At 41.1% G+C, this 523,837-nt stretch overlaps 4 protein-coding genes, 2 long non-coding RNA genes, 2 other non-coding genes and 3 pseudogenes across 10 annotated transcripts; 7 read left to right on the top strand and 4 right to left on the bottom strand.

Moving 5' to 3' along the window:
• The first annotated feature begins 48,932 nt into the window (after positions 1 to 48,932).
• Positions 48,933 to 295,806, top strand: FARSB (phenylalanyl-tRNA synthetase subunit beta). 3 transcript variants are annotated; one of them, XM_055290774.2, is made up of 18 exons: positions 48,933 to 49,083; positions 211,365 to 211,629; positions 218,816 to 218,871; positions 224,599 to 224,753; positions 226,675 to 226,744; positions 227,781 to 227,896; positions 232,540 to 232,690; positions 233,766 to 233,874; positions 235,364 to 235,434; positions 236,859 to 236,920; positions 238,140 to 238,191; positions 242,573 to 242,634; positions 242,867 to 243,074; positions 243,617 to 243,697; positions 247,662 to 247,754; positions 253,023 to 253,140; positions 266,345 to 266,500; positions 295,469 to 295,806. In XM_055290774.2, the coding sequence occupies exons 2-18, from the start codon at positions 211,572 to 211,574 to the stop codon at positions 295,618 to 295,620; spliced, it is 1,770 nt and encodes a 589-aa protein (XP_055146749.1). In that variant the 5' UTR covers positions 48,933 to 49,083; positions 211,365 to 211,571; the 3' UTR covers positions 295,621 to 295,806. The 3 variants fall into 3 exon arrangements, with proteins under 3 accessions (XP_055146749.1, XP_063501801.1, XP_063501802.1); XM_063645731.1 differs by lacking the exon at positions 48,933 to 49,083 and adding an exon at positions 209,258 to 209,468; XM_063645732.1 differs by lacking the exons at positions 48,933 to 49,083; positions 211,365 to 211,629 and adding an exon at positions 211,278 to 211,332.
• On the bottom strand, positions 138,732 to 139,380 carry LOC129488499 (large ribosomal subunit protein eL31-like). Its single transcript, XM_055290779.2, has one exon. It carries the CDS (start codon positions 139,107 to 139,109, stop codon positions 138,732 to 138,734), a length of 378 nt encoding a protein of 125 aa, XP_055146754.1. The 5' UTR covers positions 139,110 to 139,380.
• On the bottom strand, positions 156,318 to 195,903 carry MOGAT1 (monoacylglycerol O-acyltransferase 1). Its single transcript, XM_055290778.1, is given in 7 exon segments — positions 156,318 to 156,357; positions 156,359 to 156,470; positions 172,566 to 172,765; positions 173,295 to 173,490; positions 178,354 to 178,558; positions 179,299 to 179,479; positions 195,812 to 195,903. Coding segments are annotated over 7 exon segments (1,026 nt in total).
• On the top strand, positions 169,822 to 169,926 carry LOC129489075 (small nucleolar RNA U13). Its single transcript, XR_008659889.1, has one exon. It is a non-coding gene; the product is annotated as a small nucleolar RNA U13 (small nucleolar RNA).
• LOC129487328 (ras-related protein R-Ras2-like) lies at positions 187,812 to 190,194 on the top strand (annotated as a pseudogene).
• On the top strand, positions 220,251 to 224,592 carry LOC129487327 (tripartite motif-containing protein 60-like; annotated as a pseudogene).
• Positions 295,807 to 309,323: 13,517 nt separating the features above from the next.
• Positions 309,324 to 450,327, bottom strand: SGPP2 (sphingosine-1-phosphate phosphatase 2). Its single transcript, XM_055290777.2, has 5 exons — positions 449,801 to 450,327; positions 398,225 to 398,383; positions 350,106 to 350,285; positions 346,715 to 346,804; positions 309,324 to 313,554 (listed from the first exon to the last, which is right to left on the bottom strand). Exons 1-5 carry the CDS (start codon positions 450,017 to 450,019, stop codon positions 313,003 to 313,005), a joined length of 1,200 nt encoding a protein of 399 aa, XP_055146752.1. The 5' UTR covers positions 450,020 to 450,327; the 3' UTR covers positions 309,324 to 313,002.
• On the bottom strand, positions 375,139 to 375,246 carry LOC129488924 (U6 spliceosomal RNA). The gene has a single exon (XR_008659768.1). It is a non-coding gene; the product is annotated as a U6 spliceosomal RNA (small nuclear RNA).
• Positions 401,646 to 414,411, top strand: LOC129488500 (uncharacterized). The gene is made up of 2 exons (XR_008659672.2): positions 401,646 to 401,782; positions 413,895 to 414,411. It is a non-coding gene; the product is annotated as an uncharacterized lncRNA (long non-coding RNA).
• LOC129488498 (homeobox protein NANOG-like) lies at positions 421,061 to 422,000 on the top strand (annotated as a pseudogene).
• Positions 450,328 to 488,289: 37,962 nt separating the features above from the next.
• Positions 488,290 to 491,196, top strand: LOC129487265 (uncharacterized). The gene is made up of 5 exons (XR_008659275.2): positions 488,290 to 488,548; positions 488,788 to 488,887; positions 489,635 to 489,751; positions 490,148 to 490,253; positions 490,512 to 491,196. It is a non-coding gene; the product is annotated as an uncharacterized lncRNA (long non-coding RNA).
• The last annotated feature ends 32,641 nt before the right edge of the window (positions 491,197 to 523,837 follow it).

Genomic DNA, 523,837 nt, shown 5'->3' with positions numbered 1-523,837 from the left:
GTTTGTCTACCTTGAAAATCCATTGTTCAGCGTAGCCACCTTCATCAACAATCCTAGCCAGATCTTCCAGATAACTTGCTGCAGCTTCTGCATCAGCACTTGCTGCTTCATCTTGCACTTCTTTTATGTTATAGAGATGGCTTCTTTTCTTAAACCTCATGAACCAAACTCTGCTAGCATCAAACTTTTCTTCTGCAGCTTCTTCATCTCTCTCAGCCTTCACAGAATCCAAGAGAGCTACGTCTTGCTCTGGAATAAACTTCGCTTTAAGAGAATGTTACGGCTGGTTTGATCTTATATCCAGACCACTAAAAGTGTCTCCATATCATCATTAAGGCTAACTAGCTTTCTTATGCATTCACTAGAGTAGCACTTTTAATGTTCCTCAAGAACTTTTCCTTTGCGTTCACACCTTGGCTAATGGCTTGGCACACGAAGCCTAGCTTTCAGGCTGTCTGGGCTTTTGAACATGCTTTCCTCACTAGGCATAATCATTTCTATCTTTTGATTTAAAGTGAGAGACGTGTGACTCTTCCTTTCACTTGAACACCTAGAGGCCATTGTAGGGTTATTAACTGGCCTAATTTCAATATCCCTGTGTCTCAGGGGATAGGGAGGCTCAAGAAGAGGGAGAGGCTGGGGACTGGGATTGGGGCGTGATCCCGGCTCATTGCAATCTCTGCCTCCTGGGTTCAAGCGATTTTCCTGCCTCAGCCTCTGAGTAGCTGAGATTACAGGCACATGCCACCACACCCAGCTAATTTTTGCATTTTTAGTAGAGACAGGGTTTCATCATGTTGGTCAGGCTGGTCTCAAACTCCTGATCTCGTGATCCACCTGCCTCAGTCTCCTAAAGTGCTGGGATTACAGGTGTGAGCCACTGTGCCCGGCCACCTCTTTTTCTTCATAAATTACCCAGTCTTAGGTATATCTTTATTAGCAGTGTGAGAACAGACTAATACACCTCCAATTTGTAAAAAACATAATAATAAAGCAAAGCGCAGTAAAACCAGGTATGCCTGTAGTATTTCTACTTTCTACATTTTTTTATTTTTTAATTAAAAAAATCATGTGTACAATTGATTTTCTCTTGAAAAGTTTTCAATATATTTTTATTGAAAGCTTTTGAGAATTATAGAATTTGGCTATATTTTCCTTCTTTTTATAAAAATTAAATTCAGAAACTATTATGTCCAAATGAATGAAAACATCTATAGGAGTACAGCAGTTCCTTTTATAGTTTTGTTATTTGTCCAAATAACAGGGACATTGAGAAGAGATGTCTTCGTAATTCTCATGAATACCTAATGATCTGTTTCATGTGAAGGGTGGCAGAAATAGTCTGTGACTATATAATAAAATACTGTGAGCACTTTCCATAATCATTATAGTACAATACCAAGACCAGCTGATGTTTAAAATTTTAACAGAAATCTTTTAGTTCCTTCACTTCTGGTGAATTTTGGGGGCAGAAGGCAGGAGTTAAGGTGGCATATGATACTGTATGAGTTCAGATGACTCTGGCTTCGAGAAGCAGAACATTCAACAAAAAGCAGTTTTTAAAATGACATTTATTGTCTGGGTGCAGTGGTTCATGCTTGTAATCCCAACACTCTGGGAAGCTGAGGTGGGAGGTTTGCTTGAGGCCAGGAGTTTAAGACCAGCCTGGGCAATGCAGAGCCGCCCCATCTTTAAAAAAATAGGCCAGGCACAGTGGCTCACACCTGTAATCCCAGCACTTTGGGAGGCCGAGGCAGGCAGATCACAAGGTCAAGAGATCGAGACCATCCTGGCCAACATGGTGAAACCCCGTCTCTACTAAAAATACAAAAATTAGCTGGGCGTGGTGGTGCAAGCCTATAGTCCCAGTTACTTGGGAGGCTGAGGCAGGAGAATTGCTTGAACCTGGGAGGCAGAGGTTGCAGTGAGCCGAGATCGCGCCATTGCACTCCAGCCTGGTGACAGAGAGAGACTCCATCTCAAAATAAATAAGTAAATAAATATTTAAAAATACAAAAATTAGTCAGGCACAGTGGCTCATGCCTGTAGTACCAATCACTTAGGAGGCTGAGGCAGGAGGGTTGCTTGAGCCCAGGAGTTTGATGCTGCAGTGAGCTATGATCGTGCCAGTGCACTCCAGCCTGGGCGATAGAGCAAGACCCTGTCTCAAAAAAAAAAAAAAAAAAAAGACATTTATTATGTCACATTAAAAGAACTAAAGAGACAGGGCAAATCCAAGGTGAGTTCAGGACTCTGCATGTCATTGAGGACCTGAGTTTTCCCTATCATTCGCTGTGTCATTCTCAGCATATTGGTTTCATCCTTAGATTGTCCACTCATAGTCACAGATGGCAGCCACAGTTTCAAGTATCACATGAACACACAACAGCATCTGGCCAAAGAATAGGGGCATGTTCCCTAAATGCCACTTTTTATTAAGAAGGACATCCTTTCTCAGAAGGCTCACAACAGACCCCTCCACAAATCTCACTGACGGGAACTGAGTCACACATCCATATCTTATCTGTAAAGGAGGCTGGGAAAGTGTTAGAGAGGCATTTTGGGCTTCTGGAATGGAAAGGAGTCACTATCAGCACAAAGGAAAGCATGGGAAGGGATAAATGTGGGAAAGCCTAACTAGCAACATCTGCCATGAGTATCACCTGAAATTACCCATTTTGGACTAAAGTGGCTTAAATGATAAAACCATCTGTTATTTCACTTAACAAAATGTCCAGAGGAAACAGTTCCATGGCTGCTTTTTGTTTTTTTGTTTTTTTTTTTTTTTGGGGGGGGGGTTGTTTGTTCATTTGCTTATTTGTTTTGAGAAAGGGTTTATTCCCATCTCCCAGGCTGGAATGCTGGAATGCTGGAATGCAGTGGCACGGTCTCGGCTCAATGCAACCTTCGCCTCCCGGGCTCAAGCAATTTTCCTGCCTCAGCCTCCCAAGTAGCTGGGACTGCAGGTGTGCACCACCATGCCCAGCTGATTTTTGTATTTTTTGTAGAGATGAGGTTTTGCCATGGTGGCCAGGCTGGTCTTGAGCTCCTGACCTCAGGTGATCAGCTCACTTCAGCCTCCCAAAGTGCTGCAATTACAGGTGTGAGCCACCGTGCCCAGCCCCAGGGCTGCTTTAAAGGCTCAATGGTGTCATCAAAGACCCAGCTCCTCCTGTCTCTTTGCTCACTCTACCATTCTCAGTCTCTATGTTGTCCCTCTCTTCATTGTGATAAGATGGCTGCCACTGCTCCAAATGTTATCTTACACAACACGTCTAAAGCCAGAAGAGAAAAGCAGTTTCTCCCGCATCAGTATGGGTTTATTGAACAGCTACATCTTTCCAAGATGCACTCAACTCATTTCCCCTAAACCCATCACTGGCAAATGAAATTACCCTGATAAATCTATCTCAATCATAGATCATCTACTAGGGTTTGGGGAGGGTATTCTAGCTACTGGGGACACAGTAACATTTGACCTTTGGTTCAAAGTACTATATATGCCACATTTTGAAGGACAAGGCCCCACTCCAATAGAATATCATCCTCAAGCTGGCTCCTTTACTGGGTTTTTAACGAGACTCTAAGTGTTCCATCGGGTGGCACTTCTCAGACATGAGGCACTTGGTAGGACCCGTAGGTCCACTGTCACATGCTCATTGCTGCTCCTCTGCCATAAAGTGGGCCCTCACTCCCAGAACGATGCTGTGCAGGATTCTGTGATGGCAAATCAGACATTTTGTGAGCCCTCGGATTGTGGTACTGGCAAGGGTCAGTGGGCAGGAAAAGCAAACTCACACCGAGGTTACAAATCTATCCCAGAAAGGACAAATCACTGGCTTAGGCACTGGTAGAGGCACTGAGGTGTCACAGGTGTCATCAGCACATCCTAGACATGGGAATGCTAAGGGGATGTGTGCAGGGCACCCAAAACCTCTGCTACAAGTGGACAATCAACAGTGGCTGCTAGGCTGGGTGTGGTGGCTCATGCCTGTAATGCCAGCACTTTGGGAGACCGAGGCAGGTATAACATTTGAGATCAAGAGTTCGAGACCAGCCTGGCCAACATGGTGAAACCCTGTCTCTACTAAAAATACAAAAATTAGCCGGGCGTGGTAGTGCATGCCTGTAATCCCAGCTACTTGGGAGGCTGAGGCAGGAGAATTGCTTGAACCTAGGAGGCGGAGGTTGCGGTGAGCCAAGATCAAGCCATTGCACTCCAGCCTGCCCAACAGAGCAAGACTCTGTCTCAAAAATAATAAAAAATAAAAATGAAAAACAGTGGCTGCCGTTTCTCCTTATGTTAAAAAACTGGAATATATGTATATTATATATATATACACACACATGTTGTGTATATAGATATATTTTTTTGAGATGGAATTTTGCTCTTGTTGCCCAGGCTGGAGGGCAATGGCACGATCTTGGCTCACCGCAACCTCCGCCTCCTGGGTTCAAGCAATTCTCCTGCCTCAGCCTCCCGAGTAGCTGGAATTACAGGCATGTGCCACAAGGCCCGGCTAATTTTGTATTTTTAGTAGAGACAGGGTTTCACCATGTTGGTCAGGCTGGTCTCGAACTCCAGACCTCAGGTGATCTGCCTGCCTCGGCCTCCCAAAGTGCTGGGATTAGAGGCGTGAGCCACCGCGCCCAGCCAGGAATATATTTCAAGGAATTTTCCAGTGACTGAATTTCAAAGAAAGAATCAGGAGAAGAATTCTAAGAGTTTCTGTGGCCAAACATCACTCCGTCTTTCTAGGAAGTCCTTCTTTTCAACACAGGCTCTCAGCTTCAGGAGAGAGGCTCATGGTTGATCATGGGGAGAAACATCACAATGGGATGTCTCCTACATCCCCTCCAAGATTTCTAAAGATCTCTAGGAACTGAGATTCTTCTGCCGCCTTCAATGACACCAGATTTTGTCAACACTATCAATAAGCAATTTCTTCAACCTAAGGTCATTTGATTCTGTTCTACTTTAATGATTAAAAACTGACTAGCCTTCTTTAATAACACTTCACATGCATGAAATACTTTGTCTTCTTTTTATTTCCAAGGTAGACAAAACTTTTTTTTCTAACTTTTATTTTAGATTCACGTTCAGGTTTGTTACAAGGGTATATTGTGTAATGCTGAGGTTTGGGGTATAATTGCACCTGTCACCCAGGTAATGAGCACAGTATCCAACAGGTAGTTTTTCAACCCTTGTCCTCTCCCTCACACCTCCTATAATCCTCGGTGTCTGTTGTTCTCTTCTTTATGTCCATTTTTAGTTCTTTGAGAAATCTCCAAACTGCTTTCCACAGTGGCTGAACTAATTTACATTCCCACCAACAGCATGAAAGCTTTCCCTTTTCTCTGCAGCCCTGCCAGCATCTGTTATTTTTTGACTTTTTAATAGTCATTCTGACTGATATGAGATGGTATTTCATTGTGGTTTTGATTTGCATTTCTCTAATGATTGGTGATGATGAACATTTTTTCATACGCTTTTTGGCCGCTTGTGTGCCTTTTCTTCAGAAGTGTCTGTTCACAGACTTTGCCCACTTTCTAATGGGATTGTCTTTTGCTTGTAATATTTTTTAAGTTCTTTACAGACTCGGAATATTAGACCTTTTTGGATGTATGGTTTGCAAGTACTCCCATTCTGTAGGTTGTCTGTTTACTCTGTTGATAGTTTCTTTTACTGTGCAGATGCTTTTTTGTTTAATTAGATCCCACTTGTTAATTTTTGTTTTTGTTGCAATTGATTAGAGGACTTAGCCATAAATCATTTGTCAAGACTGATGTCCAAAATGGTATTTCGTAGATTTTCTTCTAGGATTTTTATAGCTTGAGGTCTTACATTTAAGTTGTTAATTTATCTTGATTAATTTTTGCCTATGGTGATAAGTAGGGGTCCAGTTTCATTTTTCTGCATATAGATGGCCAGTTATCCCAGCACCATTTAGTGACTAGGGAGTCCTTTCCCCATTGCCTATTTTTGCCAACTTTGTCAAAGATCAGATGATTATAGATGTGTGGCTTTATGTTTGGGTTCTCTATTCTGTTCCATTGGTCTATGTGTCTTTTTTTTGTACCAGTATCATGATGGTTTCATTACTGTAGCCTTGTAGTGTAGTTTGAAGTTGGATAAAGTGATGCTTTCAGCCTTGTTGGTTTTGTTTAGGATTCTTTTAATTATTTGGGCTCTTTTTTGGTTCCACGTGAATTTTAGACTAGTTTTTTATAGTTCTGTGAAAAATGACATTGGTAGTTTGATAGTAATAGCACTGAATCTGTAGATTGCTTTGGGCAGTACGGCCATTTTAACAATATTGATTCTTCCAACCCATGAGCACAGAATGTTTTTCCATTTGTTTGTAGACAAATCTTTTTTTTAAAAAAAAAGTCTTTGCCAAATGACCTATTTTCTATCCCTTTGATTATTTTTAGTGCACTTTTCCCCTTTTCATCATTTGGAGAATAAAATAGAATACCCAGATTTTAACCAAGGACCTGACAATTGTAAAATATATTAAAAGGGTCTATTCCCAGCCCTTATACATCAGAATTTCATTAAAATATCCTAAAAATGCATTCTTTTTAAAGTAACAATGCATACTTTCTTATTCCTGTTTCATTTTGATTGATAATAATTCCCAGTTAAGGAAGTGGACATTTATGAGCAACACACTCTTATGTGTGTAGAAGTCTCTTTGAATCTATTGTTGGACTTGTTTGTTTGCCATTCTATGTATGAGACTCTGCATATAAAATCTTTTATGTTATACTTACTAAAGCTTCCCTGCAATTTATCCATTTATTTGGGCCTTTCCATTTTATAAGTATATGTGTAAAGAACACTGAATTCAGGCAGTTTCTGAAATAATATTTTCTCTCCAAAATAGCTGTTTCTCTATTATTTCTTAAGATCTTTTATAATATAGACTTTATATATTTGATTAAAAAGAGAAAACCAAGATCATTAGAATTAAGTTTGGTTGTATGTAACTAAGAATGCAAAATAATAGTAGCTAAAATACATAAGGATTTTTATTTTACATAAAAGGAATCTGGAACTTGGTAATCTAAGGCCAGTATGGAAACTCCATGAAATCATCAGGCACCCAACCCAAGATGCTTCTCTCTTTTTGTTCTTCCAGTCTCCGTGTGTGACTTACTAGCATCTGATGTCTATATCCAAAGTCATAAAATGGCTGCTGGAGCTTTAGCCATCACACCTGTGTTCCAGGCATCAGAAAGAAAGAAGAGGACAATGCAAAAGGGATGCAATTACTAGTAATTCCTTTAAAGAGTTTTTTTTTTTTTTCAACACAACACCTCATCTTACATCACATTGATTAGAATATCACCACATACTAAGGAAGCCGGAACATGCAATCTCTTAGAAGCACACAATGGCATCTGAAATAAAATCAGGGTTCTGTTACTAACAATGAAGGGGAGAAGAGTTACTGGGTAAGCAACCAACAGTCTCTGCCCTCTTGATCAAGGTAGGGTAGCTGAAGAAAGGCACAATATGTTGGGTGCTGAAAATACTACTTCCTGGAACCTGCAGATAGTTCAAGTTCTTCTTTAGGGCCAGTGAAAGTCTTCTTCTTTGTTTCTCCCTTTGATTTAGAAGTTTGTGACAATACAGAGCAGTTGTTTTTTTTTTTTTTACATTTTTCTAATAAAGAGCCTTTACATAATTGTGAAATACATAAATAGTTCCTAAGTGTTCTCCAAAAGCATTCATATTAATTTCTTTTGAAGTTCCTTACTGAACTTACTTCTCTTTTCTCTAGAATTGCTGTGGCTTCTCTATATCAATGAAAATATTTGGAAGTCAAGCCTGGATTTAATGCTCTAATTAATCAATTCAACAAAATGTAAGTGCCACCAGACAACAAGAATGCTAGACACTGCAGATATAGCACTTAGGGAAACTGAAGAGGTCCTGACCCTTAAAGATTTTGTATTCTAAGATAAAACCATTATGATAGATAAATAAAAATAGTAAACATTATTATTATTATTATTATTATTGTTTTTTGAGATGGAGTCTCGCACTGTCGCGGAGGCTGGAGTGCAGTGGCCCGATCTCGGCTCACTGTAAGCTCTGCCTCCCGGGTTCATGCCATTCTCCTGCCTCAGCCTCCCGAGTAGCTGGGACTGCAAACACCCGCCACCATGCCCAGCTAATTTTTGTATTTTTAGTAAAGATGGGGTTTCACTGTGTTAGCCAGGATGGTCTCGATCTCCCGACCTCATGATCCACCCACCTCGGCCTCCCAAAGTGCTGGGATTGCAGGCATGAGCCACCACGCCCGGCAAACAATATTATTTTAAAAGACAAATACTGAATCAAAGTGCTCTTCAGACATTTAAACAGGATGACTCAGGAAAAAGGAATAGAGACAATTTTGGGTAGGGAGGTCAGTGAAGATAAATCGGAGAGGTGACATTTAAGCTCCAATGAGGAAGTGGCTGATATTTACAGTGCGAACAAGATTCCTCCACCTTTCGAGAGCCTCTCCCAGAGATTAGGAACATATTCTTGTATCCTGTGGACTGGGCCTGACATTTTTAGGAATCCTGCCCTATTTGCAGAATCCATAAATGTAACAAGGAATACAGTCTCATCATCTACAGGTCTATTAGGCACTGAACTCAAATATCAAGTGGTCTGTGAGGCTCCCATGCAAAATTACGTGTCCCATTCTCTCTGTTTTGTTTATGCTATTGGTTAGGTATCATGTTCTCAGTTATTAGCTATGTTATCAGTTATCTATTGTTTAGGTAACATGTTATCTAGGTCTCCTTAGGTTACAAGGAACAGAAAATGTAAATTAGACTTGCTTAAGCCAATGGAATTTATTGGCTTACAAAATTAAACAGCTCTGGAGTATATCTGCCTTCAGGGAAAACTTGAGACCAGGCTCAAAAATATCAGAAAGAGAGAACAGGCACAGTGGCTCAGGCCTGTAATCCCAGCACTTTGGGAGGCCAAGGTGGACTGATCACTTGAGGTCAGGAGTTCGAGACCAGCCATAGCTAACATGGTGAAACCCTGTTTCTAATAAGAATATAAAAAATTAGCCAGGCGTGGTGGCGCATGCCTGTAATCCCAGCTACTCGGGAGGCTGAGGCAGGAGAATCACTTGAACCCAGGAGGCAGAGGTTGCAGTGAGCCAAGATCCTGCCATTGTACTACAGCTTGTGCAACAAGAGCAAAACTCTGTCTCAAAAAAAAAATCAGAAAGAACAGTTTTGTCTGTCTGTTCCATAGGTCAGTCTCCTTGGTGTTGGTGTTGGTGTTTGCTCCAGCCTGAGGTCCCCATGGCAGCAAGATGGATAGAAGTCCCTTCAGACTCCTATCGCACTGGAAATTCAGAGTCCCTTCCCAAAAATCTTACTTCTCTTGAGAGATTATGTGTCCCTCCTCACTCAATCTTTTTTTTCTCTCTCTCTTTGAGGTGGAGTCTCACTTTCTCACCAGGCTGGAGTGCAGTGGCACAATCTCAGCTCGCTGCAACCTCCCCTTCCCAGGTTCAAGCGATTCCCTTGCCTCAGTCTCCCAAGTAGCTGGGACTACAGGCACACACCACCATGCCCAGCTAGTTTTTTTTATTTTAGTAGAGACGGGGTTTCACCATGTTGGCCAAGATGGTCTCGATCTCCTGACCTCGTGATCCACCTGCCTTGGCCTCCCAAAGTGCTGGGATTAGAGGCATAAGCCACCACGCCCGGCCCTCACTCAATCTTTCTGTCTGTCCCAGCCTAATTCACTTGCTCCACCACGGGATTCTAGGGAGGGTGGAGTTCAGCCATCCACACCCCAAAACAGAGAGGGAATGTGGCTGGGGAGACAGGTGTGAATTCGCCACAGGAAAAATACAGTTATCGGTAGAAAGGTGAAGTGGAACAAAATAGCAGATGGCACCACCCTGAGCTTAGTACTTCTTGTGCTGTATTACTATCAGTTGTATTTATTTCCTTCTGTAACACAGTGATAAGCTGTTTGAGAACAAGGAGCACATCACTTTCATTTCTTTATCCCTAAGATCCATCCAATGTGGTGATTGGTGCAATGTCTCCCTCAATACACAGTTGTTGAATTCAACTATGAAAACCGTGCATACATGCACACTTTCAGAGGGGTACAAACACCAATGTTGGCTAAACATTTAAATATCTCACAAGACATCAAACTGTTTCTTAAAAGTTTAACTGAAAAACTATCCTCATGCTACATATACTTCAGTGATTTCTTCTGTGTTGTTTTCAGTTTGTTATTCTTTTTACAACGAGATTATTCCTATGTGTTTTTTCTTATTAATATTTCAGAGGGATAGTTTTTTGTTTGTTTGTTTGTTTGTTTTGATACAGGATCTCACTCTGTCACCCAAGCTAGAGTACAGTGGCACCATCTCGGCTCACTGCAACCTCTGCCTCCCGGGTTCAAGCAATTCTCCTTGTGCCTCATCCTCCCAAGTAGCTGGGATTACAGGCATGTACCACCATGGGCAGCTAATTTTTGCATTTTTAGTAGAGATGGGGTTTTGCCATGTTGGCCAGGCTGGTCTCAAACTCCTGGCCTCAAGTGATCCGCCTGCCTCAACCTCCCAAAGTGGTGGGATTACAGGTGTGAGCCACCATGCCTAGCCCTTAATCACATATTTCATTCCACATTTAATCTTCATAAATCTTCTAGCTCCTTGGTAGTCAAAGTGTGCTGCATGGAACAGCAGCATTAGCATCATCTAGAAGCATATTAAAACTGCAGAATCTCAGGCCCCGCCCAGGCCTATGTAACCCAGATCTGCATTTTCACAAGATTTTCAGGTTGATTTATAGACACAAGAAAGTTTGAGACTCACTAGCCAACTGCTGTAGACCTGCACCATTCATTGGAGATGGAATAGGAGATAAGTATGTAATTTAAAATGTTCTGATAGCACATTAAAAAGTAAAAAGGGTCGGGCGTGATGCTGTAATCTGAGCACTTTGGGAGGCTAAAGTGGGTGGATTGCTTGAGCCCAGGAGTTCAAGACCAGCCTGGGCAACATAGAGAGACTCCCGCCTCTAAAAAAAAAAACAAAGAAAGAAAAGAAAACAACTGACATTAATTTTAGTAATATATTTTGTGTAACTCAAGATGTCCAAAATATTATCATTTCAACTTGTAATCAATATAAAACTTATTAGTGAGGTTTTTGGGGGTAGTCCTTTAAATCTCATGTTTATTTTATATTTACAACACATCTCAATTTGGACTAGCCACCTTTCAAGTGCTCAATCACCACATATGGCTAGGGGCTACTGTATTGATCAGCTCAGTTCTGGACTATAAGATGCATGAAAAAAGAAAGTATGTGTGTTTCACTCACCACTGTATCCCAGCACCTAGCACCGTGCCTGATGTGTAACGGGCACTCAATGTGTGTTTGTTGAATTAGTACATTTGAGGGGAAGGATGTTTAAAATATTTGTCAGCAAAGGTGCTGACAAAACAGATAAGTCATTTTCATTTTTCTCTTTTGCTTTTTCAGATCTTGCCTATCGAAAAGCTTTATTAGCCAGGTGCGGTGGCTCACACCTGTAATCCTAGCACTTTGGGAGGCCGAGGCAGGCAGATTACTTGAGGTCAGGAGTTGGAGACCAGCCTGGCCAACATGGTGAAACCCTGTCTCTACTAAAAATATGAAAATTACCTGGGTTTGGTGGTGTGTGCCTGTAATCCCAGCTACATGGGAGGCTGAGGCAGGAGAATCACTTGAACCTGGGAGGCGGAGGTTGCAATGGGCTGAGATGGCGCCACTGCACTCCAGCCTGGGTGACAGAGCAAGACACCATCTCAAAAGAAAAGAAAAGCTTTTTATTATTTATATTTTTCTTACCATTATAAGGACTGTTTCCAGACTAGAAATTTTTAATGAAGCAAGACCATGCCATCACAACCAATGTTTTAAAAATAAACTCCTTGTAAAGGTTATTAGTATGCATCTTGCTAGTAATTTATTCTTGTTTTTATTGAATCTCTAATGATCTTGGGGAACATTTCTAGAACCCATGCACAAATATGAAAACATTTTATATGTTGTATATTTTATCTGTTTTATATATTTTCTATGTAATCTTTAAACCACAACAATCTTGTATTCATTATGTCATCATACTTTGCTTAAGAGCATATTTCCCAAACTTGCATAAATTGTGGAATTATCAAAGGATTAACTAAAAGTCTAACGAAAGTACCTATTTACCTCACCTAGGTACAAAACAGCTTTAACTTAAAATTTGGGAAACCCTGTGACTTTACTGCTTTGTTAACTTAAAATGTGTTTCATGGACCAGGAGCAGTAGCAGCCATGCTTAGGAGTTGCTAGAAAGGCAGAGTCTCAAGCCCAGATCTGCGGAGCTATGCCCAGATCTACTGAATCAGAATCTGCATTTTCACAAGAGTTTAGCTAAATGACTCATGCGCACATTAAGGTTTGAGAAGCACTGACTCAACGTTATCGTCAGTTCCTTTTACCACCAAATGTGGATATATTTGCCACTTACTTTAGAGCCAGGCACAGAGAGAAGAAAACGACAGGCCCGGAGAACAGATACAGGAGCTCTGATTTCTAGTGCCTTGGCATGCTGAACAGGGACCTCATGGAGCTTTCTGCACGTAGATGGAGGAAAGGCTGGGGGAAGAGCAGTGGGAAGACAGACCTGATGTTTATACCGGTTGTTTGCTACTCATCCAAAAAGCAGGAGCTCCTGCCAGCCCCTGAGCATCTGGGCTAAGAAGAAAAAAAAAAAAAAAAAAAAAAAATATATATATATATATAGCTGTTTTGCTGTTTTAAAGAACCAAGTTTAGAGGCCACGGCAGGTAGATCACTTGAGGTAAGGAGTTCGAGACCAGCCTGGCCAACATGGTGAAACCCCATCTCTATTAAAAATACAAAAATTAGCCGGGCATGGTGGTGCATGCCTGTAATACCAGCTACTAGGGAGGCTGAGGCAGGAGAATGGCTTGAGCCCGGAAGGCAGAGGTTACACTGAGCCGAGATCACACCACTGCACTCCAGCCTGGGCGACAGAGTGAGACTCCGTCTAAAAATAAAATAAAATAAAGAACCAGGTTTATTCCAAAGTGTCACCTAACCTTAAAGACAATGTTCCCTACTCCCACCCTCTCATGGAACTAAACTGAGTGATGACAATGAGTATGCAACAAAGTCACATGCTTCCCAGCCTCATTTTATATGAGTGGGATTAATACAAGAAAATCAAAGTAATTCATCACACATTCATTTTAACTACAAAATCGCAAATTCTCATCTATCCACTTCTGAATCAGCTACTTTTAGCAAGTACAAAAAGAAAACCACCAAATTAACAATTAGTGAGAATTTTTTGGTTTTGGTGAGATACCTCATCGTAGTCCTCCCTATTACCACTATTAAGGCAACTCTAAAAATTAACAATTTCCGTCAGGCCGGGCGCGGTGGCTCACGCTTGTAATCCCAGCACTTTGGGAGGCCGAGGCGGGCGGATCACGAGGTCAGGAGATTGAGACCACGGTGAAACCCCGTCTCTACTAAAAATACAAAAAAATTAGCCGGGCGTGGTGGCGGGCGCCTGTAGTCCCAGCTACTCGGAGAGGCTGAGCCAGGAGAATGGCATGAACCCGGGAGGCGGAGCTTGCAGTGAGCCCGAGATTGCGCCACTGCACTCCAGCCTGGGCGACAGAGAGAGACTCCGTCTCAAAAACAAAAAAATAATAATTTCCGTCAATACGTTAGGACACATTTATCAGGAGTAGTGATGTGACAAACACACTCTCCTAGGGAATACATAAAATTTCAAAACTCTAATCTATGTAATCACAACAAAATTCTAGCTATTCAATCATTTATAAAAGATTATCTCCAGCATGGACCTCTGGTTGTATTGTCTGCCCAGCAACCCCCTCCTACTTTTTATATTAAAAGCTATCTCTTACCTTTGGAAAATAGCCCAATTCTGTGTGTTTCTGGTGGAACTGCAGGACATCAAACCTCATCCACATTAGCCACAGAAGTGGGTACAGAAACCAACCCACCAATCAAAACGTCCCCTCTCCCTTTACCGTAGGTATTGGTTCAAAGGGTGGTCAGATGGTCTAGGGAAGACCAATTAGAGTTCATCTCTGGCATTTTACATCTGTATCCTGAAAGACTGATTTGGAATATCCAAGCTTCAAGTTTACTGAATTCATATCTACTCTCTCTCAGAAGCCATCTGGCCAATAAGCAGAGAGTGGAGCCCAGCAAAGAGATGGGTATTTGGATCCCCGAATCTAGTAGTTCTTGAGGTCAACACCTACTCGTATTCTTTCCCGTAACATGATTCAGTGTACTCTGTGGAAAGGTATGTGTGTGCTCGCATTTACTTAAGCTAGTTTGAGGTCATTCATAACTCAAATTTCCTGATATACACAAACAGGAAAATGAAAGAATGTTAAAAGGAAATTCATTGACACTTAGAAAGGTAGCTTGTTATTATTGTGAAATTGGGGTTAATGTCTTTACTGAACAAACATTTAGCAAGACATTATGCTAGTTCCTGTATGTGTTTTGCAGATATTCTATCATCCTGTCTGTGTGAAGCAGGAATCATATTTCTAGAGCTTCCTTTTCTTCCTGCACTAGGTCATGCAAGCTCAGGTTTCTGAGTGAATACAGCGAAAGAGAAACATAAAGCAGTGTTTTCTTTCAGACAGATCATCTGACTGAATTTCTCTCTCCTTTTCTGCCTTGGCTGACTTGGTGGGTAGTATAAAATTGCCATAGACTATTCTCAAAATCAAAATGCTAAGATGGGAAAATAGTACTCATTTATTGTCTTTTTGCTTTATCTCCTGGAATTAGTAGAAGTACTCATTTATTGAATCAGCGTTATATATATAATTTTTTTTTAATCTGACAACTACCCCAGCAGGCATTTCCCTGTTTTACAGAAGAAAACATTGAGACCTGTGAGGTACCTTCTTGAGATCTTGAAATTAGTGAGTGGTATAACCTGGATATACACCCAGGCCTGTCTAACTTTCTATAGTCCATCATTTTCTCCCTGGCACTACATTACTTTCCAGAAAAAAGGTCAGTATGGTCAGTCATCCTGGTGAGATATATATATATATATATATATATATTTTTTTTTTTTTCCTAAGGCAAAGTCTTGCACCCAGCCATCCAGTGGTATATTTTATATCACACCAAAGCCCATATACTCCAGTCTCTTGGAAGTGTATTCAACATTCTGTGAACCTCGGCGTAAAACAGTTGGCATGTTAGATAAGTAATCATGAGATTGAGCCTAAATTAGGGCCAGGCACGGTGGCTTCTTCCTGTAATTCCAGCACTTTGGGAGGCCAAGGCAGGTGGATCACTTGAGGTCAGGAGCTCAAGACGAGCCTGGCCAACATGGTGAAACCTTGTCTCTACAAAAATACAAAAATTAGCCAGGCATGGTGGCGCACCTGTAATCCCAGCTACTCGGAAGGCTGAGGCAGGAGGATTGCTTGAACCTGGGAGGTGGAGGTTGTGGTGAGCCGAGATGGTGCCATTGCACTCCAGCCTGGGTGACAGAGTGAAATTCCATCTCAAAAAAAAAAAAAAAAAAAAAAAAAGAGGAGGAAGAGGAAGTTAAAAAGGAAGTGGAGCACAAGGAAGAGGAAATTTCTGCCAGATTAAAAAAAAGAGAACTCAAGAACAATTCTTCAAAGATTCAGTTTATGAAATTACCACATAGGAAGGAAAAACGTATTTACCTTGATTTATCTGAAAAAAAGGAACAATAAGCATTGTGGTAAAAAAAAGGAGGAAAGAAAGAAAAAAAAACCCTGAATTTTAATAGCAAGTAAGAATACAAACAATTAGAGCTCCATTACTGCCACTAACACAGCCATCCTCCCAGGCTCAAGATTTGACAAACAGGTCTGGAAAAATTGGAAAGTCAGTGAGCTTTGCTTTTGACACGGCCCCGCTGAGTGCCTCCACCCATCCACCCATAGGAATGTTCAACACACCACCTGGCCCAGCCCAGCCTTCCCTATTTAGGCTTGGGTACAACCATTCCTAAACCCTTCCCGCCCTTCAAAACTTGCCCATCCTGTACGTCACTACCAAATGGCATATTCTCTGTTTTTCACAGCTTAATCTTTTAATCTTATGACACGGACTTGAAAAAGTTTCTAAAATATATTGCTGCATTACATATATAAAATAAAAGTCCATATTAGGTTGGTGCAAACTGCAATTACTTTTGCACCAACATAACAGAAAAAGGACTAGAAAAGTATGCCATATAACAAATACCTAATGCATGCGAGGCTTAAAACCTACTTGAGGAGTTGATAGGTGCAACAAACCACCGTGGCACATGTATACCTATGTAACAAACCTGCACATTCTGCGCATGTATCCCAGAACTTAAAGTAAAATATAAAAGAGAGAGAGAGAGAGAGAAAGAAAGAGAGAAAGAGAGAAAGAGAGGAAGAGAGAAAGGGAGGAAGGGAGGAAGGAAAGAAGGAAAGAAAGGAAAGAAAGGAAGAAAGAAAAGAAAGAAAAAGAAAGAAAGATTACTTTTTGTTCCATGTATTTCTGTCTTTTTTAATCTTTTAAATTAAGCACATGTTCATATATTACCTATATAATTATTTTGAATGAGTGAAAGAAAATATGAGAAAAATTATATTTAGCTTATCCTCCCCTTCCCAAGAAAGTTTTAAATAGCAGCCTTTTAGAGAGGATTTCTGAATACATAGAAGGGATTTAAAAGAGAGTTCGGTTTCCCGTATCTCTGGGGTTGTATGATGGAGTAAGACAGGAAGTGATTTTTGTGGCTGGGACATTTTAATTCAACTTTACTCTTGCTGTATATGTGGGCAGAACATACATAATCACAGTCACTGTCACCTGCACAGCCACCATGCGACATAAACCTCGACATTCCTATATGCTCCTACAATGAGTTACAAGGTTTTAAAGGATACTAGCTGGATGCAGAGTGACCTCTGGAAGGGAATGGTCAAGTAAAAGTCAGGGGACTTTCTCCTTTATCTATAATGTTTCAAACAAGAATGTATTCATGTTTTGCTTAGTAATTAAAAATGTAAAACAAAATAAATGTGGAAAACGCTTTTTTTTTTTTTTTGACTATGTGAATGGAATGGGGGAGTAGGTATGCTCCATGTAAGTGGGCCACAGTTAAAGTAGTTTGAGACTACCACTCCCTTCCTGTACTACATGCCCAGAGAGTCACTGGGTGAGATGATTTGGATGGAAGGAAGCACATCCGTGTCACATAATCACAGAACATCTGTATTCACATTTGTTCTATAGATGTGTTGGCTATTCTGATTTCTATATTAATAAACACTCTTTAGGTTGCAAGCAGCAGAGATCCAAATTGAATTTCCTTATTCAAAAAGGGGAATTTGTCCGCGAGCAGTGGCTCATCCCTGTAATCCCAACACTTTAGGAGGCCAAGGTGGGTGGATCGCCTGAGGTCAGGAGTTCGAGACCAGCCTGACCATCATGGCAAAACCCTGTCTCTACTAAAAATACAAAACATTAGCTAAGCATGATGGTGGGCACCTGTAATCCCAGATACTTGGGAGGCTGAGCGAGGAGAATTGCTTGAACCTGGGAGGCAGAGGTTGCAGTGAGCTGAGAGCACACCATTGCACTCCAGCCTGGGTGACAGAGCAAGACTCTGCTTCAAAAAAAAAAAGTTTAAAAAAAAGGTGGGGAGGGATTTATTTTATCACATAACTAGAAAATCAAAACAAACAGGCTTGGTGCCATGCAAAGTTGGATTAGATACTCAAAACGTTACCAGCAGCAATGTGTTTTCCTGCCTGTCAAGACCTCTTTCTTTTACATAGACCTCATTCTCAAGTCTTCTTCCAGATGTAGGCAAAAATGGCAACTAGTCACCGCAGGCTTATAATTCTACCTTATATTTCCACCAAAAACCCCACTGGAAAAAGAAACCCTCTTTCTAGATAGCTCCAGAGAATGTCCTGGTGTTTAGTATCGTTGGTCTGGCTCGTGTTATGTGCCTATCACTGAACCAACTGCTGAGGCAAAGGGAATGGAATGTTATGATTAGACAGACCTAGGACCTGTACTTATCAATGGAGTGAAAGCCTGGAATCAGCCCCACCTGAACCACAGGGATTGGGTTGGTATCTCTAAGGCATACTAAGGTACCACTACTAAAAGAAAGGCGAAGTATCACTGGGAGGCAAAAGCAAGAGATGTCCACTAGCTTCCGGGATGAGTGGTCGCACTGAGTAATCCAGGCTCATTGTCATTACTGCCCTTTTGATGTCTCTAGTGTCTGTCTAACAAGCTCTGACTTTCAGGTCTCAATCTATTCGTCTTTTCTCTTCAACCCTGGCATCTTAAGGAGCCCTTAGGACATTACTATTGTTGCTGGGAGGGGTTGTCTATCAACTCCTTGTGATTTGGACTGAGATGGAATTATTTTATTTTATTTTGTTTTGTTTTATTTTGAGATGGAGTTTCGCTCTTGTTGCCCAGGTTGGAGTGCAATGGTGCGATCTTGGCTCACCACAACCTCCACTTCCTGGGTTCAAGCAATTCTCCTGCTTCAGCCTCTCAAGTAGCTGGGATTACAGGCATGCGCCACCAAGCCCGGCTAATTTTTTGTATTTTTAGTAGAGAGGGGGTTTCTCCATGTTGGCCAGGCTGGTCTCGAACTCCCGACCTCAGGTGATCTGCCTGCCTTGGCCTCCCAAAGTGCTGGGATTACAGGTATGAGCCACCGCACCTGGCCAAGATGGAATAATTTTCTAAGCAGGAAGCATTGATTCAACATGTCTTTCATTCCCTCCTGTGTATCAGACATGTGCTTAATGCAGTTCTCATCTTTAATAATTAGCCTAGTGAAGGCACCATACAAGAAAATCTATGTGATAAGGAGTAAGTAGAGTTCTGCACAGGCTAATAATTGGGAGGGTTACAGAGAACAAGCTTCCAGATCAGCTCAGTTGTCAGAACATACCTCTAAGAAATGATGTTTGAGCTAAGTCCCTGAGGATGCATAAAAGTTGGGCAGAGAGGTAGAGGACAAGGGAGTGGGTGAACATTCCAAGTAGAGAGAACAATTTGTGTAGAAGCACATAAGCAAGATGGGCAATGGCATATTTTTAGAATTACAGGTCGGCCAGGATGACTACAGCTCAAGTTGTGTGTGGGAAAGTGGCCTGAGAACATGTGATGAAGAACATGAATAAACTTGTCAGCCATGTCAAGCCTGGATGTTTGAAATTTATCTTGTGAAATTTACCTTGAGCATTAGTCACTTTTAGGTAGAAGAAAAGTATGACCAAATGTAATCTTGTTTGTTTGTTTAAGCATTCCTTAGAGAAAAAGAATTGCAGAAGACTAAGACTGGAGACAGGGAGAAAAACACAGTCTCCTGTAGTGGTCTGGGTAAGTTTTGATAAGGAGGAATTAACCAAAGCACAATGAGGATGGAGAAGAGGGACTGAATTAGCAACGTACAGGAGATACTATTGACAGGACAGGAAAAGGAAGTAGGGTACAGGAAAAGAAAAGAGAAGAGGGAAGGGGGGATTCTAGGAGGGGTTCCCAGGTTTCTGGCTTGGGTGACTGGTTGGTTGGTGTTTTTATTTAAACAGAAACTCAGGTTTCAGAAAAAGATGATGACTATGGTTGGGTGCATCCAGTTGGAAATTTGTGATGGATAGATGAATCTAAATTCAGTGGAGCCGCCAGGCTAGAGATGTAGATGTCCTCAAGCCAATGTAGCTGAAGCCATGTTTGCAGATGGGATCAGTCAAAGGAGAACGTACAATATGAAGAGAAGTTGGAAGGACAGAACCCTGGGCATCACCAACATTTAAAAATCCAGTGAATAAAGGGAAGTCAGAAAGGAGACAAAAATGAAGGAACCGGACATGGAAGAGTGCAAAGAGGATGTCCACCTCATCAGGCAGGACAGATTCTCTTCTTCTTTATTCATTTTATTTTATATTTATTTGTTTATTTATTTGGAGACGGAATCTCACTCTGTTGCCCAGGCTGGAGTGTAATGGTGCATTCTCGGCTCACTGCAGCCTCCATCTCCTGGGTTCAAGCGATTCTCCTGCCTCAGCCTCCCGAGTATCAGGGATTACAGGTGCATGCCACCACGCCGAGCTAATTTTTGTATTTTTAGTAGAGACAGTTTCACAGTGTTGGCCAGGCTGGTCTCGAACTCCTGACCTCAAATGATCCACCCACCTAGGCCCCACAAAGTGCTGGGATTACAGGCATGAGCCATTGCACTCAGCCTTCTTGAAAAAAAAAAGTGTAATTATTATTTTTCTAGAAGAGAGTCTTACTCTGTTGCCCAGGCTAAGTACAAAGGCACAATTATAGCTTACTGCAGCCTCAATCTCCAGGGCTCAAGCAATCCTCCTGACTCAGCCTCATGAGCCACTGTGCCTGGTTAATTTTTTTTTTAAAACAGTGTCTTGCTCTGTTGCCCAAGCTGGAGTGCAATGGCGCTATCATGGCTCACTGAAGCCCCAACCTCTTGGGCTCGTGATCCTCCTATCTTAGACTTAGTAGCTGGGACCACAGGCCTGTGCCACCATGCCCAGGTTTTTTTGTTTTTTTTTTTATTTTTTTTTGTGTTACATTGCCCACCTGGTCTTGAACCACTGAGCTCAAGCAGTCCTCCCACCTTGACCTCCCAAAGTGCTAGGATTACAGGCCTGAGCCACTGTACCTGGCTAATTTTTTATGTTTTATTTTTTTGTAGAGGAAGGGTCTCACTATGTTTCCCAGGCCGGTCTTGAACTCCTGAGCTCAAGCGATTCTGCTGCCTTGGCCTTCCAAAATGCAGGGATTATAGACGTGAGCTACTGTGCCTGGCCAGATTCACTTCTTTACAGTCACTTGCAATTCTCTTGAAAAACTGCCTCCAGCCAGGCATGGTAACTCACACCTGTAACTCCAGCACTTTGGGAGGCCGTGGTGGGCAGATCGCTTGAGCCCAGTTCAGGACCATCCTGGCCAACATGGTGAATTGCCAGCTCTACTAAAAATACAAAAATTAACTGGGTGTGGTGACGTGTGTCTGTATTCCAAGCTACTTGGTAGGCTGAGGCAGGAGAATCACTTGAACCTGGGAGGCAGAAGTTGCAGTGAGGCAAGATCGTGCCACTGCACTCCCAGCCTGGGCAACAAAGTGAGACTCTTTTTTTTTTCTGTCTCGAAAAAAAAAAAAGAAAAGAAAAGAAAAGCTACCTCCTTTGCCTGCTCCAGCTTCTCTCTACTAAAGCTACAGACAGGGAATGGCAATGAGAAAAGGCGTTGTAAAAGTATGCAGAGACTGCAGGCCCCAACAGAATAGCTAACCTTGATACCTTTGCATAACTTTACTTTTTTCAGCTCTCCTATGTTGTTAGCAGGTGATTTTTGCTCGTGCCGGATCCTTGGCTGTCTTTCAGATAACGGAGGTCATAAAATACATGAGGCATTACAGTGGCACTTTCGAGGCAAACCTTATATTTATAAAGAATCACCTGGACTCCTTGAGAAAACTCTGTTTGATTTCCCCTCAGAATCAGGAAATTCTCCTTACGGAGCCCAGAGTATTCTTCCTCCTCACTAACCTGAATCTGCTGCTGTAAAGAAGGAATGGATACACACATACATGTTTGGGCTATCTTGGAAGATCATAGACAGAGAAATCCATGTACTGACCACTTAGTGGTAGGGAAAGGTAGATTCAAGCACAGTCCCGGCTCAGTGAGCAGCTATTTGGCCATGAGCCCTTCACTGAATCTTAGTTTTCTTAGTTGTCATGTGGAGACAATAATCCTTTCCTCGTGACACGTGTGAAGATGAAATGAGATAATCACTGTGGGCAGTTTGGAGAGCCTCTGGTTTCACGTGAAAAGAACAAAATGATTATGTAATCAGTCTTTTGTGTATTTTATTGTGGTGAAATGTATATTTGTCATTTTTTTAAAGTATACAATCATTGGTGTTAATTACATGCAATGTTGTACAACTATTAATATTACAACTATCTGTTTTCAAAACTTTTCCATCACCACAAAAGAAACTCTTTACCCATTAAACAATTAACCCCCATTTACTTCTAACCCCAGCCCCTGGTAACTTCTAATATGCTTTCGGTCTCTTATTAATTTGCCTATTCTATATATTTTATATAAGTGAAAGCTTGCATATCTGTTTATTTGTATCTGGTTTATTTCATTTAGCATAATGCTTTCAAGGTTTATCCATGTTGTAGTGTGTATCAAAACGTCATTCCTTTTCCTGTGGCTGAATAATATGCCTTTGCATGCATATACCACATTTTGGTTACCCATTGATTTGTTGATGGGCACTTGGATTATTTCCATCTTTTGGCTGTTGTGAATGATGCTGCAATGAACATTGGCACACGAGTATCTGCATTAGTCTCTGGTTTCATTTCATTTCTTTCTTTTTGGGACAAGGTCTCACTCTGTCACCGAGGCTGGAGTGCCATGGTGTGATCACAGCTGACTGATCTCACTGTAGTCCCAACCCCCCAGGCTCAAGCGATCCTCCCACCTCATCCTTCTGAGTAGCTGGGACTACAGGCATGCACCGCTACACCCGGCTAATTTTTGTATTTTTGTAAGAAACAGGGTTTGTCATTTTGCCCAGGCTGGTCTTGAACTTCTGAGCTCAAGCGATCCTCCTGCCTCAGCCTCCCAAAGTGCTGGGATTACAGGTGTGAGCCACTGCACCCTACCTGGTTTCATTTCTTTGGGGCATATACATAGGAGTAGAAATGCTAGGTAGGTCATATGGTAATTCTATGTTAAACATTTTGAGGAACACCAACCTGTGTTCCACTGCACTGTACCACTTACCTTTCCACCCGCAATGTATGAGGGTTCCAATTTCTCCACATTCTCACCAATGCTTGCTATTTTTCAATGTTTTTATTATAGACATCCTAGTGAAGTGATATTTCATGGTTTAATCAGCTTCTAGTTATCACTGACAAAGCAAGAAAAACGTTCGGATACTCAAATCCAATCAACAGTCCGAAGACCATCTGTATTTAGTTTTGTAATGTTTAGGTATGATTTTAAAGTGCCTGCACCACATAAACCGAGCATGATTATCTGGTTTAAAAAATACATTTAAAATAATAAAGCCCTGTGTGCCTATCTGGTTCAAAAGGGGCTGGAAGCTGGTCTCTGGCTGGGTGATTCGTTAAGTCGGACCAATGCTGCTAATTAATATACAATGTCCCCAGATTGATCCACAATGACTTGTCAAGAAAGGCTGAGTGCTGGCTCTAAGGTTGTCATCTTTCTGGTTTATTTCTTCCTCAATACATAAAGATAATTGATTGTTTTGCTTCAGGGGACTTAGCAGCCTTGGTCATTGGGAGTTGATAAGAGAAAATGACAGCAATATTTATAATAGACACTAGTGGACAGAAGATGTGGTCCTGAGCTTGAATCTCTTAAGAACTATACAAATTTCAAGGATCAGACTACCCACCATTAGACCATGAGCATTTGCTGGCAAAGAGCCAATGGGTCTTATGTGACACTCTTGAATTTCTAGGCACCTAGAAAGGATCTTATCTATATTAGCACAGTGAATACTTAAAAGGTCTCCATAGTAGGTATTATTCATGTTCTTATTTCAGGCTTGAAGAAACAAAGTAACTTAACCAAGCGATCAAACCAGGATTGAGTCTTGTTCATCAACTCCTGAGCTACCTTCGTGGAAGATGACAGTGCGGATATGAAATGGAAGGTTGAACAGGGAAGGTGCTGTCAGAGTAGACTTATGTGTTTCCTGGGACTGCTGTAGTCAAGTATCACCAGCTGGGTGGCTTAAACAGTAGAAATGTATTGTCTCAGTTCTGGAGGCTACAAGTTTGAAATCAAAGTGACTGCAGGGTTAGTTCCTTTTGAGGAATATAAGGGAGAATCTGTTTCACATCCTCTCTCCCAGCTTCTAGTACCCTTAGGGGTTTCTTGGCTTGTAGATGGTGACTCTGTGTCCAAATTCCTCTATTTTATAAGGACACCAGTGATACTGGATTAGGTTTCATACTAGTGACTTCATTTTAACCTGATTACCTCTGTAAAAACCGTATCTCCCAATAAGGTCACATCTACCTCTGTAAAAACCGTATCTCCCAATAAGGTCACATCCTGAAGTATAAGGGATTATGACTCCAACATATCTTTTGTGGAGGGGAGGCAGAACACAGCCCACCCCTAACAGTGACTTTTTATTTTCTTTTTTGAGACAGAGTCTTGCTCTGTTGCCCAGGCAGGAGTGCAGTTGTGTGATCTTGGCTCACTGCGACCTCCGCCTCCTGAGTTCAAGCAATTCTCTTGCCTCAGCCTCCCGAGTACCTGAGACTACAGGTAAGCACCACCATGCCTAATTTTTTGTATTTTTTTAGTAGAGATGGGGTTTCACCATGTTGGCCAGGGTGGTCTCGAACTCCTGACCTCAGGTGATGCGCCTGCCTCGGCCTTCCAAAGTGCTGGGATTACAAGTGTGAGCCACCACGCCCGGCCCCAAACTCTGACTTAACATTGAGTTGTTCATACCCTCAGGTGGGCTTGCATGCCTGACTTCACATCAATTTATCGTCTGAACGGTCCTAGAATGTACTCTAAATTCAGGGGAAAAAAGAATGTATAAGCTTTTAGCTGGAAACCTGCTGGGTATGCCCTAAGCTACTTTAAAATTCTGCCACACACTCTAGGATATCTGTTATTACAATCTTTTCGAATTCTGAAGAACTCTGAAGTTTTGTTCACAGTGCCTGTGGGCCTGCTTAACTCTTAGCATTGGTTCAAAAGGAATGTCCTCTTTATTTTCAAGTTGCTTCAAGGTTTATTTTTGAAATCAAGTTTCCATTTCCTACAGAATTCACAAAGTTTGGTGCATCTGGAAAAGAATCCTTAGGGCATCGGAAATGTGTTTTGGAACATAGACGTTAATTTACAAATAAAAGGGTTGATGTCTGAACATCAGACATCATTTTAAAAAAGGGTTTTTCTTAAGAAAATAGGACTATCGGCCAGGCCGGTGGCTCATGCCTGTAATCCCATCACTTTGGGAGGCCAAAGCGGGTGGATCACCTGAGGTCAGGAGTTTGAGATCAGCCTGGCCAACATGGAGAAACCCCATCTCTACTAAAAATACAAAATTAGCCGGGAGTGGTGGCACGTGCCTGTAATCCCAGCTACTTGGGAGGCTGAGGCAGCCTCCCAATAGCTTGAACCTGGGAGGTGAAGGTTGCAGTGAGCCGAGATCATACCATTGCACTCCAGCCTGGGCAACAAGAGCAAAACTCTGTCTCAAAAAAAAAAAAAAAAAAAAAAAAAGAGAAAAAAGGAAAACAAGACTATCTGGTACCAGAATTTTAACAGGTTTTTCTGTTTGTTTTTTGAGATGATACTAGATCTCTGATTTTTAACCTGAAGATCTCTAGGCAGAGATTAGGTGAGGATTTTGAGTGATTGGTAGAGACTTAGGAGTGGAAGAGCGTAGACTTTCGGGTGCCACGCTTCCCAGATTTCCACTCTCTCTTTCGGGGATGAAGAATTTATTTCCTCAGCTGCTGGGAATGTTGGAAGCCAACAGCTCTCAGCTGTCAGCCCTCTTTAGGAATTGCCTAGACTGAGTCAACCCGCTACACCCAAGGTCACATCTCTTTCCAGAGCAGCCTGCATCCAATGACTGGTCTGTCAGGAGCTCATCAAGGCCGAGCATTGGGACAACTCTGAAGAGCCATCCAGCTTCAGGGCTCTCTGTGAAATGGGGCCTTTTGCACCTGTGTGACAGCCCATCTGATATGGTTTGGATCTGTGTTTTTAACAGGCTATACAGGGTTGTAGCCTAGCAGCAGTAGGTTACACCATATATCCTGTGCACAGGTGCACAGTAGGCTTAACACTAAGGTCTGTGTAAGTACATGCTATGATGTTTGTACAACTATAAAATCACCTAATGATGCCTTTCTCAGAGCTTATCCCTATCATTAAATGATGCATGATTCTGTCTCTCTCTCTCTCTCTCTCTGTGTGTGTGTGTGTGTGTGTGTGTGTATCTCCAAAAACCCTAAAAGGTACCCAATGGCAATAACCCAAACTAAAGAATGAAGAGGAAGAGTGGTCTAGGGAAAACTTAAGGGTTAGGATCTAAAAGAAAAAGCCATGTCCGGACGTGGTGGCTCACGCCTATAATCCCAGCACTTTGGGAGATTGAGGCAGGCAGATCAGCTGAGGTCAGGAGTTCGAGACCAGCTTGGCCAGCATGGCGAAACCTTGTCTCTACTGAAAATACAAAAATTAGTTGAACGTGGTGGCGAGTGCCTATAATCCCAGCTACTCAGGAGGCTGAGGTAGGAGGATCACTTGAATCTGCGAGGTGGAGGTTGCAGTGAGCAGAGATCTCCAGCCTCGGTGACGGGACGAGACTCTATCTCAAAAAAAATAGAAAAAGAAAAAGTCTATTGTTTAAAATGGGGAAAGGATAGCAATAAGTGCCAGAAAATACTGTTTAACAGTTTAAAGTCAGGATAAGCCAACAGAGGAACTTGAGATCTTGATGTTTGCTCACAGTTATGAGACTGTTTTAAACTTGAACTAGTTGCTTGATTCTAGTGAACAGGGCAAATTAAGAATGAAGCTGGATAATAAGCCCAGGCTGTGAGAAAAGGCGAGGATTCACAGGCATGGTTTTGAGGAAGAAGGGGTTTTATTTTTACCCTAGGTGATGACAGCTAGACCTAAACCAGGGCAATGACAAGGAGGAAGACTGCTGTGTGTGCTGAGACAGGCTGGGATGGGAGCGTCTATCTCAAGGGAGCAGTCTGGGATCGATTCTTTATTTCTTTTCTTTTTTATTAATTTCCAAATAGGTGCATATCCCATCTTCTTTTGTCATTGACTTAGTTTGGGTCTCTGCAAAAGCAGAGCCAGGATTTGAGTGCAGATAGTTTATGTATTTATTTATTTTTTAAGACAGGGTCTCATTCTGTTGCCCAGGCTACAGTGCAGAGGTGCAATCTTGGCTCACTGCAGCTTCGACCTCCCCAGGGTCAGATGATCCTCCCACCTCAGCCTCCCGAGCAGCTGGGACTACAGGCGCATGCACCATGCCCAGCTAATGTTTGTACTTTTTTGTAGAGATGGGTTTTTGCCATGTTGCAAAAGACCAGTTCAAGACTGGTCTTAAACTCCTGGGGTCAAGCCATCCAGCGGCCTCGGCCTCTCAATTGCAGGTATAGTTTAATTGGTGGTGATCCCTGGTAGCAGGAGTGAGAGAGAAGTCGGGAGATAAGAAAGGAGGAAGTCCAGCTCAGTGGCTCCCACCTGTAATCCCAGCACTTTGGGAGGCCGAGGTGGGTGGATCACCTGAGGTCAGAAGGAGTTCGAGACCAGCCTGGCCAACATGGTGAAACCCATCTCTACTAAAAATACAAAATTGGCTGGGCATGGTGGCACACACCTATAGTCCCAGCTACTCGGGAGGCTGAGAAAGGAGAATCACTTGAACCCGGGAGGGGGAGACTAAAGTGAGCCGAGATCACGCAACTGCACTCCATCCTGGGCAAGACAGAGCAAGATTCCATCTCAAAAAACAAAAAACCAAAAACAAACAAACAAACAAAACACTTCCTTTTTCCTCTGTGGACTTCTGAAGCAACAGAGACAGAAGACATAGGGAGTTGACAGATGGAGGGAAAGTGGCAGTTGATGGGAGTTGATGGGAGAACATGAATTTACACCTGTGGATAAAGGGCAGGGCCGGCTAACATTCCAGCCCACCTCACGCAGTGTGAACTGTGAGACAGAGCACCTTGGCAGATGCACCTATCTGGAATCACTGCCTTGCACTGGTCCGGCAGAGAGGAAAGAGAATGAATCTCTGATGGATGCAGCCTTGCAGCTTTTAAGTAAATTAATTTTACACAATCAAGGAACATGCACCACTAGGTGTGGAATCCTTACTATCACCAATTAAATAACTCACTTCTAAGATAAATGCATTATTTTAATGGAAGTTCACCCACGTGGAACAATGGGAAAAGGCAAAAGAAGCTTTCCCCAAAATTGTGAAAACAAAATGAAACCACAGAAGGAATGCACACTCAAGTTCCTCTGGCAGTTTTTACTGTTGTTAATATTCCATTCGACATTCAACTACATTTGTACAGTTTGCTTTGACAATTAAGAGCAGTGTTGTTTCTGTAAGACCTGTAACCCAACTAGACTCTAAGTTCAGGAAGGGTCTGTGTCTTATTTTCTTTTTAGGGATTCAGAAAAGAACAAGTTGGGAGTTAGAAATACTAAATTCGGATGGGTGCGGTCACTCACCCCTGTAATCCCCGCACTTCGGGAGGCCAAGGTGGGTGAATCACTCAAGCCCAGAGATTTAAGACTAGCCTGGGCAACATGGTAAAACCCCGTCTCTACGAAAAATACAAAAAAATTAGCCAGGCGTGGTGGTGCGTGCCTGTGGTTCCTGCTACTTGGGAGGCTGAGGTGGGAGCTTGAGCTTGAGCCTGCGAGGTAGAAGTTGTAGTGAGCTGAGATTGTGTCCCTGCACTTCAGCCTTGGTGACAGAGTGAGACCCTGTCTCAAAAAAAAGAAAACCTAAATTCTACTACTAGTTCCCAGTAAAAATGTAGTTCTATTAGCATAGTCTTCTAGATCCATTCAATTTTTTTGTTTTGTTTTGTTTTTTGAGATGTAGTCTCGCTCTGTCACCCAGGCTGGAGTGCAGTGGCACAATCTCAGCTCACTGCAAACTCTGCCTTCCAGGTTCAAGAGATTCTCCTGTCTCAGCCTCTCAAGTAGTCCTACAGGGACACGCCACCATGCCCGGCTAATTTTTTTGTATTTTTAGTACAGATGGGGTTTCACTATATTGGTCAGGCTGGTCTTAAACTTCTGCCTCAGCCTCCCAAAGTGCTGGGATTACAGGCATGAGCCACCGTGCCCAGCCCCATTCCAAACCTAAGTCTTAGTTTCAGAATTACTTACTAAACTGAATTTAATAGACACTGATAGGATAGTTGGGTTTCATTATGACCTAATAATGAAAATAGGGTTTGATATTTAGTAATGCTACAGTGTACCATGGGAGAGAGAGGTCCATTGGAATAAGCACTGGCTTTGGCATTGGACAGACCTAGGTTTACACCCTAGTTCTGTTGCTTTCCACCTTGAGAAATTCACTTGGCCTTTCTATGCCTTCATTTTATAATGGTAAAATCATAATTCTTACCTTAGTGGTTTGTGTAAAGAACTAATAACCTAATGTAAGTAAAATGAATAACTTAGTGCCTAGTAGGCATTCAATAAATGGCAGTGATTACATTTGTTATCTAAGGAGATAATTTAAAAGTGTCATTAAAAGATACTACGTTTGAAAATTGGAGCTTCCCAAGGACTATCTTTGAATAGCTAATTAACTACCTGGAAAACTCCCAGGCATTTCTAGGTGAGAGTGGGTGGAGTTAGTCATATGCCTATAAAGAAAAGCTCTTGGCAGGCCTGTGTATCAGCATGGAAAATTACTCAAACATCGTCCCCTCTACTCCCGTTCCCTCTGAGCACACTGGCTCTGCCTGGGTTCAGCTCCACCAGGCCCAGCATCTTCACTCAGTCTTTATTTTTTTTGATAAGGAGTCTCACTCTGTCACCCAGGCTAGAGTGCAGTGGCACAATCCTGGCTCACTGCAACCTCCGCCTTTTGGGTTCAAGTGATCCTCCCACCTCAGCCTCCTAAGTAGCTGGGACTACAGGTGTGCACCACCACGCCTGGCTAGGTTTTGTATTTTTAGTAGAGATGAGATTTCACCATATTGGCCAGGCTGGTCTCTAACTCCTGGCCTCAAGTGATCCGACTGCCTTGGCCTCCCAAAGTGCTGGGATTATAGGCATGAGCCACTGCGCCCAGCCCATAACTCAGTCTTAAGAGAAGAGATAGGAAAAAAAAGCACAGAACTGGGTACATAAATATATATTAAATGAACAAATGAATGAACAAAATAGTGAAATGATGGCTGAATGAATTACATCAACAAATGTGTAGAAACATATGTTTTGCCCTGCAGAAATGGCCAGAGACAACAGGCTACTCTGGAGGACATAAATCTAAAAGCAGTCAAGTAGGTTGTCAACATCTGGAAACCTATTTTCTATATCCCAGTATCTTCCACTAAAATTCAATGGGAAAGAAAAGAGTATGGAGAGGAAGGGTGTCATGCCGCATCACCATCCATCCATCTATGACCCCATCTCCTGCCATTAGGGTACAGCAAGCACTCCACCTCTGCCTAAGCAATCAACCTCACTTCTGGGAAGGGGTTTGGGGTGCTTGATCTAAGATTATCAACATGTTCTATCCCCTTGGCCACAGAGATTGGCTCAAGGATAGACAGGTGTGATATTCTGATTATATATATATAGGTTGGTTTTCGTCCATGGTTCCTGGCTCATAACTCTTATAGCCCTTGCTGCAGTCTTTTGTTACAATGTCGGGGCACTTTAAGCCTCAGAAGCAGGTCTTAAGAAATAGAATCTCTCTCTCTAACCCTCTCCTATTCTCTTTTCACCTGCCCGAGGCAAAACTCTAAACTCATTGTGGGTAAAAAGCCCCTCCTTGAATGGCATGAACCTGGGAGGCGGAGGTTGCAGTGAGGTGAGATCGTGCCATTGCACTCCAGCCTGGGCGACAGAGCAAGACTCCGTCTCAAAAAAAAAAAAAAAAAAAAAAGAATAGAATAAAATAAAATACATTAAAAAAATAAAAAATAAAAATAAAGCCCCTCCTTCCAGAGAGGGTCCTGCCCCACATCCTAGAGGAAGGGACGCTACACAGAGAGGCCAAGAAAAGTCTGAACAGACAGACCCTGCTGGGTTTAGATTGTATGTTTTTTGTCCAGTTGTCCAGTCACATTTCTACATGGTCGTCAATCATGCCTACGTAATGAAGCCTCCATTCAAAAAAAAAAAAAAAAAGACAGGTTCAGAGAGCTTCCAGATAGCTGAACACATGGAGGTTCCTGGAGGGTGGAAGGCACAGGGAGGGCATGGAATGGAAGCTCCACACCGTTTGCCCCACACTTTGCCCTACACATCCCTTCATCTGTATCTTTTGTAATGTCCTTCATAATAAACCAGTAAATGCAGGTGTTTCCCTGAGTTCCACGAGCTGCTGTCCAGAAAATTAATTGAACCCAAAGAGGGGTCTTAGGAACCCCAACTGGAAGCCAGTCAGCCTGAAGTTCTGGATGCCCAGACTTGCAACTGGTGGCTGATGAGGGGGGCAGTCTTAGGGACTGAGCCCACAGCCTCTGGGATCTGACACTATCTCCTGGTAGATAGTGTCAGAATGGAATTGGAGGACACCCAGCTGGTGCCTGCTGCTTGGTATGTAGGCATTAAAACACTGTTTGAGGAGAATTTTCCCGAAACAACAAGTTACACGATTTTGGTCAAAGAGATGGTGATACCCAAGGCCCCCGAAGGAGCTGGTTATCCTAGAAGGTATGATGTGAAGATGAGAGGTCTTTGAATGCTGCTGCCATTTTGCCCTCTAGAGCTTCTGGGGAGGGATGGAGAGAGGTGAGATACCTTGAAGAACGAGAAGATGATATCCTTCTTGATGAGGGACCATTTGAACTGTGAGCTCAAATCTTGTCTGAAGGCTGTATATCTTGGAGCTTTTTATTATGTGAGCCAATAAATCCCCTTCATGGTCTAAATCAGCTAGAGGTGTTCTTCTGTCACTTGCAAAAAGTACTAATTAACACATGGGATCCTTTTTGCTCTGTGCCATGTGGAGTGTTGCTGATGTGCTGACTTGGAAATAAAATCCAACTGAAGTAAATGTCTGAGAATATTTATGATCTTGTAAATGAACTCCTCAAATGTTTTGAAAGATCTTGTTCAGAATAGATTCAGTTGCCAGCCACTGAGTTTCTACCCTGAGGGGTTTTCTGTAAAACCCTACAGAAATTTTGAAGTTTGAGTGGTTCATTACTTAACAACTGCTTAACAAATCACTGGAGACTATATATATTCAGAACTACTCATGGTATTTCACAATCTTTTATACTACAACAAAATCTAGAGACATCTGAATTTGACTAAGAAATAAAAAACATACATTTAGAGTAATGTTTAATTCTTGAAATTCAAAGCAGGCTCCATAAGTGACTAGAAACAGAAAGTCTTTGTTCTCATAAATAAGATTTTTTATCTATTTATTTATTTTTTTGAGACGGAGTCTCGCTCTGTCACCCAGGCTGGAGCGCAGTGGTGCCATCTCCGCTCATTGTAAACTCCACCTCCCGGGTTCATGCCATTCTCCTGCCTCAGCCTCCCGAGTAGCTGGGACTACAGGCGCCCGCCACCACGCCCAGCTAATTTTTTTGTATTTTTAGTAGAGACGGGGTTTCACTGTGTTAGTCAGGATGGTCTCGATCTCCTGACCTCGTGATCCGCCCACCTCGGCCTCCCAAAGTGCTGGGATTACAGGCGTGAGCCACCGCGCCCGGCCTATAAGATTTTAAATTAAAAGCGTAGAAGAGAATAATTCTCAGCTCTGAAGATTAAAGAGTACAAGCATGAGTATTAAGACAAAAGTTAAAACCTGTCTTTTTTTTTTTAAAGAAAATATATCTAAGAATTCCTACCATGAAGACACAGAAGCTAAAAACATGGCATTTAAAAATTGGTAGAAAGATACTAGAGAGGTTTCTGGATTTGTTTAATATTACTTGATGCAGGTATTAAGTCTATATTTGATCACAAACTACCAAGGTTTGCTAAAGATGAGGAACATAATCAAATTGTAACCCATCTGCAACAAATTTATATTATTTCTTACTGTATTTTAGTCAGATAACATAGGTTGGATTCATAATTCTCTTCCAAGAAGAGAGCCTTTGAAGTTAAATAAAGATTTCAAAAATATACAGAAAGTTGAATTAGGAGAAATATGATATTAAGAACTATTTCTTGGTTGTGTGTACCATGAAACACGTTTATCAAAGCAGTAGGGGTAACTCTATTCTTTGTCAATGTGTTGTTCAGTGGTCTTACGGTTTCCTCATCCAGAAGTAAAGACACTTTCCCCACAAGATTGGAAGGAAGTAAAGTTAACGCAAGAAGAGATTGAGAAATAAACTTATTTTCAAATCTATTGTACTTCAAATATTGTTTTACTGCTTAGTGCTGAATTTAAATTTACCTAGAGAGATTGTCATTTAAATAATGTTGAACACATCTCAGCCTAGATGGCAGCAGCAAATAAATGTTGTCTTGGTTTAGGAAAGCATTACTTCTTTTTAATTTTTATTTTGAAGTTGTCTTAGTTTGTTGTAGTTGTTTTGTTTTTTGGCCTATCAAAGTATGCACCATCAATACTCCATGGTATGCAGGAGTGGTATGTTTTGGGGAGAATGTGGCCAAATTTGCATGGGGAACTAGAAGCTTTGGGGAAAATGTAGAGATTTATAATTCCTACCCTCTTGGGGTTCAGATTCTGTATATGGGACTGAGATGGTCTGCAAGGAGAATCTGGCCAAGAAGAAAAGGGCAAACTGGCCTAGACTCCTAGGCTCAGTATCAAGGTCTAGATTATTGAGAGCTGGTTCCAGCAGAGCGCATGGCTTACTCTGACAAGGAAGCTGTGCTTTTGAGAACTGTGGCCAAACAGAGTGGAAACCTGGGCCCATGCACAAAAGCCACAGCCTCAGAAAATGCGAAATCTACCAGTGAACTAGTCAGCTTTCCCAGGTTCCCTTGGCAAGATATTTGGAAGCAGGACTGGCCTGGCTGGACTCTGTAACCTCTTAGTGTTCTTAGGAGAAGCCCTCAAGAGAGAAAGCAGAATTCTGCACATCCGGGCAAGTAGGGCTCCAGTGATTAACTTGATTATTAAAGGAAGATGTGACCTTATTTGAACTTTGAACATGATCAAGCACATCATGCTAATTAAAATAATATCATGCTATGATCTAAGCAGGTGCTGGATATTCTTTTTTTTTTTTTTTTTTTTTAAGACGGAGTCTTGCTCTGTTGCCCAGGCTGGAGTGCAGTGGCGTGATCTTGGCTCGCTGCAAGCTCTGCCTCCCGGGTTCCCGCCATTCTCCTGCCTCAGCCTCCCGAGTAGCTGGGACTACAGGCGCCCACCACCATGCCCGGCTAATATTTTGTATTTTTAGTAGAGACGGGGTTTCGCTGTGTTAGCCAGGATGGTCTCAATCTCCTGACCTCATGATCCGCCCGCCTCGGCCTCCCAAAGTGCTGGGATTACAGGCGTGAGCCACCACGCCTGGCCTAACATTTTAATATTTTAACTAGGTTAGAAGTTGAAAGTTCTTGATCAGGTAAAACAAACTTTAAAAATAAAACTAGTTCACATTCTACTTCTTTAAGTTGGCTTATTTAACCACTCTTAACTACTTATTTAAGAACTCTCCTTCCTGGGTAAAATCTTTCAGAAATTTCTCCCTGCAATATAAAAACAATGAATTGGAAAAATAAGTAGTATTAATGTATTTTTAATCACACTGAGTTAAAAATATGATGAAAGGATAAATTAAACTTCATTAATGTGATATACTGATGGAAAAATCCGTATAGCCAATTTATATAGCAACATATTGTCATCTCTTGGTATCCACAAGGAATTGTTTCCAGGAATTGAATTCAACCCTGTGGATATCAAAATCCATGAATGCTCAAGTCGCTTATTTAAAATGGTATAGTATTTCCTTATAATCTATGTACATCCTCCTGTATACTTTAAGTCATCTCTAGATTACTTATAACACCTAATGCAATGTAAATGCTATGTAAGTAATTGTTATACTGTATTGTTTTTTAATTTGTATTATTCTTTGTTGTATCTTTTCTATGGTTTGTTTTTAAATATATATATATATATATATACATAAATTTTTTTTTTTTTTTTTTTTTTGAGATAGAGTCTCCCTCTGTCACCCAGGCTGGAGTGCAGCGGTGCGATCTTGGTTCACTGCAACCTCTGCCTCCCAGGTTCAGTTGATTCTCCTGCCTCAGCCTCCCAAGTAGATGGGATTACAGGCACACACCAACATGCCCAGCTAAATTTTTTTGTATTTTTAGTAGAGACGGGGTTTCGCCATGTTGGCCAGGTTGGTCTCAAACTCCTGACCTCATGATCTGCCCGCCTTGGCCTCCGAAAGTGCTGGGATTACAGGCATGAGACACTGCACTCAGCCATTTAAAAAAATATTTTCAGTGCACTTTTGGTTGAATTAGTGGATGTAGACCTGCAGATAAAGAAGATCAACCGTAATTATTAACCTAAAAATTATTTTAATAGTTTTAATCAATTTTCTCACTATTCTACATCTGTTATTCTGAAAGTTGTTACATTGCTAATATTTCCAGAGCAAATTTTTAAAAATTTTAGGTTGGGTGTGGTGGCTCACGCCTGTAATCCTAGCACTTTGGGAGGCCAAGGCAGGAGGATCACTTGAGCTCAGGAGTTCAAGACCAGCCTGAACAACATAGCGAGACCTCATTTCTATTTCTTTTTTTTTTCTTTTCTTGAGTCAGAGTTTCACTGTCGTTGCCCAGGCTGGAGTGCAATGGCACAATCTCAGCTCACTGCAACCTCCACCTCCCAGGTTCAAGTGATTCTCCTGCCTCAGCCTCCCGAGTAGTTGGGACTACAGGCATGCGCCATCATGCCCAGCTAATTTTGTATTTTTAGTAGAGACAGGGTTTCTCCATGTTGGTCAGGCTGGTCTCAAACTCCGGACCTCAGGTGATCCGCCCACCTCAGCCTCCCAAATTGCTGAGATTACAGGCGTCAGCCACCATGCCCAGCTCTATTTCTATATTAAAATGGATATTAAAAAATTTTTAAACATTCTTAACTTATTAAATGATTGCATTTAATTAATACTTCAGGTAAAATGCTTCACACAATTTTTATCTCCCCCCCTCAATTTTAAACATTTTGTGAAAATAATGCTGTACTTGATACCATTAGATGATCTGGGTGACAAATCAATTTTGAATGTTAATTGGGCTTTTCTGTTATAATTTAAGACTTTTTCTTTGTCTGATTACCAGCCATAGTGAAAATATTACTTTTCTTGAAAGGATTCAGTTACAAATTTGATTTCAGAAATGATGACTCCCTGCAATTATAGCAATAATTGAACTCACTCAATGTCAATATTTTATTTTCAGTTTATAAAAATCATAATCAACTTATTCAAAGGGCTTTAAAACTGAATTCTTATCTCTTTTTCACAGAGAATATGACAGGGTTAGGAAGATATTTAGCCAGATAATGAAAAGATACCATTTCATCAGCAAAGTATTGAAGCCATACTTAGCACTTTTTGAGCCAAGCTTGAAATGGGAATGAGCGAGTAAGAAGGACAGTGGAAGGAGAGGCAAGATGAAAAAGGAAGATACTCTGCTAAGTGCTGGGGAAATTTCACTTTCCCCAACAACTCAGACTCACGCCTCACAAACCCAATCAGAACTTCAGATTCGATGCCGGGGAAAAGAGATGTAATCCACACATTCACTACATGTTTACAGTACCCGCTATGCACCAGGCACTATGTGATATCTTGGCAGTGCCGCTTGTGGGCAAAACAAAGACACAGTTTTCATGACCTTAAGGTCCAGGGAGTGATATAATCACATGCCTAGATGAAGAAGAATAAGGACAGAGGGTCTGGAGAGTCAGGGAAGCCTGCCTGGAGGAGGTGACTTTTAAGCTGAGATAGAATGAAGACAACATTCCAAGAAAAGGAAGACTGAGTTCTGGAAAACAAAGCAGGCGGAAGCCTGTGTTCCTTTGCCAGCCTTAGTATCTTCCAGTCCATTCCTCAGGCTTCTTGTTGAGGATCTGCCTCCCACCCATAATCCCGATGCCTTAGCTCCACTGAAAAATGAAAGGGTGAGGCAATTGCAGATATAAATGAGTCATAACTTTTAGCTAGAAGAAAATGAGGTTAAGAACCACTGTGAACTCCATTCAACCTGAAAAAGTAAGACTGTTATATAAGGCTGCAGAAAAAAAACAGGACCCAATTTATCTACCAGGCCAGAATAAGTGAAGGCAAATGTCCCCAAATCCTGCCTGTAATGACTCCCGTATTGTCATTGCAGTGATTTCTTAGTTTCCTTGGTCTCTTTGTTTTCTCCTGTTTCTTGAAATTAGCCTAAAAAATGAGTAAAAACTCATTTTTTACTGGCTTTGCTGTTGAGGGAGTTCTGTGTTGAGTTGTGGGACGTGCTTAATTACTGGTTGATCTCATTGATCCATTAATGAGAAAGGTTTCCTAGTAATATACAGTTTTTGTCTGGTTCTAAGTCAGTATTTATTTTTGTCAGAGACTCAGTCTTTTCTCAATAATCACCCTAGAAGGCGTTTTCACCCTTGTACTTGAATGATAAATAGATTGTAATTTGTACAACTAACCTAAGAAGCAAAGAGACTTTGCAGAAATACAAAGATTAAGGCAATAAGCCCCATTCCACAGAAACTGAAGCTTCAGATGACAGGCTTTTTTGACTTTCAACATTTTTTTCAATAGCCTTTTACAATTTCTACCTACTGGGGACAGAAGGTAAGTCTGGTAAAGACATTATTTAAGTGCCTGCCCTGCTATTCCTGTGGGAAGTGAAATGACACTGATCATGAAAACCAATTGTATAGATAAAGCCAATGTATTGGATTTGAAACATATATATATATAAATGTTTTTTTTAGATGGAGTCTCACTCTGTCACCCAGGCTGGAGTGCAATGGCATGGTCTTGGCTCACTGCAACCTCCGCCTCCTGGGTTCAAGCGATTCTCCCACCTTAGCCTCCTAAATAGCTGGGATTACAGGTGCATACCACCACACCCAGCTAATTTTTCTATTTTTAGTAGAGACGGGGTTTCACTATGTTGGCCAGGCTGGTCTCAAACTCCTGACCTCGTGATCTGCCTGCTTTGGCCTCCGAAAGTGCTGGGATTACAGGTATCAGCCACCGTGCCCAGCCAATCCAGCCTATATTAATAATACAAGTAATTTGACATGAGAAGGATAATTCTATACACTTGAGATCTTTCCTTCTTACTTTTTCAGAGGAAATTGCTTTGCTAAAAAGAGAGGATAGATAGTGAAAATACTATTTACCCATTTTAGGGAAGGTACTGATTTAAGATATGAAAGATGGGCTGGGCGCAGTGGCTCACGCCTGTAATCCCAGCACTTTGGGAGGCCGAGACGGGTGGATCACGAGGTCAGGAGATCGAGACCATCCTGGCTAACATGGTGAAACCCTGTCTCTACTAAAAATACAAAAAATTAGCCGGGCATGGTGGCAGGTGCCTGTAGTCCCAGCTACTCGGGAGGCTGAGGCAGGAGAATGGAGTGAATCCAGGAGGCGGAGCTTGCAGTGAGCCGTGATCGCACCACTGTACTCCAACCTGGGAGACAGCAAGACTCTATCTCAAAAAAAAAAATATGAAAGATGAATATTAAACATCAAAGATACAGTTAAAATGTTATATCAGGAGATATATACTTGATGTCATAATTTGTGGTTTTGGAGCTGGAACAAACATTAAGCCTGAATAAATTTCATATTAGACTTGGAAAATAAAAGTGTTTTCAATGGACCAAAAAAGTTAAAGCATTACTAATAGAGATCCCTAAGGGCTAGCACTATGGATTAATAACCGGAAGAAAACAAGGTTTAATGTTGAGAGCAGTCCTAGGAGCACATCCAACTGAGAAGCAATGGTTGAGGAGCAGAATACACAAGGAAAGATGTATGAGAAATTTGGAAAGCTCAGGGATTTGCTACAGTCAAGGTCTTGGTTGTGGTCACTGGTGCTATAGAGACAAGATGTGGAAAATTACACATCCCTATGGGCACTGGTAGCTTCCACACTTAGAGGAGAAGCTAAAGGTAGCCTCCTCCTGTCAACACGGTTCTCCTGTCCACCCCACCTGCTCCGAGAACACTAGGTATAACTGGCAGGTGGCCAGAAACTTTCAGTACAGAGATCAAGAGGAAAACAAGTATCACTAAATATTTAGGAAGAAACACTATCATAAAATGGCACCAAATTCAATAAACAGAAGAATAAATGCCTGAGAGAATATAGCTAATTAGACAGGCAAAAGATGTTATGACAAAAATTAATGTCCTCAGAAAATTTGAGAGGATATCATAGACATGAAATAACGAATATCTTGGAAGTTTTAAATGTAATAGACAAATGTCAGTAGAAGGATTGAATAGCCGAATGGACAAAACTAAAAAGCAAGTTTACCTATGAGGAAATGAGAATCCAATATTGCAAAAGACTTTAAATGCTATTGAGTCTTTGCATTCAAGGATCTGGTACATTGTCTCTCTTTATTTACATATTTTCTTTTTTCTTTCTTTTTTTTTGGAGACAGAGTTTCACTCTGTTGCCCAGGTTGGAGTGCAATGGCACGACCTAAGCTCACTGCAACCTCTGCATCTCAAGTTCAAGCAATTCTTGTGCCTTGCACTCCGGAGTAGCTGGGATTACAGGCATGTGCTACTACACCCAGATAATTTTTGTAGTTTTAGTAGGGACGGGGTTTCACCATGTTGGCCAGGCTGGTCTTGAACTCCTGACCTCAGGTGATCTGCCCTCCTTGGCCTCCCAAAGTGCTGGGGTTACAGGCATGAGCCGCCATGCCCAACCTTTTGTATTTTCTTTAGTTAAATTTTATAGATTTCTTTTAACAATGAGCTTTCTAAGGTCATCATTGTATCACAGAAGAAGACTTAAGTCCGTTAACCTACTATTGAACATCATCAAACTATATTTGTTAGAACTGGAAAAGATTTTAAAAGAAGAAGAAGAGAAATGGCCACAGCAGTGAAATGGTGCCCATGTTCATTTTTGGAAGAGAATAATTATATAATAGAACCTTTTTTAAATTCTGGGTTATTATTGAAGACATTGGCAGTGAATTTCAAACATTTTGACCATAACCCACACAAAAAAGATGTGTGCAACCCAGTGCACACATACACAAATATATGTATAAGCAAAGGTTTCATAGAACAACGCTTACTTTACCATAGATTCTGGTGCATATATTGTTTAATTGTTTTAATTGTGGAGGAAAGGCTTCTCCTACTCCCAGATGGATATGGCCCCCAGTTTGAAAAGTGTGGTACTGAGAAATCTTATTAGAAAGGCACTTGCCCATGCCCTCCAAAATACTCATTTCCTCATACATGCATTGAGTTCTCATTCCCTGGTTTCTCTCAGTTCGTCCCTAGGTACCTGGAACCCATATTCAGACACCTCTGGTGCATTCTACTATGATCTCCCCATCCCCCTTTCCTCTTGGTGAATAGATACTCTGATTTCAATTTTTATTCCTATAGACTTTAGCTATAATTGGTGGCCGGGTATGGTGGCTCATGCCTGTAATCCCAGCACTTTGGGAGGCTGAGGTCGGTGGATCACTTGAGGTCAGGAGTTGGAGACCAGCCTGGCCAACATGGTGAAACCCCATCTCTACTAAAAATACAAAAAAATTAGCTGGGCATGGTGGCACTCACCTGTAATCCCAGCTATTTGAGAGGCTGAAGCACAAGAATCACTTGAACCTGGGAGGTGGAGGTTGCAGTGAGCCGAGATCTCACCACTGCACTCCAGCCTGGGCAACACAGCGAGACTTAGTTTCAAAAAAATACTTTAGTTATAATTGGTCTTTTATAAATTGTGTGGACTGATTATTTATGTCCCCTCAATATTCATATGTGGAAGCCCTAACCCCTAATATGATGGTATTTGAAAGTGGAGCCTTTGGGAGATGATTCGGTTTAGATAAGGTCATGAGAGTGGGACCCCTCTGATGGGATTAGCGCCTATATAAGAAGTGGAAGAGATGGGGACTTGTTCTGTCACTACCATGTGAAGACATTGACAAGGCAGCCATCTACAAGCCAAGGAGAGCTGTCACCAGAACCCAACCATGCTGGCACCCTGATCTCAGACTTCCAGCCTCAGAACTGTGAGAAATAGATTTCTGTTCTTTAAGCCACTCAGTCTACGGTATTTTGTTCCGGCAGCCCCAGCTGACCAATACATAAATTTGCAAAGATCATATACTGTAACAATGCTCATTTATGATACGAGGGAGCTGATCTCTGGCTCCCTCTCCCCACGTCAAGTCAGTGAGCTGGCCTAAGCATTATTAAGCCTGTTGCTTAACATAGGAACAATTTTCCTCTCCCACTCTATAAGCAACTCTCTGCAATGCTGTATGTATGTGCTTCTAGGAAGAGGGGGCAAATGAAATGCCACACCCTGCCCACAAGCAATCTGCTACTTTGGCACCTAGGTTTGGGAGGCTGAACAGAATCATTTGTTTGTCTCAACAACTGCATACATTGGTCATACCCAGAACAGATCATGCAGAAAAGGTCAACGTGGGTATGTTGTCTAATTCTCCAATATAGGGCAGAAGAAATACTCAGATCTGGAGCTGCCTGCCACTGTCAATTTGCATTAAGGGCTGGAGAACTTCATGGCGAAAAACCTCCTCTCAAGGGAGAGAGAGCAATAGGCTTGACCCATGACAAAAGTCTTAGGCCCTGGAGAGGGGGAGAGGAGTGTTCCCTAGAATAGCGCCGCGTCTTTCATTCTCATCTATATCTGGCACCATCTCAATGGAGACTGTCACTCTTAAAGGGATGGGGAAGAAAGACTGGGGCAAAGAGGGCCTCTAAGTGGAAACCAAAACAAGTATTTCACTAAAACCTTTGTGAGACATGGGGAAAACACAGAGCTAGGCAATTCTGACTTTAAGCCTCCACATCTCAGCTCAAACATTTACTGGCCCTGTAACTTGGGCAAGTTGCTTTAAACTTCCTATGCCTCAGTTTCCACATCTGCCAAAAAGAGCTAATGATTATACCTACTACCTACCCCATTGGGTTGGATTAAAGGAGATAATACAAAACAAGGCATTTAGTGTAGTGCCCGGCAAAGAAAACCCAAAAACATAGTTGGTATCTGTCATGATTAAGCACAGTGCATACTGTCACAGATACAAAGCCAGTGCGACAGAGAGGGACAGGCACCTTCTCCACTTTCCAAATGAATACCGATTTGGGGAGCTTTGTCACCTCAAAGGTCCCTGGCTGCAACAGGAAACAAGCAAAGAGAATTCAGAGAAGGAGAAGACGGAAGAAGCAGTTTAGATGTCATTAGAATGCAAAGTCCCCGAGGGATTTTGTCTAGTTCAAAATTGGTTCTTGGCATTCAGCGCTATACAAAGTGCATCAGAGGGACACAGATAAATAAGTGATAAATAAATGAGTGCTCGGGTGAATGAATTAATGGATGAATGAATTAATGGATGAATGAATGGTCAGAACCAGAATTAGCTATAAGCACATGCGAAAGCCATTCTGCATAGTTTGGGGGGACACTTTTCAGGCTCTTTGCAGCCCACAATGATTTGAATTAATAAGCAATTCAAACTTTTCTTAAAAAAAAATTGTCTTTAGCTTTAGCATTTACTGGGTGGGAGGCACTCTGCTAGGAGCACTGTGAGTGTTTGGTGGATGTTGTACAGGTGCCAGAGCAAGTGAAGTCGACGCTAGGTAGGTCCTTCCAGAGCCTGGTAAAATCTGACATTGGTTGACCATTTCCTCTGTGCCAGGTATTATCTAAGCCTTTCATGTAATCCTCCCAATGATGCTCTGAAGGGTCACTGAGCTCTGAGCTCCATTTGCAGGTAAGGAAGTCTGACTACAAGTAATATAAAGTAGCAGAACCAAAATTACAGCACAGCTGTATTAAAACATCACTGTACTGCTCAGTTTTAAAACTAACCTTCCCCAACTTTTCTTTTCCTTCCTTTCTCTCTCTCTTTCTCTTTCTTTCTTTCTTTCTTTCTTTCTTTCTTTCTTTCTTTCTTTCTTTCTCTCTCTCTCTTTCTTTCTTTCTTTCTTTCTTTCTTCTTTCCTTCTCTCTCTCTTTCTCTCTTTTCTGTCCTTTTTTTTGAGACAAGCTCTCACTCTGTCACCCAGGCTGGAGTGCAGTGGCACTATCATGGCTCACTGTAGCCTCAACTTCTTGGGCTCAAGCAATCCTCCACCTCAGCCTCCCAAGGAGCTGGGACCACAGGCGCATGCCACCATGCCCAGCTAACTTTTATATTTTTTGTAGAGATGGGGTTTCGCCATGATACCCAGGCTGGTCTCAAACTCCTGAGCTCAAGCAATCTGCCCACTTTGGCCTCCCAAAGTGCTGGGATTACAGGCATGAGCCACTGTACTCAGCCTAGGGCTTCTATTTTTCGTCAGCTGCAGGATTGGCCCTCAGGGTTGCTGGAGTGATAGAGAATTGTAAACTCTCAGTGCTAATAGAAAAGTCAGAGATCACCTAATCCTACAACTGGATTTTACTGACTTGGAAACTGAGATCCAAGAGGCACTATGAAGGTCCCAGTGCTGGCTACTGGAATATTCCACATATGCCACATCTCCTACCAGGAAGTCAGGTTCTGAAATCATTTTGTTATAACAATAACTCAAGTTAAGGTGTATATCTAACTAAAATAATGCTGAAAAAATAATAGTGCAAATGAAATCCCAATTCATAAAGGTACTCATTCTTTTTCTTGGGTGGCCTAATCTTTAGCTGTGACTAACATGTGCACCTATATTTGCTTGTGTATGAACAATAATAGGAATTATAACAACAATGGTATTACATTTTTATACACAGCCTTTCATCTCAGGTGTGTAAGCCAAGTTAGCATCATCAATTCATTAATCGTAAGAACACTTCTTTGAGGTTCCCTCAGTGGGTAATTTTATTACCCTTTTTTATGGGTTGAGAAGCTATAACTAAAGTACAGTGATGTTCCCAAAGTTATTCGAGAAATTGACAGAAAATCCAAAACTAAATCTTTCTTTCATGCTTGCAGGCATCTATCCTCCTACTAACTAATATTTGGGATATTGAGGTCACAGAGCATTGTTTATTAAATTAGTACTTATATATTCTCATAAACTTTTTTAGTAAGACAATAAGTTTATTAAGATTAGTATTTTAAAAGCCAATTAACTCTTTCTAATATGCATATATAAGGTGCATTTCTAACATTTCGTTGCATTCTATCCTCAAATTCACTTCATTTTTTAAAATCTTGATTTTTTTCATAGTCTTATTCTTTCTTTAAGACTTTTTTTAAGAGCAGTTTTAGGTTCTCAACAAAGTTAAGAGAAAGGACAGAGACTTTCCATATGCCCCCTTCACCCACACATGCACGGCCTTCCCATTATCCATGTCCCCACTAGAGTGGAACGATTAGTAGACTTGCTGAACCTACGTTGACACATCATTATCACCAAAGTCCACAGTGTACACTAGGGTTCACTCTTGGTGTTGTATAGTCTGTGAGTTTGGATAAGTGTATAATTACATGTATCCATTATTAGAGTATCATGCAAAGGATTTTCAATGTCCTAAAAAGGCTCTGTGCTCGGCTATTCATCTCTGCCTTCCCCAACACCTGGAAACCATGGATACTTTTAATTGTCCTCATAGTTTTGGCTTTTCCAGAATGTCAGTACGTAGCCTTTCCTGGTTGTCTTCTTTCACTTAATAATATCCATTGAAGTTTTCTCCATGTCTTTTCATGGCTTGATAGCTCACTTCTTTTTAGTGCTAAATAATAAGCCATTGTCTAGATGTACCACATTTTATCCATTCAAGTCCATCTCATTTTTAACTGGGCACAGAACCTTGGTTACTAATGATAAATAATTGGGAGTAACTGATGAGATGAACAGACATGTCTGCCTGAAGTTTAAGAACATTTTATTAAAGGGACTTTGGGCTGAGCCACTGGAAGAGTAACTTCCTCCTTGACAAGGATCTCCTTTTCCTCTTTCCCTTCCGTTTTTCCCTCTAGTCATGGAGGAGTTTCTAGGAATTGCTGGCTCTTTCGGTGTGTTTTATTTCAAGAGAAGTGTGGCACGGAAGAAAGAGCCTCAGCTGGGCTGGTCACTTGGGTTCTCTAGGCTTCGGTGTCTCTAACTGTAAGATGACAAGGCTGGAGAGATGATTTCAGGCGTCCCTCAGAGCTCAGCTAACCCAAGATTCTACCTTCTTTGATTTCATTTTTGACATCTGCTTCTATCTAATGGCTTAAAAGGAAGGTTTACTTTATACATGTCAGCAAAAATAGTTTGCCTGCATATTTATTTGAATGTCCCACAAAACCAAATCCTTGTTTCATGGTCCAGAGTTTACATCATTTTATTTTCACTTATTTTTCCTTCTTGCTCATGAAATTCCAACAGCCTGAGAATCTGGCAGTCTTCAAGACTCTTCTCAAATGCTTAAAATGTACTTGAGTGTACTATTTTCCAAAGCCTATGAATTGACAGAGAAGTCAAAATAGACTGGTTTCCACCAGGGTTACTGTCATCAATTTTGCCATGTTCCACACTCAGTTTACTTCTAAGGATATTCTTAAAAATGCCACTACCGAATTTCCATCTTTAGAATCAGGATTAACTGCCTTACTCATATAAGAACTTTTTAGTGATTCTCTCATAGCAGTACAATAGCAGATCTTTTTTCCCCACAAAAGAATATATAAAGCATTATCCTCATAATTAATCTGTGATAAAAATTATGAAGGTCCAACCAAAATCTCATGCATTTGGATAGTTTTAGGAGCAGATCTTGTCTAGATTGTTCTAAATAATTAATCTGGGTTACAAAAATATTCCATCCACACTGTCAGTTACCCCCAGATCTGCTTATCACCCCCTTTTTAAAGTAGACTTTATTTTTTTTCCAGCCTTGGCATCTTTCTCGCATAAATAAACTTTATTTTTTAGCACAGGTTCAGTTTCACAGGAATTTCAAGTGGAAATTTCAGAAAGTTGCCACATCGCCTGCCCTTTTTTAGTGGCTTAAGCTGGTTTGATTGAATTTCTTTCACTTCCAAGCAAAAAAATTCTAATAATACAGAAATTTAAATGACTTGATGATATATATTATTGGATCTTGGATCTTTGAGTATATTTATCAAGATGATAATACATATTTCATATGTTCATAAGCACTTCCAGTTGGCAAAGTTGTTTAAAATTAAATTTTCAAGGCTGGGCATGGTGGCTCATGCCTGTAATTCCAGCATTTTAGGAGGCTGAGGCAGGTGGATCACCTGAGGTCAGGAGTTCGAGACCAGCCTGACCAACATGGTGAAACCCCATCTCTACTAAAAATACAGAAACTGGCCTGGTGTGGTGACACATGCCTGTGGTCCCAGATACACGGGAGGCTGAGGCAGGAGAATCGCTTGAGCCCAGGAGGTGGAGGTTGCAGTGAGCTGAGATCGTGCCACTGCACTCCAGCCTGGGCGACAGAGTAAGACTCTGTCTCAAAAAAATAAATAAACTAATTAGTTAAATTAAATTTTTACCCACACCATTTGTGTTAGCTATTAGTTAAGCATGATTCTCTTCAGCTTGCCATCTGCCAACCTCTTTCCTTGGGATCTCTGTTGTTTTTTGTTTGTTTGTCTGTTTGTTTGAGACAGAGTCTCGCTCTGTCGCCCAGGCTGGGGTGCAGTGGCACCATCTCAGCTCACTGCAACTTCTGCCTCCTGGGTTGACGCAATTCTCCCACCTCAGCCTCCTGAGTAGCTGGGATTACAGGCATGCGTCACGAAGCCCGGCTAATTTTTTGTATTTTAGTAGAGACGAGGTTACACTGTGTTGCCCAGGCTAATCTTGAACTCCTGAGCTCAAGTGATGTACCTGCCTCAGCCTCCCAGTGTTGGGATTACAGGTGTGAGCCACCACACGGGCCAAAGATCTCTGTTTTAATGAGCTTTCAGACACCAGACTCTCTGCCTCCCCTAACTTCAAACTGTATCCCTGGCCATTCTCAACCCCTGCTGGTTTCTGCTCCCTCCGGAAGTGGGCTAGCATTTCTGGGTTCCTTTGAAGCAATGTTTTGAAGGATTATTGTGAAACGACAGACTTTTCTATGAAAATCTATGTGGGACACAGTTAATGTTTTAAGTCAAGCTTACACAGCTTGTTGTTTGTGTAAACAGAATTGTTACAACAATGCTTCAGAAAGCATTAATTACTTTATATTTCTTCTTATTAAAAAAATCATGGCTGGATGCGGTGGCTCATGTCTGTAATTTCAACACTTTGGGAGGCTGAGACAGAAGGATCACTTGAGGCCAGGAGTTTGAGATCAGCCTGGGCAGCATGGTGAGAACCCCATCTCTACAAAAAATAAAACATTTTAGCTGGGCATGGTGGCAGCACCTGTAGTCCCAGCTATTCAGGAGGCTGAGGTTGGAGGATCACTTGAGCCCAAGGTCAAGGCTGCAGTGAGCCATGATCATGCCACTGCACTTCCACCTGGGTGACAGAGCAAGGCCCTGCTTGAAAAAAAAAAGAAAAAAGTCAAAAACAGACAAAAGTCACAACCATGTTGACCATTCCTTATTAATTCTTCAAGGTGGTTCTTTCTTCTGGCATATCTGAAAGTGGTTTTAAATATTTACACAGTGATCCTTTTGCTGACTTTTGCAAGGGGCCTAATTGTCTAGGAATTGATAAGATATATTAACCAGGTTTGTGTTTTATGTGTAAGCCAGAGAGGAGAGCTGAAGGAGGCTTCACTCTTTAATCTATTTTAGGATCACATTACCTAGCATGGCATACCAACTATCTCTATCATAAAACATCCCAGCTGTTGAATTGCCTTCAGCCGCACCATAGGACTGTTTAGATTAGAAAATGAAAAAGAATTGCGTGTCCAGTTGAAGTGACAGGGAACAATTTGATGGCAAGTAAATGCCTGTTTATGGAAGGCAGTGCGCTTTCCAATCAGACAAACCTCCTCTGTCCAAAAGTGCTGAGACAAATGTGTGCTTCTAAACAGTGGGTCGATTTTGTTCCTGGAACCAGCCATACAAATGTTACATTTTAAAAACTGCATTACTGGATCTAGGGGAAACTTAGTGCAGGCTTCTCCTTTTAGGAGAGCTGGGCCATACGCTGTCCTAGATTCCCACCCCTTGCCCCTTTATGTTCTACTACGTGTTGAGGGAAAATAACTTCTCCCTCCTTCCCTTTGTTTTTCTTTCAGAGCAAATGAAGTCAAGGGCAGTTCTGGGGGGCTGGGTGGAGACAGGCGGAGTCTGTGCAGTGCAGGAGACTTTCTTTAGTGTTACAAAAGTAGCCCTGAGCTAAATGGTTCTGACAACAAAATTAACTATCCAAACCAGGTGAGACTTATTTTTCCATTCATGACAGAGCAGGTTGGAATTCATTTCAGTTTACTAACCCTCTGTTTATAGTGATTTATTTCAGGGAAATAAAATAATCTTTAACATTTTGACTTTTCCAAGCAGTTTCATAGAAATTTAGGTTATTCTCACGAGTGCTTTTGACTTTTAAAGATTTTTTTCTGTGTATAAACATAATTCGTATTAGAGATCATTGGGAAAAAATTTAGAGAGAATCAAAGAAAATAAAAATTACCTTTACTACTATTCCCATACAGAAATACCTTCCCTCGATCCTTAGATTTACATATTTATCTATTTTGCAATTCATTATCTAATTTATTTAGTTCCTCAGAGTTCCTACATTTTAGCTTCAAAACATCCCTTTGAAGAACGTAGGTCAAGAAGTGTTATATCAATATTGCTGACGAGGAAGCTGATGAAACGTTGTGACATGTCCAGATGTGTCCGGAATTGGTGGGTTCTTGGTCTCACTGACTTCAAGAATGAAGCCATGGACCTTCGCGGTGAGTGTTACAGCTCTTAAGGTGGCACGTCTGGAGTTTGTTCCTTCTGATGTTCGGATGTGTTTGGAGTTTCTTCCTTCTGGTGGGCTCGTGGTCTCGCTGGCTCAGGAGTGAAGCTGCAGACCTTCGCGGTGAGTGTTACAGCTCTTAAGGCGGCGCGTCTGGAGTTCGTTCCTCCCGGTGCGCTCATGGTCTCGCTGGCGTCAGGAGTAAAGCTGCAGACCTTCACGGTGGTGTTAACAGCTCATAAAAGCAGCGTGGACCCAAAAAGTTAGCAGTAGCAAGATTTATTGCAAAGAGCGAGAGAACAAAGCTTCCGCAGTGTGGAACAGAACCCCGGGCGGGTTGCCGCTGCTGTCTCGGGCAGCCTGCTTTTATTCTCTTATCTGGCCCCACCAACTTCCTGCTGATTGTTAGAGCCGAGCGGTCTGTTCTGACAGGGCGCTGATTGGTGCGTTTACCGTCCCTGAGCTAGACATAAAAGTTCTGCATGTCCCAGTCAGATCAGTTCGATACAGAGTATCGACACAAAGGTTCTCCAAGGCCCCACCAGAGCAACTATACACAGAGTGTCGATTGGTGCATTCACAGACCCTGAGCTAGACACAGGGTGCTGATTGGTGTGTCTGCAAACCTTGAGCTAGATACAGAGTGCCGACTGGTGTATTTACAATCCTTGAGCTAGACATAAAGGTTCTCCAAGGCCCCACCAGAGCAGCTAGATACAGAGTGTGGATTGGTGCATTCACAGACCCTGAGCTAGACACAGGGTGCTGATTGGTGTATTTACAATCCCTGAGCTAGACATAAAGGTTCTCCACATCTCCACCAGACTCAAGAGCCCAGCTGGCTTCACCCAGTGGATCCTGCACCGGGGCTGCAGGTGGAGCTGCCTGCCAGTCCCGCCCCGTGCGCTCGCACTCCTCAGCCGTTGCGTGGTCGATGGGACTGGGCGCTGTGGAGCAAGGGGTGGCGCTCGTTGGGGAGGCTCGGGCCGCACAGGAGCCCATGGAGGGGGTGGGAGGCTCAGGCATGGCGGGCTGCAGGTCCCCAGCCCTGCCCCGCGGGAAGGCAGCTAAGGCCCGGTGAGAAATCGAGCGCAGTGCCGGTGGGTCGGCACTGCCGGGGACCCAGTACACCCTCCGCAGCCGCTGGCCCGGGTGCTAAGTGACTCATTGCCCGGGGCCGGCAGGGCCCACCGGCTGCTCCAAGTGCGGGGCCCGCCAAGCCCACGCCCACCCGGAACTACAGTTTGCCGGCAAGCACCGCATGCAGCCCAGGTTCCCGCTCGCGCCTCTCCCTCCACACCTCCCTGCAAGCTGAGGGAGCCGGCTCCCGTCTTGGCTAGCCCAGAAAGGGACTCCTACAGTGCACCGGTGGGCTGAAGGGCTCCCCAAGTGCCGCCAAAGTGGGAGCCCAGGCAGAGGAGGTGCCGAGAGCAAGCGAGGGCTGTGAGGACTGCCAGCATGCTGTCGCCTCTCACAGAGGTCAACAGAAAATCAGCATCGGACCTCAAGCTGGCCCCACTGTGGCCGCCCTGGAACACTGGGAGATGCTCTTCTTTGTAATCAGTTTCCTTGCTCTGTGGCTTCTGCAACCAGTGCTATGTTCCTCAAAGGTGAGGGGGAATTTTCTTTTTTTCTCAATGGTGACAGTATCCGTTACTCCTTGTTAGTCCCAGGTACTATCCTTGCAACTTTACCTACTGGCTAAAATTTCGCGTTGTCCCCAGACCAATCTTCTCTGTGGTCTCTCAGTCATTTGTGGACATGCACAGAGCAGGGAAATATGTGAGCCCACCCCCACCCCTCCCAGCTGAGGTCAAACACGTGTTGGCACTCTATATTAGTACTGTTGTTGCTGTGGTTGCCATTGTCTAATAATAAATGGCACGGCCTCTCAGAGGATACAGCTTATGCAACAGATTGTGAGTTACAGGAATAAGAACTGCTGCTGCAGATGCTAGGAAGCCGTCTCAGAGTTTTCGATGGCCAACACCTTGGCACCCTCCAGAGCGCCTCTGTCCCCCTCTGATTGCAATTACTCACCTGTTCCAAACTCTGACACCTGTTACCGGAGGCTCTCTGTCTCATGCCTGGTTCTCTTGGAAGCATCAGGACAGTCCATGTACAAGTTAGGGCAGGCTTGTTTATGGTTTTACTTTGGGAATGTTTATGTCAGAGTCCTAAGGGCCTGGCCATCAGCCCTGCTTTCATCCATGGTTCCTTTCAGGAGATGTAGGGTAACCCACGCAAGCATGTCTCCTGTCCTGCTTTGACACCCAGGAGTTTCTTAGGTGTGTGTGCAGATTAGACCTCAATGCCTAATAGTATTCTTTGGGAGAAAAATGTTTACCTCTCACGACTTGCTGCTAAGAAAAAATGCAAATAATTTGTGAAGTCCCAGAATTTCAGTACAATAAGCTTAAAGGAATCCAAACATGGATAGATTTGCTTAGTCCTTAAAAAAAACTTAGTTTCAAAGGAACAAACTCACTTGATAAAATATCTAATGAAGGAGGGAGAATATTTAGAGGAAGAGTATTTTTTCTTCAGGAAATACTAAAGCTTATTTTTTTCTGAGAAATTCCAAATGGGACTGGTGACAGGCATCTAACATATAATAAAGTAGTTCAGTTGGTTATAACTGAAAGTTTTTATTTAATGTGGATTGCAGTTTCATAATAAGGACAGTTATGTTGCCAACCAAAATAACCGTAACTAGTAAAAGATAATTAATTTCTTATTAAATTATTCTAGGAAAATAAGAGCAAAATAACTTAGGAATAAACAAATTATATTCATTTTGATACTTCTGTTATGAAAATAATTATTTGTGCTTAAAATATATGTCTTTATTATAACTCTCAGTTCAAAAATACAATATGTAAAAGATGTTAAAAATCAAACACTGTGGAAAACCAAATTATCATAGCTGACAGACTGTAACCACCACTCTGATGAAGCCAAAAAAATGTAGTTCAAACAAGGAACGCATAAGAATTGTCAATAACTATCTATATCAATCTCAACCATAATAAGAAATATGCAAATGAAAACCACATGGAGATGCTCTATTTTTTCCACCCATAGATTAGCAAAAACCTAGGAGTTTGACAACATGCAATGCTGGCAAGGCTGGAGGAAACAGGCTTCTCATACGTGGCTGGTGAAAGTGTAATACAGTGATTTGGCACTATCAAACATAATTACAGTTGTAGCTACTATCTACTCCAAAAATCTCAGTTCTGGGTATGTGTTATGCGTATGTACCAGCACACATAGGAAAACACATATGTTCAAGGTTATTCACTGCACTGTTGCTTGAAAGAGCAATGACTGGGAACAATCCATGTGTCTAATAAGGGAATAGTTGGTCAAACAAACTATAGTACTTCTGTATAATAAAATACTATGCATCTATCAAAAAGAACAAGGGGATAACATGAATGAACTTGGAAAGCATTATGTCGCCTGAAAGAAGCCAGTTACAAAGGAGCACATATTGTGTGATTCCAGTTGCATAAAATGTCCAGAACGGGCAATCTATGGAGTTAGAAGTAGATTGTTGGTTGCCTTGGGCAAACGAATGGGAGTCGGATGGGGAGGCTGGGGAAAGTGATGGTTAAAAGGTACAGGGCTTCTTTTGGAGGCAATAAAAATGCAATAAAATTGATGGTGGTGATGGATGCACAACTCTGTCGATATAGAAAAAGCCACTGAATTGTATACTTCAAATGGTGATGGTGTGGTATATGAATTATATCTCAGTAAAGTTGTTTAAACTAATAAGGGCCAGGTGCGGTGGGTCACGCCTGTAATCCCAAAACTTCGGGAGGCCAAAGTGGGCCAAAATGAATATAATTCGTTTATTCCCACCTGAGGTCAGGAGTTCGAGACAAGCCTGGCCAACATGTTGAATCCCCATCTCTACTAAAAATACAAAAATTAGCCAGGTGTGGTGGTGCATGCCTGTAGTCCCAGCTATTCGAGAGGCTGAGGCAGGAGAATCACTTGAACCCGGGAGGCAGAGGTTGCAGTGAGCCGAGATCACGCCATTGCACTCCAGCCTGGGCAACAGAGCAAGACTCTGTCTCAAAAATAAATAAATAAATAAATAAATAAATAAATAAATAAATAAATAAATAGAATTTTAAAATAAGGATGCTCACTTCATGCTGATATAGAAATGTCTGTAAGATATATTAAATAAAAGAACAAAATGCAGACTAGTCAGGTTATTGTACAATCTTTTGAGTAGAAAAATTGGAAAATAAAAATGTATCATTTTTTCATATACATAAAGAAACATGGGGATGAGGTTATACATGAAACAAATTAAAGTGCTCACTTTGGTGAAGAAGAGTGTAGACAGCCAAAGCATCCATGTATTTGTTATTGTACTTCTTGGCTATCCGTATTAATTTGACATGATTGGCTTAGTCAATGTACATACTGTAGCACTATGTTTCAAACATGGGACAACATTTTAAGTTATCCAGACACATAATGCATCATTTTTCCCAGCCAGATAGCATTATTAAAGTGCCCAGAGAGTTCCTATTTGATCTAATAGAAGTCCTATTTGCACTTGGACTTATCAAAATGGTGGTAAAAGTCACTGTCAGAAATATGAAAAGATACATGCTGGATGAATGATGAACTGGCTTCATTGAGCAGGTGTCCCTGCACTCTAAAGAGTGTCACTCAGCTTCTGTTCTGATTCCTCAGCTTGTGTGCAAGGAACCATCACACTGCGGCAGGGATCCCCGACATCCACAGATTGTCACTCACTTGCCGGCTGATGTGACCAGGAAGGGAAATGATGGCAAATGACCTGTGGACAGATTCACCTTCAGACAGTGCTTTGAAGATGAAGCAGCAGCTGTCAAGTTCTGCTTCATGCCACACTTATGAAAGAAAATTATAATTCACAGATTTCAAAATATTAATACAATCTCAGCTCTTTCAATGGATTCTAATCCATCTCCGCCGTGGAGACAGATCAAAACCTGGCACAGCATACCGTTATGTTGTCTAACAGCTGGTGGGAGGCAGGGAGTTTCCTCAGATTCACCAGCTAGGGAGAGCAATTCCACAGTTAACAGCACAGTTGGTCTGTAACCATGTCCGGGGGTTTCATTTTTTCAGTGTGTTTCTCTAGGGGTTCTGTTGGGTTGTCTGTCTTCAAAAATACTAACTTCAGATGTCAAAGCATGTCATTCCTCTTAGGCCACAAGGCAGTAAATTGTCCAGTTACTCCATTATATTAGGGTTAGAAAAAAACAATTCAAGAGAAACTATGATTAATAAAAATGAGGGAAAATCCTGTTAAATTAGTGGTGAAGAACTCACAGGAAGTGCATCCTTTCGTAAGACAGATTGTTAACAGTAATAACATCCTTTATAAAAAATACATCGTAAGTGCAAGAAAACTAAATATGCTGTATATAAAATCAGCCTTCATATAAAAGTCAGTTGTACCCTGCTTAGCTCCACAAGAGGTGGGGAAGTAGATAGGGGAGATGAAGCCACCTGTAAAATGAAGTCACTGTTGTCATTTTTAATTTATTCATTCTATTTAATCCAAACTGCAGTATACCACAGGGCCTTAAAAAAAAAAAAAACAATTCTTAGATTAAGGAAAATCAGCATTAATTTCTGCACTTATATCATTTATGTTACTTTGTCCAAAACATCTTTCTGCCTATGTTTGCTCCAAATGCCCTTCATCTGAGTTTTGCAAAATAAGTTATGGTGAGATATTTATTCCAGACAAGGTTGACATGGAAATATATTAAATGAAAAAAGAACATTGCAAAAAATCAGTATTCTAATATATATATTACTTTTAAAAGTATGATTTTTATTATGCTTAGAAGAAAACTAGAAGAAAAATATATACCAAACTCTTTTTTGTTTGTTTGTTTGTTTTGTTTTTTGTTTTTGAGACAGAGTCTTGCCCTGTCACCCAGGCTGGAGTGCAGAGGCACGACCTTGGCTCACTGCAACCTCTGCCTCCTGGGTTCAAGTAATTCTCCTGCCTCAGTCGCTCGAGTAGCTGGGACTACAGGCACACACCACCACACCTGGCTAATTTTTGTATTTTTAGTAGAGACAGGGTTTCACCATGTTGGCTAGGCTGGTCTTGAACTCCTGACCTCAAGTGATCCACCCACTTTGGTTCCCAAAGTGCTGGGATTGCAGGCATGAGCCACTGTGCCTGGCCTATATCAAACTCTTAACAGTGATTGGGGAGTAAGAATATTTTAACTTTTTAATTTCACTTATCTGCAATTTTTTATAGTTAGAATAATATTTTTCTGTAGTCTTAAGAAATGATAAAGTCCTTTTATTTTAGAAAACAGATCTAAAAATGGGAGTAAGCGAACTGATAGATACAGACATCCAATAAGTCAGAAGACAGCTGGACTGAATCTTAGGTGTTTCCTCTGCTGTGGGCCATGCTGTGTCCCCTGAAAAATTCATATGCCAAGCTACCTCAGAAGGTGACTATATTTAGGCTGGGCGCAGTAGGTCACGCCTGTAATCTCAGCTACTCGGGAGGCTGAGGCAGGAGAATCGCTTGAACCCAGGAGGCGGATGTTGCAGTGAGCCGAGATTGCGCCACTACACTCCAGCCTGGGCGACAGAGTGAGACTCCTTCTTAAAAAAAAAAAAAAAAGATAATTGATACTTGGTCAATTCTTAAAATAAAAACAAACAAAAAAATTTGAGTGCTTTACTTAGTACTTTGTATTTCAAACAATCAACATTCCATTGGAAATAATTGTTTGACTAGGTAAAATAAAATAGGTTTTATGCAAAGATAATTTTTAAATACCAGTGACCCCAATTTTGTCATCTCAATTAATGTGTTTATTCTATATTAACCATCTAGGGTTCTAGAAAAAATAGATTTTTAAAAAGAAATAACTTTTTATGGCTTAAGTGAAAAATGCTTAAAATTAATTTCGGAGTGGCTGTGATTTTTTAAAATGCAGCAAGAGTGTATGTCTAATTATGTATGTTTGATTCAACCTACAATAATGCCATGTTTTCCTTGACATAGAGTAAGAATTTGCTTGTATTTTATGCATCTAATGGAATCCACTCTGAATTCCTTCTTTCAGGAATCCACTCCTTTAGGTGCATAAAATATAAACAGAAACTGTTACTCTATGTCATGCTCCATTCAGTCATTCTTTCAGGATTCCACGCCATTAGGTGCATAAAATATAAACAGAAACTCTTACTCTATGTCATGCTCCATTCAGTCTTTCATTCAGTCAGCCTCTGTTGAGTTTCTACTCAACACTTGGCCCTGAGGACGTAGTAGTGAGCAAAATTCTTCCAGTGTTCTCTGCCCTCTGAACTGTAGATTCTTTGTTCCGACTCCTTGTTCTGAAACTGGTAGAGACAAGGACCTGGAATCTCCTTCCTCCATATGCCCAGCCACCCAATGGGGGATAGGAAGGCCAGTGAGGGAATCCCTGCTTGGGCTTCCAGGGGCCAAGTGCTGCTTGTGGAAGAAGCTCTGCATTGGGGAGAGGGGGGTCCTCAGTACTTTGGAACTGACTAGCCACTTAATTCCCATTCACTTGAGTGCATGTAGGAAGCCCAAGGAGCAGTTTTGAAGGGTACAGGTACCAAAACCCTACACTGACATCCACACGACCATCTTCTCTCTTTCTCTCTCTCTCTCTGAGATAGAGTCTTGCTCTGTTGCTCAGGCTGGAGTGCAGTGGCATGATCACAACTCACTGCAGCCTCAATCTCCTGGGCTCCAGAGATCCCACCTCAGCCTCCCAAGTAGCTGGGACTACAGGTGCACACCATCACGACTGACTGATTTTTGTATTTTTTGTAGAGATGGGGTTGTGCCATGTTGCCCAGGCTGCACTAATAACTTTAATGGTGTTTACCATCACTCCTGCTAAATCGATGGCTTTAAGACTGTTTCTTATAGTCCCTTGTCTTCCCCTGAAGAGTTTATGTAGCACACATCTTCCACAGAGCAAGGATACAATGAATGTTTGTCTGTATGTCTTGCCTTCTTTCAGGAAGAGAACAGTCACGCATCATGATCAGCTGAGTATGTGAGTTAAGCAGCAGAATCATGAAGATATTCCAGTCCTACTGGAGTTGACTGCCTGTGTGTAGAGTTGCACTTTACCCCTCCACTCCTTTTCCATCACCTCCCCTTCCTATCCACAGCTCTCATCATGAAAACAGTGCAGAGGTGAATTTCCAGATTGGACGCTTCCAAGCCAGCTTACCTGTACCCTTACAGATGTGCCAGTTAGGAAACTGTTTCGTGTTTCTCCTTAAACAAACTCCTTAATCCTTCCTTGAGCAATGAAAACAACTGATTTCTCTTAGTCAGCACAATAAAAACCTTCAGAAAGTAATTACAAAATTGCGTGTAGGTAACAACCTATAAGAAATGTCCTCTTTGTGTTAAGAATGCAATCTCTTTGGTATAGTGATATGATCTCCAAAATTACATTTGCAACATCAAGCAATGAAACAAAGGAGCATCTTAATAAATTAATCCTAAAATAACTTCGTTATAGCAGAATGTTATCTGAATTTGGAAATGGGAAATCTTGAAATATATGGCAGAAAAGAATTTGTCTATGAACAGCAATTTGCCAGCAATGTCAGGAGGGAACTAAACTCAAAGACATGTTGTCAATGTGCACAGTGTCCATGTCTAGAACTTGGTAAAATGACTCCCTTTAAGGTACTGGCTACAACTGAATGTGAACCTAGAATGAATGCCAGTAGGTTTCATTAGGTCATGGGGCCCATCCTGCCTGACATCCAAATCTCACCTCACACTGAGGTTCCTGGGATTGGGATTGAGGCCAGAAACAATTGTGCATCTCTAAGAGATTCCCACTGTACAACCAAGTGGCTTCCTGCCGAAGTATTCTCCAATCCAGTGGTGGGTCAGTTCTGAAAGGAGCTGACTTGTCATGTTAAGGGGAATGCTGGTTCAAAGAGCTACACCTGGGCTGCACCCCCACCTTCAGAGCTGCAGACACCTGGGCCACACCTACACCTTTACAGCTGCATACTTATCTCAAAGCTCCCCATAACCCAGGAAAAGAAAGCAGAGGTAGCTAAAAGACTGGATCACCTGTCAACACAGTTGGGTCATCTCTCAGTGCATCAACTAAAGGGTATTCTCTGGGCAGTGTATAAGCTTGGATTTTAGAATACCAATCCACTGCATTCTTTAAATATTGTCTAGAAAATTGGAAAAATGAGACTGGGTGCGGTGGCTCATGCTTATAATCCCAGCACTTTGGGAGGCCGAGGAGGGTGGATCACTTAAGATCAGGAGTTTCAGATTAGCTTGGCTAATATGGTGAAACCTTGTCTCTACCAAAAATACAAAAATTAGCCGGGTGTGGTGGCACATGCCTGTTGTCCCAGCTACTTGGGAGGATGAGGCAGAAGAATCCCTTGAACCTGGAAGACAGAGGTTACAGTGAGCTAAGATTACGCCACTGCACTCCAGCCTGGGTGACAGAGCGAGACTCTGTCTCAAAAAAAGAAAAAGAAAAAGAAAATTAGAATAATAAAAAAGAAAAGGAGGAATTATTTTTCTGAGTGCCACTCAGAAATAGGAAGTTGATTGTGTTTTGTCACTGGAGTTAAAATAAGTCATTAATCATCCTCTTCCCCTGTCTTTTAAGAATCATCATTACGGTCATGTGTCACTTAATGAGGATACATTCTGAGAAATGTGTCATTAGGCAATTTCGTTGTTATTTGAATGTCATAGATGTACTCATACAAACCTAGATAGTATAGCCTACTACACACTTAGGCTGTATAGTACAGCCTGTTACTCCTAGGCTATAAATCCTATATATAACATGTGACTGTACTGAATACCATGGGCAATTAAAACACAATGGTAAGCACTTGTGTATCTAAACTGAAAATGTACAGTAAAAATACAATATAAAATTTTTTTAAATGGCACATCTATTTAGGGCGGCTCCATTATAATCTTACGGGACCACATTGTATATATATGAGGTTCATCTTTGAGCAAAACATCATGATTTGACACATGATTTACTTTAAAGCAAATAAATGACTGATATAGTAATAGGCAGAAAGTTGGTCATTGAATGGCTAGAGCTTTTTCTAAAAAAAAAAAAAAAAAAAATACAAGGCCAAGAACTGGCTTTTGAATTTTTCAAATACTTTCTTTCAAAAACAATAATAGGGCAATTCTTTGCCAAAGGCAGACGGCATCAAGTTCAAAAGGAATAAAGACTTAATGGCTATGCCCCCTAGAGTCAAAGAAGATAAGCTGCAGGAAAGATTATTTTGGGGGAGGAGGAAGTTTGGGGGAAAGATAGTGACCCTTTTACATTTATTATGGTAGCATTATCTTGAGCAAATAAATGTCATCTGCATTTATTTGCTGAGGGTTCAGAGACCCTGGCAGCAGTCACAGAAATCCGTCCTAACAAGATTAAACATTCTTAAAAATAATTTCTCAAGTGTGGACCCTAGGCGGTCTTCCCCTTAACATTAGGTATATGTTCTGCTTGTCGGGCTCCTGTTTTTCATTTTTACTGTAGGAAAAAAATTCTAAAATTTCTTTGACACATGAAGAGCAGGTTTGAAAAGCTGCGGTTCATCTGAAGTGTTTCAGGTGCAGCAGGGGAGGCACCCTGGGGCCTGATGATTGGGTATTGTGGGGGCAGCTCATCCTGTCTCTGGCTCAGCAGACTCACACCACTGCTCGTCAGTGCCCAGGATGACAACTCACTGCAAAGAGCCAAGGGCCCCCTCCTGGGAACAGTCAGCTTCCAGAGGCTTGGGTCTGTTTTTTCTGCAGCTGGACATTCACATCCAGTACAGTGTTTACAACAGAGATAGCGCTCAATAAATATTTGCTGAGTGATGAACAAGTGTATGCATGTCAGCTCTGGGGCAGCAGCCTGGAATCACTTCTGAGGTTTTTGGTTCAGGATCTATACTGACTTTTCCAGGATATCCTTTGATCGCTGCGTGTTGACTTCTGCAGTGCAAATGTGGTAAATGAGTCCTTCCTCAGAGCAATTCTCAGGCATGAGGATGTACAGCAGGCCCCTATGAGGAAGTTTTGGCTGTGAACATCATGCCTTTCTGTTCCTGGGACTGGCCACAGTTCCAAGAAACATCTTAGGCAGTTTTCCAACATGGTGAGGTTGATGTCTTCACTGTCATTTCATTTATGGTGCAAAAGAAAAGTAGCCAGGACATTACCCTGAGACTGAGACCTTTGGAGCCACAGAGGGATATTTTCTGGAGACAGGAAGGCTTTCTAGAGTCATTGTCAAAAGGTGGTTTGTTATTATAAGTTCTTGTCAAAGATTGCCTAGAATTTGTACATTATACATAACCCAGAAAAGAAAACACAACATCCAGTTTGTATCAAACAAAGGGCAGCTAAAAACTGGCTTTTCATTTGTCAGAGTGCTAAGTATCCTGTGGATTTATCCTCAGAACAAAGTTCTGCTTATACTGCAAATATTTATTCTAGTAACAATGAGTACAGCAGGATATAGGGCCGTAGAATAGTTTGCACAGTGGAACTTTATCTGAAGAAGTGGGGCATGTCCAGGTAAAGTTTTCATATGATAGCAGATTTTCCAATCACGTATTTCCCTTTCCCTCTGGACAAGGTGACATTTGGGGGGAAGTGTGGTAAAATTTGGGACAGGCAAAGTTGCCTTTTAATCTTTAATGAAGGTGCCTTGAAAATGGCCTAATTCTGGTTGCTTGTAGGTATCACTGACTGATAGGTTTATAGAATGTCCCACAGATATACTCTGCCCCTGACAGCCCAGGAGACAGGGATGTTCCTAAGCCCAAAATACCAAGAGTGAAGGCTGCTCTTTGGATATGTGCTAACGCAATCCTAAAACAGAGGGAAAAGAAAAAGGAAAAGAAGAAAAGGGGGAACGTGGAAGCAAGAAAAAACAAAATTAGCTGGGCGTGGTGGCGTGTGCCTGTAATCCCAGCTACTTGGGAGACTGAGGCAGGAGAATCGTTTGAACCTGGGAGGCAGAGGTTGCAGTTAGGTGACATTGCGCCACTGCACTCCAGCCTGGGCGACAAAGTGAGACTCTGTCTCAAAAAACAAAAACAGACAACAAGAGAAACATAAGAAAGAGAGAGAAAGAATGAGGAGCACTTAGGAAGAGGAGTTCATTGGGGAGGAGAATAAAGGCCTATGGAGGAAAGTGTCAGCAGCTGAGGTCGAAGTAGCACAAAAAAAGAATTTGGCAGGGAAAGGGGGCACTCAGACAGCATTGTGTTTGGTGTTTGGGTACTTTGTAATGGAAAAGCAGGCTGTAGCCTGAGGCCCAATATCCGGTCAGGCTAGGGAACAAAGGCAGCATGTAATGGGTATGGTGAGTCAGCACGAACCCAAATCTAGATTGACAGTAGAGGTCAAATTCATGGAAGAAGGCAAATGACCCCAAAGACCCAGATATGTCTTCTGGAAAAAGACAGCTTGGTCCAACGCAAAGACCCACATGCAGAAACACTGCAATAGTGTCAAACGTGAGCCAGCATGGACAGCAAAGACGATCCCCTGCTACCAAGGTCTGAGTCTATTCAGAGAGGAGACAGTGGCCAAACTGACTTGATCCCAAACCAGCCTCTGCCATGGCAGGCACAGTCATTGAGTTGTGAACATGATGGAAAACACTCAAAGACTCACCAAAGTAGAGAAATACGGGGATCTCCAGCAGATAGCTCCTGGCAAGGTAGCAGAGAGGCAAAATAATGTTGAGTAAGACAGACGTGTCCCTGCTCCACCATATGCCAGCTGTGTGGGCTTGTCCAGTTCCCTTCTCCTCTCCAATACTCTCTTTCCTTACCTGAAAAACGTGATTATTTGGGGGCTCATCTTTGGCCAGCGTGCACTGGAACAACAGCCACCGTTTTTGTTTATAGTTGGTGTTCATTCTGACTAGTCAGTGCTCAAACGTACCACTTGTTAAATGTTTCTAGTTTCAATCACTCTGGTGATAATAATGTCCACTTCATGGAGTTCTTTTCAGGACTCTAAGTAATATGCATAAAGTATGCTGCACATTGCCTGACACTTAAATAGTAGCCGTTATTATTTTTATTAAATAGTTTATTAAATAGTTATCAATGTTGCTAACTGTTGTGAACTATATTGTGTCTTTCCCCCACCCCCTGTCAAATTCATATGTTGAAGCCCTAATCCCTGATTTGACTATGCAGGTGCTCCTAATTTTTAGATGTGGTTATGCTCTGATAAAACCATTGTAAGTTGAAAATGTTGTAAGTCAAAAGTGCATTTAATACACCTAATCTACTGCACGTCATAGCTTAGCCTAACCAATTTTAAACCTGCTGAGGATACTTTCATTATCCTACTGTTGGGTGAATCATCTAACAAAAAGCCTATTTTATAATAGTGTTGAATATCTCATGCAATGTATTAAATACCGTCCTGAAGGTGAAAAACAGAATGGGTGTATGGGCACTTGAAGTATGGTCGCTATTGAATTTGGATCTTTCCCACTTTCATGCGCGTCTATGTGAAGAGACCACCAAACAGGCTTTGTGTGAGCAACATGGCTGTTTATTTCACCTGGGTGCAGGTGGGCTGAGTCTGAAAAGAGAGTCAGCAAAGGGTGGTGGATTATCATTAGTTCTTATAGGTTTTGGGATAGGCCGTGAAGTTAAGAGCAATGTTTTGCGGGCGGGGTGGATCTCACAAAGTACATTCTCAAGGGTGGGGAGAATTACAAAGAACCTTCTTAAGGGTGGGGGAGATTACAAAGTACATTGATCAGTTAGGGTGGGGCAGAAACAAATCACAATGGTGGAATGTCATCAGTTAAGGCTATTTTTACTTCTTTCGTGGATCTTCAGTTGCTTCAGGCCATCTGGATGTATACGTGCACGTCACAGGGGATGCGATGGCTTGGCTTGGGCTCAGGGGCCTGACACCCACCACATGAGGTCAAAAAATCATGTCAAACCATTGTGAGTTGGAGACCTTCTGTTTCTGGAGATAGCGTCTTAAGGAGGTAATTAAGGTTAAATGAGGTCACAAGAATCAGGCTCTGATCTGATAGAATTAGTGCCCTTATAAGAAGAGACCCCCGCCAGGCATGGTGGCTCATGCCTGTAATCCCAGCACTTTGGGAGGCCAAGGCCAGTGGATCACGAGGTCAGGAGATCAAGACCATCCTGACTAACATGGTGAAACCCTGTCTGTAATAAAAATACAAAAAATTAGCCAGGCATGGTGGCGGGCACCTGTAGTCCCAGCTACTCGGGAGGCTGAGGCAGGAAAATGGCGTGAACCTGGGAGGCGGAGCTTGCAGTGAGCCAAGATCATGCCACTGCACTCCAGCCTGGGCAACAGAGTGAGACTCTGCCTCAAAAAAAAAAAAAAAGAGAGACCCCAGAGAGCTCTATCTCTATCCTCTCATGCACACAGGAAATGCCAGGTCCATGTGAGGACAGGATGAGAAGGTGGTGGTCTGCAAGCCAGAAGGATAGGCCTCACCAGAAACCGGCCCTGCTGGCACCTTGATCTCGAACTTCTGGCCTCCAGACCTGTGAGAAAATAAATCTGTTGTTTACGACATCCAGTCTATGGTATTTTCTCATAGCAGCCGGAGCTGACTAAAACACTGATTGATTTATATTTGTAAACAAAAGACCTTGTAGGTGCTGCTGGCAAAATAATAGACTCGTTTGTGCCCCACAATTTAGACTTGGAAATACTCTGAATAAGATTTTATTGTATTCCGCCTCACTTAAGCAGAGATGGAGTGTGTCTTCTGACCTATGGATAAAAGGCAGGACAATCACATAAAGAATGCTGCAGGGATCAGAATGTCTAGGAGGGAGCCTCGTGACCTTACATAATCCACATCATGACCTCACCTTTCTCCTTGGGAACAACAGGATGATCTGTCACCAGGTGGCAAATCTTGTTTTGTTTCTCTGGAGCTCAAAATAACATGTCAGAATATACTTATGTACATTAGGTTGGTGCAAAAGTAATTGCGGTTTTTGCAAATGGCAAAAACCGCAATTACTTTTGCACAACCCAATAACATATCTCTGGAAGTAGACACAAGAAACTGGTAATAAACTGTCTTCAGAGGGAGAATTGAGGATAAACATGGCTTTTTTTAATAATGTTTCTGTACTTTATGCTTTAAGGGAAGTATTTCTTCATTTTAAAAAAATTCTGGTTTACAGTATTTCTTTTTATACCTCTTGAATTTTGACTGTGCTTAGACATAACATTTTACCGACGAAGGAGGAGGAGGAGGGTAGAGCATCTTTATTTTGGAAATAAAGAGAAAAGGATGGCTTCCAGAAAGTGACATAGCAATTTTTATCACGGGTTTGCGTTTTGGGATTCTTAACCACTAACAGGGAATCTTGTTTTTGGAAGAGCAGTAGATTTAAAAAGAAGAGAATAACAGCTACTTCTCTGTACCATGGATGACCTGCTGTCCTGCCCAGACCCCACAAAGCTCCACTGTCCTCCTAATCCTTCAGACATCCTCACGCCATCTTCATTGACTTGACGTGTTCTGTCGAAATACTCATTTCTTTTTTGCATTTGCATGTCTCTGGGGAGACTTGTGCTGAATCCACACATTCTCTGCTCTAAGACAGACAGATCTGGACTGGAAAGGCGAGGAGAGGCTGTGACTAGCCGGAAGAATCTTCTGGTCAAAGCCAAGGTCCGGCTTTCCAGCTATTGATTAGTGTGCTGTGAGAGGCCAGTGGGTTAGTCTGCGGGGAAGGAGCAAGAGCTTAGAAACTCCTCTTTTCAGACTAACTTAGGATAGTGTTTGGCCTCGATCCTAATACTTGTCAGACAGGGCCTGTGATGAATTAAATGAATGCCCAAGGAAGCCGTGAACATTAGGAAATTGTGTTTAATCCGCTGCAACTGTGAAAGACTTGGCAAACGTTTCCACGGACGCACAGTTGGGAGCACACAGTGTCCAGGCTCCGTGTCCCTGTCAGTGGCAGTGGTTTTGTTCTGTACACTTCAGCTTGAATGAGGCAACCGGCTAAGGCACCGAGTGTCCTACTTACAATGAGGAAGGAAGGGCTTGGGCCTGAACAAAGGCGGAGGACGGCCCCCACCAAGGGCTGGCTGTGTTTGTCTCATTTCCCTTCAAATCCTCTCCCTGAGTAGAAATATTCATGAGGAAATTCCTCATCTCTGTTTTTATATTTAACAAAATAGAAGTATGGACGACGAACAAAAAAGCAACATACTTTCAAATACCACTTGTAAGGAAATACTTCTGAAGTTAATTTCAGGGGCATTTTTTTAGTAGGAAAATATGACCTTTCAATTTTACGAAATGGAAGGTAGGATGAAACTAGAATTCTCTAAGACTGACTTTGAAATTAAAATATGGTGAACTTCATTAGTTTGGAATAAATTGTGCTAATTTAACTTCTTTTAAAAAACATCAGATTAGAAATGTTAAAGAAATACAGTTTGGGGTTTTTTTGCTTTTGAATATATCCAGGGTTAGTAAGTAAACATTTTCTTTCTTCTTCTTCACATGAGTAGATAAATGAGAGTAGATTATTTGTAAGTAAAGTTGTTCTTTTAAAGTTCTAAAATATTTGTTTTCCAAATGATTTGAGCAAGGTCAAAAAATATACCTTCCTTATATTCCTATTAAATGGTTTGATTTTCCTCAAGACCCCACTCTACTGGGGACACTTAGGTGGGAGAGGCTGGAGGTGGGGATGGAGTGTATTTATTCACTGGGGCTGCCACAGCGAAGTACCACACACTGGGAGTCTTAAACAACAGATTTTTATTTTCTCACAGTTCTGGATGCTAGAAGTCCAAGGTCAATGTATCAACAGGTCTGGTTTCTTTTTTTTTTTTTTTTTTTTTTATTATACTTTAGGGTTTTAGGGTACATGTGCACAATGTGCAGGTTTGTTACAAATGTATCCATGTGCCATGTTGATTTCCTGCACCCATTAACTCGTCATTTAGCATTAGGTGTATCTCCTAATGCTGTCCCTCCCCCCTCCCCCCACCCCACAACAGTCCCCGGAGCGTGATGTTCCCCTTCCTGTGTCCATGAGTTCTCATTGTTCAATTCCCACCTATGAGTGAGAACATGCGGTGTTTGGTTTTTTGTCCTTGCGATAGTTTACTGAGAATGATGTTTTCCAGTTTCATCCATGTCCCTACAAAGGACACGAACTCATCATTTTTTATGGCTGCATAGTATTCCATGGTGTATATGTGCCACATTTTCTTAATCCAGTCTATCGTTGTTGGACATTTGGGTTGGTTCCAAGTCTTTGCTATTGTGAATAGTGCCGCAATAAACATACGTGTGCATGTGTCTTTATAGCAGCATGATTTATAGTCCTTTGGGTATATACCCAGTAATGGGATGGCTGGGTCAAATGGTATTTCTAGTTCGAGATCCCTGAGGAATTGCCACACTGACTTCCACAATGGTTGAACTAGTTTACAGTCCCACCAACAGTGTAAAAGTGTTCCTATTTCTCCACATCCTCTCCAGCACCTGTTGTTTCCTGATTTTTTAATGATGGCCATTCTAACGTGTGAGATGGTATCTCACTGTGGTTTTGATTTGCATTTCTCTGATGGCCAGTGATGAGGAGCATTTCTTCATATGTTTTTTGGCTGCATAAATGTCTTCTTTTGAGAAGTGTCTGTTCATGTCCTCTGCCCACTTTTTGATGGGGTTGTTTGTTTTTTTCTTGTAAATTTGTTTGAGTTCATTGTAGATTCTGGATATTAGCCCTTTGTCAGATGAGTAGGTTGCAAAAATTTTCTCCCATTGTGTCGGTTGCCTGTTCACTCTGATGATAGTTTCTTTTGCTGTGCAGAAGCTCTTTAGTTTAATGAGATCCCATTTGTCGATTTTGGCTTTTGTTGCCATTGCTTTTGGTGTTTTAGACATGAAGTCCTTGCCCACGCCTATGTCCTGAATGGTATTGCCTAGGTTTTCTTGTAGGATTTTAATGGTTTTAGGTCTAACATATAAGTCTTTAATCCATCTTGAATTAATTTTTGTATAAGGTGTAAGGAAGGGATCCAGTTGCAGCTTTCTACATATGGCTAGCCAGTTTTCCCAGCACCATTGATTAAATAGGGAATCCTTTCCCCATTTCTTGTTTTTGTCAGGTTTGTCAAAGATCAGATAGTTGTAGCTATGCGGCATCATTTCTGAGGGCTCTGTTCTGTTCCATTGATCTATGTCTCTGTTGTGGTACCAGTACCATGCTGTTTTGGTTACTGTAGCCTTGTAGTATAGTTTAAAGTCAGGTAGTGTGATGCCTCCAGCTTTGTTCTTTTGGCTTAGGATTGACTTGGCGATGCGGGCTCTTTTTTGGTTCCATATGAACTTTAAAGTAGTTTTTTCCAATTCTGTGAAGAAAGTCATTGGTAGCTTGATGGGGATGGCATTGAATCTATAAATTACCTTGGGCAGTATGGCCATTTTCACGATATTGATTCTTCCAACCCATGAGCATGGAATGTTCTTCCATTTGTTTGTATCCTCTTTTATTTCATTGAGCATTGGTTTGTAGTTCTCCTTGAAGAGGTCCTTCACATCCCTTGTAAGTTGGATTCCTAGGTATTTTATTCTCTTTGAAGCAATTGTGAATGGGAGTTCACTCATGATTTGGCTCTCTGTTTGTCTGTTATTGGTGTACAAGAATGCTTGTGATTTTTGTACATTAATTTTGTATCCTGAGACTTTGCTGAAGTTGCTAATCAGCTTAAGGAGATTTTGGGCTGAGACAATGGGGTTTTCTAGATATACAATCATGTCATCTGCAAACAGGGACAATTTGACTTCCTCTTTTCCTAATTGAATACCCTTTATTTCCTTCTCCTGCCTGATTGCTCTGGCCAGAACTTCCAGCACTATGTTGAATAGGAGCGGTGAGAGAGGGCATCCCTGTCTTGTGCCAGTTTTCAGAGGGAATGCTTCCAGTTTTTGCCCATTCAGTATGATATTGGCTGTGGGTTTGTTGTAGATAGCTCTTATTATTTTGAGATACGTCCCATCAATACCTAATTTATTGAGAGTTTTTAGCATGAAGGTTGTTGAATTTTGTCAAAGGCCTTTTCTGCATCTATTGAGATAATCATGTGGTTTTTGTCTTTGGTTCTGTTTATATGCTGGATTACATTTATTGATTTGCATATGTTGAACCAGCCTTGCATCCCAGGGATGAAGCCCACTTGATCATGTTGGATAAGCTTTTTGATGTGCTGCTGGATTCGGTTTGCCAGTATTTTATTGAGGATTTTTGCATCAATGTTCATCAAGGATATTGGTCTGAAATTCTCTTTTTTGGTTATGTCTCTGCCAGGTTTTGGTATCAGGACGATGCTGGCTTCGTAAAATGTGTTAGGGAGGATTCCCTCTTTTTCTATCGATTGGAATAGTTTCAGAAGGAATGGTACCAGTTCCTCCTTGTACCTCTGGTAGAATTCAGCTGTGAATCCATCAGGTCCTGGACTCTTTTTGGTTGGTAAGCTATTGATTATTGCCACAATTTCAGAACCTGTTATTGGTCTATTCAGAGATTCAACTTCTTCCTGGTTTAGTCTTGGGAGGGTGTATTTGTCGAGGAATTTATCCATTTCTTCTAGATTTTCTAGTTTATTTGCATAGAGGTGTTTGTAGTATTCTCTGATGGTAAATTGTATTTCTGTGGGATCGGTGGTGATATCCCCTTTTTCGCTTTTTATTGCATCTATTTGATTCTTCTCTCTTTTCTTCTTTATTAGTCTTGCTAGCGGTCCATCAATTTTGTTGATCTTTTCAAAAAACCAGCTCCTGGATTCATTAATTTTTTGAAGGGTTTTTTGTGTCTCTATTTCCTTCAATTCTGCTCTGATTTTAGTTATTTCTAGCCTTCTGCTAGCTTTTGAATGTGTTTGCTCTTGCTTTTCTAGTTCTTTTAATTGTGATGTTAGGGTGTCAATTTTGGATCTTTCCTGCTTTCTCTTGTGGGCATTTAGTGCTATAAATTTCCCTCTACACACTGCTTTGAACGTGTCCCAGAGATTCTGGTATGTTGTGTCTTTGTTCTCGTTGGTTTCAAAGAACATCTTTATTTCTGCCTTCATTTCATTATGTACCCAATAGTCATTCAGGAGCAGGTTGTTCAGTTTCCATGTAGTTGAGCGGTTTTGACTGAGTTTCTTAATCCTGAGTTCTAGTTTGATTGCACTGTGGTCTGAGAGACAGTTTGTTATAATCTCTGTTCTTTTACATTTGCTGAGAAGAGCTTTACTTCCAACTATGTGGTCAATTTTGGAATAGGTGTGGTGTGGTGCTGAAAAAAATGTATATTCTGTTGATTTGGGGTGGAGAGTTCTGTAGATGTCTATTAGGTCCACTTTATGTAGAGCTGAGTTCAATTCCTGGATATCCTTGTTAACTTTCTGTCTCGTTGATCTGTCTAATGCTGACAGTGGGGTGTTAAAATCTCCCATTATTATTGTGTGGGAGTTTAAGTCCCTTTGTAGGTCACTGAGGACTTGCTTTATGAATCTGGGTGCTCCTGTGTTGGGTGCATATATATTTAGGATAGTTAGCTCTTCTTGTTGAATTGATCCCTTTACCATTATGTAATGGCCTTCTTTGTCTCTTTTGATCTTTGTTGGTTTAAAGTCTATTTTATCAGAGACTAGGATTGCAACCCCTGCCTTTTTTTGTTTTCCAGTTGCTTGATAGATCTTCCTCCATCCCTTTATTTTGAGTCTATGTGTGTCTCTGCACGTGAGATGGGTTTCCTGAATACAGCACACTGATGGGTCCTGACTCCTTATCCAGTTTGCCAGTCTGTGTCTTTTGATTGGAGCATTTAGCCCATTTACATTTAACGTGAATATTGTTATGTGTGAATCTGATCCTGTCATTATGATGTTAGTTGGTTATTTTGCTCGTTAGTTGCTATAGTTTCTTCCTAGCCTCGATGGTCTTTACAATTTGGCATGTTTTTGCAGTGGCTGGTACCGGTTGTTCCTTTCCATGTTTAGTGCTTCCTTCAGGAGCTCTTTTAGGGCAGGCCTGGTGGTGACAAAATCACTCAGCGTTTGCTTGTCTGTAAAGTATTTTATTTCTCCTTCACTTATGAAGCTTAGTTTGGCGGGATAGGAAATTCTGGGTTGAAAATTCTTTTCTTTAAGAATGTTGAATATCGGCCCCCACTCTCTTCTGGCTTGTAGAGTTTCTGCTGAGAGATCAGCTGTTAGTCTGATGGGCTTCCCTTTGTGGGTAACCCGACCTTTCTCTCTGGCTGCCCTTAACATTTTTTCCTTCATTTCAACTTTGGTGAATCTGACAATTATGTGTCTTGGAGTTGCCCTTCTCGAGGAGTATCTTTGTGGCGTTCTCTGTATTTCCTGAATCTGAATGCTGGCCTGCCTTGCTAGATTGGGGAAGTTCTCCTGGATAATATCTTGCAGAGTGTTTTCCAACTTGGTTCCATTCCCCCCATCATTTTCAGGTACACCAATCAGACGTAGGTTTGGTCTTTTCACATAGTCCCAAATTTCTTGGAGGCTTTGTTCATTTCTTTTTATTCTTTTTTCTCTAAACATCCCTTCTCTCTTCATTTCATTCATTTCATCTTCTATCAGCGATACCCTTTCTTCCAGTTGATCGCATCTGCTACTGAGGCTTCTGCATTCTTCGCGTAGTTCTCGAAACTTGGCTTTCAGCTCCATCATCTCCTTTAAGCCTTTCTCTCCATTGGTTATTCTAGTTATCCATTCTTCTAATTTTTTTTCAAAGTTTTTAACTTCTTTGCTATTGTTTTGAATTTCCTCTCGTAGCTCAGAGTAGTTTGATCGTCTGAAGCCTTCTTCTCTCAACTCATCAAAGTCATCCTCCATCCAGCTTTGTTCCGTTGCTGGTGAGGAACTGCGTTCCTTTGGAGGAGGAGAGGTGCTGTGTTTTTTAGAGTTTCCAGTTTTTTTGGTCTGTTTTTTCCCCATCTCTGTGGTTTTGTCTACTTTTTGTCTTCGATGATGGTGATGTACAGATGGGTTTTTGGTGTGGATGTCCTTTCTGTTTGTTAATTTTCCTTCTACCAGACAAGACCCTCAGCTGCAGGTCTGTTGGAGTTTACTAGAGGTCCACTCCAGACCCTGTTTGGCTGGGTGTCAGCACCGGTGGCTGCAGAACAGCGGATTTTCGTGAGACCACAAATTCAGCTGTCTGATAGTTCCTCTGATAGTTTTGTCTCAGAGGAGTACCCGGTTGAATGAGGTGTCAGTCTGTCCCTACTGGGGGGGTGCCTCCCAGTTAGGCTGCTCAGGGGTGAGGGACCCACTTTAGGAGGCAGTCTGTCCGTTCTCAGATCTCCAGCTGTGTGCTGGGAGAACCACTACTCTCTTCAAAGCTGTCAGTCAGACAGGGACATTTAAGGCTGTGGAGGTTCTCGCTGAGTTTTTGGTTGTCTGTGCCCTGCCCCCAGAGGTGGAGCCTACAGAGGCAGGCAGGCCTCCTTGAGCTGTGGTGGGCTCCACCCAGTTCGAGCTTCCTGGCTGCTTTGTTTACCTAAGCAAGCCTGGGCAATGGCGGGCGCCCCTCCCCCAGCCTCGTTGCCGCCTTGCAGCGTGATCTCAGACTGCTGTGCTAGCAATCAGCAAGACTCTGTGGGCATAGGACCCTCCGAGCCAGGTGCGGGACACAATCTCCTAGTGTGCCGTTTTCCAGGCCCGTTGGAAAAGCGCAGTATTAGGACGGGACTGACCCGATATTCCAGGTGCCGTCTGTTTCCCCTTTCTTTGACTAGGAAAGGGAACTCCCTGACCCCTTGCGCTTCCCGTGTGAGGCAATGCCTCGCCCTGCTTCGGCTCGCGCACAGTGCCCTTCACCGACTGTCCTGCACCCACTGTTAGGCACTCCCTAGTGAGATGAAACCGGTACCTCAAGCAGAAATGCAGAAATCACCCGTCTTCTATGTCACTGGGGCTGGGAGCTGGAGACCGGAGCTGTTCCTATTCGGCCATCTTGGCCCCACCCTCAACAGGTCTGGTTTCTCCTGAGGCCTCTCACCTTGACTTGCACGTGACTGCCTTCTCGCTATGTCCCCACCCGATCTCTCCTCTGCATCCACACGTCCCTGCTATTTCTTTGTGTGGCTGAATTTCCTCTTCTCATAAGGACACCAGTCAGATTGGATAACAGCCCACCCTAAAGATCTCGTTTTCACTTAATCACATCTTTAAAGGCCCTATCTCTAAATATAGTCACATTCTTTTTTTTTTTTTTTTTTTGAGATGAAGCCTTGCTCTGTCTCCCAGGCTGGAGTGCAATGGCACGATCTCGGCTCACTGCAGCCGCCGCCTCCTGAGTTCAAGTGATTCTCCTACCTCAGCCTCCCGAGTAGTTGAGATTACAGGCATGCACCATCACACCCGGCTAATTTCTGTATTTTTAGTAGAAATGGGGCTTCACCATGTCGACCAGGCTAGTCTCAAACTCTTGACCTCAGGTGATCCTTCCACCTCAGCCTCCCAAAGTGCTGGGATTACAGGCATGAGCCACCACGCCTGGCCTAAATATAGTCACCTTCTGAGGTAGATTGGCATATGAATTTTTCAGGGGACACAGCTTGGGCCACAGCAGGGGAAACACCTAAGATTCAGACCAGTTTATTCCAATTCCATTATTTAAACAGTTCCTTTAGACAAATGCTGGGTCCCTTGAGGTCTTTTCCTCTTCTCCTTCTGCCTGCTCCTCTCCAACATGGCCTCTGGAGTTACTGGGGTGTATGTGGTTTACACCAGGGGTCCCCAACCCCTGGGCCTTGGACAAGACTGGTCCACGGCCTGTTAGGAAACTGGGCTGCACAGCAGAAGGCGAGCGATGGGCAAGTGAGCATTACCTTCTGAGCTCTGCGTCTGTCAGATCGGTGCCGGCACTAGATTCTCATAGGAGGCCAACACTGTTGTGAACTGTGCATGTGAGGGATCTAGGTTGCGCGCTCCTTACGAGAGTCTAATGCCTGATGAACTGAGGTGGAGCAAGTTTCATTCTGAAGCCATTCCCCTGCCACTGTCTGTGGAAAAATTGTTTTCCACGAAACCAGTCCTTGTTGCCTAAAAGCTGGGGGACTGCTGGTTTACTGGACCGTGGGGTGAATGATGGCCCATGCTTGTCTGCTGGATCCACGCTGATCTCCACAGAGGGACTGGTCTCCTTCCTGGTCTGCTTGAGAGCTGAGATGTTCCTGATCCCATGGCTTTGAGGAAGATCTGCTGGTTCCTCTAGCTGGCACCTGTGGTGCTGGTATCCCTGGTTTTGGGATCCCCATCTGCTGACCCAGGCCCCTGCTGGTCCACTGCACACTCAGAACGGCCACGCCCTCCCTTCCAGTTATACCAGGAGGTCTCATTCGTGTGTGTGCCAGGTTTTGGGGAAGAGGACCACTGCTTCAGGCTTACCTAGTCCCCGGCTTCTCACGGCACCTGCCCACCATCATCTCATGCCGAGTTACACGGTCCCAACTTACAAACCTGCAGCTTCAGTTCTCCTGGTGGCCTGAGATGCTCCGGCTACCCCAGGTCTAGCTGAGTCCTTCTCTCTCTCTTTCTCCTGTCACTCAGCACACACATACACACACACACACACATGCACACACACACACGCACGCACACACAGTGGCCCTCAGGCAGAAGCAGGTAGAAATCCTTGTTTGAACTTCTCTGCTTTCCCTTTTGCTCTCTTCTTCTACTTGCCAGATGTGGGTTTCACTTTCCCTTCATCATATCCTCCTAGCCATGAAAAGTGAAAAACAATGACATATTGGTTTTTAAAGTTTTAAAAGTGAATGGACTTCTTTTTTATTTTTAAGAAAGAAACTCCATTGTCCAGGCTTAGTTCTTGATACGTAACTTTAGTAACTAAGTTAGTAATCCTTGCTCTCACTCCTACACCCTCTCTCGAGTCTGACGGTCAAGTCGATGGTGTTGTTGCATTTGATGCAGTTTTTTTAATTTGAGTCAAATCTGAGAAGTAACTGAGTTGCTCTACTGAATATTTGCCTTTTACCTAAAGTCCTGAAATGTCCTGTTTCAGTGGGTGAGAAGCCCACGGGAAATAAAGTTTCTAGGAGATGAATTCATACTTCACAAGAGTATCTTCCTTACATTCATTTGTGAAGTCCATGTATATATCCCAATTGGAACAGGATTCTGAGCTCTGACTGGTGCCTTTACAATTGCATCCCTGCTTTAATATGCTCCAGTGATGCGACCTTTGACAGGTTAAACTTTCAAAGCCTAATCTTCATCTGTAACATAAGGAAAATAATACCATACCAATAAAATTATTGTGAAGATTACATAAAATAATGCTTGTAAGTCCCAGATACCTTGTCAGCCTTCTATAAATATGAATAATTATTATGGAAAATAGCTACTCCGCTGAACATGGTGGCTCACGCCTGTAATCCCAACCCTTTGGGAGGCCGAGGCCAGAGGATCACTTGAGCCCATTGAGCCTAGGGGTTTGAGATCTCACTATGTTGCCTGGGAAACATAATGAGATCCTGTCTGTACACATTTTGTTTTTTTACGAATTAGCCAGGCATGTGCTTCTTGCCCATGGTCCCAGCTACTTGGGAGGCTGAGGGTGATATGGGAGGATCTCTTGAGCCTGGGAGATCAAAGCTGCAGTGAGCTGTGATTATGCCATTGCACTCCAGCCTGGGTGATAGAGTGAGACCCTGTCTCAAAAAACAAAACAAAACAAAACAAAACAACAAAGGAAAAGGAAAGAAAGAAAAAATCCCAGCTACTCAAGGCTCTTGCTTCCTAGGAGAGTTTAGAAGATGCAGCCATGATTGGTAGCACCTTGAAACAACTGTTCTGGCTCTGTTCCAGCAGCTTCCTAGAGGCTCAGGAATTGGAATTCTTGGTCACCCAAGCAGAGTGCGCCTCTGTTTACTGAGGTCCCCATGTGAATAAATGGAAGAAAGTAATCTAGTCAAGGAACATGAGGGAGTGCCACACTATGAAGCCTGAGGCTAAATAACTGGGATGTGATCCTGTGGGGAAAGAACGTGACGCTGGATGGTGGGAAGTCAGGGGGGTGTCACGTCAGACATCAGGCACCTGACCGAGGCCAAAGGTTAGTGACAGCGTGGGTTAGAATCTCCTGCCCACAGCCGGGCGCAGTGGCTCACGCCTGTAATCCCAGCACTTTGGGAGGCCGAGGCGGTCGGATCGTGAGGTCAGGAGGTTGAGACCATCCTGACTAACAGAGTGAAATCCCGTCTCTACTAAAAATACAAAAAATTAGCCGGGCATGGTGGTGGGTGCCTGTTGTCCCAGCTACTTGGGAGGCTGAGGCAGGAGAATGGCGTGAACCCGGGAGGCGGAGCTTGCATTGAGCCGAGATCATGCCACTGCACTCCAACCTGGGCCACAGAGTGAGACTCTGTCTCAAAAAAAAGAATCAGAGAATCTCCTGCCCACTTCTGAGTCCTCTCACCTGAGCCTTGCTGCCAAGCGAGCATTAGGATGTCATACACATCACACACAGGGTCAGTGTCCTTCCTTATGAAAAGCTAAAGGGGCTCCTGCCAGCTTCATAGCAGGTTTTCAGCCCCAGCCGGGCCTACTTGTCTGTATTCTGGACATTCTGGATTCATTTCAGAGAACGAGAGAAAGACTCAGCTAAATTTAGAGAATCCCGGGAGCAACAGGGCTAGTGACCCACGTCCATGAATATGATATGAGGAGCATCTTGAACCCCTAGGAGAATTGAAGCTGCAGGTTTGTAAGTTGGGGCAAACACAGCCCCAGCATTAACTTTATTGAGGATTAATTTATAGACATTGCAGTGGGGCTTGACAAATTGATACATCTCTTAATCACCACCACAATCAAGATAGAGAAACTTCCTATCATCCCGAAAAGTCCTGACTCTTGTTTGAGAGCCCATCTGTCTACCTGTGCTTCTTCAAAACCGTAGCTTTATTGAGATATAATTGCCATACTATATAACTCATCCATTTAAAGTGTGTAATTCTGTAGTTTTTAGTATGTTCACAGAGCTGTGCAACCATCATCACAATCAACTTTAGAACATCTTAATCATCCCCCAAAGAAACCCATTACCAGTCATTCTCCACTTCCAGACAACTCCCTTCTCCCTCTCTCCTCCCCAGCCCCTGGTAACCACTAACCTACTGTTTATCTCTAAAGATTTTGCCTGTTCTGGGCAGCTCATAAAAATGGAATCTTACAGTCTGTGACATTTTGTGTCTGGCTTATTTCACTTAGCATTATGTTTTAGAAGTTTGTTCACGTTGTAGTATATATCAGAACTTCATTCCATTTTATGGCTGAATAAGATTCCATGGCATGGATATGTCACAGTTGTCTATCCATTAATCAGTTGATAAATATCTGAATTGCTTCCATCCTTGAGCTATTATGAATAATGCTGCTGTGAACATTTGTGTACAAGTTTCGTGTAGACATATGTGTTCATTTCTCTTGGGTATATACCTAGGAACGGAATTGCTGGGTCATATGGTAACTTCATGTTCAACATTTTGAGGACCTACTAGATTATTTTCCATAATGACTGCACCATTTTTGTTTTCCCAACAGCAGTGTATGAGGTTTCCAATTTCCCCACATTCTGGCTAACACGTCTTTATGATCATAGCCATCCTAGTGAATGTGAAGTGGTATTATATGGAAAGGAAGAATGTTGGAACCAATGACCAAAATTATGAAAATTGAGATAAACGATGTCCCGGGACATTATTTCACTAACATAATGTCACTAATAATGAGAAAGAAGGAACTAAGAGCAGCAAAAGAGCAAACAATCCTCTCCCTGAATAAAGGAGAAATATTGGAATGTGCCAAATGAGCTACAGAAAACCAGAACATGTCATCCTCCTGAAACTAGGAGACATTTGCTTAATTAATGTCAGTCAATGCCCTGGATCACTTTGCTTCCTGTTAGTTTAGTCATAAAATGAAACAGGGTACAAAATGTCCTGAAGACTGTGTTATACAAACTAAGTGCGTATCTAAGCAGTGAGAATCCGTGGCTTTCAAACATTTTTTACCCTTACTCACAGTAAGAAATATATTTTACATCAAAATCTGGAACAGGCCTGGTGTGGTGGCTCACACCTGTAATCCCAGCACTTTGGGAGGCTGAGGCTGGCAGATCACTGGAGATCAGGAGTTTGAGATCAGCCTGGCCAACACAGTGAAACCCTGTCTCTACTAAAAATACAAAAATTAGCCGACATGGTGGTGCACACCTGTAATCCCAGCTACTTGGGAGGCTGAGGCATGAGAATCGCTTCAACCCAGGAGGTGGATGTTGCAGTAAGCTGAGATCACACCACTGCACTCCAGTCTGGGCAATGGAGTGAAACTCCATTAAAAAGAAAAAATCTGGAAAATACACACACACACACACACACATACACGCACACACACGTACACACATACATACACACAGTAATAGAAGTTTCACATTAATTACCTCTACTACAGGGAATGCACTCTGATTTTTTCTTTCTAACCTATTTTATTTTACTATCTTTCTCATTTTTAAAAAATGCTGTTGCAGACCCACTATGTTGATTTCATGACTCATTAATGGGTTGCAGTTCACCGTTTGAAAAATATTTATTAAATGGCCTGATGTGCAATGTCTTAATTTTTGAGGCCACACCTGCCTCTGCTGTTGCTGAGAAATCTCGGACCTTGGTTCAATGGAAGCTTTATCCAGCTCAAGCCTACAATAAAAGTTTCTGGAATGTGAACTGGACTTCCCAGCTATGGTTTCAGAGGTTTTCTCCCATCTCCTAGGGGGATGTGGTTTCTAGCCCTCCTCTAAATTGCCCGGGAAACCATGGCTCTTGGCAAATCAGGATGGCGTCCTCAGGATAACTGATCCCTCCACTCACCCATCTTCTGTTGGTGTTGTTGCCTTTGGACACTACCAAGGCACCAGGATGGGGTCCACCTCCACTTGTGGTCAGAGTTGGCTTCAGCTCTGTCTCCACTCTACTAGACTGGGCTCCCTTCTGGTTCTACAGCTGACCCTGGCATCCCTGCTTGAATACCTTACCATCTTGCAGAGGTGCTGCAGCAAACCATTGCTCCTAGGCCACTGTCCACCTTGTCTCTGAGGTTATATTGGTGTGCAGGAGACCGACCCTCAATCTGAGGGCTCCAGACCTTCAGCCAACCAGGATTGCGCTAGGATAACTGCACAGAAAGGAGATGCCAGTGTCAGAGGAAGCTATTCAGTGGAGGCCTCCATCCAAAGTGCTGGGGTTGAGACTTCTCCTGACACTCTTCTCCATGTTCAAAAGCAGGGCAATGACCACAGGTTTTCCCCTGGCTTGGAGACACACTCTGCTTCCCCAGGAGACTCTCCCGAGTAGTTTCAGAGTATCATTATCTCTCTTACACTGTGTATGTGCTAGAGGGAAGGGGAGATGTTGACCTAAATGTTGACCTAGATGTTGACCTATCGGAAATCCCCAGAATCCTCTTCACAGGCCCTGGGCTAAAGGACACAAGCTCTTTGAGCAAATGGATCTAGGTCTGAAACAATGGTCATCAACTACAAAATTGTATTAGAATTGCTATGCAAAACTCATTCCAAAGTAAAATCATCTTTCCTTACAATGACATCAGTGTGGGATTGATTCCAGTATACTGTTGACTCTCAATGAAAAGTAAGAGGCTTTGATACTATACACATATAAGGGAGTGTTCGGTACTCTTAGTATAGTACCATCTATACAGTAAGTATTAGAAGGATACTTATGGGTTAAATGTAGAAAAGTTTAAGGACATTAACTTAGATTGTGGACTAAAAGAATCTCAACGTTGGAAGGACTCTGGAGTGAATCTAATCTGCTGCCATTGCTCTTTGTATTCCACTTTTCCTGGATACGTTAGGAATGCGTTTAGCTGCAAATAACAGAATATCTTTTTTTTTTTTTTTTTTTTTGAGACAGGGTCTTGTTCTATTGCCCAGGCTGGAGTGTAGTAGTACAATCTTAGCTCACTGCAACCTCTGCCTCCCAGGTTCAAGTGATTCTCGTGCCTCAGCCACCCGTGTAGTTGGGATTACAGGCATGCACCACCACACCTGGCTGATTTTTGTATTTTTAGTAGAGACAGATTTTCACCATGTTGTCCAGGCTGGTCTTGAACTCTTGGCCTCAAGTGATCTGTCCACCTCGGCCTCCCAAAGTGCAGGGATTACAGGTGTGAACCACCATGCCTGGGCCAAATAACAGAATATCTGACTGCAGTAGCTTAAACAAACAAAAATGTATTTTTCTAACACAGCAAGATGTCTGTAGGTAAGCACTTGCTGGCTTTGGTTAAGCAGCTCAGTGATATCAGAGCTATTTCTCCTTGATTTTCTTGGTTTTTACTTGTGGTTTTAAGATGGCTTCTGTAACTCTTAGCATACCATCTGCATTCCAGGCAGAATAAGGGAGAGGGTGGCCACCAGCTATATCTGTCCCTTCTTATCAGGAAATCAAAAGCTTATCCAAATGCCCCAGCAGGGAATTTCTCTAAGATCTAAGATCTAAGATCAAAGGTTAGAACTGGGTCGTCTGTTCACTCTCAAGTAAAATTAGATATAGTTGGAAAGAAGGAAAGTAGAGGATGGATATTGAGTAGGCACTGTGAGTGATGGCTAGATTTCCTCAATCAGGGGCCTTTCATACTTGCTTGAAAATCGTCAGGGAAAGGAGACAGACTATCCCATTTTCGGCAGGTCCAGAAAGATGTTTTTATTTTGAATCCAAATCAGCCTTCTTCTAACTCACCCCTGTGGTTGCTGGTTCTGCCCTGTGGGAGCTACACCAATGGATTTGAATACTTCTTCCTAATGACAGTCATACAAATATTTGAAGACAGCTGTCATATCTCCTCTAGCTCTTTTCTCATCCACATGAAGCATCTCCACTTGAGTCCTCCTGGGACAGAACTTTAAGAGTTCTCATGTTTTAGATGCTCTCCTTTGAGTATGCTCCAGTTTATCAATGTTTCTACTAGACTTCATTGCCCCCGATGACACCACTGGTCAAGGGGTAGCTTGTGAAAAGCCAGAGATGTCAGATTATTATTTCCATTGTCTGGGTTATCTCTAAGGTAGTTCAAGTTTGCATTACCTTCTATGTTCTTCCTGCTTGGGATGGAGCCAACTAAAGAACATGAATCTTTTCCACCCTTTCGTCTTCCTTTACTTATGTAATTGGACTAAAGACCTTAGAACAAAATTTATATTCACCATTAGTATATTTTATGGTGTTAGATTTGACTTATATTTCTAATTTATTGAGTTATTTTCAGATTTCAATTCTATTATCCAGGACATGCTATTCCTCCCAGATGGACATTATCTGCAAATGTGACAAACTTATACTCATCATAATTCTAAGGAGATCAGGATAGAGTCTTTCAACCTGTCCCCAGTGTCCACTTTAGTTAGGGGGCTTCAACATATAATGGATTCACATTGTGATTATTCAGCTCACACTTCAACTTTTGTCTTAAGAATGTTGTGAGATCCTCTTTCAACTGCTTTGCAAAAATTCGATCAAAAGAAGCCGTCTCCTAATCAAACTAGTAAAGTTTATGTAGAGGACGTTTTTCCCCAGTGAGTCCACACTAGCTTCTAAGAGCACCAGTTCCCCTTCTGAGTTCTTCAAAATTAGCCTTTACATAAGCTAGTCCAGAACTTTTTATGATTGTGTTGTTCTTCTAATACTGGATACTGAAAATCCAGAGCAAAATTCGGAGCTGAATCACAGCAACTGTTATGAAATTGCACATTAAACCAGGGGTACGCACAAAGGCAAAAATTATGTGTAATTAAAATAATTTTTGAAAATCCCTTAAATGACTCACAAAGTATAGTATGCATGGTACACCATGTACAATCTTGTACAGTAAGTCAGATCTTGAGAAACACTGAGTTCTCAAGATACTAAAGTATAAAAAGAAGTCCATCACAGAACATTTTAAACATTTTATCAAATCCATCTCTAGGAGTACATGAGGGAGGGTGGAGAACTCCAAGGTATCCCTGCTTGTCAGTAAGTTACATTTGTGTTGTTTTAATATGAATACTTTATTATTTATTTATTTATTTTGAGATAGAGTCTCGCTCCGCCACCCAGGCTTGAGTGCAGTGGCACAATGTTGGCTCACTGCAGCCTCTACCTCCTGGGTTCAAGCAGTTCTCCTGCCTCAGCCTCCCGAGTAGCTGGGATTACAAGCGCGCACTGCCAGCTAATTTTTGTACTTTTAGTAGAGAGGGCGGTTTCACCACATTGTCCAGGCTGGTCTCAAACTCCTGACCTCAAGTGATCCGCCTGCCTAGGCCTCCCAAAGTGCTGGGATTACAGGCATGAGCCATGGCACCCAGCATAATATGAATACTTTATAATCGTAATACATATTAATAGATTTTTTTGCTGGTATGAGTACTGAACAGTTATTATCTATGAAAGTGCCTACTATAAGATCTGACATGTAGGAGGTCTCACTAGATTTGAACCTAAATCTTTCTTGATTAAATATTTATACATCCTATTCTTTGAAAAGTTAAAGAAAAGGTTTTGGACATTACCATCTTATTTTTTCAAAGCAGCCTGTTCTCTTTCTCACCTTGGGCACTGATCGATCTTGTGATGGTTTCTTAGTGTAAGTTAATGCTTATAATTAGTGCCTTTAATAATGAAATTGCAGATTTGAAAGACGGACTTTATTTTAAGAGGACTGTTAGTTCACATAACTAACTTCATTATTTATGAGTCCTATGATCTTGGGCAAGTTAACATTTTAGAAATTATTTCCCCATCTTCAGATAAGGTTATTGATAACTAACTACTTCAACAATTTAAGTCATCTATGTGAAGCACCCAGTCCAGAGTAGATCCGGGTCCCAAAGTCATATTTCAGGAAAAGATAACTTATTTCAAAACGAGTTATAAAGAAAAATAAAGAGTTATAAAGAGTTATAATGGGTATCCAGTAATAATATCACTGGTATGGTTTGGTTCTGTGTCCCCACCCAAATCTCATCTTGAATTGTAACTCTCATGTGTCAAGTGGGGGATCTGGTGGTGATTGGATCATGGTGGCGGTTTCCCCCATGTTGTTTTCATGATAATGAGGGAGTTCTCACGAGATCTGATGGTTTTATAGTGTTTGGCAGTGCCTCTGTTGCTCTCTCTCTTCTCTTTCCTGCCATCTTGTGAAGAGGTGCCTGCTTCTCCTTTGGCTTTCACTGTGATTGTTAGTTTTCTGAGGCTCCCCCAGCCATAAGGAACTGTGAGTCAATCAAACTCCTTTTGTTCATGAATTACCCAGTCTCAGGAAGTATCTTTATAGCAGTGTAAGAATGGACTGATACAATTGCCTTGAACCACGTTAAGTAGCAATTTAAGATGAATTACATATAAGATAAAACATAATGAAATGTTTTATGTAATCACTCTTTCCTTTAAAATGTTGACTATGGATATATTTGTTTTTTGGGGCTACCATAACAAAGTAACAAAAACAGAATGGCTTAAAAAAAGGAAATTTGTTGTCTCGCATTTCTGGAGGCTAGAAGTCTGAAAGAGCTAGAAGCCATGCTCTTTCTGATGGCTCTAGGGGAGAATCCTTCCTTGCCTCTTTTAGCTCCTGGTGTTTGCCCGTAACCCTTGACATTGCTAGGCTCATAGAGGCATTACTCTAGTCCCATGGTTGTCTTCTTCCTGTGAGTCTTCACATCATCTTCCCTTTTGTGTATCTGTCTCCGGATCCAAATTTCCCCTCTTTAAAAGGATACCAGTCATATTGGATTAGGACCCAACTCTGACGACTTCATTTTAAGTTGACTTGACCCTACTTCCAAATAAGGTCACATTCTGAAGTAGTGGGGGTTAGGACTTTAATATGTCTTTTGGGGGGGATATAATTCAACTCATAATACCAGGGTTGTGCAATGTTTCAGCATAGTTAATGGCCGTAGAAGCTAACCTCAGGGCGGTAGGAGTTGGGCAGAAGGGGAAGGTGGAAAGGAAGGATTTTCCACACCCACTTCTGTTAACACTACATTTGTAGAGGCCAGATTCACATGAAGGATGAAAAGTGGAAGCTTCTTTAAGGCCTTAAAATTTCACCATTTTTAACTAAGAGTAAAGAAAGCTTCAAATGTCTACTGCTTTTCACTATGAATCTTAGAGTTCAGAATAACAAGATAAAGACTTTACTTCCTCCTAGCCAAAGTCATAGCGTAACTTAACACGAACTTATAGCAAATATATTTAATGTGTTCAATACAAATTAGCAATAGAATTGGATAATAAAATATAACAGTTTGACATATAATGAGAAGCTACACCTATAGTCAATAAATATTAGTTAGTTCCTCCCTTCTGTTGACTGTCAACTCCCCCAAAGCTAATTTTGTTAGATTGACTGTAGCGAAGGAAAACACACCTTGACAGATAGTGTCTCAGAAGGAGGATTTCAAGAAAAGCTATTTGTAGAACTTGGGGTCAGGCTCAAGTGGCATTAGGCTGATTTTTCACTACAGGGAACTGATTGATGCCAGGCATAGTTGATGACATAATAGTGTAGTATTGATGGACCCAGTGTGGGAAGGCTTTTGATGTGATACACAAGCTTTTTTCTCAGGTGAGCAATCCGTTTCTGATAGGAGGGTTGGTTTCCCACATGAGCAAACTGTTTTCCTGGATAAATAAGTTTGCAGGAATCTCCTGAAGCAAATTATTAAGAGTTAAATTATTTATTGGTTTACATATATCTTCCTGAGCAATAATTTCCAGAACATATCAACATAGGTGTCATCAGTTCTTACCTTTTTCATATTTTGCCATTGAAAGTATGGCGAAAACCGCAACTACTTTTGCACCAACCTAGTACAACTTGAAATGTTTCTAATTGAGGAATTCACGTTCAGTTATCTTTAATGAGTGAAATAATTCATATACTTTAGAGCACTATTTTCAGTAGATGAAAGGATCTGTCCCTTGCTGCAACAGAAAGACCACATTCATATCAATAGTCCTTTTATAAGAGGTATCCCCAAACCTGTGGTCAACACATGGGGCTAATCACATGACTATCATAGGTTTGGTTTCTGGGCAGGCCAGAGAACCTTTTGCTGTTTTATAACCCTGATTATAGCTATAACTTCACATTTTCCATTATGTATGCCATTAATCATAAGAGAGAATAAGTTGAGAGACTTTGAATGAATGATAATTGAATGAGGAAACTCTATCTCCATAACCATAAACAGAACTCAAAGCACATAACCCTCAAAGAAGCATTTCTCACAAAGCTCAGCATTTTGGCCAGAAAGCCAACATATTCCTCACCTGCTGTCAAGGTTTATTGTCGACATGTAAGTTAACTGAGTTGGGAAATATTAATATGATAACATTGAAAGAAATCTGCATTATCAGTACTAGACATCAAAATGGAAGCATGCGGGAAGCAGGGTTAATAGACAGGTGTGAAGCTGCCAACCTATGAGATTTTTCTCTAAATAAATAAACTATGCTGAAATAGCACCCTTCCCCTTAATAGCAGATCAGCATTTCTTCAAATCAGACTGTCATATTTTCTGCAAGAGCAATCACTGATTTGATGACATAAGCATCATTTCTGGTTCTCATTTTGAGACAAGTTATATTCCACTGGAAATGTTCAAGCATGGGAATGTATTTTGGTACAACATTTTGTTGCCTTTGACACCAAGAATGAAGCCCAGAAAAAAACAGTCTCTCTTGAGAGACTCTAAACAACATGGCTCACAGCTTTTTTTTTTTTTTTTTTTGAGACAAGTTCACTGTCGCACAGGCTACAGTGCAGTGGCATGATCACACTCACTGCAGCCTCAACCTCAAGGGCTCAAGCAATGTTCTTGTCTCACCCTCTCGAGTAGCTAGGGCTACAGGAGTGCACCACCACGCCTGGCTATTTTTGTTTTTTTATAGAGACAGGGTCTTACCATGTTGTCCAGTCTAGTCTTGAACTTCTGGGCTCAAGCAGTCCTCCCACCTCGACCACCCAAAGTGCTGGGATTACAGACGTAAGCCACTGTGCCCAACCTTATGGCTCACAGCTTTAAGACAAATCTCTCTTTTTTTTTTTTTTTTTTGAGATGGAGTCTCACGCTGTTGCCCAGGCTGGAGTGAAGTGGTATGATCTTGGGACACTGCAACCTCCACCTCTCAGGTTCAAGTGATTCTCCTGCCTCAGCCTCCTGAGTAGTGGTAATTACAGGCCCACACCACCACGCCTGGCTAATTTTTATATTTTTAGTAGAGACGAGGTTTCACCATGTTGTCCAGGCTGGTCTCGAACACCTGACCTCAAATGATCCGCCCACCTCTGCCTCCCAAAGTGCTGGAATTACAGGTGTGAACCACTGCGCCCACCCGGAAAAATCTCTGATAGAGCAGCCTGAGAAGGTGAATATTCGTGACTGTAACTTTTTTTATTATCATTATTATTTTTTTTTGAGACGGAGTCTTGCTCTGTCGCCCAGGCTGGAGTGCAGTGGCTCAATCTCGGCTCACTGCAAGCTCCGCCTCCCGGGTTCACGCCATTCTTCTGCCTCAGCCTCTCCGAGTAGCTGGGACTACGGGTGCCCGCCACCACGCCTGGCTAATTTTTTGTATTTTTTAGTAGAGAAGGGGTTTCACTGTGGTCTTGATCTCCTGACCTCGTGATCCCCCCGCCTCGGCCTCCCAAAGTGCTGGGATTAGAAGCGTGAGCCACCGCGCCCGGCTCGTGACTGTAACTTTGATAATTATTAGCCAGGGAAGGATAAAGAAGCATATTTGCAACTGCACATGAGATATATCTTCTTACAGAAGACTTAAACAGGTCTTTTGAAAGCTGGTGAGAGACAAGGAAAAAGCAACTGCCCCAACAATAAACATACGCACATCCTCAAGGTCACAAGCCACATGTCTACTTTGAGACAGGTTCCTGACTTGCCAGCGGCTTGCTTTCTCCTTGATGACCTCAATAGAGCCAGGACTTGCATTTCTCAGGTCACTTGGCTGATTGTGCACACCTTTGGCACAAGTGTATTATACTTCTTGCTGATAGAATTTTGTTCTCCTTCTAGAATGTTCTCCTTCTGAACATTAGGATGCCAGAAGAGGTCGATGGAGGTGGTGGGAAATGGGTTGAGTTCCCCCGACTCTACCCTTCTAGGCTGGTTTTAAATTCTGGTCCTCTTCCAAAGTCCATGCTTTTTCTAGTGCTAATTTATTCATTCACTCAATAACATTTCAGAACCTCCTATATACCTTTATCAGCCAGAAACCCTAGAGAAAACAAAGGAAGCAGTTAAGAGCTTGAGGAGAGTTTAATAAACAGAGTGTTTAAAAGGTTCAGGAAACATATAGGGAAACCACAAGGAATAATGTAGTGGGCTCTATTGCCATCCCTAAGCCTCGACGGACAAGAGGATAAAGCAGTTACTAGGACTTGGGCATAGCAGCCTCTCTGTGAAGAGGGCCACCTCACAGGAGCTGTGACCTTGGTTGCAGGACTAGCCAGCTTGCAGCAACCCTATAGGGAGGAAGCCGGGGAAATAAATATCCTACCTTTATCCTCCTCCCTCTCTCTGACCTGCTGTTAACGTTTCCCACTGGTAGAACCAGAGGTGGATTTGCCATGAAGCTAATGACTGTTAACCAGCAGCAACTTTCATGTACACTGGTCCCTTCTAAGACTCTGGGTGGGCCCTAGCAATGTTCTCATGGTCATGGGGTTTTTGTAAAATGTCCAAATGTAACACACCTTTTTTCTTTTCTTTTTTTTTTTTTTTTTTGAAGACAGGGTTTCACTCCCATCACCCAGACTGGAGTGCAATGGCGTGATCTCGGCTCACTGCAACCTCCACCTCTCAGGCTCAAGGAATTCACCTGCCTCAGTCTCCCCAGTAGCAGGGAGCACAGGTGCACGCCATCGTAGCCAGCCATTTTTTTTTCTTTTTTTTGAATTTTTTGTAGAGATGGGGTTCACCATGTTGCCCTGGCTGGTCTCAAACTCCTGACTTCAAGTGATCTCCTCACCTTGGCCTCCCAAAGTTCTGGGATTACAGGTGTGAGCCACCATGCCCAGCCTCCAAATGTAACACACCTGCAGCTAGTTAAGTCTGCTGTCTCTTCACACTCTTCACCAGACTTCTCCTGTATCATGTGGTACTGAAAATGATCATGGGTATTTGAAGGGTCCCGCTGAGGGGAAGTTGAGTTGGATATATGCTTACTTTGCATTTGGGGGGAAATGCATGTGGCTCACAGTCCTGTGTCTTTTCCTTTCCAGTGGAGGATTTTTCAGGAATACTCCTACCATGCTCTGCACAGGATCAGAGTCACACTGTGATGTCACTGTGTCCTGTGGAGTGTGTGTGCGTGTGTGTGTGTGTATAGGGAAGGGGCTAAGGGATCAAGTTGAAAAGATCCAGAAGCCAGTCAGGACATTTCTTCAACCCTTACAGCTCATTTAGGGGAAAAACAAAACAAAACAAAACACATTGCCAATGTATTTCCCGAACTTGACAAAAATACTAGAAATTTAAATGATGTCACCAGTAATAGGCTATGAGGTAAAAGAACTTTTAAAAAATAGTACACTGTGCCAGAAGAAAAATTGAATTATCTAGTCTCTTCATTGTACATAATATTACAAAATTATTGTCACATGAAGAGGCACTCAAGAGAATTCAGACCAAAAATGTAGGGGAAAAATTATTACAGAGGCATATCAGGAAGTTCATTGACAAAAAATATGAAGCTATTTTTCCGGATATATATTTTTTTATTGCAAATATTTACTTTTGTACCTTATTTTATATTCATAATTTTATGATCTTTTTATTTAAAAAATACGTTTTATAATAGAGATGGGGTCTCACTATATTGGCCAGGCTGGTCTTGAAACCCTGGCCTCAAGCAATCCTCTCACCTTGGCTCCCCAAATGCTGAGATTACAGGCATGAACTACCGTGCCAGGCCTATAATCTTATTTTCTTAAAGAAAACACCGAAGATGCTGTGAGCTTTAAGCCCCAACAAAACCTGCTCCACCCCTGGGCCAAACCCACCTGAAAGCCAGAGGGAAAAGGAGTCGGTTGGTGTCACTGTGGGCCAACTTCCCAGGGCACAGAGCAGAGCAGAGGAGGGGGAGAGTGGGTCTGGGATGCAAACAATAGATCCCAGGACTATACCAGATACTGCCTCAGGTGTTGGATTTATCATGAGAAATAACTGTAGACATGGTCTCTGCCCTTGAGCAGTTTATTGTTTAGTGAGAGAAAGAAGCTGGCAAACAGGCATTACAATGCAATCTGCTGAGTGCTGTGCTATGGGAGCACTGGGTGACACAAGAGGTGACTTCAAGGGCTGCCTAGCAGAACATGCATTTCTGCATGACAGGAATTAAATGAATGAGTCATTGAAACATGCCCTGAGGTCCCAAGTGGAAGGGGAGAGAGAGGCAAATGGAGTACAGTGAAATTTTCAAAAGAGTTGGGAATAAAAGACATTAACAAGTGTATCGTAAAGTTGTGCTATCGCAATGGTCAACTTATGTTAGAATGCAGACCTGGGCTACTTAGTTTTTTTTGTTGTTGTTGAGACAGAGTCTCGCCCTGTCTCCCAGGCTGGAGTGCAGTGGTGTGATCTCGGTTCACTGCAACCTCCGCCTCCCAGGTTCAAGCAATTCTCCTGTGTCAGCCTCCCGAGTAGCTGGGATTAGAGGCACTTGCCACCAAACCCAGCTAATTTTTGTATTTTTAATAGAGATGGGGTTTCGCCACGTTGGCCAGGCTGGTCTTGAATTCTTGACCTCAAGTGATCTGCCTGCCTTGGCCTCCCAAAGTGCTGGGATTACAGGTGTGAGCCACCGTGCCTGGCCTACTTACTATTGTTTTCTATCAGTTATCAGATCGAAACGTGTCTGGTAATTTCTGTGATTCCTTTTATCCTTTAATATTAAAAAAATTATAACATTTAAATAATTTTTTCCTTTTTATAAAAGTAATATATGTGGGAAATATAGACTATCTAGAAAATACAGATGAAAATTGAAAAAGGAAACAGTCTCAACACTATTAACAGCCACTGTTAATATTTGGGGGTATATTCTTCTGATGTTTTCTCTAGGCATATGAATCCTTGTGAAAGTTACACTATACGTAAGAATTTAGGCCTGGCGCAGTGGCCCGTGTCTGTAATCTCAGCACTTTGGGAGGCCAAGGCAGGCAGATCACCTGATGTCAGGAGTTCAAGACTAGCCTTGCTGACATGGTGAAACCCATCTCTGCTAAAAATACAAAAAATTAGCCAGGCGTGGTGGCAGGTACCTGAAGTCCCAGTTACTTAGGGGGCTGAGGCAGGAGAATCGCTTGAACCTGGAAGGCGAAGGTTGCAGTGAGCCGAGATTGCGCCAACGCACTCCAGCCTGGGTGACAAAGCATAACTCCATCTCAAAAAAAAAGAGTTTATAACTCTTATGAGTTATAAGACCATGAACCATGTGCCAGGGAGTTGGATTAATGTGGGGTTGCAATTGTGGATTTATAGATGATGGTGCCAAGCAAGCTGGAGTCTGCTACGCTGTGATGGCATGGATATAAATGGAAAGAAGGTTTAACATGTGAGAAGCTGAAGGGGGATTGTCTCAAACCCTGTAACCAAAAGTCTCTTGGTCTAATCAGTCCAAAGGGAATCATCACGCCTAGAATGCAAATGTAACCCAGTTGAATCCCTGATCCAAGTGATCCATCTCAGGACAGTGTTCCCTTCAAAGGAGCACATTCCAGCAATCAAAGTAATTTCAAAAAATCTCAAGCTCTTGGTCTTTTTGAATATCACAAAGGGATATGTACCCATAGAAGTGCTTCTTAAAAATGTTCTCTCCTTTCCCAACAACCTCATTTAAAGATGACAGGGACTTCTGTGCCATTCACCAACCCTCCCTGGGAAAAATACACTTCCCTCAGCTCTAGCCTTTGCGCTTCCTCACTTCTTTTTCCTTCTCCGGTTTTTCCAAGTCTGTGCCAGAAAAAGCCAAAAGGAGTCAATCCTTCAAGGAAAGACCCGGTTGGAGGACTAGGGGAGAAAGGAACTGAGTAAGTGAAGCTAAATTCCTTTTTGGGAAGAGGAGAGAGGGAACCTGGGTTCACTCACATATGATTCATTTTCATCCATCTAATCATATAGAGAAAACCATGATCTAGTCTGATGGGGAAAGGTATTTTGTGGAGTCTGAAAAGGCAGTGTCAGACAGCAGCACTCCATCAGTGTCTGGTCGCATCCTTGAAAGCAGTGGGTTCAGCCCCAGCTCGATCAAATCTGAACCTTGTTGTGAGTCCCTCACATCACTGCCCCCCATATTCAATCGGTCACTAAGTCCTGTTCCTTCTGTTCCTGATCAGTTGGGTAACAGGGCTCCGAGCATTTATTGGTACAAGGCTGCTTTATTCAGATGCAAAGACTGAGTTAGAGGCTGTATTAGTTTGTTCTGGCTGCCATAACAAAATATCACAGATTGAGTGGCTTAAACAACAGAAATTTACCTTCTCACAGTTCCGGAGGTTAGAAGTCCAAGATCAAGATTTTGGCAGTGTTGGTTTCTCCCGAGACCTCTCTCCTTGGCTTGCAGCCAGCCGCCTTCTCCCTGTGTCCCCACATGGCCTTTTGTGTGTGTGATGCATGCATGCATCCCGGGTGGTTCTTCTTTTGTAAGGACACCAGTCATATTGGATTAGGTCCCCACCCTAAAGGCCTCATTTTGACTTAATCACCTCGTTAAAGATCTTATCTCCTAATGTGGTTACATTCAGAGGTACTCATGATTGGTTGTGGGGGACGTGGTTCAGCCCCTAATAGAGCCCAAGACAAGATGCTGCAACGGAGTAGACCACTTCATACCTGCAGAGAGAGGAAAAGCCCGAAGTACAGACTGGGAGGTGAGCTTGGGAGAATCAGGAGATCCCCAGGCAGGGTCTCAGGACATAAGAGATTGAAGAATTCTTGGCTCTGCTTGTGGGGAGAAAGGGCTGGGATATGACTTGAATATTAGATATCAAAGGTATGCAGAAGGTGCACTCAGCTGCCTGGAGGAACCTCTTGCAATTATTTGCACGTCTGTATCTCTTGCTAGACTGTGAGGCTCTCCGGGCCAAGGAAAGTAATTCATCCATCCTGGCATTGCCAGCATCTAGGAACCTGGAACAGTGAAGGAACACAGCAAAGTTTGCTAAAGAAATTAATGAGGCTCCTAATGAGACTAGGAATGAATTAATGCCTCATTTTCAAACCATCTGTGAGCTGGGTCACTGTGAAGGTGGATGATCCCATCAGTTCTACGTTTATGTTTATCTTGTTCTCAAACTCAGGTTCCTGTTCCCCACCCCTCACTGCATGCTCTCTCTCTCTCTCACACACACGCACGCACACACACTCACACACTCACACAGACCCACTTTCACTCACACTTGCACACACACACACACGCTCTCACACATACAATCTCACACTCACACACACATGCCCCCTCACACACATACTCTCATACACACACACAGACCCACTTTCACTCACACTCACACACACTGTCATACACACACATGCTCTCACACACACCCACTCACACACATACACACACACATGCTCTCACACACACTCACATACACACACACTCTCACACTCATACTCACACATACACGCTATAGTCCTCTGGCTATGGCAAGAAAGTGTGGCAGAATCTTCCCAAAGAAAGTACACACCTTGGCCAGGCATGGTGGCTCACACCTGTAATCCCAGCACTCTGGGAGACAGAGGTGGGCTGGATCACTTGAGGTCAAGAGTTTGAGACCAGCCAGGCCAACACGGTGAAACCCTGTCTCTACTAAAAATACAAAAATAAGCCAGGTGTGGTGGCATGCACCTATAGTCCCAGCTACTTGGGAGGCTAAGGCAGGAGAATTGCTTGAACCTACGAGGCAGAGGTTGCAGTGAGCCGAGATTGTGCCACTGCACTCCAGCCTGGGTGACAGAGCAAGGCTCCATTTAAAAAAAAAGAAAGAAAAAAAAGTACACACCTGTTTGTCTAAAGATAATTTAAATACAAATTTCATTGTCCCCTGAGCCTTTACTTGTAAGAAATGACAATAACAATAGGTTAGCAAGGTGAGGGGATCGCTTGAGCCCAGGAGTTCAAGACCAGCCTGGGCAACATAGTGAGAACATACAAACAAAAAACAATGGATAGATTTTTGCCTAAAAAACAAAGTGCTTATTCTGCTCTTTCCTCTGATGTTCCTTAACTCTGTTTTGCCTCAACGATTTTTGAAGAATGACAACAAATCAGCAAGAAAAAAGCAAATAATCCCATCAAAAAGTGGGCAGAGGACATACATAGACAATTCACAAGAGAAAATATACAAATGGCCAACAAGCAAATGAAAAAATGCTCAACATCGCTAATTATCAGAGAAATGCAAATTAAAACCACAATGAGATACCACCTTACTCCTGCAAAAATGTCCATAACGTAAAAATGAAAAAATAGTAGATGTTGACGTGGATGTGGTGAAAAGAGAATACTTTTACACTGCTGATGGGAATGTAAACTGGTACAACCACTAGGGAAAACAGTATGGAGATTCCTTAAAGAACTAAAAGTAGAACTACCATTTGATCCAGCAATCCCACTACTGGGTATCTACCCAGAGGAAAAGAAGTCATTATATGAAAAATACACTTGCCCATGCATGTCTATAGCAGCAAAACTCATAATTGAAAAAATATGGGACCAGCCTAAATGCTTGATATGGTTTGCCTGTGTCTTCACCCAACTCTCACCTTTAATTGTAATAATCCCCACATGTCAAGGGCAGGGCATGGAGATAATTGAATCGTGGAGATAGTTTCCCCCATACTGTTCTCATGGTAGTGAGCAAGTCTCATGAGATCTGATGGCTTTACAAACGGGAGTTACCCTGCACAAGCTCTCTTACCTGTTGCCATGTAAGACGTGACTTTGCTCTTCATGAGTGTGAGGCCTCCCCAGCCATATGGAACTGTGAGTCAATTAAACTTCTTTCCTTTATAAATTACCCAGTCTCGGGTATGTCTTTATTAGTAGTGTGAGAACAGACTAATACAATGCCCATCAATCAACAAGTGGATAAAGAAAATGTGGCATATATATATACATATATGAGTATATATATATATATGAGTATATATACTACTCAGCCATAAAAAGGAATGAAATAATGGCATTTGCAGCAACCTGGATGGAGTTGGAGACCATTATTCTAAGTACAATAACTCAGGAATGGAAAATAAAATATTGTATGCTATCGTATAAGCTTAACATCCACTTATAAGTGGGAGATAAGCTATGAGGACGCAAAGGCATGAGTGAGATAATGGACTTTAGGGATTCAGGGAGAAGGGCTGGAGGAGGGTGAGGAATAAAAGACTACACATTGGGTACAGTGTACACTGCTTAGGTGATGGGTGCACCAAAATCTCAGAAGTCACCACTAAAAAACTTATCCATGTAGCCAAAAACCACCCATTCCCCCAAAACTATTGAAAAAGAATTTTTTTTAAAAAAGCAATTTTTGAAGAGTAAAATGGTTACCTGCCGGTGGTGGAAGTGACAGTCTCAGGTCCTCTCAGGATCTGACCGGCTGCTGTGATACCTCAGTTCTTGTCTTCCTAGTTTAAAAGATTTTAAACAGGAGACACACAGCAAAGGAGATACAGCATAGAACAATTTATCATAAAGGAGAAAGAATATTTTGAAAGCACAGAATAGACAGTACACCCTAAGAGGGAGAGGATTCAGGGCGGGCTGCTCATAAGGATGAGACAGCAGAGGCTGGCACGAGGGAGACTCCCTTACACGATCATTCATAAGGAGGTGGGAAGAGGTGTTGCTAGTAAACATGTTCTGGTTGGTTCTCTGGGTGCACATGTGCAGTAGCTGTACATGCTTGTTCATACCTCGAATGTCTCATTAGCTTCTTATATCTCCATCCAGGGTTTTTTTTTTTTTTTTTTTCACTATTGTAATGAGCAAAGGGTCACTGTCTTTGAGAACAGTGAGTGGGTGATCTAAGCCTCCCCAGCCATGTGGAACTGTGAGTCAATTAAACCTCTTTCCTTTATAAATTATCCAGTCTCGGGTATATCTTTATAGCAGCGTGAAAACAAACTAATACGTAACCCAAAGAAAGTTAAACACCATTTTTTATTTGACAATGTTTCGCATATGATTTTAACATACCAAATAAGCCTAATATGGATCTCTTAGACTTCTACAGGTCCTAATATTCAAAAAATTATTTGAGGTTAAAAAGACTGAATTTAGAATTTGAAATTTGATTTTGGAAAGTTTGTCAATATTAAAGATTTAAAACACTTGATCGAAATAGACTCACAGGTCACTGTAAAATAATAGTCATTCATGTAGCCAAATTGATATTCAAAGATTTTAAATTCAAAGATTTTAAAAAAAGCAGAAACCTTTACTCTTTGATAGAGAAAAGATTTATTTTTTCAAACAATCAGAAACCTAATAAAAACAGCATGAAACAAATGGAATCTGTCTTTTTATTTTTTTATTTTTTCAGTTGGCTTAAAAGGTAAACAAAAATATTTACTATCTTTCATTAATGCTACACAAAAATCTTGCTCAAAAGAGAAAACCAAATTTTACCTTTGCCTCAGTATATTTTTAATGCTAAAGATAATTTTAACAAAAGCTTATAAACAAATCCATCCAATCTCAATTCAGTTTAGAACACAAAATGTAGGATTTTTATAAACTTTTTATAACCTCTTACAATTTTTCCCATTATTTATCTTTTTAACTTTCTATATCCATTTAGGTTTTTTTGTTTTCTTTTTTTTGAAACAGAGTCTTGTTCTGTTGCCCAGGCTAGAGTACCATGGCACAATCTCAGCTCATCGTAACTTTTGCCACTCAAATTCTCTGCCTCAGCCTCCCGAGAAGGTGGTATTACAGGCACGCATCACCACACCTGGCTAATGTTTGTATTTTTAGTAGAGACAGAGTTTTATCATGTTGGCCAGCCTGGTCTGGAACTCCTGACCTCAAGTGATCCGCAATGCCTCGGCCTCCCAAAGTGCTGGGATTACAGACATGAGCCACTGCGCCCAGCCTCCAGTTAGTTTTATCTATCTTTTCCTTCCATTTAGAGCAACTTTTAAAAACCTCTAAACTAGACAAAATTACTTTGCCTTTAACAAAAACCACATTTTCATGTGGTTAAGAAGTAATCACCTTTTTTTTTTTTTTAACCAAAAACACATCCTATTGTCCTTATACACACTCTTTTTTTTTTTTTTTTGAGACAGAGTCTTGCTCTGTCCCCCAGCCTGGAGTGCAGTAGCGCCATCTCAGCTCACTGCAACCTCTGCAGTTCAAGTGATCCTGAGTTCAAGTGATTCTCCTGCCTCAGCCTCTCGAGTAGCTGGGATCGCAGGCACGCACCACCACACCTGGCTAATTTTTTGTATTTTTAGTAGAGAGGGGGTTTCACCATGTTGGCCAGGCTGGTCTGGAACTCCTGACCTCAGGTGATCCACCTGCCTCGGCCTCCCAAAGTGCTGGGATTACAAGCGTGAGCCACTGGGCCCAGCCTATACACACTTTTTACATAGAATTGTTTGTCTTATATATAGCAGTTTTTAATATATATACTTATTACAGTGTTAACTCTTAGCACTTAATTTTCAGTGAACACCTAGGAAATAAATAATTTTTTTTTTTCAGAGACAGAGTCTCACTGTGTTGCCCAGGCTGGTCTCAAACTCCCGGGCTCAAGCTATACTCCCACCTCTGCCTCCCACAGTGCTGGGATTATAGGTGTGAGCCACTGTGCTTGGCTAAAATAAGCAACTTACTTTCAATCACGTACCAACAATCCGTGACTACACATTTTACAAATCCAGAGACATACGCTTTTCAACAGAACAAATCTTTAATATGGAACAGGAACATTTTTACTAACAGATCCTCATAACTTTTGTTCTTCTGAAATAAGAAGCCAAAAGTATATGAGTCTAAACTCTTATTCAGCAACTGATTAGTCTCAGCATTACATCTTATCTGGAAAGGATCTAGCCAGTCAATGAACTTCTGTCATTTAATTTAGCTTAGCAAACCCCTAAGGGTATAGCTACTAAAAAGATTTGAGAAATATTTCTAGGTAAACATATTACAAAATATAACCATTATCAGAAGTTCACTTACAAACTTTTATCCCCTTTATATTCATTTACTCTTAGCAATCGTATTTGGAAAACTTTATGAAACTCTAGACTAATCTAGCTACCATTCCAAGCTAAATGTTCTATCAACCATTTTTTTTTTTTTTTTTGAGAGAGTCTTGCTCTGTTGCCAGGCTGGAGTGCAGTGGCGTGATCTTGGCTCACTGTAACCTCCACCTCCCTGGTTCAAGCGATTCTCCTGCCTCAGCCTCCTGAGTAGCTGGGACTACAGGTGCACGCCACCACACCCAGCTAATTTTTGTATTTTTAGTAGAGACAGGGTTTTACCATGTTGGTCAGAATGGTCTCAATCTCTTGACCTCATGATCTGCCCACCTTGGCCTCTCAAGAGTGCTGGGCTTACAGGCATGAGCCACCATGCCTGGCCTATCAACCAATTTTACATTACTGTACGCCAGGCAAGTATCAGAACTTTAAACTTAATGCATGCACATTTTACTGATAATTGAGAAGAAACAGTCATTCCCATCAAACCAATAATATTAGACTTGTCCCATCCAACAAAAGATTACTAAGTCAGGTGAACTTGAAAAGCATCTGGCTTATTTAATTAATTTATGAATGCTCCTTTATTTATAAGCCAAATTTGTGCTATAGACAATACACAAACAGACGTGTATACACCTGTATACACAAAAATATAGACAGACACAAGGATTTTATAGCTTTAGTTTTAAAACTTTAGCCATGAATCAGGTAAAACTCACTAGTTTAAAGTGTTAGTTGGATTCAAACTGTATCTCTACAAATGGAACAGGCTGAAACTTATCTGCTCCACATGGCTGAAACCCTTACGAATTTTAGAGAAAACGAGGTAGCATATTTACACTCTAGCACACTCGGAGAACTCAAGCCTCTCCAAGAAGCCTGGGCATTTTAAAGGAGGATTGAAATGAATGCCAAGGTAACATAAATCATAGGAATAAATTAAAACAAGTGGGACTGGTTCCTTGAACAGGAATCAAACTTAGCTTGCAATGCTGAAGGACTAAATCCTAGACAATAGACTAGAGTGGAGAGCCTTTCTTTTTTCTTTTTTCTTTTTTTTTTTTTTTTTTTTTTGAGACAGTGTCTTGCCCTGTCACCCAGGATGGAGTGCAGTGGCACAATCACAGCTCACTGCAGCATTTACCTCCTGGATTCAGGTGATCCTCCCACCTCAGCCTCCCAAGTGGCTGGGACTACAGGTGTGCACCACCATGCCTAGCTAATTTTTTGTATTTTTGGTAGAAATGGGGTTTCGCCATGTTGCCCAGGCTGGTCTTGAGCTCCTGGGCTCAATCAATTCTCCCACCTTGGCCTCCCAAAATTCTGGGATTACAGACGTAAGCCACTGTGCCCATTCCTTTTTTTTTTTTTCCCCAATCCTACAGGGAATCCAAAGCAGGTAGTTTGAGCATTTAAAGAGTTTTATTTCAGATCTGATTTCAGCTGGATTGCTGCTTACCTAATTCATTGGATGTTAGCATTTCAGACAAGATTTATATTTCCAAGGGACTTCAGGACATTTAAAGAGTATTTTCTGATATTGGGTCAATAAGTCATTAGTGCCATTCATTAGTCTTGGTTTACAAAAAACTTGTTCAATCTGTATTTTTATAACCTCAGTAATTTTATTCTCATTCTGTAGTTGTTTTATTTGTTTCTTCTGTTCTAAATCTTAATACATTTCTTCCTTTTTGACCATCAGTTTTCCAATTAACTGTTTTGTTGCCCTAAACAATTGTCAGCTAAGCAACCCTAAATCTGCACCCTCACATGGATGGCTTCTAGGTGAAACAAGGCAGAAAAAATGTATTCATACATCTCATCTCAAAAGCAGAAAGTGTGGCCAGGTGCAGTGGCTCACGCCTGTAATCCTAGCACTTTGGGAGGCCGAGGTGGGGGGTTCAACTGAGGTCAGAAGTTCAAGACCAGCCTGGCCAATATGGCGAAACCCTGTCTCTACTAAAATACAAAAATTAGCTGGGAGTGATGGTCGGTGCCTGTAATCCCAGCTACTTGGGAGGCTGAGACGTGAGACGGGAGAATCGCTTGAACCGGAGGGACGGTGGTTGCAGTGAGCTGATATTGCACTCCTGCACTCCAGCCTGGGCAGCTGAGTGAGACTCTGTCTCAAAAAAACAAACAAACAACAACAACTACAAAAAGCAGAAAGCCAGACTTCAGGCCTAAATATTGTACCATAATTTGCCCAAACCTAGAGAGTATAGCTGAAAGCTCAATTTCAAGACACGTTGGCCAGGAAAAGCACCTAAACGAAGGTAAGACTTGTCTCAGCCCTCTCCTTTTTCCAGGTGCACAGAGGCAGACATCCTCACAGAAGGAGATTTCCTTTATGGATATAAATCTTTTTAACAAAAGTCTTTAAAAATAGCCAGTTAAATGCCAGAAAGGTATATTTTGGACACCCATCTGGTTCAAGGGTGTTTGTTTATTTTTTAAAAATTTAGCTTCTGGCCAGACGGGGTGTCACACCTGTAATCCCAGCACTTTGGGAGGTCGAGGCAGGCAGATCACAAGGTCAAGAGATTGAGACCATCCTGGCTAACATGGTGAAACTCCATCTCTACTAAAAATACAAAAATTAGCTGGGCATGGTGGTGTGTGCCTATAGTCCCAGCTACTCAGGAGGCTGAGGCAGGGGAATCGCTTGAACCTGGGTGGTAGAGGTTGCAGTGAGCCGAGATCGCGTCACTGCACTCCAGACTTGCGACAGAATGAGTCTCCGTCTAAAAAAAAAAGAAAAAAAGAAAAAAAGATTAGCTTCTGGCCAGGCACAGTGGCTCATGCCTGTAATCCCAGCACTCTGAGAGGCCAAGGCGGATGGATCACCTGAGGTCAGGAGTTCAAGACCAGCCTGGCCAACATGGTGAAACCCTTTCTCTACTAAACAAAAAAAAATTTAACTCTGTGTGGCGGCGCATGCCTGTGATCCCAGCTACTTGGGAGGCTGAGGCAGGAGAATCACTTGAACCTGAGAGGTGGAGGTTGCCATGAGCCGAGATCACACCACTGCACTCCAGCCCCAGGAGACAGAGAGAAAGACTCAGTCTCAAAAAAAAAAAAAAAAAAAAAAAAAAAAAAAAAAAAAAAAAAAAAGAATGAAAAATATAGCTTCTATTTCTTAGTTAAAATTACTGAGTTTAGCAGAGGACCCGTCAAGGAAGATGGTGAAAAGGCATTCTGTATGTATGGACTCAGCATGGGCAGCTCTGAAAAAGAAACAAACCTACTTAACCTGAGGACTTACCTTTTATAGACACTTTTTATGTACAAATACCCAAGACAGCTTTCTTTAACCTTTAGAACAGGACAGTAACTAAGCCAAAAGATTAGCAGATTCAATTTTCCTTATCACTTAAGCTTTTCATGTACCTTTTATAAAGAGTCTTTTAAAAGAGGCAATTTGCCGGCACAGTGGCCTTAACACCTATAATCCCAGCACTTTGGGAGGCCCAGGCAGGAGAATTGCTTCAGACCAGGAGTTCAAGACCCTGTCTCTAATGTAATAAATACAACAATTAAATAAAAGAGGCAACACAATATGAAAATATGTTCAGAAGCTTTCACACATCAGTAGGCATCCTTCAGTGAGACAAATTTGGGAGCCTTATTTAAAAATGCACTTCGTCTTTTTTATTTATTTTATTTTTTTCTGAGACAGTCTCACTCTGTCACCCAGGCTGGAGTGCGGTGGTACGATCTCAGCTCCCTGCAACCTCCGCCTCCCAGGTTCAAGCAATTCTCCTGCCTCAGCCTCCTGAGTAGCTAGGATTACAGGTGTGCGTCACCACGCCTGGCTAATTTTTGTATTTTTAGTAGAGATGGGGCTTCACCATGTTGGCCAGGCTGGTCTGGAACTCCTGACCTCCTGATCCACCCGCCTCGAGCTCCCAAAGTGCTAGGATTACAGGCGTGATCCTCCGCGCCCAGCCGCAGATAACTTTAAAATTAGGAACTGTTCTTTATCTTGTTACGATGATGGTCTCAAGATTGTACACCATTACCCAAAGTCATCAAACTTTTCACTTAAAATTGGCGAGTTTTATCGTATGTAAATGATACCTTACAAAACAGGAAAAACGATGCTATAGAATACCTGATGGCCAGAAATTTCAGTGTTTTGGGAGGCCAAGGAGAGAGGATCGCTTGAGCCCAGAAGTCGAAATCTGTAGTGAGCTATAATTGTGCCTCTGTACTCTAGCCTAGGCAACAGAGCAAGACCCTAACTCTGTCTCTTAAAAAAAAATAAAAAAGAAAGAAAGAATAGCTGATGGAACGAAAACATGTAATTGACATATAAAGCAACTGAGGAAATTTTAAAATAGCTCATATGGTATAATTCCATATATAACATATGTATAAAGAGAAATAATATAAAATCACATGAAAAGTATACACCAAAATGCTAACAGTTTTCAGTTTTACCTCTGGATGGATGAGACTGTAGAGAAGCTATCTTTTTATATTAAGTTTTTTCGGCCGGGCGCGGTGGCTCACGCTTGTAATCCCAGCACTTTGGGAGGCCGCGGAGGGTGGATCACGAGGTCAGGAGATCGAGACCACGGTGAAACCCCGTCTCTACTAAAAAATACAAAAAATTAGCCGGGCGCGGTGGCGGGCGCCTGTAGTCCCAGCTACTCGGAGGCTGAGGCAGGAGAATGGCGTGAACCCGGGAGGCGGAGCTTGCAGTGAGCCGAGATTGCGCCACTGCACTCCAGCCGGGGCGACAGAGCGAGACTCTGTCTCAAAAAAAAAAAAAGTTTTTTCTATATTTTACTTTCACAACCTTTTTTTAAGATTTTTTTTCTTTTGATTAAAATAAAAAGGTCTCACTGTTGCCCAGGCTGGTCTCAAACTCCTGGGCTCAAGTGATCCTCCAGCCTCAGCCTCGCAAAGTGCTGGAATTCAGGCATGAGCCACTGCACCCAGCCTTAAAAAGATTTTAATGTAGGAAAATTTATTCAATCACACATGTGGTAGTCAATGACTGGGATGGCCGCTGATTTTCAGCCAGAAGAGTTTTGTGAATGTAGGAAATACAATCAGGAAAAAGTCACTGAAAGTGTGTGAGCTAGTGAAGCTTTTGTCATGAGAGACAATCCCCATTCATCTCTGACAGCAGTGGGCTTGCATGCATGGTGAATGTTGACAAAGATTGTTGTCTTTTTCCTTCTATCTTTCCCTTCTCTCACATACTAACAGAATCTCCAGTTTTTAGCTGGGCACATGCCCATCCCAAATCATTGTCACATTTCTCAGTATTCTTTGCAGGCAGATGTGGGTGTGTGATTAAGTTCAGGCAATGGAATGAAAATAAGTGTTGGGTGGAACTTTCAAGTTTTGCCCTAAAAGGAAAGGGTTATAGCCTCACTCTGCATTTCCCTCCCCTCCTCATTCCCGTTGCTTGGGATTGTGGGAGCTGGAGCAGCCATCTTGGATCAAGAGATGAAAGTCACACGTTACAGACAGAAAAGCAGTAAGATCGGAGGAGCCTAGGGCTCCTGATGATTGTGGAGTCACCATGCCAGCTCTGGACACTTATGTGACTATTATATCAGAGTGAGATGAAATTTCATCTTGTCTTAGTCACTACTATTTTTTTAATTTTAGTATTTTTCTTTTCTTTTTATTTGTTTATTTATTTATCTTTTGGAGACAGGGTCTTACTCTGTTGCCAAGGCTGGAGGGCAGTGGTGCAATCACGGCTCACTGCAGCCTCGACCTCCCAGGTTCAACTGATCTTTCTGCTTCAGCCTCATGAGTAGCTGGGACTACAGGTGTGCACCACCACGCCTGGCTACTTTTTAAAATTTTTTATAGGGACAAGGTATCCCGTGGTTTTTTTTTTTTAATATAAAAGGTACATATCTCTTTTTTATAGAGACCTGTATCCCTATGTTGCCCAGGCTGGTCTCCAATTCCTGGGCTCAAGATCCTCCCACCCTGGCCTTCCAAAATGCTGGGATTACAGATGTGAGCTGCCACACTCTGAGTCACTACTGTTTTGAGTATCTCTGGTGTAGCATTAGGAATAATATTCCCCATCTTCAGTCAATCAGGCTCAATAGAAAACATAGTAAAGTCTTTATTTGGGGTCTTTAAAGTTAAAGATTTAGGAGAATTCATTCTAAGTAATCCCAGAATAACACCTAGATTATTAAAGAAGGCTACTGTCTCTGGAGAGTAAAATCCCAAGACTTAGCTCTGGAGAACCAATGAAAAGATTTCTTTAATCTTTTGTTTTCTATCTATTTCTGAGTTTCTTTGGAACTCTAAGTCCAGACCTGAAAAAGGAGTCAACCAGGTCTACCTGTGGGCAAGCTCTTAGCTCCTCCAGGGGTTCATGAACTCTGAAAAGATTCAGACCTGACTCAGGACACCCAGGACATTCATAAATGTATTATGATGGATATAATGTGGACCTATCATAATTGCCACCATTTACTGAGACCACACTGTGCAGACATTGTGCTAAGTGCTTTTATGTCAGATCTCATTTAATCCCAAGATACCCTTGGCATGAGCTTGTATCATTATGCCTTATTTTAACAAAAAATCTGAGGCTCAGAAAGATGAAATAATTTACCCAAGATCATACTGAAGAGGTCTGTCTGACTCTAAAGCTAGTTTCCTCAAAAGTTCTAGAAACGAACCTGGTCTGGAAGCACCCTTCTTCTAGCATAGACGCCAATGGCCGGGCCTAGCAGAACAAACAAGTCAGCATCAGCCTGTGTTCAAATATCAACCTCATTTTGTCCCTTGAAGTTTAGCTTGGAGGAAGCTGCAAACAGTAGTGTCCCATTTTTTGTTGAAATGCAATTGAAACGGCTCATTGTTTTTTTTTAATCCCAGTCCCCCGTGAGCCAACAAATTGTCAGGACACAATTGCAAGCAGTTCTAACACAATGACTGTGGAGAGTTTTTGTGATAATAAAATGTAATGGAAGCTGGCAGGGAGGATTTAGGGGGCAGTCTTGCTATCTTAATTGTCAATAACGATAATTAGTTTACATAAGGACATTGCCTTGCTTAGAATTTAGCATTTTTTTCTTTTCTGAAGCTCTGAATTACCTATTTTACTTCCCTGGCATAGTAACATTTGCCTTTTATTTATTTAACTTATTTTTTTAAAGACAGAGTCGTGGCCAGGCTCAGTGGCTCATGCCTGTAATCCCATCATTTTGGGAAGCCAAGGTGGGCAGACTGCTTGAGCTCAGGAGCTTAATACCAGCCTGGGCAATATGGTGAATCCCCATCTCTATAAAAAATACCAAAAATTAGCTGAGCATGGTGACACATGCTTGTAGTCCTGGCTAGTTGGGAGGCTGAGCTGGGAGAATCGCGTGAGCCGAGGAGGTCAAGGCTGCTGTAAGCCTAGATTGTGCCACTGCACTCCAGCCTGGGCCACAGAGCAACAACCTGTCTCAAAAAAAAAAAAAAAAAAAAAAGAGTCTCGCTGGTCTCACTGTGTCAGCCAGCAAGACTCTTTTTGTAGAGATAGTGAGACCCTATCTTTAAGATTAGCCAATGTTGGCTAATTTTATTTTTATTTATTTATTTTTTTGAGATAGAGTCTGGCTCTGTTGCCCAGGCTGGAATGCAATGGCGCCATCTCCACTCACTGCAAGCTCTGCCTCCCGGGTTTGTGCCATTCCCCTGCCTCAGCCTCCCGAGTAGCTGGGACCACAGGCGCCTGCCACCATACCCGGCTAATTTTTTGTATTTTTAGTAGAGACGGGATTTCACCCTGTTAGCCAGGATGGTCTCAATCTCCTGACCTCATGATCCACCCGCCTCGGCCTCCCAAAATGCTGGGATTACAGGCGTGAGCCACCACGCCCAGCCAATTTTGGCTAATTTTTATTTGTAGAGATAGAGTCTCACTATGTTGCCCAGGCTTGTTTGGACTTCTTGGCCTCAAGCTATCCTCCTGCGTCAGCCTTCCAAAGCGCTGGGATTACAGTTACGAGCCACTATACCTGGCCAGCCTTTTAAGAATGTAAGAATATTAACAATTTAGGTCGATTAAATATTTTATTTCAAATAATAGATATTTTTCATGTAGAATCTTCTGGTTTTCACTATTGCTATTCAGGATCTTTATGCCCCAGATAATAAATGGGAAAATGCATATAACTGTGGTAGTTGTGAACAAAGTAGCTGATATGATTTGGCTGTGTCCCTACCCAAATCTCATCTTGAATTGTAGTTCCCATAATCCCCATGTGTCATGGGAGGGACCCGGTGGGAAGTAATTGAATGGTAGGGGCGATTACCCCCATGCTCCTGTTCTTGTAATTGTGAGTGAGTTCTCACGAGATCTGATGGTTTTATAAGGGGCTTTTCCCCCTTTGCTCAGCACTTCCTCCTGCCATCATGTGAAGAAGGATGTGTTTGCTTCCCCTTCCACCATGATTGCAAGTTTCCTGAGGTCTCCCCAGCCACGAGGAACTGTGAGTCGATTAAACCTCTTTCCTTTATAAATTACCCAGTCTCAGGCAGTTCTTTATAGCAGCCTGAGAACGGACTAATGCAGTTACTGTTAATGCGAGAGTTCGTATTTCCTCCTCTTGTTCCTCTGTGGTGTTTCTGCTCTGAATGTTGGAGCCCCTTTAAGACAGAAGCATACTCTGAGTAAAGCATAATTCCCAGGTAAAGCCAAGTCTATTCAGCACAAAGAGCTCAAAGGTCCCCTCTGGGGCTTGGGAGGGCCCTAGTTGTATGTTCTTGGGGTTTTGGGGAGGTGTTTGTTTGTTTCTTGAGACAGAGTCTTGCTCTGTCACCCAGGCTAGAGTGCAATGGTGCGATCTCAGCTCACTGCAACCTCTGCCTCCCAGGTTCAAGCAATTCTCATGCCTCAGCCTCCTAAGTAGCTGGGATTATAGGCACCTGCCACTACACCCAGCTAATTTTTGTATTTTTAGTAGAGACAGGGTTTCACCGTGTTACCCAGGCTGATCTTGAACTCCTGGCCTCAAGCGATCTGCCTGCCAAAATGCTGGGATTACAGGCATGAGCCACTGTGCCTGGCCCTTGTTCTTGTTGTTAAAGGGCAAAGCTGCTGCTCTCATGCCCCCTTAACTCCATCCATCCATCTCTTATGTAGCCTAATTCTAAAACACATGAATAAAAGAGAAAACTCACTATGCCTGTTTGCTATCGTTTTGATTTCAACCAAAATAGAATTGTTTAGTCACGCAAAAGCAAAGAACAGTGAAATTTTTTTTGTGGCGGGGAGACAGGGTCTCGCTCTGTCACCCAGGCTGGAATGCAATGGTGCAGTCATAGCCCACTGCAGCCTCGACCACTTGGGGTCAAGCGACCCTCCCACTTCAGCCTCCCAAGTAGCTGGGACTACAGGCATGTGTCACCATGCCTGGCTAATTAAAAAAAAAAAATTTTAGACATAGGATCTCACTATGTTGGCCAGTCTCAAACTCCTAGGCTCAAGCAATCCTCCCACCTCAGCTCCCAAAGTGCTAAAGATCACAGGCATGAGCCACTGTGCCTGGTAAATAATGTTAAGCATAAAAAGGAAGAAAGCCAAATTAAAATATATATATAGGCCGGCCGGGCATGGTGGCTCACGCCTGTAATCCCAGTACTTTGGGAGGCCGAGATGGATGGATCACGAGGTCAGGAGATCGAGACCATCCTGGCTAACACGGTGAAACCCCGTCTCTACTAAAAATACAAAAAAAATTAGCTGGGTATGGTGGTAGGCGCTTGTGGTCCCAGCTACTCGGGAGGCTGAGGCAAGAGAATGGCGTGAACCCAGGAGGCGGAGCTTGTAGTGAGCCGAGATGGCGCCGCTGCACTCCAGCCTGGGCGACAGAGTGAGACTCTGCCTCAAAAACAAACAAAAAAATACATACATATATATATGGGATTAAAATATATATATGTATTTATATATACGTATATATGTATTTATATATGTATATATGTATTTATGTATATATATGTATTTATATATATGTGTGTATGTGTATATATATATATATATATATATATATATGCGCCACAGCAATTCCTGAACTGCCACCGTCTAGAATGGCTTCACCAAGGGGCATATCTTATTCTCTAATTCAATTGCGGAAGCAAATTCAACATTCAATAAACATTGACTACATCTGTCTTCCAGCCAGGCCCTGTGCTATGCATCAGGGATTAAAATGCAAACCAAAAAGCATGCATGAGAAAAATTCATGAATCCCTACACTCATAGATCTCACAGTCCTGCAGGAGACTTTCAGCTTGTAATCAGCACCAAAATCGAGGTGGATGTATAGTCCCATAGAAACGAAGATATGAGAGAAGACATTCCATCTACCTGAGATGAGTCAGGAAAATATGTTGAAAAAGACGCTTAGAGTGAAGGCATGGAGGACTTTCTAGTAGCTTGCTAAGGGATGGACGTGGGGGCAGGCATTCCAAGGAGGAGTAGTCATATGAAGAGAGGCACATCTGCAGGACAGGGTGTGACTTTGTGGATGACTATGCCCCAGGACAGTACTGATAGGAAATACTGAAATATGCCAGTGGTTACCCCTTGGCTCTGGGATTAGTGGTGAATCAGTTTCAGCTTCATCATTCCCTGTCTTTTCCAAAATTTAAACAAATAGACTTCAGTTATTTAATGAGGAAAATTATCGCAGTTGTTCTTTTGGTTTTGTGCGTGAATGGAGCATTTGGGAATATGGCTAGGAAGTAAAGAGGTCAAGATGCCGAGGGTGACAAATGATTCTGAAATAGAGACTCTGGTTAGGGCAGCCTCAGAGTTCCCTGAGTTGAGGAGATTGGCCTCTGTCTGAGAACAATGGTTCTTAACGCTGGCTTAGGTGCTTGAAACTACAAATGCCCAGACCTCACCCAGACCAATGAACAGAGACTCTGGAGTGGGATTCAGCCCTAGTAATTCCCCCAGGGTAGGCTCTTAAGCAAAGGGCAGGTACGGACAGACATGGACACCCAGGAATGTGTGTGCAATAGTGAGAGATGCTGGAGGCTGAAAGGGGAGGAATGAGGCCAGGAGGGAGAGGGGTAGTGCTCAGAAGGGCAGCAGCCAATGACATTTTGGGGTTATAAGAGGTAGAAATATGCCAGATGAAGGAGAGGGGAAGGGACATTCCAGGCAGAGAAAACACTGCACAAAGGCATGGAGGTTTACAGGAAGCAGGAAGCAATGTTGTGACCGGAGCAAGGTGCAGAGAGGACAGGAGGAGATGAGTAGGGTGAGGTTGATGACAGTGGGTTTAGTTTATTTTTTTAAAAATCTTTGCAGCTGGGTGTGATGGCGCATGCCTTTAGTCCCAGCTACTCAGGAGGCTAAGGCAGAAGAATTTCACTTGAGCCCAGGAGTTCAAGTCTGCAGTGAGCTATGATCACACCACTGCACTCCAGCCTGGGAGACAGAGTGAGACCTCATCTCAAAAAAAAAAAAATCTTTGCTATTAAACCCTCAGCTTCTCAAGATAGATTTTCTTTTTTGCCACTAATCAGTTATGTGTATGGCTATTGAGTTATTACTAATTTTCAAATTATTTCATCTTTCAAGTTTCGGTTTTATGGATACTGCAGTTAGTTCTCATTGGCCAATGCTTATGGTCTATAATTTGCTTAATAGAGACAGGCTGTCACTCTGTTGCCCAGGCTGGAGTGCAATGGAACGATCTTGGCTCACTGCAGCCTGGAACTACTGGGCTCAAGTCATCCTCCCACGTCAGCCTCTCAAGTAGTCAGGACTACAGGTGTGTGCCACCACACCTAGCTGATTTTTAATTTTTTTGTAGAGACAGGGTCTTGCTATGTTGCCCCAGGCTGGTCTCAAATTCTTGGCCTCAAGTAATCCTCCCACTTTGGCCTCCCAAAGTGCTGGGATTATCGACTTGAGCCACTGGGCTTTGCCCATAATGTTAGTATTCAAAACAACAGAGTCTATTGGTCTAGAGCAGGGGTTTTCAGCCTCAGTATGACCGGCTTTTTATGCTGCGTAATACTTTTATGGTGGGGGACTGTCTTGTGTATTGCAGGATATCGAGCAGCATCACTGGTCTCTACCTACTAGATGCCAGTAACATCCACCATCCACCCTCTTTCATGCCCATTCCCAGTTGTGATGATCAAAGGTCTCCAGTCATCACCAAGTGTCACTTGGGGACAAAATCGTGCCCCATCTTCAACTGAGAACTACTTGTCCGGAGATCTGGAGTCTAAATCTAGACCGATTCTTCTCAAATGTTCATGCATACGAATTCCCTGGGGATCTTGTTAAAGTGCATGTTCTGGCTCAGTAGGCCGGGAGCGTGGTCCCGGAAATTTTGTCTGTGTAAAAGGCTTCAAGGTGATGCCGATGCTGCTGCTCTAGGAAGAACACTTTTGAGTAACCAGGCTCTAAACCCCACATATATTCACCCCATTGAATGGGATGGGGGTCATGTTTATTGTAGCTTTCCATTAATATATTTGAGAATTCGCTGTGGCCTCTGAGTATTCCTAGGATCCCTTTATGCCATTTTATAGAATTCATGAATATGAGGGCCCACAAATACACTGAAGGCCATCATTGTGTAGCCTGCAGCTCTGGTTAATTTATGTATGTAATATTATTCACCTGGAAAGCTTTCTTTAATTGCCATATTGTTAATTCATCCAACTGCAAGAAGAGCAATTATAATTTGATTTTCACTGGCAGCAAATGTTTCCATTTAGTCACGTGACACTTTCTTATTCCAATCACACTCCATTGTCTAATCAAAGTCCATTTTTGGATCATGATAAAATGTCGTCCCTTTAAATAGCCTAGGAGTTTTTCAGCTGATGTAAATTCAAATTGTCCACCCAGATGAGCCTCACATGATGGAACAGATGTGATTTGGAAGAGTTGAGCTGGAAAATATGTTTCCCAAAATTAAATAATATTTTCTCCAACTTACATAATAGGAAGTATACTTCCCTTGAAATTATACCCTTAGAAGACAACCATCTAGGAGAATGTCACTATTAAAAATCCATTCAACATTCTTTTATTTCACAAATATTTACTGACCACTACAACAGGCCAGGGACAATTGCAGGAGCTGACAAGAGAACTATGACCCTGGACGACAGGATGTGGTCTAATGGGGAAAGCAGACAACATATGGGATGATGTTGGACAGCGATAAGGGCCCAAAAGAAAAACAGTGATGCTCTGATATGGGAGGTGGTACGGGTGGTCAAGGCACCCTCTCTCAAGAAATCTTGCATGGAAACCGAGATGCTAATGAGAAGAAGATGGCTCTGCAAAGATCTGAAATAAGGACATATCTGAGGAAGGCAAAGTGATGTCATGTAAGAATAGTGAACTGAGGCTGGCCGCAGTGGCTCACGCCTGTAATCCCAGTGCTTTGGGAGGCCAAGGCAGGTGGGTCTCCTGAGGTCAGGAGTTCGAGACCAGCCTGGCCAACATGGTGAAACCCCGTATCTACCCAAAATACAAAAATTAGCTGTGCATGGTGGCAGGTGCTTGTAATCTCAGCTACATGGGAGACTGAGGCAGGAGAATCGTTTGAACCTGGGAGGTGGAGGGTGCAGTGAGCCGAGACTACGCCATTGCACTCCAGCCTGGGTGACAAAAGCTAAACTCTGTCCCAAAAAAAAAAACAGTGAACTGAGAAAGCAGAAAAAGGAAAGGACAAAATTGAGAGTCAGAAAAGAAAAGGTTTGTCCCTGCTCAGACACTTGCTAGCTCTAGGAACTTGAGCAAAATTCTCTCATCTTCGCTAGGTCCCAGTATCTGCAGAAACAAGGAGAGTGACCTACATCAGTGGTTCTCAAACTTGGCTGCAATTTGGAATCACCTGGGAAACTTTCCAACCACTGATGACTTCATTGGTCTGGAGGACGGTTTTGGGCATGGGGATTTTAACAGTCTCCAGGTGATTCTAATATACACAGCAGTTTGAGAGCCCTGAACTGATGATCTGTGAAGCTGTGTCCCAACCCTACCACTTACAGATGTCGGCTACTCCTGTAGTGGATGGAGTTCAGTGACCTCAACTGGCCCAGCCTCCCTGGGCGTCTGTATCTTCAGCTGCTGAATGTGGGGAGTTGACCTGGATTTGTCTATCCACTTTCATTTTATTATTATCCTATGGCATGATTAGATTGTTTGCTTATTTAACAACAGGGCTGAAATCCCATCTTGGGCCAGCTGTCTTTTTCCCAGCTGGAAGAGGTAATGTGATATTCCCTGCCGGGCTTCTTTCTGTCTCTTAGCCTCTCCACAAAGCAAATGTACTTTTCCATTTCTTTGAACTGTAGTATAAAAAGAGAGGACTATGGTCACACAGTCATAGGCATTTCCTTTATAAATGAAGGCAAGCAATGAAATAGCTCTTGGCCTGCCACCCAGGTAAACTCAAGACAAATTTAGAAACATCGAACTTGCACCATCCTTTGACAAAACAGAGTGAGAATATGTTTTGTTTTGTTCTTTGACTATTGCGCACCCACTCCTTCCTTACATTCCTTAAGATATAATCCAAAAAGACAGGTAGTGTTTTCAAAGGCCAAAGCTCACGAAAGAGCTTAACTCTATTAACGACAGAGACCACTAAATTCCAGCTGAAGCAGATTAGCCTAGTTAAGTCCTTGGTGTTAGGGTCTTGTCTAACACCAGGCCTGCTGAGAAGCTGTCAGCCCTCCTTCTCGCAAATCCTCCCTAAACTCCCAATAATAGCAACTTAATCTATGAAGAAAGCAACAAAGGAGAAGCTCTAAGTACAGCCTGTGCCTTAGAGAAGAGCTATCCTTTGGAATAGAATGTGAGCAGCATGGATTATTTTAAACTTTCTAGTCATTCTATCAAACAAGTAAAAAGAAACAGATGAAATGAATTTGAATTCTTGTTTTATTTTGCCTCATAGAACCATAGTATTATCATTTCAACACATAATCAATATACAAACTTTATGAATGAGATATTTTACATTCTCTTTTTCTTAGCAAGTTTTTGAAATCCTGTGAGCATTTTACAGCATATCTCAATTCAAGCTAGATACATTTCCAGGGCTCAATAGACCACATGTTGCTTGTGGCTACTGTCTCGACAGCAGAACCTCAGAGGATCCTGTTTACTTTTGCAGTACTGGCAGCAGGGGGAGAAACAGGGTCGGCTGCAGGGTAGGGAGATGGAGCCCACTAAACATTTCTTTAAACAAATATAAAACATATTATTCCATGTAGGAAAACATGTTAACAGATTTATTTCTTTGTTAAAGAGATCTCGTAGTGAGCTGAAATGAGAAAAGCCTGCCTTTGTCCATCTGGCCTGCTGTCATAAAATACCATAAACCGGGTACCTTTTAAATAACAGAAATTTATTTCTCATGGTTCTGGAAGTTGAGAAGTCCAAGACCAAAGTGGGGCAGATTCAGTGTCTGGTGAGGGCCTACTTTCAGGCTCGGGGTGGCACCTTCTAGCTGTGTCCTCACATGGTGAAACGTTAAGGGCGCTCACTGAGGCCTCTTTTATAAGGACCCTCATCTCATTAATGAGGACTCTGCCTTCATGCCCTAATCACTTCCCAAAGGCCCCACAACCTAATACTGTCACCCTGGGGATTAGGTTTCAATGTAGGAATTTTGGGGGGACCACAAATGCTTGGACCCAGACCATGGCAAAGGCTTTGGAGCCAAATAGATCTGGGTTTAAATTCTGCCTAAGTCAAAGTCATACCATTTTTAGGCAAGCCTAAAAAAGTAAAAACCTTTCTCAGTTTCTGAGCCTCACTTTCCTCAACTGTTAAATGGGTAAAATTCCTCCTCATCAGACTCAAGATGACCAGCCACCTTGGCCATACAATCAACCCAAATTAATAACCCACAGCACAAGGCATGTATAAGAGAATAGACTGTTAAACTAAATATGACCTGAGAAGGACTCTGTACTTCTATATTTAAGTCCTTGTAGATGAACTGCAACCTAATGTAGTAAGTAGGCAAGACTGAAAATCTAACTTAGGAGTATTTGCCTGTAACAATCATTGAGTCTTGACCAATCACAGCAGCCATGCTCCAACCACTCACACACTGCCTAGTGTTCAAACTATATTCAAATAAGGCAAACATCTTATTTGAGCTGTACCCAATCCTGTTGTTTCTGAACCTCACTTCCAATTTTGGTATGTCGCTTCCCTTTTTTTGTCTATAAATCTTCTTCCACCACGTGGCTGTGCTGGAGCCTACCTGAATCTGCTGTGATTCTGGGGGCTGCCTGCTTCGTGAGGTCATTGCTCAGTTAAACTCCTTTAAATTTAATTCTGCTGAAGTTTTTCTTTTAACAAGACAAAGCTAAACCTTAACTGGGCCATAAATTGCTAAGTTTAGGTGCTGTGTCAGTATTGGGGGCTTATTAAAATTAACTTAGTATTTGGCTGGGCACAGTGGCTCACACCTGTAATCCCAGCACTTTGGGAGGCCGAGGCGGGCAGATCACCTGAGGTCAGGAGGTCGAGACCAGCCTGGCCAACATGGTGAAACCCTGTCTCTACTAAAAATACAAAAATTAGCAGGGCATGGTGGCACATGCCTGTAATCCCAGCTACTTGGGAGGCTGAGGCAGGAGAATTGCTTGAACCCAGGAGGTGGAGGTTGCAGTGAGCCAAGATCGTGCCACTGCACTCCAGCCTGGGCAACAGGAGTGAAAGTCTGTCCCAAAAAAAAGAAAAAAAATAAAGAAGAAAACATCCAGCACAGTGCTGATCACAGTGGCTGGTTGCTGAAGAAATGTGGGCACGCTCTTTGACATGTGCATCCCACAGTGCCTTGCATACAGCGGGGAACCAGTAAATTATGACTTCACTACAAAATTATGGCATTAACAAAAGCAGCGGCTGTGGACCTGATTCTTATTAAAGGAAAGCTCAAGAGCCTTAAGCCATACATATTGAAAGAAACCCAAATGCTATTATGTTATCTGTATTTTCCTCTAACTTCTCTGGCTTTTACAAAGGAACTGCTATTTGAAGCAATTTACCATATCAGCTATTAACATGGCTCCAGAATTTACTTTTAGCTTTAATTTTTCTTATAGGTGACTTTTTTTTTTTTTAACTAAAACAGAAGGCTGTGATATGCTCCAATTTTTTTATGAAAATCAACCTTCCTCCTCTCTCTGCTTCATAAAAGTCCCTGATAATGACTAGCCCCAGTACGCAGACTCCCATGGGTCTTTCTGCCTGCCTTCGTAAGAAGGGTAAGGGGCAACGCGGTGGCTCATGCCTGTAGTCCCAACACTTCGAGGCCAAGGCAGGAGGATTGCTTGAAGCCAGGAGTTTGAGACCAGCCTGGGCAACATAGTAAAACCCTTTCTCTACAAAAAATAAAATAGCCAGGTGTAGATGTATGTACCTGTAGTCCCAGCTACTCAAGAGGCTGAGATGGGAAGGTGGCCTGAATCCACAAATTGCAGGCTGCGGTGAACTATGATGGTACCACTGTACTCCCTTCAGCCTGGGCCAAAGAGCGACACCCTGTCTCAAAAAAAAAAAAAAAAAAAAAAGTTTAAATTTTATTTTAAAAAAATAAAAGAAGGTTATTAAAGGGCTTTCAGTGCAATTTTTATCACAATTCCAATGACATTTTTCACATAAGTAGAAAAAACAATTCTAAAATTAACATGGAAGTACAAAAGACCCTGAATAGCCAAAACAATTTTGAGAAAGAACAAAGCTGGAGACACTTGCTGATTTCAAACTATGTTACAAAGCTATAGTAGTGAAAACAGGATGGTACATGCATAAAACTGAACACATAGACCAATGGAACAGAATAATAAGCCCATAAATAAACCCATGCAAATATATAGTCAATTAATTTTTGACAAAAGCACCAAGAACATGCAATGGGGAAAGGAAACTCTTTTTAACAAATGGTGTTGGGAAAATCAAATATCTACTTGCAAAATAATAAAATTGGATCCTTGTTTTATAACATATTCAAAAATTAACTTGAAATAAATTTAAGAATTACATATAAGATCTAAAGCCATAAAATTCCTAACAGAAAACATGGCCAAAAAGGTCTTTGTATTGGAAGCAATGATTTTTTTCTTTTTTCGGCCATGACACCAAGAGCACAAGCAAAAAAAGCAAAAATAAACAAGTGAGACTACATCAGACTAAAAAGCTTCTGCACAACAATCAAAAAAAGGAAGAGGCAGCTAACAATAGAATGGGAGAAAATATTTGAAAACCATGTATCCAATAAGGAGTCAATATCCAAAAAATATAAAGAACTCACACAACTCAATAGTGAATAAATGAATAAATAAATAATCTGATTAAAAAATGTGCGAAGATCCTGAATGGACATTTTCCAAAGAAGATTTACAGTCAATGGATATAGTGAAAAATGCCCAACATGACTAATCATTGGAAACATGCAAATCAAAACCACAATGAGATATAATATCACACCTGTTAGGATGGTTATTTCCAAAAAAGACAAGGGATAAGTGTTGGTGAAGATATGGAGAAAAGAAAGCACCTGTACACTATTGGTGGGAATGTAAATTGGTCCAGCCATTACCAGAAAATAATATAGAGGTTACCCAAAACATCAAAAATAAAACTATGATATGATCCAGCAGTCCTACCTCTGGTTATGTAACTGAAGAAAATGAAATCAGTTAAAGAGATATCTGCATGCTTATGTTCATTGTGGCACTATTCACAATAGCCAAGATATGGACTGTACCTAAGTATTGATCAATGGATGAATGGAGAAAGAAACTGTGGTTCATATATACAACGGAATATAATTCAGCCATAAAAAAGAAGGAAATTCTGCATTTCTGACAACATGGATGGGACCTAGAGAGATTACGTCACATGAAATAAACCAGACACAGAAAGACAAATGCTGTGTGATCTCATATACGGAAACTAAAAAAGTTGAACTTGTAGAAGCAGAGGGTAGAACAATGATTACCAGGGATTAGGGAGTGGGGGAAATAGGAGATGTTGGTCAAAGGGTACAAGCACTCAGTTATATGATGAATAGGTTCTAGGAATCTAATGTAAAGCATGGGTGGTGATGGATGTCTTCATTTTATTGTAGTGATCATTACACAATATATACATATATCAATCATCACATTCTACACTTTGAATATATACAATCTTTATTTGACAATTAAATATTCTAAAATAAAATTACAAAAAGGGTAAGGGCTGAGAATGGAAAGAAACAGAATGATCAAAGACAGAGTTGGCAGTGTTAGAAAATCACCACACTGCCCTTGCTAAAATATATGATATTCTAGAATGCTTAAGAGTTTCAAAAAGACAAGAAATACCTAATTTTAAGAGTTTGGTGTTGATAGTGGGGGAGGCTGAGCATGTAGGGGACAGGACATATGTGGGGACACTCTACTTTCTGCTCAGTTTTTCTGTGGGCCTAAAACAAATATAAGAACATAAAGCAGTCAGGCATCGTGGCTCACACCTGTAATCCCAGTACTTTGGGAAAGCTGAGGCAGCAGGATCATTTGAGCCCAGGAGTTCCAGACCAGCCTGGGCAACATGATGAGCCCCTGTCTCTGCAATAAATTTAAAAATTAGCCAGCTACAGTGGCTCATGCCTGTAGTCTCAGCTACTTGGGAGGCTGAAGTGAGAGGATCACTTGAGCTCAGGAATTTAAGGCATCAGTGAGCTGTGATCAAGCCACTGCACTCCAGCCTGGGAGACAGAACGAGACCCCGTCTCAAAATAAAATAAAGCCTATTTAAAAGAGGGTGGGAAAAGCAGTTTGGCTCAGGTAGAAAGCCCAATTATAAACGAAGAATGCTGAAATGCTGCAATGACCACCATGTTATTGTGTGAAATTGATTTTTTTTTCTTGTATTTAGTCATAATGAGACAGAGTTGAAAAAAAAAAAAAGGGTGGCTGGGGGCGGTTTCCAGGAAATACAACAACTTCAAAAGAGATGGACATAGAGGCAAAGCTTAAATTAAGAATCACAATTAGCAAGTCAATAAAGGTTTGGAGGTCAGCTTGTGTTGCTGTTATTTTACCAGACTTAGAGGTTGCAGGATCTGCAGGATCTTTTTTATTTTGGTGGCTGTGAAAAAGTCAATCTGGGTATGATTTCCGGTGCCTGGATTCCTATCTTAGGGTTCTCCAAAGCCACAGAACTAATGGAATAGTTAGTTTGTATTTTTAGCAGAGGCGGGGTTTTAGCATGTTGGCCAGGCTTGTCTCAAACTCCTGACCTCGTGATCTGCCCGCCTCGGCCTCCCAAAGTGCTGGGATTACAGGTGTGAGCCATCGTGCCTGGCCGGTAAATCTGTGTTTTAATATGAACATTCTCGAGGTTTAATAGGCCTAAATAAAACATAGCTTCAGGTCTGTGGGCTGCCACTTCATGACTTCAGGCTTAGAATAGTTTTAAAATTGTATTGGGCAGTGGAGATAAAAGTGCTGCAGGCTACAAAGGAAACAGACACATATATGCAGGAGTGAAGGTATAAGGTAAAGTGCTATAATAAAGGCAAGTTCAAGGTTGATGGGGGCATAGGGGAACTAGGAATTTGCAGAAGATCAAACTCTTGCTTCCTCTCGTCTTTGCAATATGTATCAGACATTTATTTGAAACTTGAACGTGTATGGGCATGACACATGTCTACAACATTAGTACAAAAGTGTCCCAGTACAATAAGCCTATAGTTACGTCCTGTTTCCTATTATAAAAGCATTCATCTTGGCAGCTGACTGTTGACTTTAAAAAAAAAAAAAAAAGCAAATTAGACTTTACCAGTGGTTCTCTACCAGGCATGATTTTGCTGTCCAAAGCACATTTGACAATGTCTGGAGACATTTTTGGTTATCATATCTGCGGGTAGCAGGAAGATGCCACTGGTATCTAGTGGTTAGTGGCCAGGGATGCTGCTATACGTCCTACAGTGCCCAGGACAGCCCCACCATCAAGAGTTACGTGGCCCAAAATGTCAACAGTGCCAGAGATGAAAGACACTGACCCAGGGGTTTACAATCATACCCTATAGCAAAATACTAGATATTGCAATTCAATCTGCTTTCAGATGTACCATGACCGAGAATTGTTTCTCTCTCTCCTTTCTTCGGCAGTGCCAGGCTAGCCAGGACTCCTCTCTGTGTTATGCAGGTACGATCTGCTTTCCCTTGCTATCACTCCCAAACGGGCACACACACAATCAACTCACAGTGCAGTGGAACAAGTGAGCTCCTGTTTAACAGGATTCAGGCCCCATGCATTCTCTACTATTCTTCTTATTATTACTTAATCACGGCCTTGAGATCTCACCCTCCCAGCTCAAGTAACTTAGCAAAATATTTCTTTCCAGTAAATAATGAGCTTTCCCAAAAGGAATTCTGGTGTAAAACATTTTCGTTAACTGGTTGTTTCAAGTGATTGTGGTAAACTTTGAAGTTGTATTTGTCAGATAAAAATCTAGCACATCAGTGGACCTTTGTAATGAAACTGATATGAAATTCTGATTTTATCGTTTAGAAATGTAGGAATTTTAATACCTCAAAAGTATTGTAAGGATTGAAACGGCAGCATATGCAAATACACATCAGATTAAAGCTAACAAACGTGCTATTTTCCCGTTTCCCAAAAACAATGCAGTGTTTTGTGAAGCTGGCCTAGTTTTTCTTACGGCTCTTTGTCAATTTTAGACTAAGTAGAGGTTGTGTTAAAGGGGATGTGGGAGGAAAGAGAAGCCGTATGTGTGCACTTGTGTCTGTGTGCTTGTGTGTGTGTGGGGGGGGGGGGTCCACTGCGTGGGTGTATGGATGGTGGTACTAAGAGGAGGTGAATTCTGCCACCTCCATGGCTGACAACACTGAAAACATTGGGAAAACCCCATCTGGATATATAGTTCATATAATACAGCTTTTAAAAAGTATCTACAATTTCAAATTCAAATGAAGGGCGAAGGAATTCAGCTTGGTCTAGGTTCAGTGAACTGGCCTGAAGGACTGTAATTCCCATCTGAATTCTCATCCCAGCTTTATTCCTGATGGTCCTGCCATCCCTCCTTATCTTGTGGCTGTCAGTCAATGAATATGTGCTATTCAAGTCAAGATCAGATTCCCCACTCCTTACCTATGAGGATGGAAACCCATATAATTTCCTGTGTCTGTGTTAAACAATACTGGGATAGGAAATATTGTCCTGATGTTAAATAATAAGCAAATCCATCTTATCTACTTGCTCCAGGAAGTAAATGCTTGCTCCTGGAGGATAAGATTAGAGATGAGCAGAGGCGGGGAGAGAGGGAGAAATGGGTAATGATGGCTTAATGGTTACAGAGTTTCTTCTTAGTATAATGAAAAGGTTTTGGATATAGTGATGATGGCTGCACAACAATGTGAATGTAATTAATACTACAGTATTGTACACTTAAGAACGGTTAAGATGGGGCCAGGCACAATGGCTCTCGCCTGTAATCCCAGCACTTTGGGAGGCCAAGGCGGGAGGATCACGAGGTCAGGAGATCGAGACCATCCTATCCTGGCTAACATGGTGAAACCCCGTCTGTACTAAAAATACAAAAATTAGCTGGACGTGGTGGCGTGCACCTGTAGTCCCAGCTACCAGGGAGGTTGAGGCAAGAGAACTGCTTGAACCCGGGAGGCAGAAGTTGCAGTGAGCCGAGATCGTACCACTGCACTCCAGCCTGGGCGACAGAGGGAGACTCCATCTCAAAAAAAAAAAAAAAAAGGAATGGTTAAGATGGTAAATTTTATGTTCTGTGTATTTCACCACAATTTTTTTTAAAAAAGCCTGGAGGACTTTGCTGTTCTACTATCTTTTCTTTCTTCCTCCTACCCCATAGTCCTGCATGACAGAGTTTAGGGAAAGGAGAACACAGATCTCCTGAACCCAAATGTTTTCAGAAAACCAGGCCAGTAACATAAATAAGTGAAACCAGACAAATGGTCTGCTTTAGGGAATAGGAGGGACTTGGGTAAATGGGAGAGCGAGCCCTTTCTAAACAGGTCCACTCACGGATCATCTCCTGACACTTGTTGCCATGCAGAAATGCAGGCCCCAGCATTGCCAGGCCTTCTCGTTTCACTTAAAAAAAAAAAAAAAAAAAAAAATTTTTCTTTTCTTTTTTTTTTTTTTTTTTTTTTTTGAGATGAGTCACCGAGGCTGGAGTGCAGTGGCGCAATCTTGGCTCACCGCAACTTCCGCCTCCTGGGTTCAAGCGATTCTCCTGCCTCAGCCTCCCAAGTTGCTGGGATTACAGGCGCCCACCACCACACCCAGCTAATTTTTATATTTTTAGTAGAGTTGGGGTTTTACCATGTTGGCCAGGCTGGTTTCAAATTCCTGACCTCAAGTGATCTGCCTGCCTCAGCCTCACAAAGTGCTGGGATTACAGGCGTGACCCCCGCACATGGTCTTAAAAAAAACTTATTTTAGATTTGTGAGTACGTGTGGGTTTGTTGTACAGATTATTTCATCACCCAGGAATTAAGCCCAGTACCCAATAGTTACGTTTTCTGCTCCTCTCCCTCCTCCCACCCTCATTTTTTAATAGACACTAGAAATCAGGATTTTTACAAGAAATTTTTTATTTTAAGTCTGTGTGCCTTCTAGAACTCGGGGCAGATATAGATGGAGGCCATCTGTTTGCATTTCCTGGTCTTCTGCTGATCTGCTGACCTGACCCCAAGCTTGCAGGTGGCATTGTTGTCAACACTAAAAGGCGGTCCAAGATAGGAGAGCATATTTTTCTGGACTTAATGTATAATTAGCATAAAGTTTACTAAACAGGATGATGGGTAACTCCATATATATATTACATATATCTATGGACTGTATATGGACTCTATTTAGTAGTCCTCATTTTTATTTTCCCAAAGGCTTTGTTGATACAATTGTCAGATAAGGTCTTGTCTCATGCCCTTCCTCTGATGCCGCGTGGTGTGTGTACGAGAGCAAGAGAGAAAGGAAGTCTGAGGCTGGAGCGAAGAAAAGGAAGTGGTGTGTTTGTTGGAAGCCGGGAGAATGCCCCCAATCACTGCTTTCAGAGTCTAAATGGCAAAGAAGGATCTTTACTTGTTTCTTGTGTTATAACTTCTTAGCCTCTGTGAATAGCCCACCACCAGCTCAGCTGCCCTGATTGTGTGTGTCTTGATGCCAATGGACTCTGCTGCAGGGTGGCATCAGCTGCTCTGAGGGCATTCCCCAGGGCAGAGGAATTGCTTTTCCTCTCTTCTACCAAGAGGCATACTAGGAATTGCTGCAATATTGACATGTGACTACGTTAGGCACAAAAAGTGAAATTTTAAATCACTGAATGTTAGAAGCTTCAGAATGAAAGGTGGAGGGAGAAAGTGCAAGGGAGGACATGGAGTTGGTCACTTTTTTTTTTTTTTTTTTTTTTTGAGACAGAGTCTCACTCTGTTGCACAGGCTGGAGGGCAGTGACACGATCATGACTCACTGCAGCATCCACCTCCTGGGCTCAAGCAATCCTTTTGCCTCAGCCTCCAAAGTAGCTGGGACCACAGGATTGTGCCACTATGCCCGGCTAATTTTTTCATTATTTGTAGAGACAGGATCTCACTATGTTGCCCAGGCTAGTCTCAAACTCTTGGGCTCAAGTAACCTCCTGCCTTGGTTTCCCAAAGTGCTGTGATTATAGGCATGAGCTACTGCCCCTGGCTGAGCCCAGGAGTTTGAGGTTACAGTGACCTGATTGCACTACTGCACTCCAGTCTGTCTGATAGACTGAGACCCTGTTTCAATAATAATAATAATAGGCTGGGTGCAGTGGCTCATGCCTGTAATCCCAGCACTTTGGGAGGTCAAGGGGAGTGGATCACTTGAGGTTAGGAGTTCGAGACCAGCCTGGATAACATGGTGAAATGCCATCTCCACTAAAAACACAAAAATTATCCGGGCATGGTGGCCAGCAACTGTAATCGCAGCTACTCGGGAGACTGAGGCAGGAGAATCGCTTGAACCCTGGGGCAGAGGTTGCAGTGAGTAAAGATCACGCCATTGCACTCCAGCCTGGGCGACAGAGTGAGACTCCACCTAAACTAACTAACTAAATAATAATGAAATATTCTGTTGTAGGAGTGGGGTTAGCAAAGATGATCCCTTATTGTAATATCTTTTTTTTCCTTAAAATTAACTTCGAAATATAATAAAACTGTTTATGAGTTCACAGCCACTTGTATAAAAGTTGATATATGCCAGGCATGGTGGCTCACTCCTGTAATCCCAGCACTTGGGGAGGCCAAGTTGGGTGGATCATGAGGTCAGGAGTTCATGGCCAAGAGACCAGCTTGGCCAATATGGTGAAACTCCATCTCTACTAAAAATACAAAAATTAGTGGGGTGTGGTGCCATGCACCTGTAAGCCCAGCTACTCAGGAGGCTGAGGCAGGAGAATTGCTTGAACCCAGGAGGCGGAGGTTGCAGTGGGCCGAGATCATGCCACTGCACACCAGCCTGGGCAACAGAGTAAGACTCCAACTCAAAAAAAAAAAAAAAAAAAGGTTGGTAAATGCGCATGTGTGTGTACGTATGAGTGGTGGCTAAAAGTGGAGGAAAACTTTTCACTACATACTCTTTAATATTTAAATTTTGAATGTTAAAAATATAACATCTACTCCAAATACAAAATAAAATAAATACACAAGTTCAATAAGGCTTGCTATGTTTGATTTTTTATTGGTTACTATTTTGCATTATGATTTCATAAAGAAAATATTCCTAAAACATAAATTTCTGGAAATGCAAAAAATAAAAAAATGCAGCCAAAGTTTTTTCTCTTTAATTTTTAACTTTTTATTTTGATATAATTTTAGACTTACAGGAAAATTGTAACAAAAAGTACAGAATTCCCACACATCCTTTACCCAGTTTCCCTTATGTCAACATTGTACATAAATAGTACCATTACCAATACCAGGAAGTAAACACTGGTACCATATTACTACACTAGACAGACTTTTTAGCCAAAGTATTAACCTTGAAGTCCAAGTAAGCATTTAGAAATTTCTTTGCTGACTGCAAAAAAAAAAAAAAAAAAGCCCAGAACTAAAAAGTTGGCCAGAAAGTTTCTTTTTATTTTTTTGTTGAGACAGTGTCTAGCTCTGTCACCCAGGCTGGAGTGCAGTGGTGCAATCTTGGCTCACTGCAACTTCTGCCTCCTGGGTTCAAGCGATTCTCCTGCCTCAGCATCCAGAGTAGCTGGGATTACAGGTGGCTGCCACCAAGCCCAGCTAATTTTTGTATTTTTAGTAGAGACAGGGTTTCACCATGTTGGCTAGGCTAGTCTCAAACTCCTGACCTCAGGTGATCTGATCACCTCCGCCTCCCAAAGTCCTGGGATTACAGGTGTGAGCCACTGTGCCCAGCCTGAAAGTTTCTAAAATAGTCTTTCACTGTAGCGCCTGAAGAAAATTCTTCAATTGTCTAGAATGGGAGAAGGGATCACTTGAAGTTGTCAGTTGTACCATCTTTCTTGTTCCTCACTTTGCTAAGTAAGTGTTAATTTCCATGATTCTGCATCCATTTCTCACCATGTTCACCGCCTTTGGTTTAAATCTGCAGTTTGTTTCCATCCGAGCCCAGACCAGGTGGTGATGTACCTTATCTTCACCATCCCCTCCTCCACTCTTCTATTTGTGACTTTTTAATTTGAGCTTTATCAAGATTTCAGCCCTTTTTTTTTTTTTGGAAACAGGGTCTCACTCTGTTGCCTAGGCTGGAGTGCGGTGGTGTGATCATGGCTCACTGCAGCCTGGACAACACAGGCTCAAGTGATCCTGCCACCTCAGCCTCCCAGGTAGCTGGGACCACAGCAGTTCCACTCCTAGCTATGTACCAAAGAGAACTGAAAAGAAATATTCACAGAAAAATTTGTACATGAATATTCATAGCAACATTATTCATAATTACCAAAAAGTGGAAGCAGCTCAGATGCCCATCAGCCAATGAATGGGTAAACAAAATGTGGTACATTTACACAATTGAATCTTACTCAGTCATAAAAAGGAATGAGGGACTCATATCATGCTGCAACATGGATGAACCTTGAAAACATGAGGAGCCTCAAGACCAATGCTTCTGTTTCCTACCAAGACTCACCCGGTTCTCCAGCTCCCACACAGCCTTCCGAGTCAATCCTTCCTGGCCTTAGTCTCTACAAAATAAATATTTGATAAAATATTGGTACTGGATTCATGTGCTGCTCCAGGGGAAATTTACCTGCAATGTGAAATTCTGTAGGCATCATGATACAGTGGGATGGTGTGATGGTGAGTCAGGGAGGAAGATAAGGAAACCTGAGTGCAATAGTTTGGATGTTTGATCTCTCCAAATCTCATGTTGAAATTTGATTCCCAATGTTGGAGGTGGGGTCTAATGGGAGGTGTTTGGGTCATGGGGCAGATCCCTCATGAATAGATGATTGCCCTCCCTGTGTGTGGGCGAGGCAGTGAGTGAGTTCTCACTCTATTCATTCTCACCAGAGCTGGTTATTAAAACAAGCCTGGCACCTCCCCATCTCTTGCTTCCTCTCTGGCCATGTGGTTTCTGCACACACCAGCTCCCCTTCACCTTCTGCCATGAGTGGGGAAGCTCCCTGAAGTCCTCACCAGAAGTAGATGCTGGCACCATGCTTCTTATATAGCCTGCAGAACCATCAGCAAAATAAACCTCTTTTCTTTCTTTCTTTTTTTTTTCTTATTGTTTTTTGAGACAGATCTTGCTCTGTCACCCAGGCTGGAATGCAGTGGCACAATCTTGGCTCACTGCAACCTCTGCCTCCTGGGGTTCAAGTGATTCTCATGCCTCAGCCACTCAAGTAGCTGGGATTACAGGCGTGTGCCACCATGCCTGGCTAATTTTTGCATTTTTAGTAGAGATGGAGTTTCACCATGTTGGCCAGACTGGTCTTGAACTCCTGGCTTCAAGTGATCCACCTGTCTCGGCCTCTCAAAGTGCTGGGCTTACAGGTGTAAGCCACTGTGCCAGGCCAACCTCTTTTGTTTATAAATTACCCAGCCTCAGATATTCCTTTACAGCAACACAAAAACAGATCAAGATACTGAGTATCTGCAGAACTGTCACTAGTAAGCTGGGTGGCCTTGGCCAAATCACTCAGCTGCTCTAGGTCTCATTTTCCTGAAACACAAGAGAATGAGGCTACATGCACATTTCTTAATATTGCTGGCGTCAAGGACAGCTTTGAAAATCTGATGAAATAAATCTATACACTCATACCCTCAGAAAAATGCATATTGTGCCTAAATATTGAAACCACCTTTGTGAAATTGTGACTGAGACAGTGAAAGAGGTCCAATTTAAACGACTCCATCTTGCCTCTAACCTCCAAGCTGTTCTTGTTCATTCCTGGGCATAGGCTGAACTAATTTTGGGAGGAACTTAGTTTATAGTTTAAAACAAAGAGAGGATAATAGCCCTTTCCTGTAACAAACCTCCTTCATGCCTGGGGACTAGACTACTAACATTAGCCACAAGATTAGAAATTGTGGTTTAGTAGTCACATAGCTGGACACTACAAGATTCTGACCCTCCCTAAACTGCTTCTAAGATCAGTGCTTGAGATGTTTTGCAGACTCTACCCTTGATGTATCAACCAGCACCACCCAGATCAAGAAACCAACCCATCTGACCTTGTGACCCCCCCCACCCAGGAAATGATTCAGCACAAGAAGACAGGGATGCCCCATGATTTCACCTTTGACCCAACAAATCAGCACTCCCCAACTCACTGCCCCTGCCCTCCCACCAAATTGTCTTTAAAAACTTTGATCGGCCGGGCGCGGTGGCTCACGCTTGTAATCCCAGCACTTTGGGAGGCCGAGGCGGGCGGATCACGAGGTCAGGAGATCGAGACCACGGTGAAACCCCGTCTCTCTAAAAAAAACACAAAAAATTAGCCGGGCGCAGTGGCGGGCGCCTGTAGTCCCAGCTACTCGGAGAGGCTGAGGCAGGAGAATGGCGTGAACCCGGGAGGCGGAGCTTGCAGTGAGCCGAGATCGCGCCACTGCACTCCAGCCTGGGCGACAGAGCGAGACTCCGTCTCAAAAAAAAAAAAAAAAAAAAAAAAAAAAAACCTTTGATCCCCAAATGTTGGAGGAGATTGATTTGAGTAATAATAAAACCCCAGTCTCCTGCCCAGCCGGCTCTGCGTTAATTATCCTTTCTCTATTGTGATTCCCCTGTCTTCAGAAATCGGCTCTGTGTAGGCAGTGGGTAAGGTGAACCCACTGGGCGGTATATTTGTATATCTGAAAGGGACAAAACTATGAAAATATAGGTGACAAACATTACTCATCTTTTCACATTCTAAAGAAGATACTGTATTTGCTCTACTTTCCTCAGGATCTTTGTTAAACAGATCAGGAACATGTAGAGAGGAGAACTGGACGTAACAAGAGAGGCTGGATTGATTTACCTAAGAAAGGTCAGGGTGCTGATGTAGGAGGTAAGAATAGATCTGGGGTAGATAAAATGTACTTCATCAAAATTACAAAAGTGAAAAACAACCCATGGAATGGGAGAAAATATTCACACATCGTTTATCTGACAGGGGACTTGTGTCCAGACTATGTGAAGAGCTCTTACTCACTCAACAATAAAAAGACAAATAACTAAATTTAAAAATGGGCAAAGAATTTGAAAAGACATATCCCCATTGAAGGTAGCCAAAAAGCTCATGAAAAGATATTCAGTCTTATTAGTCTCATTTGCCATTAGGGAAATGCAAATCAAAACCTACAATGAGATACCACTTTACATCAACTAGGATGGCTAGAATTTAAAAGATGGACAATAACAAGTGTTGGTAAGAATGTGGAGAATTAGAACCCTTACACATTGCTAATGGGAATGTAAAAGTGATTCAGCTACTCTGGAAAATAATTTTTCAGTTCCTCTAAAAGCTAAACATGACCTAGCAATTCCACTCCTAGCTATGTACCAAAGAGAATTGAAAGGAAATATTCACAGAAAAATTTCTACATGAATATTCGTAGCAACGTTATTCATAATTACCAAAAAGTGGAAGCAGCTCAGATGCCCATCAGCCAATGAATGGGTAAACAAATGTGGTACGTTTACACAATGGAATCTTATTCACTCATAAAAAGGAATGAGGGACTCATATCATGCTGCAACATGGATGAACCTTGAAAACATGCTGAAGGAAAGAAGCCAAGCATAAAAGGTTGTATTATTTCATTTATGTAAAATGCCAAGAACAGGCAAATCTAGAGAGACAGACAGTAGATTCGTGGTTGCCTGGGGCTGGAAGGACAGAACAATGGGGAGGGACTGCTAATGGGTACAGGTTTCTTTATGGGGTGATGAAAATGTTCTGGAATTGATGATGGTTGCACAATCTTGTGACTATACTAAAAATCACTGATTTGTAGCCTTTGAAAAGTTAAATTTTAAGGTACATAAATTATATCTCAAGAAAAAGAATAGATTTGGGGGCACAGAGGAGAGAGGAAATGAGGATGACAAGGTCCCAGCATAAAGAGTTTTGGGAAGAATGAGAAAAGGCAGCTCAAGGTATTTCTGCCTTGATGTGTGAAATGTGGGAGAGATGAGTAGGTAAAGAGGATTTTTAGGAAGCTTGATATATATTTGGGATATATTCCCACCTCCTTTCGTTACTTATTCTAGAAACTCCAGAAATTACATAGTTTAAAAAGGATTGTGGAATTGGATGTGTGAGTTTGTGGAATGTGGTATTGAACTGGGACTTCCTTGGCTTACACATTCATTCAGTCAGCAAATGTTTATTGAGCATCTACTGAACGTCAGGCCCTGTTCTGTGAACTGTGGGATACAGTGGTGAATAAGACAGAATGAAGTGTTACCCTCCTGGAACTCATAGTCATGTGTGTGTGTGTGTGTGTGTGTGTGTGTGTGTGTGTGCTCCAAATTAAAAATAGCTAATATAAAATGTCAGTAATTCGAAACCTGCCAATTTGGAATTTACGCTAATGTAAAGAGGGGCTGGGCTGAGATTTAGTTTTATATTTATCCATAAAAAAGATTTGGCAAAATAAACAATGTTCAAGTCAAACCACTTAACTAACTCACAGGCATTTCCTGAGGGTCTCCTGTGTCCAAGGAACTGAGATGACACCAAGAGGAGGCACTTGGTAGATGCTAAAACTGGAAGGAACTTGGGTGATTATGTAATAAAGACTTCAATCCCTTCACTGTACAGAGGAGGAAACTGATATTCAGAAGCCCAAGGGACGTGGCCAAGTTTCCACAGTTTGCTAATCACAGAGCTGGGATTACAGTCCAGGTGCCCTAATTCCAGGTTCAGTCAGAAGCATTAATTTGGAAATAATTGACATGTTAATGGAAGATTGTCTGTCTGCTAAACCAAGGACCTAACGTGCCCTCTGAAACAACATATTACTTCTAATTTCTGCTTCTACCCATTAACAATAATGAAACAGTATTTCATTCATTTTTTCCACCTATTTATTCAGGTTCTTTATGAAACAATACATCACTTCTTAATTCTGTTTTATCAGTTAGCAGTAATGATTGGCTAATTTTTTTCTTGCATTCAGCATTATACTCAGAACCATTAGGAGTGGGAACGTCATTTAGATACAGCCCCTGACTTCAAAAAGCTAAAAATCCAGAAGAGGAAATAAGACATGTTCACAGATCATTATGATGTAGGGTAGATCTTGATGCCACCATGAAAGAGCCACCATTGACACCAGGTTCCCAAGGAGCCAGGTCACCTCTGCTTGGGTGAAGGGGAAAGCAGGAAAATGTATTCTGACTTTACAAAGCTTTAGAGAAATAAAGTCTGGAGTTCATTAAAAACTGTTCAAATCTTTGGGCAAGGAAAAGCATATAAACTGCAAGGGAAAAATAAGCAATCTCCTTAAAGCCCCCCAAACAATCATTATTTAACCACAAGGCACATTTTTTAAATTGGATACTGAGATTTTTAGAAGGCTTAAGCAATACTCTGGGCAAATATCTATAACTGCACTCAAGTTGACATCCATTACACCTACACTTAGACTAATGTTAAAACAATTTAAAAAATTCAGTTCCCTATAAACTGATACCTTTTGCTGCCATGGTTTAAGTTGCAGCTATAATTGTGTAAGGATCTGCTGAAATGACAGCGTTACATGTTTTTAATGAGGCTTGATGGTTTGTGATAGAATAAATACTTCAACATAAAACAAAATTCAATTTTATTAAGTTATAACTTACATACAGTAAAGTGAGGGGCTTTTTTGGTTTCGGTTTTTTGTTTGTTTGTTTGAAGACAGGTTCTCACTCTGTGACCCAGGCTGGAGTACTGAGGTACGGTCACAGCTCCCTGCAGCTTCAGGCATCTGGGCTCAAGTGATCCTCCTACCTCAGTCTCATGAGTAGCTGGAACCACAGACACACACACACGTGCCCGGCAATTTATTTATTTATTTATTTTCATTTTTACTTATTTATTTATTTTTAAATATTATTATTATACTTTAAGTTTTAGGGTACATGTGCACAACGTGCAGGTTTGTTACATATGTATCCATGTGCCATGTTGGTGTGCTGCACCCATTAACTCATCATTTAGCATTAGGTATATCTCCTAATGCTATTCCTCCCCACTCCCCCCGCCCCACAACAGTCCCCGGTGTGTGATGTTCCCCTTCCTGTGTCCATGTGTTCTCATTGTTCAATTCCCACCTATGAGTGAAAACATGCGGTGTTTAGTTTTTTGTCCTTGAGATAGTTTGCTGAGAATGATGGTTTCCAGCTTCATCCATGTCCCTACAAAGGACATGAACTCATCATTTTTTATGGCTGCATAGTATTCCATGGTGTATATGTGCCACATTTTCTTAATCCAGTCTATCGTTGTTGGACATTTAGGTTGGTTCCAAGTCTTTGCTATCGTGAATAGTGCCGCTATAAACATACGCGCGCGTGTGTCTTTATAGCAGCATGATTTATAGTCCTTTGGGTATATACCCAGTAATGGGATGGCTGGGTCAAATGGTATTTCTAGTTCTAGATCCCTGAGGAATCGCCACACTGACTTCCACAATGGTTGAACTAGTTTACAGTCCCACCAACAGTGTAAAAGTGTTCCTATTTCTCCACATCCTCTCCAGCACCTGTTGTTTCCTGACTTTTGAATGATGGCCATTCTAACTGGTGTGAGATGGTATCTCATTGTGGTTTTGATTTGCATTTCTCTGATGGCCAGTGATGATGAGCATTTTTTCATGTGTTTTTTGGCTGCATAAATGTCTTGAAGTGTCTGTTCATATCCTTCGCCCACTTTTTGATGGGGTTGTTTGTTTTCTTCTTGTAAATTTGTTTGAATTCATTGTAGATTGTGGATATTAGCTCTTTGTCAGATGAGTAGGTTGCAAAAATTTTCTCCCATTCTGTAGGTTGCCTGTTCACTCTGCTGGTAGTTTCTTTTGCTGTGCAGAAGCTCTTTAGTTTGTGCCCGGCAATTGTTTATAGAGATGTAGTCTCTCTATGTTGCCCAGGCTGGTCTCTTTCTTTTTCTATTTCTTTTTCTTCCTTTTTTTTTTTTTTTTTTTTTTTTTTTTTTTGAGACAGAGTCTCACTGTCACCCAGGCTGTAGTGCAGTGGTGTGATCTCAGCTCACTGCAACCTCCACCTCCCGGGTTCAAGTGATTCTCCTGCCTCAGCTTCTCGAGTAGCTGGGATTGCAGGTGCACGCCACCATGCCCAGCTAATTTTTGTATTTTTAGTAGAGATGGTCTTGAACTCCTTAGACCTGGGCTGAGTAGCTCACACCTATAATCCCAGCCTCCCAAAGCTCTGGGATTACAGATATGAGTTACTTAGCCCAGCTCTAAGTGTGTTTTGATGAATGGAACACTTTCTGTTGTGATCCTCACAGTTAGCTATTAGCACACTAAAGAGCTGCAGAACTGAACAAAGAGAAGCTGTCTAGGAATCAGTAATAATAGAAACCAAACATTTCAGCACATCCTGTGTGCTCAGGCAGTAGAGTTTGCTCTTTACATGAATAACCTCAACTACTTCTTTCATTCCTACAGAAAAGGCACTTTTATAATCCCTACTTTACAGATGGAGAACTTCCAGCTTGCAGAGAAGTTTCTTGGCCAGGGTCACACATCCAGGAAGTGGCTTCCAAACTGGACTCTCCCTGAGCCAGCTCTACTACCTTGGGGGAGAATTTCATCCCTTTCTTGCCTCTGTCACTAACTGGTTTTGTGATTTGGGGAAATGCATTCATCCTGGAGAAGGCTGGACTAACCCTCTGGTCCCCAGATGCCTCTAGTTCTCTTCCAGATCCCCACCATCCTGGTTCACAAGTGGAAATAAAACATTCTGACCAACAGTAGCCCCAGGGCTAAAAGTCTCAAACAGCTCTCAAAGTTAAAGAAACAAGCAGAAATGCCATATACGCTGGGACATAGCCCAGCTTGCTCCCACGCAAACTCTTCCTTCTTTTTCCCACCCTGAGCAGCTGGCACAGTGGCCAGTAGAATGCCATCGAGCAAAGTTCAGGAGGCTAAAGAAACACATGGTGAGGAAGTACATTTGGCCCCAGGCCAGCAGAACAATGTGGCCTCTATCCTCTGTTCTGGCTTCTCTGGTCTTGTCACATCTTCACAAACCACGAACAAAGAGATCTGAGCTGGCTGAGCCACCCTCGTTCTCCTGGCTTACATCACATCACCCCATTCGCTTCCTCCTCCCACCACCCCCTCTCAGCAATGAAAGTCGACCATTGTCAGGTATGCTCAGAGGAAAGTGTACAATGAGAATGGGGAGCTGGGAATAATAAGGATGCTTATTCTCTGCAGCAGGAGAGTGACTCTGGAGCCCTAGTTCCAAATTCTGACTCTGCCACCAAATGGCTGTACGAATTGGGGCGCTGAGATTTAAATCTCAATTTCTGCATTTGGAAGATGAGATTAATAATAACTTCAGAACGCTCCTGTGAAAACCAAGAGAGAGAATGCACATAAATGCCACAAGTAAATCCCAGAGTATGGCTTCCTGGCATATTTGACTTGACAGCACTGTGAGGAAAGGATTAGATTTGCACAGTGATTTGGGTAAACAGGTAAAGAGGCGCAGAGGGAGTTTTCACTGCTCTGGGACTCTGGTAGCCCTAGAGACTCCTGCCACTCCAGTCCCCTCTTGGTAACTCCCAGGACTGAGGGGTCAAAAATTCATCACACTTGCGACATCTGTGTGTCAAGGCACACCTCTTCACGGGCTCCATTATAAACTTTCTTACAAAAGTATGAATTGAATGGAATGATCACATTGATGTGAGTAAATCATTTTACCTCCCTTTACTCAATACTGCCTAATCACTGAGACCACGATATCATTTGTAAAAATAACCCAATGGCATATTCAGACCAATGGTGAGAGTAGGGATGCTTTTGGTTGCAAACATCAGAAAACCAGATTGATCTTGGCTACATTGCTCTTGCATAACAGGGAGACCTAAGTTAGTTACTGGTGTTTGTTTGGGATATATCGATGCCAGGGTTTTGGACTGGTGTCTTCATAACTCCTTTGGAATTGCCCTCATGGTTTATTAAGATGACCACAGACAGCTCCAAAATGACATCATCATACTGTTCAAAAGAAGGATGCAGAATCTTTCTCCTTGTGCACTAACCTCCCATCAGGTAGGAGGAAACATCTAGAAGCCCCTAAGCAGACTCCCTTATATCTCATTGGCCAAAACTAGGTCACATGGGCATTCTTGGCTGAGAGGAAGACAGAGAAAGCAAGTATCCAACTCGTTTAATGGGACACCAGCCAGGGGGATGGGAGGGGGTTTTCTGAGGAGTCAATTATTAGTGTTTGACTAAAGCTATGCAAAGTATTTCTGTTATAATTTAAAAAGAAAAACAAGTCTTATTTCCGGATATTATCCAAACAAACTGACTTCCTATTATTCAAGTATATAAACAAAATTTTAAAAACCAGAGGATCTGCAGTTTCTACAACACCTGCCAACCCTCTGCAGACATTTGGCAGCCTGGCCTATAACAGTTTGCTCAGATTTCTTAAAATAGGAATTCCCACTTTCTCCCATGAAAGTTCCGGGATTCTTTCAAATGTCTCAGGTCTTAAGTCCAAGAGTTTCCTTTAAATTGCCTCTTTGCCCTAGTGCTTTCATGGTACTCTGACACTGATCACGTCACATAGAGGCTTCTACTACATTTATATCTCAACATCTTGTTGGAAGGTAGTCTTTAAAATATGAAGTAGTATTTTTTGTTATTTTAAAGTATAAAATGTCAATATTAAAAACAATAAAAATATTAAAATACATTTTAACGTCACCATGGGCATGGATTAATCAATCAAACAGTCCTAGCTTATAATGAAAACCAGCAGTCTTCTGCCTCACCTTCCAATCCTGCTTCCAGAGTCAGTAATTTTCAACTCCTTTTGCTTTTTCTGTATGTCTACATTGCATGCTTAAACTGCTGCTTCTTCACTTTTTAATTTTAGACCTCATCTGTTAGCACTCTCCCATGCAACAGGAGGATTTGACTCCCTCGCATTCTTGCACCTATTTTTCTCCTCCACCCATCATCTCCATGTAGTTATGTCACTTTCTTTTTTTAATAAATGTTCCTTTTTACATTACATTCTGTTCTTGTTTTAGTGTTGTAAAATTTTTTCTTATCTTTCCAAAAATATCAATGACCATTTTCTAAAGTTTTCTCCTGCTATCTTCATCTCTCCCGTGTTCGTTGTTTGGTATATTCTCTCCTGTTAAAGCCTTTCTTGAAATGTCTGGTGATTCTTGGATGTCCATTACTGTCACTAAAAGCTGAGTGGCAGCTCTGTGTGAATAGACTGTTGGTAGGCTTCGCTATGGTGTGGCAGATGGGGACCTACAGAAATTGGAACCTGGCGGGTCTTCCGTCCTCTGTTGGTCAGTTTCCCCAGAGAGGAACTCGCCAGTCTCCCGTTGGAGGAATATAAAAGTGGCTGCCTAGGATCATGGGAATCTACTGTGGGAAGGGGACTAAGGAATTTATCATCTAATAGGAAGTTCCACTGAATCTGCTTTAAGGGCACTTCACCACCCCCATCCCCTTGGTTGAGCCTGGTGTCCCAGAGCTCAGAGGTTCCCTAAAATTTCCAAGAGCAAAGCTCCAGTGCCTATCCAGGTAGGGGGTGCCCATGCTCCAGGAACTAGAGCAGGAAATCTGAGAGCCTGACTGCTACTTCAAGGGACTTCCCATCCCTGTCTCTGGATTTTCCCTCCACCCTCAACCTTCAGAGGTAGGTGGTGCCTTCCACAGCTCAGCTTCTCCCAGGCTCTGCCGTGGGAATGAGCTTACTCCTTACCGGACTTTCCCCTTCAATTCTCTCTGGCATTAAGTTTCTGCTTGTTCTGCTCTGCCAGGTCAGTTTCCACTTGTCCGTCTGTTTTCCATGTTGCAAAATAGTGTTGACATCACTTTCTCCTCTTACTCATCTCCTGTTCTCTTTGGGTCTTTCTTACTTTTGACCATTTTTATTCCTTTATTTACTAGAGTTTCGGGAAGGAATAAATATTAATGCAGGCACTCAATTTATGATGTTTAACTGAAAGTAATGAATGTTTAACTTTTAGATGTCTAATTTTAGCTCAGCATATGCCCACCTACGTGTGTGTGTGTGTGTGTGTGTGTGTGTGTGTATTTAGAGAGTCGAGGCAAAAATTTTTATGTCTTAGGTGAGAGAAAGACTACACTTTCCAGCTTTCTTGCAGCTTGCTGCCATGTGGCTAAGTTTAGGCCAATATAATGAAAGTGGAAGTGGTGTGTGCCACTTCTGAGCCTTGGCCTTAACATACAACTCAGTGCTTCTCTGGTCCTTTCCTTCTGTCTTCCCCATGGGCTGCAATGTGGATGTGGTAGCAGCCAGCTTCAGCTCAACAAAGACAACACCCTAGGGGCTGGTGAACAGCAGGATAGAAAGGACTTGGGTCTCTAAACGAACACATGAAGCAGAGCCACCCACCATCCTGGACCATTTGCCTCTAGACTATTAGGTAAGAAAGAAATCAGCTTCTTGGTCAGGCCTCTGTAATTTGAGGTTGTTTTGCGGCTGAGCCTGTGCTTTCATGCAACCCTGTTCAATGGCTCCCAAAGTGAGTCTATGGATAAGCCGCATTTCGATTGCCTGGGGCGATTAAAATATTTACTGAATCCCAGATGCCACTCTCAGAGATGTTGATTCACTCAGTCTGGGATACAGTGCAGAAATCTTTTCTTTTTTTAACTACCTAGATTTTTCCGATACGTTGCCAAGATTATGAAGCACTGACCTCGTCCAACTTACTGAAAAATGTTTTCTTTACATTCCCATGATTTTCTCCTTCCCCATTCATTTTCTCTCCGTCTCCATATTTTCTTCCTGACTCCTTTGTTAAAAGTCAAATGTAAATGTTATTGTAGGAGACAGTTGTTTTGTTTTTCCAGAATCGTTTCACCCTGATTTTCCTTTGGGGAACCCCTTATTTTCTTTTTTTTCTTTTCTTTTTTTTTTTGACACGGGGTTTCGCTCTGTTACCCAGGCTCGAGTGCAGTGGGGCGGTCTCGGCTCACTGCAAGCTCCTCCTCCCGGGTTCACACCTCAGCCTCCCAAGTAGCTGGGACTGCAAGTGCCCACCACCACACCCAGCTGATTTTTTGTATTTTTAGTAGAGACGGGGTTTCCGTGTTAGCCAGGATGGTCTCGATCTCCTGACCTCATGATCCGCCCACCTCGGCCTCCCAAAGTGCTGGGATTACAGGCATGAGCCACCGCACCCAGCCAGGGAACGCCTTATTTTCTATACTCAGTCTACGTAGTTCAGACAAACCAGCCATCCGCATCGTACCCCTAGCTCTTGGGAGCACACTCAACTGCACAGCGTAGACCAGGGCAATCAGCATATTCCAACCTCTTGACCGTACTGATGGTTCATAGATGGATAAGTCAATTCAGTGAGACCCAGTCCTAGGGGAAATAAAAGCTATTCTTCCCCAGAAAATGCTGACCTGGTGGGATGTGTCCCTGCAGCTGCTGGTAGCCATCTTACCACCACAAAAGGAGTCTGAGAGTGAAGTCCACACAGTGGAGACAGGAGAGGAGAGACAGTGCAAGACTGCATTCTGATGATAGCGTTTTGGTTTTTTATTTTTGGTTTTTTGGAGACTGAGTTTTGCTCATCACCCAGGCTGGAGTGCAATGGCATGATCTCAGCTCACTGCAACCTCTGCCTCCTGGGTTCAAGTGATTCTCCTGCCTCAGCCTCCCGAGTAGCTGAGATTACAGGTGTGTGCCACTACACTTGGCTCATTTTTTGTACTTTTAGTAGAGACAGGGTTTCACCATTTTGACCAGACTGGTCTCGAACTCCTAACCTCAGGTGATCCGCCTGCCTCAGCCTCCCAAAGTGCTGGAATTACAGGTGTGAGCCACTGCGCCTGGCCCTGATGATAGCATTTGAGTGTCTGGATCTGTGCCTAAATCCCTAGGCTTTTCAGCATGTAACTCAATTTTTTTTTAAGGAGGAGAGTGTCCTGACTATTAAGTATATATCACATATTAGTATATTTATAATGTTATATTATTTTATTATAATTATATATGCATATATAGCTTATATGTAATGTTTATATATACTTATACATCTATACATACACACATTATAATTATAAAATTAACTGTTAAGTTCAAAAACAAGACGTTTCTAAGTAAATGAACAGGTAACATTTTAAAGATATTTTCAAAAAGAATAATCATAGATCAACATATCTAATATATCACTCTCCTGTTTTAAATAGTATTTAGGCCCAAGTGTGGTGCTTTACACCTGTAATCCCAGTCCTTATGGAAGCCAAGAAGGGAAGATTGCTCGAGGCCAGGAGTTTGAGACCAGCTTAAGCAACATAGCCAGACCCTGTCTCTACAAAAATTTTTAAAAAGTAGGCAGGTGTGGTGGTATGTGTCTGTAGCCTCAGCTACTCCAGAGGCTGAAGCAGAAGGATTACTCGAGCCCAGGGGTTCAAGGTTTCAGTGAGCTATGATCATGCCACTGTACTCCAGCCTGGGCAACACTGTGAGACCCTGTCTCTGAATAAATATATCTAGGGTATTTTCATCTCTGAATTTTTATAAAGCTTATGCAAACAGACCTTTGAGAAATTATGCAAATGTCTATGTTACAGTGCCAATTGTCTGGTTACAGTACTAGACTGTATTCTAGAGTTTTCTCAGGTCAGATCTGATCTAGTTTTGCAAGCACTATAAGACAACTTAAAGCAAAATATGTAAAATATATTAGGCCTGTTGGCCCAGGAATACAGATTTTCAGTGTTAAAGGTATTTGGTAAACTTTAATTTGCTCGTAATAAGGAACATAATTTAGAAGCAGGCTTTCCTTGAGGCTCTCAGGAAAATTAAAGTGGGTCTGATAGATTGAGCTTGTCATCACGTTCCAATATCCCACATTCAAGGCACAGAGGCTGTATGCGGCGGTACTGTGGATGGACCTCCCAAAGCCATTCCTACACTCCTCTCACACATGGGGTCAGGGCTGGCACACCATGGCCCAAATCCAGTAGGCTGCTAACTTTTGTATAGGTGTGACCTAAGAATGATTTTCATATTTTTAAATGGTTGAAGAAAGACCAAAAGAAGAATTTTAAATGGTTGAAGAAAGACCAAAGACCAAAAGAGTATTTTATGAAAATCATATGAAATTCAAAATTCAGCATCCCTAAATGAAGTTTCATTGGAATATAGTCACATTTGTTCATTTATATATTATCCATGGCTGCTTTTGCACTATAATGGCAGAGATTAGTTGTAACAGAGACCAAAAGGCCTGCAATGCCAAAGTTATTTATTATCTTGGTAGTTACAGAGACAGTTTGTTGACTCCTGCAACACAGAATAGAAAGTCAGATACTTTCTCAGCCATATTTGTACCTGGGAGTGACCCACGTGACCCGGTTCTGACAATGAGATGTCAAGGAAAGTCTGCAAGAGGGATTTTGGGAAAGAAGAGTGTTTCCTAAATAAAGTAGAAAACGGCCAGGTGGGCCGGGCGCGGTGGCTCAAGCCTGTAATCCCAGCACTTTGGGAGGCCGAGGCGGGTGGATCACGAGGTCAGGAGATCGAGACCATCCTGGCTAACACGGTGAAACCCCGTCTCTACTAAAAAATACAAAAAAATTAGCCGGGCGTGCTGGTGGGCGCCTGTGGTCCCAGCTACTCGGGAGGCTGAGGCAGGAGAATGGCGTGAACCCAGGAGGTGGAGGTTGCGGTGAGCCGAGATCTCGCCACCGCACTCCAGCCTGGGGGACAGAGAAAAGACTCCGTCTCAAAAAAAAAAAAAAAAAAAAAAAAAAAAGAAAAAGAAAAGAAAACGGCCAGGTGTGGTGGCTCAAGACTGTAATCCCAGCACTTAGGCCAAGGATGGTGGATCACTTGAGCCCAGGAGTTTGAGATCGGCCTGGGCAAAGTAGTGAAACCCTGTCTCAAAAAATAAATAAATAAAAATAAAAATAGATATATTTTTAAATTAGCCAGGTGTGATGGTGTACGCCTGTAGTCCCAGCTACTCAGGAGGCTGAGGTGGGAGGATCGCCTGAGCCTGGGAGGTCAAGGATACGATGAGCCATGATTGACCAGTGCACTCCAGCCTACATGACAGAATGAGACCCTGTCTCAAAAATAAATAAATAAAGTAGGAAACTTTAACATAGATGTGATATCTGGAACTGTGGTGACAATTTTGCCACCATAATGAAACAAGCATGAGGCTGCAGCATTCCTATCCAGAATATTCCTGGGTATGTTGGTCAAAGATCCAGTGTTTCTTGTCTCTGGAAGTGGAGTTGATTTGAAGCCATGTTTGGTTTCTCTAAACCTAGTCTCGACAATGGTCACTGGGGAGAGAATAATTTAGACAGATGCTTCTACTGGGAATCTCCATTTCTTTAGGAATTTGATTGTGGTCACTAACCACAGATTCCAATTGAGGGGAGTTCAATCTGAGCCCAAATTAAATCTGCCAAGGTACTTGGAGTAGGAGGGACATAAACACAAGTTTAAAAAGCTGTGTTTCAAGATAAAATGTGCTCATTAACTGTGGCAAAGATGTAAACATATCAATCATTGCTAATTTTTTTTTTTTGCTATTTTATAACTTTATTTGATGTATTTGATGATCAGCGATTAGTTCTCATCCACATTGACTGTCCGTAGATTTTTGAAAGTGGTAACAGGTACATAGGTAACCAAAGTATAGAGCTTATTTGGTGAATCTTCACCCTCATTACGTTTTCTGGATAACCGCACATGGATTCCGTATAGAATATTCCTTATTCCTTTGGCCCAGAGAGCTTTGTTGAGCCTGGTGTCAATGCGCACATCTGGAATTCCCGTCTCCTTCATGGCAAATTTCCGAATCTCTTCGAGTGCCCGAGGAGCACGCTTCTTGAAGCCCACTCCTTGGGTGCGCTTGTGAATGTCGATGGTGTGTTCTTGGGTCACCACCTTGTTGATGGCAGAAGGGCCCTTTTTCTTCTCTCCACCCTTCTTTGTGGGAGCCATTCTGCTGGGTTTAAGTTGGAAAGGAAGTTTTGTTTTTTGTTTTTTGTTTTTTTGAGACGGAGTCTCGCTCTGTCGCCCAGGCTGGAGTGCGGTGGCGCGATCTCGGCTCACCGCAACCTCCACCTCCCGGGATCAAGCAATTCTCCTACCTCAGCCTCCCGAGTAGCTGGGATTACAGGCATGTGCCACCACACCCAGCTAATTTTTGTGTTTTTAGTAGAGACGGGGTTTCACCATGTTGGCCAGGCTGGTCTCGAACTCCTGACCTCAAGTGATCCACCCGCCTTGGCCTCTCAAAGTGCTGGGATTACAGGCATGAGCCACCGTGCCTGGCCTACTCAGTGAATCTTTTGTAGAGCAGAGATAATTTTATTATTGCAAGTGATACTTAATAGGACTTGATTGTTAAGTTTTGTAATAGCAATTTAGATCATGAAATCTCTAGCAGGGCCATTCCATCCATGATCTTTTTGGGAACAAGATGTAAATAAATAAGATGTGTATATATATATATATATATATATATATATATATTTTTTTTTTTTTTTTTTTTGAGATGGAGTCTCCCTCTGTCGCCCAGGCTAGAGTGCAGTGGCGCAGTCTTGGCTCACTGCAACCTCCGCCTCCCGGGTTCAAGCAACTCTTTTGCCTCAGCCTCCCAAGTAGCTGGGATTATAGGCGCCTGCCACCACGCCCAGCTAATTTTTGTATTTTTAGTAGAGACGGGGTTTCACCATGTTGGCCGGGCTGGTCTCGATCTCTTGACCTCGTGATCCAACCGCCTCAGCCTCCCAAAGTGCTGGGATTACAGGCATGAGCCACCGCGCCCAGCCTCAATATGTATATTTTTAACAAGTAAAAGGCTGAACAAAATACAGTAAAAACTTAGAGTAAATGCTGTATAAATTAGATTAGGGCATTTCCTTACATTTCATACCTTTAATTATATCTTGAGTTTCCAAAGTCACAGGGTCTAGGTACACCTTCATTAAAAATATGTTAGAATTCCATTATAGGAAAAGTTTTCTTCCTGCAGAAAGAGAAACTGAAGCACAGAAAAGATGGTTACAATCACAGAAAAACTCTCTCTGTGGGACTCAGACTTTTACAGTATAGTCACTGTGGTTAGTTTTGTGGCCACTCAGACAAGACAGTGCATTAAGGGAAATTCACAACAAAATCTCACCCAAACATATGGAGACATTCTAGAGCCTTAAGCCATCATTCACACTGAATTCCCAGTAACTGGGAAATTTCAGGGTATCATAGGCTATATAGCTAAGTTGGAATTAGTTGTTTTCCAAAAATTAGTTTAAAAGCTGTCCTCTGGAATGTTAAAAAAAAAAAAAAATCCTTCCTGACCAGGCACAGTGGCTCACACCTGTAATCCCAGCACTTTGAGAGCTCGTGGCAGGTGGATCACTTGAGCTCAAAACCCCATCTCTACTAAAAATACAAAAATTAGCCAGGCATAGTTGTGCATGCCTGTAATCCCAGCTACTTGGGAGGCTGAGGTTGTAGTGAGGCATGATGGTACCTCTACACTCCAGCCTGGGTGGCAGAGTGAAACCCTGTCTAAAAAATAAAAGAAAAAAAACCTCCCTACCATCCCTGCCAAAGGTAGAGAGACCTGCTAGCTGGGCACTGGATACCAGGGTCGTACAGTATTTTTGCCGAGGACGACCAACCATCCTACTTTGCCTGGGACTGAAGTAGGAGAGCAGTAGGACTTGTTTTCTGTGCATCAGTCAGGATCTCACTGATCAAAACAGGATGCAGTAAAGAAACCAGCCAAAACCAGCTAAAATCAAGATGGCAAATAAAAGCACCTCTAGTTGCTCTCACTGCTCATTATACACGATTACAATTCATTAGCATGCTAAAAGACACTCCCACCAGAGCCATGACAGTTTCCAAATACCATGGCAATGCCCAGAAGTTACCTTATATGGTTGAACCCTTGGTTTCAGGAACTCCACATCCCTTTTTTGGAAAATTCATGGATATCACACCCCTTCTTTAGCGTATAATTAAGGAGTAGCTGTAAATGTAGCTAGTCGGCAATCCACAAGGGCCACTCTGCCTATGGGTAGCCCAGCTCTGTCTCTGGAGCAGCCATTTTACTCTGTTGTCTTGCTCTCAAATTCTTTCCTGTACAAAACTGAGAATCCTCCTGGGCTGAGCCCCAATTTTGGGGTGTGCCTACGTCGCTGGGACAGGAGCTTTCACTACTAAAACCAGGAAAGTCTCAGGCAACAGCGACAAGTTGGTCAGCCTATCTGAATCCTTCAATTGAGCTTTCCCTTAGTGCCCACCTAAGTCTTCCTCATCCTTGCACGCCCAGGTCAATTCCATTCCCCCCATAACTCCCTTCCAGATTCCTCAGCCAGAATGAATCTCTCCACATGCCCAAAGCACTGGGTTGGCACTGCTCTTATGACACTGGCTTCACTCTCTCTCCTATGAGATGCTTCTCTAAGTGCGAGCCCCGAGAGGGCGGCACACGTGTCCATGCCTGGGCTCTTTTCACTGAGTCAGTGCTTGATCACAATTGTCCATCACACAATGGGAGGATTCACTGAAGCCCTGGGACCTGAGCATCTGACCCTGTGCTGCATCCAGGCTTATGATTTATTTTGAGATATGGTCTTGTTCTGTTGCCTAGGCTGGAGTGCAGTGGCATGATCATGGCTCACTGCAGCCTCAATGGCCTGGGCTCAAGTGATTCTCCCACCTCAGCCTCCCAAGTAGCTGGGTCCACAGGCATGCACCACTATGCCTGGCTAATTTTTTAAATCATTTGTAGAGATGGGGGTCTTGCCATCTTGTTCAGGCTGGTCTCAAACTCGTGTCCTCAAGCAATCCTCCCACCTCGGTCTCCCAAAGTGCTGGGATTATAGGCGTGAGCCACTGCACCTGCCTGGACATCTTAATTTTTTTTTTTTTTTTGATATAGGGTCTCGCTCTGTTGCCCAGGATGGAGTGCAGTGGTGTGATCTTGGCTCACTGCAACCTCCACATCCGAGGTTCAAGTGATTCTCGTGCCTCAGCCTTCTGAGCAGGTAGGATTACATGTGCCCACCATGACATCTGGGTAATTTTTGTATTTTTAGTAGACATGAGGTTTCACTATGTTGGTCAGGCTGGTCTCTAACTCCTGACCTCAAGTGATCCGCCCACCTCAGCCTCCTAAAGTGCTGAGATTACAGGCATGAGCCACTGCACCCAGCCTGTACTTCTTTTTTTTTTGTTTTTTGAGACAGAGTCTCACTCTGTCACTCAGGCTAGAGTGCAGTGGTGCGATCTCGGCTCACTGCAAGCTCTGCCTCACATGTTCCCGCCATTCTCCTGCCTCGGCCTCCCAAGTAGCTGGGACTACAGGTGCCCACCACCATGCCCAGCTAATTTTTTTTTTTTTTTTTGTATTTTTAGTAGAGAGGGGATTTCACCGTGTTAGCCAGGATGGTCTCGATCTCCTGACCTCGTAATCCTCCCGCCTCGGCTTCCCAAAGTGCTGGGATTACAGGCATGAGCCACCGCACCTGGTCCAGCCTGGACTTCTTTATGTTTACTGGCACAAACACACCTTACAGCCTGGGCCTTAGCCCCTGCATAGAATCTTTGAATCACAGAGAGATGCAGGAAATTCCAATTTAATCTAGTAACCACAAACAAAGCTGAAAGTAATTCTTCAGCAGATTCTTGCCAAATAATTCTGGCAAAGAAATATCCCCGATGGAACTGAGGGAATTAGCAGAAAACACATTACATACCCCAGCTAGGGTATCAGACTGAAGTCACTGCATCCACATGTTTTCAAAATCTAGAGCCCAGAGCAAAGAGAAATCACAGGGAAGATGGAAGAGAAATTGCTCCTTTGAAATAATGGTGGCCCTGGGGCAGTTTCTAAGTCTATCAAGATGTGGAAAGGAAATAACCTCTGCAATAAAGGCAGTCCAAAAGGATGTGGTAAGGGCTTCAGCGAGACTGAAAAGTTCACTATCAATGGTTCCTTATGAAGAGTGTTTTCTCTGGCCACAAATAACCATTTGGGCACACTGCTTTGCATAAGCTTCGTCATCTAAATATCTAAACTCAGTGACTGCAGTCAAGTCATCCTGATGGTTTGTTTTATAGAACTCTCAAAAATAACAGTGGAAATATATAGCTCTAAAGATCACCTTGCCTACGCAGATCTGAACAAAACAATTTCACTGTTCTGTTTTCACTTGACTATTTGATCTTTGAACTAATTGCTGTAATATCACCCGTCAACTTACCATGGTATTTGAGGGGGAGGAAATGGACTTTAAAAGTCTCTCATAATTTCAGCTGATATTTTCATCTGTCTAGTTGTATAGGTAAGAGGTAGTGGACTCATAACAGTAATCAGGTAAATACTAAAAATCTTTATGATAGTAGTCTGATAAGGCTAGGAGAGTTTGAACTTCTGATATGGTTTGGCTGTGTCCCCACCCAAATCTCATCTTGAATTGTAGCTCCCATAATTCCCATGTGTTGTAAGAAGGACCTGGTGGGAGGTAATTGAATCATGGGGCGAGTTTTTCCCATGCTGTTCATGGTAGTGAATAAGTCTCATGAGATCTGATGGTTTTATAAAGGGCAGTTCCCCTGCACACGCTCTCTTGCCTGCCGTCATGTAAGCTGTGCCTTTGCTCCTCCTTTGACTTCTGTCATGATTGTGAGGCCTCTCCAGCCATGTGAAACTGTGAGTCCATTAAACCTATTTTTCTTTATAAATTACCCAGTCTTGCATATTTCTTCATAGCAGTATGAAAATGGACTAATACAGTAAATTGGTACTGGGTAATGGGGCACTGCTATAAAGATACCTGAAAATGTGGAAGCGACTTTGGAATTGGGTAACAGGCAGGGGTTGGAACAATTTGGAGGGCTCAGAAGAAGATAGGAAAATGTGGGAAAATTTGGAACTTCCTAGAGACTTGTTCAATGGCTTTGACCAAAACGCTGATAGTGATGTGGACAATAAAGTTCAGGCTGAGGTGGTCTCAGATAAAGATGAGGAACTTGGGAACTGGAGTAAATGTCACTCTTGCTATGCAAAGAGACTGGCAGCATTTTGCCACTGCCCTAGAGGTGTGTGGAACTTTGAACTTGAGAGAGATGATTTAGGGCATGTGGTGGAAGAAATCTAAGCAGCAAAGTGTTCAAGAGGAAGCAGGCCATAAAAGCTCAGAAAATTTGCAGCCTAACAGTGCGATAGAAAAGAAAAACCCATTTTCTGAGGAGAAATTCAAGCCGGCTGCAGACATTTGTATAAATAATGAGAAGCCAAATGTTAATCACCAAGACAATGAGGAAAATGTCTCCAGGACATGTCAGAGGTCTTCATGGTAGCCCCTCCCATCATAAGCCTGGAGGCCTAGGAGGAAAAAATGGTTTCATGGGCCAGGCCCAGGGCCTTGCTGCTTTGTGCAGTCTTGGGACTTGATGCCCTGTGTCCCAGCCATGGCTAAAAGGGGCCGATGTACAGCTCAGGTCATTGCTTCAGAGGGTGCAAGCCCGAGGCCTTGGTGGCTTCCACGTGGTGTTGGGCCTGTGGACACACAGAAGTCAAGAATTCAGGTTTAGGAACCTCCACCTAGATTTCAGAGGATGTAGGGAAATGCTTGGATGTCTAGGCAGAAATTTGCTGCAGGCATAGAGCCCTCATGTTAGGGTAGTACAGGGAAATGTGGGGTGGGAGCCCCTACTCAGAGTCTTCACTGGGGCACTGCCTAGTGGAACTGTGGGAAGAGGGCCGCCATCCTCCAGACCCCAGAATGGTAGATCCACCAACAGCTTGCACCGTGTGCCTGGAAAAGCCACAGACACTCAATGCCAGCCCTTAAAAACAGCCAGGAGCAGGGGCTATACCCTGCAAAGCTACAGAGCCAGAGCTTCCCAGGACCATGGGAACCACTTCTTACATAAGTGTGACCTGGATGTGAGACATGGAGTCAAAGGATATCATTTTGGAGTTGTAAGATCCAGCCAACTGCCCCGCTGGATTTCAGACTTTCATGGGCCTGTAGTCCCTTTGCTGTGGCCAATTTCTCCCATTTGGAGTGGGTATATTTACCCAATGCCTGTATCCCATTGTATCTGGGAAGTAACCAACTTGCCTTTGATTTTACAGGCTCATAGGCAGAAGGGACTTGCCTTGTCTCAGAAGAGACTTTGGACTGTGGATTTTTGAGTTAATGCTGGAATGAGTTAAGATTTTGGGGGACTGTTGGGAAGGCATGATTAGTTTTGAAATGTGAGGATGTGAGATTTGGGAGGGGCTGGGGCAGAATGATATGGCTTGGCTGTGTCCCCACCCAAATCTCATCTTGGAAGGGACCCAATGGGAGGTAATCGAATCATGGGACAGGTCTTTCCTGTGCTGTTCTCATGAGAGTGAATAAGTCTCACAAGACCTAATGGTTTTATAAAGGGGAGTTCCCCTGCACATTCTCTCTTGCCTGCTGCCATGTAAGATATGTCTTGCTTCCCCTTCGCCTTCTGCCATGATTATGAGGCTTTCCCAGCCATGTGCAACTGTGAGTCAATTAAACCTCTTTCCTTTATAAATTACCCAGCTTTGCATATGTCTTTATTAGAAGCATGAGAATGGACTAATACGACTTATAAAGCAGAAATCACTCCTTCAGACTGCCAGGAAAGGGCTAAGAAGAGGCTATACCTTTCTTCAGAGGGATACCATTTCCAAGATAACATTTCATTCAGGCAGCACCAAATGTGTTCCTACCATCTGTGACTGAAATGGACATCCCCCAGGACAAGAACACACCATGCAATGGGGTGTGGAAGAACCTTTAATAGAAAATGTAAAATGTTTAATATGAAATGTGTAATGATTAGGTACCTTCCTCTGCTTGTCTCCTGCCCTTCCTCCTCAGTACCATTTCATCTCTTCCTTTTCAACTCTTCCCTACTTTCCTGGTCCTTGACCTTGCCTCTCAGAAAAAACAAGTTCTCAGCGCTTCTTGCAATTCAACTTTCCCGTTTCCCCCCTTCTCTTCCTTTTATTTTTCTTTATCCTGGCTGATAGACAAAGCAGAAGCCAATGTGAAGAGGAAAAAAATAAATAACAGAAGGAGGTAGAAAAGGGAAGGTATGTGGGTTGATGTCTCATCAAATGCTTCCCTGGCTGGAAAGTTTACCCATTGCCTCCAGAGCTCTCAGTGCCTTTAAGGCACAGGTGTGCTTCTGTCCTGGTTTGAAACAGCAAAATGTGTTACTCTCCATAGAAATGTGGTAAAGCATCCCTAGGTCACATCCCCAGTGCTTCCATGTAATAATGCACTAAGTTCAACTGACTATATCTTATTCAAAATAGAAATCAAATTCATCTTTTTTTTTTTTTTTTTTTTTTTTTTTTGAGACAGGGTCTTGCTCTGTCACCCAGGCTGGGGTGCAGTGGCCTGATCTCTGCCCACTGCAACCTCCACCTCCTGGGCTCAAGCCATCTTCCCACTTCAGCTTCCCAAGTAGCTGGGACTACAGGCGTGCACCACCATACCCAGCTAATTTTTGTATTTTTTGTAGAGACAGGGTTTCTCCATGTTGCCCAAGCTGGTCTTGAACCTCTGAGCTCAAGCAATCCTCCCGCCTCAGCCTTCCAAGGCTGAGATTACAAGCGTGAGCCACTGCACCTAGCCCAAATTCATCTTTCATGGTATAGTTTGTGGCTAAATGAAACGCACTTGCTTTTATTAATGATTTAAAATGTCCTTTGTTTGGGTATTATTTCAATAATAGTAATGAATCTACATCTATATCCACATCTGTCTCCATCTATATCTATATTATATACAACATATATAAAGATGTAATGTATAAACCCAATATATAATATATAAACCCTTCTATAAATCTTGTTACAATTCTTTGAGATGAATGAAAATTCTATATTCATAGATCCAATGTTATTTTTAAATTAAGTCTATTTAAAATTACAAATTGTATGATTCTGCTCTTATATCATCAACCAACCTAAGATAAATTACACCATTCCTTTATTTCAGCAGCACATAAAATGCCAATGCCAGGTCAAATTAAAGATCAAATTTATTTTACATCTAGAATTTTTTAAGATGTTGTTGGAGAATTAGAGAAGGCAGCAAAGATTCTTCTTAAATTTGGAACATGTAGCTATCATCTTACAAGAAACGTGTCAAGGTACTTAGAAACACACACCCTTAGTATGCACATGTAAGAAAATGAATTTTTTTTTTTTTTTTTTTGAGACGGAGTCTCGCCCTGTCACCCAGGCTGGAGTGCAGTGGCGTGATCTTGGCTCACTGCAAGCTCCGCCTCCTGGGTTCACGCCATTCTCCTGCCTCAGCCTCTCCGAGTAGCTGGGACTACAGGCGCCCACCACCACGCCCGGCTAATTTTTTTGTATTTTTAGTAGAGACGGGGTTTCACCGTGGTCTCGATCTCCTGACCTCGTGATCCGCCTGCCTCGGCCTCCCAAAGTGCTGGGATTACAAGCGTGAGCCACCGCGCCTGGCAAGAAAATGAATTTAAAGATACAGTTTTGGAAAGCAATCTTTCCCCAGCAAATGTTCTATGTACCATAGTAATAGCTACTAAAAATCAAGACTTTTGACCGAACAGGTGTTCTTTTAATTAATTAATTTATTAATTTATTTATTTTTATTTTTATTTTATTGAGACGGGGTCTCCCTCTGTCACCCAGTCTGGAGTGCAATGGTGTGATCTCAGCTCACTGCAAGCTCCACCTCCCAGGTTCAAATGATTCTCCTGCCTCAGCATCCCGAGCAGCTGGGATTACAGGTGCCTGCTACCATGCCCAGCTAATTTTTGTATTTTTAATAGAGACAGGGTTTCACCATGTTGGCCAGGCTGGTTTCGAACTCCTGACCTCAGGTGATCTGCCCGCCTTGGCCTCTCAGTGTTGGGATTACAGTCGTGAGCCACCGCACCTAGCTAGGTGTTCTTTTTAAATGCTTAACTTTGACAACAAATGTTAGTCAATTTATGAAGCTTTTTGGCTTTGTCCCTTTAATGATGGACATACCATTTTGCCATTGCATAAAGAGTCCCCAGGTGTTGTCTTCAGTGCTGAGGATGGCTGCCGTGTCCATTGGATTTTGGAAAAGAGGGCTGTTCAAAAATGACTTTAGAATAGAATCGCAGCTTAGATAGACCCAAAAAGAACCTTAGCCTTCCTGTCTCATCCTCTCCCTCTTTTTTTTTTTTTTTTTTTGAGACAGAGTCTTACTCTGTCGCTCAGGCTGGAGTGCAGTGGTGGGATCTTAGTTCACTGCAACTTCCACCTCCTGGGTTCAAGCAATTCTCCTGCCTCAGCCTCCCAAGTAGCTGGGACTATAGGCATGCGCCACCATGCCCCGCTAATTTTTTTTTTTTTTTTTGTATTTTTAGTAGAGATGGGGTTTCACCATGTTGGCCAGGATGGTCTCGATCTCTTGACCTTGTGATCCACCCACCTCGGCCTCCCAAAGTGCTGGGATTACAAGCGTGAGCCACCACGCCCGCCCTCTTCCTCTTCTTTGATAGGTAAAGGGTATGCAGTTACTTATCCAGAATCTCACAGCAAGCATCACATACCCTCAAGGCTCTCGGGTCCTATATCCAGAGCATGGGGTCTGGCCAGAGGACCCAGCATTACTGTGCTAAGCCCCACCGCTCACCATCAGGGTTGCTTCAAGCACAGTTTTTAACCCTTTGGACCCCAGTCTATAGGATAAAAACAGTAGCAACCTCCTAGGGATATTTTAAGAGCTAAATGTCACAACATACATAAAATATTTAACCCTGTATCTGGCACCTTTTAGATAATTGATTGGCAAATGTTGACTATTGTTTTATATGTTAACATAATACATACTTAGTTTTATGCTACAGTATTAATAAAATACTGGGGGAAAATTAAAGTCAAGCAGCAGTTTACACCATAATATAACAACAGCATGTTCTTTATCCAATAAAATACTACTTTTTTTTTTTTTTTGAGACGGAGTCTCGCTCCGTCGCCCAGGCTGGAGTGCAGTGGCACGATCTCGACTCACTGCAACCTCTGCCTCCTGGGTTCCAGCAATTCTCCTGTCTTAGACTCCAGAGTAGCTGGGATTACAGGCACCTGCCACCACGCCTGGCTAATTTTTGTATTTTTAGTAGAGACGGGGTTTCACCTTGTTGGTCAGGCTGGTTTCCAACTGCTGACCTCAGGTGATCCACCTGCCTCAGCCTCCCAAAGTGCTGGGATTACAGGCGTGAGCCGCCATGCCTGGCTAAAATACTTTAAAAAGAGTATTGAAAACACTGATTTTAATGATGAACACCAGGAACATGAACAGGCGTCACAAATCAAGGTAGAAGCTTTGTCCTACAAGGCGCTGACATCCAAAAGGAGGCAACTTCATTCTTGACACAGAAAGGAATTTCACTTTTACCTTCTTCCATTGTTTTGGCTAGTGTCTGACTGACTAGATTTTATACCACAGCTTTATTGAGATATAATTCACATACCATCAAATTTACCCACTTAAAAAGGAGAATTTCGGGGGGGGTAGTATATTCTCAGCATTGTGCAACCATGACCATGATTAATTTTAGAACATTTTTCATCACCCCAAAAGAAACCCCATGCCCATTAGCAGTGATTGACTTGATTTGTAATTGGCAATCTTTTCTACTAGTTTTTGAATATTTCTGAATCCGAGGAGCCTCTGTTTCTCCAGCCACATGAGACCACGGCGGTTGGCCGACTCGTTTCCTCCTGCCAGCCCCAGTTCTTCTTTCATTCCTGTCCACCTGCAGATGTCAGTTAACCCCACCCCACTTTCTGCTGTATTTTATATTCCATCAAGAGAATTTAAAGTACTGACTCCTCACTCTGACAATTTGCAATGCTCACAATTTCACACCAGTTTCCTCGCCGATATTCATCCTTAAGTCTAAATTAATTCAGCCTCGCCAAAGTGTGGGAGATGAAAAACATTCTATCCAGGTTGAAAGCCACACTCATACATCATCAATCAGGCATAAAAACACATTTATTGGTCAAAACTTTTACAAATGGAAAGCTTTTAAAAAACATACCACAGGCCGGGCGCGGTGGCTCACGCCTGTAATCCCAGCACTTTGGGAGGCCGAGGCGGGCGGATCACGAGGTCAGGAGATCGAGACCATCCTGGCTAACACGGTGAAACCCCGTCTCTATTAAAAATACAAAAAAATTAGCCGGGTGAGGTGGCGGGCGCCTGTAGTCCCAGCTATTCGGGAGGCTGAGGCAGGAGAATGGCGTGAACCCCGGGGGGCGGAGCCTGCAGTGAGCCAAGATCGCGCCACTGCACTCCAGCCTGGGTGACAGAGCGAGACTCCTCAAAAAAAAAAAATAAAAATAAAAAAAATAAAAAACATACCACAACAAATCCCATATAGAAAATATACAAATTTCACATTCTCCTATAAAGATTTTAACAAATAATAAACAGTGCTATTCCATAGTTTTGAATGATAGAAAGGAGGAAGCTTCTGAAATAAATTCCACCTATTTTTATTTAGGGAATTAAATTATTTCTCAGAAACACATGACTAAATATTATTGTGATCCTGGAGAAATTCCAGTAGCAATTTGTTTCATATGTATATATATTTATATAATTTGTGTTTTATGTATATATAAAACGTGTGCATGTGTGTGCGTGTGTGTGTATATGCACATATACACACATACATACACCAAGAAAGTGAGATAATCATTTCAGCTCACTGCATTTCTTGGAGGAACAGAAATAAGTGAGAAAGGCGGAGGGAAAGGCAGAGTTATCAGATAAACCTACACCTCCAATTACATGTTATTGTCTTGAGAGATAAAAGGCCAGGCAGAGACCATAAGATACAGGCAGAAATGACCTGGAGGATCATTCACTCCTAACTCTATTTACCTAGGAAAGAACAGAGTCCAGGTCACCTAGTCAGTTACTAGAAGATCAGAGGCTGAAGGACTATCTAAAACAGAAGGCTGAAGAGTAGAAAAGAGTGTGGCAACCAGGTTCTCATTCTCTGTCCCCACATCACTGCAAACCCACATTGCAGGGTCTGGAATCCAACCAGAAAGATCTAAGGCTCCAAGTTGGTCTGGAAATGGAGTAGGAGAGAATTAAGCAGCCTTGGGGAACGCCAGTAACATCAGGTTCATGTCTGTTCTCAAGAGAGCCTAAGATGATTCTTAACCAGAATCTAAGAGCTATAAAAATAAAAATAAATAAATAAATAAATAAATAAATAAATAAATAAAAAGAAGCAGCTGTGATAACTCAGCTGAATGAGGCTGGAGCCAGAATTGAGCCTGGGCTTAGTACCATCAATGAGGTGACAGAAGCTCTGCGTCCACCTGTGTCTGAGTAATAGGATTGCTCTGGCCCGCACTAATGATCACAACACGACTGATGGGGAAGATTTGTTTCTGGGTCCGTCAGTTGTCATGGGCATATGACACCTTGCCTTACTCACTGCTCCAATACGTAAGGCTCTAGAGGCTAAATTTGTTGTTGAAAACTTGGACTTTTCCCAAGACACAGCACCAAAATAGCTCTTACAAAAGGGAAAAATCAACAATGTGGTATACCGGACCCCAAAAAGAAAAATGTTCTCAGTGCCAATAAGACAGCTTGATTCTGCCCTGGTTAATCCCTTGCTTCAAGTGGATTTTTAATTACACTCTACTTTTTTTTGACACTTCTGTTTTATAGGAGGATTTTTAGGTTTATTAATCAGCAATCATGAACTAGGAGTACCTCCTGCTCAATCTAGGGAAGAGAAATAGGAACATGGAGTCACTTTTAATCTGCATGAAACTTCACTGGGGTTCAACTGCTTCATCGGCAGAAGGAATAATTAGACAGATGATGAAGTCCCTTCTAGTGCTAAAACTTGGCTTCTTTGACACAATCCACCAGATTTCCAGGTTAGTGCTACAAACATTCCCCAAGATACTACTAGAGACCTCCTCTGTCGGGGTCAGGATTGAAATGCAAACAAGACACAGATTCTGCTACTGAAGAACTCATCATCCTACGGGTTAACGTGGATTGAGATCAACTTTCTCCTTTTGATATAAGGTAGTAAGGCCCTAAGCTGGAGGTGTTTGGGAAGGATTGACTATAATAATAAAAATATAAGGTACTAGAGAAATCTCTTTGTTTTAAATATAAATAACTGCTTCTGTGTTTGCTGTCCTAGAGAAACAGAACAACTGGGTGGTTATTTTAGAAGTTGCCCTGTTTTTCTCCCTTACAAAGATATACAAATTCTACTTGAAGTAACTCCTCCAGCCCTACAAATAGACATTTGGCTACTTAGGTTAAAAAACACAAATATGAGAACTAGCCGTCTTGGGCTATTGACAAAGCAACCAATCAACAAATCTTGCCAATGGTGTCTCTTGTCAGAGGAAAAGAATATGAGCTAATGTACCCCAAAACTGTTTTCATATTTACCACAAACTTTAGTAGCCTGCATCAGTGAGGTAGTTTGAAAGAGATGTAAAGTTATAGATGTGTGGACATGATAACCAGATTCCACCTCCATGTTTCCCATGATAGAAACGTACATTCTACTGAAAGCAGGGATGTCACTTTTAATCCTATGCATACAATAAAGGTTTACCCATCATCCCTAACATATACACATTTTGATGTCTTCATAGTAGTTGCAAGGGATTTGCAGCAAAACATCTAGCATCACTTACTGTTCCCCTTTGAAAAGATCAAACTGGGCTGGCCTTCATAAGCACTGAAGCTGCAACCTTCATCGTGAGCATAATGGCTTAGCTGGTCATCAACAATTTCATACGCTTCTAGCTGCAAGACAAAAGCAATGACTCAGGCTGCACCCAGGGTGCAATGGAAACACAGGGAAAAATGTCCAAATCAAACAGCATACATGCGCATTTTCCCAAGGAAATGTTTCTCTTACAGTGTTCTAGGGTTATTTCTGTTATCATTGTTTTGCTTTGCTGTTCAAAAAAAAAAAAATTTTTTTTTTTTTTTTTTTGAGATGGAGTTTCACTCTTTTCACCCAGGCTGGAGTGTAGTGGCGCAATCTCGCCTCACTGCAACCTCTGCCTCCTGGGTTCAAGAGATTTTCCTGCCTCAGCCTCCTGAGTAGCTGGGATTACAGGCAAGCACCACCATGCCCGGCTAATTTTTGTATTTTCGGTAGAGATGGGGTTTCACCATGTTGAAACCCACCAGGCTGGTCTCGAACTCCTGACCTCAGGTGATCCACCCGCCTTGGCCTCCCAAAGTGCCAGGATTGTAGGCATAAGCCACCGCACCCGGCTGCTGTTTAAAATTTATGTGCAATTACCTAGTTGATGGGAACCTTTACAGTGAAAGATATCTCCATTAAGCCATACTAGTGAATATGGCCAACATTTGTCTGGTAGCAAAAATTCATATGAAAAAATTCATTAGCGATCTACAGGACTATATAAAAACTTACAGGTATACTTTGAATACATAAAAAGACTTCTGGCATGGCCAAATTAAGACCTCTAGAGACTGTAATATGTGAAGAGATAACCCATCCTACATACCCTCTGCCATGTGTACTGAAAAATAACATTTTATGTATGCCAAAATTAAAGTTGGTTATGTCTAGACTTTTTAATGGCAAAATTCTAGATAATTTCATGTGAGCAAACTTTTTTCACTTTTTAATGCCTCTGATTTACAAGCATGGGCTTTAACTGCCTGCTAGATAACCCAGCGGATGTTGGGTGGTCAGCTTGGCCCCCTCACTACTAGGTGTGAGATTAAAACGCATACCTCTGTGAAATTGCAAAAGATGACGTGGCATGGGCTTTTCATAAACTTCTCCAAGGGGATACAACTCATGGGTTTTAAAAAATAAGTTAAAGGTCCTGCTTTGACCAAAATTGAACTAGTTTCAAGCCCACAGGTCAGTGGACCCCTGGGTTGCTCAACTAGGGTGAAGTCAAAGGGATTCTGGCCCGAAAAACTTCATGTAGAACAATTGAGAAGTTTCAGGCTTTTTGTAGGTGACATGCTCTCCTTCTTAAGGCATTACCCAGCATGACTGTATTTTGCTGTGACTAAACCCCAATCCAGCCTCTAGCCCAGAGCTGAATATTTAAAAATTGGAAGCCTGAAGACATATTACCAATAAATTGGGAGGCAGCTCCCTGAAGTTGCCTACGAACACCTAGAGAAGAGGAAGCACAAAAGCAAACATCTAGCAGTGGACATGGGTTGGAAACGAGACATTCTTCTTGTTGAATGACTAGTTACTTAACACTTAGTGACTAATTATCAGAAACCTCTTTCTGACCTGCTCCCTATGAATTGGCTTATGGTATTATTGATTACTGGTTCAGAGCAATCAGACACAGCAAGTATTCTCCTTCTGCAAGTGGGTCTTATCTTAAAACAGGTCTCATCCTATGGTACAGCTTTAAAAATTCTCTGCTTAATGGAAAAGTTTGTTTGCATGTTCAGCTATAAATGCATTCATCAAACAAGTACTTATTTTGTGCCTACTAAGCGCCATAAGCTGACCTGGGCACTGAGCGGATGTCAGTGAACAGGAAGGACAAGGTCCCTGCTCATGCTGGGTCAGAGAAGAGTCCTAAGCCCGGCGAACTGTGAACTGGACGTATCTCACCAGGGAGGACACTTTCTTTTTCTTCCTGTTTTCTTTTTTTGAGACGGATTCTCACCCTGTCGCCCAGGCTGGAGTGCAGTGGTGCAATCTCCGCTCACCGCAACCTCCGCCTCCCAGGTTTAAGCAATTCTCCGGTCTCGGCCTCCTGAGTAGCTGGGACTACAGGCGCCTGCCACCACACCCAGCTAATTTTTGTATTTTTAGTAGAGACGGGGTTTCACCATGTTGGTCAGGCTGGTCTCGAACTCCTGACCTCAGGTGATCCACCACCAGCCTCGTCCTCCCAAAGTGCTGGGATTACAGGCGTGAGCCACCACGCCTAGCCGGCACTTTCTTTTAAGATTATTTTATAATGAAAAGGCCATTCAGGAAGCAAATTAAAACCATTTCTCTTAGCATGAAAACTTTTTGGAATTTCCTGATAGGGAATTTCAAGAATTTCTAGTCCTGAATCATGTGCAAAAACATATCTTCCAAATAGATTTCCTTCTCTACAGCAAAGGAGCATGATTCTAAGCATGAAGAGAAATGAGCCATTCTCCTGTCCACATGAGTTTTCGTATGACAGATTCATCCCATTTTGAAAATGGCAAAAAATCCTGCACTATTGTTTAAAAATTTGTTGCTGATATCACCAAAGGCTCAAACTATCTAAGTATTAAAAGTATCTTTATTCACTAACAAATGTCTTGTTCAAGCAGAAAAAAATATTTCCTCTAGCTGTATATGGCACACTGTTTTACACAGTGTTTTCCAAATGGGCTGGCTGTGCTGAACAACAGTTGTCACACTTTGTGAAAACACCACCTTAAGTTATTGTGATGTTTAGTAAGAGGGTCTAATTATTATTTTTTTTTTGAGACAGAGTCTCACTCTGTCTCCCAGGCTGGAGTGCAATGGCATGATCTCGGCTCACTGCAACCTCCACCTCCCAGGTTCAAGCGATTCTCCTTCCTCAGCCTCCGTAGTAGCTGGGATTACAGGTGCCCACCACAACGCCCAGCTAATTTTTGTATTTTTAGTAGAGTTGGGGTTTCACCATGTTGGCCAGGCTGGTCTCAAACTCCTGACCTCAAGTGATCTACCTGCCTCGGCCTCCCAAAATGCTGGGATTACAGGCGTGAGCCACTGTGCCCGGCCGGGTGTAATTATTTTTTGAAGCTTTCTTTTGTGTTTCAGAGCACATGAATAATTCTAAACCTGTTCATAACCTGTAAGATGATTTTGCCTTCATAGGCAAGGAAAATTATTAGATGTCTTATAGTCATCTCCAGCCTTATCCTACAGTCATCTACTGTGTTTTTATTTACCACAGATACACCAACATTCATCACCATAAATAATACTTTCCTGTTGCAAATTTGATGCCACAGGCAAAAGAAAAAAAATAAACGTCTTTAAAATATTTATTCTTACAATAGGATGGTCTCTTGTCCTTCTTTATGCCTTATTACAGTCAAGTCATTTATTTTTATTTTTTTATTTTTTTTAACAGTCAAGTCATTTTAAAACAAGAGTCTCGTGCTCTGGAATGCCATACTCCTTTGTGTTCCTCAAATAATTTCCTAAGTTCCTCCGTATAGTTCTGATGTAACTCCTCAATCTGCTCCTGCGTCGGGTGCAGAGTCTGATGAACAGGGATCGGGCGGCCAACTGCAAAAACAGGGACTACATCATACGTGAGGGACTAAAACCACTCCACCACAGACCACCGCCCCTAATGCACAGCTGTGAACACAACTGCCAATCAGAATCCCTCCAGCCAGCTCACTCCAATCCTTGTTTCATTTCACTGGCTGCCTGCAGTGGTCACACCACTCCACCTGATAACAAATAAAGAACTTTCCTCCTCAGCAGACACTGGATTGTCGGGACCCTGGTGGTTTTGACTTTGAGTCAAATGAGCTACTGTGCTGACTGCAGCTGGGAGGTGAGTGGACATAGCTGTGCGTCCACGTCACCAGCTTCCTCCCTCTGGAACAGTTGACAGCCAGACCACAGTGCCCTGATTATTACTGACTGTGAATCCTCACGTCACGTGGCAGTCCTCTAGTCTGACTCTTTTTTTTTTTTTTTTTTTTTTTTTGAGACAGAATCTTACTCTGTTACCCAGGCTGGAGTCCAGTGGCACAGTCTCGGCTCACTGCAAACTCCGCCTCTGGAGTTCAAGCGATTCTCTTGCCTTAACCTCCCACTGAGTAGCTGGGATTACAGGCTCCCACCACCATGCCCGGCTAATTTTTTTTTTTTTTTGTATTTTCAGTAGAGATGAGGTTTTGCCATGTTGGCCAGGCTGGTCTTGAACTCCTGACCTCAAGCTGGAATTACAAGCGTGAGCCACTGGCCAGGCCCAGTCTGCCTCTTTTGAGTGTCTTTCTAAACAATTAAAAAATACTTATCTTCACAGCTAAGTATCTATATTAGAGAAATACACATAAATGACGTGGATTCCATTGTTTGTAATAGTGGGTAACTGAAAAACAACTAACATCTCAATAGAAAAACTGTTAAATAAACCATGTAATAGTCATTCAATAGAATCCTAGGCAGAAATTTTTAAACAATGAAATAATATAAATATGTGTACACATACACAAATACAGATGTCTAAAATGTATTAGGTGGGAAAATAATTTGTAAAATAATACAGTATGATCCATTTTTGAAAAAAAGTTTATATTCCTAGAAGTATTATACGTTTTTAGTGCATGGAAAAAAGTCCGGAAAGAGAAAGAAACATAAGTTCCTTTTTGGTAAGGAAGTAGGGATGGGGAAATTTCACTCTAACTGTATTATATAATTTTTCTATAAATGAGAATGCATTTGTGTTTTTCCAAATACACTAATTAAAAACAAATCTGGCAACCTCTATACATATTTTAAAAGGTGTTTATATAACATCTCACTTGTCTCTGATTTTTAGAAAATACAAAAATTCCCATGGCTTTGGCTCTTGCACTCACTGAGCCACCTGCTGGTCAGATGCTGCTACTGATGCCAAGTGTTGAAAATGTACAGGATGGCCGGGAGCAGTGTCTCACGCTTGTAATCCCAACACTTTGGGAGGCTGAGGCGGGTGGATCACCTGAGGTCAGAAGTTCGACACTAGCCTTACCAACATGACGAAACCCCGTCTCTACTAAAAATACAAAAATTAGCCGGACGTGGTGGCGGGCACCTGTAATCCCAGCTACCCGGGAGGCTGAGGCAGGAGAACCTCTAGAACCCAGGAGGCAGAGGTTGCAGTAAGACCGGATTGTGCCATTGCACTTCAGCCTGGGGGACAGAGCAAGACTCCATCTCAAAACAAACAAGCAAACAAGCAACAACAACAACAACAAAAAGAAAATGTACAGGAACTTACAATGAGGCAGCAAACTGCTCCCTCTGACCTCATTAGCTTGGGCATAAGGTCAGGTGGGCTCTAGGTAATGAACAGGACCCACAGTAGAGCGACCTTTGTCCTATCCTGAGTCACCCCATGTCACATACGAGGTTCTGATTCATGTCAGTAAGAGTAGGTGGTTAGCTAAGCAAAATATGAACAAATGTTAAGTCACAGAGAAGGAAGAAAGTGATAAATGACATCAGTATGGGAGCTAAAGGGGCACAGAGAAGGACACACACACATACATACCTCCTTACTGCAACATTAATATTCTCAAATTGCTAAGAATTTAACCAGGTATAGCCTTGAAAAGCTCATGTGGTTTTCTTTGATAGCTTGGATGTCACATTTATACATAGTAAACATAAGTCCTGTTTAACTCAACACAAAGAACTGGAAACAACCATCTCACTGTCAATTGTGGTTGGAAAAATGGACTAGCAGAGGCTAATGTAATGATGAGGTGGAACTGGGAGCGGGAGTTGCACAAAAAGCACAAGGCTGGGCTGGGTCTAGTCTCGGCTCACAAGTAAGTGCCCCGAGCAGGTGACTTTCTCTCCGGCCTTAATTTCCTTTCCCTTTCCCTTTCCCCTTCCCTTCCTTCGCTCCCTTCCCTCCCTCTTTCTCTTTCTTTTTCCTTTCCTTTCTATTTTCTTTTCCTTTCCTTTTCTTTCTTTCTTTCTTTCTTTCTTTTCTTTCTTTTCTTTCTTTCTTTCTTTTCTTTCTTTCTTTTTCTTTCTTTCTCTTTTTCTTTCTTTCTTTCTTCTTCCTTCCTTCTGTTTCTTTCTCTCTCTCTCTTTCTCTTTCTTTCCCCTCCCTCCCTCCCTCCCTTCCTTCCTTGTCTTTCTTTCTGTCTTTCTTTCTTTCTGAAATGGAGTCTCGCTCTGTCAACCATGCTAGACTGTAATGGTGCGATCTCGGCTCACTGCAGCCTCCGCCTCCTGGATTCAAGCAATTTTCATGCCTCAGCCTCCCAAGTAGCTGAGATTACACGCATGTGTCACCATGCCCAGCCAATTTTTTTGTATTTTTAGTAGAGACAGGGTTCACTATGTTGGCTTTGCCGGCTTCAAATTTCTGGCTTCAAGTGATCTACCAGCCTCAGCCTCTCAAAGTGCTAGGTCAGCATGAGCCACCACAGCCAGCCTCTCTGGCCTTAATTTTCACATGCATAGGATAAAAGAGTAGAATTCCAAGATCTTGAAGCTTTCTTCCAGCACTGAGCTTTACTGTTGTTTGAGGAAGATATTGAGAAATCTACATGTAAATCTACTAGCAAATTTGTGGCTTTATTAAAATAGGTTCTGTTTTCTTAGTGAAATTATTCCAGTGAGAGAGGTCAATGTAACTATTCAGGGTGGGGATAAGGGACCAATAAAAAGACTCAGTGGTCTAAGAAGATGAAGTGTGTTCTTCTCTACTTCAGCTAGTACTCGTACATTCTGAATTAGTGAGTCTTCTTTCCTCTGAGCTATCCTACAGCTAATTTCAATCCTGTTTTTTTCTCATTAATTGTTTTACTACATTTCAGATGGTTCTTTCAGAGAGCTCAACATGCTCATATAGAATGAATTCTTTTTTTTTTTTTTTCTAGACAGAGTTTTGCTCTTTCTCCCAGGCTGGAGTGAAGTGGCACGATCTCAGCTCACTGCAACCTCCGCCCCCAAGGTTCAATCAATTCTCCTGCCTCAGCCTCCCAAGTAGTTGGAATTACAGGCACGCACCACCATGCCAGGCTAATTTTTGTGTTTTTAGTAGAGACAGGGTTTCACCATGTTGGTCAGGCTGGTCTCAAACTCCTGACCTTGGGCTATCCACCTGCCTCGGCCTCCCGAAGTGCTGGGATTATAGGCGTGAGCCACTACGCCCGTCCTAGAGTGAATTTATAATTATAAGACTTACCCCTTTAAACTGTGAGATAGACATAATCTTCTTGTCTTTGCCTTATTTAGTTGTAGGAAAAGTGAGGAGCTGAAAGTTCCTAAACTACACTCAAAAAAGCCCGGGAAATTAATACGACTTAAACCCACATTCCTGCCCCTGCTTCTTAAACTAACCCCAAACCGGATTAGAGAGTAAGAAATCTTTCTCAATTGCATTTTAGGGATGAAGCCAGAAGTAACAGAACACAGATCATAATCATACCTTTACTAAATGATTCAAAAAAGCCCATCTCAGGGAAATGAGGTTGAAAGCTACCAGCCTATTAGCAGTGGAAAACAACCTGCTATTATGAGTTCAGTTCCAATATAGCTGCCCTGAAGCTAACTTGTGACTATATTGGAAATAAAGCTATTATTTATCGAGGGTCTACTAGATGTTATTAAGTCAAATCCCCGGAAAAACCTAGCAAGACAGCCATTATTGTCCCTGTTTTACAAATGAGAACAATGGGCACAAGAAGGCTAATTAATTAGCCAGCCCATGGAAAAACACCACAAACCCAAATGATGGTGTCAGAAATATAAAACTTCAGGGGACGGGCTCCAGCCAAAAGACAGAGAGATGAGGACATTGAGGTATCCATGCACCCTCTTGGCTCTAAGACGGTCACTTCACCTTCTGCAAAAGGGAGGACAGATGGAGAGAATAGCTGATTAGGGCCTTGGCTCTGAGGGCCCCTAACTTCTTCAAATCCTAGCCCTATTGTCAGAGGCACTGGAACCAGTGTAACTCCATCTTGAATAGGGGCTGGGTAAAATAAGGCTGAGACCTACTGGGCTGCATTCCCAGATGGTTAAGTCATCCTAAGTCATAGGGTGAGATATGAGGTTGGCACAAGATACAGGTCACAAAGACCTTGCTGATAAAACAGGTTGCGGTAAAGAAGTCAGCCACAACCCACCAAAACCAAGATGGCAACGTGTGACCTCTGGTCATCCTCACTGCTACACTCCCATTAGTGCCATGACAGTTTACAAATGCCATGGCAACATCAGGAAGTTACCCTCTATGGTCTAAAAAGGGGAAGCATAAGGAATCCACCCTTTGTTTTGCATATAATCAAGAAATAACCAAAAAAAAAAAAAAAAACCATGCTCTGTCTACGGAGTGGCCATTCTTTTATTCCCTTACTTTCCTAATAAACTTGCTTTCACTTTATGGGCTTGCCCTGAATTCTTTCTTGCATGAGACCAAGAGCCTTCTCTTGGAGTATGAATCCGGACTCCTCTCCTGTAACACTATCATAACCTACCCCTAATCCCTTAGGCCCAACACTCGATTACTTGGGGTCTCAGCCTGCATCAAAGACCTGATGAATTATAAGCTTTCATCACATTTTACTCTTACTTATCATGAGAGCTCAAGGTCCTCATCTGTGAGACCAGTATAAAAAACATCCCTGCCATACCCAACTCCAGTGTTGTGAGGGTCAAATAAAAAGATCTACTTGGAATTGTTCCATACTGAGTTATTGCAAATTGGGATACTCTTAAAAGGGTCCCTGGAGCCCTAGAAGACCAGAATTTTCTCTCTCCACAGAAAGATCTTTTTAGTACTAAGGAGAAGAAAAAACATTTTCAACATAAGACTTAGTTGAAACTTCTGCAAAACTCCCTTTTTACAAAACAAAGGGGGAAAAAACTCAGCTGTATCAGGCTGCTCTTAGAAATAGAATTCCTTGCCCTGGAAAAAAAGCTGCCAACGCCTACTTGTGACAGAGTCAGGAATCATAGCTTTTGTTTATGTTTCACTGCTTTTTATAGCTGGTATGCTCAACTGCTCCATTTTCCAATTCCATCCAACAATTCAAGATTAGTTATGCATGTATTGCCTTACACAGCTATCTTGCTCCCGTTTCTACGGTGCTATGCTGTACCTAAGATGAGGGAGCTTTGTGGGCTTGTGGTATACACAGCTGGAAAGGCATTTAGAAGTGGGCATTTTTTTTTCTCATAGAGGCAACCAGTAGATTTTTCATAGCAAAAAAAAAAAATCTTTGTTTTATTATTCAGTAATTGTAAAGATTCTGTAGAGTTGATTATTCTAATAGTCTTATGCAGGAATTGCTCTCCAAGATGCTACATAGCTGTATATTAGAGAAAAAACAGGCAGGGGCTGTGTGGCCGACAAGGGTTAAAAGGAGCAGGAACCTGGGTGTCAGATGAAGCCAGAACACAAATCAGGGCTCACCCGTGGCTTATGGTGGAGGCTCAAAAGATGCCCAATGTCAGCATGTGTACACGCAAGTATGTGTATATAGGTCCACACACAGACACACTCACTCATGAACGTTCATTGAGCACTTGATATATTGTCCTGGGTACTGAAAGGTGGAAGAATATGCCACCCTAAAATATGCCACTTTGGCACAGCTAAAGGCACTAAAAACAAACAAACAAAAAGAACCCTCAGGTACAAGAAGGGCCCTCTAACCTCCTCTTTTCTTCCTGAAAGCAGGAAACAAAATTCCTCTGTAAAAGATGCCCTCTGTGTAGTAGGAAGGAAGGAACATTATCACCAGAGATGTGCAGACAGGCCAAGAGAAATCTGTTCAGACCTTAGTAAAGTAACTCTTATCTTCCTTTAGTCTCCACATTTACTTTAGCTATTTTTCCACAATTGCCTTTCTTTGTTCAACCTCGTATATAAACTCAGCCCTTGCCACTTCTCTGGGTCTTCATTTTCTTATGAGAGTTCCCACATACTTGCAAAAATCTGCATGCTTTTCTCCTGTTGGTTCGTGTCAACTTCATTCTCAGGCCCAGCCAGTGACCCTAAGAGGCTAGAGGTAAAGTTTTGCCTCCCCTACAACACCATGTTTGTGCCCTTAACATTATTTCCTTTAATCTCTTTAATTTTACAATGAAAAATTAAGTTTCCCTTTCTTTATTTTTTTAAATATTTTACGAAATCCCTTACTTAGTCAGTTTTTTGTTTTGTTTTGTTGCTTTTTTTTTGAGACAAAGTCTTGCTCTGTTACCCAGACTGGAGTACAGTGGCTGGAGTGACTGCAACCTCCACCTCCCAGATTCAGTCTGCTTTTTTCCCATCAGAATATAAAAGTGACTTGAAACACAACGGATTACTTTTGTCCTCATGTGGTTTCAAACTAGTTTTATTTAAATAAAAAGCATTCCCTTACCTATCTTTTTTATTGAAAAAAAAGTCAAACCTTCAGAAGGAATACAATAAGCACTTGCCTACCCCCATCTAGACGCAGCAATTTCTAGCATTTTGTGCACATGTGCACACATATGTGTGTATATACATGTGCATTATTATTTCTATTTTTGTGGGGCCATTTGAAAGTAAGTTGTGGACATCAATGATTCAATCATGTGAATCATCCCTAAATATTTCTGCAGTATTACTTAAAAACAAGAACAATGTCCTATATAACAACATCATTACTACACTCAAGAAATGTAACCTCTTCACAATATTATTTTGTACTTAATCCAAATTCGAACTTTATCAATCACCTCAATATCATTCACAGTTGTTTTCCCGTCAATCTACAACAGCTGTTGAGTTGTATGTCTCTGAGGTACCCCTCCCTCTGGTCTCTTATGACACTGGTATTTTTAAACAGTCCGGGCCAGTTGTTCTGTACAATGTCCCACAATCTGGATTCGTCTGATTATTTCCTCATGATCTGACTCAGATTAACATTTTGGCAAGTTACTTACACAGGGAAGTAGAAACACATTTGAAAGCTCTCAACAAGCTGGGCAGGAGGTCTTTACTCCATTTACCAACCTGCATTTGCCTAGCACCTGGAGTCTAGACTGCCTTTCCATGTATCATGACATTTAATCCCCATAATATCCCTGTGAGAAGACAGAATAATTATAACGGTCTCTTCTTTCATAGTTGTAAAGTCTGAGGTTCAGAGAAGATAAATGAAACATTCAAAGTCGCTCAGAGTCAGACCTCAAACCCACACCACTTCCTTCTGTACATCCAGCTGCTGCATAATAAATGCTTCTTAATGCCAAGATCAATCTCTATGAGGCCAGCACTGGAGCATCAGCCACAAGCCAACAGGGCAGGCCTATGGATGGAAAGAACCCCCTCCTTTCCCCTCCCCTCCCATGCCCACCCCTTTTCTTTCTTTGTCTCTCTCTTCTTTCTCTTTCCTTCCTTCCTTTCTTCCCTCCCTCCCTCCTTCCTTTTTTCTTTCTCCTTTCTTTTCTTTCTTTCTTTCTTTCTTTCTTTCTTTCTTTCTTTCTTTCTTTCTTTTCTTTCCTCTCTCTCTCTTTCTTTCTTTTCCCTTCCTTCCTTCCCTCTCTCCCCCACCTCTTCCTTTCTTTCTTTCTCTTTTTCCTTCCTTCCTTTCTTCTTTCTTTCTTTCTCTCTTTTTCTTTCTTTCTTTCTGTCTCTTTCGTTCCTTCCTTCCTCTTTTCCTTTCCTTTCCTTCCCTCTTTAATTCCTTCTTTCTCTCTCCTCCTCCTCCTCCTCCCTCTCTCTCTCTTTTTCTCTCTTTCTTTCGAGACAGTCTCACTCTGTCACCCAGGCTGGAATGCAGTGGCACGATCTCTGCTCACTTCAACCTCCACCTCCCAGGTTCAAGTGATTCTCATGCCTCTTCTTCCCAACTAGCTGGGATTACAGGCACCCACCACCGCACCCTGATAATTTTTGTATTTTTAGTAGAGATGGGGTTTCACCATGTTGTCCAGGCTGGTCTTGAACTCCTAACCTCAGGTGATCTGCCCACCTCAGCCTCCCAAAGTGCTGGGATTACAGGTGTGAGCCACTGTGCCTGGCCTCCTTCTTTCTTTCTAAAATTTTATGACACTTATGGAGGCAAAGGAACCCACTTCTTACTCGTATTTTTGTATTTTTCCAATGCTGTCATAAGAATAAAAATGAAATATCACACCCATAGTTAGAAGATGGGCTCAGGAGTTAACAAAAACTCAGTGAGAGCCTTGAGGCTGGAAGAGATGGGATGGGGGCCCTTTCTGTGCCACAGGCAAACATAGTTGATGAGCCTGTCTGCGTTTGTATAATTTGATGAATCTAACATCGGGAGGAGGGAAAGCCCTTCTTTATGGCAAAATGTCAACTAATAAATATAGAAGGAATGCTGGAATTAGAAATTTGCCAATTTGCAACCATGACCGCAAGCACTGATTTAGGCACAGATTATCAATGGGTATTAAAGCCATCAAGTAAAATGTGATGAGAGACGGGATAATTTTACACTTCTCTAAGTACCACTACTCCCAGGTTATTTGTTAATAATGAAGAGAAAATGGGCCCGAGCTGGGTGGCTCATGCCTGTAATCTCAGCACTTCGGGAGGCCGAGGTGGGCAGATCACCTGAGGTCAGGAGTTTGAGACTAGCCTAGCCAACATGGCGAAACCCTGTCTCTACTAAAAATACAAAAATTAGCTGGGTGTGGTGGTGGGTGCCTGTAGTCCCAGCTACTTGGAAGGCTGAGGCAGGAGAATTGCTTGAACCCAGGAGGCAGAGGTTGCAGTGATTCGAGATTGCGCCACTGCATTCCAGCCTAGGTGACACAGCGAAACTCCTGTCTCAAAAAAAAAAAAAAAAAAAAAAAAAAAAGAATGACAATGAAACAAGCCTAATGAAATCCTAATTTGTTTATGCACAAGTGTTTCTTGAGCTCCTACTCTGTGGATACTAGGAATATACAGAGAACAAACAAGCCGAAATCCCTGTCCTCGTGGGGCTCTGTGATACGGAAACAGAAAATGCAATGTTCCTCTGAGGAACTGCAATGCTTTACATATTTTTCTGAAAGTCTAAATTTATTTCAGTTGTCTTTCCTGGTAATCATGATGGATGTGACATTTAAACCAGTTTTTCTCAATTATTATATAATGAATACGGTATCAGTGACCACTTTATTATAGTATGATAAAGTGATAATAGCATTCAGAAAACACATAAATTGCATACTATTCCTAAAGTGTGTAAGGAAAATATATACAGTAGGAACTTCTTTACAAATTATGCCCATTGAGAATGTTCATTAGCAGGGAAGAGAGGATTTTGATGAAGGATGCATAGAAACCTAATGGTTTAGCAAGATATGGCATAAGAAAATATGTAGAGAGGGTAACCGTGACCTGAATATGTCACTTTGCACTTGGTAAGAACATATTTTTCAGAGGATATAATGACTAGGACATTAACAGACAAAACAATCACAGTGTTAGTGAGAATCTCTAAAGCTCAAATGAACAAACACTCTGGTTGTGGTCACTGAGGATAGTGGTGTAAAAAGTGTGTGGGAAACTATTTTTTTTTTGAGATGGAGTCTCGCTCTGTTGCCCAGGCTGGAGTGCAGTGGCGCAATCTCGGCTCACTGCAAGCTCCGCCTCCCGGGTTCCCGCCATTCTCCTGCCTCAGCCTCCCGAGTAGCTGGGACTACAGGCGCCCGCCACCACACCCAGCTAATTTTTTGTATTTTTTGGTAGAGATGGGGTTTCACCGTGTTAGCCAGGATGGTCTCGATCTCCTGACCTCGTGATCCGCCTGCCTCGGCCTCTCAAAGTGCTGAGATTACAGGTGTCAGCCACCGCGGCCAGCTGTGGGAAACTATTAAAGGATGAAGAATCCAGGCTTCTCTAGACACCTGTGAGAGGATTTAGCTAAGGCAATGATTTAGGATGAATCCAACTAATACTGAGTGAGTTGATGTTTATCTTATGATGTCAGGTAGCGCTTACTTAAGTTAATAAAGTAGGAGAGAGAGCAGAGAGACCACAAAATAACCTGCTGCTCTGAGATGTTGCCTGAATCCTTCCTGGGGTAGGACAAGGAGAACTCAAGTCAGGGAGTCAGCAATGAAGCCATGCTGCATTTCAAGTGCATGATTTAAAATAGAAAGGAACACAGTCATTTACATCACTGTTTCAGCCTTATATTGTGTTTTATTCTCTGTGGCATTTGATTGACACATGGCTTTACTTTTTATGGAATTGTAAATGTTCTATCCTCCACTTGTGTTTTTTCAAGTAAATGAAAGTCTTTAAATACAGGCTTGAGGGTCTGGTTCACACAAATCGAGATGCTCTACATTACTGACTCCCATTCTTATACCTTAAGATCATAGCAGCTGAGTCTTTATGAAACATATACAAAACATATTCTTAGCTTGAGTTTTTAAATGTTTGAAACAACAACGGGGTATTGAGGATGATACAGACTACTAATCATTGTAACTGTTTGCAGGGTAAGTAGAGGGAGGGACTGAAGCAATTTCCCCCTTTCTGAATGTTTAAGAGAAGCACATTGGACAAGTATGAGTGAAAACAAGTTAATACAGTTGCAGTTTTCCAGTCTTGACCACTAATTCAGATTCAGTAATTCCATTCGACCCTTGACTGATGATTATTTGTCAGTAGAGGTATAACTGGGCGATATCAAATGGCAAACCATTTAAAAAATAAAAAAGCTTAACTTAACTAGGTGACAAGTGCAATCATTTAAGTCAACAGACTACACTTGCTTTCAGCATCAACAGCTTATTTCATGTGAGCATATGGTTACATTTCATTAAACTTTTAGTTCCTAATATCATGCCTTACAATTTCCTTTATATCATCCCCAAAGCTAACAATAGCACTTTGCACGTAAAAGATCAAAAATGGTTAGTGAATATTATGCCAAAAAAGTAACCAGCTTATCTTGAACAATCCCATTGCAAACTTAAATTTATCTCAATATTCCCATTACCCTAACTGATCAAGTCTGTTAACATTCCACTGTATTAAATACGGCATTTAAGAATAATGTCATGTGAAATCCATTTCCGCTCCAGTTTTTCAGTTAACACCAGCTCTCAAATACTCAGCAAGACACCATCTCGTAAAAGGAAGAAATATTAAGAAATATCTCCCAACAGAAGCCCGGCACGGTGGCTCACGCCTGTAATCCAGCACATTTAGGAGGCTGAGATGGGCGGATCACAAGGTCAGGAGATCGAGACCATCCTGGCTAACACAGTGAAACCCCGTCTTTACAAAAAATACAAAAAAAAGTAGCCGGGCGTGGTGGCGGGCGCCTGTAGTCCCAGCTACTCAAGAGGCTGAGGCAAGAGAATAGCCTGAATCCAGGAGGCGGAGCTTGCAGTGAGCAGAGATTGCGCCACTGCACCCCAGCCTGAGTGACATAGGGAGACTCCATCTCAAAAAAAAAAAAAAAAAAAGAAGAAATATCTCCCAACAGGTAAAATCTCCTCAAGCCCAGAACGTGAAGCTTGCAGAAAGTGTGAAGCATGTGGCTGAAAAACTCTGTCATGAGCTCTGCAACAAAGCTGGAGTACACAGGTGCAACCCATGTCCAGAAAAATAGAAGGTGTATGGGGACAAATGCTACCAGTTCTATAAAGATAGCAAAAATTGGCCGGGAGCGGTGGCTCACGCCTGTAATCCCAGTACTTTGGGAGGCTGAGGCAGGCAGATCACAAGGTCAAGAGATCAAGACCATTCTGGCCAACATGGTGAAACCCCGTCTGTACTAAAAATACAAAAATTAGCTGGGTGTGGTGGCGCATGCCTATAGTCCCAGCTACTTGGGAACCTGAGGCAGGAGAATTGCTTGAACCCGGGAGGCAGAGGTTGCATTGGGCAGAGATCGTGCCACTGCACTCCAGCCTGGCGACAGAGTGAGACTCTGTCTCAAAAAAAAAAAAAAAAGCGAAAGTTGGCAAAAATGTAAATATATCTGCATTGCTAAGAACTCTACCATCCAAAGATAAACACAAGAAATGCTGGAGTTTGTTGTGTCTCAAAGCTACTCTGAGTTTTTCTACTCTTATCGGACAGGGTTCTTCCACCCGGGCAACGGCAAGGCCTGGCTGTGGAAGGATGGAACTCTTACTTTTCTGAACTCTTTGATATTGTAATAGATGGCACTACCCTAAGAAGCAGAGGCTGTGTGACCATCCTCAATGGAAAGCCTTTCTCCAAGAACTGCTGAGAGTTGAGGTGGTATGTGTGTGAGAGGAGGGCGGCAATGGTGAAGCCAGAGACCCTCCATTAGCCTCCCTGAACCATTAGGTGAAGGTGATTGACTCTCCAGCTGCAACTACCCACAACAGAGTAGGAAAGTGAGGCCAATGCAAGGGCTACTTGAGACACTGGGAAGTGGAACATGAGCAGGAAAGACTATCTCTCTGACTAGTACAAGATGGGATCTCATGTTTCCTGTTCAGGATCACCAGCATTTCCGAGATAGGGTCCATACACATATTTACCAGTCACAAGAAGTCCTATTTATATGCCACCAACCAGCCTCAGAAATCCATAATGTTATCTACCTTCTTGATTTAGAGATAACATTTAGCTTTCTTTCTTCTCAACATCTAATGTCACCTCCCTGTTTCCATGTCACCCTTACACTTGGGGGATTGAGAAACTTTTTGAAGTAGAGGAAATACATGGAAGTAACATCTTTTGTCCTGACGGTCAACTAGTCCATGAGAAGTTAGCAATCATGCCTCAGATGGTACCACCAAATGCATAAGAAATCCTTATTTTGTTTCAGTTCATGCTATTCACTTTCCAATCTCTCACTAAAAACCCCATTTGCTATGTCTATGGCCTGCTTCCCTACAGGGATGTCTCTTGTCATAAGAATCTCAATGTCTTATAAACATATGTTCCTGTGTCCATTAAGAGTCTGATAATTCGGCCCTTCTATAGTTCATGAGCATGATAATTGCGTGCTCACGGGCACACGTGAGATGTGCCACCCTCTGAAACTTGTCACAACATCAGCACATTACCCATCTGACCTGAAGGAAAAAAAAAAGATTCTGTACAGGCGGTGGCTCACACCTGTAATCCCAGCACTTTGGGAGGCTGAGGCGGGTGGATCACCTGAGGTCGGGAGTTCGAGACCAGCCTGGCCAACATAGTGAAACTCTGTCTCTACTAAAAATACAAAAAATTAGCTGAGTGTAGTGGTGCATGCCTGTAATCCCAGCTACTTGGGAGGCTGAGGCAGGAGAATCACTTGAACCCGGGAGGCGGAGGTTGCAGATCATGCCATTGCACTCCAGTCTGGACAACAAGAGTGAAACTCCATCTCAAAAAAAAAAAAAAACAAAACAAAAAACAAAGATTCTGATAATTGTCTCCTTTCCACAGGAATTTCTCCCAGGAAAGAAATATCCCCAACTTAATTCCATATCAGAATTACGCTCCTCAATATTCCCTTCAGAGAGATTGAAAACCAGAAAAAAAGTCACTCTTCATGTGCGTCTGTAATAGTTTGATTTCAGTTCCTATTTTCTTCCATTTGACCCACATTTATGCCTTTCAGACATTCAAGATTTAATAATAATAAATGTAAATACTGTGAAAAAAATAATGTCGTGATTGCACATTAAATGGAAAGCACTTATAAACTGATGGTAGTAAAATCCTAGCCTAGCGAAACAGACCTAAAACAATATTTGAGTATATTTGAATTTTACTTAATGGGCTATCCGTGGTGAACATTTTACTTCCAGCTTCATAATAAGTTTAGAGTTTTAGTAATTCTGCTATTAGTGCCTGGCTCAGCACGTTCTCATTTTAGCTCTCCAATCCTCTTCCAATCTGAGGAGCTAAATACTTTGCTCCTGGGTTTTTTGTTTTTGTTTTTGATTTTCTGAGATAGGGTCTTGCTCTGTCACCCAGGCTATAGTGTCATGGCACAATCATAGCTCACTCCAACCTCCAACTCCTGGGCTCAAGTGCTCCTCCTTCCACAGCCTCCCAAAGCACTGGGATTACAAGCACATGCCATGGTGCCCCGCTAATTTTTAAAATCTTTAGTAGACATGAGGTCCAGCTTTGTTGCCAGTCTGGTCTCGAACTCCTGGGCTCAGGCATTCCTCCTGTCTCAGCCTCCCAAAGTGCTAGGAATACAGGTGTGTGCCACCACACTTGGCCAACTCCTCAGTATTTTTATCAACATGGTCTTCACCCTCCTCCCTCAACTGGATTCTCCCAAACATGCAGCTTTTTAAAATAAAATGAGTCTAACTAACAGTCAGAATCGACAAGGAATGCAAATAAATCAGCAAGAACAAAACGAACAATCCCATCAAAAAGTGGGCTAAGGACATGAATAGACAATTCTGAAAAGAAGATATACAAATGGTCAACAAACATATGAAAAAATGCTCAACATCACTAATGATCAGGGAAATGTAAATCAAAATCATAATGTGATACCACCTTACTCCTGCAAGAATGGCTGTAATCAAAAATTCAAAAAAAAATAGATGTTGGTGTGGATGCAGTGAAAAGGGAACACTTTCACACTGCTGGTAGGAATGTGAACTAGTACAACCACTAGGGAAAACTGTAGACATTCCTTAAAGAACTAAAAGTAGAACTACCATTTGATCTAGCAATCCCACTACTGGGTATCTACCCAGAGGAAAAGAAGTCATTATACAAAAAATATACTTGCACACACATGTTTATAGCAGCACAATTTGCAATTGCAGAAATATGGAACCAGCCCAAATGCCCATCAATCATTGAGTGGATAAGGAAAAATTGTGATATATATATATACATATATATATATATATAGAAACATCGTGGACTACTACTTAGCCATAAGAAGTAATGAAATAATGGCATTTTCAGCAACCTGGATGGAATTGGAAACCATTATTCTAAGTGAAGTAACTCAGGAATGGAAAACCAAACATATGTTCTCACTCATAAGTGGGAGCTAAGCTATGAGGACACAAAGGCATTAAGAATGATGCAATGGACTTTGGGACTCGGGGGAAAGAGTGGAAGAGGGGTGAGGGATAAAAGACTACATATTAGGTAGAGTATACACTGCTCCAGTGATGGGTGCACCAAAATCTCAGAAATCACCACTAAAGAATTTATTCATGTAACCAAACACCACCTGTTCCCCAAAAAGCTATTGAAATAAAAAAAAAAATAAGTCTATAGCAGAATAGCAGAATATATATAAAATAGCTAGCTGCAAAAAAAAAAAGCTTTTGCTATAGAAACTGATGCCTATGTGAACTGAACATAATGAGGACACTTATCACACAGAAATGTTCATCTATCTATAAACTCTGATATAACTTGTCATCAAAGAATTGCTATGCTATAATCGGCTGGCACAGAGAAATAGATTCATTATAGAGTATTAGAAACTTTATTTTGAAAATTGGATTTTACTTGTAGTGCAATAGCAGTATTCTTGAAAGTAATCAATTCCTATTCTAGTGGAAAATGTAGTCATTTCATAAATAAAAGGAATACCAGAAACAAAACTCAAATAACATCTACAGGATTATTATTTCAGGAAGTTCTTACTCAAAGTCACTTCCCTTGCATTAGCACCTCAATCAATAACAAGAAACATTGCTTAAAGTAAGCTAATAGTTGTAGTCATTTTATGTACATACCAACAGTGTGGATGGCTTTCCTATAGGGCATTAGGCCAAAATTGTACTGAAAAACTCCCCTGGCATGAAACAGGGGCAAAGCAAACCCCATGATCTTCTGTAGTTTATTTTGAACAGTTCTAATCCATGACCCTTCAGGGTTGTCAATTTGTTTAAACAGTTCATTTTCACCAAAAGAAAACACTGGGACCAGAGAGGTGCTGCAATAACAAAGGGGACGGGTGAGAATTTTCAATGAAAAGGATTCAAATAATTTATTCTGTTTAGCTGACTCTTGCAAAGAATTCTGAAAAAATTTTTAAATGTGCCCAAGCCTTCCTATATTGCTAACTTCACGTTCATTGAAACTGTCTTAAACTTGATTTTCTTTAGGGAGGAATTTCAGCAGGCTAGCCATTGACAGGATTTTATTCTATAGAAAATCAGGGTTCCAGGAAACTTCTCTTTTATCTATAGCTTTGGCCACTGTTGATTTGGCTGGAAAATTATACTATGTATAGAATGTTGGTGTTTGTTGTTGTTCTTGTTGTTTTGCTTTTAGAGTTAAGTGTAATTGCTGAATGTCATGGCATTGAGCTACTGTAGTAAAAAGGTCATATTCCATTCCCCAAGAACATCCACACCTGCTTTTACTGTCAGATCGATTTGGAGGAGGTCTTTAAGGGCTAGAAAATCACCCTACTTCTTTTTGGTTTGTTTAATAATGTCTTAACTTTTCTGACCCCCTACTTTATACAAAAAGCCACTTATCCATGGGTCAAAGCAGTTTTAACAAATCCTTTCCGCTGGCAGATGAACAGAGTGAACTTTCCAGGATGGGCATTCAGTGATTCTTTTGCACCCCCAAGGACAATGGCAGAGATGTTTCCACCTCCCTCCTTGCTTACCACGTAGGACATACTTTTCTTGGAAACCGAAACTAGCCCTTAGTGAATAAAACAAAAAGTGTAACTAGTTATCCTTTTTAAAAAAATTACAATGTTTTATCATAATATTCCTTGACAATAGGAAACATTTAACAAAATTTCCTACACTGCTTACCTTTGGAGTACTTTGTAAGTTTGTAATTTTTCATAGCCAAATCTTTAGTAATGTATTCTATTAATAAGTTAACATTTTGGCAGGCAATGGGCTAGGTCTTTAGAATGTCATTCAGTCATTACTAGGTCTACCACTTGTTTGTTTAGGTAGGTTGTGCACTGCTGAACTCTAGAGGACACCATTTATATTGCATTCTAAGTAAAAGGATCCCCTGCCCCTAGAGTTGTTCAGTGCACAACCTGCACAGCTGTATGTGGTGGCCTTGATATTTATCCTGGCAAATTTTTACACAGAACCAAAAAGTATATTCTCCAAGAGGCTGCAGTGGATTTTCTGAATATACAATGGCCCGTTTTCAGATATTCTATGTGGATCATTATTTTCCAAACCTGGATTTATAATATAAATGTGATATCGTTTGGCTGTGTCCCTGCCTAAATCTCATCTTGAATTGTAACTCCCACAATTCCTTCATGTCGTGGAAGGGACCAAGTTGGAGGTAACTGTCTCGTGGGGGCAGGTCTTTCTCATGCTGTTCTTGTGAACAGTCCCATGAGATCTGATTGTTTATAAAGAGGAGTTTCCCTGCACAAGCTCTCTCTTTGCCTGCCACCATCCATGTAAGACATGACTTGCTCCTCCTTGCCTTCCACCATGATTATGAGGCCTTCCTAGCCATGTAGAACTGTAAGTCTTTCAAACCTCTTTTTCTTCCCAGTCTCAGATATGTCTTTATCAGCAGTGTGAAAACAAACTAATACAAAATGGTTAAAAAAAAAAAAATCAAGACATTTGACAACCTAGATCACTTGCCAGATCTCTACATGTGTCCAATATGTATAGTCTGACATTGGTAAATTTTTCATTTAAAACAGTTAGATAATTGTTCAGTCTCTATTTCAGGCTTTCCCATGTAAAAATAACTTAAAAGATTCCTTTTCAGATTTCATATGTTCTACATACCCTTGGAGGAAAATGTAGGAAAGAATAAAGACAAAAATACAAACCAATCTTGAACTACATTTCAGAAATAATCACTTTTTAATGTCTTATGTTTCTTTCCATTCTGGTTTTATCCATTTTTATTTAGTCATAACAGAATGTGTTAGACAGGCTTTATAAAGACATAGCATATCTCATCTCTTGAAGAAAATGGTATGCTAATTTTACTCTGGGTTTCTATTATGGGAGGAATTATGACAAGATTCTAAATGACCAACTGCCCTCTTAAGAGGCAGAGGATGCTGGGTTAGAGGTAGAGGGCCTGAGCCTGCCTAGATGGGTTTGAACCTTCACTGAGGTCAAGGCATGCCATTCTGCTCTGTGTGAACCTGAGTGAGAGTTGGGTGCATCTCTTCCACCAGGAAGAGGGCCTCTTGGGTTTCCATACCCCTGGCTCTCCTAGCTTGCCCCTGGCCACTTCTCAGTTTTCCCTCAGGTTCCTTGTCTTCAGGCCATCCTTCAATGCTGCTATTTCTTAGGGGTCCTTCCTTGTCTCTCTTGTCCTCTAACCTCATCTACACCCATGGATTTAACTACCATTTATGTGTTCTGAGTTCTCCCAAATCCATCTGTCAGGAGATCTTCCTCCTGAGGTTCCAGGCCCATATCTCCAAATGCCCAATTGACATCTCTACATCGACAGCTCTAAGACACCTCAAACTACACGTCTCCAAACCAAATGCATTAAATTTTCCCTCAAAGTTATCCCCCTCTTCCAACATTATTTATCAAGGTGAATGGGACCATCATCTATCTGGTCAAAACACAACTTCTTCCATATGTAGCCACCTTCTCCTTTCTTAGCCACCACATTGACTGATCATTCATTCATTTAAAAGCATTTATTGAGCACCTGCTACTGGCCAGGTACTGGGCTAGATATTGATAATAATGACAAAATACAGTTACTGCCTTCATGAGGATGAATCTATCACTAAGTCTTAGAGACTGTATCAGCTATTTTTGATATTAATCTCCTCTTCTGTATCTCCAGTGCTATTGCCACTGTTAGCTTAGCCCTTATCACCTCTCCCTTCATCACTCAACAGGCCCCTTCCATCATCAGTCTCCAGGCCTACCTGCCTGTAACCACGTTCCAAGCTGCTGCCTGAATTATCTTTCTATCACACCAAATCCATCAGATCCCTCCTTTGCTCAAAATCCCTCCAAGTTCCCCATGGCTTATCTACAAGATAAAATCTAAAGTCCTCTGTAAGGTATATAAGGCTGTTGTGATCTGATTCTGCTACCTGTCCAGCCTTAAGGGGTAAACAGAAAGAAGCATGGACCTGAAACACAGTTGACTCTGGCTGACACCTGACAGGTATAGATACACCCAAAATGGGACAAGAGGAATGGGTTGGAGGTGGGATCTAAAAGGACTTACAGATGCAGAATCCTATTGGGTAAGAGCAAAACAGACTGCTGTCAGCAAAGGCCCTCTGAAGCCCTATGGTTCCTTACTACGTGAGGTCTGGTGCCTATGTCTGTCAGTCTTTCACACCCAGAGAGGCAGCCACTTGGGCAGGCACAGTGGAGAGGGGCAGCCTTGGACCAAGAGCTGTCCCAGGAAGCTGGTTCTGGGAAGTATAGATAATTCTTTAGACTTAGAGACAAGGATAGTCCAAACCTCCACTGGCTGAAAGTTTGAATATTTCTATTTACCTTTTAAGGAACTGAAGGTTGTACCACAGAAAAGAATTCATGATGTCAGAAACCAGTGATTGCTGGGCGCAGTGGCTCATGCCTGTAATCCCAGCACTTTGGGAGGCCGAGGTGGGCGGATCACCTGAGGTCAGGAGTTCTTGACCAGCCTGGCTAACATGGTGAAACCCCGTTTCTACTAAAAATACAAAAAATTAGCCGGGCGTGGTGGTGCACGCCTGTAATCCCAGCTGCTCGGGAGGCTGAGGCAGGAGAATCACTTGAACCAGGGAGGCAGAGGTCGCAATGAGCCAAGATCATGCAATTGCACTCCAGCCTGGGCAACGAGAGTGAAACTCTGTCTCAAAAAAAAAAAAAAAGAAAGAAAAAGAAACTAGGGTTGCAAACAGGTTTCCTCTCCAAAGCCAACTCTAGTAAGCTGCAGTGGCTGTAGGGGCACTATACGGAGAAAGACTCCAATGGAGTATTTGTGTCTGATAAGGCTATGGAGAAGGGGGTACCTACATCTCTTGTGCCATGAATTTGCCAAACCTGCTCTTAACTATACGACTCAAACTCACCTGCGGCAATGCTTTGAGTAAGCAAACAGTACACTTTAAATATGTTTCTGTGCTTTTGTGAAATTTAAACATTTTTCTCTGTAATTGTCTTACTTTTATAAAACTCTAACACAAGGTATAAAAAACAAGGAAGAGAAGTAATTCCCCCCCACCTCACCTTTGGTGGTTAAGAGGGGGATAGTGCACCCTCTGCAGACCAGATGCCGGATCTTCCGGTAGCTTGGAGGGTTTAGTGCGCCCTCTAGTGTGCCCTCTGGACCAGGCTGGACTCTGAAAACAGAAACAGAACCTGAAAACTCAGCCGTGAATTCTGGTCCTTGGGTGCTTAGTGATATCCTACTAGGTATATAATGACAATAGTGACTTGAGAAATTAATAGGACGTAATGAAAATCTAGAAGACCATGAACGATTCTTTTTTTTTCTTTCTTTTTTGAGACGGAGTCTCACTCTGTCGCCCAGGCTGGAGTGCAGTGGCAAAATGTTGGCTCACTGCAACCTCCACCTCCTGGGTTCAAGCAGTTCCCCGACCTCAGCCTCCTGAGTAGCTGGGATTACAGGTGCCCACTACCATGCCCTAATTTTTGTATTTTTAGTAGAGACGGGGTTTCACTATGTTGGCAAGGCTGGTCTCGAACTCCTGACCTCAAGTGATCCAGCCCACCTCGGCCTCCCAAAGTGCAGGGATAACAGGTGTGAGCCACTGCTCTCGTCTCTTTTTATTTATTTTTTTAATTGTGATTGGGTCTCGCTCTGTCACCCAGGCTGGAGTGCAGGGGCACCATCTCCAGTCACTGCAGCCTTGACCTCCCAAGCTCAGGCGATCCTTCCACCTCAGCCTCCTGAATAGTTGGTACTACAGATGTGTGCCACCATGCCCAGCTAATTTTGCATTTTTTGTAGAGACAGGGTTTTGCTATGTGGCCCAGGCTGGTCTCAACCTCCTGGGCTCAAGAGATCTGCTCACCTCAGTCTCCTAAAGTGCTGGGATTACAGGCGTGAGCCACCAAGCCCGGCCTGGACTCTTATTTCTGAGCCAAGTTATTTTTAATCTAGGAAGACAGCAAGGTGAATATGTTTAGTTTTATCACTGCTGTTACTTCAAGACACAATGAAAGACATTTTCCATTTCTAGTATTCGTAACAGCATGCATGGTGCCTCTCCAAGGGTGTGAGTTGTCACTTACCCGATCCATGATTTCTTTTTCTACATCTGAATACACAAACTGTGTTCATTACTTTATTTGATCATTGTGTTAATATTCATTGAACATTCCTATGTTCCAGGCACCATGCTGGATACTTGGGATGGAACAGAAAAGAAGACATAGTTTGTGTTTCTGACACTAACAGTCCAGTGGGGGAGGGCAGGAAACACCCAGACACCATAGGAAGTGCCAGATGAGGATAAAACAGGTTTTACTCTAAGAGACCATAAACACACATGGGCCTGGGAGGGAATGTTCTGTGTGCTCCTGCTACCCCAAAGCACTGTGGAAACAGTGATCTGCCATCACTTACTAGCACTCATCACATATTCTCGGAAGACAGGACACCAGAACCAAAGTGGCAGCATGTGAAGATATGAAGTAAAGCCAGGAAACAGGTCCTTGAAGTCGGAATAATTTATAGAAAAATTCCCGAAGGCTCCAACTGCCATTATTCCATGGGGGTGAAACCCAAATATATAGTTGTGACTTGGATCCAAATCTTGAGTTTTGATGAGCTACAGCACATTCATATTGAGATTTAAAAAGAAAAGAAAGTTCCCTTATTATTTTCCAATGAGAAACAAAAGGACTAGTTTTTATGTCAAGAGAAAATGGAGAACATGACTCATTTTTGTTCCCTGGGTTGGAGCTGTTTCCAAATTTCGAAACTATCTTCTGAGCCCAGATCCCTTTATATATAGCCTTCTAGATTTTGTCAAGTCAGCTTACAGTTCATTTAGTAATTGGAACCAAATTGCAGCCTTTCTCCCTGCTATGGTTTGAATGTGTCCCTCGAAAGTAAGTGTTTAAAAACTTAATCCCCAACGCAACAGTGTTGGGAGGTGGGGCCTAATGAGGGGTAATTAGGAATGAAAGCAGAGTGAATGGATTAATGCCATTATCACAGAAGTGGGTTTGTTATCTTGGGAGTGAGTTCCTTATAAAAGAATGAATTCAACCCCCTCTTGCTCTTTCTTGCCCTCTCCTGCCCTTCCACCTTGCGCTATGGGCTGATGCAGCAGGAAGGCTCTTGCCAGATGCCAGCATCTTTGGTACCGGCCTTCCCGGCCTCCGCAACTGTGAGAAAAAAAATTGTTTTCTTTATAAATTACCTAGTCTTTGGTATTCTGTTACAGCAGCACAAAACAGACTAAGACATCCCCTCTGAAAAAGAAGCTTGAGATACATGTGATGAAAACAAATTTTCTCTCTTCTCCTAACTCAAAATAATACTTTATAAAACAACTATACTCACATGAAGTGGAAAATAGTCCTTAAAGTGTTTCCAAAGAGTCCAATTTTTGATCCAGCTGGATCTCCTGCCTTCTTGCTCTGGGGTATGCCAGTCAAAGTAAAGCCACATCAAATAAGGGATATAAAGGAACCAATAGTTGTGTATGATCAGCATCACAGTGATTCCAATGGAAATTGGCCCTGTAAGAAAAGAAAAAGTCTCATGGAATCAGAGTCTGTTATCTGCTCACTGTAGTGGCCCATGGCAGGGGGATTAATACATACAAGATATGTTAAACTGAGCCTCAGTTCAGGTAAGGTAATAGAACAAGACAGTGATGACACAGTATTATTTAACATTTATTGGATGTTTACTATATGCCAAGCATTGTGTTATGGACCCTGCCAAGGTATTTTTATTTAATCCTCATATAGCCACATACCAATAAAGTAGCCACAGTACTCTTTATTTTTGAAGGGGGAGGTGGAAGGAATGGGTAGAGGAAACACTGAGCCGTAATGTTCTTTTTAAAAGAGAAAATGGAAGCTTCTAGAGGGGTTAAGTGAGTTGCCCAAGCCACACAGAATATAAGTGGTTGATCTGTCTGATTTTAAGGTCTAACTACTTAGTCATAGCTTTACATCGCCTCCCCTATGTGAACATATGGAAGAATCATCACCGACGGGAGGGATGTAGAGAATTTCCTACTACAGGAAATTCTATCTTCCTACCTTGACCGAGCAGCCATTATTCATGTGCCCACAAAGAGGGCACATTCTAGCAACAAACTTCATTTTCAGGAACTCTGCTGTCAGAGACAGAAGTAGCAAAGGTGGGACTCTTCAGATCTTAGCATGCATCACTTCTTGCAACATTTGATAATGAGAGAGCAATCCTAATTGTTTATGCATCTAATAACATAGCTTCAAAATACATAGGGCAAAAACTGTCAAAACTTGACTTGGGTGGTAGTGACAAGAATGGTTACCTTCAAGTAACACATGAAGCTCAGCTATACATTTTTTAAATGTCTATGTTATATACTACAATTAAAAAATTATGAAAAGAGAAACATGCTAACAAGAGAAAGAGAACGTACATGAAGACATAAGGCCTGGCACATAGTAAATCTTCACTAAATGTCAGCTACTATGACTTTAAGGAATGCTGTTGCTGCTTTCTCTTCTATAACACACTGCAGTCTCCAATCTAGGGCTCATTTCCACCCCCGAACTCTTATCTACTGCCAGTCAACTTTGTTAAAGACAACCCTGTCCCCAAATGATCCATCAAAGTATCTGAGAAACAGTGTTTAATCTATTATTGAAATATATACATATATACTGACATATATATTTTACCAAAAACAGAACATTTATTTATATTTTTTCTTTCTTTTTTTTTTTGAGACGGAGTCTCGCTCTGTTGCCCACACTAGAGTGCATGGGTGCAATCTTGGCTCACTGCAGCCTCTGCCTCCTGGTTCAAGCGATTTTCCTGCCTCAGCCTTCCAGGTAGCGAGGATTACAGGCGCACACCACCATGCCCAGCTAATTTTTGTATTTTTTAATAGAGACAGGGTTTTGCCATGTTGGCCAGGCTGGTCTCAAACTCCTGACCTCAAATGATCCGCCCGCTTCAGCCTCCCAAAATGTTGGGATTACAGGTGTGAGCCACCGCACCTGGACTATTTATATTTCTTGATACATATAAATCAATAAACTTCTCAGATACATCATTAAACCCAGTCAGGAAACTGACTTGCTGCTCTCTCCAGAGTTGGTTAAAGGTTAAAAGACTGGATGAAAGATTAAGGCAGCGTGTGTCCTCCACACCTCTGTGGGGTGTCCTGTTACCTTCTGGACCCACCAGAAAAGCTTCCATGAGTCCAAAGCATGCTGTAAAGAGTGCCCTCTGCCCTCATTCCTACCAGGATCATTCCATTTTGCTTCCTCTGCTTTCTTCTATCCAGATCTGAGTACTGATGATTTGCTACTATTGGTTAGTTTTCTGTTTATTTTGGTAAGATGTGCAAAAAAATGACAGGAAACACGTGGGCCTCATTCTTTTGTACTCAAAGTTTGATCAGATAAGCTACAGTGAAATAGGGCAGGGAAAGAACAGTTACTGAGTGGAGAACCATTCTCCTTCACTGTATATAGGGCATCTCATTTATTCCTCCTTGCAACCCCCAAGGTACACGTTACTGCTCCATTTTACAGTTGTAGAAACTGAGGCTCAGGGAATTTGAGCGTCCAAAGGATTTGCAGCTGGATCTGCCTAATCCTTAAACCCATGCACTTTTTCAAAAAGCCACACTACCCTCCAGCTAATGGTAATAACACTGTAGACTAACTTATTACAGGTGCATAAGCAGGTTCATAAGCATAAAGAAGCAGGCAAGTGGGAGGTTCTGTTTTCCTTTCTACAAAGATGGAAAAACTGACACCAAAAGCAAACTGACCTAATTTTAATCATAGAGTGAGCCAGGAACAGATCCAAAAATAATGTCCCCAAGCTGCGAATTCAATATTCCACTAACCGAACCCCGGCTACCTGAATACATGCTGCATATCTCTTTAATGCTCATTACATGTTTTGCATCAAAGGAAGAAAACACAGCCGGGCACAGTGGCTCATGCGTGTAATCCCAGCACTTTGGGAGGCTGAGGTGGGTGGATACCTGAGGTCAGGAATATGAGACCAGCCTGGCCAACATGGAGAAACCCCGTCTCTACTAAAAATACAAAAATTGGTGGGGTGTGGTGGTGGGCACCTGTAATCCCAGCTATTTGGGAGGTTGAGGCAGGAGAATCGCTTAAACCCAAGAGGCGGAGGTTGTAGTGAGCCGAGAGCACGCCGTTGCACTCCAGGCTGGGCAACAAGAGAGAGACTCCATCTCAAAAAAAAAAAAAAAAAAGAAGAAAACACTATAAAAACTAGGTAACTAGATAACCTCTATTTTCTATTTTCTATACATGCTGCATATCTCTTTAATGCTCATTACATGTTTTCCATGTATAATAATTAAGATGTAGGTCTGGAATTGAACTGCTAATTGGAATTTGCCACTGACTAGCTTCCTGACCCGGGACAAATTCTATGAGCTCTTGGTCCTCAATTCTATTGCCAGTAAAATGGGCTTATGACAGCTCCTGTTTCCAAACACCACAAAGGGAATAAATAACATGAGGGTGTACAGTTCCTGGCACAGAACTAGTATTCATCAAATGTGAGCCACTGTTATAATAACTTTCTTTACTATTACACATTTGGAGAATGCAAAATGTAGCTGCAGATGGGACATCAGGCAAGTTCCTGTCACTCAACAAAAATTACTCTTAAAATTTTCCTTTTGGCCTTTTTTCCCCTATGAACAGGTTATGTTTCTTTAATATGGCTGACCACACATTTTTAAATATTCTGTATTTTATCACTTACAATTATTTCACATTAGCTGTTTGGTATTACAATGTTATTTTTAACAACTGATCAGCATTCCATCGATTACCAGTGCTAATTCAACCATTCCCTTCATTTTAAACATCTGTGATTCTAACAGTTTTTCTCTGTAAATGTAATCTTGCATAAAGTTCCCCCACATTTTGATTTACTTCCATAAGATAATAAGAAGTAAAATACAGCCGGGCACGGTGGCTCACGCTTGCAATCCCAGTACTTTGGGAGGCTGAGGCAGGTGGATCACGAGGTCAGGCTTTTGAGACCAGCCTGGCCAACATGGCGAAACCCTGTCTCAACTAAAAATACAAAAATTAGCTGGGCATGGTGGCAGGCACCTGTAATCCCAACAACTTGGGAGGCTGAGGCAGGAGAATTGTTTGAACCTGGGAGGTGGAGGTTGCCGTGAGCCGAGATTGCACCACTGCACTCCAGCCTGGGTGACAGGGCAAGACTCTGTCTCAAAAAAAAAAAAAAAGAAGTTAAATACTGGATGGCTAAGCAGAAACATCTTTGTCACCTGATACACTTTGATATTTTGCTATCCAAAGAAGTTGTTCTAATTTAAATTCCCACTCTAGACATTACACACATTTTCTGCTTCAAATCATAAAGAGCATCACGATAGTTTTGTAATCCTTTCTTCTTTCTTTTTTTTTTTTTTTTTTTTGAGACAGAATCTCACCCCATTGCCCAGGCTGGAGTGCAATGACATGATCTCAGCTCACTGCAACCTCTGCCTCTTGGGTTCAAGGGATTCTCCTGCCTCCGTCTCCTGAATGGCTGGGATTACAGGCATGTGCTACCACGCTCGGCTAATTTTTGTAGTTTTAGTAGAGACGGGATTTCACCATGATGGCCAGGTTGGTCTTGAACTCCTGACCTCAGGTGATCCACCCACCTAGGCCTCTCAAAGTGTTGGGATTACAGGCGTGAGCCACTGCACCTGGCCCTGTAATCCTTTGATTCTAAATGGTATTGAAAGAAGAAAACACTATAAAAACGAGGTGACTAGATAACCTCTATTTTCTATTTTTATCTCATTAAGCAATTCAAGTAACTTGATTCTTCTAAATTGGAGTTCAAAGAGAAGAGGAAGATACAAAGGTCTATGCCATTACATTGTGCAGCTCTCGAAACTCATGTTGATAACTTTAAAAGTTGTCTAGATTCACAAACCAAGTTGAGTTGAAGGCCTGAATTTTAGCTGGGTTGATTTATCTCTATTCTGGATTAAAAACCACAACTCAGCTTCCTATCAATGATGCTCTATTTTCACTTAGCTCACATAGATTCTACTTTCTCCAGATTGTTGAGGAAGCTGTCCCTCACTCACTTTTTTTTTTTGAAATGGAGTCTCACTCTGTTGCCCAGGCTGGAGTGCAGTGGTGTGATCTCAGCTCACTGAACCTCCACCTCCTGGATTCAAGTGATTCTCCTGCCTCAGCCTCCCAAGTAGCTAGGATTACAGGCACGCGCCACTATGCCTGGCAAATTTTTGTATTTTTAGTAGAGGTGGGGTTTCGCCATGTTTGCCAGGCTGGTCTAGAACTCCTGACCTCAGGTGATCCACCCACCTCAGCCCTACAAAGTGCTGGGATTACAAGCGTGAGCCACTGCACCCGGTCCTTTTTTTTTTTTTTTTTTAATTTAAGTGAAATTCACATAACATAAAAAACTAGCGATTTTAAAGAGAACACTCTGGTGGCATTTAATTCACAATGTTGTACAACTACTACCACCATCTAGTTCCCAAACATCCCCCTTATTTCGAAGTAAAACCCTTTACCCATTAAGCAGTTACTACCCATTCCTCCCTCCCCTCCACCGCTGGCAATTACCAATCTGAAGTCTGTCTCTTTTTTTTCTTCTTTTTTTTTTTTTTTTTTGAGACAGGGTCTCACTTTGTCACTCAGGCTAGAGTGCTGTGGCATGAACGTGGCTCACTGCAGCCTCGACCTCTTGGGCTCAGGTGATCCTACCACCTTAGCCTCCCAAGTAGCTGGGACTAGAGGTGCGCACCATGATACCTGGCTAATTTTTGTAGTTTTTGTAAAGATAGGATCTTGCCATGTTGCCCCGGCTAATCTTGAACTCCTGAGCTCAACGAATCCACCTGCCTCGGCCTTCCAAAGTGCTGGGATGACAGGTGTGAGCCACTGTACCTGGCTGTAGTCTGTTTCTGTGGATTTACCCACTTTTGATATTCATATGAATGGAATGGTATAATACGTGACCTTTTGTAGACTTTTGTTTAACATCAAGTTTTTTGTAGACCTTTGTTTAACATCAAGGTTTTGAGGTTCATCCATGTTGTAGCATGCATCAGTACTTCATTCCTTTTTATAGCTGAACAATATTCCCATGTACCTATACACTGTAATCTGCTTATTCATGCATCTGTTGATGGATATTTGGGTTGCTCCCACCTTTGGCTACTGTGAAGAGTGCCACAATGCCCCTATCACTGGAACCTTACTAAATGTTTGAAACAAGTAAGGCTCCAGCAAAGTGTATGTGTGATCATCGAATTTAGTACCACCAATAAAGGGACAAAATGACATGATGCCTCCTCACCGGATCTAATGGGAAATACATTCCATCACCTTAGTCAAGTCCAGGTTGGGGGGCACTCTACAAGATAACTGGCTTGGGCTGTTTAAAAATAATCAACCTTATAAAAGCTTTAAAAACAAATTAAAGGTATAGGAACTGGTCTACTTATAAAGGAAAAGTTGAAGACAATGAGGGAAATTTGAATATAAACCATATATTAAATAAGATTATTATATCCCTGATAAATTTCTTGGGTATGATAGTAGGATTTTGATTATACAGAAAATTCTTGTTTTCAGGTGATACATGCTACAGTATTTAGAGATGAAATGTTATGATGTTTACAACTTAGTTTCTTCTAAATTGTTCAGCAGCAACAACAAAGTGTGTGTGTGCACGTGTGTGTGTGTGTGTGGTTAGAGGGAGAGAAAGCAAATGTGGCAGAATGCTAAAAAGTTGCTAAATCTAGATAAAAAAGAATATGTTTTCAAAAATTTTTATTTTATTATGGTAAGAGCAGTTAACATGCAATTACCCTCGTAACAAACATTTGTGTACACAAGTATACAACGCAGTATTGTTAGTTGTAAGTACCATGTCTGTGACATAATAATATTTGATCTCTGCCCCCAGTTCCTGGCCTAGGGCTCCTAAAATGGTTGTAATTTCCTGATCAACAGGGGTGCTAGGTACATCTTTCCATCTTTTGTTCTAATATTTGGACCCCAGTCCTGACTCTGAGCTCCCAATCCCTTGGAACTTCCTGAGTGACAGCAATGTCTTTTCTTCTAATGAGGCAACTCTTGGTGGGCTCCAGGATGGTGGCTGGTCACTGAAAGACTAAGCAGTCACTAGATGCTTGGAACCTGCAGCCCCACCCCCATCGTCAGGGAGAGGAGAAGGGCTGGAAATGGAGTTAGTGACTGATCATGTGAGTAACTGATCATGCCTAAATGACGAAGGCTCCATAAAGTCCAGAGTTCAGACAGCTTCTGGGTTGGTGAACACAATCACAAGCTGAGAGATTGGTGTACCCCAACGCCATGAGGACAGAAGCTCCTGTGCTTTGGAACCTTCCAGACCTCTACCTAGGTACCTCATCATCTATATCCTTTATCATATCCATTATAATAAACTGCCAAACATAAGTGTTTTTGTGAGTGCGATGAGCCATCATAGCAAATGACACAGTCCAAGGAGGAGGTCGTGTGAATCCTCAATTTGTAGCCAGTCAGAAAGAAGCACAAGTGCCAACCTGGACTTGTGGTTGGCATTTAAAGTTGGGGCAGTCTTGTAGACTGAACTCTTCACCTGTGAGACCTAGCTCCAGGTAGACAGCATCAGAACTGAACCATAGAATACCTAACTGGTGTCTGGAGAGTTGGAGAAGGGTTGGTCCAGCAAAATCAGGGACATAAATTTTCAGTTTCCATGAATCGAAGACTTTCGGCAAGGAGTGGTGGCCAGATCTGTGGCTTCTGGAAAGCGCTTAAGTGCTTACACAGACAATTCCCATATATTAATGATTTTCCCTCTGTTGTCTCTACCCTTTCTTACTCCATTCCATTCACCTAGCTATTTACAATAAGTGAAATTGTTCTATAAAATCTCCACGGGCGATCTGCATCAGCCAAAACATTGTGAAAACCATTGAATGTTTATTTACTTGCATTAAATAATCACCATAATTAAGAAATAATTTAAGACTTTAACTTGTATATGTATTCTTTCTTCCTATTCTCATCCAAAAAATTTTCATTTTTTTTCTGCATGAAAACTGTTTCCATACTTATTTTAACCATTTAATGTAGTATGGAGAAAGTAAGTAAAATTCAGAGGCAAGCAAAAATCCATTAGCACCTTTTCCTTCTTACTCCTGGAGACACTATATTTTTTAAATACCTATTTGTGCCATCTGTAGAATATAAGAATGTAAGTGTAAATTCTTCTGATTTTAAAAATTTCTATTTTAAGAGAACTTGCCTCCCAGAGTTTTTAAGGATTGTGCTAAAAGACAAATCTCATCAGACCCCTTTGCAGAATTTGGCAGCCTAGTTTTCTTCATATGTTGGTTTATTCTACACTGCTTTTAAAAAGTGTTACATACAGGGAAATACATTTTTCTTGTTTTATAGCACAGTCAATATTGAACCTACTTCCTTGCCTGATGAAGGCAAATAAATAACAACAAAGATCTGGCTGAAACCAGCCCCACGTTCTGAATATTTCAGGAAGGTTTCTATAAACACAAATACTTTGTACAGTTCAAACTGAAATCCATGGAGATAATCCATAATAAAAGAGACACACTAGTGTTTACGAAAGCCCAAGGATCCCTCGCATAATGTTAAAATGTACTTTCTCCAAATTTTCCAGATTAAAGGAACTACAAAGACAAAATAATGTGAAAAGACAAAATTACAGCAAATTTAGTTATGGAGCTAATTGACTTTTATTCACTATTCATCAATCAGGGCAGCCTCCATTCTGCAAAATAGGAGGAGAGCTTTTACTGAGAAATGGTGGAACAGTGGGTAAGGTAGAAACAAGGAAAACAGAACAAGAGGGAAGAAAAAGTAGATTGGCTATTGTCATGCCACTTCAGGTTTCTTTTTTATAAAGGTTAAAGCAAAGCAGACTTCCTTATTACACTGACTGAGGCAGACTGGATCTCCTGTTTTCAGGAAAACTGGTCTGTTTGGAGATCTACCTGCTTCCTTGAAGTTTCAAGTTTGATCATGTGGCACATAGGATGAGTGACTCCACTTTGGTTTGCTCAGGTCTGCTGGAGCCTAGTGCAGGAGCTCAGTCCAAAACAATGACTGCCCATAATTTCTGTTTAACACAACTAAATACAACATGTGGATTCCTTTGCTCTACAGGACATTAGTAAGGGAACTTCTGAAATATGAATAATGCTGTAGGTCATAGTATTGTATTGTTATTTTTCTGATTTGGGTCACTGCGGCTATGGAAGAGAAATGTTCTTGGTTTTAGGACATATGTGCTGTAATCAGTTCAGTTAGTTTTCTACAAATTAAACTATAAGCGAATTCCCATCAAACAGCAATCCCAATCAAAATCCCAGGAGGCTTTTTTTGGTGTGGAATTTGTTAACCTGATCCTAAAATGCATATGGAAATGATAAGGACTTGGAATAATCAAAACACCTGTGAAAAACAACAACACCAACAAAGTTTGAAGACTAACAGTATCTGATTCCAAGAATTATTATAAAGCTATGATAATCAAAACAACAGGGTACTGGCATCAAGATAGATAAACAGATCAATGGCACAGAATAGAGTCTAGAAATAAACCCATGCATATATGGACAATTGATATTTGATAAAAGCACAGAGGCAATGCAGTAGAGAGCAGATAGTGATCTTTCAAAAAAGAGCTGGAACCATTGGATTATACATATGCAAAAAAAATGGATTTAGACACTGTACCATACACAAAAATTAACCCTAAATAGATCATAGATCTATATGGAAAATCTAAAATTATTAACACTGGTAGGAGAAAATACAGAAGAAAATTTTTGTGACCTTGGATTAGCAAAGAATTTTTTTTTTTTTTTTTGAGACGGAGTTTTTTGCTCTCGTCACCCAGGCTGGAGTGCAATGGGGCGATCTCAGCTCACTGCAACCTCCACCTCCTGGGTTCGAGCAATTCTCTTGCCTCAGCCTCCCAAGTAGCTGAGACTACAGGCACCCGCCACCATGCCCAGCTAATTTTTATATTTTTAGTAGAGGCAGGGTGTCCCCACACTGGCCGGGCTGGTGTTGAACTCCTGACCTCAGGTGATTCACCTGCATCGGCCTCTCAAAGTGCTGGGATTACAGGCATGAGTCAGCATGCCCAGCCAGATTAAGCAAAGATTTTAAAGATATGACACCCAACACAATCTATTAAAAAAATGGATACACTTGACTTCATCAAAATTAAAACTTCCGCTCTTCAAAAGACACTGTTAAGAGATTGAAAGGGTAATCCATAGACTGAAAGAAAAATCAATACAAAGCTCATCGCTGATAAATGACTTTATATCTAGAATACACAAGAACTCTCAAAACTCAGCAATAGGAAAACAAGCAATCCAATAAAACCCAGGCAAAAGATTTAAACAGATAGTTCAACAAGGAGTAGAGATGGCAACTAAGCACATGAAAAGACGCTCACGGTCATTAGTCATTGAGGAAATGCAAATTAAAGCCACAATGAGACACCACTACACACTTATTAAAATTGCAAAAGTTGGGGCTCAGCAACATTCTCTTGGCTCCTGGTGGTCAGTGGGGGAAGTGTGTGGGCAAGTCGGCACTCACCATCCAGTTAATCCAGTCCTATTTTCTAATGGGTTATGACCCAATCGCTTAAGATTCCTATGCAAAGCAGTGTGTGATAGATAACACAGCAGGCTGGCTAGATATTTTATATAAAGCAGAACAAGAAGAGTTTGGTTGGAGCCATGAGACAACAGAATATCAGGACTGGTGAGGGCTTCCTGTTGGTCTTTTGAGTCACAAGTCAAGGCAGTTTTGGAAAAAATCTATATATTTCAAAGACAGATTCTCAGAGTAAAGGATTATGATGAATTTCCAATGATTTTATTTGGCAATAAAGCAGATCTGGATCATTAAAGACAAGTAACACAGGAAGGACACAGTTAGTACGGCAACTTAAGGCAGCAGACCCAGAAGGCATTAGCAAAGATTAGAATGAATGTAGATTAAGCTTTCCATTAACTTGTCCAAGTTACAAGGAAATTTCAAGAGCAGTAATTTCCTTCTTCACCAGAACCGACACGGAAAGAAAAAGACAAGAAAGGCTGCTACTGTGTCATTTTCTAGAATCCTTTGAGTTTTAGCTATCAGCATCCAGGAAAAGCCCTCATCTTCTTTTTCTCTCCTTATAGTTTACATCTCATTAGTACCTTTCTAGCCTTAGACAAATGATCACCACGTTAGCCTTAGACCAAGAAGCTGGTGAGTCCTTTCCATGAAGCTAATACAATGGTCATTTCCAGACAAATTTAAAGGAAACGCCAAGGCTGCTTCAAAATTTCTGATTTCATTAAAATATGTATGCCAAGCGTGGTAGCTTTTTAGTAGAGACAGGGTTTCACCGTGTTAGCCAGGATGGTCTTGATCTCCTGACTTCGTGATCCACCCGCCTCGGCCTCCCAAAGTGCTGGGATTACAGGTGTGAGCCATTATGCCCGGCCAATAAGTATTTGTATATGTTTATAAGCAAATATACTTCACAACATACCTTGTAAATATGTAAAGATAAGTATTTAATTCTCATTGTTCACTTTTAACTGACAAAACATAAAAAGTGGAAACTACAGAAGCTGTGGTAGAACTTCTACTTGCTGGTCTGGTTTTGGTTGTACCCACCTTTGGCCAGTCACATATCTACTCAAGAAACCTTCCCAATAGAGTACAACAGGATGAGACTCTGAAATCATTTTCAGTATCCCCTACTAGATATTGACTGTTATATCTAAAGTATGAAGTGTAAAACTTTAGTTGACAATTAGTATAATTGTGGATGGCTTCTGATTTTGTTTTTTAATTCTGTGGATTGTGTTTAAACAATTCAAAAGCATGTTCCTGATTTTTAGATACTAAAGTACAAAGTTGTCACTTTATTGAACATGTACAATAATCCCATGAAGTTTATAGAGCATACCCTTATATAGCTTCAGGTGCTAGAATTAAAATTGATCAGTATCACAAGAAAAAAAATTGCAAAAATTCAAAAGACTACATCGAATGATGGTAAGGACATGGAGCGATTAGAGCTCTTATGCCCTGCCAGTGAGAATGTAAAATGATATAATACTTTGGAAGAAACTGGTGGTTTCTGGAAAAGTTAAACCTGCAACTGTCATATAATCAAGGCATTACATTCTTGGTTTGCCTATGAATAAAGAAAGTATATGTTCATACAAAGATCTGTAGGTGAAAGTTCATGGTAGTATTATTCATAATAGCTATGAGCCAAATATTCATCAATAGATGGCTGGAGAAATTGCAATATATCCATGCAAGAGGATGCTGCTTAGAAACAAAAAGCAATGAACTATTGATATATATGAGAAACAGTCTCAAAATAATTATGCTGAGTGAAAGAAGCCAGACAAAAAGAGAGTATATATGATGTGATTCCACTTATACAAAACTCTAGAAAATGCAAACTAATCTGTGGTGACAGATCAGCTCAGGCACAGTGTGGCTCACTCCTGTAATCCCAGCACTTTTGAGAGGTCAAGGTGGGAGGATCCCTTGAGCCAAGGGGTTCAAGACCAGCCTAGACAACATAGAGAGACCCCATCTGTATTTAAAAAAAAAAAAAAAAAGGAGATCAGTGGTTGCTTGGGAAGGGGGGTGGGGGAGCAGAGAAGGAGGGCTTACTATTTGATTTTATTACTAAATGAAACATTTTGCTACTTTAAAATATATTCCAAGTACTAATAGCTTAAACTCACTTTCCTGGTGATGGCAAGAAAAATGTATTCTGGGATTTTGATTTAGAGTTCTTAAAACACCATTAATAAAACATCTCTTGTCACCACTGGAAGTAACTATTATATCAACTCCTTACTTGAAACTTGATAATTAAATGGAAAGAAGAGAGCATTTATCCTTTCTTTCCTGTAAGAGTTGAATTGTAGGGTAGTCAAATGGTGCTACATGATGAGACCAAATTTTTAACTGCAGAAACTCTAGCTAATAAACGAAGAATAAATGATAGAATAAGAAAATTACCCTTTGGGAGGCCGAGGCGGGCAGATCACAAGGTCGGGAGATCGAGACCATCCTGGCTAACACCGTGAAACCCAGTCTCTACTAAAAATACAAAAAATTAGCCGGGCTTGGTGGCGGGCGCCTGTAGTCCCAGCTATTCAGGAGGCTGAGGCATGAGAATGGCATCAACCTGGGAGGCGGAGCTTGCAGTGAGCTGAGATTGCACCACTGCACTCCAGCCTGGGCGACAAAGTGAGACTCTGTCTCAAAAAAAAAAAAAAAAAAAAAAAAAAAACAGGTAATTCAGGCAAGGATCATGACTTAAATCACTAGATGAAAGTTGCAGCATGCCAGTCATCACCTCGTATTACTTCCTTCCTAGACCCACTGACCAATGAAGTGCACAGCAACACCTGGGAAGAAGTCTTGCCCAAAAGGTTTCATCTAAATCTAATCAAGCATTTAGCTCTAACTTCCATCTTTTAAAAGAAATACAAAGGATAGAGGAACAGTTAGCCCTACAAAGAAGCAGACAAACTCACAAAGTGAGACGTCCTGCAGGACCCATGTCAAATGGTCTCTTCAAGGCTTCATTGACAAGAGAACAAAGGGGAGACACTGTTCTACATGAAAGACATATAAACCAAATATAACACACGGATCTTATTTGGATTTAGGTTCAAAGAAATTGCCAGTAAAAGTGTATTGTGTCTGGGTGCAGTGCCTAGCGCTCCCATTACTTTGGGAGGCTGAGGCAGGAGGATCACTTGAGCCTGGGAGTTTGAGACCAGCCAGGGCAACATAAGGAGGCCCCGTTTCTACCAAAAAGAAAAAAGAACAAGAAAAAAAGTGTAGTTTTGGTACAATTTAGGATATCTGAACTTGGTTTACATGATTTTAAGTAATTTTTGTTAACTATGCTAGGTATGACAAGAGTACTATGGTTACACACAAAATACTTATTTTTAAAATATGCAAACCAAAGTATTTAGTATTAAAATATCTTAATGTGTGAATTCACTAGACACGAAGGATCAACAGACACTGCGGCCTACATGAGGGTGGAGGGTGGAGGATGAGGAGGAAAAGCTACCTACTGGGTACTATGCTGATTATTTGGGTGATGAAATAATCTGTACAATCCCTATGATGCTCAATTTACCTATATAACAAACCTGCACATGTACTCCTGAACGTAAAAGTTAAAAAAAATTATACAAAAAAAGTGATTTGTTTTAAAATATTTTCGCAAAATAATGGATAAAACATATATGGCAACTTATTAAATAAGTATAAACCTAGGTCATGGGTATATGGGAATTCCTACTCTTCTCTCTAGTTTCTGTATGTTTGAAATTTCCCACAATATAATTTCCAAGATATATAATACAAAATATGCTCCTGCTAACACAAATGTCAAATGTGTGAAACAAAAACATTGAGGTGAATTGGATCTAGAACCACTGTAGTTTGATTCAAATTAGACACAGGTCATTGAGCACCTGCCATGTCCTCGTCACTAATCCACTCACATGCGGTCACACGTGTCTCAACTTTCCACTACTGGGCCATGTGATCTTGAGTAATTCACTTTATCTCCTAGGTCCTTCACTGGTAAAATGAGGGTAAGGGGTAGTCCCTCCCTCACTGGGTTGCTGTGAGGATTACATGAGTTAATACTCTAGGGATCTGGTGGGTGCATAGTTCCTATTCTGGGTGATAGACCAGAAACAGCCATTCAACAAGTATTTGTGTATATCTCAAGTATTTGTGTATATCTCAAGTATTTGTGTATATCTTCCATGGGCCAGACATATACTGCGTGTTTCCTCACTAAGCTTGTAGACTAAGACAGCCATAGAGAACTTTCTCAAGTCACCACAGCCATACACAGATACAAGCAATGATAAGTGCCATGAAAGAAAAGAACAGTGGCTATCAGAGATGTGTTGAATGATCAGTTAGGAAGTCAGACTCCAAGTAGAGGCCATTTAAGAGAACAGTTTAGTGGTTAAAGCAGAGACTCTGGGCAGAATACTTGGGTTTGAAACCAGCTCTACTACATCCTGCTAGCTGCATCACCTTGAGCAATTTACTTCACCTCTTAGTTCCCTCGTCTGTACCATGAGTGCAGGAATAGTCCTTACCTCACAGGGGTGTTGTGAAGATTGCTAGTTAATCGTGGATGTTGCTTAGAACAGCACCTGGCACATACCAAGCACTGGATAAGGTTGTGTGTTGTTATCTCCGTGGTGCTTTGATCCAGAGCAACCCTGCCTCACGGTGTGGCCTGTGAGGACTTAATGAGTTAACATTTTGAATTACTTTTTTGGGGGGGGAGGGGGGTGGGTAAATTCTACCTAGCAGCACAGGAGAGTCACTTGGAGAGTTCTTAAAAGAGGAAAAAGGAAAAAAAAAAGGTGTACAGACTGCATTCTGAAACAAATGACTTAGAAATTCCAGGGATGAGCCGGGTGCGGTGGCTCATGCCTGTAATCCCAGCAGTTTGGGAGGCTGAGACGGGCGGATCACCCGAGATTGGGAGTTCGAGACCACTCTGACCAACATGGAGAAACCCTGTCTCTACTAAAATGACAAAATTAGCCAGGTGTGATGGCACATGCCTGTAACCTCAGCTACTCGGCAGGCTGAGGCAGAAGAATCACTTGAACCCGGGAGGCAGAGGTTGCAGTGAGCCGAGATCGCGCCACTGCACTCCAGCCTGGGCAACGAGAGTGAAACTCCGTCTCAAAAATAATAATAATAATAATAAATTCCAGGATGGAGCCTGGGCATCTGTATTTTTTAGAAGCTTCTCCAGTGATTGTCATCTAGAGCCAGAGTTGAGAACCACTGATTCAGCCTTTCGAAATGTAAAAGCAGTTTTAAAAGTGTAAAACTCTCCAGTGCAACGGGTTTATTACTATTATTACCACCCCAATGCTGTACAATCCATGATCTTACAGCATACCCATGATCTTAGTTTTCAGAAGAGTTTATGTTTCAATAGAAGGGTCTTTCTCAAATTCCTCTCTCCTCCCACATCACCCCTATTTACTTCAAGAGCAGAACAAATATGAAGGAAAAAAACAAAAAAACAAAAACAAAAACCACCCAAGTTTTTGCCCCATTTAATGATTCGGCTCGTGTATGTTTCATGGGCTCAACTTGGGAACCAACTGGAACACACACGCTCCTGAGTCAAATTATTTCCAGAGAGAAACCGCTCAACCAAATTCAATGAGTGGTGCAGCCTTCTTTACAGAAAGGTACTGCTATGCATCCAGGAAATCTCCAAAACGGGAAAGGGAACACTGCTCTTTGTCAGGAGGGTGGGGAGACGAAGGAATCAGGTTTTAACTACTGAGGCATTACTTTGCCGTCTATGAATCAACAGTTCGAGGAGCAAGTTTGCCAACTTTTGAGGGGTTAAAGTGCTCAAGCGTTCGATGGGGTCATGGTTACATTTTGGTAGATACAGTCGCCAAAAGTCATCAAGCTGTATCCGTCTAACTGCGCCTTTTATTGTAGGCAAGGTGCACCTCAATTTAAAAAAATGACTCAGGAGAAAATAAAACAGTCGTTAGCGATGAGGAAACCAGAGTCCACGTTAGCTCCAAACGCCCTCTTTGACCTGCCTGCTCTGGCCGACAGGGGAATGAGGGTTGGAAGGTTCTATGCAGGTCCTGGAATCCGGACCGTCCCGAGGGAGGACACGGAGCCCACGCGCCGCGGCCCGCTGGGCGGGGTCCTTTCAGAGCAGCAGGTATTTCAGGACCCACTGCAGCACGGCCACCGTCTGCAGCCGCCGCGCCAGCGGGATGTTGAGCGGTGCAAACTCTACCTTCATGGCGCGGCGGGGCGAGGACGGCGCCAGCCACTGCAGCCTGCACCCACGCTACTCTGCGGCGCCTGTGGGAAGTGCCCGGCGGGATCCGGGCCCCGGGCTGGGCACTGGCTGGGCAGAGAGGAGGAGGCAGAGGCTAGGCAGCGGGCGGGGACTCAACTGCGCCCTGGGTGGGAGGGCGCGCTGGGCTGAGGCTGGGGGCAGCCAATCACACGCGCCGGGCACCAGAGCTGGCCCAGCGCCCTGGCCCCGGAGCAGCTGCAGCGGCCCGGGCGCATTGGGTGGCGCGCCCGGGCGCTGGCAACAGCGCGCCGCGTGGGACACGAGGGACGGGGAGAGGGGTCAGCTGGCAGCCAGCCCAAGCCGGGCAGCGCGGCTCTTGCCGCCTGGCTGAGGACCTGGGATCTCCACCAGGATCTGACCATTGTTCAGCTGATCGATCACCCAGCGCTTGCCTTCAACATCCCACCCCTTCCTTCCAACCCTCTGTGATTGGGGGTTAGTTTGAGGAATCGCACACCAGCTGGAGAGAGGAGCGAGACTTGTTTCTTAACTTATTGATATGTGTCCCCCCCGCCACCTCCAATTTCCCCGGGGAGGGGGAAGGGGACCTGGCTTCCTCACTCTTGGGTCCTCAGTTCCCTACAGGAGCTCTGGGAACCTTTCACTCATTCATTCATTCAACCCACATTTATTGAACACTTGCCACGTGCTGAGCACCATCTGGGTGCTCGGATAACCAAGCTGTCAAGCGCATCCGTGTGAAGAGACCACCAACAGGCTTTGTGTGAGCAAAAAGGCTGTTTATTCACTTGGGGGCAAGTGGGCTGAGTCCGAAAAGAGAGTCAGTGAAGGGAGATGGGGAAGGGGTTGCTTTATAGGAGTTGTCTAGGTAATGGAAAATTACAGTAAAAGGTGGTTATCTATTGTTAGCAGAGGAAGGGGTCACAAGGTACAGGGTAGGGAGATCATAAGACTCATTGTCCAGAAGAAGAATGTCACAAAGTCGATTGATCAGCTAAGGTAGGGCAGGGACAAGTCACAATGGTAAAATGTTGTAATGTTGGTTAATTAGTTAAGGCAGGAACTGGCTGTTTTACTTCTTTGCGTTTTTTTTGGCTGCTCCAGGCTTCTCAGCTCCTGCAGGCCACCTGGATGTGTATGTGCAGGTCACAGAGGTTATAATGGCTGAGCTTTGGCTCAGAGGCCTGACACAAGCTATTCATTGTCTTGTTCTCAGAGTACAGGGAAAAGAGACATAAGCAAAACAACTACACAATTTGGTGTATAATTACAAGTAAGACCCTACTGTGAATGACTAGAAGATTCCAAAACCAAGACTGCTGCATGGTCAGGGAAGTGTCTGAAGAAGTGCCCTTACTTGAGCTGTAGCCAAATCTAGTTAACCCAGGAGTCATCCAGGCAAAGGGAAGCACATATGCAAAGGTCCTGTGGCTGAACTCCAAGAAGAGCTCAAAGAGTGAGAGCTTAGGGGACAAGGGTGAGATTGGGGTGACATCAGGCAAAAAAGGTGGGCAAGGTCCAGACCCTTGCAGACTGTTTTAGGGTTCAAGTTTGAACCCCAAGATCAATACAAGACACTGAAGGGTTTCAATTACGATGTGTTAAATGGATGGCTAGATTCTAAATAGTGCCTAGTCCTTGGGAGCAACACTGCACTTTATTTATAAATATTAATTACCACATAGTTGAAAAACTCAAAATGATGAGTAGCTGTCAAGTTATTGCTGGAGAGGACTTGGAACAGGGCAAAACAACAGAGTTGGCCCTCCCTTCTCCCCCATCTTATGCCCTTTTCTCCTTCAACCTTTTAATATAAAGGGAGTTGGATTAAAACAAATACCAGGGCCACTTGGAGGAGTTGTTTGTGATTTTTTGTATGCAAAACTTGTTTGGGTTTCTTTTTCCTCCTACTTAAGGAGTCACTTTCTTCTTTCCTTTTAGATTTCTCCCTCGAATCTTCCCCCAGTGCTAGGTGGGGACACTATGAAAACACACTATGTCAGGCACTCTGCAGAGCCCTCACAGGCGTAATCTCAAAAACCCTACAAAGTAAGCATTCACTTCAACTTTGCAGCTAAGGAAATCAGGGCTTAAAGTCACACAGCTGGTAAGTGGCAGAATAGAGAAGATTCAAATTTCTATAAAACCTGGAGAGGCGAGTCATCCCTTCATCAACTGAACCAAACATAGAACAAACATTTATGGAGTGCCTGCATTGCCTTGGGCATTGTCCTTCGTACTGATGACACAAATGTGAATTAAGATGAGGTCTCTGTGCCTTTGAGAATTTATGCACATTTACTCATTGACTATTTGTGGAAAGCTTTCTATGTATTAGGCACTGGGTAGGGAAAGGAGATGAGCTACAATGGTGAATAAGAAAGGTCCTTGTCCTGCTGCAGCTCACAGTCTAGTGGGAGAAACAGAAAATACCTACCTATGTGGACAACCAAATTTGTGACAGTGCCCTGAAGGAAACACATAGGCTGATACAGAATAATGGGCACCTATTTAGAACAGATTGGAGGTAGCAAGAGTGGAAGTAGGCATATCCCCTAAGAAGGCTATTGTAGGATGATTGTCGAGGACATGGAAGCTTGGGAAAATAGAGATAGACTTGAGATATGCATGGGACATATAAATGGCAGGACTGTTTGATTAGTTGGATTTCGAATCTATTGGTAAAGAAGACCAAAACACCCAGAACTCCTGATCCTGATCACTTGGAGTTTGTTTGCTTAGTAATGTGTTTGTTACTTTCCCAGAGCACTAAGCTGTTAGATAAGAACTGTCATATCCTGTCACAGCCATCATAGCCAACTGACACAAAGCATGGACTCACCAGCACTCAGTCAATACAACAGTCCATCACAATTTTAATCAACAATTAAATTATTTACTCATCCTTTTGACATTCAACATGTATTTATTTGTTTACATATTGTGTGCCAAGTTACTAGAGTTAAGTGATCATTGGATTGACATAGTGGGAAAGTTTTAATTCATCAAGCTATTCAAAACAATTCTAAATGAGCCTAAGATTCCAGAGCCTAACTGCTATACTAGGCTGCTTCTCAAATAATATAAGGAAGAAAGGGAGTGTTGTCACAACAGAGGAACAAGTCATTGAAGGGTAAGTAGAAGAGTGCTGATGACTGAACCTGTCATTTGGGTTGAGGTGTAGTTATCCATTCAGTCAACAAATATTTTAGCAAATGATTAAAGAAAAATACATTTGGTAGAAGCGTCAGCTTTGTTCCTATGGGCCTGGAATTGGCTAAATATGAGTGAATAATACATATATATGTTTACAATAATTCAATGAAAATGTATCAAGCACTACAGCTGTGGCAAGTCCTGGGGAAGGAACCAACACAGTCCCTTTGAATATCTGGGATTCCACTGATAGGTATGGTTCCTCTTTCTACTTCTCAACTCTGATGAAGAAATAAGAAGGTCACGGCCAGATTGTCTCAACAATTATGAAAGGCTACTCTTGGAATTGAAAAATAAGAAATAATTTCTTTGTTCTACTTATTTCTTCCTGTGCACTTTACTAAAACTAACTTCTACTAGTAGAAAGGTGACAATGTCTTTCTATAACATGATGTTTTACTGTAACTTAAGTAAAAATGTTCTCATTGTTAGGTTAAAAAGGAAATAGTATTCTGTTAGTATTCTGTCTAGACAGAGTCCTTAGAGGGGATAGTTTAGGGCAAAGGTCATGGTTCTGATTTTCATAAGATGCATTAATCATAAAAGTAAGTATTCTCTCTCTCTCTCACATGCACACACACACACACACACATAAACACACACCACTGACAGTGACCAGCTCCGGTTAAAGTAAAATAGAAGGCCATCACTATGGTAGTTTCAATGGAATGTCCTTTAAGAAGTTCTATTTTCAAGGCTCTTTGGAACAAAGTTTAAGAAATTTGCTGTGGTCCCTCTGCATTCTTATTGTCTTCTCAATTAACTATTTGATCAATCTGACAAGGCTCGGGTATGTTTGCTCTGGGGAAAGTTGCAGGAACCTTGCCTGAGAAGGTGAGGCTTCGTAGCCCCATGGTTACAGTCCAAGGTTTCCTTTCCTCCATATTTTCTTATTGCTACAAGTACATGCAAGGTCTTAGACCCCATGTACCATTCCTGCCTTCCTTCCTTTCACATTTTCCTTCGAAAACTCCGTTCATAGAAGTTCAAGTGTTGTCTCTCCATTAGTTAATTTATGTTAATATGTGATGTTTTCTCTACAAAATACGTGCTTCCCTAATTGCTCCTTTTGTGTGTTTGTCTGTTTTTTGAGACAGAGTCTGCTCTGCTGCCCAGGCTGGAGTGCAGTGGGGCGATCTTGGTTCACTGCAACCTCTGCCTCCCAGGTTCAAGCGATTCTCGTGCCTCAGCCTCCCAGAGAAGCTGGGACTACAGGTGCAAACCATCATGCCCGGCTAATTTTTTGTATTTTTAGTAGAGATGGGGTTTCGCCACGTTTTTGCCCAAGCTGGTCTGAAACTCCTGAGCTCAGGAAATCCACCTGCCTCAGCCTCCCAAAGTGCTAAGATTACAGGCATAAGCCACCACGCCCAGCCCCTAATTGCTCTTTTAAATTGTTATAACATTATGACTGATTACTGTTAGAAATTATGAGGATAGTGACTAGTATTTATTAAATGTCCTTTCTCTTCCCATGACCCTCACCCACACCTTCATTTGCATTTGCCCTAGGACAGTAATTGGAGGTCCAGCAACCCACTCAAGGTAGGAACAAGAAGAAAGGGATTAGGAAGGTTTACTGCAACTGTCCTGAACCCAAGGCAATCTTATAAAACAGGCAGTCAGCAACTCCAACAGCAGTGCCCTTGGGGACGTGACGAAGCAGTTTCCATTACTTAGTCCCAGTTTCCAAGAAGATCCAGGCTATGGTCTGAATGTTTGTTTTTTCCCCAAGTCCCCCAAAATTTATATTAGGTGAAATCCTAACCACCAAGGTAATGGTATTAAAAGGTGTGGCCCTTGGGGAGTGATTGTCATGACAGCTCCTCCCTCATGAATGGACTTAGTGCCCTTATAAAAGATGTTGAAGGGAGCTCTTTTGCTCCTTCTGCCATAGGAGGACCCAGCAAAAAGTCAGCTGTTGCAACTCAAAAGAGGGCCCTCACCAGAACCCGACCATGCCAGCACCCTGATCTTGAACTTCCCAGCCTCTAGAACTGTGAGAAATAAATTGTAGTTGTTTATAAGCCACCCAGTATATGATATGTTGCTATAGTAGCCTGAATGGATGAAGATAGTCCAATCCAGTGGATGTTTTGTTTTGCTTCAACACATGCCATCTCCCCAGTCCTGACTGCTATCATTTCTCCCCTGCATTATTGCAACCTCCTAACTGATCTTCTCGCCGTGAGTTTTACCCTCCAAACCACTACTCCTTATTCCCCTTCCACAACATGCCCAATGTCATCTTTTCCATTACTTTTCAAACATCGTTTAAAATCTTTGAATTTTTTCACAATTGCTGTCAAGATAAAGTCCAAATTCTTTAATATGGTTTTGGATTCTGCATTATAGGTCATCTACATCTCACCTCTTGAGTCTCAGCTATAACTTTCCAATGCTCACACTCTAAGCTTTAATAATTCTGAACTTAATTTGTTGTTGAACAGTCAAGTTCAGGACAAAGAAAGAGACACATGGGTCTCAAGAACAACCAGTCACTTTGACGTGTCTAGGCCCTCTCTCTCCTCTGCCTTCTCTCTTGCTGTGAGAGTCGTTTTACCTTGCTGGAGATTAATTTTCTCCATGGGGTGGGAAACATGGCCACTAATGGCCCCACACTTGTACGTTACAGCTTCCACTATTAAATCAAATGGACTTAAGTTCCCTATGGTCCCAAGTCCAAAATCCAGCTGGCATCAGGTGTCAACTTCTGTATCAATTCATTCAAATGAGATACAGGGTCCCATTGCTGTAACATGGTGGCTGTCAAATTTGCCCTTGTGGCGGTGAATGAAAATTCTGGGCAGATGATGCCAAGCTTCTGCAATCAAAACCAATCAGAAGGGAGAAATGAGTGAGGAGGAGTTAAGTTGACTTCAGTATTTCCGATTTGGATAACTCAGTGGATGGTAGTGACATTGAAAAGGAAAGGCAGACATGGGAAAAAATGAATCTTAGGGGAAACTTCAGTTTTTGACATGTTGAGTATGAGATGCCAGCATGTTGGACAGCCAGGTGCAGATGTTCAAAAGCTGGTAAGAAATATGTACGGAAGAGGCTGGGCACAGTGGCTCACGCCTGTAATCCCAGCACTTTGGGAGGCCGAGGCAGGCGGATCATGAGGTCAAAAGATTGAGACCATCCTGGTTAACACGGTGAAACCCCATCTCTATTAAAAATACAAAAAAATTAGCTGGGCCTATAGTCCCAGCTACTCAGGAGGCTGAGGCAGGAGAATGGCGTGAACCTGGGAGGCTGAGGTTGCAGCGAGCCAAGATCGGTGCCACTGCACTCCAGCCCGGGCAACAGAACTATACTCCATCTCAAAAAAAAAAAAAAAAAAAAAAAAAGAAAGAAAGAAAAAAAAAGAAATATGTACAGAAGAGAGATAAAAGCTGAAGATAGGAAGGGAGCCGTCTGTGTTAAGGTGGTAGTGGAGGCTGCAGACCTCACTCCGGGAGAAGATTTCTAAGCACGTAACTCTGGATAGCACCCCACTTAGAAGCAAGGGAAAGTGCAGTGCAGGAGGTAGAGGAGGCCGCAAGAGAGTTAATATTTATTCAGTGTTCATGATAGGCCAAACCCTACACAAACTATTTCTCTTAGAATTCTCACAACCATCACATGGTATAACTACAAGGTAGGTATTGTTATTCTTCACATTACAGATGAGGAACTGAGGCTCATCAGTATTCTGTCATTGGTCCAAGGTCTCAGTGAACAGTAGATCCAGGATTTAAATCTGTGACTGATAGAACTCAATACTATGTTGTATTGCTTTTGCCTATCGCATAGTGACAGTAGAAAAATCCAAGGAGCCAATCAGGAGCCTGGAGTCAGGAAAACTAAGGAAGGAGAATATCAGGAACGAAGGAATTGTCAATACTATAAAATGTGTAATGAGTTTATTTTAAAAATCCAATTTAGGCCAGGTGCAGTGGCTCATGCCTGTAATCCCAGCATTTTGGGAGGCCGAGACGGGTGGATCACGAGGTCAGGAGATCGAGACCACCCTGGCTAACACGGTGAAACCCCGTCTCTACTAAAAATACAAAAAACATTAACTGGGCATGTAGTCCCAGCTACTTGGGAGGCTGAGGCAGGAGAATGGCTTGAACCCGGGAGGCGGAGCTTGCAGTGAGCCGAGATCACGCCACTGCACTCCAGCCTTGGCGACAGAGCGAGACTCTGTCTCCAAAAAAAAAAAAAAAAAAAAAAAAATCCAATTTAAAATGACCATCGTTTTGACAAATTCCTTAGTGCTGATCAAACTGATTCCTGTGAGGTCTTGCAGACCTTCCTGATGCTAGATGGATCTAGCAATAGAAACCCAAGAAGATGTATGGACTGTGGTTATGTCCTAAAAGTTTCAGAGTAATCTACAGAGAGATTGGAGTGCCCCCACGAAATTTATAGGAAAGGCATATAAGATTATGGATAGAACAGAACCAGTTTTTGATAAGCAGCAAGTAAAAGCAAGGCCAGTTACAGTAAATTGTATCATCCATTACCTGTATGGAAAGCCCTGCCTCACCCTCTGGGAGATAGCAGCTCAAGTTTGACTGAACTTCACACCAGAAAGAGGTCATAGTCTCTGATCACTTGGGTAATTTATACTGAAGGTAATATACTGGGTAATTACTTTCAGTATAAATATCTACTAATCAAATAGCACTTTGCAGGTTTCAAATTGTCTCCACATACTTTATCCTCACAACCATCAGATGGAATACTATCTCCATTTTGTGAATGAAGAAACTGAGGCTGCAAGCGGAGACTGTTTGCTTCTGGAGAGGAAAGCACTACACAGTATCAGCATGCCCCTTTAAGCTATCAGTGCCCCTAATGTAAAATGTCATCTGATCCCATACTGCAATTTAGGACCTGTGTGAGAAGAACTTCAGACCTGACAGCATAGCTTTCACAGTTACTGGCCAACCCACAAGCATTACAGGAAAGTGGCATAATCATTTCAGAATTTTTCTCCGAGCTTATTACACATTTTATAGGCAAAAACAATCCACGGGTGCAGGCTCTGATTCCAGGTGATAATGAGAGAACTGGACAATCTACCAATGTCTGATTAGTCAGGGAAAAGGAGTGAGCCTGATTGTGTTTTATGATAGCCTTGGTTTTATTTTCTCATAATAAAATAATACTTGCTAGTTACAATTCTGTAAAATATAAGATACAATTTTAAAAAATCTCAGCAATCCAAGAATAGTGACTGTTAGCATTTTGTTGTATATTATAGTAGGCATTTTATTTTTGTTCACACTCATACATACCTGCATTTTTTTTTTCTTTTTTTTGAGAGGGAGCCTCACTCTTATTGCCCAGGGTGGAGTGCAGTGGCGTGATCTCAGCTCACTGCAACCTCCACCTCCCAGGTTCATGTGATTCTTGTGCCTCAGCCTCCTGAGGAGCTACGATTATGGGTGCCCACCACCATGCCTGGCTAATTTTTTAAATATTTTTAGTAGAGATGGGTTTTCACCATGCTGGCCAGGTTGGTTTCGAACTCCTGACCTCAAGTAATCCATCCACCTCAACCTCCCAAAGTGCTAGGATTATAAGCATGAACCACTGTGCCCAGCTATACATGCATTTTTAAAACAAAAAATTGGTCATTTAAAGTATATTGTTCAGCCCGGGCAACATAATGAGACCCTGTCTCTACAAAAAAGTTAAAAAATTTGCCAGGTGTGGTGGTGTGTGCCTGTGGTCCCAGCTATTTGGGAGGCTGAGGTGGCAGAATCACTGGAGCCCAGGAGATGAAGGCTGCAGTGAGCTATGATCATGCCACTGCACTTCAGCTTGGGTGAAAGAGTGAGACCCTGTCTCTAAAATGAAATAAAATTAAATAAATAAAAATAAAGTATATTGTTTAGTAACTGTACTTTCATATCATAAAGTTCACTTGTTGTGAACTTTTTGCCATGTTAAAAAATGTAGATGGCTGGGCCGGGTGTGGTGGCTCACACCTGTAACCCCAGCACTTGGGGAGGCCGAGGTGGGTGGATCACGAGGTCAAGAGACGGAGACCATCGTGGCCAACATGGTGAAACCCTGTCTCTACTAAAAATACAAAAATTACCTGGGCGTGGTGGCGTGTGCCTGTAGTCCCAGCTATTCGGGAGGCTGAGGCAGGAGAATTGCTTGAGCCTGGGAGGCAGAGGTTGCAGTGAGCCAAGATCACGCCACTGCAATCCAGCCTGGATGACAGAGGGAGACTCCATCTAAAAAAAAAGAAAAAAAGTAGATAGCTAACATCATTTTTAATGTTTGTATAGTATTTTACTGCATAAAGGTATCATACTCTATTTAATCAAGCTCATCTTGTTGAACGTTTAGGTTGTTTCAAAATTTTCTACATTACAAAGAATTGTTTCATAATTTCCTTAGAATAATTATAGGAGTGGAATTTTAGGATCAAAGAGAAAAAATCTTTAATATGTTGATTTATATTGTCAAACTGCTACTTATATTCCTAACAGGAGTTAAAGTGCCAGCTTTCTAAATTTTTGCCAATACAGGGTTGGTATGATTTGTTTCTTTAATGCCTGCCGGTCTCCCTGGAGAAAATATCCATAACTTGCATTGTTGTTTTAATTTACATTCTCTTCTCTTCTTGTTTTTTTGTTTGTATTTAATTGGTGCTCACTTCCTTTGCTCATTTTTTTAGTTCTGAAGTATATATTTGTAAAAAGAAAAGGTAATATACCAAGTATTCCTAACATTAAAACTTCAAATATTTATTGATGGTCTGCCCTCTGCCAGGCACTGTTTGAGGTTCTTGGCATGTGTTAGTGAACAAAACACAAAAATCTCTGCCTTTACAGGCTCATGTTTTAGCAGAGAGAGACATATATATCTAATAACCATAACTAATAGTATAGTCAGGGATAGGCTTTTCTGGGAAGACTTCAAGGAGCCAAGGGATCTAGCTCTATGGGAATCTATGGGCAAGAACATTCAAGCAGAAGGCCTAAGGGGGACCACTACCTGGTACACTTAAGAACTTACATGGAGCCTGTGGTTCTTAGATGGAAAGATTCCTAAATTAATCCATAAATTATGTTTGATTCCTAATAAATGATAAAAGAATGTTTTCTGGAACTTGAAGAAATCTTAAAGTTCATCTAGAAAAATTAACATGAGATAAAAGTCATGAAAGTTTTGAAAAAGAAGGCATTGAAGGTACACTAACTTACTAACTTTTCCAACTATTAAAATGTATTATAGTACTATAGTAATTGAAAAAGCTTCGTACAGACAGTGGAACACATAGTTCAGGAATAACCCTAAATATATAGATATATATATATATATGGAAATTTAATAAAGAACATATTTCAAATCCATGAGTAAAAAATAGCTTATTTAATAAATAATGTATTAACTGAATTGTTTACAAACAAAAATAAAGCTGGTTCATTTGCTCACTCCAAAACCAAAACAAATTTCAGAAAGATCTGAGATTTAAATGCAAAAGAAAAATAAAAACCCATTCAAGTACTCTGAGAAACATACTTAAAAAAAAATCTTGGGATTAAGAAAGACCTTTTAAAACATAACCTAAACCCCATAACATATAAAGGAAAAGAATAATAAATTAGACTAAAGTTTTTAAAAAGCCCTTTATCTGGGCCGGGCGCGGTGGCTCACACCTGTAATCCTAGCACTTTGGGAGGCCAAGACAGGTGATTCACCTGAGGTCAGGAGTTTGAGACCAGCCTGGCCAACATGGTAAAACCCCATCTCCACTAAAAATACAAAAATTAGCTGGGCGTGGTGGTGGGCGCCTGTAATCCCAGCTACTCGGGAGGCTGAGGCAGGAGAATTGCTTGAACCCAGGAGGTGGAGGCTGCAGTGAGCCAAGATGGGCCATTGCACTCCAGCCTGGGCTACGAGTGAAACTCCATCTCAAAAGGAAAAAAAAAAAAGCCCTTTATGGAGGAAAAAGAACACCTTAAAGCGAAATCAAGTGTCAAGTATTCCTATTGTGTTTCTGCTCATCTATCTGCCACCCACCATTCATCTCCCCACCCCTGAAATAGAGTGCCACACTCATCTGTTGTTTCCCACCTTCATCTTTTCTTTCTTAAAATACATCCACAAAGGTATACCAGATAAAATAGAACATTACCAATATTTTTGAAACCCTTTGGGTACTGTGTTGGTTAATTTTATGTACCAACTTGACTGGGCTAATGGGTACCCAGGTAGCTGGTTAAACATTATTTCTGGGTGTGTGAGGGTGTTCCTGGAAGAGATTAGCATTTTTTTTATTTTTTTGAGATGGAGTCTTGCTATTGCCCAGGCTGGAGTGCAGTGGTGCAACCTCGGCTCACTGCAACCTCCGCCTCCTGGGTTCAAGTGATTCCTCTACCTCAGCCTCCCAAGTAGCTGGGACTACAGGCGTGTGCCACCATGCCCAGCTAATTTTTGTATTTTTAGTAGAGATGGGGTTTTGCTATGTTAGCCAGGTTGGTCTCAAACTTCTGACCTCAAGTGATCTGCCTGCCTCAGCCTCCCAAAGTGCTAGGATTACAGGCGTGAGCCACCGCACCCAGCCAAGATTAGCATTTGAATGGATAGACTGAGTAAAGCAAATGGCCCTCCCCAATGTGGGTAGGTATTATCCAATCCATAGCGGGCCTGAAGAGAATAAAAAGGGGAAGACTGAATTCACTCTCTGACTTCTTGAGCTGGGCCATAGATCTTTCCCTGCTTTCAGTTCTCCTGGTTTTCAGGCCTTGAGACAGCATCTGTACCACTACCTCTTCAGCTCTCAGGGCTTCAAACTACTTCACTCATTTTCATGGGTCTCCAGCTTGCAGATGGTAGACTGTGGGACTTCTCAGTTTCCATAATGATGTGAGACAATACTTTATAATAAATATCTGTCTACCTATTTCCTGTTTATTTATCTGGAGGACTCTGAGTAATACGGTATTCCAACACTCCAGGCTGCAGCCCTTCCATCTCACTCAGAACTAACTGGTCTCATATTTTGTGTTTGTCACCCTCTGCTTTTTATTACAGGCTTACCATTCTATTTATGTATGCCTAACAATATACTCTTTAGGTTAGCCTGGTTTTTAGTGTTTATAGTAACGGCATCAAGGATACATATTCTTCTGTGATTTACATTTTTCCCTCAAAATTACAATGTAAGATTTATCCAAGTTGATACATGCAGGTGTAGTTCATTTGTTTACATAACTGTATGGTGTTTCACTGTATAAATTTATCATAACTGTCTACCCATTCTAGTATTGACAAACATTGGGTTGTTTCTAGCTTTCTGTTATAACGAACAATGTAACCATGAAAATTCTTATTTGAGTCTTCTGGTGCACATGGGTATGAGTTTCTCTGGGGAATATTCCTAGCAGTGCAATTGCTGGGTAGTAGGATATGGACATGCCCCATTTTCCTAGGTAAGGCCATATTTTCCAAAGAGATTATATCAATTTATACTCCCAAATTCTTGCCAAGATCGGATTTTTTTCAGATTTTAAGATTTCTACCAGTCTCGTAGGTATACAAACGTATGTCCTTATAATTTTAATTTGCATCTCCTTAATTTCTGCTGAGCTGAGAGTTTTTCCATGCCTTTTGTCCAGCTCGTCTTTCATTCCTAGGAAGTGCTGCCACCTCATTCCTGCTTTCAGTCTGGCCCCAAAGTAAGATGAAAGAAGCATGTACCTACATTTTGTGATATACGATCTCATCATTTTCCATGTACCTTTCCTTTCAGTTAGCTAATGCCGTTTGTGATGAGCCCTAGTGGCCTAGTTTCCTCTTTTCCATTAGAATCTTCTAACAGTTTAGCTTCTCACAGAGAAGGGACAGAGTACCTGTAACATGTGCAATGATAAAAAGTAGGATGGGTCAGTTGGGGGATGTGAGAGATGGGAACAAAATGCCCTTTGGTGGTCTGAGACTAGCAGAAAACTAACTAGGATTAAAAAAAATAATGACAGTTGCACTATTTCCAGGACCTCTGATATGATAAGAACTATACTAGTTATTTATGAGTATTATTTCAAATTCTTACAATAATTCTTTTTTAGTTTCTAAGACAAGGTCTCACTTTGTCACCCAGGCTGGAGTGCTGTGGCACGATCACAGCTCACTGCAGCCTCAACCTCCCGGGCTCAAGTGATCCGCGTAGATGGGATCATAGGTGTGTGCCACCATGCCTGGCTAATTTTTCTGTTTAGAGATGGGGTCCAACTCTGTTGCACAGGCTGGTTTTGAAATCCTGGGCTCATGTAATCCTCCCGCCTCGGCCTCCCAAAGTGCTGGAATTACAGGTATGAGACACAATAATTCTTTAAGGTGTATATTATTATCCCTATTTTATGGATGAGGAAACTGAGGTTCAGAGGCCACAGAACACTTTGGAGTGCCCAAAGCGGAGCAGGTCAGCAGGAAGTCCTTTGGTTATTTATTATTATTATTTTGTTGTTGTTGTTGTTATTGTTTTTGAGACAGTCTTGCTCTGTCACCCAGGCTGGAGTGCAGTGGCATGATCTTGGCTCACTGCAACCTCTGCCTCCTGGGTTAAAGTGATTCTTAGCCCTCAGCCTCCCCAGTAGCTGGGATTACAAGTGCCCACCACCACACCCAGCTAATTTTTGTGATTTTAGTAGAGATGGGGTTTTATCATGTTTGCCAGGCTGGTTTCAAACTCTTGACCTCAAGCGATCTGCCTACTTCAGCCTCCCAAAGTGTTGGTGTTACAAGTGTGAGCCATCGTGCCTGGCACTAGTCCTTTGCTTATTAATTGAGCACAAAGCACGAATTTTCGGTGGAAAACTGTATTTTGCATTGGGGATGTTTCCCATTTATGGGGTGTTGCCAATCTCTTACGTTGGTCACTGGGAAGGGACTGCCTTCCCATGGAGGGGAGCTAATACTGTATAGTGAAAAACTGCTTGATTAATAGGGTGGCTTACATCTGGCTCAGCTTTTCTCCCCTCATGTGAAGGACTTCGGAAGAAGCCCTTACTCACTGTACAGTAGAAAGGATTAGGGCAAAGCTCCCCCTGGAACTGCCTGTTTGTGCCTTAGTTTCATTACTTGTAAAACAGGGATAATGGTACCTATCTTAATGTATTAGTTTCCCTTGGCTGCTGAAACAAATTACCACAAACTCGCTGACTTAAACCAAAAATTTATGTTCTCACAGTTCTGGAGGCCAGAAACCCAAAATCAGTTTTACTGGGCCCAAATCAGCATGCATTATACGGCTGCCCCACGGGCTGGGCATGAACTGTCCTTGTCTCTGTTTATTTCAGGGGTACATGTGCAGGATGTGAAGGTTTGTTACATAGGTACAAGTATGCCATGGTGGTTTGCTGCCCAGATCATCCCATCACCTAAGTATTAAGCCCAGCATCTATTAGCTATTCTTGATGCTCCCCGCTCCTCCACCCCCTCACCCCCAGTGTGTGCTTGTCTCTTTGTTTCTGGTGGCTGCTGGCATCCTTGGGTTGTGGCTGCCATACTCCAATCTCTGCCACCGTGGCTAAATCGTCTCTCTCGACCTCCCTTTTATGATTTTATGAGGATACTGTGATTCCATTTAGTGCTCGTCTTTCGAATCCAGGATAATCTTCATCTCAAAATCCTTAACTTGATCTGTAAAGACGCTGTTTCCATATAAAGTTACATTTAGAGGTTGCAGGGATTAGGGTCTGATATTATTGGGGGCCGTTATTCAGCCTATTACACTCAGGGTTGTTTTAAGGAGGAAATTTAATGCCGGCAGAGGACTGAGCACAGCCCACTGACAGCAGACAGCACTGAGCAAACAGACTAAAAAGAGGTCTCTTACAATGCCTCCCTTATAAGGCTGCCGTAAAGTTCAAACAAAACACAGGTATATCACTTATACGAGTAGAGGAAAGATTAAAGAAGGAAGTAAAAACTGAGGTCTGTCAACAGCCCCTCTCCCGCTGCCAGGATTTGCACACCTTTCTCTGCAGGAAGCCTTGAACCCTCTCCACTCGCATTTCCACCACCTCCAGGCAAGATTTCCCACGTGGAGGCCCCGCCCCCTCCCTGACGCTCCCCACTCTCGCCCCGCCCACCTGGTGGGCGTCCCCGGCCCTTAGCGCGCTGGAAGCATCCGGGACTTCAGGGTCAGTACATTACAATGCCTGACAAATCCTAGTAAGTTCTATCAAATTGTATCTCTCTTACAGGCTTTTAAGCGATTAGTCCCAAGAAAATACATTTAGTCAGCGAGACAATGGCAAGGTGAGTGTTTTTAGGTTAAAAAAAGAACAGGAACTGTTGGCAGCAGAATGGCGATATTCAAGACAACACGCACAAGAAGAGGCGGGTCCTACGCGCTTCGCTAGGGAAGCCCGGGTCAGCACGCCGCGCAGGCGCAGTGAGTTCGACCCGCCATGCCGACTGTTAGCGTGAAGCGTGATCTGCTCTTCCAAGCTCTGGGCCGCACCTACAGTGAGTGCCGGCCCTATACATTGGGCCCTACGCCTCTTCTCGGAGGCTGGGCCTCCCTCCAAAAGGGCATTGTGGCGACATTCATGCCTTCCTGAAGGTTTTGGCCCCGGGAGGCCGGGGTTTACACGGGAAGGCCGATGATGGTGGCGGTCCAGCTGGGCTGTGGTAGCCTCGGAACCGGCATCGCAGCGGTGCCACTGCTCGTGCCCGGCTTGCCGTGTCATTCATTCAGCGATCTGCCGTCGAGTGCCTACAGCATGCCTGGCACCGACATCCAAGCCAGGGGATAGAACAGGAAGGAAACCCGGGGTTGCATCCTGAACGTAGCCAGTTCATTGCAATAGCAGCGCTGTGGGAACTCAGTTTATAAGGGGGTAGGAGGAGGGATTTGTGCAGCGGGGTGGAGAACGGCATTCCATCTGTCTTCGTTTTATTAATGTTTCCTGAGCGCCTGTTATGTGTCAGGCACTGTTCTAAGAGCTTAGGACTAGAGCTGTGCACATGACACGTCAGGTCCACGTTCTGTCTGATGGAGGCAGACAATTAACCAGCACATTAATAAAATGATTTCGGATAATGTTAAATGCCATCAAGGAAAGAAAAGGTGTTGTGCCAAGAACAACTTTAGATAGGGTGGTAACATTTGATCTGAGACCTGAATGAGGAGTATTCAATGGGCTTAGACTTCATTCTACATTTCATCTTTTATTCAGTTCTAAAAACACAACCATTGAAAAAAAGGAGGGAGATATTAAGTGTCGTTATCAGTTACCTCACAGCTGTAGCAGCTGTCTCACCCTATTTTTTTTTTTTTTGAGACGGAGTCTCGGTCTGTCGCCCAGGCTGGAGTGCAGTGGCGCGATCTCGGCTGACTGCAACCTCCGTCTCCCGGTTCAAGCAATTCTCTGCCTCAGCCTCCCGAGTAGCTGGGATTACAGGCGCCCGCCATCGCGCCCGAGTAATTTTTTTGTATTTTTAGAGACCGGGTTTCACCATCTTGGCCAGGCTGGTCTTGATCCGCCTGCGGCGGCTTCCCAAAATGCTGGGATTACAGGCATGAGCCACTGCGCCCAGCCCCCACCCCATAATTTTTGGCTTGTTATAAAGGCTGGACCAACTGGTTCGTGAGAGCTGTTTTTTTGTTTTTAGGGCTCAGTGTGTTAACAAAGGCCTAATTGGTTTAATGACAGCCACCGCTTCCCAGAGTAAGATATTACTGTTACAGTGAAAATAAAGCTGGCTTTTAAAAATCTTTCCTAAGTATATGCTTTTAGATAGTAGCTATTCTCAATGTGATATTCTTCGTAAGTTCTGCCGTAAGTCCCCGAAAATAAAGTAAATACAAGGGTATTGTATTACTCTTACCCTTTGTACTTGGCTCTAATCGCCTAATCGCTTTGTTTTATAATGAGCTTATTTATATTTCTTACCTGCCCTTCTAAACCATATTCTCACTAATGGGATGTGGTACAGGTTAATAATTCCTTATCCAAAATTCTTGAGACCAGAAGCGTCTTGGATTTTGGATTTTGGGATATTTGCATATAGATAATGAGATATTTTGGGGGTGGGACCAAGTCTAAACATGAAATTGATTTATATTTCATATATACCTTATATGCATAGCCTGAAGTTAATTTTATGGAATACCTTAATTTTTTTTTGCATGAAACAAAGTTTCGACTGTGTTTTTGACAAGTCACATGGAGTCAGGTGTGGAATTTTCCACTTGTGACATCATGTCTGCACTTTAAGGTTTTGGGTTTTGGAGCATGTCAGATTTCAGATTTTTGGATTAGGAATGCTCAGTCTGTATACCTGAATTGCCTAAGATGGTAGATGGCAAATATTTGTTCAAAACATCTATAATCAGTTCCCATCCCAGTCTCCATTTCTAGGGAGGTAAGAAATAATCCAGATTTTTAAAAATGGTGAGATTTATAACCTATTTACTATCATCTGATGTTTTAACATATTCTGTCTGCTTCCCTTTTTTTTTTTTCATATTGTCGGTGATCAATTAAGATTGATTTTTTTACAAATACGTGTTTGTTAGCTACTGAGTCTTTTAAGGGCCAGGTACATGGCTGATGCTTGTAATCACAGCACTTTGGGAGGACGAGGTGGGCAGATTGCTTGAGCTCAGGAGTTGGAGACCAGACTGGGCAACACGGCAAAACCCTGTCTCTACAAAAAGTAGCTGGGTGTGGTGGTGTATACCTGTAGTCCCAGCTATTCGGGAGGCTGTGGCCGGAGGATCACTTGAACCAAGTAGGTCAAGGCTGTAGTGAGCGGTGATCAAGCCACTGCACTCCAGCCCCAGCTACAAAGTGAGACCCTGTCTCAAAAAAAAAAAAAAAAAAAAAAAATTCAGTCAGAAGGATTGATGTTATTTATTGAGATATACTTTCAAGAGGTCAGAAATGTTTCTCTTCATTAGTTTACCTTTATTGTGTTCTTTCTTGAAACTGTTAACTGGGTTGAGGTCAGAATTGAAAAAGCATGTTCAGCAAACATGTGGTTTCCAAGTAGTATGGATACATCTTGTTTCTTACCTTTTTTTTTTCCCCCAGTCTTCCTCCTTTTTTCTTGTTTTCAGATAATGTCTCATTCACACTTTGAAAATTCACATTCTCTCTCTTTAGTCCCTCCAAGGGTTGCTTTCTATTTGAAATTCCATTGTTTCTACCAGTCCCCACCTTCCTTTTTACCACCTCTTTGCTTAGCAAGGATATTTCTCTTTCAAGCTGTTGGCCATTTTGGTTATTTTGCTCTTCTGTCTCCTTTGGAGCAGTTTTGTCTCCTTAGTCTACCTTTTCAACGGACTTTCTGTGCAGGTGGTTTCCTCTTGCCACTCCTTTTCTTGTTAACTGATTTATTATCACTGCTCTTCAATTATAGTCCTGTTCTGGCGTGGTGTAATAGCTGGCAGTAGTGGCAGAGCCTTCTGTGTATATCATATACACCCCTAAGGTGTGGTTACTTGATGTGTCCTTTCGTTAGAGGAAATTACTAATCACGATTTTGTCGTTGATTTTTCTTTGTATAGAAACCCATGAAATACAGCTGAAAGGAATAAAACATGATAATTAGGATTCAGCATATTTTAATAGTTCTGTACCACTTAGTTATCTATTACTGCACACTAAATTATCCCAAAGTTTAGCATCTTAAAGCAGCTATCATTTGTTATATAGTTTCTGAGGGTCAGGAATTGGGGACTGGCTTAGCCGGGTGGTTTTTGCTCTGGATCTAATACCAGATTGCAGTCAAGGTGTTTGCCAGATCCGTAGTCATCTCAAGGCCCAACTGGGTCTGGAGAAACTGCTTTCAGGTTCATTCAAGTGGTTGTTGGCAAACCTCAGTTCCTTGCTGATTTTTGGCCATAGGCTTTAGTTCCTCCCACCTGATCCTCTCCACAGGACTACTTAGAACATGTTAGCTTGTTTGCCCCAGATGGAGAGGTCCGAGAGAGTAGGTAAGTAAGAGAGAGTGCTGAGGATAGACACCTGTTTTCAATAACAGCTCAGAAGTGATATACAAGCCCTTCTCATATTCTCTTGATCACAGACCAATCCTAGCACAATGTGGAAGGGAACAGTACAAGGGTGTGAATACCAGGAGGCCGGTATTATTGGAGGCCATCTTGGAGGCTGACTACCACCGTTCCCCCTCTAACCTCCACTGATTCAGGTTCCTCCCATATGCAAAATATACTCACCCCCTCCCAAGGCCCTCAGAAGTGTCATCCCATTACAGCAGCAGCTCAGAATCTAGAATCTCATCATCTAAATCAGGACCAGATGTGGATGTGGCTCCTTGGGTGTAGTTCCTTCAGTATAGCTTCTTTAGTACACTGTTGGCCTGAGAGACTTGAGAGACCATTTATCTGCCCCACATATACCTAACATACAGCGGTGGGATGGGCATAGGATAACTCCTGTAGCCCTTCCTCTTCAAAGGGGCGGAAATGGGAGACACAAAGGAGTCATTGGTCCATGGCAATTCTGGAATCAAGTGGCAAATGTTGGATGTTCTTGATTACGTCTGAAGGCCTGGAATAATTCTCCATGGCTGTCTGCCCTGCCCTCTAGGCTCTTGGTTTCCACCCCTCTGAGTGATCCCTAGGAAGCATGTGCTTTACAGCTGGTTGGTTTTCTCAGTCTACTTACTGCTAATAGAATTTTGAGAGTTCAAAGACTTCATTTTATCCTATTTCTATCCCTTTCAATTATAGCTGGCAATGCTTCTGCATATGTATTTCTTCTAAAAACTTTGAGGGTCTTTGGTGCATGTTACTGGCTTCCATTTTATTAGTTAAAAGCCACACCACCTACACATCTCTGAAATATATTGAGTTTCTGCTGATAACAGTGCTCTTAATTAAGCCCTATTGTGTGATTAATTGGATTTATGAGGCGCATTCTTTATAATTTTTTATAGCACCCTTTGTTGGAATGATTAGTGCCTTTGATCTTTCTGGGTCTTAAGATTTTATGGTCATAACCTTGATTTTATCTTTGGACCGTGTTTTCCTGGCAGTGCCTTGGATTTGGTCTTTGCTCAGGAGTTATTTCTTAATTTTAGCATTGTTTCACATCTGGAGAAGATGAGAATTTTTAAAATCCCCAACATCCTGGCTCATTTTTGTTTAACAGCCTTTCCTTTAGCTTATCTCTTTTTTTCACATAAGCACAAGAAAAACCCAGGTGGCACTTTGAACACTGGTTGGAAATCTTCTTAGTTACATCACCTCACTGATTTTTTACAGTGCACATAACTGCAAGGAATGGTGTTGCTAAGCCTTCCGCCTCTGCTTAACCAGGATTCCTCTTCTGCTTTCTGATAACATTACCTCACTTTCCCTCCATATCCTCACCTGCATCCTTACCAAAGACTATGAGGCTTTTTTAGGTTTTCATTTACACGCCTCAAAGCCCACTGCTTGGTTCCAAAGCCATTCCCATGTTTTTCATTTTTGTTACAGCAGTACCCCACTTCCAGGGACTAAAGTCTTTGTTAGTAATCTGTTGCTATATAACAAATTATTCCAAAGTATTAGTAGTCTGTTGCTATGTAACAAGTTACCCCAGTACTTAGGAGTGTAAAACAAGCCTTTATTATTTTACAAAATTTCTGAGAGACAGGAATCGTGGAGTAGCTTAGGAAGGTGGTTCTGGCTTTGGGTCTCACCATGTTGCAGTCTAGCTGTCAGCTGGGGTTGCTGTCATTTCAAGGCTTGGCTGGGCTGGAGAATCTGCTTCCAAACTCACTCAGGTGATTGCTGCAGACCTCAGTTCACACAGGCGCATGAATACAAGGAGGCAGGGATCATGGAACAGGCCGTCTTGGAGGCTGGGTACCTATTACTACCTGCCCTAGTTAATGATACCCCCACCCACTTTTTCCCCCAAACCAGAGATCGGGGAGTCATCCTAGACTCCTTCTACACACTCCCTATTCCTACCTCCCATCATTCGGCCATCCAGCCTTATACATTCCACCTCTTTAATGTTTTTCGTAGTAATACCTTCTTCCTCATTCTTGCTGGTGCTGCTTTAAGTGAAGTCTTCACTATATCGCATCTGTACTATTGCAGTAGACTCCCTGCTCCAATCCATCCTCTACTCTGCGAGCAGTCTTTAGAATGCAGATCTAATCATGTTTTTGCCCAGCTGAAGAATCCCTTCAGTATAATTTCCATTGCCTGCCTGTAAGAAAGAGGGCAAATCATTAGCTGACCTCTTTCTCCTTGTTCCATCATATCTTCTGATATGAACTTTATGTTTCATCCACGTTGAACTACTTAAGAGTTTCCAAATTTGCCATGCTGTTTCACTCCCCACAATCTCTGCCTAATGAACTCATCCTTTCTGCGAAGGTTTAGCTGACCATGAGAGAAACTGATTACTTCTTTTGTGCCAGCCCTGTACGTTGTACTTAACACAGTCATATTTATTTACACATCTGGCTTCTTTACTAGATGAGGAAGTAGTTAAGGCAGGAATTGTGTTTTATTTATCTTTGTAACCCTGGTACCTAGTACAGTGCCTGGTATAAGGTGGGTACTCAGTACATAGATGTTAAATTGAAATTTAATGTCTGAATCAGGAATCTTAAGACCAATTTTCACTACAATATACTGCTAATGATGTTTTGTGTTCAATTTTTGGTAATGTGAAAACTCTGAAAAGCTAAACGGTAGGATATAATATTAAAATAAGGAAGAGAACTTATTTTATTAATTGCTAATAAACTATTAATTATTGTAGACTCACTATGTCTCAGGGTACTATGCCAGGTCCATTTTATGCATTATCATTTAAATCTTTCCAATAGTACCATGCCATAATGGCTGTGAAATACCATTTTATATATGAGGCAGCTATAATGTTGACACAAGATACCAAGAAAGTTTACATAAGGTGCCAAGCTCTCAGATCTAATAAGTGGGATAGAATTCAAACTCTGATTGACTTGGCTTCAAAGCCAAAAGTGTCAGGCTGCCTCAGACCATTTTACATGATAGGACTTATGTGACATTGTGTTGTGTGAGATCTGTGATTTGGAGCCTACTTTATATCTGATCTCTACTTAACAGGTGTTTTTCTTCTATGTACATGCAAACTTCCCAGTGCAGGTAACCTAAACTACAGTTGATATTAGTGTAGATTAATCAAAGCCTTTAATAGTTTTTTCTTTTTTTATCTTAAATTTTTTTGGCCCAGCTTTTTTTCTTTTTTTTTTTTAATTTTTTGAGACAGAGTCTTGCTCTTGTCGCCCAGGCTGGAGTGCAATGGCATGATCTTGGCTCACTGCAACCTCTGCCTCCCAGGTTCAAGCAATTCTGCTGCCTCAGCCTCCCAAGTAGCTGGGATTACAGGCATGTGCCACCATGCCTGGCTAATTTTGTATTTTTAGTAGAGACAGGGTTTCACCATGTTGGCCAGGCTGGTTTCAAACTCCTGACCTCAGGTGATCCACTCACATCGGCCTCCCAAAGTGCTGGGATTACAGGCATGAGCCACTGTGCCTGGCCTGTTTGTTTTTAAATGATGATATGTGATGCCTGATATTTAGTAGTATGATTGGTGTAAGGCAATTAGTAATAAGAAAATGCAGTTTGTATGTAGTTTTCACTTATACTAAACAGTAAAATTAACCATCTCCTTTTTTATTTTCCTAGCTGACGAAGAATTTGATGAACTATGTTTTGAATTTGGTCTGGAGCTTGATGAAATTGTATGTATTGGATATTTGTCTATTTTTTAAAGATTGTGTGCATAAGCTTATTTTTCAGGAGTGTACTATATTTCATCTTTGTTACCTTATAGTTAGACTAAGATGATAACATTTGTGGGCCATGATTTCTGTGTTCAGAGGGCTAAGCTCCAGTTCTGTCTGTTGCCTTGACTAAAAAGGAGTTTATGCCTTATTCCATCTATAGTCACCTTGTTGTCAGGCTTATGCTGTGGAAATGGATAGAATGTGTGGATAACCCCAGTACGAAAGTAAGCTCCCTCCTTTGGCAAATTAATCACAGAAAGGGACCAAGAAGCAGTAGAAATGTTGCTTCAACCAGAGTTGCCCTGCCTCCTTCACTTCCAGCGCCTCCTCCTTCAGCTCCTCTGCCCCCACCACCTTCCTCCATGCCTCTTCAACCACTACTAATGCATTACTATATTCATTGATCTTGTAAAATGAGCTCATATTTTTTAAGGACTTGCTTATAAAAATGAGGAAGCATTTTCTTTGACTTTTGATTGTATAATGATTACAATATTTTAAAAAATCAAGTCTGGGCTATACATTTTAATATTGTTAATAATGATTATCTATTAAAGACATACTTTAATTTGGTGGGGTTGGGGGTCTGAGTCCTTCCTCACGGGGGCTCGGTGGGTCCTGAGCATCCTCTGGCCGGGGTTACTGATCTGCCTGCTCCAGCATGAGTTCACAAAGTACAGTCCACAGGCCAGCAGCATCATCTGGGAACTTAGGAAAAAAACCAGCCCTACTGAATAAGAAACTGGAGATGTGGCCCAAGCAATCTTTTACCAAGACCTCCAGGTGATTATAATGCAAGGAGAGACGAGGTTTTACCATGTTGGCCAGGCTGGTTCTCGAACTGCTGACCTCAAGTGATCCACTGCTTTGGCCTCCCAAAGTGCTGAGATTACAGATGTGAGCCACCACGCCTGGCCCAATGTGCTTTATATAGTTTCACTCTGTCGCTCAGGCTGGAGTGCGATGGCGCGATCTTGGCTCACCACAACCTCCTCCTCTTGGGTTCAGGTGATTCTCCTGCCTCAGCCTCCTGAGTAGCTGGGATTACAGGAAGGAGTCCTTATCTTGGACCTGAGGCCGCTTTCTTGAAGAAAACTTGACTTTATTTCATTTAGTGGGAAGAGCAGCAGCCCAGCTAATAAGTTCTAATGTGTAATAGGCTGCAGGCTGTGAAGTCTGAAGCTAAGGAGCTGAGGGCTTAACAAGTTTCTAGAAGCTGCCATCAACATGCCAAGTCAATAAAACTGAAAGCTGGTCAGATTTCAAGGTCTGGGGAGGATATCCATTGCCTACTGGGTCTTGAGCTCTAGAGAGCTAGGCCTGGCTAAAATAAAAGAATTACTTTACCTACCATCTTTGTTCAACGCTCAGTGGAATTTGTGACAGCCCTGGCTGACATCCGAGCACAGGCTAGCTGTCCCATCTGTCTGGAGTACTTGAAAGACCCAGTGACCATCACCGCGGGCATAACTTCTGTCTCTCCTGCATTATTATGTCCTGGAAGGATCTAGATGATAGTTTCCCCCACCCCTTTGGCCACTTGTGCTGTCCAGAAAGGAAATTTATAAGCAATCCCCAGCTGGGTATTTTGACTGAAATTGCTAAGCAACTCCAGATAAGAAGCAAGAGGAACAGGTAGGAAGAGAAGCATGTGTGTAAGAAGCATAATCAGGTTTTGACTTTCTTCTGTCAGAAAGACCTAGAGCTTTTATGTCCAAGGTGCAGTTTCTCCACTGATCACCAGCATCACTGTGTTTGGCCCATAAAGAAGGCTGCCTCCTATTAGGAAAAAACTGGAGCAATACAATGCACTGTGGAAGGAGAGAGTGGAACTAATTGAAAAAGTCATAACTATACAAAACAGAAAATCACTGGAACTGAAGAAAAAGATAAAACATACGGCAGAAGAAGTCAAGTCTGAATTTGAGCAACTTAGATTATTTCTGCAAAATGAGCAAGAGACTGTTTTTGGGCAAGTACAAGATGAAGATGTGGATATTTTAGCACAACTAAATGAAAGCCTAACAAAATTTTCAGATTATACGTCCTTATTCAAATATCTACTAAAGAAGATAGAGAGCATATATGTGAAGTCAGAACTGGAATTACTGGCTAATGTTAAGGATATCTATCACAGATATAAGAATTTAAAATTCCCTAAACCTTTTTTATTCAAATTAAAAGAATATGGTTACCATCTGCCTCCACAATATTCTGGTCAAAACAAAATTATCAAGCAATTTCAAGTAGCTGTAATTCTAGATCCTGAAGCAGCACATCATAAACTTATAGTCTCAGAAGATAGAAAAACTGTGCAATATGGAAATACAACACAAAACTTACCTCATAACCCAAGAAGATTTTATCTGCTCCCAGCTGTTCTGGGTTCTAAGGGATAGAATTGTGGCAGGCAGTACTGGGAAGTAGAAGTTAAAGACAAGTCTGAATGGATTCTTGGTGTCTGTAATGACTCTCCTCCCAGAAGGAGGAAGAGTCAATCAATTTTAGTACAGGATGGATTATGGGGAATTTGGTAATCTAGTCAGAATAATTATATTGTATTGGGCCATAAGGAAATTATTCTGCTGCCAAAAGTAACACCTAGTAAGACTGGCATTTTTTTAGACTGTGAAATGAATGAGGTTTCCTTTTATAATTTGAATGGTAGATCTCTTCTCTGTACTTTTAATGATGATTTTACAGGAGCACTTTGGCCTTATTTTTATACTGGAACTGACCCCAAACCTGTTAAAATTTCTACAGTAACAGATTCTGAATGAACTATTAGAAGACTCATTTTATTTTCTTTCACCTAGTAGACATAACTGAGCCAGTGAATCTAGTTTTGGCCATTCTGTATTTTGTCCAGTTTTTCCCCTAAAAAAACAATATTTTTTATCTCAATTTCAGCAACTTCCAAAAAATGTGATTATGGGACCTACTTTATAATAAATTATGGTGTCAATGACAAAGTACTTTAGAAATTCTACGGTAAAATACTTGAAAAATATATTACTGAAGAAATGTATTATATAAGAAAATCTATTACTTTTGTAATTGCCAATAAAAGCCCAATAATTTTTTTCTGTTAAAAAAAAAAGACAGACTTTAATTTAAAAGATAATTTTCTGGTAGTTAGTATTATTTTTTTCCTAAGCCTTCTATCTTCACCTATTCAGTGCTTTTAAAGCACTACCGTAGGTGTAAAGTTAAAAAATCTTCAGGCTAAAAAATTATACATTGTCTTACCTTATTTTTCCTGCTTCCTTACTAATGATACAGAAAGATCATCTTCATACTAATCTATTTGTATACTTGAGAAATTGGCTGAGATTTCTGTAGTTTATAAGTTGCTATTTGTAATTTTACTACACCTCAGAATTATGTTTGAAGTTACGTGATATCTAAGAGTGTTGGACTGGATGTTAGATAATTTGAGTTCTAGTTCTAACATTTACTAGCTGTGTAACTATGGACAATTACTTTGCCTGTCTGAACTCTATAGTCCAGATGAGTCTCTCTGGGCCTCCTTTTCATTTGTGAAATAAGGGGTTTGGATTATATGATCTTTATGGTTTTCTTTTTTGACTCTGAAATCTATGTGATTTTTAATTTCGGTAAGATTTTTGTCAGGTAGCACTGACAAATTCAGTCTTACATATGGTCATTGTCTGAGTTGAGATGCTGAAACTGAAAGAAGATGTAAGCTTCTGTGTCTTTTTTTTTTTTTGCAAAGGAATTAGATCTTTTTTTACAGTAGTTCCTCCTTATCCACAGTTTTTTGCTTCCACATTTTTAGTCACCTGCAGCAAACTGTGGTTTGAAAATAGGTGAGTATAGTACAATAAGAAATTCTAAGACAGAAAGAGACTACATTCACATAACTCTTATTATAGTATATTATTTTAATTGTTCTATTTTATTATTAGTCGTTAATCTCTTACTGTGCCTAATTTATAAATTAAACTTTTTCATAGGCATGTATGTATAGGAGGAAACATGGTATATGTAACGTTAGTCCTATCCAAGGTTTCAGGTATCCACTGGGGAGCTTGAAACATATCCCCTGTGGATAAGGGGGTGCTGCTGAAAAATGAATGCAGATGCCTTCATTTCTCTGGTTATTGTATTATCTTCTCTGTTTATAGGTCCCTCCTGAGATCTGCCATCTCCTGGGAGGTGACTCAGCTTTCTTCACTATTTAAACTAATTTTATTAACCCCTTTGGTTGAACGTTGTTTAAACTCGAATTCTTCCTCTACTCTTTTTGCCTCTCCCCATTCCCCTTCTTTTCTTTTCCCCCTTTTTACTCCTTCCTCCTCCTCTTCATTCTCTTGTTTTTCATTTTCCCTAATTTTAAAAATTTGTCTCCTAAGTTTGAGATGCCCAAGGTAGATGTTTTTTGGAGCTCAGCACCACCTTGTACAGCCCCAGCATTGCATAGACTCCTGTGGTTCCTTGGGTGGGACGTTGGCACATAATACTCAGTGGCCAGAAGTGAATTCCTCTGCATACTGTGCAAATGTGGATGTAATTCTTAATTTGGGCAAAAATTTGAACTACTTATATTGTGGCAGTGGGAGGGCATCATTACATATTTTGATAGAAATCCATCAGTTATTTTAGCAGGTTGTTGTTGGTGGAAATAGTAGGAATCCTGGTTAAGTGGAGTTTCCACATAATTAAAGGGTAACATTAACAGTTGGAATACAACTTTTAATCATTTCAAGTGAAAATTTCTGAAATATATTTACAGTTCCCTGCTGTAGTAAACATAAGGAATAGAGTGAAACTTCTCTGCAGTGGTTATGTTTAAGAAAATCTGTTACTCTGCTGTAGTGTGGTGCTTGAGATATTCTAAACTCTTTGCCACTGCATTAAACATGATTCTAGTGGTGTTTCTTCTGTCATCTCCCTCTTGGTTGCCTTCATTCTGCTGCACTATCCCTTTGCTATCACTAGTTTGCTTCCCATTGCACCTGTTATCCCTTCTAATTTTTACCAGTGTCTGATGGTCTCTGACTGTTTTTTGTTTTTACACTACCCCTCTCATTCTCATGTGGACTTGGGTGCCCACAGGATTTAGGTTTTAGAGTCATCCTATAAGAAGTTGTGTTTCTTTTATTTAGTGAATCATCTTTCTTTTACCCCTTTGACACTTTTGTTGTTGTTACTTTATGTTCTTGGTGATGTTTTAATTTTCTTTTACCTTGAGATGGGAAAACTTTTTCTGTAAAGGGCCAGATAGTAAATATTTTAGGCTTTTTAGGCTCTATAGTCTCTGTTACAACTCAGCTATTGCAGTGTGTAAGTAGCAGTAGATAATATATAAATGAATGGGCCTGGCTGTGTTCCAATAAATCTTTATTTACAAAAACAAGTATCAGGTATGATTTGGCCAGGGGGCTATTGCTTGCTGACCCTTGTTTAGATGGATTTGTGCTTTTCTGGGGTGATTGAGGTTGCCAGATATCTGAACTCAGTTAAAGCTGAAGTATTTTTCTATCTGCTATGATTATAACACTTAATATTTTCATGTTGTTTTTGTTGTGGATATAATAATCCCATGTTCTTGTAGAAAATATGTATAATGTAGTTACTGCCTTATAGGGCTGACAACTTTTACTTTTTAAAGAGAGTTTAAATTATTTAACTTTATCATTACTTTTCGGCTTGTTTTAGACATCTGAGAAGGAAATAATAAGTAAAGAACAAGGTAATGTAAAGGCAGCAGGAGCCTCTGATGTTGTTCTTTACAAAATTGACGTCCCTGCCAATAGATATGATCTCCTGTGTCTGGAAGGATTGGTTCGAGGACTTCAGGTCTTTAAAGAAAGGTAAGGAAATACGTTCCTTAAAGACTTTGCTAAGTTGGGTTTTCTTTCCTTGTCATTATCAGCAGCCATGTTTGAATTTCTAGGAAAAAGCTTGTAGACAAACGCAGCTTTAGCTCTCAATAGAGGGTTGATTTGAGGAATCAGATTCATGTAGATTGTAGCCATTTGAAAATTTCCATGAAAATTTGAGTCATAGCCATTCATCTTTGAGAGCATATTTTAAAACTGGTGGTTAATGCTTTTATGGCGTCTTAAAAAATTATTTAGCAGGTTTGTGTGATTTCCCTCCGTGATGTAATTGGAATGAGTAGTTCACTGGATGTGTTAAAAGTTGAGAGGAAATGGAGAGCTAGCAATACCCTTATATTTGAGTTCTAAGGAAGCTCAGGAGTGAAGCCTCCTAACTGGAAAACCAAAGATCTTATGATGGCTCTGTGATCTTGGGCAAGTTAGTTGGCCTCTCTAGTTTCAATTTCCTGATCTATAATGAAGATTTATAAGGCCCCATCCAGCTTTTCATTTAATAAAGATAGAGGGGCTGGACATGGTGGCTCATGTCCGTAATCCCAGCACTTCAGGAGGCCGAGGCTGGTGGATCACTTGAGGTCAGGAGTTCAAGACCAGCCGGGCCAACATGGTGAAACCCCATCTCTACTAAAAATACGAAAATTCGCCAGGCATAGTGGCATGCCCCTGTAATCCCAGCTACTCAAGAGGCTGAGGCACAGAATCGTTTGAACCCGGGAGGTGGAGTTTGCAGTGAGTCGAGATTTGCACCACTGCACTCCAGCCTGGGCAGCAGAGGGAGACTCTGTTTCAAAAAAAAAAAAAAAAGAAAGAGGGTAACGAATATATAGAGCGAAAAAAATAAACAGCTATTAAAAATTAATTGTTTTTGTTTTTGATTACTTCTACGTTATCTGGTCAGCTGCAAAAGAATAAGAGTTCTAACTTAGAACTCTTATTAGATTTCTAATAATCTAGATTCTGAAATTATGAGAGTTTAGGTGAGTGATGGGTATTGGTGAAATGATGATAATTAGGCATTAGGTTAAGGATGGTTAAAATTTTAGAGTTGACCCAGTTGGTTTCCTGCAGGACAATGAGATGCTTTTATTTTAGGATCAAGGATAACTCCTAAGAGTTCGTTTCTCAAACCTGCCCAATGAGAATCTGTATTTTTACCAGTCACCTTGTGATTTTTATGATCAGACAGAATTAGGAAAGCAACTTAAAATGTTTTCTACTTAAAGTGAGTCCATGGACCAGCAGCATCTGAATCACCTGAGAACTTACTAGAAATGTACTCTTAGTCGCCACCCAACACCTATTAATCAGAATCTGTGGTTTAACAAACTCCCCAGTTGATTGTAAGCACATTGAAATTTGAGAAGCACTACCTTAAAACAGTAGTTCCCAACTTCTCCCTGTGATAAGAGTTCCCTAGAGATGCCTTCAAAATGCACTATTTACCAAATCTTCGTCTTGACTTATTTTATTCAGTAGGGCCAGATGGAACCAGGGAATCTGTATTTTCCATAAGCTCCGTTTTTTTCCTAGAAGCTCAGAATCTCATGGTTAGAATAACTATCATAACTTAAAGGTTATCTAATCCAGTCCCTCAGCTGATGTTGAAATGCTCCTTAAACAATTGCTCAGTTAACGGTTTGTAGCCTCTGCTGGGATGCTAGCGATAGGAAATACATTACTATGAGGCATCCTATGTCATTTTTGGACAATTTTAAATGTTAAAAAGTTAGTGTTTTTTTTTTTTTTTAGTGTTCAGCCAAAATTTGACTTGCTATAACTCAACCCATTGCCCTAATTCATTTTGTATACTTCGTACATACAGCATAGAATGTAATTATTTTATATAATGTCTTGATTAATTATAAGTAAATTCATTTAAATATTATTTTAGGATAAAGGCTCCAGTGTATAAGCGGGTAATGCCTGATGGAAAAATCCAGAAATTGATTATCACAGAAGAGGTAATAAGGATAAATTCTTATTTTTCTTTTAAAAAGTTTCTTTGGTACATGTCTGTATAAAGTGGGGAGGATAAAGAAACAAAGCTTACTCATTTTTTTTTTTTTTTTGAGACAGGGTCTGGCTCTTTTGCCCAGGCGGGAGTGCAGTGGTACAGTCTTGGCTCACTGCAACCTCTGCTTCCCAGGCTCAAGTGATCCTCCCACCTCAGCCTCCTGAGTATTTGGGAGTACAGGCACACGCCACCACACCCGACTAATTTTTTGTATTTTTTTAGAAATGGGGTTTCACCATGTTACCCAGGCTAGTCTCAAATTGCTGAGCTCAAAGGATCCTTCCCCTGCAGCCTCTTGAGTATTTGGGAGTACAGGCACACGCCACCACACCTGGCTAATTTTTTGTATTTTTTAGAAATGGGGTTTCACCATGTTGCCCAGGCTGGTCTCAAATTCCTGAGCTCAAAGGATCCTTCCCCTACAGCCTCTAAAATGCTGGGATTACAGCTGTGAGCCTCTGTGCCTGGTCCAAAGCTTACCCTTCTAAAAAATGTGATTTTCTTTGATCATTTGCTAAAATGAGTATATACTTAGCCCCTAGCCCTTAAAAAAACATTTTTTTTTTAACCTAGGAATGAAAAAGAACAAAGCCTCTGCTTTCCATAAATAATTTTGGATAATAATATCCAATGCATATTTAAAACGCATTTGAGATATAATTGTTTAAATGTGGAACATCAATGAAATTTTAAAAGATTTTAAACTTTTCAGAGGGGTTGTTTGGTAAATATATGAATTATGAGCAAACTTTTTCTCAATTATTTAATACATTTTCAGAAATCTTACTGAAATATAAATTCTGTGAAGGTAGTGACTTTTTCTGTTGTTTACCACTTTATTACTTGTTGACTGAATAAATTAATATATACTTGTTTGAATGAAAATGTATGCCAGTGGCAAGAGTGCAGCTGCCTTCCTATTACAAGATATTACAAAGAAAAGCCTTACTGTTTGCTATCTTTAATGATATTATGAATTTCAGACAGCTAAGATACGTCCTTTTGCGGTAGCAGCAGTTCTCCGTAATATAAAGTTTACTAAAGATCGATATGACAGCTTCATTGAACTTCAGGAGAAATTACATCAGAATATTTGCAGGTTTGTGGTTGCATTTTCTTTCTTCCTTGCCTCCCCCTTTCCCTCTGTCTCCCTATCTCTTTTCTATCCTGATCCCTTTCCCTCTTCTCTCTTGCCACTTCTGCCCTCTTTCTCTCTCTCTCTCCTTCCTTTCTTCCTCTGCAGATTTTTTTACAAAGCATTTCTAAATTAATAGTATGTGACAGAATATGAGAATTTCATTTTGCTTTACCAGATACCTTTTACTGTTTGTGAATGCCATATGCATGGAGAAACAGGAGATATATTTTGAATACTGTATAGAGAAGAATTATCTAGTCCTAGAGACTTCCCTGCTTTTTGTTGTTGTTGTTTTGGTTCAGATCAGCCGTGGATTATACTACTAAGTATAAACCATGGTAATGAAGTATGATATATCATTTTTAAAATGGAAATAACATTTTGGCTTATTCTCACTTTTTGAGTGAGAGTAATTATAAATTGACAGAACTTGAGTTTAAATGACTAAATTTTACTTATTCAGTCTTTACATTGCAATGCATAATTTCCTGCACAGCTCCCTTTAGGGCAATAATCTTCACATCTGTATAATTTCTGAACTCTTAAAGGTCAGTGAAGGTAACAATGGGAATCCTTGAACAAATTTAAGTATTTCAAAATCCTAATGGAAACTGTATACTTACTGATGATGAGAAACATCAGACTTTAGCTAACATATTAAGCTTATTTGTGTTGGTTCTGAAATAGATCAGCATAAGTTACTGCATGTTGATCCAAAGGTATGATTGATAGTTATATATGTCTCAAATAAAAATAGAAAAAGAATTTTTCTTTATTTATTTTTGTGTGTGAGATCTGCTGCAGTTATTTGCTAATAATTGTAGTTTACTAAACTGTAGAGCCTAGGAGGGGTTTATGTGTATGGGATGGGCTAGGGACAGGATAGAGGGAGAACCGTAGACATTTTCTGCTATGGTGAAAAACATCTTTGTGCATGTGGTAGTAGCAACATTTTTTTTCAGATTCCAAATAACGTTTATTCCCAGTCCTTGTATATAAAATAGTTTATATGTCAGCTTGTTAATATGTCATTATTAAGCAAAACAATAACAATTTAAATATAATTTCAAAATTAAGAACAAAACACAAGATTTCCGACAAGTATAGGTATAACTTAAGTGGTTGAGCCAGATTATCTGCTCTGGCTCTATTATCTGTTTATTTTAAGAAGCTATTTTACTCTAAACAGACATTTTCTTACTTAATTTAACTTTAAGCTCGGTTTTATTTGGTATTTCTGGAAATCATGAGATTTTTCTAAGGGGAAGAATTGAATACATCCTAATACTTTGGTGTGCCAGAGTTCCTTTCTGTCAGTAAATCCTAATTAACCTCTTTAATGAGCTTTGGAAGTTTATGTATTTCAAGGAATATATCGATATTGTCTAAGTTATTAAATTTATTGACAAAGTTGTTCATAATGTTTCTTTATTATCCTTTTAATATCTGTGGTATCTGTAGTGATGTCACCTCTTTCATTCCTCTGTCGTCTCTCTTTTTTTTCCTTTGATCAGTGTGGCTAGAGGTTTATCAGTTTTATTGATCTTTTTGTTTGTTTGTTTTGAGACAGGGTTTTTCTCTGTTGTCCAGGCTGGAGTCCAGTGGCATGATCATCTCATTGTAACTTCAGAACTCCTGTGCTGAAGTGATCCTCCTGCCTCAGCCTCCTAAGTAGCTGGAACTACAAGCATGAACCACCACACCTGGCTAATTTTTTAATTTTTTTGTAGAGATGGGGGTCTTGCTTTGTTGTCCAGGCTGGCCTTACAGGCTTCAAGTGATCCTCCTGTTTCAGCCTCCCAAAGTGCTGGGGTTACAGGCATGAACCACTCATTTTATTGATCTTTCAAATAATGAACTTCTGGTTTCAGTGATTCTTCTCTTATTTTTTCCTCTATTTTTATTGATTAAGCCTCTTTTTTAGGCTAATTAGTCCCTACTGCTGAGACAAGACCCTTTTGCCTACTATATCCATTGTTACGTGAGCAGTGAAGTTTTAGTCTGTGTGAGCGTGGAGCACTGTTTCCTCTAATTCCCTTGAGTAATTCTTTCCTGACCTTGGGTGGTTTTCTCAGCTGCATGTTCTGATCAATACTGAACTCACCAGTATTCCAGCGGGATCCTCTGCATATCTTCAGAGTTCTCTCTCTGTGTAGCTCTCTGGTTTTCTCTGGGACTCTGCCCACCTTGACCTCCCCAAACCCTCAGCTATGTCTCTTGCTCTCAGGGAGTCTCCGGGGCTCCACTGGGCCCCCTTTCCTGCCCTATAGTCAGGGCTCACCTCACTTGTTTCCTGTGTCTCAGGGATTGCTGCCCTTCATTGCCTGCTGTTAGGTGCCATAAAAACTATTGCTCCGTATATTTCGCTCTTCGGTTGTTTCAGGCAAGAGTAAATCTAGTGTGTTACTCTGTCTTGGTTTGAAGTGCCTAGTGAGTCTTTTACTTCAGTTATTTTACTTTTCATCTCTGCAATCCACTGACTTTTAAAAAAATAGTCCCTTCTTTTCTGCAGATATTTCCTTGTCTATTTATTATGTGTATGTTCTTCCATAATTCTTGAACATTTTTTAGTAGCAGCTTTAAAATCTATGTGGCAGTATCAGAATCTGGGGCATCTTAACGTTGGTTTCTATGGACTGGTTTTGTCTGGAGTAAGAGTCATGTCTTGCATATTTCTTCTCATGTTCATTGCCTTTTGATGCATATAGAATATCATATTAGGGAAGAGTCTTGACTTTGCTATGTTTCTCTGAAGAGTGGTTTTTGTTCTTTCAGGCAAAGACTTGAATACTTAGCTAGATTCAGACTCAGCAGTGGTTCAGTTTTCTGCTCCGTTCTTTCACCTTTCAGTTGCTGCTCTTTTATAGCAAGACTTTGAAATTTTTACCATTATGTCAGATAAAATCTTGATCTCTGAATATTTTTAGTTTTTTCATATCTTACTATATTTGGAATGTTAATCTTTTTACTGTATATATGTTGTAAACCTTTTTTTGTGTTTTTTGACTTTTAGTTTCTTTTGGACATGTAAGGTTTTTAATTTGGGTATCGTTATCTGTCTTCCTGTATGACTTTTAGATTTTATGACCTACTTAAGAAGTGGTGTCCTGGAAGTCGACTCTACAGTTTTAAGCATTTTTTTTTTTTTTTTTTTTGAGACGGAGTGTCGCACTCTCCCCTAGGCTGGAGTGCGGTGGTGCCATCTCGGCTCACTGCAAGCTCCGCCTCCTGGGTTCATGCCATTCTCATGCCTCAGCCTCCCGAGTAGCTGGGACTACAGGTGCCAGCCAACCACACCCGGCTAATTTTTTGTATTTTTAGTAGAGACGGGGTTTCACCACGTTAGCCAGGATGGTCTTGATCTCCTGACCTTGTGATCTGCCTGCCTCAGCCTCCCAAAGTGCTGGGATTATAGGCATGAGCCACCGCGCCTGGCCTAAGCACATTCTTCTATATTTTCTTATCTTTTTTTTTTTTTTTTGAGACAGAGTCTTACCCTGTTGCCCAGGCTGGACTACAGTAGTGCAATCACAGCTCACTATAGCCTTGACCTTCCTGGCTCAAGTGGTCCTCCTACCTCAGCCTCCCAAGTAGCTGAGACCACAAGTGTTTGGCACCACAGTCAGCTAATTTTTACATTTTTTGTGGAGATGGGGTCTCACCATGTTGCCCAGGCTGGTCTTGAACTCTTGGGTTCAAGCAGTCTTCCTGCCTTGGCCTCCCAAAGTGTTGAGATTTCAGGCGTGAGCCACCTCACCTGGCCTCTATATTTTCTTTGAATAATTTTTATGGTGTCTTTTGTATGTGGCCTGTATGTTTGTCTTTTGCTTTTCAAAATGCTTAGGTCTTTGATTCATCTGGAGTTATGTTTTTTTGTTGCTGATTTGAAGTTGAAATTTTGGTGATGTTTTGAGGTACTGTTTTAGGATTAAGGGACCAATTTAATATCTAAGAAAACAGACTTTCTTACCTGTGCGTTTGTCAATTATTAATTTACCTACATTTATCTAACCATGTGTATTTTATCCTATGATAGTTCTGGGTTTATTATCTTCTATAAGCACATGACTAATTGAGTAAAGTAGCACTCCCTTATTGCCTATTAGCAGTTCTTTTTAACCCTATTTATTAAAGTTGTAGTTCACCAGTCATGCAGTCCTAGAAGTTGACCAAAATTTAATATTAAGCATTTTAAACTGATTTAGTGCACATACATTTTAAACTAAAGAATGTTAAGAACACAAATTTCGATCAAGTTCCTCTCTTCAAATTGACTGTTAGAAAGCCAAACTTGTGACCTTTCCTGGTAAGACTTAGGCCTTTAGGTTCTAATTCAGAATTAACATTTCCTGAAATCATGTATTTCAGGTAGTTTTGTGATTTCTCAGTACTCTTAATGGTTGTGAGAATTTGTTCATTATATGCCACTAATGATGCCATGTAGTACCAATATGCAGTTTCAGGGAAGTATCTGAAATAATTAAAAAAAATATGTAGTGTATGTTTATGTTATCTTTAGAATTTCGGCTTTAGAATATTCAAATCTGTCTCATTCTCCTCCTTTCCTTTCCTCCCTCCTTCTCCCTCACCCTCTCAACAATTAGGAAAAGAGCACTGGTTGCCATTGGTACCCATGATTTGGACACTTTGTCAGGCCCATTTACTTATACTGCAAAGCGTCCTTCAGATATCAAATTCAAGCCTCTAAATAAGACCAAGGAGTATACAGCCTGTGAACTGATGAACATATACAAGGTAAATACTCTTTTTGATTATGCAGCAGCTTTGCAAAAATCATGAAATTCCATCAAAGTCAAGCCTCGCAACTAGGGAAATGTAATCAATACTTTTAAAAAATAGCTGTGTCTGGGCTCCAAGCTAGAGACAGTGATTCATCTGATCCAGAGTGGGACCTGAACATAGTTTTATTTTGTTTATTATTAAATTTTTAACCTCTGATATGATTTCAATGTACTGCTAGGATTGAGAACCACTGAAGTAGACCATACCACATTGTAATCTTCAATTGAAATTCATGCAAGCATAAAGAACAGTAAAACTTAGCTAGTGTTTTTTTTGTGTGAAATACTGTTACAAGCTGTCTATCTCCCATTATTTAAAAGTCCAGCAGCAAAAATGAATTCAGTAGTCACTTTGGATTGTATTTAACAAGTAGAAAAAATAGGTGTCATTTAGAAAAAACAGGGTCATCCTTGCCCTGATTTGCAAGTGACTTCTTTGTATTTATCTAAATAGTTTTGTCATGGTTTATGTTTCCTTTGAAATGATTCAGGCATAGCAGCGCAACATCTGTTTTCACTCTTGAGAAATGACTCAATTGTGTTCATTGAATATTGGAATATTAATTTATATTAGAAAATCTTATAAATTTAGAGCTTTCTTTAATTTGGGTCTGTTTTAATGTTTTTCTGACTTTTCCCCTCTTTTTTTTTTTGAGATGGAGTTTCGCTCTTGTTGCCCAGGCTGGAGTGCAATGGCGCAATCTCAGCTCACCGCAACCTCCGCCTCCCGGGTTCAAGTGATCCTCCTGCCTCAGCCTCCCGAGTAGCTGGGATTACAGGCATGTGCCACCACACCTGGCTAATTTTGTATTTTTAGTAGAGATGGGGTTTTTCCATGTTGGTCAGGCTGGTCTCGAACTCCCAACCTCAGGTGATCCACCGGCCTCAGCCTCTCAAAGTGCTGGGATTACAGGCATGAGCCACCACACCTGGTGTTCTCTTCTTTTTTAATATTAGGTCAGTATGTGAACTATAGTGATAGAAATAAAAAAAAAAAACTAATTTTATTTGACTTAATTTGTTTTCAGACTGACAATCACCTGAAACATTATTTACATATCATTGAAAACAAACCCCTGTATCCAGTTATCTATGATAGCAATGGTGTCGTCCTTTCAATGCCTCCCATCATCAATGGTGAGTTATTTTATAAGCATCACAGATCTTTGCTGTTTCCTTTTAATCTTCAGCATTTCTGTAGAATTCTCAATAGACTTGGCTGAATCAAATTCAAATAACTCATAATCTGAGTATCTCAGGTCTTTTGTAGATTCTAATCATTCTTTTCATTCATTTATTCAACAACATTTTATTGGTGATTCTTATGTAACTTATGTTCATACATTTATAAATATTTTCTGATGCTAGGTTTTGGGTTCTGTTATATTTCTTCAAAGGTTATTGATGTTTTGGTTTTAGCAGGTAATTCACTTGGTTAAACTCAAAGTCAAACTCTGTCATGTCTGTAGTTTTTTTTCTTTTTTCTTTTTTTTTTTTTTTTGAGACAGGCTCTTGCTCTGTCACCCAGGCTGGAGTGCAGTGGTGCAGTCATGGCTCACTGCAGCCTTAAACTCCTGGGCTCAAGCGATTCTCCCACCTTGGCCTCCCAAAGCCCTGGGATTATAGATGTGAGCTGCCATGCCTGACCTTGCCTAGTTATATAGTTAAACAAAAACTTTTAATTTAAATTTTGCCCTCTTAATTCCTTTCTGAAGGCTATTTTTATGAGGCAGTTTGAATGTATTTACAAAACTTAATGATGTCTGAGACATAGATGTTTGCCTTTCTGGAGGTAAGAAGGAGGCTTAGCTAATTTGCTATGAGAAAGAGAAACTTCTTCTCAAGATCTTGGACCCTAGTAGTTACAGTGGTTAAGAACATGGGCCCCAGAGTTAACCAGATCTAGACCCAAATCCTAGCCTTGCTGCTCGCGATCATGGTCAAATAGTTTAATCTCTCTGAACTTAGTTTCTTGCCAGTAATTACATCATAGGATTGTGGTAAAGATTAGAGGAGACAACCTATGTTAAGTGCTTGGCATAGCACCTGACACACTGTATGCATTAAGTAAAGGCCTGTTAATTATTTTATTTGTCAACTTGCAGTAGGAGCTTTAAATAAAAGTTGTTTATCCCTTTGCTCTTAAGGTGTTAGGGTTTTTTTTTTTTTTCTTTTTTAAGACAGAGATTTGCTCTTGTTGCCCAGGCTGGAGTGCAGTGGCACAAGTGTGCCATTGCACCATGTTGTGCCATTGCACCATGTCGTGCCATTGCACCATCTCGGCTCACCGCAACCTCCACCTCCCGGGTTCAAGCGATTCTCCTGCCTCAGCCTCCCAAGTAGCTGGGATTACAGGCATGCGCCACTATGCCTGGCTAATTTTGTATTTTTAGTAGAGAAGGGGTTTCTCCATGTTGGTTAGGCTGGTCTTGAATTCCAGACCTCAGGTGATCCGCCCACTTCGGCCTCCCAAAGTGCTGGGATTACAGGTGTGAGCCACCGCCCCTGGACAAGGTGTTAGTTTTTAATATGTTTTACCTTTAAAATGTAGTTTCTGTTCTGTTGAGCTTAATAGTGCACTTCTATTTCTGAAGCTAGTTATTTTGATGTTTTGTGTTCATTGCAGGGGATCATTCCAGAATAACAGTAAATACTAGAAATATTTTTATTGAATGCACAGGAACTGACTTTACTAAGGTAAATAAAACTTTTACTCAATTTTTGTATGATCAGATGGGATAGATTTTATATCCAGACCAAGACTAAATGGCTAAAATTTAAAATATGTGCAATTTTGTAGGTGGGAACATATTTTAGAAATTTAGACAATTAAAAAGATAGAGATATTCTACACTTTGGTTATGGTGCTTTCATTAATTTGACAAATGTTTAGTGAGCACCCAATGTCTTTCCAGTGCCAAGAATTTAATAATGAGTTACATGTTTCTTCACTTCAAAGAACTCCTAGTGGGAGAGTTAGTCATATACATAACTATAAAACACAAAATGGAATGAGTGCTGTAGCGAAATCCATATGAATTGTGTATCTAGTTGACTTAATTTATATGCGGAGTAATTTGGTACCTTTGTGTACTTGGTAAAATCTTAAAAAAAAAAAAACTGGCGTTGAAGAAGCTTTATTTAGTAAATTGATAGATGGTTTATGCCCACAAAATTATCTAGAATATAATTCCTCACCCACTTTTAGTCACTTCATCTATTGGAATGGATTGCTATGAAAGCTTTTTCTATGACATGACTTCTTTACATATGTTAAATGAGGTGGCAGTTAAACAATTTAAAAAAGGTAACCTCAAATGGCAGGAGAAGGCTGGAGTATAGAAACAGGGCAAATAAATGGTATTCATGTATATCTTATAGGATTAGAGACCATTGTAAGGTACTTTTCTTTATAACTTTTAGGTACTCCTTGCCTTCAGAAATATTGTCAGGGTAGTACAGCTTTTAATATTAATTTTTAAAAAAATTTAATTTGTGCATTTACAGACCTTGAATGTCTTTCCTGAAGCCTGTATATATAGGAGTGAAATAAATATATAAGAGTAAAGCATATATTCCAATAAGGTCACTATATTTTTTTTCTAAGAATTTTTTTTGAAATAGGAAAATTATTTAACAAATCTGTATGGTCTTTACTACATGCCAATGTATTTAATCTTTGTAAGAACCAGACAAGACAGGAATTTTCATTATCTCCTTAACAGGTAAGAAAAGTGGCTTGCCTAGTGTCATACTGTTGGTAAGTGCTTGAGCCAGGATTCAAGCAGTCTGGCTTCAGAGACTTAGGAGACTGTTAAGATTTATTCCAGTAATTAGCCATTTGTCTCTGTTGAAGCCCAGTGAACCTGAGGTTGGGGGTGGGGGAACGAAACGATTTGTCTCAGTCATGGATTATAACTGTCAGAGAACTGCATAAATGCAGAACACCTGAAGATAAGGCTAGGTCTACTCATGTTTTTATTCCACTTCCTTTCTTAAAATGTATATGTAAAGGTCCATTAGATGTTTGAGGACACAATTATATTAAATATTAATTCATTTCCATCTGAGTGAAAGAATATATTTATAGATTACTATATTTGTTTTTCTTTTCTTTGCAGGCAAAAATAGTTCTTGATATTATTGTCACCATGTTCAGTGAATATTGTGAGAATCAATTTACGTAAGTTCATCCAGCACCTTTACTGATGGCCCATTGTTCTGAAGGCAAGGCTTTGTGCTAAATGTAAAGATAGGCCAGGTGCGGTGGCTCACACCTATAATCCCAGCACTTTGGGAGGCTGAGGCGGGAGGATTGCTTGAGCCCAGGAGTTCAAGACCAGCCTGAGCAACACAAGAAGACGCCACATCTACAAAAAATTAAAAATACTTGGGTTTGGTGGCCTGCGCCTGTAGTCCTAGCTATTGGGGAGACTGAGGCTGCAGGATTGCTTGAGTCTGGGAGGTAGAGGCTGCTATGAGCTATGTTTGTGCCACTGCACTTGAGACGGGGTCACAGAATGAGACACTGTCTTTAAAACAATGAATGAATAAACAAATAAATATAAAGATTAAAAATGTGGTTCCTATAACTAGAACATATAATCTGTTCAGGGAGATAAGACATACTCATAAATATTGGATAAAGTCATAAGCGTTAAGTACTTTAAAAAGTTTTGGTGATATTCTGGCTGTAAGGGCAAGTTACTGCCAGCTGATGCAATCTGAGAAGGCTTCATGGAGGCAATGAAATTTAAGCTGTGTTTGGGGATCATTGGATTTGAGAATATATAGATGGAGGAACAGCAAAACAACAGCTAAACAGAGGTAGAGAAGCATATATAAGAGCAAAGCATGTATCCCATATCGGTAAGATTACTGTATTTTTTCCAAAGCATATTTTTAGTTTAAAAAACTATTTAACAAATCTATATGGTCCTTAGTACTAGCATCATAGTTTATTCTAGAATATTAATAAAATTGAAAATACATAACTGTAGAAAGCATGATTGAAATTATATGGGCAGTATCAGTTTTTTTGTCAATTAATTTTCATTTCAGTGATTCTGTCAGTTTTATTACGTAACACACTGCCCTGGTAAAGCCTAGAATGTGTGTGTCAATATTGGCAAGGAGTCCCTGTAGGATGCATGCTTTGCAGTACTGGAAAATAAACCTTTCAAGTAGGTGGTGCCTGAAAAGGACATCAGAGCCCTAGGAGATGAAACAGTAGAGTAATATTGTTTATAGCAAGATCCATCCAAACAGTGTTGGAATGCGATAGATGGAATGTGTTGAGGCTGTAGTTGTAGCCCAAATGAAAGATTTGATAACCATACACATGTCTGTAATTTATGGCACATTTTTTTCTTAAGTATTTTATTTCTGGCTTTTGTTTTCAGGGTCGAAGCTGCTGAAGTGGTTTTTCCTAATGGAAAATCACATACCTTTCCAGTAAGTGCTTAAGAAATGACTTCATGATTATGACAACAATGCTAATAATAATGGCTAGAGCACTCATGTTCTGTCTGTCTATCTGCCCCCTACCTACCCACCCGTGTGCCAGGTGCTATACTATGTGCATTACATGGATTTAATCCTCACCATAATCCTGTGAGGGTAGGTGCTATTATTAAGCTTTTTCCAGAGGGAGTCCCTGAGACCTTGAGATGTTAAATACCTTGCTTATTATTTTTAAGTGGTATAGCTAGGATCTAAATTCAGACGGTTTGACTGCAGCTGTAAACGCACAACATTATACAACAATATTGTGTGGTCATAATTCCTATGATTTATTCTCCTATTAACTAGTTAACAGTAGTTTTTTTAAAAATGTTTTTATTCTTTAATTGGCACATAATAATTTTACATATTTATGGGGTACAGTGTGATGTTTCAATACATGTATATAATATGTAATGATCAAATCATGGTAGTTGGCATATCTATCATATCAGACATTTATTATTTTGTTGTGTTGGGAACATTCATAGTCTGCTCCTCTATATTTGAAAATATACAATAAATTGTTGTTAATTATATTATAGCATCCTACAGTGCTATAGAACAATAGAATTTATTAAATAAGTAATTTGTAGTCTCACTCCTTTTAAGATTACTCAGCCCTCTGAACGTAATTAGTCTGTTCACACTTGAATTAACAGTTGCTGAAGGCCATCACTGTAACTAATAAATAATTTCAAATGTATTATTAAGACTAATTTAGTAGTAAGCACACAGTTTTGTCAAGACATAAGATCTTGGTAAAAAATCTAAACCAGTATTATTCTTGGGGGGTTTTGTCCCCCCCACCCAAGGGTCTTGACATAAAGATGACTGTTCTAAAACAACAGTATCACAGTCACTTCGTGGTTCTCATTCAGTGAGAGCATTCTTTTTTTTTTTTTTTTTTTTTGAGACGGAGTCTCGCTCTGTCGCCCAGGCTGGAGTGCAGTGGCGGAATCTCGGCTCTCTGCAAGCTCTGCCTCCCGGGTTCACGCCATTCTCCTGCCTCAGCCTCTCCGAGTAGCTGGGACTACAGGCGCCGGCCACCACGCCCGGCTAATTTTTTTGTATCTTTAGTAGAGACGGGGTTTCACCGTGGTCTCGATCTCCTGACCTCGTGATCCGCCCGCCTCGGCCTCCCAAAGTGCTGGGATTACAAGCGTGAGCCACCGCGCCTGGCCAGTGAGAGCATTCTTTGATGAGCTTTTTCTTCCCTTTTGAATCTTTCACTATTCCTTTGTTATTTATGAAGTAAATCACAGCCTGAAATAGTTTCTACTATTTAAATAGCTTTTACAGTAGATGAAACCTGCCAAGATCAAAACCTCCCCACTCTGGAAGACATTAACATTTAGCATCATATTTTATTCTAGAGTGTTAATTATACTTCAAAAGAAACATATAACTGTATGAAGCATAACTGAAATTATATAGGCAATATTAGTTTTTAAAAGTTGATTTGGATTTAAGTATCTATTGTCAGTTAGCTTTTGTTATTTAACAAACTACCCCCAAGACTTAGTGGCTTAAAACAACAACCATTTATTTATCTCATGATTCTTTTGGTCAATAGGATGGTTTTCCTGGTCTGAGCAAGTTTGGCTAATCTCTGCTGGGCTTACCCATATGTGGTCAGTTGACTGGTTGGCTAGCAACTGGATGATCTGGGATGGCCTCACTCATGTCTGCTTCTTGGCAGTGGGGTCAACAACTCATGTGTCCTTCATCATACAGCAGGCTAGCTTGGGCTTTTTGAATTGGGGTTGGTTGCAGGGTTCCTAGCAGCAAGAGAGCATGCCCAGTGCCCAGGTATTTTTCAAACATTATTCTGTTGGCCAAAGTCAGTCATTTGGCTAGATTTGATGGGTGGAGAAATAGATGTCATCTCCTGATTGGAAGATTGGCAGTGTCACATTGCAAGGCCATGGATACAGAGAGGGGAGAAATTTGTGGCCATTTTTGCAGTTTATGACAGTAGCAATTGGGATTAGCTGGAGATAGCTTTTTAGATAGTTTTAAAATAATGCCAGAGAACAGTTTCTTTTTCTTCTTCTTCTTCTTCTTTTTTTTTGAGATGGAGTCTCCCTCTGTCGCCCAGGCTGGAGTGCAGTGGCACGATCTCGGCTCACTGCAAGCTCTGCCTCCTGGGTTCACGCCATTCTCCTGCCTTAGCCTCCTGAGTAGCTGGGACTAAAAGCGCCCGTCACCATGCCTGGCTAATATTTTTTTGTATTTTTAGTAGAGATGGGGTTTCACCATGTTAGAGAAAATGGTCTTGATCTTCTGACTTAGTGATCCGCCCGCCTCGGCCTCCCAAAGTGCTGGGATTGCAGGTGTGAGCCACTGCGTCCAGCCTCTTTTCAATATGATGATTTGTCAAGTGTTAATAAAAGTGATTATATATTTTTGGGAAGAAAAGGAGAAATATATTTTAATATTTGGTTCACCTCCTCATATGGATAATCCCTTAAAAATCATTTATTTGTAATATAGAGATCTTTTGTAAATTTGAAATGGTGGGCTTTCTGAAAAGGAGTACTGCAGGAGTGTTTTGGCATTTATTCATTTATTTCCTCCTAGACTTAAATTAGAACACCTTTTCTTAGGGAAGGATCCTCTGGGGGAAACTGATTCTTTCTCACATGAAATAGCATATTTTCTCAAACTCTGAAAATTTTTTTTCTTGTGTTTTGTTATTTCATAGAAAAGAATAAAGTTTTAAAATAAGAGAACTAGAGGAGATAAGTTGTCAGTAGTCAGACTAATGGTTAATGGTGTGTACTTTGGAAATTAGGTTGTCTTAATTTGTTTATTAATTCATTAATTTGTTCATTAGTTACTTCTTTTTTTTTTTTTTTTGAGATGGAGTCTCGCTGTGTTACCCAGGCTGGAGTGCAGTGTTGCCATCTCAGCTCACTGCAACCTCCACCTCTTGGGTTCAAGCGATTCTCCTGCCTCAGCCTCCCGAGTAGCTGCGATTACAGGCTCGTGCCACCACGCCTGGCTAATTTTTGTATTTGTAGTAGAGATGGGGTTTCGCTACATTGGCCAGGCTGGTCTTGAACTCCTGACCTCAGGTGATCCACCCGCCTTGGCCTCCCAAAGTGTTGGGATTACAGGCATGAGCCACCACGCCCAGCCATTTGTTACTTCTTGTATGCATGCATTCACTCATTAAATACATATACCAAATGCTTATTATCTCAATCATTTTCTAAGCACTGGGCATATAGCAGCACTTGGACTTGGCAGTTTACTATTCTGACCTGGAACTAGTTATTCGGCTAAAATTCAAATTCCTTACCTGTCAAATGAGAATACTAATAGCATCTGTTGTGAGGATTAAGTAAGATTATCTTTAAAATGCATCTTGTACTGTTCAGCTCATAATAACTATTTAGGTCATAGTAACTATTGAGAAAAGTTATTATTACTTTGCAATCTTCACCTTGTGCCTCCCAAACCCTGCAGTGCATTCTCATCACCTGGGGATCTTGAAAACGTGCAGATTGGGCTTCAGTAGCTCTGGTGTCACTGCCACTAGCTATCAAGACCTGCAGTCAGCCTTTCTCACGAGCACTCAGGTGATGCTGGTGCTTCTGCTCTGAGGACTGCATTTTGAGTAGCAAGGTTCCGGACCATTGCCCTTACTTGAATCAAAACAGGTTTTAAAATCTATGGCCTTTTTGCTAGTGGCATGTTACACTTTTGAGAGTGAATGAGTGATAAGAAATATTCATAAGGACCCAAAGGTGTTGAAAAGCCTGGGTTTTATGTGTGTGTGTTCTCACCTCACTAATACGGTGGAGTTATGTACTGTTTGAAGGAGACTGAGTACTAAATTCATTATTGCATTTCTTCACCTGGAAACGGTAAGAAAAGGATATCTTCATCATGCTCTTAGACTTAGTATGATGCACATTGTGACATTGGAATTATTCTTTCTTGGTCATATCCATCTGCTTGCATAGGACGAGACTGAAAATCTTTAGCAGGATTTATAAACGTCTTTGGAATGATGTAGCACAACAGTGTTTTACTGTGGGGAATGGGTATTGACTATCTGAAAGGGAAAAATGTTTGGCATTTTATACTATTTCCAGGCAGTGCAAACTGTCTAGCAAGTAGAATGTTCATAAATGAATCTAATGTAGCAAATTTATTCCTCATAATACTGTTTTTGAAACATCAAGCTTATTCTCAATGTGTGGCTCTAATGACAATTTCTTGGGAACGTAATAGAACTGCAATAATGACTAATTTAATGGAAAAGAGTCTAAAGCTGTATCTGATGGGAAATGATTTACTTTTTAAACTCTTTCTCTTTAAGGAATTAGCTTACCGAAAGGAGATGGTGAGAGCTGACCTAATTAACAAAAAAGTTGGAATCAGGTATGCTCTGAAAATTTCACTTAATTCAAGAACAAAGTACACGTATGACTAATTTTTTTTTGTGATCCTTCAGAGTTGGTTAAGGAATGATAAAACATCAGTTAAGATATCTGGTTTCTGATAGAACTCAAAAAGAAAGATACTATTTCAGCTAGTAGCATATGTTGAAATACAATGTAAACATTAAAAAAATAATCCAGTGAAGTTTATGGTTTATTCATTCCTTTTTCAGAGAAACTCCAGAAAATCTTGCCAAACTTCTGACCAGGATGTATTTAAAATCAGAAGTCATAGGTGATGGGAATCAGATTGAGATTGAAATCCCTCCAACCAGAGCTGACATTATCCATGCATGTGATATTGTAGAAGATGCAGCTATTGCTTATGGATATAACAACATTCAGATGACTCTCCCGAAAACTTACACCATAGCTAATCAAGTAAGATTGCACCCTTAAATAAACACTCCTTATTGTTAGAAACTGATTATTTAATGCCAGGAAGGCTTCGAGAAAACAGAACGTAGGAATCAAGCAGTATTTGGACATGCTCTGCAATGAGAGGCATTTGCTATGGAGAGGATACAAAACAGATGCCCAAATGATTAGAGTAAGTTGAAAACCTGTGATGACTAGTTCTTTGAAGAAAGACAGGTTTCGAGTTTGGAGCCCTTGTTGAATCTCTCAGAGATTCATTTTCTCAACTTGGGCCTGAAGGCAGAAGCTGTGTGTGGGAGAGATGGAAGTGGGGGTGGTTTGTACATCTGTGTAGGAGCAGAGGGGTGGCAGAGCAGTGGGGAGGGAGGAGGTAATATTGGTAGGGAAATAGTGGCATTAGCAGTACGTTCGTAAGGGTGAAAAGGTTTTTAATCTTTTAAACATTTTTATTTAAAACAGTTTTAATGACATGTTCTATATAAATCTCCCTTTTAAAAAACAAGAAATAATTGAGGTGAAATCAAGTGGATACTTTTTTTTTTCAGTTTCCTCTTAATAAGCTCACTGAACTTCTCAGACATGACATGGCAGCCGCTGGCTTCACTGAAGCGCTTACCTTTGCCCTGGTACGTCTTACATGCTTTTTCTGCCTAGCTGATTGTTTACTTAGACTCTCTGAATTATTTATTCTATGATTCTTTATAAGAATTTATAAAATCTAGACTGTTAGAACTTCCACATTCTGGAAGAATAACTTTGTTACTTGAGATTATACAATTCCTGGTAAAGTAATGTTGAAGCTTTTGTTTTTACAGCCACAAAAGAAAATGAAGGCCTAGAAAAAAATACCTTAAATGAGAGATGACAAAGTATTTTATAGTTTGATGTGAGTGTTGAGAGTTCACAATGTATTTCATAACCAAATTTATTAAGTTAGAATATTTGGTCTTAATTCGGTTATGGCTGTGCCCACTAGATGCCGCCCTGGGTAAAGGCTTGTGGACTGTTCCACATTAAATTAATTTCTTTGTCTTTGAACATGTTCACAAACATTTGCTTTGAGTTGAAAAGCTGACATAAAAGGCCTAAATCAGGAAATGACTTTTATTACAAAATCAGAAGGAAATTTCCCTCCCCCACCAGATTGACCATTTGAAAGAATAAAATGTGTATGCAATTTGTAGTTCCATTTTTCCCTCTTGCTGAGCATTTCTGCAGTGCCTACAATGTAGTTCTTGAGCATTCAAATATGTTTAATCTATGAGGGGAAAGGAAGCTACTTCTTTTTCTCCCCTGCAACTTAGCCCTAGCCCTGAAATTCTTAATCTTTTAGAGTATTTAAGGGACTCTACTTCTAGTTTGCTTAATATTTTGATTTTTCTGATTCAGGAGTCACTCATTCAACATTTGTTGAGCATTTATTATATGTCAGGTACTGCACCAATGAGGAAGCCTGAGGCTGAGAGAGGATAAGTACGTAGCACATTTTACACGGACAGCAGGAGAACTGCTGTGTTCCAGGCCACCATACCTGCATGATCTCATTATATCATGAGCAGGGTCCTGACCTTTGGCCTCCTAGAACAGTGCTTTTCCATGGTCTCATACCGTGTACACTAGGTCTGTAATGCCATGTCATTCATCTGTGTACATATATACACACATTTGTAGTTGTGAGCATCCAGGATTTCACGTAAAATGAAGTACCAAAAATAACATTGAAAAATATATTTTTATTTTTTAAAAGATATGAGTGTCATAGGAATACATCTTATTTTAAAGGACTCATACTTTAACTATGTAGATTAAACCATAACAGTTCTCTTCCCCACTTCGAATCCTCTTTTCCTCCCCAGAAACAACTGGTGTTAAAACTTGGGTATGCATTTTTCCCTGCCCTTTTATATTAGTGGTGCCAGTTTGAGAAAAGTTACTTATTACTTTATCCTTTTTATACTTATACTTTATACTTATTACAATATCCATTGCCAGTTTGATTTTGTGACCTTGGAGCCTCACGTGTCTTCGAAGGAGCACAGAGGCTGAGTCTTGACTAGTGGCTGCTCTGCAGGGAATGTTTACCCTGTGCCAAGGGCTTTGTGTACATGATTCCATTTCTTCTCAGTATACTCCTGTGAAATAGGCATTCCTGTCTTTCACAGCAGTTAATTTAAGTAACTTGTCCTATGCCATGGCTGTGGATCAGGGATTCCCGCCCATCCCTGTCTGCATCCAAGGCCTGTGACTGAATTGTCACACCAGGGATGTTAGAAACAGTCTGTTCAGCTGTCCAAAGTCACTTTAATACATTCATTGTTTATCACTGGGGGGAAGAGAAAGGAGTGAGCTCCTAGAGGGTTTCAGATTTGTACTAAATTTTCCTGTAGGAGTTTCAACATTAAAGATGTTTATAAAGATGTTTATAGGCAAGCCTAAGCATCGCTGAGCAAAGATGGTCTATGTTGTTAAATCCAGTTTTGCACAAGAGTAACAGCCATTTTTTTTTTCTGAAACCTAGTCCCTGACTTTCCAAGTGTAAATAATTCACATTTCATCATATTGATTTTTGCTATATCTGCATAGTAGTTGTAATATTTTCTTTTAAATTGGCTCACTTTTAAGTTGGCGTATGTACTTCAGCCTTGTTATAGGAATAATATCTGTAAAAACTGTAAGGTTCATTTACTTGTTGTATTTTTCTAACACATTAAAATAAATACATAAATATTAACATTAAAAAAAGTTCCTGGCAGGCATGGTGGCTCATGCCTGTAATCCCAGCACTTTGGGAGGCCGAGGCGGGCGGATCACTGGAGGCTACAAGTTCGAGACCAGTCTGGCCAACATGGCAAAACCCCATCTCTACTAAAAATACAAAAATCAGTCGGGTGTGGTGGTGCACGCCTGTAATCCCAGCTACTCGGGAGGCTGAGACAGGAGAATTGCTTGAACCTGGGAGGTGGAGGTTGCAGCAAGCCGAGATTCCACCACTGAACTCCAGTGTGGGCGACAGGGTGAGACTCTGTCTCAAACAAAAAAAAAGTTTCTTACTGTGTACTAACTACTGCCACTTAAGGGTAGCTTAATTTAAATTGCCTCTTGTCACTATCCCTTATTATCCATTGCCATGATAAAATACAAGGTCACTCAGGTACACAGCTGCATGCCATGTGTCTGTGGAGTGTTTTTCTTTTACACAGAGAGGACTAGTTTCATTTGAGAATAGATTGCTTCATGTCAGTTGCATTTCCTAATTAATCAATCACATTATACCTAAGTCTTGCTGTAAAACTTCTTTACGCTGTGGGGAAAACGCTTATCCCCAGTGTGCGTGCCACCATTCTCCACCTCAGCAGCTGTCGCAGATCAAGGAGCTGTTTTCTGCTATGCCTGGATGTGGCTTCAGGATCTTTCTCAAGAAAGCGTGGCAAGAATCACTAGAACTGACATTGACATGAAATGAATTCTTTTTACCATTTCAGTTGATGTGTACCATTTTGTTTTAATAAGTGAAATACAGGCCAACTAGCCTTTGAAAACTAGTTGTAGAACAGTATAATGGACCATATTGCCTAACATTGGACAATAGTACAATAATCTGATGGTATGTCAGTTTTTGTGTTACGTTTTAAATGCTTTTTCAAAAAGGTGGCATTAATACACATGATAATAATTTATCCTTGGTAATGATTTGTCAGTTATCATTGTTGATATTTTTTGAGCGCTTACTCTGTGCCAGGCACCATACTTGCATTATCTCATTATATCATTTATTATTAGACTTGATGTATCTAATCGTCAGTGAGTTTTTAATTTCATAACTTCTGCCTACAATGCTGGTTTCTGAGGGTGGCAAGCATCTTTCTCTTCGATTGGTGGGTACTCAGCAGTTTATTTGTTATGAGTTTCAGGCATGTGCACAGAAGTTAAGTGATACAGTAAAAGAATACTGGGCAGAGTTCCAGTCACTTGAATTCTGTTGTCAGTCCTACTGTTCTGCCACAAGTCAGTATGGATTTAGCAAGGGTTACAATGGTAGTCAAAATGGAAAGTCATGAAATACCAAGGAGGGAGAGAAAGTTTCTTACTAGAGTCATTAGGAATATTATTATGGAAGAGAGGTCATTTAAGTCAGCCTTAGGGAATGGTAGCAAGTGGGGCTGGGAGGGCATTTCAGGTAAGGTAGGGAAACATAAGGTTTAGGGAATGGCTAGGGCATCATGGGAGATTAGATTGGAAAGGTAAATGGGAAACTAGCTTAGGAAGGGCCCGAGTACAGTTTATACCATCTCCATGTGAAAAATTTACTTTAGCTCTGTATGATGGCTAGGACTCATTGTGAAAGAAGTATTAATGTTAAATTCCATCTGCTATGGGCCTGAGATTGATGTGTGTTTATGGTTAGCTTATTCTTTTTTGTTTATTATTATTATTATTATTACATTTACTTCAGCTCGCACCAGGCCTATTCTTAACTTGCTGATATGTGTAGAGAATATAAATTGCTCTTAGAAGTTGACTTACAGCATTACTTTTTATTTTAAACTTAATTGCTTTTCCATATTAATCTGTTTTGTATGTACTTCACAGTGCTCCCAAGAAGATATTGCTGATAAACTTGGTGTGGATATCTCTGCAACAAAGGCAGTCCACATAAGTAATCCTAAAACAGCTGAATTTCAGGTAAGAATTTTAAGTAGGTGAGAATTCATGTAAAAACCGAGAGGCAGTACATGAGTTAGGAAAAATCTCTTCAGTTATTATACCTGAGATGGTGAAATCTTAGAGCTTTTTAATAATATCTTCTTGGGTAAGTTTATAGTTGGTTATTATGTGCTTTGCTGCCAAAAATTCTTAATACTTTTAAAAATAGTATTTTCTTGATTAATTTCATACTGGGTTCTTACTTGCTTTGTATTATCTAGCCCAATCTGTCTTGTCTGAACTTTCCATTTCATAATTGATTTTTTAGTACTATTTTCAGATTTCATCTGTTTTGTTTTGTTTTTTTAATTTTTATTTTTTGGGACAGAGTCTTGCTCTGTTGCTCAGGCTGGAGTGCAGTGGCACGATCTCGGCTCACTGCAACCTCTGCCTCCCGGGTTCAAGCGATTCTCCTGCCTCAGCCTCCCAAGTAGTTGGGATTACAGGTGCGTGCCACGATGCTTGGCTAATTTTTGTATTTTTAGTAGAGACGGGGTTTCACCATGTTGGCGAGGCTGATCCTGAACTCCTGACCTCAAGTGATCTGCAAAGTGACCTCAGCCTCCCAAAGTGCTGGGATTACAGGCATGAGCCCCTGCACCTAGCCAGATTTCATCTCTTTTCCATTCATTTGTAATAAATGAATCAGAAACTGTCCCCAGTTCCTTCGTAAGTCATTCACTTTGAAATTGCCCGTTATATCAGTTCTTGACTGTGCTGCTTATGTCTTTTATTGTAATTGTCTAAGTTTATTGGCAGTTTCATTTAGAGATTAGGAATATTTAAATGAGAATGATACTACTTTAATATTGAGTATTAAGTGATTTGTGTTATAGATTAGGATATTAACTATAAAGGGAGGGCATTTTAAGATTATAACATCTTTGCTTGTAAATAACTTTAAATAGTTCTCTTTTATACTAATAAGCTCTTGTTCTATTTCTCTTGCATATGCAAGTCTGTATGTTTTTTAACCTAGATTTTAGAGAAAATCATGTCTTCTTCTAGAATCAAGGGGAATCTTAGAACTGGAAGGTTATATTTTAAAGAAGGTTAATGCTATTATAAATAATGTCTGAATTCTGATTTGAAATAGTTTCTTTGGATTTTGGTTTTTACTTCTATAAAAATAAGGGACTGGGTTAGTTCTAAAAAGAATTCTAAAAGTTCTAAAAGTGTTTAAAACTAAATTTAAAAATTCTAAAGTTTATCTATAGAACCACGTACTAATGTTGTAGATTAGAGCTAGACTAATTAAAGAACTAACTGGTAATATGTATCAAGTATATGAATTCTTTATCTATACTTAGGGTCAGAACTTTGAAGAATCCTTATACTAATTTTGGAAGGACTGTAGTAATGAATTGTTATATTTTATTTTCTGAGGTCTAGTTTCCTATTGCTTTTAAAGTTTGCCCATGGTGTTCTTTTTAATAAGAGGTATTCAAATTCATTTGCATAGAATGATTTTTCAGTAAATCTTAATGGATTTTTGTTTATTCCAAATGGACCTTTTTCTCCCAGTTTTACTTATCTAGCTTGATTACTTTTTAAAAAACCTTTATTTTATTTTTATTTATGTTTTGAGACAGAGCTTCGCTCTCTTGCCCAGGCTAAAGTGCGGTGTCCTGATCTTGGCTCACTGCAACCTCCGCCTCCTGGGTTCAAGCAATTCTTGTGCCCCAGCCTCCTGAGTAGCTGGGATTACAGGCGTGTGCTACCATACCTTGCTAATTTTTGTACTTTAATAGAGATGGGGTTTTACCATGTTGGCGAGGCTGATCTCGAACTCCCGGCCTCAAGTGATCCACCCACCATGGCCTCCCAAAATGCTGGGATGACAAGTGTGAGCCACCTCGCTTGGCCTTTTGTCAACTTTTATATTAGATTCAGTTAGTACATGTGTAGGTCTGTTACAAAGGTATATTGCATGTTGTTGAGGTTTGGAGTGTGATTGAACCTGTCACCCAGTAGTAAGCATAGTACCCAATAGGTAGTTTTTCAGCCCTTGCGCCCCAACTGCCTCTTCACCTTGTATTCCCCTAGTGAAGCTTGATAGATTTCTTAAGATGTGGTGACTGTTATGTTCTTCAGGATTTACATCCTGTCTTATCTATTTTATATAAGTGGGAGGAAAATAATCAGAAATGCATTAAATGTCACTATAAATAGCTGTGGCCTTAGCACACTTAAGAATCAATCTTTCTGCATAAAGTACCTTAAAGATCAAAGAGAGTACCTGTCTTTTGACCTAACAGATTCTATATTTTACCTTGCTTTACCAACAGGTGAGTCCTACCATCACTAATTTGGCTAAGAGGTTTATATTTATGGTTAAGTTAAATGTAAAGTTCTTCATGGGCCTATAACTCAGTTTCTTGTCTAAATCCATTCTTTCTCCTGCATAATTCTTAACTTTGGGCTCTTTTCTGATAGTAAATTTGTTAGAGAATGGGCAAGATAAAAATGTAACTTGGCTAAAATATGTAAAATTTTATTATAGTGACAATAAACTTACAGAATATTACCACACCCCTTCCAAATTAACAATAATATTCCTTAATCACCTCACATATTCAGTCATTGTTTTAGTTTTCCCAATTGTCAATTTTTTTTTTTTTTTTTTTTTTTTTTTTGAGATGGAGTCTCACTCTGTTGCCAGGCTGGAGTGCAGTGCTGCAATCTTGGCTCACTGCAACCTCCGCCTTCTGGGTTCAAGCAATTCTCCTGCATCAGCCTCCCAAGTAGGTGGGACTACAGGCACGCGCCACCACGCCCAGCTAATTTTTGTATTTTTGGTAGAGATGGGGTTTCACCATGTTGGCCAGGATGGTCTCGGTCTCCTGACCTTGTGATCCGCCCATCCTGGCCTCTCATCAATTTTTTTTTTAACAATTTGAGTTGGGATTCAAATGTGGTTCATACATTGACATTGATTTATATCCTTTTCATGTCTCTGTTAATCTAAAAGTTGCACCTCTCATCCTTCCGTCTTTCCTTTCCTTTCAGTTTATTGAAGAAACTGAGTCATTTGTCCTATAGAATTCTTACATTTAGGATTTTGCTGAATATGTTCCAATGGGCCCCTAAATTTCCAGTAAATTGGTAGTTGGATATAGAAGCTTGATCAGATTCAGGTTTAATTTTTTGTATTTCTGTAGGTTTTTAAATATGCAAATAAGGCATATCTATAAAATACACTGATAAAATTAAGAAAAGTTTTCTATAACAGTAGTTTATTGTATTTCAATGAGTTAAATTTCCTTTTAACTTTTAACATTGTAGTTTTGTTTTTGTGAATGGTTTGGGCACTCGCCCTCCAATGGGGAAAATGAATAATATTTAAGAAGCACCAAGTTGAAGGGTAGTAGCAGCTTATTGGTATAGTGAGTGTGATGGGAAAGACGTTCTCTTTTTCATTCAAAACACAATCTAGCAATTCCATTTAGGGTCTCATGGTTACTTATGCAGGATCTAAGAGTGTCTGTGTTTTAGCTTGGGTGTTCAGGGCAAACTTCTGTAGGAGAGAACATTTGAGCAGACACTTGAAGGAAGGAAGGAAGCCACATGTGAACCTAGAGGAAGAATGTATGAGCAGAGTAAGCATGGAGGTCCCAGGATGGAAATCTTCTTGCTGACTAGTATGGCCTCCAGTGTGGCTGGAGTGCAGTAAGCCTGTGGGAGCAGCAGGGGTTGAGGGTAAAGAGGGAGTCAGGGCACATCACATAGGGCCCCAGGTAGGCCATGGATTTTATTCAAAATTTAATGGAAACCTCTTGGAGATTTTTGACCAGGGGAGTTGCATGATCTGATTTCTGTCTTAAAGGACCACTCCGTATGGAGAATAGGCCACAAGGTGGCAGGAGTGGAAGCATAGAAGCCAGCTTAAGAATGTTATGCAGTAGCTTGGGGAAAAGATAATAGTGCTTGGGGTCTGACTGCAGAGCCCAGACTCTCACAATAATGTCACACCACTGCTTATAAAACCCTTCTGGTAACATGTGTTGGAAGCTATATATTCTGCATAATTTACAGGGAGAAATTTATTTTACAGACAAAGCAGGAAATTTTTGCTTTTTTTTAATGTACCAGGGTATGTATTTCTTAGGAATAGGAAGAATGAAATGACTGTACATACTTTCACATTCGCTTTAGTTAATAAAAAGTTTAGAACTGTAGTTACAGCCTACACATAGCAGCTGTATATATTTTTTAGCGCTTACATATTTGTATTCTGTTTTCCAAATTGTGATATTTTAATTGCATTTACATTTTTCCTGGTCCTAATTCTGATTAATTCATATTTAATTTATTTATGGTTTTATTTATTTATTTGTTTAGAGACAGGTTCTCTTGTTGCCTAGGCTGGAGAGCAGTGGTATGATTATAGCTTATTGTAACCTTGAACTCCTGGGCTCAGGCAGTTCTCCACCTCAGCCTCCCGAGTAGCTGAAACTAAAGGCATGTATCCATACCTAGCTAATTTTTAAATTTGTGGAGGTGGTGTTTTGCTATGTTGCCCATGCTGGTCTTGAACTACCAGCCTCAAGTGTTCCTCCTACCTCGGCCTCCCAAAGCTTTGGGATTACAGGCATGAGCCACTGAGCCTGACCTATATTTAATCTATTTAAACATTTGTATTTCTTGTAGTCTATTTCAATTACTTTGTGAAATGAGGCAGGATATGAAAACTTGCATACATGCATTTGAAATCTTGAAAGCAAACTTTAGTTTTTAAAATGATAATCAATTAGCTGGGTGCAGTGGTATGTACCTGTAGTTCCAGCTACTTGGGAGGCTGAGGCATGAGATCACTAGAGCTATTTGAGGCATTTGAGGCTGCAGTGTGCTATGATTGTGCCCATTGCACTCCATCCTGTGCAAAAGAGTGAGACTGTGTCTCCAAAAAAAGAAAAAATGAAATAATGAATGATAATGAATAAAATAGCCAGGCCTTAGATATGAGCAAATATATTTAGGTTGTATTTGTTTCTTATTTATTTTTTAATCAAATTTATGATTTTTCATTTTGTAAATTTGGAAGCCAGAATGTTTTCAGTTCTTTTCAGTTCAATTTCAGTGTCCTGCAATTGAAAATTGAAAGTGACTTGGATATTTTAGGGTAATGCATTTTCCAGAGGTGTCTTCCTATGAAGCCATAGTCTTTCTGCCATAGCCTTTGTCTTTAACCAAGTATGTTTGTTTGGGTCCTATTTGGTCAGTGCAATTTCATGTCTTTTCCTGTAGGTGGCACGCACTACCCTTCTTCCTGGCCTCCTGAAGACCATAGCAGCAAATCGTAAGATGCCCCTTCCGCTGAAACTGTTTGAAATCTCCGACATTGTAATAAAAGATTCTAATACAGGTAAGAATAAGTCACCTTTGATTTGATTTGTGTATTTAAAACATTTTTTTCATTATGAAAACCTTAACTATACATAAAAGCAGAAAAAATAGTATAATTAGCCCCATGTACCCAGCACCCATCTTCAACAGTTACCAACACATGGACAGGCTTCTTTCATCTATACCACTACCAACTTCCCATATTATTTTAATATGAGTCATAGACATTGTATCATTTCATCAGCAAACACTTTAGTATGTATTTTTTTTTTTTTTTTGGAGACAGAGTTTCACTCTTCACCCAGGCTGGAGTGCAGTGGCCTGATATCAGCTCACTGCAACCTCTGCCTCCTGGGTTCAAGTGATTCTTGTGCCTCAGCCTCCTAAGTAGCAGGGATTAAAGGCGTGTGCCACCACACCCGGCTAATTTTTGTGTTTTTAGTAGAGATGGTGTTTCACCATGTTGGCCAGGCTGGTCTCGAACTTCTGACCTCAGGTGATCCACCCGCCTCGGCCTCCCAAAGTGCTGGGATTACAGGTGTGAGCCACCGGCACCCAACTACTTTAGTATGTATTTCTAAAAGATAAGCGCTACCACTTCAGTTTTGTTTTATAAATTTAATTTTTGTGATTAATTTATTTGAATCAGAATTTAAGGTCCAGCTATTTGGTTGCTATGTCTCTGATTTCTTTTAATGGAAAGCATTTTTCAACAAAGAATTTAATAATTAAGAAGATTACTGTTAAAACCTCAACTTGACAAGCACTGTGGAACATTTTCTTATATGGCGTTGATTTATATGCATATTGTCTTAACATACTTGATATCATGTCATTCTAGTTTAGCAGTGACTGTCCACCATTACCATTGTACCAGTGACTGCGAATGTGTTTTACCAGTTTTTGTTACTTTTGAGTAAGCCCTGGACTTGTTAGTACAGTGGGTTGCTTGGTCCAACACTGGAATGTGGTGGTTGGTGATTATTTAATGAATATGTATTTAGTAAGTACCTCCACTTGATTGCCAAGGAATTCAGTCTTGTTCAAACTCCACATCTCCAGTCTCTGATACAAATCTGACTGTTCGAAGCTGAATGTGCATTGGTCCCTTGGTGAGCAATACCTTAAGTGACTCAATTGCTGTGTTTCCTTGGTTTCTGGATTTAACAGATCAATTCCTAGCAGTGTTTATGCAGCGATGCTTACTCTAGACTCTGCAGAATTCAGAGTGTGTTCTTTTGAATCAGTTGACAAAAGCAGAGACCTTATTCTCAATTTCTCCTGAAGAGGATAAACATATTCTTAACTTTCCAAAGTAGTCACAACTATTGACTGTAAATCGACCTATCTTAGGAATTACAGAGGTATGACCAGAGCTAGTACTATCCACAGCAAACTCTCCAGCCAAGGCTGGATTCCATCTGTTCCCCAATATTGTCCCATTTAACGGATTGGAAAATTAAGACAGAAAGTGGTAATTTGGCCAGGGCTGCATAAAATATTGAACTTGGAGCTGGAGCCATAGTATAGATCTCAGTCACACATCCTTAGAAAATGAAAGTTCATGTTTAATATCACTATGTAGAATTTTCTTTAGGTGGTAAATTTACTATAATAGAAATCAGAAAACATGTTTAGTGCCAGCTGCAAATAGTTTTGAGTGTTCTTGTGCCTTAAATACTCCATTGGTAGAGATAACTGAGAATTTGATATAATTCCATTGTCAAATTTTTCTGTTAGCCTTGAGTTATTTCCATTCATCTTATTTCTTTGAGTTTTGTATTGTTTTGATCCTTGATGATCTGTTCATGTTTATAAATATAAGGTTACATTTATAAATCAGGGTTAGGTTAATTACACTAGGTTTCCTCTAAAGTTTTGTAATACTGTTTCAGCAGTAGGCCTCTTCCCTAAATGCTAGGGCTCCCTGAGGGCCATGCACGGTTCTGTGGGGCTGGGCATGCTCACAACCAGACAGAGGGTGCGGGTGAGGAAGCTGGGGCTGTTGTAGGGATGGGGCACTTGACAGTATTTTAGTCCTAGGTAGTGGTGCCTTTGCTATTTTTGTTTTGTGTTTGTTGGAAAGGCCCAGGTGTAGACTGTACTCTGCTTCTCTTTCTGGCCCGAAGGCTTGTGCTTGGGATGACTTCCTATTGAGAGAGCTGTTCTTAAGTGCTAGTGCTGTAGGCCATCTTCTAATAAATCACCTAGGTGGCCAGGCGTGTTGGCTCATGCCTGTAATCCCAGCACTTTGGGAGGCCAAGGTGGGAGAATCTTTTGAGCCCAGAAGGTTGAGTCTACAGTAAGCTATGTTTACACTAACTACACTCCAGCCTGGGCAACAGAGTAAGACCCTGTCTCCCCCTCCCCCCCAAAAAAAAAGAGGAAAGAAAGAAAGAACAAATTACTTAGGTGATTATCCCAGAAACTCTGTTCATATATCTTAGATTTGCGTTTCTGCAGTACTTTGTTTCGTTGGGAAGGATAGTTCCTATTTCTGTAGGAAACCTTTTATATCTGTCTTTTGTTATAATTACACTGCTCTATTTTCTCCATTAATTCATTTCTGGTATTACTTTTGCCTGTTGTCTTGTACCATTCTGCTTTATTCTTTTTTTAAAAAGTTTTCCATCATCAATGGGATTTGAGAAATGAAGGGAGGTAAATGTGCTTGGTAAGTCTACCGTCTTGAAAACATAGGTTTGCTCTAGTTTATTTGGAGTATATTTTCTGTTTAGGTAGGCCTGGATTTTATTTCATAACAAAATGAGCTTTTCTGATGGAGTATTCTAAATATGTACATGTGGATTCCCTACTTGTCATCTGCTGTACATAGAGGGCAACAGGGGAGGCAGCAAAGCACCGCAGTTCCATAGAGAGACTCTGCAGCCAGAGTGCTTGGCTTTGAGTCATGGTTCTGCCTTTACCAGCTGCTTAAATTCGGACAATTTGTTTATTCTCTCTGTGGCTCAGCTTTCTCATCTGTACAGTGGGAATAATGATAGCACTTATTTCATTGATATGTTATAAGGATTAAATGAAATTGCAGTTTGAAAAGTTCTAGCCACGTAATAAGAACTGTTGGTGTTTGCTCTTGTTGTTAAGATATTTACAGTTCCTAAGCTCAGATAATTTAGCATCCTGGTTTATGGGAATTTTTTACTAGAAAGACTTGAAAGCCTTAGCTGTCCATTAAAGGGCTAATGTCACCTTGCTGAGGCACTCGGGGCCAATTCTTATCCTAACTTTTGACTTTATTGATTCTGTTCTGCTTTTTTTAATTTTTATTTTTTATTTTTTTTATTTTTTATTTTTAGAATAAGAAAACCAAAACAGACGAATGTGGGAATTTATTTATGGAAACAGGAATGTTGTTTTTTGAGTAATTCGTCACCTACTTTTTTTGAGTGAATTAACATGTTTTTACTGTTTCTCAAACCAGTAACCATTTTTCTCTGTTGGATTCACATTAGCAATTTCCTTCTAAATAATGAAACTTTTTTGAAGAAAAAAGTCTAAACCATAGTTTTCCAGTTAATGTGAAAATTCCTCAGATATTCATTGGTGGGAGCAGTACCTAAACTACTGGTTCAAAAGAGTAGAGTTAGAGTGGCAAGAATGAGCAAGGCAGTCTCATTCAGCACAGCACATTGGTGGAAAAGATTTTTAAGTTCTTTTTCGTTGCTAGAGACTGCTTTAGAATATCAGAGAAAGAGTTGCCAGTCTTAACGGAGACAAACCTGTGAGCAGATTCTTAACAGATAATGCTCAGAGAGAATGTACCAGTTGCCCCTTGGTAGCTCAGAAGGGAGCAACAGTTGCCATTAGCTTATTTTCTAATATTAAGGAAAAACCCAACATTCCCAGCCTTGTATCAATTTGGGGTGGGCAAGCATATTTTCCAAAATGAAAATAGAATCCATACTGGATTTCGATATGCCTCCCACACATTTTATGTGACCAGTATTCCTATAAGAGTAGATGAAAGACTGCTAGCCCTATTTTCATGCTTGACCTCGTTGGACAGTTTCTTATTCTAATGTAGACTTTTTTGACTGACCATCCGTGTTGTATGAGGCCGTCAGGCTGCCAGTTTAGAGACTGCGTCAGGCACACTTTTTTTTTTTTTGAGACAGTCGCTCTGTCACCCAGGCTAGAATGCAGTGGCGCAATCTCGGCTCACTGCAACCTCCAACTTCCGGGTTCACGCCATTCTCCTGCCTCAGCCTCCCCAGTAGGTGGAACTACAGGCGCCCGCCACCGCGCCCAGCTAATTTTTTTTTTCATATTTTTACTGGAGACGGGGTTTCACCGTGTTAACCAGGATGGTCTCGATCTCCTGACCTCGTGATCCGCCCGCTTCGGCCTCCCAAAGTGCTGAGATTACAGGCGTGAGCCACTGCGCCCGGCCAGGCACACTTTTTGAGCATTAAGACTTCCACTCCAAATCAGACACATTCAGGTTCTTTGAGGCTGAGCCAACCACTGCATTTATTGAGACTCTAGGTATGAAGTTGCTGCAACATTTTAAAAGATTAGTCATGACTCAAGGGACTCAGCTGATTTATGCATTTTGTTGGGCAGAGTGGCATATGCTTTTGGAATGAGAAGTTGAATGCAGACTCTGCTGTGGGGTAAATTTTTCAGTTGATAACAAAGAAGTCAGCAGACAGCACTGAAGCTGCCATATCAGGCTGCTGTGTGAGCTATTGGTTGGTGATTGGTTTCAATCCTTAACATTTTAATTTCTTCTGTTAAATGTCAGGAACAACTAAACTATAAACAAAATAGTTTAAAAGAAAAATGACTTCTGGGGAACAAAGGACCTAATTGTGAATTCCTAATCCTTATGCCCAGAAAAGCAACTGTATTTTGCAAAATCCAATATTCAGGCTTTTTCTTAAACACAGATTGACTTCTGCAATTGCAGTTTATTCCTTTATGGTCACTGAAGCTGCCAGTATATATACATAGAATCTCTCTGAAATGGCAAGAGAAAACATATCACTGGGTTGAGTGAGTTTAAGTGTAAAAGGCAACAAGAGCCAAAGAAAGATTGGTTTGGCTTTGTAATGTAAGAGGGTGATTTAGATTTAGTAAGATACAATCATCCAATTGTCAATTTGACATATATCTGTGGAGAACCCTGAAAATCAAATTGCCATGCATTTTGTTTATAACTACTACATTTACAAAATGTTGGATTTTAATAAACATAGTAGATGGAACAGGATAGGTTAAAGCCTCTTGACCATTCATAGGGCTCCAGTTAGTGTCACTTTCTTTATGAAGCATGCTAAGCCTTCACTTTTGCTCAGAGCATTCTTAACTTTCTCTAAAGCATTGCTGTGGTCCTCGTACAAGCTACATTTCCTCTACCCCTCAAATCACTGACAAAATAGTTTTTAAAATTTCACATTTTCCCTGAAACTTTTCTAAATGAGAGAATGATCTACTTCTTCTTACCCTGCTTAGTTTGGATGTAGAAATACAGAATTTGTTTTTTAAACTTTAGTCACAGTGTATGTTTAAGATTCTTGTTCCTTTCTCCTCCCTTGACCACCAGCGCCATCACAGAACAAACCTAATTCACTGTTCTTTTATGATTTGGTTTGTTCTTTCAATTTGCTGTTGGTTTGTATCATATATATATGTTGGTGTTTGTGTATCTGTCTTATAAGTTACAAAAATACAGCGGTCAGATCTTTAAAGGTTTTTGTGTAACTCTATGCTTAAAAATAACTCAATAAAAGCATTTTCACTGTGGGCTTGTGAAATACTTCAGTTCTGAGAAATTATCCAGTAATTCTGGAGCCCTCAAATAATGGAGGATTATCTAGCGTCCACATGTGGAATGTGGTTTTCCGAAGAGAGCTTATGTCATCAGTCTGGATTAATTTAATTTCACCATTTTATATTTTTGGCATGTAGAATTTCCAATTAATAATTCAAAAAATATGAGTGTAAGGAGCATTGACATTAACAATTTTTGAAGTAACACATTTGCATACGTGATGGCATCTTAACTGTGTAAATACATCATTTTTAATATAGAAAGTTATTTTAGTACATTTGGTTCCACATAGTTAAGATCTGCTAACATGAGTATAATGTGTCCTGTCATACATTGAATATTGTTTTTTTTTTTTAATAGGTAAAAAATCCATTCCAGGTTTACATTAACTAAATAAAAGCCAGCCCACAAGGACGTACTTTTTCCTTCATGCGTTGAGAAGGTCACAGATTTTTCCTTATATTTGTTTCTTGGCATTTCAGCACTATTTTAAAAAGGAAAGTCTATACTTTGGTGCTATAATATAGGAGGCCATTTTAAGGAAAATTGTTCTTAAGCTTTATTATGTTTCTTTAAAAATTGAAAATATATTTGTGATGTTTTTAAGACCTTTCATGAATATGTATTTTTAATTTAAAAGCAATTGTAATCTTTTCTTATTTTTTTTTTTTTAAATATCCAACTTCTCCTTAGTCCTACTCTTAGAATTAGTTGCCGGCCCTTTTCTGTGCTTATACAAGCATATGTTATGTTTTTATTTACAGCCATAGATAATGGATAAATACTTTTTAGTGTTTATACAAATGGGATATACTTTACCTGTCTTGTTCTGCACCTCGTTTCTCCTCTGAGCACATTCTATCAACTTCATTTCTTTTTAATGGCTGGATAATCTTCCATCATATCAATGTACTATAATTTATTTGCTTAGATTGTTATGAATATTTAGATTTTTACCAAACTTTTGCTAAACTATGTCTGTTGCAAGAAATGTCCTTGTACCTTTATACAAATAGGTATTTTTAGAACTAGAATTGATCATTCCATAGGTATAAACATCTAAATGTGTGATAATTTGTTAAATTCTCTTCATAAAAGGATTTTTTACAAACTTAGCATCCTACCAAGAGTGTATAAAGGTTCCTGTTTACCCACATTCGATATGATTTTTGGAGGCATTATGTCTTCACAAGATTCTTGTTGCATTTGTGAATCATTTAGGCCTGCACTGAACTTCTTCAGGAAATGTATAAAATTTGCAATATAAATTATAGTCTTGTGGGTTCCAATGTGAAATAAATTTGTTGGATGGAATAGATTTAAAAATCAAGTTGCTTTGTTTTATTTTCTGAATTTGGCCAGACTATTAACCTCAAGCTCCACATCAGCCTCTGATTATTCTAGAAGCTGTTTTGGTCTCCCAGTAGGCTTTCTCCTAGCATCTTTCTTTGGGCTTTTAGGTGAATGTGAGAATAGGAGTGGAAAGTTTCTGTGGAAGACTCTGCTCTTTTCCAGCCTGTGCCATGTATGATAACATAACCAAACACCTTAGTTTTTAATCATTGGTACTTTGGTGGAAGAGGATCTATACCGAACAGGAGCCTATTTGAAAAATTTGAGTTATATGTAATAGTCTTTTACTAGGGGACATCATGTACCATTCCTTTTTCTTTTCTGTTAAAAAATCATTTGGCATATTCTTTCATCTTATAGAATTGTAGCTAGCCGCCCCTCCTTTGCGCAGCTTAGATCAGCCCTCTCCAGGCAATACTTTGAAGTCTGTGAAATACATAGATAATTTAGGCTGACATACTTGCCAGGCCCATTTAAAAAGCAGAATTGTTTGATGGCATGACACAAGCAGTCTGTTAACTGAGTTATAAAGAACTGAGGCATTTCCAACAAACCTCAGCTTTGGCATGACTTTTAAATAGTTCTTATTTTGTGGTGTGTAGTCTAGTGGACTTTCCATGCTGTAGTATGGTCTCTTAGTGCAACATACTAGGAAATGGGAATGTTACTATACCCAGCAATTTCAAGGAGGAAGGGGTGGAAATGAGTTTGTGGTTATTTTCTCCTTTGATTCAGTTCAGCTACAGTAGAGGGAGTATCTTAGCAAGATATGAGGAAGTAAGTCCAGAGAGAGCACTAACCCTTGGGAAATGTAAAAAGCCAGCCAATCAGTGTGGAGTTGGGAGGGGGCGCCTAAATAATGAGGTTAATCTAATTATTGCGGTGGGCTTAATACAAAGCCCTAGAAATCAGGCTTTTCTTAAAAATATTGCAAAATTAAATCTAAAAATATATAGTTCATTATTGTATGTGTATGCTATAAACATCCTGAAACCTTTCTTGAATGAAATGGAGTAACATTTTTTAAGTTCTCTTTTGTTTTTGTTTTTGTTTTTGTTTTGAGGCAGGGTCTCACTCTGTCACTCAGTCATGATCATAGGTCACTGCAATCTCGAACTCCTGTGCTCAAGGGATCCTCCCACTTCAGCCTCCCAAGGAGCTGGGACTACAGGCACATGACACCACCACTGTGCCTGGCTAATCTTTACATTTTTTAAAATAATTTATTTGAAGAGATGGAGTCTGACTTTGTTGCCCAGGCTGGTCTGAAACTCCTGGGCTCAAGTGATCCTTCTGCCTCGGCCTTCTAAAGTACTGGGATTACAGGCCTGAGCCACTGTGGCTGGCCTAAATTCTATATTTTTTAATCGTGATTTTATTATTCTCATCACAAGTTTACTTAATTTGTTTTTTAAAATTCTAAATTTTTAATCCAGATGTTGCTGCTCATATCAGAAATACAAAAGTTTTACATAATTTAGAAATCAGGAAAAAAATACTTGGAATTTGGCAAAGATTACCAAAATAAAGCTTCCAGTTTATGTTGCTAAGCTGCCTCTTAATGGTAGTATTACTGTTGGGCTCTTCTCTCAGCAAAAATGGAACTCCAAAGTTGTTTCAATACGTGCCTGTGTGTTAAAGTGGAAGCATGTGACATCCACACCAACAAATGGGTACCACATGGCAAAAATACCCAGAAGCAAGTCAGTAGTATGAAAGGGATAATTTAGTTCTGTTTCATTTCATTTTTTTCCTTTCAGAGGGAGAGAATGAAAGAAAGGGAGACACACACAGAGAGAGAGAGAGAGAGAGAGAGAGAGTAAGTTTGTATTCCTACAGTGGAATCAGGCTCTTCATTTTAGTTTATGAATATGGTTGGTTTAGTGAGGTTTTGTGCCTGTCTGATTTTAATGTCGACTTACAGCTTTTAGATACCAAATTTCTTTATCTTTAAAAATGGAAATGATGGAGGTGACAGTGGTATGCTACTCGCTTACCTCAGCTGGCGTAGATATGGCCCACTGTCTGCTCCTGGCCCTGTTTAATAGCTGTTTGTGTGTGCTTATCTTCTTTTTAGGCTTTAGGCATTTACTCAGAAAATAATTATTGAGATCTGGCGTGGTGGCTCATGCCTATAGTCTTAGCACTTTGGGAGGCTGAGGCAGGCAGATTGCCTGAGCCCAGGAGTTCGAGACCAGCCTGGGCAACATGGTAAAACCCTGTCTCTACTAAAAATACAAAAAAAAAAAAAAAATCAGTGGGCATGGTGATGTGTGCTTGTACTCCCAGCTACTTGGGAGGCTGAGTTGGGAGGATCACCTGAGCCTGGGAAGTGAAGGCTGCAATGAGCCAAGATCATGCTGCTGCACTCCAGCCTGGGCTACTGGAGCGAGACCCTGTCTCAAAGAAACAAAGAATTGCTGAGGGTTTAGGTTGTAGATGTCTTGTACTGGCTTTGACCTCTATCATCAAAGAATATCTAGAATAGAGCGCCTTGAATATAGTGTGTACTGAGAAATGTTAAATGGCAAGGACAGTTATTTCTTTGTATCTGTTCAGTCTGAAGTTCAACCCAGAATATACTTTCCATAAGTAACAATACTGTTCATGGCTAGAAACTTCACTGACTCTTAAAAATAATTTATTTCAGTTACTTAAATGGAATTCTTAAGTATCACAAAAACTTTGGAAATTAAAACATCTGTTTATCATATAAAAAACATTTCAACAATGCACATCTTTTTTTTTTTTTTTTTTTTAAATGGAGTCTCACTCTGTTGCCCAGGCTGGAGTGCAGTGGCGCGATCTCGGCTCACTGCAAACTCTGCCTCCTGGGTTCACGCTATTCTCCTGCCTCAGCCTCCTGAGTAGCTGGGACTACAGGCGCCCGCCACCATGCCTGGCCAATTTTTTTTGTATTTTTAGTAGAGACAGAGTTTCACAATGTTAGCCAGGATGGTCTCGATCTCCTGACCTCGTGATCCGCCCGCCATGGCCTCCCAAAGTGCTGGGATTACAGGCGTGAGCCACCGCGCCTGACCTCAACAATGCACATCTTTGACCATATTAAGTGGATATATAGCCATACATAAGTTTGCCCTTATATTGTTTGTTTTCATTTAAATCTTTTTGGGTGTACCCTATAGTGGAAAGAGCATGGGTTTTAGAGTCAGTCAATTCTGGTCAAATCCTGGTTTTGTAACTTACTAGCAATATAATTAATTGTATTAGCTCCAGCCAATTAGTTTGACTTTGGGTAAGTTACTTAATCGTTCTGAGCTTTGTTTCTCCATCTGTTTTATAGGAATAATAATACTTACCTTGCATGGTTGTCTTGAGAATTAAATAAGATTATAGATAAATTGACAGATAGTTAATACCTAGCATGTGCCAGATAATCGATACCACAGATTAACAGTTTAGTTTTCCTTTTACTCCATTTATGTGCTTACTTTTATATTAATATTAGTGTACAGTGTCTTAAAATATTCATGTTTTACTTGGATATCTAGAAGATAAAAGGCATTCTGTATTTTATGTCAAACATTGCTAGTAGCTTTTACCTATGAGAGTAAATCCGTGGGAGAAGTTTTGCTCAATGTATGCTAACATGAAGCAGCTTTCTATTTTCAGTTTATTCCCTCAGATATTAGTTTGTTCTTTCTCTTTTTAATTTGAAAAGCAAAATGAGGCCAGCATTTGTTCTATGTTTGTGTTAGAGCAGTGGTCTCCAGAATGTATTGAAGGGCCACAAGTGTTACAAAGTTAAATGATGACTGCTGACTTTCAGTCTTCTTCTCTATACTGAGGTACTTCTTTTTAAAAATGAGTTTTGTTACAGGTTTAGATGATTATAACTATCACTACAAGATCAAAAAGTTCCATCACTCTAAAAACACCTTATTTTAGTCACATTTTTTTTTCCCATACCTAACCCCAGACAACTACTATCTGTTCTCTGTTTCCATAAGTTTGGCCTTTTCCAGAATGTCATATAAATGGACTCATACTGTCTGTAGCCTTTTGAGAGCTTTCTTTCTTTCAGCATAATGCCTTTGAGAGTCATCCAGGTTGTCAAGTCTATCTACAGTTTGTTCCTTTTTGTTGCTGAGCAGTATCCTACTGTATGGATGTACCAGTTTGTTATCAGTGTTCATTTGGACTGTTGGAATTCTTTTTTAAAATACTGACTTTAGCTGGGCACAGTGGCTCACTCCTTAATTCCGGCACTTTGCGAGGCTGAGGCAGGAGAATCACTTGAGCCCAGAGTTTGAGACCAGCCTGGGCAACAGAGTGAGACTTTGTTTCTGCAAAAAATTAAAAAATTAGCTGAGTGTGGTGGCATGTGCCTATGGTCCCAGCTACCCTGGAGGCTAAGGTGGGAGGATTGCTTGAGCCCAGGAAGTTGAGGCTGCAGTGCACTTTTATATTATTTGTGGTTGCGCCAGGATGGGCAACAGAGCGAGACCCTATCTCAAAAAATAAAGTGAAATAAAATGAAATCTTGAGTTTGTAAGTTTGTTTTAGTTTTCAAAGTAGAATAATATATACTAATCATGGAAAAATTGGGAAATAAATAAAAGTTGGAAAAAATTATCCTTGCCCAAACATAACCTCTGTTAACATTTAGGCATATTTCTTTTCAGTCTTTTTCTCTGTTCATGGGGGTTTTTTGGCTTATGGCTATATTTATGTGTCGTGATTCTCTTTTTCATCTTTTTTTTATTATTATTATTATTATTGTTTTTGTAGAGATGGGGTATTGCTAGGTTGCCCAGGTTGGTCTCAAACTCTTGCCCTGGCCTTCCAAAGCGCTGGGATTACAGGCATGAGCTGTTTTGCCTGGCCCTATTCTTCATATACTTTTAAAAATTATTATTATTGTGGTAAAAAAACATATGAGAGCTACCCTCTTAGTAAACTTTTAGAGGTGCACACTTACAGTAGTGTTAACTATATGCACGTTGTTGTGAGTCTCTAGAACTTTTCATCTTGCATGACTAAACTTTTATACTCATTCAATACCAATTTCCCATTCCCTTTCCCTCCAACCCCTGGCAGCTACCTTTCTACTTTGTTTCTCTGAGTTTCATGACTTAGATACTTCATATAAGTGGAATCATGCAGTATTTGTCCTACTGCGAGTGGCTTATTTAATTTAGCATAATGTCCTCAAGATTCACCCATGTGGTAGCATAGCTTCATAAACTTTAGTATTCTTCTTTTTTTATGCTTTGTGAAGAATGTATTCAACATAAGTAGTTTTTAAAATATTACAAAGCACACACTAGTGTAACCATCAGCCGCATTAAGAATGGAACATTGCCAGTATCCTAAGCTTCTTATATGACCCCTCCCCATTATAGATTCTTCGTTTTAACCTAGGGTAATTGTTAGCCTAACTTTGGTCATAGTCATTACCTTACTTGCTTCATAGTTTTCCAATCTATGTTTGTTCTTTAAACAATGTAATTTAGTTTTGCCTCTTTTTGAACCTTGTGGTCTCTTTTTAATTTTCATTTACTATGATAAGTATTTGCTGTTGCTATGTTATGATAAACCATCATAAAGATGCTTTCTAATAGCCGCTTAGTATCCTGATGAGTGATTGCACTGTACTTTATGTAGCCATCCCTAATATAGGTTGTTTATAATTTTACTATTGGAAATAATGTTGTAGTAAATGTCTTTCTACATAAAGCCTTTTTGAATTTAGGATTATTTCCTTTGGGTAGTATTAATATTATGAATAAGAGAGTATGAAGCTTTAAGGCTCTGATATGTTGGTAAATTGTTTACAAAGAATTTTACCAATTTATACCTCAGTGAAGCCTTATTTTCCCTGGTCAGCTTGAGGGTTTTTCACTCTTCCCCCCAAATAAAACACCTTAGGGAATTTGATAAGCTGAAAAAAGACTGTTTTATTTTATTTTGCATTTCTGAGGTTGAATCCTTGTCTGAATGTTTAATATTTGGTTTTCTTTTTTGTTGACTTTTTCTAAGTTTGTATTGGGGTAAATCAGTTTCTTAAGCAATGGTTAATACAGCCTTGTGACCAGTTCCTTTATTTTTCTAGATGTAGGTGCAAAAAACTACAGGCATCTCTGTGCTGTTTATTACAACAAGAATCCTGGGTTTGAGATCATTCATGGGCTGCTGGACAGAATTATGCAGTTGCTCGATGTGCCTCCTGGTGAAGACAAGGGGGGATATGTGATCAAAGCATCAGAAGGTAAGACAGATGAGCCGAATCCAGAGTTAGTGACAGTGTCAGAAGAGGCTACACCTTGTTTTTGATGAAGTTGGTAGTTTTGATTTGGGATTTTAGAAAGAAAAGGACATAGAGTTTTATTTCAATTAATTGTCAGTATTATCTAGAAAATATCCCCTTTCCCTCCAGCATTTTAAGAAAACACTTTTCAGAACTGTCATAAGTGCTGCACAGTATACTTTTGTTCCAACTGAGCTATGGTAACCCCTAGTTATGGCACCTTTAAGCCATCAGCACATGGTGAACCCAGAAGTTTTTTTTTTTTTTTTTTTTTTTTTTTTTTTTTTTGAGACGGAGTCTTGCTCTGTGCCCCAGGCTGGAGTGCAGTGGCGCGATCTCGGCTCACTGCAAGCTCCGCCTCCCGGGTTCATGCCATTCTCCTGCCTCAGCCTCCCGAGTAGCTGGGACTACAGGTGCCCGCCAACACACCTGGCTAATTTTTTGTATTTTTAGTAGAGACGGGGTTTCACCGTGTTAGCCAGGATGGTCTCGATCTCCTGACCTCGTGATCCGCCCGCCTCGGCCTCCCAAAGTGCTGGGATTACAGGCTTGAGCCACCGCGCCCGGCCAAACCCGGAAGTTTTAACTGGAAGCTGATAAGACCTAAAGTGATGGTTTGCACTCAAAAGCTGCCTGTCTGATGGCTTTAAGGCAAAAGAAAAAAGAAAAAAAAAAAACAACCTCAGAAGGTATTCTGAAAGATTTCACACATGTTAATCAAGTCATAAAGTTTGCAGAGCAAGGGTAGGAATCCTTGTGTATAAAATCCCAAGTACAGTAAAATCTTTGTTGGAGAGTTTAAGTTAGGCTGACTAAATGGTATATATGTGCTCCTAATATTCTACTAATAGTTTCTCATTATCCAAGGAACTCTGAAATTTTTGCTTTTCATATTTCTGCAGCTTCAATCTAAATTTATTTTGTTAGATGAAAGGTCCAGAAACAACTTGAGAGAAATATTTTACCACTTATTCCTACTGTTTACCTCACTGTGCTTTATAACTCTATTTGGTACCTTAAATTTCTAACAGAACATTTACTTTTAAAGTGTTATTTAACAGTTAGTAGTGAGATTTGGTGGGGTAATATTTTTGTTTTTTTCTTATATTTATTTTATTAGTCCTCAGGGATTGTTTTTGTTGGTGGTTGTTTAATTTTTGTTTTTGTTTTCATTTTGAGACTCCTTTGAAAATAATCCTGAAATCTATGGGTTTTTTTTAAGATTGAAGATGTGTGTGGTTCTTTTTTTTTTTAAAATAAATGAGAGATTAAATAGGCAGGAAGTTGTTTTTTACCCACTTTCCATGAGAAATCATAAAATGCAGACGTGTTATGCTTGTGGAGTTCTAGATGTTAGAACTGGATTTTGGAGTTCATCCAGCCCACAAGCCCGGCTTTATGAGTGAGGGAACTGGGGTTAGGCAAGTTAAAGAAGCTGGAGCCGGGTCATGCATGTTGACCCCACGGCTTCTGCCTACCAGTATCCTTGCCAGTGTTGTCTGCCTTTTTAGTGCCTGTATGTACTCATTCACCAGTTTACCATCCTAGAATTTTGCTTCAAGACCAGGTCATCCAGGCTTATGGCAACCTTTAAGCTGATGTGAAGCATTTCTTTTCCTTCCATGCACAATCTTCTCAGAAATCTTACTTCTTAAACAGTTTAGCTAGATAAAAATTTGATGCAGATTGTGTCCAGAAATCTTATTTCTTAAACAGTTTAGCTAGATAAAAATTTGATGCAGATTGCATCCCGAATGTGAGGTCCAATTTCTTTCATACTTGAAAGGTTGCAAAGAGCTGAAATGGTAAATGAGAGCATAGCTTGTAGTGGATGTGACGCTTTGTGTAACCTTTAGATGGATAATATTTCTGTAAACTGGTATCTTAATATTGTGACTTCTCCTGCTTCAATCAGTTCCTTAGATATTTATTTATCAGAAGAGTGTGAGTTCCTAGTTATAAGGCAGACTTCAGAAAAGACAATGATAAGTAGGACACAGGTGCTGCTGTCAAGCAACCAGCCAGGGAAATGACCACCACATACCGACCCTCAAACCAAGATGTTAAAATGATTTTCTTGATGTTTCCAAAGAGGAAGAAAGTGCACCTTCTTCAGGGCATCCAGAAGAACAATAGGGAGTTTCTGCAAAGTGAGATGGGCCTTTGGAAGAATAGGTGGAGACGGGAAGCAAGGCAAACTAACATGGGAAACACAGGCTGTGTGTTTGGAAACACAGCAGACAGTGTAGTGTGGTTTGGCTATAGGATGAGGAAGGAGCTTGAAACTATATTTGGAGTCTTGAATGCTAGGGAAAGGCTGCAGCTAGTTAGGAGAAAAGTATTAAAACTTCTTTTTTTCTTCTTTTAAAGCAGGTAAGTGATATTTGATCTGTAGTTTAAAGGGATTAATTTAGCTGCAATATGTAGGTTGGGTGGGATGGAGAGCAGAGGTGAAGAGAATGGTGGGAAGGGATTTTAGCACGTTGTAGAGGAGTGATAATGAGGACTTGGCCTGGATCGTGCTCATAGGATCCAAGGAAAAGACTGATTTAAGAAACCTTAGGAAGATAGAAGCCACGGCATTCATCATTTGGAAAATTTTGTGATATGTGCCACTTGGAACCTTTTGTGATACAGCTAATTTGTGTTGATCTTCTTTTTAAAAGTCAGGTTTTTCTAATTCTAAACTTATGATATTATAATTTGAATTCCATATAATTTAGCACCCATACAGAATATAATAGTTAGTATCTAGTTTCCTAACATGTAGATGTCTGCTGTTTTTGTTTAGAATTTTTTTTTTTAGTTAGGAAATACACATTCCTAAACTGTCACTACTTCTGATGTGGTTGTAGATCTTTGTGTTCAATTTTGTTAGGCCAGGTTGTTATTTTGGTTTTTGATTTAGCATAAATATTTACAGACTCAGACTTGTGGTTCCTTTTCAGTCTACATTGGCTGTCATAGTAGAACATTGTAATCTTTTGAAGTTTTTCCATGTATGAAATGTCCAAGATTTATGAACATGAAAAGCTTTTTACACATGGGCAGCCTGAATCAGTATGTATTTCAGTATATCTAACGGGCTTTCTTTGGAAAAGGGCAGGAGATTTACTTTCACCGCCTATCACCATCATTGGCTGCATTAGTCTCTTGGAGTCCTGGGCACGCACCTAGCTCTGAGTGCTTTTTTCTCAGGGTGCTTTCTGCAAGAACCATCAAGCCAGAGAGAATTGGTATCATTACAAATAATGGTTCCTCATTTCCCATAGGGATTTCTATTTTGATTATCTAATGGCAAGTATGATTATCCTTTTTTGTTTATGGTTGAAGAAACCAAGGTATAAAGAATGGCTTGTCAAAATAAGTCAGTAATAAAGTTGGTATTAAGTTTTTCATCTAATATATATGTATGTGTTTGTGTGTGTGAATATAAAATACACACACACATACATACCACAACTAAGGAACAAAATTGTTTTTCAGACTCCTAAACAAATCAGTAAACACAGGAATTTTGTTACTCGGGCATGTTTAGCCGCATCATTTCCTCCAATTTATTGTTATTTTACATACAGCTTTTTCAAGTAAGAAAAGGTCTTCAGAGTATTAAAAAGTAGAGTAGAAGCAGATTAAGAACTACCATTCCCTGCCATTCTTGATTACTGAGTTGTCTTATATTACTCTGGCATATGGCTTACTTTTTAATAATTAAAAATCCCTAGTGGCTTTGCAGTTATAATTGAGCTGAGTCTGTTCTCCAGAGATTCCTGCATATGTCAGTTACATCGGCACTTATACCTATTTCTTCCTGTCCTTCTAATGTATGCTACTAAGCTTTCTTTTGTGCTGCTTTGTTTGGTGGTAGGGATGAATGGAACAGAACTCGATTCACCTTTGAGAAACTTGGCCCTATGCGTTGTAAGAAATCTGGAAATTCATCTGACTGATCTTCGCATTAACCTAAGGAGTTTTGTTGACATTGGAGTGTAACCTTGCTTGTTATGGAGGGGGCAGTCCTCTGCAGCATGTGGAGTATCTGCAAAAGCACCCAGAAAGCCCGTAGTTGTAGCCAGAGTGAAAAGCCATGGTCCCCTGGTCTTACATATTTCTTATTTGCTGAGCATCCTTGCAGTTAACACCATAAAGTGAGATAGAATGTCAAGTTGATGATAGAATAAGGTCAGTGTTGAGTGGGAAAAAAAGAAGAACCTTTAACTTTTTAGCAGACTGCAGAGCATTTTAAGAGTTTCAAAAGGGTTCAACTCCAAATATTTTAGTGGCTTTGGATCAGATTATTATGGCATATATATATATATGTGTATATATATATGCTTTTTCTTTTTTTCAGGCTTCTTCCCCTTTTTTTGTGGTTTGTTGCAAACTTAATTATGTATGTTAAGATGCATTTATCCTTTTCAAAAACCACTTCTGGGCAAGGAAAATTCTCCACATTTTTGTGTTTAGAACAGTTATGTGGTTGCTGGGCAAATCAGTGGCAAAAATTATTTCTTGTAGAATGTATGGGCTCTGTGTATGATTGGCCGCATTGACTTGAGCCTGTGATTTTTTTCCCCTTTAGCTTGTTACCTATTTCAATTTTGATTATTTACAGTTCTACAGAAAACTTGAATTTAACTTGTGCCAAGATCCCTGTTGGAGAGACAGAAGGTTTAGAACTTTAGTTTTGACAATTCTAGTTTTCATGCTGCTCAGAATACATTTTGTGAAATGAAAAATAACCTTGTAAGTAATATGCACATTTAATCCTGTACCATATGTATACACAGTGGGTATTACCTTCTGCTATAGTAATACCTAATGACCTGGAGTTCATGACCTTTTTCCCCTTTCAGGACACCTGTGAAAGATTTCAGATGCTAAAAAATATGGGTGAAATTGTGATGTTTCCCTGGTCGTCACACTGGTTTTTAGTGTAACATGAGCTTGGAAATATATGACAAAATATCTGTTGAACAACTTGTTGAAGTAAAAGTGTTCAATTTATGGTTTGATTTATACAAAACGTTCTGGACTATAATAAAGGGAGATCTTTCTAGCATGCCCACATTTAGTTACCATCAACAAAAATTGTGAAGACAACAGGTTGAAAAAAATTGGAAGTTTTTAAGCTTCTGACCTTTGGTTAGTCTGTATGGAAACAGTTTTTATTCCTCTGGATGTCTGCTTTTTTGTGTGTTGAGGCAAGCTTTCAAATACTATCATTTTTCTTAGCTTCTTTGAAGGAATTAAAAGACAAAGCAATATTAAACAAATAAGCAGTGATTACCACACAGTTGGAATAGTGGTATAACACAGGCACTGTTTTTATAGAAGCTTCAGCAATCATCACATGAGTCACTTAGCCCTGTCTTGTTTTTACTGCTCTTGCCTCACTCTCTTGTATGCACAAGGCAAAGTTCTCTCCACTCATGTTCACTTAACTCTTTTTGAGGGGTAGGTGTTTTGATGCTTTCCTGATACTTTAGTACTTGTAGCAAATTGGAATAAAGTCCCAAGATGAATGGCTTGGTCAGCTTGGTATTCCGTCTGATAGATATTGTAGTAACAGTGTTTCTTAACCTTTTTAAAATTAATCTCTCCACTAAGGCCCTTTTTTAGATATTTTCTTTTTCCTTAATTGTTCCTTCATGAAATTTTAATACCACAGATACACTATATATATACTGTATATATGTATTATGTACTGTATGTATAGCTGTGCTGTATACATAAAAATAGTAAGTGTAAAGCTTACTTTTAAAAATTTTGATGCAGGGTTATCAATAACTAAGCAAAATTTTTAAGTTAAATTTAAAAATGATTAACATTTCACTTTATGTCTGCTGGGTAACTCTTAATGTTATTTATTTACTTACATAAACCGTAGTGTATCAAATTATATTTGCCAATCAGCAATTTATACACATATATGGTAATAGTAATAAAAAATTGTAAAAATCATTCAAAACTTATTTTAGCAAAAGTAAAACAGTTGTTATTTTTTGAGACAGGGTCTTGCTCTGTTGCCCAGGCTAGAATGTAGTGGCATGATCACGGCTCACTGTGATCCTCCCGCTTCAGCTACCCAAGTAGCTGGGACTACACGGCATGCCACCACGCTCAGCTAATTTTTTTTTTTTTTTGTAGAGGCGGGATTTTGCCATGTCACCCAGGCTGGTCTCAAGCTCCCGGTATCAAACAGTCCACCCGCCTCGGCCTCCCAAAGTGTTGAGATTATAGGTGTGAGCCACCACGCCCAGCTAAAATAATTTTTAGTGAATTTAACTTTTAACTTTTCCTTGATATAAGAAAATAACTTTTATCTAGTTGATAGTCAGATATTGTCAGCATTTTTTTCTTTTGTGTACTTTTTGTTGTGGTTGAGGGTCTCACCCTGTCACCCAGACTAGAGTGCAGTGGTGCCATCACCACTTGACCTCCCAGGCTCAAGTGATCCTCTCACCTCAGCCATCAGTGTAGCTGGGACTACAGGCACGTGCCACCATGCCTGGCTAATTTTTGTTCTGTTTTGTTTTCTTTAGAGACAGTTTCTCTATGTTGCTTAGGCTGATCTTGAACTCCTGGCCTCAAGTGATCTTCCTGCCTTGGCCTCAGGTGTGAGCCACCACGCCCACTCTTTTGAGTACTTACCATAACTAATGATGTGTTAAATAACCTTTTGAATTAAATAGTAAAATATAAACTATTTTTGTTTAATTCTCAGAGCCTAAGCTACGCACAAAAGCTCTAAAGATCAGCCACAAGGCAGTCAAATGGCATCCCATTCAATGTGACTTGGAGATCTGGCAATGGATAGAGTCTTCCAATCACAGCCATCTGTTGCCATAGTTTTATAGCAGTGTTCTTACACACATTTACTGTATCTTCCATATTAATATTGCTTGTGGGATACCCAAGAAAACCCAATGAGAGGAATTAAATACTGAGGAGTAAGGTTTTTGTCAAGTAGGGCTCAGCTTTGGAGCAACGCAAACCATTTTAATATGGAAGATTTTTTTCATACCCCCCCCGCCCGGCCCCGTTTCCTCTAAGAACCAGCTTTCACCCTGTGGAAAACGCGTGCTATAACACAATAAATACTTTGGAATTATAGTAGTCTCCTCTTATCTGCAGGGTATACATTCCAAGACCCCCGATGGATGCTTGAAACTGCAAATAGTATTGAACACTATATATATGATATGTTTTTAGTCTGTTAACCAAGACAGCTACTAAGTGACTAACGGGCAGGTAGTATATACAGTGTGAACACGCCGGACGAAAGGAAGATTCATGTCCTGGGGAGGTCAGAGAGGGACAACTGTACTCAGTTTTTCATCACGCTACTCAGAGCAGTGCACAAATTAAAACTTAGGAATGATTTATTTCCGGAATTTCCCACTTAATATTTTCAGACCTCAGTTAACCACGGAAGGTGAAACTGCGTGTAAATGGAGACTACTGTATTTACATCCAGCTGTATATACTGGGCAAAAAAAGAGGAAGATATTTTCATTTACCTCATGGTCCTCTCTTCTCTTCTGCATCCATACTAGATCTTGGCCTCCACTATTCTATAGAAAACGATGCTGTGGCCCAAATACAAAGAATTATAAAAGAAGTTCATTTTTAGCTTGTGATCTTTCAAGGACCCGGGTCCTGAAAGTTCAAAGGATTTTTAGGATGATTCTGATTACTCAATTTTTATCTTATACATATGAGACAGTTTTACTTTCCTTAGGTATCAGCAGTTTTATACATTGGCCAAAATGGGGCAGCACTTGGTTTTAGCACATTTGTGTGCTGCAGCATATTGGTTAAGAGTCACTGTCCTGGGAATTCCTAGAGCATGAGGTATTTTGATAAACTATCAACGCTATAAGTGGCCAGTTCAGCTTTACTCCAGAAGGATTAGGAGAATGGATGGATGAGTGGCTGGAAAGAAGGAAAACACATTGAATAAATCCCTAGGTAGGGATGGTAAATATGGAGTGGTCTCCTGAGCACGTGACCACAAAAAATAAAGGCCTTTTCCCCTGGAGCACTTACTATGGCTTTGACAAGAGAGAGAAAGAAAACTTCCATCTTGTTTAAACCATTGCCATTTGGGAGTTTCTTTCTTAAAGTTGAAACTAATCCTCACTTACAAATTATATTTTAATTCCTACTTGCCAGAACCCCTTGGCAGTATTAAGATGCCATCCAGCTCTAAACTGAATCAAGTTTCAAGCTAACTTCTAAGTTATTTTAAAATTAATTCTTAGTGAAATTGTTCATTCTCATTCATTCCCTGCCCCCACTATAACCCTTTACTTTTGAACACATTTAGATGGCTCATTCTTGTATCTACATGTAAAGTGTTTTCCTGGACACACTTTATCTTATTGCCTTTAAGGCTATTATTGGTAACCACTGGCATTTATTTCCAGTTTACATTTGCATTTTTACAGCTAATGAAGGCATTGGCCACTCCCAGGAAATATGTTTTAGAGGACTGGCTTTTAAAATGTCTTCTTGGTTCCCACTGATAAGCCACTTAAAAAAAAATTGTATATATGCTTCCAAGTAAGATTTGAACAAAGGGTTACCTGTCTTAAAAAAAGTTTGAAGCCTACCCTTATAGAAAATGAGGAAGTTTATGAATGCTATAGCAAAGATGATTAGGCATTTTTATTCTTCTCTTTCTACCTGACTTTCACTTGCTTTTCTTTTGTGTGCTGTGATTATGAGTACTAAGATTGTAGCAATACCAACTCATCATATCACATAGAGGTGGTACATTGTGAGTGTGAAAAGTGATTGATATCTGTCTAGCTATTCATAAATCAATTAAATTTCAGGCTTTGGGTGTTCTCTAGTTCCGGTTGCACACAAACACTAGGTACTTGAAGGTTTTTGACATTTCTGGATACTGGAAAATTAAGAGTAATTATTTTTCATTAACACTGACTTAAAAAGGAATGTCTGCCAGAACATTGATGGTTCAGCTTATATTTCTTTCTTTTTCTTTCTTTTTTTTTTTTTTTTTTTTTTTTTTAAGAGACAGGGTCTCACTCTGTTACCAAGGCTGGAGCACCCTGGCTTGATGATCATAGCTCACTGTAGCCTCAAACTCCTGGGCAAAAGTGATCCTCACATCTCAGCCTCCCCAGGTAGCCAGGACTATAGGCACACACAACCACACCCAGCTAATTCTTTTATTTTTTAAGTAGATATGTCCAATGTCCAAGCAAATGAGTTTATTGAGTTTATCTATGTTCCAAAAGTCCCATCTTCATTGATGTGTTCACATTTAGTTATTTCCTTTTCTATCAAGGTGTAGGACTAGGACAATAATTTTTTTTAAACTTTGTTATTATACAAAATTAACATACATAAAAATAAAGAGACTAGCATAATGAGTCCCGATGTCCCCATTGTCTAATTTCAACAATGATCAGTACAGAGTCAGTTTTGTTTCATTGGTAACCTCACCCACTTTCCACACTACTAAATTATTTTGAAGCAAATCTAAGACATTGCATTATTCCCAGTTGTAAATACAACAAGATGCATCTCTACAATACAGGAACTCCTTTTTTAAAGCATAACTGCAATACCATCACACAAAATTAACAATAATTTCTGAATATCATCAAGTATCCAGTCAATGTCCCCCTTTTCCAATTGTCTTTTTTTTTTTTTTTTTTTTTTTTGGCCTAAAAGGGTTGGATATCTTTTTTATTAATTATACTTTTAAGTTCTAGGGTACATGTGCACAATGTGCAGGCTTGTTACATATGTATACATGTGCGATGTTGGTGTGCTGCACCCATTAATTTGTCAGTGAGAACATGCGGTGTTTGGTTTTTTGTCCTTGTGATAGTTTGCTGAGAATGATGGTTTCCAGTTTCATGCATGTCCCTACAAAGGACATGAACTCATTCTTTTTTATGGCTGCATAGTATTCCATGGTGTATATGTGTCACATTTTCTTAATCCAGTCTATCATTGATGGACATTTGGGTTGGTTCCAAGTCTTTGCTACTGTGAATAGTGCCACAGTAAACATACATGTGCATGTGTCTTTATAGCAGCATGATTTATAATCCTTTGGATATATACCCAGTAATGGGATGGCTGGGTCAAATGGTGTTTCTAGTTCTAGATCCTTGAGGAATTGCCACATTGTCTTCCACAATGGTTGAACTAGTTTACAGTCGCACCAACAGTGTAAAAGTGTTCCTATTTTTCCACATCCTCTCCAGCACCTGTTGTTTCCTGACTTTTTAAATGATCACCATTCTATCTGGTGTGAGATGGTATCTCATTGTGGTTTTGATTTGCATTTCTCTGATGGCCAATGATGATGAGCATTTTTTCATGTGTCTGTTGGCTGCATAAATGTCTTCTTTTGAGAAGTGTCTGTTCATATCCTTCGCCTACTTTTTGATGGGGTTATTTGATTTTTTTCTTCTAAATTTGTTTAAGTTCTTTGTAGATTCTGGATATTAGCCCTTTGTCAGATGGGTAGATTACAAAAATTTTCTCCCATTCTGTAGGTTGCCTGTTCACTCTGATGGTAGTTTCTTTTGCTGTGCAGAAGCTCTTTAGTTTAATTAGATCCCATTTGTCAATTTTGGCTTTTGTTGCCATTGCTTTTGATGTTTCAGTCATGAAGTCCTTGCCCATGCCTATGTCCTGAATGGTATTGCCTAGGTTTTCTTCTAGGGTTTTGATGGTTTTAGGTCTAACATGTAAGTCTTTAATCCATCTTGAATTAATTTTTGTGTAAGGTATAAGGAAGGGATCCAGTTTCAGCTTTCTACATATGGCTAGTCAGTTTTCCCAGCACCATTTATTAAATAGGGAATCGTTTCCCCATTTCTTGTTTTTGTCAGGTTTGTCAAAGATCAGATGGTTGTAGATGTGTGGTATTATTTCTGAGGCCTCTGTTCTGTTCCATTGGTCTGTATCTCTGTTTTGGTACCAGTACCACGCTGTTTTGGTTACTGTATCCTTGTAGTATAGCTTGAAGTCAGGTAGCGTGATGCCTCCAGCTTTGTTGTTTTTGCTTAGGATTGTCTTGGCAATGCAGGCTCTTTTTTGGTTCCATATGAACTTTAAAGTAGTTTTTTCCAATTCTGTGAAAGAAAGTCATTGGTAGCTTGATGGTTATGGCATTAAATCTATAAATTACCTTGGGCAGTGTGGCCATTTTCACAATATTGATTCTTCCTATCCATGAACATGGAATGTTTTTCCATTTGTTTGTGTCCTCTTTTATTTCGTTGAGCAGTGGTTTGTAGTTCTCCTTGAAGAGGTTCTTCCCATCCTTTGTAAGTTGGATTCCTAGGTATTTTATTCTCTTTGTAGCAATTGTGAATGGGAGTCCACTCATGATCTGGCTCTCCCTTTGTCTGTTATTGGTGTATAGGAATGCTTGTGATTTTTGCACATTGATTTTGTATCCTGAGACTTTGCTTAAATTGCTTATCAGCTTAAAGAGATTTGGGCTGAGACGATGGGGTTTTCTAAATATACAATCATGTCATCTGCAAACAGGGACAATTTGACTTCAGTTTTCCTAATTGAATGCCTTTTATTTGTTTCTCCTGCCTGATTGCCCTGGCCAGAACTTCCAACACTGTGTTGAATAGGAGTGGTGAGAGAGGGCATCCCTGTCTTGTTCCAGTTTTCAAATTGAATGCTTCCAGTTTTTGCTCATTCAGTATGATATTGGCTTTGGGTTTGTCATAAATAGCTCTTATTATTTTGAGATACGTCCCATCAATACCTGGTTTATTGAGAATTTTTAGTATGAAGGGCTGTTAAATTTTGTCGAAGGCCTTTTCTGCATCTATTGAGATAATCATGTGGTTTTTATTGTTGGTTCTGTTTATGTAATGGATTACTATTGATTTGTGTATGTTGAACCAGCCTTGCATCCCAGGGATGAAGCCCACTGGATCGTGGTGGATAAGCTTTTTGATGTGCTGCTGGATTCGGTTTGCTAGTATTTTATTGAGGATTTTCGCATCAATGTTCATCAGAGATATTGGTCTAAAATTTTCTTTTTTCTTTTTTGTTGTCTCTCTGCCAGGCTTTGGTATCAGGATGATGTTGGTCTCATAAAATGAGTTAGCAAGGATTCTCTCTTTTTCTATTGATTGGAACAGTTTCAGAAGGAATGGTACCAGTTCCTCTTTGTACCTCTGGTAGAATTCGGCTGTGAATTTGTCTGGTCCTGGACTTTTTTTGGTTGGTAGGCTATTAATTATTGCCTCAATTTCAGAGCCTGTTATTGGTCTATTCAGAGATTCAACTTCTTCCTGGTTTAGTCTTGGGACGGTGTATGTGTCAAGGAATTTATCCATTTCTTCTAGATTTTCTGGTTTATTTGCATAGAGGTGTTTATAGTATTCTCTGATGGCAGTTTGTATTTCTGTGAGATTGGTGGTGATAACCCCTTTATCATTTTTTATTGCATCTATTTGATTCTTCCCTCTTTATTAGTCTTGCCAGTGGTCTGTCAATTTTTTGATCTTTTCAAAAAACCAGCTCCTGGATTCATTGATTTTTTTGAAGGGTTTTTTTGTGTCTCTATTTCCTTCAATTCTGTCTGATCTTAGTTATTTCTTGCCTTCTGCTAGCTTTTGAATGTGTTTGCTTTTGCTTCTCTAGTTCTTTTAATTGTGATGTTAGGATGTTGACTTTAGATCTTTCCTGCTTTCTCTTGTGGGCATTCAGTGCTATAAATTTCCCTCTACACACTGCTTTAAATGTGTCCCAGAGATTCTGATATGTTGTGTCTTTGTTCTCATTGGTTTCAAAGAACATCTTTATTTCTGCCTTCATTTTGTTAGGTATCCAGTAGTCATTCAGGAGCAGGTTGTTCAGTTTTCATGTAGTTGTGGTTTTGAGTGAGTTTCTTAATCCTGAGTTATAATTTGATTGCACTGTGGTCTGAGAGACAGTTTTTTATAATTTCTGTTCTTTTACATTTGCTGAGGAGGGCTTTACTTCCAACTATGTGGTCAATTTTGGAATAGGTGTGGTGTGGTGCTGAGAAGAGTGTATATTCTGTCAATTTGGGGTGGAGAGTTCTGTAGATGTCTATTAGGTCTGCTTGGTTCAGAGCTGAGTTCAAGTCTTGGATATCCTTGTTAACTTTCTGTCTCATTGATCTAATGTTGACAGTGGGGTGTTAAAGTCTCCCATTATGATTGTGTGGAAGTCTAAGTCTCTTTGTAGGTCTCTAAGGACTTGCTTTATGAATCTGGGTGCTCCTGTATTGGGTTCATATATATTTAAGATAGTTAGCTCTTCTTGTTGAATTGATCCCTTTACCATTATGTAATGGCCTTCTTTGTTTCTTTTGATCTTTGTTGGTTTAAAGTCTGTTTTATCAGAGACTAGGATTGCAACCCCTGCTTTTTTTTTGTTTTCCATTTGCTTGGTAGATCTTCCTCCATCCCTTTATTTTGAGTCTATGTGTGTCTCTGCACGTGAGATGGGTTTCCTGAATACAGCACACTGATGGGTCTTGACTCTATCCAATTTGCCAGTCTGTGTCTTTTAATTGGGGCATTTAGCCCATTTACATTTAAGGTTAATATTGTGTGAATTTGATCCTGTCATTATGGTGTTAGCTGGTTATTTTGCTCATTAGTTGATGCAGTTTCTTCCTAGCATTGATGGTCTTTACAATTTGGCATGTTTTTGCAGTGGCTGGTACTGGTTGTTCCTTTCCATGGTTAGTGCTTCCTTCAGGAGCTCTTGAAAGGTAGGCCTGGTGGTGACAAAATCTCTCAGCAGTTGCTTGTCTGTAAAGGATTTTATTTCTCCTTCACTTGTGGAACTTAGTTTGGCTGGATATGAAATTCTGGGTTGAAAATTCTTTCCTTGAAGAATGTTGAATATTGGCCCCCACTCTCTTCTGGTTTGTATAGTTTCTCTTGGGAGATCCACTGTTAGTCAGATGGGCTTCCCTTTGTGGGTAACCGGACCTTTCTCTCTGGCTGCCCTTAACATTTTTTCCTTCATTTCAACCTTGGTGAATCTGACAATTATATGTCTTGGGGTTGCCCTTCTCGAGGAGTATCTTTGTGGTGTTCTCTGTATTTCCTGAATTTGGATGTTGGCCTGCCTTACTAGGTTGGGGAAGTTCTCCTGGATAATATCCTGTAGAGTGTTTTCCAACTTGGTTCCATTCTCCCCATCACTTTCAGGTACACCAATCAAACGTAGATTTGGTCTTTTCACATATTACCATATTTTTTGGAGGCTTTGTTCATTTCTTTTTACCCTTTTTTCTCTAAACTTCCCTTCTCACTTCATTTCATTAATTTGATCTTCAATAACTGATACCCATTCTTCCACTTGATCGAATGGGCTATTGAAGCTTGTGCATGTGTCACATAGTTATTGTGCCATGGTTTTCAGCTCCATCAGGTCATTTAAGGTCTTCTCTACGCTGTTTATTCTAGTTAGCCATTCTTCTAATCTTTTTTCAAGGTTTTTAGCTTCTTTGCGATGTGTTCAAACATCCTCCTTTAGCTTGGAGGAGTTTGTTATTACCGATCTTCTGAAGCCTACTTCTGTCAACTTGTCAAAGTCATTCTCCGTCGAGCTTTGTTCCGTTGCTGGCAAGGAGCTGCATTCCTTTGGAGAAGAGTTGCTCTGATTTTTAGAATTTTCAGCTTTTCTGCTTTGGTTTCTCCCCATCTTTGTGGTTTTATCTACTTTTGGTCTTTGATGATGGTGACCTGCAGATGGGGTTTTGGTGTGGATGTCCTTTTTGTTGATGTTGATGCTATTCCTTTCTGTTTGTTAGTTTTCCTTCTAACAGTCAGGACCCTCAGCTGCAGGTCTGTTGGAGTTTGCTGGAGGTTCACTCCAGACCCTGTTTGCCTGGGTATCACCAGTGGAGGCTGCAGAACAGCAAATATTGCAGAACGGCAAATGTTGCTGCCTCATCCTTCCTCTGGAAGCTTCATCTCAGAGGGCCACCTGGCTGTATGAGGTGTCAGTCGTCCCCTACTGGGAGGTATCTCCCAGTTAGGTTACTTGGGGGTCAGGGACCCACTTGAGGAGGCAGTTCGTCCATTCTCAGATCTCAAACTCTGTGCTGGGAGAACCACTACTCTCTTCAAAGCTGTCAGACAGGGATGTTTAAGTCTGCAGAAGTTTCTGCTGCCTTTTATTCAGCTATGCCCTATCCCCAGAGGTGGAGTCTACAGAGGCAGGCAGGCCTTGTTGAGCTGAGGTGGGCTCCACCCAGTTCCAGCTTCCTGGCCGCTTTGTTTACCTACTCAAGACTCAGCAATGGCGGGCGCCCCTCCCCCAGCCTTGCTGCAGCCTTGCAGTTCGATCTTGGACTGCTGTGCTAGCAATGAGCAAGGCTCCGTGGGCGTGGGACCCTCCGAGCCAGGCATGGGATATATTCTCCTGGTGCGCTGTTTGCTAAGACCATTGGAAAAGGGCAGTATTAGGGTGAGAGTGGCCTGATTTTCCAGGTACCATCTGTCACAGCTTCCCTTGGCTAGGAAAGGGAATTCCCTGATCGCTTGTGCTTCCCGGGTGAGGCAATGCCCCACCCTGCTTCAGCTCACACTCCACGGGCTGCGTCTACTTTCCAACAAGTCCCAGTGAGATGAACCTGGTACCTCAGTTGGAAATGCAGAAATCACCTGTCTCCTGTGTCACTCACGCTGGGAGCTGTAGACTAGAGCTGTCCTATTTGGCTATCTTGGACCCCAAATTCAGGGAAATAATTTTTTAAACTTTTTTGGGGGGAATTGGATGAAAACTCCCTTTAAGCAACTTCTGTAACTGAAGTCCCCATTTTGTTAATTTTTTATTTTGAAATAGTCAAAATTTATTTTAAAAATGCAAGTGGTATGCAAAATTTTTTTTTCTGAACTGTTTGAGAGTTAATCTGATATTGCATTACCCCTGAATACTTTGGTGTGTATTTCCTATAAACAAAGACATCATTCTCTATAACCGTAATAATCATCATCAAAATCAGATGAACATTCATGTTTATGTTAACCACCATTTAACCCTTAGGCCCTATGCAAGTTTTATCAATTGTCCTTTTTAGCTGTATTAGTCCGTTCTCATGCTGCTATGAAGAAATATCCAAGACTGAGTAATTTATAAAGAAAAGAGGTTTAATTGACTCACAGTTCTGCATGGCTGGGGAGGCCTCAGGAAACTTAAAATCATGGTGAAAGGCACTTCATCACAGGGTGGCAGGAGAGTGATTAAAGGGGGTGAGAATGAGTAAAGGGGGAAATGCTTCTTAAAAAAACATCAGATCTTGTGAGAACTCCCTTACTATCACAAGAACAGCATGGGGATAACTGCCTCCATGTCTCAGTTACCTCCCACCCAGACCCTCCCATGGGGATTATGGGAACTACATTTCAAGATGAGATTTGGGTAGGGACACAGCCAAACCATATCAATAGCAAAGAATCACTTGTTTTCTTCAGCCATCATGTCTCATTAGTCTCCTTCTGGAGACTTCTAGAGTAGTCTTTTCTTCACTTTCATGACCTTGACACTTGAAGATTACAGGCCAGTTATTTTGTAGCATGTTCCTCAATTTTGGTTTGTCTGATGTTTCTTCACTAATTAAATTCCTGTTAGGCATCTTTGGAGGAATGGTAGAGCAGTAATGCTAACTTCCAAATGCATGCTATGAAGTGGCACACAATTTTCATTTATCCCATAACTGATAATGTTCACTGTAATCACTTAATTAAGGTTGTAGCTACCAGTCATCTTTACTGTAAAGTTATTCTTTTCTCCATTATAATTAATAAATATCTTGTGGGGGAAGAGCTTTGAAATTATGTAAATATACTGTTTCTAATCAGTTTTCCTATATACTTAGTTATGTCAGTATGGACTCATTGTTGCTGATTTTATTTAGTGTATTTAGATCCATTACAGTCATTTATTTTGATGCTCAAATTGTCCCCAATTTGGCCAGCAGGAGTCCCTTGAAGCTGGCTTCAGTTTGCTTTTAACATGTTCCCCTCCCTGTGTCCATGTGTTCTTGTTGTTCAACTCCCACTTATGAGTGAGAACATGAAGTGTTTGGTTTTCTGTTCCTGTGTTAGTTTAGCTCTTCTTCTTTATTGAGAATCTTGGTTCCTAGTGAATTTACATTATTGCTCTTTTTTTTTCTTTTGGAGACATAGTCTTGCTCTGTCCTCTAGGCTGGAGTGCAGCGGCACGATCTCGGCTCACTGCAACCTCTGCCTCCTGAGTTCAAGCAATTCTCCTGCCTCAGCCTCCCGAGTAGCTGGGATTACAGGTGCCTGCCACCACGCCCGACTAATTTTTTTGTATTTTTAGTAGAGATGGGGTTTCATCATGTTGGCCAGGCTGTTCTTGACTCCTGACCTCAAGTGATCTGCCTTCCTCAGCCTCCCAAAGTGCTGGGGTTACAGGCGTGAGCCACTGCGCCTGAATTTACATTATTACTTGTTTGCTCATTCTGTTTATTTATCTATCATAGTTTCAAAATAAAAATACCAGTACTATTATCAACAATATGATTATTGAAAGCAGTTTAAAATTTATCCTTACTACTTTTTGTACTTAGAATATAGGCTATAAATAAGGGATGTAGAGAGAACTCTGGCTTCCACACCGTTCCCTCCCTGCCTCTATAGGTTATGATTTTTATTAGTTTTCAGTTTATCCTTCTGATGTATGTGTGCACACACCTGTGTGTGTGTGTGTGTTCATATTCTCTTCCACTTTTTCAGCTGAGGGGCTGATACTTTACACACTGTTCTGTACCTTGCTTCATTTTACCTGACAGCCTACATTGGATTGTGTAGCAGCATATAGAGATCTTCCTCCTTCCTTTTGACTTCTCTGGGGTACTTCATTTTTTTGGAGTTCCACAGTGTAATCAACTAATTTCCTGTTGATTAACATTGAGTTGTTTCCAATCTTTTGCTACTACAGATTGTGTTACAGTGAATAGTCTTGTGCATATGTTATTTGGTAATGCCAGTGTACCTCTGGGACAGATTCCTAGAAGTATGGAATCATTGGGACAAAGTAAATAAATTCATATTTTCACCAGACACTGCCAAACATCCCTCCATAGGATTTCTAGTTCCAACGTTGTACAAACGCGGCAGCAACACTTGAGAGGACTTATTTCTCCACAGCCGTGGTCACCAGACTTCTTGTCTTTGCTAGTCTTTCAGATGGGAAATGGTATCTCACTATAGTTTTAATTGAATTTCCCTTGCCGTGAGCAAGTGTAACATATTTACATGTTTACAAGGACATTTTTATTTCCTTTTCTGTGATCCGCCTGTCTTGTTCCTTATTTCTTTAGGTTTGTCAATCTTCTCTAGTTTTAGGAACCTTCTATGTAGTGTGGCTGTCAACCCTTTGTGATATACATATGCTATTTTTTCAGTTTGTCAACTGTCTTTTGACTCCAACTGCTCAGAAGCTAATAGCATATCTCTTTTTTTTTTTTTAATACTTTAGGTTTTAGGGTACATGTGCACAATGTGCAGGTTTGTTACATATGTATCCATGTGCCATGTTGATTTCCTGTACCCATTAACTCGTCATTTAGCATTAGGTATATCTCCTAATGCTGTCCCTCCCCCCTCCCCCAACCCCACAACAGTCCCTGGAGTGTGATGTTCCCCTTCCTGTGTCCATGAGTTCTCATTGTTCAATTCCCACCTATGAGTGAGAACATGTAGTGTTTGGTTTTTTGTCCTTGCGACAGTTTACTGAGAATGATGTTTTCCAGTTTCATCCATATCCCTACAAAGGACATGAACTCATCATTTTTTATGGCTGCGTAGTATTCCATGGTGTATATGTGCCACATTTTCTTAATCCAGTCTATCGTTGTTGGACATTTGGGTTGGTTCCAAGTCTTTGCTATTGTGAATAGTGCCGCAATAAACATACGTGTGCATGTGTCTTTATAGCAGCATGATTTATAGTCCTTTGGGTATATACCCAGTAATGGGATGGCTGGGTCAAATGGTATTTCTAGTTCTAGATCCCTGAGGAATCGCCACACTGACTTCCACAATGGTTGAACTAGTTTACAGTCCCACCAACAGTGTAAAAGTGTTCCTATTTCTCCACATCCTCTCCAGCACCTGTTGTTTCCTGCTTTTTTAATGATGGCCATTCTAACTGGTGTGAGATGGTATCTCACTGTGGTTTTGATTTGCATTTCTCTGATGGCCAGTGATGATGAGCATTTCTTCATGTGTTTTTTGGCTGCATAAATGTCTTCTTTTGAGAAGTGTCTGTTCATGTCCTTTGCCCACTTTTTGATGGGGTTGTTTGTTTTTTTCTTGTAAATTTGTTTGAGTTCATTGTAGATAGCATATCTCTTATGGTTATCTAGGAAATTAGAAAATTGTTGAAAAACCACTTTTTGGACATTTCCTGTATTTCTTTCTAACAAGCAAGATTCTAGAAACCTTTAATAACTAAATGCTTGCTCTGATTTTTAAAAATATGTTAATCCATATCTGCTTTGTTTAAAAATTGGAAATGTTTCTTTTACTATGGACTTTTGGGGCAGTGGGGATGCAGAAACATAACAGAACATCCATTAGAGATCTGTCTTCTCCAGAGTTTCATTCATCTGTCAGTGCATTTCTTCTCTCCCCATATTATTCCTTTTTTGAGAGACTCCTTTCTGCTTTTTAGCTTAAATTACTCATATATATATATTACATCATTGCAGAAATCCAGCAGATTGACATTCATTTAAAGTATTCCCAATACCTTCATAAAAATGATAGGAGGCCTGTTAACTTTACTGAGGTCTCAGTTGTGGTTTTGACTTTGACCAATTATTTTGTTTTACACTGGGGTTGAATAGCTGTGGCCTAACCTTGGGCTCTTTGAGAAGTGAATGCTGTCATTCATTTGGGTGACTTGGGCAACCTTGGAAATACATTTGAGCACCTGTTGGCTCATGGGCTGTGGGTCAGGAATATGATCTTCCTGCTGAGGGTCTTACGAGGCCAAGTAAAATGACTCAAGACCCCCGGCCCTTCCTGTCTTGTAGGGTTTTTTGTGTCATAGTTGTACTTTCCTCTACTTCTCCCCTTCCAAGAACCAGAACCCTCATTTTCCCCCTTCCAAGTCACTATATTTTGTCATTCACCTTTCAGAAGATAAAGGTTTCTAGTCACTTTCATAATTCCTAAGGTCCCTTAGTTTGTGAATTGCATTCTCTGAAAAAAGGTTTCCTCTTGGAATTATTTTCCTATGTTGATTTGGGGCATTTTTTTTTTCCTACCAGTGGAATTTTTTTTAAAGGCAGTAGTTGTGTTATGCAGGAGAAAGTTTTTTATTGGTGTTGTGCAAGATGAGATCAATATAATCTTCTATTTGTGGTTTGTTGCTAGTACCACTAATAGAAGTGCATTGTTTAACATTTTGCTATATAAGGAGCTATACAATGATTCATTTTCTTTTTACCTATGTAGTACTATTGTTTTTTTTTTGAGATGGTGTCTCACTATGTTGCCCAGGCTAGTTTTGAACACCTGGTCTCAAGCCACCTTCCTGCCTCAGCCTCCCAAAGCACTAGGATTGCAGGTGTGCACGACTATGCCTCACCTTTAGTACTACTTTTAGAAAAGGGAAGTAATCCAAGAAAGACTCTATGCTTATAGAAGCCTTATTTATACTAATGAATAATAGGAAACAACTTCAGGATGAAATACTTAAAGAATAAGTTGACAAGCTATGACATATAAATATAATGGAATGTGATTAAAATGTCTTTAGACACGTGAATATAAACTCACTTGAAAAAGCAGTCCCAAGATGGAATAGACATTAATTCATTATATATAATATTTATTATGTATAATATTCATGTATATAATATTTACTTACATGTAATGAATATGTTGTTTGTAAAACCCTAGGATGCATGCTAATCAACTGCAATAGAGTCCGTATAACACTGAGTGTTGTGGCAAGTCATGCTGTCACTAATCCATGTGATTAAAGACTTAATTCCTTCACACCAGTTTCTTCATCTGTAAAATGGCAATGATGATATCTGTCCCATCGACGCCCTAGAATTGTCAGGGGAGGTAGTTGCAAGAATTTGTGAAAGCATTTTGGAATGTGTAAATCTCTTCAGAGTAAACTTGGAGTAGATCTTTGGTCTATCTGTCTTCAGAAAAGCAACGTTGGATGAGCTGCAGACTGGGTTTCAGGAAAACCTGAGTTGTGATCTCCATTCTGCTCTTACCTGTTTTCTTAACCTGTCTAGTATCTATTTTTTTCGTATATTAAGTGTAGGAAATGGACAGGATTGCTTCCAAGGTCATTTCCAGTTTTAAGATTCTGCAGGAGTTTAAATTCAGAAGGAGTTTCTGCCACAGGTTCTAACGTTTCAGCTCTTTTTCTTTGCCTTTGTAGACGTTGTCCCTGTGATACTTGTCTGCTGAAATAATTCCAGTTTGTTTCAAGAATCTGAAATTTATTCATACAAGTACCTGTGTTATATGGGATTTAAAAAATAAATAGTTCTGTTTTCCATGGAAGGCTCTAGGTTTTGTCAGTATTGTGCTGTATTAATATTGCAGAGCCTACTTGGGTATGTCCTAAGGTGGAAGATGAACTGTCAGTCTTTCTTATTTTCTCTTAAGTTTTGTTTGTTTATTTAATTTTAAACCAGAAGAAGTTTGCAAACATGAAATGGACAGCTTGACCAAAAGCTTAAAAACATTCTGCTTTAGGCCTTGTGTGCCTGTGGGTCACACACAGAGGAGCCAATTCCATGGCCCTTCTTCACCTTTTGCTTACTCTCCAGCCTCTACTATTGCTTGCCTAGGGCGAGCCTTCTAATCTCCTTGTGCTTCACTTTTTCCCATCTGTAACTTGTCTGTCCCACAAAGGGCTTAGCCAGGGCTGCACTGGGAATGAGTGATGAATAGAAGGCGAGGTGCCATGTTTTTGCAATTTCATTATTCATTTTTCTTTTCTTTGTTTTTGAGATAGAGTCTCACTCTGTCACCCAGGCTCACTGCAATCTCCCCCTCCCAAGTTCAAGCAATTCTCTTGTCTCAGCCTCCCGAGTAGCTGGGACTACAGGTGCCCACCATCATGCTCGGCTAATTTTTTGTGTGTTTTTTAGTAGAGACAGGGTTTCACTGTGTTAGCCAGGATGGTCTCCATCTCCTGGCCTCATGATCCACCTGCCTCGGCCTCCCAAAGTGCTGGGATTACAGGCATGAGCTATTGCACCCAGCCCCAGCTAATTTTTTTGTATTTTTAGTAGAGACAGGGTTTTACCATGTTGGCCAGGATGGTCTCCATCTCCTGACCTCATGATCTTCCCACCTTGGCCTCCCAAAGTGCTGGGATTACAGGCGTGAGCCACCGTGCCCAGCCTCCTTTTTCTTTTACATGCCCTACTTGTCACCTGAAATCTTACTCTGAAACTAAAACAGCTATCAAAATTACATATTTAATGTTATGTTTGCACTAAGTTAGCTAAAGGTCTCAATTGAATAAGTTAACTAATTGTGAAATTTGGATACAATCTCATATAGTCGACATTTCCATTCTTTCCTTAATTAGCCCTACCACAGTCTCCTTTTAATTATTTCACTGTGCTTGTGGAGGAAGTAATAAGTTATTCCTTTTGATTTGAGAAATAATCCCCTTAAAGATTTTTGTCAGGTGAAAGACTGGGTAAAGAACCATTTGTTGGGCCAAGAAGGCAGAGTGATTTATTTTTGAAGTTGTTATTCTAAATATATTGTATACATATTGAAGAAATGTGAAAATTTTGGGGGAAAATGATATGCGTGTCAGACAAATATAGGATGATGGCATTATTTAAGAACAGAAGTTTTCAAAACAGACCGACAGTGAGGGTACTTTTTAACCTAGAGGTAAAAATCCTTTGTTTTTACACAGTTTGAGAGTGATTTAAAGTTAGAATTAGCTGGGTCATCTTGAAGCTCTTCCAACATTCCTGATCTCCTTTAGGTTTTAAAATACGAGTGTGCATGTGTGCATGAGAGACACACAGTTAAGATTAGACTTTAAAATAGATCTCAACGTTTCCCGAGCATTTTCTATTTAATCATTTCGTATTTGCCCTAATTAACTAAATGTTTCGTAAGAAATGTTAAAAAGTAAAAACCACAGGAAGAAATGATAAATGATAAATTTCTCTACACAAATTAAGACTGGGAAATTTTGGATACTATTCTAAATATTTAGTCACAAGGAGATTGTGGTAATTGTTAAAAGATGGTTGTTTATTGAAGACATTTCTCCATCACTTAGAGGACTAGGTAGTGTGGGTTTTGCTGATTTCTTTTGAAGCATAAGGTCCTACAGGATCCTGTCCAGATTTGTATAGTATGCCCTGCCCTGTGTTGATGGAATGTTGCTGCGTCATGGGCTCCCTGAGTTCCATGCTGTGGGGTTAAGTAGGTACCAGTTCCCTCACATCCAGTTGCCTTCACTTTAAGAGTTAATGGTGTCTGCAGGTGTGTTGGGATTAGCACTGTAAAGTTGTGTGAGGGGGTTTCCTTTCTTCTGATCTTCAGAAAGGGATGAAAGATGGCCATTAAACTCAAGGGATTAGGTCCCCTCTCTTTGCAGACTTTAGGTACCATAAATATTTCACTTCAAATGCAAGATGAAGAATTGTATACATCAGGGGAAAATAGGTGTTTTATATTACCAGTTGGAAATTATTCAGTCTCCACTTACAGATTAAATGGTCTTTGCAGAGACATTTTCTCCCAACTGAGTGTACTAGGATCTGAAAAAATGTTTTTGTGTTTTTGTCTCGATAGTGATTTTTTTTCCTCCTCATATTCCTAAACCTTTTTTTTTCCTTTTATAAGCTCTAATGTCTTACCTACATTGTACCATTTTCCCCCTTGAGTTCTCTCCCCTTGTTGTAGTCCATTGGTGCCCTCAAAAAACTGCTGGTTCTAAAACTTTGAGAACAGCCACCTTTAAGAATGACACCATGCTCACGTGGGATAAGTGTGTGTTTCGTTTCATAGCCTCTATATGCTGTCTCTTCCTTTAAATCAACATTGTTTAGAAAAGGAAGGTGATGTTGATGGGCTGGCAGCAGAGTCCTACAATTCCTGTTACTGCATTCTCAGAAAACTAGTGGGAAACCAGGAGGAAGTTCCTCCTCTGTAGAAATTATGGTTCCAGTGTCATTCCACACTTTGCCTTGTCACCCACCCTGTCGATTTCACCCCAGAATGGAACACTGGAGATGTTTTTTTCCCCTTTTCTGGGAGGAGAAGGGTTTGGGTAGATGCCGGCCCCCGAATCAGCCTGTGAAATGATTATTCCTCCCTTCACTCCATAGTACATAATTAGTCACTTAGACCATATTTACAGTACATTCAGTTGGCCCAGTGGCTTACAATATCTATGTAATTTTGTATTTATTTTATCCCTGAAGTTGGAGACTTATGTATAGTTAAAACTCATGATGATAGTTTCTGTTATTTGCTTTGACATATGTGACATAGGGACATTCCTTTTCCAGTGTTCCCTGCCCCCCCTTTATATTTTGTTCTTATCTGTTTATTGCAGAAATTTTGGGTGGTTAAGTATCAGATTGCAAGCAGTACAATATGTGGGTTCGAGCCTCACATCATGTATTAGTAATGTAAAAAAAAAAAGGAAAAATAAAATTGTATGAGTAGATGACTTTTTACAGATGGGCCAAATAAAATACCAAATGAATGAGTTGAATATAGCCAGTGGCAGGGGGATTAAGATCAGGAATTAAGACCCTGATTAAGAAGGTGCTTAATAACACCTTCTAATGTTTTCAGATTATGGGGTCTGCTCAGTTACCCCGTTAAGCTTCTACTTCCGATGCTCCCTAAAATTATAGGAATGACTCAATGTGTAAAGCTTCTCCAGACTTTGGGCCTATAATATTTCTCTTAAAAAAAAAAAAAAAGATGAGGCAAAAAGAAACTGTGAAAAGTGTTTAGCAATGAGCAAGAGAGGGAGCTTACAAACTCTTTGATGGTCAATTAGCCAGAAAATGTGCTAAAGACTGGGTGCTGTGCTGGATTACAGGCCCAGGAATTACCCCCAAGGTCCTCAGAGTGGTCCTGCCGTTTGAGCACAGCGACAATTACAGGCCTCTAGGAGATGCTACAAAGGCTTTAATTAAGGGACTTACTAACACCCCACTAAGTTTTGGAAATTGAATTCTTTTTTGTGCTTACCTGATGTTTCTTTTGTCCAGACTTTCACATGTATTTCAACAGAGAACACTATTTCCCCCACATCTGTTTTATGTTGGAAGCTGTTTACTGTGACAGCAGCAAAGCTGAGAGTTTAACCAGTATAAGGAAGTAGGTAGAAAAGTAGGCTGGGAGGCTTTTTGCTGGGGAGCATTTTGGGCTCAGATTGAAAATTGTAATACTACACATCTTGAAACATCAGTAAGAGAAAACTAATATACTTTATAGAATTCGAATTTTAGAATTCCCATTTCACAAAGCAATGTCATTTTCTTTGAAATGGCAACTTTATGTTTCTAGACACAGCATGCTGCTCTTTCTCTAAAAATATGTTTTTGTTTGTTGATGCTATAAGGTTAGCCTTTGGCTACCACCCAGGTCTGATTTTTCACTAGCCTAGCCTCATATTTTGTTCCATTTAGATGTGTCTGTTTTTATTTCTGGAAATACTCTGCTTTAAGATGCATTAGTCCTAGCTAGAGCACTATGATCACATTAATCTGCTGGAGTTATTGTGCTCAACTACCCCCTTTCTGCCAACAGTGGAGAGAGATGCTCTCATCTTTGAACTCTAGGGCCTAATGGTTGCCCAAGTCGGCTATATCTCCCTTGTTTTCTTAGTGAAGTAGTTATTCTCTCTTCTCTCCTTTGAAGCAATTCACTTCTGCCTGCAAAGTTCGGTTTGAACCTTAAAGGTTTTCAAAAGCACTAATAAATGCTTCTGTTTTAGTAACGTTATATTTTCCTTCAGTATTTCTAGTTTACATGTAATATCTGTCAGGTGGCACATTTTTTAGGTTCTCTCTGTTGTACCAATAGACAACTTGAAGGACCTTTTGTGTGCGTACCACTTAATTTGTGTATGAGGAGGACAGAACCTTAACCTTGCTGAAAAGAGGAGTCGATAAGAAAATCACAAGCAGTGTTTAACCTGTGATGACAATTTTAACTTGCCATTTTTTCATTTTTCACAAGGTCAGATAAAGTGTGCAGTTTCAGCAAAGTCGAGTTTATACAGGAATCTTATGACTGGGCTTCATTTTTACATGTGGGTTGGTAGGGAAGGATAATTTGCATTGGATGATAGGGCAGCAGGCTTCCTTTTTACATGTGAGTTGGTAGGGGAGGATGATTAGTATTGGACAAGAGGGCAGCAGGCTCCTGTATGTGCTATCAGCTCCATTGGACCGCTGTGAAGGCCTTCTGACTCCAGAGCAGTTTGAGATGCTGCAGTGGCCTGGATGGGTCTATGTGCCCAGGTGACAGGTGAGAGCTTTTGATATTTATGTTATGTAGAATACTCATATACTTGGATATGTTTTAAATAAAGCATAATGTGAATTTTAGTTCTTTTTTGCTTTTCTTTGGAAAGAGGGAAAATTATACTTAGTGACACAAATATTTTTGTCTGATCAAGTACCTAACTGATTAATGAGCTAAAGCAAAGTTTGATCCCAACTTCTGGAGAGAGGTAGAGCTGGCAGCTGAAGAAGAATATAACTGAATTTTGCTAAAAAAAAAAAAAAAAAGTGCTGATTCGGAAAGTTGTTTTATGAAGTAAAAATTCTAAGCTCTTATCTCTTAGGCTTTATTTTGCTAACATTGTTAGAACTAGCACATCTGGCTTAGATTCTAAAATAGTTTGGTTTTATGCTTCCGTAAAAATGAAACCAATCAAATTGGAATTGAAGATAGATGAAAGGATGGATTTTGGTACAATGAGGATTCTTAAACACAGTAAAGTTATCAGGGAAGATCCTGAACATTGCCTTTCTGAGTGTCCCTTAAAAATAGACTGGTGTCAAACATCAGCATCACACAATATACCCAGGTAACAAACTTGAACACGTACCCCTTGAATCTATTAATAAGATAAAAGTTCATAAAAACCACAGCAAGCTGGTGTCTTTTTTCAGGTAGTGTGGTTGTATTCAAGTCTAGCTCTGTAAAGGGGTGCTGGGGTGCTGGGATAAATAATTCCCAGCAGTCCTTCTAGTTCTGCAGTTCTTCATTATATTGCTTACCATCAACACCTTATATAATCTTCACTTACACGTCATTTGAAGATTTTTCTTTTCCTTTGGGGAGTCGAGGGGAGGAGGGTTTTGTCTTTTAAGTTAGATATTTATTTTGATAGAATTAAAATGTACCATCTTTATCAGATGTAGTAATATTCATATGAAAGTAAGGCTTTATAATATTAGTTGGGTTTGGTTTCCGCATTGTTTTATTTGGTTTCCCTCCCTATCCCTCACCCTAAGTGTGGATTAGTGCACAGAGCCAGATAGTTAAATGCAGTCACTGAAATTCTTGCTTTAAAAGACAGTGAGGCAGAATTGTTTAGTTTGGAGAGATGTGAAAAAGAGGCCACCTTAATATTTCACCTCTGTTGCTTTGGGTTTACTTAAGAATGACAATTTAGAATGTTTTCCAGCTCTTTCCCCAGAAATATAAACAAAAATCCTTCTCTGCTGGTCAAGAAATACATGTAATTGTCCTTCGTCTCTATGGTACTAACTTGACAGTAGTGGGTTCACCTCCCCTCCAACCTGATTCTGTATTTCTTAAGCATGCTGACTTTGGAACCATTAGTAGAGACTCAGCAGTTTACTCTTTCATCAATAATGCACTCACTCTGAAGTGGCAGGCTGGACGCTGTGGCTCAGCTCTGCATGGGTATTTATAGTTTATGCCAGTAAATGTTTCTGTTGAGTCGGTCGGGAGCTGCAGGTCTGATCCTTTTCAAGTTGGTGGTGAGAGCAATGAGTCAGCATATTTGTAAACTTCAGGAGAGTACAGAACATTGATAAATTACTGTGGCACTGGTAATTTCATGAATATGGAGTGGGCCTATATGTTCATTTTTAGCTCTGTAAATCTCAAGAACTGTTACTGCCTTGGTAAGCTGTATCAGTGCATTGGCATCCAGATAAAGACAGAACTTTCTGCCTGTCTTGAAGTAAATGAGGCATCAACCCAGACTTGTGTTAGGCTGGCCTTTGCTGTGGTTTTACAGTACATGCTCCAGAACTTCTTAGAAAGCTCTTTTCAGATGGGAATGTGGGTTGCCTTCTGGTAGCATGGCCTGTCATCAGAGGTGTGATTCCCCCAGTAGCCGGCCTATGACACTGCGGCTCCAGTTTCTTTATGTAATAAGGTGAGAGTGAGGAAGAGTTGTACAGAGCAAATGAATTCAGTGTTGATGTCTTACCCAGTGAGCATTGCTGTGGAAAAACCTGTTTGAAAACAGGTTCTTCCCATGCAAGTTCATCAGTTTTATGTTTCATTTTTTTCCTTTTGTCCTTTTTAGGACCGGTTCCAAGTGCAGGCAGAGTTCCCCTAGGACTTCTGACTGTGGACCTTCAGCAGACTCCATGATTTCATCTTTCCTGCTCGGGCCCCTGTTACCAAAAATACAGGGCCCTTATTTTCATATTTGCCCTGGATTTTTTCCTTGCAAGAGTTTCTTGATAGCAAATCCTTCTTTTAAATACTAGAAAGTATGAGGAAGCATTCTCTTTTCATAGCCAGTGGTTTAAAGAAGAATAGTTATTTTTAAAGTAGACTAGTGGGCTTTTAGTGTTAAATGTCTATTGACGTTTTGCCAGAAGAAACATTGATTTTTCTCTCACTTTCTCTTTTTCAGGTCCTGCTTTCTTCCCTGGGCGATGTGCAGAGATCTTTGCCAGGGGTCAAAGCGTCGGGAAGCTTGGGGTCCTTCATCCTGATGTTATCACCAAATTTGAGCTGACCATGCCCTGCTCCTCCCTAGAAATCAATATTGGACCCTTTTTGTGAAGATTGGTCTCTGTGGTGTGATTCTCTTCCCAGGTGTCCCTTTCTCCTCCCCTAGTGTCCTTAAGTCCTCCTCCACAGGGAACATCTAATTGGGCTTTAATGTTTAATAAAGTAGAAAGCACTGTCTGGCTGTGTGGGTAGAGACCACCCTTTCCCTGCATTAGGCCAGCTTGTGCCATATACGAATGTGGTGTCTGGGTGTGAAGGTGCATTGTTGGGTAAAAGCCCCGTGGAGTGCCGGAGAAATGCACTAGCAGAGTGCAGGATCTGTTCTGAAAGGCAGACGTACTCCTCAGACATCAGAACATCACATTGGAATGGATTACTCCTGCATAACAAGATCCCATTTCTTTCTTTATTGATAAAACAAGATAATTGATGAGTTCATGTTGCATGAGTTCGAGATAACTGAGGGGTTTAGCTTTGATTTTCTACATTTGACATGTATTAATCATTGAGAAACACTAAAATAACAATATTTTTAGAAAACGTTTAAGAATCAATTGTGGTCCAACAATTATAGCTTCTGAGGTCAGTTTAAAGTGAAAGAAAAATCTGTAATACAAGGATTCAAAATATGTGAGGGTGCATAGGTATTTTTTACTCTATCTGTGATACTCTAAGATAGAGTACATGCAACAAAGATCTGTTCTGCTGTAAGAGTTAAAATGGACAAGTATTGATATCAATGCAGTATGAACATTAGGAAACAATGAGAAGCTTATTTTTGCCATAGGCCATACATGTTACTGTAATCAGTCAGTTATAAAATCATGGTTTTAAATACTTAATTGAGCTACTAGTTTCTCTCTTGTAGGGAGATATTAGACCTCTCTTTTTCTGAAGCTAAGCTTCAGCCAATCCTCCTTGTTTTATATCCTAATTTCCTTTCTTACTTCAATCTAGAATTCTCCAGTAGGTACCATCTCTGGAAAAAAGCTGGGTCTCATGTTTGAGAGAAGTTCCCAGGTACTATTGAAGTAATAAGAAATATGATAAAATATAATACTTTAAAGTCCCAGTAGAAATAGCTAACAAAGGCCGGGTGCGCTGTGGCTCATGCTTGTAATCCTAGTGCTTTGGGAGGCTGAGGTGGGCAGATCACTTGAGGCCAATAGTTCGAGATCAGCCTGACCAACATGATGAAATGCCATCTCTACTAAAAATATAAAAATTAGCCAGGCATGGTGGTGTGGGCCTGCAGTCCCAGCTACCTGGGAGGCTGAGTCAGGAAAATCTCTTGAACCAGGAGGTGGACGTTGCAGTGAGCCCAGATTGTGCCACTGCCCTCCAGCCTGGGTGACAGAGAGAGATTCTGTCTACAAAAAAAAAAAAAAAAGTAGCTAACAAAGATAGTGAAATAAGAATTATGTTTATGGATCTTTTGCTGAGTCTACTACTAGCAGAAAACCCGACCATATTACAACCTTGAACTGGGGCAGCAGTGTCTAACTCTGTAAGATTTGTGAACACACACACTTCCAGCTGACCCTCCACAGCTCTGTTGTAAGCAGATCCTTACAACATTTTAAAAATGAAATATGCCCTCTAAAAATAATGTGTGCCAAAAGGACTTGTATCCAGCATGCATAAAGATTTCTTAAAACTTAATAATAAAATAAAACAATAATAAAATAAAACAACTGTTTTTTAAAAATGTGCAAGAGTTGAGCAAACATTTCCCAAAAGATGATATATGAATGAGCACTTGAAAAGATCTTCAACATTGTTAGTCATCAGGGAAATGCAACTAAAATCCACAATGATAAACTGCATACCCATTAAAATGGCTAAAATTTAAGACTCATAAATCAAATATTGCTGAGACTGGAGCAAGTGGAACTTTCATGCACTGCTGGTGAGTCACAATGTAAAATGTTACATTGTGACTTTAGAAAATAGCTTGGCAGTCTCTTGAAACATACACCTACCATCTAGCCATTCTATTCCTAGGTTTATCCATATGGCCAAAGATTTTTATACAAGTGTTCATGGTGTTACTTATAGTAGTTACAAATTGCAGTATATCCATACTATGAAATACTTCTCAGCAATAAGAAGGGATGAACTACTGATCCTCAAAACAATATGAATGAATTTCAAAACAGTATGCTAAGTGAAAGCAAGAGACTCAAAAGACTCTATTTAATTCTATTTACATGACAGTCTAAAAAAGTCAAAAGCAGGTTGGTTGGCAGGAGCTCAGGAAAGAGAACTGACTGCAGTGGGTTAAGAGAAAACTTTTCGGGGTGATGGAAATTTTATCTTAATTGAGGTGGTAGGTGTACTTCAGGTGTAGGTTATACCTTCGTAAAGCTGGGAGAAAAAGAATTTAATGTAACGTAGTATTTTACTGATTTTAACTACATAACACCAGTTGATAAATGCCTAGAGAAATAGCCTGAACTGTAGAATTGGCAGTTCTGCTCAAGATGGCTCACTGGTCCACAACTATTAATGATATATTCTCCCTTAGTTTCAGGTTCGCTGTAGTTAAAATCATGGCTTATGGATCATCGTATGATAGCCATTGTTGAAGTAGGTGGAACTATTTGTTCTGTGAGCAGCTACCCACCTGGATATTTTTGGGGGTGGCCAAAATTACTTGTAATGAAAAACCCACTAATGCCTAATTGTATATCCCAGCATGAAAGGGGAAAGATCAACTCCATGCATCGTGTAGATGTTTCTGCCCTTGGAAGCAGGAAATGGTAGGAAGAAAAACAGTGTCGGCTTCATTGGAAGAAGCGAACTTCAGCTCATGAGTTGAGGCTCTGCAGCCAGATCATCTTACACGTGTCCCTGGTGAAGCATTTGAACGGGAGCCAGGGCAGTCTGTGAGTACTGCCAAAAGTCTTTATTACAGAAGATGCACACCTTCTTAGTAAAAACTGGGAGCTCTAGTATTAAAGTGAAAATTAAATGGAACTGATTTTTGTTCTAGCTTAGAGAAAACTTAAATTCTACCACTACAGCCTCACAGTCCTGCAGTGCTCTTCTGGTTTTGTTTTTTTGTTTTTTTAGACGGAGTCTCGCTCTGTCACCCAGGCTGGAGTGCAATGGCGCAATCTTGGCTCACTGCAACCTTCACCTCCTGGGTTCAAGCAATTCTCCTGCCTCAGCTTCCCGAGTAGCTGGGACTACAGGTGTGTGCCACCATGCCTGGATAATTTTTGTATTTTTAGTAGAGACGGGGTTTCACCTTGTTGGCTAGGCTGGTCTCAAACTTCTGACCTCAGGCGATCTGTCCACCTCTGCCTCCCAAAGTGCTGGGATTACAGGCACCCAGCCTGCTCTTCTGTTTTTAAATTATTTTTGAATTGATCTTTTTTCACATTTTAATTTTTTTGGTTTAATAACGGTATGAGAGTAGGAATTCTCCGATGGGTAGGGTGAAGACAGTTGAGTTTCAGAGAGATGAATAACTTACACAGAAGTCACATAGCCAATAAATGAGTTTGAAACACTATATAAGAGTGACTTGGAGTCCACAGACCACTCACTGATTTGCATTATTTACTTATTTATGCAAAAGTAAATAATGGGACTTTCTACACTTTTTTTTTTTTTTTTTTTTTTTTTTTTTTGAGACAGAGTCTCGCTCTGTCACCCAGGCTGGAGTGCAGTGGCACAATCTCGGCTCACTGCAAGCTCCGCCTCCCGGGTTCACGCCATTCTCCTGCCTCAGCCTCTCCGAGTAGCTGGGACTACAGGCGCCCGCCACCACGCCCGGCTAATTTTTTGTATTTTTAGTAGAGACGGGGTTTCACCATGGTCTCGATCTCCTGACCTCGTGATCCGCCCGCCTCAACCTCCCAAAGTGCTGGGATTACAAGCATGATCCATTGCGCCCAGCCTACACTTTTTAAAAATATAAAAATAATGGAAAACAAAGAGTTAAAAATTGTTAAGTCCAATACTTTAAAAAAACTGTGCAAACTATGGCCTTACTGAGCTAATCTACCTTTCTTCCTCCTGATTCCCTGAAGTAACAAACCGCTGTTAACAATTTAGCCTGTATTGTTTCCTTAGTTTGGACATTTTCCTTGATTTGTACAGTCAGCCACACACACCTGCTCACATTTTTTGGGGGTCATGCTCTACTTACTGGTTTGCGACAAGTTTTGTTTTTTATTTTACATATATCTCATGACATTTCACTTAATATGTCCCATTTTTTCAGGTCAGTGCCTATAGACCTATCTCATTCTTTTAAATGAGGTAATATTCTATTGTACAGATGTCCATAATTGTTCAATTATTCCCCTATTGGTGGACATTCAGTTGTTTCCAACTGTTTGCAATTATAAACACTGCTCCAGTGAACCGCCCATCCTGCTAAATAGCACTGGCTTAGGGCCCCAAGGAAAACCAGTCCTAATGGGTGCAAGACTGTATAAATATTCACATTTGACAGACACATTCAGAGATGCATAGAGTTCATTAGATATTTCTTTGATGTGACGTTTGTACTTGAACTATATATTATTCCAGTACCTTACATTTTAGATGTAGGAGTCGCTAGGTCAAAGGATGTGTTTTGAATTTAAAACATGTTGAATGACTGTTCTCACATTTTAAACAGGAGTAATCTGCTACAAACCAGACAGCCTAACCACTGCCCCTGCTCTCAGCAATGATGGGCTCATCAGCTTGGTAAGAGAGAACATTACCCACAATCTTGCTTCTCAGTCTTAATCTGTTTGTGCTTAGTGTTTTGTATAACATCACTAACCCTAATACTTGAGTATTGACTTTGGCCCTTCTGTCCATTTTATCCAAAAGCAGACAGATAGCCTTCAAGGCACACCATTGCCTTAAGTAGAATATGCCTCCTAAGCAATGAAAGCCTTTGACCCATCTGATATCCAAGTTCTGGCTTATTATGTTATTAGGGCCTTGAATAACTTTATGTATATTATTATGGACTGAATGTATCCCCACAAATTCATGTTGACCCTCTGACCTCCAGTGTGATGGTCTTTGGAGATGAGGCCTTTGGCAGGTGATTAGAGCTAGATGAGGTCGTGAGAGGGGGGCCCTCATGAGAGGCTCAGTGACCTGATAAGAAGAAACACCAGAGAGCTTGCTGTTTCTCTGCCTACCTGGCACACACATACAGAAGAGGTGATGTGACCACACAGCAACATGGTGGCCACCAGCAAGCTAGAAGAGGGTTCAGAATGAAACCTATTTTGCTGGCACCTTGATCTTGGACTTCTAGCCTCCAGAACTGTGAGAAATAAAATTCTTTTATTGAAGCCACTCAGCCTGTAGTCTTTTGTTGTGACAGTCCCAGCAAACTAAAACACATTATTGAAAACTTGCATTCAAAAAGTAGAGAGTGGCATGCATGATAAAATTCAAGGCAGCAGTGCACCTCTGGGACAGTCTGCAGCAGTTCCCTAATCTTAACTGTATCCATGAGTGCAGATAGGAGTTAAGCCTCCTAGGCTTCCAGTCTGCATCGTCTCTGTCACATGGAAACCTGATGGGTGCCACTGTGAGGGGGGCCAATTACGCACAGTGCACAGTAAACACAGATCATTTTAGCCTTCCTAATTAGCCACTAATAAAAAGGCACCAAAGTATCCTGAAGATCAAAGAGAGATTTCCACCATGCCTCAGTAAAAACCCCAGTCTGGGCCTCCGCTTGACAGGTGCTATGCCTAGTGTTTTGCCCTGACCAGAGTCCATGTAGGGAACACAACCTGCTTGGATAAAAGAAGAGCTGCCAAATGACTGCTTGACAAATGGGCCAGGCAGCAAGAAGGGCAACACGGAAGCAAAGCGTTTTGAGTCTCCACAATGTCTGCTTCGTGTTCAGGTATTCTCTGCTTTGGCTTTCTAGTAGGCAGAAAGGATGAGTGAGTATTGTAGCTAGACTGGGTTAAATAAGTATCTCCAGCAAAGGGTCTAATTGAATTATGTCTGACCAAACCCTGTAGGTTTTTTTCTTCTGAAGTGACTAATGGAGTGTGCTAAGAATATACTCAAGGTTCACACTCAGGCTTTTCATTCTTCATCTGTAAGGTTTGGCCTTCCTTGTTTCTGTTGAAGAAAGGCAGGAAAGAGGCATGAATCTCCAGGAGAAAACATTGGAATCCTGGGTGTGGTGGCTCATGCCTGTAATCCCAGCACTTTGGGAGGCTGAGGTAGGCGGATCACCAAAGCCCAGGAGTTAGTGACGAGCTTGGGCAACATGGCAAAACCCATCTTTACCAAAAAAAAAAAAAAAAAAAAAAAAAAATATATATATATATATACACACATACACATACACATACATACATACAAAAATTAGCTAGGCATGGTGGTGTGCGCCTGTAGTTGCCATGTGAGCCAGGATTGCAGCCTGGGTGACACGGTAAGATCCTGCCTCAAAAAAAAAAAAAAAAAAGAAAAGAAAAAACATTTGGAAGAATGTTCTTTTTTTTTTTTAATTTTATTATTATACTTTAGGTTTTAGGGTACATGTGCACAATGTGCAGGTTTGTTACATATGTATCCATGTGCCGTGTTGGTTTGCTGCACCCATTATCTCGTCATTTAGCATTAGGTATATCTCCTAATGCTGTCCCTCCCCCCTCCCCCCATCCCACAACAGTCCCCGGAGTGTGATGTTCCCCTTCCTGTGTCCATGAGTTCTCATTGTTCAATTCCCACCTATGAGTGAGAACATGCAGTGTTTGGTTTTTTGTCCTTGCGATAGTTTACTGAGAATGATGTTTTCCAGTTTCATCCATGTCCCTACAAAGGACACGAACTCATCATTTTTTATGGCTGCATAGTATTCTATGGTGTATATGTGCCACATTTTCTTAATCCAGTCTATCATTGATGGACATTTGGGTTGGTTCCAAGTCTTTGCTATTGTGAATAGTGCCGCAATAAACATACGTGTGCATGTGTCTTTATAGCAGCATGATTTATAGTCCTTTGGGTATATACCCAGTAATGGGATGGCTGGGTCAAATGGTATTTCTAGTTCTAGATCCCTGAGGAATCGCCACACTGACTTCCACAATGGTTGAACTAGTTTACAGTCCCACCAACAGTGTAAAAGTGTTCCTATTTCTCCACATCCTCTCCAGCACCTGTTGTTTCCTGACTTTTGAATGATGGCCATTGTAACTGGTGTGAGATGGTATCTCATTGTGGTTTTGATTTGCATTTCTCTGATGGCCAGTGATGATGAGCATTTTTTCATGTGTTTTTTGGCTGCATAAATGTCTTCTTTTGAGAAGTGTCTGTTCATGTCCTTTGCCCACTTTTTGATGGGGTTGTTTGTTTTTTTCTTGTAAATTTGTTTGAGTTCATTGTAGATTCTGGATATTAGCCCTTTGTCAGATGAGTAGGTTGCAAAAATTTTGTCCCATTCTGTAGGTTGTCTGTTCACTCTGATGGTAGTTTCTTTTGCTGTGCAGAAGCTCTTTAGTTTAATGAGATCCCATTTGTCAATTTTGGCTTTTGTTGCCATTGCTTTTGGTGTTTTAGACATGAAGTCCTTGCCCATGCCTATGTCCTGAATGGTATTGCCTAGGTTTTCTTCTAGGGTTTTGATGGTTTTAGGTCTAACATGTAAGTCTTTAATCCATCTTGAATTAATTTTTGTATAAGGTGTAAGGAAGGGATCCAGTTTCAGCTTTCTACATATGGCTAGCCAGTTTTCCCAGCACCATTTATTAAATAGGGAATCCTTTCCCCATTGCTTGTTTTTGTCAGGTTTGTCAAAGATCAGATAGTTGTAGATATGTGGCATTATTCTGAGGGCTCTGTTCTGTTCCATTGATCTATGTCTCTGTTGTGGTACCAGTACCATGCTGTTTTGGTTACTGTAGCCTTGTAGTATAGTTTAAAGTCAGGTAGCGTGATGCCTCCAGCTTTGTTCTTTTGGCTTAGGATTGACTTGGCAATGCAGGCTCTTTTTTGGTTCCATATGAACTTTAAAGTAGTTTTTTCCAATTCTGTGAAGAAAGTCATTGGTAGCTTGATGGGGATGGCATAGAATCTATAAATTACCTTGGGCAGGATGACCATTTTCACGATATTGATTCTTCCTTTCCATGAGCATGGAATGTTCTTCCATTTGTTTGTATCCTCTTTTATTTCATTGAGCAGTGGTTTGTAGTTCTCCTTGAAGAGGTCCTTCACATCCCTTGTAAGTTGGATTCCTAGATATTTTATTCTCTTTGAAGCAATTGTGAATGGGAGTTCACTCATGATTTGGCTCTCTGTTTTTCTGTGATTGGTGTACAAGAATGCTTGTGATTTTTGTACATTGATTTTGTATCCTGAGACTTTGCTGAAGTTGCTAATCAGCTTAAGGAGATTTTGGGCTGAGACAATGGAGTTTTCTAGATATACAATCATGTCATCTGCAAACAGGGACAATTTGACTTCCTGTTTTCCTAATTGAATACCCTTTATTTCCTTCTCCTGCCTGATTGCCCTGGCCAGAACTTCCAGCACTATGTTGAATAGGAGTGGTGAGAGAGGGCATCCCTGTCTTGTACCAGTTCAAAGGGAATGCTTCCAGTTTTTGCCCATTCAGTATGATATTGGCTGTGGGTTTGTCATAGATAGCTCTTATTATTTTGAGATACGTCTCATCAATACCTAATTTATTGAGAGTTTTTAGCATGAAGGGTTGTTGAATTTTGTCATAGGCCTTTTCTGCATCTACTGAGATAATCATGTGGTTTTTGTCTTTGGTTCTGTTTATATGCTGGATTACATTTATTTATTTGCATATGTTGAACCAGCCTTGCATCCCAGGGATGAAGCCCACTTGATCATGGTGTATAAGCTTTTTGATGTGCTGCTGGATTCAGTTTGCCAGTATTTTATTGAGGATTTTTGCATCAGTGTTCATCAAGGATATTGGTCTGAAATTCTCTTTTTTGGTTATGTCTCTGCCAGGCTTTGGTATCAGGACGATGCTGGCCTCATAAAATGTGTTAGGGAGGATTCCCTCTTTTTCTATCGATTGGAATAGTTTCAGAAGGAATGGTACCAGTTCCTCCTTGTACCTCTGGTAGAATTCGGCTGTGACTCCATCAGGTTCTGGACTCTTTTTGGTTGGCAAGCTATTGATTATTGCCACAATTTCAGAGCCTGTTATTGGTCTATTCAGAGATTCAACTTCTTCCTGATTTAGTCTCTGGAGGGTGTATTTGTCGAGGAATTTATCCATTTCTTCTAGATTTTCTAGTTGATTTGCGTAGAGGTGTTTGTAGTATTCTCTGATGGTAGATTGTATTTCTGTGGGATTGGTGTTGATATCCCCTTTTTCATTTTTTATTGCATCTATTTGATTCTTCTCTCTTTTCTTCTTTATTAGTCTTGCTAGTGGTCTATCAATTTTGTTGATCTTTTCAAAAAACCAGCTCCTGGATTCATTAATTTTTTGAAGGGTTTTTTGTGTCTCTATTTCCTTCAGTTCTGCTCTGATTTTAGTTATTTCTAGCCTTCTGCTAGCTTTTGAATGTGTTTGCTCTTGCTTTTCTAGTTCTTTTAATTGTGATGTTAGGGTGTCAATTTTGGATCTTTCCTGCTTTCTCTTGTGGGCATTTAGTGCTATAAATTTCCCTCTACACACTGCTTTGAATGTGTCCCAGAGATTCTGGTATGTTGTGTCTTTGTTCTCGTTGGTTTCAAAGAACATCTTTATTTCTGCCTTCATTTCATTATGTACCCAGTAGTCATTCAGGAGCAGGTTGTTCAGTTTCCATGTAGTTGAGTGGTTTTGAGTGAGTTTCTTAATCCTCAGTTCTAGTTTGATTGCACTGTTGTCTGAGAGACAGTTTGTTATAATTTCTGTTCTTTTACATTTGCTGAGGAGAGCTTTACTTCCAACTATGTGGTCAATTTTGGAATAGGTGTGGTGTGGTGCTGAAAAAAATGTATATTCTGTTGATTTGGGGTGGAGAGTTCTGTAGATGTCTATTAGCTCCACTTTGTGCAGAGCTGAGTTCAATTCCTGGATATCCTTGTTAACTTTCTGTTTCGTTGATCTAATGTTGACAGTGGGGTGTTAAAATCTCCCATTATTATTGTGTGGGAGTTTAAGTCCCTTTGTAGGTCACTCAGGACTTGCTTTATGAATCTGGGTGCTCCTGTTGGGATTACGTTATGTTTATTTGGGAATTACGTTATGTTTATTTGGTTTTTTTCTTGGGTGCATATATATTTAGGATAGTTAGCTCTTCTTGTTGAATTGATCCCTTTACCATTATGTAATGGCCTTCTTTGTCTCTTTTGATCTTTGTTGGTTTAAAGTCTATTTTATTAGAGACTAGGATTGCAACCCCTGCCTTTTTTTGTTTTCCATTTGCTTGATAGATCTTCCTCCATCCCTTTATTTTGAGTCTATGTGTGTCTCTGCACGTGAGATGGGTTTCCTGAATACAGCACACTGATGGGTCTTGACTCCTTATCCAGTTTGCCAGTCTGTGTCTTTTAATTGGAGCATTTAGTCCATTTACATTTAAAGTTAATATTGTCATGTGTGAATTTGATCCTGTCATTATGATGTTAGTTGGTTATTTTGCTCATTAGTTGATGCAGTTTGGAAGAATGTTCTTTCCAAGAACTCCACATTAGGAGTGCTGGCAAAGCTATGAGAGAGAGCTGCCGCATACACTGCTGGAATCAGAGGACTTGCAGGCATGAAGTAAATTTGGCCTTTTAGGTGGGAAGGTGAAGATGTGGAGAAAATGTGCCTGGTGGATATCAAGCCTGATAGCAAAAAAATGTTCTGCTTTCCACATGTCACAGCTTTTTGTCAGGAATAAAATATGCCTGTCCCTACAATAACCAACTACTTATGGCTGACAAGAAACCAGTTGTGACACACGGAATAAACAGTCACATTTCATGCTGGAAAAGTCAGAGAAAAAGCCCCAGTGGAGATAGGTGGGATTAATTAGAGATTTTTTAGCTGTGAGTCTCGGGCAGAACATTTAAATAGGGAGCACTTGGGTGACATTAGGGCAGATGAGACAAGAGAGCCAGACAGAGAGGTGCCCCTTAAGCAAATCATGTAGGTGAGATGACTTGTGCAAAACACTAGGCACAACACCTGTCACGCAGAGGCCCGGACTGGGGTTTGTATTGAGGCATGGCGGAAATCTCTCTTTGATCTTCAGGATACTTAAGCGTCTTTTTATTGGTGGCCAGTTAGGAAGGCTAAAATGATCTGTGTTTAGTGTGCACTGTGCATAATTGGTCCCGCTCACAGTGGCACCCATCGGGTTTCCAGTGACAGAGACATTGCAGACTGGAAGCCCAAGAGGCTTCACTCCTATCTGCACTCATGGATACAGGTAGATTACAAGACTCTTGCAGGCATGGGCATTAAGGCAGCACCCAGTCGTCACCCTGGCTCACCCCCAATGATCTGAGGCCATCTTTGTGTATATTAAAGAGGCATTGACATTTGAACACTTGCATTGGGAAGAATCTGGCTTGCCATAGAGAGAGCAAGGCCAGCAGATGTGTTGAGTGTGTGCGTTAAAGAAGGATTACAGTGGAACTCCTAGCTACATCCTTACTTTTCTTGGTTTTTTTGCATGCCATATAGACAGGCGTGGAAAAAGAAGAATTATTTTTGGCTTTGTATAGCTCCCTGTCTCATGTGGCTACAGTTTTAAGAATTTAACATTCTCTTCGTGGCCTACATTTAACTCTGATTCTTCTTAATGTGCATTCTGTAAATATCCAGGTCTGTACTACAGGTGTGTCTCATTTTAAGAAAACAGTGGCTGTATGGTGTACACAGAGTCACCCATTAAAGCCTTATGTTCACAGAAATGAAGAATCCAAATTTTAACTTGAATTCTAGTGGCAAACCCATACGTGCAGTTAAAATTCAAGTTAAAAAAAAATCAAAACACAAGCAGCCCCGAGGAAAACATCTCTTGTCTCAAATGAGATATGTGTATATTGCTGTTCCACTTGGCTCTTGAGTAGCTTCTTACTAGAGGATGAGGGCTTCATTCACAATCATTAAAGAAAGACTTGGAGCATTTTGAAGCATTTTGAAGTTCCCTGAAGAGCCAGGATCGTGGTAAAATATTTTGAAAATGAAGTTTCACATGACTAGTTCAGGGAACTGAGCAAAGAGAAGACGGAGGAAGGGAGTGGGCATGAAGGACACAGAAGGAGGTCCCAGCTGTTGGTCATGTCCGCCAAGAGAGGAACAAGAAGGATGGGAATGATGCTGTGCGTGCAGAGATGGCAGACAGGGAAGGTGCTGTGGCTGACTGGTGAGTACCGTTAACCCTTGAACAAGATGGGTTTGAACTGTACACATTTAGTGGTATGTGGATTTTCTCCTGCCTCTGCCGCCCCTGACACAGTAAGAACAACCCCTCCTTTTCCCTCTCTTCCTCCTCCTCAGCCTCCTCAACATGAAGATGATGAAGATGAAGACTTTTGTGATGATCCTCTTCCACTTAATGAAGGGTAAATGTATTTTCCTTATGATTTTCTTAACATTTTCTTTTCTCTAGTTTACTTGATTGTAAGAATACAATATATAATGCCATAACATGTAAGATATGTGGTAATCTGCTGATTGTGCTATCAGAAAGGCTTCTTATTGACAGCAGACTATTAGTAGTTAAGTTTTGGAGGAGTCATAAGTTATATGCATTTTTACTACATAGGAGGTTGGCACCCCTGAGCTCCGAGTTGTTCAAGGAGCAACTGTATTTCAATGAGGAGTGATGAAAGGAGTCTGTGAAGTTACCTCTGGACGTCACCCCCTCTGAGAGGGCCTTCTCACACTTCTCGTTCACGTGGTTTGATTTTGCAGTGTCACAGCCCTGTGCTCATCCTTTATTTCACCACCACCACCACCACCACCACCACTGTTATTCTTACGATTACCAACATGGTTTGGTTTTTTTCTTGTAAGAGCTGGAGGTGTTTGGGAAGTGCCTCAGACAAGCTGTTCTCTAGCCATGGAGTACCATCTCCTACCTACTTCCCATCACATTCCCTGTGCAAACCCCATCTGTTCTCTACGCCTCGCTCATGCAGTCTGCCCCTCCTCCCAGTTCCCATGTCGTTGTTTTCTCTTCCCTACAGCCTTAACCATTTGGCTCCTGAATTGTAATTCTCTGCCCCTGTGTCTTCTCTGTCCTGCGAAAACTGCACAGATAGGTTGGAGCTTTACATCTCATATGTCCTGCTCAAAGTACAAATAGAGTCCTAGGTCTGCCCTTGCAAATAAGGCTCAGTGTCAACTGTATGTACCATCTCAAATAGCAAATTTGGGATGCTTAAAGGCAGAGCATATCATTGCAGTGATATGCTGTGAATTTGAATTACGTTATGTTTATTTGGTTCAGCAGATAGAGAACGCATCTCTAAAAACCTTTTACTTACCTTAACTAGCAAAACTTACAACATTTACCTTTCAAAATATAGTGACACTTAACTCCATATAAAGTAAAAGGAGGTTCTTTAGTATCATGGAGTAGAGGAGGGGATTTAAGGATGCCACATGCCACTTCTTTCCTGTTACCACACCTGTGGGTCCTCCAAGGCTCTCCAACATTTGCACATGATTGGATTATGACAAGAACAGAGAATTATGTAGCCTGGCTCTTATTTTTGTCCCCTTTTCAACTCAGGTCCAATGAATTCAGAGAAAAAGGTCTACGTTAAGAAAAAAATACAAGGAAACAGAACACTGGCTTTTAAAACATTTAATAAGTCAAAATCAAAAGTGATTTTAAAAAGAATAAATTTACATAACGGTACATAAGCAAGACAGCTGAAGGTTTCTAAAATAGAAACCTGGCACATATGGCCCCAAAACACCACATGCTTTGGTTACACTCAGGAAGTATGAGTTGCCTATTTGGGTGAGAAAATCCCATGTTACAGTGAGATCACCTGGGCATGTTTTGGAGTAATTCCAGCCATTGCTATGTAAGTGTTTTTAATTCAGGGGTGTCTTCTACGTTTTCATCTTCTGAATATCTTGTGACGGTGCAGGTTTGAGCAAAACTGGCATGAAATGAGAGCTGTTTTAGATGAAGATTGCAAGATGGATGGCTTGGCCCACAGTGGCAGTGGGCTGGGGGTGGAATGTGGACAATTAGGAAAAAGGCATGTCATTCTATCTGGCTCCTGGAGAGGCAGATAATCCTGGGGGCTTTGGTGTCACAGTTCCCAAAAGCAAGGTTGGCCAGACCATAGGTTTACATTGTGTTGAGCTTGACTTTCAAATTTCCAAGACGCCAGATCGAGAGGGACGGTGGACCTAGACTGAAGCCAAACCAGTAGGGGGCGCTCTTTCCCCAGAGAGAAACTCCAAATGTCTTGAAAGGAGCCTGAACCATACCCTTTGAAGGGGCATGCAATGGTGTGAGACTGAGAGAGGATTTAACAGAGCACAGTGCTGTGTGAGAAATGAATGGAAGAGGGCTAGCAAGACAAGGGTGTGAATCAGGTAATGCCTTTTTTTTCCCCCAATGAATTTTTGTCTGATTCTCACCACAGAGCAGGAGTGCTCAAAAACTGAGGTTGGTGTCACCAATATACACTTTTCATTCTCCAGTTGCAGTAATCAAATACTTTAAAAAGTGACCAACCATGACAAATCCTTGGCTCATTCTTTAATGTGCTGTGGCTGATACATTCACCCTCAACCCAAATTAGTTAAGTACAGCCTTAAATATATCAATATAGCTGATCGGCCTTCCTATTGTTGGGACTTAAAACTAGAGACAGCAGTAAAAATTATGTATATGATATATATATATCATATATATGAGATGCCAGCACCCACTCTGTGACAATGATCACAATCTCTCTTTTTAAAAAATACAAGTGGGAAAAGCTGATCCTTTTGTCAATTGGCTTCAGACAAGTCAACCACAATTATTTGGTGTAAATATCCAGTGTTGCGAACTCTGGCTGGGCAGCTGTGTGGATGAAAATACAGAAAAGTGCCGCATCCAGCTGACAGCCACTGCTCTGCAGGGGCAGATGAAGGCTGGGAGTACCTGCAAGCTAAGGCCCTTCCCCTGAGTTGTGCTGCAAATACTGGGCAGAGTTTGATGTAAAAGCAGTCAAATGGCAGTTCGTCTTGATCTTTGCCTTCTAACTATAATAAATATGAGAAGAATTTTAAGTAAAAACAGGATGTTTTGCTAAAAATTCTTTTTTTTTTTTCTTTTTGAGACAGAGTCTTGCTCTGTCGCCCAGGCTGGAGTGCAGTGGTGCAATCTCAGCTCACTGCAAGCTCCGCCCACCAGGTTCACGCCATCCTCCTGCCTCAGCCTCCTGAGTAGCTGGGACTACAGGTGCCCGCCACCACGTCCAGCTAATTTTTTTGTATTTTCAGTAGAGACGGGGTACCGTGTTAGCCAGGATGGTCTCTATCTCCTGACCTCGTGATCCGCCCACCACGGCCTCCCAAAGTGCTGGGGTTACAGGCGTGAGCCACCGCACCTGGCCTAAAAATTCTTGAGAAATTGGAACGCTAAGTTACATACTAAATATCATCTCAACAGTAAGGCTGTAGAACATATTTGAAATCAAGAAAAATGTGATTTTTCAGTTTTAACATGTTAAGAGTCTCTGTAACTTTTAAGGAAGCTATTTTTTTCCAGAGTATGCACATGGCGATGATGTGTTGGGTTGATAAAGCACTGGCTGAGTCCTACAGGCACTATACCTTAATGGATACTTTGTTAACTATGGTTACACTAACTTTAAAGAAAGTTCTTGATACCTGTTCTTTATTCTTAGGAACTGAAGAGGAGGGAACTCTGGTGTTTGCATAATCATCACCTTCCCATGTTAAGAGGACTCACCCTAGTAGGCTTAATGGGTTTTGTATTTGGTTGGCTTGTTTTCCCAAGAGACACTAAAGTTGTTCTTGCATTAATTACCCTTAAAATTGCCAAGAAATAAGAGGTGGGAAGACAAAAAGGGCACCTGATTCTATTCAGTAGATGAGAAAATAGATGTACAGAAGGTAACTGTGAAATTGGAGGAGTAATGTCAGGGAGGCCTTGTCAGGACCAGGCAATGTCAAGGAAGCCTATCCCTTCTTTGTCAGGCTCCAGAAAGGATTGAATTCATCTGTTCTTCACGGATCCACTTTCCTAGGCAGATGCCAGTGCCTTCCAGGTTTGTATGAAAGCAAAAAACTGCTGACGATGGGCAGAGGGCCTGTCCCAAACCACTAGGAAGCAGGAGAGGGCAGGAATCTCAGTGGATCCCAGATGTATCCACCTGTGCTGAAGGCTAACCCCCAACCTGTCTGGTGACATGCGAGCAGCCAGTTTGTTTCATGGGTCAGAAGAGTGTGGTAATGGTACCTGGAATCCTGCAAAATGCATGGAAACAAGGAAAAGCAGATCCTTATTTCAACATAAACACCAGGACTTACAAGGAAAGCAGGCTTTTCCCCATGACCTCACAGCTCTGCCTCCACCTTTCATCTCTTCACAGTGAGCTTTCTTTCAGCGTGATCTTACCACCCAACCAGGCACAGTCTAATTTGATCATAACAAGGAGGAGGCCGGGCACAGTGGCTCATGCCTATAATCCCAGCACTTTGGGAGGCTGAGGTGGGTGGATCACTTAAGCCCAGGAGTTTGAGACATGCCTGAGCAACATGGCGAAACCCTGTCTCTACAAAAATTAGCTGGGCATGGTGGTTTATGCTTACAGTCCCAGCTACTCAGGAGGCTGAGGCAGGAGGATCACTTGTGCCTGGGAGGCAGAGTTTGCAGTGAGCTGAGATTGTGCCACTGTGCTACAGCCTGGGAAACAGAACAAGATCCTGTCTCAAACAAAACAAAACAAAAAAACACCAAATAAACGATAAGGAAGTCAGCCTGTCCAAGGAATGCAGTTTTATATGGTGCCACCCCTTCTCCTAGAGCAAAGTTCCCATTTTAGAAATAAGACTCCGTGCTAGGCAAGGTTGTAACGGAAAAGAAAGGCTCTACCTCCAGCCTCCCAGATCACTCCATCTCTATTGGCTCTCCAGAACCCAGTGGGGCTCATAGCTATTCCTAAGCCAGGCCACAATTCCTGCCAGCCCATGACTAGGTCCAAAGTCCATGCAACAGTAAGGAGCAGGGGCCGGGGTGGGGGTGTGCCTTTAAAGATCTGGATTATGGTTTTTAGCCTGGGTTCAACTGTAGCATAACCATTACAGACTAATGACCACTATGAGACAGCTTTTCCTTTCACACAGCAGCATCACTTATCTGGTAGTAGCAAGAGAGCCGTATGACTTTTTTTTGTTGTTGTTCAAGAAAAATAAGTTGTCAAGATATGCCTACCAATAACTTTCCTATGTCTTGGCGCTCATGTCCAGTGGGCTAGTTTCCAACTGTTTGAGACTCAGGGTAATCCCAGAAACCTGTGAAGCATTGGCACAAAGGTTGTAGCGCAGATGCCAACAGATGTGTAGGTAACAAACTTATAAGGCACTTCAATCTCCAGTCTCCGCCTGGCCTCCTTGTTCCTGGTGACCACCTTGAACCATGAGTATAATACTTGCAGCGAGAGATTTTGTACAAGCTGACGAACCAAGAGGATCAACACAATTCCCACTGCAAATTTGGTCAGACCCAAAACTAATATGTAGGTGGTGAGCGGTGGGATGTTCTGAATAACAGGGAGAGATTCAGCGGGCTTGGATACAAGCTGGAAGAAATGGTTGATCCAGAATCCTATGGTCACTCCAGCCCCGGCAGCCAGAATGGTGGTGGTGTCCGCCCGGGTTGGGCTGTAGTAATCAGAAACAGGGTAATTGTAACACAGGAAGAATGGCACAACTATGACACACACGGGGAAGAGGGGGCTGGCCGAGTCCAGGCAGTCGATGAAGGTCCAGGCAGGGTAGGTGAGGACGATGAGGAGTGTGGTGATCAGGACGCCACCCAGCACATCCTTTGGGAAGGAGAGAAAAGAACAATGTGAACCAGTGAGTGTTTCCTTGTATACAAGTATAATTTGAATCAAGTATGGTTAATTTGATATTTAAAACACAATTTTTTGCAGTTTTATTTTACAGTACATGTTCAAAGAAAGTGTAAAGTTCTAAAAATTTGAAGTGAAAATACGAAAAAATGCTCCCAACAACCATACTACTCATGCTACATATCTTCTTTCACCTTTTTACCATTTGGAATAAATTCTGTATTTGTTTTCTTAATGAATAATTGCAATCTCATTGTCCTTCAAACTTATATAAATCTAGTATTTTGACACATATCACAAATACTGTCACCATCTTCACAGAGGTGTCACCATCCTTTCATCCACCTGGGGGTCGGGCTGCAGGCTGGCTAAAGGAGGAAGCTCGCTTCTGGGGGAGCCAAATGTACACAGCAAGCACATCATTGGGGTGGTTTGAAGAGACATTTGGATGTGGTAGCACCAAAGTTCTTCTGCATCAGCCTTGACACTACTACCCCGCCTTCAGAGACAGGATTTCAAACAGTGTGCATACAATTTCATTGAGCACTTGTACCATGCTTTATTTAATTAATCGCATTCTTTAGAACAGTGGCTTGCTTTCTTCCATCGCCTCCTCCCTTCCTTCCCTGCTTAAAATATCTTTAACTCCTTGATGTCCCACATTTCCCTCTTTCCTTAGTCTTCTCTTTGCACAATGTAATTAATTGATTCTTAGTTTCAATACCTAGAGCACTTTCCCTAAGTTTGCATGTTTCTATATATTCTTTTTTTCCTATATGTATAATTTCTAAGACTTGGTCTTGCTTTTTCTAATAACTTCATTATTTATTTCTCTTGCTTAGTGTCTAATACAATGACATCTGATTTGGATAAACAATGGGTGAGAATTAGAAATAATCACTAAGGCAACAGCAAGTTTCACAGATTAGTGGGCATCCATCCATCCTTCATACAGTGGCCATGTATGAGTGCCTACTGTTTGCCAAACACAGTGCTAGAGGATCCAGGTGAACCAAACACACACCATCCCCACCTGTCCTGGACCTCATAGTCTGGTAAAGAGACAGGCAGTTACATTATTTCAGAGGGAAGGAAGCCAGTGAGGGATCTTGATGGTCCCTGGGGGCTGGAGAGAGAGTGAACACAGGCAGGAGCCACTTCACACAGGGCCCTAAAGTCCAACCCATGCCATGAGTACTATGTCCTGGGAGCAGCCTGAGGCCCCGAAGTAGCTCTCACTGGGTAGCAACATGACTGGGTTTTCACTTTAAAAAGATTGACTGCAGTGGGGAGGGTGGACGGGGGTGGGGAGAAGTCAGGGTGGATGGGGGAGGACTAAGGGTGGATGGGGAAGGAGTGAGGGTGGATGGGGAAGGAGTGAGGGTGGATGGGGGAGGGGTGAGGGTGGATGGGGGAGGGGTGAGGGTGGATGGGAAGGAGCGAGGGTGGATGGGGGAGGAGGGTGGATGGGGGAGGAGTGAGGGTGGATGGGGAGGAGTGAGGGTGGATGGGGGAGGAGTGAGGGTGGATGGGGGAGGAGTGATGGTGGTAGGTGAGGAGTGAGGGTGGTCAGGGGATGAGTGAGGGTATGGGGGAAGTGAGAGTGGATGGGGGGGTAATGAGAGTGGACGGGGGGTGGGGGGAGACTGCCTTTCAGAGGAAGAGTTGAGTGTCCTCACCGCCTGCACCTGGCTCCAGGGCTTCACCAGTAAGCACTTCAGTTCCCCTCCACTATCCCCTCAGGCTTCACCATCTCTGCAGCCTCCCTCCCTGTGGTTTCTTTTCTTGGGTGTATGAATATGCACTGATACTGCCTTAATTTTGGGGAAAAAAATCCTTCCTATAGGCTTCTTGGTTACCAAAATTGAGCCAAACTCTTTGGGTTTTCTACACATGTTGCCTCCAGTCTCTCAACTTAATGTGCAGCTGCTTCTAAGCTCCTGCACTCAGATGATACGCCACTCTCAAAGGCCACTCACTGGACATTCATTGGCTGTTTCTTCAGCATCGAAGTCTTCCAACAGCCCCATGTTTCCCCTTGGGGATCCATGAGGTTCTGGGAAATTATGGAGTTGAAGCACATGACCTAGGTAGGCCAATCAACTGAATTCCTTTCATAGTGAATAGTGCAGGGGTAATCATGTGACCTTGCTACAACAATCAGAATGAACTGCAGGCCTGCTATTTGGAATTCTTGGAGAAAGATTTCTCTCTTTCTCTTGAAGTTGTGCTCTGGGATTTAAACCCTTTACTTATCAGACCTTTAAAATTCAGCTTTTATTAATGTTACCCTGAAATAGCCTGGTTCTTCTGTGACCTCTAAGAAGTCTCTTTCTTGGTTTCTTCCTTTACATCCTCCTCTTTCCGCATCCTAAATATGGGCATTTGCACAGATTCTGTCTTCAAGCCTTGTGTGTTTCTCTCGAGTTTACATCGCTCCCTGGCTTCAACTCTCCATTCCCTGTCAGTGTGCCTCTCAAATCCACATCTTTGAGCCTCTCTCTCAAAATTGAGGCCAGCATTTTTTAATTGAATGCTAAACATTTCCATCTGGATGTCCTATCAACTCCCTTAAACCAATTTTTCTAAAATAAAAATCAACCACCACCAAAAAGAAAAATGGATAAAAGAAATGAGCAGCTAACAGAAAAGGAAATATAAATGTCTCTTAAATGTATGAAAATATCCCTAAGCTTACTCATAATAAGTTATGAAAATTAGGGAGAAATTAAAACTTATGTTCCCACAAATAATGGTACATGCATGCTTATAGCAGTTTTACTAATAATCAGCCCAAACTGGAAACAACCCCAATGCCCCTGAATGGGTGAATGGGTAAATAAACTGTGACACTTCTCAGCAGTAAAAAGCAACATGTTACTGATGCGTGCAACAGCTTGGAGGAAACCTCCAGGAAATTATGCTGAACGGAAGAAGTCAAGTTCCAAGGGATACATACTGTATGGTTCTATTTAGATAACATTCTCAAAAAGATAAAACCATAGTGATGGAGAATTGATTAGCAGTTGCCTAGGGCTTTCAGGGTAGGGGGAGGTTGTGGCTCCATAGGGATGGGAGGAGGGAGGTTTGAGGATGATGCAACTGTTCTTTATCGTGGCGGGGGTCACTCAGATCAATACATGTATTAACATTCGTGGAACTTTATGCCAAACATAAAGTCAATTTTACTGCTATTTTTTAAATTAAAATTTCAAAATATTTCAGACACGTAAACAAAAACTAAATAGCTGGTGGGCTCTTTTGTTGCCACTGAATGCCCGCTGCTGTCTGCAAAGCAGGCTCTGGACCCCTGGCGAGGTTCCCAGTATAGCTGCTCCCTCCTCCACCTTCCCACACAAACCGTGCAGAGAATCAACTCCTCGCCTGTCCCTGCTGACAGAGATGCAGAGGTTTAACATTCTGTTAATGAAACTGTAGGGGTGAACTGGGACTCTTTTTCATTAACCATATGAATGCAAAATGGTATAACATTTATGGGGAGGAGCCTGTCAATAGCATTAAAAATTACACATTTATTTATCCTCCAGCCCAACAATCTCATTCTGGGACTTGACCTTAGAGATATAACTGCTCACGTTTAAAAGGAGATATTTACAAGTTATCTGTTGTAGTAGTATTGTTTGTAATAGCATCACACTGGAAATAACCCAAGTTCTCTCTATAGAGGACTAGTTAAATTTAACTATGATATAGCAACGCAGTGGAATACTATGCCGCTGCAATATAGCAACGCAGTGGAATACTATGCCGCTGCAAAAAGAATGAAGCTCTGACAAAAAATTTTAAGAAGCAAGGTGCAGAACAGTGCATACAGTATATTACCATTTGCTTTTTTTTTTTTTTTTTTTTTTTTGAGACGGAGTCTAGCTCTGTCTCCCAGGCTGGAGTGCAGTGGCGCAATCTCAGCTCACTTGCAAGCTCCGCCTCCCGGGTTCAAGCCATTCTCCTGCCTCAGCCTCCTGAGTAGCTAGGACTACAGGCGCCCACCACCACGCCCGGCTAATTTTTTTGTATTTTTTGTATTTTTTGTAGAGACGGGGTTTCACCGTGTTAGCCAGGATGGTCTCGATCTCCTGACCTCGTGATCCGCCCGCCTCGGCCTCCCAAAGTGCTGGGATTACAGGCGTGAGCCGCCGCCCCCACCCTACCATTTCCATTTTTAAAAGCTGGGCAGATACAGAGATACCCTTTCACTTGAATACACAGAGGTGCTGCTTGGATGGCTGGGGACAGGCAGGAAGGAGACTTTTCACAGGATGCCGTGTGTACCTTTTGAATTTTGTATCATGTGAATATAGTACCTCTTTTTAAAAAGTAAGATAAAATTCAGTCTCTGCTCTTCCAAACATATCTGCCTTTCAACTTCCAAACATATCTGCCTTTCCACATGAGTGGGATCTCAGGACCCTCACTGTGTCCTCTACACAGGATAGCGTGATAAAATCTCACCCCCGAAGCTCTGAGGGCATTTTGTTTGTGCATTTTTAAAGGCATAAGAATTCTGAGGGCAGGAGGAGAGCCAGGTGCAATGAGCTTCACACTGCAAACAAGCCTCTCCTCTCTCGTGGGGGACAGAAGATTCTGCCACTCAGATCATCTCCCAGGCAGCTCCACTGGACTCAAGTCTGAGCCCTAACGAAGCCTGGAAGATAAAAACAGTCATTTAACCTAAATGTATAATGCACAGAGCTAAAGAATGCTGCTTTGAGACTTCCCTGGCAGAGGGACGTCTAAAAGGACGAATGCTTTCTTCCGCATACATCTAAGCCACACTGCCCTGATGGTTATTTGAATGGCAAACGTTCTCAAATTTTAGTGTGCATTGGAGTCTCCTAGGAAGACGGTTAAAATGCAGATTCAGGGTACTGCCCTCTGATTCTGATCAGAAGTGTGGCCCAGGAATCTACATTTTAACACCACCAGGTAATTCTGATGTCGAGAGTCTAAATAGAAAACTCGGAAACACTAGCGTAGAGGTTTACAAAGTCTTCTATGACATGGGTTTCATTAACCTATCTTCCATTTTTTCTTTCACTTTCCCATTTGAACTTTCTGCCCCACTCACATAGGTCTATTTGCTTTCCCCAAATACGCCTAATACAATTTTAGGGTCAAAATTTTGCATTTGTTTTATATACAGCACACTTTAATCACCTCCATCAAGATCTTATTGGTGCTTCTAAGGCTAAATTTAAAAGCTACTTCCTTTCCAAAATATCTTCATGTATTAACACAGTTGGAACCAACTTTTCTCTCGCTTTCTCCCTGAACTGAATGTGAAGGCACTTGCTGAATGTGACTCCAAAAGCCCTTCCTTGCATTGCCTTTTGCTATTGTTGTGTGTTGCCTGCCTTTCTTCTAAGTTGATTATAGGGTCTGCTCAGCAAGGTCAGGGTCTTTGCATTATTCCACAAAGCTCCTAGCCTAGTACCTAACATGTAGCAGACATTGAGTTACAGGAATTGGGACACTGGAATGCATTTCTTTTTTTGTCCTTTTTAATGTTTTATTTCGATAGGTTATTGGGGAACAGGTGGTGTGGTTGGTTACATGAGTAAATTCTTTTTTTGTTTGTTTGTTAGTTTGTTTCTTTGAGATGGAATTTCGCCCTTGTTGCTCAGGCTGGAGTGCAATGGCGTGATCTTAGCTCACCACAACCTCTGCCTCCCGGGTTCAAGTGATTCTCCCGCCTCAGCCTCCTGAGTATCTGGGATTACAGGCATGCACCACCATGCCCAGCTAATTTTGTATTTTTAGTAGAGACAGGCTTTCCCCATGTTGGTAAGGCTGGTCTCAAACTCCCAACCTCAGGTGATCCACCTGCCTCAGCCTCCCAAAGTGCTGGGATTACAGGCGTGAGCCACCGTGCCCGGCTTGAGTAATTCTTTAGTGATGATTTGTGAGATTTTGGTGCACCTATCACCCGAGCAGTAGAACTGCACCCAATTTGTAGTCTTTTATCTCTCGCCCCCTTCTCATCCTTTCCCCAAGTCCCCAGAGTCCTTTGTGTCATTCAAAACCATAATGCAATACCATCTTACTCCTGCAACAACGGCCATAATCAAAAAATTAAAAAATAATACATGTTGGCTTGGATGCAGTGAACAGGAAACACTTCTACACTGCTGGTGGGAATGTAAACTAGTACAACCACTATGGAAAACAGTGTGCAGATTCCTTAAAGAACTAAAAGTAGAAATATCATTTGATCCAGCAATCCCACTACTGGGTATCTACCCAGAGGAAAAGGAGTCATTCCACGAAAAAGATATTTGCACACTCATGTCTATAGCAGCACAATTCACAATTGCAAAAATGTGGAACCAACCCAAATGTCCATCAGTCAACTAGTGGATAAAGAAACTGTGGCATATATACAATGGAATACTACTCAGCCATGAAAAGAAATGAATTAGTGGTGCTCACAGCAACCTGGATGAGATTGGAGATTAGTATGCTAAGTGAAGTAACTCAGAAATGGAAAACCAAACATTTTATGTTCTCACTCAGAAGTGGGAGGTAAACTATGAGGATCCAAAGGCATAAAAATGGAATGACTTTCCCTTATCCCAATTATCCATAATACTTAGTACCCATTGTTTCAATATATAAATAAAAATTTGTCTTCCTTTCCTCTGTCTTCCTTTGTAATTGCTGATTTGTAACCAAATTCTCAGACATCTGATTGAAATATTTTTTATAAATGAATTCTGTTCATCTTCAATGCATCAGGAGACTAGACTATTTTGGTTCATAGCCCCAGCATTTGAGGCAAAAGTAATTTTAGTCAATATGGCTGTCGGTGAGATTTTCAGCCATAAAGGTGATACTGTAATAAAGACATGTAGGTATTTTTGTAAGGAAAATACTTGGACTCTAGCTAATGAGCTTTCTAATATAAGTCTCTAAATTTCTTATAATAAAATTATTCCAAACAGTTTCTAAAAATACTGTAAATACTTGAAAATTTGAAAGTAACTTTTTATGTTAGTTTTTTTTTTTAAGCTACTAAATTCACAGAAACTATGAAAGCTCACAAAATATCTGTCTCTGAACTGGATCTGTTGTTTTTATTTTTTATTTTTTTTGCATATTCAAAGTTAGGAGGTTACTTCTTTGGAGCTGCATAGTGCTTGGCATAGTATGTGAGGCCAGAGAGAAAACAGTTCACAGTTCTACAGGACAGCAAGGGCAAGCTGTAGGGCAGATGACCGTGTAACAGAGGGCAAAAAATGGGAATAACTGTCCTGAACGGGTGGAATTGAGGGATGGAGAGAAGAGAGAAAAGACTGTAGATGGTTGATAGGGAAAATATGAAATATATGGAAGACAGGTAAAGAGAATGGTGCAAAAGACATGATAAGGGAAAGACACGAGAGCAAAAATGGTGAGAATAACTATTCTTTACTTGGTAAGGAACAAACGTAAAACTCCTTCCCATAGAGAAATATAACTAGACTACAAAGTATACAAAATACACAGCATATTCAAACACCTAGACCCAGTGATTCCACTCCTAGGAATTGATTCTAAGAAAATAACCAGAGACAATAATAAGGCTGCTCATGAAGTTACATACAGGGATGATTCCTGTTGGGTTCTTGTTGGGTTATTTCAGCTCATGCCATTTAAGTCCAAAAAGTAACACATGCTCCATTACAGAAACATCAGAAAGAAGCAAAAATGCATAAAGTATGGAACATACATCATAATAAGAAAGAATCTAGAACAATAAATCAAGCATATTATGCTGCTTACACTAAAAATGAGATAAAAACCATGCTGCCTTCTTATTTAATAATATAGCAGGAACATTTTCCATTTGAAAGACAAATTTCTGCAACCTCATTTTCTATGGTTTCAAGGTAACCATAAGTGAGATGTTTTAAACAGAATACAAGCTTTAAAGAAAGGATGATCCTAATTTTATATAAAGATATACTTGTTAGCATGGATAAAATGTCAGAAGGAAATAAAAATGTTAAGAGTAATTTATTCTCTGTGTTGTGACATTACAGATGACTATTATCTTCTCTATACTCCAGGATCTTCCAAATTTTCTAGAGTCAATACCTGTTATTTTATTATAATAAAATGAAATCAAGGAGGAAAAAAAATCAGAATGTAAAAATCAGAATGTTTCAAAACAGACTAAACTAGAAATGATTGTTTATAATTTTCATATCATTCCAAAAAAAGAAATATCCCTAAGAATCTATATAATAATCAACATACCATTCCTCCATGATCCAAGTAACTTTTAAAATAAAGGCATACAGGCCGGGTGCAGTGGCTCACACCTGTAATCCCGGCACTTTGGGAGGCCGAGGGGGGTGGATCACGAGGTCAGGAGTTCGGGACCAGCCTGGCCAATATGGTGAAACCCCGTCTCTACTAAAAAAATACATAAAAATTAGCCGGACGTGGTGGCGCGTGCCTATAGTCCCAGCTACTCAGGAGGCTGAGGCAGGGGAATCGCTTGAACCCAGGAGGCAGAGGTTGCAATGAGCTGAGATTGCACCACTGTATTCCAGCCTGAGTGACAGAGTGAGACTCTGTCTGGAAAAAAAAAAAAAAAGCATGCAAGATGTGTTTCCAGCCTTACCCTATGTATTGCATTGTTTGAAATACAGTCAACCTTTAATTCAGTGTACCATCCAAGGTTTATATGTAGCCTTTTAAATTATTTGGAAAAACAAAGAATCATTACACAAAACTAACATTTTCCAACGTTCAAATGCAGAAAGTTCTAAATCCCTTTGATTTTTTAACCTATTCTCATTTTCAGTTATAAAACTTAATATTTAGGGTAAAAGCTTGAGCTTTATTATATCTCATTACAGGAAACAATAATAGAGGCAGACAAGCTCCAGTGTGTAGAAAAGAATGCTAATAGAGCTACCCCAGGCATCAGAACAAATTTTAAAAGTAAATGCTTATATAAACACATAAAATAGAGTGTTTTCATTCTTAGCCAAACAGAAACACTCCTTTTTTTGGTAAACATCTCTGGGTATCTCAACAGCAGACCCTAAACCTGAAAACTCCTAGCATTTACTAATTCTGACCCTACATCACATTCCCATATGCAGTTTACTGCGACAAATTTCCATTCTATCTCCAAACCTCTTCCCTGAAGAATGCTATTGAACAGGCCAACACAACACAAGGTTAGCTAGTGAGAAAGAAGGGGAGAGAACAAACCCATTCAGTCAATTGTTAGGAAAGAATGCATTCAGATCTTGAAACTATTTATGCTGAGAACTCTATGATTCTGGCATCTTCCCCTCTGCCAGGTCCCCTGCTGAGAATATGAAGGGCCTTCTCTGCCCTTGGCTGCCTTCACAGAGTAAGCTGAAGCCAGGAGCAGAGTAGAAGCCAAGACCCACTTCTTTGCAGATGCTGCGAATGTTTTGAATGCAAGCAGACACTGACATTAAAACAAACTGAAACAAACCAAAACACTGCAGTTATTCTAGAAAATAACTTTTAGTCATAGATCAGTCAATGTTTCCTAGTTAACAGACTCAGAATATTTATTCTTTTCTATGCTAGCTCAAAATGAATTTCTGAGAATAATGCAGATGAGATTCAATAGCAGCCAAATCACAAGGAGGAGGCAACATTATTCATGAATATGAATATAAATGATTACAGAGAGAAACCTACATGTAATTAGCATATGTATAGGGGAGAAAAGTGAATGCGTAAGTTCAAAAATACTAATTTCCTATTGAAAGCACATCAATGTCCATAGGGATCAATCAAAAACAGGAAGCTGATTTACCTGTCACATGGTATGAGCAAAAGCAGAAGAATCGCCTGATACAAATGGGTCTTTGAGTGGGCACTCTGTCACCGAAAGCATGTCCTTTCCATGTCATGACTATCCTCTGAGCCACCTTAGATATCCCAGCATTGTTACAAGTCTAGAACTAAAAATCACTAGGTGTGGAAAGAGAAGGCTTTGAAAAAGACTGAAAACTGACTGAGGCTCAGGAGTAACTACATGAGGTAGAAAAAAGTGTCAATTTGCACCTTCTGTAATTTTAGAATAAATGTCCACTTGGAAAATGAGGATATCTAAACCTGCAGTTGAAATTGACATTTTTAACAGAAGATGGTTTTCTATAAGTGTGTTAAGAAAAATTATACAAAACATGGACAGAAGGTAAAACCTGATTTCTATGTCATATGGGGGCAAAGGCCACCCGAGGATTATAAAAGGGAAAGTACTTTGTTCAACTTATTGTTTACTATTGATTAATGATCTCAGACTTAGTGAAATGACAGGTTAGCTGGTAGATTTTTGTCTGGATGAAATGCAAATAATTTCGATTTGGTGGAAATGAAACCTACAAAGGTTACAGTTTGTTGCCCTGTAGGACAGTAGTAACCCTGAAGGACATATAACTAGTTTTGTATATAACCCAGAAATCTCAACGTAATATTTATTAGATTGTCTATACATATTTACTAGTTCCTTCATTAAATCTTACTGGTACTTTCATTAATTAATGAATTTAATAAAATCTTTGACATATTCATTTTATATTTGGAAGGGAGTTATGATTTTACCATTTAAAAATTATACCCTAGCAAGTAGATAATTAGTTCAGTCTTTATTTATATGACTAAATATTTATAAAGAAAATTATGTTAGATGACTGAATATGGATATTGCATGTAAAAACAATTATAATTTTAATTTTGCTTTCCTTTGTATGTTCTCTTTAAATGGTGCTGGTTTGCTAAAAGGTAAGTAAGGCAGGTATTATGTTTCTCGATGTGATAATATAGTATAATTTGCATACTTTGTATAATATCAATATTAACTGGAAAAGTATTTGAGTATACTATATATTTCTAAACTTTATTTCATATCGAGCGTGATTTAGGATATAATCACTTGCTTGTCTTGACTTCACAGAATCTAACAAGTCCAAACAGAGGTCTTCATGAAACAGACAAAATTTCCCCACCCAATATGAACCGTTCTAATTATGATGAATCACAGGATTTGGCAGATCAATAGGATTGTGACATTAGATCAAACAAACCTCCAGGCAGGTTATAACATCATCTTTGACAACTGCTAAGCAGCTTGCGAGAATGACAAGCCTAGGGAAGGGCAATCTGCTAGAAGACACGAAGACACTGCCAAATATTCAAGCGATTTTGCTCAAATCTGGGTGGGCAGAGGGGCCTCTGAGCAATAAGAGAACAGAAAAGAGTTACGTTGGATGCAATATAATTGTTAAGCAGGCCCGTGCAGGTTGAAATGTAATTGGCATTGTCACCATATTTGCTGGGATGTGCATCTACACTGTTTCAGTGCTTTTCAAACTGTATATTGCATTCAGATCTCCCAGGAAGTTTGTTAAAATGCAGGTTCTAATTCAGTAGGTCTGGGAGGGGCCTGAGAGTCTGCATTTCTGACAAACTCCCAGGTGACGCTGAGGTTCCTGGTCAGAGGATTCACCTCACTAAGTCACAGAGGCCAATGTGAGCTCTTCATGCTAAAGGGGGCACCTCAGAGCTTCTGGAATGTTCTTTTTTTTTTTTTTTTTCTTTTCAACGTGTGTAAAAGAATAAAAACATCTGAATTATATTAGTGCTACTGTAGTCTTTGAAAGTCCCAGAGTGATATTCCAATATAGTAATACATAAGCACAAATAGGCACAAGAGAAAAATCTGGAAATTCTTTGTAGACCTGGAGACATGGGTGTTCTCTTGCAGAGGAAAGTAAATCTATCGCAGCCCTTTGTCACTGACCTTGGGAAATGTTGCTTGAGCTGTTGAGTCCTGGCTCCTGTGCAAAAGCAAAACTCCCTGGGGAAATACTTTATATCCCTTCTACATACTAGGAACTAGAGGTTACTGGAGATTTTTAAAATGTTAGTTGTTTTTTGCAGATTGTTCCAGTGAAGTCAAATATGGCCAGGTTCTCTTTTTGATGAGGCTGGACAATCTCACTTACAGAGATTGTGACATCCTTGTTATTAAGTATGTTTCAAGTGAGCAGAAGGTTAAGCCATTTAATTTTATTACAATGGGGAGGTGACATCCAAGATGTAATGAGGCACAAGATTGTGGTGCTTGGGTGACCCTTTGCTTTCAGAAATGTGGTGAGTGCTCAGGATTATGGTATGGAAATCCAACTATGCCATAGGCCTATGCACATGAATTAATTTTATGCAGGTGTCACGGCTTTAAAAAAATCAAATAAATCATAGCACTTACTGGAAACCCTGTGTGATTTTAAACATATGATACATGACATGTTTATTTCCTTACCCAAGTGAGCATGTTTTAAGGACCATTCCCACAGGAATACGTAAACACAGACCTCAGCAGTGTTTTGAGATTAAAATGAAGTTCCAGACCTTTAGCTAATTTTCAGAGCATAGCTGCAAGCCAGCTACTTTGCTCTTCTACGTCCACTGTATCCAATCAGCGTGCATCAATTCCCCAACAGGATATATTTTGGTAACAGATCAGTTCTCAGGCAGTTTTATGGCTGTGATGGATAAACCATCCATTTGCCCTTTTGTGATGGGCTGGAATCTGCTATTTCTCTTGACAGGCTACTTGGCCCGGCTCAATTCTAAACTCTTTAAGGTGGAATTTCTCATTTTGAAACAGCCACCACAGAGAAGGGACGGATAGATATTAATTCTTTTGAGAACATGGTTCGCTTTTTCAATTGTATTTGGGAGGTAGGGTTGCAATGATTAAGAGAAATCTTGCAAATCAATAGTTTGAGAGTTTTAAAATTGATTCCTAAACAATAACAGACAAAAGACATAAGCTCTTTGAAGGCCAGGTGTGGTGGCTCACGCCTGTAATCCCAACACTTTGGGAGGCCGAGGTGGGCAGGTCACTTGAGGTCAGGAGTTCGAGACCAGCCTGGCAAACATGGTGAAACCCTGTCTCTACTAAAAATACAAAAATTAGCCGGGCATGGTGGCACATGTCTGTAATCCCAGCTACTCGGGAGGCTGAGGCAGGAGAATCACTTGCACCTGGGAGGAGGAGGTTGCAGTGAGCCAACATTGTGCCACTGCACTCCAGCCTGGGCAACAGAGTGAAACTCTGTCTCAAAAAAAAAAAAAAGACATAAGCTCTTTGAAACCCATGTACTTGTTTGATTGCCAAAGTTTACATTAAGTGTTGTTCTATTTTTAAAAAAGAAGAAAAGATACAGAGCGACGAAAGAAATCATAATAAATGCAAGTACCAGTGGAAAAAGTAGAGCTATTTTTCATCGCAATAAAGTCTAAAATCTTTCCTCTCTTCCAAGAAATCCTATGTAAATAATAATAGAGCTCAAAAAATTACTTGTTCAGTCATTCAATAGCTATTACGTGCTTTTATTTTTCATTAGCTATTACTTACCGAGAAATATACTTAGATAGGAGGAGAATAAGAATACTCTCTGTCCATTAAATAAAAATAGCTTTATTATTTAACAATAACAAGTCAGGCCCGCTATTAAAAATGCATTTCGGAGCCCCTTGTCCATAACTAACGCCCCATACATGCTCACAATTTTACAACAGTGGCACCATATTGTACAAGCTGTTCTGTAACTTGCTTTTTTAAAAAGATTAATAATATGTCACAGGCACCTTTCCAAAATAACAGAGCTATATTATAGTCGGCCCTCCATATCCGTGGGTTCTGCATCTGTATTCAACCAATCTTGGATCAAAAATATTTGAAAGAAAAAATGGATGGTTGTATCTGCACTGAACATGTACAGACTTTTTTTCTTGTCATGATTCCCTAAATGATAAAGCATAACAACTATTTACACAGAATTTACATATTAGAAACTGTAAATAATCTAGAGATGATTTACAATGTATAGGAGGATAGGCATTGATTATATGCAAATACTATGATATTTTATATACGGGAATTGAACATCTGTGGATTTTCATAACCATGGAGAGTTGTGGAATCAGTCTCCCACCTATACCATGGGAAAACTATATTTTAAGGCCTGTATAATATTCCACTCTATGACTTTATTTAACAAGATCTGATTGATGGATATTAAATATATTTTCATTGTTTGCAATTAAATGCATTCATGAACATGTTGGAGGCATAGTACAGAAGAGTAATTCAAAGCATGCATTCTGAAGTCAGCCTGCTTAACTTAAAATCTCAGTTCAGCCTTTTAACAGCTACACGACCCTGGTCAGGTTACTTAACTTCTCTATGTCTCATCTGTAAAAATGGGATAATAATAGTGCCTCCTTAGTTTTCTGCTGACTACCCTATGAGGTAGTTAATATACGTAAAGCACTTAGAATGGCACTTAGCAGATCAAATGCTTAGAGATACGTCTAATATATGATATGCAAGACCCCTATACAGAAAACAACAAGATTAATAAGATAAACTAAAGACCTAAATAGAGGGATGTGCCATGCCCATGTATTGGAATAGTCAATATTACAAAAGATACCAGATCTCTCAAATTAATCTGTAGATTCAATTTAATCCCAGTAAAAAGTCCAGCATTGGAGAAAATGAAAAGCTGATTCCAAAATTTATATGAGAATACAAGAACAGTGAAGACAATTTTGAAGAACAAAGTTGGGGGACTGTCACTACCTGATATCAATGCTTATAACAAAACTGCAGTAAATAATGACAGTGGCACTGGCATGAGGATAGACAAATAGACTAATGGGAGGAGTACTGAGTACAGTCCATGATTTTGTCTTCTGTGGTTTCAGTTACCCATGATCAACTGTAGTCCAAAAATAGGTGAATACAGTACAATAAGCTATTTTGAAAGAAAGAGAGACCACATTCACATAACTTTTTTTTTTTTTTTTTGAGACGGAGTCTTGCTCTTTCGCCCAGGCCAGAGTGAAGTGGCGCAATCTCGGCTCACTGCAAGCTCCGCCTCCCGGGTTCACGCCATTCTCCTGCCTCAGCCTCCCAAGTAGCTGGGACTACAGGCGCCCGCCACCGCGCCTCACATAACTTTTATTACAGCATATCGTTATGATTGTTCTATGTTATTATTGGTTGTTGTTGTTAATCTCTTACTGTCCCTAATTTATAAATTAAGCTTTATCACAGGTGCATATATATAGGAATAAACATGGTATATATAGGGTTTTGTACTACCTGCAGTTTCAGACATCCTTTGAGGGTCTTAGAATGCATACCCTGAGGATAACAGGGAATGACAGCATGTATAAAGTCACTTGACTTATGACAAAGCCAATGTTTCTGTGAAAGGATAACGGGTAACCCTTTCAATAAATGGTGCTGAGTAAATTGGGTATTCATGTAGAGCAAAAAGGAATCACAGATCAATTCAATGTAGATTATAGATCTAAATAAGAAAAATAATAAAACCTCACAAATAACAGAATATCTTTATGACCTTTTAGTAGTCAAAAAATATCTTACACAGGACATAAAATTTGTAACCCTAAGGTAAATATTGATGAACTGGACTACATTAAAATGAAGAACTTCTGTTCACTGCAAGATGCCAACAGGGTGAAAAAGCAAGCTACGGAGTAGGAAAAGCTCCAGGTTAGGCGACATAGCGAGACCTCATCTCTATGAGTAATAATACAAATTAGCCGGGCATGGTGGCACACGCCTGTGATCCCAGCTACTCAGGAGCCTGAGGTGGGAGGATTGCTTGAAGCTGGGAGGTCAAGGCTGCAGTGAGCCTGCATGACAGAGTGAGACTTTGTCTCAAGAAAAAAAAAGAAAAAGAAAAAGAAAAAGAAGTTTGGAATATATGTATCTGACCAAGAACTCACCAATAAATCAGTAAGTGAAAGATAAGCAGTCCAATAAAAAAATAGGTAAAAGACAAATCGTCACCCCATAAAGGAGGGTATCTAAATGGCCAATGAACATACAAAATGAAGCTAAATGTCATTATTAGGAGAAATTGAAACCACATGAGATACAAAGATGTACTCACAAGAATGGCGAAAATAAGAGTTACATTCACAAGTGCAAATAAGGATGTGGAGAACTGGAAATCTTAGACACTACTGGTGAGAATGAAATTGTTATAATTCTTTGGAAAACACAATGGAACATACTAAAGCTGAACATATGCATGCCTCGGGACCCAGTAATTCTACTTCTACATTCATACTCAAGAGGAAAATATACATATTTGCTCTAAAAGGCACATAAAAGAAAGTTTGGGGTAGCATCATTTATAGTAGCCTCAAAATGGAACCAGTTCAAATATGCATCAATATCAGAAGGGATAAAGTGTGGTATATGGTCATGAGTTAGATGCTACACAACAATAAAAATTAATGAATGAGAGCTACATACAGCAACATGGTGAATTTCACAAATAGAACAGGGAGTAAAAGAAACCCGATACAGAACAAAGCATACTGTATGATTACATTTAAATGAAGTCCAACTAATCTATGGTTTCAGAGATTTGGGGAGCGGGTACCTTTGGGGAGATGCACAGTAGAGGGTATAAGAGAACTTCTGAGGTACTGATAATGCTGTATTTCCTAACATGGGTGGTGGTTACTCAGGTGCGTGTTGACTTTATTGGAAATTAACCGAGCTGCACATTTACAATTTGTTTACTTTCCCCTACGCACACCACAGGTTAATAAAAATTTATAAAGTTTTACATTGTTTTTCTTGCTCAGGCACAGTGGCTCACGCCTGTAATCCCAGCACTTTGGGAGGCCGAGGTGGGTGGTTCACTTGAGGTCAGGAGTTCAAGACCAGCCTGGCCAACCGTCTCTACTAAAAATACAAAAATTAGCTGGGCATGGTGGCACATGCCTGTAATCCTAGCTACTCGGGAGGCTGAGGCACGAGAATCGCTTGCACCCAGGAGGCAGAGGTTGCAGTGAGCTGAGATAGCACCACCGCACTCCAGCCTGGGTGACAGAGTGAGACTCCATCTCAAAAATAAATAAATAAATAAATAAATAAATAAATAAAATATTTTTCTTATTTTGAACCAAAAAAGTGGGGACGCACATTTCCTGTCTTATACAAGTAAGCCTCTAAAAGTCTCTTCTTAATCTCTAGGCACTACTTACACACCTATATCCAGATAAAGACCTAGGTACCAGGCCTCTATGAAATTCTCAATTCCATTAGGAACTGTAGAACTTTCTTCTCCTTCCCCGGCTATACTGTCCTTCCATTTATTAAATGAAGTATGCAAAGCATAAAACAGCATGTCTTGAGATACTCTTGCCAGCAGTCTTCCCTCTGTCCTAAGAACTGGTGCCTCAAACAGCCCCAAAGCCTCATGCTGCTGACACACTGCTCCATGGTCGTTTCTTACACAACTCTGCACTTGCCAGAGTTAACTCCTAGGGTTTTAGAAACACAAAAGTGGGCATCCATGCTTAGATGGTATTTGCTGTTCCAAGACACTCTTATTACATTTTCTACAAGTCAAAGTTTATAAGCTGGCTGGATGTGGTGGCTCACGCCTGTAATCCCAGCACTTTGGGAGGCTGAGGTGGGTGGATTACAAGGTCAGGAGTTCGAGACCAGCCTGGCCATCATAGTGAAACATAGTCTCTACTAGAAATACAAAAAATTAGCCGGGCATGGTGGTGGATACCTGTGTCTCAGCTACTTGGGAGGCTGAGGCAGGAGAATCGCTTGAACCTGGGAGGTGGAGGCTGCAGTGAGCCGAGATTGTGCCACTGCACTCCAGCCTGGGTGACAGAGCAAGACTCTCTCTCAAAAAAAAAAAAAGTTTATAAGCTAAACAAAATTATGTTGAAAAAATAATAGATGTATGATGTGGCCTGGGCTCCCATGTTAAATGCAATATTCAGACTAATGGATGAATCTTGTCAAATCTGACTCAATAAAGTACAGATAAATAAGGGAGAAAAAATAGATTTATCGACAGATGACAGATAATATCCATTGCAATCCACTTGACATTTACTGTGCACCGCTGCCAGGTGTTCTGCTGGGAACTGTGTGCTGGGGGAGAATGTATACAAAGGTGAATAAAATAAGATTCTTACCTTCAAAGGACTCACAACCTACTGTGATGAACAGACATGAATATAACCAATCATATGCTTATGCAATAGCTTGCTCTGATTGTTAATAAACTGATATTTATGCAGTACAGGTTCAGCATCCCAAATCTGGAAATTCACGTTTGAAATGCCCCAAATCCAACACTTTTTGGATACTGACATGACATCACATGAAAAAATTCTACACCTGACCTCATGTGATGAGTTGCATATGTGATTAAAAATATTGCATAAAACCTTTAGGTTATGTGTATAAGGTGTATATGAAACATAAATGAATTTCATGTTTAGGCTTGGGTTCCATCCCCCAGATATCTCAATTGGTACTTTCAAATATTCAAAAATCTGAAAAAAACCCCAAATCCAAAACACTCCTAGTTTCAAGCACTGCAGATAAGGGATACTCAACCTATGTGACCGAAGAGACTTTGGAATGAAAATCTCTCAAATGTCATTTTATCTACTGAACTAGAAATATTTGTGTTAACATTAAAATAAACAAACATCAGGAAATTAACATTCTTGTCTTTTCTGCTGGTAAATTGTCATTTTTCCTAGGAAGTCCATTCCTAGGAAATTATCCTAAGCATAGTTTCCCATAGTAAGCTGAGAAGAAACTAGACGACACCGGAAAAAGGGGTCCCAAAGCGTAATGGATGTGATCAACTGGCACCCTGTTAGGTATCCATTCCTACCTCCCAGCTGAACTGAAGATGTTGGAAAGATAAAAATGGCTCCCTTGGAAATTAGGTTCTACAAGTTTGATGCCTTCTTGCAGAATCTAGAAGGTGGCACAGAGTCTGTAGAAGCCATCTTCCTCCTGCTATTTCTGTGATCTGGCGAAGCCTCAGAAACGTGAGCTCCAACAGCAGGACTAAGGATTCCAGTGTCTAGTCACTGCTCTCAGTTTTCTAGAGGCAACCAAGGCAGCTACAGTGGCTGAGTTCAGCCTAGTGTCTGGCCATCTGATTAGTGAGCACTGAGAAGTGGGAGGTGGAAGACGGAGATCTGGTAGTGGTGCCGGACACTGAGCATAGCAATGATCTCTGTGCTCACCAAGCTCCTCCAACACTTTGTACGCACCACATTCCCTGTATTAAATTCCATTTTGCTTAAATACCTAGAATAGATTCTATTTTCTCCTCTAATATACAGCATTTAACAATGCTAAACCAGTTTCTTTGATTTGAAAATATTTAAGAACCTTTATAATTATTTTGGAGCTTCAAGATTTAATGGCTGCCCTGATGGGTTTTGGACTCACATGGAGCCAGCCTGCGGCCCCTTTCTTTTGGTCAATTTCTCCCTTTTTGAATGGAAGTATTTACCCAACCCCATTGTTTCTTGGAAGTAACTAACTTGTTTTTGATTTTACAGGTTCCTAGATGGAAGGGACTTGCCTTGTCTTAGATGGGACTTGGGACTCTGAACTTGTGAGTTAATACTGGAATAAGTTAAGACTTCGGGGGACTGTTGGGCAGTCATGATTATATTTTGAAATGTGAGAAGGACATGAGATTTGGGAGGGGCCAAGGGCAGAATGATATTATTTGGATCTGTGTTTCTGCCCAAATATCATGTTGAATTATAATCCCCAATATTGGAGGTGGGAGCTGGTGGGAGGTGACTGGATCACGGGGGTGGATCCTTCATGAATGGTTTAGCACCATCTCCTTGGTGCTGTGCTAGTGATAAGAGTTCTCACAAGATCTGGTCATTTAAAAGTGTGTGGCACCTCCCCACTCTCTTTCTTGCTCCTGCTCTGGCCATGTAAGATGTGCCTGCTTTCCCTTCCCCTTCCACTATGACTGTAAGTTTCCTGGGGCCTCCCCAGAAGCAGAAGCCACTATGCTTCCTGCAGAACTGTGAGGCAATTAAGCCTCTTTTCTTTATAAATTAAAACAAGGAAGCTTTATATACAATTGCACTGAGGAAGGGCAGAGGACTTGGCACAAACTGCTTCCAAATCCCTTTTTTCCTCATCAGAGAATCTCCCGGGACTGCTGTTTTATAGAACACTGTATAAAATGCAACAGAGAGGATCACCTTGCTTTTTTTCACTCAATGATATAACAGATTTCTATGCAACAAAATTTTTAAGTTAGAGTCTGTTTAGAGTTTATTTTTTATTTCTCTACAAGAGATCTCTCTCTCTCTCTCTCTCTCTTCCTCTCTCCCTTTCTCTCGTATGTAGGAGTACAATTTAATTTTTAAATTTATATACACTAAAAGTTACTCTTTTTTGTTTACAATTCAATGAGTTTCAACAAATGCTCAGAGTCAGGTCAAAACCACAGCAATCAGTTGCATAATTCCCCCCAAAACTCCTTCATGTAGGAGGAAGGACCAAGCCCTCCTACCACCCCAATTCCTGGCAACCACTGGTCTCTCCATCACTATGGCTTTGCCTTTCCCAGAGGTCACAGAAATTAAACAGTATTTAGCCGTTTGAGTTGGCTTCTTCCATTTAGAATAATTCATAGGGGAACCATCAACATGTTGCATGCAACAGTTCAGTCTTTATTACTGCTGAGTAGTAACCATTGAATGGATGTACCATAGTTTGTTTATCCGTTTACCAGTTGAATGACATCAGGTTGTTTCCAGGTTTTAGAGATTAGGAATAAAGCTGCTACATCAATAAAAATTACATAATATTAGATAGCTAAATATCATCCCATATCTTGATACACCATTCATTTAATTGGATAAATCCTTACTGTTGTACATTAGATCATTTCCAATGTTGTACTATTTTAAATAACACTGCAACTTCATTTAAGTGTCTGTATGTATTTGTTCCACTATTCTTTAGGACAAGTTCTTAGAAAAAATTCCTGGGTCAAGAGGTATGCATCATACATTTTACTACTTTTGATACATATTGCATTTAAATGTCCCTTAATGAGAATGTCCCTTTACTCACAGCCCCTCATCAACCTTGACTGTTATTCTTTTTTTTAAAACCAATATCACAGGCAAAAATTTAAAAATGGTATCTCACTTCTATTTGTATTTATTTTATTCCTTCATATCTCTATACGTACATGTGGAATTGTTTCCTTATATTTATTGGACATTTTTATTTCTTCTTTTAGGAATTATCTGTTCTTGTCCACTGGTATGCTGGGCTTTTGCTCATTGATTCATTGTATTAACCCTTTGTCTATCACCTATTACATTTATGGTTTTCAAGATGACTTTCAATTTTTTTATAGGCAGAGATTTCTTTAAAAATGTATGCAGTCAACTCTTCTAATCTTTTCTTTTGTGGATTATTCATTTAATATCATGCCTAGGAAGGGCTTTTTCTATTTTACATTTATACAACTATTCACTCACATTTCCTAATTTTTCCAAATGGTTTTGGAAACAGCATGAAGAGTACAGGAGGCTTCCTGGCTGAGGCACACAGTGTACCCCTGACACATTGGATTTGTTTCTGCCTCTCCATGGCTTTGAGCTGCCGTGCTGTCATTAAATACTTAGGATTCTTCTTTTCTAAGGAGTTCATTTGCCTTTTGAAGAAGGTGAATTCTTTATTGAACTAGGTTGACATTTTTTCTTATGATTTGATTTAGAAATAAGGCTTTATTCTCAGATTTCAGTGTTAGCTAAGGAATTATAGTAAATCATTTTATTTCTCTTTCTTTTTATTCCACTATTGGGACAGACTAACAATAACTTAGAGGCTTACAAATAAAAATAAAGTGCAAGCACATGCCAATATTTTCCTAAACATCATAACAATGATCTTGCTGGCAGAAATTTGAATTTATATTTTCCCAAGGGGCCAAAGAAACAATTTTTTATTCGATTTTTTAAAATTTTTTTTTGGAGACAGAGTCTTGCTCTATCCCTCAGGCAGGAGTGCAGTGGTGCGATCTCAGCTCACTGCAACCTCTGCCTCCTGGGTTCAAGCGATTCTCATGCCTCATCCTCCTGAGTAGCTGGGACTACAGGCGCCTGCTACCATGCCTGGCTAATTTTTGTATTTTTAGTAGAGACAGGGTTTTACCACGTTGGTCAGGCTGGTCTCGAACTCCTGACCTCAGGTGATCCACCTGTCTTGGCCTCCCAAGGTGCTGGGATTACAGGCGTGAGCCACTGTGCCCAGCTGAAACAATTTTTTAAGACAATGATGTAAACATCCTTCCTTGGCCTTTCAGCTAAAATAGAGTATATTACCTATTCATATCATTTTAATTAAAAAGTGATGCAAATAAATGGGAAGGTCAGGTTCGTTTTACAAAAGGTGACTTCGCAAATTTTGAAGACAGTGCTTTTTGCATTAAGATAGGCATACAATTATAAGCTATGGAAAAACTTCACCCTTCAATGAAACTACCTGTAATACACTATATAATCCAAAAGGCAAGCACCTAATAAAAGAAAGAAGCAAACGGAGCCTGGCTGCTATGGAAGATTTCATCAACCCCTTAGTCTTAAGTAGAAACTGGAACTCACCTAGAAACACAAATACAACACGCAGTAGTGTTAGATCTCAAATCCGTGCTGTCCCTAAATGTGGCTGCTTTTTATTTATTTGGGAAAAGTGGATGCATTCTCAGTATCACCCAGACTTTAAGCCTTTATCGAGCTCCCTGCTCAGCGTGCTGGAATTTAATCGGCACTTCTGAGTCTTTTGAGAAACCAGTCACTTCCCAATGGACCACCTCTGAAGCCAGAGTCCTAGCCCCTTCGGCTGCCTGGCCATTAGCCTCAGGGAGGTCCCCACTTCCCCTCCCAGTCAGGCTAATTGTCAGTTAATTGTAGGCTCCTCCAGGTCTGACCACACACCATGCTGAAGCAGCCTCCGAGGTGCCAGGCTGCAGAATGTCAGGGGCCAACTGGTTTCTCCACTGCGGCAGAAAGGATGCGAGTGGCTTCTGGTCTGAGGCAGATGGACCCAGTGCCTGCTCCAGCCCTTTCGACTGTGGCTCTCTGCCATGCAGGGGCCTCTGACCTCTGCATCACTCTGGTGCCTGACCAGCTTCTGTCTTTGTCCGTCTCCTGTGGTCTGCACTCAAGGCTCGTCCAGCTCCCATCCTAGACTTCCAGCCCTTCCAGCAGCGGATTCATCCCACACTTGTAAAAGAGATGAAAACGGTGCCCCCACTGTGGCATTTATTTATTTATTTATTTTGAGATGGAGTCTCGCTCTGTCACCCAGGCTGGAGTACAATGGCATGATCTTGGCTCACTGTAACCTCCGCCTCCCAGGTTCAAGCAATTCTCCTGCCTCAGCTTCCTGAGTAGCTGGGATTACAAGCACCCACCATCATGCCTGGCTAATTTTTGTATTTTTAGTAGAGACAGGGTTTCACCATGTCGGCCAGGCTGGTCTTGAACTCCTGACCTCAGGTGATCTGCCCGCCTTTGCCTCCCAAAGTGCTGGGCCACTGTGCCCAAAGGCTTGAGCCACTGCGCCCCCGCTGTGGCTTTTTGAACAGTGTTGGGAAAGAAGATACAAAAATTAATTTGCCTGTGTTTGTGGTCAGTAATACATATGAAAGTTCTTGCTGGAAAGTGTGCTAAGGCCTAATCCCAACAACGGGTAGCTGAACTTCTCCTTTGGTGGTTAAATAATAACGATTTATTTTGTCTTTTAAAAAAATTAAAACTAAGAGGGAGTGAATGTTTTACCATGAGTATTTATTACTTTTGAAACTAGAAATAATTCCCTATTTTTACAAAAGGTAAAAATATGTCTCTCTAGGGTAAAGAGAAAACAATGGACATACTAACATAGTGACTGATGCTCAGAAACATAACAAAATTCCCATTTTGTCTCAGTAACTCATCCAACAGGGCGTAACAGAAAGTAAGGCTTGGTAGGGTGTAATTTATATTCCCATCGGCTTTTTTTCCCATGTTAAGTAAGGCAGTTTGAAGTAAGTTTTTTTAAACAACATGAAAAAATACAACAAAAGTGCTCTAGTCCAAAGCCAGAACACAGTTTTGCATGGTCTGCAGATAATTCAGTATTTGAGAAACCTTTTCAACATTCTCTGACTCCAACCAAAACTAAAGCAAAACTTGGGAGGAAAAAAATAAATGAATAAGCAAATAAAACAGTATCTGTGTAATTATCCACAGATCAAACAATTTAGGGACAATAAAATAAAGCAGCATTTCAGCTAGGTCGGGTGCAAAATAATGGAACAAGTATTCACTGTTTGTTCATATTTCACACATTAACAACAAAAATTCTGGCTAGTTTTACTGTTAATATATTTGGGATGGTTGTTTTATTAGTCAAAGGGCTTAAAATCTGTTTTGTGTAGGTTGAATAGTCAGGGCATCATAAATATAGTCTGATCAGCCTATACTAGATCAGTTTGCTCTAGCCCTCCTTCCTCCACAAACACAATATTAGGTCCACATTTTGAGCCTTCGAAAGAGAAGAAAAAATGCCATGCTATAGACGCAGAGAGCATATCATGGGGCTTTGTCTGCCCTGCTTCTGATGCCAGGAGGCACTTTATTTTAGAGAACTGAGCCTCCTGTATGCCAATCCCAACCGTAACCTTTGCTGTCAATCAGAGCCACTGCTCGCACAGGTTGGCTCCAGACCTGGCTGGTTCCATCACAGTTCTCACCACCCCTGGGATAGCATTTGATGCAGCCACGGACTTGTTATCCAGGTGCAGCCAATGTGAGATCTTCCCTGAAACTCTCCTCCCTGAAGTCCTTTAAGGAGCGAAATAGAAAAAAAAAATGAAGCCCAGAACTCCAATCTCAGGGAGGATGGCAGCCTGAGAGTATGAATCCACCGTGCAGAGATAAGCTTGGGGAAGAGTGGTGAGGGAAGTTTCTGATGAAGGTCAAGGGCTGGGGTCCCACTCTCCCAATGCCAGCTGTACCTCTAACCTCCTTATACTATGGTTATAAACATCAATACATTTCCCTGTAAGCTTAAACTAGTTTGAGTTGATGTCTGTTATTTTCATTCAAGGATTCCTGACTAATGCATCTGGTAACCACTTGATTTTGGGCATACTCAACTGTGGTGAACTTATTGGGCTCTTTCCAGTCCCTGTTCTCAGGACACTGCCTTCACATCCTACAGGGGTGACTCCCAGGTTGCATTTCTGCTCTGCGACCTGTCCCCCTGCCAAGGCTCACTGGTCCAAGGGTAGTGCTGGGTCCAACCGAAGTCTCACCTGCATATGTTTTGATCTGAGGGAAGGGTTGTCGGGAGCTGGGATACATGAATGGTGGCACTCCAAAGGGAAGGTGATGACACACCTCAGAGCCACCCCTCTTCTGATCCCTCCTGAGGCTATTTTTGACAGCTTCCTGAGCTCCATGAGCTACCCCAGTCCTTCCAAGACATTCTATCTTCTCTCCTTTCCCTTTTTCTCTCTCTCTTTGCCTTCAGCTGGACGCAACTGGTTTATTCTTCAAACTAAGAGAACATGAAATTATACACCAAAAAACTGTTTTCATAAATTATTACTTCACGTAGGACGCCTTTCACCATGGGAAAATGTAAGACCTCAGTAAAAACTGGCTTCAGCAATAAGGAACTCTGTTTCACCTTGAATGGTAAGCCCAGAGGTAGGGTGGCCCCAGGGGTGGTACAATCACTCAGTGATGTCATCGGGGCCCCGTGTTTTATCTCCATGCTTTGGCATGGACAGTACTGATTTATCTCAAAGGCCAATTCCCCAAACATTCCCAAATGGCTGCTGCTCACAAATGGGGCTGTGTCATCATTCACGTCCAGCAAGAGATAGAGAAACTTCTCCTCCATGCATGGAATAGCATAATCAGATTTGGAAATAATTTCCAAGCAGTGGTGTAAGAGCAGCTGTGAGACATATTTAAGAGCCAGAACGGATTCAGCTTGGTGACTACCTGACTGATGGAGGTGTGGGAAGGGAGGAGCTGGGGTGTTGCCCATGTTTCTTGCTTGGGTGTCTTGGTAGACAGGGACGCCCTCCCTGGGGTGGGGCCAGATCTGGTTTGGTGAGGATGATGACACAGCTGTGCAGGTTTAATGCCTCCCCATGCTTCATTTGGGCCTGCCCAGGAGACTAGCTGGAGCCTTTCAGCAAAGCCTTGACAGGGGCACCAAACCACATCTGACGAGGAGTGACTTCCTAAGAGGTGGGATAAGCAAATTATTTCTCTCCTTAAATTGCTCTCCTGCTTATGCAGAGAGAGCCATTTTTTTCTTTTATTTTCTTTTTTCTTTTTTTTGAGACGGAGTTTCACGCTTGTTGCCCAGGCTCGAGTGCAATGGCGTGATCTCGGCTCACTGCAAACTCCGCCTCCCAGTTTCAAGTGATTCTCCTGCCTCAACCTCCCAAGTAGCTGGGATTACAGGCATGTGCCACGACGCCTGGCTAATTTTTTGTATTTTTAGTAGAGATGGGGTTTCTCCATGTTGGTCAGGCTGGTCTCGAACTCCTGACCTCAGGTGATCCACCTGCCTCGGCCTCCCAAAGTGCTGAGATTACAGGCATGAGCCACCGTGCCCAGCCTAGAGAGCCTTTCTATCAAGTAGGCAGCCACCTGAATGATGTACTTATACGCCCTGAGCAACAAAGCTGTGTGCGATCAGAGTGGTTCATGTGGATGCTGGGTGCCTACAGAGTATCTGTCTCCACCTTCCAACCCAGTTTTGTTCAGGGGCATGCCCATATCTAGCATGAAAGACAGATCATTAGTCCAATCAATGACTCTCAACTCCGGCTGCATATTAAAATCAACTGGGGAGCTTAAAAAAATACCAAAGCTCAGGACCCACCTCCATATATCTATTAATATGTATACACACACACATAACATAAAATTCACCGCCTTAACCATTTTAAAATATCCAGTGGTATTAACAGGATTTATGTTGTTGTGTAACCATCATCATCATCCAATTCCAAAATGTCTTTCATCTTACAAAACTGAAACTCTATACACAATAAATAAGAACTCCTCATTCCTCCCTGTCTCCCTGACAGCCGCTGGCAACCACCATTCTAATTTTGGTCTCTATGAATTTGATTACTCTAGGTATCTGATGCAAGTGGAATCATATAAGATTTCCTTTTCTGACTGGCTTATCTCACTTAACATAATGTTTTCAAGGCTCATCTATGCTGTAGCAGGTGTCAGAATTCCCCTCCCTTTTAAGGCTAATAATACTCCATCATATGTGGACAGGCACACCTCATTTTACTCTGCTATCCTTGACTGCACTTTGCAGATACTGTGTTTTTTACAAATTGAAGTGTTGTGGTAATACTGTATCCAGCAAGTCTATCAGTGCCACTTTCCCAACAGTCTGAGCTCATTTTATGTCCCTGTGTTCTCTTGCTTTCCTCTCGCCTCCCTATGCTCTGAGACACAACAATATGAAATTAGGCCCATTAACAACCCTAATAGCCTCTCAGTGTTCAAGTGAAAGAAGAGTCACATGTCTCTCACTTTATTTATTTATTATTTATTTATTTTGGAGGCTGGATCTCATTCTGTCACCCAGGCTGGAGTGCAGTCGTACAAGCATAGCTCACTACAGCCTCCAACTCCTGGGCTCAAGCAAACCTCTCTCCTCAGACTCTCAAAGCACTGGGATTCCAGGTGAGCCACTGCACCTGGCTGTCATCTCTTACTTTAAATCAAAAGCTGGAAATGATTAAGCTTAGTGAGGAAGGCATTTCAAAAACTGAGACAGGCCAAAAGCTAAGCATCTTATTCCAAAGAGCCATATTGAGAATGGAATGGAAAAGTTCCCGAAGGCAATTAAAAGTGCTACTCCCATGAATACATGAACGATAAGAAAATTAAACAGCCTTATTATAAAGTTTGAGTGGCCTGGTTGGAAAATCAAACCAGTCACAACATTCCCTTAAGCCAAAGTCTAATCCAGAGCAAAACCCTAACTCTCTTTAGATCTATGATGATTGAGAGGTGAGGAAGCTGCAGAAAAAAAGTCTGACACTAGCAGAATTTGGTTCACGAGGTTTAACGAAAGAAGCCATGTTCAAAACATAAATGTGCAAGGTGAAGCAGCAAGTTCTGATAGAGAAGCTATAGCTAGTTATCCAGAAAATCTAGCTAAGGTCATTGACGAAGGTGGCTACATTACACAACAGCGTTTCAATGTAGATAAAACAGCCTTACATTGGAAGAAGACGCCATCTAGGACTTTCACAGCTAGAGAGAAGTCAATGTCTGGCTTCAACACTTCAAAGCACAGGCTAATGCTCTTGTTAGGGGTTAATGCAGCTGGTGACTTTAAGGTGAAACCAATGGCCATTTACCATTCTGAAAATTCTAGGGCCCTTAAGAATTATGCTAAATCTACTCTGCCTGTGCTCTAGAAATGAAATAACAAAGTCTGGGTGACAGCACATCTGTTTGCAGCATAATTTACTGAATATTTTAAACCCATTGTTTTGACCTACTGCTCAGAGCAAAAGATTCCTTTCAAAATATTATTGCTAATGGACAACACACCTGGTCACCCAAGATGGAGATGTACAAGATGTACAAGATTCATGTTGTTTTCATGCCTGCCAAACACAACATCCATTCCACAGCCCAGGGATCAAGGAGGCATTGCTACTTTCAAGTCTTACTTTTTAAGAAACACATTTTGTAAGGCTATAGCTACCATAGATAGTGGTTCCTCTGATAGATCTGGACAAAGTAAATTGAAAATCTTCTGTAAAGGATTCACCATTCTAGATGCCATTAAGAACCTTTGTGATTCATGTTCGTGGGAGGAGGTCAAGCTATCAACATTAACAGGAGTTTGGGAGATATTGATTCCAGCCCTTATGGATAACTTTGAGGGGGTTACGACTTCAGTGGAGGAAGTAACTGCAGATATGATTAAAATAGCAAGAGGCCGGGTGCAGTGGCTCATGCCTGTAATCCCAGCACTTTGGGAGACCAAGGTGGACGGATCACTTCATGTCAGGAGTTCAAGACTAGCCTGACCAACATGGTGAAACCCCGCCTCTACTAAAAATACAAAAATTAGCTGGGTATGGCAGCACATGCCTGTAGTCCCAGCTACTTGGGAGGCTGAGGCAGGACAATGGCTTGAACCTGGGAGGCGGAGGTTGCAGTGAGTAGAGATCATACCATTGCACTTCAGCCTGGGTGACAGAGTGAGACTCTGTCTCAAAAAATTAAAAAAAAAAAATATCAAGAGAACTGGAATTAGATGTGGAGCCTGAAGATGTGACTGAATTGCTGCAACCTCATGATAAAACTCGAATGGATGAAGAGTTGCTTTTTATGGATAAACAAAGTAATCTTTTCAGATGAAATCTACTCCAGGTGAAGATGCTGTGAACATTGTTAAAATGACAAGAAAGGACAGAATATTATATAAACGTAGTGGATAAAGCAATTGCAGGGTTTGAGAGGATTGACTCTAATTTTGAAAGTTCTCCTCTGGGTAAAAGGCTATCAAATATCATCACGTGGTTTGGCATATGTAAAGGGGAGAAAAATAAGGAAAAAAACAGCATTGGCATTCTACAAAGAAACCTTTCCTAAAAGGAAGAGTCAATTGATGCGGCAAACTTCACTGTTGTCTATTTTAAGAAACAGGACACGGTGGCTCATGCCTGTAATCCCAGCACTTTGGGAGGCTGAGGTGGTATGACTGCTTGAGCCCAAGAATTTGAGACAAGCCTGGGCAACATAGTGAGACACCGTCTCTACTAAAAATACAAAAATTAGCCAGATGTGGTGGTGCATGCCTGTAGTCCCAGCTACTCGGGAGGCCGAGGTATGAGAATTGCTTGAATCTGGAAGGCAGACATTGCAGTGAGCCAAGATCTCACCACTGCACTCCAGCCTGGGTGACAGACTGAGATGCCTCAAAAACAAAAACAAAAACAAAACTTGCCACAGCCACTCCACCCTTCAGCAATCACTACCCTAATCAGTCAGCAGCCATCAACACCGAGCCAGACCCTCCGCTAGCAAAAACATTATGACCCACAGAAGGCCCAGATAATTGTTAGCATTTTTTAGCAATAAATTATTTCTAAATTAAGATATTATATGCTTTTTTTAGACATAATGCAATTGCACACTTAGTAGACAACAGAATAGTGTAAACATTTTTATATGCACTGAGAAACAAAAAATAATTGTGTGACGTGCTTGATTGTGATATTCACTTGATTGTGATGGTTTGGAACTGAACCCGCTATGACTCTGAGTTAGGCCTGGGTGTCACACTATGTTTATCCATTCATCTGTCAGTGAACACTTGGGCTCACCTTTAGGCTATTGTGAATAAGGCTTCTCTGAACATGGGGTACAAATATCTTCAGAGAGATTTTTTTAGAAGCTTCCCACGGGGTTGGAATATGCAGCTATGGTTGAGAGCCATTATAAAAGACATTCCTTAGAGATTGTGAGGGGCCCAGGGAAGGGGCACGCTATCATAGTTGGCTCAATCCAGCTATTCCATCCTAACTATATCATCATGTCAGGTAATCAGCAGTGTAGACGTCTGTCTCCTTCGGTAGACTTGGACACCTGAGGGGTGGGGTAGGTTTCTTTACCACAAGAGCTCCCAGATCTCGTTCCAAGCCCAGGGGCCTGTAGGAGCTGATTAAGTTGCTGCTGAATAAAGACTATTAATCCATAATTCTACCTTATCCTAGCATTAAAACCATAAAACTGTTCCCTTGTACTAGAAATTACTCATCATTGCACCCTAGGCCATTCTCTGGTCCTGTAGCCTGACTGGTACCTGGGCCTGAGCCTGAGTCAGGGTCTAAGATCTTTATGAAATAAAATTATGAGCATGAAAGAAGCCCTGGGTCCTGACAGAACAGATGGGGTTGGGGACAGTGGTTGCTGTGGCCTCTTGCTCCAGCTTCTTCTGGGACAAATGCTCCCAAAAGGGGGGCGGTACCCGTTCCTTGCATCTGAATGAAAGGCCTAATCTATCTTCCCCTAAATATCTGCTTACTGTCCCCACAACTCACTTTAAAAAGAAAAAGCTGCAGCTGTGTTTCTGTTGAGGCGGGTTTTGTGTACTCTTTATTCATCTCTGTAGCTCCACATGCACATGCTTACTTTCATTTTAACTTTAACCCAAGTTCTCAAGATCATTCTTTTTTAAATTTTACTTTAAGTTCCGAGATCCATGTACAGAACATGCACGTTTGTTACACAGGTATACGCGTGCCATGGTGGTTTGCTGCACCTATTGACCATCCTCTAAGTTGCCTCCCCTCACCCCCAACCTCCCAACAGGCCCTGGTGTGTGTTGTTCCCCTCCCTGTGTCCGTGTGTTTTCATCGTTCAGCTCCCATTTATGAGGGAGAACATGCAGTGTTAGGTTTTCTGTTCCCGTGTTAGTTTGCTGAGGATGATGGCTTCCAGCTTCACCCATGTCAAAGGACATGATCTCATTCCTTTTCATGGCTGCATAGTATTCCATGATGTATATATACCACATTTTCTTTATGCAGTCTATCATTACCAAGATCATTTTTTATTAAAGCCTACAGAAATTAAACAGTAGCCCCAGATAAAAAGAGATACCAGAGAACCCAAGAGTTCTTCATTCTGTATTGAAGTCTATGAACATATTTGGAGAGAACCTCTTTGTAACATGAAGCAGCAGCGTAGCAAATTGAGAATGCCCTCCTCCCCTCCTTCCCTCCATCTCAGAGGCCACCAGTGTGGTGTGGTGTGGGATGGGGACAGCAAGGATGTGCCTTGGGAGGTAAAATTACAGGCCTGGCCCTTCATTGCTCCTTTCTTATTTCCGAGATCTGAGGCCCACCTTCACCCAGACAGCACCCAGGTCAGGGCCAGGCTGAGGTGAAACAGGTGAGGCACAGCATGCAAATACAGGGTCAGATCTTGTCTTCACTTAAAATTTGACTATTTAGCTCATCATGGGGTTTTGTAGCATGAATTTTGATTTTTTAAAAAACTGCATTCAAATTATTTATCTTGATTCCTGAGATTTTTAGCACTCTTTAACCTGGAGACTTGCCTGCCTCTTCTGAGGCCTGGCCTTGAGTCAGTTGCTGTCAGCACCTTCCTTTGCATTTTAAGAGGAAAGTTGCTCTCTGATAGACCCTTGGGAAGCCGTAAACCCCCTTCTCTGAGTTACTTCGGCCTCTGTTCATTTTGACAAATGGTCTCCCCAATCTGTTCACTCTGCGGCTTTTGCCCTTCTGCCCCCTCTCTCCCACGTTGCCCGTAAAAAACCCACACAAGGGACCAGGGAGAGAAGCAAGAAGGCCTGTGTGGGGTGTGGGCCTTTCCCTCCCAGGTTTTTTGCTAACTTAACTTTTGAGCTTCAGAATTGAGATAAACACACAATGAGCAAGGGCCCATTTCTTTTTAAAAAAATCCTTCTCGTACCCATTACGATGATAAATAGCGCCCCTGTGGTCAACCATGGCCAGCCTTATGCTCTGGAACTTCAAGGCAGCTGTGGACACACTGGGAAATTGAATTCTCAAGGAATTTTAACTGTGCCAATCATGGCAGCCCTGAAAAATATTTCTAATATAGTAAGAGGGTGGATGGACCTTTAGATGCTGATGGGACTCTGTGTTCCCACCACTGCCTCCAGCCTAAAACAGTATGGAAGGAAACAAAGCCATGATTCCAGGCTCCTCTGACCTGGTGGGACCCTTACCTTGCAAGGGCACTGGAGACCCCTGATTTCAGGCCCCTCTCTGTGAGGACCTAAGTGGGGAACTGCATCTACTCACTCGTGCCTGTGAGCCTGGGGGCTTTTCCTGCACTGCTTGCTGCATCGTCAGTAAACTGATGTGAATATAAGTGACCGGAGTCTCCAACACTGTTCTAGCCCATTTTCAAAATCTCGAGGGTTCAGCGTAGCTCAGCCTCATTGATATTACCTTAATGTTTCATTACTATTATCATATATGCACCCGAACATAATAATTACTTAATGCACTGGCATGATGAGAAATATAATTACATATGCAAATAATTTTAAAAATAAGTAGTATGAGAAACATATTGACACAGTGACACAATACCATTCAAACAATCGCCACAAGACCTGACCACAAAGCCTTACCAGGACCGTATGCATCCCAGTGTAGAGCCTGCTGAGACACACCAAGGTGGAAAACACCACGGCCATCACCAGTCCCAACACAAATGGATACTGTGGGGGGAGGACAAAAAACAAGGGAATTAGATCACACTCAGACGTATATGATTTGATGTCACAGGTGGAAATAGGATTCATTAATGCAAGAATTGCTAGTGCAAATCTTGCATGCCCCAGACCAGCAATCTGATTATCTTAAAACATTTTTTAAATGGGGAGACAGAAGAAAGAGAAGGGGAAGATACCTAGGTATACAGTTCTGGGAGGAAGTTTCACAACACATAAGCATGCACGTGAGACATAGTAGGACTTGGCTTTAAGACTCATGACCACAACTACAGTGCTGGCAGTTTTAGTGAAATGGATAACTTTGATTTCTACCTATTCTTTTTTTTTTGAGACGGAGTCTTGCTCTGTCACCCAGGCTGGAGTGCAGTGGCGCGATCTCGGCTCACTGCAAGCTCTGCCTCCCGGGTTCACGCCATTCTCCTGGCTCAGCCTCCCGAGTAGCTGGGATTACAGGCGCCCGCCAACATGCCCGGCTAATTTTTTGTATTTTTAGTAGAGACGGGGTTTCACCGTGTTAGCCAGGATGGCCTCGATTTCCTGACCTCGTGATCCGCCCGCCTCGGCCTCCCAAAGTGCTGGGATTACAGGCTTGAGCCACCGCGCCCGGCCGATTTCTACCTATTCTTAAATTAGAACGATAAGAAACAAACAATTTGACCAAGAAGCAAGGTAGATAGATAGCCAGGGCTATAATCTGAAAATCCCAACAAGCGACTTCTCCTCCTCTGTAGAAGACGCAGGGGCAATGAGCCCAAAGTCAGAATCGGCATATTTGGGTCCAGATGTCAAAAGTACTTGTGCAGATTCTACTGACTGTCAACATTTGCTGCTGAGTAATACTAGCGGCTAGAGGAATCTGGCTAATGCTGAATCATATAAGGAACACACAGATACTCTGCTTATAAACTAGACATAGGCGTATAATCTACCTGCTTCAAGCACTAGTGTCTGTGGTATTCTGTAGTAAGAAGATCAAAGACAATAGAGCACTGTCTGTATTAGGCAAAGCACTTTATACTATCTCCTTTAGTCTTCACATAGTCCTATGAAGTAGGCTCTGTTATTAGCCCCATTTTACAAATAAGGAAGCCCTTACCCATGATAATAAATGACATTATTAATAAACTGTATCACAAAGGCCCTTTCCCCTCAGTGCTCCCATTTGACCCTCACAACAGGAGCTTGGGGTTCGGAGAGGTAAAATGATCTGCCTGAGGTCACACAGCCGGTAAGTGAGAGTCAGAACGGGAGGCCATGCCTTCTGAGTCCCAGCCCAGTGTGTTCTTCCCCTTGTAACACATGAGTACCATAACACCTGCTTGTCATGTCTGTTCTTAAGGTTTATCATTAACTCAATCACAGATTTTCATTTAAGAGTGTTAAGAATTAATGAGTTAATACATTTGGAAATTAGAGTGTGGGCAGTAGCCTCAACACACATTTTTAATATTTTATTTCAATAGTTTTTGGGGTACTCAACACACATAAACCAATATATAATATATATAAATATATATAAATAAATGAATAAATATAAAATATATAAATAAACCAATATTTAGAGCTGTTTATGAGCAAACAACTCGGCTAGCTAAATACATTCACCATTAAAAATCAAATAGGAAAGAAATTCACAACATGACTCCAACCTTATGAAAACTGCTACATCATGTAAGTTGACAAGCATTTTTTAAGGAGGACTGGGTGGCTCTGCAATGGATGTGTCTGTGGTGACGGTGGTGGTTTTCCTGCTGCAAGCCTCCACTTGCTGCTTTTCTCTTAAGTAACATTAGCATGTTCACAGACTTCTCTGGGCACCAAGATCAACCCACTGGGAGCTGGTGCTTGGCCCACTACGTCCTTCTAGGGCAGCTGACATTGGGTACAGCATGGCTCAGCAGCCTGCACTAAGTTAATTCAGACAGTGCCGGGAGCTCAGACTTTGTTTGGCCCTGGCATGACATTTAAGTAACTTATGACAAAAGATGATATCTAGTCAAATGTATTCCTTGTAACTGTCCCTTTCTTATGTAAGAGAGGTCTAAACCCAGATGACCAAGTAGAAGGCTACAGTGGTAGAGCTGGGATCCCACACTAGTCCTGGTCTTTCCAGCTACATGAGACTTCCTGCTTCTGCATAACCTGGAATATGGAACATCCCTGGGCTTCTGGGGTAAAGGGACAGGGCAAAACAATACTGCCATTTATCTACAAGACTGCTAGATTTAATGGAATCTAAAACTTCCAGTGGGGCTGGGTACAGTGGCTCATGCCTGTAATCCCAGTGCTTTGGGAGGCCCAGGCAGGCAGATTGCTTGAGGCCAGGAGTTCAAGACCAGCCTGGGCAACATAGCAAGACCCCTTCACTAGAAAAAATTTTAAAAAATTAGCTGGGTATAGTGGTGCATAGCTGTGGTCTCAGCTACTTGGGAAGATGAGATGGAAGGATCGCTTGAGCCTAGAAGGTCAAGACTGCAGTGAGCGGTGATGGCGCCACTGCACTGCAGCCCCAGCAACAGAGACCCTGTCTTAAAATCAAACAAACAAATAAACAAACAAATAAAACTTCCAATGGGTAAAAGATAACACTTATAAAATTAAACATAAGATTAGATCCATAGGTCTCAAATAGGAGAAAAATAACTTCCATTGCTGTAATAATATAACTGTTTAAGTCTTGACTATAATTGGCATTTAAGCAGATATTAAGTAAAATTCTTCTATTTTCAACATTTATTAATCCTCTGCCATTTGGACTGTTCTGGAAAACTTTGAGCCATCATTTCTAGTGGCTGAGCCTTAACCAGGGCAGAGACATCCTTAGAGGCTAATTTGAGGCACAGACTCTTTGCTGCCTCAAGCCCTGGGGAGTCTGGCAGAGGGATTTGGTGGAATCATCTCAGCCCTGGAGAATCATTTACTAGGATATAAACTCCTCTTGCAAACAGAGGATGAGAACACTAATTCAAGCACTGTCTCATCAGGCAGCCCAGGGTGATAATACATGCTGGTCTCCTGGGATGGCCCATATTATGCTAGTTGTCCTTGTGTCATTATTAATATGGTGCTGATGTTCACACTCAGGCATAACCTGATTTAAATGCTAAATTACATAGTCACTTTATTTATGATGCAATTGTCATCTGTTTAATAGGTTTCAGTTTCTCTTAATCTTTATTTCATAAACCTTAAGGTCCCTCAAAGCAGCTTTAAGAGAAAATTCACAAGTGCAGCCTCTATTTGCTGCCTCAGTAGGTGGGCAGGAAGAAGAACCAGGCCACCTTACCTGGTATCTGTCCATAGTAGAGATAAGGAGAGTGAAGGCAATGGCGGTGGCCGCCATGGCGTGGGTGGACGGCATTCCATATTCAGCAATCAGTCTCTTTTCCAGTTTCACAACTGGAGGGGAGGAGGGACGGGGCCACTTCAGGATATCCTTGGCCACTTGGCCAACATACATCACCAACTGCAAAACCAAAGGACTGAGGTAAGTCTAATCAAATAAGGAAAATGAATGCATTTCCAAGTGTCATGGATATATTTTGGGGTTCTCAGGTTGTTGATTGAAGGCTCCTTTCTCTCTGACCAGCTACTTGTTGGCAAAGTCTTGTAGGATATTTTAGTTGGTAAAAAGAGAACAGGCTTTCCGGATTCCATAGGACCACTGAGCAACTAAGATATGACATTAATGCATATATTATTTATTTTAATCTCGTATTTAACAAACACGTACGTAGCTTATATATGTGTTGGACACTGTTCTAGGAGCTTTGCAGATTTTTACTCAATCTAGTAAGACCTGGAGAATGCAGATCAACTTTACAGATGAGTAAACCATTGCACACTCAACCACAGGCACACAGTCAGCAAGTGGCAGAACTGGGATTAGAATCTAGAAAGTCTGACTTCAAAGTCTGTGCTTAAACTACCACATGATGCTACCTCCAAACCACGATGGTCCTGCACTAAAGATAACCTAATACTCAAACCAGGCAGCACTTGTTTTCAAATTTTAACCACAGAAGTGACTGTTCTTACTTGAACAGCTAGTAAGATACTTTTTGAATGCCACTGTTGTATGAAGGCAACATACTGGATTTACTGTAACTTCTTTAGTAATCAGGAGCATCAGTCAAATAAATGGCATGGGTATTTTCAGTCTTTAAATAAAGACTCAAGTTGGGTGTAGTGGCTAATGCCTATAATCCCAACACTTTGCGAGGCCAAGGCGGGAGGACGGCTTGAGCCCAGGAATTCAAGTCAAGCCTGGGCAAGATGGTGAGACCCTGTCTCCACAAAAAACTTAAAAATTTGTCAGGTGTGATGGTGTATGCCTGTGGTACCAGATACTTGAGAGGCTGAGGCGGGAGGATTGCTTGAGCTCAGGAAGTCCAGATTGGAGCCACTGCACTGCAGCCTGGGCAACAGAGCAAGACCCTGTCTCAAAAAAAGGGCTCAATACGGAGGTTTTTTTTTTTTTTCTTTTCAGAGTCTCACTCTGTCGCCCAGACTGGAACGCACACTGTACCCAGCACACTGCAACCTCCGCCTCCCAGGTTCAAGCGATTCTCTTGCCTCAGACTCCTGACTAGCTGGGATTACAGACATCTGCCACCACGCCTGGCTAATTTTTGTATTTTTGTAGAGACAGGGTGTCACCATGTTGGTCAAGCTGGTCTTGACATCCTGACCTCAGGTGATCTGCCGGCCTCGACCTCCCAAAGTGCCGGGACTACAGACGTGAGCTGCCACGCCTGGCCTAATATGGAGTTTTTAAAAATGATTTTTCCATGAAGTCATTAACGAAGAAATATTCTCCCTCCTTTTTTTTAAAGCAGAAGATAGAAATCAGAATTTGATGTATACGAACATGTTCTCAAAAGAAGACATACCAGTGTTCATATCTACTGAAAAAAGATGAAAAAATGCTCAGCATCACAAATCATCAGAGAAACACAAGTCAAAAACCACAATGAGATACTGCCTCACACCAGTCAGAATCACTATCATTAAAAAGTCAAAAAACAAAAGATGCTGGTGAGGCTGTGGGGAAAAGGAAATGCTTATACACTGCTGGTGGGAATGTAAATTAGTTCAGTCACTGTGGAAAGCAGTTTGGAGATTTCTCAAAGAACTTAAAATCAGAGCTACTGTTCGACCCAGTAATCCCATTACTGAGTATATACCCAAAGGAAAACAGATCATTATACCAAAAAGACACATATGCTCATCTGTTCATTGCAGCAGTATTCACAATAGCAGAGGCATGGAATCCACCTAGGTGCCCATCAGTAGTGGACTGGATAAAGAAAATGTGGTACATGTACACTATGGAATACTACACAGCCATAAAAAAGAACAAAATCACGTCCTTGCAACAACATGGATGGAGCTGGAGGTCAAAATACTAAGCAAATTAACCCAGGAACAGAAAACCAAATACCACATGTCCTCACTTATAACTGTGAGCTAAACACTGAGCGCACAAGGACATAAACATGGGAACAACAGACACTGTGGACCACTAGAGGCGGAGGGAGTAGGTTGAAAAACTATTGTTTATTATGCTCACTACCTGGGTGCACTACACCCCTGTGACAAACCTGCGCATATAACCCCCACATCTAAAACAAAAGTTGATTTTTTAAAAAAAGAATTGGATGTCCATACCCTCTAAAAGTGAATAGGATTATTAACGACAGACTTGTTTACTTTGTGAAGGAGTGAATAGGATTATTAACAACAGACTAATTTACTTTGTCAAAGAAATGTACAGGACAACTTCATAATCTAATATGCAAGAGCAAGGTATTTACTTAAGTACCTGCCTTTGCAACTTAAAGCATTGTCTGAGAACTGGCTGTACCAGCCCCACCCAGGAGCTGCTTTAACATGTAGTCATCTCAGGATTCTCCTTAGACCTACTAAATTAGAATCTCTGTTTTCACAAGATTGCCAGGTGATTCGTGTGCACAGGGGAATTTAAGAAGCACCGCGCTATGTAGTCCTCTTGTACAAATCACTTTGTTGTGGGCTTTAATCATAAAACATATTTTACCAGGACTGTGTTGACCTTACCAGGGTTTTATTTAGCTTGTGATGTATGGCATTACCTTGCTTGGAACAAAACCCGCTATGAAGAACTATTTCAAAATAATTTTGGTTAGTCAGCTGGATTGCTGTAGGAGTCCCCACATTCTTGTGCTTTCTTTCAACTCCTTGAGTTGCCGGTTAATTCCGTGCATAATTCCAGCAAACCCAGTAACCCCCTGAGAAGGTGTTGCATATGTGTTTGTGCTTCACTGCCACTTTGCTCTGGGCTAAAAACCAAGAACCACTCCCTGTGCACAGCAGGCCAAATCCACAGGCTATAAAGCCTCAGCGACAATTACCCTGAATTCCATAGCTGCAATTTCGAATTGGACTTTGAAACTTAACTTCTTTACCATCCACTTAACCACCAGGAACTACTCTCCTGGAAATCAGCTCACTCTTTTTATGTTTCTGCCTCCCTCCTGTGAACCTGTAAAAACCACAACTAACTGACCATTATCTGGGGAGTTGAAAAACTGGCAGGTATTACCGACTACTGGGAATTTCTCAGAAACTGCTTGAAATATACTTCTCAGTCCTACTTCCTCACCCACCAACATAAACAAACTATCATAGGCATAACTACTAATCCTAGTTCCCTCAAAAATACTTGAAATCCTCATACCCTAACACAGAGGATAAGGGTAAAAAAATCCCTAAAATCCTCAGAAACAGGAAACCTTAAAATCATAAAAATAATGATTGGGTGACTCTCCTTCAGATAAAGTTAAATTTCTTTGACGTTCATGAGTTCCTTTGTCTTCATTTATATTTCCCCTTCTATGTTTGAAGAATGTTTTGTGGAATTAGGGAAATTATTCATTTTATTTAAAAATATTACAGCTGCATATTATGTCTCATTAATAATTTTCAAATAACAATGACTGTGATCACAGCTCTCTTTATACAGGAGAAAATAGTTAGAGCTACATTTTTCAAGTTGCAGAGGAAAAGTATCACTCTCAGAAGGTTGCATCCTGTCTCTGGCATTGCCATTTGTGACAATGATGCTATGATGAGCCAAGCCTTGTATTAGGTCCCCATCCTTGAGTAGGGAAAACGGTAACACAATAAGAAGATTTCAGAGGATAATGTGAAAAGGCTTTGAAAAACAATCCACAGAATATGTGTGTATATATATATATATATATATATATATATAGAAAACTCTGGTTCAACCTGGATGGCCAGAGAACCTGGGGCTGGTTAAAGTGAAATAGGAGAGTTCCCTGACTCCCCTCACAGGATGTGCGACAGGGGTGTGGCTCGTCTGTTTGGCTGCAGCTGCTGCTGAAACCCCTCACGGGAGAGGAAGCACGCAGACGGGCAGGGTGCAGGGAGCCGGGGCAAGTGCTTTTGGGGCTCTGGCCCCACGTTAGGAGTCTAGGGATGTGTGTCTGCAACTCTCAAAGCCCCAGTGGGCATGCTACAGTGCTTTTTTAGCTCTGCTATCACAGACAGCTTAAGTGTTAACCAGCTCAGTGCCATCTTGGTACCCGGGTTCTTGTCCAGCGTCCAGGAAGGCCTTGAAGGATGGTGAATACAGGGGTTTTATTGAGTGGTGGAGGTGGCTCTCAGTGGAATAGATGGGGAGTTGGAAGGCAGATGCAGTGGGAAAATGATCTTCCCCTGGAGTTTGGCTATCCAGCAGCTGATCTCCTCTCCGACTGTCCCCAGCGGAACTCCTCTCAATGTTCAGACGTTCTTCCTCTTCTCTCCTTCTCTGCTGTGCCATTCTGCTGCTCTTCTGCTCTTCTGTTTGTCTGCCTGTGGAGTCTGGGATTTGAGGTTTATATGGATACAGGATGGAGGGATGAGAAAACAGGAATGCCTATCCCTATTTAGGGCAGTGGATTTCCAGGCTGGAGGGTGGGGACCACCCTCTTCTACCCAGTATTTCCCTGTCTCCTGTCTGTATCAAAAGGAAGATGGTTTAACTAAGGGATGGGTAAAGAAGCATCCTGGTTGCAAGAACAGCCAGAGCAAAGGCTTGGGGAAGTGATGCTGGATAACAGGTAGTGGGAACTCCTAGGAGGTTAGGACCACTAGAGTTTAAACTGTGAGGCACACCGCTACACATCCACTAGAAGGGCTAAGTTTCTCATTTCCTAAATGAAAATAAAATAGTGCTCATCTCCTAGATTTGTTAGGAGAATTAAATGAGAAAATGTATGCGAAACACTTAGTATAGTGCCTGGCACATAGAAAGTGACGGATATATATTACTATAATAGTCAGCATTTATATTTTTATTAAACAAATATTTATTGGGGACCTACTGCCATGGTCTAAGTGTGTTCCCCAAAATTCACAAGACTGACACATCAAGTGTTGGTGAGGACATGGAGCACCTGAACCTCTCATATGCCTCTGGAGGAAACACAAAAGTGGTTCCACCACTTTGGAAAATAGTTTGGTAGTTTCTTAAAAAGTCTACCTATATACTTATATGGTAAGTTTCTTAACATATACTTATCATATGATCCAGCCATCCCACTCTTAGGTATTTGCCCATGAGGAACAAAAGCAATATGACCAAATACTCACATATGAATGTTCATAACAGCTCTTTTTTGTAATAGCCTCAAACTGGAAACAACCCAATTACCATTAACAAGTAAGTACACAAATTGTGGTATAATCACACAAGTGAATACTACTCAGCAACAAAAAAGAATAAACTATTGACATATGCTTACAACATGGATGAATCTCAAAATAATTATGCTGAATGAAGAGAAGCCAGACCAAGACAAATGACAAAGTAAACAGTACATACTACATGAGTGGTTTATGTAAAATTCTTGGAAATGTAAACTACTTTATAATGACAGAAAGCAAGTAAGTGGTTGCTAGGGAGGGGAAAGGAAATTACAAATAGGCATAAGAAAACTTTAGGGGGTGATAAATATCATCTTGATTGTGGTAATGATTTCAGGGATAGGTACCTATCTTAAAGTGTGTCAACTTGTATATATTTTTCTCTTTTTGAGACACAGTCTCACTCTGTTGCCTGGGCTAGAGTGCAGTGGCACAATCTTGGCTCACTGCAACCTCCACCTCCCAGGTTCAAGCGATTCTTGTGCCTCAGCCTCCCAAATAGCTAGGACTACAGTCAAGCGCCACCACACCGGGATACTTTCTGTATTTTTAGCAGAGATGGGGTTTCACCGTGTTGGCCAGGCTGGCCTTGAACTCTTGACCTCAGGTGATCTGCCTGCCTTGGCCTCCCAAAGTGCTGGGATTATAGGCATGAGCCATCACGCTCAGCCCTCAACTTATATATTTTAAACATGTGTGAACCCTGTGGCTACACTAAAAGTTATTGAATTACGTGCTTAAATGGGTGAATTGTGTAGTACACGAATTATACCTTGATAAAGCTGTTAAATATGTGCAGTTTACTGTATGCCAATCATGTCTTAAAAAGTGGTTCAGGCCGGGTGCGGTGGCTCACGCCCGTAATCCCAGCACTTTGGGAGGCCAACGCAGGTGGATCATCTGAGGTCAGTAGTTCGAGACCAGCCTGACCAATATGGTGAAACCCCATCTCTACTAAAAATAGAAAAATTAGCTGGGTGTTGTGGTGGGCACCTGTAGTCCCAGCTACTCAGGAGGCTGAGGCAGAAGAATTGCTTGAACCCGGGAGGTGGAGGTTGCAATGAGCCAAGATCATGCCACTGCACTCCAGCCTGGGCGACAGAGTGAGACTCTATCCCAAAAAAAGAAAAAAAAAAAGTGGTTCAACATTTTTCTGAAATGTGAGAAGCAGATGTTTGGGGAGAACCTGGTGATGAGGCACCATGTTGTAGAATGGATCTTTTGCCTACTAGGAGATCCTGGGCAGAGGCCTGGCCTGACCTGATCTGCATGTCTGATGGCACCCTTTGATACCAGGAGTAGAGTGGGGATGAGGACATCAGGACTTGAAGGAAGGACATCAGTTAAGATAATATTGCAAAATCCAGGTGAGAGATGCAGTATGATGTAAGTCAGCAGAAGGGCAGAAGACAGATTTGAAGAATGTGTGGTTTTTTTTTTTTTAATGAAAGAATGCTGAATGGGTTGATAAATGTACAGAGAATAACAAATAGGGAGAAATTACATATGGAAGAGAGGAGAAAGAAATTGATGGAATATGGACTCAGAGGTGATCAGGCATGTGGAAGTAGTTTTGAAGTTGAGAAGGGCTCAGCCCCTGGTCCACAGCAGGGATGGACCTCTCCTGGCGGACATTCTGGTCAGTGCAGTGATTGCCGTCACTATTGGCATTTAGAGGGAGGAGGCCAGGGATGCAACATGCCTTTCAATGCACAGGACAGTGCCACTCTGTGAAAACTGGTTTTTGTGTCTAACATGACTCTTGAGTGTTCTGCCAGATATCCATGTAGGTGAAAAACTCATCTGTAATCCTCTGAGTTGAGAGCCTAACTTGTAAACACCAAATATTTTCTTGCAGGTTATGAACATACACTGAAGTTTCCAAGGCCATAACTACTGTGTAGACTGAGAGAAAATTGAACTTTGGTTTATTTGGAACTTTATCAAGAACTAGCCAGGTATAGTGAGTGGTTCATGCCCGTAATCCCAGCACTGTGGGAGGCCGAGGCAGGAGGATCACTTGAGGACAGGAATTTGAGACCAGCCTGGGCTACATAGTGAGACTCCATCTCTATTTTATTTTAAAATTAAACATTAAAAAAAAGAATTGTTCATCATTTGGAGAAATCAGGTTATCATCAAGGGAAATGCTGATTATTGTATTTGACTGCATATTTGTGTCCCAGCTATCATCACTGGCACATTCATAGTGATACTGCTTCATAAATAGTAAAGCAGGTTCAAGGCCCCTATCCTATGAAATAAATAGCCTAGTGTAGACATGTTACAACATATAGTTATTTTAAAAGTTATTTTTATTATAAAGCACATTATTTAAAAAATTGTATGTGTTAAGTAGGTCATATTATCTATGAATTTTAAGAAAGTAAAAGGAATATTACAATATATTTAGAATATAACAGGAGGTGCTATTTTTTTTTATTAATTTTTTTGCACACAAAAACAATAAACATTTTCTAAAAATACATACAAACAAAAAGATGCGTATCAAACATATTAGGAAGGTTGCACATGGGAAGTCGGGGAATAGAAATGGGGGGTGGGAGTTAAAATAAATGAGAGAGGGACTTTATATGGATCAGTGATAATAACTCAATCCTCTATTTGACAAAGAAGAGGGAGAAGGAAGAGGAAGAAAAAGAAAGTGGGATAAAGGATCAGAAAGGGAGGAAAATAGAAAAAATTAGAGTATGACTCCAGGGTAGACCTGTTTTGTTGTCACTGAGTTGGTTGGTTGGTTTGTCTGTTGTATTTTTCATGTTTCGCCAAGCTGGCCAGACTGGTCTCAAACTCCTAGCCCGAAGTGATCAACCCGCCTCGCCCCCCAGAGTGCCGGGACCACAGGCGTGAGCCACCACGTCCAGCCCCCACATTGCTTCTGGCCTCCGTGGTAGACCTCCCAGACGGAGCGGCCAGGCAGAGGCGCTCCTCACTTCTTCCCAGACGATAGGTGGCCGGGCAGAGGCGCTCCTCACTTCCCAGACGATGGGTGGCCGGGCAGAGGCGCTCCTCACTTCCCAGACGGGGCGGCTGGGCAGAGGCGCTCCTCACTTCCCAGACGGGGCGGCCAGGCCGAGGCGCTACTTCCCAGACGATGGGTGGCCGGGCAGAGGCGCTCCTCACTTCCCAGACGATGGGTGGCCGGGCAGAGGCTCTCCTCACTTCCCAGATGGGGCGGCCGGGCAGAGGCGCTCCTCACTTCTTCCCGGACGGGGCGGCCGGGCAGAGGCGCTCCTCACTTCTTCCCGGACGGGGCGCCCGGGCAGAGGCACTCCTCACTTCTTCCCGGACGGGGCGGCTGGGCAGAGGCGCTCCTCACCTCCCAGATGGGGCGGCCGGGCAGAGGCGCTCCTCACTTCTTCCCGGACGGGGCGGCCGGGCAGAGGCGCTCCTCACTTCCCAGACGATGGGTGGCCGGGCAGAGGCGCTCCTCACTTCCCAGACGATGGGTGGCTGGGCAGAGGCGCTCCTCACTTCCCAGACGGGGCAGCCGGGCAGAGGCGCTCCTCACCTCCCAGAGGATGGGTGGCCGGGCAGAGGCGCTCCTCACTTCCCAGACGATGGGTGGCCGGGCAGAGGCGCTCCCCACTTCCCAGACGGGGTGGCCGGGCAGAGGCGCTCCTCACTTCCCAGACGATGGGTGGCCGGGCAGAGGTGCTCCCCACCTCCCAGACGGGGCGGCGGCCGGGCAGGGGCTGCAATCCCAGCACCCTGGTAGGCCAAGGCAGGCGGCTGGGAGGCGGAGGCTGCCGCGAGGCCAGACCACGCCACCGCACTCCAGCTCGGGCAACACCGAGCACCGGGTGAGCGAGACTCCGTCTGCAGTCCCAGTACCTTGGGGGGCTGAGGCGGGCAGAGCACTCGGCGTCAGGAGCTGGCGACCAGCGTGGCCAACATGGCGAACGCGTGCCTGCAGCCAAAGGAGAAAAAGCAGGCAGCGGTGGTGCGCGCAGGCAGTCCCAGGCAGTCGGCGGCGCGGGCAGCAGCGAGCCGAGTAGATTGCAGCCCGGGCCACAGAGGGAAAGAAGAGAAGAGAAGAGAAGAGAAGAGAAGAGAAGAGAAGAGAAGAGAAGAGAAGAGAAGAGAAGAGAAGAGAAGAGAAGAGAAGAGAAGAGAAGAGAGAGAAGTAAAAGAAAAGAGAAAAGAAAAGAAAAGAAAAGAAAAGAAAAGAAAAGAAACGAAGGAAGGAAGCAGGAGGTGCTATTATGCTAAATTTAGTGAGCCAGACGCAAAAGATCACACATTGTATGATTCCATTTATATAAAATGTCCAGAATAAGCAACTCCATAGAGATGGAAAATTGACTAGTGGATACATAGGGCTTAGAGGCCAGAAGTCTGAAATCAAGGGGTCCACCGGGCCACACTCATTCTGGATGTTTTAGGGGAGGGTCCTTTCTTTGCCTCTTCCAGTTTCTGGTAGCTGTAGGTACTCTTTGACCTGTGGCCACATCACTCTGATCTCCACCTCTGTGGTCACATTGCTTCCTCCTCTTCTATCTCTTCTGCCTGTCTCATCTCTCCCTCTGCTTTTTTCTTATAATGGTACTTGTCATTGGATTGGTCTATCCAGATAATCCAGGATGACCTTTCCATCTCAACATCCTAAACTTAATTACATCTACAAGGACCATTTTTCCCAAAACAGCAACGTTCACAGATTCTAGGGATTCGAATGTGGGGATATCTTTTTGGAGGCCACTACTTAACCAACTACAGTAAATGTTTAGTGAGTGAATCATATGGACCAGGTACTGTGCTGGTTTGGGGGAATACCACTGAAAATAAGATAGATAAGATCATTGTTCCTGCACAGCATAAAAAATGAAACATTAGCAAAAAGTCTGCTTAGCTCCTGTGCATGTTATTTGTCCAATAAAATGGGATCATCATGCTTTAAGAAAAAAGAGGTACTGGGTCTGGCAGAATTGAATAGTTTTGTCTAAGATTTAAAAACATTACTATAAATGTTCGACATCACATGACATTAGGGAATTCCAACTTAAAACAACAATGAAATACAACTACACACCTATTAGAATGGCTAAGTCCAAAACACTGACAATACCAAATGCTGACAAGGATGTGGAACAATAGGAACTCTCATTCATTGCTTATAGGAATGCAAAATGGTACAGCCACTTTGGAAGATGGTTTGGCAGTTTCTTATAACACTAAACATACTCTTACCATATGACTCAGATGTCACACTCTTTGGTGTTCATCCAAGTGAACTGAAAACTTACCTCCACAAAAAAACCTGTGCAAGGATGCTTATAGCAGCTTTATTTTTAATTGTCAAAACTTGGAAGCAACCAAGATGTCCTTCAGTAGGTAAATGAATAAATAAACTGTGGTTCATCCAGACAATGGAATATTACTCAGCACTAAAATATGAGCCATCAAGCCATGACAAGATATGGAGGAGCCTAAATGCATATCACTAAGTGAAAGAAGCCTGTCTGCAAAGGGAACCTACTGTATAATTCCAACTATATGACATTGTAGAAAAGGCAAAACCATGAAGACAGTAAAAAAGATCAGTGGCTTCCAGGGACTGAGGAGAGGGAGAGGTGAACAGGCAGAGCACAGAGAAACTTTAGACAGTGAAACTATTCTGTAGGATACTATAAGGGTAGATACATGTCATTCTACATTTGTCAAAACCCATTAACATACAGCACCAAGAATGAACCCTAATGTACACTATAGACTTTGAGAAATAATGATATGTCAATGTAGGGCCATGGATTGTAACAAATGTATCACTGTGGCGGGGAATTTTGGTAGTGGGGGAGGTTGTGTGTATGTGGGGTGGGGAGAAGGTATATGAGAACTCTATACTTTCCACTCAACTTTGCTGTGAACCTAAAACTTCTCTAAAAAAAAAATAAAAGTTTAGGCCAGTCGTGGTGGCTCACGCCTGTAATCCCAGCACTTTGGGAGGCCGAGGCAGGCAGATCATGAGGTCAGGAGATCGAGACCATCCTAGCTAACACGGTGAAACCCCATCTCTACTAAAAATACAAAAAATTAGCCGGGCGTGGTGGCAGGCACCTGTAGTCCCAGCTACTCGGGGGGCTGTGGTGGGAGGATCACCTGAGCCAGGGAGGTCAAGACTGCAGTGGACTACAGTGAGCCATGAGGCACTCCAGCCTGGGCGACAGAGTAAGACCCTGTCTCAAAAGAAAAAAAATTACTGTGGCAGCAGAGAACTATTTCTTCATTTAATTATCAGTTAAAGAGCATAATGATTAACTCAATGTGTGGCTTGCCCTAAGTGGAAGGCTTTTCTCCGTATTGTTGAAGGGGCCACTTTCCAAAAAGGACCCAATTAAGTTCCATCATCCATCATACTTCTTTGGGCTGAGGCCCCAAAGGCCTGTGCATGAAAGCAAAAACCCAGAAGGAGGCAACACGGGAAGTAATTACAGATCATTAACACCTTAGCAAACTGGCTGGGGGCCCCCACATGGTATTGAGGGATGGCATGGAAATTCCATAGGTTTTCACAAAGGGGAATTAGCCTATTTCCTTCTTCTGCTCTGAATGCAGGATAAATGTAATATACAGATAGAAAGAAAATCTAGTTCTCTAGATAGTCTACCCTTCATCCCAGGTAGACAAAAGGTTTTCCAGGGAACCAGTGCGGTCAATATGAAACTTGTCCTTACAGTGTGGAAAAGCTTCCAGCATGGGGTCTGTTCTGGATGGCTGTGCTCATATGGGGACGGCAGAGAAAATGGCATTTTTTCTCTTAGTGTAGTGGCCCTTTCTAGTTATTACAATAAAAAATGGCAGTGTACCATGTCTAACACATTTCCAGTTAGCCAGACTTTATTCTTTACACTAGCATAAATAACACCTAAATAGTTTTGAAAACAAGATATTTTGAAATAACATTATTACTAGTAAACCTGCCACAGGATTTTAAAAAGCCAAGCCACACTTTCATTTTTGGCCCACATTAATATAAGACACTTCTCCTCCTAGCTTCTTCTAAATGTCTGCCTTCAAACTTTTCTCTCTGTTAACATCTTCCATTCCCTGAAGGAAAACAGGATCTGACGAACTGTTTTACATTTTTGTTTACATTTTTGCATATGCTACAGAGCTGCCCCTGGTTGTCTTCATCCCCGCAAAATACCCTCATCTCAAAAGAGTGAAGGCTCCATGTGATCATAATAAAACCTAAGTCCTCTGCAGGATGAATGGAGCACCAAGAGGCTCTTTTCAAATTACACCCACCATATAAAAAAAATTGAAAAATCCCAATATCTTTTTTCCTTCCCTTGGCTACACTCATAGCCCCCTCTACCATGGAGAAATTGCCCAAGTGGTGCGCTGTTAACTAACAGGAGTGTATGATTATTCCTCATGTCTCATGGGGTAGAAACACTGCAAACCGCTGGGATTTATAGTCTATCTACGGGTTTGTTTCCAGAAAGTCAGGAACTGGTTATGTCATTGACTGTTGGAGGCAAGAGAACAATGAGCTGTAACCCAAAGACCACAGCCTCTCTACCAGTATGTACCTATCCTGTTCTTAATTTATCCAAGTGCATCTCATTCCCTTCTTTTCTCAGCTTACCAGTAAGATGACTTGGATAAACAGACACCAGACTCTCATCCATTTCACTCCTAGGTGTATCCCTAACAGAATGGAAAGCACGTGTCCTCACTGGAGCTTGTATGTAAATGTTGTTAGCATTTGTTAGCCTCATTCTTCTCAGTTTCCAAAAAGTTTAAACAACCCAAGTGTCCATTGACTGATAGGCAGATAAACAAACTGTGCTATATATTTACAATGGAATATTATTTGGCCATAAAAAGAAAGAAAGTACTGGTGAACATAGTAATGCTGAGTGAAAGAAGTCAAACACGAAGGACACACATTGTATGATTCCATTTACATGAAATGTTCAGAAGAGGCAAATCCATAGAGATAGAAAGTAAATTAGCCCCATTGCCTAGGGTAGTGTGCGCTAATGGATATTGGGGTTCCTTTTCAGGGGGTAGAAATGTTCTGAAGTTAGACAGTGGTGATGGTTACACAACTCTGTGAATATGCTGAATTGTATACTTTAAAAGGTTGACTATTATAATATGTGGATTATATCTCAATTTTAAAAAGAAAGAGAAATGAGACATCAAGATAAGTCCTGGTATATCTCTTCTATGTGTTCTTGAAGTCTCTTGTTCCAAAATGTTATTGCAATGTCTTCACATATTGATTTCAGAATAGAAGAAGCAGCAAACTATTAGAACTATTGATAGTCTTTTCTTCAAAAATCCTGTTCAACTCTGCCCATCCACAGGGCACTGAGGTGAGTACATACCAGAGAGCTGCTGAAAATCCACTACTCAAAACCGTAAGTACACAGGATTCATTTTCAGAACAATTTTTAGCTTTGGAGGCTTTCTTTAAAAGCTACATTATATTTATTAATGTCTAAAATATTGCTCTTATCAAAATTACTATATCATTATATTATATGTCATAACAATTATACTGATTTTTTTTGTTAATATATAATAGTTATACATATTTTGGGGGGACATGTGATATTCTGACACATGCATACAATGTGTAATGATCAAACCAGGACAACTGGGACACCCATCACCTCAAACATTCACCCCTTCTTTATGTTGGGTCATCATGGAAGCGTCTCAAATCAACACTCTTACAAAACAGAGATTGACTGCACTAGATTGTGTTTTTGTTTATTCAATGTTCAGTCTTTTTTTTTTTTTTCTCCTTGGAATACAAAGTGCTCTGTGGTCTCCTGTTTAGCATCTGGGAGTGAATTAAAAGCAATTCTTGGTGATGGTTATTTGGAAACACTCTAAAGGCTACTGTTTACCATCCAATGTGAAAAGCTATTTCCAACTGGTGAATAGCCACTCATACTTCTGGCATTATTTTTATTTTTTAAATTCAGAGCTTTTTTGCTTTTTTTGCTGGGTGTGATGTGTGTGTGTGTAACGCTGGGAAAAGCAATTTTAATTTCAAACTAGTACAGTGCTAGTCATGTCTAAACCACCAAAACAAAGCAAGCACCATAAATCATAGAAGATAATCAGAAAACTGACATTTATATATTTCAAGTTTTGTAAAAACAGAGATGAAATAACTAAAGCACAAATAGTAGATGAGAAAAATTAAGTTACAACATTTTCTCATTCTTTCCAATGTTCCCTCTTTTTAAAGCTCAGCTCTGCTTTTGAAATTTTTGAAGACAAACACTAAAGGTACAAAGATTGTTAAATCACAGACGTATGTATATGCCTAGGAAAGCCACTTTCCACCTCTTGAGCCTCCCTTTCATTATAAGAAAGGATTTGGGTTAAATAATAACTGACGTTTGTGCAATGATTGTTTTTAGTGTATACTTTCACAGACATTATCTATTTCAATGTCCACATCATCCTTATTTTACAGATGAGGAAACTGATGCATAGACAAGGTGAGTATCTTGTCAACAATAATGCCAGTGTAGAGAAGCTGGGCTTGAATTTGGTTTTCTGATTCCAAATTTTATCATCGTTTCACCACACCACGCCATCTAGCATCTCGCAAACTCACTACCGAATCTAAGTTAGTTGAGGGCATATGTATAATACATGAGAATAGATATCTATGCCTTAAAAACCCAAATTCTATTATCTTAATCCTTTAGATCCATCTGGAGCTCAATAGAGGATGCTGAGTGTCCTTGAGGCTGAGAGATTAAGATGTCACATCTGATGAGAAAATTGCTTATCCCTACCATCCCACCAATGAATAGTCCAGAAAGCTAGGATCAGTGTCCTTGCCATTAGATGGACATCACATCCAAATGACTCCCACTGAGGGAGTGGGTGTCTTCAGTCCTAGGAAATGTAGAGCACACTCAAACATGAAAAATCATGCATAAGCTCACCCTCCTTCAAACAAATGAACAATCAACCAACAGCCCAAATCTGAGAGCAACTCTAAATGTTCATGACAGGACACTGGTTAAATAAATTATGTAACTGTTAAAAAAATTATGAGATATACTGTTAAATGAGAAAGCAAGAGGCTGAAGAGTATATTTTGCTTCCATTTATATTTTGAAAAGGTATTTACATACCAATGCATGTAGGTACATGGGAAACTGGATGGCAGATTCACTAGGGGATTAGAACTGAGATCTGGAGTGGGCAGGAGACATGCTTTGCAAACAGACCTTGTCTGATGTTTCAATTTTTCATGCAAAAACAAATAAAAATTTACTTCTGATAGCAACAGAAGCATTGCTAAGAAAATTCTTTTCTACTAGATTCCTCCCTCACATTGCTATGAATTTTAATTGTCAATCCTACTGACCATGAAAAGACTAAGCAATAATATTAAAAGATCAAAACCTTTATCTTTACAAACCCCTGATGGCAACAATGCAATACATGTTAGTCATACGCTAGGTCCAACTTTCTCTTCTGATTAAAACCACGAACGATTCCTGTCTCTAAATGTGATACCACAAATCTTAAAGACAGTCTCAGAATATGCAATCTGGAGAGAAGTCCCTCTTCAGTTTTGGCCAATTGATTACTAACCAAAGACTCTTTCTTCTTTTACTTGCATCCAAAACAGTAAAACCTGCACCAGGACTTTTTCATAGGTTATAAACTCTAACAAACTCAGGAAAATCAAACCAAGCCATTTGCGCTCACAGCTGAATTCTATACCAATCACCTTCACTAAATCACCAAGCATTATCATTCCTCTTTATTAATGACTAGTTCTTTAAAATTTTCAAGATGGAGTCAGAATAGTTTAAGTGGAATATGAGTGGACCTACACTGGCACACTTTCTGTGGGTCTCCTACCAAGCTGGGCTTGGAGGTTTTCTCTGTGCTGCCAGATCACTCTGCCCAGGTGTTTTTCAAAGACAGTCACAAACCACCTTCCAGATTCTGCCACACTCATGGTCCACCCATGTTATTATTTCTTTTTTTAATATATATATATATTTATTATACTTTAAGTTCTAAACCATGTTATTATTTCTTTAACACTGGTCTTTAAATTGGTTTACTTCCTTTTAGTGAAACACTTGTGAGATATTGATCTGATCGTTAGTTATGTTTTATAACATACAATTGACCTTTGTGCAACTTGAGGGTTGCGAGTACGAATGCCCTGTGCAGTTGAAATCCATGCATAACTTTTGACTTCTCCAAAACTTAACTACTGATAGCATTCTGTTGACTGGAAGCCTTACCAATAACATAAACAACTGATGAACACATATTTTGTTTGTTATACGTATTATATACTGTATTCTTGCAATAAAGTAAGCTAAGCCAAAAAAGTTATTAAGAAATCATAAAAAAGAGAAAATACATTTCCAGTACTGTGTTGTATTTATCAACGCATCATCTGTTTACAAGATGAATCATCTGTATGAAATGGCGGCAATCGCAGAGGCAGACTTCAACCTACGGTACATATCAAGTAATTTCATAACTTTTCTTGTAATTGCATAGCTTTTTCTGCTTCTTGGCAGCACTTCCAGCATCACTAGTGGCACTTTGAGTGGGTCCCATGGTGTTATTCAAAGTTTACAGTGTTATAGTAAACATGATGAAAAATACATCAGAACTTCAAGAGATCACTTTTTACTGTGATGTAATTTACTGGAGAGACAACTGTTCACGTGGAGATGATTAGCGTTACTCAATGTTTTATGCGGATAATCAGAACACTTGTGCTCACCACAATAACAACAGATAGCTATAAAAGCATTACAGTAGTGCAGTATGCAATACAGTGAATTTATGCCATTATAATTTAAGACTGCATCTTTACATGTGTTTAATTTCCCTAAACTGTGACTGGTATCATATATAGTTTGATGTGTTTATGTGCATAAGTTTTGGTAAGTTTTCACTACTTTTATTTTTTTTTTGAGACAGAGTTTCACTCAGCAGCCCAGGCTAGAGTGCAGTGGTGCGATCACAGTTCACTGCAGCCTCGACCTCCAGGACTCAGATGATTCTCCTTCCTCAGCCTCCCAAGCAGCTGGGACTACAGGTACCTGCTGCCAAACCCAGCCAATTTTTGTATTTTTATATAGAGATGGGGTTTTGCCACGTTTCCCAGGCTGGTCTTGAACTTCTGAGCTCAAGCCATCTACCATCCTCAGCCTCCCAAAGTGCTGGGATTACAGGTGTAAGCCACCAGGCCCGGCCTAATTTTTATTTTAACTTTTCATAATAGATTCGTGTATATTTTATGGTAGTAAATGATAACATACATAGTATTGACATATGTTTTATGCATTCATGACATACCTTTTTCTTAACTTTTCCAATATTCCTAGGCTATACCTTTCATCCGTGAGTTTTTCCAAATTGTTGCAAATTTACAGAAAAGTTTTCAATATATTTATTTTTAAAAATTCATGTATAAGTGGACCCACTTGATTTAACCCATGTTGTTTAAAGATCAACTGTATATTCCATCCAATATGTACATATTTAAACTAAACCAAAACAAGTTCATCTCACATACTGGGCACTTTGGGAATCATAGTTGTTCTTTTATAATTATGCAGTTACATATATCCACTCACTTTCATATGATTATCTCTAGTTTAGATGATGGTTGTTTAATCTCCCAGCTCTTGCAATAAGCCGAGGTCCTAAATGAATGAGTGAGTGAATGCATGCATGTGTGGGTGCCTGTAAGCAAGCAGTAAATATGAATATCTCTCACTGTCCAAATTTTTACTTTCTGGAATCTGAAGCTGAATATATTTAGATAAACTTTTGTATAAATTCTTTGCTATCAAAACTCATGTTACTTGCTATCTGAAATTCAGAAATCAAATGGCTTTGAACAACTTGTAAGCTTTGCTATCCAACCTTGCTTGCTTCCTGGACTTGGCCTAAAATGTATTACTTTCATCTTCATATTTAAAACCCATGCAGCTCTCTCAGTTCGTCTCCACTAAATAGAAGCCTCACCTTTTTTGCAGTGCCAGCCTCCTCACCTTGTCATGACTGTAAAAGTTGGATTAAATGGGTTTGTCTATATTGGGTGCCTAATTACCAGGCTGCTTCCAAAGTGGATACTGTGGCCATCAGTGACTCCTTCCTTGACCTCAATAACAGGGACTACATGTCCAGAAATGATTCTACCCATGGCAAGTTCAACGGCACCATCAAGGCTGAGAACAGTAAGTGCAGTCAATTGAAATCCTACCTTCATTTTCCAAGTTCAAGATCCCCCCAACGTCAAATGGGGTGACATGATCTTGAATACATCATAGAGCCCACCGCACTCTTTACTGTCTTAGACAAGGCTAGCAATCACTTGAAAGGTGGAGGCAAAGGGTTATTATTCCTACCGCCTGCACCAATGCTGCTGTGCTCAGAATGGGAGAGAACTGTGAAGATGACAACTCCTTTGAAATTGTCAGCAGTGTCACCTGCATACCAAGTGCTTGACTCTCCTGGCAGAAGTCATCAATGATGACTGTGGTAACGTGGAGGAATCTCAGACCACAGTCCATGCCATCACTGCTCCCCACAGATCATGATTACTCCTCCAGCAAGCTGTAGTGTCATGTCAGTGGTCATTATCTCCCAATCCCTGGCCCTGCCAAAACTGTGTGCAAGACAATCCCCGAGTTGAATGGAGAGTTCACTGATTCGGCTTTCCAAGTCCCCACCCCTGGTGTGGAAAGCGTGTTGAGAATGAGATTTGCCATCTGGAGAAAGGTGCCAAATATAGCAACATAAGGAGGCAATGAGGCAAGCATCGAGGGCCCCTGGAAGAGCATCCCGGGCTACATTCAGGACCAGTTGGTTGCCTGTGGTTGCCTTTGTGACAACCACTATCCCACTTTTGATCTGGGGAGGGTACTGCTCTCGTTGATCAATTAATCAAGCTGTTTTATTGGTATGACCACAAATCTGGCCACAGCAACTGACTGGGGGGATCTGTCTTATGGTCTGTGTGATCTCTAAGGTGTAAGAGTCCTGGAGCACTCACCCCAGCAAAAGTATGAGAGGGAGAGTGAGGCCCTCGGGAGGGTGAGGCCCTCGGTCACTGAGGAATCCTTGCCCCAATTCCACCCCAACACATTGAGAGCCTTCCTTTTGCTCTATACAGGTCCCACCCAAGACCCATGAAGAAGGAAGGACCTGAGAGTCTTCCCTTGTTGAGTACCATTGGTGCCATCAGTAAAATTTCCACTGTGTACAATATGGGTGCAGTTAAGAAAATAAAACACATGGAGACACATGAAATAGACATTATAATCACTGGCATTATAATCCCACACACTATACTGAAAAAAAAGCATGATGGCCTGTAATTTACACATTGATTCAAAGCAATTGTTACCAGGGACTTGAGATCTTTGTCATTTCGCCATGGGAACAGCTCTACAAGTGGGTCTCACATGTCCCTTGAAGGTGGATTTGAATACTGAAAGAAAGTTAACCTATACAAATAAATCTATGCTCTTAACACCTTAAAACAAGAATTCACCATGCTCTCTTCCCTTTATTTTAGCCTTAATATATTTGAAATATTTCATAACATATTTAATAAAATTTAAATTCATCATCATTTTAATATATAGTTTTAGCTACAACCGAAGGACTTTCTGATCATCTCTCGTCCTTAGCAACAATGCTCTTGGTTTTTACCCTTTTTGGTTCTACTATTTGGTTGTTTTTCCTGAATGGGCTACATAATCTAAATAGAGATCTTTTTATCAGGAACATACAGTTTCAGTATTTCCTTAGGCCTCCCAAAGCTGAATATTCAACAGCAGGTGATCAGAGTAAAAGGATAGTCTAGGTGATGTCCTTAAAATGGGTTTTCTATTCCCCAACTTCCCATGTGCAACCTTCCCAATATGTTTGATACGCATCTTTTTGTTTGTATGTATTTTTAGAAAATGTTTATTGTTTTTGTATGCAAAAAGGATTAATAAAAAAAAATGGGTAACTTTTCTTCAATTAGAAATAAACCAGTTATATATTACCTAACAACCAGCTTAAAACGAAGACCTAGAATACTTCAAGTTCTTATTTCTTCCTATTCACATTTTTAAAAGGGAATGCAACTCTCTAATTGAAGCAGTGTTAAAGGGTAGAATTTCGTACACAGTGTCAATGTTCTCTCAGGAATGGTGACATTTCCAATATAAACCATTCCTGATGTTAGCCTCCAGGATGAGCTGCCATTTCCCCCAGCACTGTTGGCTTTAGCAACAGCAAGCTAGAGCTTCTCAGCATGGTGTATTGATAATAAGCAGCTGCTGCCTTTATCTAAACCATCACTTATATGTGTACCTGCTCAGGAGTCATTTAGATGTTAGAAATCAACATTGTGAACAGCAGCCTATCTACAGTGCATATTATAAAGAAATATAGGTCGAGCATCCCTAATCTGAAAATCTGTAATCCAAACTCCAACATCTTTTGAGTGTTGACATGACATTTAAAGGAAATACTCATGGGAGTTCTTCACATTTTAGATTTTCAGATTAGGAATGCTAAATGCAAATATCCTGAAATTTGAAAAAATCTGAAATCCAAAAAAATTTGAAAACCAAAACACTTCTGGTCCCAAACATTTTGAGTAAGGGATACACAATTTGTATGGAGTATGCCTGGCAATAATTCAAGCAACAATAGTCTTTACCTTCAAAGGATCCTGGTTATCTTCAGATTACTCCAGAAAGTCACTCTTATTTTTCTCTCCATAGATGTAACAAGAAGGGGATATGGTTTAAATCTAAATTATAAACTTAGGTAATTTTCTCAAGACATTGTAATGTATATATCCTGATTCCTGGTGGTTTAAAAAAGTTTAATTGGGCAAATTTCCCAATTCACCTAGGCCAGTTTCCTTACTTCACACATATTTTACAAAACCAATTCTATCACTTGTATTCTATGAGTGTGCCTAACAAATGGGAAAATTTGTGAGGGTGGCATAAGGAATATCTGTCCAGACTTTTCTTAAAGCTCTGGTCATTCTACTGGTACCCAGGTAAACTTGTGTTTCACCATAAAGATTGAGAAAGCATTTGTCTTAAAAACGATAATCATAAAAACAAATATTTTTACCTGTCTCCTCCAACCGCCACCATCATAAAAAACCCCAACCCTTAACAAAACAAAAACAACTCTGTAGACTATTTGGATTTTTCTAATATGTCTCACAATTTGTGGGGAAAAAATTTAGTTGAAAAAAGCATAGATATTAAAGTGAGATTCAGGCTCAGTATATCTTGGGGTAGAGATCTAGCCTCAGAGGGTATCTATTCTTGACTTATCCTGAGACAAGAGAAAATGTGAATGCTCCTCATTCACCTGTCCTTCTATGGCAGTGTCTGTTTATGAGGAAGTCTCCTGATGAGGTGAAGTCAGGTCTGCCATTTTGCTGACCAAGAGTCTGATTTTAGGCTCAACATCATTAACATCGAACACTTAATTTTTCAGGCAACTGCCCACTCTCCTTACACATTTGGTCAGAGTTGGGTCATTTCATGTTAAGCTCCCGTAAAAAGATGGCTTTTGAGGTTGAGAACCTCCCTATGTAGTGAGCTGTTAGAGCTAGAAGTCACCTCAGTCGGTCTGTCACAGGTTTTTGTTCCCAATAGAATTCAGAAAAGATCTAAGTGGTGATCACTCAAAAAAAATAAGAAAGATTTATTTCTGGAGAGATTAAAGACTCCAAGAAGCCAGGCAGCAACAACCTCATCTGTCCAGGTTCAGAATGACAGTCACTGACCTCCTCTCCCATGAACAGTCAGCTGGACTGCAGGAAGGAAACCTGGATTTATGAGGCAGGCTCAAGTGACTCCTGCTCAAGCCCTAACGCACTTGTGCACTTGTTCTAAGGGTCCTTGGTTGAGAAAGCCCACGGGTCACAGGCTTTCTGTTTGTCTGAATTTGGTTCTCTTTAGAAAAGACGAAATCTCCCCACTCTTCTTACGGTGGCAGGTAAATTAATATTGAACCAAATGGTGGTAAGAACAGCAGATAATTGTCCCCAGACCCTCAGATCTGAGTTCTTTGTCTCCAAAGGCTGATATTGCTGGTTCTATTTCCTCATGCTAGAACAACTGCATACACGTAGGGGGAAGCACCATTTCATGGTGAGATGCTTTTCTATGAAGCAGTCCATGAGCAAACTGAATTACCAGTTAAGATGCTTGGAAGGAAATGGAGAGCTGAGGAAATGCATGAGCATAAAAACTCAATATGAAGGCTAACAAAGTTATGGGAGCCATAATCACAGGATGCAGGGAAGAAAATTCACTTAAAGCAGATGATGCCAGTTTTCAGTGAGGGCGCCCTGGATGTGTATCTGCTAATCTGGGGGAACAGCCAAATGGAGTCTTCCATTTTTTCGCACAACATATGTTTCCATTCTCAGTTTGATATCACAGGCTATTGCTATCCACACTGGAAAAGCCAATTTCATACTTTTTCCAAACAACTGCCAACGTGGTGACCATCAGCAGGGTGGCTTCCAACAATATGTGGCAAACTAAGTCCAAAGTCTAGAGAATGAGTGCACTATCTTCTTAAACACCCTCAAACTGGCTGTGTTTGTAACAACACCCCCACTTACTCCTCATTGCTCCCTCCCTTTTTTCTGGTTATTGCTTCTTCTCCTTCAAAACTGAAAACGAGATATCCAGATGGAAGTCAGAATCAAGACCGTCATGACTGAACTGCTTCCCTCCGTGCTTCCAGCCCCCACCCACCCCTCCATCCCAATGGTGCACCATCACTACCACTGAGAACCACAGTCTCACATCTCACTGTATTATAACACTGGCTCCAACTTTAAGATTTAACCTCTCTCCTAGGAAATTTCTCAACCTTCTTCCTTATGTGACAGAGTATCCGAGCCTGGAAGCACAGGTGGTGGCTGTCATACCTCTGGGATGAACACCACTCAGCCAGACTCACTGAAAGAACAATTCGTTTGGCCTTAATGCATAATTCTTCCTGCTGGTAACACCCTTCTGCCAACCAAAGGGTTCAGCTGTACTTCTAGTCAGGCCCAAGGTGAGAACTTAACGTTGTGAGTTCCAGTCCAGAACACTGGCAACTTGACTCTTTGGGCTCTTCTGCCTGGGGACTTCTGGTCTAGTCAGTTCCATGGAAGGCCTCATTTAGGGTAAACATGAGGACATTTACACTTAGAGCTCAACCACAAACAGGCAACTCACCACCTCCTTAATGAAAAGGTTCTAAAAACTCACATTGGAAAAGCTTCCAGCCCATCATCTATGGACATTGTTTCCTTTTCATTTTGGTTGCAATGATGTCTTTCCTCAGAAAGACTGTCTTTCCCCCATTGCCCCAACTTGTGTTTCCCCCAATGCTCCAACTTGTGTTTCCCCCAACACGTCCTCTTTTCTGCTTCCTCCTCCTCTTTGGCAATAAGGCTTCATTATAAGGTTTCTCCCAGGTAGGAAAGAACATGCTCTCGTGCCCTGGGGTTAGATGACTCTCCTTCTGAAGAGCCAGTCTTTGAGTAGGAGGGGAGAAGAATCCTGGAGTCCTCTGCCTGACGCCAGTTCACTGCAGGGAGCAGGGGAGCAGGCTGGCCCAGCACAGGCAATGTGTAGGAGAGAAAGCAGGAAGCCATTGATTTTCCAGTTGGCCAGTGAGTGATTAACTCTGCTCCATTAGGAGGGGCGGTTGATCACACCATCAACACCTCCCAAACCTTCGTATAATCTCCCCATGACCCTTTTTAATGAGAAAGTCTTGGCTGGAGCCTGTCAGAATCTGCCTTCGGGGCAAACAGGCACATCCCTACTCTGTGCAATGTCCACTTTCCACTGTAAGGCTGAGGTTCAGCAATGCTGACAATGGAAGTCTTTACAGAATCCGTGTTTGATGAAATGTCTTACCAGATTTGAATTAGAGCACGTGTTTTGTTTTAAAGATGAAAAGACCAATTCAAAGATGGCTTTGTAATTTTTAAAATTTAGCTATCTTCTCAGAAGGCTTGCTTGCTGGAGAATTTAGACTTCTGAGAAATACTGGTTTCCACATGAACACAGAAATCAACCAGAAAGGATGACGGTACATTTCAAACATTCTAAACTCGCCATAAACAATTTAAATAGGAGTTATAAGTAAATTATAAGTAAAGTCGGTCCTGTACACAAACACTGCCTCTGAAAGGCCTTCTCTGACCACCTCACTTAACACGGCATGCCTCTCGTTACTCTCTCCTCATATCCTATTTCTGTTTTTCTTCATACAACTTTATACCCTGCCTGCACTTAGACTATATATTTTTATTTTATCAGCCTCATCTTCATCCTGAGTGGATGCTCTGCCTTTGTGTGGCCCAGAGTCTGGAACAGTATCTGGCAGTTTAAGTGCTCAAAATTTTTTTTTTTTTGAAAAAAAATTCATTCATTCATTCATTTTTTTAAATGTTCAGAATACAACATTTTTTTAAATGAATGAATGATGCCTGTTGAGATTCAGTGATCCTTTAGTAATTAATGTTTTCTTTGGGCCAGGAGACCATGTTGGCTTCTTCAAATGTCCCAGATATATTGGCTGCCATTAAAAAAATGGAATGCTCCATGAATTGACACATCATCCTTGCTGAGGGGCCCTGCTAATCTTCTCTGTATCATTCCAACTTTTAGTATATGTGCTGCTGAAGTGATCATACTAATTAATGTTAATAGCATCATAGTATACAGAGTTGAGGGCACCTCATCCAACCTCTGCTTATTACATATGAGAGAACCCAAGTCTCAATCAGTGAAGTAACAATCCATGATCTCAGGGTGAGTTGATGGTTGAGGCAACACTGAACTCAGGTCTCCCAAAGGGGCTACACTCTCTACAATCGCACAAGGGGACTGAGAAGGCGTCCTGTGTGAAGTAACCAGGAGCCTGTGGTCTCCTGGAAGCTTCTAGAAGAAAGTCATTTCTACCTCTGTTGAGTCATATCAGCTTCTCTTACTCCTCCACGGGATAAGTTTTCTCCTGCTTTGAGATTTTCTTGGCCTGGGACTCTCTCCCCCAGGGACCTCATGAGGCTGGCTCCTCATCCGTCAAGACTTAAGTTAAAGGAAACTGGTACAAAGTGCCCCTCTCCAACCACCTTCTTTAAAGTAGGCTTCTGCTCTTCCCTGATCATGTCCTAACAGTAGTTGTACAATATTTAATTCCTGTATTGATTACTTGTTATTGTCTGTTTTGCCTACATATGAACCCCAGAGCAGGATGGAGTCTGTCTTGTACATTGCTTAATCTGTACCACTTGACATAATAATGTACCAATGGCATAATCTGTACCACTTAGCACATAGTAGGCCCTTGCCAAGTATTTGTTAAATGAATGAACAAATGACTAAATATATTTAAAGGTTGTTGCTCACCAATTACAAGGTTAAGAAAGAGATCTGCTACGTGCAGTGGCTCAGGCCTGTAATCCCAGTGCTTTGGGAGGCCAAGGCAGGTGGATCACTTGAAGTCAGGAGTTTGAGACCAGCCTGGCCAACATGGTGAAACCCTATCTCTACTAAAAATACAAAAATCAGCTGGGTGTGGTGACATAGTCCCAGCTACTCGGGAGGCTGAGGCAGGAGAATCACCTGAACCCGGGAGGTGGAGGTTGCAGTGAGCCGAGATTGCACTATTGCACTCCAGCCTGGGTGACAGAGCAAGACTCCGTCTAAAAAAAAAAAAAAAAAAAAAGAAGAAGAAGAAGAAAGAGATCTGACGCTCTTTTCAAAAAGCAAATAAAAGTTGGTTTCTGGTTTAAAGACTCCTGAGCAGTTCAGGAATGTGTAGAATTTCTATTTTCATCCTGCAAACACCTTGAGATAACCTTGGCCAAATTTGTTTCCCAACTTTCCATCAGGGCTAATGGGGAGCCATTCCATTAAGATGGAAACAATTCCATTTTAAAAAGACCCCTAGGATGCTACTGTAGTACTTTATAGATGATCTCCATATATCTTTATCATCCTGAACTGCAATGACCTCTTTACCTGGGTGCTTCTGTAGGGAACATCTCTTAAATCACCTTTGTAGAAATAGCCTTTATTTATGTTACCCAATATTTATTTATTGAATTGCTGCCAGATGCCAGGTTCAAGAAGCAATAAGAAACCAACTGGGAGGGAATGCAGATACAGGAGGCAGAGTGGCTTTTCTAGAGATGATGACTGCACTGAGACTTAGCAGGAGTAAAGCGGGTAGCAGGCAGGAATGGTGAGAGCATGAAAGGCAGAGGAACACCAGAAAAGGAGCACAAAGTAGAATATGTACCTATTGGATATGTAGGGGATGGTGGGGGGTCTCACCAGAGACAAGAACAGACAGGGGAAAGAGCTAGAGGTGGAGACTGAGGCAGAAGTCTGACTGCGAGAGGCCTTGTAGTTAATTTTAAGGTGCTTAGACATTACATGTTTTTAAAAGTTCACATCTGCATTTGAGATAGATCACTAAATGCTGTGGGGAGGATGGATTTGAAGGCATAAGAATAGCCCGAGGGAGACTGATGAGAACATCTACCGCAATAGTGCAAAATAAAGATGATGCAGGCCTGAACGGAGGGAATGTTTCCAGAAATGTTCAGAATACAAAATTACCAGGGTCTGTCGACGTCCAAGTCTTTATTAAATGAATAAATGCAACAACCCTGGCTCCCTGGAGAATAAGGCTCTGCTTACTACTTTGGAAAGTGTCTCAATCTGAGAAGTGAAGACCTCATGGACAGGAATTGTTTTACATCTGTGTTTCACGTTGCCCTGTCTTAAGAGACATCTCCACAGGCAGGCACAAGTACTGTAGGGTGGAACTCTGTGCTTTATTTACTTATTATCTTTGTCAAATAAAAAGCAAATCTGGATTTAGGTAAGGAGAGATGTCATTCGAAAGGATTCTTGCACGAAGGGAGTGGGGGCACTATGTGACACAGAGACCAAGAGGTCTGCAAGTGCCTCGAATGTAAAGGAGGAACGGGCTTTTCTATTACTTAGAGAAGAATGAACAAGGCTCAGGAGAACTGGATGTGGGGAAGTGAAATGGAAGGTGAAGGTGGGTCAGGATACTAAAACCATGTGTACCCTGACGTCAGCCTATTCTCAGAAGGGGCAGTTTGGTAAGGGTAGGTCAAAGTTCAGGGGTCTACAGGTGGAGAGAAACTTTAAAGTTTGGTCAAGTCAAGGTGGCAGGTATTTCGTCCAGACTGATCGGGGGGACAGAGTTCAGCTAATCATTTATGAGCCAAAGAATGGGAATTGAGAGAGTCTGTGTCTGGCCTTGTCACTAATAAACAAGGGAGGTATCTGTGGGTCTTATCTAAGCCACAGGGAGAAGGGGGGTTCCTTGTAGTAAATCCTTTCTTGGAACACAAAAAAGAGTGGGAGGATTATCTTCATGGTTTCTGTTTTCTAGCAACATAGAGAGCTCAAGGAAAATTCAACAAGGCCATTTTTCTTCCTCTCATTTTTAAGCCAAGAGATCTTGAGGATATTCTCTAACAGTTTTTCATTTGCAAGAGAAAATTTGAATACAAAAGGACTTCAGTGCAGATAGATTTTTTTTTTAATTTTTATTTTTTTTGAGACGGGGCCTTGCTCTGTTTTCCAGGCTGGAGTACAGTGGCATGAATATGGCTCACTGCAGCCTCAACGTCCTGAGCTCGGGTGATCCTCCCACCTCAGTCCCCTGAGTAGCGGGGCCCATAGGCACATGCCACCACACCTGACTAATTTTTTAATGTTTTGTTGAGATATGGACTCACTTTGTTGCCCAGGCTGGTCTCAAACTCCTGGCCTCAAGCAATCCTCCCACCTCAGCCTCCCAAGGTGCTGGGATTACAGGCATGAGCCACCATGCCTGGCTAGGTGCAAATAATTTAAAGTAAGCTCTGACATCAGCAAACTCCTTCAGGTTTTCAAACCACCAGCAACTTTTTTTTTTTTTTTTTTTTTTTTTGAGACAGAGTCTCACTCTGTCACCCGGGCTGGAGTGCAGTGGCGCGATCTCACCTCACAGCTACCTCCACCTCCTGGGTTCAGTCAATTCTCCTGCCTTAGCAACTCCTATATTTTAAGGGAAGGTTAAAGGAAAGCCTCCAGGAACTTTCTGAGAGACTGATGCTAGGCAAGGCCAGGACTTCTAGCACAGAGAAAAACACAAACTTCCTCTTAAAATGAACAGGGGGAAAAAGAAAGATACAGTCTTTGGCAAATGTTTAAATCCTGCTCTCATTGGCCTCATATATCTTACAGTGACTAGTTATACAATTGTTTTGGGGGTGAATTTATGCTCTTGGTTAGCTTCCCTTAGAGAAAGTCTCATGCCAAGATTTTGGATACACATGTGACTGTGGACCACTTGGTGACAGTCATGGAACTGCACACACAGGGCCGAACTGGTGCCCTCAGTATGTCTCATGTGAACACATAGCTATTCAGTGAAGACACAAGTGAAAGTTGGGCAGCCATAGGCTGGCAAGGTGACCTGGGAGACCACCACTGCCTCCTCCCAGCATTTCCCTGACTAGTCAGTCTCATTACCCATTTCTCTGAAATTTCATAAGGAGTATATTTGCTCATTCGTGAACATTCTCTCTATCTCTACCGCCTACAGTCCAGCCTTTTGGGCCCTTTCCAAAACTCTTCATTTCCTCCTGTCAAGAGACAAAATTACAACAAATTTAGCTTAAGGATTTTTTTAAAAAATCTTTTTTCTTCCCAGTGCTCAGTGCAGCTGGGATCCTTTGAAAATCTTAATTGGCTTCATTTGCGATTCTAGAATTGGGCAACATTTCATTCCATAAAATAGAAGGAGTGTTCCAATGGGCTCAGCAGAGGAGGCTGGTTTTACAGACAGGGAAGGGCTGAGGAAAGCCAAAACAGAGAACAAAAAGCAGTTTGGTGGTTTTGAAGTTACTTTCCTTGAAAGGTCAGAATAGGGAAATAGAATAATAGAAAAATGACTGATTAGTTGACATCAGGTTGCTTTTTTATACAGATTAAAATAGAGGGAAATTAATTATCTTGCCCATTGAAACTGGCCTTTATGGCTATTCTCTCTCTCAGAAGGTCAAATGAACAGATTAGTCTTGATTTGGTGATGTGGAACTTTAGCATGAGTGACTCCATTTTGGTTTGGTCTGTTGGGCCAAACCAATAGCCTCCTATAAATCTTATGTAACACTCCAAAGGGATCATTAATTTTAGGCCTAACAGTATGATGAAGTAAAAAGAAGCCTGGCTTGAGAATGGGCTCTGACGTTATTAATGTCTCACCTTCAGTTTCATCATATGTAAATGCAGATATTAATGCTTTACAAAATTAATGTTAGACTTAGTTAAGAATACATTTAGGCTGAGTGCAGTGGCTCATGGCTATAATCTCAGTGCTTTGGGAGGCCAAGGCGGGAGGACTGCTGTAATCTAGGAGTGAGAGACCAGCCTTGGCAACAAAGTGAGACTTGTGATATGGTTTGGCCCCTTTGTCCTCACTCAAATATCATCTTGGATGGTAATTCCTGTGATCCACACATGTGGAAGGAGGGCCCAGGTAGGAAGTAATTTGATCATGGGGGCAGTTTCCCCCATGCTGTTCTCGTGATAGTGAGTGAGTTCTCATGAGATCCAATAGTTTTATAAGGCAGTTTTCCCTGCTCTTGCTTCCTCTCTCTCACCTGCCACCTTGTAAGATGTGCCTCTTCCTTTTCCGCCATGATCGTGAGTTTCCTGGGGCCTTCCCAGCCATGCAGAACTGTGGGTCAATTGAACCTCCTTTGTTTATAAATTACCCAGTCTTGGAGAGTATCTTCATAGCAGTGTGAAAATCGACTAATACAGTAAGATGGTACCAAAGTAGTGGGGCACTGCTATAAAGATACTTGGAAATGTGGAAGTGACTTTGGAACTGCGTAATGGGCAAAGGTTGGAACTGTTTGGAGGGCTCAGAAGATGACAGGCAGACGAAGGAAAATTTGGAACTTCCTAGAGAGTTGTTAAATGGTTTTGACCAGAATGCTGATAGTAATATGGACAATGAAGTTCAGGCTGAGGTAGTTCCTATGGAAATGAGGAACATCCTGGTAACTGGAGCAAAGGTCACTCTAGCTATGCTTTAAACAAAGAGACTGCTGGCATTTTGCCCCTACCCAAGAGATCTGTGGAACTTTGAACATGAGAGAGATTATCTGAAATTGGAACTTATGTTTAAAAGGGAAGCAGAGCATAAAAGTTTGGAAAATTTGTAGCCTGATGATGCCATAGGAAAGGAAAACCCATTTTCTGGGGAAAAATTCAAGCTGGCTGCAGAAATTTGCATAAGTAACAAAGAGCCAAATTCTAATTGCCAAGACAACAGGGAAAATGTCTCCAGAGCATGCCAGAGATCTGGGCCATCCATCACAGGCCCAGAGGCCTAGGAGGAAAAAATGGTTTAGTGGGCAGGACCCAGGGCCTCCCTGCTCTATGCAGCCTCAGGATTTGGTGCCCTGTGTCCCAGCTGATTCAGCTCCAGCTGTGGCTAAAAGGGGCCAACGTATAGTTCAGGCCATTGCTTCAGAGGGTGCAAGCCCCAAGCCTTGGTGGCTTCCACATGGTGTTGGGCCCATGGGCACACAGAAGTCAAGAACTGAGGTTTGGGAACACCCATCTAGATTTTAGAGGATGTATGGGACCGCCTGGATGTCTAGGCAGAAATTTGCTGCAGGGGTGGAGGCCTCATGGAGAACCTCTGTTAGGGCAGTGGGGAAAGGAAATGTGGGGTTGGAGCCTTCACACAGGGTCCCCACTGGGGCACGGCCTAGTGAGTCTAGGAGAAGAGGGCTACTGTCCTCCAGGCCCCAGAATGGTAGATCCATTGACAGCTTGCACCGTGTGTCTGAAAAAGCTGCAGGCACTCAATGCCAGCATATGAAGGAGCTGCCCAAGGCTGTGGGAGTGCACTCTTACGGATGTGAGACATGGAGTCAAAGGAGATCATTTTGAAGCTTTTAAGATTTAATGATTGCCCTGCTGGATTTTAGACATGCATGGGGTCTGTAGCCCCTTTGTTTTGGCCAATTTCTCTCATTTGGAATGAATGTATTTACCCAATGCCTGTACCCCCATTGTATCTTGGAAGGAACTAACTTGTTTTTGATTTTACTGGTTGATAGGTGGAAGGGACTTGCCTTGTCTCAGATGAGACTTTGGACTGTGGATTTTTTGATTAATACTGAAATGAGTTAAGACTTTGGGGGACTGTTGGGAAGGCATGATTGTGTGTTGAAATGTGAGGATGTGAGATTTGGGAAGGGCCAGGGGCAGAATAATATGGTTTGGCTCTGTGTCCCCACTCAACTCTCATCTCAAATGGTAACCCCCATAATCTGCACCTGTTGAGGGAAGGACTAGGTGGAAGGTGATTGGATCATGGGGGAGGTTCCCCCCATGCTGTTCTCATGATAGTGAGTTTTCATGAGATCTGATGGTTTTATAAGGCAGTTTCCTCTGCTCTTGCTCACTCTCTCTTGCCTTCTGCCATGTAAGATGTGCCTGCTTCCCCTTCCTCCATGATTGTGAGTTTTGCCTCCCCAGCCATGCAGAGCTGTGGGTCAATTGAACCTCCTTTGTTTATAAATTACCCAGCCTCAGGTAGTATCTTTACAGCAGTGTGAAAATGGACCCTGTCTCTACAAAAAAATTAAAAACTCAGTCAGGCATGGTGGTACCTATCTGTAGTCCCAGCTGCTCAGGAAGCTGAGGCAGGGGGATTTCTTGAGTTCAGGAGTTTGAGGCTGCAGTGAGCTATGATCACAGCACTGCACTCCAGCCTAGGTGACAGATCAAGACTCCGTCTCAAAAAAAAAAAAAATACATTTAGAAGTGCTATGCCATCTTAAAGATTATTTTTAGAAATAATAACTGACTCATGGTTCCTAGGGGTGAAGAGCTGACATGAGACAATTATTACTGGAGTACAATCACATCATCTTACTAGGCAAGCACATTAAAATCTTCTTTTACATGTTTTACAGACTTATTGGCACACCCAGACACAGCTTAGGAAGAAAGTGTTGCTATAGATAATTAATAATTATGTTCAGGGTTACAAGACAAACCAAAAAACTACAAGTGGAAACCTAGGCTTGATGAATCTATAAGAATACAAGATTCAGAAGCTGTTTTATGAGATGCTTTTAAAAAGATTACTAACGCTCATGCCTGCCTTCTCACTCATATCAACCTCTAGTGTTCAAATGCACATAACTGCTGGGTGCAGTGGCTCATCCCTATAATCCCAGGACTTTGAGAGGCCAAGATGAAAGGATCTCTTGAGCCCAGGAGTTAGAGACCAGCCTGGGTAACATAGTGAGACATTGCCTTTACAAAAAAAAAAAAAAAAAAATTAGCCAGGTGTGTTGGCTTGTACCTGTGGTCCCAGCTACTTGGTAGACTGAGGTTGGAGGATCACTTAAGTCTAGGAAGTCTAGGCTGCAGTGAGCTGTGATTGCACCACTGCACTCTAGCCTGGGCAACAGAGCAAGACCCTGTCTCAAAAAGAACTCAAACAAAGCAATAAACGTACATAATCTTGGAATTTTGGATTTCAAAGGCTGATAAATGTCCAAGTGATCCCGTAAGAGTATTTGTCATTGCCTGGGTTTTGATTTGAGTGCCTGTTCACCTTAGCTTTTGGGATGACCTCACTCGGAAAACCCGTTCCACTTACCAAGTATATTTCCTGAACCAGGGTCCATCCCATGCATGGCTCTTTATATTTTAATCTTAAAGGTGACATACTAAAAAGGTTCTAGGTGGTTTTGTATCTCCTATATAAAAGTATGTTTCTCATGAATATAGAAACTTACTCAAAATTAACATCCACAAGGGCTAGATATAGATGAGCACATCCTTAAACACATCCTTTTAGGTAGCTGAAATGTTTTAAACAAAGACAGGCACCTGGTTTTCTGCAACTCAGGCTTTCACAGAGTTTTATTTTTTATTTTATTTATTTATTTTTGAGACAGAGTTTTGCTTTTGTTGCCCAGGCCGGAGGGCAATGGCATGATCTTGGCTCACTGCAACCTCCATCTCCCGGGTTCAAGTGATTCTCCTGCCTCAGCCTCCCGAGTAGCTGGGATTACAGGCATGCGCCACCATGCCTGGCTAATTTTGTATTTTTAGTAGAGATGGGGTTTCTCCATGTTGGTCAAGCTGGTCTTGAACTCCTGACCTCAGTGATCCACCTGCCTCGGCCTCCCAAAGTGCTGGGATTACAGGCGTGAGCCACCACACCCAGCCCACAGAGTTTTAATGATTTAATCCTTTCAGTGTTAAAGACACACCCTTTTGATTGCCCTGTAGGACAAATAGTCAATCATCCTTTGTAGATGAGAAGACTTTTTTTTTTTTTTTAAAAGCTCAGTCTCTAACATACATTCTAAAAGCTTTCTATGGTATAAATTTAGGTTTAAATTTCTAATTTCAGCCTCCAAAAAGACAAAGGTCTGAAACAACCTTTAGCTTGTTTAAAATGCTTACCCAAGTCAATGAGCCCTGATCTTTCTTTTTTTCTTAATACATTCTAATTAACAGCCAACATACAGTCCTCGCTGGCTACAGAAAAAAAAATGGAGACTTTTAGTCCATCACCTTGTGTCTATTCCTTCATGCTAAATATTTTTTCCAGTTATGTAGACAAACATTGAAAATTGTTCAACCTCTATTTATTTTGCAGAATTTGTTTAAGAAACCCTTGAGGGTGGGCTTGGATGGGCTCATCCTGCTGGCAGTAGTGTTACAGGTGTGCGATTACTTGTAGAATTTGTAGTAAATACAAGGTTTAATGTTTTCCTTTGTCTAGATCCTCAATTATGGCCTAATAAAATAAATCAACTCTCTTATTTTACTCATTTAGCCTTTGTTTGTTTCACTAGTATTAATTTAAAAGGAAGCAAGCTTACTGCTGCTCACAACTTGCTAATTTCCAAGTTACAGTTTTTGCGGAAAACCTTCAGAATGTCATTCCCCAACCCCCAGAATCAAATTGCTATGTATTCGAAAAGCATTTTCAAATTGAACAAAACATTTTCCCCCTCTGATTTCAGTGTCTGTGAATGCCAGAAGTAATTTAAGTTTAAAAGGAACAAAAACCTAACATCTGTTTCTATTAAATCTGAGTATATGCCATGCAAACAATGAATTTGTATGTGTGTCTATGTTTGTACACACACACACACACACACACACACACCCCTAAGCTGAGAGTAAGGCTTGCATGTTTGATGTTCTTCATGCCTTTGTGCCTGGACTAGGGGAGCCCTGAACTCACATGGAATTCCACACCCTTTGGGCTTGTATTTGTAAGGCCACATGATTCCTAGTGACTCAAACTTAGGATAGTTTCAACCAGTATCTCCTTAAGCAGCAGTTCCCAGGCTATTCAGCAGTGGGATCAGTATTACGGAAGACAAGTTTTCTGCAGATAGGGGCTGGGGGAAGATGCTTTTAGGATGAAATTGTTCCACCTCAGATCATCAGACATCAGTTAGAGTCTCATAAGGAGTGCACAACCTCGATCCCTTGCATGCACAGTTCACAATAGGGTCCGTGCTCCTATGAGAATCTAATGCCACTGCTGATTGGACAGGAAATGGAGCTCAGGCAGTAATGCTTGCTCACTCGCTGCTCACCTCCTACTGTGTGACCCAGTTCCTAACAGGCTACAGTACCAGTCCCTGGCCCAGGGTTAGGGGACCCCTGTCCCTAAGGACCCCTCTCACAGAGGACCATTAATGATTGTGTCCTCTCCGTATCATGGGGGACCACAGGAAAATTGGTAGAAACCAACCCAGTCAGTTGTGTGGGGGTCACCCAGGAGAGATTTTACAGGGTGCAAGGTAAATGCACCTGATAGCAATAATTTAGGTACACATTTAGAATGACCCTGTAAGGCTGATGCACCTGAATGTATGTTCTGAGCTAGGGAATCCAGGAGTGGCCAATGTGCAGATTTGTTTATTCTCTATGATAAACATTGAACCCCACTCCTGTCCTGTGGAGTATGGGTTGTACAGGGGATTGAGGCCCTGAGTTGAGTTAAATGAAGGTTGCCAAGCGGAGCTCTTCTTTATTGGTGGAAGGGAGGTGGGTGTTAAGTGAAATGCTATATAAACTGCATGCTATTTGCAAGTGGTTGCAGATTTTCTGTCCAGCCCACCGCCACTGGGCTGCACGGTTATGTTGTCCAGCCTGCCACCACTGGACGGGAGGAGGACGGATATGTTGCCAGTGCACTGCTGCCGGACTGTCTCTCCTATGCAAGCCCCTAATAAAACCCCATGTCTCGTTTGCTCACTCCGGGTCTCTTCTTTGGCCTCTTGAACCTGGTGTCTTCTCTACTGAGGTTAATAGGGGTTTGGCACAACATATGGCAGATGCATGGTTGAAGCTATGGCGTATGATGAAAAAGACTAAATATCCTATAAGATGCATCACCACCAGTATTTTTATCATCATAAAACTTTCCAAATGAGAGGGGCCCTGTGGTCATTTTGTTCAACTTCACATTTCACAGATGGTTGAACTGAGGCCCAGAGAAACGTCAATTTGTTAGTTATTAGTAAAGGCTGAACTACAATTCATTGCACACTTGTAACATCCAGCGGGCTATAAGCACATCCCAACCTGGCTATGTCTTCCCTTTGGATTTCCCATTCTACCTTACCAGAAAAACATGGGCTAGGTAAAATAAATAGAGGCTGAGCAATTTTCAATTGGATTATAAACCAGGTCTCCTAATTCTTAAGAGGAACAAACCATCCTTTGATTCAATTATTCCTTTTAGGTTAAAAGACTCATGAGTCTTCTCCAATGTTCATTCCATTTCTCACACATTCATCATGAGTTATAAGTCATTTCTAATCTTATGTCAAACCACTTATCCTGAGCATGATATAAACTGTATGCCGAGATCAAACACAACAAAGGACAGAGAGACAGATGGCAGGAAAAGGTGAATTACTCTCAAATCAAACAGTAGGATTTAAGAAAAAAAATTTAATTTTTAAAAATTAAAAATGTTTAATTAATTTGGTTTACTACCTGCAAAATGAAAAATGAAATTTATTGGAACATGTTGAATACAGACAAAAAAAGCCTTAATATATACCATAATTAAGGGAAAAGGTTAGAGCAGAGTACAGAAGCTCATAGCCAGGATTCTGGAATCAGATAGTTACTGGTTCGAATCTAGGCTCTACACCTCTGGCCATGTCAGCTTGGCTGGCCTTCTCACGTGGTTTCTTCCCCTTAAAATGAGAGTCATAATAGTAGTGCCTACACTTCGCTCAAGAATATTTATAAAGGCCACAGCCCCGCATCTAGCACGTAGTCAGGACTTGTAAATGATGGCTCTTGCCACACAGAGAGTGAATATCTTGAAAGCTGGCAAATAGTCCATACTCATTGAAGGAATAGCCAAACTATGGCCACACAGCCACATGTGGCTCATGTTTACAAATTCTATAATGTTATTTATTCATAAGCAGCCATATTGTGGCTCTTTGCAAATTATTTATTCAAGACCCTTCATTCCACCTCATGGAGGATGGAATAATAACGATGATGATAATAATAATAAAAACAAGGGTACGCAAGCAAGGAGACCACTGGGGCCAGGGCCTCAGGCACCAGGAGATGGTCAGGAATGCTGGGGGAGGGCAGACATCCAGAGAGAGGGGCTGGCACCCACAGAGTCAAATTCAGAAAGCCTCAGTTTCCCAGAGGTAGCCTCGGCTGGCTAAGGCCCAGCTTCCGCATAGCAAACGCAGCACCTCCCTGCCACCGTGCAGCCCATCAAGGCCACTACACCAAAACAGCCTGAGAGGCATCTTGTGGCAGCCAAACCCACAAGAGAGGAATGGAGGTCAAGGCCAGTTCCCCGAGGCCGGGCCCTCTAACTAGAGAGGGCTCCCTGGGAAGCCCCACTCTGTGCTGGTGAAAGGAATGGGAAGAGAAGCAATAACAGCAGTTAAGTTAAAGACTGCATTTGTTTTGCAGAAAATCCCAGAGGCCAAAATAAACTGTGGCCTCTTTAGCTGTGAACAGATAGAGCACTTAACCAAGGAAAGCCTCTCCTATCCCTTCCCAGCATGGGGAACACTTGCTAATCCTCAAATGAGACGGGAGAGCTGGTGAGGGGCTGGAGGCTCCTTGTGACTCACACGGGAGCTGGACAGGCCTGGGGTGTGGGGAAGATGAAGGCAGGCAGAGGCAAGAAGCCTGGGAAATTCGTGTAGGGGGAGGAATTGACAAGAAAAATACCCAGTCCCCTTAGGTCAAATCCCTAGCTCCTAACAGGGACAAAAGGCCTGCTCTTTCCTTCACTCCTTCTTTTCCACTTGGCTGCTTTGCAGAATAGGATAAGGAAGTAGAACATGGGCCCAGGAATGACAAGCCCACAGGATCTGCAGGCAGCCCTCTGCAGGCCTCCAGCTCGGAAACAAAAGTACCAAAGCCCTTCTCCGCCCTGCTAGGTCCCTGTGATGCTCTGGCCTTTCGAGTACGTGTGAAAAATCTGGGACACACAATCTGACAAATGCGGGGGTGGGAAGGGGACACACCAGGACCAAGGCATGGAGAACTGGAAGGAAAATATCTAGAAAATCTGTAACATATGGCTGCTGTAGATATAGGCACTTGCAAATGAGACTGTGATGCTAAACAGAGCCTTTCCAACCAAATAGGCAAAGCACATTTCTGAATAATTGGACTGGGGAGAAGAGTAAAGTTTCACCATCTGAGGCAACATGGCACAGTGGAAAAGAATGGATGGGGCTTAGAAAGAGCACCAGGGATGAACACTACCTATTCTACTTACTGGTTGTGTCCCTTTGAGCAAGCCACTTCATCTCTTTGGAGTTCAGTTGTACTCATCTGTAAAACGGGTTCTTGCATGTAAAGTACTTATACACGTAGCGGAGGGGCAGTGAACAGCTTCCATGAGAACCATAATAATTCAAGACGGCAGCTTTGCAAATGGAATTGATTGATTTAAAAAAGAGAGAAAATTAAGATTTTGTTTGAAAATTTTATCTGAAAGGCCTCCATGGCGTACGGATTGGTTCATTATCTTTCCTCTTGTTTTACAAATGGGTAGGAGAGAACCTGGAACAAAATCTAGTCTGGAATGGTGCCTTTGTAAAGAAGCCTCTATGGGGACCAATTTGCCTGCAGGCAGTAGAGGAGAAATCAGGTTTAGCCACAGCAAGAGAGAAACTGAGTTCCTTACCCTCTGCCATATCAGGATGCTCCTTGGTTTGGGGTCTAAATGTAACTTGGCAATGACTATTTGTTTTTTCTCGGTAAGACATTAACAGCTAGCATAAGACCAAAAGGAGGAAAGAAGGATTAACTCCACAATAAAACTCTGTATGAAGTGTTTAGTTCTTTGCATCATTTTAGCAGATCCAACCCAATTTCATCTTTAAAATTTTCCTGCCTCCAGGATCCTGATGATCCAAACAATTTTCTACCTGACAAAGCTTTAAAGCCATCACCCATCCACACGATACAGTAAATGAAGCATCAGAAATGGTCCCGGGGTGAGGGGAACAACAGGCTCTATCTGGGACAGCTACAATTCTACTCCATCCACAGCATTGCAGTCTTAGCAGCTGTGGGGAAGGGGCAGCAGGAAGGAAGGAGAGAGGGATGGAAGAATGTGGGCACGTTTTCCAGTCATCATCCTAAAAAAAGAGAATCATTTTTCTGGTAATGATGGTTGATAATTAGAGAGATCTAAACTTATTTGTTCACCACAAATCCAGTTTTAAGAGTTTTTTTTAAACCTACACTAAAACCAAACCTTTTCCTTATTGTGTCTCAAAACCAAACCAATGCAGTTTTTATAATAAACCCCCTAGAGACATTTACTTAATATTTAACTAAGGCTAAATTACAGATTCCACTTCAGAGGGACTAGGCAGAATCTCTGACGCCTAATTCTATTCCATTCAATGCAAGTTAGTGAGGGTGACAATCTGGCCATTGTTGAATACTTTTAAAGACTCATTAATCTCAAGCAAGAACCAACTTAACAAGCAGGGCAATCTTTTGAAGTGTAGGGGTAGTGGTTTAAACAGAGGATTAAGGGATAATCACATTTAAAGTCATCTTTTGGCACTAAGACTGACCCCAGTCTAAGGATTGTGAATTATAGGGATGGGACAGGCTTTTTTCCTCTTGTCTTTAACCAGGTGACAGACTCCCTTATGAGACAGCCAGGCGGCAGCCTGCCCACATCCCAAAACACACTAGTCCATTTTGACACATTATCACAAAATGTTTACCTCTTAACCAATTTATGACTGTTGCATAAAATAATACCCTAAACTCTATAGCAGTTAAACACTATCTAAATAGTATGTCCAATTTAAATGTAAATTTTCGTGTAGTTTTTACTGTAAGTGTCAGCTAGCTAGCTGCTGATAATCACAATGTGAAAGATATAGAAAAACCACCATTTTAAACTTGAGCTCTTTAACATAATTTGTCCTAGAAGGATAGGAACAGAAGAACCTGCTAAAAGGAATCTTCCACTTTTAAGGCTTCCTTATCACCAGGACTTTGGCTCTACAAAAAAACGAAATTTATATTTGCCAAGCAATTACGCATTTTCCTTTAAAGCATTCCTTCAGTCGTGTTGAATACAAAACAGCAGACAAGCTAACAATTATTTAGCAATGGATTTGATATGCATTTCAAGTGTACTGTCTCATACTGAGGCAATTCAAAACACAAGACAAAATAAGTAAAGCCATATTAGCATTCAGTCTGCACAAGAGATGAAATACCTTCTATTCTATTTTTTTAATGTTGTCCCGCCCAACTCTCCTTCTTTTCCTTTTTCCTGTATACCATGGATGAACCTCTTTTAAGTGTCACATAACAAACATATAATGAAGAGTCATGACATCACAAGCCTCCGAAGATCCTCTAGCTGGGTCCTTTCACTCTGAAGCTAGGAAATCTGCAGGGCAGAATCTCCAAGTTCCTTGAAGAAGGTTTCACTGCTAGGATTGCAGTCCAGATCTCCTGATGTTTCAGAACCTGGCCCATGGCTCTGTGGCCCTAGTTAGTTGTCCATCCTTACCCAATACAGCTGTTTGGACCAAGTACAGCCAATCTATGCATTGGCCAGAGATGGATGGATTTTTGCTACCAGGCTACACCAGGGGCTGTGTCTTGCTGTCTTGAAAATCTGAACTGAAAGACAGTTGAGGGGTGGCCCATGCCTATACTCCCAGCACTTTGGGAGGCCAAGGTGGAAGGATTGCTTGAGGTCAAGAGTTTGAGACAGTCTGGCCAACATAGTGAGACCCCAACTAAGCCAGGTGTGGTGCTACACGCCTGTAGTTCCAGCTACTTGGGAGGCTGAGGTGGTAGGATCGCTTGAGCCAAGGAATTCGAAGCTGCAGTGAGCTATGACTGTGCCATTGTACTCAAACCTGGGTACCACAGCAAGACCCTGTCTCCAATCAGTCAATCAATCAATCAATTAATCAAATAAAAGACAGTTGAGAAAGTTACCAGCCAACAGAAGGAGATAAAGAAGAAGAAATCAGGAAAATCACAGTTGAATTATAGCAGACAGCCAAACTGTTCACTAGCATTTGTTCCTGTGAGCTTCTGATTCTTAGATTTTCCATCACTTCACAGCAAACTCCTACTTTCCTGAGCTAGCTTGAGTGGGTCTCTGTTTCTGAAAGCTAAGAAACACTACCTATATTACATCAGCCTGGTGCTCCTTTCATGGTATTATAGGACCAGAAACTTCTGACCAAACCTCAAAGCTGCTGGTGAAGTAGAAGCAGCCCCACCCTCTTCTCACACAGACACTCCTTGCTTCCAATCTGGGAGACGATCAAAAGCCAATAATTATTAGAAGAGAGATTAACCCTGTCTGGAAACTCTCAGGGACAACCAGAGCTTCAACATAATCAGAAAAGCCATAGTAACAATTCAGTCATGATAACACTTACTTAAAAATAACCATGCTATGTTAGAATGCTGGGAAATATATCTTTTGATGTGAGGTGAAAAAACAAATCTTACAAATGGGAAAAAAAAAAAGTAAGAAGAAACTCAGAAACAAATTTTAACGTTATTGGAGTTCAGACAGCATGGAGCAAGTTTTCTAAGGGCTGGTCACCTCCCCCGCCTCCTCACGAGTAAGCTCTTTTATGCTAGGAAAACTATACGCCAGAAACATTATTAAGTGCCTGAGGACAGGAGTCCCACATTAAATGGCCTTTAAACGACCAGGGAGGTCACAAAGTGTAAGATAATTGGGAGTGGTGAGGTCTGTGCCTAAAGTGAGCGCTCAGTATAAAAGCATTCAAATTCCATTTTAAAGGATTTTCCTAGGTCACTATTGATGATACTATAGAATTAAATACCGCTTCTCAAAGTCTTGAACTTCTAAACATCTTACATATAAACATACACTGCCTCTGAGACACAGAAAATTCACTATCATTCTATGTTAACAACTGGTGGAAATCAATAAAAAATGAAAGCCCCTTTTAGAAAAATACTCACAAGGCAGACTGACAATTCATGCAAGTTAATACAAATGACTAACAAAAGAATGAAAAATGTTTCCATCTTCACTAATTATATATGAACTGGAAGTTAACTGAGATATCATTTTTTTTCAATGTTTATTTTAAGCTCGGAGTACACGCGCAGGATGTGCAGGTTTGTTGCATAGGTAGACATGTGCCATTGTGGTTTGCTGCACAGATCCCCATCACCTAAGTATTAAGCCCAGTATCCATTAGCTATTCTTCCTGATGCTCTCCCTCCCGCCAACCCCCAACAGGTGCCCAGTGTGTGTTGTTCCCCCTCAGGTGTCTGTGTGTTCTCATTAATCAGTTCCCACTTATAAGTGAGAACATGTGGTGTTTGGTTTTCTGTTCCTATGATAGTTTGCTGAGGATAATGGTTTCCAACTCCATCCATGTCCTGGCAAAGGACATGATCTCATTCCTTTTTATGGCTGCATATGTACCACATTTTCTTTATCCAGTCTATTATTGATGGGCACTTAGGTTAATTCCATGACTTTGCTATGGTGAATAGTGCTGCAATGAATATGCGCATGGAAATACCATTTTTCTTTGGTTAAATTAGCAATGATTTAAAAATGAGAACACAGACAGTTCAGGAAAAGGAGCCAGAATGAGTACTCTCACACAGCGGGTACTGACACCAGATATTTCTGAGAAAATAATTGAGCAACATGTATCACTAGCCTTGACAATTCTGTCAATTTCATGAGTCAAGAAAAGGTTTGCTCTCTTAGAAATGGGCTTATGATTTCCTAACAGATAGTGTAACTTCATTTTGGCTGGTCAAGACAAAGCTCAAATATGAATCTGTGGCTCACCTTTGAACCAGCATGCCACATTTCACTTTAGTCTGGGCTTTCATCTTCTACTGTATCTATGCTCCCCTTACTTTCACTTTTTATCCGTTTATCTCATTTTTTCTACATCTCATTATGAATGCCATGAAGTATCCATGGAAAGAAATATCTGTGTAAAATATCATAAGAACAGAGAAAATGAGGCTTCCAAACTCCCAGGATCAGTTGTGGTATCAATGCTTGCATTGCTATTTCACAAAATTAGGAATTTAGCAAAAAAGTGAGTGAGATTTTGCTTCATGTTACAAAACTAAACACCTCCCAAGTTCAAAGAAGTTGCCTCTAACCTTTTAAAGATACAGAAATATAACTTTAAAGCTTTTATATTTTTTTGTTAGGTCTGTCACCATGCCAAAATGAAAGTGAAGAGATTAGATAATCATGCCATGGGGCAGTGACTCATCTTCTGAAACAGCATCCTCAATATCTCTTTATAAGCATTCTAATCAGAAAATCCATTTGCTGTCTTTTTTTGGCCCAATGTCTAAAATTCTTTTGAGTCCAAAGATAGGTTAAAAACCTTGATACAGGACAGAGGAGAGAAGTAGTGAATTGATTGATGTGTTTCAGCTAATTTAACAAAAGCTTATTCCATACAGTGGGGTTTGTTAAGGTTTGTTAACCCATTTATGCTGGAGGTTGCAAATTTTTGTGTGTGAAAAATCAGACCTTGGCAACGACCTTGAGCGGTAGGATATAAATAACTCCCACAAGCTTCACGTTCCAATAATGGAACACTAGGCATAAATGGGTTAAGAAGGGTAGATAAGAAACAGTTAAGTAGAGTATAGGGTTAATAAATGCCATAAGGGCACCGCTGGAACACAAACCAAAGCGAATATGCAATAGAAGAAAACTCTGGGCAAATCATTTTAATGCTTGAAGCCCCAGTTTTAGCATCTTTAAAAAAATATTGTGCTCCTTATGCTACTTAGCTGTGTTCTCCTAAGAAACAATCATGGCAGCTTCCCCTGGTAGACAAGGCCTGGGCACAGGATCAAATCCATCTTGCCATGTAATCCAGTGTGATCTGGGGCAAGTTATTTAACCTTTCTACATTTCAGTTTCAGGATCTGTAGAGTGGGCTGGTAATAATTATTTCTCAGGATTGCTGGTAGGATTAAGTGAAGTAAAATATGTAACGCACTCTGACAGTGAATGGCATATATACTAAATGCTCAATATAGGGTATGGCTTATCAATATTTGAAATATTACTATTCCAATCTAGAAAATGATACTGCCCATTGTTATGAAGCTCAAATAAGATAATGAACATAGATGCCTATAAAAGCAACAAAAGATGTACAATACAGTTGAGGACTAATTATGATTGTGAGGAGACAGCACTTGATACAACCATAAATTCTGCTAGCTACTTCAGACAGTGTGAGTCACCATTAAGGCAACAAAAGATTTTTAAAAGCAATGAAACCTGTAGGGGTTTCATCCAGTGACAATTCCCAAATTAATATAAAGTGTGCCAAGCTTTGGCAGTCCTGAACAAAGCTGCCTTCCAGTGAGTTTTGGGTGAGGTAAGATGTTCAGTTACAAGACTTCAAGCTCTGTCCCTTATGTAATTAACATTTCTTAATCCCTATCCCTTTGAAGAAGCAGCCACTAATTTAGGGATATCCTTTTCTGAAGAAAGGCTGCCTCAGCAGGAAGCTGATTGCCCTGGCTGGCCCGAGTACCAGAACCTAACCCTTATTCACCCCAGGCTCCCAACTCCGCCCCAACCTCCGGGACTTGCCCTTCCTTTCGTCTGCCTTCAACTCTGGAGCCAAACCAAGTATCTCTCATTATTGTCTCTGTAGCCCATCAGAGAGCACCCCTAATCCCAACACGCATACGTACACACACACACACACACACACACATGCATGCACACACACGCAGATATAGGTGTGTATGTATATTACACACAGATGCACACGCAGATGCACAAACATGCGCAAGCACACCCGCACCTCCCTCTCCCCCTCCCTCCCTCCCTCCCTCCCTCTCTCTCCTTGGAATGGCCTCCACTCTCTCCCAGGCACTGGCAGGAATGCACACACTACCTTACACTTCTCACACCGACTTCTCACAGCACCTTATGCTTCTCACACTTCCTTACAATGACCACACAGAACTCTCAGCACAGGGGGACTGGTGAACCAGGCCATGCACCCATTTTAAAAAGTCAAGTAACAGGTGGCCAAACCTCAGGACAAACTGCACATTCAGAGGTTATTTCTTCCTTTCTCGGGCAAAGATTTTATTTGCCTCACTCTATGACAAAAGCTTGTCATTTTGCCTCAAACAGGCACTCTGATGCTTTGAAGTGAGGAATCCAAAGCATAAAATAACCACCAATAATGGCAACCAGAGTGTCCCCTAGCCACAGCCTTCTATAGAGTCTAGAGGTCTTCCCAGCTCTCAGGGAAAGTTTCCACCCTCAGTGCGGGAGGTAATTGGACATGAGTGGATCAAACACATTATAAGATATTCCTGTGTAATGTACTTCTCATCATCTGGCCCACCCAACCATTATTAAGGTTTTGGGATTTAGAACACACACACACACACACACACACACCTGTATACATATACTCACACATATATACACACCTATAAACACACACACATATATACACACATATATATACACACCTATATACACACACATACACATATACACACCTATATACATATATTCAATATATACATACCTATAAACACACATATATACACACCTATACACATATATACACACCTATACACACATACACATATATACACACCTATATACATACACATATAAATACACACATATATACACACACCTATATATACACATATACACACTATACACACATACATACACACCTATATACTCCAATACACATATATACACATCTATATACATACACACAATAAACACACATATATACACAAACCTATATACACACATATACACACCTATATACACACATACACATATATACACACCTATATAAACATATATATGCACCTATGCACACACACATATACACACATACACGTATATACACACCTATATACACACATACACATATACACACACCTATATACACACACAGATATACACACACTTGTATACACACATACACATATATACACACCTATATACATACATACACACACACCTATATACACACACATACATATATATACACACTTATGTCTTACACACACACACACATCTTAGAAAATAAACGACAGTGGGAAAGAAACTCAAGCCCATAGATTTTCCATGGGTTTTCAGATCTTAAGAACAGAAGGACCACTCCCATTCTCTCTCTCCTGCCCCCATCCTGCCTGCTCCGTGGACACAGAAGTGGCCCCAGAAACCGGGAGGGACAACTGGACTAACGTTCTCTTTATGATTTGCAAGATGCCTATGCTTTTGCAGACTCTCAGATTATACTTCTAGACAGAAGCTAGATTTCAAAAGAGGGCTACTGGGAGACAGGGATGGGGAGTCCCAGGTGGAGCCAGGGGCAGTTGCTCCCTAGTCCCCCCTGTTACAAATCCTGGTGAAGGATTTGTGTGGATACCTCGCCCTTGCCACCCCTCACCCTGACCCAGGACATTGCTGCTTTATTTCTGTCCCCTGCCCCTGAGAACATTCGAATTTATGACCCCTGATCAAGTCCATTCTACTTGTTCTACAAATGAGAAAACATAAAGCTCACCATAGGAAAGTCACTTGCTGAAATCTTCTCTTTTATACCCAACCAAGTGCTTCTGAACCTCTATTTCTAGTGCAGAATCTTGAGTCAGGGAAACAGTCTTGTCTGGAAGTTCCCTCCACCAGCTAAATAACCTTTGACCTTAGAATTGGTTGATCTTCAAGACTCCTTCGCCTTCATGCACTAGTCACTATGCGTTATCATGGTCAAATAGCAACCTGCAGAGTCCTCCACGTGCCAGGCCTAGAGCTCTGTGCACACTCTAGATATTCCCATGATGATTCTGAGGAGGCACATTATTTACACAATTTTACAAATGAGGAAGGTAAGGCTCGGCGCAAGGGCACACAGATGGGGCCTGGACTGTACTTGAGCTCAGGCCTCTCTGATACCAAACCTACATATCTGGAGTATGCCTTGCTGCCTTGCAAATGTCTACCATCTCTTTCAATGAGACACAAAATCAGAACTCATTTGGCCCTGAACAAAATTAAATGCCAGGGTTACCAGTGAAACAGCAGAAAAAGGCTCTGCCTGTCTACCTGGGATTGTCATATGGTTTCTGTGTATTTGTAGCTGCTCCTGCTACACTAGACGTTCCCTCAAGGAAAGTGCTTTGCCTTATGTGTTTTGGCCTCTCCCATGTGTATAGTCACTTAATACGGCTTGGAGGTATTGCTCAGCAGCTTCTGATTTTAGTTTCTGATCAAATTTTACTAAAATAGGCCTCTTGGGAGGATGCATTTCAAACCACTCTATGGGTCCTTAGAAAGGTCCTTTCTTCTCTGGTGATCACTTATGCCCTCACCTACTTTGATCTACCCTTGGGAAAGTATATCTCAAAGTACACGAAATCACAGGTTTGGTTTTTGCAAATAAAACAAGTTGTGTTCATAGCAGTAAGAGATAAGCCTGGCCAACATGGCAAAACCCCGTCTCTACTAAAAATACCAAAATAACCGGGTGTGGTGGTGCACATCTGTAGTCCCAGCTACTCAAGAGGCTGAGGCAGGAGAATCGCTTGAACCTGGGAGGCACCTGACTGCAGGTGATGCGCCCACCCTGGCTTTTAGTTTAGTTTAACTTTGAAGCAAGGATGATAATAGTCCCTCCCTAAAACTGGTCCTCTCCCTGTTGGGGGATGAAAACCACCTTTGTAAGACTAATGAAAGGCCACAAGATTAGAATTTTGGGAGAGTCCTGAATTCTGCAAAGATGTAGGCGTCATTAAAGGACAACCAGCCACTGTCTCCCAGCCTACCTTTCTACAATTCCCTTACTGTTCAGGGAACACAAGTTGTGTCCACTGCTTTCTAATTTTTCCAAAGTAAATTAGGCAACAAATTCAACTCTAAGTGGTAAAAAAAAAAAAAAAGAAAGAACATATTTGCAAAGTACTTGAGTATCAAAGGAAGTAGTTGTTTTAGAAGTAGCATCAGTTAATGAGTAGTAATAATACTTACAACCCATATGATGATCAACCTTCTGGATAAATAAGGGTCAATATTCCAGTGAGTGAATGGAAGAAACGTGATGTAGAACACTTCTTGGCCCAAAGCAGCTGAAAATTGGAATAGGTAATAGTAGAAATAATTCTTCACGACGTACTTCTGTACATAAGCCTACAAGACAAAAGTTAGAAGACTCTGTGAGTTCATGCAGTATGTCAAGTTTTAAACATCTCTGTCTAAAACTCACAGGTCTCAATCGCCAAGATGCTGTCTCCTCTCCCATTATGTTATTAAGGTATCATTACTGTGGTTGAACACTTTTCAACCTCAATTTATTCAAACACGGAGGCTGTGAATTTTTTGTAAAATTAAATAAGTAATATCCAAGACAGAAGTACCAGGAGAAGACACACAAATAAAAGCCAAAAACTTTTTTCTTGTATATGCAGAGAGCTAGAAACCTGGAGAAAGTCAATTCTGTTAGGACATTATATGGGTCTCTGCAATAGGCAGAGTAATGATTCCCTCAAAGATTTCTATGTCCTAAATCCTAGAACTGAATATATTACCTTACAGGGCAAAAGAGACTTGAAATATGCAATTAATGATCTATTTTAAAATTTGTATTGATATATAATAATTGTACACATTTATGAGGCACATGTAATATTTTTATACATACGTATAACACATAATGATCAGTCAGGGTACTTCAGATGTCTGTCACCTCAAACATTTATCACTTCTTAGTGCTGGGAACATTTCAGATGTTTTCTAGCTATTTTGATATTCTTTTTTTTTTTTTTTTTTTTTTTTTGAGACAGAGTTTTGCTCTTGTTGCCCAGGCTGGAGCGCAATGGCACAATCTTGGCTCACTGCAACCTCCGCCTCCTGGGTTCAAGTGATTCTCCTGCCTCAGCCTCCCAAGTAGCTGGGATTACAGGCATGCACCACCACATCCAGCTAATTTTGTATTTTTAGTAGAGATGGGGTTTCTCCATGTTGGTCAGGCTGGTCTCGAACTCACAACCTCAGGTGATCCGCCCACCTCGGCCTCCCAAAGTGCTGGGATTACAGGCATGAGCCACCGTGCCCGGCCTGACAATAACATATTCTTAACTGTAGTCACCCTATTGTGCTATCCAACACTATAACATTTCTTCTAAATGTATATTTGTATGCATTAAACAACCTCTCTTCATCCCCTCTCCTTCCCAGCCTCAAATTAATAATCTTGAGATGGGGAGATCATTCTGGATTTTCTGGGTGGGCTCAACCTAATCACAAGAATTTTTTTTAGAAATGGAAGGAGGAGGCAGAATGGTCAGAGTCAGAGAACGATTTGAAGATGCTAAGCTTGCTGGCTTTGATGATGGAGAGAGTGGCCCTCAGTCAAGGAACTGGATAGCAGCCTCTAGGAGCTAGAAGAAAGCAAGGAGTCAGATTCTTCCCTCCAGGCTCCAGAAGAAATACCACCTAGCTGACACCTTCATTTTGGCTAAATAAGATCCACTTTGAACTTCTGACCTATAAGAAAATAAATCTGAAACTGCTTTTGCAAAGATTATGAAAGAGAAGAAGTCTAGCCTGGCTGACTCTATCTTGCTTCTAGCCTCACAGGCTGGCTGTATTCACTCACTCCTGGGCGTAGGCCAGGCTACCCATGGGAGGAATTTAGTTTAGTTTAACTTTGTTTATTTTTTATTTTTTGTTTGTTTGTTTTTTTGAGACAGAGTCTCGCTCTGTCACCCAGGCTGGAGTGCAATGGCACTGTCTTGGCTCACTGCAACCTCTGCCTCCCAGGTTCAAGCGATTCTCCTGCCTCAGCCTCCCCAGTAACTGAGACTACAGAAGTGTACCACCACGCCTGGCTTATTTTTGTATTTTTAGAGAGATGGGGTTTCGCCAAGTTGGCCAGATTTATGTCCAACTCCTGACTTCAGGTAATCTGCCTGCCTTGGCCTTTAGTTTAGTTTAACTTTGAAGCAAGGATGGTAATAGTCCCTCCCTAAAACTGGTCTGCTCCCTGTTGGGGGATGAAAACCACCTCTGTAAGACTAATGAAAGGCCACAAGATTAGAATTTTGGGAGAGGCCTGAATTCTACTAAGATGTAGGCATAAAGGACAACCAGCTACTGTCCCCCAGCTTACGTTTCTACAATTCACTTACTGACCAGGCGTGTAACTTCCCCAATTGCTCCTATATCTACATCATCATCGTCGTCATATAACATCAGTTCTACAGAACCTAAGATTTGTCTATTGAAATGTTTTCCAGACTTTTGCATTCTGGTGACCAACTGACTCCACCTGGACCCATGACTCATGACTCCACTGGTCCTGCGGCTCCCACCCAGAGGCTGATTAGAGTAATAAACTCTCGTCTTCCACTTGGCTAGCGGGCCCTGCATTAATTTAACTCTTTCTCAACTGCAATACAACTGCCTCAGTGAATTGGTTTTATTTATGCAGCTGGAAGAACCCATTGGGAGATTACAAATTTGCATTTTAAGCCGCTAAGTTTGTGGTACTTTGTTATAGCAGCAATGGATAACTAGTATGTTAGAAAAATCACTTGCCTCCGAACCTTACAAATTCACCTTTTAAATGGGACTAATGAAGTTAACCCATCACAATGATGGTGTGAGAAACGCTTAGCAGAAAGTACACACAAGACCTGTTAAAATGCATTCTCATTTTTTATCATCCTTTTCTTCCTACTTATCCTGGTAGTGGGCAGAAAAGAAAGACTTAGGGAATTAAAACAGAAAATCAGCAATCTAGTAAAAAAATATGGTAAACACCTTTATATTATGGGATGTTAACAACTTAAAAAACAAAAACATGGTCACCCTGTTACATGAAACTAAAAAGGATAATTTTAATGCTACTTAAGGTAGTCATAAACTTTATAAAAATAAAATCAAAGTAAAATGCCAACACTAAAACAGGAGAGAAAAAGAGGCAACACCGTTACAGAGAGATTTTTCTCAAGACTCTTGGAGATCTGGATTTTTGTTTTGTTTTGCTCTACACAAAGTCTGAGGTTCTTGAATCCCAGGGGATTTCAGAGAACAAGTTATATTTGTTTATGTATTTATCCTGTAAATATTCATTCTGTGCCTATGATGCCCATTCTGTGCTAAGTGCTAAGCATATTTGGAAGAGCCAGGTGTCATGTCTGCTTCAAGAAACTCTTATGGGAGAGGGGGGAAGAGCACAATTTGGGGGAATAAATTTTTAAAGGATCATTGTTGTATTTAAGGCCTAAAAAAAGGCTGAGAGTACTTTTTACTTGAGAAATAAAAAAAAATGACCTTGGAAACTGCAAGAACATAACTGTACTTGACACTATTGGCTATCAAGTATGCATTCCTCTCTTTTACCTCCCTAAAATGTTCCCAGTTTTGTTCCAGCAGCTCTACCTCCCCAACATAGCCCTGAGGGAAAGTTGACACTGCTCTCTGGGAATCAATCTAGATTCATCCAAAGGAGTCATGATAAGCATAAGAATTCAGTCTCAAGCCGAGCAGTGCACAGGACTACCGGGAGACAGTTACTGGTCAGGGGTAAGTACATGTAATCTAAAAAGGGGTCTCCCGTCAGGGATAAACTTTACTTCCAAGTGAATTCGATTGAAAGAGAATGGCAATACATTCATCCTAAACAGGAATGACAATAATGCACAAATGAATTAGATAAGGAAGTGTATAGTTTCACCTCTCTGCTAAGATATCATGGTTGCATTTGCAAAACAAGGACAAGGGTCTGAGACAAGTAAGTGACAAATGCCTTTCTAGAGCAGAATCATGAACCGCCTGAGGTAAGGACTAATCTCTGTAGGTTCTGTTTACAAATATACAATCCAATAGGCCTGACCTTGAGGCACACCCTATAAAGAGCTCCTTTTTACATAAAGGTTAGTTATTTTAGCCCACCAGCTACCAGATACACCTGGTAATCTTTCCAGCCTTGCAGCTTTACAGGGATAAATTTTGCCAAACTCTAACAAAACCCTCGCTGGTATCATTTCATGATACCCAAGTGTTATATGACATTATAAGTACTCAGCAACCATCATTTCCCTACTCTAGAGATCGACCTGAGACCACGTTCAATATCTTAATCCTAGTAAACAATTGAAAAGACCACCAAAAGTGACAGCAAACTGCTTTAGTGCTGCATATCTCTAACTAGTATCTTTAGACAGGCTTTATTATAATCTCTCAGGAATTTGTTTTTTGAGGGAAAAGCTAACTGTTCTCCAACTCTTCTCAGGAACAGAATAACCAAAGGTGAAGTTTAAAATATCAGCATATATAGATGACACCCCAAGGATTTCTTAGATAACTTCTCTGTATATATGATTAAATAGCTTGAGAACCAATACTTCCCTTTAAATTCTTGGGGCCTTAGACGTACCTAAATAAAACAACATGTACTTGTCTTTTGTATTTTATTTTTTAATTTTACTTTAAATTCTAGGATACATGTGCAGATCATGCAGGTTTGTTACATACGTATGCATGTGCCATGTTGGTTTGCTGCACCTATCAACCCATCATCTAGGTTTTAAGCCCCACATGCATTAGGTATTTGCCCTGATACTCTCCCTCTCCTTGTCCCCCACTCCCCGACAGGCCCCGGTGTGTGATGTTCCCCTCCCTGTGTCCCTGTGTTCTCATTGTTCAACTCCCACTTATGAGTGAGAACATGTGGTGTTTGGTTTTCTGTTCCTGTGTTAGTTTGTTGAGAATGATGGCTTCCAGCTTTATCCATGTCCCTGCAAAGGACATGAACTCATTCTTTTTTATGGCTGCGTAGTATTCCATGGTGTGTATGTATCACATTTTCTTTCTCCAGTCTATCATTGATGGGCATTTGGGTTTGTTCCAAGTCTTTGCTATTGTAAATAATGCTGCACTAAAACACAAAACAACACGTATTTGCCTTTTTAGAAGAAGGATGAGTTTCCTTTGTAGTAAATCTCAGTGTGTGTGACTTCAATACATCTTTGGAAATAGTAGGAATTTCAGTTCCAGTGTGTGTGTTGTTCCTACTGCGAACAATTATAAAAGGAGGAAATAGTGGTTAGAAATGGTAGGTAAAATAGAATGGCAGAGAAGAGAGGAGCAAAAGCTGAGAGCAATGAAACCAAGTTCCAGAATTCTACCTCTACATTTCTGACTAGCCAGCAAAAGAGCTGATGGCCCAGGCTTTGATGGCAGGCTTTGAGGAGAGCCACTCTTAGAAATAAAATGCTTCAGCCGGGCACGGCGGCTCACGCCTGTAATCCCAGCACTTTGGGAGGCTGAGGCAGGTGGATCATGAGGTCAGGAGTTCAAGACCAGCCTGGCCAAGATGGTGAAACCCTGTCTCTACTAAAAATACAACAAATTAGCTGGAAGTGGTGGCACGTGTCTGTAATCCCAGCTACTCCGGAGGCTGAGGCAGAGAATTGCTTAAATCTGGAGGGGCAGAGGTTGCAGTGAGCTGAGATCATACCACTGCACTCCAGCCTGGGCAACAGAGCGAGACTCCATCTCAAAAAAAAAAGAGAAATAAAATGTTTCTTAGCATGCATCTCATCTGTCACACAGCAAATGAAGAAGTGTCTGACAAACAAGAAATGATAAAATGAAGATTACCCACATACGCATTATTACTAGCTGCAAAATGTCACTGATGTTCCTCATGAGAGGCTCTTATTTATTGGTTTATTTTTCTGAAAGTTTTTTTTAAAAAAGGGTTTTCCTAGGGCTCCTTATTATCTCAGGCTCCCAACCCCATATTCCCTTTTAGGTCATAAGTTCTTTAAATGCACATTTTCCTAAAATGGGATTTTTTCAGCCATTTAACCTTGTGGTTTCAGAAGAGCTACTCTATCTTGCTGATATTAGAGTATTAAGTGTTGTTTGCAAGGCTGCCTTCAATGTTTAAATAAACCAGGGAAGAAGGGGAGGCATGCAGATTGATTGCATAGTGGAAGAAAAAGAACGCTTACTGACTAAACTGCCAATGAACACCTGAACAGCTCTTTGCTTTCCAAACACATACAAAGGAGTCCTAAATGCAAAGGAAATATACCCAGGTCAGCGCCACTGGACATAATAAGGGCTGATCCACACAGCAGAGGAGCGAATACCCAGCAGACTTGGCGGCCAGCCCAGCTTTTGAGCTTTCAAAGGAGGAATACAAGAAATAGCTTTCAGTCAAAACAACATGTGACCTTGGGGAAGTCAATTTGCCTTTCCGAGCCTCAACAGCCTCAACTGCAAGAATGCAACGAATGGAGAAGGATTAGCTCAGTTGCTTTTTAATGTATAATTTTTTTTTTAACAAGGAAGGAAAGCCTCATTAAATAAAATGTTACCCTAGGGCCTACTATATAAAATGATATAAGATTGAAAGTACTCATTGAAAGTACTGTACTAATTGGCTGAAAATGAAGAAGGGTCCACCAAACCTCTATCTCAGGCCAGCTGCACCCCACCACGCCACAACCGCCCCACGCCCCAATCCTTCTCTGGAGGGAGCATCCTCTCAGAGCAGAGTAGTTCAGTAATCAGTTTGAAAATCACAGACCTCAACCTCTTCCAGATACCAAATATCACCTCCCTGTAATTAACTTTTGGTCCCGAGTACACAGGCTATAGCTATTCTGACCTTGAGGTCTTTAAAGAATTTGATAAACCGTAGACCAATGTCATTGCAAGGTCATATTACTTCCTCTTTTTCTTTTTTCAGATTAGAGCTTTAAATTTACATTTGCTTCCAAAGGTCAAGTCCAAGATACTCCACCACTTCAACAGAGCCAGGAGTTCACATCGTGGGGGATGGTAATCTGCAACTCTAAGCCGTCCAGTTTAATTGGAAGCAGCAGAAAGAGCTTGTTCTCTGGGTCTGAGAGAGATAAAATCTACACAGAGTACAACTCAGTCTTATTTTAAGATAATGTTAAGATTCAAAGTTCTTTTACAAAACACACCAAGAAGCAGCCTTCCCTCCACAGTGGCTTTGCTTTTGGAGTTTTGCAGACTGACTAGAAGGAAGCAAATGAAATAAATATGGAGTGAGTTGACCTGGCCAGCAGGGAAGAGGGAAGGCCTAGGGGTGAGGGAAATGGATGCTGGAGGCAAAGTGTCTCAGATTGAACTCAGGCTACCTACACTTCCTACCTGGATGATTTCACATAAATGACTTGATCTCCCTGAGCTTCAGCTTCCTCACCTGCAAATGGGAATAATAACAGTACATAGCACACAGAGACCTTGGGAGGATGAAACAAGATCGTGTTGATGGTGTGTGCAGGGTACTCAGATCAGAGCAGGCAAAGAAATGTCTCAATAGGACATGGCTGTTGATGATGATGATGATGGTGGGGGTGGTAGCAGTGAGGATTCTAGAAAGCACTTCTCCATTGTAATATGCATCCGAATGACCTCGGCATCTTGTTAATGAGCAGATTTTGATGCAGTTGACCTGGGACAGGGGTGAGACGTCTCAGGAGCGCAGGTGATGTTGATGTTGCCATGTTGCTGGCCCATGGACCTCACTGTGAGTAGCTTTAGGATCAAGAACACCCCAGTGAAGGGTCTTTCAACACAAAAGTAAGGCTCTCAGATTTAATCCTCAGTATTAGAGGTTGTCTCAACTGGCATTAAGAGAGTAACGTGATCCAGGTGATAGATTAAAATGCCAGTGACAAACCAGAGGGGAACAGTGAGGAGATTCCATGGAGGATCCTGCAACACAGGAACTGAGCCCAGACAAGCACCTCAACCCTAGAAAGTACCAAAGGGAAGGCACAGGTAAGACATGCCTCCCTGAGACAGCAGCCTGATCAAATGACTAACTGACTGACGAAGCCAAAAGAAATACGCTACCGCACTTCTTGCCTTGATTTGAGAGAGGTTTACATAAATACTGGAATGACAAATTTGAAATTAGTTAAGAAGGAGTAATGAAGTTTGAAAGCCTTTCCTAACTTCTCAGAGCATCACAGTACCAAAAAAAAAAACCCAAACCATGTTTCCCTAAGGGCTTTTGCACTACTGTCAGAATCCTGGCTTAGAAACAGGTTTCTCAGGCCTTTGCAGGGAACAACTGTCGTTATGTTTTCTGAAAACAAAAATTAAGGCTGGGCACAGTGGCTCACGCCTGTAATCCCAGCACTTTGGGAGGCTGAGGCGGGCGGATCACGAGGTCAGGAGATCGAGACCATCCTGGCTAACATGGGGAAACCCCGTCTCCACTAAAAATACAAAAAATTAGCCCGGCGTGGTGGCGGGCACCGGTAGTCCCAGCTACTCGGGAGGCTGAGGCAGGAGAATGGTGTGAACTAGGGAGGCGGAGCTTGCAGTGAGCTGAGATCGCACCACTGCACTCCAGACTGGGCGACAGAGCGAGACTCCATCTCAAAAAAAAAAAAAAAAAAAAAAAGAAAGAAAGAAATAAAATAAAAACTAAAAGGGGAGAAGCTCATTAAAATCAATGGTTTCTGGAAATTCCAAACTTTTTTTTTTTCTAACCAAACCTGGCTAGGAAATTGTCATTTTTAGCTACATCTGGAATAATCTACATTTGACCTAAATAGGCCTGCACACTCGTTCTCATCAGCTTCTGAGGGTTGTCACATATCACATGCTTGTCCGAGATCATTCTCAAGGTAGGCCTGAACATCTTGGGGTGCTTGGGATTGTGGAAGGTGACAGGAATCAGTCTATGGTCTGTGGATTGATAGCCACTTATGAAGACCAGCGCCTTCTCCAAAAAATTCCTTCCAAGGTTAGAGTGGTGTCCCCGAAGGGAGATTAAGGACTAGAACTCTACATTGTCTTGTTTGCTGAATTTTTTTGTTTGTTTGTTTTTGAGACGGATTCTTGCTGTGATGCCCAGGCTGGAGTGCGATGGTGTGATCTTAGCTCACTGCAACTTCTGCTTCCCAGGTTCAAGCAATTCTCCTGCCTTAGCCTCCCGAGTAGCTGGAACTACAAGCATGCACCACCATGCCTGGATAAGTTTTTGTATTTTTAGTAGAGACAAGGTTTCACCATATTGGCCAGGCTGGTCTCAAACTCCAGACCTCAAGTGATCCTCCCGCCTCAGCCTCCCAAAGTGATGGGATTACAGGGGTGATACACCACTCCCAGCCTTTGTTAGCTGATTCTTATACTCAGCGTATATTCAGCCAGAATTTCAAATCTGTAGCCTAGAGACAAGGAAAGACAAATCTTAAGAAATTTGGTGCTTCTTCTAATAGAACCTATCCCTTAAGGTTTTGATTCCACTACCCCTTTCTGAAAGACTGGGCTTTGCCAGCATGCCATCACATACCACAGAGATGGAATCACTAAAAAATAAACACCCCCTCCAAGCTAGTAGAAGACACCAACTAGCATGTTAACACACCAGGTACAAACTAAGCAATGCCCAACATTTCAAAAAAATTGAAGGCCAGGTGCAGTGGCTCACACCTGTAATCCCAGCACTTCGGGAGGCTGAGGCAGGCAGATCATGAGGTCAGGAGATCGAGACCATCCTGGCCAACACGGTGGAACCCTGTCTCTACTAAAAATACAAAACATTAGCCAGGTGTGGTGGCACGCGCCTGTAGTCCCCGTTACTTGGGACTGCCTCAGTGAATTGGTTTTATTTGTGCAGCAGGAAGAACCCAATGGGAGATTACAAATTTGCATTTTAAGCCACTAAGTTTGTGGTAATTTGTTACAGCAGCAATGGATAACTAATACAAAGATGTTAGAAAAATCACTTGCCTCTGAACTTTATACATTGAGGCAAGAGAATCGCTTCAACCCAGGAGGTGGAGGTTGCAGTGAGCCGAGATTGCGCCACTGCACTCCAGCCTGGGTGACAGAGAGAGACTCTGTCTAAAAAAAAAAAAAAAAAAAAAAAGTTGAAAACAGCAGTTTTTCCAAACAGGGGCCATGTCTACATAGAATATTCATTCACTGTGTATGCTTCAGTGATGTAAGGTTGACAATAAACAAGACTATTTTTAAAATATTATTTTTAAGTAGAGACACGGTCTCACTATGTTGCTCAGGCTGATCTTGAACTCCTGGCTTCAAGCAATCCTCCTCCTTTGGCCTCCCAAGGTGCTGGAATTTCAGGCATGAGCCACCACACCCAGCTAGCAAGACTACTTCATTTAGCAATAAGTGCTATGATGAAATTAAAGCAGGATAATGGGCTACAAACTGATCTATGTGCGTCTGGGGATGCTCGCCACAGAGGAGTCATTTGAGCCGAGCCCTGGATAAGGAGAGGCATAGCTTCTTTGAGGGTCTGCGGGTCAGAGAGAGAATACTTAGTGAAAGGCCCTGAGCAGGAGGCAGCTCTGCTTGCTGGGACATGTGTGAAAGAGACAGAGAGGAGATGACGTCAAGAGCAGACGTGAAACCCAGCCCACACTTGGGACTGAGGCTGGAAGGAGCAGAAAGCCACGAGAGAGTTTTAAATGGGAGCACAACTGGATTTACACTGGCGAGACTAGAACAAATTTTGGCTCTGAAACAGTGGCATGAAGCCCTGCTTTAATTCTTTTGTTTTTCGATTTCTTAAACTTGGTGAGAAAATATCATTAATTCCCAGTTCTGAACTGAAAAGCCACTGGGGTGAATCATTTCTACCATGAGGGAGACCTGTGGTATCCTGAATTCACAAATCTATTTACTAACCTGGCCCGGTCACTTTTAATTACTCTCATTTTTTTTTTTTAAGAGAATCAAGACTTTCCAACCTATAAAGAAAATTAAATGATGATTACTCAGGAAGCCTAAGAAAGATTGACAGTGTCCCTTGAAGGAGAAAACAGAAAGAACAAAAATGCATGAGGACTTCTTTCATCTTCAAGGCCAGATAGAATTACAAGTTGGGTGATCTAGCCAACGTGTAAGCAGCGCTCAGGTGATTAAAATTTCAGGATGGTGAGACTGAAAGTCAATAAAATGTAAGGACGACTTCTTGGAGTCAGAGAGCTTGAGAGGGAACTGCACACTCATCACTGTCACCCGCTTAGTGGGCGTTTGTTGGGATCCTTCTGCTGCGTCCAAGGATAAGAGGGAGGGTTGAGGGGACTGAGCCCAATGTGGCTTTCATTTTACAGTGGAATTTCAGTTGTAGTCTTTTACACAATTTGAACTGTTTTCCTCTTGATAATCTATCACATTTCAGCTCATCCTCTGAACATCTAATATCTTTTCTTCCTTTTCCTCAAGGTGGACCAGGACTACAAATTAAGAAATTCTTGAAATTTTGAGACAGTGACCCATGGTGGCAACAATGCTCTTCTTGACTCTAGAAAAGGGTCTTGTCACTAGAAAAAACACTCTCTCATCATCACTTAAAACCCTGTGCCTGGGCTGGGTGCAGTAGCTCACAACTGTAATCCCAGCGCTTTGCGAGGCTGAGGTAGGAGGATCGCTTGAGGCCAGGAGTCTGAGAAGAGCCTGGGAAACATAGTGAGACCTGTCTCTACAAAAAATTAAAAATATTAGCCAGGTATGGTGGCACACACCTGTGGCCCCAGCTATTTGGGAGGTTGAGGTGAGAGAATTGTTTGAGCCTGGGTGGTGGAGGCTCCAGTGAGCCGTGATCATACCACTGCACTCCAGCATGGGCAACAGAGTGAGACCCTGTCTCAAAAAAGCAAAAACCAAAAGGCCTCTGTATTTGAAGGACACAGCATTTGCTTAGGAACCAAATCTGCGCATAGGATAAGGAGAGGGTTAGAAGCGAGCCTTTATCTGGATAGGACAGAAATTTGCAGTCATCATTTCAGAGACCAGGAATGTGAACTTCTGCTAGAGAATTTCTTCCACAGACAATAAGAGAAATTGGCATCCATACAAAGAACAGAAATAACCACTGCCATTTTTAAAGACGGCGGGAGAGCCAGCTGCCCTTCAAATAATCAAAATGTCTTAAGAACTTAACTGTTTTTCAAAACATCTTGGATCCGCTAAAACCTGAAACACATTGAACCTAACATTTTTCCATTTAATTGTTAAGCCCTTGTATGTGCGGGGGATTTGGCGGGCAGATGCTTCTGATTCATTTATATTAACTTATCAAAATGATACTTGGAAGAGCTGTGTGATGTTCGGGAAGGAGTGTTACAAACTTCAGTTTACTCGATTTCATCCAGGCATTTCCCCTCACCCCAACACACATGTACAGGATTCAGAACTTGGGAGGGTTGATTCAGTCTCTTCTATCCTGGCAGCATGTCCTCACCCATCCCTACCTTCCTTCAAAAAACATTTTCTGAAGCATTAAAAGGCACTGCCAAAAATGTAAGAAAATTATTCAGGCACATATAAAGTTTTTTCTTTGATAATCTTTTATGTACCAAGATTTTAAAAGCAAATAAGTAAATCATACAAAAACAACACTGAAGTCTGACAAATTTGTCACCAAAGGCAAGGTGGTTTTATACAAGGGCTTTCCCACTTCGCTCTTTGTTTATTTGGGCTAAATGGCCACAAAATTTTTAGCTTGGAATTTTCCTTCAGGACAGTCGTGTTAGTGGGTGCATGTGTACGTGGAGAAGGAGGCTGAAGCAAAACGGTATCTTCATGCTACTCCTCCCATTTCTTTCTTTCATTTTTTTAAAATAGAGACAGGGTCTCACTCTGCAGCCCAGACTGGGCTCAATTCTCAAGAGACCCTTCTGTGGCACCATGATCAACTATATATTTTTTTATATTTTGTAGAGACAGGGCCTTACTATGTTCTTGAACTCCTGGCCTCAAACAATCCTCCCGCCTCCCAAAATGCTGGGATTATAGGCTACTGTGCTCAGCCTCTTCCTCACTTCTTGAATCCAGCCCTTTGCTTTTCAGAGCTCTAAAGGAATCCAAGATGATAAAGACAGTGCTTGGGAAGGATTTTCCTTTCTTGATCCTTCCCAGTCCCTGGGGTGACTGTGGACATGTGGTAGTGGATATCCGTGATCAGTCAGGGATGGAATAGACTAAGTGGGGACAGAATGGAAGAGGGAGGACATTTTGCCAAGACAGTCTTGCTGTCTCCACGCTCCTCCTAAAGTCTTGCCTAGAGCAGAAATTCTTGAGAAGTTCCATCAATTTCCGTCACATTTTCAAACTGTAGTTCCCCAATGGGAGGCTGTTGCTGAGGAAGTTTAAAGCCATTCGTCACAAAAATAAACTCAGGAAAGCTTTGAAGTTGGGTGCACACACATGAAAGAACATTAATAAGAAAACCATGCTGGGTGGGAACAATGGTCCTTCCCACCCAGACTGCCTCCGACCCTGCTTGCTTTGTGCTCTGAGAATTTTTTTTGTTTTTTCTGATTGTCTGATTATCAATCTTTTTTCTGATTAACACGTTTTACTTGAGAACATCATGGAAGTTCAAAAACTATATAAAAATAAAATCAAAACTGCCATTGTCCCACCCCTCAGACAATCCTCTGGAACATTCCTCCTGGTCTCTTTACTATGCATAATCGTGAGCGCAGGTGGTGGTATGTATCTTAACGAAATTGTGGTTGAGATTAAGATTGAAAATCTTAAATTTTAAAGCATTATTACATTGTGAGCATTTCTCTAGGTCCCTAAATATTATTTCAGACCATTCTTTTGGCTGAGCTTAGCTTTTTACCTGTCTAGATCCAGTTTTGCTGCATTTCACTTCCTCATCCACCCATTCTCACAGCAGATCCAACAGCTGACCCCTACAGCAAACAAGCCCACCAGATGACCAGTGTTGACATGAGCATGAGTCTTGTCACCCAAGAGTCTTCTAACTCCCTGCTTACTCCCTGCTCATTTTTGCTCTAACATGAGTCTTGTCACCCAAGAGCCTTTCTAGCTCCCTACTCACTTCTGCTGGGGTGCATGGAGACCCCATTCCCATGGACCTCTCTCTACCCTGCTCATTCCTTAACCTGACCAAATAAGCATCTGTGTTGGCCATGTTCCCCGCCACCACCTGCTTGAATTTCTTGGGCTTACGATGTTTGCTTGTGTTATTTTCCTGAGGACCCAAGATCTCTCTGTTATGTTTTGCAAAAGCTTCAAGCATACTCTTTAAGGCCTCTCAAGGACCACAGCTCAGAGATACACTGCTGAAGAAATAATGACCTGGGGACAGGCATGACTCATGACGGTCACTGTGCTAAGGCAGAGGGACAGTCCCCTAACCCATTTCACACAGGTAAAGCCAAGTTCTCTACACTTTGGAAGTCACAGGGGTTTATACACAAGCTGGAGACTTCCTTTGTTGGCTCCAGCCAGCTGTGGTTGACATAAATGAATATGAACAGAACCTAAGAGCAGGTCCCCAATCCCTGGGCCATGGACTGGTTCCATTGGGAACCAGCAGGAGATGAGCGGAGGGTGAGCAAGCATTACCACTTGCGCTCCACCTCCTGTCAGATCAGTGGCCCCATTAGATTCTCATAGGAGCACGAACCCTATTGTGAACTGCACATGCGAGGGATCTAGGTTGTGCTTCTTATGAGAATCTAATGCCTGATGATCTGTCACTGTCTCCCATCACCCTTAGATGGGACCATCTAGTTTCAGGAAAACAAGCTCACGGCTCCCACTGATTCTAACATTATGGTGAGTTGTATAATTATTTCATTATATTACTATATTACAATGTAATAATAACAGAGATAAAGTGCACAATAAAGGCAACATGCTTGAATCATCCTAAAACCATCCCCCCACCTGCCCAGTCCATGGGAAAATTGTCTTCCATGAAACTGGTCTCTGATGACAAAAAGGCTGGGGACTGCTGCCTAGGAGGGTCTGGGTGTCATCACCAGCCTTGGGACCAATGCTGGACCTGCTAGGTAACTCTGGGGAAGTCTGAACTTATAACTTCACCTTGCAGTGGATACAACATCAGCTTCTTTACTAAGGCATTTGGAAGGGGAAATGGAGTCACTTATGTAAATCACATGCCACCCCATCAGGCACACAGCATGTGTTCAATAAATGGTCATTGTATTTGCATTTCTATTAACAATGTAAATCACAAGACAATGTCAAAAGAAAGTCCAGTTGGAGTAGAACACAGAGGAGAGAAAGATGGTAAAAAGATTCAAAAACAGCCAAATGTGGTGGCTCATGACTATAATCCCAGGTCTTTGGAAGGTGGCAGGAGTGCTTGAGCCCGGGGGTTCAAGGCTGCAGTGAGCTATTATCATGCCACTGCACTCCAGCCTGGGCAACAGAGTGAGATCCCATTTCTTAATTAATTTAAAAAGATTTTTTAAAAAGGCATCATGAAAGGAGAGGAAAGGAATTCACCCTGGAAGGAAGACTCAAATTTTAACAGAGAAGGGAAAGAAGGACATTCCAGCAGAAAGGAACAGCAAAAGGAGAGGCATGGAAGCTGCGAGGTACCGTGTTCCTGAAACAGTACATGGTCCACAACAGAGTAGCCAGGGCGTGAGGGATTTATAAAGGGAGTTGTAGGCAGCAGAGCTAGAAGCGGAGGCCAAAGCCAGAGAGGAGAGCCCTGGAGGTCATAATAAGGAGGCTGGGTTTAGCACTTGGGTAATAGGGAGCCTTTGAAAGTGCTGGAGCCAAGAGGTGCCATGATCAGAGATGTGCTGCTGTAAACGGTCACCAGTGGATTCACATTCTTGTCTTTTCTAAGTAATTTTGCATTGTTTTTCAGATTCAAATGTTTCTTAAGAAGAAGTCACAGACATGTTGCCATGAAGCTCAACCGCTTATGTTGTGTTCTCAGGGGTTTTATACACAACCCAGCCTCTGCCATCCACAGCCCAGCAGCCCCACCAGAGCCTCCCCGTGCTCTGACCTCACATCTGAAATAACAGCTGGGTACTCAGGGAGTCTCATGGGCCATCCTGGAAGATGAATAAAGCTTGGTTTCTGTGTTTGGCCTTGGCGCTGCCATATGGGATCTGATGATACAGTTATTTAGCAAGAAACCACAGGAATAAAAACAACGTGATAAAACCCAGAGAAAGTGAGTCCTTCTTCTGTGGATGGCAACTGAATGCCACAGGCTGTGCAATGCCCACCCCGAGCAAACCCGGAGGCCCTGGGTTTTGACTGAGCCCCGACATCGAGGGCTGCATGCTTCAGATTCCTGCTCTGTAAACAGGGACTGTGGTTCCTGTGCCCACGGAAACAGAGCTTGTCAAAAATATTAAAGTGTGGAAAATGTGGTTCTCATTTCTTTTCACAAGAACGCAGTTTCCAGAAAGTGCTGTGTGACCAGAACCAATGACCCTGGTTCATCAGCGATGGTCAGAGGAACATGGTTTTGCAGTCTTGATAAAGAAGGGAACCAAAGTTAAACAACCTGCAGTATCTCAGCTTTACAAGGAGGATGGTGAATCAGGAAGGGCATGGAGCTGAAGGCCAGAAGGGAGAAAAGAAATGTACAAAGTCCTCACAGCCCTCATTTCAGAATGGTAGACAGAGGTCTATGTTCACGGAGCCTCCACCCACTGTCTGTCTCTGTCTCTCTCTCTCTCTCTCTCTCAGACACACACACACATGCCCATGCATGCATGCATGCCACTCCCCCCATGCTTTCTATACTATAATGGGACCCTGCCATACTAAACCAGTTCATTGTCTGAAATGGAGGCTGCTTTGGTTAAAATAATGACTTCAGCATCCTGTGTCTTTGTTCTTTAAAATGTGGCTTCCATGCTGGGTGTGGTGGCTCATGCCTATAATCTCAGCCCTTTGGGAGGCCGAGGCAGGCAGATAATTTGAGCTCAGGAGTTTGAGACCAGCCTAGCCAACATGGTAAAACCCTGTTGTCCCTACAAAAAATATAAAAATTAGCCGGGCGTGGTGGCATGTGTCTGTAGTCTTAGCTACTTGGGAGGTTGAGGTGGGAGGATCACTCGAGCCTGGGATGCGGCGGCTGCAGTGAGCCAAGACTGTGCCACTGCACTCTAGCCTAGGAGTCACAGTGAGACCCTGTCTCAAAAAAAAAAAAAAAAAAAGAAAAGAAAAAAAAAAAGCATGTCTTTTAGACAAGCAGCAGCACTCCTTGAGAGAAATTCAGAATTTCAGGCCCTACCCAAGACCAGCAGAATCAGTGGGAATTTTAACCAGGTTCCCGGAGTGATTCTCTTGCACATTAAAAGTTTGAGAAGCACTAATCTACATCTACTGAGAAAACACAATATCTGGACGTATTGAGATTTTGCTATTCTATCTGGGCCTACTTAATATGTACACATGTATAGGGAAACCACTTTAAAAGTACAAAAGCCCTCAGTGAGGAAGAGGCAAACTAGAGAGACAAAGTCGATTAGTGCCTGCCCTGGGCTGGGGGTGAGGTGAGGAAAATGGGAATGCTTGCTAATGAGCATGGGTTTCTTTCTGGGGTGACGAAAATGTTCTAAAATTGGTTGTGGTGATGGTCACAATATACTAAATTGCGAATATACTAAGAACAACATAGGTAAATTGCATGGCATGTGAACTGTATTTCAATAAAGCTTAAAAAAATTTAAAAGCACTCAGAAGCCTTGGAAGTGGCAAACTGAAAACTTCTGACTGTAAAAGAGACCACCTGTAGAGCCAGATCTTAAGGATGCATTAAAGGCCATCTCATCTTTTCATAACTTCATACATAATAAATATCAGTAACTTATTTTTGCTCTAAAACAATATAGGACATTTTAGCCCTCTAATAAGTGACTGCTCTGCTGTCCTGGCTTGGTGAAATGTTACCAGGGGAATGTTAAGGAGCAGAGTTTCTCTCAACAGAGGCACTGGGCCAGGCACGGTGGCTCACACCTGTAATCCCAACACTTTGGGAGGATGTGGCAGGAGGATCACTTGAACTCAGAAGTTTGAGACCAGCCTGGCCAACACAGTGACTCTCCATCTCTACAAAAAATAAAAAAATAAAAAAAATAGCTAGGCATGGTGGCACTTGCCTGTAGTTCCAGCTAATTGGGAGGCTGAGGTGGGAGGATCACTTAAGTGGGAGGTCGAGGCTGTAGTGAGTCATGATCTCTCCACTCCACTCCAGGCTGAGTCACACAGCAAGACCCCATCGCAAACAAAAACAAAAACAAAACAAAAAACATAAAGAGGCACTCAATGGTCATTGGCTCCTAGAACCAGGTAACTAGGGTTCATATCCTGGACTTTCTGATTTAGGGCCCCTGCTCTGACCCTCCTCCAGCCATGTCCTTCCCTATGAAGCAAGAGAAGATGCTCAATTCTCTAGACCATTCACTGGCAATCCCATTTCCTACCCAAATGCCTGCACCTGCATCCTAGGCCTGCACAGGTCTCTGCCCCAGGTCTACCCTCCCTGGGGTGGAGGACGGCACAGACGTGCACTACCCTAGACTGGAGGCCTGGCTGAGGATGGCTGTTCATGCGGGAACATAGACCCAGACAGAGCCCTTCTGTAGTCCTAGACAGTAGACAGGCTGCCTCCCTTACTTTGCTACATTTTAGTGTAAATCTCTAGGCCGAGAATTCTAAATTTGAACCTAACTTTCCAGGTCACATGAAGACACAGATGTGAAGACAGGAGGCCAAAACATTATATTTAACGGTTTGTTAGTTTAACAAATAACATTTAAATATTTTGACCTATGGAATCTCAGTCTACATTTGTGTGTTTACCTTAAAAGCTTGCAATTTTAGAGGTCACCTGATTGCTTTTTTCCTTCTACATCTGTCAGGTAATAAGAGAGTATTTCTGGTCTTCTCCGGAACATGCCATATTTTATAGGCATATATTAATGCATAGGCCTTACACATTAAAGGCCGTCTCATCTTTTCATAACATCATACGTAATAAATACCAAGAATTTATTTTGGCTCCAAAACAATATAGGAAGTTTTAAGACAAGAAACATCTTAAACTTGTTTACCTTCATGTATGCCTCATATTTGCAAAACATGGTAGTTAAAAAAATAATACAACAGGAAATGAACAATAAAAAAACCACTGAATATTTTACAATATTAATAAAGTTTAAGGCTCCTCCTGGGCTACTTTTCTACTTATAAAGGATGGAGAAGCAAATCCTCTAGACAAAAATGCAAGGCTCTGGAGATTTTTTTTTCTTTTTTTTTTTAAATAACAGAAACAGTTTAAATGGAACTTGGGGAGGGCAGGGCTTAATGAGTTTAACCATGAGAGTTTGGAGTCTTTCATGGCGCTTTGAAGCTTCTTAACAAATAGTTCAGGGACATAATCCTAGAAAGGGTGATTTTGTTACTGTTGTCACATGCAACCCATAAGTGGAGCAGGAGAGATAACCTTACTTTATTGCCCTCTTAAAATATTCTGCTTTGGGAATTATTTTTATTCGTTGTGAGTTGTGAAGCTGGGGCTGAGGTCATCACTTGCTTTTGCCTTCCATGAGCATACAGATGTCACCCACGTGTTGACAACTGGGTTGACTCCCACTCAGATCCTATTCTACTCCAGAAGATGCTTAGAATCTGCCATCCATCCTTTATGCCTCTTGTCATCTAGATTCCTTGGGGGAACTCTCCAGCTTTTTCTTTGTACTGAGGATTAGGTATAAATACAATAAATATGCTTCAACATTTCAATCATTTTAGACACTGGGGAGGTAGGAGAGACGGGGAAAATGATCTCAGATAAGACTATGAATTTGTAAGCTGCCATAGAGCTGTGCTGTTCAATATGGTATCCGTATGTGGCTATTTAAATTTAACAAAATAAAAGATCCAGGTCCTCAATAGCACCAGTTGCATTTCAAGTGCTCAACAGCCACGTGAGGCTGGTGGCTCCCAATATGGACAGTGCAATATAGAACTTGTCCATCATCACACAAAATTTCCATTAGATGTGTGGAATGGGAGAGTCTGAGTGTTTTCTCCATCATCCCACTCAAGCTTTCTTTTATTTACTCTAGGATCAGTACTACGATTTCCTATACCATCGCGTTTTTTGCAAATTAAAGCAATTTATTCTTAAATTCTAAAAGCAGATAATAGTGATGGTTGTACAGCTTTGTGAATATACTAAAAACCTCCGAGTTGTACATTTATTTATTTATTTATTTTAGAGACGGGGTCTTGCTCTATTGCCCAGACTGGAGTGTAGTGGCACAGTAACAGCTCACCATAGCCTCAAACTCCTGGGCTCAAGTGATCCTCCCACCTTAGCCTCCCAAGTTGCTGGGACTATAGACACATGTCACCACACCCGGAGAATATTTTTTAATTTTTAAAAACTTTTGTAGAAACAGGGTCTCGCTCTGTTGCCCAGGCTGGAGCACAGTGGTTCAATCACAGCTCACTGAAGCATCAAACTCCCAAAGCGTTGGGATTGCAGGCATGAACCACTGCACCTAGCCGAGTTGTACATTTTAGAAGAGTAAACTTCACGGTATGTGAGTTATATCCCAAGTTAAGAAAATAAAGCCTAATTAGTCAAATATCAAGTAATAATTTTATAATCACCTTGGCAAGTATCGTACAGAGCAGCCCAAATGGTCTTACTCAAATGAAAATCAAGAAAATCAAATGAAATGTTTTCATTTCTGAAAACAAACAATCTCCATCCTCCAGTGGCTCCTAATCACACTCAGAGTAAAGTGCCAATGCACAGCCATGGTCAAGGACTGAGATCTGACCTCTGCTCCTCTCTCCTACCTCCCTGCCTCTCCTTTTTTATGTTCCAGCCACTCTGGCCTTCACTTGCTGTCTCTTACTCGAGCATTCCAGCCTCCCGAGCTTTGTCCTAAGCACGCTCTCCTCCTGGTTGGCGCCTTCATATCTTTGAGATTCTATCTCCCCCACAAGTCTCCGTTCAGAGATGCCTTCTCTAGCCCTCACCTCCCTGGTTCCACATCATGACCCTGTTCTATCTTCTTCATACCTTTTAGCCCATCTGAAATTCTCTTAAACTTTTTTTTTTAAGAGATTGGAGTGGTGGGGGTCTCACTATGTTGTCCAGGCTGGTCTTGAACTCTTGGGGCCAAGCAGTCCTCCCACCTCAGCCTCCCAAGTACCTGGGATTACAGGGTTATGCCACCATGCCCAGCCTAATTCTCTTACTCTTGTACCTGTTAGTTTTTTTCATCTAAACTAGACTTCAAGCTCCTTGAAGGCAAGGACCCTGAGCACCTTGTTCCTGCAGAATTCCTGGCATCAACACAATGGCTGTTGTTCTGCCCACCACGCAGTAAGCATTCAACAAATGCTTGTTGTCTGAAGAGACAGAGAAATAAAAGCAGAGCCCACCGTTTGCACACACTCTGGTTAGAAAGTAGCCACCTACGGGTTCTTAATGACACCCAAGGAGCTTTGAAAAATACATATACCTGGACGCTACGCCAGGAGCCTGATTTACTAGATCTGGAGTGAGGTTCAAATTGGCCTGTTTTTTTTTTTTTTTTTTTTTTTTTAACAGCTCCACTGTTTGGTCCAATTGCCTCATTTTCAGGGAAGGGAATGAGGCTCACACTTGCCTGAGTTCTCAGCTAGTCAAGCAGAAGTCTGCTTGTCAAATCTAAGAAACTCAGCTATCCAGGAACAAGTCTATGTGTGTTTCTGGTCCTCCATTACACTGTATCTGTGAAATCACTGTGGTTCACACTAAGGAAAATCTACTTTGACCCATAGGTCTGAAAGGGACTTTCATAACAGACCACTTCAGAATTTATCACGAGATAGAGTCAAGTTATCTCTGAACTCACTCCTTCCTCATCCAAGCTCTCCTATTATAGTATTGAGGTTTTCACCTTGGCAGAGAGTTGTAAGCACATTTTACCTTGCATGCTTTTCTCCAAAGTCAAATCCAGACAGAAGATATAAAACACTGAACATCAGCAATGGGAACAGCATCTCTCAAGAGCCACCTGAGTCATATTTTCCGTTATCTTTTTGAGAAAGATAAAAACCACCAGGTTCTCCTCTCTTTATCTTCAGATGCTGGCAGGTTAGAGAGAAAATTTTCTGATTTGTATTGGCAAAAATAATCATGAAGTAAAAATGCTTCAATGCTTCAATTTTTGAAGGATTGAAAAGGACCTCCTTGCTAGAGAGGAAAATTAAATGGTAATTGTTAACAAAAGAAAAAGATTACAAAATGCATCTACACTTTTGGAAATAAACCAAATGTTCTCTAGCATGCTTATCAAAAGAGGCAGGTCAGTACCATTGTTAAAAACCTGGGTTTCAATCCTTGCTTTACTATTCACTAGCTGTGCGGCCCTGGACGAGTGAGTTAATCTCACTGTGCCTCAGTTTCCTCCACTATAGAACATAAAATACAGTTGACCCTTGAACAATGCACGGGTTGGGGTGCTGACCCCCATGAGGTCAAAAAATCTGCATATAACTTTTGGTTCCCTAAAAGCTTTACTACTAATAGCCTACTGTTAACTGGAAGCCTTACTTATAACATAAACAGTCAATCAACACATATTTTATATGTTCTATGCATTATATATTGTATTCTTATAATAGAGTAATCTAGAGAAAAGAAAATGTTATTAAGTAAATCATAAGGAAAATATATTTAATACTGATTAAGTGAAAGTAGATCATCACATTTTTTTTCCTTGTCTTCATGTTGAATAGGCTGAGGAGAAGGAGGAAGAGGAGGGGTTGGTTTTGCTGTCTTAGGGGTGGCAGAGGTGGAAGAACATCTGTCATCGACATTTTGCTGGACTGAGCTGGTTGCCTCCTGTTGTTGTGGAGGTGACTCACTTCATTCCAACTTCTTGATACTTTCACTTCTGGAGGTCACATTTCTCTAAGATCTTCCAGAAAAGTCTTAACGCTGCCTTAGCCTTTTTTCCAGTCCAGCTCTTAAATTTTTTCCTTCTCTTCCCCAGAAATAACATGAGTGTGGATCCAGCTTGTCCCCAAACCTGCCTTGCTTCAAAGCATCCGATTGTAAAGAATCTTCACCTATGCCTGTCATTTGTGGGCCTGAAGAAAACTATCCATCCTTGCAAATGTCTCCCGCTGAGATGCCTCACACTGAAACTGTCTCTCCTCTTCCTTCCTCCATGGATCTGCGTATTCAGGACAGTCCTGAATCTCCCACCAGTCCCAAAGGCAAACAACCCACTGCTGCAGAGAATAGTGCCACAAAAGAAGGAAGACAAGGTCCCGGTCAAGAAACAGAAGACCAGAACTGTGTTCTCTTCCGCCCAGCTGTGTGTACTCAATGATAGATTTCAGAGACAGAAATACCTCAGCCTTCAACAGATGCAAGAACTTTCCAATATCCTGAACCTTAGCTACAAACAGGTGAAGACCTGGTTCCAGAACCAGAGAATGAAATCTAAGAGGTGGCAGAAAAACAACTGGCCACAGAATAGCGACGGTGTGACTCAGGCCTCAGCACCTACCTACCTCAGCCTCTACTCTTCCTACCACCAGGAATGCCTGGTGAACACGACTGGAAACCTTCCAATGTGTCCAGTCCTGGAAGCAATTCAAGCTGCAGTAACCACAGCCTGAACATCCAGTCCTGGAGCAACCACTCCTGGAACACTCAGACCTGCTGCACCCAGTTCTGGAACAATCAGGCCTGGAACAGTCCCTTCTATAACTGTGGAGAGGAATCTCTGCAGTCCTGTATGTAGTTCCAGCCAAATTCTCCTGCCAGTTTGCCTTGGAAACTGCTGGGGAAAGCCACAACGTAATAAAGCAGACAACTGGGTATTTTAGTACTCCACAAACCATGGATTTATTCCTAAACTACTCCACAAACATGCAACCTGAAGATGTGTGAAGGAGAGTGAAATTGATATTACTCAATTTGACTCTGGGCACTGGCTGAATCCTTCCTCTCCCCTCCTCCCCTCCCTCACAGGATTTTTCTTTTTTGGAAACCACATGTTCTGGTTTCCATTATGCCTATCCAGTCAATTTGATGGAGGGTGGGGTATGGTTGAAGCCTAATCAGAGAGGTTTCTTTCTTTTCTCCTATTGGATCTTCCTGGAGAAAAGACATTTTAATAACCTTGGCTGCTAAGGACAACATGGTAGAAACTGTCTCTGGCTATAGATAAGCAGATCTAATACAGTTTGGATAGCTTTAGGGTTTAGAATCTAACCTCAAGAATAAGAAATAAAAGTACAAATTGATGTGAAAAAAAAAGAAAATCTGTTATTAGTGATCCCAAACAGTTCAAATCCATGTTGCTCAAGAGTCAACTGTACTTACTTTACAGAGCTGTGAAAATTAAATGCATCTATGCCTGAGAAGCATTTAGACAGTGCCTGACATACAGAAAGTGCTGAGTAAAGAAAAGTTGTTGTTGATAATAATAATGATTACTCCATCCATCAGCATTAAACAACTGCTAGGCCATAAGTTTCCATGTATCTCTGCTACCATGCTCAGCAAACATGAAAAGATATTTTTGAATGTATAGATCTTTTCCCTTCTCTTCCTTCCTTTGATTAAGAGTTTGACATTTATCTTCCTTTACTTTTAGTCCCCTTGCATTGCCATCAATCTACAAACCGAGGCACAAAGCTGTGGGGAGCCTGTGGTCAGTGGGGAAGTCTAGCAAGTGTCGGATAAAAGCAAGGCTAGCTGGAGGTGGCTGTGCCTCACGACACAGCCCAGGGCTCAGCACATCAGCCCTTCAGACATCTGCTCCACAGTTTCTCAGTCAGCCACACAGAGCGTGTAGGGTTTAGGTGCCTTGGGCACATCAAAATAATTCTGTACACACTTATGAGACCAGACAAGGAGGCAGCTGGAGTGTCTCGTGTGTGGTCACATACTTTCTAAATGATTGATATGACTTTCAAAGTATTCGCCATCAATGGGGTGAGAAGTAGATTACATCCACCTGCCCTTTTTTAGGTCACATGAAGAAACTAAACTAATCATTTTACAGAGCACTTTTTTTCCCTTCAAAATATCCCTCCAGATGATTGATTTCATAGGAACTTTGAAAATTGTTTCTGGACAGTTTGGTTTTAGTGGGGAGTTTTGTTTAAGTCTCTGATTACAATTTTTTTTTCTCTCTTTTTGTATGGTTTTTATTCATTTGCTACTTTTCATTAAAAGCAAAGAAATGGAGGGAAGGGAATGTTGGAATTCCAGTTAATTAAGACAATAAAAATGTATTATGCATTTGGTCAAAATACATTTTCTATATTATGAAGGACATTCACAAAGAGGTTGTTGTTTATAAATCAATATGAAGTAAACATTAAATAGCTAAAAAAGATGCAGAAAATAAAAAGAAACCCGTTACCCCATTCATCCAGAGAGCTCTTGGAACTAAAGAAATGCTTTCACCAGAGTTTGAGTTCTAGGATGCATGGGAAAGCCAGTGAGAAAAGTGAGGCTCTCTTCCTGTCTTTCTCTCAAACATGGCAAAGATTTGGTACCAACCCCCTTTTCAAACCCCAGGATTTGGTCTGGGAGGCGCAGGGAAGCTATGGCATCCAAGGTAGAACCTCCCCTCCAGGTTCCCATTAGGTCGTCTGCCAGCTGTGTCTCTCTCAATGCACTTTTTTGTTTAAGAGAATGCACCATCAGTAAGCAATCCAATTCACACCTGAATCACTGAAGTTGCAGATCCTGGATGAAACCGATCTTACTGCTTTTGGAGGTGGAGTCTGTCCACCAACCTGAGGATAACAATTGTTTCATCCTCAGCTATGTCCAGTTGACTTCTGCAATGATATCTATAGAAACTAACGATATCTGTAGAAAATGATAGCCTATAACTAATTGATGGAAGGAAAGATAAAAGAAGAGAAAGATGATTATTTGGAAAATTTCCAGAAATGGCTATGCTGCTGCTAAAAGGAGCTTCAACAATGTTAAAGCCATTAGTCCTAGGAAGGGCAGACTCTTTAAGCTGCTTGGTGCAAATGAGAAGATGGATGTTATTCAGGCAATGGCTGATGTCACCTCCATCTGCCAGGCATGGTCTGCTAGTAAATAGCGTGGGGTGCTGGAACAGTGAGTGAGTGCTTTCTTCGTCTCAGAGGAGGCAGAAATGTTTGATGCTGCAGGACAAAACACAGTCTATATTTCATATTCTAGTTTCTCTTAAGTGGATGATTCCTTTTAGATTGAAGCACATGAAATTGACAATATTTGATTATTGTTGATACACAAAAATGTCAGTTTCTTATGGTTCAGCTCATAAATATAAATATAGAGGTTTTCCATTTTAAAAGACAAATTCTGCCACCTCAAACCCATGTCTGAACTTGGAGAGATGCTCATTCCCATACTTGCTAGCAGGGCCAATGGACCAAGGTGACCTCACAGATCAGAGGTCACAAGCAAGTGCCCTGCACACGGAATTATGACCCACAGATCTACGTTCCCCTTCATACACACATAACTGGCTTTTAGAAAATTAGTTGCCAGAATTTTAAAACTCCCCAGATTTCATACTGCTTTTGAAAATCAGCTTGGCAGCAGTGCGCATTCCCGCAGTCCTTGTGATAAGAACTGGCTAACATGGTGAAACCCCATCTCTACCAGAAATACAAAAAATTAGCCAGGTATGGTGGCGGGTGCCTATAGTTCCAGCTACTTGGGAGGCTGAGGCAGGAGAATCGCTTGAACTCGGGAGGTAGAGGTTGAGATTGCACCACTGCACTCCAGCCCGGGTGACAGAGTGAGAGTCCGTCTCAAAAAAAAAAAAAAAAAATTGGCTGACCTGAGTAAAAGCTGCGTCCTTAGGATGGGGCACGTGTTCTCCAAGTTCATCAGAGTTGTGAACCTGACCATTTTTGTTTTCCACCTGGCCCAGGTGGGCTTTTCAGTCCTAGGTTAACTAAATGAATTTGTGTTCGTGCGTCCTCACCCAAAATGCCAAAGCCTGCAATCAAAATGTCAAAAAGTGGATGATGTTCTGACCAGTTAACCGTGAGCCCTTTTCCCTTCTCCACATAGCAGCCCCACCCTCAATGTCTTAGAGAAGGTTCATTTGGTTTCAAGGACCAGATGGGTAGAAGGGGAGAGAGACAAGACAGAACGCACAGTGGGAAGGCAGCATCTGTAGTCATCTCGCAAACAAGAGCATGTTTTCGGAATCTCCACAGACGGGAATTCTACACCCTCTCTCTGTAATCCAGTCCTAATGTTGAGCAACCTTCACGATCAGGAAATTCGGCCATAAATAACCCAAATCCTTCATGCAGCTTAAACCCATTTCCTCTTACTCGCTGCTCACTGGAGATGAGGAACAGCTGGTCACCGTTCTCTGTACCAAGTCCTTTGTCAACTGGATGACTGGATTCTGGCTCTGGACTGCTGTCATAATTAGGAGCCTGACTGGTTCCATATTGCGCTGTCTGCAAAAGCATGTAACATGGGAAGATAAAATTTTGAGCATGCTGTGCCATCAGAGGAACACAGTGCCTTATCATGTCACCAGGCTGTTCACAATTTATAAACTTGTGAATTTGAGATTTCTGCATGGAAAAGCATGTCTTTCTGAGGCTAGCTCTGCAATGTGAGCATAACAAAAAATAATGCAAAGAGTTTCTAAATGCTACCAACAAAAACAACACAGCGTTTATTAAGCATTTCCTGTGCTCCCATTATCTGCCTTATCTCACATGCTCTCCACTACAACACAGTAGAAACTCTGCAGGTGGGGAAACTCAGTCCCATGGAGGCTAACTTGCCCATGTTTATGCACCAACAAGTGAGAGAGTAAGTGTGCAAACCCAATCAGTCGGAATCCAGAGCCTGTGCTCTTTTCAACCATCCCTCCAGCTTGCACACAAAGCAGGTGCTGGTACGTCCCACATGGCTCATGGCATGGTGGGGTACAGTCCTTTTGTTTGAACAACCACACTTGGCAAGCAGAGACCAAGAAGTCATGGTAAAAATCATGCATTGAGTGTTCCTGATGTAGAGCAAAGATAAAACTCCAAAGAGCTTTATGGTACAGAGCTTGAATTCTTCTCACCGAGTCCCATGAGAGACTCCAGCTCTCCACTTAGATGCAGACACCAAATGTTTCCCCAATTCCCAGCTGCATGACGTATTCCCAAGCATGTGCTTTGGAGTCCAACCTAGATCATAAGCGAGGTTCTGCCGAATACCACCTGGTCACTTGGGATTCTGGCTGGCCTGCCTCGGCATCCTTGGCAATAAAATGGCGACAAGAGAAATTGCTTTGTGGTGTTGGAGATACACCTCTCTTGCTCTCTCTATTCCCTTGTTTAGCTACAAGTTTTCTTGCTGTGCTTATTTCTACCTGACATTATTTGTTATGTGCCCCTCTGGTTATTTTTTTTACCTCCTTCACTAACCTGTGAGCTCAGCATTGAAGAGGCTTTGCCTGTTTTACTCACCACTGTATTCCCAGTGCCTAGCTCAGTGGCTGGCATATAGTAAACATTCAATAAATATTTGTAGAATGACTAGGTTCTCAGTAGGAAAATTACATGAATTAAACAAAACCATCTATGTAAAATGTAGTAAAGCATAGTTCTTCTCACTTTTCATAGGGTTCTCTCCTTCAAATGGAACAATCTGTTATTTAACTTTTATGTGTCTGATTAGTCAACCTCTGTTCCCTCTATGGTTCTGCAACAATCACTCTAATTTTCTCTTTTATTATGGATCCTTGGCCCAGATATCAGGGGTTCTTTACTGCCTACAACAAAACCTCCTGAATGCCCAGGAACTCAATTTCTCAAAGCATAGCACACAGACACTATTAATTGCTTACCGGACACTACCTACTTTCTTGTGGCTTGTTAGCAGAACTCAAACTCAGGCCAAACCTCAGGCAATAGTGCAAGTCAGTCTGGCAATTCAACTTCCTTCTTTCCCAACCTCCTTTGCAATTAGGGGTGGCCATGACACTCAGTCCTGTCAGTGAGAAGTAGGGAGGTGGGTGGGTCAGGGGCAAGATCTTCTGGATATGCTTTTGTTTTCTTTATAAAAAGGATACAGGCAGCCATCACTACTCCACCTTGTTCCTAGCTGGAACATGGTTCTGATGTCAGAAGCAACAGCAGCTATCTTAGCACATGAGGCAACAAGCCAACAGGCAAAACACGGAGGAGCATAAAGAAAGAGGCAGCTTGAGTCTGATGATATTGTGGAGCAGCTGAACAAATGTCAGCATTCACCAGCCTCTAACCTCTTGTTCTATGAGAAAAAAATTAAAATTTCAAGCAACTATTAACAGGGATTACTGTCACCTATAGCAGCAAAAATTTCTTTACTACTGAGTTTACGGACTTCCTTTACAACTTAATCCTTTTTTCCATATTTTCTCATCTATTTCAGTAACATTACCATCATGCCCCAAATCCTTCAGGCTCCAAATGTTGAGTTATCATTGGATACGAAGGACAAAGAAGGCATCCATCTCTGAGTCCTGTCAATCTGTTCAAAATGGCTCAATCAAATCAATAAGGATATCCACATTAAATATTTATTCCAGTGTTTACATTAGCCAAAAATGGAAAGGATCTTAATTGGCTGGCAGAGATAAATCATGATGAATAATGAACAGCCAATGAAATAGTGATTAAAGTTTTGTACATGAATGCTTATTGATGTGGAACAAAGCTAAAGATGGACTTATACATTAGAAAATTAAGCTGGAAAACCATATTTTTATTAAAGATGGATATAACCCATGCATAGAAAACATTATCTAGAAAGCTATTCCCCCGGATAGCAACAACAAGTAACCCTCAGGGTTCTGGGTACTCGGATTGACTGTTTCATTTAAAACTTTTGACTATTTATAGTTCCTACATTAAAAACATACTGCTTGTGCATTAAGAAAAATGGTTTTCTTGGGTTGTTTGTTTTGTGTTTGGTGTCTCTGACTCGTCCCTGTCTCTCCACTCTCCTGCCATTACCAGCATCCAAGAAATCCAAGGTGACTGAAGTCACCACCTTCCAATGGCTCCTCCACCTCTTATCTCTCACTATTTCAACCTACACCATACTCAGCTCCCTCATCACCGACACTCTTCAGGCTACCCCCTGATTTAAAATTAACAATGACCGGTTTCTCTAGGTATAAGTCCCCAGAGTGTTCACCTAGCATTCAAGGGCAGATTGAGTAGACCTGTGACTTTATTTCCACTTGTTCCTCTGCTCTTGTCAGTCCCCAAATGTTCCTTCCACATGGCACATTTAATCCCACTTCTGGTTCTTTGCTCTGTAGTTCTGCCCTTCTGGAATGTTCTCTCCAACTCTTCTGACAATCTGAACCCTTTACATTCTGCAAAGCCCACTGTAGCCTTTCTCATCAGCCTAGGCCAAGCAGGAAGCTCCTGGGATGGTACCCAGATGATGAAGCAGGTAGTAGATCCATCTAAGCCTGGCACTGCGAGGATTCAGAGGAGAGGACATGAAAGGCTTCGGGGTCTGCAGAGCAGGCACAGAATAAAAAGACTTCACACCTAATTGTTGGTCATCAGCCTTTTCCACACATCCTCCCGTTGAAAGCCGCAGCTCTGTATGGTCTAATCATTCCAAAGTGATTCTGAGCCTCTCCTCTGGGGACTGCCCACTACATCAGGGAGCATTAGACAGGGGCATCCTAGTCCCAAGGGTAGCACAGTCCTTCTCCCTCAGGAACCATGGCTATTCTCCTTCTCTCTGGAATTTTCTAGGCTAGGAGTAGTGAATTCAAATGCCTATGTGGGTCAAGCAAGTGGTGTGAGTCAGCAAAGCAACTGCAGGTGTGGGACAAGAGGGAGCCCTGGGGACTGAGGGAGTTGCTGTGGTGCAAGGAAGCAACTGGAACTGGAAAGCAACCTCTTATGGTTATGCAGGAATGCAAGCCAGGGCTGCTACAGCTCCCATTGTCTCAAAGAACAGAAGGCAGAAAGTTTAGAAAGGCTCTACTAGTAAAGCTATGTGTGAACAAAGTATGTCAGTGGTCAATGTTTGGTTCAACAAGTCCTGGTTTGTGACCCCCTGCTCTGAGGTTCAAGGAGGTCCACCAAGTTCAGCCAGGCCAGGTTCCAGCAGCAGCAGCAATTAGTTACTATCTTCACCTTACACAGGATGATCGTTACCCACGGGGGCTCCACAGAAGTGGCCTTATTCTCATAACTTTGCTCAGAGTCAAGGACCTCTAAAGGATCCTCTCTTCCTGGTCCCTGGACAGTTAACTGTCTCCTGGGTCGGGGTCTGGCCAGGGACTAATTGGAGTCTGGATGCTCGCATGCTCAAAGCTTTATCTTATTACCCACGCTCACAATTTATTTTCCCATCTTAAAATACTCTTAACATAATATTTTAGTCTTATGCATGAATCCATACTTCATATACTCAAAGAAAAAAACTCCAAGGACTTTTTTCCCCAAAGCTGCAATGTACTGTTTTCCAAAGCCTGAGACCTTCTGCTGCACCTAGTTCTATCCTTGCTAAGTTTGAAATCCTCTTAACATTTCTATCAGGAGTCTTGGAGGCAATGGCACTCAAAATTGTTGATTTGGTGTTTTCTTATGGGGAATCAAGGACTCTGAGAAAAAGAGATCTTGTTCAGATGAACTTTGAGAAAGAATTTGTCCTTTTCCCTCATATGTCCTGCTCACCTGTTTACCTGTCTCCACCAATGCACTGAGAGCTCTTCAAGAGGCGTATCCACCCCAGAGGGTTCACAGTCTAGCACCTTGTATCCACTTGATAGATACTGGCTGAATATTAATAGTGTTATTTCAGAATAAGAAACTCTCTAAAAATTTCCACAACTCAGTAAGTGTAGATGAAAAGAAGCAGAACCTGGAAAAGTATTTTTATGGCAAATGATTGGGTGCCACAGACCACCAGAAGGAAGGACTGCCAAACTCCTACCATGCAAATCCTGGAAAACAATATGGCTGAATGCTTCCCTATGCCACAATGCAACAATTTAAAGCACATGATTAGCTCAATCTAGAGTCTACCCTTATTAAGTGGCATAAGAAAGTAGATCTGCACCATCTGTATGGTCCCAAGGTCCCTTGTCTCCCATCACCCACGCTCTACAACGAGAGAGGAATTTCTTCTTGGAAAAGACCTTGTCGGATTAAAATAACAGAAGTGCCATTAGTAGTAGTAGCAGCAGCAGCAGTGTTGGTGATGGTGGGATGGTAGAGACCATAGTAAAAATAACCTTTGAAGCCTGACTTGACACCAAATACCATGTGTTCAGCACTTCCACAGGTGATCTTATTTACAGCTCAGAACTCTAGGAGGTATATGTGATTATTTCTCCCCATTTCACCGATAAGGAAACCAAAGTGGTAGAGCTTACAGTAGAGGTTACATGACATGTTTTAGATGTGTAAGAAGCCAAGCACCATCTTAGCCTATTACACTGCCTCCCCTGCAAAATACAGCACAGACACGGAACACACAGACCTTTGTGAGGGGCCGTGTGAGGCCCTGAAGGGCTCACTATAAAGATCCCTGTAGCACACAACCTAAGTCAACAGCAGCAAAACCAATGGTTAAAAAAACAAACAAGTGGAAAACAGACAATATCTACTCTTGGCACAACACAGACCTGCAAAGAAAATACCCGAGAGAAGAAGTGCCAGAGGGAAGAGCAACAGGAAAGAAAATTGTCATTATTCCTTTTCTCTATGGTAGCCCCTCATAAATCCTTTTCTTCAGAAGTAAAATAAGCTAAAGAAACCCAGATACTGCATGTTCTCATTAATATGTGGGAGCTAAACATTGGGTACACACAGACCCAAGGATGGGAACGACAGACACTGGGGATTTCAAAAGCGGGGAGGGAAGGAGAGGGACAAGGGTTGAAAAATGACTCATCAGGTACTGTGGTCACTACCTTGGGCGATGGAATCGTTAGACACCCAGACCTCAGCATCATGCAATACACCCATGTAACAAATCTGCATATGTACTCCATGAATCTAAATTAAATTTAAAAAAATAAGTAAAATAAAGCTGAAATTAAAAAACAACATGATTCATAGGGCAAAGCCGAGAATTGTTTCAATCCATGATGCAGCACTTCTGCTTCATCAGACAATTGCCATTCTGGTAATGTTTCCAATTTTAAGATTGTGACAATTTTTTAGAGGAGGAAACATTAAAAATGTCACTTTCAAGCATGGGTATTTTATAAAGGTCGCTACAAGCAAATGTGATAATTACTTCAGAGGCATTCCTTACTATAATGTCATGATTCAATATTTGATCGTTCTGATTTCAGGTTTGTTCAACGAGGCTCCACTCTGACTGATCTATTGACTCCTGCTGAGCTTGTGGTCTGAATCTTAATACTGAGGGCTATAAAACTGTCTGCTCTGAGGAAGGGTAAATTCAAGGGTTCCCTGAGACAGATCTTTCCAATGTTACACCATTATATTAGAGTGGATTCAAAAACCATTAGATACTTCAGAGTTCAAATACTAATACAGAAACACGTTGCAAAAAGAAACTACATTTTGGTTTCTTAAAAATCATTTTAGATTCTTAGCCAAAAGAAACTCATTTAGTAATCACCTAGGGGACTAGGTATTTTATATGTTCAAGGATATTTGCATAATTAGTCAAATTTTATGATACTGGTATCTAACACAGACATGAAGATGAATTACACAAATAAATTGTTCAATGTTTTTCTGTACTTAGGAAAAACATCACCCAACAAAGCCAAAAAAGGGAGAAGATAAAAAGATACTTTTAAAACACACCACTATAAAAAGCCTACCAGATAATATTTTATGTCTGCTATAAGTACTAAGTATTGTTATTTAATCCTACTTTAAAAATCCCTTTACTTCAACCACTGTCACCAGATGAAGAGAAACCAAGATCCAACACAAAGCATGCCCAAGACGTTGCCTGCAAGTGAGTAAATAGCTAAAACAGACCTACAACCATTAAAAGAGATATTCAAAAGCAACTTTTAAAGAAACAACAGAAGATACACGCCAAAAATATAACAGAGGGAAGAGGAGATATAACATGCAACATCTGCATCTCTTAAGATGTTCATGAGTTCTTTAAGGATATATTTTTGCTGAAGGAAAGATATTTTTAAGGCTGAAATCTTTCAGTGCATTAAGAAATTCCCATTAGTGCAAAAGAACATTATGTATTTTAAGTTCTTGGCATTTCATGTGGTTGCTTGGACAGAACAGGAAAAGATATACTGTAATTCCATGTGGCGTCTTCATGTGGAGACATGGGGGTACCATTTTGTTTCGTTTAAGAAAGCTACTGGAGTACTTCACATAGTTTAATAAATATTTCTTCAAGGTAAGGATCATAATCAATACAGTTGATATTTGGCACTTTATTACAAAACATGTCAATGATAATTTACTTAAGGTTCTAATGTGGATCAATGGTAATAATCTCAGTAACTGATATTCCTCAAAAGTATAAAATGTCCTCAGAATCTTTTTATAAAATTAAAATAATTTTTTCTAAACATAAAATTCCTACCTTCATATTGTAAACAATGCAAAGTATACAGAAAATTACAAGTAAGAAAATAAAAATGACACTTAAATCCTCTGTGCCCGAGAACAATCCCTGGAAACATTTGTTTCATCACTCCAGATCCTTTTGAAAAAATATATTCAAATATATGCTTTACAGTTTTAAAATGTGTACATTTAAACTTCATATTATAAACTCTACTTTTTAATCTGCTTTTTCTGGTTGAACAATAGATCGTGAATGTGTTTCCATGTCTAGAAGTAAATGGAATTTTAATTACTTTTATAATATCCTTTGGATATTGTGATTAAATTTTTCCCTTTGTAGAGCACAGTTGAACAAACCTTTTACAATTGGATATTTGACAAATACTTTCTGATGATGAAAACTACTTGTGGGAGAAGAACATAAATCTAACTATTAAACAAATGTAATGGTTCTACCATGTGAGGAATGGCTATTGTTGACCTTGAGTCCAGGGAAAGAAGCCACTGAACCATGAGTCAGCCTCCCTGCCAAAGCCCCAGGCCTCACCATTGAGAATACAGTTTAAATACAGAGGAATCTACTTTCTATGTACATCAGAAGATAATTAACTATTTTAAAACTTTTCATTTAAAATTAGACAGCTACTCTCAATGAAATTACACATGGACAAAGTAACCCTCAAAAATGATCTCTTATTCTGAATACACTTTCCTGGTTTTATTTTCTTCTAGTTCACACTATACCAGCTAGAGCTACGCAGCAGGCACAAAATGTGTGAAAAAGTAGAATGGAGTGTAGATCTCAGATGGCTCTTTTAAGATGTTCCATGGTTAAAGGAAGCAGAGAGTATCAGATTCCAGGGCTGCTAGGCTGAAAGCTGATGTTCTGCGGTGGGTGAAGAAGGGGATTAATGACTTGAAGTATGTAGACTGAGGAGGAAAAAAAGACAAGTGGAAGAGAGACTGAAGTCATCCTGATGTGCAAATTTGATCTACTTGCAACACCAGTTTAAAGTAGCTTAACAAAATGTTAAAAAACAGTATTTTAAAACACAAAAAACAGCCGGGCGCAGTGGCTCATGCCTGTAATCCCAGCACTTTGGGAGGCCGAGGCGGGCAGATCACAAGGTCAGGAGTTTGAGACCAGCCTGACCAATATGGTGAAACCCTATCTCTACTAAAAATACAAAAATTAGCCAGGCGTGGTGGCAGGCGCCTGGAGTCCCAGCTACTTGGGAGGCTAAGGCAGGAGTAATCGCTTGAACCCAGGAGGCAGAGGTTGTAGTGAGCTGAGATTGCACCCTGCACTCCAGCCTGGGCGACAGAGTGAGATTCCGTCTCAAAAAAAACAAAAACACACAAAACATGAGGCTATAAAACAAGTCTGTCAAAATAAAATTAAGGACAAATGTGCTTTTCTGACACTCAAACACTTCTCTGTGCTCTCCTTGGCACATAGCAGCAGTCAGTGAGCAGAAGGTTGACAGCCAAGCCCTGAAGCTCTGGAAACAGCAGCACGGCAGGCTCAGAAGCCACCTTCTCCCAAATGCTATTCTACATTTCCTTGTGTAGAAAGTACAAATAATCCCTGCAGTAAAAGTTGTGAGAAAAATGGCAGAACCAGTTTTTATAAGGCAGTATTGATTTTTTAACTTTATTTTGAAATAATTATAGATTCAGAGGCAGTTGCAAAGGTAGTAGAGAGTTGTCCCATATACCCTTCACCATTTCCTTCCAATGCTTCCTTCTTACATAATTATACCCAACAGCAAGACCAGGAACATGACCTTGGCACATGTGTAGAGCCATTTTATCACAAGTGCAGACTTGTGTAATCAAGACAGACCATTCCATCACCACAAAGATCTCCCTCAGACTACCCCTTTATAGCAATCCTTCCTTTCTTACCCTTAGCAACTACTAATTTGTTTATCATCTTTATAATTTTGCCATTTCAAGAACGTTATATACATGGAATTCTACAGAACTTGATCTTTTGAAATTGGCTTGTTATTGCCCGTGAGATACATCCAAGTTGTCATGTGTATCAATTGTTTATTCCTTTTTACTGCTGAGCAGTATTCTATGACATGGATGTATTGCAGTTGATTTAACAATTTATCTCCTGAGGTACGTCTTGGTTGTTTCCTTTTTTTTTTTTTTTTTTGGAGATGGAGTTTTGCACTGTTGCCCAGGCTGGAGTGCAATGGTGTGATCTCAGCTCACTGCAACCTCTGCCTCCCGGGTTCAAGTGATTCTCGTGCCTCAGCCTCCCAAGTAGCTGGGGTTACAAGTGCATGCTACCACACTTGTCTAATTTTTGTATTTTTAGTAGAAAATCACAGCCTCTTAATCAATTTCCAGACTTGAGCCAGTTTACAGACCCAGAACCCCTTGAATGAAGGGGAGACCAGGTCCCCTTGAGGAAGGACCCCATTACATTACAGACAATTTATGCAGTGAATCTTTCTCCCATCCTTCCCCAAGGAGACCTCTGGCCTTTCACCAGGGTAACTGTGCACTGGGGAAAGGGAAATGATCAGACATTTCAGGGACGACTGGACACTGTGTCTGAGCTGATGTTGATTCCAGGGGACCCAAAAGGTCATTGTGGTCCTCCAGTTAAAGTAGGGGCTTATGGAGGTCAGGTAATTAACAGAGTTTTAGCTCAGGTCCAACTTACCGTGAGTACTCATCCTGTGTTTATTTCCCCAGTGCCAGAATGCATAATTGGCATAGACATACTTAGCAGCTTGCAGAACCCCCACATTGGCTCCCTGACTGGTAGGATCAGGGCTATTATGGTGGGAAAGGCCAAATGGAAGCCATTAGAGCTGCCTCTACCTAGAAAAGTGGTAAATCAAAAACAATATCACATCCCTGGAGGAACTGCGGAGATTAGTGCCACCATCAAGGACTTGAAAGACACAGGGTTGGAGATTCCCACCAGATTCCCATTCAACTCTCCAATTTGGCCTGTGCAGAAGACAGATGGATCTTGGAGAATGACAGTGGGTTATCATAAGATTAATCAAGTGGTGACTCCAATTGCAGTTGCTGTACCAGATGTGGTTTCATTGCTTGAGCAAATTAACACATCTTCTGGTACCTGGTATGCAACCATTGACTTGGCAAATGCCTTTTTCTCCATTCCTGTCCATAAGGCCCACCAGAAGCAACTTGCCTTCAGCTGGCAAGGCCAGCAATATACCTTTACTGTCCTACCTCAGCAGTATATCAACTCTCTGGCTTTGTGTCATAATCTTATTTGGAGAGACCATGATCGCTTTTCACTTTCGCAAGATATCACACTGGTTCATTACATGGATGACATTATGCTGATTGGATCCAGTGAGCAAGAACTAGCAAACACACTGGACTTATTGGTGAGACATTTGCATGCCAGAGGATGGGAAATAAACCCAACTAAAACGCAGGGAACTTCTACCTCAGTAAAATGTCTAGGGGTCCAGTGGTGTGGGGCCTGTCAATATGTTCCTTCTAAGGTGAAGGATAAGTTGCTGCATTTGGCCCCTCCTACAACCAAGAAAGAGGCACAATGCCTAGTGGGCCTATTTGGATTTTGGAGGCAACATATCCCTCATTTGGGTGTGTTACTCCAGCCCATTTATTGAGTGACCTAAAAAGCTGCCAGTTTTGAGTGGGGTCCAGAACAGAAGAAGGCTCTGCAACAGGTCCAGGCTGCTGTGCAAGCTGCTCTGCCACTTGGGCCATAAGACCCAGCAGATCCAATGGTGATTGAGGTGTCAGTGGCAGATAGGGATGCTGTTTGGAGCCTTTGGTAGAACCCCATAGGTGAATCAGAGTGGGAGTCTCCAGGATTTTGGAGCAAGGCCCTACCATCTTCTGCAGTTAACTACTCTCCTTTTGAGAGACAGCTCTTGGCCTGTTACTGGGCTTTGGTGGAAAATGAAGATTTGACTATGGGTTATCAAGTCACCATGTGACCTGAACTGCCTGTCATGAACTGGGTGCTTTCTGACCCATCTAGCCATAAAGTGGGTCATGCACAGCAGCATTCCATCGTCAAATGGAAGTAGTATATATGTGATCAGGCTCGAGCAGGTCCTGAAGGCACAAGTAAGTTACATGAGGAAATGGCTCAAATGCCCATGGTCTCCACTCCTGCCACCTGCCTTCTCTCACCCAGCCTGCACCGATGGCCTCATGGGGAGTTCCCTATGATCAGATGACAGAGGAAGAGAAGACTAGCGCTTGGTTCACAGATGGTTCTGCATGATAGGCAGGCACCACCCAAAAGTGGACAGCTGCAGCACTATAGCCCCTTTCTAGGACATCCCTGAAGGACAGTGGTGAAGGGAAATCTTCCCAGTGGGAAGAACTTCAAGAAGTGCACTGGTTGTGCACTTTGCATGGAAGAAGTGGCCAGATGTGCAATTATATACTGACTCATGGGCTGTAGCCAATGGTTTGGCTGGATGGTCACGGACTTGGAAGAAGCAGGATTGGAAAATTGGTGACAAAGACGTTTGGGGAAGAGGTATGTGGATGGACCTCTCTGAGTGGCCAAAAACTATGAAGACATTTGTATCCCATGTGAGTGCTCACCAATGGGTGACCTCAGCAGAGGAGGATTTTAATAATCAAGTGGCTAGGATGACCCATTCTGTGGACACCACTCAGCCTCTTTCCCCAGCCACCCCTGTCATCACCCAATGGACCCATGAACAAAGTGGCCATGGTGGCAGGGATGGAGGTTACGCATGGGCCCAGGAACATGGACTTCACTCACCAAGGCTGACCTGTCTACGGCCACTGCTGAGTGCCCAATTTGCCAGCAGCAGAGACCAACACTGAGCCCTCGATATGGCACCATTCCGTGGGGTGATCAGCCAGCTACCTGGTGGCAGGTTGATTATATTGGACCTCTTCTATCATGGAAAGGGCAGAGGTTTGCCCTCACTGGAATAGACACTTACTCTGGATATCAGTTGGCCTATCCTGCATGCAATGTTCTACCAAGACTATCATCCGTGGACTCATGGAATGCCTTATCTACCATCACAGTATTCCACACAGCATTGCCTCTGACCAAGGCACTCACTTTACGGCTAAAGAAGTACGGCAGTGGGCTTATGCTCATGGAATTCACTGGTCGTACCATGTTCCCCATCATCCTGAAGCACCTGGATTGATAGAATGGTGGTATGGCCTTTGAAGTCACAATTACAATGCCAACTAGGTGACAATACTTCGCAGGGCTGGGGCAAAGTTCTCCAGAAGGCCGTGCATGCACTGAATCAGTGTCCAATATATGGTACTATTTCTCCCATAGTCAAGATTCATGGGTCCAGGAATCAAGGGGTGGAAGTAGAAGTAGCACAACTCACCATCACCCCTAGGGATCCACTAGCAAAATTTTTGCTTCCTGTTCCTGTGACATTATGTCCTGCTGGCCTAGAGGTCTTGGTTCCAGAGTGGGGAACGCTGCCACCAGGAGGCACAACGATGATTCCGTTAAACTGGAAGTTAAGATTGCCATCTGGACACTTTGGGCTCCTCCTACCTTGAAGTCAACAGGCTAAGAAAGGAGTTACAGTGTTGCCTGGGGTGACTGACCCAGACTATCAAGATGATACTTCACAACAGAGTTAAGGAAGAGGATGCATGGAATACAGAAGATCCATTAGGGCATCTCTTAGTATTACCACACCCTGTGATTAAGGTCAATGGGAAACTACAACAGCCCAATCCAGGCAAGACTACAAATGACCCAGACCCTTCAGGAATGAAGGTTTGGATCACTCTGCGAGGAAAAAAACCACAACCTGATGAAGTGCTTGCTGAAGGCAAAGGGAATGGGTAGTAGAAGGTAGTCATCAATACCAGCTATGACCATGTGACCAGCTACAGAAACCAGGACTGTAATTGTCATGAGTATTTCCTTATTCTTTTGTTAAAACATGTTTGTGCGTGTATACACTTGTACTAAGAAAATATCTTCATTTTATTTCCTTTCTCCTTTATCATGTGACATAAGATTTATTGACTTCACATCAGCATTTAAGTTTTGTTAACTTTATGTAATAGTACTTGCGTTGGGGCTTGGTGAGTTTCCTGTTGTACGAAGGGTAGTTGTATTATGTTAGACATAATTATAACCTTATTGTTGTCTGTATATGAAGATTACATATGATCTCAGGAGCTGTGCATTGGTTCAATTTGACAAAGGATGGACTTGTGATGGTCAATACTGAGTGTCAACTTGATTGGATTGAAGGATACAAAGTATTGATCCTGGGTGTGTCTGTGAGGGTGTTGCCAAAGGAGATTAACATTTGAGTCAGTGGGCTGGGAAAGGCAGATCCACTCTTAATCTGAGTGGGCACAATCTAATCAGCTGCCACCTCAGCTAGAATATAAGCAGGCAGAAAAATGTAAAAAGAGAGACTGGCCTAGCCTCCCAGCCTACATCTTCTCCTGTGCTAGATGCTTCCTGCCCTCGAACATCAGACTCCACGTTCTTCAGTTTTGGAACTCAGATTGGCTCTCCTTGTTCCTCAGCCTGCAGAAGGCCTATTGTGGGACCTCATGATTGTGTGAGTTAATACTAAATAAACTCTCTCTCTCTCTATATATATATACTCCATATATATATATATATATATATATATACACTCCATATATATATATATACTCCATATATATACTCCATATATATATATATACACACTCCATATATATGTGTGTGTGTGTATATATATATATATATATATCTCCATTCCATTAGGTCTGTCCCTCTAGAGAACCCTAATACACAAACCAACTTCTAACAGAGGCTCCTTCCACTTGTCAAGGCTTTAAACAAAATATTGATGTTCTATTTCACAGTCATCCTTTAGTTATCTTTCACCTAAGCCCTTTCTCCACCAATTAAGGCCTGGTCTTTTTTAGCTGCCGACACATTACCCCAGGAGTCTGTGCATTCACCACTACACCTCTTTCTCCTACCTACAGGAATCTTTGCTTTGATGGGCAGTTTTTCATAAAATTTTATGGAAACAAAATTTTTGCCATTTGGACGAATCAAAACATACCCTGAGATGACAGAAAGGGCATTTCTTAGGAAGGCATTTGCCAAATTAACAAAGTAACGATGAATCGGGTGTTTTGTTTTTTCATTAAACAATAGAGGTATAGCACTGCTAATGAGCATTTGGGGGAGGAAGGAATAGTATTTAAAATAGTTGAGGGAAACCACTGCCCCCTTTCCCAGGACTCCCAAGCCTTGCCCTCAAGATCTTAGGTGGTTGGTGCCTTCCCTTTTCACCCGCTCTGGCCCAAGCCTCAGGGACTTTTTGTTGTGCTTGAAGCAAGATTGAGGGGACAAAAGACATGAGTCACACACCTACGCACTGAGATACTGCGCTGTGCCCCATAAAATATACAATTATTATGTGTCAATTATAAAATTAAAAATTAATTAATCAAAAAATACAAGTCACAGTCTGGCCTTGATTTTTCAATGTTTCACTTTCTCAGTATATGGAATGCATCTCACCAGGCAAGAAGAATAATAAAGACCTGCGGATGCCCCAAATTTTAGTATTTTCATAGATTCCTAATATAGACAGGAACACTCTCGATGCGTTGCCTGGAAACCGTGACAGTGTTTTCTCACAAGAAAATCTCCTGCTAGATAAAATGCAAGAATGCCTTTGTTCAGGACATAATTCTTATCGGGACCACAGAGGACTTAATCATTAACAAAAACTGTAAAAAGAGGAAGTGAAAGTGCTATTTGAAAAATGCAAATGTCTTGACATCTTAATTAGAAGTCAAAAAAGTTAAAATCACACCAGGCCCGCTGTCCACAGCCTTCCTAAAATATAGTAATTGAAATACATTTTTAAACTTGTCAGATGTTTCACCGTCAACTAACTTTTCAGCAATACCTCCCTTCACGGCATCCATCAGAAGAAAGCAAAGCAATTAAAAAGTTATTCATTAATCAAAACCCTCTATCAGTTTCCTGGATAAAAAGAAAGGAGCCAACACAGGGGAAAAAAAAAATCATCAAGCTACAAGAAGACACAGCCAGGCCAAGTGTCCAGGGATAAGTTACCTCTGTTGTGAGAGGAAAGGGCAGGTGATCAAATTTCTGCCAAGTCAGAAAAAGGCGAGTTAACACACCCTTCAAGCTTCCATTCACCAGGTAGGATTAAATACCTGGCTGCTCCAGGCATGTCAGGCCCTAAGGGTACACAGGTGAGCAGAGGGATCTAACTTCCTCTCCCCATTATTCTTCCTCACCAGCCACCATTCGCAACTACAGTGAGAGAAATAATGACCTACTTGCAATCGTGCAAATCCTTCAAAGTAGTAGGGATCAGCACATTCTGGTTGCACTGGGAGATCCCCACAGGCTCCTTCCACTGAGAAGTGTTTATAATATAATTCCTCAAGAACTAAGAAAACTGCAGCAGCCACACAGCCAGCTTCTTTCCTAAGGTCCTCTCTGAGCCATTCTATCCTGAAACACAGTAGTTCCTCTAGCTTCTCACGCTCAGTGGAATCTGCCATACTCAAGTCTTAGCTTCTTTTTCCATTCAGAATTTTTTTTTTCTGCTTTGTTTGGCTTTGCCTGTCCCCTCCCCTCCCCTTCCCTGCCTTTCCCTCCCCTCCCCTCCCCTCCCCTCCCTCTCTCCCTCTCTCTTTTTTTTTTTTTTTGAGACGGAGTCTAGCTCTGTCACCCAGGCTGGAGTGCAGTGGCGCAATCTCGGCTCACTGCAAGCTCCGCCTCCCCGGTTCACACCATTCTCCTGCCTCAGCCTCCTGAGTAGCTGAGACTACAGGCGCCCGCCACCACGCCTGGCTAATTTTTTGTATTTTTTAGTAGAGATGGGGTTTCACCATGTTAGCCAGGATGGCCTCGATCTCCTGACCTCGTGATCCACTCGCCTCGGCCGCCCAAAGTGCTGGGATTACAAGCGTGAGCTACCGCGCCTGGCCTCTCTGTCTCTCTTTCTTTCTCTCTTTCTTTCTTTTTCAGAGTTAAGCTCTTTTTGCCCAGGCTGGAGTGCAAAGGCATGATTTTGGCTTACTGCAACCTTTGCTTCCCAGGTTCAAGCGATTCTCCTGCCTCAGCCTCCCGAGTAGCTGGGATTACAGGCATGTGCCACCATGCCCGGCTAATTTTGTATTTTTAGTAGAGACAGGGTTTCTCCATGTTGGTCAGTCTGGCCTCGAACTCCTGACCTCAGGTGATCCACCCGCCTTGGCCTCCCAAAGTGCTGGGATTACAGGCGTGAGCCACCGTGTCTGGCCTATCTTTTCTACAGACTTTTCATTCCCCCCTCCACCTCTGGCTTCTTAGTTCCTATTGTTTCCTGCGTCTTGAGGCTTCTGTTTCTTTACAACCTCCCTCTTTTCTCTGAGGTTTGTCAGAACTCTAACATTTATGTCTGGGTCTTGCATTCAGACTTGCTGAGGGAGCAATTCGATGGAGTCTGTTAGTCACTACACAATATGCATGATCTTAATTGGATGACGTCCCCATGCCAAGCCATGTCATAAAATGCTGACCAGCCTATAGAAGGCTGCCTTTCACTCCAGGGCTGAGCCCTGGCTCAATCAGCTTGTAGTCATAGCAATGGGATCCTATGATTCAAAACATGGCAACCTCTGTGTTAAGAAACCATTTGTGCTTTTTCCTCGTAAAGCATCTGTGGGTGAGAGTGACAATAGAAGTATCATGAAGAACCCAAAACAGACATTGAGGTTTGACTTCATGTGAGTCCTGCATTTGTTGCTGCTTGAATCTAACATCACTGTTTCTTAAAAGGCTTCACCACTGGGCTCCCTCCATACTCACACAGGCATCCCCATCAATCCTGCACAGAGACACCCTAAGATCCCTTCTTAACACACTGCTCTCAGTTGCCAATTCCGATTTGACACACAGGATAAATTGACTGCTATCTTCTTGTCTATAGGATAAAGTCCAAATTCTGCAGTAAGCCACATTAAGGCTTCAGCCTAAAACTCTGGCTGCAGCCCAAAACTGCAGCTGTATTATCACACCAATTTCTTCATGCAACCTGCACTGGGTGGGTTCCATTTCTCCTCTCTGGTCCACTCTGCCTTTCTCCAGGGAGGCTGACCTTGAAGGACTGCTTCAGCCAGCTCCCAAGCTCCCTGACTATGGGCTAAATTTGGTTAAAAGGCGGGGGGCACTGGTAGGATATGAGAAAGAGGCCATATGGAGAATGAGCTTGAGATCTGATCCCCGCCCCTCAACCTCTTCCTGCCTGGCTGTGGCTGCCTTTCTTTGCTAAGGGCCTCAGCTCTGGTCAGGGGATTCCCTCTGCCATCTAAGCTCTCACTGGGTCTGGGCTTACCCGAACCCTATTCCCTGTTCTTGCTTTTTTAGGCTGAAGTTGCTTGCTCCAAGATGCTTCATCCTCCCATGTTGGTTTTCTTCTAACCCTGCCCACATCTCTGTAAATAGTCCTTCAATTACCCCCACCTTGTAAAATTTTTAATTAGACTTGGGGCAGGGGGGCAAGGTCTCTCTCTGTCACCTAGACTGGAGTGCAGTGGCATGATCTTGGCTCACTGTAACCTCTAACTCCCGGGTTCAAGCAATTCTCATGCCTCAGCTTCCCAAGTAGCTCGTACCTCAGACGTGTGCCACCACACCCAGCTAATTTTCGTATTTTTTGGTAGAGACAGGGTTTCACCATGTTGGCTAGGCTGGTCTTGAACTCCTGACCTCAAGTGATCCGACTGGCCTCCCGAAGTGCTGCGATTACAACTCCTGACCTCAAGAGAGCCACCATGCCTGGCCTAAATAGACTTTTTTTAAAGAAAAGTTTTAAATTTATAAAAAGATTGAAAAGATAATACACAATTCCCATATACTCCCAGCCTTCCTTATATTCCGTAGCCAGTTACCTCTATGATTAACATCTTATGTTGGTATGATACATTTGTTACAATATTGATACATTATTATTATTATTAACTGAAGTCCATACTTTACACAGGCTTCCTTATTTTTTACCTAATTTTTTTTTTTGTTCCATGACCTCATCCAGGATACTACATAACATTTAGTCATGCCTCCTTAGACTCCCCTTGAGTTGTGACAGCTTCTCAGAATTTCCTTGTTTCTGATGACCGTGACAGTTTTGAAGAGTACTGGTCAGATATTTTGCAGAATGTCCCTCAACATGTAACAAGAATGCATAATTTTAATATGCATCAAGAGAACATGATGTCAACATGACTTACCACTGGTGATGTTGACCTTGATCATCTGGCCAACGGAGTGTCTGTCAAGTTTCTACACTGTAAAATTACTTTTTTCCCCCTTCTCTTTCCATATTGCACTCTTTGGAAGGAAGTCACTATGTGCAGCCCATGTTTAAGAAATAGGGAGGCTGGCTGTGGTGGCTGATGCTTATAATCCCAACCCTTTGGGAGGCCAAGGCAGGAGGGTCGTTTGAGCCCAGAAGTTCAAGACTAGCCTGGACAACATAATGAGACCCTGTCTCTATTTTTTTTAAAAAAGAAGAAAAGAAATAGAGAGCTATGCTTCCTTCCCTAAAGGTGGAATAGAGCCTATGTTCTTTAAGAAAATTAAGGTAAAATATACATAAAGTGTACCATTTTAACTATTTTTAAGGGTTTCAATCACCGTTTTTAAGTAGACCAACTATTTCCTGCTGACACTCTGATGATACCCAAGCTGAACTTGTCATCATTCACCAAAAATGACATGTGTCTTTATGTTCTAGCACACGAGAATCCAGGTAAAGAAAGAGCTTCTCCCATTTTTGCCTGTTTGATTCCTACCCACTCTTTAAGCCCCAACTCAAGACTTCATGGGCTCCCTGGGAAGGTGAGTTACTCCTGCTATTGTCTCCCTGTCCTTGTATTCATCGTTCTATTCTAGTATTTTTTTTTTGCACTGTACCCTTTTATTTGGGCTTTCACAGGGAAGAAACTAAATTGTATTGATCTTTATGTCTCTAAGTCTGAGGACTGTCCCAGAAACATGGTAGTGATCCATAGACGTTGACCGGAAATGAAGAAAGCAAAGATGAGATAGAAGCCAAAGTGGTTTATTTTCTCCAAAGATTAAAGAGAGTATTAATACCTAACATTGGTGAGTGTGTGAGAAAACCTGCCCTTGTAGTGGTTTGCCCTAGTAGACCCTTTCTGTGGGGCAGTTTGGTAGTAGCTATTAAGAGCAATAATATAGGCATTTTTTTCACTCAGTAATTTCAAGTCTGGACATTTTATTTAGAAGATAATCAAAGACAGGTGGAGAGACACTTGTGCAAAGATGTTATCATTTTTAATGCAAAAACTGGAAACAACCCAAAGGCACAGCACCTAGCTGACTAAATTACAGTATATCCATCCTGTGGAGGAACATGCGGCCATTAAAAATTGGGCTGAACATTTACTAAGTGATTAGCAATGGGCGGTGATATAATGGACGTGAATTTAACTTTCTCTTCGTGTGTTTCCAAGTTTTCTCCTGTGAACAATGATGACATCTGTAACTAGAAAAAAAGATCAAATGTATTCTTTTGAACTATCTCATTTCGTTATTTCAGACGTAAGCATCCAATAAAGGATAATAAAAACTGGCAGTCTTATCTGTTGGCCAGTTTAGTTATGGTGAAGCCAAAATGTCACAGCTGCCGTGACCACTGCCTGCAGCCATCACCACCCTCCTACTGAATATACTAAGGGTGGTGGGTCCCAGGAGAAGAGAACTCAGAGCTTCCCAACTTTGCTGGCCAGCTTCTCTGGACCCCTCTTCTAACCTGGATCTTGGACATTGGTTTATGTTTGTTTTATTTTGAAAGCTTCTCTAAGTGACTATACTGTACAGCCATGGTTAGAAAACCATGGTTCTTGGCCGGGCGTGGTAATCCCAGCCTGTAATCCCAGCACTTTGGGAGGCCGAGGTGGGCAGATCACCTAAGGTCAGGAGTTCATAACCAGCCTGGCCAACATGGCAAAACACGATCTCTACTAAAAATACAAAAATTAGCTGGACATGGTGGGGCATGCCTGTAATCCCAGCTACTTGGGAGGCTGAGGCAGGAGAATCGTTTGAATCCAGGAGGCAGAGGTTGCAGTGAGCTGAGATGGAGCCACTGTACTCCAGCCTGGGTGACAGGGTGAGACTCCATCTCAAAAAAAAAAAAAAAAAAAAAACCATGTGTTTTTTTTTTTTCTCCCACTCTGCTCATTCTGCAGATGGGACGACCGAGGTTCAGAGAAGTCCAAAATGACATGAACGTAAAACTAGATCCTGGTCTCCTGGTTTCCAGGATGTAGTGTTTGTACTTTAACACGCCAATGAAATCCAGGTTTCGTAGATGAACAGATTTAGAGCCTCAAATGTTTCAAGAGGGAAACTAGGAGTCTAAGATTTCTAGAAACAACTTATCTCTGAACCTCTCCCTAAGTCAATGTGAGAACTACGTCTGAGCAGTTATCAAAAAGTACTGGACGCAGGGATATTAGAAAAGATGATCCTTAGTCTAATGTAATGCTGAGGAAGGCACTGCAGAATCTAACTAAATACAACTGTATTGAGTAAGCAAAAATGTTAGAAATCAAAACACCATTATATCCGAGGCTGGCTTTACCTCAGGACAAATAAACGAAATTCTCATCACACCTTTACTTTCCTGGCCCAGTCCTAGGATCCTGCGTTTTGCTCGGGGCAGTGCCTCCCAAAGCAATAACCAAAAATGGCTTCCTACAGTTACTCTTGCAAGTCAGATACCCTTGCAAAGTGAAAGCAATACCACCTCTTTTCACACGATCTCCACCCTGTCCCAGCCAGTACCAACAGGACACACCTCAGTGAATCAGATACAGTGAGGCCCTGGAATTTTCCCTGGAATCTGCACAGAGGAAAGAAGTTTAGACTTGGGAGTCAAAAGATCTGACTTACCCTGACTGTGTGGATATCCTGGAGGTCCTCAATAGTTATCTCTTAACCCTTCAGGACTCAGACTTTCTGCGAAATTCATGACTACTGGGCAATTTCTAAGGCCCAGTCCAATTTATTCAATGACAGGCTTGTACAAGCCAAACCCACTCCTAGTTTGTAAAAGATGCAGTTAATCTTTAAGCTAGCAGTGTGTGGTGTAATGAGAACTTGTAGAGAAAACTTTTAGTCACTTGAAAACAGGAAACACTTGTCCTGTTTCAAAATTAAAACAAATATAGACAATGTGAAAGGTGGGAAGGTAAATGAGATTCATTAAGATCTAAAGTCACTCAAATGAAGAAGAAAACTTCTCTATTGTTTGAAGGGTCTTAAATCAATGTCCTGGTGCCACCTTCTAGGCTATGCGGAAAAATCACTTGTGTTTCAACATTCACTCATTTTCTTTTTTAAAGAAAAACAAAACATCGCCAGTCACAGTGACTGACATCTATAATTTCAGCACTCTGCAAGGCTGAGGCAGAAGGATCACTTGAGGCCAAGAGTTTAAGACTAGTCTTGGCAACATAGTGAGACCCTGTCGCTACAAAAAACCAACCAAACAAACAAAACCAACAACAACAACAACAACAAAAAACAGAAGATGGCATGCATCCGTAGTCTTAGCTACACAGGAGGCTGAGGCAGGAGAACCGCAGGAGCCCAGGATGTGGAAGATGCAGTGACTTATGATTGTGCCACTGCGCTCCACCCTGGGTGACACAGCAAGACCATGTCTCTTAAAAAAAAAAAAGTTTTAAACTATAATTTTATATTGCAATCTACACGCATGTATTCACAAAAGTCACTAGCTCCTCCTATATGCCAGGCTATGGGAAAAAAAATAAGGACCATAACAGACAAGTTGCCTGCATTTTTAGAGTTTATCATCCTCTGGAGGGGCTGGGAATAATCAGATATCCACACAAAGGCACATTTAAACAATGTGATAAATGCTGTAATGAAGAAATGCAGAAAGCAAAGAGAAACTACAGCAGGAGGAGCTAGGCTGGAAGGCCGGAGAAGGCACCTATGGAGGAACTGACCTTTGGAAATAGAAGGATGAGAGGGGAGGATGTTTAGAGAAAAGACATGCAGCTCAGGCAGGCCAAGGCCTGTACAAAGGCCTGCAGAGAGGGCAGCACACTTTTCACAACTGCTCCCTTAAAGTCCTGTAAATTACCTAAGTGCACATATGAGATCATTTTTGAGGGGGGTACTCAATGTGTGTATGTAAAGGATTAATCTTCCCAAGTCATTTGAAACCAACCCACCTGTAAAAACATTAATTAACCTTTCATTTATCAAGCACTCTCAAGTTTACGATTTCCCCCATTATATACCAACACAATGATTTCTTATCTTGGGCATTCGGCTTTCTTGCTTTTACATGATCTGTGAGCAGAAGTCCTGTGTTAGCTGGATGGGTGTGGGGAAACCCCCACAATTTCACTCACTGAAGACCCAGGATTGTCAAGCAGTAAGAAGATAACACAGTGTAAGAAATCTGCTTATCTTGCTTTTAAAGGTCAAGAGGATCCAACTCTGGAGTTTAAGTTAAGTTACCAGGGGTGATGTTTAAAACAGTTTGAGAAGTACTGGTGGAACAATTCACTCTTTTTCAGCTTCCTGAATTAGAGAAAACAGGGTAGAAGCTTGTGAAGAGAGCAACAGAAAGCAACTCACGTGTCTACCTGTGTGTGTAAACAGTGTGTGCACCGAATATGTCACGGCATGTTTCAGCCATGGGACTGTTTTTTTGTTTGTTTGTTTTGGTGTTTTTTTTTTTTTTTTTTTTTTTTTTTTTTTTTTGAGACGGAGTCTTGCTCTGTTGCCCTGGCTGGAGTGCAGTGGCGTGATCTTGGCTCACTGCAACCTCCGCCTCAAGCTATTCTCCTGCCTCAGCCTCCCGAGTAGCTGGGACTACAGGCCGTGCCACCACACCCAGCTGATTTCTTATCCCCCCTACTCTGCCCCGTTTTTAAGACAAGGCAAGAGAAAAAAGAGGGGTTCTCATACTCATCTATAAGTTACCAGAATGTCACATGGGATAAAGAAGGAACAATAAAGAGGAAAAAATACAGAGGGAGATTTCTCTGGAATGGAACACACAACCACCCTCACCCTCCCAAACTAATTCTATAATCCAATGCCTATAATAGTCCATCCCACACAGAAGCCAGGTTCTTCATAATTCCTCAGTTACTACATCCAGAAATTTACACGTAAATAAAGGCCACCTTTCTTTCACCAAAACCTTCTGGGAAGAACAAAATGTGGCTGTGTACAAGGAATTCGAATTATCAATACGTTTACTTCTGTTCTCCTGCGCCACACTTTTGACTTTGCCGAGGGAAAAGGCAGGTGCTGCCAGTGCTCCCGGTAGACATGTGTCCCCAGAAGCCAAGTGCAGCCCGTCTGGTCCCTCCTGCCTGAAGGCCCTGTGCACTGCGACGACGACGCACGCTGGTTCCCCACAAGCCGCAGTGGGTTGTATAACCACGCTCTGAACACCTAGCGGGAGCGTAGCGAGCTTCCCTCCCAGAAGCATCTGTTAGAAGTCACTGGTGTCGGTCCATAAAAGACCCACCAGGCAGGAAGGACCCCCAGACTCTGGGGGAGGGCAAGCGGGAGGTGCTGTTAAGACATCATCGCCGGGGGTAGTCCAGGGAGGTTGTAAATCTCTCTAGGAGCTGTGTGAGCCCCAAGTTCTGTCCCCAGAGCTGGCGGTGCAGCGCGGTGAGGAGCGCGCTGAGCCTGGCTGTACCCGCATTTGTGCGGATCAGGGAAGGGGGATGGGCGGAAATGCAAGAATACGGGGGTGGGGGGGAGTCTAAGAACGTCTCCCCGGGGAAGTGCCAAGGACATCCCCGCTCCTCTGTTCCATTACGTAACTCTTACATATTTGCTGGCATCTACGTGAATTTAACTACTTTGGAAAGTGGGAAGTCTCTAAATGGACTGCAATGAAAGCGTCTGGGGATATCTCAACAGACCCGGTTGCCCCTGGCAGCGTTGGAGGGTGGCATCCTGGTTACTGGAAGGCCAGGCCTCCCAGTCCGCTCGCAGCGGCGGGAGCCGGGTCACTGCCGGGGACGGCGCCCTCTCGGCCCGGCCGGCCCCGCGTGGCGGAGTCGCCGGGACCCGCACGTCCGCAGCCGCCCCCTCCCCGTCCCCGGCGAACACCTGCCCATGGTTACCTCTGGCGCCGCGGCTCTGCGCAGCCCGTTGGCGGGGGCCTCGCTGCCCTTGCCGTTGGCTGTGGGGAGATGCTCGACCCCGGGGACCCGCGCCGCGCGCTCCGTGGGGTCCGCGCCGTTCTCCCGGGGGCCTTCATCCGGAGCGGGGAAGAGCCCGCAGCTGCGCTGGAAGCGGGCGACGAGCTGGGAATCCTGCAGGCTCCGCAGCAGCTCAGCCATGGTGTGCCCGGGGCCGCGCTCCGCCGCCGCTGCCACGCCGGGCCGGTGCCCTCCGCTGGCACCGCCACTCCCGCCTCGCCCCCGCCGGTCGCGCACTCCGGGCGGAGGCCGGGCGGGCGGGGCCCCGGGCCCAGCCAACAGGTGCGCCGCCCGGGTCCTAGCGCCCGCCCAGGTGTCTGCCTCCACCTTGCGCAAGACGCGTCCCCCTTTCTCTCCTTCCCGGAGGGCTTGGGCGGCCCCGGCCGGCCAGGGGGGTAGGACCGCCTGTAACGGGGCGGAGGAGTGCCGATGTCCGAACTGCGCCTCTCTTCTCCCGGCGCCCCCAACCCCCCACCCCACTTTCTCCCCCCTACCGCCCCCCCCGGCAGACGTGACACTAATGGGAGCGGCGGAGCGCGCGTGCACCTGCGGCCGCTCCCATTAGTCCATCCTTTCGGGCTCAGCCTGATCCCACAGTGACCTTCCTTGCAACTCTGAGCCCAAGGTGAAGTCGGATTTCCCCCCACGCCAGCTCCCCACAGCCAGCCACGTACTCCCACCTTCCTGCAAGACTAGTTCCCAGTAAATACAGCGAGGCCCCTAGGGAAAATTCCCAAGTTCTTTCCAAACTGCGTGATGCAACGTCTCCCTAGAGGTCCGAACACCCTTGAGCTTGCTCAAGTACCTAGGAGGTTCAAAGTGGGCCCTGAGTCATCTTCCGCGTCGCTGCCCCCGCCCTTCTGATTTGGCAACTGAGGAACACTTTCAGGTGGGTGAGGAGGAAACTCCTTTCTGGGTTTTCCGCATTGAGAACAAAGATGCTTACCGCTCTCTGCTACTTCTTTCTTTCCGCTCTGCCTCTCTTTAAGCAATGACTCTGGGAGGACCGCACCAGACCATTTAGGGAGTTTAAACAAGAAGAGAACAACGTGCTGGAGGACGGGACAGGATTAGGTATCTCACTGCACCTGCACCTGCTTTAGAGCGCTTAGCAGAACAGCAAAGGAAACATCCTGCAGGCCGGCCTTGGTTTTCCCTCCTCCCTCCTACATTTCCCTCCTGGGCTCAGGCAACAGTCAAATTAGGCCCAGGTGATCGGTCTGCAACAAAAGTGCAATTCAATCTTGTCAGAAACCTGCATGTTTCCTGATTGTCCGTGCAAAGCCTAGTAAGAATTTGGTTACACAAATGATTAATGCACACCTGTCATTGCCTTATTTTTTCAGTTGTCCTTTTAGGCCTGAATGTCTTTGGGATGTGACTTTCCAGGATGATGTAGTCCCCTTCATGCCCTAGTTTCTACTTTTCTTGCTTCTCAGTCCTGTCCGGAGAACAAAGTCAAGGGGACTGAGAGAATGCTGAAGCTCTTAAGGGAAACCATTTTCCTCTTACAGAAGACACGCAGAGTTATTGTCATGTCTGGCGGGATCACACACGGAAATGTTCGGCCCAGGAGGTGGAAGCATCTCTCCACAATGCTGCTGGCTGTCATTTACAGGTGTGAGGCAAAACCCTGTGATTTGGTTTTAGAAGCTGGAGCTGTGATCGTGGGGGACCTGTTCTGCCTATGTGTTAAAGAAATATGTTGGCACATATTTCTGTGAAGGCACTTGCATCATGTGTCTCCCAAATTTAGTGCTTCAATTTTTCTTTCTACCAATTAGGAAAAAGCGGCAAAGCAAAACACAGCACACGTAGCATTAATTGCCAAAGAATTGTATTTGTAGACAGAGCATTTTATCTCCGTGGAGGATCAGTTACTGATTCCAGCTTCTAGTGGCTCACCAAGTCACCTGATGTAAGTCACCGTATGTCTCAGTTTATCCCTGTAATGAAATGATAATCCTCACTTGTCTTTCTTATAAGGCTCTTGTAAAAATAATCTTGAGACAAGCTCTGTAAGGCCTAGTGAGATCGTGATAAGAAGGTGTATTGTGCTGGAGCCATTCAATGTAGGAAGGAATCCTCAGGAGAATTTGGCTCTGAACATCTTGAGTGGGACATCTTGAGTCTCCTGGGCAGTGGTAAAGTACATTTCCCCAGAGCCTTTTTTTTTCTAAGGCCCAGTCTGATTATTCTGAACATGAATTTCCCAACCAACCTAACAAAAATCAACATCTTTGAGAAGTGGTAGGGCTGAAAGACTGCTGTAATGGTGCAGAGATATTAAATAGTAGCTTGCAGTTATGCAAAAATTTTTTTTCTTGATACCAGAGAAATACCTTGTAGTTCTTTGATCATTGAACACTAGTCATACCTGTGGGAAATTCATTTCACATCCCGCCCCCCCGCCTTTTTTTTTTTCTGCCAGGGCAGAAATCCAGTTATTTGTACTTTGCTCACTTGTATATATATAACAATTACAAAATGACATATTTAAAAGGAATCGATGATGGATATATTAATATTAGTTCAGATAAAGTTTAAGCTACTGTAACAAAGAGACCCCAAAATACAGTGGCTTAAGGAACACAGAAATGTATTTCTCTTTCATAGACTGGTTCTAAGGCAAGCGGTTGAGGTTAGTAGGAAGCTCTGCTCCATGGCCCTATTCCATGACTCTGGTTCTTTCCATCTTATTGCTCCACCATGCCCTGAAACTGAGCCTTAGGCCATCGTCCTCTTTTGCATGGTTGAATCTGGGTTAGGGCACATCTGAAGTTCAGCTCCTGAAAGGGTGAAGAGAGAGAGTGTTCTGAGCAGCAATGTCTTATTAAGCAAGTGAGGCAGAAGTTCACACATCACTTTCACTGACATTCCATCAGTGAGAAATAATTGGAAATGTTATCTCTAGCAGGGCAAACTTATGTCAAGCTTAAGCTATATTCCTACGGAAGAAGTGGAGGACAGAATTTTTGTGGGCAACCAGCAGTCTCCACCAGTATTAGGAAACTAATGTTGGTTAAAATGTTGTACAGTAAAAATCCATGTTATAATTCAACCATAATATACACATTTTATCTAGGCAGGTTGTCATTCACTTGGCATGTTATAAATACTCGTGTGCAGATACAATTTTTTAAAAGAAGCCACACTAAAAATAAGTTATTCCAAAAGACAATTGGCCAGGCATGGTAGCACATGCCTGTAATCCCAACACGTTGGGAGGCTGAGGCGGGAGGGTTGCTTGAGGCCAGGAGTTCAAGACCAGCCTGGGCAACACAGGGAGACCCCATTGCTACAAAAAAATTTTAAAAGTTAGTCAGGCATGATAGCATGAACTTGTAGTCCTAGCTACTCAGAAGGCTGAGGCAGAAGGATTGCTTGAGGCCAGGAGGTTGAGGCTGCAGTGAGCCATGACCACACCACTGCACTCCAGCCTGGATAACAGAGGGAGATCTTATCTCAAAAAAAAAAAAAAAATGGGGGCAGGGACAACTGGTAACCTTTAATAATTTAAAGTAATTTTTTAAGTGTTGTTAAAATACCTTCATTTTAAATGAAAAATTTTGGTATTAATTACATTATTGCATTTTAAGTTCTGATTTAAAGTTATTTCTCTGCAGAGCACGTTACTTCCAAATTACAACTAACTGTTCAGTTTTCAATTGGGCCATGTTTCCTGGATCAAGACAAGTATATAGAATTTGGGTTCTGTCTTGATTATCTATTGCTGCATAACAAATTATCACATAAAAATAGTAGCTTAAAACAACAACATTTATCATCTCAAAGTTTTTGTGGAGCAGGAATCCAAGTGGTTTTACCTGGGTCCCCTGGCTCTGGTTTCTCACAGGGTCACAGTCAAGGTGCTGGTTGAGGCTACATCATCTCAAGGCTCAACTGGAGGTGGATTTGCTTCCAGGATCACTCAGACGATGGTTGGTAGATTCAATTAGTTGCAGACTGTTGGCCACAGGCCATTCCCTCTTTTTCAACACATGCACCATTTCATAGAATAGCTCATTATACAGCCACTTCATAGAATAGCTCATTATACAGACCTTTACTTCACCAAAACAAGCAAATGAGGAAATCAAGAAATACAGAGAGTCTGGACAGGACAAAATAGAAGCCTTTTATAGCCCAATCTTGGAGGTAACATTCCAATAGTTTTATCCTATTCTACTTCATAGAAGCAAGTCCCTAGATCTAGCCTACACCGAAGGACAGAGGGAGTGAGACAAGAATATGAGTAGTAAGAGGTAGGGATTCTTGGGAGCCTTTTCAGAAGCTGCATACTACAAGTTCTTCATGTTTACATTCTCTAATTTCATAGCCACGATATCAATATTTATTGGCCCTAAGAAATACAATGCATAGTCTTGGCCTCAAGGAGCTTCCATCTGTTGCACACATATAAGATGCATACACAGAGAAAAATGCGTGCAATAATATAAAAATAATACTAAAAGGAAAAAAATGGAGCACCAGATGACAATTTCTATTAAAAAAACTACATGTATCACAGCTGTAATTCTCAAATCTGGAATCAGAATTATCTCAAAAATCTGCCAAAATTACAGACCTCTTCAAAGAAAGTATAAATTCTTCAATTAGAAAAGAGAAAAACAATGAAACTAACAAATGCAAAATAGAGTTATTGGAAAAAAATGCAACAAAATAGACAAACCATTAGCTAATCTAATAAAGAAAGAACAAGAGGAAAAACAAAAGCACAAAATTTTACATACTGAAGGAAAAATAATCATTAAAAGCAGAGGAAAAATTTTAAAAACCTTAGAAGCTACTTTGTACACCTCTACGAAAATAGGTTTTAAAAATAGATGAAACAGATATTATTTAAGGAAAACACAACTTACTAAAATTGATCCCAGAAAAGAAAGTCTAACCAGACTAATTATCATAAAACAGCTAGAGAAAGGGGGTTAAAATACTCCTCTATGAAAAGCATCAGGCCTAGCTGGCTTCACAAAAACATTCTATCCATCATTTAAAAAATGGGTGATCACAATGCTAATTAACGTATTCCAGATCATAGATGAAGACATTTTTCAAATTTTCTTTTATGAAGCAATATATTGATCTTGAAATCTGAAATAGTACCAAAAGAAAACAACAGAATACTATCACTTGTGAAAATCATTCAAAAATCTTAAAATATCAGGAGTCAGACTTCAGCAGCTCATTAAAAAAATGCTTTTTAATTAAAAAAGTGAGATTTATTCTAGTAATGCAAATAGGTTAAGTATTAGAAATCCATCGATATTATCTATCATATTCATAGAACTAAAGAGAAAAATCATACGATCTGTTAGGGATTGAGTTGTGTTCCCTGCCCTAAAAAAAGATGTGTTGAAATCCTAATTCCTAATATTTCAGGATGTCATCTTATTTTGAGAGAGGGTCACCACAAATATAATTAGTCAAGAAGAGGTCATACTGTTACAGGTTGAGTATCCTAAATCTAAAAATCCAAAATTCAAAAATGGTCCAAAATTAACACTGTTTGAACACTGACATGACACTCAAAGGAAATACTCATTGGAGCATTTCAGATTTTGGATTTTCAGATTAGGGATGCTGAACTGGTCAATGAAATGCAAATATTCCAAAATCTGAAAAAATATGAAGACTGAAACATTTGTGGCCACAAACATTTTGGATAAGGCATACTCAACTTGTAACGGAGTGGACCCCTGATCTATTATGACTCAGATGCTTACTCACTTAGACGACCATATGAGGACAGAGACACAGAGGGAGACCACCATGTGATTATGAAGGCGGAGACTGGAGTTTTACAGCTGCAAACCAAGGGATGTCAGGGATTTCCAGTAAATCACCGGAAGCCAGAAGAGGTTAGGAAAGATTTCCCTACAGGTTTCAGAGGGAGCATGGCCCTTGATGTCTGGTCTCCAAAACTGTGAAACAATAAATTTCTATTGTTTTAAGCTACCCAGTTTGTGCTACTTTGTCATATCACCCCTAGGACACTAATACATCGTCCTTTTGATAGATGTAGAAAAGCCATTTGATAATATTTTACATTCTTGTCAAGGCTCCTCAATAAAATAAAAGTGTTTAATGTGTCTGGGGTCAGTGAGCACATGATTTCGGTTGGATGGAGAGTTTCTGTATTTTAGTAATAGAATATAATGTGGGAAGGATAAATTGTGTCTTCCCAGTAGTAAGTCCTGAATGTTGGGTTATGAGTTTTATGGTATATGTTTAAAGCAATGAGAAATCTTTGAAAGGCAGACCAGGTGCAGTGGCTCACATCTGTAATACCACCACTTTGGAAGGCTGAGGCAGGTGGATCACTTGAGGTCAGGAGTTCAAGACTAGCCTGGCCAACATGGTGAAACCCCGTCTCTACTAAAAATACAAAAATTAGCCGGGCATTGTGGTGGGTGCCTGTAATCCCAGCTACTTGAAGGGCTGAGGCAGGAAAATCGCTTGAACCTGGGAGGCAGAGGTTGCAGTGAGTAGGGATCATGCCACTGCACTCCAGCCTGGGCGACAGAGTGAGACTCTGTCTCAAAACAAAACAAAACAAAACAAAAAAAACAAAAAACTTTGGAATGCAAATAAAGGATGTGAGAAAAGCAGTGTTTCCAGAAAATTAATTGGGAAGTTTGCTATTTAGTAAATAGTGTCTGGAAGCAGGGAAATGCTGGAGATATGGATATCCATTATAGGCCCCCATAATTCAGATTTAATAGGACTTTTTCAGATGGAAGAAATTTCACTTAATTGCATATTAAAGCAAACATGAATCTACTAACTTTTCCTTTATTTTTCCCCACACAAATGGTAGCATTTGTTACCTGCTGTTCTCTGCCTTGCTTTGCCCATTATGATATACTTAGAGATTATTCCATGTCATTATTAAAAGACCTTGTTCACTCATTTTTTTAAAAAATTCTATGTGTGGTAATTTATTTTACCAGTCCTCTAGTAATGAACACTTTGGGTTGTTTCCAAACAATGACTCTACAAACAGTGCTGCAATAAATAACCATTGTTCCCACCTGCACATACAATAGACCCCTGGCAATGGAATTGCTGGATCAAAAGGCCTGTGCATTTGTAATTGTTAGATATGGCTTAATGGACCTCTAGAGAGTGATGTACCAACTTCCTCTTCAGTCAATAAAATTGCCTATTCCTCTATATTGCTGGCTACGAAGTATAACCAAACTTTTTAATTTTTGTCAATCTGATAGGCTAAATATGGTATCTTGTGGTAGTCTTACTTTGCACGTCTCTTATTATCAGTGAGGCTGGCCACCTGGAGAGAAATGTCCAGCTCTATTCCTATCTCCAGATGACAGATCTGGGTAAGAACGTTGACTTATCCCAGTCAGTTGCAGGGAAAATATTAGCATCCTAATCTCCTAGCTTGAATGCCACGTTCACCCTATTAAAGTCAGGAGGCTCCAGTTCAGTGTTTACCAAGGTGCCACAGTTGGTGCTCATTCTGGATTATCTTTGGGAGCCACAGAACTATTTTGGGGATTGAGAGAGGGACCAAACCTGGTCTGTAAAATCTGCTCCAACCCAGGACTAAGTGGGTAGCTCTGATAGCAAGGCTGTAGAGAAGCCTCCTGCAGGAAAAGTAGTTATGGGGTGACTGCTTGCCTCATTCACCACTAGAAGTTAGGTTATTGCAACAAGAGCTTAATTACTTATACAGATTGTGTTAACTTTCATTGGCTAATTAAGTTTTATAGTTTTCTTGGACTATAGTTACAAATTATCATATACCGAGTGGCTTAAAACAACAGAAATGTGTTAACAGAACCCTCAAAGTTCTGGAGGCCAGAAGTCCAAAATCAAGGTGTTGGCAGAGTTGCTGCATGCCTCTCTCCTAGCTTCTGGTGGTTGCGAGCAAGCCTTGGCATTCTGTGGCCTGTAGGGGTACCACTCCAGTATCTTCCTCTGTTGTCATATGGCATTCTCCCTGTGTGGCTCTCCGTGTCCAACTTTCCTTCTTCTTCTAAAGGCACTAGCCATTGGATTAGGGTCTACTCAAATCCAGTTTGATCTTGTGAACCTCCAAAACTTGAGACAGGTATCAGTTTAGAAAATTTATTTTGCCAACGTTGAGGACACATGCTACAGCCTCAGGAGGTCCTGATGACATGTGCCCAAGGTGGTCAGAGCACAGTTTGGTGTTATACATTTTAGGGAGACATGAGACATCAATCAACATGTAAAAGGAACATTGGTTTGGTTTGGAAAGGCGAAGCAACTTGAAGTGCGGAGGGTGCCTCCAGGTCATAGGTAGATAAGAGACAAATGGTTGCATTATTTTGAGTTTCTGATTAGCGTCTCCAAAGGAGGCAATCAGATATGCATTTATCTCAGTCAGCAGAGGGGTGACTTTGAATAGGATGAGAGGCAGGTTTGCCCTAAGCAGCTCCCAGCTTGACTCTTCCCTTTAGCTGAGTGATTTTGGGGCCCCAAGATATTTTCCTGTCACATTTCCCCCATTTTCTTTTTAAAAATCTTTTGGAGAAAGCATTTTAGAAGGAAATGAATCTCTGGTCTCAGGTTTTGTCTGATCTCTCATGGCTAGGATGGTTTATTCCTGGAGGGGTAGATCCTGGGTTAATAGGAAAGCTCATTTTAAGAAGGTTGTGAAGTCTCGTGTCCTATGAAGAGAAAGTAGGGGGAGAAAGGGAGAAAAACAACAACAAGCAAAAGAACAATCCTGGAAAATCAATATAGGCCACATTACTCTGAAGTCCATACATCAGTAGGCAGGTATGAAAGTGGCTTATGTATGTAAATAGGCTGTTACTTTCTTCTGAAGTTGAAGTTGTCTAGCTTTGGATTACAGGGCTTTATGAAAGCACAGCTTAGTTTTCAGTGACTCCAAATTAGGAAAAACAGGGAAAAAAAGAAGGAAAAAAATTTAAAACATTATTATGAAGACTTGTAGCCAAGAAAAATTAAAATTCAGTCCAAACTGTAGAAAATAATAAAAATTGCAAAACATTAGGAAGGACTGGAATCTAATGACAGGTATACTGTAGTTTTTGAAACATAATTTTTCTCTCTCCAGTATCTCATTGCTACTAAAGACAAATCATCGTAGGGCTGGTTTGCTTTATTATACTTGGCCTAGTTATTTGTATACAGTGCACCAAGAATAATTACTTTTTATATAAGCTTTTAAATTGGCTTTGATAGGACTTTGTTCTGTAGAAGGAATCTCAGATAAGACTTTTTTAAAGCTGAGCCCAGCCATGGATTTGTACCATCAAATACTTATAAGCTGAGTGATCCTCTCCTCTTGAGGTTTCAAGATAAAACTTGGGGCTCCTAAGCCTGTCAGAAAGTGACATTCTTTACTCACCACAGGTCAGGAACCCTTTACAGGGACTGTGTAGACAAGTATGAGGCCAGTTTTCCCAAGGTAGTTTTATTGGCTCCATGAGTCAAGTTTGACTCTTTAAAGGAAAACACACCATTCCAGTCAAAGTGTTGGTAAAATAACCAGTTGCTCCAATTGTGTCCTATTATAAATAAAAACAGATTCTTACTGCACTTATGCACATAACTTTATTGCCGTAAGTTAAGAATAGTTTCCAAACTATTCTTCAGAAACTATTCTTTCCAAACTATTTGGAAACTCACAAATAGTTTCCGAATTCTGGAGAAATCAGGTAGAAAGAAAGCAAATATGATCCAAATTTTGTTCATAAGAATACACTTTATTCAATTGTTAAAAGCTTTAATGTAAATAGTTTAAAACTTTTCTTGACCCTGAAAAATAAAACAAAGGATCAGCAACTTTTTAAGCAAAAAGTTAAAAATATTACTTCTCCTTGATATTCATGAACATTTCGGATCTCCATGAGCCCTGAAAGTTTTTTTCTCTATTCTGATATCACGATCTCCAAAGTTATCAGAAACCTGCATTCAAGAGTACCCATTAGAGTTTTATAGATGATTATAAAACCACCTTCTAAAGAGGACAAAAACAAAAGAACAATTGTCCATGGATGACAAAAAGTTTTAGGGCAGCCATAGTCAAAGACATAATGGACAAGGGAATTTGTTACCTCTGCAGCACACAATAATGTAACATAACAATTATAATTATTACTGATAATGTACATTAAGTCATATCAGAATTACAGGAGTTTTCCATAATTTTGGAACACATACCAATAACATATTTATACAAGTACAGCCCAAAGAAAACCAAATGCCATTTTATATTTGACAATGTTTCCTGTATAATTTCATACCAAATAAGCCAAATATGTCATTTTTGGACTATAGGGAACATCATATCCTAAAGAATTAATTAGGTCAGAAAAACATAATTTATAATTTGATTTGGAAAGTTTGTCAAATATCAAAAGTTTAAAACACTTGATATCACAAAATAGTATCACAGGTCATTGTACATTTCATTTAACCAAAGTGATAACTCAAGAATTCTGAAAAAAGGTGAAAACCTTCACTCTTTGAGAGAGGAGACTTAAACAATGAGCCCTAATAAAAACAGCATGAAGCCAATTAAATTTGTTTTTCAAAATTATATAAACAATCTATAAAATTTTAATCTTAACCATAAGATATAACTTCCATAAGCCTTTTATAACTTTTATAACCTTTATTAAGCAGTCAGTTAATGCTTCAAGAAAAGTTTGTTACTCTGACACAGGGGCCCAGATGCTGGTCTTACATCAGTGTGTTTTTGACATTGATGATTAATTTATAGAGAAACTGAACTTATTTTATCTCTCAAAATTGGCCCTTACAATCTCACATGCCCACCTCTTCCATGATAGTCCCTGGGCCTTGAGGAGTTGAATAGCTTTAATTTCTGGCCCTGTGTCTCAAGAATGCAGTTTATTTTGATGGCATTTTCTACAGGGTCTGAAAATGGGGCTTTAATTGCTGTCAGTGTTTAAAATTTAGCAGGACTTGGTGTCCTTTTCAGGCCCAGGAGTCAAAGCCCTGTAACTTAATGTCACAAGCACTTTGAAAGGGCATACAGAGAGATATGCAGATATAATAACCTTAATAAAAAAAATTTACTCTCAGTTTTTTTTTCCTAAGAAAACCAAGACTTAATATGACAACTTGATTTATTTAAAGTTTTTAAAAAATAAATCCTCTTGTGACATACATAGACTGTTAATGACATGCTTAGACTTTCTGGTTTGTCTTGAGCATCCCTCTTTCTTAAACAACCAGCCATTTTACTTTGGAACTAAATTTACCATATGAAAGTCTTTCTTGTATGAAATTATTTCTCTTTAAGCTTTCCTATCAAAAAAAAAAAAAAAAACCTCTTTACTTTTGTAACTTTCTTTACATCTTTCTTATTTCCTGGTTCCTTTTACCTTGTTTTATATGTGACCTCTAAATAAGCTTTGAGAACTTCATGTCTAAAACACCAAAAGCAATGGCAACAAAAGCCAAAATTAACAAATGGGATCTAATTAAACTAAAGAGCTTCTGCACAGGAAAAGAAACTACCATCAGAGTGAACAGGCAACCTACAAAATGGGAGAACATTTTCACAACCTACTCATCTGACAAAGGGCTAATATCCAGAATCTACAATAAACTCAAACAAATTTGCAAGAAAAAAACAAACAATCCCATCAAAAAGTGGGCAAAGGACATGAAAAGACACTTCTCAAAAGAAGACATTTATGCAGCCAAAAAACACATGAAAAAATGCCATCATCACTGGCCATCAGAGAAATGCAAATCAAAACCACAATGAGATACCATCTCACACCAGTTAGAATGGCCATCATTCAAAAGTCAGGAAACAACAGGTGCTGGAGAGGATGTGGAGAAATAGGAACACTTTTACACTGTTGGTGGGACTGTAAACTAGTTCAGCCACTGTGGAAGTCAGTGTGGCGATTCCTCAGGGATCTAGAACTAGAAATACCATTTGACCCAGCCATCCCATTACTGGGTATATACCCAAAGGACTATAAATTACGCTGCTATAAAGACACATGCACACGTGTGTTTATTGCGGCACTATTCACAATAGCAAAGAGTTGGAACCAACCCAAATGTCCAACAACGATAGACTGGATTAAGAAAATGTGGCACATATACACCGTGGAATACTATGCAGCCATAAAAAATAATGAGTTCATGTCCTTTGTAGGGACATGGATGAAGCTGGAAACCATCATTCTCAGCAAACTATCGCAAGGACAAAAAACCAAACACCACATGTTCTCACTCATAGGTGAGAATTGAACAAAGAGAACACTTGGACACAGGAAGGGGAACATCACACACAAGGGCCTGTTGTGGGGTGGGGGGAGTGGGGAGGGATGGCATTAGGAGATATACCTAATGTAAATGACGAGTTAATGGGTGCAGCACACCAACATGGCACATGTATACATATGTAACAAACCTACACTTTGTGTACATGTTCCCTAGAACTTAAAGTATAATAAAAAATATATATATAAAAGCTTTGAATGAGACAAAAATTGTTCACCTTTTTCAAAAGGACATATTTTTTTTAAAGAATGTTTTTCTACAAATATATTTTTATTGAAAAATACCTAAATAATGAAATATCTATTATTTAATTTAATATAACTTTAAGTTCTAAATTATGATGAGTTTGTCTATAAGTATTTATCCCATTACATTTCCCTAATTATTTTACTTTATTTATTAGGCAATCAGATATGCATTTATCTCAGTGAGCAGAGGGGTGACTTTGAATACAATGGGAGGCAGGTTTGCCCTAAGCAGTTCCCATCTTGACTCTTCCCTTTAACCTAGTGATTTTGTGGCCCCAAGATATTTTCTCTTCACAACCTACCTTAACATGATCACATTCACAAAAGCTCTGTTTCCAAATATGGCCACATTCACAGGTTCTGGGTAAACTTGTTTGGGGGGAACAGTATTCAACCCAGAATATGCACTTCCTCTGTGCCAGGTGTATGTTCAGTACCTTGTACCATAACTTAAGTAATCATAGTTTACTCTTCTAGCAGCCTGTGAGAAAGCCACTCATCATGCATTTGACAATATGTGTGCATACTAGAGTCAGGCACTGTTTCAGGCTTGGGGACACAATAGTTAAAACAACAGCGCTCTGGGATTATGTGGTTTATAGTTTAGTAGGGGAGGCAGCTGATAGTAATTCAAATAAATATATACTTTTAGGGAGTGACAGGTGCTACGGAGAGGAGCAAGGTGGATGGTGTGGGGCGAACACATTTTTAGGTAAGATGGTTTCCTCAGAGGACGTGATATTTATGCAAAGTCCTGAAAAAAATGAAGGAGCCCATGCTGTCAAGACCAGGCAAAAGAGCATTCCAGACAGAGGGAACCACCATTCTTAAGAACTCGAGGCAAGCACAAGCTCCGCATATTGGAGCAACCACTGGGAAGCCTGGCTGGAGAGGCTTGAGTGCCAGGGTTGACCCTGGGAGAGGTGTACAGAGGCTGAATCAAGTGGGGCTATAGAGGCTGTAATTAAGACTACTACTCTCACTTTACAGGTGAGGAAACTGAGGCTCAGAGACAGAAAACTTGGCCAAAGCCACCCAACTGATAAGTGGTTACAAGGACAATTGAGCCCAAATCTGTTTGACTCCAAAACCAGTGATCTTCATTACTAAACTACACTCCATTCCTTGGATTTATCTTTTCACTTTTGTATTGAAAAGTACTCTTCGTGAGTAATAAGCGTTAAATAAATACTTAGTTGCTCTGGCTAAGAGTAAGACATCACATTTTTTAGAGCTCTTGGAGTTCATGACTCATTTTCAGATTATTACATTTAAATGCTACAACATCCCTGGTGGGAAAGTGGTTTTAATCTCCATTTTATGGAAGAGAAAACTGAGGCTCGGAGATGTAGGGTCATTTCTCCCCAAGCTACAAAAGGTATTAGATACATTTTGTGGGGCCCACCATCTACCATCTCACAATGCTTTTATGAGAGAACTTCCTTCCTCTTCTACCCATAACCTACCATGGGAGGAGGAAGGAATGGGGAGAGGAGATTGGCCACCATGTTTGAGCCAGATGACCCAGGCCCTGGCCAGAGCTAATGGGCCCTGGGCTGGACACCTGGTCAAATCTGGGCTCATCACATGCTCCCTCTTTGGGAATTTGGATTCAGAGATCCCAATCAGTATCTGCTGCACTAAAGAGAAGAAAATTTAAAAACTGGAGACCGCACTGTGGAGCAGATAACGCTGTGATGTGGAAATGAGAGAAAAATAAAGCAGCCATACGGATAAGTCAAAGGTGAGAAAACAGTCCCCTGAAAGACATCTCTCTGGTGCCTGGTTCCAGCCACTGTAAGGTTTTTCCTGCTTTTGCATAGCTCAGGGAACCCAAAATTCACCTATTAGACCCGTCTGAGTAGGTAATATTAGACCCTTGGACACCTGAATGAGAGCAAGGTTCACATAGAGCTTTAGTTTCCACAACATTTTCATACATTTACCCTCTTATGTGTACAAATCTTCACACCAACCTCATGAGGTAGGTGGGACTGATACTCCCCACCCCCAGTTGAGCCTGAGACTCAAAGAGATTTAATGAATTCTAAAGGCCTTTCCAACTAAAGGGAGAACCAATATTCACACTTACACCTTCTGGCTGCAGATACTGATCTTTAGACCCGAAACCCAATGTGCTTTGTAGATATGCATGTTGTTCACTAAATCATATTATATTCAGAGGCTGAATGTTTAATTCATCATCTGTATCATGAGTTTCTTTCACCTGAAATGTAGGTGCTATAAAAGCAGGATGATAACTCTAACCCGAAGACCCAGAACCCAGGCAAAATCCAGCCCATGGAGACTGGGAGTTTTTAAGCAGGTAGGCAGACCAGACCAGATCCGGCTTATTGTAGTGACTCTACTGATAGTTCTCACTCATGAGCTGAAGATGTGTACAGGATTGACTCAAGCTTTGCCAAGATGATGAGAGTTGCCATGGAAAGAGAGAAAAACCCTCCACTGTCACCCATAGCTCTCCAGACAACTCACTTGTTAACAAATTCCTTATTTCTGTTATTTGTTGCTCGAAGAGGGCTAGACAGCCAGGAACTGGCAGAAATGGAAAGAGAGGCTCTAGGACTGAAACCTGAGCTACTTCCTACCTTCACTTCACAGTCACTGGATCACCAAAGCCCCACCCACCTGTCTGCGGAGTCCACTTGCTGCTGTCATGGAAACTACCAATTCCTACCCATGTCAGGGCCTTGGAATGTTGTAGAGGGCTGCAGGATCTGGGACTCCTAAGAGATTCTGGAACTCAGTGATCTACTGATACTATTTCACCTTGTGTATACCTCAGATTGCCTCCTGGACTTTGCTGGAAATCTACCACTTTATTTGGGCAATGCATTTTGAAAGCCAAGCAAACTTTTGACACACAACCCTTTCAAAATTTGCAAACTCCTGTATATGAATTTGGTAACTGACAGTTTTTTTAAAAAAACACTAATTCATATCTTTGCATCTGTGTTACATAAATACTTGAGGATTAATAGCTTTATCAGATTAGAGGCATATCATTTGTTAATGAATTGGTCAAAGCCTCAGCTCCATGGACTACCCAGGTCACTGGAATTTTGAAATATAAAGCATGGCACTCATCTTCTGTTGTTGAGGGTGAACCCCTTTCTTCTGTTTAATGAAAAATGTCATTTTTTTCTATTTGGACATATTCAATAAATCATCAAACCGAAATTCTCCTTTTTAAAACTCTGAGGCTGGGAGAAATTTCAGCTTAAAACCTCACTTTAAACAAAAACGTTAAATAGGCAACAAAAACAAAAATAAACCAGTGAGACTACATCAAACTAAAAAGTTGCTGCACAGCAAAACAATCAACAGTGAAAAGGTTGAGCTAGGTGTGGGGGTTCATACCTGTGGGCCCAGTTACTTGGAAGGCTGAGGCAGGAGGATTGCTTGAAGCCCAGGAGTTCGAGTCCAGCCTGGGCAAACAGACCCTGTCTTTAAAAAAAAAAAAAAAAAAAGGACAAATGGGAGGTAAATGTAGAACATGTGGATACTAGGAGGGGAATGACAGGCACTGGGGCCTACTTGACGGTGGAGGATAAGAGGAGGGAGAGAATCAGAAAAAAAATACCTATTGGGTACTATGCTTATTACCCGGGTGATGAAATTATCTGTACGCCAAATCCCCATGACATGCAATTTACCTATATAACAAAACTGCACCTGCACCCCAAAACTAAAAGTTAAAAAAAGAAAAACTCAAATAATATGGCATTTTTGCAAAAAGGCATATTTTGCCTTCAGTTCCAAAATGCATATTATTGAGCTTGCCAAAAATAGAAAGTATGGCCCATTCATTAAATCTTTAGTGTGAATAAATGTGAATCTGATACTTTTTAAATCTCAAAATAAATACATAAAAGTTTTTCTAAAAAAGAAATCACTGTAGGATCCTTCCCAATAGTTAGCTTTCTGGACATTTTTATAACATCATTCAATTTGCAAATTCAGTTAACAGTACTTTCCAAGACCGTGTTTATTATATGGATATGGGTACAGCTGTAGCACTTAGTTATCAAAAAATTTTAAAGCCTCATGTAGCTCTGGATAAGCTTCCAAATCTATAAATCTATAAAGTACAACTTTTGGTTGTACTTTATACACATATTCAACTTCCTAAAACCTAAAAGTTGATTGGAAAACTTCATAGATAGTTACACTCAAAACACATTGTCTAATAAACAAAGCAAGTCCCAGAATAATGCAGCACATATACAGCATGTTGCTATTTATGTCTATTTATGTCTAAAATATTAAAATACACATTTTTCTGTGTGTGTATATGTGTGTGTGTGCACACATGCAAAAGAATAGAAAAAGGGAAAAACACTCATTGGCTGACACCAGCTACCTGTGGGAAGAGGTATGGAACAGAAGCCAAGGGAGACTTTTAATTTTGACTCTACGTGGCATTTGCTTGAATTTTTCACATACATGTATCGCTTTAGTGATTTAAAAGATTTATTGTTCTTTTAAAACTGTCCTAACTGGTCAGGCTTGGTTAGTGAGAGAAGCAGGTTTCTAAGATGCTTACACAAAAGAGATTGTAATTATACTGAGAGATTACAATCATTTAAAGGTGACTGTGAGCCACCAGGTATCTCAAGCATACCTTTCTTACAAAGTTAACAGTAACTCTGCCAAACTCGCCTGATAAACAACAGAATTATTCTTTTTTTTTTTGTTTCCAACCAAGTAATCTACTAAGTCATCTTGTGGTGGTGAGAAGGGCCCAGAGTAGGGAGGGGAGCAGTGTGAGATGCTGGACACATGCTATAACCCCTCTGGGTCTCAGGGTTCTCCAACATCCATGGGCAGGTTAATCAAGGTCTATCCAACTAAAACGTCTGTCTGCAGTGGGCAGATGATCAATCTTGTAAGTGGCCTGTGCACATAGGCCTGCAGTGCCTACTCTGTACAGAGGCCCCGACCATCATGCCTGCCAATATAGATTCTCAGAACCAAAATGGCCTGCAGGCTACACCATGGCTTTGGCTGAGACATCAGCATTAATTCAGCAGAGTCTGTGGACAAATGTGAGAGCTATCAATATACAGGAACCAACATCTAAAGAAGAGGCTGGCCCACACTGTCATCTTAAAAATCAGATGATTTCGTAGGTGGGAAGGTAAATTTGTACAGCCATTATGGAAAATAGTATGGAGGTTCCTCAAAAAAACTAAACTAGAACAACCATATATGATCCAGCAATCCCATGAATGGGTATATGCCAATATATCCAAAGGAAATGAAATTGATGTATCAAAGAGATATCTGCACTTCCATGTTCATTGCAGCATTACTCACAACCACCAAGATATGGAATCAACCCAAGTCTTTATTATGTATGAATGGGTAAAAAATGTGGTATATAACACAAAATGAGGTATGTCAGCCTTAAGAAGAAAATCCTGTCATTTGTGACAGCATAAATGAATGTAAAGGATATTAAGTGAAATAAGCCAGACACAGAAAGACAAATACTGTATGATCTCATTTATATGTGGAATCTGAAAAAGTTGAACTCATAGAAGCAGAGACTAAAATGGTGGTTACTAGAGCCCTAGGGGGTTTGGGGAGGTGTTGGTCAAAACATACAAAATTTCAGCTAGACAGAAGGAATATGGTCAAGAGATCTATTGTACATCATGGTGACTGGAGTTAATAAGAAAGCAGATTTTACGCTTGAACCTGGGAGGCGGAGGTTGCAGTGAGCTGAGATCACGCCACTGCACTCTAGCCTGGGTGACAGAGCAAGACTCTGTCTCAAAAAAAAAAAAAAAAGCAGATTTTAAGTGTTCTTACCACACAGAAATTAGCATTTGAGGTAATACATATGTTCATTAGCTTGATTTAGTCATTCCACAACATAAACACATTTCGAAACATCCTGCTGTATGCCATAAATATATAGAATTGTCAATTTGAAAAAAATAAAGAAGTAGAAAATAAAATATCAGATGATTTTATGTAAAATATAGATCTCTATCTTTACCTTAGAAAACTGGAAGATCTGACATCCCTGGGCCAACATTCACTGTGAAGAATCTCTCAAGCTGATCAACTGCTGCTGTCTTTGGGCAAGGCATTACTGTGGGGTTTTGCACAGTTCTCACCACTTCGTATTATTTTATGTCTTGCCCCATCACTCATTTTATTGCCAGCTTGCCCCCGGAAGTATTTGCACTTTCAACCACTCCATTTAAAACAAGAAAGTCCAGTTAACAATGTTGTTCATTTGGAGGATGTATTAGTCCCTTTTCACATGGCTGATAAAGACATACCGGAAACTAGGTAATTTATAAAGAAAAAGAGGTTTAATGGACTTACAGTTCCACATGGCTGGGGAGGCTTCATAATCATGGTGGAAGGTGAAAGGCCCATCTTTCATGGTGGCAGACAAAAGAGAATGAGAACCAAGCGAAAGGGGTTTCACCTTATAAAACCATCGGGTCTCGTGAGACTACTACCACGAGAACAGTACGGGAGAACCACCTCGATGACTCGATTATCTCCCACTGGGTCCCTCTCACAACATGTGAGAATTATGGGAGTTACAATTCAAGATTTGGGTGGGGACACAGCCAAACCATATCAGAAGAGTCTCAACATTCAATCCAAAAAAGAAATAAACAGTCCTCCACCTAGAATCTAGAATGCAGTGGAAGAGATTGCAGCGGCATCTGTATCATCTAATTTAGTCATATGTTTGGTCTCCAAATCTTCTTGCCTTTTTTAGTATAATTAGTGTCTGTTAGCAAACAATCCTGTATCTGAATTTCCTTATGTGTGTTTAAATTTTACCCATCTTGACATTTGCGGCAGTTTCTCTCAAGGGGAGTCTGTATGTTTACTGGAAACTTTAATAAGGTATGTAGTCTTACTTAAATAACAAATACTTTTCTACTCAGAAGAATAATTAACAGAATACTAGTTTATAATTTTGTGCATAGTGCTTTCTCATTGCTAATAACAGCCTTCTTTTTATTGCTAATAATGCCCTTTCTGTTACTAATAATGCTGAGAGGCAAAATGAGCTGGTGGAGCATATCTGAGTCAGACACACTCGGATTCAAACCCAGGTCTCCTAGTCCTTGGGCATTTCTCTTTCCTTCTCTGTACCCTAGTTTAACTCTCTATACAATTAGGATACCCTTTCTTGAAGGGTCATTTTAGGAAGTTAATGAGATGCTTCTTTCTTCCTTACTTTAACTGTAATAGGAATTTCTGCAGATCTCCAAACATTTTCCTATCTGCGCCATTGTAGAGATGGTTTCCCCTGCATCATTAGGCTAATTCATAGTTGTAGCCACTCTATTAGGTGAAATTAACAGCTTTGTTTGCATGCCATAAAACCCTCCTTATCACTAACCTCTGTCGTCAGCATATGGTGAAGGAGAGCCTTCATGATGAACAGTGAAGTGGTAACAGGAGACCAACAGGACAATCAGATACACTCTGATTTCTAATTTGCATATGTTACCTACACGTTCTAGGGGCTTGAATACTTAGAGCTTTTACAATGTGTTTTATTGTTGACATTATGCCACATTAAAATACCAGTGTATTGCCTGGTTAATAAACACGGAGATTTATACATCCACAATCTCATCATGGATTGAATTTATTAACTGTGGGAAACACCGTTTGTCTACATGTGGTAATTGGTATGTGGATTTGTTGACCATATACCATATACTCTCCATGCTGGAGAGTTGTTTTGGTTGTTTTGCTGATTGCTTTGACAGAAGTGAGCTATTTATTAATTTCCTAAGAACCAGGAACTTGTCCCACTTTTTAGTGAATGCAAAATCTTCGTCCTGGTCTGGCTTAAATTTTCCATTTCTTTTTTTATATTTGGTTAATTTTCGCTTTGGTGTCAGGGAAATGGTATAGCTGAATCTGTTCAAATGTCACTGACATACATAGAAACAGTGAACATCTCCCAGTCAAAAGGCCTGAGAACCAGGAAGGCTGATGGTGCCTTATGGACTTCCAGGAGAACGTGGCTTTGCTACTGAATCACAGTGCTGGTTCTGGGTATCACTTCACAGAGTCAACAGGCAGGAGTCTCCACATGGCCTGCTGTTGCCATCACAGCTAAAATGTGTGCTTTTGCTGTGTCTGATGAAGGAATAAATCTTGTTGATATTGTTGTTGTTCAGGTCAATGAGATTTCATCCTAGCAATTTATTTTTATTTTACTTTATTTTATATATATATTTAAAACTAGTCAAGTGTAGTAGTGAGAAGAAGAGAAAGAGTAGAACAAGGAGTTAAATCTGTAATTGACTATGAACAATCAATTGCCTTAACTCACTACCTTTGGACCCCAGCATTTTTTTTTTTTTTTTTAAGACTAGTCAAGTGCAGTAGTGAGAAGAGGGGAAAGAGTAGAACAAAAATTTTTATTCACTGATGTTTTATTTATGATTCTTTCAAGCTCTTCCAATTATGACAGGGGCTGGAGGCCTAAAAACTACAGTTCTCAAACTCACTGTTATTGGCAGAGTTCCAGTTTAGATTCCTCCCTGGGAGATGCAGGGTGATATTTGAAGGGGAGAGAAAAACAGAAGCTGTTTTGCTTCTGCAGCATGGGCAGCCTCACGTGAGAACCTCAGCAGATGACAGACATGGGGCTTGGCCAGCAGCTTTTGGGTGTCTTGCTGTGGAGCACCCACTTCCTGTGAATCACCACAGGATCCTGTGATTCCTTTATTTTCTGATTACCTAAATGTCAGCAGTGGGTTCCATAATTAACGTTCCCCCCAGTCTTTCAAATGGGTAATGAGCTTCTAATCCCTGTACTAAACCTCTTGCTACTTCAAATACCTAGAGTAGTGTATTAGTCAAGGTTCTCCAGAGAAACAGAACCAATAGGTTGTAGAGATTTATTATAAGGAACTGGTTCATGCAATCGTGGAGGCTGGCAAGTCCCAAGATCTGCAGGGTGAGTTGGTAAACCAGAGACCCGGAGAGCCAATGGTGTGGAACCAGTCCAAGTGCAAGGGCCCAAGGATCAGGAGAGCCAACGATGCAGTTCCAGTCTGAAGACCAGTGTACTTGAGGCCCAGGAAGAGGTGATGTTTCAGTTTGAGTCCAAAGACAGGAAAAAGCTGATGTTCCAGTTTAAAGGCAATTAGGCAGACAAAATTCTCTTATTTGTGGGAGAGTTAGCCCTTTTGTTCTATTTAGGCCTTCAACTGATTGGATGAGGTCCACCCATCTTAGGGAGGGTAATCAATTTATTCAGTCTACCCATTTAGATGTTAATCTCATCCAAAGAAAAAAAACCACATAGAAACACCCAGAATAATGTGGGTTTTTTTTTTTAACAATTTTAATTAATTTTAGAGATAGGGTCTCACTATGTTGCTCAGGGTGGAGTACAGAGGCCATTCATAGGCACTATCTTCGCACACCATAGTGCACCACAGCCTCAAACTCCTGGGCTTAAGCGATCCTCCTGCCTCAGCCTCCCAGGTAGCTGGGACTGCCGTTTGGTGCCACTGCACCTGGCCCAGAATAATGTTTCACTGAATGTTTGGGCACCCGATGGCCCAGTCAAGTTGACATATAAAATTAACCATCACAAGTAGCTTCTGATTTGTGCCACCCATGTTTGATGCATCCCTCATGTGTCATACACACAAATGGTTATCTTACCTAGAGTCATTTTTTCCCTCTTTACCCCAGGGTAATAAAATTTTTTTTCTGAAATTTTTTATAATTGGCCTCATGTAGGGAAACGCAGGTGGGCAGGAAATAGTAAGTAGTAGTGAAAAGCGCACCTTGCCTCTCTAAAGGACCATACAACTCATTGAAAACCATTATTCATACTTATCTCTCCTTTTCTTCACTGTTGTTTTTAACTCAGTAAGAGGTGAGTGTCTGTGCAGTGATCTAAATGGCAGACCTTACAACCTGAGGAAACGTCTGCCACACCAGCGGTCAGGTGGAGGTGGGGTCTATGCAGTTGTAGAGGTATGTTCTAAGCACCCATTTTGATATGGTTTGGCTGTGTCCCCACCCAAATCTTATCTTGAATTGTAGCTCCCATAATTCCCATGTGTTGTGGGAGGGACCCTGTGGGAGATAATTGAATCATGGGGGTGGTTTCCCCCATACTCTTCTCGTGGTAGTGAATAAGTCTCACAAGATCTGATGGTTTTATAAGGGGAAACCCCTTTTGCTTGACTCTTATTCTCTCTTGTATGCCACCATGAAATATGTGCCTTTACCTTCTGCCATGACTGTGAGGCCTCCCTGCCACGTGAGTCCATTAAACCTCTTGTTCTTTATAAATTACCTAGTCTCAGGTGTGTCTTTATCAGCAGTGTGAGAATGGGCTAATATACCTTTCTTCTTTTATTCACTTTTCCAAGATCATTCATTTTGGAGAAGTCAAAGGTAAAGCATATATACTCCCTGTATACCAATCACAAGGTGACACACTTAGGGCCACATTCTTTTATACGTTTTTAAATCTTAAAGTATGTCTTGAAAATAGTAATTCCCACCATATATCCCAGGACATTTCCAAACAGCTCCATTGGCCAGAGTCCCCTGGTTAATTTTTTGGTGGTCTCTAGTACCAAGGAGTCTGCCACTGTACTCCTAACCCCAGAGTGGGGGATAATTCTCTCACAGAAGGAAGTGTCTTAATTCCAGACAAGACTTTGCCTAACATACATCAGACACAGTCTTCTAGAGAATTACTGAAGTCTACCAAACTACATAAATTTATTCCTAAGAATTCGAGGAGGCATGAATGCTCGTCCCATCCCAGTGCAGTGATTGTCATGTTAACTTCTTAGGATTGCAGTGGTTGCATATTTATATATGTAGTTGACCCTCCAACAACACAGGAGTAAGGGGTGATGACCCCCACATAGTCAAAAATCTGCATATAACTTTTAACTCCATTAAACTTAGCTACTAATAGCCTACTGTTGACTGGAAGCCTTATAAATAACATAACAGTCAATTCACACCTATTTTTATGTTACATGTATAATATACTGTATTCTTACAATAATGTAAGCTAGAGAAAAGAAACTATTAAGAAAATGATAATTAGGAGAAAGAGAAAATATATTAACTAGTCATTAAGTGGAAGTGGGTCATTATAAAGGTCTGCTTCCTTCTTGTCTTCACATTGAGTAGGCTCAGGAGGAAGAAAAAGAAGAGCAGTGGGTCTTGCTGTCTTGAAGTGGAAGAGGCTGAAGAAAATCCACACAAAGTGGACCCATGCAGTTCAAACCTGTTTGTTCAACAGTCAACTGTATACATACATACACACACACACACACACACACACACACACACAGGAAGGGGTTAGACAAGATGATCTCTAGGGTCTCCTCTAGCTCTAATTAATGCCTGACTTTACTATACTTAAAGTTGGAGGTTATTTGGGCTACTGAAGCCCTAGTATCGTACAGTGAATATGCTTGGTGAACAAAATAATTTATTCTGCCCTAGAACCTTGTTGTCAGACCCTGATGGAGCCATCTTGTTGTTGTGTCTTCCCCCAATCTCTGGGATAACTTCTTCCCTTTACATCACTCCCTGACTTTGACCCACATCATTTTCTGTTTCTGTTTTTCTTTGTGCAATGCATTCTGTCTTCTGTCTGTTGTATCCTTCCCTGAGCTCATTGGTCAGGGTTTTGCCTGCCACCATGGGCTTTCAGATCCTACTTCCTCCGTTATGCTTTCTTTGGTCTCCCAGTTATAATTAATTTCTCCCTCCTTTATCCCCCCATCATACCATCTTAGATCGGTTTGGCTATTGTAGTCATTACCATATCTACCTATATACTCCCACAGACTACCACAGACTACTCATGGATGACAAGAACTACGTCGATTTCCATTTCAACTGTCTACCGTTAAAGCATTAAAGCAGTGCTTTTTATTTAGCTGGTGCTGAGCAATCCAGCATTGAATGCTGTTTTCCTTTTTTTTTTTTTTTTTAATCTTCTCTAACAGGGATTCAGGATTCCATGTCATGGTTTTCAAAGATCCTGGAATTAAAATGGCCTTTAAACAAGGCTAGGAGAATGTCTTAACAGACCAGAGCAAGATCGCTAAATGTGCAGAGACAGCCTCACATCCTGAAGGATGTTGGAAACCAACTGGGCAGGAGAATAAACCAGACCATTCAACTAGACATCCCTTCAGAACAGACTCCTTCGATCCTGCCTTCCTCACTTTGTGCAAGAAGTTACTCACCAGTCCAGCACATAATGTTGGCCTTCCCAATAATTTTATAGAGGATTATTAGATAAGGGAGTTAAATGGGACTTTTCCCCAATAGCTGCTTAAAGAAGAAAATTTTTTTTTTTTTTTTTGTCATAAGGTACACGATTTTTTAAAAAATGGCTAGGCTACTTATGAGTTGATAGTAGTTAATAATGGATTAAAGTTATATGTTATAGCAAGTGACTTAGCCTTTCCAAATCTCAGTTTTCTCATCTGTCAAATAGTGTAATAGTAACTTTTCCTAACTTTTCAGTTGCTGTGATTATTAGAGATAATATTTATAAAATGCCAGCATAAACTAGTACCTGGCCCACAGTAAGCACTTAGTAAATGGTGGCCACGGACAGGCTGTATGAGGATGAGATTAAAATATCAACTCAGGGCCGGGTGCGGTGGCTCAGGCCTGTAGTCCCAGCACTTTGGTAGGCTGAGGTGGGTGGATCATGAGGTCAGGAGATTGAGACCATCCTGGCTAACACAGTGAAACCCCGTTTCTACTAAAAATAAAAAAAAATTAAAAAAAAAATAGCCAGTGTGGTGGCGGGCGCCTGTAGTCCCAGCTACTCAGGAGGCTGAGCCAGGAGAATCACTTGAACCCGGAAGGTGGAGGTTGCAGTGAGTTGAGATTGCGCCACTGCACTCCAGCCTGGGAAACAGAGACTCCATCTCAATAAAAAAAACCCAAAAAACATTAAAATTAAAATTTTTAAAAAATCAACTCAGTTTGTTCTAGTAAATAGTTTGAATATTCTTCTAATTAGTAAGCTAAACTATGAAGTATGGCTCTGATAACACTTTTCTAAGTATCTATTTACAGAAAATACTGTTATTCAACACTGGCATAATCACTAAATTACATATATTGATTTAAAAAAATGAAGGTAAAACCCGTTATCATCTTAAGAACTAGAGTAGGTTTTCATGTACTAATTAAACATTTTTTTTTTTTTTTTTTGAGACGGAGTCTCGCTCTGTCGCCCAGGCTGGAGTGCAGTGGCGCAATCTCGGCTCACTGCAAGCTCCGCCTCCCGGGTTCACGCCATTCTCCTGCCTCAGCCTCCCGAGTAGCTGGGACTACAGGCGCCCGCCAACACGCCCAGCTAATTTTTTGTATTTTTAGTAGAGACGGGGTTTCACCGTGTTAGCCAAGATGGTCTCGATCTCCTGACTTCGTGATCCGCCCGCCTCGGCCTCCCAAAGTGCTGGGATTACAGGCTTGAGCCACCGCGCCCGGCCAATTAAACATTTTAAAGAAGTATTTTTTTTAGAAACGAGTGTCTCTATGTTGCGCAGGTTGGAGTCAAACTCCTGGACCCCAGCAATCCTTCTGCCTCAGCCTCCTGAGTAGCTGGAACTACAGGAGTGCACCACCCACCTGGCTGAAGTGGGATATTTTTAACAAAATGATTATGTGCTTGGTTTATATGACACCATTAAAATGGATTCTGATCCATTTTTTTTGTCAAACAGTTCAGATCTGAATATGTTAATCCCAAAATTAAAAAAAAAAGCTTTATCATGCCAACTTTAATTAGATTAATAATGATTATATAAGTGAATCATTTACTCAGGTATATGGTTTGGCAAAACTTGTGCTGCTCCAGGAAAGAATAGCTCCTCCTCTAAATATTATCGTAAGGAGAAAAGCACATCTAATGTCAGGAGCAGAGCTCGTATGGCAGCTGGTCAACTAATGGATCCTGTAATTGGCAAAGAGATGGGCTTCTGCAGATAAAGGAAGCGGCGTAATCATGTTGCTAAAAATACACATGAGTGTTTGGCTCATAAGATAACAAATGGGCTGACACAGGACCATATGCATGAAGCTAAAAATACCTTGCAAAATAGCTGCAATGAGGTGCCCTGGGACACAGTTGTAATAATAAACGACTGTATACTGGCTGTCAGACCCCTATTTGACAAAACTAAAATATCTTGTACTGCTTTTCTACTTACTGGGAACATTGGAAAAAAGAACACAAAATTGTCAACGTGGCAGTGAAAGAAAACGCTGATGGAAATGTGAGATCTGATAATCAGGTAATGCAAATGATACTGTATACATAGTAACAATTTCTATCCTCAGAATAGCTCACGATAACAGGGACCATTTGTTTTAAGAGTAAGATCCAATTCACCTGACTGTGTTCTGTGACTTAGGATCACTAGATGCTCAATTTTGAGTCACAGTATCTTAGTAGCTGTACTACCTGGGGCAAGACTCCACATCATTATTCTGAGGCTTAGCTGTCTCATCTATAAAATGGGATTAATAAAACCATTGGATTCTGTGGAAATAGAATAATATATCAAAACAGAATGTCTGGCAGAAACAAAGCTTGTCTTTTTTGTCTTGAATGTAGATCGAGTCAAACATAAATAAATAATTCATCCAAATATTTGCTGAATGGTGGAAACATTCTATTTTCTTTATTCTGAAATAAAATAATTAATTGTTCAGGGATTAGAAAAATCTTTTTATAACCAGTCAGATGCCTGGACTTTGTAACCTTGGTGATATTCTAAAGTGCTGTTGAGATTGCTGCTGCTGCTGCTTTAATGAATCCAGTGTTTTGGTGGAACTGGGGTATCCAGGGTCCTAGAGCAACAGAAGTGTTTTCCAGAGTAGTGGACATAACGGGCCCCTTCCTGAGCAGCAAATCCTCCACTCATCTTTCCGAATCAGACCCTCAGTTTCCTAGCCATGCGATCCCGCTGTGGCTCCTGATTGGCCTCCAATAGCTGCATAATTATACCTCTGTTGCCACAGAGATCAGTGCACTATGTAACCCAGGTCCAACCAATCAACATGCAGCATTTTCCCAGCTTCAGTCATTCATTTTGGGATGGGCATGTGATCCCAGTGATTCAATCAGAGCAAAGCTCAATCCTTTAGTTTGGTGGTCAGGGTATGAAAATAGCTTTCTGCCCTGTGTATGAATAAGGAAGTACATATCATCAATACACAAAAGCCAGTTACAGTTTCACAAACTTGCAACATTCAGAAAACTTATTTTAAACATATATATGTGTGTGCATATGTAAATGCAGTGGAAAATATTTTCTCCTAGCTATGTAGGAGAAAAAAATCTAACAAAATATGGGCAAGACCTTAAATGAGAAATGTGAAAACTTAATTGAAAGATACTAAAGAAGACATAAATGAAGAAATATGTCATATAGATAAATATGAAAACTCAGTGTTAAAAAATGTCATTTCTAACGTGTTCTATACTATCAATTCATTTGCTATGAAAATTCTAATAAGTTTTTTCAAGGGACTTGATAGGTTGTGTACTCCAAAAGCAGATGTTGAGATGGAATTTGGGGTGCTAGATGTTTATATTAGTCAGTTCTCACATTGCTATAAAGAAATACCTGAGACTGGGTAATTTATAAAGAAGAGATTTAATTGGCTGATTGTTCCACAGGCTGCACAGGAAGCCTGATGCTGGCATCTTCTTGGCTTCTGAGGAGGTGTCAGGAAACTTACCACAATCATGGCAGAAATGGGGGCAGGCACGTCTTACATGGCAGGAGTAGGAGCAAGAGAGAGTGAGGGAGGGAGGTGCCACACACTTTTAACCAGCTCTCAAGAGAACTCACTCACTGTCATGACACAGTACCAAGGGGAAAATCCACCCCCATGATCCAATCTCCTCCCACTAGGCCCCACCTACAACACTGGGGATTACAATTTGACATGAGATTTGAACGGGGCACAGATCCAAACCATATCAACTAGGAAGGTGTGAAACGAACAGGGAGGAAGCAGAATTGGACAGAGGAAGATGTTAAACTCTGATGCAGCCTTCACGAGTCTCAACCAACCCTGTGGTGAGCTCTGAGACAAGTACTGCCCTTCAGAGCATCCTACTTCAGGCCAAAATATTCCTCATCCCACTTTATCACCAGATAAAGGCTGACCCTGGAAAGGCCGAGTCTCTGTGTCAGTGGTTCTCTGAAGCTGAGGCTAATCTTAAAGAAAGTGATATTTGGCGGCTGTCTGCTGACTGCACGCCTTTCAGCCTGCCAGCAAATTCTTCCTTGAAGGAGGCCTATGCAAAGCAAATCTGTGTCTGTCACACAAGCTGATTCTAAAACTGACAGAAAAAAAAAAGCCAAGAATAGCTGAGATATTACTCCTGAAGACAAAGGAGGAAGAGGAGAGAGAGGAGGAATGATGGGGAGTGGAAGGAATAAAGGGATTTGTCCTACCAGAAGCAAAACTTATTTTTATTTACCTATATACTTATCATTTTCTGTGTTTTTCATTCCTTTGTGAAGATTCAACTTTCCTCCTGGTAGGATTTCCCTTAAGCCTGAAAAACTTACAATGTGGGCCTTTTGAGATAAATTTTCTCAGCTTTCATTTACATGAAAAGTTCTTTATTTTGCTTTCGTATTGCAATGTATTTTAACTGGATATAGAATTCTAAGATGATGCCAGGCGTGGTGGCTCACGCCTGTAATCCCAGCACTTTGGGAGGCCGAGGCAGAAGGATCACAAGGTCAGGAGATCAAGACCATCTTGGCCAACGTGGTGAAACCCCATCTCTACTAAAAATAGAAAACTTAGCTGGGCGTGGCGTGTGCCTATAGTCCTAGCTACTCAGGAGGCTGAGGTAGGAGAATCACTTGAACCCAGGAAGCGGAGTTTGCAGTGAACCGAGATCATGCCACTTCACTCCAGCCTGGGTGACAGAGCTAGACTCTGTCAAAAAAAAAAATTCCAAGTTGACAGGGATTTTTCCTTTTAATATTTTTAAGATGTCATTTTTTCTGATGAGAAGCCTGTGGTCATTCTTATGTTTATTTCCCTGATTGTAAAACCTTTTTGTTTTGGCTACTTTTAAGACTCAGGAATTGGACTAATATATATCTCGGTGTGGTTTTCTTTGGACTTGCCTGCTTGTGTTTTGCTGAGCTTTCACATATCTTTCATCAAATTGGCAAAAGTTCTGGTCATTACTTCTCCAAATATTTTCTGTCCTAATATTTGAATCCTCTCATTCTGGAACTATACTTCCATATGTTTTAGAATGCTTAATATTTGCCACAAGTTACTAAGATGCTTTTCTTTTTCTTTTTTTCCAGCTTTTCTCCCTATATTTTTTCTTCAGCTTCTTAGATAGTATTATGGGCTGAATTGTGCCCCTACTTCAAATTCATATTTTGAATTCCCAACCCTTAGTACCTCAGTGTGTAATCAAGTTTTGAGATAAGGTCTTAAAGAGGGGACTGAGTTAAAATGAAAATATGACAGTTGAGAAGCCTATAATTAAAATAAAATAAAATAAATAAAATAAAATGAGAATATCAAAGTTATCCAATCTGCCTGATGTCCTATAAGAAGAGAAAGGACACCAAGGGTATATGTGCACAGCAGACACCCATATGAAGAGGTAGCAAGAGGGTGGTCATCTGCAGTTAGAGGCCTTAGAGAAAACTAACCCTGCTCCCACCTTGATCTTGGACTTCCAGCTTCAGAACTGTCAAAATAAATTTGTCTCATTTAAACCACCCAGTCTGTGGTATTTTGCTATGTATTACTAGCAGACTAATACAGATAGGTTCTATTGTTTTTTATTCAAGTGCATTGATCTTTTCCTCTGCAATTTTCAATCTGCTGTTAATTCCATCTGTTATTTCATGAAAATACAACTTTTTCGTTTCAAATGTGGTATTACTAATTTTTAGAATTCCCATTACTACATTAATATTCCCCATTTTTATTTCTCATTATATGCGTATTTTCTTTTACATCCATGGATATACTTATAATAGCTATTTTTAAGTGCTTGTCTGTTAAATTCAACATCTGGTCATTGCCATTGAGGATGCAAAGATGGGAGAACTTTGCTAACTTTTTCTTTCCTGGTTATGGCACATTTTCCTGTTTCTTTGCACATCAAGTATTTTTTTCATTGTATTCTGACCATTTTTTCTTTTGAGATGAAGTCTCACTCCCAGGCTGGAGTGCAGTGGCACAATCATAGCTCACTGCAGCCTTGAACTTTCAGGTTCAAGTGATCCTCCCGCTTCAGCCTCCTGAGTAGCTGGGACTACAGTGTGAGCCACCATGCCTAGCTTGTATGCTGGTCATTGTTAATACATGTTGAATATCCCTTATCCAAAATGCTTAGGACCAGAAGTATTTTGGATTTGGGATTTTTTTTTCTTTTTTACAGATTTTGGAATATTTGCATATATATAGTCAGATATCTTGGGGATGGGACCCAAGTCTAAACACACAATTTATTTATATTTCCTATACACCTTATATACGTAGACTGAAGGCAGATTCACAATATTTTAAATAATTTTGTGCATGAAACAAAGTTTTTGTACATTGAGCCACCAGGAAGCAAAGCTGTCACTATCTCAGCCACCCATATGAACAATCTGGTTGTTTGGCATCACGATCATCCCTGGCTCTAAATTGACATGCTACTCATAAGCAATCATTTTCTTAAGCTTATTCACACATAAATACTTAACAGTAAAAAATATGATATGCCATTAATACGATGAAGAAATAGTGTGTGCAGAATAACTAAGTAGCACAGTAGCATCACCAGAATACCTGTCTCAGCTGTTAGACAATGGCAACAACAAACAGTGATAGGTTTCAATCTCCACCTGATGCTTTTCTTTGACTAAAAGGTTACTAGACAGTGTGTTTCTTTTTCTTTTCTTCTTCTTCTTCTTTTTTTTTTTTTCGTTTGATAAGAAGAAACTTTTGAAAGTAATTGAGGGACCGGGAAATAGGTCCTCTAGGAATGAAGAGGCATTCTGCAGGATGGCTTTTAAAAATGTTTTCTCCAGAATTATCTGCCTCTTTAACAATGAGTTTTTTGCTTAGATGTCTTTTTTTGATTTTATAAACTGACAAGGTTTCTTGTCTTGTTATAAATATACACTGCTGTAGTCCTTCAAAAAGCCCACCACACATTTTCACCATGTTGTCAATAGATACTTTTCCTGTAGTGTTAACATCATCTTCATCATCACTATTATCATCATCTTGATTGGGAACTGTTTTGTCATATTTCAACATTGGTCATTGAATAAACAACTGGAGCCTTGTTATTGATGTTAAAAACTTTTTCAATATCACCTTCTTCCAGCTTATTGATGGATTTTAAGGATACATTTCTTGAATATGTAAGAAGGTCAGATGTCCCCGGCGATCCATGCCCTTTGTTAGCATAATAAAGTACTGCTAAGAAATTCACTCCTTGAGGACAGCAAAGCTTTTGCCTATCACAGCAAGTTTACACTCATGCATACCTGCTGTGTTACCACATCCCAGCACAGTTTTTCTGTCTTTGCATCCTTAATTCCTGTAGGGGCTTTCTCATCAGATGCAGTCAGTGTCTTTCTGGTGCAATAAGGCCAAAAGTATTGATTCATCAGTATTATAGACTTGTTCTGGCATCAGATTTTCATCAGCGATGACCTTGATGAACTCATCAGTGAATTTCTCTGCTGCTTTGTGATCAGCAGATGCTTAATCACCAGCAGTCTTTACAAATTTAAAGCAGTGGTTCAAATTTTTACAGGTTCTGTTCATTGTTAACCCCAAAGGATATATCCACCTCTCTTTTGGGTATCATTCTGGGACCACCAGTGAGCAATGTAGGTGTTGACCCCAGAGGCTCTGAAGTGAGTCCAAAGAAAACATTTATGAAATTAATGCTAAGGCCACAGCACACCTAAGGGTGAAAATGTACTTCTTCTTCCATTTACTATCACCAGTTATGTCCAGTCACTTTGTCCAATAGAGCTCATCAGAAATTACACAATGAGATCAAGTGATTATATTAAGATTTTCCAACAATAAAATACAAAAAAAGGCATTCCAATAAAAGAAACTATAAAGAAATACATAGAAAAATTTGTTACAAAAGTGTGGATGATAGTTGCAGATCTGTAAAGTGTTAATGGTGGAGGGTATCTAGGTTCTTGGCATCTTGAACAAAGAATTAGACAAAACGCACAAAGCAAGGAAAGAATGAAGGGATTCGTTGAAAATGAAAGTACACTCCACAGTATGGGAGCTGGCCCAAGCGTAGGGACTCAAAGTCCCTGTTACAGAGTTTTTGTGAGTTTAAATACCCTTCACTTGGGCTACGCCCTATGTAAATGAAGAGGATGAAGTAAAGTTACAAAGTCATTTACTCGATGTATGCCCTATGGAGAGGATATTTCCTGTTATAGCTGAAGTGTCAACAGGCCTTATGTTCCCTGCCCCCAGACCCTATTTTCCTGCCTCAAAAGGAAAGGTCATAGAGGGAACTTCTCAGGTACTGCCAGTACCATTCCCAAACTGGGTGGTCTTCACATGGATGTTTGCTTTGATAGTACTCTTTAAAATGCACATAGGGCCAGGTGCAGTGACCCACCTCTGTAATCCCAGCACTTTGGGAGGCGGAGGTGGGTGGATCACTTCAGTCCAGGAGTTCAAGACCAGCCTGGGCAACATGGCAAAACCCCATCCCTACAAAAAATACAAAAATTAACCGGGTGTGGCACCACGTGCCTGTGGCCCAGCTACTCAGGAGGCTGAGGTGGGAGGATTGCCTGAGCCTGGGAGGCAGAGGTTGCAGTGAGCCCAGATCATGCCACTGTACTCCAGCCTGGGCAATGAACACAGACCTGCCTCAAAATGAAATAAAACAAAATAAAATAAAATAATTAGAATAAATAAAAAACAAAATGCACATATATGTTTAATACACTTTCTGTATGTATAATAATTTTAACAATAATAAATTTCTTTTGGAAAAATAAACTTCATTAATGAAATGCCAACAATAAGATGTGCTAAGAAAAATTAATGTGTCTTTCTCAAATTTCTGCAGTCTGTTGAATATTTACAGTTCCTTTCAATTTTCAGTTCGTGATAGTTCTTTACTGGTTTTGTGATTAGCAAACAATTAAGTGGCATGTGTTCATTGTGGCACAGACAGACCTACCTTTTCAACACATGATCAAGATCTTCATTTTTAGCTTCATGCAGCATTTTGCCATTTTTCACTTTCGTTAATATCTGTTCATCACTTTTAGCATAGAACTGCTACAGTTTATCCTTCTGTTTCTTCAGGTCATGTATGCTGGTAATTCTAATACCATACTCTTCTGTAAGATGTTTTACACTTACACCACTGGCTGGTTTCTCCAACCGCTGGACTTTCTGTGCTATGGATAAGCATAAATGCTTCCTCTTTTCCTTATCACTGTACTTATAAGGATATCTGCAAGATTTTTTGACATTTGCAACAATATCTATACCACAGTGCAGAGAATAAGCAAGAAAACACAGTGAGTAATGCATGTAGGTCTTGGCCCCATGTGGGGCATCATGGGGAGCATGGATCCAGCCTGTACATACACGTGTCGTTTCATTACCCATCATGGGCATGCTTGCAGGGAGAATCTGGGTGTGTGCCGAAAAGATGTATTACAGCTGAAGGGGGCTGGGAGGGTCGTTTTCCCTTGGGGATGCTGAATAAACTGTGTGTTGTGTGCCTTTATTTGACTGTGACCCATCACATAAGGTCAGGTGTGGAATTTTTCACTTGCGGAGTCATGCTGGTGCTCAAAAAGTTTCCAATTTTGGAGTTTCAGATTCGAGATGCTGAATCTGTACTAAGTTGTTAGGACTTTGGATTTTGTTGTCTCCCTTCAAGAATATTGAGCCTTGTTCTTGTAGGGAGTTAATTTGCTGTTAAGATCAGCTTCATAAGCCCTCACTTTAAGGCTAGGGTAGCCTTACTCATAAGAATAGTCCTCTAGAATCTCAACTCATTGCCACAGTGTTCGAATAGGTCTCTCTACACTGACTGGCTAGAACTTTAGCAATCTCAGCTCTGTGAAACCTTCAGAGATTGAGCTTAGTGTTCAACCAAACAGAAGCCTTTCTCTATTATCTCCCTTCTTTCCAACACCTACGTCACAACTTCCAGTTGCCTCAGCAGCCCCCAAATCTGATCTTTGTTCCTCCATCCAGTAAAAGCACAGCTTTTGTTGAAGCTCCATTTCTCAATGCCTTGGCTTAGAAAATGCCTACAGGCAGAAAGAGAGCTGGATGTGGAGCTCCCCTTCTGTGTCTTACTCTTAAGGATCACAGCCCTGTGCTGTTGTCTCATGTCTTTGTCCTGTTTTATAGATGTTCACAGTGTTAGAAGTCAAAACTTACTTCAAAGCCAGAGTCATTAAGTCTATTGGTTTTGGCTCAGGGAGAGAAAAATTGACCAATGAAACTGAACATAGAGCCCAGAAATAGATGCACACGCATAAGCAAACTTTAAATGTGACAAGATGGCATTGCAGATCATTGGGAAAAGCATGGAAGATTCAACATGAGTGCTGGCCTCTAATTATCCATATGGAAAAAAATAAATCTGAACTCATACCTCACACCACTCACAAAAATAAATTTCAGGTGGATCATGATTTGCATATGAAATGTCAAGCTTAAAAATGTTTCGAAGGCAATGTAAGAAAATACATTTTCAGGATAAGATTTTTAAACATAAGGCAAAACTGCTAATTATGAAAGGAAATATTGATACATTTGAGTTTATTAAAATTAAGAACTTACGCACTGCAGAAGACATCATAAGAAAATGAAAAGAGAAGTCCAAAACTGGGAGAAGATATTTACAAGCTATGTAACTAACAACATATTATTTGCAAGTCAATAAGAAAAAGACAAACCATCCAGCAGAAAATGGATAAAAGACATGAACCATATAATTAGAGCAACTTTAATAATGGAAAGATGCTAAACACTATTAGTAATCAGAGAACTGCAAAGTAAGACTCTAATGAGGCATTATTTTATGCCTATAAGATGGCAAAAATTAAGAGGTATGAAAATACCACAGGCTGGTGATTAGCTAGAGCCATGACAGCACTTTGGCATTGCTTATATGAATGGAAATTGTTATCACTTTGGAGAACAACTTTGCATTATCTTTAAAATAGAACTCTTATACATGTGCACTAAGAGGCACATACAAATATGTGCATAATAGCACGGTTCATAATTATAACAAAAAAATGAAAGTATTGTAAACATCCATCTGTAGTAGAATGGATGAATTGTGATATGGTCTCAGAATAGAATATATTTCAGTAGTGAAAATAAATGAACTGTAAGTTCACATAACCATATGGATAAATATTAGAAACAAGATTGCTTGAGCCAAGTTTGAGACCAGCCTGGACAACATAGTGAGACCCTGTTTCTATCTAAAAAAATTCTTTAAAAATGAATAAATACATAAAGTAATTTGTAGAAAACAACTTACAATACTATAATTTTCAAAAAGAAGAACCAGCAATGTCTTGAGTAGTGATACATATAAAATAGAAATATAAATATTTATAATATTTATATTTCTATAACATAATATAAACATGTTATATATAACATAATATAAATATTAATATTATATTTATATAAATATAAGTATATATCACATATAATAATATATAATATATAATTTATATATAATTTATTATATCAATAATTATTAATATAATTTATTATATTAAATTAATTTATTGTATTAATATATAATATAGTTATATATAATAATATAAGATATACACTAATATATATTGTTAATACATTATTATATCAATACAATATATTATATATATATAAAATTCAAGATACCACCCACACCTTTGTGGGTGTGGGTGATAGGATCAGGTGAAGCACACAGAATGAAATTGGTAATGTTCTAGTTTGTTAATTGGTGGTGGGTTTATCTATCTAGCAGATATTATTTGACATTATCAGATATTACATATCTTAACATTAAAATTATTAAATATGTGAAAACAATTTTGAAAATAGAATTAAAATATTTGGGCCCTTTAGTTAAAATAATGTAAAGCGAGTTCATAGAACATTATAATTTGAAGCACGGGTTTGAGGACTATATTAATTTTCTATTGGTGACGTTACAAAGCATCACAAACTTAGTGGCTTAAATAATTATCCTTCAGCTCCAGACATTAGAAGTCCAAGGGTATTATGGGGGCTAAACCAAGGTATTGACAGAGCTGAGTTCCTTCTGGGCATTCTAGGGGTGAACCCATTCCTAGCTTTTTTTTTTCTTCCCTTTCTTTTTATTTATTTATTTATTTTTTTTTTATTAATTTTTTTTTGCACACAAAACAATAAACATTTTCTAAAAGTACATACAAACAAAAAGATGCATATCAAACATATTAGGAAGGTTGCACATGGGAAGACGGGGAATAGAAATGGGGGGTGGGAATTAAAGAAAATAAATGAGAGAGGGACTTTGTATGGATCAATGATAATAACTTAATCCTCTATTTGACAAAGAAGGAGAAGGAAGGGGAAGAAAAAGAAAGTGGGATAAAGGATCAGAAAGGGAGGAAAATAGAAAAAATTAGAGTATGACTCCAGGGTAGACCTGTTTTGTTGTTGCTGGGTTGGTTGGTTGGTTTGTCTGTTGTATTTTTCATATGTTTCGCCATGTTGGCCAGGCTGGTCTCGAACTCCTAGCCTCAACTGATCAACCCGCCTCGGCCTCCCAGAGTAGTGGGACTACAGGCGTGAGCCACCACGTCCAGCCCCCACATTGCTTCTGGCCTCTGTGGTAGACCTCCCAGACGGGGCGGCCGGGCAGAGGCACTCTCCACATCCCAGACAGGGTGGCCGGGCAGAGGTGCTCCTCACTTCCCAGACGGGGCGGCCGGGCAGAGATGCTCCTCACTTCCTAGACAGGGTGGCGGCCGGGCAGAGGGGCTCCTCACTTCCCGGACGGGGCGGCCAGGCAGAGGCGCTCCTCACATCCCAGACGATGGGCGGTCGGGCAGAGGCGCTCCTCACTTCCCAGACGATGGGCGTCCGGGCAGAGGCGCTCCTCACTTCCCAGACGGGGCGGCCGGGCAGAGGCGCACCTCACATCCCAGACGAGGCGGCTGAGCAGAGGCGCTCCTCACTTCCCAGACGGGGCGGCGGGGCAGAGACGCTCCTCACTTCTTCCCAGACGGGGCGGCCGGGCAGAGGAGCTCCTCACAACCCAGACGATGGGCGGCCAGGCAGAGACGCTCCCCACCTCCCAGACGGGGCGGCGGCCGGGCAGAGGCTGCAATCCCCCCAGCACCCTGGGAGGCCAAGGCAGGCGGCTGGGAGGCGGAGGCTGCAGTGAGCCAAGACCACACCACCGCACTCCAGCCCGGGCAACACCGAGCACCGAGTGAGCGAGACTCCGTCTGCAGTCCCAGCACCTCGGGAGGCCGAGGCGGGCAGAGCACTCGAGGTGAGGAGCTGGAGACCAGCCTGGCCGACATGGCGAAACCGCGCGTCCAGCCAAAGGAGAAAAACCAGGGAGGGGTGGTGGCGCTCGCCCGCAATCCCAGGCAGTTCGCAGGCCCTGGCGGGAGAATCACAGGAGCCGGACGCAGAGAGTATGCAGCGAGGCGACTGTACTCCAGCCTGGGCCACAGAGGGAAGAAAAGAAAGAAGAAAGCAAGGAAGGGAGGGAGGGAGGAAGGAAGGAAGGAAGGAAGGAAGGAAGGAAGGAAGGAAGGAAGGAAGGAAGGAAGCCATTCCTAGCTTTTACCAGCTGCTAGAGGCTGCCTGCATTCCTCTCTGCTTCACTCGTCACATCTCCTTCCCTCACTCTGATCCTCCTGCCTCACTCTTATAAGGATCTTTGCAATGACACTGAGCCCTCTCGGATAATCTAAGATAATCACCCTATCTCAGGATCTTTGACTTAATGACACCTGCAAAGCCCGTTTTGCCATAGAAGGTGATGTATGCACAGGTTCTGCAGACTAAGATGTGGACATCTTAGGGAGAAACTATTCTACTTTAGTACTTTTGACGTTGCTGGGAAACAGCTGGGAAATTCTGAGTTAAGACACTTAATATACCTTATTTATGAAAGAAGAGGAAGGAAGGAAGGAAGGAAGGAAGGAAGGAAGGAAGGAAGGAAGGAAGAGCAGATAGACAACTTAGCAGCTATTGACAAAAGCTTAACTTCCACAGCCAAGTCATCCTGAGAGTGAAGCTGGAGGAGGACACAGCTTTAGGAATCAAAAACAAGCAGGGCTAAAGACCTAATGTCCACATGAACCTCTGAGTCAAAGTAAATCTAAAACTTGATTATCTCTAGACTTATACAGTTAACCCTTGAACAGCACAGGAGTTAGAGGTGCTGACCCCCTGCACAGTCAAAAATCCCTGTATAATTTTTGACTCCCCTGAAACTTTACTAATAGCCTATGTTGCGTGGAAATCTTACCAATAATATAAACTGTTAGCTAATACATATTTTGCATGTTATATGTATTATATACTATATTCATACAATAAAGTAAACTAGAGAAAAATATTATTAAAAATCATAATAGAAAATATATGTACTCTTCATTAAGTGGAAGTGGATCATTATAAAGTTCTTCATCCTCATTGTCTTCACATTGAGTAGGCTGAGGAGGAGAATGAGGAGGAAAGGCCGGTCTTGCTGTCTCAGGGTGGCAGAGGCAAAGGGAATCCACTTATAAATGGACTATGTAGCTCAAGGATCAACTGTATTTTCCTTTTAGTTACATTTCTTTTATAAAATTTACCCCCACTTTACCCAACAAGCTTTCAATTTCTTGGTAGAAATATTGCCTTGGTGAACCTACTTTAATCTTGGAAGCGCAGCAACTTGCGTAAGGCAACTCTATGGTTGATTAGAATTTGGGGACTGATTCATAGTAACCACTAACTGGGGTGCTAGTTGCCTATCCAATATCTCTTCTAATTTTTCCCTTAGTAATTAAAGCCTGTTTTATTCAAGGTGGCAATGTGCTTAGCTGATAATTACCTTTTTTGGTCTTTCTTTCAGATATATGTGGGCATTGTCAAAGTTCTGGCCAATGGGGAGTATTACATTACTCTTTCTCCTGCTTCCTGGAATACAGAGTTGAGTGCTGGAGCTTCAACAGCAATCTTGCAGCAAGAGGTGACTATGAAGACAGAAATTAATCACTAGGGTGATGGGTGCTATAGGCTGAATGTTTGTGTCTCTTTTCTCCCCGCAAATTCATATGTTAAAATCCTAATTCTCACTGTGATGGTATTTGGAGGTGGGACATTTGGGAGGTGATGAGGTCATAAGGATGGAGCTCTTATGAGTGGGATTAGTGCTTTTATAAAAGAAACCCTAGAGAGCTGTCTTGCCCTTTCCTGTCATATGAGGACAGTGCTAGAAGAGAGCCATGTATGAACCAGAAAGCAGGTCCTCACCAGACACTAAATCTGCTGGTGCATAGATCTTGGACTCCCTGGTCTCTAGAACAATGAGAAATAAATGTTTGTTGTTTAAACCATCTAATATATATTATTTTTATTATATCAGCTGAAACAGATTAATACCATGGAACAGACAGAAATAACCTAGGCCTCCACTGACTTTGTGAACCGACACCAATCCTGATCCACCTTCTTGTGGTCTTCTTTTGCAGGTAAGTATAAACTCTGTGCATGTAAGCCACTCTTATTTTGGATTCTTTTTATATACAGCTAAATGTATCCTTAACTCTTAGACTAAAATAATAATGTATATAAACAGGAATAGACAATTATTCATTTACAATGAAAACATAATTATAAATTCCATGTATATAAAAAAGAATCACAAATTATTCATTTACAGAGAAAAGGTAACCATAAATCCCATGGGGCCAGACTACTTAATTGAGTCAACATATTCTCTCCTCTAGAAATCTGTTTGGGAAGCAGAGAAAGGAAGGCAAGGGGTCTAGCAGATCAGCTTTTTGGGCCAGCTTCGTCAAGTCAGAGGCCTTGAGGACTCACAGTCTACGTGGAGATAGATGGGCACCAGGGGCTGCATCTCTAGCTCTATGATCAGAGGATTTTCCTCCAGACAATACTGGGTGAATGTGGTTCAACCTTGCTTCTTCAACCACCAACATGTATTCCTTGCTCTGAATCTATAGTCTTTAGATGGGTCATCACCATTACTAAGTTTCTAGTCAGACCTGCTACTACTGTTACTGACTTCAGACTGATCTTTTACATAATTTTTTTTTTGAGAATTTAGAACACATGCCGAAGCAGACAGCCTAAGGTAATGAATCTCCTATTTACCCCTCATCCCACCCCAACAATCACCTTCCCATAGCCAATGCTGCCCCATCATACCCCCATCTGTTTCCCTCCATCCCAGATTATTTTGAAGCACATCCTAGACATCCTATAATTTCACCTGTTAATATTTCAGAAGGTATCTTTAAAAGATAAAGGTCAGGCTGGGCGTGATGGTTTATACCTGTAATCCCAGCACTTTGGGAGGTCAAGGAGGGAAGATTGCTTAAACCCAGGAGTTCAAGACCAGCTTGGACAACATAGTGAGACTCTGTTTCTACAAAAAAAATAAAGAATTTAGCCAGGAATGGTGGTGCATACCTATAGTCTTAGCTATGCTGGAGGCTGGGGTGAGAGGATCCTCTGAGCCTGGGAGGTTGGGGCTGCAGTGAGCTATGAATTCATTGCTGCTATCCACCTGGGCAACAGAGAGAGAACGTGCCTCAAAAAAAAAAAAGAAAGAAAAAGAAAAAATAAAGATCTGAGAAATCGTAATCTATTAGCCTACCCTCCATTTCTGAGAGTCAATTAAAGGTCACTCTCCTAGTAGGGAGACATTATGTTCAACCAGACACAACCCTAACTTGTATATCAAAATGCCAATGTCTATAAAGAAAGAATAGCTAAGCATTCATTTACAATGAAAAAAATAATTATAAATCCCATAGGAGCAGAAACCCAAGAGACACTTCCAGTCCCCTCAATCCTTGCCTGCCTTCTGCCAAAGATGCTTACTTTCCCAGCTTCCCATGAAGCCCAGGTGGTCATGTGTCCCAATCCTGATAAATGAGATGTAAGAGGAAGCCTGCTCATGTTCTCCTGGAAAAAATACTGCTTCCTTATAAAAAGAGAATTGGTGAGGGGCCTGCTTCTCCTTAGCTGCATTGAATGCAGTTTAAGAGAATGCTACTGTGAAGGGATGATCAAGACAATCACAGAGAACAGATAAACAAAATGTAGTATATCCATACATTGAAGTACTATTCCACAATTAAAAGATGAAACAAAATGATTCATGTACAACATGGGTGAACCCTGAAAATATTATGCTAAGTGAAAGAAGCCAGACAATAAACCCCACGTATTATATGACTTCATTTATATGAAGTGTCCAGAATAGGCAAATCTATAGAGGTAGAGAGTAGATCAGTGGTTTTCTAGGGCTAGGAAAGGAGAAGGGGCTTGGGAATGACCGTTAATGGGTATGGGATTTCTTTGAGGGATGATGAAAATGTTCTAAAATTAGATTTTGGTAATGGTTGCTTCACTCTGTAAATATACTGTAAACTAACAAACCATATACTGGAAACAGGTAAACTGTATAATTTGTAAACTATATTTTAATAAACCTGATTTCTTAAAAAAATAATCACAGACACACCAGCTCAGAGCCTTGAGGTCATTTTGCTGCTGAACCAGTTTCTGCAACAATGTACCCCATCTTGTACTGGGGGACAACAAACAGAGTATTAGGTTGTTTTTCTGTATTTTTGCAGCCAGAAGTATTCTTTTTTTTTTTTTTTTTTTTTTTTGAGATGGAGTCTTGTTCTGCTGCCCAGGCTGGAGTACAGTGGAGTGATCTTGGCTCACTGCAACCTCCACCTCCCAGGTTCAAGTGATTCTCCTGCCCCAGCCTCCCGAGTAGCTGCAACTACAGGCACATGCCACCATGCCCAGCTAATTTTTGTGTTTTTAGTAGAGATGGGGTTTCACCATATTGGTCAGGCTGGTCTCAAACTCCTGACCTCAGGTGAGCCACCCATCTGGGCCTCCCAGAGTGCTGAGATTACAGGCATAGAGGCACTGTGCCCGGCAGGTACTCTTAACATCTTATTTTGCCATTCAACTAATATTTATTTAATGCATACTATACGGCAGATATTAGAGAAACAAAAGGGCCAACATTCCTTGTATTCCTATTATGTACCAGGTGATTTATATACTTTTCATTATCAATGCCTCACAGCAGCCCTGGTGAGAACGGCCCCTGCCTTCAAGGCATTCACATTCATGCACCACCTGCCTCTTAACCCTTACGTGGCACTGTTTAAAAATGTAAATTGTCTTTGGGAGGCCGAGGTGGGAAGATCACAAGGTCAGGAGATCGAGACTATCCTGGCTAACACGGTGAAACCCTGTCTCTACTAAAAATACAAAAAATTAGCTGGGTGTGGTGGCGGGTGCCTGTAGTCTCAGCTACTCGGGAGGCTGAGGCAGGAGAATGGTGTGAACCCAGGAGGCAGAGCTTGCTGTGAGCCGAGATCGTGCCACTGCACTCCAGCCTGGGTGACAGAGTGAGACTCCGTCTCAAAAAAAAATGTAAATTCTTGGCTTCACCTTGGACTTACTAAATCACCTCCACTGTGAATAAATCACTGGCTAATAATCTACACAGGTGGCCCATAAACATACCTGAACCTTAGGAAGCTTTCAACATAAACTTGAAATAAACAAATACAAATAGAACTTCTGACAGCAGAGCAAAAACATCACAAGGACATTGTGGTAGGAAAGGCAGGAAGTTAAGAAATGTACATAAGGCCCCCCGTCCTCAAGAAGGTGTGATACAGGGCAGGATTTTAAGCTAGCCCCAGGATTTGCAGCTGTGGTGGACCCCACACCTTCTCCCAATTGCTCAATCGAATGCTAATCTGGTACTGCTGTGAAAGAATTTTGCGGATGTGATTAAGGTTCTAAGTCAGTTGACCTTGAAATAGGGAGCTTATTCTGGTGGGTCTGACCTAATTGCATGAACCCTTTACATCAGAATCTAGGGGTAGGGGAAGTCCGTGATTTGAAGCATGAAAGGTATGTGATGTGTGAAGCATTCTTTGCTGGCTTGGAGATGAAGGGGGTAAGGAATATGGATCATCTTTGGGAATTAAAGGAGCCCCTGCTGACGACTAATGATAATATGGGGACCTCACAACAAAGCGAGATCCCATCTCAACAAAAAGCCAAAAAATTAGCTGGGCGTGTGCCTGTGGGCCCAGTCTTTTGCCTTTATTTATTGTGATCGCAAAATGGCAGCTGCCCCTCTGGCTTCCCATGCATTCTAGTCAGGAAGAAAGGGGTGGACAAAGGGTTTTGCCAGCTGAGTCTGATCTTTTGTAGTGAGAAAGCAAAAGATAGTCTAGAAGTCCTACTCTGAAGACTCACTTACATCTCAATGGTCAGAACTGGGTTACGGGGCCGCCCTTGGGTCAATATTGGCCAAGGAGGATGAGATTGCTATGACTGGTTTAGACTAATCACAATGCATCACCTGTTGTTGGGGTACAGATCCTAGTCACCAGTTGAACAAATCCAGGTCTTCTTCACAGGAGTGGTAGAGGCAAGAAGGGATATTGGCTAGATAGCAGATAGTGTCTCCCATGGTTGAAAAGGACATTTCATCATCAATCCAACAAATATTTGTTGAGCACATTGTATTAGGGCATGGCTCAAGGTTTACAAAAGTGCGTGTGTGTGTGTGTGTGTGTGTGTGTAAGATGTGTGTGTGTGTTGGAAAGGGAGAAGGGGATACAGGCATGAAAATAATAATTATGAATGACTATGGCTTTAATTGCATAACGAAAAGTTTCTACTTTTATATTGACCATAATATAGTCCCTACCATAGATACATTAGGTGAATCACAAAACAGCAATAACTTGCCCTAAGACAGCATATATTGATTTGTGCTTTTGAAAGAGAGAACATGTTTTAATTGGTAAGGATTATATTCAGAGTAAATTTCTAAGAACTATTGAATTAAGTATTGATCCATATCTTGAACTAAATCTGGGCAAGAAACATAGTTATCATTTAAAATGCAAAAGTGGTACAAATATAGATGTGATATTCTCCAAATGAAGTGATGCAATCTGTCTCTATTTTATGGGAATGGCAACACTGAGTTTCAGTATAATTTATACAAGATTCCCTGGTGCTCCACCCATTTTAATCTGTAGTTAAGTGATTTGGATGCATACATATTTAAAAATATATATTTAGCCTTTGGTTCACCAACTTCATCTTTGTAAAATGTCTCGATGAAAACAATTATTTTTTCCAAATTCTAATTTGATGATATAGAATATGACACTTGAGCTTATTCACACTACAGAAATTAATGCAGTAGTTAATTGTTCTAATGTAAACTTGCCTTTAAGCATGATAGCCAGTTTCACACTAGCATAATTAGCCAGAAGTTTGCTACCAGGTCAAACAGACGCAAACAGGAACAGCTTGCGACTGATAACATAAAGAGGTTTACAGTGCTTATTTTAAGGTGTAAAGCTTAGGAAATGCTAAGAGACTTTTGTTCAGGTCCTATTCAAATATATGAGTATTCTAACATAGAAGGTAATAAATATGACCATATCTTCTCTAATGAAAATGTACTGAATTGGGCGATGAGTTACGTGGACTCTGACACCAGCCATGTTCCTAACTAGGATACATGGCTTAGAGTAGGACCCCAGATAAATTTTGCTGTGGCTTTTCAAGCCCCTATGGTTACTAAATATGTGGTGTAGTAAGAATGCTTTTCTACTCAGTGCTTTTTTTAAAAAAATTTTAAAAATAGAACTGCTTATTAAAATAGCTGAGCGTAAGCATGGGTGGTGCTGTGTAGGTCTTAATGATTTTCCACCTGAGCTATTTGCCTTCTCTCCACTGCGTTAAGCCCTCCTTCACTCTCTAGGAAAAATCCTGACCCCCAGGAGAGGGATCAGCATCAGTATTGACTCAGTTTTGCTGCTGACACTTAAGGTTGTCCCCTGCATTTGCTCTCAGAAATAAGACTGCAGTGAGCATTCAGGGGAGTTAATCTTGGTGCAGGCTTCTGTTAATGTCTCCAGATAAGCTCCTGGGAAAATGCTTGTTAGGTCAAAGGGTTGTACATTTTTAATCTTGAAAGATATTCCAAAATTGTCTTGCAGAGAAATGTCACCAATTTAAAGGCCCTCTAAGAAGATATGAAATTAGTTTACTACATGCTCAGTGATATTAAACATTATTAATATTGTAAATATTTTCCTTTCTAGTGGGTGAAAAGGCATCTTTCATCTTAATTTGTATTTTTATAATTCTAAAGGTTTGTTGCCTTTTTGTTTCTCTTTTGCTATGAACTCCCTAATTATTTTCTCATTTTCTTGTTTGTCCCCCCATTAAAAAAATTTGTTTATGGGTCCTTTGTATAGTCACAAAGAGACAAAAATTTTTGTCTGTAATATGTGTGGCAATGTTTTCCAGTTTCCTTTTTTTTTATCTTGATGATGTGTTTTTGCCAGGCAGAGTTTTAAAATTTTATAATCAGTCATATTTAGCACTTTTTTCCTCTGCAGAATTTGGATTTTGTAATACGCTTTTAAAGGTCTTCTATATGCCCATATTATTTTGAAAAATCCACTCACACTTTCTTCCAACACCTTTATAATTTCAATTTTTAAGTTTAATGTTGATCTGAAATTTGTTTCGGTGTAGGGAGTGAGGTAGGGATTTAGCTCCTTCTATCCAATTTGGACTCATCTACCATCTATTTGTTATCATCTGTCAAGAGTGGAGTGCTTCCTATACGTTAACTACTGAGGGCAGAAACTAGGACTACTATAATTCAATTAAATGTGTTAAATCTCTCCACCTTAGCCATTTCCTTTTCCTCCTCCCCTTCCTTCATCTCTTCTTCATTCCCTTCCTTCTCCTTTTTTCTCTCTAATCCTTATCAGCTCTGGCCCACTTTCCCTTCCAGCCCTCCCTCTCACACCTTCCTCATCTAATCAGTGAGAACTGATTTTGCTTTTATGCTGCCAATCAATGATTCTCTAACTTGAGAGAGACTGAAGGAAACACTTCAATGAGTTGGAATGACTCAACCCATTCTCTTCTTAGCACCCTGTAACCTGACCTCAGTGTACACTGCTGTATTGATGTATTTTCTTCTTTTTTGTAAGCATTCTCCGTTACCTCTTTATTGTTTCTGATATTATACTTCATTATCTCTTTTTAAAGATTCACATTTTTTTTTGCTTTCTCAAGCCCACGTGATTCTTTTAAAAAAATTTTAATTTGTGTGGGTACATAATAGGTATACATATTTATGGGTTACATGAGATATTTTGATAGAGGTATGCAATACATAATAATCACATCAGGGTAAACGGGATATCCATCACCTCAAGCATTTATCCTTTGTGTTACAAACAATTCAGTTATACTCTTTGAGTTATTTAAAAATGTACAATTAAATTATTATTGACTATAGTCACTCTGTTATGCTAGTAAATACGAGGTCTTATTCATTCTTTCTATTTTTCTTTGTACCCATTTCTATTTCCACTTCTCCCTGAACCCCACCCTACCCTTTGCAGCCTCTGGCAATCATCCTATTCTCTACCTTCATGAGTTCAATTATTTTAATTTTTAGCTTCCACAAATAAGTAAGAATATAAATAAGTAAGAATATGCAAAATTTGTATTTTTGTGCCTGGCTTATTTGCTCATTTCACTTAACATAATGACCTCCAGTTCCATCCAACTGGTTCTAGATCCTTGAGGAATCACCACACTGTCTTCCACAATGGTTGAACTAATTTACACTTCCACCAACAGTGTAAAAGTGTTCCTATTTCTCCAGCATCTGTTGTTTCCTGACTTTTTAATAATCGCCATTCTAACTGGTTTGAGATGGTATCTCATTGTGGTTTTGATTTGCATTTCTCTGACCAGGGTCTTATTCTTTTTTATAGCTGAATAGTACTCCATTGTGTATATGTTCTTTATCCATCAATCTATTGATGGACAGTTATATTGCTTCCAGATCTTGCCTTGTTAACAGTGCTGCTATAAATATGGAAATGCAGATATCTCTTCGATATTCCTTTCTTTTGGGCATATACCTAGGAGTGGGATTGCTGGATCATATGGTGGCTCTAGTTTTTCAAGGAACTTCCAAACTGTTCTCCACAGTGGTTGTACTAATTTTCATTCCCACCAACAGTGTCTGAGGGTTCCCTTTTCTCCATAACCTTGCCAGCATTTGTTAATGCCTGACTTTTGGATAAAAGTCGTTTTAACTGGGGTGAGATGATATCTTATTGTAGTTTTGATTTGCATTCTTCTGATGATCAGTGATGTTGAGCACCTTGTCGTATGCCTGTTTGCCACTTGTAGGTCTTCTTTTGAGAAATGTCTATTCAAATCTTTTGCCCATTTTTCAATTGGGTTGTTAGTTTTTTTCCCATAAAGCTGTTTGAGCTCCTTATATATTTTGGTTATTAATCCCTTGTCAGACAGGCAGTTTGCAAATATTTTCTCCCATTCTGTGGTTTGTACCTTCACTTTGTTGATAGTTTCCTTTGCTGTACAGAAGTTTTTGATCTTGTTGTGATCCCATTTGTCCAAGTTTGCTTTGGTCACCTGTACTTGTAGGGCATATCTTAGATTTAAAGACTTTAAACCATTTTGATTTGATTTTTGCATATGGTGAAAGATAAAGGGTCTGATTTCAATCTTCTGTATATGGATCCAGTTTTCCCAGCACCATTTATTGAAGAGACTATTCTTTCCCCAATGTATATCCTTGGCACCTTTGTCAAAAATGAGTTCACCATAGATGTATAGATTTATCTCTAGCTTCTCTGTTCTGTGCCACTGATATATGTGTCTGTTTTTATGCCAGTACCATGCCATTTTGGTTACCATAGCTCTGGAGTATAATTTAAAGTTAGGTAATGTGATTCCTCCTGCTTTGTTCTTTTTGCTTAGACAGCTTGGCTATTCTAGGTCTTTTATGGTCCCATATAGATTTTATGATTGTTTTTTCTATTTCTGTGAGATTTGTCATTGGTGTTTTGATAGAGATTACATTTTATATGTAGATTGCTTTGAGTGGTATGGACATTTTAACAATATTGATTCTTCCAATACATGAACATGGAATATCTTTCCATTTTTTGGTATCCTCTTCAACTTCTTGCATCAGTGTTTTATAGTTTTCAGTGTAGAGATCTTTCACTTCTTAGCTAAGTTAATTCCTAGGTATTTTATTTTATTTGTAGCCATTGTAAATAAAATCTTGATTTATTGGTTTCTTTTGATTGTTCACTGTTGGCATACAGAAATGCTACTGATTTTTATATGTTGATTTTGTATCCTTCAAATTTACTGAGTTTGTTTATCAGTTCTAATAGTTTTTTGGTGGGGTTTTCAGGTTTTCCAAATATAAGATGAGATCATCTGCAAACAATGATAATTTGATTTCTTCCTTTTTAATTTGGATGCCCTTTCTTTCTCTTGTCTGGTTGCTCTAGCTAGGACTTACGGCACTATGTTAAATAACAGTGGTGAAAGTTACCATCCTTGTCATGTTCCTGATCTTATAAGAAAGGCTTTCAGTCTTTCTATTTAGTATGATACTAGCTGTTGTATATGGCATTTATTATATTGAGGTATATTTCTTCCATACCATTTTTGACAGTTTTTATCATGAAGGGATGTTGAATTTTATCAAATGCCTTTCCAGCCCCAATTCCTATGATTATATGGTTTTTGTCCTTTATTCTGTTGATATCAGGTACCATACTGATTGATTTGCATATATAGAAACATCCCTTCATACCTGGGATAAATACCACTTGTTCATGATGAATTATCTTTTTAATGTGTGGTTGAATTCAGTTTGCTAGATTTGGAAGAGGATTCTTGCCTCATTGTTCATCAGAAACAGTGATCTATAGTTTCCTTTTTCGATGTTTTTTTCTGGTTTTTGTATCGAGTAATACTGGTCTCATAGGATGAATTTCGAAGTTTTTCCTTCTCCTGTATTTTTTTTAATACTTCGAATAGAATTGGTATTAGTTCTTTAAATGTTTGGTAAAATTCAGCAGTAAAATTATAGGTCATGGAATTTTCTTTACTGGGGGACTTTTTGTTATGGCTTCAATCTCATTATTTGTTATCAGTCTATTCAGGTTTTGGATTTCTTCATGGTATGATATTGGTAGGTTGTACGTGTCTAGGACTTTATCCATTTCTTCTAGGTTTTCCAATTTATTGGCTTATAGTTGCCCATAGTCGCCTCTAATAATGCTTTGAATTTCTGTGGTATTGATTGTAGTATCTCCTTTTCATTCTCTAATTTTATTTATTGGAGGTTTCTCTTTTTTTTCTTAGTCTGGCTAAAGGTTTGTCAAGTTTGTTTTTTCTTATCAAAAAAACAACTTTTCATTGATCTTTTGTGGTGTTGCTTTTTGTTTCAATTTCATTTATTTTTGCTGTGATCTTTATCATTTCTTTTCTTTTACTAATTTTGGGTTTGGTTTGCCCTTGCTTTTCTAGTTTTTTAAGATGCATTGTTAGGTTGCTTATTTAATTGAAGTTTTTCTACATCTTCGATGTAGGTATTTATTGGTATAAACTTTCCTATTAGTCCTGCTTTTGCTGTATCCCATGTATTTTGGTATGTTGTTTCCATTTTCATTTATTAATTTTTTTCAATTTTATTAATTTCTTCATTAACCCATGGTCACTCAGGAACATATTGTTTAATTTCCACGTTTGTATAGTTTTCAAAATCCCTCTCGTTATTGATTTCTAGTTTTATTCCATTGTGGTCAGAGACTATACTTGATATAATTTCCATTTTTTGAAATTTTTAAGACTTGTTTGCTGGCCTAACATATGGTCTGTCCTTGAGAATGATCCATGTGCTGAGGAGAACAATGTGTATTCTGCAGCCATTGGATACAATGCTCTGTAAATATTAGGTCCACTTGGTCTATAGTGTAGATTAAGTCCATGTTTCTTTGTTGATTTTCTGTCTGAATGATCTGTCCAATGCTGAAAGTAGGGTGTTGAAGCTTCCAGCTACTGTTGTGTTGGGGTCTATCTCTCTCTTTGGTTCTAATAATATACGCTTTATGTATCTGGTTCCTTTAGTGTTGGTGCATATATATTTACAATTATTATATCCTCTTGCTGAATTGACCCCTTTATCATTATATAATGACTGTCTTAGTTTCTTCTTACAGTTTTTGTCTTGCAATTTATTTTGTATTATATAAGAATAGCTACTCTTGCTCTTTTTTGGTTTTCATTGGCATAGAATATCTTTTTCCATCCTTTGTTTTCAGTCTGTCTTTATAGATGAAGTGTATTTCTTGTAGGCAATAGATTATTAGATCTTATTTTTCTTATCCATTCAGCTATTCTATGTCTTTTGACTAGAGAGTTTAGTCCATTACATTCAATGTTATTATGATGACATTAATTATTAAGGACTTACTGCTATCATTTTATTTGTTTCTGGTTGTTTTGCAGTCTTCTCTTCCTTTTTCCTTCCTTTCTGTCTTCATTTTAGTGCAGGTGATTTTCTCGGATGGTAGGATTTAATTTCTTGCTTTTTATTTTTTGTGTATCCATTGTATGTTTTTTGACTTGAAGTTACCATGAGGCTTGCAAATACTATCTTATAACCCATTATTTTTAGCTGATAACAACTTAACACTGTTTGCATTAACAAACAAGCAAAAAGAAAATTAATAAAAACTCTACGCTTTAACTTTATCTCCTAGCTTTTTAACTTTTTGTTGTTTCTATTTATATTTTATTGCATGATCTATGTTTTGAAAAGTTGTTGTAGTTATTTTTTGATTGGTTCATCTTTTAGCCTTTCTGCTTAAGGTAAGAGTAGTTAACACATCACAATTAGAATGTTATAATATTCTGGGTTTTTCCCCTAGAAGAAAACTTAGGCAATACCATTCAGGACATAGGCATGGGCAAAGCCTTCATGAATAAAACACCAAAAGCAAGGGCAACAAAAGCCAAAATGACAAATAGGATCTAATTAAACTGAAGAGCTTCTGCATAGCAAAAGAAACTATCATCAGAGTGAACAGGTAACCTACAGAATGGGAGAAAATTTTTGCAATCTATCCATCTGACAAAGGGCTAATATCCATAATCTACGAGGAACTTAAACAAATTTACAAGAATAAAACAAACAACCCCATCAAAAAGTAGGTGAAGAATATGAACAGACATTTCTCAGAAGAAGACATTTATGAGGCCAACAAACATATGAAAAAGAGCTCATCATCACTGGTCAGAGAAATGCAAATCAAAACCACAATGAGATACCATCTCACACCGGTTAGAATGGCAATTATTAAAAAGTCAGGAAACAACAGATGCTGGAGAAGATGTGGAGAAATAGGAACACTTTTACACTGTTGGTGGAAGTGTAAATTAGTTCAACCATTGTGGAAGACAGTGTGGCAATTCCTCAAGGATCTAGAACTGAAAATACCATTTGACCCAGCAATCCCATCACTGGATATATACCCAAAGGATTATAAATCATTCTACTATAAAGATACATGCACATGTATGTTTATTGCAGCAGTATTCACAATAGCAAAGACTTGGAACCAATGCAAATGCCTATCAATGATAGATTGGATAAAAAAAATGTGGCACATATACATCATGGAATACTATGCAGCCATAAAAAAGGATGAGTTCATGTTCTTTGCAGCGACATGGATGAAGCTGGAAACCATCATTCTCAGCAAGCTAACACGGAAACCGAAAACCAAACACCACAGGATCTCACTCATAAGTGGGAGCTGAACAATAAGAACACATGGACACAGGGAGGGGAACATCACACATCGGGGCCTGTCAGTGGGTGGGGGGCTAGGGGAGGGATACTGCTAGGAGAAATACCTAATGTAGTTGATGGGTTGATGGGTACAGCAAACCACCATGGCAGATGTATATTTATGTAACAAACCTGCACATTCTGCACTTGTATCCCAGAACTTAAAATATAATTAAAAAAAAATTCTGGATTTTTCTGTGTTCTTGCTATTACCAGTGAGTTTTGTACCTTCAGATGATTTCTTGTTGCTGATTAATGTCCTTTTCTTTCTGATTGAAGTACTCCCTTTAGCATTTCTTGTAGGAAAGGTCTAGTGTTGATGAAATCCCTCAGCTTTTGTTTGTCTGGGAAAGTCTTTATTCCTCTCACATTTTAAGGATATTTTCACTGGATATACTATTCTAGGCTGAAAGTTTTTTTTCCTTCAGGACTTTAAATATATTATGCCACTATCTCCTGGCCTGTAAGGCACTGAAAAGTCTGCTGCCAGACATATTAGGGCCCCTTGTATGTTACTTGTTTCTTTTCTCTTGCTGCTTTTAGGATCTTTTCTTTATCCTTGACCTTTCTGAGTTTGATTATTAAATGCCTTAAGGTAGTCTTCTTTGGGTTAAATCCGCATGTTGTTCTATAACCTTGCATTTGGATATTGATTTGGGAAGTTCTCTGTTATTATCCCTTTGAATAAACTTTCTATCCCTATCTATTTACCTCCTCTTTAAAGGCTATAACTCTTAGATTTGCCCTTTTGAGGCTATTTTCTATATCCTGTAGGCATGCTTTATTATTTTTTATTCTTTTTTCTTTTGTCTCCTCTGATTGTGTATTTTCAAATAGTCTGTCTTAGAGCTCACTAATGCTTTCTTCTGCTTGATCATTCTTCTATTAAAAGACTCTGATGCATTCTTCAGTGTGTCAATTACATTTTTAAACTCCAGAATTTCTGCTTGATTTTTTTAATTATTTCAATCTCTTTGTTAAATTTATCTGATAGAATTCTGAATTTATTCTCTGTGTTACCTTGGATTTATTTGAGTTTCAACTCAAAACAGTTATTTTGAATTCTGTCTGACAGGTCACACATCTGTTTCTCCAGGATTGGACCCTGGTGCCGTATGTAGTTCATTTGGTGAGGTCATGTTTTCCTAGATGGTCTTGATGCTTGTGGATGTTTATTTGTTCCTGGGCTTTGAAGAGTTCGGTATTTACTGTAGTCTTCACAGTCTGAGCTTCTTTGTACCTGTCCTTCTTGCAAAGGCTTTCCAGTTATTCAAAAGGACTTAGGTGTTGTGATCTAAGCTGTGCCTGCATTGGGGGCATCCCAAGCTCAGTAGCCCTGTGGTTCTTGCAGACTCATAGAGGTACTTACTGCCTTGATGGTCTTGGATAAGATCAGTACAAGATTACTAGGCAGAGACGCTTGCTTTCTCTTACTTTCTCCCAAACAGAATCTCTCTTTCTCTCTCTTTCTCTCTCTGTTCTTCACTGTCCAGAGCTGGGGGTGGGTTGACACAAGCACCCTTGTGGCCACCACCACTGGGACTGCACTAGGTCAGACTTGAAGCCAACATCACACTGGGTTTCACCCAAATCCCACTGTAATCACTACCTGGCCACTAACTATGTTTACTCAAATCCCTGGGGCTCTACAATCAGCAAGTGGCAAAGCCAGCCAGGCTTGTGTCCTTCAGGGCAACAAGTTCCTCAGGCCCTGGGTGGGTCCAGAGGAGCCATCCAGGAACCAGAGACTGAAGTCAAAAACCTTAGAAGTCTACCTGGTGCTCTGTTGTACTGTGGCTGACCTGGGATTCAAACCATGAGACAGTCTTTCCACTCTTCCATCCCCTGTCCACAGACAGAGGAGTCTTTCCCAGAAGCCACCACAGGTGGGAATGTGCTGAATCTCACCTAAAGCCAGGAGGTCTCCATTTCACCCAAGGCCCACAGGGGCTCTATCTGGGTATTGATGCTGGTTATTCAGGGCCCAACGGCTCTTTAATCAGTTGGTGATAGGTCTTCCCTTCAAATCAGTGGGTTCCCTTCTGTCCCAGGGTATGTCTAGAAATGTCATGCTGGAACTAGGGCCTGAAAAGGAGCCTTCATGACTCTGACTAGTGCCCTGTCATACTGTGGATGAGCTAGTATCCAAGATATAAGATTGAGTCCTCTTTACTCTTCCCTCTCATCTTTTCAAGTGGAAGGAAGGAGTCTTTGGAGCTAAGAGCTGTGCAGCCTGGGGTTGGGGGATGGGTGGCACACAAACACTCCCTTAGATGCCCTGGCTGGTATCTCAGTAGGTCATGTGCCCCCCAAGTCCACTAGCTCCAAGCCCAGTTTAGCACTAGGGCTCACCTAGGAGTTGCAGCCGTTGTGGCCTATATTGCCCTTCAAGTTTACTTATGGCCCCAGAGCCCTCTAGCCTGTGGTGGCAAGCCTTGCTGGAACTCAAGTTCTAACTACTCAGATGGGCAATCTCCTCTAGCTAGGGTTGGTTAAAATGCTCCCTCCATGGGCAGGTGTTAGCTGAGTTCAGGCCGGTTTTGCTTTCTGCTGTGACAGTGCAGCACCGAGTTCAACAAAATGTCTCACAATTGCTGTGCTCTCCCTCTCCACAGTGCACAGATTCTCTATGGCATGGAGCCACTGTTGGGAGATGGGAGGAGATGGTGTCAGCAATTCAAAACTGTCTTCCCAACCTTCTTCCAGTGCCTCTTTCAGTGTTATGATGTTGAAACCAGATACTGAGAACTCACCTGATTTTTTTATTCTTATGAAGGTGTTTTTTTAGTGTAGGTAGTTGTTAAATTGGTGTCCTTGTCATGGATTGGCAGAGCCTTCTATTCAGCCATGTTGCTTCTCCCCTCTCCCCAAGTGGTTCTTAATGGAAAGGAGGAGAGATGGGATTTTATCCCCAGTGGACATTTGGCAATATCTGGACATGTTTTTGGGTATGACAACTAGGGGAGCGGTGTTCCTGACATTGACTCATTAGAGGCCAGGAATGCTGCTAAAAATCCTACAATACACAAGACAGCCACCTACAACAAAGAATCATATGGCCCCAAATGTCAACATTGCCAAGGCTGGGAAAACCTTTAATACACAGTGGTATAGTTTCTTCAGGAGCATTTGGAAATGTGAGGAGCAGTGGGCATTATTTTGGTGGTTTCAGGACTGAAAGACTGGGGAGTACCATTGGCATTTATACTGGAAGCTAAGGATTCAAAATATTTTGGAGTGTGCTATAGTCTCAGGCAATGAAGAACTGCCCAGCCTCAAATGCCAATAGCACCTTTGTTTGGAAACACTGCATACCTTTATGTCGTCTACATTTCCTTTTTTGGTTTCTTCTTCTCACTCAATTACTGTGAGTGTTATTCAACCCCTTAGTTTTTCTCTCTGCTTCTCAGAGCTCATTCTGTCTCTTGATTTACTCTAGTTCTAAACACCTATTGATGACAATAATGAGATTGAGTGTCAATGGATGACAACAGTAGTTTGGCAGTCAAGATTCAACCTTGGAGTTATCCTTCAACATTTTGAAGACATTATTTTATTGTCCTTTGGCCTCCATTTTGTCTGGTGATTTCATCCATTATTTGTATTGTTTCCCTGTATATAATGTGTCTTTTTCTCTGGCTGCCTTTAAGATTTGCCACCTTCTTTGATTTGCAGCAGTTTAATTATGATATGCCGAGGTGTGGTTTTCTTTGCATTTAGCTTTCTTTGGACTAGTTGAGTTTCTAGGATCTATGGGTTGATATTACATATCATTCTAAAAATGTTCTTGAACATGATCTCTTCACACTTTTTTTGCCCCCTCCTCTCTCTTCTGTTTCTGGGAATCAAATTTCATATGTATTAGACTGAATGGTATTGTCAGATGTTCTGTTCTGTCTTTTTCTCCTCCCTCACTCTTTATGTTTCAGTTTGGGTGTGTTCTATTGACCTGTATTTAAGTTCATTAATATTTTCCTCTGAGAGGTCCGGCCTGCCATTAAACTCACCAAATGAATTTTTTATTTCTGGTATCACATTTTTTATTTTTAGCTTTTCTTTGTGGTTCTTTTGTAGACCTTCCATCTCTCTGCTAAAACTCTCCATTTCTTCATACATATTTTTTATCTTTTCCAATATATACATCAGCATTTTTATTACAGAGTCTGTCTGATAATTCTAACAACTGAGCCATCTCTATATCTGCTACAATTGATTATTTCCTCTCTTGACCATGGGTCACATTTCTTGCACTTTTGGGTGACATAACTTTCACTATGTGTTGTATTTTTTTATGTAGTAGGGACTAAAGTAAGCAATATTTACCTTGAGAAAAGGGCATGCTCCTCTTCTTTTGGCTTTAGAGTGATGTCTGAGTCATTCTGATCTGTGGTTGAACTGGATCTGGGCTTTGTTGCAGCTTTAGCTTAATTAATTTCACCACTGGCATCAAATATTTTAAAAATTGTATCAGGATTTCTTTCCCTTCAGCAGACCTTGGGATTTGAGTGCTGGAGAGATGTCAGACACCTCTGTACTTTACATCTCAGCCATCAGCTTTCAAATGGTGACTTCTCTCAGCTTTATAGCTTCATTGCCAGGTTTTTGCTTACGTGTGGATTTATTTATTTATTTATTTTTGCCTCTCAGTATTTGGGGTCTTTGAGGGATCTTTTTCCAGCCTTTAGAGCATTGCTACCCTATACTCTAAGTCCCAAAAATGCTTCAGGTAAACGCCTCCGATATGGTTTGGATCTGTGTCCCCACCAAATTTCATGTCAAATTGTAATCCCAAATGTTGGAGGTGGGGCCTGGTGGGAAGTGATTCGATAAAGGGGGTGGATTTCTCATGAAAGGTTTAGCAACATCCTCTCTTGGTACTATCCTCATGGTATGAATGAGTTCTCATGAGATCTGGTCATTTATATGTGTAGCGTCTCCCCCCCTCACTCTGTCTTCCTCCTGCTCTAGCCATGTAAGACATGCTTGCTTCCCCTTTGCCTTCTGTCATGATTGACAGTTTCCTGAAGTCTCTCCAGAAGCTGAGCAGATGCCAGCATCATGCTTCCTGTACAGCCTATGAAACTGTGAGCCAATCAAGCCTCTTTATAAATTACCCAGTCTCAGGTATTACTTTATAGCAGTGTGAGAACAAACTGATATAGCCTCCAAGTGGTTTCTTTATTTCCCCCAGCTTTTCTGTTCCACTTTGGCATTGGTTGCTGAAAGCTCAGAATGCCTCAAATGTTTTCTTTTGGCTTTCCTGTCTCATGTACTGCTGGAAGCCTAGAAAGCCTTAGATGAATTTCTCTCAGTTCTCTTGCTCTGCCCCGGGGGCAATTGCCTTGAACATGGGAGAGACATCATGTATCTCAGAAAAGATTTCTTTCAGTTCCTCTGCCTTGTCTCAAGCATTTAGGAAATTTCACTGGTGCATTAATGAAGACCCATGGGAAAATGTTGGTAGGTGGATGTAGACTCACTCTGTGGATGCATTTCCTTGGAATTTTCATTTGTTGCATCTGCTCCCACATGCCATTAAGTCTGTTGAAAATTCAGCTGAATTCCTTTTCTTCTTGCCCTGCTGTTAAGAATAAGAGCAACTGTGGGAGGACATTCCAAGATGGCCAAATAGGAAGAGGTTTGGTCTGCAGCTCACAGCATGATCAATGCAGAAGACAGGTGATTTCTGCATTTCCAACTGAGGTACCCAGTTCATCTCATTGGGACTGGTTGAACAGTGGGTGCAGCCCACAGAGGGCGAGCCAAAGCAGGGTGGGGTGTCGCCTCACCCGGGAAGCGCAAGAGGTTAGGGGATTTCCCTTTCCTTGCCAAGGGAAGCCGTGACAGACTACCTGGAAAAACGGGACACTCCTACTCAAATACTGTGCTTTTCCCAAGGTCACAGCAACTGGCAGAAAAGGTGATTCTCTCCTGTGCCTGGCTCGGTGGCTCCCACACCCATGGAGACTTGCTCACTGCTAGTGCAGCAGTCTGAGATCAACCTGCGAGGTGGCAGCCTGGCTGGGGGAGGGGAGTGTGCCATTGCTGAGGCTTGAGTAGGTAAGCAAAGCAGCTGGGAAGCTCGAACTGGGCGGAGCCCACCGCAGCTCAACAAGGCCAGCTGCCTCTAGACTCCACCTCTGTGGGCAGAGCATAGCTGAACAAAAGGCAGCAGACAACTTCTGCAGACTTAAATGTCCCTGTCTGACAGCTCTGAAGAGAGCAGTGGTTCTCCCAACATGGTGTTTGAGCTCTGAGAATGGACAGACTGCCTCCTCAAGTGGGTCACTGACCCCCGTGGAGCCTAACTGGGAGACACTTCCCAGTTAGAAAGAAACAACACCTCTTACAGGCAGCTGTCCCTCTGGGATGAAGCTTCCAGAGGAAGGATGAGGCAACAATATTTGCCATTCTGCAATATTTGCTGTTCTGCAGCCTCCACTGGTGATACCCAGGCAAACAGGGTCTGGAGTGGAACTCCAGCAAACTCCAACAGACCTGAGGGACCTGACTGTTAGAAGGAAAACTAACAAACAGAAATGAATAGCACCAACGTCAACAAAAAGGTCATCTACACCAAAATCCTATGTGTAGGTCACCAACATCAAAGACCAAAAGTAGATAAAACCACAAAGATGGGGAGAAACCAGAGCAAAAAAGCGGAAAATTCTTAAAATCAGAGTGCCTCTTCCCCTCCAAAGGATCACAGGTCCTCACCAGCAACGGAACAAAGCTGGATGGAGAATGACTTTGACGAGTTGACAGAAGTAGGCTTCAGAAGGTTGGTAACAACAAACTTCTCCGAGCTAAAGGGGGATGTTTGAACCCATTGCAAGGAAGCTAAAAACCTTGAAAAAAGATTAGATAAATGGCCAACTAGAATAAACAGTGTAGAGAAGACCTTAAATGACCTGATGGAGATGAAAACCATGGCACGAAAACTTTGTTACACATGGACAAGCTTCAATAGCCGATTCAATCAAGTGGAAGAAAGGGTATCAGTGATTGAAGATCAAATTAATGAAATAAAGCAAGAAAACAAGGTTAGAGAAAAAAGAGTAAATAGAAACGAACAAAGCCTCCCAGAAATATGGGACTATGTGAAGAGAAAATCTACGTTTGATTGGTGTACCTGAAAGTGATGGGGAGAATGGAACCAAGTTGGAAAACACTCTTCAGGATATTATCCAGGAGAACTTCCCCAACATAGAAAGGCAGGCCAACATTCAAATTCAGGAAATACAAAGAACACCACAAAGATACTCCTCAAAAAGAGCAACCCCAAGACACATAATTGTCAGATTCACCAAGGTTGAAATGAAGGAAAAAGTGTTAAGGGCAGCCAGAGAGAAAGATCACGTTACCCACAATGGAAGCCCATCAGACTAACAGCGGACCTCTCAGCAGAAACCCTACAAGCAAGAAGAGAGTGGGGGCCATTTTCAATATGCTTAAAGAAAAGAATTTTCAAACCAGAATTTTATATCCAGCCAAACTAAGCTCCATAAGTGAAGGAGAAATAAAATACTTTACAGACAAGCAAATGCTGAGAGATTTTGTCACCACCAGGCCTCCCTTACAAGAGCTCCTGAAGGAAGCACTAAACATGAAAAAAAAACTGGTACCAGCCACTGTAAAAACAGGTGAAACTGTAAAGACCATAGATGCTATGTAGAAACTGCATTAATTAACGGGCAAAATAACCAGTGAATATCATAATGACAGGATCAAATTCACATAAAACAATATTACCCTTAAATGTAAATGGGATAAATCCCCCAATTAAAAGACACAGACAGGCAAACAGGATAGAGTCAAGACCCATCAGTGTGCTGTATTCAGGAGACTCATCTGACATGCGAAAACACACATAGGCTCAAAATAAAGGGATGGAGGAAGATCTACCAAGCAAATGAAAAGCAAAAAAAAAAGCAGGGCTTTTTGATCCTAGTCTCTGATAAAACAGACTTTAAACCAACAAAGATCAAAAGAGACAAAGAAGGCCACTACATAATGGTAAAGCAATCAATTCAACAAGAAGAGCTAACCATCCTAAATATATATTCACCCAATACAGGAACACCCAGATTCATAAAGCAAGTCCTTAGAGGCCAACAAAGAGACTTAGACTCCCACACAATAATAATGGGAGACTTTAACATCCCACTGTCAATATTAGACAGATCAATGAGACAGAAAGTTAACAAGGATATCCAGGACCTGAACTCAGCTCTGCAACAAGCAGACCTAATAGACATCTCCAGAACTCTCCATCCCAAATGAACAGAATATACGTTATTCTCAGCACCACATTGCACTTATTCTAAAATTGATCACATACTTGGAAGTAAAGCACTCCTTAGCAAATGTAAAAGAACAGAAATCACAACAAACTGTTTCTCAGCCCATGGTGCGATCAAATTAGAACTCAGGATTAAGAAACTCACTCAAAACCGCTCAACTACATGGAAAGTGAACAACCTGCTCCTGAATGGCAACTGGGTAAATAATGAAATGAAGGCAGAAATAAAGATGTTCTTTGAAACCAGTGAGAACAAAGATACAACATACCAGAATCTCTGGGACACATTTAAAGCAGTGTGTAGAGGGAAATTTATAGCACTAAATGCCTGCAAGAGAAAGGAGGAAAGATCTAAAATCAACACCCTAACGTCACAATTAAAAGAACTAGAGAAGCAAGAGCAAACACATTCAAAAGCTAGCAGAAGGCAAGAAATAACTAAGATCAGAGCAGAACTGAAGGAGATAGAGACACAAAAAAGCCTTCAAAAAATCAATGAATCTAGGAGCAGTTTTTTTTGAAAAGAATTAACAAAATTGGTAGACCACTAGCAAGACTAATAAAGAAGAAAAGAGAGAAGAATCAAATAGACACAATAAAAAATGATAAAGGGGTTATCACCACCAATCCCACAGAAATACAAACTGCTGTCAAAGAATACTATAAACACCTCTATGCAAATAAACTAGAAAATCTAGAAGAAATGGATAAATTCCTTGACACATACACCCTCCCAAGACTAAACCACAAAGAAGTTGAATCCCTGAATAGACCAATAACAGGCTCTGAAATTGAGGCAATAATTAAGAGCCTACCAGCCAAAAAAAGTCCAGGACCAGACAAATTCACAGCCGAATTCTACCAGAGGTACAAAGAGGAGCTGGTACCATTCCTTCTGAAACTATTCCAATCAATAGAAAAAGAGAGAATCCTCACTAACTCATTTTATGAGACCAACATCATCCTGATACCAAAGACTGGCAGAGACACAACAAAAAAGAAAAAAGAAAATTTTAGACCAGTATCTCTGATGAACATTGATGTGAAAATCCTCAATAAAATACTGGGAAACCGAATCCAGCAGCACATCAAAAAGCTTATCCACCACGATCCAGTGGGCTTCATCCCCGGGATGTAACGCTGGTTCAACATACACAAATCAATAGTAATCCATTACATAAACAGAACCAACGATAAAAACCACATGATTATCTCAATAGATGAAGAAAAGGCCTTTGACAAAATTCAATAGCCCTTCATGCTAAAAACTCTCAATAAACTAAGTATTGATGGAATGTATATCAAAATAATAAGAGCTATTTATGACAAACCCACAGCCAATATCATACTGAATGGGCAAAAATGGGAAGCATTCACTTTGAAAACTGGCACAAGACAGGGATGCCCTCTCTCGCCACTCCTATTCAACATAGTGTTGGAAGTTCTGGCCAGGGCAATCAGGCAAGAGAAAGAAATAAAGGGTATTCAATTAGGAAATGAGGAAATCATATTGTCCCTGTTTGCAGATGACATGATTGTATATTTAGAAAACCCCATTGTCTCAGCCCAAAATCTCCTTAAGCTGATAAGCAACTTCAGCAAAGTCTCAGGATACAAAATCAATGTGCAAAAATCACAAACATTCCTATACACCATTAACAGACAAACAGAGAGCCAAATATTGAGTGAACTCCCATTCACAATTGCTAAAAAGAGAATAAAATACCTAGGAATTCAACTTACAAGGGATGTGAAGGACCTCTTCAAGGAGAACTACAAACCACTGCTCAAGGAAATAAAAGAGGACACAAACAAATGGAAGAATATTCCATGCTTATGGATAGGAAGAATCAATATCGTGAAAATGGCCATACTGCCCAAAGTAATTTATAGATTCAATGTCATCCCCATCAAGCTACCAATGACTTTCTTCACAGAACTAGAAAAAAATACTTTAAAGTTCATATGGAACCAAAAAAGAGCCCACATTGCCAAGACAATCCTAAGCAAAAAGAACAAAGATGGAGGCATCACGCTACCTGACTTCAAACTATACTACAAGGCTACAGTAACCAAAACAGCAAGGTACTGGTACCAAAACAGAGATATAGACCAATGGAACAGAACAGAGGTCCCAGAAATAACACCACACATCTACAACCATCTGATCTTTGACAAACCTGACAAAAACAAGAAATCAGGGAAAGGATTCCCTGTTTAATAAATGGTGCTGGGAAAACTGGCTAGCCATATGTAGAAAGCTGAAACTGGATCCCCTCCTCACATCTTATACAAAAATTAATTCACAGTGGATTAAAGACTTAAATGTTAGACCTAAAACCATAAAAACCCTAGAAGAAAACCTAGGCAATACCATTCAGGACATAGGCATGGGCAAGGACTTCATGTCTAAAACACCAAAAGCAATGGCAACAAAAGCCAAAATAGACAAATGGGATCTAATTAAACCAAAGAGCTTCTGCACAGCAAAAGAAACTACCATCAGAGTGAACAGGCAACTTACAGAATGGGAGATAATTATTGCAATCTACCCATCTGACAAAGGGCTAATATCCAGAATCTACAAAGAACTCAAAACAAATTTACAAGAAAAAAACAACCCCATCAAAAAGTGGGCAAAGGATATGAACAGACATTTCTCAAAAGAAGACATTTATGCAGCCAATGGACACATGAAAAAATGCTCATCATCACTGGTCATCAGAGAAATGCAAATCAAAACCACAATGAGATACTATCTCACGCCAGTTAGAATGGCAATCATTAAAAAGTCAGGAAACAACAGATGCTGGAGAGGATGTGGAGAAATAGGAATACTTTTACACTGTTGGTGGAAGTGTAAATTAGTTCAACCATTGTGGAAGACAGTGTGGCGATTCCTCAAGGATCTAGAACTAGAATTACCATTTGACCCAGGAATCCCATTACTGGGTATATACCCAAAGAATTATAAATCATGCTACTATAAAGACACATGCACATGTATATTTATTGCAGCAGTATTAAAAATAGCAAAGACTTGGAACCAACCCAAATGCCCATCAATGATAGACTGGATTAAGGAAATGTGGCACATATACACCATAGAATACTATGCAGCCATAAAAAAAGATGAGTTCATGTCCTTTGTAGGACATGAATGAAGCTGGAAACCATCATTCTCAGCAAACTAACACAGGAACGGACAATCAACCACTGCATGTTCTCACTCATAGGTGGGAATTGAACAATGAGATCACTTGGACACAGGGAGTGGAACATTACACACTGGAGCCTGTTGCGGGGTGGGGGATGGGGGAGGGATAGTTTTAGGAGAAATACCTAATGTAAATGATGAGTTGATGGGTGCCACAAACCAACATGGCATATGTATACCTATGTATCAAACCTGCATGTTGTGCACATGTACCCTAGAACTTAAAGTACTAAAAAAAAAAAAAAAGAATAAGAGCAACTGCGGATCTCTTCTCTCCTAAAAAGAGCCTGTCTCTTTCTGGCATTTGGTTCTTTTAGGTTCTTTGCATCCTCCACTCTCTCTTAAGTTTTAAAAAATATGATTTTGTACCTTTTCTAGCTTGATTTGGTTATTAGGATGACAATTATGGTCTATAGTGCCTTTGTTTGCCCTAATAGGAAGTGAACATTGAAGTGGAATTATCGTTGAGGCTCCTTTCTCTTCATCTCTGGCCCTCAATAGTCTAATAATTTTTCTCTTTAACATGAGTCTCATGACTGTTGAAATGAATCCTCATTATATCAGAGTAAGGATTAGAATATTAACTTGGCCTTACTGGTAGTCTGTCTCTAGTCAACCTCTCCCTCCTTCAATCTCTGTATCATGTAATCTAGTCCCTCCATGATTTGGGTTCCTCAACTGCATCACATCTAAATGAGTCAGTCTATAGGCTAGCCTCACCTCTTTTATATCATCTTTTTTTAAAAATAATATCCTAATTTTATTCCAGTGATATTGAATGGTTCGTATATATTTGGGAGGGTGGAAGAACCAGGTTGCTGTCACATAGCCAAGAAAATGCTCCAAATGCCACTGTAGTGATCTGGTGGAAATACCATGCTTGCCACCACTAGACTCTGGACAGCGCATCTTGGGCCTCCAATATCAACTCTGATACCGAATGTTGCTGCTGCAAACTCACTATGGCTGCCCTCACTGCCTCCTATTGCCACAACTGAATCTTCATAGTATTCATTTATTCATGCAATAAATATTTACTGATTGTCTACCATATGACAGGCTCTCTTCTAGGGACGGCAGAAACATGAATAAATAACCAAGACTTCTGTCTTTGTAGAGTATATATTCTACCCAAGCAACCAATTTATCCAGTTTGTCTGGGACGTTCCCAGTTTTAGCACCAAAAGCCTCGCATCCTGTGAAACCCCTAAGTTCAATAGAAATTTGGAAGAAGAATATTCCAAGCAAGAGAAACAGTGATGAACTTGAGGTGAGTGAGGCCCTGTTATTAGGGGAATAGCAAGGACCACAGTGTGGCTATCACGAATTGAGAGAGATTTAGGCAAGTTAATAACATCTCCAAGTTTCTGTTTCTTCATTAATAATTTTGGAAAAAAAAAAAAGACAATCTTTTGCTAGTAACTGGGAAGGATAAAAAAGTCAGTGTATTCAATCACAAAAAGGACTTTGAATAGTAAGCATATGACTCAAGGATCCCTTTGGCCATCTCAACAAAGCCAAGAATAGAGATTGAATTTCCCAGGACGGAACTGTGGAGGAACCTCTTATCTAATGGACTGAATCTTTTGTGACATACTTAGAAGTCCCATGATGTTCTTGAGAATGTTATGCCATCAGAAACACTGCAAAGTGGATATGAAAGGGACAGCAAGGGGACAGAATGAAAGAAGGCTGTCAGACTCCCCACATTTTACAGGCTGATAAACTACTAAGTTGAAAAACTACTAAGACTGATAAACTGGCTAATAAAACTACTAAGCTACAGCTATGTGTTACCCTTCATGAAAAAGGAAGGATGACTCAGCACAGAACAATAAGCCCAAACTGTGGAGTCATTTCTCAGAGGAAATTACACCAGGGAAATATGTAAGTTGTAAAAGTTTTATTAAAAAATAAAACAAGACTTAAATACAGCCCTGAAGACAGGGAAACACTTTCAACATTAATTAGAATAGATAGATTACATTCTATATTGCAAAGTCTTAAAACTAAAGTTCTCAATTTCAATATCATAATAAAATATACTCTGCCTTATTAAAAACCTTTTATTTCCTTTTCATAGTACACTATGTGATATATATTTGACAAAGTATAGCAAGATGTCTACTTAATATTCCATTCTTTTTTTTTTTTTTTTTGATGGAGTTTCTCTCTTGTTGCCCAAGCTGGAGTGCAATGGCATGATCTCAGCTCACTGCTACCTCTGCCTCCCAGGTTCAAGTGGTTCTCCTGTCTCAGCCTCCCAAGTAGCTAGGATTATAGGCACCTGCCACTACGCCCAGCTAATTTATTGTTAGTAGAGATGGGGTTTCACCATGTTGGCCAGGTGGTCTCGAACTCCTGACCTCAAGTGATCCACCCGCTTCAGCCTCCCAAAGTGCTGGGATGACAGGAGTGAGCCACCACACCCAGACTATTTTTATTTAATAAGCAAAGTATTTATTTTTTATTTTATTAAAAAGACAAATACTTTTCAGGTTTCAATGGAACATTGTTTTTCTGCTATCATTAGTTTCACTGGGTAGAATACGATCCTTGCTTGTAGGAATTAATACTTCCTAAAATCTATGAAACGGACTCCAGGACCGAGCAAACTGACAAGATCCACTTTCAATTATTACCTTAGGCTGAATGATTTTAAAGTAGCTTTAAGGCCAGGCGCGGTGGCTCAAGCCTGTAATCCCAGCACTTTGGGAGGCCGAGGCGGGTGGATCACGAGGTCAGGAGATCGAGACCATCCTGGCTAACATGGTGAACCCCCGTCTCTACTAAAAATACAAAAAAAAATTAGCCGGGCAAGGTGGCTGGTGCCTGTAGTCCCAGCTACGCGGGAGGCTGAGGCAGGAGAACAGCGTGAACCCCAGGGGGCGGAGCCTGCAGTGAGCCGAGATCACGCCACTGCACTCCAGCCTGGGCGACAGAGCAAGACTCCATCTCAAAAAATAAATAAATAAATAAATAAATAAATAAATAAATAAAGTAACTTTAAACTGATTCCTAAAAAGCATTCTACAGAAAGAGACACACTCAGGGTTCCTCAGAGAGAAGCAAGCAAGAAAACTCTAATTTTAAATATAATTTTTGGCAGTTGGGTCTTAAATCAACTGGCTCTCTTTTAGTTATTTTTGGACCTAATAAGCCAACCTAAAAAAACATACTAAATTAATTTAAAGTAATTCATGTTTATAATACAAATGGACATAAATAAACCTAATTTTCTAATACTGGTAATAACAACCAAGGCTGCTTCTCATCATAGAAAAATAAAACTAACATCCTCCCTGTATTAGTCTGTTCTCACGCTGCTATGAAGAAATACCCAAGACTGGATAATTTAATAAGAAAAGAGGTTTAATTGACTAGCAGTTCTGCAGGGTTGCGGAAACCTCGGGAAATTTATAATCATGGTGGAAGGGGAGGCAAACATGTCCTTCTTCACATCACTGCAGCAAGGAGAAGTGCCGAGCAAAGGCGGGAAAGCCCCCTATAAAACCATCAGATCTTGTGAGAACTCACTATCACGACAACAGCGTAGAGGTAACTGCCCCCTTGATTCAGTTACCTCCCACTAGGCCCCTCCCACAACACATGGGGATAATGGGAACTCCAATTCAAGATGAGATTTGGGTGGGGATGCAGCCAAACCATGTCACTCCCAAAGAAACTTCTGGAAAATGCACCTTGACTCCTCTATAAAAGGAAACCATCTTGATCATTGATAAACTTGGAAAAACCTGAAACAATGTGTTATTCCAAACCACAGTATTACCATCCAAAGAGAAGAGGCTGAGGCCTTATACTATACGAAATATGTTAACAAGGGAGAGAAGTATAATGAAAATAAAATAAAAATAAAATAAAAAATCCAAATATACTTTCCAAAGACTAAAATAGTACTTCTCCAAAAGATGGAAAGTATTTCTCTATCTCATGGAAAGGCAGTGGTCCGTGGTATTGGCTACTTTATGAGGTTGAGGAAATAACTCTAGTTTATTTTAATGTACCATGTAATCTGGCTCATTTCCCATATTGTTCTGTGATCTTAACTGTGGAATTCAAAGAAAAACTTGGACGAGTGTTTCAAATGTCATCTTGATATGACCATATGCATTTCCAAGCTCACTTCAGTAATTTACTTTTCTTTTTCTCTCCTTTTGTCTATAATGTCGAGCCAATGATAACAAAATCAGTAAAAATGCACAACAGTATAAGAAACAAGTCACTACAGGACCCAAAAAGCATTGGCTCATTAGAGTTGGAGACAGATTTTTGATTTAGGAAAGCATGAATTCCAGGATGCTTTCATGGGTGGTGTTTCACTTGGACTATTTCTTGTTGGTAAATGCCTCACTTTCAATTACTTCTTTTATTTTGTTTCTCCCTAAATTGTCCAGACATTCTGTACCCCACCTGTATTTGGTTGGGATTCTCTCTGTCTCTCTCTTTTTCCCAGCCCCCACAATGATTTTCACTGTAAAGTCTCTGGTGTCAAAGTTACAACTGACACAGTTCTGGCTTTAACAGAAGGTCATTTTCAACAAAGGATTTCTGGTTTGTGTTTGTGTATAACATACCTCTGCTTAGGAACATGCCAAGTCGACAAGAGTCACGTGGTGCCTCCTGGCTGCACAGTGCTGTGTTCAGGTACAATAAACTTTGGAAGAAGGGCACCACAAAATCAAAAGTGACTTCTAGGAATGGAGTCCATAGCTCTGACAGGCTGTGACCTTGGTGACAGCTATGTCTTTGGGGAAGACCTGAGATGATTTCTGAAGCCTTCTACTGAATGTTTCTATCTATTTTAGAGACCTACCTCACGCGTAAGACCTGTTTAAAGAAAAATAAGAAATGATGCTTCTATAGTATGAAGATCATGACTGTGCCTAACCCCTACCAAAACTTTGCATGAATACTTGCCACAGTTAAGTCAAAGTATTTTCAACATCAATTATTTGTCTGTTATAATTTGATTGCTAGACGGGTGTCTTTATGGGAGTACTCAGGTGATCTGACAAAATTTCCAAACTGACTTTCAGTAGCTTAAAAACTAATTGACTTCGGCCGGGCGCGGTGGCTCACGCTTGTAATCCCAGCACTTTGGGAGGCCGAGGCGGGCGGATCACGAGGTCAGGAGATCGAGATCGCGGTGAAACCTCGTCTCTACTAAAAAATATTAGCCAGGCGTGGTGGTGGGCGCCTGTAGTCCCAGCTACTCGGAGAGGCTGAGGCAGGAGAATGGCATGAACCCGGGAGGCGGAGCTTGCAGTGAGCCGAGATTGCGCCACTGCACTCTAGCCTGGGCGACAGAGCGAGACTCCGTCTCAAGAAAAAAAAAAAAAAAAAAAAAAAAACAAACTAATTGACTTCTGAGCTCTAAACTAGCAATGCATAGGATATGGTCTTTTAGAGAGTTAATAGTAAAATGGGTATTTCCATAAGTTTTTGCTGGAAAATAATATTTTTAAAAGATCATTTCTATCATTAGGAGGATCTGCTATATCCAGGCTGAAAATTTTTGTATATACTTGAATTAAATGCAAAAGAATTTTATTTTAAAGAAAAGAATCTGCATCACATATTCTGTCTCTTTAGCAACATAAAATGCAGCCCCGAATCATTTCCCATATTCAATTACAAGAGTCAGGACTTGGTCCAGCTCTAATTGACTCCAGGAACATTTTATTTTTTTCATTTGAAAGATAATTTAATTCACTGCCATATGTTTACTGGGGTAGTTCTCTGATCTTGGCCCTAATGGTCCCTTTCTCCTCACTACCAGGTGTGGTTTCCAAGGGACCCAGAGGCTCACCCTTTGCTCTCATTTCCACAGTTTTTACTAGCTTAATCTTCTGTTCTGAACAGCATTTATTCTTCTGTGGCTTTTCCCTCCAGTGTCTTTCTCTTCTTGTAATCATTGAAGTATTCACGCTTGAATTGAAATAGTGAAGTCAGCTTTTAATGCTAGATCAAAAATATCAGAGGAGCTACCAATTTCATGGTTCACCAAATAATGGTATCAATCTGGACTGTTTAAGAGACACCAGAATCTTCTGACCCAAACGCAAACCCCATTGGCCTTGAAATAATTTGACTCATATCTAATGACTGAGGAGCCATATTAAGGTTTTGCTTAGAGTTTTCTAGGCCAGTGACTGTCACCACTGACTTTTATTCTTAAAGAAGTAGGATTTGGAGGATTGAAGAGTGTACTCATTTGAATGTCAGAAGACTTAGAAATATATTTTCTGGGGAAACAAAATGCCTTCATGCAACTTATAAGAGTTCATGGAGCTCACTTTTGTGCAGAAATGTAATGACTATTAATCTAAATACGAAATTCATCTTTCCTACTGTATAGTCAACTATGGCTTGTGTAACAAACTCTCCCAAAACATAACATCTTAAGGCAACAGCCATTTATTACTTTTCTTGGGGCTATGAATCAGTTTAGTGGTTCTGCTGACCTGGGCTGGGTTTGCTTGCGTGTCTGTGGTCAGCTGGCTGGTTGGCCAGGGAGCCGGCTGATCTAGGATGGCCTTAGCTGATGAGTCAGTCTGTCTGCACAGGTCATGCATATTCCTCCAGCAGGCTAGCTCAGGTCTGTCCTCAAGGTGATGGCACAAGTCCAAGAAAGGGGACCCAGCTGTGCAAGAGAGCAAACAGATATATGCACACATTTTTCAAGTTTGATTTGTCAAATTTGCTCTTTTCTCATTGGCCAAAGCAAGACCAGGGCCAAGCCCAGGAGTAGTGTGGGAGGGCACTGCCAAAGGGCATAGATACAGGGAGGTATGAAAAGTTGGGGCTTTTAATGCAGGCAATCTGTCACCCTTACTCAGGTACAACTTGGGCATAGCAACAGGCAAGCTGGAGAAAAGGGCCACTTTCTTGTGCTACTCATATGTGGGGAGGAGGGGCAATGGAAGTAGAGTCCAAGGTTGCCAAATTAAAAACGTGGAAATCCATATCCAAATCATGTCGTCAAACAAGAAACTAAGGGCAGAACTGAGGTATGCCTTAATAAAGGGGAAGGGGATGTCAAAGAAACAGAAAAGCCTAGAGTGGGGGCATGAAATGTAGATGGCCATGAAGTCATTTTACCTTGGAATTTTACCCATGTTTGGGAGAACCTGGATGCAAAATCTTTGCATATTTAAGAACATACAGGGTATAAACTATATCAAACTGTCATCAAAAGATTCGAATGCCTACCGGCAGTGGAGTTTTTGAAATTTCTGCACAAGAAAGGTTTGGTTTTGCTTAGAAGAAATAGTTGCTGCTAAACAATTCTTATACATCCTTAATAGGTATGAGCCCTGGTAAAAATTTCCTTTAGAACCAAGGGTCGGTAAAACCGTTTGTTTCTATGTGAATGAAGAGGCTTTCTTTTGCTAGCCTACTCACAGAATTTCTGTAACCCAGTGGATTTTCTTCTTTGCTTTGGTTGCTAGGAAGGTCAGAGTTAAGTTTCCTAGGCTACTGAGAAGACTTTTTAGGCAAAATCTTTGGACATAATTTTCCTTCCCTTCTTTTATTTTCTCCTTTGTCTTTGTCTTTTCTTTTCAGTCTTATGATACCGTGGTATTTACAGAGAGGGCTTTGAGGAAATTGCAATGGCAATTTCCTCATTTTCTTTCCAGAATCTCTTGGGATTCTGGCCTCTGTGACTCCTATTTCCCAAAGAGAAAGGGCAGGGCAGTCATATTCTCATATTCCAGTCAGGTTTGGCAGTGTCCCCACAGACTCTCAGCCTGGGGGAGTTGATGTGTAGAAATAGGAAACCAGACTTCCTGAGCAACCAGCTGGAGAACGCCACAGCTGTTCCCACATTGCTCAAGTAGGGTCAGGAGGTTGACAGTGTCCTCATGCAGCACTCCTTCCCCAGCACCATCTCCCCTCCTCAGATCACCCGCATCTTACTATAGTAGAGATTTTGTCCATGGGTTGCCAGATTCAGCAAATCAACATACAAGATGCCCAGTTAAGTTTGAATTTCAGACAAATAATGAATAGTTTTTAGTATAAGTATATCCCAAATATTGCATGAGATATACTTGTGCTAAGAACACTTATTTGTTGCTTCTATGACGTTTAAATTTATCTGGGCATCTTACATTGTTTTCTGGCAATCCAACCATATTAAGTAAATGGGAATAGAGTCAAAATATCCATATTCTCAAATTTCAAAGACTGCTTTTATTCTTTGCTGACTTTCCTATTATTTTTAAATTCATACAATGGTGTTCCCTTACAAGGTACACAACTGAGAGTATTCTTACCTTACTTACATTCCTTAGGAGCACTATTTCAAATGTTTTTCAAAAAGCCAAATACTCCATAAACTTTCTTTTTCATTCCAAATCACACTTATTCAGAAAAGGGAATGCAATTTATTATATCTAATTAGTCTGCTGCTCATTAAACCAATATCTTTTAAAATAACTCCATTATGGTCTTTTGCTCATTCTTATCATTGACAGGGGTTTCATATTTTGGATACTTTTAGGCAGGCCAATATTATGGAATCACAACTAAAAGCCTTTTTTTTTCTTTTTAAAAATATGTATTCAGCCAAATCCACAATGTGAGCCATTCTATGGGACATTTGACTAGGTTTCTTCAAGAAGTCAGTGGCCCAGAAATAAACAAATGGAAGTGAGGAGAGAATGTTCCAAATTGAGGGTTAAGACAGAGATAAGATTATTAACAGCTGAATACAATGAGTGGACCCGTCTGGATTTTGATATGTACAAGCCAATTTTTCAAAAATTTTTAGCATAGAGGGGAAATTTGATTATGGCCTGAGTATTAGATGGAATTAGGAATTTGTGTTAGTTTTATTATGTGTGGTAATGCATTATGATTGTTTAAGAAATATCATCCTTCTTTAGAGATTTGTCTTACTCTGTTTTGTACTGCTATAAAAGAATACCATGGGCTGGGTAACTTATAATATACAGAAATTTATTGATTCATGGTTCCAGAGGCTAGAGAACTCAAGATGAAGGGAGCAACATCCAGCGAGGGCCTTCTATCTTCATCATCCCATTGCACAAGGGCAAAGAGAAGGTGAAAGAGAAAGGCAAAAGGGGGTTGCACTCATCCTTTTATAAGGAAATTTCTTTCCCAATAATGGCACGAATCCCTCATGACCATTAGGTGATTATACCTCGTATTAGGCCCTACCTCCCAACACTGTTTCATTGGGGATTCAGTTTTCAAAACATTCAAGCCATAACAAAATGTGTGCTTTAGGGCTAAAATAATGTGATGTTTGGAGTTTGCTTTAAGAACTGAAAAAAAAAAGAAAGAGAGAGAAAGCCTAGGGGAAATTAGTGTGGCAAATTGGTGACAATTGCTGAAGCCCTATGATGAATTCGTGAGGGTTTGTGATATTCTCTGCTTTTGCACATTTTAAAGAAATTATATAATACAATATAAAATTCAATCTCATTTAAAAATATTACAGAGAAGAAGTTTATAAGGATACCATATTTTCTTTTTTCAACTTTTAAATGTCTTATTAACTTCATTTACAATTTTGTTCCTAATTATAAAAGTAGCATATACTCGTATTTTAAAAACTAAAAAAACACAACAAAGAGCAAAGAGAACACAAAAATCACATGAAATTACCTGTAGATAAGTTGAGGACAAACAAAAAAGATCACCTGAAAGAATAATTACAAGTTTCCTTCTAGTCTCTTTTTATTGTTATTACATATGCTTGTTTTAAATAAATAGACTTGGGTTC

The sequence above is a fragment of the Symphalangus syndactylus genome, chromosome 8 (genome assembly GCF_028878055.3).
Source record: "Symphalangus syndactylus isolate Jambi chromosome 8, NHGRI_mSymSyn1-v2.1_pri, whole genome shotgun sequence".
Classification (NCBI taxonomy): domain Eukaryota; kingdom Metazoa; phylum Chordata; class Mammalia; order Primates; family Hylobatidae; genus Symphalangus; species Symphalangus syndactylus.
Note: the sequence above shows the minus strand (reverse complement) of the source record. Positions and strands in the feature narration are given on the sequence as shown.

Coding starts and splice junctions, on each gene's coding strand:
- LOC129488499 (XM_055290779.2), bottom strand. CDS start 139,109: ATGGCTCCCACAAAGAAGGGTGGAGAGAAGAAAAAGGGCCCTTCTGCC.
- FARSB (XM_055290774.2), top strand. CDS start 211,572: ATGCCGACTGTTAGCGTGAAGCGTGATCTGCTCTTCCAAGCTCTGGGC. Junction 233,875..235,363: donor AATGCCTCCCATCATCAATG/GTGAGTTATTTT, acceptor TGTTCATTGCAG/GGGATCATTCCAGAATAACA. Junction 235,435..236,858: donor CAGGAACTGACTTTACTAAG/GTAAATAAAACT, acceptor TTTTCTTTGCAG/GCAAAAATAGTTCTTGATAT.
- SGPP2 (XM_055290777.2), bottom strand. CDS start 450,019: ATGGCTGAGCTGCTGCGGAGCCTGCAGGATTCCCAGCTCGTCGCCCGC. Junction 350,286..398,224: donor GGTTGATCATCATATGGGTT/GTAAGTATTATT, acceptor TTGGTTTTGCAG/TTGGTGATGTATGTTGGCCA. Junction 313,555..346,714: donor CTGGGATGCATACGGTCCTG/GTAAGGCTTTGT, acceptor TCCTTCCCAAAG/GATGTGCTGGGTGGCGTCCT.